Below are 548,666 nucleotides of genomic sequence, written 5' to 3' on the forward strand. Positions count from 1 at the left end.
TCTTGCTTAAGGACTGTTATTAATTGATATGATTCTGGAGACAAATTATATCATTGTATTAGAGGTAACTCTAAACGTTGCTAAAGATTTTTATGTAAATTTTTTTCTGAGTTAATTTATTTGAAAGACTGAAAAAAGAGAAAAAAAAGGAAATTTTTGAAAAAATAGTAAATTTAGTGATTCTGAAGACTTTATTTTCATTGTAATTTCGAAATTGTAAAAAATTAATAGCCTAATTGTATTATTATTTTAATAAGCATGCTAGATTCATAAACATGTATTACTTCATTTATTATTCCATACTTATATTTATAAAATAAAAATAAAGAAATATCAAATCATCATTAGAGATACTTGCTCTGAAGCTATTACAGTTCTGAAAACAATATTACTTATGATACTTTATTATAATGTTCAGTGGCGTAGTAATTTACATCTATTAAAACTTTGTAAATTATTGAAAGTATGGAAATTGAATTTAATTGAATGAAATTTAAAGAATCTTGGTGAGTCTTAGTACTTGAGACAGTTTGCATATGTTGTTATATACCTATTTATAAATTTAATTAATGTTATGTATCAAATACATTTCTGATCTTATGTTAAAAATACCGTGAAAATAATTTTTAGTAGCATATCATTTTTAAATTACTCCTTTTAAACTATTATGAGAGAAACACGATTAATATAATATATTGTGGTCGAATTTCGGAGATCAATTTCTTATTTTAATCTATTTTTTAAAGAAATCACATTTGGGTCATATTTAAAATTTAATTGGTCAGTAAAATGTGTTGCCAGGGGTTAATCACGTGATCTGCATGAAATCATTAACAAATGAAATGCTTTCCTTTCAGGTATCTACAATGGTAATTTAAATTATTCAATTAAATTCAATTAGGAGCAAAACAATTCTTCTATTATTTGTATTAAGTTAACAATACTATATGGCTGTAGTATTGGACCTTCTATGGGATATAACGTGTGCTATATTATACAGTGTGTATTAATGGATAATAATATATTGAAATATAAAATTAAAATTGTCTTCACCACGATTCGTAACTCTTAATTAATTTATCAAAAGCGGAAAGGATTTTTTGTTAATTAGCATCGGAGACATCACTTCGCATTTTTATCGGATCCCCCGTCTTTCCCGCCAACGAGTGCGCACTTTTAAAAAAACATGCCGGCCTTCCTCTCGAGCCAGTTCGTGTTTGTCGTGTACGAATGCGTAAGTCTCGCGACTCGCACCGTTCCGAATCTCGCGTCCCACACGATCGTACATCCGAAATAGTTACGTTTTGAAAATGTGTTTTCTTAGTAAAATCTTGGAGGGTTGTTGTAACCAATACAGAGATACTTGATTTTTCCGTGTCCGAACATTCAGTGTTTACCTTATTGTTGTTCGTTTAGTTCTGTAGCTATTTATTAATCTATTTAAAGCCCGTTCATATTTTCAATTGGTAAGTTTCATGCGAGGCAGTTTATGTAATTGATTCGATTTTTTATGATGGTGACGGCATGGTACAACGTGAAACAATACAAGATACATAATCACAGTTCACTCGAATGGCAAAGATCAAAGGTGATTCAAGTAGAAATCCGTTGGAAACCAACAGTATCCTCAATTATTTCATTTATGGTGAATGTGTTTTTTAAAAATTCATATTATGTTTAATATTGCTTTATTCGTTTATTCTGTTCTTTTTTCAAATATATAAGTGAATTTTGTTCGAAGTTAATTTTTCAACAACTTTCGATTTTTACAAGGAAAACCTCAGATTCCTATAATTTACATGTTAATTATAGGTTCGAATTATGTATACAGTCGACAAACAGCCATATACAGTAATTACCCAACCATTAGTTAACTGCAATAAACTAATATAATTAGAACTGACAAATCAATAAAAGTTTTAAAATATAAACTTAAATGAAGAAATATCGAAATATCTATTAATATCGTGATATAGCTATTAATACCATGATATACCTATTAATAACCTGATTATATTTTTATTATTGAATTAAATTTTGGAAGGTCAGAAAAGGTTTGTACTAAAATAACACGAGAATTAGAAAGTATTCTGAAAATAATTGAAATGTTCCCAAACTATTATATTTTAGTTCATTCAACAGTTGCTACATATTATTTCAATATTTATTTGTAAATTAATCATTTGTTAATATCATAGATGAAATATGATTCGATATGAAAGGAGGCGAATCGGATCTATATATTTTGAGAATATGAATAAAACTTAACATATAGGTCTTCCAATAACATAATGAATGTACTTCATAGATGACGTCGAATATACCGAAAATGCAGTTTGTAAAAATTTAAGATTTTTTTAAAACTCGGAGCGGATTTTTCCTTCTCTTTTTATCGTAATTAAAAAGAGATAGAATGCTGTTTGATGTGTCGGAATATCTAACCCAATTAGTCTATAAAATTCGATTTGTGTTGATAATAATCGACACTGCTGTCGAATGTTTACAGTTTTCTTTCAAACATTAGTGATTATAATTGGAGGTTACAAACCGGCAAATGCTGTACACCAAAATTCTAAGTTAATGCGACAACATTGCGATGTGCTGAAGCCATGAATTTTGATGACGTGCTTAGGCTATTTTGTTGTATGGACTATACGTATCTTTTATTGAGAAAATAGCAATCAGTAACATTTCAATAAATATTTCAAAACTTAAATAGTTTATACCTTGTTCAATATTATACTTAAAAGCTTGAAAGACATCTCAGACAGACTAAATCGCATTTTTTGGAGCGAATGGGATTGTACGTAACATATAACTCCATTAAAAATTTTTTACACCATAAGATTTGCAATCATTAATAAAATTTATATAATATATAATGACAACCATGGTAATTACTAGCATATTAATCACATTTATACGGGCCTTTTTTCTCTCCCATATCAGCACATTTTTAGTGGTATAATTCTTCGTAATGAATCCAATCGGCTGATGCTGTATGAATAAACTTTTCTGAGCAGTAAATACAATGGGAATCTCTCTGTCTTGCAAATGAACCTTTAATTTTTAATGCAGGCTGTCTTTTATTTTTGTTCCTTTTCACATTTTCTTTATCATGAGTCATTTTCTCTTTTTCAACAGTGTTTTTGTCATTCTTACATCTTTTCTTAGCATCATTCTCGAGAAGATTAATGTTTTTCAGGTGTGAAATCACATGCGAAATTAATTTTATATTTTATGACATTTCTTACTTGCGCCAGCGATGGAAGAATTTCATTAGTAACTCCAGTAGTGCTGAATGATTTGACTATGCTAGATTGTTGTGACGAAGTGGATAATAATGGAGCTGCATCTTTAACTCGTTTTGCATGCACTGGTTTAGTGCTTGTGCAATTTTGCACTCGTTGATTTCATTTGGGATTCATGATCATCGATAAGCTTGTGGTCAAGTATCGCATTTGCATTTAATGGGAATTTACCAGTTTTTTAACGTCCTTTACAGCATTTTCAACAGTGGCAGTCTGTTTTAAGCCTGCTTGGAAATTCCTCCGAATGCGACTTTTGTGATCCTTTTTGATTTGGATGTGTAACGAACACGCCATGATGTAGCTTGTTGGTGAAAACATGATTTGAGCTGTTTGAAAACGAGACATCAAGCGGTTGTAATACATGTGATGTGTGTGGAGGAAGAAGGACATAATCAATCAAGACCCATAATTGTGATGTATCTAAAGAGTCACATAGATCTACCACTTAGTAGCTCGTGTGAGAAGCGTTTCTATCCAAGATTAAAATAAAATTTCCTTTACTGTACAGTAGCCATTAAAATTATTTTTAATTTACTCAGGCCTGTTCGTGATAACAATTTCGGTACGGAATATAAATAGAACAAATGGACGTATATACTTCTTTTTCATTAATAGAGGCTCAGACTTTCATATTTTCGCCGCCTTCAACATTTGTCATGCTTAGAACATATTTGTACACCCTGTTCAGGTCTTGTCCACCAAGGTCTTGCCTCGAAGACATCTCTGGAGAAAGAAACTTTTCTTTGTATATTCGTGTATTGGAATTAGTAAATCACATTAGTCCGACATAAAGTCAACTTTATCAAAGGACTTTATTTTTGGCTCTTTTTATTTCTCTTTCTTCTGTATTGGAGAATTATCTAGAACGAAACAAAAATGAATAATTAATCTTTAACATAAAATAAATTATTTTTAACCCCATATTAAAGCATCTGAAATAAATATTTCGCACGTTAATCTATAATATTCTGCTAAAAACTATAATGCATTTTAAAATCGGCCAATTCTAATCAATATAAGCCATGGAACTCAAATTTATCACTTTAAATGCACAAGAAAATAACTTAATGTCGAGCAGTACTGGCAGTACTGGCAACATTAGATATCGGGCTTGGAGGGTTCGTAAAACACCAGTATCTTGCGTTACTTATAACGTCTTATTAAAAATATCCACAGTTTCCTTATTTTGATCTGATTCATCCATTCATCCTATTCGTCTCATGAATCAACTCTACTATAACTTGAATGATTATCATGCTAATTAATGCTTATTTATTGAGAAAACATCGGATAACTGTTTTATTAATCTAGAATGCTGAAAATATTCATTAATTAGTGCAGAAAAACAAAATTAGAACACATTAAAGTATGATAATTAGAGTATGATGATTATTTAAAATATTTATAGAAACAGTCATATAATTTAGAAACAATTAGTTAGTAATTGTAAAATTATAACCAATATTCTTTCCTAAGTTGTTATTGGAATTTTTAATATATAATATAGTATTTTGTTCAATTTACAATAACCATCATTTAGGCCATCCACGAAGTAATTACGTTTAATTTAATTAAACATAATTAAATATATATATTTTTAACAATTTAAATAGACTTTTAGGAAAGGAAATTTCGTTAAAATATTTTATAGAAACATTAAATAAAATGTAAAACTTATATAGGAAGACCTATTGACCATTTCTTAACCTCTAATAAAATAAAATAAAATAAAAATTGCCGGTTTGGTGGCGCAGTGGTAAAGGCGATAGGACGGTCCTCCTACTGTTGCGATTGCCGCGGAGTCGAATCCTGCTGGGGCATGGTCGTAAATTTATGTTTGTGACCATTTAAAATTTGTAATTGTTCTAGGCAAGAGTGTAAAATCCGACATGGAAAATGTTGGTCACTCGCCAGTCGGTAGAAAGGAGACTAATTTTCTTTTAGACTAATTTAGACTAAACCCTTTTCAGGGTTTTTGTTATTTAATGCACTTTACTACCCAACTACACAAGATCACACAATTCCGTCGTAGTTCAGTGTTAGCTAAGAGTTGTAGCACTTTGGTGTAAACATTCGAGTAGAATCTTTCCTTACGGCTTGTTGCGAATTTCTTAATTTCCTCTATGATAGTTAGAATCCGAAGGTTTCGGTGTAAGTAACTATTTAAAAAGAGAGAAGCATCCACAATACTTCATTGTGAATTTTAGTATTTGCTTGTACAGCAGTAATTTATTGTGCATGAATAATTTAGATTTTCTTCCAATCAATATATTATTTTGCATTTTAATTCGAGTTATTTTGTTTTCTGTTTGATATATTCTTTCCAACGAGTTTTGCATCAAGATTAATACCAATGTACACATTGTTACTTTATGGTAGGGGTGTTGGTAACCGAAAAAAAATATCGATATTTAAAAAAAATATATCGATATTTTTAAGAAAAAGTAAAAATTGTGAAATAGTTAATTGACCAAACCATTAAAATAAAAAGTACCTTTTAAAGTACCATTTTAGAACGACTAAAAAATATCGATATATCGGGCGAAAAAAATATCGGTCAAAAATATCCATATTTTTTTCAGAAAATATCGATATATGGATATTTTTTCTGCATCCCTACTTTATGGGATATAACAGTTTGGTTGTTAATTTAATATGCACTGATTTACTCTGGTTGACTTGTTTATCTAGGGCCTTATTTATTATTACTTCCGTGCTGTATTTTCTGGCCCCTTCTGTGTAGTAGTGTATTCAACAAATGCAGCAATAGTAAGCATTTTTAGCCATTTTCTATTTATGGTATGTGACATGTATAAAGTTCATGGTCCATTGTTTCAGCCTCTTGAAAGCAACAGATTCACACAAATGACACATACTATTACTTAAATAATGTTTCATAGTATATGTAAGTACTTAAAGAAAATTCAAAAGAATAAGTATTATAATGTTACATATTTAGGAATAATGTAGGTGGAAATGTGCTAAAATTTGTTTTAAATCAAATTACCGAGTTGTATTCGTGGGTGTATCAAAACATTCTGTCAATAGTTCACGTGTTTCTTTGATACATAAACACCAGGTTCACCACCTTAACCAAATAAAATAAATGAAGAACTTGATGATAGCTAAGTTCCATTCAATTATATTAAACAAGAACAATTTTTGGATGAACAATATAATCAGAATATATACTTAAGTATCTTAATTTTAAACCAACCAAGAATATGTTTAGTGAAATGTTTACAGAAATAAATTCAATAATAAATAGACTATGTGTTGAAATTTTCCCACATAAAAATGCAAAGCATCTGGAGATAATAATATATGATTTTTAAGCAGTTTACTGTGTTAAAGTAGATTGTTTCAATTGATCTCATATTGTAGGTTAACAGAAAGAAAAGAAAAAATAATTTAAAGTAATCACTTCAAAGGGTTCAAGTTCTTTTTCATGTTATGTGATTTATATTAAATAAACATTTATATAGGGATTATATATATTTTCAAAAATAACTTTTTTCACTTAATTTATAATGACAGCGAATAACAATTCATACCTGTAGTTAAGTAATAGTAAAAATATTGGATTTAAGTAAGAGAACCAGCTCCAATCTTGATGAAAATAGTTTATCTGGGGAAAAGATTTAAGGCGTCAATTTATTTGTTTCTGAGGAATGTAAAACAATTTTCACTAATTATTAAAAAGAATAGTAGTCAAAGCCACAAGTAAGACAAAACTCGCTGATATATATGTCAATGATGAAGAGATATGAGATTGTTATAAATTATATTTTAACGTGCAATCGAATATTGACTAAAAATTTCTAACGAGTTATAAATAACTTTTTATATATATTATAATTATCATATAATTTAATAATTTAATAGTATGAATGAAATATTATGAAGGGTGCCAAGTAACTATTATACCATAGTGTCCGCACATACATGCATTGTTTTGCAGGAAACAATGATACAAATTATACATAAAAACGAACCAAAAGGAGTGCCTTGTACCTTATATATTAACATATTTCTCACTGACAGTTCCATTTAATATGTTCATATATTATTATGCATTATATTTGAATGCATAAAAGTTGGATTGTATCTATACTTTTTACTTTATTTAAATGTTCTTTAATATGTCAACAAAATACATTATTTTTTCTTATCACTTTTATGTATAAGGAGGTACGTATATATTAAGTCAAATCTACAGTTTTTTTTCATTTTACTTTTTAATAATATTCCGAAATACTAAACGCTTATTTCCAAAATGTGTAAGTACCGATTTTGGTTTGGTTTGCCAAATCATCTGTTTAGATGAAGCTCATATTCATCTTGCAGATTATATAAATATGCAGGCTTATGTAAATTCGGAGAGTGGTATGGCTCCATTACATCCTTAAAAATATTTTTATAAGATGATGTTAAAAAGAAATGCTGACTAACTATTTTACTCTGATACTGTTTAACTATTTCGTTGTTATTGGCTCAATTGTTTGCACATTAACTTCAGTATGTAACAGATGGACAATTTTATATAATTTGACTCCATGAATGGATAGTATCAACCATTCACTTAGTTATAATTCACTTTTAAATAAGACTACCAAAGAAATTATATTTATTCTGAAAAACAAACAGTTTTAGTGCAAGTGTGCAATTTTTAGCTGAACAATATAGGAGCAATATATTTGATTACATCTGGTAGAGTCAGTTTAAATGCAATGTTTCCTATTTAATATCGTACAGATGCAAGTGACACAAATGGAAACGGAATTGAAAAACTGATTTATAGTAGTAAAATGCCTTAATTATCCAGTATATTAGTAATACATGAGCAAATCTTTTTTTTTCAGAAAAGCTTTCTTGGCTGATTTTTGATCCACTTATTTTGATTTATGGTGTTATAAGCGATGAAATATTGAAACCAAAGTCTATAACATGTTTCTATTTCTAGTTATATAAATAATTACTTTCTTTTTTCAACCATTGCGATTTTTTCAATGAATATATGTCTTTAGAATCTAGGTATATTTTATTTCTTTCTGGTATAATATAATACTGAATATAAATATATGTAAAATATTATAAACAATATTATATATAAATATATATTGCATATAGTTTAATGATTAATTGTATCAATTGTTAATTTGAAATTAGGTTGCTGCACAGTTGCTTATTATCTTTGTTCAATAGAAAATCTTTAAATAATATATTACTTTATTTTCTATGTAGAACATACATGATAAATGTTTTATAATTAGTCTCGATTTAACATATTTTTAAGCTTTAAATATCTTATTTTAAATTTCCTAAAGAATATTTAACTCTTTTCTGGTTTTATATATAGAATTACAATGGAAATAATTTGTTTTTGGTAACTCAATATTTGATATAGCAAAATAATTATACAAGTATTTGTATTGTCTAATAAAATAAATTTAAATATATCTAATTAAATAATATTGCAATAAACTTTTTGTGAAATTTTTAGACACAATTCTATGTAGTATAAACTTAAATAAAGAAATGTAAGTAAATTTACGTTTATTGTTAAGATTTATGATTGGCGAATGAGGTTTTGAGAACGCGTTGGCTTTCCAACCAGCAATTATTTAAACAATAAATTCACACATCGAAGTGTGGCCGCTTGTAATGCATTACAAGGTTGTAAAATACAGTAGAAAACAGTAAGTATAAAATGATGATATTTAGTTTTAAAAGAAATAATTCTGGAAAATGATAATATTAAAGATAAATTAAAAGAAAATTGTAAGAGTAGAAATTCACATTTCCAAGTTTTTTTTTAATTTTATTATTAATTACTGATTTAAATGACAGTATCATTTAACCTGGTTAGAAAATTCCATCGTTAATATTAGAAACGAGTTCTTAACAATAATTTGTCTCCAGGTTATTGCGCGATATACCGTTTCTTTCCTACAATAAAAACAAATTAGTAATAATCAGGAAATGATATAAATATAGCATAAGCTATTTTAAGGTAGGCGAAACAAGTATTTCTCTATTTATAGAGATATGTTGCGAAATAGAATATTTATTTTTAATTGAAATGTTATTAATATATCGTATAATATTTTTTTTGTATTTTTTATGCTTGTATCAGCGTGGTCGAATAATCGGAAGGCAAGTCTGTTAATTAAGTTGGTGCTGGAGGAAATTCTTATACTCTTAAAACGTGCAGTTGATAGATATGCAAGGCATTTCTTATTCGGTATTGTTGGCCTTCCTGAAATAATCCTTCAGCCAGGTTGTTCAATTAACAACGTTGGTTCATTCGATTTTAGCAACTTACGGTATATTACTGCTTATTGCTTTCATAAAAGGCAGAACATGAGCTTTAATAGGGTGAATATTCCATCTAGATTATTATGTTGATAGATTTCCCAAGATTTTTCGCAGAAGACAAATATATATCTATGGAACGATTTATAATGATAGTTTCAATAAATTTTTGTGAGGGCTATTTGCTTTTCGATATTTTCCAATTTATACAAAGAGGCGTTTGAGTTATATTTTTTACTGCTATAGCTTTTCTTCACGCCAGCACCACTAATATGATATCATTAAAAGCTTTTATAATTTTTGAATGTCGGTCTTTTTTTTTATTTGTGAATTCCTAAATTTGGTAACCTCTTTGCAGTTCTTTTCTCTACATATTTTACTAATTGTCACATAGGATTTCATCATACGCAGTTTTTGTTATTTAATTTTTTGAGTTTAATAACGCTTTAGCTATGCATTAAAAACTAACAACTTTATTAATTTTAAATACCTCTGTTTTGATATGTTAAGATATTGAAGGTCCTGTTTTTGAGATAATTTTTTATAGCAAAATTTCGGGTCTTGTGGTCTTAATAATTTTAACTTTTTCTTCATTGCCAGCTTTCTGATAATATTTACAATTTATATTATCGATCGGCCCTCTTTCGAAGTCTGACAGTTCATACATTTCACCGATAGCTTGTTTTACCCGTGGCAAAACAAGGCTTATAACACACCGAAAAATAACCCTCAATGCTTGGTATGTAAACTGAGCTATACTTACACGTCGCATTTTTTACACGGAAGCAGTGTTACCAACAATAATATAATAAAGATATACTATATAGCATGGTGTTGATATAATTTCCTCTATCCCCTGTAGATTTTAAATATTGCAAATATATTACGTATATATGTCCAATATATTAGAATATCAATTTGTATTAACTTGTTAATAAAATAAATAAATAGTAACAAAAAACAATGTTTTTGCCAGGTTTTCATAGTTACATAAGATACGGTTAACGTAAAAAGCTCAAAAATATTTGATTTGAAAATGTTGGAAATTTTAATCTCCTTTATTTCCTGGCTATAAATTTTGAAACAATAAACGCGTCGAAAAAATATTGTTCGGCATTGAAAATTACCAAAAGTCAGGAATCATAAATCCAAGCAAAACCTTTAAATTCATATGGTCCGTAGCTTTTTAACATTTTGCAAGTGTAAATATTTGCTTCATAAACCGAACGAAATTTTAGCTCGATTTAAATTTATGAAGGTTTTCGCAAATCGCCAATACAATATCCATATATCAAATGACCACCGCGTGTGGGAACAGTGTTTTTCTTTCGCTTTTTAATACCACTTGCGGTGCGAGTGATGCTTTGGCTATTGTTTTAGCTGGAAATTTTGGGTGAGCTAATAAATTAAATACGTATAGGTCAAAGATCGTTTATAATCATAGAAAATAATGTGGCAAGGTTGAAGGTAATTGATTTATTTAGAACGAATGTTATTCAATATTCACCTGATATATATAGAATGAAATAATGAGCAAAGGTTTATGTGATATAATATTTATTTAAATAATTATTAATAGGCAGTATATAGAGCAAAAAACATAAGCACTAAAGCGTACTATTTTTTCTGATATGATCTTGTGCATGTGAAAATGTTGAGGAAGGTATTTTCTAACCAAAGCGCTATGTCAGATATGTCAGATATTGCTAGGTTATTTTTTCTAATAATTCTGATATTTTTTTAAAGGCATTTATTGAAAAAAAAATTGGTACAACATATATTAATCAAAATTCTCTACAACTCTTTCCCATCTTTCTGCTAGCATAGCGATGTCAAAAAAATGTTGGTTTGGCACTGGTCAAATCTTCGTTCCATTTTAGCACTTCTTCAGAGTTTCGAAGGCCAGTGCCAGCCAAGCCATGCTGTATTGACATGAACAAATAGTAATAAAAATTCGCGGTGAGTGCACTAGGTATGTCATAATTTCCCATTCGTGCTGCAACAGTGTATTTTTCACAACTCTTGCAAGGTGTGACTGAATGTTGGCATACAGGACTATGACTTTGGGTCTATTACTCGCTATAATACGTAATTCAATTCTTGAATTTGGAACACCTGGACTAACAGTTTATTTCGGATTTACCAGGTACATCTTGATGATCGTATCAAATGCATAGCAAGACTTTATGACCGCGAATATTCTGCTTCTTATCTTAGCTTATGGCACTCCTGATTATTTCATGATTTTTTGCTTTTAGTTCATGTGTCATGTTAAATCGCTTTTTATTGGCAGACCCAATACACCACAGAACACCGTTCTTTGTTTGATGGCAAGTAATGAAACCAACAATTCGAAATTGTATTTGCATTCAGTATGTGCAGTGTTTCTTTCCCTTTCTCTACTGCTTCAAGGTTTTTTAAGAGTTTGAACTAGTTTTTCGTCCAATAAGTCTTATATTCATTGTTTTGAAATCTTTTGACTCTTAAAGCTTTTGTTAATTGTCTTTGAGTAATAATTGGAACCTAACAGAACAACATTATCATAATTTTCTAACTGTGTTTGATGATCTTTGGCTGAAGATTTCTTCAAATCAAACAAGATCAATAAATACCGGAAATGTAATTTTTAAACATTACATGATTAGGCTTGTTTATACTTAGTAAATGTTTAGTATTAAATGGAAAACTGTCAATTTATGGAGGAATGAGTCAAAGTGATCGATTTAATGACTGGGTTAAAGTGTTTAAGAGATATTTGAGACTTTGCATTTTCGCCAGTAAACATAGCAGAATCATAATATACGCAAATACCTAACATTTTGGTCTGATAAAAATATGAATATTTACTCCGAAACTGGAATTGAGATATACTAGGTTATTCAACAAGTTCGCGGAGTAGTACCTAATCATTAGCTCGAAGCAAAACATTTGTTAAAATATTAATATTTATTTTTTTATAAGAACAAATCCGATATTTAATTTGGATTTGTTGAATCATTCTTTTCTTACAACTCCTTTAATATTGTCGTTTGAGTTTTTAACAATGAATAAAATCTAGCACTGAACTTTATTATTATACATATATCAATATTCCGAGAAGTCATCCTTCAGTGACTAAATTCTTGCAAAAAGGTTTAAAGGCTATGGAAATGCATTATACCAAAATGTGTTAGGTCAATTAACCGCGTTCGCTAACAGTGGAACAAAAGCACATTCGAGTACCGTTTTATATATTATTTAAAATACTGTATGCCTCGTTTCATCACTATAGATGAGACTCGAGCTTCACAGCGATGAAAAGAGGTTTTTTTTGTCTGTTAGCTTACCAAAACCAGTTAAAATAATAAAGTCAAATTATTATTGTTATCTTTTAAATCAATTGGATGCAAAAATTCACCACTAATATAAGGCAGCCGTTCAAATAGCCTAAACACTGCTAATGATTTAAAGTATTAAGTGTTTTGACGAACTTATTTCCCAAATTTAACTCTCTTATAACCTTAATAAAAATATTTGTAAAGACGAAGAGCTACTCTAGTTCGAATAAGTATATAATTATTCAAAAAACGAAAAATACACTAATTGTAAATATATTAAATTAAGCGAACGAAAATAATACATGAAAAATATATTAACTATTTGATTTGTCCTGTTTTTTGTCTTTTCTGTGCGTCAAGTTAAAACACATTGTAGTAAATCTTTGATCTACATATTATCGCTTTTACCTACTAGTCGTCTAAAAGCTATCTAAAAATAAAAACAACTGGTATTTGATATAACAATGTCCTTAAACTTAACAACTATCGTGATCTTTATACGGTAGGTATTTATGTATTGATAATGGCATCAAGGTTGATCTAAGAATAGCAATTAATATAAAAATATTATATAACAATATAGATATTTATAAAAACTAGAATTTACTGTTGTTTTATACTACATATATCTGAACATGAATAATAGCTGTTTTTAAAATTCGGCGATAATGTTATCTAATAATATTTGTAAATTCCGAGATATTTTTTGATATTTTTAATAATTAACATCTTTTCTTTGATTTTTAAATTAACAGTTCTTGACTTTTTATATAATATTTACAGTAATGGTCCAATTTCTAAATTACTATGTCTTTAAACATAATTTAACTGAGGTAATCATAGAACATCTAAATAATGGTTAATAGCCTCTATTTTCTCTATTTAGAATATGTGTATAATTTGAAGTATATTTGGGGTAGTGAAAAATTATGAACATTGCTGTTTTTCAAAGTATTGCCGGTCTTAATTGTAACTTTCTCTGATCTTTGTGACAACATGTAAATTTCGCGTCAAAAACCCAATTAATCGTTAATTTCTGCAACAACTGATCCAATTTCTCGTTCCTTCCTTTATTTTTATATATGCTTCTTTGAAAATCGAAATGCAGCTTTATAAATATTTAAAACATATGTATGTTCATGTTCATGCAATGGGGCCAAATATGTATTTGACCTCATTGCCGATATTCATAGCATTCAGAGCACCTTATTGCACCTTAAAAAGAGTTCGATTTTATTGATGATATTTACATATAACAGGAAAATGGAGATAAAATATTTTTTAGTATATTTAAATGAACACCATAGAGATAAAAGTGATTGTTACGATTAAAGATTGAGTATAATATTTATTTTTTATTGTTGAACACTAGAAAAAACTAATAAAATGCAATAAAAGGCAATCGATTTTAAATGTGACTGACATGTATCTGATAAAAGTACGCTAATGTATGTGCCAAAAGATTTTAATTTGTATTTGCTCTATATGAATTAACAATGAGCAATACCTAAAAAATAAATAATGAATTATTAGAGGACTCACAGTCCACAAATGTGAACTAAGTTTCGATTAATTAGGCTACTGATCGATCATTAACCAGTAGTTTAAATATAGTAGTCTTCATTCTTTATAATTTCACAGAATAGATTATAGATCATCAATAACTAGAAGTTCTCTTTTCATTTTTAACTTAATGCTTCGTTACGAGTTTTGACAAAAATTTTTTTTCCATTTTATATATAATATTTTAAGGAAGCAATTTAATTACAACATGAGATATTTTTTGGTGATGTACGTTTTTTGTTCGGATTGTTGGCCTATTGATCACATAATGTAACATTATTTGATTTATTTTCATGGGGTAAAGGCAATGACCACTGTCAGTAAGTCCACATCTATATGTGGATTAAGGAACATATTTGATACTGTATCTGTGATATTCAGTATTGTAAAATGATTATGGGAAATTTTATATAAAGATTGTACGTATGTGTGATAGCAAACCCATGAGTCCTTCACTTTATATAATCCGATAACATATACTTTATGATTCAATTCATTGAATATTTAAATTAATTGAATGAATTTTATTTACACTTTGAAATATACTTTTTTTGGTTTACACTGCTGATGTAACGTTTTGGTGTTAACAAAAATGAAAAAAGAATATAAATAAATGTTAAAACAGGAACATTATTTTCAGGAAAATCCTTTGGATATGCATATTTATAGATTAAACCTTGGAAAACCAACATATTCATTATTTAAAAGACATGATCAGAGGTCAAAAGTTTATTAAAAATGGTAATATTCCTCATAACATTCGAATAATTGCATCTCTAAACCTTGATTTCATAATATAACCCAACACGTTTTTATATTCTGTAGAATAAGTTCGTTATTAGCAAGCGCAAATGGTGTTTAGACATGATGGATGTTGTAAAAAAAACTTTAAAATGAAACGCTCGGACGAATTCGATTATTGTTTAATTATATTCACTCAGAGTCGTCCTAATATTTATTGTTAAATTAGTTGGAAAGCTGGTTCGTCGTAAAAATTACGTCATGCTTGTTTAAATAATGATTTCTTTTTTTATTTTATTATCACATGTATTGCATAGATCCTTATTTGTTATGTAATATCGTATATACTAAAATTTTCCGTTTATGGATGTGTAAATAATCATGACCTACCATGATTGAAATGTCTGATTTGCCTTTAAACCAACAAAAATGCAGCGAAAAATAGAAACAGAATACGTGTTCGTGTATTTGTTTTATAAATTATTGTTGAATAGTATTACAGAGCTTTACTTATCAATCTAATAAAAGAAAAGAAAAATATGTAACAGAACAAAACATATTCATGTGTTTTTTCATGATTACATTACTTAAGATGTACGAGTAATAATAATAACACCTTTTTTTAAACTTGAATTTCTATCAAACTCAACTGCGTTAAAATCATATCAAAATTATACAAGCCGTAAAAGCAGTAACTTTTTAACTTCTATTTTACTTAGAAATATGTTTCTTTCATTTCCTTATGGTTTCTAAAATTTTAATGTAAATGTAATTACTAAGTTAAGGTATCTCCGGTTCTTTAGATGAGTCCTGTCAGTTTTTCTCCAAGACAATTTTATTTGACTATGAATTTATTTGAAAAAATTACAATAAACAACCAAAATTTGAAGAACGAATTCAAAAACGCATATTACAACGGTTGAACTATGCCTGACATTTTTTAATATGACATGCCGACTCATTCGTTGCTTGATAAAGTGAATCCTTAACATATTGAACAGTTACCTCAACTTAGTTGTGAAAACAACGATCAGTTATCATGGGCAATAAAATCCAGGACATGTATTTATTCGTTTTATCTCAAAATATCGATTTCCAATGTTACGTTAATTAATTTTATACCTTTACGTTTTTGTCGTCTAACCTTATTTATTATCAAGGCCTATCTTAATTCGACAACAAAGTTAAATATTTGTTTAGCTTGAAATGGTCTAGTTTTTTTGCCACGGTTCCCTGTTATCATTTCGCGGCAGCCGAACAAAAAAAAATGGTTCAATGAGATGTCAATGAACGTGTTTTACCTTTTTTTAAACCGATAATTATTGGAACGTTCGAAAAACTAAAATTGTTTTTGGAACTTGTAACTTAGCCTTGTTCTGTTTTCGATATGTTTAATATTTTTAGAATATCCATTTATATATATACCACCGTCTGTAGACCCAATTAATTATTATTTGTTTTAAGGTAAGGTTGCCGTTATTAATAGGGTTTTAGTCCCATTATAAATGCGAATTTATTTTTCAGGAAAAAAACAGACCTACTTAATTAATTCCTAAATTAAACGCACCTAAATTAAGGCGCTTTAATAATTAAAGTAACACTGTGGTTTTTATTTAGTTTTGCAAATATACAAGCTGGTCTGATGTTTTAGCAACATAGAGATATTGTAAAGGGAATATTTTTATTTCATGGTTATTTGAATATTATACTACTTCATAATATACTAATGGTATTTGTTGGTTCAGTAGCACTGTGGTCAAGATGACAGGACCGTCCTTTTGATGCTGCAATCAGGTTTAAATGAGATAGATTTAAACAGGTTAGAATTTTATAGGATATTTTCTGGAGTAACCTTTAAATTAATCACTTAACAGCTGGTGCAACCCATTCGATATTTTAAGGAGTAAAAAGTAATCCTAACATGTAATGTTAAATAACTTTTTTATCAAAAATTATACAAAATAAGATTGGTTTGATTTTTTAATAACATGTTTATTTGTTGTTAAAAAATTAAGTACTGTTCAAAGTAACCAAACTGTTGATGATTGGGTGAGTTACTTGGGATGACCACGATCAGACACTATACAGACTGACGGCATCATTTATTATTTTGATTATCCCTTCAATTTCGTATATCAAGAGTTAGTCCAAGTTAGTCCAAATGTAATGTCCAAATATAATAGTTTCATTATATTTTAACAGCTTAATAACATAACAACAGTTGATATTTAAACAACAAATTCTTCTGGTCACACAAAATTTGATTTAATTTTTTATGTAAGCATAGGTATATCGTAAATTTTAATCTGAACTTGGCGATTTTTACAAAATTCAATAATACTTTTGAAATTAAATATGAGCATTCATATAAGTTGTGATTTGTTAGATCGCAATTGAATATTTTAGAAGCTATGAAAAATATGTTGTAATGCTTCCTTAAAATGCAGCATAATAAAAGACATAACAGGATGATAGAGAATTGAATGAGACCATGTTGCCAAAGAGATGAGAAAGTCGTAGAAAATAATGGAAAATATTTTTTTTAGTAAACATTGTACGAACTTTTCCAAATAAATACATTTTTAAAGTGAATGAATGATCGGAGTCCTTCCAGATTTATGCAGATGTAGAAAAAATCACAATTTTATTGGCATAAATGTAATTTCCTCTGTCTTGTGTTTGATATTGCATTAAGGATTTAAAAAAAGGCGAAATGTAAATTATCATAAACTTACAGTTTCATATTAATTTTCTAGTTTAAAAAAATGTTTATTCAATCGTAATTAAGGATTATTGCAAAAATATTTCTAGCATGAACATGTTTTTGTATTATTTGTGTAATAGTTGTGGATGATGATTCTAATTCTGTACGTAATTGTTAGTCATGGTTTCTTACCTAAATTAAGAAATATTCAGTAAATGACTAATTTAGGCTAGTGATTTTAGTTAAAAATTTGGATAGTTTTACGTCAGGAATGGAGTATTTCAAATGAGACATGAATCATTATTATATTAGTTAGAAAGTATTTGTTTATTTAAAAATGCTGTGGTTTATATATTATACATTCACACATATAGTTATTTTTTAAAATAAACACGAGCGCTCGGTTGAGAAAACGATCCTGAGTATAAGTAGTCCTATCTGATTTCGAAAGTACTTAAGAAAACATTGTTGAATATATTTAATATGACTGACAATGGAAAAGATATATAAAGCTATGTGAGTTCAAGAAGAGTGGTTGAAATCTATTCAGTAGCTACCGAAAACTGATAAGATAGAGGTATATAATTCAAATAAAGATGATATATGTGACCTTGAATTAGAATCTAAATTTAAATCTAAATCATTTCACAGTTAATCGAATATTCATGAATAGCTCACCGATATTCAAACGTTCCTGCTGAATACCAATGTCCCATAGCAATAAAAAACAAATATGGATGTAGGAATTCCATTAAGGTATAAGAAACTTTTGACTGAGAACCTGAAACATATGATTCACTGGCGTCGCTTTCTGCGAAGGACTATTTCTTGTATGCAAATGATCGACCACGTAACGCCAATACGTGGAGTCGTCCGGCTTTTGTCGATTTTTTTTGTCCAAGCCGCTCGGCAAATACAGGACATGATCGTGTCATTTCGAATATTAATCGATTGTCTTTCTTTGGATTTTATGGTCGTCCGATAAGAGGAAACATCGTTACGTGAACGTATCGTCGGATGCCGTCATGAATCTGACAGTGACTAAGATGACAGACGGTTGATCGCCCGAGGGATGGCTTAAGAACAAATGTATATGGTTTTTTGTCGTTTTAACAAAAATGAAGCGCATTTGGTTATTGTTAGGTCTATGTATTTAAAAACAAGATTTTTCTGCTAATTGTTACATTCTATTCAAGCATTCGATCTAACCTGGAAATATAAAATTATTAAACAACTACACTTCTGGATAAAGGACAATCTTTTATTTTATTAAAAACTTTTTAACCAACCGTACATTCAAGTTCCGCTTAGGCAATGGCTTATCTTCCACGTAATCAAGATAATGTTCTTCAGGGATCTGTTCCCAGGGAATATTTCTATATTCCATGCTGTAAGCTTAGATGTCAAAATTCGTCTTTTTGTTGATGATATAACTCTCTTTTGTTCCTCGTCAAGTTTGAACGCCGCATCCAGTGTAATGCAGAACTCTCTGGACACCATCACTCAATGGTCTGCCTCTTCAGGTTTTGTAATATTAGCTTCAAAATCTTCTGTTGTCCATTTCTGCCGAATTAGAAACTGTTCAAGATATCACTCTCTTATTTTGGATAATAATGTGATAAAAACAAAATCATCTGCTAAAATATTCGGCCTCAGGATGGACTGCTATCTGTCCTGGAGACAGCACATCGAATATCTTAAAATAAAATAGCTAAGGATCTTAATATAATTAAGTACTTATCCTGCAAAAAATTGAGCATCGATCAATATTGGATAGATCCATACTCCTTATATAATTTAACACCTACGACTTATTTAAAACAAATTGAAACAATATAAAACGCTGGCTTGAGAATGACACTGGGAGTTTTATATCTAGTCCGATAACTAATATGCAATGCCTCACTTCTACATAACCACTTAAATATCGAAGAATAAGACTGGCTCTCAAAGAAAATATAAGAGTCATTGCCCAGACTGATGACAGATTTACAGTCACGGGCACTTAAGGGATCGCTGGCTCCAAAGGATGAAAATGTTTGAACACAAAGATATTAGTCAAATTCTTCAAATCTTGTCCCCGAATTGTGCGGTAGTTTATACAGAGGGCTCTAAATCATCTAGGAGTAAGTGCTTCCTACTCGGTACTGAATTGGTCCTCATAGGTCCCAAAATAAACTCTATAGTCTACCTTCTATTTCCAATGTACTTACAGCTCAAATGTTCGCAATAAGTGAAGCCCTAAACCTCATAATATCACGCCATGCCAAAACTTGGCTTATATGCTCTGAATCGCGAAACTCGTTTCAATCTATCGATGATAGATTGAAACGTCCCTCACATCCGCTAGTGTTGGAGATCCTTGAATTGTACGGTAAGGTTATATCTCTACGAAACATCATGTCCGTCTGTATCCCCACCCACAAGGGCATGCCTCAGAATGAATTTGCTGATGACCTCGCCAAAGACGCTCTATCAAGTAATCAACAAATTGTAAATATTCTATATTATAAGGATTTTTAACCAGTTATAGATGGTAGGCTAGATAATAGAAAAGAAGCTTTGTGCCATTAAAAAGGACTTTTTTCGCCTGTTACCTATTTAAGGAATAGAGATTTGCAACTAAAGTTAAACAGGCTATTGATTGATCACTGCGAATTCGCCCATTCCTTCATAATGAATCCAACACAGAGACCTCTGTGCCCTAATTGTGAAGAACCAATATCAGCCTCCCATGTTTTCGTGAAATGGATATTTTTTGATTTCTTCTAAGAAATCGGTCTGTATTTTAACGTCTAATTTTAACCTGTACGTAGCCATTTTAGAATTACTTTTAGCTATACAAAATGTTATTATTTATTTGTTTGTCCAGATATTTGTATTGTCTCGATGTTTGTTGTATAGGTTGGTTGTTGATCTATTTAATGTTTTTTTTTCTAATTCTAAACATTGTAACGGTTGACTGGCTCATGGTTTTGGAATTTCTTGGAACGCACAACTGTCGAAGGGTATTTAACCTCGGTTGCCGTTTGTGTTGATAGTTTCAAAAAATTGTTAAAGCCTTGGGCAGACTCAAAACCAATAATATCAGTCAATTTTACTTTAAAAAGCATTTATTGAGAATAATTGGTATAGTATGTATTAACCAAAATATTTTCCATCAATTTCTACTTTTTCATAATTTTATGACAACGTGGCAAAAGAAGGGCGTTATATTTCATCATTGATTAATCTTTAGGGGTTTTCTACTCTTGTAACGTGTGTTACAAGAGGATGACTTGGTGACTTTTACTTGCTGTTGCTTGTCATTTTTGCAACAATAAATTATTCGGTTTGTTAACTTAATTCCGGTAGACATCTGTAGTAAACATCTCATTAGGTTTTAGCTGATTGTAGCATCTTACTGATATTTTCGCTTTAGTGTCGATGTGGATGGCTCTCCTGGGTTATCCCATTATCCATCTGAGATTGTCGTAGTACGCTAGAGAAAACTCTCTTCTTGCCTGGTAATTATTAAATCGGTAATGTTGAAACAGTTGTTTTGGATATTTCTATCTATTTAGAGACCATACAATCAGTGTGGACCTACGGTGGGCAACTGTGGTTTATCGGGAGGAGGAACTGATATAGTTAAATCGTGTATGAAAACTTTAAAACTAGGAGTGTATTATTGAGAGTACATTCATCAAATGCTAATTAAATTTAGGACTAAAATATTGACTTGAAATTCGTTTTTCTTTATCAACCTGAAAATATTTTGATAGTTTGAGCTAGCCTATTGATTCTAACATAATCGGATTACTAGAACAATTATTATTTATTTTTGACTGCATATTTTTCTAGATGACGATACCGGGTTATCAATTATAATAAATTAAAAAAAAAAAAAAGGGAAAATTAAAAGTTCGCTCCAGTTTTAATATTTTAGCTTTGATAAGAACATGATCAACATTTCTTGACTAAATTATGTTTGATCATTTTGCAAACCTACGAGCTGTACGCTCAATCCACCTGATGATACAACGAGCATTCGCTCGTGTTACTTTTAAGTTAATTGAGAGTTGTGCTAAAATTCTTGATCTAAAAAAAGAGGATTTTCTGCTCTGAATCAAGTTTTGTATACTGAAATCGGTTATTAATATACTAGTGTTACGTTTTTTGAGATGAAAAAGGAATTTTGTTTGTGGATTACCTCCATAATGGTTAAACTACTAAATATTTTAATCAATTTTATGTAGTAAATCGAAAAAAGATGGTTTACCAATATCGATTATTTTCGATTATATACAGTGAAAAGAATTATCGCTAATGTCGATGAATTAAAGTAATAGTTAATTGTTTTAACTTCCATTCCATTTGTTAGATTTAACTCCATATAACTTTTGGATTTTCGTACACCTCAAGTAAATATTTTATGGAAAACAGTATTCATTAAACGATAATCGCAAGGAAGTTGAAGGTAATTTGGGTGCGTTCGGCTCGGAATTTAGTTAAGTAATAAATAAGTTGAATAAAGAATTCGAGGGAAATAATATGATTGGGTCTACAAGATATGTCGTTAATGACAAGTTCGATAATATAACATACATTAACTAAACAAAGAGACTATCCCGCACATCTACAGTATCTGTTTTTCAGTTACTCATCTTAAGCGTTTATAAAATTGTTGGAAAGGAAACGAAATATTTTAGCCACAAAACAGGATGTTCAACAAGATGATAATTGATTGAAGCTGATCTTTTGTGGAATAGTTTGCCCAAGTAATTCAAGTAAATAATTAACGAAATCGATAAACTCCCCATGTCCAACGTATTTATCTCACTAGAAAAAATATTTGTATGGATAGGATGTTCATTAAATGTTTATAAAATTGTGATTTTCATTTTTAAATATTTTGAATCTGCTCTATATCAGATTGTTGATTGTTACGCTTTAGTATTAAATGTTTAGGTTGAACTAATATTTTGAGCGCGAAGCAATATACCTTAACGCATTTTATATATTTATTAATTGTTTAAATCAGCTTATTCAGCATGAATTCTATTTCACATCGACAATAAATATTTTTCAATGTAAATACGTAGTTGTTAAAGACTCGATAATAAAAATTGAAATATATATATATATATATATATATATATATATATACATTTGTTTAGAAAATTAAGCTACTAGTAATAGGAATTGGAATTGTATATTATATCTATTATTTCCTATTTTTAATCGACTTCGAAAAAGGACGAGGTTCTATGTTCGGCTATACTGTTCGACTGTATATATATATATATATATATATATATATATATATATATATATATATATATATATATATATATATATATATATATATATATATATATATATATATATATATATATATAATGTATGTTCGCCGATTTCTCTGATGATCTGTTGGGGGGAAGGAGGGAAATCGAGACAAACACTCAAATTTCAAAGGCACATACAAAGTTTTTACATATTTATAATCAGATATTTGGGTATAATGCTATTGCTAAGCTGATGTGACGGAAAGTCGGAAGTCGTTCAGTGCAAAAGCCATTCACTTTGCTTTTTAAGCACTAACTCTAGCATATAGGACCTCATAGAAATTTTGTAGACAACTCTTTCCATGGTTAAAGCGTTTAGATCCCAAACGGGTGTCGCGGGTTCGATTGCCGGTGGGAGCAATAATTTTGTTATTGTTATTTAGTTATAACATTTGTTAAATCACCTAGGATAGGTAGCGGACGCCGGGTTCTTAAGCGCTCCTTATTTTTAATCATGGTCTCTTTATTCGTATTTTTCCTCATACAAGCTGCACTTTTAATGGTCCACCCATTGTAATATTAAATAAAATAATTGCGTAATAATAAATTTAGTAATTATTTAATTGAATTAAAATAAATATCAAACACTAAAACACTAACCACTGGGTTGGCCACTGACTTGAGAGTCATCAGTTGGTAGTAGTTAAAATAATATTGTAAATAGATAAATAGGTTTAAGTAGGTATTAAGCTAAATTGTGTGTATATAATAAAATATAAAATACGTGTAATAGATAGTTTTTGTTTATTTTTATTTAGTTATTACAACGATTATTATGCACATGTTCTAAAAAAATTATTTGGCTATGTTTTAATTTTTTATGAGTTCCTTATTTATTTTTTGAAGTCGGTTCAATTTTTTTTGTTTTATAAAATATTTTATTGTGGTAATGCTTACAAGCACTATATCATCGTGACATTTAAAATATTTGCAGCACCGTCCAATATGTTAGAACACGTTTTGTAAAAAATTACTTTGGCATTTGTTAGATCATAGATCAACTTTATATATACCGTTAGAATTTTATGTCAATTTAATTACGATTAGGCCGCATTATTGACCTTGGATTTTAGGTCTTGGTTAATGTATTTTAAAGTAACGGTTTTGGTATTAATTTTAAAGGAATTTAATTGTTTTGGCCATCATTGTTTTATATGTTTTGTGTTGAGTATTATTTCTTAAACTTATTTAAATTAAGAACGTTATTTATTTATAAGTTATTTAAAATTAATAACGAGAACAATAGCGTCTATTAGATCATTTTCAGGGATTTTCTCTAGGAATATCCAGGGATCTCTGGGGATTTTCTCTCGCTAACTTCTGCAACGATAACATAACATTAAATCTATGTTAGCTTTTTATTATAGAGAATTTCACATATACTTATACTTTTGTGATTCCTGTATAGTTCAAAGAAACATACTTAAACAATACAAATAAATAAAACCAAATAAGTATATGTATTTCTATTATAATATTAGGTGTTTATATGTATTATGATTTTTTACATTTAAAAGGCATTCATTCATCATGTTTTCACCTCTTTAGCAACATAGCGATACCAATTAAATAGAACTATGTTGGTTTGGTAGTGATCCAATCATCTATTCTTACCTGTCATTACTTGTTAGATTGCCATAGTTGATTTTCCATCACAATCCCCAATATGCCACAGAAAGCTCTGTTTTCTGCCTAGCAAACAATGAAACTGCGATGTTGAAAATGTTCGAATTGCCAATTTCAGTTAGTTCAAGTTGTAGCTATTTTCTATCCTATTGTATCATTTGTACAGGTAAACGTCTGCAAAATATTGATTTTTCAACTACTAGAGGTGTGTTCTTTGATAGTTGGGTCTGAGATTTCGTCCAATTAATAGTGCAGTTTATCGTCTTCGAACGTGTGTGGCTCTCTATGTCGCTCTTTATCATCGACACTAAAATCACCACTTTCAAGTTGTTGAAACCAAAACCGATAATTTTTATCTGATGGAACAGCGTCACCATAATTTTCTAAAAGCCTTTGTGTGTTTTCAATGAATAATAATAGTGAATAGAAAATTGTCAAATTTTTAGGTTATTTAACAATTGTTTGCAGATATATTTAGTATTTCATTAATAGATCTCGCTGATGAAAATACATTAAAATTACCTAATACATCAATATATTGAAAATTTGATTTTTTATAAAATAGACAGCCTTATGAATAATTTTGAGAACTTTTGAATGAATGTACTCTATGAATAATGTGTTACTATTTGAATTATTGGATTATATTAGACAGAATCCATGAAATTCTTATGAGAATTAACTCAGACAAAGATATATTTCGAGACAAAAATATCAGAATAAGTTTTTCAACAAAAATGTTTACATAAGAAGGAGAACGGCATCAAAATATTTACTTCATTGTTTACAGTTGGATCGTTCCTTTACATCTTTCTAGTGAGTTTTGATTTATTTTGCGTTGATGCATGAAAAACATGTTTACGTAGCCATAAATTCATGTTAATAATAACTTTTATTATATTAGAACTTAACTTGATATAGTAACTTTAGTTTGCTTAATTTAAAAAGTTATAATACATGGAAATTCACGAGTTATATTATAAACAATATGACAATAACAATTGTTGAATATCTTTGTCAGTAGTTAAGTTCTTTAATTAGTGGGTATTAACTTTGTTATTTCCTTTTAAATTGATTTTTATTGTTATAGTGACGATTTGTTTTGTTATTTCTTATGTGATTTGTTAAAGTAAACCAAATGTATCACTATCAGTCATAATTATTGTTATGTACTTACATCATATGATATCTATTTTCTGTATCAGAGAATGTTCACTAAAGTTTGATGAACAAAAAAGCGATTCTTTTCAGTGGTATTTTATGAACAATTACAAAATTCCGTTCACCAAATAAAATATCAATAACGCAGTTTGTTGCTTTATTATATTTTTTTTAAATAGGAATACCATTTAATATATTTAAAATAATTTTGGTGAAAAATAATAGCACTTGTTTTATTATGTGTTTTGTTTTATTAATATATAATTTATAATTTGTATTATTACTACTATTGCTTAGAAAATTATATCATATATAAAATATATTATGAAATAAATATATGACTAATATAAAGTTGTCTTCATACACTAGATATTTAAAATGATGTTTTAATGCTTTATTGGCATTAAACAGGAACAAATTAAATATTAAATATCTATTATGTAATGGATCTATTGATTTGGAAAATGATTAAGTTTATTATTAAAATATTGCCAAATGAAAGGAAACCAAAACATTTATTTTATACGCTTATGCCTTTCTCGGGTATTATTTCTTAAGTGGTATTTAAACTTTACTTTCTCCTTTATAATTTAATTTTATTTGGCGAAAGAGGAAGGAAATTGGTTTAGAACTATTATTTTTGTATTTAATAAAATTTATTTGATTGCTCTTGTGGTAGTAATATAATCTTTTTAGTATTTACGGGAATTTTATACAAAATAATTTATTCCACTCTCTATATAGTATATAATAATTTAATTAACTTAATTGTGAACCCTCTAAATATGTGATTCAGAATAAATCAAAGATTTAGAAATTTCTTACATTATTGATTTTAACAGTAATTTATGCTCTATGTTTTCCAGACTTAACGCCATACGAAATTCGCTTTTTTGTACTGACGAAATGCGTTGCTGCTGCTGTTTCGAAACTGAGTTGTCTAAATATAAAAACTTTCGAAATGGGTCGATGAATGGATTGCGTCTTAAGATTCTTTTACCGACATTCTTATCATGCCTCGATAAAAAAGTAAAAAAAGCTTCCGGTTCAGGTCGAATTATTTCGATATTAATCGTAACAGGTTTAGATTTTTTTGTTACAATTTCTTTTGTCGAAAGTCACTAACCGAATGTCCGTGATATAAAATCGAAAATGTAGTATATTTCACTGTGAATATTGTTTAAATATTGCACATTGTGTTTTTTGGTAATTTTATTGTCTAATATGAATTTAAAAATATTAAATTATGCGTGGATTTCATTGTATGAAACAGTAAATATAACGAAGCAGAAACAATAAAGTTGGATTTAATTATTTCATACTGTCGATTATATTTTTTGGTTTCAAACTGCCATTTAGTTTATACTAGTAAGCACTAGTTAGTAGCCCTATTAGTACTTTATGCTAGATATACCATTGCCTCTTTCTTAATAATTTATTTCGTTTGCCAGTTTGATATCACTTCAAGAGCAGTGAATAAAGCGACATGAATATACTTCGACCGCTATATTCCGGCTTCAAATTCCATATGGCATAGATGTAGTTTATGTTTGTGATCGCACTGTAAATATCTGTGGGTAACAATGTAAAATTCGGGATGGAAAGACTCACTGGTAACTCTCAACCTGGTAATCAGTTTAAATAATACCGCATATATTTTGGGGTCGATCACTGGCCATTTTAGGAGCTCAAATTAAGCTGTAAGTATTGTCTAGCCTACATAAATCCCTGTTGGTAAACAGGAGTCCTTATAGTATAATAAAAACAATTTGTTCCTTTTATAATATATAATATAAAGACAGCTTTTAAATCAATATCTAAACATTATTAGATAAGGGCAATAATGCTATGTTTATTTTTTAACTGTATGTTTTATATGTTGCAGTAATGATTGAAGAAAAACTATTTTGAAAAGGACTGACATCGTGTTTTTTTAAATTCCTGTTTATGGCGTATTTCTTATTAATAAATTAATATTCATAATTCCTAGAACATTTCACGGTATAATATCCTACTACATAATTTAATAATTTTTGAGACGTATTATTTTAATGTAAATATATAAATACAGGGTCTTTAGGATCCGAGTTTAAATTTTAAAGATTATCTTACCTTACCTGATGATAAGGATGAATTAAGCATGAAACTTGCATTGTCTTTTATTAATAAAGTAGAAATTTTTATTAATTCTATTTCTTCTCATATTATTGCTTGTCTTAGTTTATGCTATTATTTTGATGTTATCTTCATATAATATATTCTCCTTCTTCATCGATTTTTAGGGTTATAATCATGAATATTCGATATCTATATATTAGCTACTATTCTACTTGTTGCACGATATTTGATTTTTTTCCTAACTACATTTTCAATCAAGTTGTTGGTACTTTGAGCGATTCTAACATAAACGAATAATGAACATCTGCTCTTATTTTAATTTAATGTTTTTTTTTAATATTTGCTAAGATGTTAAAAAATCTAAAAGGCGATATTTATTTTTCCAAATGTATTTCGTCTTCTTGAAACTGATCATAATATATTTATGCCAATGTCTTTTTACGTCTTTGAAACAGCTGTTAAAATTATTTTCTAGAATAACTTTTGTGATGCTTATTTAGATCCGGTTTTAAGGTCTTGTCTCTGTTTGAAGCGTTTTTTTTTAGTTTAAGGAGTAGCCGTAATCATAGAATGGGACGGTTGCGAAATGTTAATAAGCAATAAGTCTATTATTGATGAAACACTTTTGCGAATTTAGTGTCACTAGATAGGAAATGAAGGTATTATCGTGATGAAAATATTAAGACTTATCGGCTTCTTAAGAAGAATAGCTTTTGATGTAAATGGTAAAGTAGGAATAATTCTTTTTTAAATTGATATGGAGAAAATTGTGACTAAAAATCGATAGAAGAGATGTTACGAGAACTGAAATCAATCACGGAAATTGTGTTAAAGATATTTTCACAATTGAATTATGTATTGCTATTAGTACATTGCTTTGAAAGCGGCCTACTTTAAAGGCGATCTAATAAATGTGAATACATAATAAATTGTTTGCGGTTTATTAATCAATTCTTGATATCTTTAAGCTCTCATGATGTTTAAATCATAATAATGTTTAACTTGAACCCAAATATGAAGTATATAGTGCATTGGTTGCTATATAATTATTATTTGTTAGGTAAAAGTAGCTATTCGAGAATGATATGTTACTAGGCGCTTATAATTAAATATATGTTCATGTTACATACCCAGCCTCCTTGACGTTAATTCTAAGATATCCACATAAAAAAATTCAATGACCTTACCGAGAATGGAAAATTGTTCCTTATTGTTCTTAATCTATAAATGTTGTATATAATTATTTGTAGTGCTAGTTTACCTCATGAGTAAGAGCTGTACTGTTTGTAATTTTAAAAAATGAGTCACAAACATAAAAAAATAGGAAAATGTTACTAGACTTATCAGAAAAATATGAGTCATATACACATAAAATTTTGTTTAATATTACAAATTGAATGACACGAACATTCTCTAGAACGACTTTTCCTTATTAAGGTTTCTAAATGTTCCTATATTAGTTATAGGAATTATATTTAAATATAAATTTATTCGGTTAGCAAAGAATCATGTAATCACACTTCCACAAATCCTTTTCGAGAACTACTTAATTTGCATTTTATTATAATTCCTTGTAATTTAATAGTATTTTAAAATGTATTCAGTCCCGGCTCAGAGCATATTTTTTAAAATATCATATTGTTCCATAAAGTATTAAATTACACTATATTTATGGGATAGACAAAGAAGTTCAGCTAGCAAAACAATAAATTATTTAAATTAGAGGCACAAAGTTTTTATTTGTGGTTTTGAAAGTGCTGTTAATTTTGATTCAAACGTTTTAGATGTCAACTAAAATTAACTGGCTTAAAAAGATTATTCTATGCACTTGACCTACTTTATTAAGTTAGTGTAGGAAATTGTTCTTAAATCATTATGAATGAAATTATTTTATGTACATAATGATTTTGATAAAACGAAAGGAACTAAATTTGTTAAGACTTTCTATAACGTTTTAGACGTTACTCTATTTATATTTCTGTATATCTATAATAGAAGAATCTATAAAATAATCGATTACTACTCGCTATGTAACAGGTCAATTGAAAAGTCCCCGGCCTGATACATAGATGGCGCTACTAGAAATAAATCCATATGTTTTTTCGTTAGGCTTAACCCTCAAAAGATGCGTGTATAAATTTGACAAATGGATGAAATGGTGAAAAAATGGATAAAAAGGAATTTAGTTTGATAATATATTGCTTTTTGAAGCGAAAAAAATACAGTTGAAGCAAAAACTTTTCCGGACACTGTTCCAGGAAAATCAACCATCAAGGATTGGTATGATAAGTTTAGACGTGGTGAATTGAACGAAGTGAATCATATCATTTACGAATATTTGGATATGAGAAAGCTCTGTGCAAAGTGGGTGCCGCGCGAGCTCACTTTTGACCAAAAACAACGACTAGTTGATGATTCGGAGCAGTGTTCGTAGATCAAGCGTAATAAACCTGAGCTTTTGCGCTGATATGTGACAATGGATGAAACATGGCGCCATAATTTCACTCCGAAGTTCAATCGGCAGTCATCCGAGTTGACTGCACACGATGAACTCGCCTCAAAGCGTGGGAAACGTAACAATCGGCTGGCAAGGTTATGGCGTCTGTATTTTGGGCCGTTTGAAGAACGAAATCATCGAAAAACGGGCGCATTTGAAGAAAAAGAAAGTGCTGTTTCACCAAGACAATGCACCGTGTCACAAGTCATTGAAAATGATGGTAAACATCCATTAATTGGGCTTCGAATTGCTTCCTCATCCTCCGTATTCTCCAGATCTGGCCCCAGCGACTATTTGCTGTTCTCAGATCTCAAAAGAATTCTCGCTGGGAAGAAATTTTCGTCAAATGAAGAGGTGATCGTCGAAACTGAGGCCTATTTTGAAGCAAAGGACAAATCGTACTACAAAAATGGCATCGAAATGTTGGAGGGTCGTTATAATCAGTATATCATCCTTGAAGGGACTTATATTGAATAAAAAAAAATTGCCAAAAAATGTGTTTTACTTTGGTAAGCCGGAGACTTTTCAATTGACCTGTTAAAAGGGAAGAAATAACTATCAGTCGTTTCAGCGTTACAGTTGTTATATATAGAATGTCTTCAATATCTCCATGTTTTTAATCATGTTAATGGTAACACTATCATACCCAATTCTATATTTCATATGTTTTTGTTGTTATTTTAGAATAACTAATAAGAATAATATATCGTATAACGTATTTAAGCGCTAATAATAGTGTTATACATTTTTAAATAAATAATAATTTCTTGCCCTAATTTTTGATATATTTTTTTGTTTTCAACAACAACAGCTTTTTAGCCACTTTTACCTGTTGTTATTCACGCAGCCAATTTCATTTCAGATGTATAGTAGTAAAACTCAGGTCCCTGAATAATATATCACTACCAATATATCAAGCATACCATAACAATTTTTTCAGACCATATAAAGATTTTCCAGAAAAAGTCCAAAAGCAATACTTAACCAGTGTATGAATAAAAATGTTATTTCATTTTAACTTCTAAATTAATGGTTGGAATGACATTACATTTTATTTACTTACCAAGTGCTGTCTATATTTTAGAAATAAAAGTTTAGTTGTTATAAAAATATAATTACACCTAAATTTAAATCATCCACTATCACAAAGACATAGGATTAATAGATTAGATGTATTTTTTAAAATTTGTTACTAGGCGTTCAGCGATAAGTGTATTTATTAATTGTAAAATGATCGAGGCTTGATTAATATTAAGTAAAATATTTTCCTATAAAATAGGAATCGGTTTTTCATATGTTTTACTATAAATTTACGACTCTCGGCTTAATATCTAGTAATATGTTTCTTTAAAATATGATATCGAATGATTCGAACTAAATTGGTTAAATCTTTTTAATCCTACTAAAAATTTATGATAACAAAAAAATCAACAGTTGATTTTTGTATATGACAGTATAGTGAATATGAGTCGTTTTCCTTTCAAGCAGCAGGTTATCTATCTACAATGTTTTTTTTTGTGTGGACATACGAAATACTTACTATTCACTACTTTATTGTGTGAACAAGAATATCAGGACTCGAAGCTTAATATCTTATTAATTATTAATTATATAAAGGCCAGTGAAACAAAATCTACCTATGTAACATTACTTTGCTTGGAATAACATGTCCATAAGTGAATATTAAACACTTCCAACTACCCCAGGAGGAGGATCTTAAATATTTTTGGTAAACTTAGCCACAAACTTAAAGTTAAACTACAGCTACACGGACGTCTAAACTTTGAAATCGATGGTAGCCTTATATAACACGAGATAGTTGTACAAGTCAATACTTAGGCCGCTATTAAATGTAAATGGTAGCTTTGCATAGACTAAAACGTTTACCTCTATCCGATCTGGTTAATAAACATATTTTACTTTAGAGTAAGATTTAGAATAATATATTTTATTCATATGATACTTATTGCCCATTGTGTAGATTGTTGAACCACTAAGGATAATAGAGAAATAAGATATTAAAAAAATATTGATATAAACTACATATCACTTGAGATTGTAAACATGTCCTTGTGATGATATTATGGTGTTACTGATGAACTTTGAAATTTAACGAATGAACTCTAAAAAGCATTAGAATGTGTTTTGTTATATTGATTGATGGTATTGATTGTTTTTTCCCCAGCTCAACTCTTGGAACACTCAAGGTTTTAACGCCAGTTACATTTTTTGTCCCTTGTTTACTACCTCATACCATGAATTCATTCAAAGCATATATAATAACATTTTATAATACAAAGTCGGAGAAAAAGTTATTTCGTTTTATCCTAAGTAGCGTTGTGATTATACTGATGGTTGTTTTACTAAACGTCAGTATCAGTATTGATTTGTTTATTTTCATTCCGTAAATATTGATGTTAAAGCTGATGATGAGGCAGTTTTATTGCACTTAACAAAAAAAACAAAAAACCTTACACATTTACTTTTACTAAAAAACTTATTCAACGATTAATTGATCAAAAACAGTCCTGTTTTCCATTACGACAACGATAGACCGTAAATGGTCCTTCAAAAAAATATGTAAAAATTCTTGTAAAAATTCCTTCGCGAGCTTTTCGGCTAGGAATTTTAGAATTTCTTCAATGACAGGTGCCAGAAAGGTGCCAAATGTGCCGTTTTTATCATAAATAAATAAACATAATAAATACGGTATATATATCAAGTGAGATTAACTATTCGGTGACACAATATTTGCTAATTTCAATTTTTTTACTTTTATGCTGTTTTTGGGAATTAATTACCTTTAATTTCTCGCACTATGATATTTGAAGACTGAATGATATTTGACACTGTAAATCGCCAATAACGTTCTTCTGTCTTTTCTTACCACACACAGTTCAATTGCATTATTATTAGACTCACAAAGCAATTCTGCAATTCAGTACTTTCAGTTAATCTTTTCACAAACTGTAGAATTTTTTACATTGTTCTCAATTTTAGGACATTATATAGGCATAAATTGAATAATGGAATAAAGCTTTAATAAAAAAAATTAGGGCCGCACTCGAAGCGGAATGTTGTAACATATTAAATTTGTATATAAGTTGCTCTAAAAACGATAAACTATATTACATAGCAACTTGTAGGATCACATTTAAAATACACATAACTCTAATAAAAACAAGTGACGTTAATAAACTATCAGTGTCAACGTAATATGTAATGTAAATATAACTGAATGCATAATATAATTCGCCATGTCTATTTATTTTTATGACCGTGATTTATTATTTAAATAGATAACATTCAAATTTAATGTATATTACGGTTTTTGATTGTGATCTTTTGATTTATAATATTCATTCGTTGGCAACGTGAAATGTGACAAAGAAGATATTTTATAAAGCGACAACTGAAACAGCAAGGATAAATCGTTCTGGAGATTTTTAACTTTGTTATTAATTGTTTACGGTAAGATATATTTAACTGTTTTCAAACAAATGTTGTATTGTTCTATCCCCAACATTTTGATATGGTAACTAACTAGTATTAATTAATATGAGGGTTAATAAAAATATTATATAGAAAATATATTTACTGGCAATCTTTAAATAATTGAAGAAAGAAAAATTATCCATAATTATTTTAATTTACCAACAAAATGGTTGCGGATGCCTAAGAAACTCGAAGCCAAGAATCCTTTGACGAGTCTTTATCGAGGTATATGGTCCTTCTACGCTATTGCTTCCCTTAGACGGTCATTTAGTCACAACATATATTTCAATTATGAGTTTGACTTTATAGAGCAGCTTAAAAATCCCGCATTGGTCTTCAATCCTACGGACCGGTGAGTGACCAACTTGGACATCATCCCAGTATTACATCTGGTCTTACCCCAGCCTGGTTACTGGCGTCATTTTCCTTGTCAGATTTTGCACCAAGGACAATTACAAATATAAATTTATGATCATGCTCCAGTAGCATTCGTATTCGCAATTATTGCAACAGCAGAGGAACTGTTCTGTCGCCTTTACCACTGCGCCAACCAAGCTGACAAACTGATTAATATCTATTATTGTAATGTTAGTAATGCATATATTCCGTACAGCGTTGACGACTCTATTAGAATTTAATAATTGCTTGAATTGTTGACTTTAGATGTTGCGAAAGAAAGAAAATAAAAGAAAGAAAGAAAAATAATATTAAACTAACCGCGACACAAGGATTTTGTCATAACATTCAGACACATGATACAAAATTTGTGAGAACCTATACGAAAATATATCTGTAAAAGTATGAATAAACTTCCATTACTTGCATTCAATAAACATTGGTAGCCAGTAATGCACGATTAGTAGAAAAAATATTGTCATGGCACTTAAATATTCCCTAAGGAATTTGTTATATATTTATTGATTATTTGAATTTTGATTATTGATTTATTGAAATAATTTTATCTGTTTACATATTTTAAATTAAAATTATTGCATTTGACTGATAATCACCGTTGTAATTTGTAGGTATCACCGCTATTATCTTCCACCTTTCAAGATCATTATGTGTGCTTTAAAGATATAACATTTTAAATTAAGATTATTTGAACATCTTGGTGCGAATGTTATACCATTTCCTATTTAAATATGCTAAGGTTGCAGTCTAAAATATTTCTGATGGTAGTGTAAGATATTTACTTGGTGGGAACCATGTGTATTTTGCATTCCTATTGAAACTTTCGCACTGCTGTAGCTTTATCATGAATAATTCATAAATAATTACGTTATCGTAGAAAATTCGTGTTCGAGGAATAATCGAAATACAGAATGGTGTAACGTTTTCTAAACCAATATCATTTAGAAATTTCATAAAATCATCAGCGAGAACAAATACTGTAGTATTATAATAATGACTAGAATTTTTTTAAAAACTTTTAAAATAGTTTTATTAATTCTAACTTGGATACTATTTTACATAAATGTTCAACATACTTTCCGTTCGTTTTTATATTCGTTTTTATTTTATAAAGTTTACAGACTTTTCTATATATTTTTTCATCTATTTGTATATACAATTTAATTTCAGTGCAAATTTTATAAATGAGTTACAGTTGTATTTAAAAATAAGCGATATATTTCTATGGTACTAGCTAATCAGTAAATAAACAGATATTATAAATCATATTTCCATGACATGGTAATCGATATTGTTAATAAATATTTAAGTTTCATTATTTACTTTAAAATGACGAACATTAGCAAAATAATATATCTTCATTTTAGTACTGTTTATTATTGATGGTTTTATGAGAGGTGGCGCCACTTACTCAATTGTTATATTTTTTTGCTTGTGGATTTCATGTGAAATATTTAATAACAATAGGTCCATAAAATAAGCAATGTTTCAGATGAAGATTTGGATTTCAGAACGCTGTAAGTTCAACGGGTGTCGTATTGTCTACTGTCAAACATAAAAACATACGAAATGGAGGATTTTTTGAATTTTAAAATCATTGAAAGATCGTTTGAAGAATCTTAAAGTTATTGATGATGAATTATATCACTGTGCTATTACTGTACTCATTAGCTTCAAAGTCGTACTAGACGAGAATTCTCAATATGTTAGTATGAGTTTCCTGGATGCAAAAGAAATGTTTCATAAATTTGCGAAAAACAAATAATAAACACAACCAACTGTTTTGTTGTAACCTTAGTTAATGAAATATATCAGTGAAACATGTATATAAAGATTGATAACAGATAGAAGAATCACAAATCAATTTATATTTTAGTATAACTTAGGACTGGTGCACTGCCAATTTTAATTTTCTTTTACAATAATATATTGATATTATTAATATATTTGATAAAATTTAATATATAATTAATAATTATAATATAATTATAATAATAATATATTTGTAAGCTATTCTATAGAATATTTTATTTATGGTATATTGGAATTATTTTTAGACTTCTTAATTTTACTGAATAATACCAACTCTCTTTTAAAAAGCCTTTGACCATTTTGTCGCTGTATCATCGTGGAATTATGATAAATTTCGTAGCAAGGAATGAATAACGGTGCTATCAATAACAGCTTATGGTTACCTACATCTTTCCAGGACATTGATTATAGTTATCAGTTATAGTATCAGTGAGTCTAAGTGACTCTGTAGTACCCAGTTGACTAAACTAAAATTCATGATATAACTGGTAAAATATTTTAAAATATTTATTGAATAATTATTAGCATCTAAATCAAATATATACGGGCCTTTTTCCTTCAATATCAGTACAGCAGATACAATACCAATATCTCTGTTTCGCAGATGAACTTTTATTCCTTCTATATATTTTCTTTGTCATCAGTGTTTCTTTTTTTTAACAGTTTTTGATCAATTTTAAGTTTAATAGAATTAAACTTACTCTGAGGTAATGCCAAATGTAAAATTTGTTTGTTATAGTATTATATTAAATATAATTAGTTTGTAGTTTCGCAATATTTCTTAGTTGCAACTGACGGTATCTGTACTTGAGAATTAACATTGTGATTACAGTTGTTGTGTACTCGTAGATTTCATTTGGTACTTTATAATATCTAACTCATAATAGCCGATCAGTTATCACATTAGCAGTTAATGGAAATATTCCAGTCTTTTCAAAGCCTCTTGCAGCATTTCCAACAGTGGGAGCTTGGTTCCAAACCTTTTTGAAAACTTGTCTGAAAGTGATTGGTTTCCCCTTGATGTAGATCTGTATGTTACCATGATGTAGCTTGTTGGTGATAATATACTTTGAGTGATTTCAAAAACGACACAACGAGCTGCTGTAATGCCTGCGACGTATGTAGAGGAACACGAACAAGTTCAATGTCTAAAGAGTTACTTAGATTTAACACAGCGTAGCTCGTGTGGCTCAAGAGTATGATAAAACTTCCTTGGGTACAGTAGCCATTAAAATCATGCAACCATAGTTAAAAAGCTTCCTTTACGCATCTGTTTAACCATTATATATCAGTATACACTGATGTGTTGGATTTATACAGACTAACATAGTTACATTTTTGCCCTTTTCAGCATTTATCACATCACGTCTATAGCACTTTTTTGGGTTATAATGTTGGGTTAATTCCTTATTTATTTTATAAAAGGTATATAACCAGTTCCTACCAGCCATTCCTATTTCGCTGTTTAATTTGAGTTTAATTTTTTGACGTTCTTATCATTCAAATTCATATTTACGAACCCCCTTAGGTATAATTCTGAAGTCAAGTGTAGTAAACGGTCTGCTAAAATCTTTTCAGCATTCTCATCTGAGGATATCTGTCCAGCTCGTGTCTTAATTCCACCTCTGAAGAAATAGACTTCCTTTTCGTGTATGCTATTATGTAAATCTCAGCAGCCCGACGTAGGGTTAATTCCTTGGACAATACTTTATTTGTGGTTTCTATCATTTTTTTTGGGACTATTCTCTCACATTTGATCCAATTCGGCCGCAGCGATCCGAATAATCCTATATTAAGTTTCTTCAAATACATATTTTTCACATTAATCTATAACATTATGTTTAAAAACTAAAATGTTTGCTAAAATAGAACCCCAATTCTCAATCAATATAAGCCATACAATTCAAAGTTTTAACGATGCCATGGAAAGCGATGGTAAGCACTTACTTTAGATGAGCGTCAAAATTGTTACGCGCAGAAATACTTGGCTCGCCGGTGAATAGTGCTGACAAATACTACCGATGACATGAGGTGTTGAGTGTAGAGGGTTCTTAGGGCATTAGTCTCTTGCGTTCCGTGTTAACGCGTTATTCAAATTATCAACGGATTTCTTATTTTGATCCGATTCGCCTCGGCTGTCCCGTTTATTAACAATTAAATATTTTCCTGTAAATACTGATTACTAAAATGTAACTGGACTATTTCAATATTTGTTTATTGTTGCTTATATTCACACTGCATTGATCAAAACGGTACTATATTATATGGTAATATAGTTTGTTTTTTAAAGAAGCACGAAAACAATAAAACTTACTGTAAAACAGCCCACACTAAATAACGCTCTGTTCTATTTCAGTGTACTATTTTTGTGATGTGAGATATTTTACATCTTTCGTTTAATCAATTTAAGGAACCATTTTATTTCAAAATGTTTATTGAACGCCTATTTTACGACGACGGTAAAACGGGTAATTGCATATTAAAAATTGCGTGCGATTTTGTAATATCGTCGCTTTTGTTTTAAAATAGTTTATGACTTGAACAAATACACTGCACCTCGTTATTACTTGATGTACATGTATATACACAGTATTATTATTCGCCAATACCAAATATTTCATTGTAACTTGTTATATATAACATTATTATTGTTCGTGATATTTATGTGGGTTACGTTTATATTATGATTGGAATATTTCGATATGTGATGAAAATCTAATAAACCTATAAAATGTGGTGGAATAATAATAATTATAGATATTTATCGCCCTATGGTCATTACATTCGGTATTCGGTGGTGAAATTCGACCACAATGTATGTTACTAACATGACTAATAACAGAGTAAAAAAAATGATATGTTACTGAAACTTCTTTTCACAGTATTTCCATAATAGGATGAGAAATGTATTTGATATATAATATTAATTTAAATAATAAATGTGAACGTAATAATTTAAGTAATAATAAGGGTAAATTATTACATCACTGAACACTATAAAAATGTATCATAAGTAAGATTATTTTCGGAATAGTAACAACTTCCGAACATCAAAAATAAGTATACATGAGTTTTTTCTACTTTTACGTTATAAACATAGATATGGAATAATAAATGAAATAAAGCATGTGTGTATATTGAAACAGAGAATATATGAATATATTGAAACAATAACGAACACAATTAGGTAATTTATTTTTTATTATTTTGAAATGTATATTACAAGAATGCATTATATTATTAAATTAACTATTGATTTTCCAAAACTTTGGTCTGTAAAATAAATAATCTAAATAATTGGTACAAGGTTCAAAGAATAAAATGTGTTATAGTCACGTATCTTATTGCATTACTCGTTAAACACTTTAATATTTATCAGTTCATTAAATTTTTTAAAAATGGACTGATAATAATTCATAATTTCTTGTATATGTTCTATGTGTTCCATTTATGCATTTATGCAAATTATGTAGTTATATCCTGCAAATTTTCATTACTTCAATTATGTATTCATATAATCCTTATCTTTTAAGCATATTTCTCATCTAAAATAAATCTAAATATTACAAAATCAATAAATGCATAAGGTCAATTAAAAGTATAATTTGTTTACCTAAACACTAGATTCACTAATTAACGTATTTATTACCTGCAATATTCCGTTGGTGATTTGTTAAGAAGTGCATTTACTAATGAAACCTGAAAATAAACAGAAGTTAATACCACTAAAATTTACAGAAATATCTTAACAACCTTTAGAAGAAGAACTTTTGGAAGTACCTTTAGTACAATAATATACTGTGTCTCCAGACCCATATCAATTAATAATAGTCATTAACCAAGAACAATTTTCCTTTAGTTCTTTTTCTTCACTAGTCATCAAATTAAATCAATATTGTGATTTCGAAAATCTAAATATCTTGTAAGCAAAGAAAACAGATGTTTCTTATTATTTTCGAATTTTGTTAATCTATGTTGGGATGAAATTTTCATATTTGTCTGGTTTTTCTTTCATATACATTTTTTTCACATATCTTCCCATAAAGCGAGCACATTAATTTGCGTTCTCTGCAAAAAATGTAAAATATAACTTTACGTTACCATACTATTCGTAATCGTTTTTATCCAAACTTGCCAAACGCTTTAATAATTTCAACAATTCGGAAATAACCGAAAGTTACATAAAATCTTAAATAACCCTGCATAAAATTAAATAACGTCGTTTAATAAAGTTTTAAGCACTCACTTTCCGTTTTAATGTCGTTTCAAATATATAAAACAAAGAGTCACTTAATTTTAAAGAAAAATATCTTTTATTTTATTTTATAAACTTAAAAAAAAGTTATTGTCGGCGAGCTCAACTCTTAGCCCGACAATATCTAAAATATTTGTTTATATATTTTGTGTCGCTGATGTGACGGTTATTTCTGGTTGCTTGATTTGGGCGTTTTTCGTTTTATTGGAATATATTTGTTTGTAGTACATATTACACAAAAATAGTAGACCTAAACATTTTTTCTGGATATAAGCTTTAACCGTGCCAAATTTCACACTCTTCCGTTTTCTTCACAAAGAGAGTTCACATTTTCATATAGAATATTCTATTCGCGTTCAATACAGTGTGGCTATCGGATATTATTCAATTTAAATATTAATAATACTGTGTGCATACGATGCATTTGTCGTCAAAGGAAGTGTAAGTTATGCTATCATGTCACTATGATTACATACATTAAATTATCAGCACACGACTGGTAATTAATACTATATTCATATAGAATATTTCGTTGAATAATATTCACACTTCTTACAATAACGTATATGTGTAAACATGTTAATAGTGATATAGGTATTTTACACATAACAATTTTAATATGAAATAAAAACAGAGCAAAGTATTGAATAAAGATCAAAATCACTACTAAATGATTAAAACACTATCAGGATGTCAGTACAATAGGAATACAAATTTGAAATAATTTTAAGATTTCATCTTTCATAAAATCATAATTAAAATCGCCCTTCTCTTGTCTTATACATAATTAAAAAAAGATGAAAATTGAGTATAGTGAATTGATTCAATTATTTGTTAAAAAACATTGATAAAGCTATATAGTGATGTGAACTCCACTCCACAGTAAGTTTATGGAAATAAATTGAATAAGAAAATGTTCCAGTGCGTCAATTTTTAGTACAAAAAGAATTTTGTATTTAAATTTTTTTTTCAGTTGAATTTGTAAAAAACGACTTACAGAAGAAAAGCATTATAAAAAACATTGAAATAGTTAAATATCTCCTACAAATTATGAAATTATCTTTTTTTAATTGCGAGTAAAAAAATAATAACGTGTTTTTTGGTATTATGTACATTTTTCTAACATTACCAAATTACTATTTATTAACGTTGGGAACTATCGACTGAAAACAATCGAAACAGTCGATAGTCGCAAAACAGTCGAAACAGTCGATAGTCAAAAAAATAGCGACTGAAAATAGTAATTACTATTTTCAGTCAAATGCACGGTTCGACTGTTTTTTTCCATTCGTGATGTCAGACGAAGATGTACGAATTCTTGTCTGTATAAAATGTGAGATAGGAAAAGACGGAGATAAATGCTTGGAGCAGTTAATTTTAAATGTCTTTATGTTCTCTAATGGTAGTATAAGTGCGACACAGGTGTATATACATTCCTTCACTTAATAACTTTAAAAAAGAAAAGAAACAAAAATATTAATTTCTATTATCATGTAATAAATAGTATAATTTTAAAGGAAATAGGATTACTTTTATATTGAATGTTCTGTGGACGTGTATAATAACACCGCAAATGGAATAATAACACCACAAATGTTTTATCGTGTTTTAATATATTAATTGCTATTTTTAAATAACATAGCATAATAAATATAAATAGTACAATATAACTTAAATAAAACCTAAGAAGTAATGATTTTCAATAACCATAACTACTAAATAAAATGTAAACGTATACCTAATTATTGAAAAATCTAAATAAAAGTTTTATTTATTTTTGAACGGAAATATTTTTAAATTACTGTGAATATTATCATGTTCACCTTTTCTCCCTTGAGGCGGTTTCTTCGATCGTTAATTATTTGCTCAGATTTTGAAAAAACTCGTTCCCAGGGGACAGATGTTGCGGGTATAGAGGAATATTTTACGTGTAACTGATATAATTCAGGTAGTTTCATTTTATGGGTTTGCTAAAAATCCAATAGGTTTTCTAAACGCCTAATGAAATGGAATTTCCAAATACTGCTAAATCTGTAGAGTTGCTGCAGTGCTCATTTCTAAAATTGCCAGTCTTTTATTGAGGACATCTAATAGAAAATTTTGTCATTTTTTCCCCATTCACTTGTTAACATCCTGGATTTGATGGAATGTTGCAGTCCTCTTATTAACCATATAATTAAAGACATCGTTGGGATATTTTTCACCAGACAACTCGGTGGTCATTAGTTCAATGAACATTAAAAGTTGAACACATTCTGTTAAGATAATTCATACGTTAACAAATAAAAACAGTGGTGCTCTTCTTAATAGCCAACAAAATATGAGAGTAAAATTTTCCTATCAGAAAATGTATTTATTTCAAATATTTAATATACTTTATTCACCTCTTTATCGTTAATATTTTTAAAATAAATTTAACAACTGCTACTGTAACTGTACTATAAAAAAATCTTTTTGATCTATGCAATTTCTGAAACCCTTGGAACCTACATTTAGTTTTCAAGATTTTAAGAAAAAAGTTTCGACAAACAAGACGCTTGGACAAAAATCGTGAAAGTTTATCAAAAAAGTATCACCTATTATACCAGTCCAAAGTATTACCTATTATGCCAGTCAAAAGTATGTTATTATTTATCATTTACAATTTAATTTTTTTGCCCTCGAAAACTAGCGTTCCAAAAGGCTGCTATATTAATTTACAATATATAGTTTTTCACAAGCAATCTGCAAAAAAAAACATAAAACCACATATATTACATATAAATCTATGTAAGTATAAATTCGGCTCATTACTTTATAGGACGCGGCTAGGACGGAATGCCAGAATGTTAAAAATCAGTCCAATGAACTAGTAGAACCTAAAACAGGAACTAAAAGTAAACTACTGAAACAGTCGATAGTAAATAGTAATAAAATCAGTCGGACTGAAAATAGCGACTGAAAACAGTCGACTGAAAACAGTTACTAGTAAAAACAGTCGAACCAAAAATAGCGACTTAAATAGTGGATAGTAAAAAGTAGACAATTACTGAACAGTCGATTTCAGTCGATTGTTCCCAACACTACTATTTACTAACATGGGTGCGGTACAAGATATTGTAAAAGAATAGAATTATTAAATGAATTAATTTTAATTAATGTGATGCCTGATGTTTCTTAATTAGCATAAGATATGTTATTAAGTTATAAATTGTTATACTAAATATATATGAAGTATCTCATGTAGTTATGTAATCCCCTTGATTTTGTTAGTAAATTTTATTTGATGATATTAAGTCGATCTAATAATTGATTGTTATCAGCCGGGTAACTTTCTTTACAAAATTAAGCTAGTGAATGTGCATATTCCAAAATAATAAATATGGAATATCGTGACAGTTTTAACCAAAATCAGCCTTACATAAACTAAAAAACGAATTCCTGTATTACGAAAATCGTATACATTTTACCAGGGGATAGGCTCAATAATATAGATACCTGACATATACACAATATATTTTTATTAATAAGATATTGAGCCAACATTTGCTTTTAAAACAGCTACAATTCTTTTCGGAATAGGTTTGTACAGTATCTGAATAATTTCCAACGGAATGTTGTCCCATTATTTCACCAAAACTTCCGCCATTTGTTTTAATACTCTTAGAGATGTAAATCTTCTCGCCTCTAAAACTTTGTCACTTAACTATCTAAAACTCGATATACGATATAACGATTCAATTATATATAACGATTCAATTATGTTGAATTATTGGCGTATAATACAGTGAAATATAATTAACAAGATTTGGCGTTTGAACTAATAATACATACGTTTCGCATTATGTTATTTACACGGAGCTACTGTCAACATGCACCAAGATGTATTCTATTGCATGGTTATTATTTTGTCTATTCACTATCTATATGCGATAGAAATTTTAATACAACCCAAAATAAAAATCTGTTTCAAATTAAAGTCCTCTTAGTCTTGTGATAGTCGCTGGTTCGAATCCTGCTGTGCCATGGTTGTAATTTATGTTTGCGTTTGTTTATAATTTGTCATTGCCATAAAGAGCGTAAAATCCAGCAAGAAAAGGAACGCCTATAGTGCCAGTAATCAAGCTGCTGGCTAAGACCGGATGTCTGCTGGGATGATTTTTAAGTTGATCAGTCGCTGGCCTGTAGAATTAATACGATCAAGGTTCGATGCCCACGTTAAGAGGTTAAGTCCAGATAGCCAGATAGGAAGACTATAAAGAAAGTCATAATTCGTTTAATATTTTATAAATTTTATTGTAATATTTCTAGATTTTTTCCCAGATTGAGTTGGTTAAAATTAATTACTGACTAGAACACGTATAGAGCGCAATTGGTTCTTCGTAATTTATTGAAATATTTCGAAATATAAATAATACGAGCTTTTCTAGTAAAAAACACTCTCTTTCTATGCTTTGGGTAAAATAGACCAATTAAAAAATAAATTTAAATTTAAATTTAAATTATAACACCAATTTAAATTCTCATGCTTGTTAACGATCTGTACATGATTTATAGTTATAGTAAAATGCATAAGCATAATGTAATTTATTAAATAGATATTAATACAGTAGACTAAACAGATCTACGCCGTTTAATATTAAAAAAATTAGATTGCGCGCTGGAAATCTTTTTTATATAATATTGCCCAAGCTATTCATTTATATAAGAAAGTTGCTAATATTATTATATAGAAAGGTATGTACGAGTATTCGTTTAGCATAGATCATTGTTTTTATTCATAGTAAAGAAAAAACATTAAAATCAGAAATATTGCGCTAGAGAAATATTTTATTTACAATTTGCGGAGATTAGCTCATCGCTTTTATATTAATTTAAAAAAAGAATCTCACTCATAGGCTTTTACTTGGCGGCTTGAATAAAAGATGATGCTTTCTATCGTCTAATATATTTTGTCTGTTTACCACATTTCTATTAAAATCACTTAAAAATATGATTTTTGGTAATATGAACCAATTTACTGTCGAGAATTCGTAGAATTTTTTTGAATAAACGCGTTATTTCTAAACCTTCATTTGCCGCCTTTATTATTATTCATAGAATGGTCTGTTATATTCAGACGGAATGGTTGCCCAGCTGTCTGGTTCGTTGTCTGGTATTAAACCCATAACAAGTTTTGTTTTGTCCAGTATTACCAAGAATGTGTCTCTTAAATTAATATCATCATATTAACGAATATAATAAACATCTCATTTCTAAAACGTGTTTCAGAATATTTTTATAATTTAAAAAGTTTACATTAATAAAATGAAGGTTCCTTATGCAAATTAAATTATTCAATATTGATAATAATTTCATACATTAATTAAAATGGCAACTAATTGTTAATGGTTAGAAAATGTTATTAAAAATTTGTGCTACTTCCTTTTCAATGCTATATTAATACTATTGAGTTGAAATAATTTTTGCTATTACTATATCGACAGATATTCATCTGTGTTGCTATAAACGTCAGAAGTATTTCTATTCAACTACTACCTAGTATATATATATATATATATATATATATATATATATAAGTATTAGTTAGATTTGAAATTATCAAAATTGGAATACCAAAAAGAAAAAATGTAATTCTGATACAAAATTGTTAATACTTGACAGTTATATTGTTGGTAATGTATGAGATCAGTTCAATGTGTTCAATTTGTCCATAAATATAATATTTAAGACAATGTTATTCAATAAGTGAGGCACTATTTATTTTATAATTTTCTAAAAATGATTCATAGGAAAAGAGTCATGTCAGGTAACGAAAAGCTAAATGAATAATTGAAAAAGTACTGTGAAACAATGGCCAATTTGTATTATTTACGAAGCACTAATAGTTTTTTATGACTGTATGTTAATGAGTCTTTTTCCAATAGATCTGTACTTCTCAGAACGACTATATAGATTCACTATTCAAGGTGTTTTTTAACACATAAAAAATGTCAGTATTATGATGTCATATTTGGCGAACTTGGTGGGTGTGCTAGTGAATCCCATCCGTTGTTAATCGATTACGAAATTCGAATGTAGTTTCAGCAACTTTTTATGACACTAGAACACGACGAGTTCTGAACTTCTATATTTAAAGATGTCGTTAAGTTAACGGAAATTATTTTATATTATATATATAGGTGTTAGTTAAAAACTTTGATTACTATTAATCAATTATTTTTTATTCCAGTACTCTTTCCTTCCTGATAATTAGATTATTTTTATTTTTTTCTTAAGTGCAATAATCTACATGTTTTTCAGTACATTTAACACCTGGGCTGAAAAGTCCAGGGCATAATAAAGAAAACCCTTTTTTTTGTTCAAAATTGGCTTTATGCATCAACGTAATCTCAATCAAGTGCCACACAACCATTCTAGCGCCGCTTTAACATTTCAATACCGCTTTTGTAGAATGATTTATCTTTTGGCTCAAAATATACCTCAGTTTCAGTGATAACTTCTTCAATCGAGTGAAATTTCTTGCAGATGAGAATTTTTTGAGGTCTATGAACAGCCAGTAGTCGCTGGGAGCCACATCTAGCAAATACTGTAGATGTGGGAGCAATTTGTCCAATTCATGTAGTTTTACCATTGTTTTGATTGACTTGTGACACGGTGCGTAGTCTTGATGAAATAAAATATTTTCCTTTGCCATATGCGGTCGTTTATTTGCTATTTCGGCCTTCAAATGTGTGTTGATGCATGAAACGCATTGTTGATGGTATTTCCCTTCAGTCGATGAATATTACACCACACACATCCCAAAACACTGAGGCCATAAACTTTCCAGCCGATTGTTGAACTTTCGGGCTGTATGGACGAGATTCACCAGTTGCTGTCCGTTCAGATGACGATTATATTGATTCCTGAATGAAGTGATGAATCCATGTTTCATTCATTATCACATATAGACGCCAAAATTCCGGTTTGTTACGTTTAAACATATCCAAACATTTCTCAGAATCATCACGGTGTTTTCGTCAGTAGTGTGCAAACGCGGCATCCATTTTGAACACGCTCTTTTTACGCAACTTCATTTTTCGATCATTCAAAACGATTTTGTGGATTTTTTTGATGTTTTCTGGTGTTACCAACTGATTTGGACGTCCACTGCGTTCTGCATCATCGGTGTCTTTAAGATCACGTTTTAAGTTAGCAAACGTTATAAAGTTTTTGATCCATTGCTTTGAAAATAACAAAAGTAGTGTCACTTTTAGCACATTAACTTACAAACTTATGACTAGAATATCATGAAACTTTAACAGCTTTAGAAATAGTTTTTATGCCATTTTGAAACATCATAAATCACTAGACACAAGGAACAATGAAAACAGTTGCTTTCTATGGGTGAGCGTGCTCCAAAGAGGGTCAAGTCGGTGTCGGTCGCCCACAGTTTTTTGGGATGCAAGTGGTATTATTTATATCGATTATCTTGGTAGAAGGTAAAACCAATATTGGCGAATATTATTCAGAAAAACGATCGCATGTGGTAGTGAACGAGTGCACACGTATGTGGTCATCATGGCAAAAAATCCATAAATTGCTTTATTAGCTACTACTACATCCAGCATAATGTCCAGATCTACCGTCATGTGTTTTCAGAAATGGATGAGTGGTAGGAGATTTGGATCGAATGAAGAGGTCGCCACTGAAACAAACAGCTTAAAAACACTTGACTACATAAGTTTAATTGAAAGGAGACTTGTTCAATAATAAAATGCTTTTGTTCAAAATTTAGTTCAAAAAGTCGCCTATCAAATAATATTTGTCAAACTTCCCTCGTAAGTTAATTCAATACATTTTTTATGGTTTGGTATCTTATTCATTCATTCAAATAACTTTTAGCGATTAGGGATTATAAATAAATATATGGTGGTCAAAATGTGGTTCCATGGTTATTATTTCTTTTTTATTTTATGAAAATCGTTTCTCATGTATGAATATTTGGAAATGTAAGAGAGAAATTAGTCTTCTACAAACTGTTTTTAACGAATTTTTATATCCACCTGGTCTAAAGGATTATAATATTTTAACATCAAACAACATTTTATTGAGAATATTTACAACAAATGGGCAATAAAAATTGTTGTAACATATACACAAAGAGGTGTGTATATATGTATATCAACAAAATAAACTTAATTAATTGTCACTAGGATATAAATTGTTAAGCAAACGTTTGAGTATGTATCAAATGCAATTTGAAGAAGTATGTTCAATAAGATATTATATGATCATTATAAAATATTATATATATTATAGCAAATGGGGCAATTAATGCTTACTATAATGTTAGTGAATACAGAACAGAAAGAGATTATGTTATTAAAAGTGAAAAAGGTATTGAAAGTTATTCTCCTGGATTCTTCAAGAAATTGGATTGTTTAGTTCAATGGATATTAAGGTGTTTTTATTTTTTATGAGGAAATCTACATGATGGACATAGATGTAAAATTAATACAGTATAATACTCTGAATATATGTTTCAACTAATTATACTGCTAAGTTCCCTGAAAATGTATTGCGTAAAAGTTATTACACGGAACTCAAAAAATAAATATTAGAATTGTGGTAGGAATATTTTTATTTACCTGCTATATTCCACAAACCCCATAAAGTTATATAACATTTACCGAGTAATTACCTAAATTTACATTTAGAACACTTTCCTCAAAATATCTGATTCATCACCACTGTTTTTCGGTAAAGTTTCTTTAAATATTGAAGACATATTTCTAATGAAAAATCTTTATTTGTTCCAAGCGGCTTTTTTTGGCGGGAGATACATTTTCTGATTTCTTGTATTTTGCCCGTTCTTTGTAGTATGTTACAGTTATTAAAGTGTTCATTTGAATACATGGAACAGTTGGATTTGAAATATCAAGTGATAAAGTGTCGTACTATAGACGTTTAATAATCAATAACTGGTAAGATTTTTGAAAAACTTTTTAATACGAAACAATTTTTTAACACAAACAGATATCCTGATAAATTTAAATTTTTCATCTTTGGGCCTTGATTAGAAATTTTTATCACATATCACAAAAATTTATTAGCATATATTCTAATAAAATTTTTAATAGGTCTATAATTTATCATAGACTATTTAAATAATTTTCTTTTGATCTTTTTTATTTTATTTATTTTAAAATCTACTTTTTATCAACGAGGGCTTATCTGGACTGGACCTACTGTTTAACGCGACCAACGTTAAGTGGGACCATTTTCCTTGTCGGATTTTGCATTCTGTATTCACGTTTTGCACAATTACAAATATTAAACAATCACAAACATATATTTACGACCATGCCCCATCAGAATTCGAATCCGCGACTATCGCAACGGTAAGTCGCCTTTACCACTGGTCCAACCAACCTCTTTAGTTCTTGATTATAATAATTAATCAATGTCAAATTCAACTTTCCAAAACTTTTTATTATAGTTTATTTGCACATATTTTTTAATACACTTTATTTAATATCTCTATTATTTTTCATAATAATTCATAACATTTTAGGGAATTTTCTTACGATTGGCTGTTCGGTTCATTCGTTTGGTTTGGTTTCAGTCACTTCAGAGTCTGTTCTTCTAATATTAATAACATAATATTAATGGATATATATATATATATATATATATATATATATATATTGTTGTTTTGTGATATCAATTAAAGAACACAACATATTAATATTATTAATTAGAATTTAATTAATTATAGATTAATGTGCCTGTTTAATAACTGAAATGTGTAAATAAATTGATATATAATTATATTTAATTTTTAATACACCGTCTATTCAATATATATATAGATAACCACTAACTAAAGAAACAACGACAATCACTCTGATAAACTATTGTCTATTGTCAGTAATCATTAAAACTCTTATGTCATTTTAAAAACATGTGCCTTAATTATGAGTTAATATTGCTATTTGAAATATTAATGAAAATTATTAGTACAATTTGAATCAATGTTAAAGTCTTTAAGATCAACTTTAATAAACAACAAATTCACTGTTCCACAGTAACTGTCATAACATATATACACATAACATGAGTGTATAAATAGTGCAAAGTATCCAATAAACACAAACAAATGCGGAGTACTTGAGATACAGGGACCTCATTGTTGCCAATTTCAAAATTGCTCTTAATAAAATAATAGCTTCCTTCATTGTCATCTAAAAAAGGATAATGCGTTGTTTACTGTTTAAGCTTTCAATTGCCACACATCCCGTGGGCCTATCAGGTTCGAAATTTCCTCTTTAAAAAATAGTTATAAAATACGATACAATGCGAATATTTTTATTTCATTAACATGACATTACTTTATAATTTACATGGCCTACATAGATTAATTGGTTGTTTATCTATAATTTAGATTTCTATAATTTAGATTGGTAATAATTTTAGATTTCTTCACACAATGATATTAACATTGAGAATACCCAACAATTTTTTGCATTCTTGATGTTTGCTTGTATTATGATCATTATTTCAGTTTAAAGAGGCAAGATAAAAATTGGTACAATATATATTAATTACAATGTTTCATATCATTTTATTTTCGTTCTTATTATATTTTTTTGTCTTTCTGACAGTAGGCGAGACGTAGATATTGGTTAGGTCTTAGGTTGGCTATGCTGCAGCGATCTGAACACGTGATAATCAGAAGATGCTATAGATAGTGATTCTCATTCGAGCCACAACAGTATATCATTCAATCTTCAAACGCGTGCTCCAGAGTTGTGATTCAAACTGATTACTGCATATTGTTACTGCGTTATTTCTCATTATTGTCTTTTTTGCAATAACACGCTGTCCAATTGACAATCAATTGATGCCGGTAGACATCTGCATTCTTTCATTCAGTCTTATTTTCAGTCAATTTGCTGGTAGCCATTTTCCTTTCTTTTGGATCTTTCCCATCCTATTGTCGTACGTTTAGAAAGTTGATCAATCCATCAACCGGTAAGCTGTATGAAAATAAGTTTTTCAATCAATTGTCTTTTTTGCCCTCCGGTCTGTTCTTTGTCTTTAAATCGTTGAAGTCATAATCGCCAATTTTTATATCAATGTGATGGAGCAACGTCAAGTTTCTAAATATGATGGACGTACATTAGCGGCAAATTTCTTCAAATCAAACAACATGGAATGTCCAAAATGCAACTTTGTGTGGTCCATGTTAAAACTATTAAATGGATAATTGTTACGTTATGTAGATAAGTATACAGACTGCAGAATTTAGCAACTCGGTTATATTATGTAACCGATGTTTGCATAGATACACATTTCGAATATCTGATATCGAATAACGAAATATTCTACTAAGTCATTTTGAGTACAATATTTCATTAGCCAATTATTACATTTGTTATATTTGACTTTGTTCAAGATGTGTTCAAGATAATCCTATAATAGTCTTAAATATTAGATTATATTTGATTTTATTTCTTCTATGATGTAAAACAAGTTTTATAACATAATCTAAATGATTCATGAAACCAATACAACATATTAATATATTAAAGATTTCAATTCATAACTTATGGATATTTTGAAAGAAATATATTTTATTCATATTGATTTAATTTCCAACGATTGAAATGTACTAAACTGTTATATGTTATATAAAGAATCCGTTAATATAATTAATGACAGTGCGTACTTTATGTTTTTCTGTGGGATTCCTATTATTATAGTCATCAAAATTAACAATGAAAGAGAAATGAAATATGGGTGCTAACAGTACATCAGTTCTATAATTAATAATAAAAAAGTTTCTGAGCTAATTTTTGTTATACATTAATAATGATATCAAGAAAAGTAACTCGTAAAAATCATCGTACGGTTTTCTACGGAGCCAAACTGTCAACTATGAATGTTGATAGAATTTTTAGCTGTACAAATGGCCAAATAGCAAACGAATTGGTGTACGAATTACTTTATCACATACCATATACTCTAGATTTGGTCCCTAACCACAATTGGCTGTTTTCATACTTAAATAATTAATGCTTTGGGGAAAAAGAGTTTAAGAAAGAAATAATTAAATATAAAAAAAAATAAGAACCACTCTCCACTTTATCCTTACGTCTCACTTTTTTATCATAAGGTAATTGCTGAGAGGGATTTAATGAATTTATTGGTTATTCACTTCAGATAGGAAAACATTAAAACTTATCTTTAAGTAGCAACTTCGCCGTCGCGTCACAATGCGGTGGTTTTCTTCTTGACAACTATTCGATGTCAATATGTTCAAAATGATATAACAATTAATCGTTATTTTGTTAAGCAAATTCATGTTTTCGATGAACTATTGGTCGGTTTGAATGGAATACTAATTTTCTTCCATTGCTTTTCAATTTTTACAAATCAACGTATAATACAAATACTTAAGTACCATTTGTTAAAAATTGTTTCATTGTAACTACGAAACCTAACGAAATAATTAAATTTTATCTTCCACTAAAATCCAGTAACTTAATAACCTAAATTAAGATACAATGCAAGTGTCAATTTTGTTTCCATACCAAAAAATTCCACAATTATGTCACTAATATTATTATTCAATAGTATATTTGAACAGCCATTAAGTGCACTTGTCGATTTAAAAAATATGTAAACGGAAATATATCGAAATTTACCATTTTTATTTTCGTTTGTTTTCAGATAGAATTAACAAATTGTCAGGAAACTTCATCGGGGACGTCTTTCAACCATCAAAGCCAGCTGTGATAATTGGAAAGCAAAAAACGCTTATTCTTAACAACTGTGATTCCATAGAGTTTAGAGTATATTTAGTATATGTAAATATTGCTACACAATAACTATAAACGTAGTAGAATTAGTACAATTGTTCGTTGTTCAAACTGTTCAGTCGGCAATCAAGAGATTAACTAGATGAAGATGACCAACAGTAACAGCTCTGAAGATCGAAGTCAAGAGATGCTGGGTCAGAAATTATTGGATGATGCCAAAGCAGAACAACAGATTAAGTTGGGAAAAAATTGGTCTCAACGCCAAAAACTTTTAAGTAAGTATATTTTATTTATTATCCTTCAAATAACTATATTCGATTTGGTCTTAAATAATGTTAGAGCAATATAATTTTTGTATATATCATACTATTTAGTAGCTTTAATTGCTACTGGATCGATTCCAAGAGGGTATATTCTATTTTTAGCATTAATATATAAGAGAGTTTGTATTTAGGCTACTAAAATTAGATTCAATCTGTTCAATATTTTTGAAATTCAGAAAAAAGGCGATCAATTTTTTTCATGTAATTTTGAACACACTAAATAAAGTTCGTTTAACACATTACTGTTATAGCATCTAAAGCCTAATTTGTCTCCCTTATTATTATCCATCTGATAAAATGTATCTATGTAATATTTATTTCTATAATTTGGTCACATACAATAATTCCACATAACCCTGCGGTTTTGTTGGAATTTGCAAGTAAAAAATTGAATTACATCTTCATGTAGATATTTGGTTTGTGAGTTTACTATTTTGTCTCATATTACTTAAATATCCAAGTATATATAATTTTAACGTAGTAGGGTTGGCAAGTTGTTCGTCTGTCTGCAGAAATCGTATAAAAGTCGATTCAGACTGGTGATACGCTTACTGTATTATTTTATTTCAAAATTATATATGTATGAATAACATGTTTAACAGTTAACGTGCATCTAATAAATTTAAAATGTTTCAGTGATCAAAAAACCTATGGCTGTTCTAGTCTTCTAATAAGAAAATTACGATCCATTTCGTTTTCGTTTTCGTTAACACGCAAAGGGATATAACTATGTTACTGTATTCTTCATTTTTTTCCACATCACAACACTTTTAGGCAATCAGACAGTGTCATTGTCTCTTAATTGCTCCACATTCTCTTAATAATTAATCAAGTTTTTCAATTATAACAACGCTTTGGTTATATTTATGCGATGCTGGGAGATACGCTCTTTCATCGAGTTGACCAGCTTTAGACTTACTTAGGATAATCTGACACTTAGGATAATAGGATAATAGGATATTGAATGTATTCCATAATTTTAGACTAATTCACTTTAGATAATCTTTGCAGTTTTATCCAATAATAATTTATTAATTCCTTAACTTCCATTAACATTATCTTTTTTTGTAATACCAAAAATTATCAATATTTGAGCACCACAAGATTATTTTGTTCTGTTTTTAAATAAATCGAAGACTTCAAAATATTATCAATTTTAACTTCGCAACCAAAACACTACTACATGTCTTTTTCGGAGCTATCATATCATACGACAGACCAAACCAGTCGCTGAATCTGTTCGCTGAATTTGTTCCTCAACTGGGCACTGAGCCGCATCTGGAATGAATGTTTTGGTTTCTATATTAGATCCCGGAGAGAAACATGCAGAATTTACCTTAAGCATCGTAGCCATATAAGTCTCGAAGCCATACAGAAGAATTAGTAAGATAAGTGTTGGAAGGAGGTGACTACCCTAGAAAACCCTGCTACTGCATATTGGCCATTTCGGCTTATCACTTCGTCGGTAATTACTACTTACTTATACTTATTACAGGTCAGTTGAAAAGTCCCTGGCCTACCATAGTAAAACACATTTTTTTGGCAAAATTAGTTTCTTTTATTCAGTATAATTCCCTTCAAGGGGGAAACACTGATTATAGCGGCCCTCTAACTTTTCGATACCATTTTTATAGTACGATTGCTTCAACATAGTTTATAGTATAGTAGCCTCAGTTTAGGCGATCACCTCTTCACTCGACGAAAATTTCTTCCAACATTCTTTTGAGATCTGAGAACAGGAAATAGTCGCTGGGGGTCAGATCTTGAGAATACGGTGGATGAGGAAGCAATTCGAAGCCCAATTCATGGATTTTTGCTATCGTTTTCACTGACTTGTGACACGGTGCTTTGTATTGGTGAAGCAGCACTTTCTTTTTCTTCAAATGCGGTCGTTTTTCGGCGATTTCGTCCTTCAAAGGGTCAAATAACGCTATGTAATAGTCGCTGTTGATGGTCCTTCCTTTTTAAGATAGTCAAGGAAAATTATTCTATGCGCATCCCAAAATACTGTGCCATATTCTTGCCAGCCAACTGTTGCGTTTTCCCACGCTTTGGAGCGGGTTTATCGTGTGCAGTCCACTCGGATGACTGTCAATTGGACTTCGGAGTAAAACGATGGAGCCATGTTTCATTCATTGTCACATATCAAAGCAAAAATTCGGGTTTATTACGCTTGCTCGTCTTCAAACACTGCTCCGAAGTATCAACTCGTCGTTGATTTTGGTCAAAAGTGAGCTCACACAGCACCCACTTTGCACGGAGTTTTCTCATACCTAAATATTCGTGAATTATATGATGTACACGTTCAGTTGATATCTTCAGAATATCTGCTATTTTATTCAATTTCAATTTACGGTTATTCAAATTCATTTTGTGGATTTTTTAGATATTTTAACAACCTCTTTTGGGCGTCCACTGCGTTCACCGTCTTCGGTGCTCATTTCACCACGTCTAAAACTAGCATACCAATCCTTGATGGTTGATTTTCCTGGGACAGTGTCCGGAAACTCGGCAACAAGCCCAGTTTTTGCTTCAACTATATTTTTCCCCTCAAAAAGCAATATTTTATCAACATGCAAAATTCCTTTTCATCCACTTTTTTCACAATAACAAATGTAGCTTCACTCAAAATGCTATAATTCACAAACTTATGATCCGACAGCTGTCAAATTTATACACGCATCTTTTGAGAGTTAGAGCTAACTAAAAGATAGATGGATTTAGTTCCAGCAGCGCCAGCTATGTGTCAGGCCAGGCACTTTTCAATTGACCTGTTACAGCCGAAAGCAGAGCGAAAATCAATAAAAATGTACTAAAATAAGATATCAAATGCAAACTGCAATAAAAATATTGGTATTTTTAAGACAAAACCATTGTAATATTAAAATAAAATATGTATAATTGAAATAGTTATTAATACTGAGTCGAAGCTCATAAAACCTTGGAATTTTTATATATTTTTTACATTAAATGTAGTTTCTGTAAAATTATCTAATTTCACATCACATAAAAAGATTCAATTATGTACTTTATTCCAGCAAACCGTTCTGCACCAACGCTCGTACTACCCGCGCATCAGATCTCGGCGCCCAAACTAGATCGACGAAGGTCGGACAACAGCTTGCTGGGCTCGCTGCACCGATTCCGCTTGTCGATCGGCAACGGATCTCGAGATTTGCCGAATCACGTGTGGAGCAGGTAAGATATCTTGCTGCTTTTCCGGTTTCGATTTCCCGTATCACGTACTAAACTGAGGAAACTGATTACGAATTCGCTAAGCCCGTACTGATGAAATTGCTTCGATTCGACGCCGTCAAGGCCACAACGCTGCTAAATCGAAGGCAACGAACGAGGAATCAATAAAAATTAGAGCTTCCGACATTGACCTTGCCTGTGTATTGAATAAAGCTTGAAAAATTATTTATCTAGATGACCTCACGTCACTTGAACATGACCCAATTTATCAGGAAAAACAACATATGTTAAGTATTATTGGCGGAACTTTTCTTTTAAATATACTGAAATAAATTGGCAGATCGTTAGGTTTAGTAAAACATTATAAAAAGGTAGAAAAAATAAAAATTCATCACTAGTACTTTTTCTCAACATTTCGAATAGTATACCACTCTCCTATCGGAAAAAACAGCTCCCATACCACTTCTTGTTTGAGTGTTTTTGACTAGGTGAGATGGGAATTAAGGGGTCTTAGCATATATTTTAGAGAATTATTTCCAGTTACAGTTTCATTTGATTTTAACACAATAACATATTCAATTTAAAAGTGATGCTGATATCCTGCTGGATATAACCCATGGCATTCTACATTTCGAAATATTGTAATAGATTCGTCATTCACAGGTGATAATCCGACCCATGAAATATCACAATAATGGCCTTTTTTGTAAGACATTGAATTTATTTCCTTAATTATCATTCTCAAGGCTTAGAGGGGTTTGTGTACACTAAATTTACTAATTCAAGGAATTATTCGTCGTAAGTTTTTACCGAATAGCACCTTCAATTTTTCGAAAGTCAGTGCTTTTTCTTGTCTTGCAAATCAAAACCACAATTTTTAAAACTTGCAAATATTAGACCTAATTGTGACCTGTTGATATTTCTCTATATAAATTATCAGATTTTCAATTAGTACTATTGAATTAAAACGGTAATCATAAAAGGCAGAAAATTGTGTTTTCAACATTAATTACTGCTGAGTCGATCAAACAATTTCAGAAGCTTGATAGTATTTCACTCACTCCCTAGGCAAAAGAGTATAGTTTTTGGTGTCATGTTGTTAAATATATACTATGACAATCCCAAGAGCAAAAAGTTACTAAAATCAAATGAAAATTTTACTGTACGTATCTATCGATGATCGACATTGGATGATACGATCATCCTCTTGCATGACAAAGCTCGGCATCGCGTTGAAAGACTTATGAAACAAACAAAAAATCTGAGAAAAAGTTGGGAAATAAAATATTTTGATTAATATATATTGTATCAAAATTCTTAGGCATAAATAGAGACATCTAACATACTCTAAACATATGTTAAACTAAAGTATCTTTTATAAATACTACCACAAAAATATAATGAATCTCAGCAGCACTATTATTCCAATTAAAATAATGGAACTTAATCAATAAGTTCGCCAGATATAAGCCTTATACAAAAATTCTATATATTATTTTTATATGCTCTTGTAACTAATTAAAAAATACGGAAATGAAGGCTTAGTAACAGCTGTTTTGGAACAACGTAATAAAACTAATTTTACACCAAACCTTGTAAAACTAAACAGTTTTGTAAAACGAAATGCTACGAATGAATCTACCAACATCAAATAATTCCTTTATTCTTGATATTATTTCATTTTAATTTTTATGGATCTTTGGCTACCGTAAGTAAAATTAGAATAAATATTAACAAGCTACTAGTTTTCTTTTTTTCAATTGGACGTTTCACAATCGGTTTTGATCTTCGTAGCGAGAACTCTAGGATTGAAGCACTCCTAATTATTATATATTATAAATTAGGAATCCCAAGTATTCTTCCTCTGTGGTTTGAATATAAATTTGAGGTTGTGTTTCTTTAGTGCTCTTAGCAACATTGTTTACTCACTGTCTCTGGCAATTTTAGTGTAAACTGCAGTAATTTAATTCTCCTGGCAAGTCACACCAAATCCTGATTGTTTTCTGATTATCTTCTTTCGTATATATTGGGAATTGCCAAAAATAACAAGCTTTTCGTTAATTTGAAAATTACTAAATTATTTAAAATTGTTTCACTCAATATTCTATTATAAAAACATCAAAATGATATCGATTAAGTGATGATATTGAAACATTGAACATTATATTATATTATTACAAGCGGATATCGGATCTCACGGCATCGTTCATGCGTCAATGCACCACTAATTATTTATTCATGTAAACCACTCAGGAAAATAGCGCGCTAAAACTTAAAATAATTAACTGCACGGGTAACGTGCCAAAAATTTTAAGCTAATTACTTGCTACGAAAATAAACAGCGTCTTGTTTATTGCCCTCGCGATAACTTTAATACGGTGTTTAATACATTTAAAACAAAATGTAAAGCAAATATTATTTGGTTTATGGATTCCCAGACCTAGGTGATTCCCAAATATATCTTAGCCGCTGGATAGTTTTATTTTACTTTGTGCAGAACATAGTTTTGGTTGACAACAGAGACAATATTTTCAAAAAAATACGGGTAACTTCTGTTCTATTTGCCTAACAGTATTATATAACTAGAACGAAATACAGAGAGTATAAGAGCCAGAAGGACAAATGTGATTTTACAAAAACCTGACCAAGGTTTTGATAAGGAATAATGATTTTATTCAGAAATTGACCTGAATAAATATCCAGAAAAATCCGTGAAAGTCTTGAATAATTGTATACATTGGTAAAATGGGCTTGATAGTTACTTTGACCATTACGGCGATTCTCCTGCGATTATAGCCGCGAGTTCGAATACCGCCTGTCAATTTATATTTGTAATTGTAAGCCAAATTCTGATATTTGACAAAAGAACTCAGATCAGACAGATTCACTTTGACATTAGGTGAGTAGAAGTAGATATTTTCTTTTAATGCCGTCTAAGATTCCGAGTTAGTTACTTACCAGTTAACCAGCATTAGTTGTAAAACTTTAAAACCATTTTAGATTACAACTTATTATATCAACATCATAAAAGATACTACTAGTTGAATTCTGTTCTAATATAAACGAGACCCTTACAGTTTTGCACACATCCCTCGTCACATCAAATCACCAGATACAAGACCGAATTCATAAAATATCCAGTACCGTATCATTCCCGCTATATAACGCCTCATTACTTATGAAACAACCAAATGGGGTATTAATCGTTGTCAATACAGCTCGTTAGCTAACGTCGCTCGTCAGTTTGCCTTTGATGGTCTTCTGAATTGCACAGTTTTTATTCAAATATCGATGGTATACCCTATATGGAATGGATTCCTAAATTTTGGTGACTGCAGATTCCAATAGGCTCTAGCTAACAATCTGAGTTACTAAAATTCGACTTTGGTGCCCGTAGATGCAAAACTGCAAGCTTCTGTTGGTAATCAACAATTGGTAATCCAACGTTAACCTATCTTCTTTTCTTCATAAATAAGTTGATTTTCATTAACTGAATAAATTAAAAAGAGAACAGCTTTATGATCTCTCTACAATCTCACCCATTTCACCATTCCATTCTACATTTATAGAACTTGTGGATTTTAAAAACCAAAACTTTTACTTTTATATAAGTGGAAACTTATTGGATTGATCGTTGGGGTAATACTGCCGCCTCAATTCCATTGTATTATAAGCGAAACTTTTATAGGGAAAACAAATCGCTCGTCATATTACGTCACCGAACACTATAGCGATTTCTCAGAGCATTCTGCGCTGTATATTTTTTTCTAACATAATATATGTATGTTCTATTCAAATATTAGTTATATCATCTGCAATTTAAAACAGTAAGAAGCTCGTTTAGCAGTAATGATATCGTTCATATTTTAGTCAAAATGAAGTCTTACACCATAAACACTTATCGCCAGTTAAAAAATTAATCTAACCATATGAACACGTAATAAATAAACGGTTCAAATAATATTCTGCAGCATTGTCAACGAATTATACGTACTCGTATCTTTTTTAAAAATTTTGCATGGTACATTCGGAAGTTATTTTTCATTTTTGCGGTTTTGAGCTGCGGCCACAATATGACCAAAATTTAAAAAAAAAACTTATTTACTCAGTGATATTGAAAGAAGGGTGACACATCATTTTTTGGTTTTAAAATATATCATGAATGTTTTATATCAAGTATCAAAATAGCACGTTTAAACTTTCCCAGGATATTATTACTTTCACAAGTATTATTTCACACTTACTAGTATATTGTTTTTAAAAATATCATCGTTCATTATGATTCTTTAAACTTCTTGACTGATTTGCTTGTACATGCATCATCTTAGACTAGACTAGACATTGCAAGCACTTGCAAAAAAGGCGTTCGAAAGAGACTAAAACTCAGATGAAAAAGAGTTTGAGATTAAAGTCCGCCTATTTCTAACATCTATCTTGCCAATTATTCTGTATGGGTCCGAGACTTAGATACTGTTACTCTCTGACATATGGAAGCTTAAGGTTTTATGCGATACTCGAGGCAAGTTATACATGTTTCTCTCCGAGATCATGTTATAAATAAAGTTATTCGTTTAAGATGCGGTAATCAGAATACAGAACAAATTTGGAACACACAGACACGTAGATACAATGGTTCGGAAATATCTGTTAAATGGGCAGTGAATGAAGTCTTCACAGATTTTTATGGCGGAATCGACCATTTTAATGGAAGACGCAATGAACTGCTCCGAAAAAAACATGAATCAAAATTATCGAAAACGATCAGGAAAATAGAACAGGCCGATTGCCAACTCTGACGAGATTTACCGAAGAATATTCGAAGTCCAGCGGTACCAACCGTAACAACGTGTTGGTTTAGATGTAGACCGAGACCTGAGATAGGGATTGATGATGATGATGATGACGTATATATTTGGTGAGATTTTACAAGGGTATCAGTGAACAACTTTATTTAGAATTTTGCAGAAAACATTGCTTTCTTGCCCGCTTTTGTTATTATAGTTTTTAATAATCTTTCTAATTGTTACTGAAGAAATATTACAATTACTGTTCATTATTTTTAACATGTATAAGAAAAAATAAATATAATCAATTTTACAGATATACAAAGATTTTAGAAACGCAACTAAATAAGTTCTCAGCATTAATCCTACTGGTTATCGAGGAACCATCTCATAAGCATCATGAAACCTAGTTAATGGCATGACTAAAATAGTTGTCCCTTGTCGGGTTTTATACTTTTACCTATGCATATAATGAAAAACGTAAATTAACATACATGCCCAGGCAGGATTCGAAACCATACTGTTACAATAGTGGTCATCAAGCCCGTGTCATATTTTTATTTTAACACAATGAATAACACTGTTTTACATGTATGTAAAATTACGTGTATTTGTGTGCCACTTAATTATTTAATTTATAGCTACAAAACAATGCCCGATTTATCGATTAAAAATATAGTATTCCTGTTCTTATTAATGCTAGTGATTTGAAAAACATTATATGGCTATATACAATTCAACGAATTTTAGTTTGATGGTGGTTATTAATGAAATCGAACATTTTTAATATTATCGACTCACTTTGAGTTATTCACCGTTGAATTTAGAAAGACATGACATGGTCTTTCCTCTTCACAATATACAACAATATAGAACAAAATAAATCAGGTATGCATCTTATTAAGCAAGTAGATTAAGATTAAGTAGCAAGTTATTAATCAAGTGTAAAAGTGAATCAAAAGTCACCCTAATATAATTGATAGAATAAATAGTTGTGCACAATAAGAAATAGTATATAAAATAATATAATTTTATAACAATATGTTTACCTAAAGTTATCTAGAAACGTGGTAAATGTAAAAGTGAATGAAGGTCTGGTAAATAATTGAAATCATTGGGAAAAAAATGGCACAGACAGACTTTGAACCTAATATTATCTAAACACGTTAAGAGACGGATACTATGTAAATGAAATCTGGGTTTATATCAAATCCAAACAACTGACATGTGTAAATAGCTGCGTTTTAGTGTTTTTTTCATCTCATGAGATTATTCGTCAACTGTGGGACTAAACTTTCGACGTTATCTTAAAATTTCCTTTTTATAGGTTATAACATAACCAAAATGTTAGAGTTAAATTTAATTTAATTATCTTAATGACAGGTCAAGCTGCAGTGGCAATGGATCCTATATTCACTAACAATAGAAAAATGCATTCGAGTGCTACTTGCTATTAAGAGGTGATGTGAACCAAGAGGATTTTTGTCGGATTTACAGTGATTTATAGGGTAAAATTGTAGGGTCACTGGATGGAATAAGAATAAAGTTGAGAGAAACTATTTTGATTATTAATTCAACTAAACTGTAAATTTATGTATTGATTTACGTTTCATTTACGCTAACTTATTAAACTTCCGACTACATATACCAAAACTCAAAATTTATTATGTCTCTGTTTATAATCCAATATTTATTAAAATAATTATTGTAAGTATGTCTGGCGAAATGTTGATAATTTGATCATAGTAATATGGTTAGAAGCATATTTTCTTAGAGGTTTGCCAGGTTGGAGGAATGATATGAAATTATGTAACTATTTCATTAACAATTTGATTAAAAAAGTTGTAATGTAAATATGTTGTATAAATAAATAAAGCTTAATAATACGTATAATAATTAATAATAAGTCCTCCTACTATTACGATAGCCGCGGGTTCGAATCCTGCTGGGGCATGGACCTAAATTTATGATTTATGTTTGTGATTGTTTAAAATTTGTGGATGTTCTAGGCAAGAGTGTAAAATCCGACAATGAAAATGATCCCATTATCCATTAATTATAACATAGGGATAGCGGTGTTTAAGTTAATTGTTGAATAATATATAAATATCCTGTAATGAGCTGTAAGGGTTTAGCCAAGTAGGTCACCTTAACTGGAAATCCCTTTTATACGTAATCGAAAAATTTGATTTTTAAAACACGGCCATATTTGTTTAAGAAAATCTACGGTATAGTTTCTGCCATGTTATAAAAAATAATTCTACAAGTTGCCTAACCTATACAACTGAGTATTTTGAATATTGGTATTTTTATTTTCTATAATCTATTGATTTATATCTCATCTTAAGGAGTATTCTAGTCTACACATTTGAGAAAGTAGCTTTTTTAATTTTTTAAATTTTTAAAGCTTAACTTTTTAAGAATATGCCCTTAATAAATAATTTTCCTTTATTCTTGTTTTTCTTTCATTGTTTTTTCGTTTTTTAGTCCCTCAATTTTATGTAAGTCAAGGGTAGCTCTTATCTTTTTTAAATACCTTTTTAAATATGGTGTTCTAGAAAAAAAACTTAAATTCAGATAAGAGATAAGATATATATATTTCAGATACTTGTTTAGGCTTTATTAGAAGGGTGTTCAAACTATTTACAAGGGTTTCAACTATTTCATTATGCTATCAAAGATTCAATAGGCATGCACATTATTAATTTACGTTTTGTAACATAGCATGTGTGGAACGTTAGTCGATTCTAGCTAGTTCCTGAGAGCTTCATACCACTGTATATGCAAAGCAAATATTAAACCTATTTTTGTAATTTAAAAAACCACAATACTAGGCAATGTACATATCGACATTCAAGGTAACCCTAATCCAACCGACTTCCGATTCTATTTGTACAGATGTCGATAATAAGGTTCGTTATTACGCGTTTCATTTTTGTTTTGTCGTCACGTCGGAAAAAAAAACGAATAAATGCGGACATTATTCAACAATGTTTTTATTCCACGCTCGTTGAGTTTGTACTAAAGAACTTGTTTACAAAATATATAAATAATTTCGTAGAGACTGAAGTGTGATAGAAAATAATTGCTGTTCAATTATAAATTAGCTATTTTTAACAGCTACCAAATATCAATCAATTTATCACACCCTTTAATGAATAATTTTAATTAATTTTTTAGCAATTATCTTGTCTCTGTGTCGGGGGTCATTTCTTATGAGTAAACTTCCAAAAGAAGGAAGTCCCAATCCATCCCAAATTTTATGTTTTTTTAATTATTAATAGTCATTACCTACTAACTTACAATTACTTATACTTATTCTCTACAGTAACTTAAAAGTAGGTACTTGTGTAGGAAGACCAATTGGTCCTTACCTAATAAAATAAAATAAAGGTTAGTAACACTTTTTAGTGTATTTGCCATTTAGTGCACTTTACTACATAACTACACAAGATCACATGGTTTGGTACTTTTGGTTGTTGAGTTGAGTAGTTCAGTGTTGTCCATGAGTTGGAGCACTTCGGTGTTTACAGTAACGTTTACGAACAGTTGTAATCCGAAGGTCTCGGTGTAAGCAACTATTCCTGTAGTATCTGGGCTTACCAACAACATTTCTCAGTGCTAATATTACGTTATTCTAAAATACTTCTATCATGTTGATATTACTTGTCCAAGAACATTTCAATAACTGATCCGTGGTTCTATATAGGTTTTAGTATCTGCTTGTATAACAGCAACTTATTACGCACGGATAACTTAAATGTTGTTCCAAATAACTAATGCGTTTTTTGAATTTTAATTCGAGTCATTTTTTTTCTTTTTGATATACTCTTTCCATGATGTACTGTTGGGCTGCTACTATTATATTATTTAATTATATATGATTGATTTTAAATCTTTTAACACGAATTATAAAAAATGACGGATTCTCATGGTGTTTATCAATATTTGTTAGAGAAAAAATATTGCTGTTCACTAGTGTCCAAGTTTACTGGATCTCTCGTTCATATAAATGATTTCCACATAAGTGTCATATAAAAACATTCACGCGTTGGCATTCCTTAAATGATCCGTGCTTATTATGCAGCAAAGTTGACTGTTTCCTAATTCCTTTCTACCAATAATATCTGAATCCACACTGACATCCCCCTTTCCCTTAGAGGCTTCATCGGAGACGGCGTGCAACATTGCTAAGTCCTGGATACAAGCTGAAACAAACTATTATTTTTTATTTTTTCTCCCCCTCCCAAACAGTTCACCATTTACTCAACAGCTGACCCCACCTTATCTTTCTCAAATCTACGTTTGGGCTAAATGATATCGAAAATTGTTTTGTCGACCACAATACCAATAGACTTATTTTATTTATAAGATATAGAAATAGTTGATTTAGTAATAGTTAAGCTGTCTGAAAGCTCTTTGAGAATTTTCAGTTCAGTATTCGTCCAATAGGTTTTGTAATTCATTGTCTTAGAACTTTTATGATCCCCAGGCCATTATTTATCATTAACTATCTATTCACGATTTATAATATATATTATATATTGCCCGTTCAATAAAACAGTGAACTCGCGTCATCTATTATTGTGGCGTCAAAACATCAGCTTTGAATTTTACTTCATTTTGTCATTGATGTATAACAAAATTCTAATCTAAATAAAAGTAATTAAACCATAATTTATTTTAACATTATTGTACATCTAATGCATATATTACAGAAGGGCTTAATCTATACATTAAACAATTAACAATTAAACAGCTAACTAAAGTAACACACCGCCAATAATACAATAGTTTTTAGTTTAGATTAGTCTGAGTTCTAGGTGCTTAACCCTAAGGTGGATTATTAAGGCCTAACCCACCTAACTAACAATTGTATATCCAAGTAATATATTTTATTTTACATAGACACCATATTTACTTTTTACGTTTAATTATTGTTTCCTTCGTTACGGCGTTTCCTTGTTAAGTCATTTTGATAACACTGTATTTCTTTTGTTACTATGTAAATATTTTATGATGAAATTATATTTAATCACTTTATTCTCCTTATTGCATTTGCCATATCTGCAAAACAGTTAATTCATCCTATTTCTCTTTTACTTTAACCAAATGCTCATATATATTGTGAACAATTATACACATATCTTTACACACAATTGCCTTTAGTTGTTTCCACTCTCATCACCCTGTCTCGGTAATTGTCAGCATTGAATCATAATCCTACATCACAAGTTTCATTTAGACAACAGGAGTCAGCTCCATACTATGGTATGGAGCATTGTCCATAACAATAACTAGTGGTTCCCGCAAGTTCTCTAACAGCTGATTTTCAAACCAGCGCAATAACAGGTTATGGTTCATGTCTCCATGGTAGTCACCCTTGGACTTGGAGGAAAACTCTAACTCTGTGCCAGGAATTAAGCCATTTCTGTTTAAAGTATGAAGAATAATATATCTGCAATTAATTATTAATAAATATTATGATTAACAAAACCTAATCAAAATTTTATCCTAACATTTACCTTTTTTGATCAACTTTCGTTGTCTTTATGCTATTTTTAATATAATCTGCCATAAACGACCCAATGTTCTATTTTGAAATATTTATGTCTCATATAAACAATATATTTTGTCATTATTCAGTGTCATTGATTAATATTAATTAATAATATATATTTCTTAAGACGGACCTAAAATTTAGTCTAAATAGTAAAAAATTAAATGAGTTAACCGTGCTTGCTAAAAAGCTTCTTTTTTATGTTAAAAAAAATGGTTGTTAGAATTAAAGTGGCGATAAAACTGTACAAAAATCCAATAACTCAAAAATCCAAGTGCTCTTGGCAATACAATAGGTTATAAATCTGTTTGATATTTACAACGTAATAACGAACAAATGGTAGATAAAACGAACGTAAACTGCAGAGGATACGTTTAAATTAGTCATCAAAGCGATGGGAATGGCGCGCAGGCAGTTGTTACATGTTTGAATTATTGTATTTGTAATATTCTATTATATTCTATATTTTGAACTTTGTCTGGCCAACAACAGTATTGCCTGGACATTAAAATAGATCCAGGAGACTTGGCCAAAATCGTATTTTTTCGCGTATATCGTCTGGATATCGCGACATAACATTCTTTAGTTTTAAATGGCACGCGGATGTTGTCGCATCGTCTGCTAACGTTGTGATTTTATTTACAGATCAGTGAAGTATGTTTTTGTTGCTTTCAATCAACAATACAGACATTTACCTACAAATTATTTGTTAAACGTGAAGTGGTTATCTACGTTGTTCGGAAGTACCAAAAATAGTTTCTGAAGGACTTCGAAGATGTTATTTTTTCGCTATACGTTGTCAAATGGAAAACTCATTGTTTTTATGCCAAAATATGATCATTTTCGGCTTGACCTCAAAAACAAAACAACCCAAGCTATAAAAGCTAAAATTGTTTTTAAAATCGTAAAGTGTACATGTGATTTTTAAAAATAATCCGTAAACCCCTAAATATGGATTTTTAGTATAATGGTCGATATTACCGCACTTTCATTTAAAAAACAAACATAATCGATTATAAATTGAAAGTTTTCAGATAAATAAAAGTCAATTAAACCCGAGGGGCAAACTTATTGATAATTATTATTATAAATAGTTTCGATAAATAAAATAATTTCATTTGGAGATTTCGCTGTTATCATTTATTTTACGACATGTCGCGATTGTGAATTGTGCCGTGGACAGCAGTCTTAGTAAATATGCTAACAGAGTCATTCGGTAATGTGAATGCCGGATTAAGGAGATGTTTATCGCAAGTCTCGGTTCTGGCCAGTAAGGCGGGACATTCCGGCGAGGAGGCGTGGCACCATACTTGGTCCAGGTAAATATAATTAAATCGTTTTTATGGCCACATTCATAGAATCATTATAAATGGTATTATGTAAGTTGTTGTTTAGTAAAACTGAACTGTATTCGTAGAACACTGACTAGGGGAATTATGACCTAAACCATTATTGTATATTTGAAATGCAAATTTAATATTTTCTCTAAGTCCACATTGTGTGTATTTAATTATTTAATGTTTTAAATTTTGGAATTAAATCGTAGTTTTTGCAAAGGTTTGTGTAGGTTGTAAAGAATTCTGTTATCACTTCCAAAAGAACTGTTATTATGCATCTTTTTTACTATATTTTATATAGTTAAATTCATAATAGTATAGTAAATAGCAAAATCTTATCAAATATGTCGGATTTTGTACCAAATACATTATTTATGCGGCAGAAATAACACTAGGTCAACCAATCACCAATCAAGGTCAATTATCAATTGAAAAAATTTTAATTTAAAGAAAAGAGGTTTAATTTTCTCTATTGCTAGCCATTAATCATTCGTTCTTACCCAGATATTGATATATCATCATTCAAAATAAGTGCGATTGAAATCAACAATTAATATATAGTGAGAAGGGTAGGATTTGATATTATGTGACCAAGCGTTGTATATTAACTTTAGCTTAGGAGAATAATCAGTTTCAAATGGGCATGTTTTTATCGGCGAAATACCCAATTATTTGAGGAGAGCTTTTAAATTTTTTTTTTGAATCTGTAAATAAAGGGACAGAATGTAATCTCTCATATATAAAGTTGTCACCAAGTTTGGAGCGTCTGAGTCGGCAGATGGTGCGCTAAGTGGGAATATTTAAATTATCTTTTTTAATTCAAATATTTTACGGATTTTACGACGAGGGGGAATCGCCGCTTAAGGATTGAAGAAATATCATCAGATATTACTTGGGTCTCAATTTCATTGGGTATCAGCTATGGAAGTGTTCAATCCATCATCACTAATCAACTTGGCTTTAGAAAAATTAGTGCTCGCTGGATCCCAAAGTTGTTGACTGAAAATCAACAGGTCAGGTCGATCAGTGAAACACATATGAATCGATGTCGACAAGGATGGGAGTTTTTTTTAGGCGTATTGTCACTTGTGATGAGATATAGGTTCATCATTGCACTCCCGAATCAAAAATGGCCAGTAAGGAGTGGCGAAGAAATGATGAAGGTTATCTAGTCAAAGCTAAAACCCGTTCCTCAGCCGAAAAAGTGTTTACAACTGTTTTCTTTGACTCAGGGGGAGTTTTACTCATTGATTTTCTTCACAAACAACGAACAGTGAATGCGGTTTACTATTCTGAGTTGTTATAGTCGACTCAAATCGCGTATTGAAGCAAACGACGGAGTATGTCCATCCGAGGCGTCATCATCCTTCATGACAACGCCAGGACACACACCGCAGTTTTGATATGGAATAAATTGGAAGAAATGCACTGGAAAACCTTCGAGCACCTTCCTTATAGCCCTGACTTGTCACCTTTTGATTATTTTTTATTTGCGCCCTTGAAAGAATCACTATATGCGGAATCCGCTGACAACTTACCCTCAAAATTTTTATGAAAAAGGAATATTCAAGCTTCCAAATCGGTGGCAAAAGTGCGTAGAGGCACGGAGATGACTACATTGAAAAATGTTTAGTGCTAATCTGACAATTATTGTGTTTAACCGCTCCGTTTACTTCCTTTGAACATATCATTATATTTGTAGTACTAATATTTTTCTAAACTTAATTCGTTAACTAAATCAATTAAAATTATAATGTGAGCTAAACTAACTCGCTGATTCCAATATGTAGCTTGTAGTCCTATTTCCCTTTTCAAAAGGTAAAGGCAACTGATCTGTGAATATATACATATTATGTATTTTAATTCAATTATACTGATTTGCAAAAAAACATAAGAGCTGTTTAGGTTTTGTAACGTAATATTCTTGTTTTTGGGTGTGCTGAATTTGAAAATAACTTCCTTATTGTCACACGACGACGCGTTTCTTGATAATTTGGTTTTTGAAAAATACTGTTTTATCTACAAACCATTAACGATACACTTTTTAATCTAATATTCGTTCACTGGCATACACTGAAACTTTTTGTTTTTCCCAATGATGCTCCTCTTTGTACATTTTCGCTTGTTGAAAAAATACAAAAGAAGGAGTATCATGAAGGTCTCTCTGAGGTGCCCAACAGTAGTCTGATATCATTGAGATGCTCCATATTTATTGGTACCTTTTCTCTATCTTCTTAATGCCCTGGTGTGTCGTTCATCTTTCTCTACACTCACATCTCCGAAATTTTACAAAAAGTAGTGGTGGTGAAAGAATGAATGACATGAGAATTTAATCAAAATTGTCGACAATTTAGGGCATTATTTGAAGCTACTCAAGTGATACAGAGACTTCTTTGATCAGTATATGGGAATGAATGAAATCTGGATAAATTACAGATGTCGATAGCTAAGAAAAACATTGATATTTCGATATTTTAAAAATATCGATATATTAAAAGTATCGATACCAAACCACGCAAAATTCACTTGGTATCAGGGGCGGCGTTGGTCAGATATTCCAAAAGTTCGATTCTCCCCTTCGATAGCCCTCGGTTTTTCATAGAGATATTTTACTTTATAACTAAAAGTTAAAAATAAAATCGAAAATATATCGATGGTTTTTCGGTTTCCCTAGGATCTACTATTAGACCTGAATCAAAAAGATTCCGGTCTGAGGAAGGCCTCGAGAATAATTCTTGATGAGTATGTTAATGAATAAAATCTAAATGCTAACAAACATGTTCTTACATAGAGTAAATCATTTAATATGATTAGATATCCTCTTCTTATTGACCCAAATATAATATTTGACCATGACACTTATTTTATTTAACACACTAAAAAAATAACTAATTATCAGAATAAAAGCCAATTTAATAGTGGGCTAAATTTAAACCGCAATTTTTAAGTAATCTTAAACATGTTATTGTTGCGGTAATTTTTTCTTCTTTAACATTGTTATTTCAGTGAAAGGTTTGATGTAATTTACCGATCGTTAAAGTTTTGTTTTCTCATGCGAGAAATCGCAATTTAATTGGATATTCGGCAAGTATAAGGTGAAAGCCGTAACGTGTGTCGGAAGATGTCTCGAACCGCGTTTAAAATTGTCCGAATTACCATTGTTCGTTTTTCACTGTTGTAATCGAATAGAATGTATCCGCAGCTTGTTGAATAATACATCGGAAAATATAAATATATAATTATTCAAATATGTTACTGCAATAATCATTAAAAATATGGAATAATTTTTAAAATTAAAAAAGCTACTTCCAGATCCAGGTTACAACATACTCTAATCTTACGTATTGTGTCTGATTCACAGGGCGGATCTTTCAAACTGGTAAGGACACAATGACTATGACCTACCCTGAGAATAGTGCCGTCCTCTCAGTGTATTCTGACCCAAAAACTAATTCGTTCCAACGTCAGTGCCATCTAAATAAAATCGAGAGATAGTTTAACCAATGTGGCATAAAGGCAAACCAAACCAAGACCACTCACGTAACTTACGTATTGAGAATAAAATTGTGTTCGTCGGTAAAATTATATAACGAAAACATCTTACAAGAGGAACATGCAAAATACTTGGGCCTTATATGAACTGATAGAAGCACATCTGCACCAAGCGTAAACGGCTCGACACGAAACTCCGTGTATTGGTTAATAGATCGCCACTCTCGCTTAAGCAACGAGAGCAGAATTATGCAGCATCATCAAGATATTCTAGATATGCAGCGTTCAATTTTGGGGTATAGCAAGCATCAATATTGCAATATTAAAAACATTCCAGCACAAAGCTTTAAGGAACATGCTCAATATTCCTCAAAGCATGAGCAATAGGTACATGTTCTCGATATATCAATATGAGAAAAGTGAAACAGCTTTATAAAAACGAGCTGGCATTGGCTCTGAGTGGAATAAGACAACAGCTTGTAAGGCTCAAGCTATTGACAAGCGTAGTAAAAGATTCAACAAACAAACGATTTAGTATTTGAACAACATAGTGACTTAGCCCTGGCGCAGGATATAGGAGCAAAAAAATCAAAGCTGTATACAGTCTCACAAATATTTTAGCAAATTTTTACATTATTTTTGAAACCACCGAATTTCATAAACAAGGTGTGATTTTTGTTTTATCCTGTTGATTTTGACTGCCTGGGACGTGCTGGTCTGTTTTTACACTCAGTATTGTTTTGTAATTTTTGTTTAACAAGTCGTCTCTTCTTTGCGTTAAATAAAATTATATTATTAAGTAAACCTTACTAGTTTCTGTTTTCTAAACCCTCTGACATATTATAACTAGCCCAGCCGGTAGGATTCCGAGGGGATTATAGAGCTATTTTGAAATCATTCAATTAACCGAAGTCCAATTAATTATTAAGAAAAAAAGACGAACTAACATTAGATTGGCGATCATTGTGCAATAAGTCGAAGCGTTCCTTAGCGTCATTAAATAGATGTCGTGCAAATGTATCGCAGCGGAAACTCTAAGGTCACGAAGGTGGATTGAAGGTGCTCAACGATTCTTAGCCATAAACTATTCCAGTTTTTCGAAGCGTTTTCTGGCTTAGTTAAATAAATTGACAGAAGTAAGAAACACGCAAGCTTTGAAAAGCATCCCTAGTCTGTGGATTCCTGGTATATACATTACACTTTAAAGTGTAAGGCCACGAAACTAATATAGTTCACTAGAATTTGAACAGAATCTTGCAGTACATTGTGAACGGCTATCAAATGCGGATTGCAGTGGCTTAGTTTCTTAATTGTAAACTCGGATTCTGGAGTCACCGAAGCTTGGAAACCTTTCCATAGAGGGATTTCATGGAAATTTGGATCGAAACAGTGCCACTTCGAAACTCTTCAAATGCAAACTGGTGGGCGAAGATATCGCCTACTCAAACATCATTTTATAACAACTATAACCTGTCTAGACGGAATAACTACTACGTACGTCCCTGTGGCCATTTCTTCGGGGGGAGGTATTATGTAATACGGGTCTGGTTATCCGGCCATCTGTTTTCTAACTGAATGCCGAACGATTGAGACGGGTTGATCTGTTTTTACCCTCAGTGTCGTTGTGAGTCGCCGTTCAAGTCGCCTCTTTTTTCAGTTAAATAAAATAATATTTTCAAGTAAATTAATAGATTTTGATTCCTAAACACATTACATTTCACATATTGTAACTTATATATTACTCAAAATATTTTCTATCAGCTTTTTCCCATATTTTTGGCATACTAAGAATGACGAAGAAGGCCGTCTTACGATACTTGTACCGAAAGAACGGTGTTGGTTCACTCACATATTTTACAATGTGTATTCGATGGTTATCACACCTTTATCTTTGTTATTCCTTATTACTGTTTAAAAAAAATACGTCGGTTTATTCAATTGACAGTGGTAAACATTTGCAGTAATATTTCCATTCGGTCTTAGCAGCTCATAATTTCTAATCCCATTATATAAACAGTAGGACTTTATGATCATGAATATTACGTTTCGTTATCGATGTCGATGGTTCTGAACTAACCCCTGATTTTGCGCTTGGGATTGTCGTAGTAGATTATTTTTTCATCACTAATCACAATATGTCAAAGAAAACTTTTATTTATTTGCCAGGCAACGTTTCGAAGTGCTACTTTCAGCCAATTCGTTTGGTAACCATTTTTCTTCCGCTTCGTCAGATATAAAGGTCTGGAAGCTGTTGATTAATCAATGAATTAACTTATTTAATAAACTCCGAGAGTTCGTCTAATAAGTCTTGTTATTGAATATGGTTCAAATCGCCACCTTCAAATCGTTGAAACCAAAATTGGCAATGACGAGTATCATGTTAGTGTGAGTATCAGCAGCATATTTCGTAAAATCAAATAATAAAAGTAACTATTGTCGAAAATACAACTATGAGTGATTCACTATTAGCATCTGTTTATACTGAATAATTCAATAATACTACCAATTTTCTAAATGGAAAATCATCGAATTTTACATATCACTACATAGTATAAAACAAAGTCGCCTTTTCTGTCCCTATATCCCTATGTGCGCTTAAATCTTTAAAACTACGCAACGGATTTTGATGCGGTTTTTTTCAATAGATAGAGTGATTCAAGAGGAAGGTTTATATGTATAATACATGCATAATATACTAAGGCAACATTGCTAATTTTAGAGGTTTCTAAAGTGATTTCGTAAATTAACCTATTTTTTTAGGCTTATTTAGCAATTAGCAAAAACGCTGCCTAACCCTACGAGTTAGATCAAATTAATGTACTACAGTATTGTACACCATAAAAAGGTCTACAAAAAAGTCCGCGATGGTATATGTTTATCTTTTAGGGATAACCCACATTAACCATTTTTATTGTTTACTTTTTACGTGAGAAAATGGCTTATTTACGAAGCTATTTTAAACAATACGGCATTAATCCTTATCGAATTAAGTACCTTAAATACAGTGTGCAATTAATATAGATCAATATGGTTCCTTACAGCATGTAAATTAAACAAATATTTTCGGAGATATTACAAATTTAAAATTTGCGTTTAAAAATGTGTAATGTAATAAAAATTGTATGAATTTACATATTCCAAAGATAGCAGGAAATCTTCATAGTAAGTATAGGGGAAGAGGAATTGTTTTACTCCAAATTTAATGCGTGCAGGCCAAGGGCAGTAATGAATGAACCAAAAATACTGGATCGATTTTAATCATGTTTTCATTGAGTGACATAGGCATATATATTTTATGCCCGTGCAAAGTCGGAGCGGGCCGCTATGTTTTTATATACAACGTTCATATTTTTTCTGTAGTGTATTTAATTTAGTATCAGCATTGCACCCGTGCGAAGCCGGGGCGGGTCGCTAGTATTTTAATAATAATACTTATAATTCATTGATTTTAGCATTTTTTAGAAATATTAATTCTGCGATAAGTTAAAAATAAATAATTTGACTTTAAAATACCAATTGAAGTATGGATTTAATCTATATAACATAGTAACAATAATATGGAGAATTATGCTAATTTCAAATATTATTAATTATTCATTGAAACAAATGACAATTGTGGCCTACTTGGCGGATTATGATAATTTCCATTGTTTATTAACTTAGACGACTCATAAAGATTATTAGTGCCTCTTTTCGGAACATATAAAGTGTTTCAATAAAGGCGGTTAGATATTGAAATTAAATGGAATTTGTGTAAGATATTAATAGGTTTAATAGGCCATTAAATATGAAATATAATGTCATTCAAAATTTGTTCTCCACAGATTTCGACAAAGGTACGGAATCAAGTGATCCAGTCTTTAATGAATTAAGTTATTAAATTAGAATTTGTGCGGTTTCAGTAACTCACTTTACTACAGTATAAAATGAAATTTATTTATTTAATACTTAATCTAAAATACATCGATTAAACTAAAACCCGATCCGATAGAAAATATGAAACATGTAAAAGATGCTATTACTTGTTTGGTGGTTTACTTGATGTGAAAAATCTCCTATCTAACATATAAAATACTTAAAAACTCTATGGGTTGTATAGAATTTCTCTTCTATATGAATTAGATACTATCTTGGTTCATACAATTATCTCTAAGTATTCTAGATAAAATATTAACTGAATATTTACGCAATATTTAAAAATGATAAAATAGGAACATTTTACAGTTCCATATTTCATCACATGCTATTCACGCCCATATCAGTTTAATCTAAAAGAAATAATTAGGGGCAATAGAATATTTGGCAAAACAAAAATAATAAAAATATTTTCCATAATTTTCTACATCTCTTCCCATCTTTATGCGATCCAGTCACGGACTCATTTTTTGACTATCACTTTTCTACTTTTTTAGCATTGCGAAACCGTGTACCTACCGAGCTATACTGCATCAATTTGACCAAGTGATTATTAGAAATAATTAGAAGGCGCTAAATCTAATGAGTGCTAATGATGACTTATATCAAACGAATGATATCGGTTTGTCAGGGATCTATTTTAACATTTTTCCAGCATTTCGACACCGAGTGTTAGGCAAGCCATACAATAAATTTATTTGTTTAGATTTCTAATCAAAATGCTCTATGTCTGATTCAGAAGGATTTCTATTCGAGTAACACTGTGCTTAACAAACCTTGCAACATGTGGCCATGTCAGCTAAGAGGATGACTCTGTGTCTGTTATTTGCTATTACTGCTCAGTTTTGCAATAACATATTATTCAATATGTTCAATTTAAATATTTATACAATTTTAAGATAAACTACACATTAAAGATTTTTATAAACTACACATTGCTATCTCATCTTACGCATAGTCAGACTTTATTGTCATGAATATTCTGATTCAGTGTTGACGTGAATTGCTCTCCTGGATTAACCTTTAAGTTATTACACCTAGGGTTATCACGTGTTTTCTTCAATATATTATAATGTGCTATATCAGTGTGCCGTATACCCCAGTAGTAAAACTTTGTGGAACATTTACTCCAATTTATTTGGATTTTTTTGAGTAGTAGTTTGTATACCAGAACATTTGCCACATGAACTGGCGTCGCTGAATAATTCAATACAGTTTAGTTTTGTTTCTTTTTCAGCTGTTTTTTAAGCTTCCTTTGATGAAGTTATCTGCAAGCACTTTTCTAGGAAATATTTTTTATTGTATTATTAAATGATATTTAAAACACGTCTTCAATAACCCTGTTTAACTTATAAGTATGTAATTATTATATACAGATAGTTTTGTCCGAATTAAAGAGTAGTTTTCTAAAATGAAAGCACAAACGTATTATTAAAACAAAACAAATTATTAAATTAGTTTGAGTTTAGTTAAACTTTAAGGATATATGCTCAGATGTGCTTAATCAAGAAATATGTCGAACAGGATTTTGAGTCCATGGTTCTTAAGGATGCAGAACGTTTTCCTATTCTTCTGGTAGAAATAATGTTTAATTACTATATACAATATACAATTACCATTGTAATTTTTAGTATTTCCAAAGGTTCTATGGCTAACGAAGTAAGTTGAATCGTATATACAACTTTTCATTGTACATATTTACTATTTACTACATGCTGTTATATTTAAATAAATCTTTTTTCATACATTTTTCCAATAGTGACCTTAGCAACTGCTGATCGAAATATAAGACATATTTTAATTTCTTTTTTATTTCCCAAAAAATAGAATATTATTATTAATAAATTACAACTCAAATATACTTTACTTCTGTTTATGATATAATTTTTCTGCTTTTTACTCCAGAATATTACGAATAGCTGTATAAAAAATTATATAGTGTTACCTTTAGCAAATGGGTATTATGTATTTTTCACTGTAGATATGGTAATGATTAGCTTATTATTGTAAATATTAATATTATTATTACTCAATTTTATTTAAACAAAAGTATAATTATTATTTATTAATATTATCACCTTCCAATAATTGCATACATCATTTAGAAAAGTGATAAGATTTTACAATTTATTTTGTTTTAATATTTGGTACAAAAATATTTTACTTACACAGAATAAATTTGGAAGTATTATATTCTCCTTCAATTCATCAATCGATATTGCAGAGGTAAACACAAACCAATCAATGATGAACAATTGGTTGGATTTACAGAGAATACATTTTTAATCTGCTAATTTCTTTGTTATTTGAGAAAATTGCATTGCTACCTTTTTTCAATTTAGACTAGTAACTTTTTCTGTGAATTAAAAGTTTGCAGAACACAGACAGCCGCAAAGCGAACTGAAAACTAAACCGAATTTTAGTTACAGTTACCTCCAAAATATTGGGATTCAGTGACAGATTTATTCTAATGAAATAACAAAAGCAACGAATGGCGAAAATTGAAAATTGAAAATTGATATTTAAATTTTATAATATGGCACTTAATCGCTTAATCATGACCAAATGGTTTCAAGTTTGGACGGGTTGATGATAGTATTTTGTATAAATATTAATCCATTTGTAATGGATTTTTTTAAACCAAAATCTATTTTATGTTCTACATTCAACATGATAATATAATTTATTGTTTGATATCCGTGCCAGAAATATACATTAATATTTGCAATCAATAATCACGTCCTGGATTATATACGATTGGTTGGAGCCAAAATAGAATAAAACAGAAATGTTAAGCTCCAGTTCCTGTATTAGCAGATTTAACTTCAACATTTTATTAATACTATCTCTTGTATTTTTGAATGAAAATTCCACCACCTATATTAATCCACATCAAATAAATGAAAAATCTCTTAATTCCATAACAGGTTTACTACAGCTTTGTTGCTCTTTATCGTAAATGTTTGCTATTTTCAAAAACACAAAACCAGCTTATCTCTCTTTGCCTTGCACACATATATACCAATCAATTGATATCAGTCTCCCAGTTTCATTCAGTGTAGTGACCGCTATTTTTAATTTACCGGTAAAATGTATTTCGTGTATCCTGAAAGAAAGCCAATATGCAATTGCGATTTGAAAGTATCCGAATTTAAACAAGATAGATGGAATAACGACTCATATATATTCGATGAAAGGTAACGTTAACTTAGCAAAGTTAAATTGATTCGGTTTCTTAAATTGTAATCATATTTCTGTAATAGTTTTTCCCAAAATCCGATATTCATAAATAGTTAAATCATGAGCTAACCTAGTATTTAAATCTCGTAACTGATAACCTATGACCCTCTTTATAACTCGGAATTTCATTGATTCTAAATATATTGTAATTTACTATATTATATTTTTAAAGATAGCTTGTTAACAAATACAAAAATAATTAGGCAACTCTAAACACGTTAGGAAAATTGATTTAATATAGCTGTACTTACTATAATACTTATATAGTGCTACTAACTATATTTGATTATGTTTTTTCATAATTTTCTATTTATTACAGATATAGACAGAGCAGATTCAATGCCAGAAGAATCAGGAAAAGGGTTGTGTTTAAACAAGGTGACTGTAATGTGGTTCAAGGAAATGTTGCGAAACGTCGACGAAAATACCTACAGGTAATTGTTTAACTCATATTGATAATGCTTCATTAATAAATTAATTTGCTTTTATACTTGTTTCATGCATTCTTAACATACTTTATTGGATTCAGCAGGAAGTATTAACGCCAATCAGTAACACTTATTTAATTAACGACTATTGATTTGTTTTTTTTAAGAAATTAAAAACCTTGAATGCCATTTTCAGTTTTAATTATATGAATATTTTCCTTTTATAATTATTCTGTTTTTTTTATTAAAATTATAATTTTAATAAAATTCTGATAGTTAACATTAAGCGAATATAACAGGTACTATTTATTTATTAGGTGTTGTTTCTTAAGTTAAAAATATCCAATTATAATTTTACAAGCATTCTTGAAGGTTGTACTTTTATATATTTTAAATCAACTATTTTTTAATTTAATCCAATGTATAACTTATTTTTAGAATTTAAATATTTTTAGAAAAATTACTATAAATCAGTATTCAATTTTAATAAAATTTGTTTGTAAACTAATATATGGTATGCTAAGTTTAAGCGTGGTCGTTAAAAAACCCAATGATACTGAATGTAAAATGGTAGTTATTTCGGAAAACATAAGAACAAATAAAAAAATAAGACAAAAACTGTAAAATGAAGTTATGTGATATCAGACGTCATAAAAGATATCTGTGAAAATTTGGTCATATGTAAATTGATTTAAAAACGGTTACAGCAGTTGCTAACACCGGACTTAAACTAACATCACGGAAATATGGAAAGTGCTTTTGAGCTTCTTGAACAAAATAAAATAGATTTTTTCCATTTTACGACGGTATATGATAAGTGAATGAAATATGGATTGACTACTGCACATCTGAATAAAAAAAGGACAGCTAAGCAAAACAGTAGCCAGTGAAAACCGTCCAAAGCGATCAAAAACCTCCAGACAAAACTGCATCCTTTTCCTCTGCAATAACGGCATACTGCATAACCACTTGGCTCAGCCTCGCCAAAAGTGCTATTACAAATGGTCAACTAATCACAACGTCAATCGCTAATCAACAATATATTTTTCTAATTATTGATTATAAGATACCGCCTGATGGAGCTTGAATGAAGGGGGTAATAAGCTTTGACGTGTGATTTTCCTTTGCTATCTCTCTAGAAAACACATATATGAACAAACTTAATAGATTGTTGATTAGACACTGTCAATTTATACATTCTTTTCTAATGGATAAAACTCAAATATATCTATACCCCCAGTGAAAAACATCTACGCATCTCCCGTATTTGAACTAAAAGCAGCAACTTTCAAATATTGATTGACGACATGACATTTGATTTATTAGTGTTTTGTTAAGTGTAAGTCTTGCGTTTCGTTAAGTTTTGTTAGGTATTTAGTGGGAGTGTTTCGTTAAGCTGCTTCATTTTCTCTTAATAATTTCATTAAATTATTCGCTATTGCTAATTCAGTTTTATATTAGCAGAATTGTATGTATTAATTTTTAATTTATTTCATTATTTGTTTTTTAGTTTTAATGTTTGCTTTCGTTCGGAATGTGTAATTTTAGTTTTACATAGATAGTCTCCAAAAAATGTTAACGTTGTTGGGGATACTTGAGAATAAACCACAATATTAATTAATTAATTAAATACACAAAAGTCGATTGATCAGTTATAGTATTGGCAGGGAGACGCGTGGCATTTTATTTGGAGAGAATATTACAGAATAAACAGCTATACATTAAAAAAATATGGTCTATGGTCTGCTGTATATGGTCTGCTACAACTGCTGTCTATCAGGAACTAATTGTCGATTTTTGTTTCAACGATATGTGATCACAATGACAAATCATTTGACATGATCTGAATGATAAAAAAGGAGCTGGAGTACCAAAAAAAATTGGATTAATTACAGAATTTTTTGGTTGAAAACCGAGATCAAACGCTCAAAGAACTTTTAGACAGCTTATGATAAATGATAAATTCATCATAAATATGATGACGAAACTATATCAATTCACTGAAAATGCTTTTTCGAACCGTTTCAACACAGCCGTTTCATTGATTCTTTGACAATGGAAAGTTTCCGGTAACGTATTGTTGATGAAGATGAAAAGTAGATTTATTATGACAATTTTAAGAGAAGACATGGGTTATGTACAGTACAGGTGTATGACAGCAATACACATACACATCATATACATGGCCATAAAATTTGCTTTACATATGGTGAGATCAACAAGTTGAAGTATGTTATAGGCTGCCGAAACTGCGAAACGCTGGGTCTTACGTTGAAAAAATTGTGAAGTACACAATATTACAGTTCGAATGAGAAGTTCTGTTCTATTCCAGTGACTTCTAATTACCATTTTTTCAGATCGATGCAACGTGATTGCAACGTGATTTATCTAACACTCGGTTTCGAAATGCTGAAGGAATGCGAAATTGTTTTAATGTTTAGATTGCCACCAAAGTATTCTCTGGACTCGATATTGCGATCTTACCCGAAATATGGGGAAAAGTTGTTAATCTATTTTATTACAAGATATATTTTAAGTACTACAAATTAAATAATGTTTTAAAATTCTTTTAGGATATCTTTACAACATTGGTGGACGCCCAATGGAGATGGACTCTTTTAGTATTTGCCATGAACTTTCTGCTATCGTGGTTACTTTTTGCCTTAATATGGTGGCTGATTGTATTCACACACGGCGATTTAAACATTGATGAACTAAATCTGGTATGGATGAAACTGTTTGTTTATTAACGTATAATCAACAGATGGACTAAATTTCAGAACGGAACAGAACCACCAACTCCTTGTGTAATCGGTGTTCACGGCTTTACTTCGGCGTTTTTGTTCAGCTTAGAAACCCAGCATACCATAGGATTTGGCACTAGATCGGCCACCGAGGAATGCCCTGAAGCTATATTTGTAATGTGCGTCCAAGCTATAGCAGGTATAACGATTCCTGTTGATTTTCGGCGAATTCTTCTAACGGTCTACATTCTCTTTTTTAGGTGTTATGATTCAAGCTTTTATGGTAGGCGTTGTGTTCGCGAAATTATCACGGCCCAAAAAACGTACTCAAACGTTGCTATTCTCAAGAAACGCCGTTATTAGTCACAGAGATGGCGTGCCATGTTTGATGTTTAGGTAGGTTAAAAAAACATTACTATTATTAGCCGAATTGATAATTTGCTTTAAATTTAAGTGGTGATATATCTGTCGTCAAATATAATGTTATAAAAATGTAAATGGGTCGCTTGGTTTTTATTTCGTTTAATAATGTAACGTTTTAATTTTAACATATAATAAAATAAGGGATGATAAAAAGTATTAATGTTTTTTTTCAGACGTTGTACTAGATGTTAATTATTAAATAATTAGTAGCTATATTATTTCATACTTTAATGTAATTAATGCATTTTCTTTTCTTTTTAAACACAGATTTATCTTTCTCAAATATTATACCTCTACACAAACTTCATTCTACTCAATAATCGGATATTAACTAATATGTTAATATATGGATATAATATTATATGGATAAGTGGGCACTGGCGTAAATATGTATGCCAGGAACTTTAGTATTATAGTTACCACTAGCGGAATTGTTTGACGTCCATACTGTTATTATATTTTCCCTACTTTAATAATATTTTTATAACTTGTGACAAACAGAAAAGTTTCGCTGTTTGATGGCTCTTCTAGCATTACATTTTTCAGAATGATAACTATCTATATTTTGCTATGTGATATATTAGTATTATATATTGTAGTACGTACAACAATATATAATCAAAAGCGCTTTTGTTTTCTCATAACAACATGGTTGAAAATTAATTTTGTTTCTGAAAAAACATATATTCAGAAATAAACGTTCAGCAGTTAAATATAAAGTAGAAATTTATGGAAAACATGCTTCATCTAAAACCACTTATAAATATTGAGGCAATTTAGTTCGTTTAAAAGAATCAAAATTTTACTTGACGTGTTTATAGTCCGAAAATTGAGACAATATTTTGAATGTTATATTAATGTATGTTGCTACTGAAATAAGGTCGTACTTTTGAGTTGATTAAAAAATGTAGAGACTAGACTAATATAATAATTAACCTACATATCCATGAAGTATTATTTAAATATTTCAGAAACTAAAGATATTTAAATATAATTTGTAAAATTTATCCTTTTCTTCTATATAAAATATATATGATTCCGTTTTAATATCAACAGTTGGTTGATATCAGTATTATATTTGACGAAGCATCTTTCAAGAACATGTCCAATTTTGCAATAAAATAATCTTTTTATATTAAGATTATTATAAACAAGAGATTTATTATACATCATCTTCTTGTAATTTTGTTTTCAATGTTAATACGGAATGGACATTTTTATTGAACATTTTCTTAAAACCAGTGACAATTTAACAAATATGTAATTATTAGAATTATCATAAATAACAGTAAGCCTCTGTATTGTTACCTAAACATTTCTTCAACTGGGATTCAAATTCTACTAGTCTTAATTATTCCCTTAAACTTTAATATGTTATATTTTAGGACTATATGTAAAATTGTATCTATAACTATTTAAATAAAAGTAATCACATACATATTTCAGAACAGATAAATTAATTAAAATATAGATCATATAGAAATATCTCTTCTCATATCCCCTACTATACTTATATATAATATACTCACATATCCCCTGCTGCTAATTTTGCCTATGAAATAATAATATTACCTCAACAAAATGTAAATATAAAATTAACCTAAAAATGACATCTAACCACAATTAAGACTGTGGTACAGAAGGCGTGGTAGAAAAGGCCGCGAGTTGTGAAAACTGTCAGGTTAGATTAGAACAAGTGCGCATGTGCAGTGCTAGCCAATGGAAACTTGTATAGTCATGGATGGCGAGGTATTTTACTGTCGTCTCTATATTATATGCTAACTCTTATTGCACTATGTTATATACTAGGTATTATAATAAGATTATTATAATATTTACTATAGTTTCTTATACCAGCATTAGTTAATGATCACTTATTTGCTATTATTAAATATTTTGCATCATATTTGCAAAGTGTATATAATGGCCTGTGTAAGATCTAATAATATTTATAACTACAAAATAAGATTGATTGTATTTTTATATCTCCAAACCGAAAAAGCTATGAAAAATTTGTGCTTGGTTACACTATCAGCATTTAATGACTTTTGCATTTTGTTGACTTGTAATTCTAAAATTCCAGAGTTTATAAGATATATGTTAAGTTAGTAAATAATCCCATATAAGTGATACTATCGATTGATTATAATTTGATATTTACATAAAGTTAATTACTGTCCTAAAGTAAGGTTAAAAGGCGATAGTTCATAAAATATTCTAGAAAAGTAATTTTTTGCTTTTGACTTCCGAAGAGGAAAAGATATAGGGCAGGTTCATTGAAAGTTGTAATTTTTATGGTAATAGGTACTAAAACGAACGACATTTTCTGGAAATTTCGATGTTAAAGCTAAAGCAGCCTTGGTCACTCAATTATTGAAAAGATCTTGCTGCCTTAATATGAAACCAAGTTACCCATAAAACAGTTTAAACAATTTACAATAAAAAGCACTTAAAAGTGGACAGAAAAAGAACGTAGCTTCTTAGGTATATTAATTTTCAGTGGTATATTAAAGGATATTTGACATCATATTTCTATCAAGTTCCTAGTGACAATGTTTCATAATTTACTTGTTTGTTTCGCATTTAATTAAGATTATTTAAATTTAATTCGATGTGACTTTAATTATTATATGAAATATTTCAATAATAATTTAAACTAAACACATTGAACAACTGAAACAGACAGCTTCATGATACCATGAAAAAATCCTCTTGTTGCCCAATATAATATTTATAGCAAGCTAAAAACAATGTACAGACAGTTACTAATCCTTGAACTTGATACGGTAGTATGATTTTGTAAAAGCACTAACAGTAAAGTGTATATTTTTTCACACATGGAAGACAAAATATCTAGTGTGTATTTCAGATGAGCATTTTTTAAATTCCAAACTTAATTGAATTGAACAATGATATTAACGGATTAGCGATGATATTTGGTGATTATAATTATAGTAATTAACCATCATTTTATAGTTTAAAATAATTAAATTAAGGACATTATCGAAAAAAGAAGAACAAACATTATATTAAATATTTTGGTATATATTTTAATTTTTCTTTTATTTTAGAGTTGGAGATATGAGAAAGAGTCACATTATTGAAGCCCACGTTCGAGCTCAAATAATCAGACACAAGGTGACTAAAGAAGGCGAGCACTTACCGTTTTTCCAAACTGAATTGAAGGTAGGTACTCAATGATGCCCTAGGATCGATTTCGTTGTAATCAATTATTATTTTGCAGGTCGGTGGTGATGGTGAAGAAGACAAAATTTTCTTCATTTGGCCTACTACTATCGTTCATAAAATCGATAGCAAGTCTCCATTATATCACATGTCAGCCACTGATCTTCTTAGAGAAAGATTTGAAATTGTTGTTATATTAGGTAAAATTTATATTTAGTCATATCATCACTAATACTAAATAATATGTTATGATAATTTGACCTAATATTCTGGTTATTGGTAAAAAATGATAAATGTATTGAATTCAACCTATTGACCAATAAACAATAAGTATTACTAGACTTCGGGCTATCAATTAAAACAATACATAAATAAGTATAATTATCAGAAATAAGACTGTTCCATATGACTAAACTACTAAAAAATAAAGAGCAATATTTAATAATTTTTATATATAGTATATTACCATAATTATATAGCGTCAACTTGAATTAAATAAAATATGATTGCTGAATTCTAAATAAATTTAAACAAATATTATTCTTTTTACCGCCCTTTTTGATATAAAAGTGAAAATACAAAATAAATTTATTGAAAAATATTTATGTCATGCCACATAATAGAATTTGGCGTACTGTTGGCCTATTATTCACCAACTGATACAAATTCGATCATTATATTTAATTACTATTATTATTATGTGCTTGCAGGTGTTCACTAAGTCGTACGCCACAAACTCTTCCTTTATGAAACTATAAAACCACAATGTTGAAAGGGTTGGAAATGACACTGTCGGTCAATTTATGTGATAATCAATTCAATTCCTTTTGGGTCATTCTCAATACATTTAAACATTTAGAAACACTTGATTCATCAGCTAAGCCGCTAATCTGTCTGAAATAATTTTTTGGGCTGGACTTTTTTAGAGTAAATCTTACTATTCATTGTCTTTGAACATTTTTGGTCCTCTTGGCCTTTCTTTTTCATTAAAATCAATATGACCACTTTTAAATCGTCAAAAGCAAACTATGTGTTTGATGATGTTGATTGTTAAACCACCAAAGTAACGAACGTTGAAAAATAGTTTAGTACGTTCCATAATTAGTTCCACTGAATAGTTCAATAATATCAATCTAAGCAATTCACGAGATCAAACACAATTTATGCAAAAATAATTATGTTGACCACTAAAATTGTTGACTTAAATACATAAAATCTGAATTGATAGCAGGTAGCCAAACTCTGGATATATCTTAGAATACACCACATATTTGTGAATAAAAATTAATATAACAACACATTCTGATATTGGTAGTTGATGTGGAGTTTTCGATTTGATATTTTTAGTTTAATTTTCTCTTTGCAAGTTCCATTTGCAATTTTATTACATTTGAACCAAGATAATTTTTAAATGACTCATTTGGTTTGTGCCAAAAATCTTTAAAAAAGTTTGTCTCGTAGTGCACCTCAGTTTTTCTTTGCAAAGGGAAAAAAGAAATATCAAATCAATATAACAGATCAATTAAAAAATCCCCGGCCTGACACATAGGTGGTGCTACTAGAATTAAATCCATATATTTTTTAGTTAGCCCTAACCCTCAAAAGATGCATGTATAAATTTGGCAGCTGTCGGATCATTGGTTTATGAATTATAGCATTTCGAGTGAAGCAACTTTTGTTATTATATAGAAATGGATAAAAAGGAATTTCCCGTGATAATAAAATATTGATTTTTGAAAGGAAAATACAGTTGAAACAAAATATTGGCTTGAGGCCAAGTTTCCGGACACTGCCCCAGGAAAATCAACCATCAAGGATTGGTATGCTAAGTTTAGACGTGGTGAAATGAGCACCAAAGACGGTGAATGCAGTGGACGCCCAAAAGAGGTTGTTACCGACCAAAACATTTAAAAAATCCACAAAATGATTATGAATGACCGTAAATTGAAACTGACTGAAATAGCAAACACTCTAAAGATATCAACTGAACCTGTACATCATATCATTCACGAATATTTGGGTATGAGAAAGCTCTGTGCAAAGTGCCGCACGAGCTTACTTTTGAGCAAAAACAATGATGATTCGGAGCAGTGTTCAAGCGTAATAAACCCAAGTTTTTGCGTCGATATGTGACAATGGATGAAGCATGTTTCCATCATTTCACTCCGAAGTACAATCGACAGTCATCCGAGTGAACTGCACACGATGAACCTACTCCAAAGCATGGGAAAAGGCAACAGTCGGCTGGCAAGATTATGACGTCTGTATTTTGTGATGGGCATGGAATAATTTTCATTGACTACCTAGAAAAAGGAAGTGCTGTATTCTCCAGATCTGGCCCCCAGCGACTAGTTTCTGTTCTCGGATCTCAAAAGAATGCTCGCTGGGAAGAAATTTTCGTCGAATGAAGAGGTGATCGAGGAAATTGAGGCCTATTTTGAAGCAAAGGATAAATCATACTCGCTATAATCAGTGTATCACCCTTGGAGGGAATTATGTTAAAAAAAGCTAATTTTGCCAAAAAAAAGTGTTTTACTATGGTAGACAGGGGGATTTTTTAATTGACCTATTATGTTATGTCAAAAATATAACATTAAATGCTCAAGTTTCAATTGAACAATTATGATACTGCAGGGAGCTTCTCAAAATAATATTTATAATACATGTTTATATAAGGAAACAGTATTATGTTGTCAATATAAAAAAATATACATGAATATTTATTTTTTGTATATACTATAGAGAATGTTTTTTTTTCAGAAGGTGTGATTGAATCGACTGGTATGACTACCCAGGCACGATCCAGTTACTTACCATCAGAAATATTATGGGGCCATAGATTTAAATCACTCGTAACATTCAAAAAGGATTCTGGAGAATATGAGGTAGATTACGCATTGTTTAACAACACGATTGAAGTGGATACTCCTTTGTGTAGTGCAAGAGAGTTGGATGAACATCGCGCGGTCTTGAACATAGATGGATCAGGTAATTGTCTATATTTTATTTAGATAATTAAAGATATTACTGCGGCTCTCATGGTAATTATATATTTTCTTTGTAGCTGGGTTAGATCATTCCAAATTAATGCCATCGATGCCACTTGGTAAGCAAGCTTGGTATGCGTGGCGTTAACATTTAGTTCATCCAAGAAACTTTTTGTTTTGTCTTATATTATTTTTTAACATTTTTAAGATTTTTAAGTTTATATATATAATAGTTATAACCGAATTATATTTAATAAGTGTACGCATTCCATCTGCTTAACAATAATATAACAAATTCATTTCATCATTAATTTATTGTCACATTCCAAATAAGGCGCCAAAATTTAACATTTCTGGGAATTTAACGTTATTAAAGAAGGTGCAAAAAGTGAAATCGAAATTCAATACCAATATCAAAGCTGTGAAAGCTATATTATGTGGCTATGATTATATTATAATAATATAAGTTTTGGAAAAACATAATTTTCGTTTTTTCTAATAGATGACTTAAAATTTGAAATATACGTATTAGTACAAATGTAGTAATATGTATTCAATGTACCCCTATTGAATCTTAGAAATGGAAATTCCAGAAGGTAATTTTCGTCATATTTTACTTTTTACCTCCAAAAACAGAAACACTCAATGCGGGGTAATCGAAAATTATTTTTGTGTTTATAGAAATTACTTATGGGAACACCAGTATAAAAATTTTGGCTCATTATCATTCCAGAAATATGGATATTAAAGACTTATCTCAGACCGCAACATCACTAGGGAACTAAATATCTACTATAAAACAGCTATAAACCATTTACATAAGACTGTATACCAAAAAAAGCTCAGTTTTACATGAATTAATGACTGGAAAGGTTAATTGGCATGGGCCTGTCCAACTTGGGCAATCCATTAATAGTGCCATAATAATAGTGACTCTATATTATTAACAGTTAGTGCGATTCAAGTAAGCATTGTATTTCATCACACAACATTAGTGATTAGCCAAAAATTGAGAAAGTTTGGCTGTGAACTTTTGATGTATTCACCATATAACATTAACTTAACCCTTAACTGGCTTAACGGTACCAAACCTAGATCAAGAAAAGCTTGTGAGAATCACTCGGTTCAATTTTTACAAGTTTTACAATTGTTTGAAGTCTCCAGATTAGTTCTTGATATGTATATGAATAATACTACTTTGAAAAATATGAAAGAAAAAACGAAATGATTTCCCCAACCCACTATATATTACTACCGAATGATTTTGGGCAAAGTACTTCAGCAAAATTTCTTCATGTCAGATGTACAAATGTATACATTCGATATCTTTGGCAATCATTTTATTGCATACGACTTTAATTTATGATTGTTCACAATTGTTACTACTATTAGACACTTATAATTTTACTTTTATATTTACACATTTATAATTAAGACATTTGTTTGTTGCAGATCATGTTCGATCAAGTTTATTTCCTTCTATTCGTACCCATTCCAGTGATAGTTTATTAAGTATGGACTCCATGTCCGTGGACGATGGTCATATTGAAATGAAAATCCCACAGCGTATAGAGAGTAGCCACGATTTCAAGATATATCCAGCGAGGGCTGATGGTAACCAATTCACAAGAATCGAGAGTCATCCCAATATGAAATTTCACGGAAAGAATGGTTTGAAAAAAGACATTATTATAAATATGGAGGGCAAGAACGACAATCATTTTAATCGGATCGATAGTCACATGGATATCAAAACAATGCCGAATATTCATGAAGATGAAGCAGAAAGTTGTTCCAGTAGCTGTATAGAAATGAAAATACCGTCAATCAACGTTACACTGACGGATCCCGAAGAAGCCACTCCATTAATGAATGGAGGAGTTAAAAACCATAATCACACAATTCAAGTCGTTTGACAGTATAATAATATATAGCTAATTTAGTTTAACTAAGCGGTACCTTCTATGTACTGAACTACAATGTTGAAGCAGAGATGGACTATATTGCATTCAATTTCACACAAGTATATTTTCAACATTTTAGGTAATTTAACATGGCATCCCGTAAATATTACAATTTATCTTTGCTGGAAGTAATAAATATCCAACAGCTTCTGAAACTTTCGAAAATAAATAAATCTGTATATATTATTTATTTTTATATTTATTGTTACAATATTAACATTCTTAATAATGTTGTTGGATGGCGTAATATGTATGATGAAAATAAATATTCAGTTTTTCTTCTAACTTTTCTATTTCCATTGAATACACTAGCTATTATAAATTAAAAGTAAACTGCTAACTTCAACCCCATCTCTGTGAACAAATATAAATACTCGAATGAATAATTTGTTACTGCGTTCTGTTTTTCCTTTAGTGTTAGTAGATGATTTAAGGAAAATAATTATAAAACTGTAATTTTACATATAATAGTCAAATTATTTATGATCCCACTACAAGTATTACTAGAATTTTTATGTTTTTATTAAGTCTTCATTAATTTATTTAAATAATTCAATTTTCCCGTATTATTTAATTAATTAATAATGTGTATTTGCAGTTGTAAATATTGCTGTATAAAAACTAGACTTTTGAAATTGTACAGTAACTGTATTGTTATATACAATCGATATTATGAAGTAGAATTATAGTTGCATTACTTTCAAGAAATATACAATTTCCATGTCTCGAAGTTCGATGTACAATGTTCAGTCTTAACGGTTTTGTAAGATATGTATTTATTTTTTACTTAAATAAATAAAAGAGATGTTAACGAAGATATTTTCTATTATTCCTATTTTTTCCTGTTTAAGAAAATTAAACCTTACTTGTGTACAATATATAGATTCATCAATTACCGAGTAGTAAATAAATTATGTTAAACATTATGTCAGTTAAACCAGTTTTAAAACTGCTTTCAATTTGACTGTTACAGTTCTCATTTGCTCAATTAATTTTAATTAAACTTTAAAACGTGATTATAGATAATTTTTTTTGAGATGTCTTTAATCATACTATAAGCAAATATTTTAGTTTCAATCGACGTAAGTAATATTGTGCTTGTATGTGTTCATTGTCATTCAAGTAAAAAGTGGTTTGTTGGTAATGTTTACAATATTTTGATCAAAATATTTTCCGACATTTTTCCATCCTTCTGCCAACATGGCGGTCTAATCCCTGTTGAAACAATGATGTTAGTTTGATAGAGATTCTATCATATATCCATGTTTACACATTGTCGGCATTTCTAAACTTGTTATGTAGCATCGAATTGATCAAGAAACAAAATCAGAAAGCGCTGTTTAGTGAGTATGCTTGGTGCGGCTGAATTTCCAATTTGACCTGCAACAATTTATTCTTAACAATTTTTAAACGCATAGTTGAGCGTTGTTACGCAAAAGTGTGACTTTGTTTCTATTAGCCGTTATTCCTAGCAACAGTTTCATTCGATTTTAGCAGCTTGTAATACACCTTATTGATGCCACCATATCTGATGAATATTTTGCTTCTGTATCGATCTGAATGACTCTGCTGGCCTAACCCAAAATATCTTATGTCTGAGTTTGTAGTAGCAGGCCCACTTTTCATTGCCAGTTACAATTTGCTATAGTAGATATGTTGAAATGATTTTAAATTGCAAATTCAGTCTATTTGTATGGCAGTCATTTCATCCCTTTTCCTATTGTATGGATGGTCATTCCATTTTCTATTGTATGCCTGAATACTGTTCCGTCAACTGCTAAGCTGCCTAAAAGGACTGTTTTTTTCAGAGCTTCCACTGGCTTTTTATTCAATGCGTATGAGTTGTATGAGCAAAAGTATTAAATGCATGATTTGCGTCTGTGTACACTCAATAACTCAAAAATTTATATATTTATGGGCTTAGCGAACATTTTCCTTCCTTTTTGAGGAAAAAGGATGGCACTTGGGCAGTGAAATTTGGCACTGTTATAGCTTCTATTGAAAAAAAAATTTAAGGCCTAAGACTTGTGTGTAATATGCGCTACAAATAGATAAATTTCAATAAAACGAAATAAGCCCCAACTAAGCAACCACGAATAACCGTCAGTTTGCTGACAAATTACATAAACAAATATTTTAGGCTCTATTTCATCCGGCAGCGTATTAACCAGATCCAACTCTTATTCGAAAGATTAAGAGCCGTTTCTGTTGTACGTAAATCAACTACGGACACGTAATCTTTGATGCCAAAATCCTGCAACGATGTGCCTCAAAATGCCGGCAGGCAATTTTTGAGTCACAATTCTTGAGTCTAAATTTTACATTTCAAATGCTATTGAAATGGTTATTTAAAAAAGGTATTTAATTTTAAGCGGTGTTATTTAAGATTTTGTATTACTTTCTGTAATTCTCGTATTGTTAAAACTTAAAACCAGTTAAAGAGTTAGTTTGGATAAAAAATTATTAAGAATAATATGATCACGTAAATTATATTGCACATTTTTTGTAAACAGAAAACTACACACAACAAATTTATGTGTCCGCTTTATCGGAAGCTGCATACAGTTGTGAGAGAAAAACCCGATCTATGTGAAAATTTCATTCCAACATAGATTAACAGAATTCGAGAAAAACAGGAATCGCTTGTCCTCTTTGATTATAAGATATTTAGAATTTCAAAATTGTTCTTGATTAAGGACTGATAGTAATTGATATAGTTCTGGAGACATAATATATCATTGTACTAAAGGTAATTCTAAATGCTATTAAGATTTTCCTGTAAATTATATTGGTATTAATTTCTAATTCATTTTAGATTTCTTTAGCAAATGAATTTCTTAACAATATGCTAACCGAATAATCCAGATAATAAATAACTTAATTTGTGTGTGAAAAGTAAGTTTAATATTGTAAAGAATAGTTGTTAGTTTCCGCATAGAACATAAGACAAAGTAGAAAGCAGTCTGCAACGGTGAGATCGAAGAGTGGAATAAATAAGCAAAAGACGATACAATTTTATTTAAAAATTTAGGTAAAGAAATAATTCTTTTAATGTGACAGGTGTATTTATTGTTTTTCCAATTTATATTTTAGGCGAGAAATGATAAAACATAAAGTAATGAGACAATAAATGAAGTGATGAAAATATGTAGCAGTGAAAATGAAACTACATAATTGAATGAAGCACATAGAGCAAACAAAAGAAAATATTAATTATTAATAACAAATTATTTTAGGGCATTGATAAATATTAAGGTATTTAGGGATTAATGTAATAGGATATGTGACTATATGATACTTTATTATTTGAACTTTTATATAAATTATTTCGATTATTTACTTCAAAGACCTAACTGGAAATATCAATAGTTAATTTAATTATTGCAAATATATTCCTTTAATATACATTACTAAATTGTAAAAAATAAATTACCTAATAGTATTCTTTACTGTAATTGTTTTAGTACACAAGCTAAAGTCAAATACCAATTTGAAAATAGTTTTATTTATATATTCTCTGTCTTGTTATACAAGTATGTATTACTTAAGTTATTATCCATATTTATGTTTATAACATAAAAGTAAAAAAATATATTTGGGTATAACACATCATGTATTTTATGTATTATACAGCTCTGATATTGTTAAAGATCTGAAAATAATCTTACTTATATGATACTTTGTTATAATGTTCAGTGGTGTAATTTAAATTTGTGGATACTTTGTGGTTTAACGAATCTTAAGGAAATTAGATTTAATTAAGTTCCATTTAAACAAGCTTAGTGAGTGGTAGTTTCTCAGATAGTTATTTTATTATTTTTTAATACACCGACATTTATTATTTTAATTAGTTAGTATATGTCAAATATATTTGTGATTATTTGTATTATATTGAAAATACTGTGAAAACAAGTTTGGCAGATTGTTGACGTTCTAAGAGATTAATTAAAAAAACCCTGTTATGAGAGAAACATGATTAATCAATTAATTGTGATCGATTTTCAACCATAGGACGATCTCTATCCGTGGCTATTTCAATTATATATATTATAAATACAGTGGAATACATTTAATATAGTTTAATGTAGAATGTGGGTCAACCCAATACTACAGATATTTTATTATTGCAAGAAACTCAAAAATTTTTCGAAAGAAAAGGATTCTCGATATGATGATATCCAGTAGAATCTAGAATTAGCTGGCATGTAGTTAATTATATGTCTGAAAGGTTTTTTGAAAACAGATATTAGATTTAGTAAAGCAAACCATTTAATAAAGAATACACTTTACTGAAAACAAATAATTCTCTTAACAGATGTAACAAATTATTTTAACACAAAAAGTTGTTCAATAACTGGGTCGAAACATTTCAAATAATCAATAATCTAAAGTAATAAAGTGATCAATAGCAACAAGCTGAATATTTTTCAGAATTTTGGTATTATCGTAGTGAAAGTAAGGCGACCAACTATTGTTTGAATAGAAAAACATATTCAGCGCAATTTTTTATCGCCGACCAGCCAAGAACCGGATATACTTATGATTGTGATCATTCGTAATTGTGGTCATCCCTAGGCAACCGTGTAAAATCCGGCAAGAAACCACCTTCCAGGTTACGTCAGGGCATCATCGGATGACATCTTGGGTAATTTCAAAGCCTCTCACCAATCGATATTATTCACTCATAGATTCATAGAGTTTTTCTCTGTGACTGCTGAGATAGTAGTTTCAAAACTCACATCAAAACACTAGACCCATACATACCTTATCTGATAAAAAATAAACCCCAAAAAGCATAAGAAATAAATCATATTTATAGATAGCTTTATAGTAATTTAGTATCCAAAAACATTATTTGTTAATTGTTGTTTGATAAACAGATAAATATCGTAAAGTAAATATTTTAAATAAATAAAAAAATCCAGGAGATATGGTTTCTATTTAATTACATAAAAAATATTTTGACTTTTGTTACATATAATACTGATACTACATTAAACTACACTAAAAATAGTGATATGCTTTAATTTGTATGTGAAAAAAATTGAAACAGTTATCGGTTTTAACTTGATACTTATAAAATGTCGTAAAAGTATATGTTTCTGTCACAGAAATATGTTTTAATGTAAATCCCCCATGTAATGTAAATTTCTCAAACTTACTTCCTAATTTTTATATATAAATTATTATTTATATATAAAATAGTTATAGCATAAATTACATCTCAACTTAATCGTATTAAAAATATCGACTGTAAGGTACTGTAAAGGATCATAATATTTTATTATTTAAAAAGGAAATTAATTAAATCCCCAGTTAAAGAAAACTTTAACTTTAAGCCGAAAGTTTTTAGAAATTCTTATAAGATGGTGCAAGCAGTATTAAATCGCATCAGACAATTTTGTAACCAAAGCTTTATGAAAATGCATTATTTATTTGACTATTTTATTTTATTTACTTATAGAATATTTTATTTCGAAAAAAGACAAGCGGATACACGTTCCTGGCAATAATCTGTCACCATTAAACGATTTTCACACCATTGTCAAAGTTTGGAAACACTGAGTCAAGATTGTCCCACCACTATTGGGATAAATTAATAATAATTGGTATAAAATGATTAAAAAATGTTAAAAAGAGATTAACTCAAGATGAGTTTGCTGAAACCTTAGGAGTGACTTAATGTGTGATTTGAAATTGCTGCAAGACTAGGGGCATATTATTTGGTTATAAATGAACTTAATTAAGAAGATTCAACGCCACTTTTTATATGAACGTTATGTTCCAAGAGCAAAAGATTTATTATTGAAGCGTAAGATATGAACATACAGTAATTAAAAATATAGGTAGATTTTTGTCTTATTTAGAAATTCAAAACCTCGGGAATGATTCAATAAGCGATTTCGAATAATGGAAAGACTCCAAATGAACTCAAATACCACGAGACGTTGAACGCCACTTATTAAGTACATTTTATATTTCTCTCTTCTTTGTGCAAATTAATACGCTAAGGCGTATTTATTTAGACAACTTATTTAGACAACTTAACGTGCATTGGCTGTTTCACTCTAAGGTCTTTAGTCTAAGGTCTATAGTCACAATATCGTCTGTATGCTGTAACTTAAACAGTTTTTTAGTGGCAAATCATGTATAAGACAAATAAGATGGAGGCAAGAACTGGCAACCTTTTTATCTTCTTCTTCTATCTTTTATTATATAGCATCATTTATAGTTAAAATGAATTTCCACCAATTTCTATACCCTTTTGCGCATTGCTGCCAACATGTTTTATTGGTGCCGGCGAATACGAGGGACATATGTTATTGTTTATGAGTGTAGTCGTTAGGTGGTCTTTTATCTTAATATTTTACATCTTATTATTTTCTATAGTTATTTGTTACTTAATAAAGAAAATTGGTATGTAAATATGAATTATTGTTAAAATTTTATAATTTAGTAACACTAATTTTTCAGATGGTTGTATGTCAAGAATACCAGAAGTTCCAAGATTAGAACTCTCCTTTTTACCAATGATTGCTTATCTGGACTGTACCTACTGTTTAACGGGGGTTCGAACCATGATCCTTGATATTAAGCCTACCGACTGGTCAGTGGCCAACGTCCCAGAAGACCGGTCTTCCCCAGCCTGGTTACTGGCGTGACTGGGATGGTTATTCCTTGTCGGATTTTCCACTGTTGCCTATACAGATATTTACATTTACAATCACAAACATAAAGTACATCCATGCCCCTAGCAGGATTCGAACTCGCGACTTTCACAACAGTAGGAGGACCCGTCCTGTTGCCTTGACCACTCCGCTAACCAAGCCGGGATGCAAAGCTTTATATTAAAATATCTGTAATTATAAATACCAAGGCAATTTGCCTTGGTATTTATAAAAAGCCCTTGCAGTCAACTAGTATTTTCATTGCTATTTATTACAAACAAATTATTGTTATTAAATAAAATATAGTAATAAGAGCATAAATGGTGTATTCAGGAATCTTTAAAAAAATCATTTTTGAAAACGTGAAAATATTTAACTTACCTTTTTAAAGATTTGATCAAAATAAAAGTAGGCACATATATCAATTTTGTGCTATAGTTTTATGGATCGAATTCTGGAGATTATCTGTCTATCCTAGGAGATACATCAAGTCCCAAAAGTTTGGTATATAAATGAGAAACGAGGGTATGCAAAGGATAAAGAAACAACAAAGACTGTTAAAATTATTTAATTTTAGAAGAAAACGAATCTAATTTATCTCAACATTTAATAACCATAATATAATCAATTTTTGTAATTAAAGTAAATTTCAGATAATTTCAAAGAAAACTTCTGGTTAATGGCATTAAAATTGCCTATTTTGTCTCAGAAATTAAAATAAATAATACAACAAGAAAATGTTATATCTCATGAATACATATTATTAAAATTTGCAAAATAATTTTGTCGAGGATTGGTTAGTCATTAAACGAAGTTTTCTTTTATATTTCACAGATAAATATGTGAACTTTCATCATAATTGAATACAGCTTAACTAAATTTCATTTTTTGTTTATCGTTATCATATTTATTAAATCACAAGCTATAGAAATTATAACTAGAAATACTTGATTTTGGGTAACGGTAAAGATGCTGTTAGGGTACTTCAATTTTCTTATTTATTTCTTATATCAGTTTTCAGACAAATGGTGCCAGTATAAGGCTTTTCTTTCCTGCATTGAGTTGAATAAAAAATGCAACTTTCTTGTTTCGTTGCGGCTTCTGCATACACTGAAATAATATGATATTCATTTAAATATATAAACATAATTATATTCATGTAAAATATAACACGTCACTCAAATTCACTATTGTTGTCTTTGAAAACGGTGCATCAAAAGAATATTCTGATTGTTGGTTAGACATTATTTTTTGATGATCCAAAATCGAGAAAATCACCAACTGTTAATTGATGTGCTAAATACAAAGGAAGATGAAAAAGACGCCTTAAATTCAGTAATTAAATTATAGTTTTCCGAGAAACATGCAAGTGGTAAAACGTGTGGAGTATAAAATAAAATATTTTAAAGAAAATGGCAACTTGTTGCAACAACTGTATCAAATACTGTCGGTCTAGTCCTATTGTAATTAAAACTAAACCCGTATAGTGAAAACACATTACTTGCCGTATCACTTCTTGTTCATTGTGCATGTGATCACATGGTAGTTGTCCGATTTAGACAACTTTAAGTTGTACTAAATTTATTTGTAAGCATTGTTGTGCCTTCATACATTCCGTACTATTGTATTTAGCCAATTTTTTCCAAACTTCAATATCTTATGTAATGTAAACTCAAATATTTTTATTCCCGAATTATCTACTACCATCTGCCTTTGCAAGGTATATATTTTGAACTGCAATATGTTAGGCCTTGACGACCGCGGTTCTTGTTTCTGAAATTCATGCATTAAGTCTGGTTTCCAAATCATGAGTGTTTTCTAATTCTAGTAGTGGATGGCTAGGGGAGTTTTCAATCTATCTTTGGTATCTAAAATCCACCTATGTAAAAAATATTTGAACAGCAGAAAGATGACCAATCCAACATCAAATTGTCCTCGTTTCTTAATGAACGGTTTCTCTTCGTAATGATCAATTTAATTCCAATTAATTGGATGATTGTCTTTCTTAAAATATCCAGTGTCATATTAGCCGGGCTGTATAACATGTATAAGTTACTTTCAAACTATCTAGTTCTTGATGCGATCCAAAGCTTTATTTAATTATTTTTATATTGTGCGATTTTTCCCTTTCGAACGTAAACGAGAATACAAATAAACTCAATTTACAAAATTAATAGATGGTTAAACTGAATAGTTAATCTTAATTAATTTATAATAATAATAATAATAGACAACCTTTCGACACTGTCAAGTGGCACAAACTGTGCGCTTCCTTGTATATACATGACAGTAGCCGAAGCCATACACTATTTCCCGCTACATCAAGGAAATTAATAGAAATGATTGAGGAGCACATTATAGTTTTAGCAGTTTAAGGAAATTGCTATATTAAGGAATTTTGTAAAAATATATTGATAAAAGATACTGTTCGAACATCGGATATTTAATGAGATATTTACAAACACATACATCAATCTTATATACTTACTAAAATAACACAGCAAAATGATTATGTACATGCAGAAATAAACAAGTTTCAAAAACATGTTTAAATATATAATTCAAACAAAGATCATTTAAAGGATGCTCACCGAATTTATATCATTTATATAAGCTTTGTAATCATATGCAAATAGCCATTGTAAGTTAAGTTCTATAGATTAAATTAATCCGTCCATGGTCGAAATAGGCTAGATGGCTATTTTTGAAAAACTACGATATGAAAGTTCTACGCATTTACTTTATTCGGAATAAAGGTTACTTCTGAAAAAAAAAAGATTTGGAAGAAGAATTGACATTTGGAATAGTGTTATTTTAAATGCGAAGTGAAATTCTTCAAATATGCGCGTGGCGTGGTTGTTTTGGTCATACTGGAGGGGTCTGTAGATGTATAGGTCTCTGTATTTATACATTATTTTAATGATTTTGTGTTGTAATTAGAGTATACCGATACTTTGTTAGTGTTTTTTCGTTTCCAAGCAGAAACATTTTAGAAATTTGCTTAAGAATTATCAGGCGAGAACCAGCCTATATAGCTTGAACATGAAAAATTTGCTTAAATCAATAAGACCTTTCGAATGTAAGTATTTAGTACTTTAATTACCTTTAATTATGTCTAAAGTGTTATTAAACACGGTAAAAAGCACGTTAATTGTTTGAGGCTAGGCCTGAATAGTTCATTTATTGAGTATATGCAATAATATATTTAGTTACAAATAACATGTACAATTATATTTAACGTATTGTTATGGGTTTAATCGTCCAACTGTACAATAAAGCTGTACATGCAATATTTCTACAAGTTTTGAATGCTAATGAGTCAGAAGAAAATGGGCTTCTAACTACACTCACTGAATTCATTCATTCACTGCTGTTCACTACTGAAGGACCAAGGAAAATATGAATTGTGTCGTTAATGTGTCAGTCAAATTCCATTATGATTGGATTAGAAGAAGCCAATATCAAATATCTGGTTTCTTGCACATCAAATACTACTATGGTCTATACTTGATAAGTTTACTTGATTAAACAATATGCATTTATCAGATTTTTATAGCCTGGTATGTATATTACAATAAACAGGAGTTATTTAAACAGTAGGAAAACTTAATATGCATGTCTAAACACCTATTTTATAAAGTATTTGATGGCGTATTGCAGTTGCAGATGTTTAAGGCCATTGCTTATACAAACTGCATAATTATAATTTGTGCATTTTATTTACCCAAATTTTACAAGATAATTTGATACAAAACATTGATACAGAATATGGTATTTGTTTCACATAGCTACTAAAAGTCTAAAAATCAAAGCCAATCATCAAACGTAGCGTCTGATTTTGTATTGTAGTACTATATCATCCAGGTAAAATGAATATTTTGGTAGCTTTGTCAAATACATTTACATTTATATCTTCAATTTATCAGTATAAAAATTTTCAGTGGGTTTAACATCGATATATTATATATTGTTTTAGCAAATAAAGCACAGTTTCCATGCTCTTCAATATTCTACCATATTTAATGGTTAGATGAATGCTACAATACTCACTCACTTTAATTCTGTAGCGACCTTGAGGCATGTCGAATTTTACATCGTGGAATAATGGCCTACAAAATACCCAGAAATATAATCCCAGATGTTGAACACGGCAGACCATCGTTTGGTTTAGACGTGCCACCATCGACTGCCCAAGCTTCGTTACCAGGTAACACCGCTGCCATTCGTTTTATCATTTATATTATTATATTTTTATATTACTTCAATAAATAACGGTCACATAGTGTAAACACCACTGTTTCATTTCGTTTTACCTCCATTCAAAGAGCCATATCAATTTACCCTAAAGTTCTATAAAAGGTTTACTAGAAGTTTCTTTTAGAAATTATTATTTCAGTTTTAGTCACACAGTATAGTCACTATCAACGATTTAATTCTGGGCAAATTTGAAGTATATAGTCTATCCAAAGTTATTTTGAACATGACGCTAAAACGCCTAAATGTTGCTGTATCAACCTTGAGTTTTAGTTCAGTTCGGCTTTGACAAACAACAAAATTCTAATCTAAATAAAATAATGAAAAAAAAATCTGTTATCAAATATTATTTTAACATTATAGTAAATCTGATGCATATACTATCAAAAGACTTAAAACTACAATAAAGTACACAGTTATAATTGTTTATAGGTTAGGGTTGTGTTTGATTATATTTACATTGAACTCATTTCCATACCATCCATGAGTTAGAGTTCTAGGTGCGTTTATAGTTGTATCCCCTAGAGGCAATTTAAAAAATGATTTTTTTGATACACTAGATTTAATCACTGCACTCTCCTTACTGCATTTGCCATCTCTGCAAAACATTGTTACTATTCTTTCTCTCCTGACACAATTTAACCAAATGCTTATGTATATTCTGAAGAATTACACACATATCTGGGCACATAAATCTTTTACAATCTACAATAAGATTTCCTACGGTTATCTTATATTAATTATATACTCACGTTTAGTTGTTTCCATTCTCATCACCCTGTCTTAGAAATTGGCAGCATTGAATTATATCATTTTCAGAAAGTTTCATTCATGTGAATAAGTAACTTGTTAATTTCCAATCTATCTAACATTTATTCACCATTCCATCATTTGTCAATTTCTTCTTTAATGTGTCTTATCGAGTTCATCCAAACCGAAGAGGCGGCCTTCATTATCTCGTTCCTGTTCAAAGTAACTGATTAGAGACGCAATCTGCTCTGTCTGGCTTCGGAATCTTCAATCAGAATAATAATAAACAGCGATTGAAATTTTATGAAAACAAACAAAGTATTAAAATAATATTTGCCAGTTTATAACCTCTTATCACTATTGTTTTGAAGACATTTTCATATAGTTGACAACCGGATAACATTGGCAGGTTAGTTCGGTTACACAAATATTAAACAAATATCTTTTTAACTAGAATAAAAGGATAAGGAAAATATTGTCTGTTTCTAAAACGAATCGACAAGCAATGCATTAAACATCTTGATGACTTATGTAAAAAAAAACTTTGGATAGACTATATATCTTTAATATATAGTCTATCCAAATATGTTTACCGGAAAAATTTTGTAGACATTTTACAACATGGTCGAGCAGTACGAACTATATCATCTATGATATGTGTATCTATGATGTTTTAGTGGAAAGACTATGGGTTATTTGCCTTGATAAGTCCAAATTAAATTTTTTCATTTATCATTCTATTTTCATTGGTAGCACAAAATCAGTTTTTTAATCTTGACATATAACATAAATAATACAAAATAAAACCAAGCGCACTAAAAAGTTTAAATGTTGGAATGCGGAAATGATGTTTAAGAAAGCGTCATTTAGCCTGTTCTCGCCTCAATGTTAGTCTCCTATTTTTTATTCTTCAATTGATTTCTATAATTCTCTAAAATGTGTTTCGATGCTGTTTGATGTATTTTCCACCCAAAATATTGAAAGAAGTCGAAGAAATTTGTGCGAATTTTTTTCACTTTCTGTTCAATAGATATGTCCAAAGCAATGTAGTTTGCGTCTAATAGATAATTAATAGAGAAAATCAGTAGCAGATAATAAGTGTATAATGTATGAATTATTATTGATCGTTGGTCGTTCAGTAGTGAAGAGCAGTGAATGAATGAATTCAGTGAGTGTAGTCAGAAGCCAATTTTCTTCTGTCTCTTAACATTACTAAACTACACTTTTTTATTATATTGATAAAAATATGTATAAATAAGACTTGTGCCTCTACAGACCCTTCTAATGCCACAAAAACAAACGTTACACGCAGATTTGGATCGTTTTAGTGCGCATTTAAAATGACACCATTTCAAACATCCATTTTTCTTTTTTATTTTAGAAGTAACTTTTACTCCGAATAGAGTAAATACGTAGAATTACCATTAAGTAATTTTTCAAAAATAGTCATCTAGTTTATTGCGACCAACAACCATTGATGGATTAATCTAATCTATAGAAATTAACTTACACTAGCTATTTACATATGATTACAAATCTTGTATAAATGATATAAATTCGGTGTACCTTCTTTAACTAATCTTAGTTTAAATTAAATATTTAAACATGTTTTTAAACTTTTATTATTTGTCCCTGTTTATAATCCTTTTGCAATGTTACTTTAGTAAGTATACAATGTTGATTTATGTGTTTGTAAATATCATTCATTAAATATCTGCGAACAATAACTAAATATATTTTTTAGAAATTTTTTGAGACATCAATATTTTTTAATTTTTGAAATTTTAATATTCCTGTCATACTAATTCATTTCTTAAAAGTAGTAGGTGGTAATGTAGAGCTTGAACGACTGTCATGTACTACAATGCATTAAATTAGTCATGTTTAGAAAATTCCATTATTTGTATCTTGGAATATCGTTTTTATGAAATCTGCACTTTTATAGCTTTCTAGCGGTATGTTTGGGTCTCATTGGCAGATTGACGATCAACGTATGTCACGTCATGTTTTATTGTCGGTACCTGATCTGATTATTTGGAATATGGGAGGACTCTTATAATTGTCTATTGGTCAAAAGTAAAGGTTATTGGTAAATGTAGTATCAAGAGGCAAGGCAAGGCAAACCAAGAGGTTCCTGCACAGTCTAATTTTTACTTTGTACACATTGTTTTCGGCAGCTTTCATGATTTTTGAAGAACATACAAATATCTACTCAATGAAACCCACAGTTCGTGCCACTTAACAGTGTAGAGATTGTCGTGATTAATCATTCAATACAACCGTTTATTAATTTTGTACATTAAATGTATTTGTATTATAATTTACATTTGAAAGGAATAACGCGCAATATAAATAGAATGAAAAGAAATCAAAAAGCGCTTTGGCCCGTATTGGAAAGCCAAGATATGGAAAGTTTGAAAACTTACCCATATTATATCGCAACTAATATGGCACTGGATATCTTAAGAAAGCAGTTAAACTATTAAAATCTATTAAACGTGAATCAAAAGGGTTATTAAGGAAAGAAACCGTTCATTAAGAATCGAGGATTAGTTGACGTTGGATAAATAATCTAAATAAATCTACTAAAGGTGAATTGAAAACTTCTTAATCAGCTACTAGAATTAGGAAACATTCATGCTTTGGAAACTGTCCCTAAAGCATGAATTCACGGTACAAGCACAGCGGTTTAGGGCATAACGTTAACAAAGGCGCATGGAAGCTGCTGTAAACTAATATAAGCTACTGGAATTTGGGAGGAATTCGATCAGGGTGTTTACCTAACAGATTGTAGCAGATTGTAGTAGATCATCCCGGGATATCCAATATTTCGAGTTTATGTTGATAAAATATTGGAGTTTGAATAATGATATGAAAATTTTGTTAAACATAATATAGTACTGATTGTATAAAGACATAATCCAACAAATTTACTACCACTTACAGCTGTCTAAATGGGAGAATTACCATGTGATCATATACAAATCATTGATCCCTTTATTTTATACTTTACACGTTTTACAGCTCGTACAACTTTATAGTTCAATCTGTAAATTTACAAAACTTTTTTATAATTTTTCCATGTTTCTCGAAAAACTGTACTTTTATTACAGAATTTAAGGAGCCCTTTTCAGCTTGATTGGTAAGCAGCACCTCGGATAATAGTTGGAGATTTTCTCGATTTTGAGTCTATTTACCATCAAAAAAATAGTGTCTAAGTAAGAATCAACTTCTTTTTTATCCACAGTTTCCAAAACCAACGAAAGTCGTTTATTAAAATCATTAAAATTATTATTCTATACAATGAATTTGAGTGATGTTTTATATTAAATTTTAAATATTTATGATTATGTTTATATGTTTAAAGTAATATCATATTATTTCAGTGTACGTATGTGCCACAACAAGACAAGAAAGTTGCATTTTGTACTCATTGCACTTGTACGGAAAAGCAAAGCCTTATACAGGCACCATCTGCATAAAAACTTATATAAGAAATATATAACGAAATTGTATAGGTACCATAACAGTACCTTTTCTTACCAATAAAGGCACTGTTATGGTACTTTCTTGTTATAATTTCTATAACTTCATATTTCTGTATTCAATTATGGTTAAAGTTTAGATATTTATCTGTGAAATAATAAAAGAAAACTTTGTTCAATGACTAACCAATGTTCGCCAGAAAAATTGTGCAAATTTTACTAATATTTATTTATGAGATATAAACAATAGTTTATTATTGTATTATTTATTTTATTTTCCGAAAAAAAAACTAAAATGGTACATGCCATTGACAAAAAGTTTTCTTTGAATTTTTTTGAAATTTACTGTTATTATAAAAACTTTTAAAAAAATAGTTTAAATTGTTGTTTAAATTTTCATTATGTGGTTATTAAATGTTGTTTTAACTATCATTATTGTTTCTTTATATTCCGCATACCCTCGTTTTTCATTTAACAGGTCAATTGAAAATTACCCGGACTGACACATAGATGGCGCTACTAGAATTAAATCCATATGTTTTTCAGATAACTCTCAAAAGATGCGTTTATAAATTTGATAGCTGTCGGATCATTAGATTATGAATTATAGCATTTTGAGTGAAGTAACTTTTGTTATTGTGAAAAAAATGGATAATATGGAATTTCGCGTGTTGATATTGTTTTTTGAAGGGAAAAAATACAGTTGAAGCAAAAACTTTGTTTGATGCCGAGTTTTCGGACACTGCCCCAGGAAAATCAACCATCAAGGATTCGTATGCTAAGTTTAGACGTGGTGAAATGAGCACCGAAGACGGTGAACGTATTGGACCCCCGAAAGAGGTTGTTACCGACGAAAACATTTAAAAATTCCACGAAATGATTTTGAATGACAGGAAATTGAAACTAAATGAAATAACAGACACTCTAAAGTTATCAACTGAACGTATACATCTTATCATTCACGAATATTTGGGTATGAGAAAGCTCTGTGCAAGGTAGAACAACGACGACTTGATGATTCGGAGCAGTGTTTGAAGATGATCAAGCGTAATAAACCCGAGTTTTGCGTCGATATGTGACAATGGATGAAACATGGCTCCATCATTTCACTCCGAAGTCCAATCGACAGTCATCTGAGTGGACTGCACACGATCAACCCGCTCCAAAGCGTGGGAAAACGTAACAGTCGGCTGGCAAGGTTATGGCGTGTGTATTATGTGCCGCGTATGGAATAATTTTCATTGACTACCTTGAAAAAGGAAGGACTATCAACAGCCACTATTATATAGCGCTATTGGGCGAAAAACAGATTCTTAAAAAAAATCTAAAATGAAAATAATTCCATGCTTTTATAATATGTATTAGTATTGGTATAAGTACTAAAATGAATATTATATATTTTGTTTTATATATTTAGTTCATTCCTTGTTTTTACAATATGGTATTACTTTTTATTATTATGAACAAAATTTAGAAGTCAATAAGCTGCTTCGGGTAATTTCTACTCTCTTTGCTTTATTCTGTGATACTGAAGTTCTTCGCGAAAAGATAACTTTAATTTCTTTCTGTTGAGATTTCTGAAACAAATCCATTTTTCATTGACCTTTTCCATTCGGTGTAGAAATGACTGATTTCTTTGACGATTTTTCGATTTTCTATTTGCCTGTTATTCAGTTCAATATTTTGAACTTTCAGAGAGCTTGTTACAAATTGCGGCTCAGCTTACATTCAACTTTTTTGAAATAATTACATTTTAACTTTTGCAACCACGTTTCACATGTTCTTACGGTTTGAAAATGCTCACCAAGTCTTTACTAGCAAACGATGACTTCTTGTTCTTTCTTTTGATACGCCGTTTTAGGCACACAGACATAGGAAGGTTGTTTGTTATTTTTGTGGAAGGTAAGGTTTTGTGGAAATTTGAGTATTCTAAGGTTAATGTTAATAACATATTGAAAATAATGACATATATATCAAATCATAATATTGCACACTTATATCTAGTGAAATATGTTACAAAACCCGGAAAGTAATTACCAAAAGTAATACACCTGTTAATCAAAAATATTATCTGCGTAAATAGATATGTCCAAAAGAGATTTAATAAACCTGGAGAGACCTATTTAAATAATAATAGAGGAAATATTATATTAATAAGATCTTGTTGACGCATTTTCTTACTTAGGAAGTAGGTTGAATCATTTCTATCACAACTTCCTTGAATGTCTAAATTATCGTGAGCGAATCCAGTTTTTCACCGTAGATTTTTTCAAACTTTTTTATATTAAACAAAATTACCCATGTTTTATTTTCTGTTCAAGTATATTTGCAAACAGGGAATCATTGGGAACTAAAATTATTTATGAAAATTAATGACGTGTGACTATTGGGACTACTTCTTGTCTGACCCAGTTATCCAGATAATTTTTCTTGTTAGATTTTTTTAACCTTTACAATACGCACAGGAGTACACAAGTAAAATAATATAAATTTAGATTCATGACCCTGTAGCTTGTGTAACTTCAATAGTAAATATTACTTTCTAAAAGTTTAGATTGTTCAATAAGTGTTATCACTTAATAAGAAAATCTTATTTTATAATCTGATATATATGCAGAAGTATGCTAAAAAGTTATCAGTGGCTTTATCACTGTGTAGTCAAAATTGTTTACAGCAAAGATCAATATTTTTTCAATAGATAGCAACATTAAGGCTAGGCGCAAAATGGGACGCAGCTTCGCGAGATGACGCAGCGTGAGTCACGGCGAGATTTTATGGGTTTAAAGAAGCTTCTGCTAACCTGATCCTGCGGAACGTGGTGTTGTCGCAGGTTTTCGCCTAAAGTCATGGTGAGTGCTTAAAAACGGAAGGAGAATTAATCAAAGCTATGTAGATTCACAGACAAGTATTGTACGATACAAGTCATATAGACTACATGGGGACTAAATACTTTACTTAAAATTCTTCACTAAATTTTTTAATTAAAGTAAATTCTCCGTGAGTTTTTCTTTTTTTTGGATACAACTTTTCAGTTACCTTTTACTAGTCATCTGGGAGATTAAAATTACCATTTCATATTCGTATTCGTCTTATGAATCAGATTCAGAACTAGATTCAGAATTCCAGTTCAGTCGTTATTATTGCAGTATCAATTGTATTATACCATTGTACCAAAGCTACTACTATGTAGCTTTACTGTGAAGCGAGAACTGCAATCGTATTTGGGCGGTTTCGACGTTTGGCAGTTTTATCCCGCGTTCGCTTGCTGTGACCATCACTGCGTCACCTCACGAAACTGCGTGCCATTTTGTGCCTGCTCTAAAAATTATTCTGTCTATGATATTGCCGAGGAAGTTTAATTTAGAGTTAGCACTATTCCCAATAAGTTTCTAGTACCCTAGATTAATAATTACCCACTACTAAACATTACCCACTACTAACCATTTTGAAAACATTGTACACTATTTATTGTCCAGCTGCTGTTTCTTCAATAAATGTCAGACACTTATTCTGTTAGTAATTGCCCTTTATCGAACTTGGTTTGAGATAAATATATATTAGAAAGGAGTTTACATAATATTTTAACAAATTAAAGTGAACATTTCTATCACACATTCTCCATTTATGACAATCATGTTATTCATATAATCGATCAAAAGTTAATGTCTCCATTTAAAATGAGACTAAAGAAGGTTATTTCCGTTATTTTGCATTTTTAATTCCGAAAAGGGAAAATGTAAAGGTCCTCGTATTGTCTGCTATTTATGGAATTAATATGTATGGTTTTAAAAAACTACTAATTTGATAAATTATTATGCACTTGCACATAGTTAATAGAACCACGGATTGGAACACTCTTTGTATTGAGCAGCTTTCAAAGATGTCCAATATAAGGTTTTCTTTCGTATTGTGGGTAGTCTTTCTGATAGCCAGATATGAGTGAGAAACACTTGAAGCTATTAAATGTTGGCTCTCAGGCCTAATCATTTCTATCGTAACTTGATCGACTTCAGCAGAAATGAACTTTCTAGAATATAAATTACTAGTGAAATTGTTAAAAATAGAGGGCTGACTTCCTAATCTAGCACAACTGTCCACGATTGTGAACTTTTGAGAGACTTAGTGAAGAATATTTGAAGATCTGTAGAACTAAACACTCTCTCCGAGCGCCAGCTATGTGTTATACTAACTCTTATCTCTCTTTCAAATAATATAGTTGTTTTAACTGAAAATATAGCCATTAATAAAAAATAGAGAAATAATTCAAGATGTTCAATCTTACAAGTAAAATAGGCACAGTAGTCCGCCAAGAAATTGATAAGAACAATAATATAGAAATTGAAATGGTATAACATATTTATTTTTTCGCTGTCGATTCCAGCCCGCCACCAGAAAATTTGTCCGAAACATAACTTAATTGGATTATATGAAGAATGAAATCACCTTGTACTAAATATCTCCAGGTTAACTGAAAATTCAAAAATTGTTTAAAAAAACACCAAATAGAAAATGAAGATCTTATAGCGCCATTATTTCCTATACAAACTTTCAAACAGGAAACTTATTGAACGTGTACGATGTGAAACTATAATTTTAAAAATTCTTTAAAATTATTTTATGTTAACGGAAAGAAGCCGCAACTTATTGAACCAACTTCACAGCGATCGTTCCTAATAATATGTAAACGAAACCCTTATTTCTAGAGAGCTCACTTATGACATCTAGCAATGTGATATAAACATACCGTCTTTTTCAAACAATCAAGGGCGTATCAATCTCTGCAACCCGTTTTTGCTGGATGAGCATGCCAAACTGCAAACTTTTGTCCGAATTCTGGTAAATTATATTAGCTATAAGATTCAGTCCGCTTTTAATGGAGTTATACACTAAATAGCGATACTTGCATCAGGAATCTACGAAGCCGTGTTTTCAAAGCATAGATTTTCCTTGGTCCTAAAAGTTTGCGGCTAAAGAAGTTTGAGCTTCTTTAATCCACTTTCCAATACACCTTTGATGACCTTACAGCTTGAATTGCGTTACTTTGGTCCGAACTTAATTTAAATATTACAAGGAATTTTTCCAGTAACTGAAACACAAGAGCCAAACCAACGTCAACAAGTTTTATTTTCTTAAGACATGTTAGTAAGAGAGATAAGTTGGCGTTCAAAAGAAAACAGACAATCGACCAGGCCAGTTATAAAACATGTAGGGTTTAAGAAACAAAAGTTCTAATTTACTTTAAAACTATTAAAATTAAATCGAAGTATATTTTATTGACGTATTTGGAAAAATATTCAAGTAAATTTATTTTATTTTAATTATTTTAAAAAATGTTGTGAAAATTATAAATATTTATTGATATTATAAAAACACTTACATAAAAATATAGATATAAAAAAAACAATTACAAAATAAAAATTACGTAACTATCATTAGACATAACTTGCCATCTTGATTTGTTCTATAATTAGTTTCTTTGAAATTATAATTGATGCAAGTCCAATCCTCTGCCTCGATCAAACCTTAAAATAAAATAAAATATAATAAAGCACTTTTCAATCTAAAACTGTGTATACCAATTAAAAAGTACAAAATAACCAGTAGTAAAAAAGTAGTTAAAGTAAATGTAGCGGCCATTTTATAATGAAGCTAACAAGGCTGTGATTGTAAAAGACTGTTTTATTACTGCAAACTAACAAATTCTAAGTAATTGTGCACCTTTTATACTTCTCTTATCGATAATCATTTTTTACGGATTAAGTTAAAATAATAGTATTTCCGATCAATAAGCCATAAACTTGATAAAATATTGTTATTTGATAAATTTTCTGTAATCCTTATAGAATGCATCAAAATCACCGGGAATGTGGCATTCTTTTTAACACGCTCCGTAGGTATTGTAATTATTTTGGACCGGAGATAGAATTATTTTCCAATATTGCTCTTTGTGTGTCCACAATTCGGTATGTTATATATATGACCACATAATTCTATAATATTAAGTATTTAATAATTTCTCAAAAAGTACACAAATTATAAACAATTTACTGATGTTGGTTTAGTAGCCATAAATACTAAAGCGACAAGACAGACCTCCTGTTGATAAGTTCGGGTTCTATTACGAGTAGAGTATAGATGTAACATGTTAATTGAAAAGTCCCTGGCCTGACCCATAAATGGCGCTACTAGAATTAAATCCATATATTTTTTAGTTAGCCCTGTCCATCCAAACCATCATAACATTTAGTTATTGTGAAAAAAAAGGATAAAAAGGAATTTCGCATGTTGATAAAATATTGCTGTTTGAAGGAAAAAATACAGTTGAAGCAAAATCTTGGCCTGATGCCGATTTTCCATCACTGCCCCAGGAAAATCAACCATCAAAGATTGGTATGCTAGGTTTACACGTGGTGAAATAAGCACCGAAGATGGTGAACGCACTCTAAAGTTATCAACTGAACGTATACATCTTATTATTCACGAATATTTGGGTATGAGAACGCTCTGTGTAAAATGGCGCAGTGTTTGAAGATGATCACGCCATAAAAGATCAAGGTAATAAATCAGAGTTTTTGTGTCGATATGTGTCAATTGATGAAACATGGCTCCATCATTTCACTCCAAAGTCCAATCGACAGTCATCCGAGTAGACTGCACACGATAAACCCGCTCCAAAGCGTGGGAAACCGTAACAGTCGGCTGGCAAGGTTATGGCGTCTGTACTTTGGGATGCGCATGGAATAATTTTCATTCACTACCTTGAAAAAAGACCATCAACAACGACTATTATATAGTGTTATTGGATCGGTTGAAGGACGAAATCGCCGAAAATGGCCGCATTTGAAGGAAAAGAAAGTGCTGCTTCACCAAGACACCGTGTCAAAACTCCATGAATTGGTATTCTCCAGATGTGCGCCGGAGCGACTATTTCCTGTTCTCACATCTGAAAAGGATGCTCACTTGGAAGAAATTTTCGTTGAAGGAGGAGGTGATAGACGAAACTGAGGCCTATTTGGAAGCAAAAGACCAATCATACTACAAAAGTGGGATCGAAAAGTTGGGGGGTCGCTATAATCAGTGTATCACCCTTGAAGGGAATTATTTTGAATAAAAAAAACTAATTTTGAAAAAAAATGTATTTTACTACACCGGTAGGCCGTGGACTTTTCAATTGACCTGTTATGTAGTTTATGTTTGTGACTGTAACCGTAAATAGGCAACAGAATAAAATCAGAAAAGCAAAAATTACCATCCTAGCCACATTACTAACAGACTGGGTAAGACTGGATGTCTTCCGGAAAGATCTCTAACTTGCCCACTGACCAGCTGGTAGATATAAACCCTGGTAAAAAGGAAATTTTAAAAAGTAATTTTAAAATATTCTGCTAGCCTATAAATAAAACTTTTAAGAAAATTTGTTAAAAGTGTGGTTATAATCAAGTAATTTTTCCAATTTTTATAATATTAGTTACTTAAAAATGGAATGGTTTTAAAATTAAATCTCTATCATTAATTAAAATTATTTTATATTAATAGTTATATATAATATTTTCAATAAATCGGCCGAGAGAGAAAGAGGGAGAGAGAGAGAGAAGAACTATACAAAGCGGTTTTATGCATAGGTTATCTAAACATATGATGTCAAAAGGTTGCTATGTTGCCGTATCAACTCTATGTCGTATACGAGTTTAAGTTCAATTTGGCTTTGACATACAACAACACTCTCATCTAAATAAAATAATGAAACGAAAGATACTATTATCAAATATAATTTATTTAAACATTATAGTAAATCTAGTGCATATATTATCGAAGGACTTAAAACCACAATTAAGTTCACATTTATAATGGTTAGAGTTAGAGCTCTAGCGTTTGTAGTTGTATCCTTTGGAGGTCTAGTACACCTTCATTTCTTTCGGTACAGTGTTTCCTTGTAAAGATATTTTGATATCACTGTATTTCTCCTTGTTGTGTTCTGTTAATACTTGAATACATCCTTCTTGATAAAACTAGATATAATCACTGCATTCTCCTTAATGCATTTGCCATATCTGCAAAACAATTAGTATTCTTTCTCTCTTTACATATTTTAATTAAATTCTCTGAATAATTACACACATAAATATTTTACACTCTATAATAACATACAACTTCCTACAGTTTTCATATGTTATTTATATACTCTCCTTTACTTGTTTCCACTCTTATCACTCTCTCGTAGAAATTGGGAGCATTGAACCATTTCATATTCAGAAAGTTTCATTCAAGTGAATAAGTAAGCTGTTCATTTCCAATTTATCTACATTTGTTCACAATTCCATCATTTGTCAATTTTTTCTTCAATATGTCTGATCGATTTCATCCAAACCGAAGGTGTTATTAACCATTCCGGTTTCCAGCATGAAGTACTATATATCTGTAATGAATTATTAATAAATGCTGTGACTAATACAACCTAATCAATTGGTATTCCAACATTTACCTTTTTCCATCAACTTTTGTTGTCGTAACACCGGAATATCAATTAGACCCAATCGAAACTTTTCAGACTAACAGTTTCCTTTGAAATAATAGTATTAAATTATGTTTGTATTGAAAAACTACTCACTGTTTTTATGTATATCATATATGTAATCTCTCATAGAGCTAACATCAAGCTGATATTGATTCGTAATCTACTTCATATGAGGACGATTTTTTTTTGATTAATTCAAGATTAAATATCTTATTTTTTGAGATATTTCGGTGATTATGTCCATACTAATTATTCAGTGCAACTGCAACACGCTAAAAATGTTTCCAATAAAAATGGTAGCAAATTAATATTTAAGAGTAAATACGCTTACCACTAACGCATTTTACCGGAAAAACAGGGTCTCCATTACTCGTTCCTGTTCAAAGTAACTGATTAGAGCCGCAATCTGTTCTCTCTGGTTTTGGAATTTTTATTCAGAGTAATAATAAGCAGCTATTGTTTCGGTTACTTGTTCGATCTTATCAGACAGAATTATGTCTCTCTTTAACTAGAATAAAATGAGAAGTAAAATATTATCTGATTCTAAAAGGAATTTACAAATTGCGCCGAGCAATTCATTAAATATCTTGATGACGTATGTACAAAACTACTTTGGATAGACTACTTGCATTTTCTTCTCGGCACTACTCGACATTCTCCCAGAAAAAGGTCAGCATACTCCTCTAACCTGCAGACTTCCCGAGCTCCGCAAAAGTGATATCATATATCAGCAAGTAAATTGATCTGCTGAACATATTAAAAAGAAAATTTCACCTTGCAAACCAAATTATTTATTATATTTTATTAAGTATTTGGGCATTACGTATAGTTCTAAATAAATTATTATTCTAATTTTAGTAAATAGATGTGAAAATAATGTGACTTATTGATTATTAATTGTGATCAGATCATTTGAATAGAAATAAAAGTAAACACGTTTAACTTATATCAATAACATACATCAAACAACAAAGTGCAGCATAATCTATGATTATAATTTAAAAAACACGATAACTTTTGGCAATATATTATATTTTGGCTATATTAACTTTTTATATTTATAGGATAATATTTTATTGATTTCATTGAGAAATTGTTAATTCACAATATTGTTTACATTAGGCCTCTTCTGTTTTGGCTAACTTAATTAAATTTGATTATGTAATTTCTCATGTTCATAGGGCAATATTTTATTGATTTCATGGAGAAATTGGTAATTCACGACATTGTTTGCCTTATATTGAGACATCATTCTTAGAAATGTAGGCCATTTCCTGGCGATTACTAATATATCATTATTTTATATTATTTTAATATTGGAAATGCATTCTAAAACGTTCACTATAATTTAAACCAAACGAGCAAATGGATATCCATTTCATTCTGTTTTTGATGTTCAACCATACTACAAAAATATATTTCAAGAACAACGTAGTAGAATTTTATATTTATGTATTTTTCATTACGTTAAAATTGCTTCACATTTCTTTTAAATTTCACATAATAATCATATTTTGATCGAATAGTCGCATTATACGTAGCATAATACACCTAGCACTTCATGTCCGTTCTAATTAAAAAAATCACACATGAAATATTTTAAAATAATATATACCAATTTAATACATACCAGAAAATGGTGTTCAGCATCTATGTTCATATATATATATATATATATATATATATATATATATATATATATATATATATAAATGTTATGATAGTTATGTGATTTTATAAAATTTACTCGGAATAATTATAGACTATTACGAACAATGACAAATTTTAAAAATATGTTCTACTTTCAAGATTTATCTACTTCAGACATTTTGTGAGGGTTCTATTAGCATGCAAGAGCAACAGGGTTTGTGGGTGAACTCTTAACTTAAAAAACAGTGGAAAATTGAAGTTCCAGACAACTATATGATATTTAATTAAAATGATATGGTAATTTAGTATTCATTCCCTATTTAATATCCCATAGTACACCATGATTTGTCGGAAATACCTAAATACATCGAGAAACAGTCATACTCACCATTCGGGAATTTATCACAACCCTGTTCAAAATATTCATCTCCGGTTGGGCAAAATCTAAAACTGTTTATATATTTGTTCATCGGTACTTCACGACAACGCTCTAAAAACAGTGAGTCATACTCCAGGAGACTTGCCGGTCTCCACAAATGTAACATCACACGACATTAGCAACGAAATTGATCTGCTGAACAATATTACAAAGATTATTCTACCGTATAGGTAAAATTCCCTATTAGGCATTTGCTATAAAATTCGAAATAAATTATTTATCTTAATTTAGTGTATATAATCGTTATATTGTGATCAGATATTTTGAATATAAATAAAAAAAAACAGGTTTTATTTATATCAAAAACATATATCATATATGCAGTAAACAAGCATTTACATTATCAACTATCTTTTAAGTTAAAATTCTAATGATTTGGTATCATTGTTGTAACGGATATGTATATATAAGTCTCTCTTTATTTCGCAAAAAAAATAAAAGTATATTTTTTTCTGCACAAATCAAAATTATACTGTTTTACAAGCATTTAAATTCTAACAAAGTAAAACTTTATAAATCAAAATTCTAAGTTAATACCGCAACATTGCCAATGCCTGTTTTATTTGATAGACTATATTTAAATAATATTGACAGCCTCGATAGATTTGAATATAGTTCATAAAGATGATAATTCAAAAAAATTCAGTATAATTTAAACAGTGATGATACTGTATCTAGTCATATTTTAAAACTAAAATATATAGCTAATGAAAAAATATAAATTGTGTAGATTCTTAAGTCGCATTAAGAGATGACTTTATAGTCCAAAAGTATGTTTCAAATGAAAGTGTATTCCTACCACGGTTCTTACAGATACAGGATATCAGCAGCGGGTGTTTTTCGACAATCTACCAAATTTCCAGACAACTATATCATATTTAATTAAGATGATATGATAATTCAGTATCTATTCTCTATTTAGTATCCTAATCAAATGGTTTCATCGAATGGTTATTTTATTGGATAATAGATTGATAGATTTCAATAGGGCTCTTAATGATGATAATGGCCATATTTTCTACAATTTCTTTCTGCACACTACAAGCGCCCCATGAATTGTCAGAAATACCCAAATATATTGGGAAACAGGCATACTCACCGTTCGGGAATGTATGACATTTTTGTTCAAAAAATTCATTTCCGGTTCAGCAAAATCGAAAACTTCTTTATATTTGTTTCTCGGTACTTCTCCGACAACGCTCCAAAAACAGTGAGTCATACCCCAGGAGACTTTAGAAATTTTGGTGTTTATAGGGCAATATTTTATTAATTTCATGGATATATTAGTAATTCACTGCATTCACATCCTTGCATCCTTGTAATTCACATCCTTGTATTAATTTTTTTATATCTCCTCTGAATTTCTTATAATAATTATATTTTGATCTAATAGCCGCATTATGCATAGCAACTTAACATTCCATTCACGTTTACTATCTAATTTATATGATTATACCAAATATTTTTAATAATATATAGCAATTTAACACATACTACGAAATATTTTCTGCATTATATCTTATATGAATATATATATTTATTAAAGATATGTTTTATATTTTGCATTGCGAACCTCCCCACAATCTCGATCCAGTCAGAGCATATGTAGAAACTATAGGCCGTGTTACAGCCTGACATGCATATTTCAGGCATACATCTATAGTCAGAAATTCTTATAATTTGAACATATCTTTCTATTGAAAAAGGTATTATTATCTTAAATTATTTTTTACGTCAATAAAAAAACATGGAAAAATGACTATAATTAATAATTGGTATACTTAAAATATTTTACTAATTTATTATGTCTCTTTACTATTCTATGTTCAGCACAATATATCACATTATAACCATATATTAACAAAGTATGATTCTATATGTAATATAATTCAGATTTAATTTTCTCCGCCAATATTTTTGTGCTCGACTCTAAGGGAATCACTCGATCTCATTAATATTTAATTAGTAATATCTTAAATTAATCTCTTATCAATAATCACTATTATGAAGGTATAAAAACCGACAATATATTCAACACTCGTGAATCTAGTTTATTATATTGACATCGTATTGTGCAGACCTCACAAAATGACACATAATATTGTTGTAGCATTGTTATTAATAATTGCAATATTTTTTCTTTCAATTGGTAAGTACATTATATATTACTGGTCAGATTTTTTAAAATCTGTTTTATTTTAAGGTCCACTTGAAGCTATGAATGAAACATGTATTCACTATAATAGAACAGTGGTATCGAAAAAATATACAGGCCAAGGCAGATTTTGCATCGAAACGTTCATTCTCAATTAATTGGGTACATTTAATTACTTATTTATATGTTATATTTTTATTTATTTATTGACAAAAAGTGTAGTTTCTAAAAAAATTATATTTCGTTTTTAAATATTATTTCAGTATTAAAAAATTATAATGATCAAAATAGTGTTTTACTTACAATCTTTATTTTGTAGTATCTTGAACAATTCTATTTCGATATATTTTGGTGCACGCATATTATTGCATATTATCATGATCACTCATTATAATTAGCGTAAATTATAAAGACAAGAGTGCATTGATACTTATATTTTGATTTTATGTATAATCTATTAAATTATATCTATGTAAAATTGGATGGTCAATCGGATACATAAGTATCTACAAAACATAAAAGAGATATTGAATATTTATTTCAGTTCCGAAAATATTAATGTTGTGCAAAAACTGATATTGTGAATACTACATTATGTACAATTGATATATTACTATGTTAGATGTATTATTACTATGTAAATGTATGTTTGTGATTGTTTAAAATTTGTGATTGTCCTAGGCAAATGTGTAAAGTCCGACAAGCAAAATGATCCCAGTCACTTCAGTAACCAGGTTGGGTAAGACCGGATGTCTTCTGGGATGATTTCTAAAGTTGGTCACTAGCCAGTTGGTAGGCTCAATGCTGAAGACCGTGATTCGGAGCCCATCTTAAACTGTAGGTCCAGTCCAGATAAACCCCTAGTTGGTAAAAGGAAACTTTTAAAAGATGATGATGAAGATGTGATTAAAACTTCACATTTGTAAGAATCATTTGTTTCCCTAAAAAAATAACATATTTCTATTTCGATTTAGTATTATCTAGTATATACAGACCCTAATCATAGAGTGCTCATTACTCAATAGAATTCCATTTTCATCATTTTTGTCGTACAATTATGGCAATACGTACGCAGCGGGCAACGAAAGAATTCTCAGGTTCTAAAATTAATTATCCCATATATAAATTTATTGTCATCTAAAATTAAGATGATATGATAATTTGGTATCTATTCTCTATTTAGCATCCTAATCAAAAGGTTTCATCGAGTGGTTATATTATTGTATAGACTATATTTAAATAATATGGACAATCTTGCTAGATTTCAATAGGGCTCAAGACTATGATAATGACAATACTTTCTTATATGTTGTAACACTTACTAGAAATGCATTTATTGAAATTTACTCCACGCAGAATCTCTGAGCGGCCCATGATTACCAGTCAGATATACCTAAATACATCGGAAACAGGAATACCCACCGATTGGGAATTTATCACAACCTTGTTCAAGAAATTCATTTCCGGTTCGGCAAAATAGAAAACTTCAATATAGTTATTTATCGGCGCTTCGCGACAATACTCCAAAATCGGTGAATCATACACCATGAGACATTCCGAGCTCCACAAATATAACATCGTTTGAAATTAGCAAGAAAATTGATCTGCTGAACAATATTACAAAGATGAGTCTACCATATAGGTAATATTTCCTATTATAATTGATTAGGTATTTGGTATATAATTAAAATAAATTATTTCTCTAAATTTAATGCATATAATCGTTATATTGCGATTAGTTATTTTGAATATAAATAAAAAAACACGTTTGATTTATATCAAAAAGATATGTCATATATACTGTAAACATACATTTACATTATCAACTATCTTTTAGGTTAAATTTCAAATTATTTCGTATCATTGGTGTCGCGAATATGTAGATCTAATAAGTCCCGTTTTATTTTGGAAATAAACTAAAAGTATATTTTTCTCTGCACAAATAAAAAATTATACTGTTTTACTAGGATTTAAAATTTAATAAAATTAGACGTTGTACATCAAAATTCTAAGTTAAAGCAGCAATATTGTCAATGCCTGTTTTATTTGATAGACTATATTTAATAAATATTGACAGGCTTGATAGATTTCTATCTAATTCATAAAGATGATAATGACAGTATTTATATGTTTAGTACTATAAAATAAGGTATCAAAATTACCTTTGTACAGAATATCTGTGCTTTCGATGATTTATTAGAAATACATCCGGAAACCTGCACACACACCGGCAATTCATCTCACCACTGTTCAAAAAATACATCTCTGTTTCGGCGAAATTCCAAATCTTCTATAGTCTATCCAAAGTAGTTTTATACATACTTCATCTAAATTTATGACGTCAAAATGTCGCAATGCTGTTGCATCAACTCTGAGTTTTAGATCAGTTTGGCTTAGACACAAAACAAATTTCTAATCTAAATAAAATAATTAAACAAAGATACTGTTATGGAATATAATTTATATTAACACAGTAACAAATCTAATGCATATATTATGGAAGGGCTTAAAACCACAATTAAGTACACAGTTATAATAGTTTGTAGGTTGGGGTTATATTATATATTATATATTATATATTATATATTATATATTATATATTATATATTATATATTATATATTATATATTATATATTATATATTATATATTATATATTATATATTATATATTATATATTATATAATATATATTATATATTATATATTATATATTATATATTATATATTATATATTATATATTATATATTATATATTATATATTATATATTATATATTATATATTATATATTATATATTATATATTATATATTATATATTATATATTATATATTATATATTATACGACTATAACGCTACTAATGGAATGCTGAAAATTTCATTTGACGTTTTAACATATTTTGTTTGAATAAATTTGCTGTCGAAACTGCATTGAGCATACTGAACAGAGATAGACGTTCTCTGCCTACCACTTGTTCAGATCGCTGAAAAAACCAACTTCATTATTTTGGCAATTTATGGTCATATTCATCAATATTAATAAATAATAACATATATAAATAATAATATTTCCAATATATATCTATTTAAAATAAAAATATGTAGTGCATGCAAATGTCTAATATGAGATTAAAATAACTTATATGAACATTATATGAACTTAAGCATTAATTCGATAAGCATATAAGAAATTATGACAGAAACATAGTTGTGTAACGGACAATAAAAGAATTTGCATGTTCTATAGTTTGTTCATATTAGGTTAATTTACAATTCTAAAGTATGTGAACATGTCGAATGGTGCAAATAAAGCTATCAATGAATCAGTTTAATTTAAACAGTGATGATACTGTAACTAGTCATATTTTAAAACTAAAATATATGGCTAATGAAAAAAAAACATAAATTAAATAGATTCTTATGTTGCATTAAGAGATGACTTTATAGTCCAAAAGTACGTTTTAAATGAAAGTGTATTCCGACCACGGTTATTACAGATTCAGGATATCAGCAGCGGGCGTTATTCGACAATCTACCAAATTTGTGGGTGAACTCATAACTCAAAAAGCACTGAAAAGTTGAACTTCCAGACAACTATATCATATTTAATTAAGATGATGTGATAATTTAATATCTATTCTCTATTTAGTATCCTAATCAAATGGTTTCATCGAATGGTTATTTTATTGGATAATAGATTGACAGATTTCAATAGGGCTCATAATAATGATAATGGCAATATTTTCTACAATTTCTTTCTGCACACTACAAGCGCCCCATGATTTGTCAGAAATACCCAAATATATTGGGAAACAGGCATACTCACCGTTCGGGAATGTATGACATTTCTGTTCAAAAAATTCATTTCCGGTTCAGCAAAATCCAAAACTTCTTTATATTTGTTTCTCGGTACTTCTCGACAACGCTCCAAATACAGTGAGTCATACCCCAGGAGACTTAGACTAGAAATTTTGGTGTTTATAGGGCAATATTTTATTAATTTCATGGATATATTAGTAATTCACTGCATTCACATCCTTGAATCCTCGCAATTCACATCTTTACATTAATTTTTTTATATTTCCTCTAAATTTCCTATAATAATTATATTTTGATCTAATAGCCGCATTATGCATAGCATTATATGATCATACCAAATAATTTTAATATTATATAGCAATTTAACACATGCTTCTAATATTTTTAGCATTATATCATATATGAATATATATATATATATATATATATATATATATATATATATATATATATATATATATTTATATATTTATTAAAGATATGTTTCATATCTTTCATTGCGAACCTCCCCACAATCTCGATCCAGTTAGAACATATGTAGAAACTATAGGCCGTGTCACAGCCTGACATGCATATTTCAGGCACACATCTAGAGTCAGAAATTCTTATAATGTGGACATATCTATCGATTGAAAAAGGCATTATTATCTTAAATTATTTTTTACGTTAATAAAAAAAACATAGAAAAATGACTATAATTAATAATTGGTATACTTAAAATATTTTACTAATTTATTATGTATCTTTACTATTCTATGTTCAGCACAATATATCACATTATAACCATATATTAACAAAGTATCATTCTATATATAATATCAGATTTAATTTTCTCCGACAATATTTTTGTACTCGACTCTAAGGGAATCACTCGATCTCATTAATATTTAATTAGTAATATCTTAAATTAATCTCTTATCAATAATCACTGATTATGAAGGTATAAAAACCGATAATATATTCAACACTCGTGAATCTAGTTTATTATATTGGCATCGTATTGTGCAGACCTCACAAAATGTCACATAATATTGTTGTAGCATTGTTATTAATAATTGCAATATTTTTTCTTTCAATTGGTAAGTACATTATATATTACTGGTCAGATTTTTTAAAATATTTTTTATTTTAAGGTTCACTTGAAGCTATGAATGAAACATGTATTCACTATAATAGAACAGTTGTATCGAAGAAATATACAGGCCAAGGCAGATTTTGCATCGAAACGTTCATTCTCAATTAATCGGGTACATTTAATTACTTATTTATATGTTATATTTTTATTTATTTATTGACAAAAAGTGTGGATTCTAAAAAAATTATATTTCGTTTTTAAATATTATTTCAGTATTAAAAAATTATAATGATCAAAATAGTGTTTTACTTACAATCTTTATTTTGTAGTATCTTGAATAATTCTATTTCGATATATTGTGGTGCACGCATATTATTGCATATTATCATGATCACTCATTATAATAATTAGCGTTAATTATAAAGACAAGAGTGCATTGATACTCATTTTATGTATAATATTTTAAATTATATCTATGTAAAATTGGATGGTCAATCGGATACATCAGTATCTACAAAACATAAAAGAGATATTGAATATTTATTTCAGTTCTGAAAATATTAATGTTGTACAAAAACTGATATTGTGACTACTACAGTATGTATTCACGTGATATATTACTATGTTAGATGTATTATTACTATGTAAATGTATGTTTGTGATTGTTTAAAATTTGTGATTGTCCTAGGCAAATGTGTAAAGTCCGACAAGGAAAATGATCCCAGTCACTTCAGTAACCAGGCTGGGTAAGACCGGATGTCTTCTGGGATGATTTCTAAAGTTTGTCACTAGCCAGTTGGTAGGCTCAATGCTGAAGACCGTGATTCGGAGCCCACCTTAAACTGTAGGTCCAGTCCAGATAAACCCCTAGTTGGTAAAAGGAAACTTTTAAAATATGCTGCTGAAAATGTGATTAAAACTTCACATTTGTAAAAATTATTCGTTTCCCTAAAAAAATAACATATTTCTCTTTCGATTTAGTATTATCTAGTATATATAGACGCTAATCATAGAATGCTCATTACTCAAATGAAATCCATTTTCATCATTTTAGTCGTACAATTATGGCAATACGTACGCAGCGGGCAATGAAAGAATTCTCAGGTTCTAAAAATAGTTCATATTAGGTTTATTTATATTTCTAAAGGACGTGTTGATTTGTACAAACAAGGCTATTCATGAATCAGTTTAATTTAAACAGTGATAATACTACTTGTAACTAGTCATATTTTAAAAATAAATTACATGGCTAATGATTTAAATGGACAGAAAAATCCACTTATACATTAAAATTCATTTGAAGATTTGTTATTATTTATTTCTTATCTGTGAACATGATTTTAAATGAACAGTTCCAAATACTCGAATGTACGCGCACAACGTTGCTGCCAATATACAACAATGGGATAAAATTTATATTTTTAAGATAGAAGTCAGACACAAAATAAAGGGAACTTAGAACTTTTTTATGCATATAACTAGCATTAATATTTCTCCACTGATACCACATGAGTATGCTTCTATCAACAAATACCAATAAAAAACCAATATAAAATCATTTAACATGGGTATATAATGATTTTATATTTTGACTATCTAAATAAATTCAATTTCACTGTTTAACAGAAATGAAATTTTAATCATTAAACTAATATCATTTTATATGTGAATACACTAAAATATTCTTATTGAAATTTTCTTTTTTTACATTCTTTATTATCTGAAACAAATAATACTATGCAACAATTTAAAAATGTGTATGTATACTTTATTATAATATTTACACATTCTTGTTTTCTACAGATGTGGAACAGCCTGGTTCTTATTTGGTTGAAGTAGAGGCAATAATTTTGACTGGTTAGAATTTAATTTTGCACGCATACTCATTTTTCCAATTTAAAATTTTATTTTTTTAATTATTTGATTCATAGGTTTCATTTTCATAATTTCTTCAATACCATGTTAGTTTGGTAGCGATGTTTGGCTACCATTTTTAGTCAATTCTTAAAAGTACAATTTTCTAAATTGTCATATCATTTTCATCACATATGAACGTCTGGAAACATAAACTGTTGAGCTCCCTCAAAAGCTCTTTCACCCATTAAGTGTAACAAACCATTGTATTGGACTTTTTGGTCGTCTAGTCTTTATTTTTAATTCATTTAAATTTTCTTTGTATATTTTTATTCCTTTATAATTTGATTATACACTCATTTGGTTGAAATTATCTCCTGATGTATAGTTTTATTTCTGTAGGGAGTCATTTGGTCATTGAATCATTCATATCATCACCATATATGAGAAGCAAAATGAACGGGCAAACAATTCATATTATAATTAATTCTATTTAGTCATTACTTCCGTGCATTTTCTCATTAAAATAACGTTTATTTTATACCAAAACCTCCGTAGTATCTCACCTCCAAAAACACCAAAAATTAAATAGATTCTTAAATCGCATTAAGAAACCACATTAGAGTATAAAAGTATGTTCCAAATGAAAATCGGTTCCGAACCACGCCTTTCATAGATTCAAGATACCAGCACAAAGAAACAGAAAGAAGCCGTAAGGAGATATTCTAGTTTAGCGTCATTTCAGTATTTTTAGGTATTAACATATATAAAAAAGCAAAGTATCACTGGGAAATTGAAGTTCAAGACAATTATGTCATATTTAATTAAGGTGATCTCATAATTTAGTATCCATTCTTCATTTAGTATCCTAATCGATTATTTCCTTCAAATAAAATTTCTAAAAATATGAGTCATATTTTATGACATTCAGTTGATATATGGATGCAAAAATTCAAATAATAATACTCTAAATTACAATATATCAAATAATAATACAAACAATGGGATACGGTGGTTATATTACTCCTAAGATTTTATCACATCCTGTGTCTCATAACGAACGTCATGACCGGGAATATTTTGTGAGAGTAATTTTCCGCAAAAGAAAATTCAGCAGTATGCCAGTATTGTCTTTACTATATTTTCGGAGTACTTCTGTAGTTTATCAAGTCGCAGCTAAGTTGAATAGTTATTAAGATAACAGAAGTTGATGTATAAAAAGAAAACTCGCATTTCGAAGAGCTACGTTCATTAAATAGTTATGGAAAAAAGACTAAATATATTGTAAATAATGGTGTCAGTACTGGAACAGAATTTAAAGACTAATAATGAATAATAATCGGAGATTAAAACAGAGGAATGTGGAAGTATTGAAATTTAAGTAATTGTCAATAAATCGCTGAATTGCGTTAAATGAATTTCTTAAAACTAACCACATTCTATGGTCGGAAGCAATTATATGTAGAAGATTATAAATTAAGACTAAGACTGAGGGCTGCTGTGATGTTAGTGTAAAAATTGCAGCTAAAACTAGAAAGATATTGGACCGACCATAAATACAAAATTGTAGCCAGAATAGTCGGCGAAGGGCTTAGATATAAAGTAGTTATGCAATGCAATGTATCGACTGCCAATTTAGATTCTTTTGTAATTTGGAATTTCCAGTTCTGTTCTGTCTGAAAAATGTCTGTCATTATAATATATTCGTAAGAAAGGCCAGAAAGATGTATACGCAACTAATACGCTTTCAAATATATGTTGTAACAATTATTCGCAATAAAACTCTCTTTAATATAAAAAATAAATTATTTTTACTTTACTACTGATTAGAATACATGTGAGCAATAGAACCAAAATTGAACATCTGTTAACCTTCGAAAATTGCTTTCACTTATTCTTTTTCGTAATGTTAAGTTTTTCAAAAAGCTTAAAATAATTTGGATATATAGCGGTGGAATGATATACAATCTATCCGAAGTTATTTTGTACATAAGTCATCTAAATTCGTGACATTAAAATGTAGCAATGTTGCCGTATCAAATCTCTTTTAGTTCAGTTTGGCTTTGACAGACAAAAAAATTCTAATATATATAAAATAATAAATCAGGAATACTGTTATCAAATATAATTTACTTTAATATTATAGTAAATCTAATGCATATATTATCGAAGGATTTAACACTACAGTTAAGTATATGTTACAGTTGTAGCTTAGGATTATGTTTGATTATATTTACAATGAACACCTTCCATATCACCTATGAGTCAGAGTTCTAGGTGCGTCCCCTGGAGGCATAATCCACCTAATTAACGATTTTATATCCAAGTAATATATTTTACTTCCATTAGAGAACATATTTACCTTTTACTCTTGGTTCTTGTCTCCAGTATAGTGTTTACTTATAAATACTTTTGATGTTACTGTATTTCTCCCTCGTTTGTTCTGTTAATATCTCCGTATACATCTTTCTTGATAAATCTAGATTTAATCACTGCATTATCCTCAATGCATTTGCCATATCTGCAAAACAGTTATAATTTATTTCCTGACACATAAACCAAATGCCAAATGATCATATATATTCAGAACAATTACACACCTATCTGCATATAAGTCTTTTACACTCTACAATAAGATTTCTTACAGTTAACATATATTAACTGTATATGCACCTTTACTAGTTTCCATTCTCATCACCCTGTCTTAGAAATTGGCAGCGTTGAATCATATCGTATTCAGAAAGTTTTATTCCAATTTTATTTCATATATTTAATTTCTGATAGAGCTAACATCACCATTCATCATAATTTGTCACACGCTTCGTACGAAGACAGTTTATTTTTTGGTGAATTCAAGATCATATTTTTTGAATTTTTAAGATATTTCTGTTAAATTAATATTTCTGTTTAAAATATTTTTAATAAAAATCGCAGCAAATTAATATTTAAAAGTAAAATTCCATATGTTTCTAAAGAATTTTACTGGCAAAAGGGGCCTCCATTATCTCATTCCTCTTCAAAGTCACTGATTATAGACTACTATCTGTTCTATCTGGCTTTAAAATTTTCAATCAGAGTAATAATGAGCAGCGATATGAAACTTATGAAAACAAGCAATGCATTAAAATAACGTTTGCCAGTTTATAACCTGTTATCACATTTATTAACATAAATTTTGAAGAATTTTTCATACGTTTGACAACCGGACGCTAGATCGGTTACAGGTTTCAACTTAACATACAACATGAAGAAAATCAGAAGGAAAATATTGTCTGGTTCTAAACCAAATTTAAAAATTGCGGCAGGCAATATCTTAAACATCTTGATGACGTATGTACAAAAAACTTCGGATAGACTATATATTGGTGATTGCAATATTTATCATCAGATATAATTGATTTGGAAAAAATAGAATATTTAAAACGTATATGAGAATCTATTTAAAATGCCATATTGAACAAACGTTTAATAATTTATCAGGGACAAAAAGAATAGGCTGCATGTTGTGAAGAAACTTAGTAATATTGGTTTCGAGTTACACAATATTTTTTTTTATAAAATCTTTATTAGATACGCTTAGTACAATCTTAATTATTATTATTACAATTAATTTATTACTACTTTTCCTATGTGCTTGGATTAATTAACAAGCAAGACGAGTACGAGAAAATACATCAGTATGTATTCCTCAATTATAAAATTATAATTATTTATTAATTATTAACTTATAGCTATAGTTTACACTAATAATACACACTAAATGTTCACACAAGTTCGTATGTTTTTGTTCGTTTCAATCTCCTGACATCCTGTGCGCTGTCCAGCAGTTGTATTGCTTCCACGTTAGAATGATTTAGTAATCTTCTTTCGTGTTTCAAGGCGAAATCCTGCACAACTTCGCAAATCCATTTGATTTCCAGGTCATCGTGCAGTTCTTCATTGGTTACATAGCGATAGGCATTGGTAATCAATCGAAGAATCTTGTTTTGATAGCGCTGTATGATTAACTGATTTGCATTTTTGGTGCAACCCCGTATTTGCACCCCATAGGTCCAAATAGGCTTTATAATTGTATTATAGATCAACCTCTTTGATTTTAGATCAAGTTGAGAGTATCTTCCGACTAACCAGTATAATTGTTTTATTTTGGTTCTAATGTGTTTTGCTTTTTGTCTAACGTGATGCTTCCAATTTAATCTACCGTCAAGATGGATTCCAAGGTATTTTGCTGATTCTGCTTGAAGCGGGCATCCATTGAGTGATATAATTAAGTTTTTATTATTTCTCCTTAATGCAAAATTAACGTGGACAGATTTGGAGCTATTAAGTTGAATTTTCCAATCCTTTGTCCATTTGTAGATTTTGTTGACAGCCACTTGCACTTTTTCTATTGCCCTAGGCAGAGATATATCTTTTGCCATAATAACTGTGTCATCAGCAAAGGTTACAAGAAGTGTTTCTTTTGTAGTTGGAATGTCAGCAGTGTAGAGCAGATACAGGAGAGGTCCTAATACGCTACCTTGTGGAACTCCAGCCGAGATATTTTTAATGTCGAGAACGCCATTTCGTGCGATACTCTAAATTTTCTTCCGAATAAATATGACTCCAGTAATTGACAATAGTTACGCGGTAACAATTTGCTCATCTTACAGATTAATCCCAAATGCCAAACCCGATCAAAAGCTTGTGAGACATCCAAGAATATTGCAGGGCAGTATTTCTTTTCTTCAAACGCTTTTTCAATAGCCGCAGTTACTCTGTGCACTTGATCGATAGTTGAATGGTGATTTCGAAAACCAAACTGGAAATCTGGTATTGTTACCAAATGTTTAACACGTTTATATATCAGCTTCTCAAATAGCTTTGATATTGCAGGTAGTAGCGAAATAGGCCTGTAAGATTCGACTTGTTCAGCAGGTTTGTCAGGTTTTTTGAGCATAATTATTTGTGCAACTTTAAAGCATTCCGGGACATGCTTTAGCCTTAAACAGGAATTAAATATATATGTCAACATGATGATTGCTTTTCGTGTTACCCAATATAATACACAATTAATAATAAGGAATGCCAACTGTAGTGTGTACCGCTTGGTAAAGGATCGATATATATCTAAAATCAAATACAAAAAATTACAATACAAAGAAATATACAAAAGAATTGCAAAAATTATAGATTAATACAAGCCTTCACTAATTCTAAATCGTTTAATATGAATACATCTATAATTAATCGATTTCTTCTAAGTTCGCAATCCACTTTTGAAACACGACACATCATAAATCGAATATAAATATAATCGTCATCACTCATCGAACACAAATCCAATTTATATAAAAAAGTGATAAAATATTATAGTAACAGTAATGTTTATTTAAATGGTAATAAATTTATAGAGAAGTTTATTTAAGATTAAAATTCAAATCTGATAACACATACAAAAAACTGCCAAATATAGATTTTTATACGACAATCGTAGTATATATTTCAACGAAAAGGTATATTTAAGGCAATACGCACAGTAACAATGTTTAATAAAATAAAAATAAAATCAGTGCTTTTAATTGCAATATGCTTTATTTTGAGTGGTAAGTAAAATGAATTATCAATTCCTTTATATTAGCAATTTATTATATTATTTATAAATTTATTTCAGGTGTTCATTCAACTTGCATTTATTTTAAAGACTATTCCTCTAAAGATACTGGAAAGTTCTGTTTTGAGCCAATACATAAATAAAACTCCTTACACACGACGATACATTTTCAGAAATATCTAATATGTAGGCAATAAATATATGTTTAAATTAAATTGATAATGAAATAAATATATTAGAATTATTTGCATATATTTATTATTTATCAAAAAATATGTCATTAAATATCCTTAAATAAATTAGATTGGCATATAATTCCTTTTATATACATTTATAGAGTAATTATATTAATAATAATAAAATATTCATTGATACGTTCAAGTTGAGATGAGTATTGTTGGATGTTTTGTTACGTTGTGAATAACAAAAAAAAACAAATACACTCCCAGCTAAAAGAGGCATTTTTAAAGGAGACACATTAAGTTTTTTTTCGTTCTGCATTGCGATGCAAATATTTAACGAAATATAGAAAAATAATAACACAAAATTAAACTAAACTATTTATTATAAATGGATTATCTTAAACTAATAGCTGGTACACAGAATCAATTACACCAAATGCCGAAAATCGTTGAATAGTTTATCATCAGCGTAACTCAAGAAAATCTCCAACAACATCCTTTTAAATCGAAGGATGAATGGATAATAGAAGCAATAGAAGGGCATAACGTTTTCAAATGTCTAATGACAAAGCAGGCTCAGCGAATCGACCAACTGAACAATAAAATTTTCCTTTTGTGTTATAAAATAGCATAAACCCATATTCAAATCCTACAAAGGCGAGTTAGAACTTCATTGACCAGCAGATAAAGACATCATCCTAAAAGGGCTCTTAAAAGAACAATTGTCACCTTGAAACTTTGGAGGAACGGAATTAATAGATATCAGCAAACTACTTTGTCAACCAAACCAAAAATCCGAAACATCACTGCTATGTAAGGCAATATGCCAATCCAATAGCTTTACTACTTCACCTTTAAAAAAACAGCATTAAAAATATTATTTTGAAACGAATGAAGAGGAATAGAAGCCTGGAAAAGGAAACCGGTACACGGAAGGCATCCAAGAGCGAGGCTTGTCAGGATAATGTCGACATTGTATACAATTGGTTGATATAAGGGCGATGATTCCTGAAACAGGGGGTCAACAATAATTATAGTCTCTTCAAAACAGCAATGAATTCACATCATCTGAAGTGATGACGTCAAGATATGGCAATGTTCCCGGATCAACTCAGAGTTTTAGTCCATTTTGGCTATGATGAACAAAATTATAATCTAAATTAAATAGTGAAATTGTTAGAAATAAAACAAAATAGTATTATATTAAAAACTACTGTTATAAAATATAATTTATTCAAACAATACAGTTTATAAATTGCATATATTAACAAAGAATTTAAGACTACAATTAATTATACAGTTTGGAGGTTAAAGATGTGTTTAAATGTCACAACAAATAAACAAATTATATTTATATTTTTTTCTATACCACCTATGAGTTGAGAGTTCCAGGCGTGTTTTTTTATGTATCGGTATTCCCTGGTGGTCTAATTCGTCTAATTAACTATTATATATCCAAATAATATATTTTACCTTTATAAGAGAGCATATTTATCTTTACGCTTAATTCTTATTTCCTTCGGTACAATGTTTCTTGTAAGGTCATTTTGATATCATTGTATATCCTTAGTTTGTTATGTTACCACCTGTATACATCTTTCTTGATAAAACTATATTTAATTACTGCATTCTCTCTAATGCATTTGCCATAACTGCAAAAGAGTTAGTATTCTTTCTCACCTCTCACATTTTAACCAAATGCTAGTTGTGTATTCTGAATTATATCTCACCTTTAGTTGTTTCTACTCTCATAATACCGTCTTGGAAATTGTCACCATTGAATCATAATACCACATTCAGAAAGTTTAATTCAAGTGAATAACTAAGCGGATAATTTCCAATCAATCTAACATTTGTTAACGATTCCATCATTTGTCAATTTCTTCTTCAATGTGCCTGATCGAGTTGATCCAAACCCAAGAGCTTATTAAAACAATATATCTGCAATTAACTTTTAAAAAATGTTATGACTAAAAAGACCTAATCAATTTTTATTACAACTGTTACCTTTTTCCATCAACTTTTGTTATCTTAACACTAGTTTCGTTATCATCTTGCCATAAGTGTGGTCCTCTTCTAAAATATTCATGTGTCATCTAAATACATATATTGAAATCTCCCTAGATGTTATTATATGCTTTGCCTGGCAGTTCTATTCGCCCTTTTCGTCGATTATCTTTACACTATTTAAATTCTATATTACCTAACAGTCTATGAAATGATTCTCTACATACTTTCATATCTCTAAGCTGTCTATAGATACCCTTCAGATTAATAGTTTCCTCTGAAATAATTTTATTATATTATGTATATTAAAAAACTACTCACTATTTTCAAACGTTTCATATATTCTAAAACAACAAAAATTTAGTCATAAATCACACTGAAAACAAATCTAAATACCATAATCTAAAAGAGCAATTAAAAAAAACAGTAGCAAATAAAGGATATCCGGACTGTATACGTCATTTTTTTAACAGTAGCTTTAATAGTTAAGAAATCGTTAACAACTATTTATACAATATAGACAATCTATATTACAACACATATAATTATACAAATATACAAAACCAGCCCTAATAGTCCGAAAGCTCTTGTTCCTGTCAGAATCAACAAAAATGAGTCGTCAAAAATTAAAAAAAAAACAACTAAGCTTAATACCTCTGTTATTTCTAATATCTGGGATAAGCCAATGGTCCCTTACGAGAGAGTTAGAATGCCTTTTGACTTACTCAGTAAATAACAATATTAATATTTTTGGCCTCTTCTTATCTATGATTTTAATGCAACTAAATAATGTTGTACAAAAAATGTTAACATACATGTTCCAGTGAATACAGAACAATTGGACACAAAAGAAAAAAATGTTGGTGGTTAATTTACAAAATGCTACAATAATTTCCGGATGTCTAATATATAGCTACTAACTAATAATAATAAGCTACTAACTTAACTAAGTTAACTTCTAAAACTAAATACACTTAACAAATACTGTCAACTACAACCAGCTGTTGGATATAAAACCTTAGCTGTTTTAAATAGATGAAAGTTTATAAACTCAATAACTTGAAAAAATGCATTATAACAGTAAGTCGAGAAACTATAAAACATTCAGCAAAAATATTATAGAAATCCATTTTTTTAATTACTAGTGTGATTCCTCGATTGAGTAGAAATAATAAAACCACCAATTTAAGTAATGAAATCAGAAGCATGAATAAAAATTGACGTCACTCACATGTTTCCTAACCATCATTACGAAAGTAACGCATGTGGTAAATTTTTGACACGATTCTATTTGATTTGAATTATTATTATTATTATATTTTAGAGTTATAAAATCAGCTCTTTCCTACTAAAACTGCTAAAATAAAATTGAACAGGGATTTATCAAAGTAAATAATGCAAATTTAGCCAGAGTTGGCTCATGGTTAGTAAATATTGCTGATATATGAAACAAAATTTATGATAAAATTTGTATTTTATTTTTATAAAATAATTATACATAATGGTTTAATATTTAAATAGATGAAACCATTGCTACTATTTTTGATTATTTAATAATAATCATCTTGAAAAAAAATACCTGTAGGATTTATAAAAAAACAGACAGGTTAACCATGAAACGTGATAGTTTATTAAAGAAAATTAAATACAAAGAAAAATTTGCCAAGTAACGGTTTATACTCTCTTAAATGTTTACTAGGTCTATGAAAACAAAAAGGATGTCCAGCATTGTGTTTTGTAACATAAGATACCTTGTAATGTTTAGGCCAATTAAATGCACTAATTATACATTTTCTAAAGATTTATTTTAAAGGAGCGTTGCAACTTTATAGAAGTGAATACATACAATTACTACAATATAAAGTCAAGTACTTTGGCAGAATACAATCAAGTACTTTGGCAGAATTTGTTGTTAGTTATGCTTTCACACAATACATTTTCTTAAATGTCTAATTATTTAGAACTGTGGAGCAATATAACAACAAAATATCTGTCTCATAGCACACCCACATGCCAGGCTGCAAAAAAGATCATAAAATCACATGATTGAGCCAGACAAGCGTCAGTTAGCCTAGCCTGGTAAAGATTATCTACAGATCTCTATTATATAAGCAAACATTAAAATTAAGGTGGCCAAGATATGGAATTGAACCATTTCAGAACAACACTGTTCAAAATGCTACATTGCTTATGGTACATTAGATACACATCCACATGAGGATATCCACAAAAGGTGTCTAAATCGGCAAAAAAAACTAAGAAATGTTCTTTAAACTTGGGTTTGAGAGGAGGATTTGAATAATATTATTAACACAATATAAGTCTTAAATAAATAAAAACAAAACTTACTTTTGGTAAAATATTTTATTTTAATAGAAAGATCACGACAATTTAGTAAAACTAACAAGGTACAAGATTTTAAAAAAATATTAATATGTAATTTATAACAATAAAAACTTTAAAATATACTTCAAATATAAAACTAATTCATTCATAAATTTAAAATTAACTAAGTTAGTTTTGATTTACATAAAAAATATTTCGAAAGATAATATTTGTTTTAGATCATTAACATGCCAAAAAAAATCCTTAATAAAATAAAATACCAGAAAAAGAGAGATAAAAAAGACGTTGTATATTTATAAAAACTAATAAAAAATTAACAATTAACAATAATTTTAAATAAATTAACTAGCTTTTTAAAAACATAAAAATAAAATAAATAGATAAATAATTTATCAGTATCTTCAGATTTTGATTACAGATGATAAATAATAAACAGAAAACAAACAAAAAATTACTAACAAAGAATAAATAATTAAATAACGGAAAAATAAATAAACTAATCATAAAATGGCGTAAAAATAAATTAAAATAACATTTTATCACTGGGATTAATTTCAGAAAAACAAAATTGATATGTGTTTTTCCTTGTTACATTTGTTACACTCTTTTCCGTGAGATATAAGCACTTTAAGTTAACTGAAGGTTTTGATCTCGCCGAACCTAAAAATTATTTTTTTCTAACAAAAAGCTAATAATCAAAAAGTTATACATACCAATTATAAATAGAGTAGCTAAAAACATGATGCTGTATAAAATATTTTTCAAAATAGCCATGCCGTCGACGGCTTATATATTCTAGCGCTTTCTTTAATGTATGACTATGGAACAGTTCACGCATATATATACATATATACAAATACATATAATAGATTAAGATATAAATACCTCTTCAATTAGATTATCTCCTTGACACCTGTATTAAATATTAAATACTAAAGATTTGTAATAGATGGCGCTGGTCGCGGTTGAGTATTCCCCTTGTAGTTAACAACGAGAATTTAAAATATCTATTATGTGCCTGGAAATTGTGCTTACTCAAATCGAATCTCAAATAAAGGAGGTTATTTTAAATTACATTACATTTTTATATATCAGCATTTTTATGTTTTAATAAAATCTAATTAAAATAAATGTACATACATATCTAATATCTTCAAATATATTAACTTTCGAAAATTGCTTTTGGACTATTCTATTTCGTAATATTAAATTTTTCAAAAAGGTGAAAATAATTTGGATATATAGCCATGGAGTAGTATATATTAAACTATACAACAAATTAACTCAGTTTATTACTCAGTTAGTTAAGAATATAGAATATTTCAAACAAAGCAGATGGTTTAAACCCAAGAACACATACACAGACTTAATAGATTTTATATTAGAAATAGATATCGCTGTAAAACAATATTTGATGAAAACATAATATTTAAAATTTATATCTGATTAACATGATAGTAGGCTATGAACAAAGTTTATTTTGCATTCTAGAAATCTAATTCTGATATTTACTTGATTTATTTATCTTCGCTCGGTTTGGAATCAGGTTGACAGTTTCTTAATAGCAACCTCATTTATAGTTATGAAGCAATGCACAATATAATTTTAAGTCTTCCTAAGTTTTCAGTCAAATGTCTTCTATTACACTGTTATCTAATGGTATTATGCACATTATGGCACTGAGCCATTATGCACGAGGTATCCATTCTTGAAACACAAAACATACTAAGCCGACTTGGTGGCGCTGTGGTTAAAATGGCAGGACGATCCCCCCTAGTATTGCGAGACTCGCGGGTTCAAATCCCGCGGGGCATGAATGTACTTTATGTTTGTAATTGTAATTGTCTTTATAGGAAACAGCAGAAAATCCGACAAAGTTTAACCATTCCAGTCACGCCAGTAACCCGTCTGGGTAAGACCACATGTCTTCACGGATTGTTTCTAAGTTGGTCAGTGACCAGTCGGTAGGCTTAATGCCGAGAACCATAGTTCAGAACCCACATTAAATGAAAGGTCCAGTTCAGATAAACCCTCATTGGCAAAAAGGAGAGTTTAAAATGTATTAAATATATCCTAAAACCAGAAAAAAAAGCATCGTCTCTTATTAGGCATAAATCCTTGCTATATTAATAAATTAAATATAAATAGTAAAAGTAATTTTTACATAAATAATAATGAGTTTATATAGAAGTTTTTTAAGTTAAAATTCAAATATGATAACAATGACTAAAATTACAAAATATAGATGTTTCTTTAGACAATGGCGTTATATATTTAAATGAAAACATGTTTAATACAATAAAATAAATTCATTGGTTTTATTTTCAATATACTTTATTTTTAGTAGTAAATAATATGAATTAAATAATTCCTTTATATTACCAATTAATGCAATATATCCTTAGTGAAATAACAAAAAATAATTTATATGTTTTCTATTTATTATAAATGGATGATCTTAAACTAATAACTGCCACACAGAGTCAGTTACACAAAATGCCAGAAATTGTTGAATAATTTACCCTCAATGTAACTCAAGCTCAATAAAATCCTTTTAAAACGCAGAATGACTGTATAATCCAAGCAATTGAGGGTAATAACGTTTTCAAATATCTAAGGATAAGACAGGCTCAGCGGATCGACCAGCTGAACTGTAAAATCATGTGTAAAGCTATCAATATATATGCAGATTTCGTTCGAAATTTATTCTTTGGTATTATAAAATAGATTAAAATTGGCATTCAAGCACTACAAACGAAACTTAAAACTATATTGAGCGGGAGATAAAAACAACATCCTAGAAGTGCTGTTGAAAGAACAATGTTAACTTGATAATTATTCTAAGAAATTAGTTCAGAAAAAAATTCGAAACATCACTGCTACGTAGGGCACTATGCAAATCGCAAATGTTGATGAAAACGTCGAAATGACCAGAAAGGAATGACAAGCGTTATTACAGAGGCCTAGTGGTGAAAAAATATACGGTTAGGTCTACCTGATGATCTAATCCCACTTATCAAATTATTTTTGTCAGGACGATCATTCCAGGTGAAAATTTGACACTCTCTCCAGCCGGAAAATTATTGACCCAAGATTTCCATAAGGTCCCCCATAACACACGCTTTATTTAATCTTTTCCTTCCCAGTTCAAGAATAGCACCGCATATCTAAGGCGGACTTCAAAAACAACTCGATAAGACGGTCCAGTGGTTACGTTTCTGGAGGTTGCGAGTCAACGCACAATTAATGCAGGCCATCTTCTTCCACAAGAAGCGTATTGCACCAAGGATCTCGCGGCTAATAATTTTCATGGTCAGAAGAAGCCACCTATTTCAATCTTCCCTTCGACAGGAAACTTAGGGTATACTAAATGGACTGTTCGAGCTTCCCTGTTTTACCCTCGGATGTTACCAGTCACGGGCACCCCTTACCAGCAGTATTGAGTATCAGTTAGAGTGATGGGCAACATACACAAATGCCAGGCTGAAAAATATTATTTAAATCATATCATCAAATTAAACAAGTATCAGTCTGGTTTAGTTTGGTGAAGATTTGTATTTCAATTAATCTATGTTTTGATAATAAATGATCATTGAGTAGTGTTAGAAATCACTTTTTTCATAGACCTATCACATGATACCAAATATAATTAATTTTCCGTATCATTTTGTAACTGTAACAAGACTAAAATTATTAGGAACTCGTATCGCAATATAAACAATATTCAAAACGAATAAAGTCTAATTTAACCTCAAACCTATGATAGCATCCGCTAGGATCCAAGAGTACCTAGTCAAGCAGAAATATTAAACTAAGTTGAAATCCTATTTAAATTTGGGTTTGACAGCTGGATTTGAAAATCATAATTAAATCAAAATTACCAAATACGTCTGTACATAAATAAAGGTAAAACTTATTTCCTTAGCTAAAATATTTTATTTTATTAGAAAGATCATGACAATTTAGTAGAACTAACAAGATACAAAGGATGCATCTAATACACTCTTATTAATACAAAATAACTCTTAATAAATTTATTCAGGACCAATTAATGTCTATAGAATATAGAGTTAGAATGTATTGTACCATTTATAAAATCAAGCCTGACGACTATTACAAAAATATAAAAAATGTATTGCTTTCGTCTCTATATAATCTAAGAACTATATTTACTATTTCTCTAAAATTAAAAAAATATTAATATATAATTTTTAATAATAAGGGACTTTACAAAACTACTTGAAAAACAAAACTAATTTTTAATACTTTATTCATGTTAACAAGTTAGTTTAAATTTACATAAAAAATATTTCGAAAATTGTAATTTGATATTTATTAATATAACCAAAATAAAGTCCTAAACAAAATAAAATACCAAAAAAATTGAGATAAAAAGACGTGCTGTTGAGATTTATAAAAATTAATACAAAATTAACAAAAAATATTTTGAATATAAAAATAAATAAATAATATAAAGCAAATTAACTAGCCTTATAAAAACATAAAAATAAATTAATTAAATATACAGTTTATCAAACAGTATCTTCAGATTTTGCTTACATATGGTAATTAAAGATTAAATTATTAAAAATTAAAATTAAATTAAAAATTAAATAATTAAAACACAGAATAAATAAAAAATAACTAACAAACAATAAATAAATAAATAACATAAAAATAAATAAACTAAACATAAAATCGTAAAAATTAATCAAATTAATATGTAATTTCTCAATCAGAATCTTAGGATTTCAACAACTTATGATCATTAGGATTAAATACAGAAAAACACAAGTTATATGTGTTTGTTGAGAAATCTGCTTCACTTCTTTCCGTGAGGTACAAGCATGTTATGTTATCTGTGGAAACCGCAGGTTTTGATCTGGCCGAGCCTAAAAATTATTTTTTTGCTAACAAAAAGCTAATAATTAAAAAAATTATACATACCAATAACAAATAGAGTAGCTAAAATCATGATACCGTATAAAATATTTTTTAAAATACCCATCTTGTCCACGGCTTGTATGTTCTAACGTTTTCTTTAATGTATGATTCTACAGAACAGCTCACTCATATATATATACATATACACAGATACATATAACAGATCAGTTCAAGATATAAAATATCCTTTTAATTAGGTTATCTCCTCGAAACAAATATTAAATATTAATTACTAAATATTTCTAATAGATGGTGTTGCTAACATTTTAGTTTTACCGCTTTGAGTAATTAACGAGAAATTAAAAACCTATTACGTACCTCGAAATTGTGCTTACTCATAAAAAAGTTTTTTATTACTTTGTTACGTGAAATTACATTTTTACATATCAGCACCATGAAGATTTGAAGAACTAAGAGTAATTAGATCGGACGAACAGAAGATAAATAAATGGAAATATAATTTACCATAAATAATTGTCGAAAAACATTTGTTTCATTTTAGACACTTTGAAGACAAAAATGACACATGTAACAAGAACAATACCAGAGTTCTTTTCAAGGAGACAGATAAACAAGGGAATGTTTTCACCAATTTTCCTCTTATTAATCTTATTAATCAAAATAGATTTAAAATTCAGAACACATTAAAATTCTTAATAAAGAAATTAAAATCACAGAACCCCAACCATTAAACACTAAAAGTCCAAATCAAACCACTCAATAATGAAGGAGTCGCCGGAGATCTAAGCACTGATACAGCAAATAAAAGCCTGCAATGAAGAGCTCATATGAAAAAACGAATTACAACAAGAGGAAATCAGGAAAATTGAAAAGGAGAAACAAACACGGGAGAAAATAGAACAAGATATACAAAACTTCCTACAGGCCCCACAGAAGAGGAAAAGAGGAGGTAAACTCTGCTGTGTCTTCATGTAGTGAAGAGAACTAGAACAAACAACAAACTGCCGATACTACTAACACACCAACCTAGGCCAACCCATAACCACAAAAGAAGGAGGAAGAAGCCCGCCGATAGTACTCTAGAACAAAACCAAGTATATTGAGATCGTCCGTATATATTTAAAAGCAATACAATCGAATTCGGCAACATGAGGACCCCAAGACCAGAGGGAGTGGTACTCCAAAACCGCTGACGACACAGATTGGCAACCAAGATCTTGGAGGAGAGCATCTATCTTTTCCACTCCTTCGTATCCTTACAAGAGAAGTAACTCAAGTTAGAGAACCATTCCAGGAAAAGAGCCTCCATCCATCCCTCCTAAAGAGATGGCGGACTAAAGCAAAAGTCGCCATTCCATTCACCCAGGTCATAGAGCCAGAGACGAGCACTACGTATTCGAAATTGAATACCTGCTGGATCAGAGAATAATAGTTGAATCCCAAAGAGGCACCTGGCAACCGGCACAATGTTTCAACTGCTCGCTGTACGGACACTCCTCCGTGTACTGGCGAGCCCCACCAAAATGCATGAAATACGTTGGTAACCTTGACTCCAGATCCTATAAAAAGAACAGAAAAATGCCAGCCAAGTGTTCCAACTGTGGAAAGGAGACACCCTGCCTACTTTATAGGGCGAGAAAAACAAACACCACCAAAGAATGAAGAACCCAAACCTCAACAAATCCCTGCACCAGCTCCCCACACATCCGCCTGGGAAAATCAAGGAGAGAAAAAAGACTAGCCAGCCAACTTGCCCCACCAGCAGCGACAAGAGACCGAGGAAATCCGGAGAGATTTTGCTGCAAAATATCCTGCTTCATCGGTTAGTTTAATCTTGAGCAAAACAATAACTAAAAAAACCGATAACCAACTTTTCCTTGTTCCAAATCCGGTCCCTTATGTAACAATTTCCAACAGGCCGATTGCCAGTTAGGAGACGGTGAATCTACTGCGGGCTTTACCCCAGATAGACTGTCCCATCGGAAACGCCTTAGGTATGCTAGCCCTACATTATCGCCATTTTCCTTTATGACCAGACCAGAGGGAGAGATCAGAGTTCATGGCCTCCATCAAATCAGTTTTTATGATCATCTGCTATTCGAGGTAATTTTGGTATACAACGTTCATCTCACACGCAATCCGCTACATTGTCACGGATTTCACTTCTGGATATCCACCACAATGGGCATTCTTCCAAAAATGCGAAACTTTCCACTACTCTGTATACGGCAGTAAAAACCCGAACCCTACTCTCGCCCAAAACTGTTTCTCGGTTTTCGGCTGCCATAAATGAATCCCTTTTTATAGTATATATGTATATTCTTAAATTTAGCTTAAAGAAGCTTGACAAGTAGTTTTATTTTAATTTGGAGAATACATGCTGATGTCTTAAACCCGTACTCGCCTTTCTTTTATATCAATGCATTTACAACAAAGCAGTAACATTCAATTAAATTAAGATTGTACCAAGCACATCTAATGTAAGATGTAATTAATAAAAACGATATTTTTTAACAAACTCCGATATAATAAAACGGAAGTAGTATACAATTCAGAATCAATTAATTCGTATTTCCGTTATGTCCTATCTCTAAACCGTGACATACTCTAGACTACATGATTATTAGTTAATCCCCTATAAATGTTCTAAATATTATTTGGAACTTTTAAGAAATATCTAAATCTATAATATTATGTATTCACTTTCAACGTAGACAAGTCGTGAAGTCTATGTACTCCACTTGAGTTTATCGATAATTTTTATTTTATGTCATTATCGATATGATTCAGACATTCTCATGCATGTATATCTCTGATGAGATAAAAGTATAAACAGGAAGCCATGTATAATGTGGGAATCACTCATAGTAACCTATAGTACTAAAATTAGTAGCATATATTTAAAAAATTCCAAATATTTTTCCGCTCTTAAATAATAAAATTATATAATAAAAATTTATTTAATTTAATATAAATAAAATACACAAAAAAAAACAATTTTAAGTTATTTTAAATATAAGTTCGGCTGAAGTCATTCAATGCTAAACTACTTAGTACTAACTAATTTTTTGTAACAATGACATTACAAATTGTCAAAATTAGGCGATGACGGGATGGGCTTATTTTCTATTTTGTTACTATTGTTTTATCATGACATATCGAAGATTAATGAAATACGAAAACTTTTTTTTTTCTAACCTCGGTCGAAAGTACGCACTTTCGTCTTTAATAACAGGTAAGAAAATTAAAGATTTACTGCCTGCGAGAAGTACATTCGCGCTCTCTATAAAGGCGTAAGGAAAAATTTTCTTATGCGTATTTATAATCGTAACTAGGAACTATTTATTCTGTCGCTACAACAAATTGTTTACTGCTTTCATTAATATTGCTACCTCTAACCTTAAAAATAATCATCAATGTTGTTTTGTCGTCACTCGATTCAATAATCCAGAAAAATTAACAATACGTTCTCATCTAATGAATTCACGGACGAGGAAGGAGTTATACGAAATTTTGATGCAGAAGCGCCATCGATAATAAATACAGATACGTTGCTGAAGAAGTCTATTGATGTCGGTGGCAGGCATTAAAAAATTGCTCATCAAAATTTAAGTTAAATTAATATCGTACTTTCGATCGGCTATGAAAAAAATCGTATACACGGGTCAAAAGTTGAAATCTCGGTGGTGATCGTCATGATTCCTTTGCTTCGCATCGGGAATCAATTATCTGAATATCAACGGGAGCAGTTACCGAAATAGTTTAGTTTCTTAGCCATAGACTATAGTAATATGTAGTCACCAAAACTTGGGCGACCATTCCATACAGGGTATATCATTAACATTTGGATAAAAAATCTTGGTAGAAACTCACAAATTCTCAAGCTCAGTATATGCTGTCCAAGCGAGACAACGACCACGTACATCCCATTGATCGTTTATTTAAGAGGAAGGTATTATATCACTTTACTGTTACCTGAATACGAATAAGACCGAATGATGGTAATGACTAAGGCTTGTATAGCCGTTCAACAAGTCGCCTTTCTTTTCATACAATACAATTTCTAAATAAATTAATAGTTTGTGTGTTTTAAACCCCCTTAATATTTCCTAAGTTATATATTACATAAAATCACAAAATCGATTCGACTGGATTTACGTGAGATTAAAACAGGCTTTTAGCTATTTAATCTGATAATAAACAAACAAATTATATAACTAATTAATGAAACGGGCATAAAATATAATGGGTTTTGACTTATTGAACCAGATTGAAAATATCACTATGAATATGTTTATATATGTTAATTATTTCAAGAACAAAACAGGATGAGATAAATGTCTCAGTTACACACATAATTAATCAATTTTCTAATAGAAACAGTTCAATCATTGAAAAATCCGTCATATAGATGCTTAAAATTATGGCTAATCTTATAATATTCTGTAAGTATAGAGAGTTACGTAAACTTTTAATTTCAGTCATTGAAAAAACCAAAAGATAGGAAATACGTCCAGTTAGATAAAATAAATCGGAAAACACCGAAAAATAATTAATTATATTTTATCAGTAATTCATTTATAAAGTAAGATTATACATAATCGCTAATTTTAATTTGAATTATGTTATTTTTTCTAATCACAATAATACAATTTTCTCCTTGATGTTTTAATTTAAAAATAATATTAATTCCTTATTTAGCGCATTAATTAATTACTGCATTAATTAGACTTCTATAATGTATTGAGAATCACAAAACATCTGTCACTATATATCAGGTGCACCAGAAAGTTATTACCGGTTGTTCTAAAATATTTCGGTAGGCTTAACCAAGCAACGTTTAACACAATGAAAGTTTGCAGTTGCGAAATTGCAAGACCCAACCCAAACTTAAAAACAACTAACCTAATCTACCGATTACGAGAAAAGGAAAGATCGATGTCACATCCGAAAGTGAAATTCAAAGGTTTGATCAAAAGTAATTTCTGCAACGAATAATGATGGGCGATGAAAAGTTATGTTTGGTTAAAAGTTTTATTTTTAAAGTCACATGGCGAAGCGGGCTGATCGACTTCAAGGCCAAATCGTCTTGGTCGCAAGACAATTCTCTATGTTTGGTGGGACCAGATTGGCGTTATGTATCACAAACTATTGAAACCTAGTGAAACATATAATCAGATAAAACATATCATTACCTACTACAAATAATCAAAGGGCCCGAAGACACGGTAAGATGATTTTACAGCATAATAACGTATTGTCTAATAAAGCAAAACCAGTCAAGGAAGCGTTGAGAGCAATTGGATGGGTCATATTATCGCACACGCCGTACTTTCTAGACCTTGCGCCGTCTGACTATCAAGTTTTAGCATCAATGGGACACACGCCTGTAAAGTAGCGAAGCGCCTGTTATTCAAAGAGGTTAGAAAATAGCTCGATGAATGGTTTCGCTCAAAGGATAGACAGTTTTTTTTTGTAATAGTATCCATAAATTTCTTAAAATATGGGCAAGATGTATAAAATAATATAGCCAATACTTTGAATAAATACGATTTTCCATTCTGTTGAAAATTATGTAGTTTTATTCAGAAAAAAAACTGTAATTATTTTCCGGTACACCTATAAGCGCACCTATAATATATAATTCTTATTATCATCCATTATGGAGCTATAGCTTATTCACTTCAAGAAGTAGACACAGATGGTAAAATAAATAACAGTTTCAAAACTATATATTATAGCAGCTACAATATATAACAGCCTATATATTCCTATATGCTCTTTACACAGAAAACAAGTAGTCATCCATTGGCTTAATATCTATACCGATCTGCTTATTTAAGTAGTAAAACTATATATCTTATTTAGTATTCGAAATTATTAATTTCTTAGTGCGTATATAAAGTATATACTTTAAATAACTATCAACTGCAACCAAGGCAGCTAATGTCGAAAAACAATTATATTTAAAATTGTATATTAAGCTCTCCTTTTTTACCAGCCGCGGTTTATTTTGGTTACTGCGATAACATAATCATAAAAATCATAAACATCAAACACATCCATGCCATGGGATTCGACCCGTGAATATATCATATCGCCCTTGGTTTCCCAAAGTTATAAAAACGGGTCTATCAAAAGATAATCATGTAATTAATAGGAAATGCTCTAGACACTTTATCATTACTAAATTTCGATACAAAAAAATCATTTTACAGGAAATTTAAAATACTTAATTTTATTACTGTTGGATAAGTCAGTGCAGCAATTAATTATTATTTTATTATGTGCGAATAATCCCCTTAATATTTCAATAATTTAATGCGGGAAAATAATATACAAATTAAAACAATGTGACCCACTCCTGGTAAAACACATAAATTACTAACAATTTTATTGCAATTGTAAATATATTTTTAATATTAATAATTCAACTAAATATAGAAAATACAGTAAATGCAGGAGCGTGGAAAAAAAACGCTGAATTGAGGCCAAAGGTTGAGATTCTAAAATTAATTAGTGAATGCGGAGGAGGAATTCCCAAGGAAAAGACCCTGTAATCTAATAAAATATACTCATAATCAATGAGCTTCCCGGAAAACTTGGGTTATCTAGTAATTATTTTAAATTTTAAGACATTAAGTAAAAGAGAAAGTAATTTGTATTTTCCACTGTCAGTCAAAATCAAATTGGAGATGTAAGGTCAAGTGTTATAACACCAAATCAAATATGTGGATAACTTAATTTTTACCTATGTGTCAGCAAATTTGTTTGAAAAAATTGTAACCATATATCAATCTCCCAGATAATATACGAATACTCTCACGAAAGGGTGGTTAACAAATTTACACACATCATCCTATATTTTGTACTGGCCTGTTTACCCAACGCATGCTACCTTATCCAGAGCATCTACTACCACCTGCTTGCTTGCTTTTTGTTTAATAAATTGTCAGTTTTTCGATGAGTTTGTTTAACTGTTGACTGTACCAATCCGTAAAGGTTACCTAACCATCCTTCAAGGATTTGTAATGAAGCTCCCCTGTCTTGATTTGACGTCAACGTACGGGTGGCTCCCCGAGGTTTATTTACGACTTTTTAGTTTTGGTATTCATGTAAAAAACGTTTCTTTCATTAATCATCAAACATTTCTACCGACATTTTTTTTCGCGTAATAAATGCGCATATTTAAGGTAGTCAACATATATGAGATTTATCTTCCTAAATAACTTGAAAGATAAATCTCATATATGTTGATATTATTCTTATTTAGTACAAATGCTTATAAATAACTGTTTGACCAACTGGTTGGCGCAGTGGTAAAGGCGGCAGGATGGTTATCCTACTGTTGCGATAGCCGCGGCTTCGAACGCTGCTGGGGCATGGTCATTCCAAGGACAAGGGTGCAAAACCCGACATGGAAAATGGTTCCAGTCACGCCAGTAACCAGGCCGGGTAAGACCGGATGTATTCTGGAATGATTTCTAAGTTACTCACTCACTGCCAGTCGGTAGGCTTAATGCCGAGGCCCGTGGGACGGAGCCCACGTTAAACAGTTGATCCAGTCCAAATTAACCCTCGTTTGTAAAAAAGAAACTTTAAAACATTTTTTACTGAGATACAGTGCCGACTCTAAATCTGTTTTAAATAATTTTATTTTTGTCCAATTTAGTAATACATTCAATCGCTAGTACACCATCAAATCGTTGCAACTAAGTATTAAACAAAAATGACATTCAGTATGGATTGTACAACAAATGAATTATATAAATAATTCGTATAATTGATATATTGTTAGTATATTTTTAATTACTGTAGTATAAATATAAGTACTCTAAATGGCCAAAGAGTAGAAAGAAAAGATTACAAGAAGGGGATTTTCGGACAACCCCGTTTCACATTCATTGGGCAAAGGTAGATATAGTGAAATCAATTTATGCCGACTTCAAGGATTTGTAATGAAGGTCCCCAGTCTTGATTTGACGTCAACGTACGGGTGGCTCCCCGAGGTTTATTTACGACTTTTTAGTTTTGGAATTCATGTTAAAACATTTCTTTCATTAATCATCAAACATTTCCACCGACATTTTTTGTTCGCGTAATGAATGCGCATATTTAAGGTAGTCAACATATATGAGATTTATCTTCCTAAATAACTTGAAAGATAAATCTCATATATGTTGATATTATTCTTATTTAGTACAAATGCTTATAAATAACTGTTTGACCAACTTGTTGGCGCAGTGATAAAGGCGACAGGATGGTCCTCCTACTGTTGCGATAGCCGTGGCTTCGAATGCTGCCGGGGCATGCTCATTCAAAGGGCAAGGGTGCAAAACCCGACATGGAAAATGGTTCCAGTCATGCCAGTAACCAGGCCGGGTAAGACCGGATGTATTCTGGAATTATTTCTAAGTTACTCACTCGCCAGTCGGTAGGCTTAATGCCGAGGCCCGTGGGACGGAGCCCACGTTTAACACTTGGTCCAGTCCAAAGTAACCCTCGTTTGTAAAAAAGAAACTTTAAAACATTTTTTACTGAGATACAGCGCCGACTCTAAATCTGTTTTAAATAATTTTATTTTTGTCCAATTTAGTAATACATTCAATCGCTAGTACACTATCATACCATTGCAACTAAGTATTAAACAAAAATGAAATTCAGTATGGATTGTACAACAAATGAATTATATAAATAATTCGTATAATTGATATATTCTTAGTATATTTTTAATTACTGTAGTATAAATATAAGTACTCTAAATGGCCAAAGAGTAGAAAGAAAAGATTACACTTTCATTGGGCAAAGGTAGATATAGTGAAATCAATTTATGCCGACTATCTAGAGAAATAATAAATATATTTATAGTTTATAGTTTATTAATATATATATATATATATATATATATATATATATATATTATAGTTTTGCGGAATATATATTTATTTTCGAAGCGGCTACGTAAGATGTATGCATTATATGGATGTACACAATGCGATTTTGGGGTACCATAACTAACTTGATTTTGAATTTTTGAACTGAATTTTCAACTGAAAGAATTTGGAAGCTTTAGCCTGTGAAATCATATTAAAACATATATATGTAAAAAATATATTAGACAAATGCCTAAATGTAACAAATTTTCCAAATGTATAAAAATGATAAAAGTCTAGGACAAACCATGTAACACTTACATATTTATGGCATATTAATAGTATTGGGACTATTCAATATATGACAAAAATCGATATCATTGAAAAAAAATAATTAAAAATCGAATCAATTACTTTTCTCGATTGTATTAAAACATGTAAGTTAACCTGACATAAAATGACGTATATGGCATGTATCTTTAAAAATGAATAAATCTTATTTCCGCCTTCATTGAGAACCTAATCGGATGATTGCGTCATTTTTATTACCACGTCATCTCAAAATCACCGACCATTCCTTAAATTGCGGTATTTCTAATAGGTACGTAATTGAGCATTCTAGTGAACTTACCAAAGGTTTTGGTAAAATTTGCAGTTCTGGCGTTATCTTATCTATATCACAGTGAGCCAAAATTCTTATTTTCGAACAATCTTCTTCGTTCACTACTTCTACCAACGATTTTAAGATTATTACAATTTTAAGAGATTTTAAATCAATTGAAAATTTAGGTGACCCAGGAGAAAATAAATGCAAGTAACATACTTACCAGTGGTCATTCCCTCAGAGTTATAACTCCACTACTCACACGAAATCAATATTGTTCTTTTTTGACATTTTAATAAACGTCGCGTAGTTAATACGCTACTAATGAAACAAATTCTTATACTTTTTTCCCACTTGTGAATTGTTTAGAGCATTTGACAATGGTAATAACGATTAAAGCACAATAACTTGCCAAAAAATGTTTTGTTACTCAAGTCAATGTAGTACAGATAAATTAAATAGCAAATATAGTGAGTTAACCCTAAACAAGACTATACGGAAACTATACAAATGATGCTACTAGTAAATAGCTCAACAATAATTGACAATATATATTCAAGTAATCGAATAACTTGCTATTATATCGAATTGTATTATATTATGTCTATAATTACAAAGTCTATTTTCTCATTATAATATATTTTAATGCGATATTTCTTCCTCTTATTTTATGTAATGCTTTCAATTTTTTTCATAGCAATATGTTTTCTTATGATATTAATCTAAATCTGCCAGTATCCTTGTAAATTTCCTATGATTTTCGATTTGAAAGCCTTATTTCTGTAATTAGTTATAATTAATGTAATATATTACATTCTCACGTACTAGGTTTCAGCAAACCATGACGAAAACTGTTCCTAATTTGTATATTCTGTTTCTATTTTATACTTTTACTGAAATTTTCAAAGTATCTAGTTACAAATAACTTAGTTATCATAACATAAAAAGATCGTAATGAGGGAGTATGAATATAAAGTTAAAAAAATAAAATTTACTCTTTTAATTTAAACGTTTTCCTAGAATATGTTGTTGCGATGAAGAAGGGGCCGAACTGTACGTGATATTAATATTGAATAAACTCTTACATTTTAGAATATCTGTAAGTCAGTTTAAACCCTCATCAATTAACAAATAGAGTATTTCAAAATTTAGGAAAAGTGTGGATTAAACAGAAAACAGTCCTTACTGAATACAAAATATAAAATACGTAAGAAGAGTTATGTATGGAATAACAAACATCACCTTCTTGACCAATCACTGATCACTTTAGAGAACGAATCTTTATTTTTTTGCTAATTTACATCACGTGTAGAATCGTCTTGTTGAAACCAGATATCTTTCGCATTAACTTCTTCCAGTTTGATCAGCGTCGTTTTTCAATAAGTATGGACCGATGATGGCTGTAGCTCAATAACACGTCACTCTTGGTCATGAACCCCAAATTGCTCGTTTCCTTCTATCTATATTCTAAATAACTATTACATTTTCCTAATCTAATTATATCGTAAACATATCTGAACTTAAAAGAAAATATCAAAAATCATAAATCCCTCGCGTATTAATTTAAAGTCATAGGTTTTTTTTTATTCAGAGCCATGAGTAATTTTAATACCCATGGTAAATATTTCAATAGTTTATCGATTTTTTTATTGGTATTATATGTATCAGATGTAAAGATATAATTTCGTACATGTATAAATATTATTAATGTAACTCTTGTAACTCATAACAGCAGAATAATTCATTATTGAAGCGTACCCTGTGTAGAACTCACAATTAAAAAATGAGATATATATCAGTTGTGTTAGTTATAATGTTGACATTCTACGTATTAAGTAAGTTAATATTTATATTAATTGTATAAGTGTTCAGTTACTGTTGTGATAAAAAAAATTAGCAAGATGTTTCAATTTATTAAAATCTCTTTTCCTTTGAAAACATTATTTGAAGTCAATTAATGAATTGTTGAATTTAAAGTCCATTAGAGAAATTTAATTCCAAGTAGAATCAATATACAAAAATAATTATCTATTTGCATTGTATTTCTAAACTCTTACTGTTTTTATGAGTAGTATTATAAATTGTTTAAATTAAGTACATTCATAAAAAACATGTATATATTATTTATGCATATTCATATATTTATATATATTTACGATAAAATCGAATAATAATATAATTAATTTTCAGGTTCAAATGCAAAACATTTAAAAAACAGACCAGAGAAAGACAAGAAAATATGTCTTTTATTAAAATTAAATACACGTATTGTGGAATATTGTTTGAGATTTAGACTCAAGAAGGCATATATGAGTAAACACCAACACATATACGAATATTATGACAAATTAAATGAAACTTTACACAATATAAAGTTTCTTCTTTCTTACTAATCTTAATGTATAGTTCTATGTATTTTGAAATAAATATCTAATCCAATTAAATATATTTCATGAAGCAATCATTTGTTTAATTTATATTTTATTTAAGTTTAATTTTGTTTTCATATAAAGAGGACCTTAGGAACCCCGGTTCCGCCATAACGTTATAAAAAATATCAAAAAATATTCAAGGCTTGGCGACTGAAAGTAAGAATCACAAAAATATTAATGTAACCTATTTAACCTATTGAAACATATTTGAATAAAAAGTATTTATTTTTAAATTACAAGTGTGGTGACTAAGATTTTAGTAGAAGTAAAAGCAGAAGATTGAAAAATTGATACTGATGTTGACCCTGTAATCTAATAAAATATACTCATAATCAATGAGCTTCCTGGAAAACTAGGGTTATCTAGTAATTATTTTAAATTTTAAGACATTAAGTAAAAGAGAAAGTAATTTGTATTTTCCACTGTCAGTCAAAATCAAATTGGAGATGTAAGGTCAAGTGTTATAACACCAAATCAAATATTTGGATAACTTAATTTTTACCTATGTGTCAGCAAATTTGTTTGAAAAAATTGCAACCAAATATCAATCTCCCAGGTAATATATGAATACTCACACAAAAGAGTGGTTAACAAATTTACACACATCATCCTATATTTTCTACTGGCCTGTCTATCCAACGCATGCTATATTATCGAGAGCATCTACTACCACTTGCTTGCTTGCTTTTGTTTAATAAATTGTCAGTTTTTCGATGAGTTGGTTTAACTGTTGACTGTGCCAATCCGTAAAGGTTACCTAACCATCCTTCAAGGATTTGTAATGAAGTCCCCCTGTCTTGATTTGACGTCAACGTACGGGTAGCTCCTCGAGGTTTATTTACGACTTTTTAGTTTTGGAATTCATGTAAAAAACATTTCTTTCATTAATCATCAAACATTTCCACCGACATTTTTGAATAAAACATATTTGAATAAAAAGTATTTATTTTTAAATTACAAGTGTGGTGACTAAGATTTTAGTAGAAGTAAAAGCAGAAGATTGAAAAATTGATACTGATGTTGACCCTGTAATCTAATAAAATATACTCATAATCAATGAGCTTCAACTTCAATATTTCATCAAGTGTTTTCAAATATTTGTTAAGACATGCTTTAATATATTGAATTCTCCTGAAAGTGGATCAAAATCAAAATGATATAGAAGATAAATGGAAGGAGAAGGAATAGGAGTCATATTTCTGTTCATAATTGTTACCATTAATTTCTAAACTGTCCTACTAGATTTGTAGTGCCTATCTCTATCATTCTAGGCCCACAACCAGGGTGTTCGAAAGAAGTGTAATGGACATTTGAACAAGCTCAAAAAGGTAAAGTTTGCTTTAATTCAGCCAGTATCCTCTTTTTGCTCATTCTTACCATTAATTACTTGACTCTATAACTTCAGTTCCATATGTTGCTATAAGAGCCAACAAAGTGTTACGTTATAACGTAGTGTACATCTCAGGTTGTTTAGCAAAACTTTTGAAAAAAGAAATTAAGTGTGATTTTTGTTTAGATACAATTATGAATAAATCAGTAGACCCACAAATTGAGACTGTTTTTATAGAAACAAGAGAATATCTCGTGCCCCAAACTCCAAAGAAATTGTTTTATTATACTGTCTTTGAGCTATCTCTATTATTTTATTGCGTGATTTTGCCACGTCGATAATATAACAAAATGTTTTACAAATGTTTTTAAAATAACTAATTTAAACACCTTCAACTGTAGATTCCATAATGATCTTTCAAATAAAATATTAAAGTTGTGCTATATACTTTTGAATAAAATAGGCGAACAGAATATTAAGTGGAAAAGACTCAAAGTTTGCTTTCAGTATAAGAAAACAAAAAGACAGAACTCTCAGAGATCCTATTAAATTGATGGCAGTAAACAAATAATAAATATGAAAAAGGAAAAAGACGGATAATTTTGATTTGCAATGCACCAAGGTGTTTTGTTTATGGTTTTATATATATATATATATATATATATATATATATATATATATATATATATATATATATATATATATATATATACTATTGATATGTATGTATATACTATTGATATTTATATTTTATAGAAAACTTTTTATAGATTATATTTATATTTAATTGAATTTTATTTAATAAATTTATTTCAGAAAAAAAAGTTTTTTATTTAAATATCATTGGTCAATTAAACATGTCGTCAAGGATGCCACGTGCCAAACATTACCAATGAGCCAATCAAATGTCTTCACAGTAAAATATTTTTCTTTCAGGTGCCTATAATAGAGATTTAAATTAACCAATCACATTACTTGAATAGTCAATTATGACGACCTCTGGATGTTTGGCGAAACAAAACTTTGCGCCAGAGTCCTCTATTGAGTTGCACCTATATTACTGTATGTAAATAAATCAATTTTTAAAGTAAATTAATAGATGTTTTACTTAAGGGCCTTCACATATTTTAAGGGGCGCAGAAATTAATTATATTAAGCGAAAATAAATTAATTATTAAGAAATGAAGACAGATTGGATTGGCAATCGTTCTGCAGTTACTCGAATCGTTTTTAGTGTAGTTAAGAGGAGTTCGAGCAATAGTATCACAGCTGAAACCGTAAAGTCACAAAAGGTGGATTGAAGGTATTCAACGACTCCTAGCCATAAATTAGTAAGAAACATTCAAGCTTGGAAAAAGCAGTCCGTAGATGCCCGGCACATGAATCACAGTTCAAGGTAAAAGGTCACCCCAGGCAGACTGAAGTTGCTGTGAGTTAATTATTTTGCTGAAATTTGAATAGAAACCTACAGTTCAAGATGCATGACCACCAAATGAGGATTGAAGTAGGGCAGTTTATTAGCCGTAGACTATTGAAATCTGGATTCAGCAAAGATGGCAAACCATTCTATAAATGGCTACTATGGAAATTTCTGTAGAAACAGTACCATTTCGATTATATTCAACTAAGGCAAACTGACAGACGATGGTACAGGTGATAATCAAACATTATTTTACAATTATAAGCTGTCCGTATGGAATAATGACCACATACATTCCTATGGCTGTCTTTTTAGGAAAGAGGTGTTGTAATACGGCCCAGATTATTCGGCCATATGTTTTTTTCTGACTACCTGAATGGTGAACGAGTGATACGGATTGGTCTCCTTTCATCCTCAGTGTCGTTATGTATCACCGTTCAACCACTCCCCCGTTCTTTCCTTGAATAAATCAGATTTTAAAATAAATTAATTGTGTTGTGATTAAAAACCTTTCACATATTATAACTTATACAATAATATAAAATTACAGGACACTAAATATTTAACATGAATTAATTGATGTTAAATAGCTTCATTACTAATATATAATATTAGTTAGACAATACAATCAATCAAAGCTGAATCACAAATTTTGAAGTATCGACTAACAATCATATTAAAATAGGTATTTAACGTAATCGGGTTTGTATCTTTAAAAACATATTAAGGGAAAAGATATCGTTCTCTATTAGTATATATAAAACAGATTTGTTGTTATACTTGTTATTTCTAATTATTGTATAGTTGCTCAACGAGAAAACATCATGAGAAATATTATAATTATTTTATTAATAATTACGAGTCCTTGTGTAATAGGTAAACAGTTTTTATATTTCTTATTTATACCAATAATATTTTTTATACACTATTATGTTTCCATTTCTCTTTCAATACTAATTTAATTAAGCTGGTATATACTAATAATAGCATTTATTTTTAGCGATTAAGACAAATAAATCAACCAATCAACGTATTTGCATTGTACTGCGTTGGGATGATCCTGAATTTGGAAAAGGTTTTAAGGAATATTGCTTCCATTTTAGACTACTTCCAAATAAACCGAGTCGGAGGCATAGTTATTACAAGAAAATCATTGAAACTATAGAAAATATACAGTTCCTACTTTCTTATTAATAAAAAATGTGTTGTGTTCTATGTAAACATATTTAATTTCGTTATTTCATTATTTAAATTAATATTCATTTAATTTTAATATACAATATATAAATCACTTGTTCTTTTGTTTTACTCATTAACATTTTCTTATCAAGGAAGCAGGCGAACTTCTTACCGCCTAACAGTCAATGAAAGTTGTATTACTTTTTAACTGAACTAAATGTATGATTTTATAGAAGTAATACAATGAATATAACATATAGCCTATTCAAAATTTTTTTAGTAATGGGTCGTAGATATTTGTGACGTCGAAACATTACAATGTTGCCACATCAACTCTGAGTTTTAATTTAGTTTGGCTTTGACATACAAAAAAATTCTAATCTAAATAAAATAATTGAACAATGTTACCAAATATAATTTATTTTAACATTATAGTACATCTAATACATATATTATCGAAGGACTTAAAACTACAATTAAGAACACAAGTATAATAGGTTGTAGGTTAGATATGTTTTGTTTACATTTAACTCTTCCACATCATCCATGAGGTAGAGTTTCTAGGCGCATTTTTTTTATGTAGTGTTGTCCACCTGGAGGCCTAATCCATTTAAATAACAATTTTAATAATCTGAGAAACATATTTTACTTTTAGTCGAGAGCATATTTACTTTTTACGTTTAGACAAAAATATAAAAGTACAAATATCGACTATATCAATCGATTTAATTCTCTTAATTGAAGCACCTTGTGATATACCACATTTTTTATTTTTTTTATCAGACGCAAGAACAAATAGAGCGGATGGTTTGCCGACACGTGAACATACCACGTACAACTAAACATTAACATTTTCTTATCAAGAAAGCAGGCGAACTTCTTACCGCCTAACAGTTAATGAAAGTTGTATTACTTTTTAACTGAACTAAATGTATGATTTTATAGAAGTAATACAATGAATATAACATATAGCCTATTCAAAGTTTTTTTAGTAATGGGTCGTAGATATTTGTGACGTCGAAACTTTACAATGTTGCTACATCAGCTCTGATTTTTAATTTAGTTTGGCTTTGACATACAAAAGAATTCTAATCCAAATAAAATAATTGAACAAAAATGTTACCAAATATAATTTATTTTAACATTATAGTACATCTAATATATATATATATATATATATATATATATATATATATTATCGAAGGACTTAAAACTACAATTAAGAACACAGGTATAATATTTGTTTACATTTAACTCTTCCACATCATCCATGAGGTATCATGGATATAGTTACCATGAGGTAACTATATCAATCGATGTAATTCTCTGAATTGAAGCACCTTGTGATATACCACATATTTTTTTTTATCAGGCGCAAGAACAAATAGAGCGGATTGTTTGCCGACACGTGAACATGCCACGTACAACTATACATGAGAGAAACATGAATTTAATAAGTTAAGACCATAAACAGTCAAGGATTGGCCTTGTAATTTTTTAAGCGTCATGGCGAAATCAAGACGAATCGGGAACTGACTTCGTTTAAACTCAAATGGCATATACGTTGGGATCATCGGAAAACTCAGAATGAGGAGTCTCATCTTTAAATTTCCCTTTGAGTATCGTCGCGTGAAACATATACATAGTTTTGGTTCGTTTATATTTCGACGCGTGATTACTACAGAGCCCGCTTTCAATCGTAAATTATGCAGCGGTAAAACAAGGCACATCAATGGAGTTTAAAATTTCAGTTGGATAATTAGTGGATTCGTCCTCGTTTGCTAAACAGTCAATAGATTGAATGAATGTAGAGTACCAACGATTTGATTCTGAATTATAAAGTTTACGTCATCCACATCTCAATTCTTAGCCTCCAAAATTGCTCGCTCACTTAACCATTTGTTGTTTGTGTGGTTAGCAATCGTGTTCGGAAATACATAGCTGATGAACTCTTTTTTGATGAGACGATTTTTTCATTATAAAAATTCTGAGCGAAATCAATCCGCTCGATTCGTTGACATGAATAAATGGCTTGGATAAATCTTCAGCATATGGATCATTCAAAAATGTAACTCGATGATTTGACATTTGTTTCATATTTATTCCTTTTTCTAGAATAACCAGAATGTTTTGCAATGTTACCTATCAGTTGTTTAGTAGTTTGTAGTAGATTTAATGGCAAATTATATTTAATGAGCCGTACGGCATAACCAGCTAAAACCAAACGGTATTTTGCTGATGTCGCTTCGGGTTCAGGAAAATTAGATTTTACGGGCTACAGGGACCTTGGGATACGACTGAGATTGCAGTATTTGGTTTAACTATCGAGATGGATGGATCGGTAGGGATTTGACCAACTTTACACTGAGCATGTTCGTGAAGCTATTCACGAACGGGATGCCTGATTCTAGATGGCTATTCGCGCATTGAGCAACGCGCGGACTTTTTTGCAAGTAGTGCAAGTTGTCTCTCGGAGACGTACCTATACCACACCTTTGTTCTGTAGAAGCATATTGGATTGGAAGTTTACTTTTCTACAGAAGAGTGCACGTCATTGCATTTGCAAATAGCGTGTTGAATTTGGGCTGAGCATTGGCAACAGCAGTCGAATTAGAGACCGAGGTATGATACATTCTGCAGCCAGGGAATAGGGACATTTTCAATTTGGAGGCGGTATCCACGAAACTCCTTCCGCCTATGGAACCGAAAAGCCTGAGTTTTGTTCAGGTTAATCTGTAGTCGCCAGATTTTGTACCTCGCAATCGCTTGATTGAGTTGGGCCTGAAGTCTGTCGCGGATGACATCGGGGCTGTAACCGAGACATAAAATGTTGTGTTTGATTGCTTGGGAAGTGGGAAATCAACCATAAACAAGTTGAACAAGGATGGGCGTAGTGGAGCACCTTGAGGGACTCCTGCAGAGATTTGTTTCCGAGAGAACACGGTTAATTAATTGGCAAAGTTATTTGGTGAAAATCGCCAGACAATAAAATCGTTGCGACACCAAAAATTCTCGAATCATTGCGTAGATCTTTTAAGGTTCGATCAAGAGCTCCCAATGCCAATGCGTTTGTGCACAATTGTGCATTTGCCCCAAATGATGATTTTTGACGATACTAAAATGTTTGCCATTGCAGAATGTTTTGCAATGTTACCTATCAGTTGATCAGTAGTTTGTAGTAGATTTAATGGCAAATTATATTTAATGAGCCGTACGGCATCCCTCTAAAAACGTGGGCGCTGTTTTAGATGAAGCAACTGCTGCCGCAATTTCGGATCTCGAACGGAAAGTGGCCAAAACCAATGACATGCGAAATGTCTCTCCAGTTCCACCAGGGTTATCCAGGAAAAGTAAACCACCATTTCCATCATCAGTTGCATTAATTAAGGTATCATAAACTTCATTATTTTTGAATTTGATTATTTTTTTAGGGTACATTTGTCTGAACTGATTTGTTTAATTTATGCCGATCATATTCACGTTTACGGTCTAATTCTCTATCAAATGCGTCATTCATTCCGCGATCTGTCACTGGCAGGCCTAACCTGACTAACAAACTCCCACACATGACGTAACACATACCTTTGATCCCATATATTTTACAAATGGAATTCGATGTAAAATACTCACACAAAACAATTTTCAAAACAAATCGCAGACAAACTTCACTACGTAAAATGAGACCAATCGATTTGACAATTGTCATTTTGATACATTATTTTACATTGGAAAATGTTTTGGAAAATTGGAAAACATTGGAAAATTTTCTTTCATTTTATTTTTTTGTTAATTTTCCAATGTTTATAATAGTTATTATGCTATTTGACAAATTCAACAAATTAAAAACCATGAAAATCGGTCCTGTCTTTCCCGAGTTATGAGTTTTAGAACAAACCTGTCTTTGTTTTATATATTAAGATAAGACAGATAACGGAAGAAAAAAGAAGATATATAAAACAAATCTTTGAAATAGCACGCAAATGGATTTTCTTCAAACTTATTTTACATCTTTTAAAGTAGTCACCCTTAGATATGTGGCGACCGCCACGAACCTTTAGGCCACCACGAATTCACCAACAAGTACAAAGGTTGACCACGCCGGTGGATTGGTACCATGCAGTTCCAGGCTATAAAAGACCATCACGACGACGTCTCGCTCTCTTTTCTTTTCTCCATCCCCTTGTAATAGTACCACTTTCACAGCGCTACCGCACTTCCTCTACCTAACCTAAAATCTTTTCAATTGTCCTCATTTAACATTGAAATAAACAGTATTTCTTCAACCAGTGTTTTCAGTTCTCGTGCAAATTCCTTCCAAAAATAGCAGTGAGTGTTCTGACAAATAATCGCAGCGGCAGCCACACATTTCGACCGACTGACAGACCCGACAAACATTCCTACAGGTATAAATCATTTATAACAAATTTTCACAGTAATTTCGGAGTTAAAGCATTACATGATTACTTAATGTTAACTAGATTAGCTTACCCCAACAAGTACTCTGACAACAGAATTATTTGTCATACATATCAATTCCCGATCTCATGTTGAAAAGCACTCACAAGCTTTTTGCAATTATTTACCTTCTCAGAGTATCACTTTTGAAAATTACATTTGTAAATAACATTGTCCCTTTGTTTATTATTGCTCGTCTAACATGCACATAGATGTGTAATGAATTAATTTTAATGAATACAATTTAAAAATGAACCACAAGTCGGGTAATGCTATATCGTGCAAATGACCAAAAATGTTAATAAACTTGTTTTTCTGTCGATATTGGAGAGCCTCGTCGATATCTCCATAGTGTAAACTGCCTTTGGAGCCCATTTATTTGTTATTTAATTACTTACTTAATTTATTTACACATATTATAATTAAGTGAACCAAGACGTACATAACGTGAACCATTAGTATACCTACTTAAAAAATAGGTAGTAAAAATATTGTTTATGTCATTTGGAAACATATTTACCATTCAAGTCTCTAGACTAGAACATCCCCTTAGGAAAATATTTGGAAAAAACTCTATCTAACATCATCAATATATCAGTAGAACGTATTGTTTTGTATTTCATGACCATTGGACTATGAGAAAGATCAAAAACAAAAATGTGTTGATGATTCTGAGCAGTGTTGGCCATGTTTAAACGTAATAAACCGCATTTTTGCATCGATATGAGACAATTGATGAAATATGAATCCATCACTTCATTCCGAAATCAAAACGATCGTCATCTGAATGGACAGCAGTGATAGGCCTATTTAGAGGCATAAGATAAATCACTCTACAAAAGTGGCATTGAAATCTTAGCGGCGCAGGAGTAATTGTGTGGCTCTTGATGAAGATTACGTTGATCAATAAAGTCAATTTTAAACAAAAACACGTGTTTTCTTTGTAATCCCCATTATTCTTCAGCCCACGTGTTATTTTAATCAGAAGTCTCTAAGGATGAAGTTGCAGATAGTGTTATAGACACGTGTTATTTTTTATCAACACAGGAGTGGTATTTTTATCCAAAATAAAAAATGAGTTTATCGCCATCTTTTATAAATGTAACTAATATTTTCCATATATGAAATAGTATTGATCTAGGAACACCAAGTATACAAAAGCTCCTATTCTTAATAATACTTAATAATTAAACCCCAAATAATTACCTTGCGGAGTTGTTTTTTATATAACGGCTTCTCAAAACCTCAAAATAAAAAATCAACTTTGCTAATTCGACTTATATCCACTGTTGAAGTGCCTCAACGCGTGTCTTCAACGAACGCAATCTTTATCGCTGAATTTTGAGAGATATTAGGCTCGTTCCTTATCTTATCAAACCGATTTCGATAAAAAAAATTAAATTGATATTTTCATTAATTATATATTAAAATAAATATATGAAAACGATCGTTTCATTGATTCACCTATAGTAATTTATGAATGACTTTACAGCATCCGACAGTCAAAGTTAATAAAAAAAATTGTTATTCAATAACATACTTAATATAAAAATATAATTTATAAGATAAGTTATAATAACAAAGAATAAAAAAAAATTAATAAGAATACCATACATTATAATATCAAATTCTCTTCTTGGGAGCGGCCCAGAGTTCCTATAAAATGTTTATTAATATACATTTCTATTCGTAGAGGTAAACCAGGTAATAATCTATACCCGACACAATATTTGTTATCCAATTTTGTTTTTTCCAAACCAAAAGAAAAACAATATTTGGAAATACTAGCAGCTGATGCTGTAATCGAAATGTAACTTTATTAATAAATGAATCATTTTTGGGTGTAAGAAATGTATACTTACCGAGGGAAAGCAACAATAATGTTATTATTGCTACGTTTTTTACCTTATATAGCGGCATAACTTAAATTTATTAAACTATTAAATATGAAAATGTGTTTAATACTGTAATGTGTTTTTGTACTGAATGCGTTTTTTAACATCTGATTTATATATACTATCAAAATACCAGATTACAACAGAATACTTAATAAGGATCTAATTTTACTGATTTTTGTGTAAATGTTTTGGTGATATTGCCATGAAGATTAATACGTATGAATATTACTACTTTTCCATGATTTTTTACAATTCCTTTCCATTTTTCCGGCAACATAGTGATACCGCATCGAAAAGACGAGGTTGGTTTGACAGCGATAAAATCATTTCGAAACCATGTGCCAACCAAACTATGCTACATAGATCGATCTGAACAAATGGTAGTTCGAAGGTAGAATACGTAGTGGTAGATACTCTATCCCGAGTTACATAACAATATCAGGTGTTACATATCAATCCTCTAGCAATATCGCCATAAGTTTCCAAAAGTATTTCATAAGCTTTCTTGGCATATATATTCAAATCAAGCAACAAAAGTAAAAAATGTCGAAATTGCAATTTTGACTTGTTTACAATTCTTATTCATTTAATATTCATCGCTGATCAGAATACATGAAAAACCTAATAATAAAGGAAAATCTTCTACACACCATTAATAAGTAAAGATGTGTAACAATATCAGCTTTATTAATATTATTGCTGTAATAACTACATTTTGTCACGCCTAGATAAGTAACGTGGACATTGATCCGTGGACCTTGGCATTCCCCCAAAAAGGAATCACAATATAATAAGAAAGTAATGGAACGTGGTTTTTCACCTATAACCCGTGAAAAAACACATAACAAAAATGGGGCGGGTGAGCACAGTGGAATCCATATTACTGTCAGAGTAATATGATGAAAATAATGGATTGCAAGAAATGGACAAAGCAAGATAAACCACATACTTAAATATCATACACTCGATAAGGGAATATCGAGCATTAAAAAGAAAGAATTTTTATCAGAAAGCGGAAATTATTAAGAGGGTAAATATAAGTCGACCGTAGAAAAAAATACCATTGGAGAATAGAAAATAAATTTATGTTTTAACATGATATATGTTAATGATTAAAAATAACTATGATTATGTACTTAACAAGTTAATTGAAAAGTCCCCCGCCTGACACATAGATGGCGCTACTAGAATTAAATCCATACGTTTTTTAGTTAGCCTCAAAAGATGCGCGTATAAGTTTGACAACTATCAAAAAATCCACAAAATGATTTTGAATGGTTGTAAATTGAAACTGAATGAAATAGCAGACACTCTAAAGATATCAACTGAACGTGTACATCATATCATTCACGAATATTTGGGTATGAGAAAATTCTGTGCTAAGTGGGTGCCACGCGAGCTCACGCTTGACCAAAAACAACGACGAGTTGATGTTTCGGAGCAGTGTTTGAAGATGATCCAGCGTAATAAACCCGAGATTTTGCAACGATATGTGACAATGGACACATGTCACATGACATGGCTCCATCATTTCACTCCGAAGTCCAATCGACAGTTTTCCGAGTGGACTGAACACGATGAACCCTCTCCAAAGCGTGGGAAAACGCAACAGTCGGCTGAAAAGGTTATGGCGTCTGTATTTTGGGATGCGCGTGGAATAATGTTCATGAATGAAATGAAAATGAAAAAGGAAGGACCATCAACAGCGACTATTACATAGCATTGTTGGACCTTTTAAAGGGACGAAATCGTAAAACGGCCGCATTTGAAGGAAAAGACAATGTTGCTTCACCAAGACAATGCACACTGTCAAAAATCCATGAATTAGACTTCAAATTGCTTCCTCAGCCACCATATTCTCCAAATCTGACCCCCAGCGACTATTTCGTCTTCTCAGATCGCAAAAGAATTGTCACTGAGAAGAAATGTTAGTCAAATGATGAGGTGATCGACGAAACTGAGGCCTATTTTGAAGTAAAGGGCAAATCGTACTACAAAAATGGCATCGAAAAGTTGGAGGGTTGCGATAATCAGTGTATTACCCTTGAAGGTTTGTTGAATGTTGAATAAAATAAAACTAATATTGCCAGAAAAATGTGTTTTACTATGGTAGGCTGGGGACTTTTCAATCGACCTGTTCAACCTTGGGTCATTTTCCTTGTCGGATTTTACACTCTTGCCCAGGAAAAACACAAATATTGAAACATATAAATATTAAAGAAATAACATATAAACATCACAAACATAAATTTACGACCATGCCCCAGCAAGCTTCGAACCCGCAACTATTGCAACGGTAGGAGGACCGTCCTATAGCCTTTACATATACTTTATAGCGTTAACCAGGCTTAAACTAGTATTGGAAATTTAAATATTATTGAAAAAGTCCTGGTGTACAGAAGAAATTGTAATTTTCTGTCACAAAAACACGAATATCATTCAATCACTTCATAAATTATATAATCGTTTTAAAAACAAGTGATAAGAAATCATTTTTGCAAGTATTAATCTGCGTTTCCGAAAATGTTTGTTTTACTTCCGCAAATTTATTGAGAAAACTACTAGTCTATTTAATACACATTATCCATTAATCACAGGATATTAACATATAATGAATCTTTTTTATATGGAATTTGGTAGTGGTTTAATCGAGATTATATTAATTTTTGGGATTAAAATTTAAAATTCAAGTGATTACTCATATTATATTTTTGATAAGTTTATTGAAATATTTCCTTTTTTGACAATTTTTTTTGAAATAACAATAGACAATTAGGTGACATGTGTTTGTCGCTAATATTTTAGTGAATCATAAAACTAAAACAAGATAGTCGTTCTAAAATTCGGAAGGAAGTACAATAATATGCGTAATAGTAGCACAATTATGAGTAATAGCAGCAAAATGATCAATAATGGATATGTTCCCAGTCCTGTATTTCAACATAATTATCACTATAAATTAAAATTCATTTTCCTCCATATCATACAGTAAATTTAACCGTTAACAAATTGTTTTATATTGTAGTTGTTGGGCCGTTATTAATTGCGAAAAAATGACAATTTTTAATTTTTTCTTCTTCATTTTTATGGGATTGTTTCTTCATATTTGTAGAGGTTAGTTAAAAATTAACCAACATATTGCTTCTGTAAATTAATTAATTTTTCCGTAGTTTGCGGTAGTGCAGTGGAGGAAAGCTGTAAGCCCAACATCTGCGTAACTGAAACGTACTATAGAGAAATAGTAGATATTTTAAATAATTTATATAGATTATTCTCCAATTAATGGAATAATTTAGTATATTTTTATGTCTTTATTACATATAGCTTTATTATATTACTTATTATATATCGCCTTGAATACAATATATGCAAAAATGAAATATGAAATAGTGGATATTATGTATGTAATATTTTAGCATCCTTTAATATATTTTTATATATAAATAAACTGTTTATTGCTAAATTTAAATGAATATTTGGAGGTGGAATGCATACTGATGTGGTTCAAATCATCAAATATCGCTAGCATATGAGCATTTTTAATAGATATTTCTGATTATTCATAAGCAAACATATTTTTATATTTTGAGCAATAACTAGCAGATAATAACCATGTACCTACTTGGTAACCACACTAGTTAAGGCGCCAGGATGATAGTTCTACTGCTGCGGTAGTATTAAGTTTAAATCTCGCAGGGCATTGATGTAGTTTATGGTTAGGGTTGTAATTGAAGATATCTCTAGGGAATAGTGTAAAACTCGAGAAGCATCCGACATCTTCTGATTTCAGCCTTCCAGTCTCATTACACAAATATATATATATATATATATATATATATATATATATATATATATATATATATATATATATATTTATTTATTAAATTATTTCATGTCTCTTCATGATTTATTAAATTATTTTTAATTTGATTTCAGTAATTATTTGTAAAAAAATAATCCTTTGATTATGATTTGTTTAGCTATCGGTGAGGATGACCAGTCTCCAGTGAAGGTCAAAATTCCCTTAATAATTTTGTCATAGATCCATTAGTTGTGTATGAGTGCAAAACAATTTATAAAATTTATTTACAACCTGAGCCGATATTCCCAAGAATACCTTTTTCCAAAACCCAAATAAAAACTGCCAGGCTTCGACAAAGAGGTCAGACTTCGAGCAGAACTGAAAATATTGAAGATAACTTAACTTTTAACTATTGGCCCAAGTCTATATTTTATCATTATAGACAATATAACGTTGACTCGTCCTCTCCTGTCGCTTGTCGGTTAGAATTAGACTACTTACCATCCCAAAATGGTCTGATCCTAATACGTAATTAGTTAGCCCAAGGTTGACTGAATTGTAGCAAGTGAGTTAAAAGTCCCCGGCCTACCATAGTAAAACAATTTTTTTGCCAAAATTAGTTTTTTTTATTTAACATAATTCCTCCTTCAAGGGTAATTATAGCGACCCTCCAACTTCTCGATACCATTTTTGTAGTACGATTTGTCCTTTGCTTCAAAATGGGCCTCAGTTTCGGCGATCACCTCTTCATTCAACAAAATGTTTTTTTCCAGCGAGCATTCTTTTGAGATCTGAGAACAGGAAATAGTCACTGAGTGGCCAGATCTGGAGAATACAGTGCATGAGGAAGCAATTTGAAGCCCGATTCATGGATTTTTACCATCGTTTTTACTGACTTTTGACACGGTGCATTGTCTTGGTGAAGCAGCACTTTCTTCTTCTTCAAATGCGGAATTCCAATAATCAACAGTGCTATGTAATAGTCACTGTGGATGGTCCTTCCTTTTTCAAAGTAGTCAATGAAAATTATTCCATGCGCATCTCCAAATACAGACGCCATAACCTTACCAGCCGACTGTTGCGTTTTCCCACGTCTTGGAGCGGGTTCATCGTGTGCAGTCCACTCGGATGACTGTCGATTAGACTTCGGAGTGAAATGATGGAGTCATGTTTCATCCATTGTCACATATGGACGCAATCGGATTTATTACGCTTGATCATCTTCAAATACTGCTCCGAATCATCAACTCGTCGTTTGTTATTAGTCAAAAGTGAGCTCGCGCGGCACCCACTTAACACAGAGTTTTCTCATACCCAAATATTCGTGAATGATATGATGTACACGTTCAGTTGATATCTTTAGTGTCTGCTGTTTCATTCAGTTTCAATATAGAGTCATTCAAAATCATTTCGTGGAATTTTTAAATGTTTTCGTCGGTAACAACCTCTTTTGTGCGTCCACTGCGTTCACCGTCTTCTGTGTTCATTTCACCAGGTCTAACTTTTTTCACAGTAACAAAAGTTGCTTCACTCAAAATGCTATAACTTACAAACTAATAATCCGACAGTGGTCAAATTTATACCCGCATCTTTTGAGTGTTAAAACTAACTGAAAACCATATGAATTTAATTGTAGTAGCGCCATCTATGTGTCAGGCCGGGGATTTTTCAATTGAGCTGTTATTTTGTTATATAGGAAATTATTTCTTCATTTCAACTAAATATTCTGATCTGTACGATACACTAATTGATTTTGAGAATGTGTTAGATTGATTTTAGATAGTAATTATATAATTCCAATAAAGATCAAACATTACATTTTTTACAAGCTAGTTTTTTTTAATCAGTCGATACCATAATACTGTAGAATATTAATCATTTCTAATTATTCCCTTTTGATGTTATTATCACATCTCACCTATCCGACTCTCTATTTTACTTCTAGTTATTTCAGATAGGTTTCATCTTTTCGAGCTAATTTCTAGTGAGCTTATTCCGATTTCAATAATCTTTCTTTTTCATCTCAATCTTAAAACGATAAGTTACTCATAATAACATCAACATAATAAATATATTCTTGCATTATATTAATTCGTGCAAATACAATATTTACGTCAAATATAACCAAATTATGATAAGCTTCAGCAAGATTATCAGCTGCCTGTATTTTCAACGTATAATAAACTACAATACTCTTCACTTGTTTATTTTTATTTTTTTATCAATGAAATTAAATGAATAATTATTTACTTAGTCTCATTGACGACGCAATATCATAGTACTCAATGGTGATATCTAATCAATTCCATATCACTTTTGTATATCCAAATAAATTTATTAATACTTTAAAATTGATATTTTTCAAAACTCATAACTATTCTATTATAAGATATAAAAAGTGATTAATTATTAAATGTAAACTGAGAAGCCCGATCCTATCCATAGTCATATAAGGGCGAATATTCATGTTGGTAAATGACGCAAAAAAATAACATCCATGATTATGACTGCTGCTACTAAACCAACAAAGCTTATTTATAAATTAAATTATTATAAATATATCTATATTATAAATTTAGCCAAATAATAATTACTAATATTCCAAATAAAATAAAGTTTTGTAGCTGAATACAGCAACATTTCTATTTTTATTTCATCTTTAAAAGGAAATTTAATTTTAAAAGAATTCTACTAAATCCATATTTGAACATTATAAAGCATTATTATTATTTACTATTATGATTAGTTCCGTTAATGATAATTCTATAAAAAATTAATAATCAAATATTTTAAACCAATTGTAAATTCTTCATCAAATAATTATCTTCTATGCACACTTATTTATATCACATTAAAATATACATAATGTTTGACCATTTTATAGCTTCATTAAGTGAACAACAACTAAATAGAAAACACAGTCAGTTTGTTTAATTTACAACAGTTTGTGAGTATATGATGCATTTATTGTTTGATTGAATGGGCAAATATAAAGATTTTTGAATCAATCCGTATCTATAGTAAACCAAAACATGATAAGTCTAAAAAGTAGCATTCAGATTTGTAGCTAATAGTTGTGAATTAGTAACATGCGTAAGTATAAGAATATTGCTAAATTTTCAATCGGTAATATTCCCTAATAATCAATAATTATTTACAACTTCATCTGTCATATGAACGTGTAAAGGTGAAACGATAACAGTTCACTGTATTCTTTGTTTCTTCGTTACATATCAGTCATATTATTGATATGCAAGAAAAGAAATTAGTACAAAGCTCCTTTCAAAAAAACAAATTCAAAAAACAAATGATATTCTATGAAAATTATATGACCAATGCTGACTAGGTTTGATGATTCAAGTGACAGGAACCAATATTAGGTACTGCTAAAAACGTTTATTAAGACATTTTAATTAATAGAAAGGAGCACAATAAATTGGTGATACAATCACAAGTTTCGCTATAAAATTGGTGTAAGGTTTTGTTTAGCATTCTATTCATCATTCCTGTAATGATCTGTCAGGTGGTTCTATAACTAAAACGTCGAATTAAACATCAATGTTATTTTAAAATTTCAACACTCATAAAGACAAAATTTTGTTATTGAATTTAATTTAGAAATTAAAAGTCACAGCAATTTATATAATGAAAAAATACATTTGAGTGCGGCTTTAAAAGTGTGAAAGGATTTTAAAGGTCGATTCATCTCCCCACATGACAAGTATGCTAATATAATAACAACCTAAATCCAATCAAGGTACTAATAAGTGACGTTTAACAGATATTTTTGCTCAGAAATCGATCGAAAGAATCGAAACATCTACCTTGTTTATCAGATTTAACTCCTTACTTCTGCCTCTAGTCGTAAGAAAATATTTTTATTAAGAAGGCAAAACTTTTACAAAAACCAAAAAATAAACTGAAGAAGACTTGAAGTTAATTAATGGAGAATCGAATTAATTTAAAAACTGCCTTTAGATTCCATTTTTTGTGAATTTCTGTGTAGTTTGTATGAGCTTATTAGACAATTTAAACATTATATTAGGAACTTTGAATACATTTTACGATAGTTAGTAATAGGTAGTAGGAAGTATTAGTCATTCATTGCATGATGAAAAGGTAAATATTTTTTTACTTTTATAAAAAAACCAAAAAAAAACACTAAGCATTAGAATTAAGTAGAATTAAAGTTTATTCATTGAGAATTCTATTAATTAGAAAACCGCCTTTGGTGTCCATTTTCTTTTCAACTTACTAGAAAATTTAAACTTGCTACGGGTTTTGAAAAAAATTACAGTAAGTAGTATTAGGTAGTGGGAAGCACCAGTCATTCATTGCAGGATGTAAAGGTAAATATTTTTTAGATATCATTTAATTACGATATATAATTTTAAATCTGTTTTTTATTTCCGTTTCCAGAAAACCATTTACATTTCCTCTAGTTTAAAAATACGCAATCAAATATGTAATAAACCGAAACATTGTTTGAGTAATTTAAAACAATTGATTCTCCTGTTTCCTGGTCTAAAAAGTCAGAGATATTTATTTTAAAAAAAGTCATAAATTGATTATCGATGAACTTTCATACTATGTGGATTAATACTTTTAAAGTAGTTTTATATGATTTTGCTTTAAGTAAGAATTAATTTCTCACAAAAGCATAGATCCACTATACGAGTTTCTAAAATTAAGCCTCTGCTTGTATTTAGAATCAGAGATTTAGTATCATTGAGTTATTCAATGCATATTAACAGAAATCATGGTAGGCTATTCAACTCACAATACGCAAATCGCACTTTCGATATGTATTGCCATTGTTGTTTGAACATCAATACAGAAAAACATCATTATTTAAAAAAAATGTGATGATATTAAAAAAAACAATATGTTGACACTGAAACGCCATATCAGAAAGATGGAAGAAGTTGTAAAAACAGGAGGTCCAATAGTGAAGTACTAGTAAACTAGAAACATCGGCCTGACAGAGTTACAGGTCAGATAAATCAGACACACAGACACTGAAACCAATGGAGGAGATTTTTTAATTTGTAAGGACATAAAAGAATTTCATTACAAAATATTAAAATTTTGATATAAATATCAATGCAACACAACTGTATCTAAAGTGGAAGATAAGTAATATTGAAGTTCGAATCATATTTTAAATTCAATAATGCACTAAAGATCTATATCAGAAAACCAGATGGTTCAATTACTGAAACAGGAAAATAATAATTAAATCAGACATTCTTCGGGCAAACTGTATGTAAGAAATTTAGCAAAATGTTGGCATATAACATATTCACAAAAGGTAGTAATTATTCGGTAATATTCAATGCTGATGCATCAATAGAAAGACACACGAAGAGCAAACTTAATGGAAAGTATTTATGAAGCGTAACAGAAGTAGAATGCTTCCTTTAAATTGAAATAGAAAAGACATTATCATTTAAAAACTGCTTGACAAAAAAAAAGGAAGGCAGCAACATCAATTGAAATGAATTTTAACATCAGCAAAAAGTGAAGAATTAATTTAAAATATACTATATAAAATATTGAAATGCAGTCTTATATAAATTTCGTTAGTTATGAGAGCATATCAAAACAGACCAATTTGTTACACCAATGGATGCCAAGTTTAATATTGATGATAGTGAAGAAATAACTAAAGATGTACCGTTTAGGAGATATTTAGATAGACCAACGGAAGACGCATGGAAAATTGCAAAAGGATACTACAATACCTCAGTGGTAAGAGGACCATGGATTGATATATAATGTAAGGCGATAGTGGACTTGAAGGAGCAAGTTATGAAGACTGGGGTGATAACCAACTAAGAAAAGTAGCCCAAGAACAAACTAAACTAAGTGGTATTAAAAGTGGAAGAGAGTGTTAATGAAAAAGTCTCTATATAGTACCAGTTATTAAAATTAAATTCTCCCCATGTAGAAATAGAATAATTCAAACAAATTTGATTTAAAAATTAATAGTTTTGTTCTGGCAATTTAAATAAATTTTTGTAATCTTTATTTATAATGTTAATTAAGTTAATTTTGTTACATACATTTAAATTAAAATGGGGTACATAATTCATGTCGATACAAGAGGCAATATAGAATAAAAGAAGAACAAATAGTAGAGGGCGCTGTAATTTCTATCGAGGCTGTTCAAAATTGTGGTGTTATTAATTCCTTCCCGTCCCAAATCATAAATGATTCGTAACATAAAGTGCTATATGACATTATTAATTAATAAAAACATTGAAAAGATATTATGTAATTTCTATAATATTTATAACAGGTTTATATATAATTTACCACACAGTGAGCATAATATGGGAAAAAATTACTTTACGACATTTGATATTTAAGACGCGGGCAGAAATAATAAGAGAATATAATGCTCACTACAGAAAATCAGCGTCAGTGAAGTGCCTACATTAATATCATTTTCTTTCCATTCATGTTTAAGAAACAATACGTGTGCGCTAGTAGATTTTGAAGGTCTAGTTGCTAAGCGAATAAGTTCTGAGATTAGTTAAGAAAAATGTTGACAACCGCTATTGAACATAAGTGCCAAGTCTGATCTAGGATGAGTATTTTAGTTATACATCACTAAAATAAAAAGAGGCTGAAGCGCTTGGGACTAGTCGACGTGATGATGACTTGATGATTTCACTAGACAAAGATTAGAAATGAATCAGAACTTGGGTAGAATAAGTCGGCATCCATGAAAATCCAAAAAAAAAGCGTTACGTATATCCGCTTTTTTCAAATCATTTTAAAAATGTTATTTATGATTCAAACTAATAATTATTCACATCCGTAGGTATTAAAGTTTTTATTTCCGCTCTATTTCCGGTAAGTAATTCACTGGTTGTAACTAGATACCTAATTAAATACAATCATAAAAGTATCAGGTAAGTTACAGTGTTTATTATTCATAATGCAAAGATACAGCTGATAATTCCTCAAAAAATCTACAAACAATCCAATTAATAAAATACAATGGTAAAATATATATCCGGTATAATAATCACAAATTGTTTTGGACATATTTTTATAGTATTTTATAACAAGAATATTTTATGTATATTTTTAGTAGAACGGAAGAAATTCTTAATGATTAATACAAAATATATTAACCATTGACTTAAAATAAATAAAAATAATATTTACTTTATATACCCCTGCGCAGTCACCATATGGTTTTAAATACCTTAAAATCTGAATAAAATTATAGATATTATTTGTATTAAAATCACATTATTTGTATTATAAATTATATGTTTTTAGAAAAGCACATCGATTATAGTATTCAACAAGACAACAACTATTAGACGCCGATAATGGCGTCAAAGGCAACTCCAACAAAGGAAAGGAAGAAAATGGCAAACCAGGTCGCAGGTGTTAGAAGAGTGGCTGGAAGAGAGATAGATCATTGAAGAAGAAGAAAAAAAGAGGATGAAGATATGGAAGAAGATAAGCAGATGGAGTTTGTGCGAGAATTGTTTATTGACGAACCGGTTGAATTAACCAAAAAACAGGTGGAAAGAGTAGAGTATCTAACGTCGAGAAAAAGTGTAATGGCAAGGAAACTGGCCTTCGTCAAAGTAGAGGAGGTGAGGAGGTGGGACAGAAGATGGACCAAATACTGAAGATTAATTATGTAATGGCTATGCTGGTAAAAGCTAAAAAAATAAGTCGATAATGCAAATAATATTAAATCTACTGAAAACAGCATTAACAAAAATATGGTAAATCTCGACCAAAAATGGGAACAACGAAAGGATAGACTGGAGAGGTTAATAACTCAAAAACATGAAGAAAATCGCGTAAGCGGAAACGGCGAAAAAACTACATCAATAGAAGAGTAGCTAGCAATAGTTATGCAAAAGAATTGAAAAATAATAAGAACGATATTGAAAACAATAAGAAGCAGTGGGCTCTACCCCCCAAATAAATCATGAAGAACGACCTTCTAATAGACGTACAGGGCAAGAGTGGTAATAATATTAAACAGGCAGTAAATAGCAAACTAACTCACTCAGAGATACAGAGGGATTTCAAGAGCGTAGCATTGCTGATAACATGCAACAGCGAAGAACAAAGGAATAGAGTTACAGAGAAATTGAAATAATGGAATAAAATGGAAATGGAATAAAGGGAGCGGACAATACGAAAGGGGAAACCAAAAATTCAATGATTAGCATCGGAGGAATACAATCTGGAAGGAAATCAAAATAATTGGAAGGAAACTGATCTAATAAAACCAATAAAAACATTCAAAGGGGGAAAAAGAATCCAGCTGTTGAAACTTAGGATATTGTAGGTATCCCCGGATATCTTGAATGAATATGACGAGAATAATTAACTTCTATCACAATGAAGATTAAAATCATTTAAACAAATTTGGGGGAAGGGCGTGATGCGACCACAACAATGAGGAAGAAGGCTGAAGAAGAAAACGATCAAATAGTGCTCTTACAAGAGCCAACACCGAAAACGGAACCGTTGCCTGAATGGAAACTGCTGAGGCTACAAGAAAGGCTATAGTAGACATGGAAAACCAGGGATCAAATGCGAGAAAAAAAGCGAAATAATCGAAAGATGGCGGCTGACATCGAATAACTCAAGCGCTGGCAAAACTTTCCATGACTTCTGCGAGAGGGTGGGAAACGAGAGTTTGAGCTTAACCAAAAAATCAGTACAACTAATAACAGGTCACTGAAATATGACTGCATAGATCAGCAGATTTAGATTAAGGGAGAGTGAAGGTCTGTGCGATTGTGGTAATGGTATGGAGGACACCAAGCATATAATGTTTGAATGCACCCTGGACAAAAGAACAAGACCCAGAACCCTATACGGTTGAGTGGTGGGGTCTTACCAATTTATAGATCTACAAAGGAACAATAACAGTTCCTGATCAATAACTGGGCGGAGGCAGTAATTAGAAACACCGAAAGTGAGGCAGATAGATCAGGCACGGGAGGAGTCGCTAAAGACATAAACAATGAAAGCGATCAAGTAGAGTTTGTATATCTGAACGTTACCTGATAATTAATGTTGCCATAAACATACATGTAAATTGTAATAACCAATTTTCAATGGCCATTATTCGGTAATTAAGGAGGGCAAAAAGAAATAAACAAATTGACGGACACTAAGGGACTGAAGTAATGCTGACTTGTTATATTACTGAAACAAATTAGCAATAGTATAAAAACGCTACACTGGTAAATGTGGTGTCGAATACAAAATAGTCAGTAGAAGGTTGAAAGTAGAAAGTTGGAAGCTATAAATTTGAACCAAGCTTTGAATGTCCTTATTGAAGTAAAAATGAAAAATTTTAATTTTGCAAAAAGAGAATGTTCGGTCGCATCTTGCGATATTCATTAAAATATACATGGGCAGACCACACACAGATATTTAGTGCAGACCTGAAAGGAAGCTACTGACTATCTCTTATTAAATATCTTACCATCAAGTACAGATGCAGAAAAGCTGTAGTTAATTAAGGGCACTTTTATAATCAATTTAATGATACTTTTATCTTATCCAAAACCATATCTTGAATTTCTATAGTAGTTTGCAGATGTAAAAAAATATATTGAATAAGACATTTTAATCGTAAAAAACACTAATCTTTACGAACATCGATGAACTTCCCGGCATATGCTCACAAATCATTGAGAATATTCTCTATATTTTGTGAACATGCTTTTGTCCACTCTCCACGTTACAGGTATTTCTGACATGTTCATTTTAGTTTCCATTAATCTTAATGAAAGCAATTTCTAATTAAATCACGCATAATTCTAATAGGAAACTAACATATAGTCTATTCAAAGAAGTTGTGAACATGCGTCATTTATATTTATGACGTAAAAACGTTGCAATGCCGTATCATTTTTGAGTGTTAATTCACTTTGGCTTTGACACATAACAAAATTCTAGTTTAAATAAAGTAAAGTAACAAAAATGTTATCAACTATATATAGCTTACCTTAATATTATAATACATCTAATGCATATATTATCGAATAATTTAAACTACAGTTAATTATACAGCCGCAATAATTTATAGGTTAGAGTTGTTTTATTATATTTACTCTTTTCTACAGCACCCATGAGGTTGAGTTCTAGGAGCGTTTTTTATGTAATGGTATCCCCCAGAAGCTTAATCCACCTAATTAACAATTGTATATCCAAGTAATGTGTTTTACTTTCATTAGAGAGCATATTTACCTTTTTACGTTCAGTTCTTGTTTTCTTCGATGATCTGTTTCCTTGTCAAGTCATTTTGATATCACTGTATTTTTTATTTCTTCTGTTACTACTTGTGTATATTCTTGATAAAATTAATCACTGAATTCTTCCTAATGCTCATGTATAATTCTAAACAACTACATAAATAGCTATGCACATAAATCGTTCACACTCTACAATTTAACTTCCAACAGTTATCGTATATTAATTATATACTCCCTTTTAAATTCAATCACCACATTGTCCTCATAATCCCACCTTCAGAAAGTTTAATTTAAATGTATAACTAGGCTGTTAATCTGCAATATATCTAATATTTTTTCACAATTCCACCATTTGTCTTCAATGTGCTTCGAGTTCATCCAAACCGAAAATGTTTAATAGTACAGGAGTGGTTAATCTATATTTCCAGCACAAAGAACAATACATGTTATGACCAATAAATTATAATTAGTTGTTATTCCAACGGTTACCTTATTCCATCAACTTTTGTTGCCTTAACCCTATTTTAATTATCATCTTACCATCTTACCCAATAACCCATTCTAAAATATGCATATCTTCTCTAAACACACAAATTCAAATAATAAGTCCTTGATTTTATTAAATGCTTTTAAAAATTGTATTATTTTAAAGCAATATCTAAAATTTCCATTAGACCTCTTCGTGGGTTATCATTATACCATTTAAATTCTTTATTACCTAACAGTGTCCGAAGAGTTATTCTACATGCCTCAAAGACAATACCTCATAGCCCTAAGCAATCTATAGATACGTTCCAAACGGTTTCCTATGAAACAATTGTATAAAACTATGTTAATATTGAATAAACTAATCAGTGTTTTTATACAGTTCATAGATTTAATCTCCGATAGAGGTAACAACAAACTGATCTTGATTCGTCGCTTGCTTCGTATGAGGACCTTTTTTTTTTCAATTAATCCAAGATGATATTTTTAATTTTTGAGATATTTTAACGTGTCCTAATATGCAACACGGTAAGAATATTTTCAATAAAAACCGCAGCACTTCATTTTTAACAATAAAAATCCTTACCTCTCTCAAGAATTTTACTACAAAAGGGAGCTTCATCTCATTCCTATTCGAAGTAACTGACTAGAGGCGCAATCTGTTTTGTATGGTATGGGCATTTTATAAAATGGGTATTTATTAAAGCGTTAAAGCAACGTTTGCCGGTCTATAACCTACAGTTTTCAGACAATTAACAACTAAACGACTTTTGCTTTTGCTCCTTCTTTTGCGTGTTCGGACGTATCAGGCAACATTGTATCTGTTTTTAACTGAAATAAAATGAGAACGAATATATTTTCTGATTCAAAAACGAATTTACAAATAGTGGCAGACAATACATTAAACATCTTGATGACGTATAGTCACAACTTCTTTGGTTAGACTATATTTTCTTTACTAACTATCAATTTGAAATACTTCATTCTTCCACAAAGTATCTTCAAAATTTAATTCATGTTTTGGGAGCCATTCCTTAATTACCGTCTTTGCCAACCACTTGTTGGGATTTTTGTTGAATTACTCTTTCTAGCATAAAGAACAATATATCTGCAATGAATTATTAAAAAATAAAAAAATTAAAAAATATTGTGATATACTTAAACTTAAACAAATGTTATTCCATCTTTTACCCTTTTTTATCAACTTTTATTGTCTTTACACTTTTTTTATTGCCATCTTGATAGAAATTGAAACAAGTCTCCCTTAATTTTATTATATGTATTAAAAATTGTATTCGTTTAAAAGCAATGTCTGGAAGTTGCATTGGAGCTCTTCTTGGGTTATCTTTATACTATTTAAATCCTTAATAATGTTTCCTAACAGTGTTTGATGTGATAATATATATCCCCAAAGAGCTGCATATCCCTAAGTTTTCTATGGGTACTTTCCTAACACCACTAACAGTTATCTGTGAAATAATTGTATTGACTTCTATTTATGTTTTTAAAAACAACTCACCGTTTTTATACATTTCATACATTTAATAAATATTGAACAAGGTATATAGACACTTGTTTTTTTCATTTTTTGAGAGATTTTCATCAGTGCAGCTACAATATTATAAAAATATTTCCAATTAAAATCCCATCAGCTTAATATCTAATAGTATCAATACTTACTTCTCTAACGCATTTTATTGGTAAGGACGGGCCCGCATTACCTTCTTCCTGTTCGAAGTTATTGATTAGAGACGCAATATGTTTCTGACTATTTATTTAGCGTCGGCATTTTCAACCACAGTAATCACAAATATTAAGCAGCGATTTGAAATTTTTCAAAAGAAGCAAAGCGTCTAAACAACGTTTGTCGGGTATATCCTCTTATTATTACTAATGTTTTGAACACTTTTGCAAATAGTGGCTAGTTCTGGAGTTCTGCCATTTATAAGCAATCTGTAGATTGGATCCAATATACTGCAAAAGTCATACTGGTTTTGACCTTAGCGTTGGTAGGAACTCTGTTTTGTAAGGTTAAGAATTGTTTATAATTTATTTATTCTTGCACTGTTCATATTTTGATTATAAATGGTAGACAGTAATGGATAAATCATTGATTTCTAAATATTGTCAAATAAGCTGTTACAACAATTTTAATCTGAACAGACATGAGAACATTTCATCCAGGAATCACAGCTCGTTGATCAAATAGTCAATCCACAGCATTAAAATTGAACAACAAACATTGAAGATTGGCTCGCGTGAAGATTTTTAAGGTCGGTTGATTTTTGGTAAAAATTTGACTACTTCTAAATTTAAGCGTAATGGATCAAGAATTCTTAAGAGTGTTTCGAAGAGTGTGAATGTTATTAGAATTGACCATCACAGGTACAAAACATAAAAGTGACTCTACGAGTGTTGAAGCATGGGTAAATGAGATCAAAAATATAAGATGTGTATTTTACAAGCTACAATCTTAGTTTGTGAATACCTATCCTACTTTAAATAAAGAATATTTTATGTTAAATACAATACATGGAGGATAATATGAAATTTTATAAGAATAAAGGTATTTTTTTATTACTGTGCAATATATTTTAGGGCAAATGATATGGCTCGGTGAATGGATGTAAAACGAAATGAAACATTGGTGTTTCCATTATGTGACCGTTATTTATTGAAGTAATACAAAAATATGGAAATACAAAATAGATAAAACGGATGGTAGCGGTGTTACCTGGAGACGAGGCTTGGGCAGTCGATGGTGGCATGTCTAAACCAAACGATGGTCGAATACTGAATGAATGGAAATATCCTTCAATAGCATCCCAGATAAGTGAAATTTTACGTTAAATTGTGAATTCCAAAATATATATTGCACTCTTCAATTCGTATAGAATAAATTACAAGAACTAGAACTTTGATTTGCTTTGTAGTATTTATGTATTGATAAATTGTTACATATTGATTTATTTTCTCTTTTTCTTTCAAAATTATTTTAAAACGAAAAATGTTTATAAGAGGTTCTTCATATTACATCTTTTTTATTATAGGAAACGAAAATATATAAAAATGTTTTAACTTGATTCTCAACAGAAATATAAGGTTCTATGATATTAGGTTAATTTGTGAATTAACGATAGTTTATTCTATTAATATCTTATTCTTGAAATATACGTATAATTTTTGACAACTGACAATGTTGCAAACTCAAACCCCTGTGCGTATGCGGCGATTCATTACAATTAGACCATTGTAATATTGCAAACATTTGACAACCGATTGACTTTTGCAGGCTTATTCGGTTACATGTTTGAACTTATCAGACAGAATTCTGTCTCCTTTTAACTAGAATAAAATAGGAAGGAACATTAAACACCTTGATGACGTGAGCTAACTGATACTTTGGACAAACTATACATTGCGTAGAATACATACTCAACTTCAATTATCTTTTTCAGAATTTCTGTGGAATATGCCTACGAAGTAATACAAATAAAATCCGCAAATTTTAAAATATATTTTTCAGTTTGAGAATTCTTAGTATTGCATTCCAAGAACAAACATAGTTGATTGGCTCCAATATTCCCCATTTTAATTATAGCAGCTCCCAGGCGCGATAGATGCTATATTTCACATGGTCCAAAGTTGCAGTTTTGGCCTCAACAAAACTAGTAAATTGGTTCTTTATTTTCTCCTTAGTCTCTCTTATTTTTTCGTTGAAATTTAATACCTATTTATTATATACATAGTGTCAGTTTGCATCGTAAGCAAATTAAATAATTGCTTAGGGAATCGGGTCTTGGAGGGGACCAGAAAAAGTGTCAACAACTTTTTTTTAAACCGATACTAGTTTACTTACGGATTTTTCGATTCAGTTTTAATCCCCTTAATACATTCAAAACGATATAAGTATGTTTAATACCCTAATTTACTTTCTCACCGGAAGGAACTGATAACTAGTGTTATCGCCGCCATTTTTACGTTACTATCTACTTACATACGATTTTTAGTTAATGCTCTTCTATCTGCTCTATTCCAGAACTTGGTAATACACACCCAACCGAAAAAGCATATCATATTATCACATATTACTTAGACCACCGCATTAATATAAAAATCAAGCTATGCCAATATTCAAGTCATTGTTATTTCAAAGTTACATCAGGTAAGATTTTAATTATTTTCTATAACTATAAACTATAATAATGATTTTATCTTTAGATTTTTCAAATAATAATGGAATCTCAAAAAGTAATCTTCCTCATTTTTCTTTTTGTAATATTTTTTACGATTGGTAAGTAAACATTAGTATCTTTTAATTACTACTTATAAATTAAAGTTACAAAATATTTATTTTCCGATTTCTGTTTGGCATTTACTTTCGTTGATATTCTCTTTAAAAATATATAATTTAATTTTTTTATCTAATAATGAATGTTTGTTTAACAACAATATAATGCAATTAATAATTGTTTATAAAATTCTCAACTGTAATAGCTAACGCTTTTGTAGGAAATGCGGCACAGGATATACTCATCGATCTTAAGATTACACGAAATGAAGGAGGCAAACGGGCCTTCATTTTCAAATATAACTTTCAACCCAGACTACGAAATCTGGATAAATCAATGCAAAAATTATTTGAAAAGAATATTGTTGATTTAGCTAATACCGTACATAAATTATTTATGAGCGTTGTGGGCCTAAAAGAAAACTAACATGAAATAGTTATTATAATCATTTGTAAGTTGATCATTTTTCTTATAATAGAAAAAACATAATAATTTAAAAATGATAGGTGTTTTGACAATATTTTCAATATAATATCAGAAACATATTTGATATATCATATTATACTTATTAAATTATTTTAAAAACTAATACACTAATACTTTTAATAATTATGATGCAACTTAGTTATATTAACTTATATTTAAGAAAATTTTTTAATCTTAAGTTTAAGAAAATTATAATGATTTTTCTTTTTTATACTTTAGTGGTCTAATTTAACAGACCATTTAGTTGTTTTTTGTAATATTTGTGACATCAAAAAGAAATTATTAGTATCGAATGTCTGGTGAAGCCAGGCTAAGATAAAAAAGGCACCGGGCAATCAGAAAGTATGTAGACGACAGTAAATAAGTGTATAGGGGGGAATTTTAATAAATTATTCTAATTTTGTAGCACTAATGTTATAAATTGCTATGGAACAACGGAATATTTAAGTTAAACAACCTGAAAACCGGATTTGTTTGAAGATTATAGTAAGGGTAAAAATGAAAAATGGTTATAGTTGTATACCTATAACTCTTTGATTTTGCAGATATTTCAAAAGATTACTAAAAAGATGTCTATTAAATAAAATGTCATGAATTCTTAGAGTAGTATAATTATAATATGTAGTTGGCAGAAAGTGTGAAATAAATTGATAACATAAGATGCCAATCTTTGCTTTTTTTATTAATCTCTTAGAAGTTCAATAATCTGCCCGTGGGCAATAAGTATTTTTTCTATCTTGATTTTATTATATGCTTTTAAAAATTAATTTACATAATTTACATTATTATATATATATATATATATATATATATATATATATATATATATATATATATATATATATATTAAAGTCTCCTTTTTACCACCGAGGGTTTATCTGGACTAAACCTACTGTTTAACGTGGGCTCCGAACCACGGTCCTCGGCATTATGCCAATCGAATGGTGAGTGAACAACTTAGAAATCATCTCAGGAGACATCCGGTCTTATCCAGCCTGGTTACTGGCGTGACTGGGATCATTTTCCCTGTCGGATTTTACACTCTTGCTTAAGACAATCACAAATATAAATTTACGACCATGCCCCAGCAGGATTAGAACCTGCCATTATCGCAACAGTAGGTGTATCGTCCTGTCGCCTTTACAACTGTGCTAACCAAAACGGCTTATCTTATTTTAAAAGCAACGTCTGAAAGTTCTGGTTTATCCTGACATCACTTAAATCATATGTTTCCAACAGTGTATGAAGAGAAGTTCTACATCCCCCGAAGAGCTGCATATTCTTCTTTTTCTTTTATCAATCTTTTTCTAACTCTTTGTAATAATAACCAATAATTTAAAATTTGTTAAAACTAGCTAAATGTCAAAACAATATTTGCCGACTTAAACCTACAATTATTATCACTAATATTTTAAATAATTTTGCAGAGATTTAACAGGGCAATTTTGTAGGCTAATTCGATTACACGTTAACGAAAAGTAAAGAATAAGAATAAAATGAGAAGGAAAATATTGTTTAATTTCAGACAAATTTACAAATTACAGTAAGAAAAATTATAAAATATCGTAATGACGTGAGTTCGCTGTTATTTTGAATAAAATATATGTTAAATTATCGTTTGCATCTTTATCTTAAAATTATTATAAAATTTCGTCTTGTCTTAGCTAATATGGCAGACTTAATTTTAATAATACTATTCTTACACTTCCCAAATGTTTATTGTGCCATCATTGAATATTCTTTAGACTTAGCACCTTCAAAATTAGGCGTCGGTCCAGATACATTTCAGTATATTGAACAGTCTCCGCCTGCGATCGGTGATGATTATTGACTCTTCACTGGTGGACATGTTCTTCTACGCAGGGTAAAAGTTACATGGTTACATTTTATTTCGTTTGCTTCATATATTTTATTCAGGTGCGTTTGGAATCTATTTAATGCTGTTAATGGGTCTTTTCGTGATGCAGAAGGCTTATTATTTTGGATATGTTGCCACAGTAATGATTTTTTGTGGTCGGTAGTATACTACTTTATGGAACTCCTGAATATATTGGATGTAATTCAGAGTGTTTATCGTCTTATTTTATGGTAACATTTCCATCTATAATGAGGAAGAAGTTTATTTAATTTAACCTGAATGCCATATTTTGTCAAAGTCCTCAGATAAACCCAGGAAAGCAGCCGAACTACATCTTTTAGCGTTTAAGTCTAGATCTATTTTATTTGCCAGTCTATGGGCTTGTTTTATAGTTCCGTACTTATTACTGAACTCAAATTGATATTCTAGAGTAACATGTAATTGATTTATTATATTATTAAGCCTGTTTATGTATAATTTATCAAAAGGAGGACATTATCGGTAATAAACTCATATCGGCCTAAGAATCTTCTTCTCACTCATATCGGCCTGAGACCTTCTGTTTTTTTCCTGTTTATGAATAATTGTAAAACAATGTTAAAACTTTCCAAATATTATGAAAATAATTAATTCCTAATATTCTGTTGAATATGAATGTTATTAAATTTACACCCTTCTCTGATGGATCTTCCAAAAATATTCCGGTTATTAGATCATATCCAGGAACTTTTGCACAGTTAATCTCTCTGTTTATTATTTGTTTGGTTTGGTTGAGATATGTGTGCGATAAATGAAGTTGATAATTTCATTTTATTCCTCTTTAGATAGTTCAGATGGGAAGGGCTTACTTGCCATAACGAATAATCTGTTGTTTCAGTTGCTGTCACATTTTATCTAAATATTCTTATTTTATTCCTTATTTTGGTAGTTATAGGCCAATTTCTAAGCTCTTTAATTACTTTGTTGCCAATCCTTTCGTAGCTTCATTTTCTCCTCAATTTTTTTACAGAAATGTATATATTGTATTCGGTTTTTAAAGGTAAGTTTAAAGAAATGATTATGTCTAGCTTTTCTCTAAATTGTGGTCAATTAATTTTATCATTATACAGAGAAGGGGTCCGATATTTTATGATAATTTTTGAAAGGACTGTTATTGTTGTAGATGAATAATCAGAAGATGGATCAAACCGTGATTCTACCCGACACTCTTTTTATCAATTTTTATTATCGACACAAAAATATATCTTAAATCCAAATAATGAAAGTTTATTACCAAAATGAAAAATTGTAAGAACACCAATTTTGAAAGAAAAAGCTTCTTAACCTGTTAACCGAGTGGGGCGTATATATGCCAAACTGGTATATATACGTCAAACGTAAACAATAGAGTGTACGCCTAGGTCATATGAATACGGGCCATAGAGTATAGATAGAGGTTTTATAGGTGAAACCGAGGACATTGTCCGACTGATGCTGGTTCTTAGACCACTTAGATTTGAATTGGCCTACAAAAGCATTTGATTGGCTCATTTCTATAACCCGATTGTTTATTTCTGTTTGTTTATGGCGCCATTTTTGTGTGTCTGACATAAAGTAAGATCAGAATTTTTGTGTTTTAAATATAATCACTATTATTTTATTATAATGTATCTTCATTCTCAAAAGTGTTGTGTATCCAAAACAACCCAAGTTTGCTAGATTAAGGATGTGTGTGTGTGTGTGACTTAGCATTGCTTTTATCTGGTACGTATATAATTATTTATATAGTTAAAGCATTTATGTTCATATAAATTATTATGTACAGGAATACAACTCAAGATATAATGAAAATATTACCTGAAAATAAACACTTTAAAACCAAATTGTGCCCAAATGAGACAGTGGTAACATTATATTGTGATGACATTCCATGAAAAATGTTTGTTATCCTTTAAAACATTGTTTAGAAGGTGCCATCAATTTAAATCTTAATTATTTTGTAGGGGTTGATTTACTTGAAACAAATGTGTATTCGTTAAGATACTTATAATTAATATTTTGGCTTAAGGCTCCTTAAAGGTAATCTCGACCTTTTCAACTATACTGTTATTAAAATACATTAATACAAAATAATATATTACCATTTGTAGATCAACAAGGTGAGCTTTTCCAGCCAATAAATTATCATGCTTGTTTTATTATATTGTTAATATATACTTAAGCTGTCTTTTTAACTCCTCGATTTTACCATAACAAAACAACAGCAGCAATTATTATATATATCAAACATTTCATTTTTTGTTCTTTATTTGCTGTTCTTTAAAGCATTACTTTTTGGTATGTTTTATATATATCCATAATTTTCACAGTAACGTTGTAATAATAATTATAACTTGCCTCAATACATTTTTGTGTTGAATATGTAAGTAAAATATTAACAAACACAGACTTTCAACTGTGTTACCCTGCTTTTAGTATAGAACAAAAAGATAGAAACGTTAATACATCTTATTTGAATTGATAGCACTAAAGAAATATGAAAAAGGGAAAAAGACAAACGCTATAGACAATGTTGATTATATTTGCCACGAGATATGTTTTCAATTAGATTGCAATAATTTTCATATCCACATTTAATAAGTTTTTATTTATGTATTTATATTTCATTATATTTTATTTATGTACGTTATCTTTTTGATATTTTATAATATTTGTGTTTGTATAGAATTTAATACTAGTAAATGGTTTCGAAAAATTAAATTTTGGTTTTATTTGAAATTTAATTGGTCAGTAGAATGCTCTCCTAATAAAATATGTTCTTTGCAGGTGCCTGTAATAGTAATTTAAACTAACCAATGAAGTTCAGCGAAATGACGTTCTCAACGCCATCCGACTGAGACCAAGAAAAATAATTCTGAAATTATTTGTATTAAGTTAACACTCTATATATTACCATATGATACGGCCTTAAAACATATGGAACGGTTAGACGTACAGTTTCGTACAAGAGAGGTATTAGTCATCGATATATTTTTCAGCGTGTATTTAAGACGCGAAGTAGGGATGGAAAATTTTCTTAAAGAATCGATTCTTTCGATTTTAATTGATTCTTATTAATTAATTAATAATTTTATAGTAAATGAATTTATCTTGTAAATCGTAATGCTGTGAATGAATAATTCAAATTTATTAAATGAAGCAGGTTTATAAAGAGGCTGTAATCCTTTAGAAGACATTCTGTAGCCTTTTTTCAGAGTGCATACAAGAAGGTTATCAACAGCAGTCATATACATGAGAGCAGTTGTAAAATCATTATTACGATGACTACCCACTGTAAATATACAGATAAATATAAACATATAAGGAAATTTAATAGGTCGATTAGACTTTACCTGAGAATCAAGTTACATTACTACCTGCCCTTGAAAAGTTGGTGTCTCACTCTCAGAAGTTCAAAATTAATTTGATGAAGTACAGAGAGGAACTAGTTGATTAGAAGCTTCTGATAAGCGAGGCTGTAAATAAATGATGGTAGAAAAAATAATTTGTTCAAAATTAACCATTAAATTATATAACAAAGTACTGACACCCAAATCGAAATAAAGAAAAAGACCAAGAAAAAAGTAGGTATAGATTTATAAATAGAAGATTATAAATATAAATATATATATATTTACGTGTTTAGGTTGTGAAACTATTATTATTTCATCGTCACAGTCTTTCTCACTCATTGTTCTAGCACGACTTTGATTAGTAGCAGTTAATTCAATTTTATGTACATTCTTGAGATCTAACTACTCGTACTATTATTATGTTTCAGTTACTTCCCGCAATGGTGACACTGGGCATTAAAACCGTTGTTTGTGTTACATTTTTAAAATAAATCCATACGGCGTTAGGTACCATTTTAATAAATATATTAACAAGAAATAATATTTACTATAAATAAATATCAAACAATAAATAAATCTATATTTCTATGACTTTTTATCACAAGGCTTGTTGTGACCGTATGTAGATCTTGAAATTAGACACTTAACCGTAAAATCGAATGTCAAGAATCGATTGTTGATCGACTTCGGGAATTAAAGGTCGATTACCAAAAATCGATTATTTTACGAAAAAGCTCGATTCTCGAATAGAATCTGAATCGAGTTTACTATCCCTAAAGCGGAGAAAATCAGTATCATTTCGCTATTGCAGCATATCGTATATGCTGCGTAATTAAAAAGGGAACTCACCGGTCTACAGGATAATATCCATTTTGGCCCATGTTTAGATAAATGATTCTTATTATGAACAGTTGCCTTTTATATAACGATAGTAATCTATACGAAAAAGGCAATGCGTCAGGAAAAGTGTATTATTTGATGACAACTTTGTAACACTCAACTTTTCCACTTAACAGCTACTACGATATGTACATCTTACAAAATTTACTTAAAGATGTAATCTGGGTAAATTGAATTCAATTTTTTGATTTAATCTTTTAAGGTTTTCCGAAATCATAGGCCCATGCCAATAACCCGCAGTCGATTGATGTTCTTAATGACAACTTAGCCCAAGCCATGGCTCAAATTCAGCCGAATCTACGAGGCAAAGGGATTGAAAATTAAATCATTACCACCACGGTGAAACCGTAATAACATAAAAGGGCATTTTAATTAAATAGATCCGTGAATACTTCGTATATAGCTTGCTTCACCTCCACTCCAAACAGCGGTCTAAATCGACATATTGACTTTGGTTCAGTTTTATACACAACACCTGCTTCCAAATCACCTTACCCATTCACAAATGTTCGTCTAAATTGTTTTAGACACATTGTTGCGTCTGTAGTAGTTGTAAAAATTGTTTTGTCACACAACTACATTTTATGGTTTTTCAAAATTATTTTAAGAATTATTTTTATATTTCCTGGAACATCTGCCTATTTTAAAATCAATGTATTTAACGTCTTGTCTAGACATATAAGCCAAAAAAGAGCCAACTTCGGAATGAGAGATAATAAGCTGTAAGACAAAGGTCAAATATCAAAAAAATGGGTTTTTTTGGAATATCTCGCTTCCTATGGATCTTATACTATTTATATTCATTATAAATATTATAGAAAATGAAATTCTCTACAACTTTTGTTTAAAAGAATATCAATCGTTTTTGGGATAGAAGGCGGAGAGCACGCAATGCTCAGCTATTTACGGCATAACGCAAGGTCACCCGTTGGTGCCGATAAATAATACATCATATAAAGTCCATAAATCGTCAGAAAATATATTAGTATATTACATATTAAGTAGACAGAAAAGATAAGTAAGTAAATTTTTATTTAAGTTTTCTGTAAAAATACTCTTTTATACATTTATTTTAGTAGAAAATCAAATATGGGAAGGGGCCAATGCTTTAATAATAAGAACACGAATCTAATTTCTTTCTTCTTCTTCTACGTCTTCTTATTCTTCTTCATCATCTTTTGGTTGCTCAAAATTTTCTATTCTAGCATCATCATAGTCATTACAAATATTTGTCTCCAGATCCTTAAGAATTTCGGGATCAAACATACTATTTCCATTTAGATCGCTCTGATACGCTGATCCATTGAGCGGAGCTTGTGCATTACACTCGCCACAAGTGAACGAACATTGAAATCCCTATTTTCTGCACCCACAGGTTAATCCACAACCATTTATTCAATTGCAAAATAGTAATTCATCTGAAACTTGTGGTAACGTAGTCATAATCTGTTCCAGGAATTCACTTCGTACTACCCAACCCGATTCTTGGGGTTCTAAATAATTTCCTTGTCAAGTTTAAATTTAATAATATATACGGCTGATATGCTGTTGAGCCGCTGCACTCATTGGTGGAACACCGAATAACTGCGCAGATTTATTGAGCTTTGTTGATTTAATGAATTGTATGTAACGAAGGTGATCGATCCTATCCTGGGACTTCGGAATTTTATATATTGCCAGCAAGATACGTATTCCATTTTCATATAATATATGTACAAAGCTATTTTGGCTCTTTGTTATCTAAATTGGAAAGTAATTGGAAGTAATTGTAATGAAAGATTTCAAAACAAGGCAGAAGTCGTGTCACAGCAATTAAATGCGTGCAAGAATACAATAGAATTTTTAGAACGAGGTAATTTATTAAACCTATAGGAGGAATGCACTTGAGTTTTAACACTTTCGTTGTCAATTTTTTTTTAAATTTCTTCTTCCAGTGTTGCAATCCTTTGACGTTCTTCGATTTTTGATTATTCGATAGCTTTTTCTATGATAAAAATATCTGCGTCATCCGTGACTTGTTCTGTAATGATATTAACAGTTTCTAATTTTTCAACTAGAATATTGATATGTTTTTATTTCACCGATTCAACAGAAAATTGCCTTGACTAATCATCAGTACCATCACATTATTCGAAAAAAAACTAAATATAATTTTCAAAGAGCAGCAGTTCTTCTTAGCTACTCTATTGCTTTTATGTGTTTACTATTATCCGAAGACCCGACAAATAAACCCGATTATATTAGTCATAATATAATTAAACAAGTGTAATTATAAGATAAATTATACGTCGTATTATTTATCACAACCAATGGGCGAACTTTCATTATGCTGTAAATGAATGTATGAAATAATTATTGAGACAAAAGTATGCAAGTCCATAGGAAGTAAGATATTTGAAGATAACCGATTTTATGGGACTTTTCAGCCAACTTCTAGAATGTGAAAATCCGAACTTATCTTATTACCATCATCTCTCATTATCAAGTGAAACCCCTAATATGAATGGATTAATCACTCGTAAATTCCTTATATAAATATTAAACGTGAATAATGTTTAGTTAAGGTTAAAGGATATTTTATCCAATGTTTCTACAATAACAAATATATTTCGCTAAAGCCATTGTAACTCCTGGATTAGTAGTAACAAATCATTTAATTGCTAGTCCTGCCAAATATATTTGTTATTGCTGTGTTAGAATAGAGATTATATGTTAACTTCTTGCGCAAAATATTATCGAGTTATATATAGTTATTGAGTTGAAAACAAAAAAATAAAGTGAAATTTAAAATAATCACAAGCAAATTTTTATTTTTTGCATAACGTCTTGTCCCTGGTAATAATTATATAAATACACAGTTCACAGATAATCAGTGGGGAACGGCCTGGTTTCGTCGGTGTTCACTTCGGGAGTAGTTCTAGGACCAAACACTCCTGTTTTTGGTATTGGCTTAGGCGGAGCTCTCAGCTGAAATTCCTGCGGATTCTGCATTATAAGTGCTGTTTCTGCATCTAGAAATTAAAAAACTACAGTTTATATGATATTATTATTTCTTTAGAGATATAATTAAAAGTCATGTCTACTCCAAAAGATCAATGATATCCATAATTAATAGAGTTCAATGTTAATAGGTTCTAATAGTAGGGTTTAAACGAAGAAGTGACTAAAAAACAAAATATTTTTTATGTTAAAAATTTTAAATGTAAGATTATTTATTTAGCACAAAATAGTGTTTAGATATGTTAAAGTGTAACCTATTTGTACGGCAGTCTATATGACGCCATTGACTTTCATTATGCATTACTTTTTAGAAAGTATCTTCTTGCTGAATTCAAACGACATATTACAATATATTCAAAATAAAGTTTGCAGGAACTGCCGTAATTTTCCTCTATAATTTTTAAAATTTACTGGTTAAAATCGTCAAAATGTGAAATTTAAAAATTAACAAAATGAAAAATTCAGCCGAATAAAAATATTATCTCGCTATAATTAGTATACTGATATGTGAATGCATTTAAAATATTTATACTATGTGTAATATAGTACTATATATGAATACGTGAAGGAATATATAAAAAAATATCAAAAGAAAATTAATTATTATCAAGAATCTACGCGTAAGATTCATTTATGGTCATAACATTTATTCGCTGGCCACTGAATGAATAAATGATTGCTTAAAATGCCATGAAGGGATTTCTAGATGCTTTGGAGTGAATCGACCTCTATCCATTTCCTATTCTATTTTTTGACATCGTCCTTCAACATCAGACTTTATTCCGTTTGCTTTATTATATTAACTTTCTCTAATTCTATTTTCCTTACATTGTTTCATCAATATTTAATTATTCCAATTCCAAATACCTTATCCCTTACGTCTGTCAACCTAGAATATTTTTGCCCTGTCAATTTCTCAATCTGTTTCATCTGTTTTATGCCATGTTTCCTTCAATATATCACACTTTATTGCCTGTTTTTCTAAATGTATCGTATTTGACCACTACACGTATGCTCACCATTTCCCTCTATTTCTTTTCAAAAGCAGATTGGCTTGATCAATATTAAATGTGCTGTATTGTTTCATAATTGTATTATTTACCTCATAGTATATAATTTTATTAAAGCCTGACGAAAATAACTAATATATCCCAAATCCTGAGTAAAACAATGCAGTTTACAAAAATGTAAACAAATATATTTTCACTTTCTTTTAATTTTCAAATATATTTAAACCGGTAATATTAAAGTCAATTTGTTGTATCCGTCAATAAGTGAATTATAATCCACGCAATCGGAAGAGAACATTTTTTTCCTTTCTAACAATACCGGCACATGCTCAATTATTTAATCACGCACCGGTAATACAACAAAGCATTTAACCCATTCAAAATGCCGATTGTATAATTGGAACTTAAGCGAGCACGAGAGTCGTTTTCCCGACATTATGCCATTAAAATAGCACGAGCATGTAACGAAAGTTCACGGCGTAGTACCTGGCAAATCCTTAACCCGATAAAACTCTGCCAATTCCTCTCCCGAACATAAAGGCGTGTCCACCGCCACTGTGTTATCAAATTTTGAATAGTTGACCTCATATCCCTGACGATCCTTGTTGTAAGAAACGACGGGTTCGAATCGATGACCCCACAGGACCTCGCTAGCCAGAAAACTGGATCGGGCCTGAGTTGTTTGACCAGTGCTTTCAATAGTTCCTGAAAAATATAAAAATAAGATATAAGCGCTTATTTGTGAATAACATGATGACATTTGGTAGCTATAATTAGATGCATGAAAAAACAAACCATTTTTACATTTAATATATAATATTATACTTTTTTTCTGTTCAAGTAATTGTCGGCTTCGTAGAGCAAATATTACGGCAACAAATCTATCCTTTTACTGTTGTAATAATCGCGGGTTTGAATCCCGCAGGGCATGAATAAACTTTATATTTGTGATTGTAAATGTATGTTCCTAGGCTCTAGCAAACATCCCAATCACGTCAGACTTGGTAAGACCGGATACTTTTTAAGATGGTATCTAAGATGGTAACGTATCATTAGATAGACTTAATACCAAGGATAGCGATCAGAGCCCAAGTTACGCAGTAGATTACCGACTAAAAATCGAAGAGATTGACGTGACTATAATTGTTATACATTCATATTCGAGTAATTCAAATTTTAATAATTTTGGGGAGTAATTTCTATTCAGTAATCATCTCATGAAACAAAAATATTGTCCTTTGTCAGTTTGTTACTTGGTAAATCTCAGTTTGATCCACTTTTTCAAAACTGACTCAATTATTTTCCGAAACTTTAAGTAAAAACCAACAATAACTAATAAACCAATAAGTAAAATTATTCAAAAATACTTTTAAAAGATCATAAAATATAAATATAATCACGTGGATTTTCAATTAATTCATTATGTTTTGTTGATTTAATTTATAAAGTTCAACATGTTCTTTTAATTGTATGACAAGAGGACATTTCACTATTTAAATTATTTTCGAAGATACAGCTATTTTAGTGACGCAGATATCTAAAAATGGATTTTTCTCGGCGTTTTACTCGGAGTTTTACTGACCCCATTTATTTGAAATTTGGTGTAAACCTTCTCTATATACTCTTCACTCGTTCAATATAAAACTATAACAGAAGTTTGGTTTTTTCTATTTAAAAAGCCTTTGGCTAAAAAATTTTATATGACCTTTTGTACTATGCACGATAGCAGCACTACTCTGGATTAAACATTTTCTTATCTTTTTTCAAATTACTAGAAAGGTTGGAATGCCAACGAGGGCGCGCCATTTTTTTAAAACACTTCACTTTTCACTTCATCACGTTGCAACTTTGTGGACTTAATTTTTTAACTTTTTTCTTTTATGTGTTCTTTAAATATTAACAAATATCAAGTAGAAAAAAGAAAAGTAAATAAAAACAACAGTAAGTAAATTTTATATCTTACCTAAACTTCATGACTCTAGATTAGAATACCCTCTTATTTTAAAGTTCCAAATAAAGGCAAATATTAAGAAAAACAGGTTTTTTATGGCTAGTAATTTCGATAAAACTTCATTGACTATGGATAATAGATTTTTTATGCATTAAAGAGGAGACAGTTAAAACGTGGTTAGAAGTCGAACAGGAAGTTCAATCCTTAAGCTTCTCTTGAATTACAAACAACAAATTTCTCCTAAGAAAAAGACAGATCTAAAATTAAAGACCTAAAGTTAATAAAGCCCATTTGGTGAATTTCTATTCTTGATTTATATTTGATATATCTGCTCAACCATAACACTATTAAATCTTCACTTGTTTTGGAACATTTAACACAATTATTACGTTTTCAATCATGATCTGAATTTCTAAGGTACTGTTAAAACAGCAGTTCACAAGCAAAATCTTCTGAATTCAACTTGTGAATTACTCATAATGTTTGCTCAATATTTGAGTGATTGAATCTACTGCTTAAAGTAAACTTCAAGATATAAATCTTGGTTATTAATTATCCCCGATTAATTAATTAATAACTTAGGAGTAGTTGAGAAAAAGCCTACTTTACCAAGATGATAAGTTTCAGTTTTAAAATACTTTATTACTTATTTTTCCCCAAGCTTTTTACCGTACTATCTTGTGTTTTTAATACTAATCAGACCATAGATAATAGAAGCTATTTTTACTTCAAATGCAAATGGACTGTATGAACTAAACCATGAAAGTCATTTTCCAAATATTATTTTAACATAATCCCGATATACTAACCACATAACCTAATCATATAACTAACCTTCTAGGATAACAACAATTTCAAACTTCTCCTGCAATAAATCGCTAGCCGACAGACGATAGAACGGAGATTCCTCGTCAATCTTATGAACTATTGTCATCGGCCAAATAAAAAACAAATTCCCATCGCAACCATCAGCATTCACCAATAACTCGGTTTGGAAGTTGCTTAAAATCTACGACATAATTTTCTACTAAAATTACGAAACTTATGTGATGATACCATTATACCTCTCCTTCCTTGGTTTTCTTATTCCGAATGAGTTGTGCTCGAATACTTGCTCCGATGATGTGACTCTTTCTCATATCTCCTACACGAAATATGAGACACAACTGACCATCCCGTTGACATATAACAGCATTTCTGGAGAATTGCAATGTTTGAGTTCGTAGCTTTGGTCGAGTCATTTTAGCGAAAACGATTCCAACCTGTAATATTGCAAAAACGTATAAGATTACTTTGTTTATTTTGAATAAGTAAATTAAATATTATAAGTAAGTCTAAATAGCGTCGCTAAGCAAACCGACTAGAAAATTATAGGGTAAGGAAAGAAGAGACTAAGTTTTAAAACTTCAAGCACATTTTTCAAATTTACGTATATCATAGATCACCATAGAAAAAATATCTTCTCAGAGAGGAAAAAATATCACTCAGTTCCACTTGAGTATTTGCAATAATTTGATTCAAAATCGAACAAAACCAACAAAATAAAATACGCTCTCTTATTATGCAGTTTTTATTTGCAGTATCTGTAAAAAAATGTAAACATGGAGTGGATTAATTAAATAACCGACATTCTAGGTCTCCTGTTGACAATAGAAAAATCAAAATGTATAGCTAGTTTTTTCTTCTACGGTCGCTTTTACAACATTATTGTAGCAAAACTTATTCTGGTCCCTTTTGTTACAGGGTATGAACAAAATTATATAAACATCAGACATACTTTTATATAGATTATATTTTATATTTTATATAGATACTATGTATAACAAGCTATAATATGTTTAATAATAAGATATTGAGCTAGTACTCATTTATGAAACAACTGCAATTCTTCGCGGAAGATTGTCTAGAAGTGTGAATAGTTTCCAATTAATTGCTGTTCCATTCTTGTACTAAAACATCTGTTAATTGTCTCTCTGCTCTAAAACTCAACATAATGGTTCAATGGAATTTGTTTGATAATATTCTGATAATTCTCAAACCAAGACTGAATATTTTTGGCTGCATATATGGGTTCATTATCATCTTGCCGTCTTCGAATACATCAATATTTGCTAGTTATATGCTAGTCATAGTAATAACTTCATCATTGAGGACGTCGAGATATCAATTCGCTGTAATCTTGTCGACGATGTGAATGAGAAGGGCAGCTGAACACCACGATATTGCCGCCCAAATTATAACGGAATCACCATCATACTTGACTGTAAGAAGCTGGCAGTCTGAGTTGTAGGTTTCTTTTGGGGTTGTTCATACTTCACCCAAGCCATTTTTAGAAAACAATGTGAATGGTGATTCATCGAACCAAAACACATTCTTCCAATCATTAAATGTCCAGGTTTTATCATAGTTGCACCACTTATTTCGCAGTTTAAGGGTTACAAAGCTTACAAAGAGTTTTGCAATCGTAGCCCTTCTATGAATGTTAGCATTGCGGAGCTGCTGATGTACTATTTTTATTGAAACTAGTGCTATATAAGTTATTACTTTATCCACAATTATTTTTAATGCCCGTCAGTCTCTGTCAATTAACTTTGGGTTTCACCTACTATTCTCTTCACTGATCATGTTTTACCCTATTTTGTGTATGGATACTCTCACTCGTGAAATGCTAAACATAACCTACAATATTTGGCAGGTAAACTAAACAATACGTACGCGTAGTGTTATTTACACGGAAGGAGTGTCGCTAACATGCCAATTTGCATGGTGTCTATCCCCTGCGATGAAATATAATTTATGGATTAGATTGCATTTTTTGACATTTTAGCATAACAAGTTTTTTTCACATAAACTCTAAATTCATAAATTGTGTAACATCCTCAAAATACAGTAGCAAAAAAAGAAATTACATTTATAACCTATTAAAAAATTTTAATTTTACTATTCAGAATAAAGTAGTGTAACCAATTGAAGTATAACTACCGGTACATTAATATCTTTTTAGCTTGACAAACAAAAAAATGTGTCATTATTTACAAATCCAATTCGCCGCATAATATTATCAAAGTTATGTCACTGATTAAGACATAAATACATTCAGGAATAAATATTCAACATTTATTCAGGTACACATTTTGAGGTTTAACGACAACGACAATCATATTTTATGTTACTCTTTTTACTAAAAAAATTGTAAAAGAAATTATTTAAAATATTGTCAATCGATAATATTATTTTTTAAGTTTTTAAGCAATAATTGAATTTCATCTAGAAATTTAAGCCCTGCAAACTCATTATAACTAGCTAAATATTAACATTTTTGTCACTATTAAAAAAGCTGTTTAAACTTTAGTGAAAATGTTATATTAAATTTTAAATAATATATGCATAACATAATTATGTATATCACTCCTCGCAACTTAATTAGAACTAATTCTAGGTCCCAAAAATTTTAAGTGAATTTTCATAGTATTACTAAGGTTTGTGATTATTTTCAACTTATTCAAATGAAAGGCTGACGTTCGATTGGCGATCTTACGTAGTTATTCGAAGCAATTATTAGAATTAGAAAGCTTTGTATATGCTCTAAAATGCTTTTATATGGATTATAAAATATCTATATCATGCTATGTTTATGGATGGCACATGTATTATAATTCAAGATGTAACGCTACACAATTAGGATTAAAGGCACCATAAACTAACCTGGTATACAGAAATGTGGAGTTCAAAATGTACGAACACAAGAAAAATTTACTATTTGGGTAAAAACACTGCAATTCAGAAGATCATCAAAAGCAACGAAGCGAACGAAGGTATAGTCGATACTCAATATCGTTTATACAGGGATTGCAATAAATTTCCTCATCTTCCCGTTAAAATAAAAGTTTTCAAATAAATTAAAAATTGTAAAGTTCTAAACATTTCATAAATATTTTACATCTATATAAGACATTGTATTTTGTAAAAATAAAGACAGATAAACAAAATGTGACTTACCATAAATGCTTGTATAATCATTCCTGCTATACTCTGCAAACACATAATGAAAATTGCTTCGGGACATTCTTCTGTTGTGGTTCGTACGCCATAACCAATAGTGTGTTGAGTTTCGATTGAAAATAAGAAACATGAAGTAAATCCGTGAATGTTAAGAACACATGGAGTCCAATTTGAATCCTCTTGTTGGGAAGGTAGATGATCTTGTTCTAGATCCCCATGAGTAAAGGCGATTAACCACCATATTAGTGCAAAAATTAACCAAGAACCTAAAAATAAGTACAGTGAGAATTTAATGAAAAAAATAGGAACTTAAAAATGTAAAAAATAATTTGAAGCGATTTAAAGTACAAATAATATGATCTTCAAGAATTATTAATAAGATAATATGAATAAAAACCTTCAGATAGAGTGGAAAAAAAATCAATATTATATAATAAAAAACAAGCAATGTTTTGTGTGGTGATTACATAAAGAATAAATGGATTGAAACTACAACATGTAGGCACTGATATAAAATTTTTAACCATTATTTTAACTTTATAGATTTTAATTAATTGATATAACAGTTATGGTATGAGAAAAGAAATTAGTTTAAACAGTTGCATAATGGTTGATAATAGTTGAAAATAAGATCTGACGATTGAATTTAGTTCTCGCGTTTTAATAATACCTAATAATAATAATGTTTAGTTCCATTTGCTTTCAGGTTAGTGGTGTTCAAAACATTTCAAATTAAAAAAATTAATAAAGAAACTAGTAACATTTAAAGTGGTTTTCTTTCTTTTGTTCTGGTAATTTTGATTGAATACATGAGCAATCCTTTGGTTTCAGTAGAACAGAACTCACATTACAGAATAAATGTTTCAATCAAAATCGTAACAATTGAACCCGCGATGGAATGATGGCTCTTCTTCAAAAATGGTAAAAAAATGTGAATTATAATTTTGAAACTATATAACGTATACTTAAAATATACTAAACAGTGTAGATGTATTAGATTTTGTGTCCGTTATTTCATGTTCCGCGTACAAATTCTTCTTCTTAATTCTGGTACCTTGCTCTCAAGTTCGCTTAACACGTTCGCTGCCAATAACGCGCTAGCGCGTAATGGGTAGCTTTCATTGGACACCATTTACGTTCCAGCGCGTTAGATGTGCGGTGGTCTTTCTAAGCCTTGTATTTAATTCGACATTAGCAATATATTCGTATAGTTATATCAGCATTACCTAAAGCTTATAGGTGAGTCATTTACGTGCTTGGTTTCGATTTTTCCTTTTTGATTCATATGTATTACAGAATTGCATATGGTGGGAAAAAATGTCGATGTCAGTGCCCTCTCGGCCTAAAAGTGGAAAAATAGATATGAAACGTGCCCTAACTTTCCAATAAATATTGAGATAATCGTATTCCAAATTACGACTTTCGTTAGTCTGTCATAAAAAGGTTACCAAAGGCTCCATCCAAACCTACTTCCAGAGCGGTTATCAGCGAACATGTTTTGAAAATACGAGAGAATAATAAATTAGGAAAGGTAATGAGAAAGCAATGTAAAAATTGTTATTTACAAAAAAAAGGAAAGGCACTATTTATGTATGCAGTGCATGTCCTGGATATCCTGGAATTTTGTTATGCTATATTAAATTATATCTTCTAATCAACAATGTATTTTCCTGTTCTGTCCATTTTCATTCGCCACGCGCTCGCGCGTTATGCTCCCATCGATAATAAAATTTAACCACAGTGCCGATCACGTTCTGGCGCGTAACACAAATAAAATAAATTTTTGTCAAAAAATATTAAAATAGAGGAATAATTTATTGTTGTAATGAGAAAAAACGTAGTCGGCATCTAGGGTAAGTATTGAATCCCAGATCGGCAGCGAACGTGTTAAGCTTTCCTCTCGCCCTGCTCATTTCAGTCCTCACTTCCCAACTCTCGTACTCTGTCTTGTTTTTTCCATACTCCTTAAGCGCCACCTGAGCTGCCCCTTTCTATATATTTTCCTAGAAGTACTAAAGTTTATATTTTTTTTATCTTAAAGCCTCTTGTGGACTTGTTCATCCTTGTTACTTTTCTCACCATTCTGTGATAATTCATTTCAGCGGTTTAGTTCTTCTTTTTCTTTTTTCATATTATCATTCTAGAAGTCTATATATTATTTTATATATTTTCATTTCTCTTTTATTTCATATATCTTTTTATTAATAAAGTTACTCTTAATTGCGACGATGTATAAATCTATAGCTTTTCCTATTTTGTCATATTTACATCTTTTGGAGGCTTTCAATACTTTCAATTTTTATTCCCAGATATTTAAACCAATTTGCTTGTTTTATTCTGGTACTCCTTCAATAACATATCATTCCATACTCTCTTAGTACCGTTTTCTTAATCTGGTTAGGGATTTTCGTAGATGGCTTGGACTGTCAACTAGTTTATCAACAATATATCATCAGCAAAAGCTCCTTCCTACATTCCGATTCTTACGTATTTTTATACCCTTATACCTAACTGGTTATACCTAACTGGTATTATACTTTAATACTTACCTAAAAATCCTATGGCAAATATAGTGAGTGTCCACCTCCATTGGGAATCAACCAGAGTTGTAAATATATCCTGCAAATAACGTAAACGTCTCTTTGAGATTCTTGACTGGAGTATATTACAGTCTCCATTTTTAAAGACAGCTCGACGACGTAACTTCCTTACTGCGTTTGGACGAAATGATTTTCTGTAAGAAAGAAACAATTATAAAAAATATATTAAGAGATATATTTGAAAAGCTTATATATTTTTATTGCTTGCTATCTAAGTAGTATTGGTAGTACTATGGTGTATATGACAAGGGACAGCGATACATAAAAAAATGCAAACTACTTTTTTAGCGATATACTCAATATACCTTAAATTATTTTACTTTGGGTTAGAAATCTGTCTTCCAAGTTATTTTTGATTATCATTTGAAAGAAATAAAATACCTATAGATTTTAGACATATTTTAGACATTTTCAATATAATTTATAATTCTTTGCATTATTCTTTTTCGTAAAAAATGCAAACTACTTTTTTAGCGATATACTCAATATACCTTAAATTATTTTACTTTGGGTTAGAAATCTGTCTTCCAAGTTATTTTTGATTATCATTTGAAAGAAATAAAATACCTATAGATTTTAGACATATTTTTGACATTTTCAATATAATTTATAATTCTTTGCATTATTCTTTTTCGTATAAATAATTGTTATTGGCTATTACTTCCCCAATTATTTATGGCATCATTTAAACTTCATTTTTGAAAAATGTATTCGAGTAAGTTTTCACTGGGGCAGTAAGAATGCCTTTAAAAGTAACGTACATAGACAAAATGATATCATGTTTAAAATAACAAAATACATCCAATTTTTCAGAATCAGCGTTAAATAATCGCCACCCTTGAACAATCGAATTTACAGAATCACCACCGTATAAAACACATTTTATAAATAATTAGTTTTTAAAAATAAACTTCACGTTCGCCTTATAAAAAGATACAAGTAGACTATTGAAAATTATAATTTTGTATATTATATCAATAAAATCAATCAATAACATAAATACATGTAAATAATGTAAATCATTTAGTATCAAAAAACTAATTTGAACAGTTTCAGAAAAGTTCTATAAACATCACAGAAACTAAATATCATTTGCGTAATATGTTAAGTATACATTAATTTATTATTAAGTAATTACCCTTTATTTGACAAATAATTAATCATTTATTAAGTGGTTCCTACACTGACACTACATGTATAAACAAGCACTTAGACACAGCACTATGTGAGATAAACCACTAATTGGAGTTATTTATCAGAACTATTATTAATTTTCTCGTAAATCCATACACTGAAGGTTTAAAAAGTGCTAATTAACTTTTAATTGGTTTATATCAGATTTGTCTATCAAAAGATAAAATATATTTTCCACTATATGAAAGCATATGTGTCAAGAGTAATGATGTAATACACAGTATCGTTTTTGTTTAAAGTACTAATTGAATCGTCGGTGATAATGAACAATCGTAACTTACACAGAGGTAAAATAATAAACATGAATAATGTAGATCATTTGTCCGCCAGAGGAGTCAACAAAGCATAACTAAAACGATTGAATAATAATTTTAGAACACACTAACTCAAAATAATCAGACAGTCGAAATATTTCGAAGAATATATTATTCACATTATTTCCTTTCTTTGTTCTTTGCAAAAAAACTTTCAGATGAACTAGAAGTTAGTGAAAAAAGAATAGGTCTAGCCGACTTGCGAATAATCCCAATTGAAGTTATATACCTATTAGATGAATTTAGTTAAAATACCATTGATAATCCGTTCACTCATTATGGTTTGGATAGGTTGCAAAAAATATATATCTGAGCGTATTTTATTTACCAATGAAAAGTAGGATATACTTCGACAAACACGCAAGGCAATAAATGCATGTTTAATATTCTTACATAATAAAACTCGGACACACGTTGCGATAAAGGTAAAAATAGCAGTATTTCAATGAAATTCCTGCGTACGCACGATATATTCACAGGACATCAGATTATCAATTATATATTATATAGATACGTTATAGCTCAGTTTTTCCAAATTTCAGAAATGCTGAAGAAGTTTTCAGACCGGTAATGGATATTATCTATTTATGGATAGCCTCAAAACATATTTCATATTATTGACGCAATATCATCAGAAAGATTAGAGTGAGTTGAAATAGAGAAAGGACAGAAAGGGAGCTGAGAGAGAATAGTAGAAAATAATTTCAAATATTTCAACATAACTTACCCTTCTCAGCAGATTTTTTATTGCATCTTACATTGAATCTTAATTTACACATTAATTTATTGCTATTGTTCTGTTCTATTTACCTAAATACATAATCAAGATAGGAGAGATACATCAGTATGTATATCGTAGATTGAAATTATACTTTATATATTACAAATATACTTTATAATTGACGGATAAACCAATCTCTTTGATTTTAACTCAAGTAGGGAGTATCTTTTGGCTAATCAGTACATTTCTTTGATTTTGAATCTGATCTGCTGCTCTGTTTGTTTAACGGGATTTAAAAAATTAATTGATGTTTCCAATTTAACTTCAAAATAGATGCTCGAAGTTAATTTACTGATACTATTTGAGAAATCGAGCATTCTTCAACTGATATAATTAACTTTTTATCATCGATTCTAAGCTGATTTTTCGAATATTTAGCTCACTTGTGGATCTAGACCGTTGGCAGCAACTTGTACTTTTTACAAATATAGCTCTAGGTTGAGTTCTCAAATGCCTCTTCAAATTAGTAAATCATAAAAATTAGTAATCTGATAATATTATATTTCTAGGGATTATATTTAGGTTCCACACATTAATTGCCCTTTATATTACCAATCTAAAATTTTTCCTAAACAAAAAATAAATCAACTATCCCATAGGCTAGAAATCATACTAACGAAACAAAAAATATCATCATACCAGCATTGCCTCATATTTTTTTACATATGTCGAGTAATTTATATATATATATATATATATATATATAACATAAGAAGAAGAGGAACTAATACTAAGAATTTATAATAAATATAACAATAATAGACTGAATCAGCGATATTGCCCGTCATATCACACAAAAGAACAAGAAACAAGACGACAAACAATTAATAAGTAAGGAGTAATAATCATTATAATTTTTAATTCATTAAATAACTTTTGGTATAAAACGCGACGAATCATGTTTTCTCAAATAAATTATCTGTAATATAATTTTCATCACTCGTTATAACCTACATAATTATAATATATTTATCAGACATGACTAAAACAATAAAATTATGTTAAAATGTTAAAACTAAACAATGTTATTGTTTAATAGTCGAAACTACCAAGGTTAAAAAATATGGTTCTCTAAAGAGGGCCTTTGCATAACAACATTGCAAACAAAAATCAAATTAACAAATTACAGACACATGAAACTACAGACACTTAAACAATAATATGTTTATTTTAACTAGACAATAACTTCACAACAGTTTACTATGACTATATAAACAAAGAAAATTTAATTTTTAATTAACAACATTTAAGGATTGTCATAAAACTAAATCTAATATTTAAACAACTGTTAACAAACCTAACCAGATTTTAACCTCTTCCATTGAGTATTATAGTTATTTAGTTTACACAGAAGCTATTCAGGAAAGGCACAAAATAACAATTTCGACATTAATTATTTTTATTTTTTGATTTCACGAAATATACTGCAAAAGCTCATCAAACGCTTTTAAACATTCATGCCGATTTCATTTACTGCTAGGCAATAAAAAAGGATTTTTCGGCGGCGTATCGTGTCAGACGATGAAAAGTTTAGGCTGGGATTAGCAAGGTATAGCTGCTAAATACATATACAAGCACAAAATAATGTGAACACCATGCAATATAGTACCTCTTGTTGGATTTTGGCAAGACTGCTTACATTTAAATAAAATGACGCATATGTATTGCACAATTTACATGCCAATGATTGTATATTCTATTTCAGCACTAATATAAGTTTTGTTTTATGACCGTTAAAACATCACTGGCCAGATTACCACGAATAAATATCTCGACATCCTCAATGATGAAGTTGTTACTATGACTAGCACATATAACATTAATATGACGAGCATCAGAATATCTTTAAACATCTTCCACGACCAGCGTACTCCCTAGACATTAATAGAATTGAACCGTTATGGGCAGTTTTACAGCAATGAGTGATTTCCGAAGCAAATGAACGCCGTTGGACTATTCAGACACTCTACTAATTTATTTCACAAAGAACTGTAGCTCAACGCAGTTAATAAATAAATATTGTGTACATGCCAGGTATTTATATTATTTTCTTCACCCCCTGTATATATATACAATGGAAATATGTCAAAAATAAGCTGTCTAGTAATACGTCAAGAGGATTTTCTATTTAAATAACATATGTTATCTGTATTGTTGATGGGTAACTGATTTATAACAAATAAAGACGTCATACACACATGTTTCACATTGATTTAGCAAGACGACTGTTTACAGTCGAATTATCATATCTATTTGAAGTTTACATAATTTGCATTAAAGGTGTTTGCTTCCTGAGGCGCAAATTAATGATAGTGAATTGGTCACCATTTTAGTTCAATTATCATTTCTTAATTTCACTTTGACGGTGTTAACATATTACTGTTGTCCAAAAAGACAAATTATAACAATATACGCTTAGTAGTTATTAATAACTTTATACGATGTAATTTTCGTCATAAAATATATCACTGGAATAATAGTGATTGAGTAAATTAACATTACCTTAAAATAAAAAAAAATAATTCTATAACCATTAAACATTAGATATCTACAAATTCTTGCTTTACTCTTTTAATATAAGATACTCGTTTTGCATTTTTAGCGTCAATCATTTATTTCTACTGACTAGCCAGTGACTTAGAAACCATGTCAGATATTTAATATCCTGTCTTTTCCTTATTATAAAAATATCTCGTTTATAAGAACTCCAAAAAAAACAAGAATAGGAATTTTTACATTACTAGATCTCTGTAAATCCAAATATTTATTAGCCATAAAATATTAATTGTCCATAAAATATAAAAATTAATAAATATACTTGATACTAGAATGCGTCGTAAATTATTGTGAAAACCGCATATTAATAGATTGGGAAAAAATTATATAAAAAATTAATTACTTTAAATAATACGGATCGCTGTCAAACATACGCTTTTATCTGTTATAATTAGAGACAAATATACTATGAACCATTATGACCTGAAAAACCATAAATTAACAACTAATAAATTCAAATTGAACTTATCCAGATAACTGGTCTGATATTACATAATAAAATAACTATATAAATCAGCTAAAAAATTAATTCAGCTAAATTAATCCATCATATCATATCATATCATGGCATACTATTGAGTAGTACTTTCAAATAAAACTTTATTTCCAAAATGCGCATTTTATGAATAACAAAATTGTTGAGAAATTAGGTATTGAGATTGACAATATAACGTACAAAATAGTGACAGATAGCGTACACAACTGAAAATTGGTCCATTGGCAGCGTAAAAACCCGTTAAACAGTAGAAGATCCGACATGTCAAAATTTATGACAACTAAATAGGTTTGCAACAACGTACAAAGTCGATATAGTAGATATCAGAGTATTAGAGAGAATATAAAAATGGGAACGACAAGTATTAAATATTATCATCAGAAAAGGGACAAGAGGAATTAATTTGAACATTATATGATGTATATATTAAGTATTTTAAAAACTCAAATATAGACATCACTGGTAATTGAAATAGTGCAGGAAGTTTAAACTTTATGACAGCCAGATTCAACCCTTGTTCAAAGTAGCGGACGCACATAAATAATTGTACATGTTTTCCGTAAAACCATTGTATTTAATTAGTATATTTATCACCATCATTATCAAGGAAACATTTTAAAATGCCAATGATCTATAAAAAGCTCTATATAGGCATTTTTAAATGAAACAGTTTCACTTTTGAAACACAAAACAAATATATGGAAAAATTGTAATAAACTGCGAACTAGAATAGATTAAAGTATACTGAGCATTGCATACATTGTTATTCTTCTAAGTATTACCCATTGCACACATTAATTCTTCCTATCTAGTCGGCTTGGTGGCCCAGTGTTAAAGGCGACAGAACGGTCTTCCTACTGTTGCGATAGCGGCAGGTTCGGGGCATGGTCGTAAAAACGTTAAGTATGTTAGGGTAAGACCGGATGTCTTCTGGAATGATTGCTAAAGTTGGTCACTCGCCAGTCGGTAAGCTTAATGCTGAGGACTGTGATTGGGAGCCCACGTTAAACTGTAAGTCCAGCCCAGATAAACCCATAGTTGGTAAAAAAAGACTTTAAAATATATTAAAAACAAAAAAAAACTTTCTATCTTATTTAAATCATATATATAAAAAAACACCACATCTTTGAGGATCATGAAAAATAATTTAGTTTTTAAATATCGCCATAAAAATAATAATATTGATTACCTATTGAATTGAACGGAATTGGTAAAATCTATAGCATATGTTAGTAAAATAACAATATAAGAGAAATCGAAAAAAAATGTTATTAACATAATAAAATACAGATAAAATATACAATATAAAATGTAATCAATATAAATATAAAAATATTACATATAAAATCGAGTGATATGAATTATGACAAAATTAAAACATCATAATAGGAATCGAATAAACAAATGATAGAATATGATGATTTATGTCGACCGGTATCAGAGTAAAAAGAAAACAAGACATGACAGTCATAGGATCAATCAAAAACATTTATAAGTTCAATCAAAAGCCAAACCTAAGAGTTATGTTGCAGACGTATAAGTTTCACCATTTGTTATAACATAAAACTTAAAATTTAAACACAAATCTACAAGTAGTATTGAACTGCTGCTAAATTAACTTGCCTGCTAAATGAACTAGGAGATGTTGGAGAGCCCTTGCCATAATAATAAATTCCAGGAGTATAATTACCATTTGGAGTGACTGGTGAATTATCATCAATCAAATATTTTTTATCGTTCAATTTCTCCATGGTATCTGTTAAAGTCAAAAATTTTGCAGTCAAAAATAAATCACTATTCACTATATTTACAAATTCAACAGTTTCTCCATCTTTTTTCGCACTAACTTTACACAACGAGATCGATCGGTTTTAAAACCTTTTCTGGGATATTATTAATTTTCACCTAAGTGTTAACCAGAATTAATTTGTCTCTGATAAACATAATAGCTTCGTACCATTTGTTGCTAAATCTTGTCTGAAGTTCTACGATAAAATTTATGATTTAGTGTGAATTTCCTATTTTTTGTCTGTTAAATAACATGACGGTTTCTTATCATTTTATCGTTTGTCTTCTATTTGCTCTTAGTATCAGCGCGTTCTTTCTTTTCGCTTGTTTACATGTTTATAAAGATAGGGCTTATTACCAGTCAAAACTGCATATTTTACGTAGAATTTGTTCGTTTTAACTGTTTTACAGGGTCGATCGTATACGTATAATTTAAGTAAATATATAACAATATGATGTTCCTATTAATGGAAAGAGCGTAATTCGTTAAATAATAAATATATTTCTATAAATGCAGTGTGAATTAAATTACGCCTGCTATTGTGACCTAATGCAATCAATTCCTTGTCGCGTTCCAAAATTGTTTAAGAACGATTTAAAGCTGTACTAAATTTATTTTTAATTGTAATATTTGCAATACATCACAAAATGTTCCTATTTTCTTGTTTTTTTTTTCCTCAAGAATAATAAACCTGCGATAACAAATTTCCAATGCTAAACGTGAGAATATATATTTTTGTCAAAACCAACGAAACAGTGTAACAACAATGGCATTATACCATGAAAAGGATACACTACCAATTACAAAGGATACGCAGTATACAAGACCCCAAAACTAAAACCCTCAAGAAACCGAAATTTTATTGTCTAAAAATATAGAAATCACCAAAAACTATAACGAGAAACAAGTCAGAACAATATCGTTGAAACATATAACCAACCTATGAGCCAACCATGATCAACATGATCAATGTGTTTAGTGAATTCCAGACTGAAATGGTGGAATCAGTTAGCGAACAAGTTTAAAAGAATTTACAAATGGTTTACGAAACATAATAGAATATTATTACAACAATATTGAGGCAATAATACTGAACAGTGTTGGAGAACATGGAAAGATTGAAACGAACAACATCACACCAACGTATATAGTTTACAAATATTAGTCAAATATTCAAGTATACATTTAATTTTAATTTGGGAAATATGTATTGATGTGTTTATGCCGTGTTTATACCCCAAATTAGTCTAAAGAAAATACCGCAAGAAAGTAGTAAAATGGTATAGTAATTGGGCTATTTTCTTTCCTCATAAATCATTCCGAAGGCTCAGGAGCTGCAGGTTATTAGAAATCTTACGACCTTGGAATATATCAAATTTTACATCTAGCATACGAAGTACTCCACATCTAGCAGCAGTGAAGATAGAACTCAGATAATCGAAAAACTAGCATTTCGAACAAATAGCCACCGTAACTATTTCGAGAAAATTACCAGCCAACGATACTCAATATTTTGTAGCCTAAGCATTGAAATTCAAAGACTTTGACCAATACATTTGCTTAGTTTATAGATATATTAAAACAGGGGTTCAATAATTTAAGTAATTAAAAGTGATTTGATTGATGACAGTTTGGCTATATCTGGTCCACCTGATTTTGCTGAAAATTTTTGTTGTATGTTTAGGTTAAAGTGGTTGTTGTATAAGAGTTTGACCGTTTAATTAATCACCGAAGGCTCAAGAGCTGCAGGTTATTAGAAATCTAACGACCTTGGAATATATATATATATATATATATATATGACCGTTTAATCAATCACCTCTTATTTCCTTAAAATAAAACATTTTAAATTAAATAAAAGTTTTAAAACCTTTTAGTTTTAATTAAATAAATAGGATTCCAGGGAGATCTTAACTTCTTTTATCTTTTGAATTCATTTAATTAACCGAAATCAAATTAATTATCAAGAAAAAAGACTCAGTTACTGGAAACATTCATTGCTACATATAAGTTGAGTTCGGGCAACGTATCACCCCTGAAGCTGTAAGGTCACATCCACGTATTAAAGACGCTCAAAGTTCCTTAGCGATAATCAATTCCAATTAACAAACATTCAAGCTATGAAAAGCACCCTTAATCCGTAGATTATCAGCATAAGCATCATAGTTCAAGTTGTAAGGCCACCAAACGCGAGTTGCAGTAGTTCAATTTATCATCCGTAAAATATTGAAATCTATTGGAATATTGGAATTGAAATATTGGAATCTGGAATTGAAATATTGGAAATGGATATTTGAGTAGAAACAATGACATATCGAACATCATTATAAGCTAATTGGCAGACGAAGGTACAAGGAATCCTCAAAAATAATTTTATTAGTACTATAGTATGTTCAGATGGTGCCATGACCTAGTATATCCTTGTAGCCGTTACTTCAGGAGAGGGTCTTATATCGGACGACTGTTATAACACTGGCTACAGTTGTGTATTGAAGGAAATGAGATGTCTGAGAATGAGAATAACTAAGAGGAATATGCATTGTTTTCTATTAGATAAAAACCCTCAGTGTCGTTTTTCATCGCCTTTCAACAAATCCACTCTTGCTTTCTTAAAGTTTAAATTAAACGGTTTTGTTGTAGCCCCATTGATATTTCATAAGTAATGCAGACATTTTAACCGTCACATTTAATAGCGTATTTAAATGATATTTAAAAAGGATATATTATATAATATACAAAAACATCTGAGAGGATATGGTCTAAAACAAGATGAAACACACGTAAATCGAAATAAACATGCTTTCGCTCTTATCAAGCAAGCAACGAGGATAACGAGAGTGCAAAACTGCCAAGTATTATATAGGGGTACATTGAGATTTTAACAGGACCAAAAATATACGATCGTGACAATTACCTGACAAGTATGGAGAACTGCGTTGACCTTGAAAAATCTGGAAATCAAGATTTTATACGCGTAAGTTTAGCGAAATAAAAAAGTTACAGTTCTTCCTCCCTAGAAATGCCAACAAACCTGGCTACATAAATATGCGTTTAATTCAACGTTCTGTGTAATGACAAAATAACCTGATGAAGGAGAATCGCCATAAAATGCAATATAGCCATTTAATCACAAGAGTTATTATTCCAACTAAATATCGAACAATCTGTTGACAACATTTCTAAATCTAACCCGTCGATTATCACGACTAACAAATCGTATAAAAGGTAAACCTCTATTTAATCCACATTCATTCATCAGTCAATCTCGTTTTTGTCAATACCATATCTCGTATCAAATTCGAAACGATAAATCCTATCAGAAATCTCTGCATAATATTCACCATTTGTGTCGATTTATATCTATTTAATCTTAACGAGATACATATTTACGGATCAAATTGCGCAAGAAAGTAAAAAAATATGCCTGTATTTTTTAATTCAACGTATATCCCCTCCTACATCTCAACAATAACCTTAGAACTATTTTGGCATTGCTGATGATTGGTATAACACCAATGCCACCAAATCGCTACAAAACAGTTTTAAGTGACAATTATTTAGTAGTTAGTAGTAAAATATATATTCAAATTTGTAAAATATATTAGATGAGCCTAAACCATTTGCTGGTGGTTATTTATAATATCAATTATCAATCATTTTCAATTCAAATAAAATTATTGTATTGATACTGGAAAAAATATTTACCATATCTATTGGCATATACTACGTCATTGATTTGTAGTTTGGATTTTGTTTTTTGTTAATAATAAGGTTACATTGACAAAATGGTCATTTTCTGCGATCATGAGCAAGTAATAACAGGCCCAGACAAATAGACGCCGATAAATATTTAGTTTAGTTTGCGATAGTTGCCATATTCCTTTCTAAACCATTTAATAGTTCTGAACAAACCATAGTTTTCTTGATTTGACCTGAAATATAAGATGTACTTTTCATTAAATCACAATATATTACTGAAGTTTTCTTTTTTGCATGGAGAGCTATGAAACCACTAAACCTCACTTTACAACGTTATTTTCCATATAGTCGGTTTTGAGTACAATTATTAAACAAATAGATTTTAGTTGAGTGTTGCACCATTAAAACGAGTTCCATCAATCCAATTTTAAGTAGTTAAAAAAGACAAAAAGTCAAAGAGCCTCAAGCTCATTAACATATTAATATGTAATTAACATTTCTCTGGTATATTATGTTTTATTTATGTAAAAATATCAAAATTACTAAAATATTGTTCATATATTTTTTCTAACATTAAACCATTCGATAGTGACTATTTATTGTAACAATTATCAGATTAAATTTTTATTTAATTTGAATACAATTACTAGAAAAAATATTTGCTCACACCATTTATATAAAGATATGTTATAAACGCGTCACATCGCTATTGTATTGAGGTCAGACGTAAATCCTGTAGTCTATGAAATCATATCAACGATATCCTATCTAAATCTAACATTTAATGTGCTTAAAGCTGGCCTATATCTGCTAAATTCGTGATATTAAATTATTTCGTTTATTTAGTGTTTTCAGCAGTAGCTCTGTTTTATTGTTTCTTGACGTGGCATTTAATTGCTTTGGACAATGCACTAATTGTTCATTCAAACAGCTTGTAGCGAAAATGTTATTCAGCTAATCAGTACTAGTGCTGTTACGTTACTTAAATCAAATATTTAAGTAACATAACAAGTTCATGTTGGTTCTCCAATATGTTTTAGAGTAAGTACTTTCTATACATTTTTTTAACAGTAGGTACATATTTTACATAACCAACAAATATTAACTCAAATCCATTGTTATGTAATTTATCTATCACTTCTTTTTCTTTTTCTAAGCAATTCGCCGATAGTACTATAGATAATTTTAAAACATACATATACAACACATATATATGTGCAGTTAATATTTGATTAATGATAGATTCTCCAGGGTTAAATTAAACTATTGTGAGAAAATAAATAACTTCATTTAATTGTACACCTCAAAATAATAGTTTGTACATTTCAACAGAAACTTATCTAAACCCACTCTAAAACTTTAATAATTGAAATTATTATATTTATTATTAATACTGAACTCCAAAGAACCATTTTGACCTTGTAGTATAGAAAAATGTATATGAACAGAAATATAATTGATTAATACAATGAGTATTGTTACTAAACAGAGTAAGTATAAACTAATGGTATCTCGTAGGTATATACTTAGTAATTATTGTTATGTAATTTATATGTTAGTTAATTTCTATTGTATATACCCATAAACCATCGCATACAGTACGACTTCAACACCGCATGTATACATCATGAAGAAACAATTATCGTCTCTTATATAGCTCAATTCACTATAACAATTTATTTATAGTAATTTTTCCATATGTCTATACCACATCTAGGCCTATTGCACTGCATTTCACATGTTCACTATCTCTCTACAATATCAATCAGTATTATCCTGCATAGTTAATATGCAAAATTAACTGAAGAAGATATATCAGTAATTTTAACACAATAAATACTCAATACGTATCACTAAGACAATTTATTGCAGATAAGGACAAGAGCACTATTATAATCATCACAATAGATATTTGGTAACCATACTAGACATAAAATGTACATTTGTTAACATTTTGAAGTCCAATTTGGATTAGCGTGTATGAGAATTTTGACGAACTTCTCTGTTTTTCCACTAGCCATTTCAAAAGCCTCCACTGCATCCTCCATCTTAAAGTGATGAGTGACCATTTCTTTTGGATCAACTTTACCGCAACTGACCAAATCAATAGCGGTTGGATAATCGTTCATATATCTGAAAGAACCTAATATGTCTATCTCTCTGCTAACACATTCATCTATCGGTATCGGAACCGGACTATTCGTTGGATTTCCAACTAAAACTACTTTTCCCCCAGATTCGGTCAGTTTTATCGCGGTTTTCAAAACACTTTCGTCACTGCAGGCGTATATGGTGACTCTGGGTCGTTTACCTTTCAGCGCTTTAAGCAGCAAGTTCATCATCTCGTCCTCGTTCAGTCCAGCTACTTTGACAGCACAATCGGCTCCCATCTCGTCGGCTTTATGGAGTTTAAAATTGGTAATATCAGTGATGACAATTGTTTGAGCTCCATATGCCCGTGCTGTCATTAGGGAAACAAGTCCAATAGGTCCTGCGCCCAATATTAAAACAGTATCACCCGAAGTTATGTTGGCTCTTTTGCAGGAATGTACACTAACAGCAAGAGGTTCCATTAAAGCCCCCTGTTCCAGATCGACATTCTGCGGAAGTTTATAGCAAAAACGTGCATCGTGTGCCCAATATGTAGCCAAATTCCCATCGTGTGGCGGTGTGGCACAAAAGAACAAATCTTGGCATAAATGATATCTTCCTGTAATAGAAATAGGTTACTATCACCAATTCAAGCATCATAATAAAACCAAAAGACATAATTAAATAAATAATACAATAATTTTTAGAAACAACTTATTTTTCTTTTTTATACATTTAGAGTGATTTAAAATAAAATTACAGACAAGGTATTCCATCATAAAATCTAACTTGAAAGTTCCTCTAAAAAATGAGAAGTCTTTTATGCAGTAAAATATTATTAAATATGTCCATAAAGCGAATGTAGAAGTTCATAAAGCTAATTTTTATGTATAATAGGTAATATATATGGCAATAACCAGCATGATAGTAGGGGATAGACAAAATATTATGAACACCATGCAATATCGTACATCTTGTTGCATGTTGACACCACTGCTTCCCGGGTGCCAACATAAATCAAGATCTTGTAGGTTATCTTCTGCTACTATTGGGTGGCATGTGTGAAATCTGAGACTTCAAAAGAGGGCAAATCGTTGATTACTGGTTAACAGAAGCGTCTGTAACAGAAACAGCTCTGTTGTTTAACGTTTCTCGAGTGACAATATCCACAATAATGGCATATACAAAACATTACAAGACATGATGGACAGAGATCAACGAACATTAAAATGGTTTGTGGTCAGACATTGTGGAACATAAGAAAAAGAATAAATAGAAAGTGACAGCTAAGCTCAACACTCACTTGAGTAATAGTGTTTCGATAAAAACAGTAAAAGGGGAGTTCCACAAAATTAATATTTATAGAAGGGCTGCAATAATGACACCCTTTATAATTGAAGCTTATGATGCCAAACTGCGAGAGAAGTGGTAACTCATAGTGGTATCATAAAAGCTGAACACTTGATCATGGGAATAATGTAGTATGGTCCGATGAATTATCGTTTACATTGTTTCCCACAAACTGTCGAGTTTATGTATGGAAAACCTCGAACGATCCTACGATCCTTCTTACAGTCAAGCATGGGGGAGGTTCCGTTAAGATTTTCGCGGCAATATCGTGGTATTGAATTGGTGGCTTCATTCATATCACTGGCCGCGTAAAAGTACTTTCTATGACTAGCATATTGCCATAGTTGAAGACGTATGGAGAGGCATGTATTGAGTATAGCCTGTGGGGCAGATTTTCAACTCCAACATCAGAGAAGGAATTTAAAAGGATATTTTGGTACCAGAATGGGACAACATTCTGTCAAAAACTATTCAGATATTATACGAATCTTAAATTTTAATATATTAATAAATATTATAAAAGTAATAAATAAACGTTGTGTATATGACAAGTAATACATATTATTTTGTCCACCCTCTGGTGCTAGTTTTTCACTTTCCCTACATAATTTCAATTGTTTTCTTTCAAAAATTGTTGTCTACTTTTCTACATACAAAAAAAACAAAGATTATTATTCAAAAATAGTGTAAATATTCAGAAAGAACACTGGTTACCGAGTTTTAAGAAGTGTGGTTTTTCTAGACCTCAATATAAAACACAATCAAAAACCGTCGTAAAATCGTAGTAACTTTCAAGGCATTAAACTTGAATAACTACACACATCTTGTAAACATTATGCCACTAAGTCAAGGTTCACACACATTCCGAAATTTCACGTCTTCACACACATGATAAAAAACTTTTCTTAACACATATATAAATACAGCAAGCTTCCAGTTCCTATCGAAACTTATGTAAGAGAACTAGAGCGGCAAATCGAGATCCAAAATAACATAATTTTAAATAGGCAACCATGTACTTCGAAAAACCAATATACATTCTCCGAATTTGCAAATATAATCATCATTTCTAGTCGGTTTTTGCCATACCATACTATTTCCAAAAATTCTTCGATTGGTAATTTGGATTGGTCCTTATTGCATTTCCTGAGGTAAATTACCAACCCAACGATACCGAATGCTAATAAAAATGTTTTACCAGTGCACGATAGATATAAAAAGTAATAATGAGACCTTGAATAAAATTTCCAAGTGACAGCATAAACCCAAACAATTGCCATCAAAAATAAATATATGTGCTCAAACTCAAGCCGAACAATGAATGATGGCATTTGAAGTGTTTTGGATAATAAATGTCTATTATAGAAACATAGGCGCAACAATGTAATTTCACAATATGACAACTTTCGAACACACCTCCCAAAATCCATGAAAACCTATTAGAAGTGCTATTAAGTATTAAAAAAACAATAGCAGCCAGCAATCAAGAATATACTTATAAATATGGACAGAAATAGCACTAAACTTAGGTATGTACGTATATAATGTATTTGTAAAAAATTGCATTGATAGAAAATTAAAAATAATTTTTGAAAAAATAGAAATAATATCTAAGAATTAACATATAACAGTTCCAAGATTACCTGTTTCACAAAAGTGACATTTTCCGCAATTAATCTGAGGTTCTACAGCAACTTTATCACCAGGTTTCAAATTCTTAACATCCTTTCCGCATTTTATAACAGTGGCAGATGCTTCATGGCCAATTACCATGGGCTTAGTCAATACAAAAGAACCAACTCTGCCGTGATCGTAATATTGGACATCAGAACCACAAATTCCCACCACCTCCATTTGAAGTAATACCTTCAACAATATCAACATCCATTCTATATATAAGTTGTTATATAAAAACACACATTATTGGAAAATGGTTAAAAGTTATAATACTGAATATAAAAAAAATTAAACCAATACCACTAAACCTAACCAATAGACTATACTGTACAGTACAAAATAAAATAAAATATATTATTATATATTATTATGGTATATAATTTATATACCTCATGATCCTTAAACTTCGGAAACGGCCTTAGCTCGATTCTTAAATCTTTGATACCGTGTAAAACAACAGCACAATTATCTTTCTCATCACAATCCCCAGAATAATTGCGTTTAAAAAATGCGTTCGCACTGTAGCCGAAATTATATAAAATATTTCTGTTGAATCTAAAACATTCCTTCTTGATGGATTTCAACTGCAAATTTCTAAAATACTGCAAAATGTTAGCCATGATATCACTAAACTAAAATTTTTGACATTAAATGGCAAAACAGCTGACAAATGTCGAGAATCTCAAATATATCCTCTTTTGACAGGTAATCCGTACACAAATATATATTTTTTTCAAAACTTATCTAAAAGATGTCAAATCAATTACCTATACTTATTTTATCAAAGTGTAAACTCTTAGTAACATCTCTATATTAAATATATAAAGAGGAAATCCGAAACGTGAGAGAAAGGTTCAGATATACAGTGAAATAACGGCTAAATATAAATAAAAAAATTCAATTGATATGAACTCTTAATCGATAAATCAATACGATGAAATAGAGCAGATGAAACAAGTAATACAGAGAGAAAAGGAAACGATGTAATAACTAGGCAAACAAAAATACTATTTATAATAATATTTATGATGATATTTGTTGCAAAATAAAATATAGTAGACACAACACAACAAACAAACAACAAATCTACAAAAATAGTAACAGAAATACTAATGATTAATAATAAATTTGGATGAAGTAGAAATGTACTAAAACCGCATTAAATAGAATCAAGAAGATAAGGAAACGAAGCAATTAATCCGGATAAATATTTGATCGTTTATGGGGAGGAAGGAAATTTAAAAAACAAGGGAGAAAACTGAAGATAAATAACAAGAAGATAGAAAAGAATAAAGATGGGAAGGAGAATGGTAAAGTGGGGGGGGGGGCAGACAAAAACAAGAGAATATAAAATATGAGAGTAAAATACAAAGAAAACAAACAGTAGTGGTTAGAGAGTTTTTCGCCAAAAATTTACGGGAGTTAGAGTAAAAATGACCAAAAGAACACTAGTGGTAAAGATTTTAACAGAAAACTTTTCCAAATGGCCAAGATGAACAAATAAAACAAATTAATACTGAATTGATTAACAATGACGACAAATGCGAATCAAAGTACAAAAGAATATGATAAAGGAACAAAAATTTCGGGTTACGTAAAACCTACGAATTGTTTGAATATATAGTTTATTCGCCAGATTTAGTACGATCTAACTTGTGAACCTTCGTCGCCACAAAAATTATTTCGTAAAGATTTATTTCAATCAAACAACAAGATGTTACTATACAAACCTTCCAGAAAACTCCTACACTAATGGGATCTACAGATTTGAGTATTTTCGGAATAAGAGTATTAATGTGAAGGAAGTTAAATTCCTTTTCATTACCGCAAACTTTTTGAATTCATAATTGGATTTGTCTCGGTCGTAGTTGCATATTGAATCCCCCTATTTAAGTTGAAAGTGTTGAAGAAAAAATAAATTATGAACTCTTATCTGGAGATTTTTAATGATAGCCAAAGTAACCCACATCTTTATAGTAGGATATTCTATGAAAATGTCAAACCAAATAAAATATTCTCAAATAATTGTTGTCTTATTTAATTGAATATATTATCTGATGACAACAAAGTCTATTAACCCATTTTCTTGGCTTTATTTGACATGTATATTTAAAGGCATTATGTTTTGTGGGTCTTTAAAGAATGATGGACCTGGCCAGCTAATAGGAAGCAAATTAGTCCATGTTTATATATTTTAACGCCTATCAATAAATATCATGGCAGGCCCCGGTTTTCATTATCTTAAATACCGCTAATATCCATATATCATTTTCGATACCACCACTCCAAAATCCACATAAAAATGCCAATATTACAGAATGATATTACAAATTAAAGTTAAATTTTATGTTACAAAATGATTAAAATCTAAAAATAGATACTAAATTGACGTGTTTCTTTAAAATTACAATAGGAATTGATACTAGAAAACTGAATCTAAACTAATCGGATTTATAAATTAATTTACAATAGTTGGTGTCACTGTGTGTTAAATCGCATAGGGTACATTTGTAAGCAATTTCATGTTGAAGCCTTAGTTAGCTTAGTTGAGCTTCACTTTTCAGTATATATAATTTCTTCGTCTAAGTGTGAACAAAACATTTTAGTGCGTTTAAAATATTTGCATTTATACCGAGTAAATTGCATTTGCGAGAAGTTTTTTTTTTTAATGGCAGAAGGTCATTGAATACTATGGGAAGCTTGTGGCATCCATATTCCGTAGATATCAACATGTAAATACTAGACTCAACGTTTCAAAAGTGGATATTTACGTCGAAGAAAGCATTCTAGACCACCAAAAACTTGAAGAGGATGGTTTGAAGGCATTACTCGATTAAACCATCAATGGTGATCGTTATCTACTACAATTTATGCGTTTGAGACGAGCTCTGCGCAAAAAACGGCCTGTATGCCAGCAAAGGTACGACGATGTTATTCTTTATCATGTTAACGCTCGACGACATGTTGCAAAATAGATAAAAACATACTTGGAAACATTAAAATGGGAAGTGTTATTCTACCCGCCACATTCTCCAGACTTTGCCCTTCTGATTACTATTTTTTCCGACACATAAATCATAACCTATCTGAGCAGCACCTGATCAACTCGAGCGTGACGTGTCGAAGCTAACTCGAGACATCCAGTCCGCCTATCAGAATTCATCATTCGAAGTTCTATCATTTTCAAACTCTCAAAGTGAGCCAGTTCCTGAAGGCATCAAGTGACAAATCCGACTCAAAAATCGTCTCTATCGTAGAGCTCGTGGCACCCTCAACTCGGCAGACAAAAGGGAGGCCAACAGAGTAAAACGAGAAGTGAAGGAATCCATTAAATCCTGGCGATCCGAGAAATGGAATTCATTTCTAGCGGACCAAAGGCTGGATGGCCCCGCAACTTTCTGGCGACTCTCTAAAAGCCTCGTGGGGAAGGCCCAAAACGTCATACCCCCCCTAAAGTCCGCGGAGACAGGAACTTTCGCAGTCACCGACCACGAAAAGCCCAAGCCCCTCGCTAAAACCTATAAGGCCCAAATGGAACGCCTCCCTCCTGCTACAAATATAAACGCTGCTGAGAATGACGAAATCATTAGAAATTCCAACTCCGTTCGTTCTCAAGTGCCTCCGAGTTATCTTTTAAACCATCTAGTCACTCCTAAAATACTCACGCAAATGATCAGCAAGATTCGGAACAAGAAGGCCCCGGCTTTCGATAATATTTCGATAGTCCAACTCAAAAATCTTCCCTACAAGCAGCTCGCCGAACTAGGTAATATCATCAACGCCATTCTGAGGCTGCAACACTTTCCATCCACATGGAAACATGCATTCATCGCAGTTATCCCCAAGAAAGGAGCTAAGTCATCACTTTCTGACTAAAGACCTATGAGCCTACTAAGTTCTATTTCCAAACTTGTTGAAAGAGCAATTCTTTATGCTCTTAATGACTTTACGAAGACAAACAATATCATTCCAGATGCGCAATTCGGGTTCCGTGCCAAATACTTAGCCGTTCATCAGGCCCATCGGCTGGAAGCAAAAATCAACTGTGCTTGTAACCGACGTGAAAGACTTGGAGCGGTCTTCTCGGACCTAACCAAAGCCTTTGACCAGGTTTGGCACGAAGGCTCAGTGGCGAAATGCATCTGATTAGGTCTACCCGATGATATAACAGCTCTTATCAAATCATTTCTGTCAGGACGATCGTTCCAGATGAAGATTAAAGATATTCTCTCTAGCCGGAAAACCATCGACGCAGGAGTTCCACAAGGCTCCCCTCTGGCACCCGCTCTATTTAATATTTTTCTTTCAGATATCCCTAGGAGACCACAAGTTGAGGCAGCTTTTTATTCAGACGACACTGCTTACTTTGCTTCTTCAAGAGTAGCACCGCACATCCGAAGCAGACTTACCTAGCTAGGTGGAAGTGTTTCAAAACAAAATTCTCAGGATAATAATCAATGCCCCCTGGTTCGTCAGGAACAATCAAATTCATAGAGAAACACACGTCCCCCAAGTTCACGATTTTATATCCGAAGTTTACTCGAGATATTTCTCCACTCTTCGTCTCTCGGACAATAGATGTATTACCGAGCTGGCCGATATTTTAAGCCAACAACTCATTCGGCTCTTCGTAGCCTTATTCTATTACAGCCGACACTATCCCGTTGTGCTCTAACTCCAAATTATCTCGACCTTCTCCGGCGAGCGATTAACTCATGTACCGCAAGCTGCGTGGTGTGATAACGACGCCACGTCCTTGCCTGGCCCTTGTGACTCTTAACGGTGTTACCGGTTACGGGAACCCTCCTTACTAACAGTAAGAAGTATCAGTTAGGGTCATTGGATCAGCTGATAGGGTAGGGTTTAGTGGGTAGCCTAGAGGCAGTCTCCACATAACCCGTCCAACTCGCTTATTCTTGCGGGTCTTCCCGACCAGGTATCCGTAACAGGATTCCGCTACTCGGTTCCAGGCCAAAAAAAAAGAGCAGCACTTTCTTAGACAGCACTTATATAGATAGATTATATTATATAGATAGATATTAGACAGATTATATACAGACCAAAAAAAAAAGATCGACTGATAGATAGCCTCAAAAGATACTCTTTAATACTCTTGAATACTCTTTTGAGAAAAAAAATCGAAAATTGCCTGAAAGATGGAAAAAATAGCAGCTACCCATGAACAATTCATTTAATAAAATACATTGTAGCGATTTTTCACAATAAAGCTTTAAATTAAAAAAGCTTTAATATTAATTTATAAGTCCAATATATAATATCAGAAATATATTGATCTCGACAATAACTATTGATCATTTACAATTTTGCTTCAATTAGAAAATACAAAAATTAGCTAGAATCTCATACCTAATTGTTATTGTCAAGACACGGTAACAAAACACGGTAGAAATATAAAATTGTTAATTACCCATTTTTAATTCTGTGATTGCCAATTTGGATTTGCATGAATGACAATTTTTATATATTTCTCCTCTCTTTTAGCAGCTGTTTCATATGCCTTAACTGCATCCTCCAGTTTAAAATGATGAGTTATCAACGGCTTCGGATCTACTTTTCCTTTAGCTACCATATCGATAGCGTTTTGATAATCGTTAGCGTATCTGATAGCTCCAATAACATCGATCTCTTTATAGACACTTTCCATTATCGGCAATTGAACGTCAGTCTCACCTAGACCCAGCAGCACCATTTTACCGCAGCTTCTGGTAGCTAGAAGACCAATCCTAAGAGCTTCCTTGAAACCGCAACACTCCAAAGTTTTGTTTGGAGCTTCACCGAAAATGTCATGAATCTTCTGCACGGCGTCGTGTTCATTGAGACCATTTACGTTGATGGCACAGTCTGCTCCCATTTCGATCGATTTCTCCAATTTAAAATCATCGATATCAACGACAATAATGGTGGAGGCACCGTAAGCCCTCGAAGCTAGAAGACTGGCTAAACCGACAGGCCCAGCTCCGATAATTAACACAAAATCTCCACTGGTTATATGACCCTTCTTACAACCATGTACTCCTACAGCTAAAGGTTCCATCAAACACCCATGTTCTAAGTCCAGGTTACATGGTAATTTGTGACAAAAATCAGCATCGTGCGCGTAGTATCGACACAGATTTCCATCATTCGGTGGGGCCGCACAAAAGTAAAGATTAGGACACATATGATAATTTCCTAAAATAAGATATATATAACGTATATTTTGTTTTATAAGCAATTGCTGATACGGCTTATGTCATAAAACTGTTATACTTAATAATTATACTTTAAAAAAACTAAATAATGCAATGTAAATTTTGTAAAAGTTATCGCTATTTTTTTATTAAAATATGGTTTTATTTCACACACCCTTTGGGCCATTATTGAATATGATCTCACAAAAATTAATCAGAAAATAAACGTCATTATTTTTTCGTAAAAAAATCACTTCTTCAACAACTTTAGACTTCAACAACCCCATTTTATGATAGTTTATGAACATCATCCAAAAACACTTTTTACCAATTTTTGCTTGAAATCAATTAAAATAACGTATATTTTAGTAAGAGAACTATACACAAATCAAAATAAATATCATCAGATAAGTCTGGACTATATAACTATACGGTACGGTATAACTTCCAATTCACTATTTTTCAAATAGATTCTTAGTTTTAATTACGTAGCAGACAAGAAGGGTTATGGAAAATAATTAATCAAAAATCTTACAAATAAAGTTAAGCTTACGGTTTTTCGACCTATACTTGACTTGATTTATTGTTATTTATTGTGTTTTATAATGATTTAATTCAAATTTATCAACTCATCTAACATCAGCTAACACAGCTTTCTCATTCCATTAAAGACACAACATTTCTTTAGAAAAGGAATCCCATATTTTGCACATTTATCGGAACGTTAAAATACGCTTTGGGTTATCATAATATATCCATGCATCTACATCTATCATCTAGAAAAATGTGCTGATATTGATTTTACAAACTATGGCAGAACGATGCCAACTCCTCCTTAACCACATTTGCAGCAAAGCTGCTCTTATAATGGCCTACACTTAACCCAGCTATTACAGTTACAAGAAGACATTGATGCATCAAGGAGACGAATGATTAAAGCACAGTCGCACCAATACCAGAGCTACGCGAGACGCTTTCGCTACAGATAAGTTGACAACCGAGCTATAAGTAAAGATGACGTTGTATTTCAACCTTAACATGACCCCGGATGCCAAGCTCACATAGAAGTAATGTATAAAACATGACGTAACAAACTCAAGTCCAGGATAATATGTTGGTTGCTTGGCAGATACTCCGCGTTATCAATTTACCAAGCTTTTTATATATAAACAACTAGTGTGACTCCAATATCCAAGTAATTCAAAGGTTTCAAATGAAAGTGCTGAAATGTATTGTGAATTCGCCTTGGTTTGTGGCCTCCATCGCTACTTAGAAATTGATATTGTCACGGATATTATCACGAGATTTTCCGATTCTCGTCAACAAAGACTCCAGAACAACGTCGAAGGCGTCCAGATTTTGAAATATGCATAATGGCATTAGAGGACACAAATGAAAAAAATTATGTGATCTTAGTGATGTTTGAAGCATAAATCATTCACTACAAAATATCTTAGTTGTAATTTGTTAGTATGTTATGATACCCCAACATTACAAACAGTAGGCATCAACACAAATATTCTTGAGGAACTACAAAAATATATTAATGTAACCCGAAGATTAAAACTCTGGAAACCAAAGCACAACATAAAATATGATATAGTTACCAGTAGAACTGATTGAGAAAAGCTAGACTTATCTCTGTAAGAAGATACTAGAAAAAAAAACCTGAAATCGAACATTGGATAGAAAACAGACATAACCCGATGATAAAAAAAGAGTGCTAAATATGTACATTAAATATGCTACCGAACTAAGGACTCTCAAAATCTTTTCAGGGGATTAGTAGTTCCATATTCCAAAGAGTTACCTTCGTTTTCTATTAGGTAAATGACATTCTCGTAGCATTTAAGGGTGAAGGAGAGGGGAAGAAAAAGACGTCTGGACAAGCTACTTCAAATATAAAGCTCCACGGGTTTTAGAAATAGAATCGTCAGTAGCGTATCTGGGACATGAAGTAAACGCCAAAGGCACAAAACCAAGTATCCTAAAACAAAAATACCGAACTCTGAAATTGACTACATGGCATTAACAGCATATGTAACAGCTTGAGATTCTACTGCATACGGTTATATGTGTATACAGAAAACTTACCGTTATCTTCAAGTTTTTCGAGCATGTGATCAAAGGTAGGGAAACAGTGATTTTCACAGATTAACACCTTAATCTACAGTTCTCACGTCAAAAAGATCAACGACTATAACACCATTACGACAACTATGACTATCCGGCTAGTATTTCACCGAAGAGGATCCGCTTTAAGGCCGACAATTTTTACTTGAATAACTCCAGAGGACGAGGAGGAGAATTAAAAACCAATCCACGCATTTCATTTCCAATTGCTCCTATATATTCCTAATGGTCGATCATATCAAGAAACTTCTATAATATATCTCTCAGCATCGATCGTTTTAAACCCGCTTTCATATAGGCTGAAACAGCAACCAAAGCTGAAGTAACACCAAACCTTAACCCAAAACCTTAAACTTTCTTCAACTATTTCTCATTTCACCTACTGTTAATTACAAACAATTGCCACGTCGACAATGGCATCGGTTGATATTGGACACCGATTTGGAACCAATCTTGAACTACCCACTTTTAAAATGTCCACATGGTATATTATATATATAGTTTGATTATATATCTTATTACAAAAAAAATCAAATATATTACAAACGGATCCATCTGTTGTCAAACAGCGATAACCTTACGTTGAATACAAAATGATGATTAGCTAAAAAAAAATACAAAAAAGAGCATAGATGGATTCATGTATCTATTATTTACACCTATCATAACTCCTGTTTTCTATACCTGTTTTGCAATATATACACATTCTACATGATGACTGAGGTTCAACTGCTACTTTATCACCAATTTTTAAATGTTTAACAGAAGAACCACATTCTAAAATCGTCCCAGAAGCTTCATGACCTATGACTATGGGCTTATCAATAGACCAAGATCCCAGTTTACCATCTTCTAAAAAGTGGACATCAGTTCCACATATACCACAGACTTCCATTTGTAGAAGTACCTAACCCATATTTGGAAACCTTCAATATCAATTTAATCAGAAAGCATTAACTCTACTCACTTGATTGGGTAATATGGTTGGTATAGGACGTTGTTCCATTCTCAAGTCATTTTTTCCATACAAAATGGCTGCTAAATTTTCACCAAGATGACCTGTGTTACTCTTACAATCAGAAATAGGTTTTTTTAGGAAAACGCCGGCCTTATTGGACATATGCGCGTGATCGTCTTTGTTTTGGTAGTTTCTGGATGTGCCAAAAGAATTTTTATTATGCGGTCCGTTTATAACTTGCAAGAGGTTCTGCTTGTTCTGTTGCATGAACGGTATAATACACTGAGTAATTTTGAAAGCCATAATGACCGAAAAAGTTTCTAATGAAAATATGTAACTGAAAAGATGAAATTGTCAAAGAGTAATGACAGACAGGTGAATATTTTGTTGAACAGATAACCATATTAGTAATAGTTATAAGAAACAAATTAACTACAAAAATTATTTGATTTTTATATCTTAGTAAGTTAAAAACAAAACAATTTTCTTTATTAACAAATGTTTATCAAAATATTTGAAACAATTCTTATTGTAGGAAGTTTTATTAAATTTATTTAGTGCTATATGCATACATATTCTTGTCTAATTTCTTTCTCTGTCCAATTTAATTCCACGAAATTCAATAACCGCTTAATGCCCTAGAAGACTCCGACCTTACCTAACCTGATATTTGGTGTAACTTAGATTATTATTCTGTTGAATTTTACAGATTTGGCTTTAAATAATCACCACCACCCATTCTAGTACCCGCGTAACTAGTATTAATAGTTTTAATCATATGTATAAAATATTAATGAAATTAATATATATTAAATATAATTCTAATGATCGCAGATTCAAATCCTCCTATTCAATAAATATTTTCATAACACTCATTTGTCTTTTCATAAAATTCATAAAACCTTTTACACATTTTCGTTATGCCTCCGTACACTTATCCAATAAGCAGAATTTAAATGAGTAATAATATTCCTTTCAATTATGAGAATGACTTTTAGGATTTTTCCTTCTCTTGCTTTTTTATCTTCAAAGGCATATACTCTAGATGATCAGTCATCCCTATTTCCGTCCAAGCATCATCGTCACCAAAAAATATATAGGAAAATACTATAATATTTTTTTATATCCGTTATATTTAAATAAATGTCTCTAATTAACACGTAATTATCTTTTATATCTTATACTTCCATTTTATTGCACTAGATCTACATATCCCAGATATACATTTCTGTATATCATTAATAATTTTCAGATATACACAAATTCAAAATCACAAGCAAGCACTATATATTATTAAATGCTTCCAAGTATTCTGATAATTTTTTATATTAAAAAGGTATTTATTGGGAAGATTTGATATAATATATATTAATCAAAATATTTTCCAAAGTATAATTTTTTTTTCTTATCTTTCTACCATTCTTCTGCATTTTGAAACCGTATACTAGCCAAGCCATGCCGCATCCATTTGAGAAAAGGGTAATCGTTGTAATAATAAAACTTCTCATTCGAACCGCAACAGTATATCCTTCACAGCTCTTGCATAAATTAGCTTCTTCTGTTACTCAATATTATTGGCCTTCTTGCAAACATAACTCATTCAACTTCTACAACTGAGATCGGTAGAGATCTGCACTATCAGTTTTATTTAAAAATACACCACATTCTGATCCCATCAGATTCACAGCAAATTTAATGACCCTGAATATTCCGCTTTGGTGGCGACGTAGATAGCTGGATGGATGGGTTAACACATCCATCTAGGATGGAGTGGCTTATTGCGCTTGAGATTGTCGTAGTTTTTACCGTCACAATACACACACCAAATTCTCTTTTTGCCTGGAAAACAATATAACCGAGATGTTGATAGGGTTAGAAAGAATAATTTCAGTCAATTCTTGTGGTAGCCATTTTTCCTTCTTTTGTTTTTTCCGTCCCTTTCCGTAGCACATAAACATCTAAAAAGGGTTGATTCATCAACTGGTAAATTTTTTAAAAGTTTTTTGAGAATTTGTACTAGGTTTTCGCCCAAGAAATTAGACAATAAGAAATTAATATCAAAAATACAATTTTGAGCACTTTTTCCATGAATCTATACTCAATAGTACTGAATGGAAAAATATTATTTCATTTAAAGAAATATCTAAATCATCAACGATTAGTTGAGGTTATTTAACAATTGTTTACATTGATACTTCTCATTTTCAATACATACAAGCATTTAATAGCATTGTTATAGGCTATCGTGCTGAACGATTTGCAAGGGGTAGGGGAAGTACGCTTGGATTTTTGAAGTTGCTCACAGAGCATCCTCGTATTCCACCAGCCGATTTTGTGGTTTGTCCCCACTTGACATATAGTTATTTAATCATTTTTACAATTTCAATAATGAATGAGAAGTATGACAGAGTTTTTTGGTATAATACTTTGCATATTATATAATTAGTAACTATATTTAATTAGTATATTTTATTAGTAGTATTTATTTATTATAATAAATATGAAGTAGATTAGCCTTGATTTTCATTAAGAAACTTGGAATTAAGAAGTAATTTAATGTTAAATTCCCTAAACAACATCAATTGGAGTTACATATAATTAAAATACAAAACCTAATAATATTCAATAAAATTTTTTATAATAAATATTTTGTAATAATTGTTTTTAATAAATAATGATATAAGCAGCAATTAAAATAAATAGAATAAAAATGTTGAAATTGTATTCATATTTAATTTTCTATTAGTCAAGTGCAAAAAAGTATGTCAAGGGTAATTATTATAAAAGTGTTTCAATCAATACATTTTTGACAGGTACCAAGCCAGTTTTATAGTTTATATTATTACTAATTTTAATGTTATTTTTTTAGATAGAAGTCTAATGAAGCTGTTACACAAATTATATTTATTTAATCTTATATAATCTAAAAATATATCCACGAGAAAACTGTAATAATACACAATCAATAGTTATCATCATCATGTATTATAGCCAAATTTTAATAGAATAATTCCATGTGTTTCTAAAATTTCCGAAAACTAATGATTCTTACCAAATTTCGCCAAACCACGAAACTCAACAAATTAGCCCAAATATCAATCTCCAGCATTTAACAAGTTTTACCGACCATACCTGGCGACTAACCAACGTTTTAGAAGGCATCCTAATGGAAATATCCATTACTTGAGTTGAATTTTACAGTTTGCCTTTAAATAATCTCAAACCTTCAATTGATTAGTAAATCCACTCCATTACCCGCGTAACTAATACTGCTATATTTAATGACAGTTGGCAATAATATTGACAAGAGCAATGACTCCACAAAATATTTCCATGTCTGTCCATTATATCATATTCCCGAAGGACCAATTGAAGAGCTCCACAAAATTTAACGCAATTATGCTTGTAATTACTTATTTTTCATAAAAAGTCCTAGATCTGTAAAATGTACTATTTAATGCATTTTTATAACATTTATAATTTAAGTTCATTTTTGTCATCGAAATTAAATTTAAAATAAAACAAAATAAGCTGAGTTTTTCTGTGACCATTTCATGATATCAACATTTTTACTTGTAATAACAACTAAACACACTTTTTTAGTGTAACAACTCTGTCCTTTCTTTATTTACATATTTATCTAGATTTTTAAATGAGGGTAACATCTATTTACTGAATATATTCCGACATGGATTGGAATTTTGTGATGATAAGGTACCCAATATCTTCAATTAAATACTATGTTTGCAACAATTAAACATTATATTTATACTAGTAACTTATTTAAACCTTATTATTTAAAGTATTGATCAAGTGTTTGTATTGGATGAACTTAAATGTTCGTTTATTATAAACTAATAACAATATATGTTATTAGTTATACATACTGTTACTACTTTTTCTATTATCATGCATTAAAACATTCTAAAAATTGCTTTAATAAACGATTATAAATTAAAAAGAGAAGTTTCATAATAATTGGGAAACATTAATGGCCATGTAAATAACAGTATAGATAAACGTTGCTTGTTTCTCTATAAAATGTAAAACACCATAGTGAATAAAAAATTTCAAACGATACCAATACAACATATTTGTACCTTTCTAAAATGATCTACACTAAAGCTACTTTTATTGAACATTCGTTGTGATGCATATTGTCGCACTCTGCAATCTTTATGTTTTCGTTTCACAACTCTCGATAGCTCTTTCCACATATTTACAATAGGAGAATGACGAGCTAAAACATGATTGAGTAGCAATAATTCAATTGTATTATTTTCAATAAGATTTTCATTGTTATAAAAATGAACCTGCAAGTCAACAGGCTTTACTTGGCAGCGCGGAGTTAGAAAACTATAATTGCTACCAGTTTATGGACGTCTTCTAAACATATTTAAAGTATATCAACTACGATATCATGAAATTAGTTAAACTTAATATTCAATAAATCGTAATACAATTTCTTTTTAGGCTGTATAGACCGACCAGCCATTCGATAAAGAAAAAATGGACAATATTTACATTATTAATGATATAAACAATACATCGTCACATTTTTTTCTTGAAGAGAAAAAAAAAACAAAAATTAGAAATAATATATTCGGAACAAAAGGACTGTTAATGTAATTACCTAGTCACATATTCCAAATAATATTTTTTTATTGAACTAAAATTAACTAACTCTAAGTTTTCGTTAAAATAATCGCGGACATTTGCGAAATTATAACAATATATGTATATATAATAATTACTCAAACAAAATAAAATTATTAATGATGGTTAAATAGTACAATTTGTTTAACTAAATTTTATATCTATATAAATATTAAATTTACTGAGTTGTAAAATAATTAAATTGGCAAATTGAATAAATGGAATGACAAACTTGAACTTAAAATTTCCGAGGTCGTACTCTCATCTTATTAGTACTAAATTAGTACTATTTTTGTCTTGTTAACTGACTAGGAATCGAAACTAACGTTCACACATATACATCACTTGGGTACTTACCTAGATCCATCCTGCCTAGACATTGTCATCTCGAGACCATTATATCCCGCCAAACTGGTGTATGTGGAGACTGTTCTCAAACTAGCCTCCGTATCAATTTGACGAAGTCCTGTAGGAACTGCACCGTTTCCATTTTCGTTAACGGTTGTTGGGATATCGACACAACTCGATCCGATTTGGAAACGAGCAAATATGTCGGATTTATTGTTCGCTTTCGATAGTACCGGACTATCAACGATATTTTGCTTATACTTCGACATGATATCGTAGTTACCCATGTTCTCGTCCACCTCTTCGATACTGGATATTTGAAATAGTTTCTTTGACATTATGAAGTTCGCGCTGTACTTGTTCGAGACTAGTTGCATTGATCATCTTCCCTGGAACAAATTAGGTTCTAAATATCTTTAAAAGCACAAAGGAAGTATAATTTCAATTCAATCATTAATTTTCTTCTATACATTAAAATACTAAGTCAAAACTTTGCCTGCCTGTTTAAGAATATTCCACTCGCGAAAGAGTGTGAGATTTGGCATAGTTAAGGTTTATATTGAGAAAAAATTCATAGGGCTAAACTTTATCTATAGTATGCATTATAAATATATACAAATTTAAATAAATTAAAATACACCAAAAACAGAAAACCCTTGTACCCGTCAACTCGCTTACCAACCCACGCCTGTTTTTCGTGATACGTCCATGTAACCGCTGCTACCAGCTCTATCTTCTATAAGAAAGTAAAATGTAATAAATGCAATTCTATTTTGTTTCAGTTTATACAATACCATTTAATTTCCAATACTATTTAAGCTTCTGTATTATTTTGGTTATTTCATTGTTACGACCATAAAGAAACAAAGGCAGATTCGGGTCAAAAACTATAGATATTTCAGAATTTCACATTTTTAGTAGTGACAACAAATGATCCCGCTTTATCAGGAGATATATTCATATACGAAAAACCATTTGTTTAAACAAGTTCCACAAACATATTTTTCAGCCTAACTTAATGAATATGACAGTCACACAGCATAATGTTTTATTATAGGTAATCATCAAGGTAAATATTAATAATTTTCTTACACATTTTTAGTATTTATTTCAAATTAATTAATTATTTCAGATTTCTAAAGTAAATGTAACACCAAACATTGTAGGTAGTAAATACATAATATACATATTAATCCAATAATAATATAAAAAAGTAAAACTAATACGAGGAATTATGACAAAAAAATCAAAATAAGAGCTCAAAAAAAAAATAGAAGAGAGTTATTCCAAAATAGGTAAATCCGTTGTTTATTTATTAGACCGAATGTTGGGATCAAAAAACTTTATCAAATCCGTTGTTTTCTATACGAAATTTACTATATGCCGGCTTGGAAGCGCAGTGGTAAAGCCGATAGGACGGTGCTCCTACTGTTGCGATAGCCGCGGGTAGGAATCCTGCTGGGGTATGGTCGTAAATTTATGTTTGTGATGACAAAGAAAATGATTCGAGTCACGCCAGTAACCAGGCTGGGTAAGACCGGATGTCTTCCGGGATGATTTCTTGGTCACTCGCTAGTTGGTAGGCTTAATGCCTAGGACCGTGGTTCGGAGACCACGTTAAACTGTAGATCCAGTAACCCGTAGATAAACCCGTAGTTGGTAAAAGGAGACTTTAAAATATATTTTTTAAAAAATTACTATATAATAAAAAATACATATTTCACATTAAAGCCTTAAAAGGCATTAATTAAGGCCCACAGACAGGCCCACCCAAGGGGGTCACTTGAGCCAATGGATTATTAAAACCTTTACATATTAAAACATATAAAATATAGGAATCAAAACATAACAAAATTTGTAGAATTCCTCATAGAAATAAACACGAAACTTAAACTTCTAATTGAATAAGAATAACTAAATCAATTTAGCCACTGTCAGAATTCATGCAATCTTAAACACCATTCACTCCAGAAGTACATTTAATGTGAGCCCATTCTCTGCAATTAGAGCTGCAACTCACTCATCTCTTAGCGAACTGTTTGAAAAGAACTCGGCGTCTGAGGTGAAGGAAACTTAAGAGGGAGTTTTCTTTATATTTTTCTTATCCTTCTTGACGACTTTTTTATTCAACAGAGTTATTGTCTTCATCAGAAACTAAGCAAATTTTAAAATTTGCTTTCTTCCTTGTTCTACTTTTCTTTCTTTTCTATCTATCTGATAGTTTTAGTTTTAACTAGTTATTCTCGGGAGTGTCTATCAAAACTGCACAACTCCTCTTATTCTCTGGTGTTTGTTGCTTCGCTTGTTTTTTTTGTTTGTCGGCTTTGTAGAAATGTATTAATGAATAATTCTTAGTTCTTAAAATTTTAGATAGTAACCTATACATAATAGTTCAAGCGTAGCGTGTGTACAACATAAAAAGTGCAACCAAAATCGGTAATAAAAATTAGTGTAATATCCCCTTTTTTCTTCGCACAAATGGACTCGAATAGCTTTACTTTTAATATGTTAAATGACTTAACAGCAACAAAAAAAAATAACCATTAACAGTAATCATGTTGAAACCATAATACTCATTGATGGCCGTATGATGATATTCGTAAATTTTAACCCAAAATTCAATAAAACTATATGTTTTACTGTTGGCACCAAATTTTCAACATTACGTACTCATACCCTAAACAAACGCCGACCGGCGAGCAATGGTGGCTTTTTATCTAAATATATTCCTATATTATCCTAAATATATTTATCTGTTTACAATATTATTTTAACTACTACCAACTTATCACTTTGAAGTCAGTGCCGAGCAACAAATTAGATTTTTTGCACGGTAACCAAAAAGAAACAAAAGAAAAAATTCTTAGACCATATCTTATGGTATCTTAAGCCACAAACATATTAACAAAGATGTATGAAGGCAAATTAAAACTCCATAAAAGAACTAAATGTAACATGCTTGAAGCAGAGTTATAAGCACTCATCAAAAACATCTTTCCAAAAACTATTAATATTTTTTGGAAAACTAAAATTATAAATTCAAAAATGATTTAATATCCAAATATTGAATTGTGTGATTTTTGTTTTTTATAGTCGATCTAATGACTAAATTGATTTTCTTATGAAATTTAAACCTGCGATAAATCTAAATAGGTAAATGTGTGAGAAATAAATCATCATTGCTTTGAAATTTGTTGCTCTATTTTATCAAACAAAGGGCTCTAATGAAACCTGTTTGATTTAAATCTGACCTCTTTAATGGCCACATTAATATAAAAATTTACCTTTTTCAGAAATATATTTAAAGTACGAAAGTACTATCAGGTTGACTTCAAAAATAAGTTGTCTTCGAACATCAATTTTACAAGAATAACATTTTACAATAACCCCCTTATTTAAAATCTGCTTAAAACCCATGAATATTATTTTTATATTTTTATAACATAATATTCTCTTTGTAGTATGTATAACACTTTTTGTATAAAATTTTTTGTGAATATTTAGACCTCCATATGCTGTATCATTCAACGGCAAACATATTGTTATAAGGAAAATAATTCAATTGTATATAATAGCCATAAAATATAACTAAATCTCAACTTCCTCTGTGTTTACTTACCGTCGTTAAGTCCCACACGGAATCCATTCAAATTGTCACTTGGCCACTGTCACTAAACAATTGCGGCTAATACGTATTTTAACACTATATTCATATGGACGCAGTCCCTTGTTAAGGTCCTAAATGCAAAATTAAATGATACCAGTGCGCAATTCTTTTTTTTATACTGTCAGACGCCTTGCTTATCATATCATATCCTGGTGTTGGTTTTTGTATATATATAGCTGTCGTAATTATATGATTCAACATAACTTTTAATGAACTGACTTTTAATTCTGCAAACATCAAATTGTAACTTATAATTTTAACACATCAAGGCAGATCTTCAATAGAAAATCTTTTTATTATTTTGTTAAATATAACGTTTTAGTTTTTATTAATTTAAACCAAACTTAAACTTTATGACAATCACAGGCGAATTAAAATTTTGTATTAGTATATGAAAACACACCACACAATAAAATATGAAAAACTATATTTATGAACATATATTTATGATTATGAACATATTTACCAAAATATATATCTAAAATTCAATTCAAACACTTTGATTGGCCTGGTTGGAATAATAATAAAATAAATGTAATTACGAGATTATTTAAAAGGTACAAAGTCAAAAGTAGAACTAAAAAATAATAAAATCTTTATCTTTTTTAAGAACATTACAAAAATTTTTAATTTAATTAAAATTGAGAATTGTAAACTGCCCTTTATTCAATGGATGCAACATTTTTAGTGAATGCCATAAGATTTTGCGAATCTAATCAACAGTATGGATAAGACTTACGTGGTACTTAGGTACTTAACGGCATCATTTTGAATGAAAAAATGCGCAGGACTAACATAAGCCCAGTCCTTTGGCTTCGAAACCAATTCGAGTTGGCAAGAAAGGTGTTTTAAACTCAAAATATTATTGTAAACTTTTAGATAAATTCGATGCAATATATTCGAAAAAACACTCAATTTAAGAAACAAATAAAGTACACTTTATCAAAATATGGTAAAGGCTCATACAGCTCAAAAATTATCAGCAGATGTTGTGAGTTAAACTGTCAATTGTCTAGGCATTAAAATAAAAATGAAATGTTTTAAAAGTCTCGTTTCAACTACAATTATTTCAAACAAATGCATTGCTTGTGAGCAGTATAAAACACCTAATTTTCAATCTAACCGCCTTCAAAGTGATTTGTAATAATTCACTTGTGCATTTCCATAATTGCTAATCTAGATTACTGTCTACATTCTCCTACATTATTTCACCGTCTTCTTGGGCTATTCATTTTGAAAATAAATAAAGAGTTATATTTAAATATCACTGAAATATTAGAATGAGAAATGTTTTATTCTTATTAATGCTTTCTACTGACGTTATATTAATATCATATTGTTAAGTATAGCCTACACCCGAAATTCGATGATTTTAATATTTGTCAACGAGAAGTTTTACTTTATCAACCATTATTGGAGTATTTTATTTACAACATAAAGATGACTGTTTTCACAGCCACTTCTCACCGAACAACACCTTTTCCTATTGGACGGCCGGGATAACCAAAAAATTAACAAATTGCAAGTATGATAAGCCAATTCAACAGCATAAAGAGCTTATAAACTGTCTGAAAATTGACAAACAAAACAACAGTTTAACATTTGAATGAATCGTGAATGATTTCAAAAATATATTGCTACAGGAACTAATTAAAAATAATATTTCAAATCGATTAACCATTCAATTATTTTTGCTCAACAGATAAAAGAGTCACAACAAAAATAAAACAATCATGGATTAGACTTCAAAAATCAACGGTATCGCAAATAAAATGGGAATAAATTAATTTATCCGTATAAAATAAACTATCAATAACCAAATGAGTCATCAGTGGCATTACAATTAGTCACACGACCTAGTTTTATCTGATAATCGCTTGTTCATATCCATGCAGAACCACTATAAATATCCTTAACCCTAGTATATATATAGTCTATTCAAAGTTTTTTTGTATATACGTCATCAAGATGTTTAATGTATTTCCTACCGCAATTCGTAAATTCACTTTAGAATCCGACAATATTTTCCTTCTCATTTTATTGTAGTTAAAAAGGGACGCAATGCTGTCTAATGACTTCGAACATGTAACCGAATTAGTCTGCCAAAGTCGTCCAGTTGACAAACGTACGCAAAATTCTTCAAAACAATAGTGATAAGAGGTTATAAACCGGCAAACGTTATTTTAGTGCTTTACTTGTTTTAATAAATTTCAAATCGCTACTTATTATTTATTACTCTGATTGAAAATTCCGAATCCAGACAGAACAGATTGCGTCTCTAATTAGTTACTTTGAATAGGAACGAGATAACGGAGGTGCCATTAAAATTCGTTAGAAAGGTAGGCATTCTTACTGTTAAATATTAATTTGCTACGATTTTTATTCAAAATATTTTTAGCGTGTTACAGCTGCACTGAATGTTACTATGGACACGGTGACTGAAATATTACGAAAAATATGATCTTGAATTCACCAAAAAAAAGTCCTCATACGAAGCGCATGACAAATCAAGATCAGTAAGCAGTTCTTCAGAAATTGACAAATGATAGAATTATGAACAAACTGCAAATTAACAGCTTACTTATTCAATTGAACGAAACTTTCTGAATATAATATGCTGCCAATTTCTAAGACAGGTTGGTGAGAATGGAAACAAGTAAAGGTGAGTACATAATTAATATATGATAACTGTAGGACAGATAGAAATACATAAAAAATGTGACTAGAGCTCTAACACATACGAGGTATGGAAAAGAGGCCAATGTAAATATAATCAACACAACCCTAATCTACAAAGCATTATAACTGTATACTTAACATCCTTTGATAATATATGCATTAAATTTACTATATTGTTAAAATAAATTATATTTGATAACAATTTCTTTTAATTATTTTATTTAGTTTAAAATTTAGTTGTATGTCAAAGCCAAAGTAAAAATAAAACTAAGAGTTGATACGGCAATATTGCGACGCTTTGACGTCACAAATTTAGATGACGTATGTACAAAATAACTTTGGATAGACTATATATGGTATTACTGTACATACAACCAGAAATAAATGCAATTTCCAGAATATTCTATAGACTACTATATTTTCTTATACTTTAACGCTATAGTTTTGCTTCAATGGATAAATATTACTAAAATTATGCGACTTTATTATAGTCACATATTTTTTGTTTTTCTTTTTCCTTGACCTTATATATTATTTAGCTTATTCCAGTGTCTGTATTAAATTAATTCAGCCTTAGTAATTCCTTTGTTTGCTTTACTAAATTAAATAATCATAAATTATACTGTTTAGAATGTTTTAGTGCTGTTTTAGTTGCATGAATACGTCAGCAGTATTTGAGAAATGTAACAATAAAATTTATAAAATTATAACAATTTGCTATCTAAAAAAAATATTATATACAAGTAATATGAATATAGTAACTGAACAATCCAGAAATATGACAGCCCAGAAACTAACCAGATTAAGGAAAGCATTAAATATACGGTAGTATAGAAGCAAGATCACATAATTTTAGAATATAAGAATGATCACATCTTGTAAAATTATCTTGTAATATTGTAATGATTTCATGAATCCCTTCCGACTACTCCTATATAAATACAACATTTCACTAGATCTACTCAAAAAAATATTTTTGTAGTAATGCTTCAAACTCTTAGTAACAATCTCAAAATTGATTTTATCTCAAATTTTATTATTTTTTCATGCGATTACGAATCATAAATTTCAATTTTTATTTACATAATATTTATCATGGCACCTTCGCCATTTTTCTAAAGATTTTCTTTTTATAAAATCTTAATCATGTTAATATTTATTTCATTAATATGTCATCAAAGTTCAATTATGTTAGTTGCAATTATATTTATGTTGATAGTTCAGGATATAAGTGTTAAATTCCCTACAAATATTAATATTGTTAAAATGCCAACACAAACAATGTTTTTTCCCTACTAAAGACACTATTAGATGCTTACATGTATTCTCATAATTCTTTATCCTTATACATATTTCGCTTTAGAGTCGTTGTGGGTCCTGGACCTAACCCATGACTTTTTGCTCTTGGGATTATCGTAGTAGATCCATCCTTCACAATACGCCATAGAAATCTGTTTATTTTTTGTCTGCAAGTTAAACCGTAATGACAAAACTGTTTTAAATGGCAATTTTATTTAATTCATATGTTATCTACTTGACGTCCTTTTAAATCTTCCTCCAACATGTGTAAACATGGAATGTTTGATTCATCAACTGCTAAGCTATTTAACAATTAATTAAAAGTTTCAGCGGAACTTTCGTTCAATACATATTGCAATTATCTCCGAATATTTTTGGTCCTCCATGCATTTCTGCATCAAACTCACAATTATTAAATCATTGACCAATACCGACACTTAGGATATGACAACACAGCATTTTATAAAAATTAAATAAATAATATAAAATTAATTTTATAAAAGTATTTCGTGGAAAACCATTCATATTTAACGGTTATAGTCCATCCAATAAAACAGTCAACGCAAATCCTAGATAACGTCGAATATACTACCAAAAAATGTAATATTCGTTTTAAACTCACAGCTGATTTTTTCTTGTGAATTTATTAGTTTAAATTTCCTACTTAAAAAAGATAGAATGCTGTCTGAACGGTAGGAACATGTAACCGAATTGGTTTTTCTCCTTTCAAATATCTGCAAAATTCTTAGAATATTAGTGATAATAATTAGAGGTTATAAGCCGGCAAACATCAGAAATCAAAATAGATATGGCAATATTGCGATGTGCTGACGTCATAAGTTTTGATGACGTGTATGGACTGTTTTATTACACAGCTTTAGGTTAGGTTAACAGTTATACATTATAAATAAATATCGATAATCAAGATACACACAAGCATATAAAGTCAGAGAAAACGTAACTTTGGCTTTTCCTAATTACAGAAAACATAGTTCTCTATAATGTTATTATAGAGAATTAAAAGAATAATAAATTGATAATAAAGGATAAGAAACGGATAATTCAAATTGACTTTACTCTCAACTAATGGTTATTATTTAAAATAACAGATAAATAGTTCATACATAAACGACAAATTTTGCATATTTGTTGAATTTCTATAGCTGTATGCATTTCACTAGAATACTTTGTAACATACAGTTTCAAATCAATGTCAATATTAATAATTTAACGTAATTGTAACGTAATGTATATTTGTTTTTGTGCATCGTAACCATCATAAAATTGATTGTTATTTTATTTCTAAAAAATAAGTAATATATTTAATATATAAAAATAAATGTTACTGCAATTGTCTTCGATGAGTGATGAATTCCTAGCCCAAAGAAACCTATATAAATAAAGATATCTTTTTTAATTTGTTTTGATACGTTCCATTTTTCGGAAGGCGTCACCTTATTTATAAAAATATTGCTTGTTTGTCCCGGAACCATTGATTCCATTGTGATGAACCTTTGATGTATTGTTTTTCGCACTTCCAAGAAATTTTTAGATCAAAATATCTATATAAAAAAAATTGACTCTCGACGGGGTTGCACCACACATTACAAGGGTAATTAAGCTTACGCTTTAATAGGAAATTCTATAGAATCCACCATACTCAGCAGACATATCAACTTCTAATTACAACTTGCTCAGATAGGCGCAGTATAACTTGGCTAGCACACGATTCCGAAATGCTGAAAAAGTGCCAAAATATCTATCCATTTTCGCATCCACAGTGGATCGATCAACATTGTCGTTTCATCACCATGTTTCAATAAATGCTTCTTTAAAATCATCAAAGTACATTCCAGCTTCTAATATAATAACAGGCAAAAGGTAAACCTATAAGCCCTTCGGCGTTTCAGTGAATCTATATAAAGTTATAAATTATTTGAATAACTTCTTGAATTCATTTGATTGTCCATACATTACGTCTCACGTTATAATATTAAAAATTGACGTGATTCTTCCCCAATATATTAATTTATCATGGCTTTGCAACGACTCCCAACTTTCGCTAAGAAGGGTAATACCCATAATATCAATAAAGTTATAATTAAAATACCAGTGCATTTCGTATTATTGCAATCACTACTATTATGTGGAATAAATTGGAAGAAAAAAGTCTTTTTTACAAGGTATTGCTGGGCAAGCCGGGTATCTAATGTTATATAAGATTAATAATATATATGGTTAGATGACTTCGATAGATGGTTAGATAAAAGTCGAAGATATGAAAATCATATATTAATGAGAAACTGAGATTATTTCAGTCTCCTTCGAATATTGTCAATAGTATAAAGCGACCGAGAAATAAACATAATAAAAAATTAATTATTATTGCTATATCATAGTTAAGATAAGAGCTACATAACGTGAATCATAAAAAAACTTTGTTATAAGTACTCTTACAAGTATTATTTGTATTAATACATACATATTTATGGAGGCAGGTTCATATATAATAGCAACGAAATGATTCTACAACATGGGATATATTTATAGTGGGATATGTAGTATGAATTGACAAAAAATGCTGATCTGGTAAAAACTTACGTCGTAAGCTATAAGTAATAAAGATAAACCTAAACATTATCGTATAATATTGTCCTATAAAAATAATGCTATTTAATCAAAAATAAATTGTTAAAACAAGTTACGTCAATAGCTGTTATTTATATCAAAAAGAATCAACAAGAAAATATATTGGTTTTTTGGATCTACATTATCCGTACATTATAGGTTGCTGCTAACAAGCTGATACTAAAACCTATATGTACCTACGATTTCAGTTATTGGTATGTTCCATGAAATGTAAGGCCAACGTTTACAAGTATTTCAGAATAAGTATTGTGGATGCACCCAGATAGTACAGAAGCAGTTACTTACATCGACACCTTTAGATTCCAACTCTTCAACAACTATTCAGTAAATTAAGAGTTTCGCAACAATAAATGAGGAAAAATTACACTCTCATGTAAACACAGAAGTACTACAACTTTTAGACAATATTGAACTGTGACGCAGACTCAAAGGAGCCAAAACGTGTAACGTGCAGTTGTGTAGTGAAGTGCACTAAATGACAAAAACACTAAAAAGTGTTACAAGCTTTTATTTTATTTTTTTAAATTTTATTACATATTAACTAAAGACTAATGGTTATACGTGCATAATAGGTTACTGCTATACAAGCAGATATTAAAACCTATATGGACCTACGGAATTCAGCCATGGGTATGTTCTATGAACAGTAATGCCAACGTGATACAAGTATTTCAGAATAAGTATTGTCGATGCACCCATATAATACAGGAATAGTTACTTACAGCCATACCTTTGGATTCTAAGTTTCACAACAACTATACAGCAAATTAAGAGATTCACAAGAAGACATGAGGAAAAATTACACTCCCATGTAAACACCGAAGTTCTGCAACTCTTAGACAATACTGAACTAGGACCCAAACTCAAGAGAACAAAACCGTGTGATCTTGTGTATTTGTGTAGTGAAGTACACTAAATGGCAAAAATACTAAATACCTGATAACAAAAAATATTGATAACCTTTATTTTATTTTTATTACAAATTAAGTAAGGTTCTTCCCAGATAAGTATCAAGTTTTAAGTTACTTTAGAGCAGCAGTAAGTTAGTCAGCAACGACTAGCAATAATATATTAATAAAAATTTTAAAAAATTATATCGAATCAATGAACTAACAACAACTTACCAGATATGATTTCTGGCTGGATAAATCACTATGCACTTGACGTACGATAAGTTTTATACCGTTCATTGATACGAAATTCCACGGAACAGTAAAAATACACACAATACCTAGAAAAGCATAAGGAGTAGGTCGTTGAATTGCCACCGAAACAATTTTTTCATTGATTCATTATTCAATTTAGTCCCATTCAGCCTGTTCTTTCATTAACACTACCAAAATGTAACCGCACGATCTCTTATCTTAACTTCTTAGACAAATTATTAGCTAAAGATAGCTACACCTGGAAGTAAACTTTTCTTTTATATTGTTTATTATTAGTACTGAAATAATAAAACAATTTAACGATTTTTCTGGAAGTATATAAATAATAAAATAAAGTATTTTAAAATTAAAACTGTTTGATGTTCCCTACGTTAACAATGATTTTATCTCACATTACTTCGCTTAACTCGCGATCGTACACACTAACTGAGCCGGTTTCAAACTTATTTCTTTAATCCCTGAAATATTAGGATAAGCAACGGACTTGTTATCTGTAAATAAGTATTATATTAACATAGATTAGGTTTCTCGACAGTAAATATACTGAATTTAATTTGTGGTTTAACATGAAACTAGTTTGAATTATATTTCTCCAGAGTTACATCAATACCTAATAAAATTATGCGTAATAAACATTTATATATGTTTATTATGTTATATACAGTATTTTATGGTTAGATTTTAGTTGTAATAATGATCTCTACTTATTAACTAATTAGATATACTTTTTAATATATTTTTAAAGCAATCACAAATATTAAGTAATCACAAGCATAAATTTACGACCATGTCTCAACAGGATTCGAACCCGCGACTATCGCAACAGTAGGTGGACCGTTCTGTCGCCTTTACCACTACCACCAAGCCGGCTAATTATATATTACTTATAAATAATTAGAAACTTTAAAATACGAAATGCTGTAGAAGATAACAGATTTATACTGTTATACACTGTTATTTATTTTATATGAAATGTAACTACTAAGAAACAAAACAAATTATATTTTTATTTCTTCAGATTATTTTATTTTCTCATTATCAGTTATGTTACCAGTTACACTAGAAATGCTGAAAAAATGTCGATATAGCGATGATATCCATAATAATTTATCGATATTTTTGGCCAATATTTTTAAATCGATATATGGATGAATCGATATTTTTGATAGCTGATATTATTTAATTTTTTTTTAAATAAAGATATTTCTTAAACATTTTAAAAACCTTAATAACTTAAAAAATAATACTAATATAAAAACCTTAAAACCATATTTGCACTCCATAAGTCCAAATTGGCTTTATGTTTGACTAAAGAACAATCTCTTTAATTTTTATTCAAGTTGAGGGTATCTTCCGACTAACCAGTACTTGTTGTACAGTTGAGTTGAATCTAATCAACTCTACTTTTTGTCTAACATGATGATTCCAATTTAACCTACCATCGAGATGGATGCCAAGGTATTTAACTAATTTTGTTGGAGAAATCGGGCATCCGTCAAGTAATTAGTAATAAGGCTTTTGTCACTTCGCCGCAAAGTAAAATTAACATGAACAGATCTAGAGCTATGAATTGTCCAGTCTCTAGTCCATTTATTTAGAGGGAGTGCAGATCTTGAATAGTCCACGGTACTCACGGTAACAACAATTGCAGCATCCTTCACATTTTCAAGGTGGTACGTGTGGAACAAATCTAGAGACGCAGACTGTAATGGTTTAAAACATTGTCGAACAAATTCCTCACACACTTTTGTGGCTAAATTGGCCTTGACTGATTATTTATGGAAAAAAGCGTAGAGTCCCAAAGAAAACATGAATCAAAATCATAGAAAACTATCTGAAGAATATTTAAATCTCTGCAACGCCAACAGCAGCGTACTAGTTGAAAAGTAAACAGTATCCGTGATCGCATGTTATAAATTGGTGATGTTTATTAGTCGTTTATTGAACAGAAAATATGTAAAAACCATCTTGACGAATCGATAAGACAAATATTAAAAAGACATTTACCTGTTAACAAAATAAAATTCATTTCAAGTAAAAGCTGTGATTGTTGTCATTAATGATGACAGTGTAGCAACTGCTAATAATCATAGTTATATATATATTTTCAACAACAATTGTGATGCATTATTTTAATTATTTTGAAAGACATATATTCTAATATAAATCGATGGTGTGTAATTATTCAAGGTAGAACTCCAAACAAGTTATTTATACAGGTCCCAGTAAGTGATAAGAAATATAAATATATTGCTAAATATTGCAAGGCGAGGCCCAGCAACTATATTTTCAAATTCGGTAATATACTTCTGTGAAGACCATTTTGATATTACATGTTTTTATTTTATTTATTACCTTTATAATATGGCATCTTTTAAATATAATATAGAAATCAGTAAGAAATTGTCAACTTGGATTGAGATTAGGAATCAGTTATTTTATTTATTGCTATCTCACTACTGTCTGTAACCAGATATATTATATTCAATGTCATATGATGGCTTTCGTTTCCCAAGTTCGTTCCAATATAAATTTATATAAATAAGATAACTAAAATACTAACATTATAACAACAATATGTCATCCCTTATAATTTCTAAGTTTTAAGAAATATGAACAATTTGCTTATGAATAACACCATTTGCACGTAACAGGTCAATTAAAAAGTCCCCGGCCTACCATAGTAAAACACTTTCTTTTGGCAAAATTAATTTTTTTTATTCAACATAATTCCCCTCAAGGGTGATACACTGATTATAGCGACCGTCCAACTTTTCGATTGGCTGTTTGTTTTCACTGACTTGTGACACAGTGTCTTGTCTGCAGAAGCAGCACTTTCTTTTTCTTCAAATGCGGCCGTTGTTCGGCGATTTCATCCTTCAAACGATCCAATAACGCTATGTAATAGTCGCTGTTGATGATCCTTCTTTTTTCAAGGTAGTCAATGAATTAAAAATGAAGAATTGAAAATTATTCCATGCGCATCCCAAAGTACAGACGCCATAACCTTGCCAGCCGACTGTTGCGTTTTCCCACGCTTTGGACCGGGTTCATCGGGTGCAATCCACTCGAAGGACTGTCGATTGGACTTCGGAGTGAAATGATGAAGCTATTTTTCACCCATTGTCACATATCGACGCAAAACTTGGGTTTATTACGCTTGATCATCTTCAAACACTGCTCCGAATCATCAACTCGTCATTATTTTTGGTCAAAAATAATCTCGCGCGGCACCCACTTTGCACAGAGCTTTCTCATACACAAATATTCGTGAATGATATGACGTACACGTTCAGTTGATATTTTTAGAGTATCTACTATTCATTCAATTTCAATTTACGGTAATTCAAAATCATTTTGTGGTTTTTTAATGTTTTCGTCGGTAACAACCTCTTTTGAGCATCCACTACGTTCACTGTCTTCGGTGCCCATTTCACCACGTCTAGACTTAACATACTAGTGCTCAATGGTTGATTTTCTTGGGCTAGTGTCCGGAAACTCGGCATCAAGCCAAGTTTTTGCTTAAACTGTATTTTTTCCCTTCAAAAAGCTATGTTTTATTAACACGCGGAATTTATTTTTATCCATTTTTTTCACAATAAAAATTACTTCACTCAAAATGCTATAATTCACTAACTAATGATCCGACTGCGGTCAAATTTATACAGGCATCTTTTGAGGGTTATATGGATTTAATGTCAGGCCGGTGACTTTTCAATTAACTGTTATCTGTTTTGATTTTCTCTGGATAATTGTAGGTGAAATACCATCCTGCTAATTAACCTGATGAATATAATATATCTAAAGAAACTACCACCAAAGGAATGTACTTGGTAATTGTTCTGCACAGCTTATAGTTGTATTCAAATTACTTATGCGCCTGTACCTTCGTCTGCCAATTTGCATTTGTCAATCTTCCAAATACCATTATGTCTATCCAAATTTCCATGATATCCTTGTATGAAATGGTTTCCCAAATTTAGTGACACCAAATCCCAATAATCTACCATTGAAAATCTGATCTACTGCAATCCGTCTTTATTAAGTATGGCCACACATCTGGAACCGCAAAAATCTGTCCAAATTCCAGTGGATTATGTTAGATCACAGCAATTACAGTCCATTTTTGTGACCTTATACCCTCGACTCTGAAGCTTAAACCGGAAATAAATGGATTAGAGGTGTTTTTCGACATTTTTGATGTTTCGGAATGGGAGTACTTTATGGCTAGAAGTTTTGGAGCATCTTCAATCCACCTTTTGCTTTGTTGCTTCAGCTACTTTTCCTGAACCCAACTTAACTATACCAAAGAATGCTTGAATGTTACAAACGGATTTCCAACACAACGTCAGCTTGCATTCCTTTCTTAATAATTATGTTATCGGTTAAGTGGATAAATTCAAAAGAGACTTCAACCTTATGATAATATATAAAGTGTGAAAGGTTTAAATAACAAAACTTTTATTTTACTCTGAAAGAAGTAGCAACTCTTCAATTGCGAGCACAAAACAATATTGAGGATCTAAATCTATTCTAACATAAATCAAACCCCTATGTCTATACATTTCACTCATCGTATTATTCAGTCATTAACATAAACACGTCATCTCGTTCTTGAAGAATACAATTTTCGTAACTATGTTCGTTTCAGTCACGCGATATAACATATATATGTTATTATATATATACGGACATAATAAACCAAAATAATGATTCCGCCTATTTTAATATGTAACATCATGCATATAAATCGAACGCCTCGTACAGATGGAATTTCTGTCTGGGATTATTCAGATAGAATAAAATATATGTAGCAAACTGAATAATCCGAATATAATGCGCGATAAATTAAAAACAAACAAAAGCCAAGCTATTGTCTAATGCAAAAAAGAACCTCCCAACATCAACAAGTTAATTATTGACAAACTTGAACTATTTGCTTTTATAAATCTATGTTCCTCTTTCATACTAAGTTTCTCTTTCATACTTTTGATAACACTAAACTAAATGTATAACTACAAAATATTAGATAAATAGTGCAAATAATATTGGGACGGACAAAACCAGTCTACAATTTTCTAATTTTTTAAAATGGTGTTTAGGAAAGCATCACACATTTCACCAATATGGCGGATTGTTATACATTTTTACTTTTAACAAATTAATTATAATATACTTCTAAGCCTCTAAAGATAAATTGTTTTGTGACAATCTATGTATGCAATATTATCATTGATAAATCATTTAGCGATTATTTCTGCTATCATCCTTATTGACTGAAAATGGGAGCTCAATGGTAAAAAATGTAGCAAGTGGCTCAAAGTTTACGTAGTGATGAAATTTAAAACTCAAAACTAACGAAACCAGTCAGATAAATTGAAGATAGGTATAGACCACAGTTGATAAGCTTGGCGTGATCAATAAAAGACAAACGATTATAGAAGAATGATAGACAAGAGAACGCAATGTTACCAACATCTTCCGAAGAAGTAAAAAATTAAAAAGTCGATATGAAAGTCAAGAATTCACTTTTTGTCCAAAAGATGAAAAAGAAAATGAAAAAGTTGTACCATATCATAAAATTATATAATTCTCATATTTTTACAACATGATGCATAACTAAGTATCAAATAAGTTTGGATGAGCTACTTTTCAAGTTTTATTCAGAAAGATTGGCATTCTATTAAAAGTACTGTCCATTATTAACTATTATTTTCCACCAATTTTTTGATTCTTGGCATCTGGTAGACTTTTTTTTGATATATTATATTAGTGATATATTATTATAAGTATATTATTGTTATTTTAATTTATTATTATTTATGTATTTATTATATCCATTTTTATAGAGAATATAAAATAACACTGTATACAATTAAATTCTCAAAAGAAAGTGAGGTAAATACGGCATTCTATTTAATAATTTCCATATAGATTTTTACAGATTTTACAAAATGTGACCAGACCTTATGTTATAAATTCACCTACTCTCGTTTTTATTTCTATAATGAGAATTTATAAACAATACATAACCAAAATATATAAATTTATAGCAGTTACCCATGATAATAATAGTCTTAACACAGTTTCAGCTTCTCACTACATTTTTTAACTTCTTCGCTAAAATCACCATTACCATGTGCTTCTAAAAACAACTAATATACTGCATGCAAATATTCCATTAAATTAAAAAAATAAATTAAAAGTTCTCCGCATATAAGGCTTATTCCAATCAAAACTCGAGGAAAAAAGGAGAATATATAAGATTTTGCAGATAACTTAATATTACTTAATTGATGGTATTTATTTATTGGTACATCTAATATAGTATTGCATTAAATGTATTAAATGGCAATATTATTGATTAACAATACACGAAACACCCCTATTAAAATATCAAAACATCAAAGTATTAGAAAAATCTTAACTGAAGACTAAAACAAAGCTAGAACAGGCTTGCTTCTACAAATAAAACAAGTATTGATTGATAGATTTTTATCAACCCACATTACCTTTACCCTGCCCAGAAGAACATGTCCACCAGTGAATATCAATCATTGTCTACTGTGTCAAGCAGGGTCTATTAAATATCTTGGTATGCATTTAGATCGACGCTTAACCTGAAAGAACCACATACCCTCTAAACGAAAACAGCTTGAACTTAAATTATATCAAAAGCATTGGCTCATCGGGCGCAAATCCAAGTTATCATTAGATAACAAGGTATTTCTGTGTGAGTCTATACTCAAGCCTATTTGGTCATAAATCCAACTTGGATTGGGAACAGATTGTGGAGAGTAATAAAAAAATTGATAAATTTCGTTTTCAAATGTCTTTTGTTTTCGGCAAAATACTATTCAGGAAATAGCATATTTCCACCTATTTAGAGATATTATCTAATGTTTAGGCAAGGGCAAAACTTTTATCACAATAGTTTAATTGTTGGCATCTTCATTACTCTTCATAATGCTGATTGTTTAAGAACGTTTAACAATGGTTAATACCGTAAATGTTTTCCTGTTTTATGAATTTTGTTGTCAGTCTAAGTCGCTGTTGTTTGGACTTTTTTGTTTTAGATTATATTACATTACGCGTTTAGTTACAAACAGGTCTTAAGTGATTCATCAAATGTGGCCAATTATGCAAATGCCTTAAACATTCTCGACGCTTTTGTGTTACATCCTACGAAAAACAAAGTTCGAAACCAAAACAAGCGTTATATATACGAAACAACTATTTATAATTTATTAAAAGGCAATTTCTTAATTATATATTTATTACATTGTTACTAGTCGTTGCTGACTAACCTACAATACTATACCGTCTGTCATTACTATACCGGTATATCTAAGGTATATATCTATCTTAGTCTCTGATGTAATAACATCTATGTATTAAACACTGCTGTTTTATATTAAGTATACCCCACTACATTACACCACACATGCTCAAATATTTTGATTATATTGAGCCTGTCTCCTGTTCTAGTATTATTCAAGAGTTGTAATACTTCGATATTGACATGAAAATGGAGTCCCTTGTGATTTTCTTGATTTCTTGAGTGACGGTAAGTATTTGAACGTCTCGGTGTAAATAATCAGTCCCGTAGTGTCTGGGTGCACCTACAATACTTCTCATTACTTTGTTTTGAAAAAGTTGTATCGTATTTAAATTACTTTTCAATTATAGGCATATCAACCAATTCGGTTCGGAATCTCTTATATGTTTAAAATGCAATTTGTGCATTTCAATGAATAAGGCATTCTGAAGGCAGCCAGAAACTTAACTTCCCTAGCCAGGCTACTTGTAAATGTTTCGCATTAACTAACTCCAAAAAGTAAACATGAGATAACCGTCATATCTCAACAAGAAATGATTTGAAATCAAAATGGCAAATCGTATACATTAAAGTATACGATTAATTAATTAAAGATTAATTATAGGCGTATAATAATTATCATTAACAGAAGACTGTATGTGATATTATAATTTGATACATATGTCATTTTAGAAAAATACAATCGAATTAAAATACAAAAATATGTCTTGGTTATTTGAAGAAATATCTATACTATCAGTACATAATAAGTTGCTGCTGCTGTACTAGAAAATACTAAAACCTATATGGATCTATGAAAATCAGTTATGGAGATGTTCTGCGAGAACATCAACGTAATACAACTAAGTCAGACTAAAACCCTAAGAAGTATTATGGATACATGGAGATACTATGGGAACAATTGTTTACATCGAAACCTTCGGATTCCAAGAGGAAACTAAAAGATTCGCAACAAGACTAACGAAAGACGATCTCTTATAGACAACTTAAATAGTGCGATCTTGTGTAGGTGTCTAATGTACTAAACGGTAAAAGTACTGTAAAGTGATACTAGTTTTTATTTCATTTTGTTAGTGACTAAGTAAGGACCAATGGGTTAATACTAAATAACTAAAAAGATAAATAGCTAAAAAGAAAAATTGAATGTAAGCCGAATTGCAACTTGTATTGTCAAGGAAATATTGCTTCAAAGGTATGAAAAGAGGTAATTTTTGCATCGAATGTAACGAGTTATAAAAAAATTATCTATTTAAAAAATTCCTAGTAAAAAAGACCTAGTCGGCTTATCGAGTGCAAGGCCAAAACACATTGGTCGCAAGACTATCCTCTGTGTCTATTGGGACCAAATTGGAGTCGTATGTTATGAATGTTGTTGTTGTTAAAACTGGAGAAACTTATCGCCATCGACAACAACTGAACTGTGCATTGATCGAAACACGTCCACAACACATTGAAAGATTTGATAATGTCATTTCGTAGCATGACAACGCCTCTTCTCATACTACAAAATCAGTAAAAGAAGCGTGTAAATTTCTCAGATGAGAAGTTTTATACTACCCGACGTACACTGTAAACCGGGCTCCATCCGACTAATACGTTTTTGCATCGGTAAGACACGCGCTTGCTGAACAGCACTTCGCCGATGTTGAAGAAGTTAACAAATGGATCGATGAATGGTTTAGCTTAAACGAGAATCTGTTCACTTGGCAAGGCATTCATAAATTTCCTGAGAGATGGGTAAAATGTATAAAATCAAATGGCCAACGCTTTGGATAAATAAATTCTAATTCTCATAATAATGTGTTTTCTTTAGAGAAAAACGGAAAGGGATTACCGACACACCTAGTACATATAATTTTTGATAGACAACTTATATCTTTTCTCAACAATCCACAAAATATAAATTTTCTTTTGGCATATTATATCACAATTTAACTGTTTAAAGAATGATGTATGATAAAGAAGCATGAAGATGAAGAATGATGTATGATAATGAAGAATGATAAAGAAGTAATGTTGAAAGTATGACAAAAAATTATGGCTACTTATTATCATTTTTTGGTCAGCCAAAAAGAATCATGCAAGCCGAACCATGCAAACTACCCATTATAGAAACCGAGAGCTGGTACGGTTAGTCTTGCTTAATTATGATATTAAAGAGTATCTCACTACTCATTATTAAAGATTACTTAGTCTACATTGCAGCTAGAAGACACCACCACTTTATTCTCAACATTATGGATAAATAAAATAGCATATATAGCATATTTTTAAAATAAAATGCAATTTGACACTGTTCAAATTTTGATTCACTTTGCGATACAAATTTCCTTGTAGAGGAGTCACATTTACCTTCATATTTTTGATTGTATATAATGTATTTGAATTGCTGGGTGAGTCACACACGACAAATGCGTAATCCAGATAATTTGGGATTTTTAACATAACCTATCCATATTTATATAAGACTCAGAAACTTCTTTAAATGAAACTGATGTAACATTATTTTGCTTTCTGTACACCTGGTTACACTTCTCAGAATGAATATGCATTATAACGAATTGATTTTGATTAAAATTTCAAGAAATCACGAAAACGTAGAAAACGCTAAAAGCACTATTCTTTACTTATGCACTCAGAAAATGGTACCAGATATTGGACGTCCATATCGTTTTCTCGTCATATGTAAACGTCTAGCAAAAACATTCATCAATCGCTAAGCTATCTAAAAGTTCCTTAAGACTACGGTTTTCGTTAAATAAGTCTTGTAGTTAATTATCCGACAATTGAAATATAACAAATCAGCATCACAGCATATTTCTAAAGGTGTTGATGAACTTCGGCAGGAGATCTTTTCAAATCAAACATGAAAAATAATTAAAGACGAATTGAATGAATTCTTTTGGAGTGTTCCATTATTAGCACCTGAATAACTAAATAATAATATAAGAAAAACTATTATTTTATCTAGAAAAACATCAAAATCATCGAACTGAACAGGCAGCTTGTTTAACAGTTCTTTATATTGATACTTCCCACTTTCACCAATAGATATCGCTTATCTAAATACATGCAAGCACGTTACACATTGTTTTAAATTTTAAATTTTCAATTTTAATTAAATACCAACAATAAATTACTAAAAAAATTAACTAATATCCACATTTATATTATAAATATGATTACCCTTTAGTTATAATTATGTTAAATATTATACAGTTACTTATAAATCAAGCCAAATAATATTTTAAACATACTATTACTATATTCTTTTTTTTTGTACGAAGGCAAACTAAAACAATTATCTAAACTAACAATAATGACCACCAATTTAAGATATTCGCCGTTAATTTGGAAGGTTAATGTAAACATTTAAAGTTGCATTAAATTATGGCACATTTAGAACAATTACGTTTAATATAACGTCGTTAGATTATCAACAAACAGAAAAATCATAAAGAAACAAAACATAATAATAACTAATCCTTTCCTTACCAATATACAAAAGCCTTCTATTGTTGATGTTAGTTATTTATAGAATAAATTGCATCTTATTTTATACACTTTGCCATTGTGCTAAAATTACATGATAAAAACCAATTTATCGTTATTGACAGACCTTTATATTCTTCGAATTCTTTTTTCTTAGGTAATTTTTTCATTTGCACAAATATAGCCGACGACGTAGTCAGCCATTCGACTACACACCTACACTTAAAAAGTTTATTAAACTAAGCAGCGCTTCCGTTAAAAAAAATCGAGCAAATTATCAGCTTTCGCATCAAAGAATGAACGGTACCGTTTGACACTTATAGTTGAATATAACACATATAACGGGAATAAAATGATAGTTGATATCAAGTGGGTAGATTACGTGTTATCTGGTATAAAGGTGAGTAAGGCTCTAATTAGATCAATTTCTGTTTTATAGGAGAGACTACTCATCCTCCAAACGTACACAAAAAAATTACAAGCGGGCGGTACTGAAGAACGGCGTTAAAAATGTATTTAAAACAAACAGGTCTGGAACGATGCATTGGCACTATATCGGTGGGATATTTACATCCTTACTTGATGCTCAGTGGAGGTGGACAATCCAATTTTTAGGTAAATTACATCCTTAAACCATAAATAACATAAATAGAAATATTATATACTTGACTTTCAGTTTTAAAATACAACATAACCCTATATAATGTAACCACCAAAACAATATCATTCTATTCTATCACTATGGCTCATTTCTAAAATGCTTTATAGAGCTTATGATTTAAAACAAATATTATAACTCTATAAAAATCATATAAAAATGTCAGATATTACAAACCAAAAAAATAAATTACAAATATTGCTAATAGATTAAATTAAAAAAAATTACGTACTAATGTCAAGTGTCACATAACCTAACATAATTAACAGTATTTGCATTTATATGAAATATTGTTAACACAGAATGGACAGTTTTATAATGCGATCTTCCATGTATTAACCTTTGTAACCAAGTTTTGTTCTTCCGAATCTCAATCACATGAATTTTTATTTTATCTAGATAATATTTAACATATTTATAAAACATTTTCAAAATACATTAAGAAATAATATCTAATCTAACAACTAATAACTCATTTTCTAATTGTACATTGTTATTGCCTTAAATGTTATAAAATAAAAAACTATAAATTAAAAAATAATTTGTTCCAAAATAGAATTAAAAATATTATATTTGAATTCACTTAATATGGTAATTACATTTTATTTTTTATATATTTTTTATAAATTCTTAATTGGACACTTACTATCCATATTATATGTAACCATGTAAAATTTTCCATTTTTGTCCTTTGCAATCCTTTTTTTTTTATTCACTAGAACAATCAACACCTAATTATTATTTTTCTTATTACATTGCCTTTGCTCAGTGGTCCATAATCATCTGGTCTGATTTTTGAAGTTTATTTTTAAAACCCGTTTCTGCACTAGAATAGAATGCTTTAAAAAATAATTCATTTTATTTGAATCTTCACATCCTGAAAAATAACAACCATATTATGACTTTGCATTTGAACAAATAAAATTTACCTTAAATTCTACAAATAATAATGTCATAACAACAATTTTTCTTAAAATTATACACAAAAATAGAATAAAATAAATATAACCGATCACAGAAATGTCAGAACATCTCAAACCGGAAGAAAGCAAAGAAATGTCACCTTTTTACTTCCAACCTTCTAGTGATTTCTAAGTTATTAAAACTAATAAAAAGACATTATTTACGGCATAGCAGCAATAAAAGTAGGTAAAGTGTGTTTTAAAAACTTGAAATAAACGTTTAAATAGATTATATTAAATCAAAGTTTAACGTACTGAAATAACTAGAAAATTATTATAATATAATAACAACGAATAATTTTTAACTTCTTAAAACAAATTCTCAAAAAAATTAATTCATCAAAAAATCCTAAAAAAATATTAAATTCGAGTAATATAACAAGATTAATATAATTACATGTTATATGAATAACTCCATAAATAAAACATATTAATGATGTTACAGCTCTAGAATTCTTTGGATCTTGGATATTTTTTGCGTTCATTTGGTGGTTAATTGCATTTGTGCATGGTGACTTACAACCAGAACATTTACCTCCACAACAACCAACTTCAGGTAAAAAAAGCTATTATTGCCGTTCAAGCTCTACGATCTGGCATTAATGTTGTAGGTTGGACACCATGTGTTCTGGAGATATATGGATTTCGATCTTGTTTTCTGTTTTCAATGGAAACACAACACACTACAGGATATGGATTAAGAATGATCACAGAGGAATGTCCTGAGGCAATATTTATTTTATGCGTTCAGTGTATTGTAGGCTTAATTATAGATTCATTTACCATAGGTAATTACAAATTTTTATTTTAAAATAAGTTTTTGTTGTTTCTAATAGACATATATTATAAGGTCAAAGTCCCCAGCATGACACATAGATGGCGCTACTAGAACGAAATCCATATGTTTTTTAGTTAGCCCTAACCCTCAAAATATGCGTGTATAAATTTGACAGCTGTCAGATCATTAGTTTGTGAATTATAGCATTTTGAGTGAACCAACTTTTGTTATTGTGAAAAAAATGGATGAAAAGGAATTTCGCGTGTTGATAAAATATTGCTTTTTGAAAACTTGGCTTGAATTTCCCGACACTACCCCAAGAAAATCAACCATCAAGGATCGGTATGCTAAGTTTAGAGATGGTTAAATGAGCGCCGAAGACGATGAATGCAATAGACTTCCAGAAGAGGTTATTATCGACGAAAACATTTTAAAAATCCACAAAATGATTTTGAATGACCGTAAATTGAAATTGAAAGAAATAGCAGACACTCTCAATATGTCAACTGAACGTGTACATCATATCATTCGGAATATTTGGGTATGAGAAAGCTGTGTACAAAGTGGATACCACGCGAGCTCACTTTTAGCCAAAAACAACGACAAGTTGATGATTCGTTTGAAGATGATCCAGCGTAATAAACCCGAGTTTTTGCGTCGATATGTGACAATGAATGAAACATGGCTCCATCATTTCACTCCGAAGTCCAATCGACAGTCATCGTAGTGGACTGCACACGATGAACCCGCTCCAAAGCGTGGGAAAACGTAATAGTCGGTTGGCAAGGTTATGGCGTGTGTATGTCACAATTCAGTGAAAACGATAGCAAAATCTACGAATTGGGCTTCGAATTGCTTCCTCATCCACCGTATTCTTCAGATCTGGCCCCCAGCGACTATTTCCTGTACTCATATCTCAAAAGAATGCTCACTGAGAAGAAATGTTCGTCGAATGGAGAGGTGATCGCTGAAATTGAGGCCTATTTTGAAGTAAAGGATAAATCGTACTACAAAAATGGTATCGAAATGTTGGAGGGTCGCTATAATCAGCGTATCACCCTGGAAAGGAATTTTATTGAATACAAATGTATGTATATGCTTGCATGTGCTTTAATCAATGAGATCTGTTAGTGAAAATGTAAAGTATCAGTGGAAACAACCGTTAAACAATAAAACCTATCTGTCAAATTCACACACATTTCAGATATTCGTTAATTTTGTTATTTGATTTGGAGAAATCTACTGACAAAGTCCATCAAGCACTTCTAAAAATGTAGGGTCATACTGCTTAGTCATATCTCAATTGATGATTATGGCTCCAACAATTTAAAAATGTTGATTTGGATGTCAGTGACAAAGAGCGTTCTGGAAGCCCATAGAAATCCAAAGACAACGAATTACAACACTTATTGGAAGAAGTTATCTCAGTCCAAACACTCAAAGAACATTTAAACAGCTTAGAACTTAGAATGATTTAAGGGTACCCAGGCATTTACATGAGAGGGGAAGATCCAAAAGTCAGGGAAATGGTTACAGCAGTAAAGTCGATATACATATCGATATCGAAGCGAAATATGCATAATATACATAAAGTCTTGCTGTGCTGTGTGATACTTCTTTGCTGTGTGATCAGCAAAGTACTACGAGCTGCTAAAACTGAATTTAGCTATTGCAGCTCTCTCTAGTGATGTTATTTAAACAAATACAAATACAAAAACAAACAAAAGCCACTCACTTTCATGGCAATACTCGGTCACACGCAGCAGAAGTTATGAAGGATATACCGATATACTGGCAACGTTCTAGCAAATATGTATACAATGTTCCAACGGAATGCCACATGGTCGCAACTCTTGAACTTTTTAATGTTGAACTAAAATGGCTGCCATATGATAAGAAAACTAGTAGTAGTTATTTTATCATTAATAGATCTATCAAATTTATTAAGATCCAGTGATGCTTAAAAACACAGTAACACATGCTGACTCCGGTTATAAGTTTATTCGAACTGAATATACTGCCATAATAATATGTTTAGTAATTTGCTACACCTCTTCTAATTTCTATTTTTCTCTTTCTATATTGCAGGTTTAGTATTTGCTAAAATGGTACGATGTAAACTGGCCACACATACAATTCAATTTTCGAAAAACGCAGTAATATGTCGTAGAGAAGGTAAATTGTGCTTCATGTTCCGAGTTGGTGATATTCGTCGTAGCAGAATGGTAAAAGTAAGCGTTCGTGCGATCTTGATGAAAAACGAGCGTACCAGAGAAGGAGAAGCTCTCAACAGTTACCAAACAGGTAATCTTTTATTTAGATACTTCACCGCTAATTCTTCACTTAATGCTAGCACTAATGTGCATATTTGCAGATACTAACATTTCCAGCAAGTGTTCTAATTTCCTTTTTAACTGTGCTCATCACTAGGCCTATAAATATTTTTCAATCCCAACTTACTCATAACACAACTTCACAATCGAAAACAGACCGATTTCAAGAATCATTAAAAACACATTTCGGGTCATTCAGATGAAATTCTTTATAAGAAGAACTCCAAACACCGTAATATAGCATAGGGTTTGGATAAGAGTTTACCAAAGAGACGACAAAAGCTGAACATGTCACAAAAATGTCCATAATATCAAATTAAAACAATTTATATAAATTCTGCAGATCAGAGAATAAAACATACATTATACTAGTAAATATAATAGAAAAAGTGGAATGGTAATATGATATAAAAGTGAAATATCATTATAAACATAACTTAACCTCTCTCTTAGCTCTCTTAGCTACAGCTCTTCTAATTTCGAATTTTTCTATTAAATAATGTTTGTGATAATTTATTGTTTTTAATTAATCTGAAACATTACACAACCTAATCAAATTGATAAGTCCGTAGTGGTCTTTGTAGAAAAATTCCAATAAGTCTAATATCTAGATAGGCTTATAACCACCTATTAAAATAATTCGAATGGTCAGTTTAGTCATCTTCATTATAAGCACGTGTAAGTAAAACATTTTGTTATGAAGACATTTGATCGGTTCTGTGATAATTTAATTAAATACAATAATATAAAAATAAATATAGGCACTACAAATAAGTATATATGTAAAAATAAATATATAAAAAATGCAAATTTATTTATGAAATATATATATAATATAAAATCTCATCTCTTTTTATATTTGTTTTGTACCATCAATTTAATAGGATCTACCAGAGTTCTGTGTTTTTGTTTTCTTATATTAAAAGCTAACTTTGAATCTTCCTCTGTTAAAATTCTATTTACTTGGTTAATCCAAATGTACATGGCGCATCTTATTATTTTTAATATTTTATCTAGATCATTATTTACTGTGCCATTAAAAGGTTTTAAAATTACCTTTTTTTACAATATCTGACAAAAAAATTGTTATATTATCAGCATAGCAATATGGTCGAATAAAATATAATAGATAGCTCAAAGGCCTATTAACAATATAATACAACAATTTTTGAGATATTATCCTGCCTCTATAGAATCAGTCTCAACTTATCGGTCTACTGACTTACGCATAATTCAATGCAAAACAACAATTACAATTAATCTATGTTTTCAAAAAATTTGCTAAATAACCTGAACTATATATTACTGTACATCGTAACTCTGGTAATACATCTCCCATTACTAAGGCAGTAAATTATCTAAAGCGCCTTTGTTCTATTATGTTCCTTTAGTGGAGTTACAATTATCAAATAGTTAATCCAATAATAAAAGAATATGTTCTGTTTGCATCGAAAGAAGATTAATTTCTGAAATGTCTTTACTATCTGTTCATCCGGATACACAACACTTACTAGATCGAGGATACTTATGTTGTACTATCGAGTAATATTACACTAATAAACTAATGATTAATAATTTAATCTCTAAATCGTATAAAAAAACTAAACACACTCTTCATTACATGACACACACTGACGGTGACACCCAAAAGAAATAAACAACAAAGGCACCATAGAACCATAAAGCAAGTAATAAGTAAAAGTGATATTGCAGACCTTTTCAACATCATGATTTCGTTGCTTGACAGATTAAAAAGAAATTTTCTGTAGCGTGTTATGACTGGCGATCAAATATGAACATATACGAAATTAAACAAAACATTTGATATTAACATTAACATAGGAATGTTTTCCATATATCCATTAACATGAAATGTTTATGAAAATTTGTGAAAATTAATTAGCATCACTTTAGGCGAAAGACTTTTTTTTTATTATTTAATTAATATATTGTTACTAGTAATTATCGTCTAACCTACAATTTGTCTTTATGCTAACTTAAATCTAGGTATATAACTAGGAGGACCCATCAGCCCTCCGGCCAACTCAGTCTTTGGTGAAATAATGTTTATACATGTCACTGCTGAATTTTTTAATATATGCACCTCACTACACAACACTACACAAGATCAGATGGTTTGATTCTTTTGAGTCTGTGTCCTGTTCTGGTGGTATCCAAAAGTTGCAATATTTCAATATTAGTATGAGAGTGGAGTCTTTCCTCATGCCCCCTTGCAATTCTCTTGATTTCTTGACTGACTGTGGGTATCTGAAGGTCTCGATGTAGGTAATCAGTCCTATAGTATTTGGGTGCACCCACAATACTTTTCAGGACTTTGTTCTCAAAATTTTTTATTTTATTAATGTTATTCTTTGCAGAACATCCCCATAATTGAACTCCGTATGTCCATATAGGTTTCGATATTTGCTTATATAATAGCAATTTATTATGTACTGATAATTGTGATTTTCTTCCAATTAGCCAGTACATTTTCCTATATTTCAATTCCAGTTCTTTTCTTTTCTTCTTTATATGTTTCTTCCAGCGAAGTTTTGCATCGAGATTCATTCTGAGATATTTAGCGTTGCTGCTATATGGAATGATAGTGTTATTAATGTTAATGTTATTGGTACTTGTACGGTCTGTTTATAGGTGAACTGCACATGTACAGATTTACTTTCAATAATTCTTATTTTCCAAGCTGGTGTTCAATTTTTTATATTGTCACTTGCCTGTTGTAATATTCGCGAGGCTTCTTCGCTATTGTCTCCGACAGCTATAATCGCAGTATCATCAGCAAATGTAGCCATCGTGATATTTTCCATTTGTGGTATATCACAAGTGTAAAGTAGATAAAGCATTGGTCCAAGTACACTTCCTTGTGGTACAACTGCTTTAGCTTTTTTTATTGTAGAGTAGCTTCTTCTTGCTTGACTCTAAACATTCTGGTAAAGACTATAATTAAAAGACAAAAACGGAGCACAATTTCAAGTTTTAAAAAATAATGGCTTTTTGATAGACACTCAAGCTTATTTACATCTAATAGAATACTAGTGTATAAATAAATTCACAAATATGGGCTAGTATTGAAAATCCAACTTTAATTGGACAATTGTCTATCCAATCAATTTGTTGAATTTTCAGCCAATAGTGATTCTATATAATTTCAATGTTTTAATTGTTTAATTTCAATTTTAATTGTAAAACTTCTATTTTTCATATTTTCGATAACTAATTTATCACATGTAACCCCAGACATTAAATTTTCTTGAAATAGTCGCTATATCATCTCTTCAAGACAGATGTTGAGAGGTCTAGAAGGATGTCGTTGATTCCTGGTCCCACTAGCATCTCCGTCTTAGTGCATGTTCTCTAACGGTGTATTGTTGACCGCATTTTGATCAAAAATGTCCTTTTTTCAAATAGTGTGAGAAAAACACGCACAAATTTCAGGTGTCTTGTTTGAAATACTTTGATATTACTAAATGATTGATGGTGAACTGAATTTTTTTTTAAATTTTTTTCTTTCCAATTGGTCTATGATACAAAAGTAAACCCGTCTCTTATTAATAACATATAATTATATCAATTATTTTCCGCATAATAGTATCCACAGTTATGTTGAATAAGAGACGTGAAAACATCTTTTTTTTGGAAACTTGGAAAACACCCCTTAAAATCAAAACTAGAACTCGCACATTGTTTGGAAAACATAACATTCTAGTATGGTTGAACTAGACAAAATTTAAAAATTTGTCTCACGATGTGAAATGAATATGAATGTATTTTATAGTTTATTCAAAATAACAATAAACTCACCTCATCACAATGTTTGGAATACATAACATTCTAGTATGGTTGAACTAGACAAAATTTAAAAATTTGTCTCACGATGTGAAACGAATATTAATGTATTTTATAGTTTATTCAAAATAACAATAAACTCACCTCATCACAATGTTTGGAAAACATAACATTCTAGTATGGTTGAACTAGATAAAATTTAAAAATTTGTCTCACGATGTGAAATGAATATTTATGTATTTTATAGTTTATTCAAAATAACAATAAACTCACCTCATCACAATGTTTGTAAAACATAACATTCTAGTATGGTTGAACTAGACAAAATTTAAAAATTTGTCTCACGATGCGAAATGAATATGAATGTATTTTATAGTTTATTCAAAATAACAATAAACTCACCTCATCACATTGTTTGGAAAACATAACATTCTAGTATGGTTGAACTAGACAAAATTTAAAAATTTGTCTCACGATGTGAAATGAATATGAATGTATTTTATGGTTTATTCAAAATAACAATAAACTCACCTCATCACATTGTTTGGAAAACATAACATTCTAGTATGGTTGAACTAGACAAAATTTAAACATTTGTCTCACGATGTGAAATGAATATGAATGTATTTTATGGTTTATTCAAAATAACAATAAACCACCTCATCACAATGTTGAATGTATTGCCTATCGCAATTTGTAAATTCGTTTTAAAATCTGGCAATATTTCCCTTCTCACTTTATTCTAGTTAAAAGGAGATACAATGCTGTCTGATACGATCGAATATGTAACTGAATCAGCCTACAAAATTCGCCTGGTTGTCAAACATCTGTAAAATTCTTCAAAACATATTAAGTGTGATAATAATTACAGCTTATAATTGATGCTTATTATTACTCTAATTGGATTTGCCAAAGCTATTAGATAGCCAGAGTCATTTACTTAAAACAGCAGCGGGATAATATATGCATTTGACGTACTACGTATTAACTTTAAAATAATTTTATAGTTCGATAACATTATTTTTGTTTCATATATAAATATTCTAACATAAAAGAGGCTGATTTTGGGTTTATTACCCGCTATTGCTGTTCCGTGTCGATGCGGATGGCATTCCTGGACAACTCATATCTTTTGCCGCTTGTAATTAATGTAGTAAATCCACTTTTTCTCGTCAGTCATAATACACCACAGAAAAACTTTTCTTTTCGCCTGACAAGCAATAAAAACGTGATTTTGACGGTTCGAATTAAATAGTTTTTATTTCTTTTCAATATTTCCCTTCGCATGTAAACTCCTGAATACAATTGGTTCATCAACTCTTAAGCTACCCGAATGTGTTTTAAGAATTTAGGCAGGGTTTTCACCTAATAGAATAATTCACCTAATAATAATTTTCGTCCTCCAGTCTTTTTTTGTCATTGAAAACCAAAACCGAGAATTAGTATATGATGCGTCACAATTTCTAATAGTAAATGTAATTTTGAGCGTTCCTGAATTGTCAAAATCATCGAATTTAACAATTAGGTTAGGTTGTCTAACAGTTATTTACATTAAAACTTCCATTTCCACCAATAGATATTCCTAACCAAAACTTGCAACTCACCGATAACGCTACTCCAACATAAAACTAAAGTTAAATTTTACATAGCAGTGTTAGTATAATTAAGTCATGAAACCTTGAGGATTAGTTGAAGAAGTTAATAACAAACAGATATTACTAATATAATTGGTCTTATAGTATTTCTTATTGTTTTTTCTATTAACTACTATTGTCTCCAGCAGATAAAGATAAAAAATCAATAATAATAATAATAATCAATGCATTCGTAAGAAATATAATAATAAGAAACTTTACTGATTTTCAGAATTGCCTTTAAAAACGGACCGGACCGAAAACAACGTTTTCTTCTTGTGGCCTCTTACAGCATACCATGTTATAGACGAGAACTCGCCGCTGTCAGACTTTACGGTACCAGAAATTTTGAAAACTAATAAAATGGAAATAATTGTTATTTTAAATGGTACCGTAGAAAGCACAGGTAAAAATAATGACAAGATCATAAATAATCAGATCATAATGAACAGATCACTTCATAAATCTCTGAGTTAATTTTTATCCGGCTTTTTATTGTTTTATGTTTCATCCATTTCCAAGAATTTTTATACATTATTCAGGCATAACACTTAAATTGTCTTCAAAAGTACGTTTTCACACCATCAAAACATCTTACAAATCATTAGATATAGAGATATAGAGAGAAAGAGCCTGTCTAAAATTAATATATCATGTATCAAATAATAAACATATAGATGTATCATAGGTACCACACCAGAGACATATTGACTGATATGTTATCTCATCGCCTGTCAACACCCTCAACTGCCTCAACACCTGTCCAATTTGTTGTCCTCATTTTCTACAAAAATGAAGCTATTCTTACTTAAACCATTTTAACCCTGTCTAATAAAGCAGTTCTAGAAAATTTTTATAGAATTACACAACCTCATCCACCCTTGCTATCCACTATATTCAATTTATTTATTTTTACCATCAAAATAAAATATTTGCAACTACTTTCATAATATCAGGCCTATACATATAATTTTAAAAGATTTTGGACATATTAACAGATCGCATCGGGTACCTTTGCAACCAACTTCATGTTGAAGCCTTATTGACAGATTTCATTAGGCAACCTTTTCATTATATGTTGTTTCACCTAATTGTGAACAAAAAATGTATTGAATACCTTGAAAATATCTGAATTTTCCCGAATGAATCGCATTTGCGGGAACTTATATTTTATTACTTCTGTTTGAAGAAAAAGGCGACAGAAAGTCATTGAATGCTGTTTGAAGCTTATGCTCCATAGATTTCAACATCTGAATACTGGTTTCGACATTTTAAAAGTGGTGATTTTGATACCGAATACAAAGAGCCTTCTGGATGACCAAAAAACTTTGAAGACGATGATTTGAAGGCATTACATTAACCCATCAATTGCTGTCGACTGCAACTGATGCATTTGAGCCGCACACTGCTCGAAAAACAGCCCAAATATGAGCAAAAACACAACAATGTTATGGGTCAGCATAACAACGCTCGGCCACATGTTGCAAAACTGGTGAAAACATAATTGGAGAGATTAAAATGGAAAGTGCTACTTCACCCATCCTATACAAAATATTAATATTTCGTTGAAATTGTGAATGACTATTGTGATATGCACCTGAGAATGTTAGAAATGTTGATTTAAAATGACCAAAAATTGGTATTATAGAAAAAAAACTACAATACTGCTAAGATAATTTCTAATAAATATTTCCATTAGAGTATGTAATATAATGGCTACCCTTAGATATAAAATGTGAAAAAACTTTTTTCTTAATCTTTACCTTTTGACTGAAACTTATAGGAACCCCTATTTCATTATTATTCTTATGTTCCTATTAAAATACAAATACATACCTATTTTGATTATTTCATGAGCTAGATGACCACCAAAAAAGATTTCGATATATCGATATTTTAAAAATTATGGATATATCGTTCTAGATATTTTAAAAAATATATCGATATATCGAAGAAAAAAAATATCGATATATTTTTTTTTTGCAACAAGTATAAAAAATATCGATATTTTTAAGAAACAATAAAAATTGTGAAATAATAGTCTAGAAAATTTGAAAAAATTGAATTTTGAATACCGAAAAAGCACTAACATGCACCAAATTAAGTGATACGAAAAATATTAAGACTTTTGAAATAAAACAAATGATTTCTCTAAACATCTTTTATCCGATAAACGGTCTGCTTTAAAATTTTCTTCGAAACGGTTTCTTGAGTTCAGTCAGAAATCCTATAAAACTAAATAATAATGAGCTTAAATTTTGATGGGGATTTTCATATTTTATGATCACTTCCTTTTATACTTTATTATTTATTAATAAATGAAAAATACTTTTCTGCTAATTAACCTGTTGGTATTGTAACAAGTTTATTTTGATGCAATATAAATTGAAATAAAAACGCTCACTCGACACCTAAACCAAAAAGAATGTATAAAATGTTACACTTATACTGCTTGAAACATTCTAAATGTTCCTTTACTTAATTTAAAAAAAAAACAAATAAAATATAAAATACTTTAATTTCATTATTATATAATTAATTAATAACATCTAGTTTAATTTAAGTTTAGTTTAAAAAATATTCTATAGGTGCTTTCACCGAAGCTACCTCCAGCTATATCCCCAACGAAATTTTATGGGACTACAAATTTCAAACAATGATATCATTTAATGGAGATATAGATTCTTACGATGTAGATTGGAGCAAATTTGATAAGTTAATTCAGGCAAATCAGTCCGAAAATTCAACTGAAGAGAGTAATTACATGGACAATGTGGAATATCAAGGTTGGTAGGTATGTGTTAACTTACTAAATTCATCTTATAGTGAAATCTGATCTATAATTAAGTATATATATATATATATATATATATATATATATATATATATATATATATATATATATATATATATATAACAATTATTAAATTTACAATTTAATTCATACATTTATTTTAGGATTTATTTCAACGAAAAATATTGCAGTAGCTGTCGAACCAAAATCTTGTTTAAAAAATAAAATTCAACTGCAACAAAATGACATATACTTCGATAAACAAATTACCAAAATATCACGACATCAAACAATATCTAGTAATCCATGTGTATGGAATAAACCAGAATCTATAATGGAAATTGATGAAGATGTAGAATTATCGTATACATAATTGTGTATTTATTAAAATAAATATGTTTCCCCCACACTGTTGCATGTAGTGTCACATACATACAAGGGCCTATTTCTAGGCAACCAGAAAAAGTCAGAAACTCCAAAAAAAATAAGATTTAACCTCAATTATCAGTTGCACTTTTATTATGGTTTATTAGGCATGTGAGGTTGTTGAATATTTTTGTTCTTACTGTTATTAAAATTTACAATGTCTTCATTTAAAAAGTTAAACACAAAAATATATCAAAAAAGTGGTCCAGAAATTACCCCAGATTTTATTTATTGGAAAAAATTACAAGTAATTATTTATTTATGGTTAAAATACTAGAAAATAAATTATTCTTTTAGCAACCTGTGTTAGTCAAAGAATTTGGACCTATAGACTACATAGATTTCTCCCCACAAGAACCACACTATTTTGCTGTAACGTGTTCTGTAAGAGTACAAGTTTACAATCCAATTACAAAGTTAGTAACTAAAAATCTTTCGAGGTTTAGAGAAAATGCCTATGGTGCTATATTTAGAAATGATGGGACACTTATTCTAGCAGGCGGTGAAGAAAAAAATGTTAAATTGTTTGATGTTGCTACAAAGAGCATGTTAAGGTAATATATCTTTAGTTTTTCTTAATGTTTTTTTGTTGAATGTTATATAATTTTTTAGATTGTTCAAAGGGCATTCAGCTGCTGTTCATCGAGTAGCATTTGTTCATAGTCAACCTCACATAGCTTCTTTCTCTGATGATAAAACAGTCAGAATTTGGGATATACCAACTGAAAATACCCTTCACACATTTGAGGGCCATACTGATTATATTAGGTAAACTAAAGTTAATCACTATATTAAATTATTATTATTTACTATGTATGTTAATATACTTTAATTGTAACCAGGGCTGGTATTGTCAATCCTGATGTTCCTAATATAATTTTATCAGGTGGTTATGATAATATAGTAAAACTATGGGATACAAGAACCGATAAAGAAGTGATGACAATGAACCATGGAAATCCTGTTGAATCTTTATTATTTTTACCTAATGGGGGAATGTTTTTAAGTGCTGGTGGGACAGAAATTAAGGTATGTATTTACACTTACACATATTTTGTACTGATTTATATATATATATATATATATATTTAGATTTGGGATGTCTTAGCTGGTGGAAAATTAAGAGGATCATTAGCACAGCATCACAAAACAGTAACCTGTTTAAGATTAGCATCAAATGGCAAAAGATTGCTTTCTGGTAGCTTAGACAGGCATGTAAAAATCTATGATATTAGTTCGTTTAAGGTAAATTTGATTCCATATCTGTTTCTCTCCTTTCTTACTTTTTTAATTTAATATATAATTTAAATTATTCAACATATTAAATTTATTTATTATTTTTAGGTTGTCCATACTTTGGATTTTTCAAATGCCATTGTTAGCTTAGGTAATAACTATCAACTAATAACTTTAATATTTTTTTCTATTATTATTCAAAAATAGGAGTTTCAAAAGATGATGCCACTGTAGCAGCTGGTTTAGTTGATGGTATTATAGCAATACAGAGGAGAAGTGATGAAAATGAATCTATAAAAAAAACCAAAAAGATTTCATTCCATTATACACCAAAAGAAATACATTATGAAGCAGATGAAACTGTTCCCGAACTTAGGTATTGTCCTTTACTGCTTTGTAGTTTAAAACATAAGAAACCATTTATTTTATAGCTATGATAAAGAAGCTAAGTATGACCATTTCCTGAGGAAGTTTGAGTTCACCAAAGTTCTCAGTACTGCCTTAGCTCCTTATGTGTCAAATAAACACCCAGAAAGAACAGTAGCAGTTTTAAGAGAATTAAAGAAAAGAAAAGCATTTAAAAAAGCCTTAAATGAAAGAGATCCTAAAGTAATAAAACAGTTAGTTCGGTTTTTCATAAAGTAAGTGATGTTACCTCACAGGAAGAAAAGAGATAATAGTTTGTTTGTTTTAGGAATATCACTGATACAAGATTTTCAAAAATTCTTATTGAAATAGCTGATGAATTTTTAGATATAATTTCGGATAACCTAGAGAACCTACCATCTGAAATAGGTATAGTATTTGAACCAAAAGTAAAGTTGATTAAATATATTTCTTTTGTAACTCATTCATTTTAGGCTTACTGTTTGCTCAACTTCATGAGACAATAAAGTGTGAAGAAGAGGTAATGAAAGAACTTAGCATAGTGGAAGGTATGATGCAAACATTATTAGCTTGTCAAGTTTCTACTGAGATTGATGCACATAACAACCATAAAATAGGACAATTAAATGGAATAGATACAAAATAAAAGTTTTAATAAAAATAAAATGTTCTTTTTATGGTTATTTTTTTTGTTTCAACATATTGTCCAACTTTAATTGTATAACTTCTAAAGTGTTGTATAACTGATGCAAATCTTCTTCACCCATCTCCATTATAACCTTTTCATCTGTACCCTCATTTGCCTGTAATACAAAAAGTTGAAATAAAGATTTTAATATCACAATAGTATTTTGTTATGTTTCTTATATAGTTTCATACTTAACTTAAAATTACAATTTGAAAAAAATATGCATACTATGTATCTAATACAAAAAAATAAGTAATAATTACTTTGGAGAGATTCAACTGAATTCTGGCATTTGGAATTGCCTGTTGATTACTAATATCACAGGCTGTTTGGACATTAACTTGCCATGCAATGTTACTAAAATTATATCGATTTTCTAAGCCCCCCATATCTTTTTTCACCTCATTGGACCAATGCTTTACAAATATTTCTGCTTTTGTTTCATCTATACCCAGATGTTGTATTAACTGCATTTGCAAGTCAGTAGGCTTAAGAATTACTTTGTTGCTGTGTTTAAATAAATAAGAAATACTTTGCAACATAAGTTGCAACTCCATTTCATTTAATTTTAATGTTTCCTGTAATTTTTTCAACTCTTCATCAGAAAATATATCAGCAGATTCTGAATTTAAAATATGAGGTAAAAGTAATTCAAATCTCTTATTATTGATGTTATTGATTAAAGATATTCCTTGCTGCAACCTAAAACATATATGACACTGAACGTTTAATTGAAATAGATTTAATATTGGTGCAAAAAGCTAGAATTTACCTTTGATTTAACGTTATCCATGGCAAATTACTAACCATGATTAAAAAACAAAGCATTTACCTAGTGTCACAAAATATAGAGAATGTTTTGTGTCTAGTTTCGCTACTTAGTTTTAGAGCTCAGGTTCATAGAAAAAGTCAGGTTGACATTTTAATACCATTTCATAGAAAACCATTTATAAGTAAATGTCAAAATTTCTGAATTTCAAGATTTATTCATTTTTAATAGTGTTGGGAACTATCGACTATTTAGTAATTGACTACTTTTTACTATCGACTGTTTCAGTCGTGTACTTTTAGTTACTATTTTTGGTTCTACTGGTTTCGTTCGACTGATATTTTTAACATTCTGATTCTATCGTCCTAACCGCGACTTTAACAAAAATGTACCCAATGTATGCTTAGATGATATATATATATATATATATATATATATATATATATATATATATATATATATATATATTGCAAGATTATTAATGTAATAGAGTAAAAATTACGATAGTAACTGTTTTCAATCATATATAAAGAATTTACTTTATTTAAAAAAGCTCTAGTAGTTATTGTGCGAACATTTTTAATTAAATCATGACTTTTTTTTCTCCATGATTAGGTATATGTTTAATTTTTATTTAGTATTTATGGTTATTGTACATCTTTAGTTTTTAGCTTTTGTTGAAGTTCTATTGTATTGTCTATATTTATTATAGTATATTATTTGAAAATAACAATTAATATATTAAAATAGGATAAAATATTTGTGAGTTTTTATTCCATTCCTTTTTCAAGATCCACAGAATATCCAACTATAAAACTGATTCTACTTCGTTTAAAATTAATTTATTAATTGAATGTTAATAATATTCAGTAATTAATTTGTCCTTTTTTTTCTGAAGTTAGTACGTGAAGGAATATGTACATCTCCGTCTCACTTATACTAACGTTGGAAATTATAAGCCCTTATAAAATTAACCCCTCCAAGCAATTATCGCCGGTCTTTCCTCTCCCACAATTTATAGAGGAAAGGATTCGTACATCTTCGTCTGATATCACGAATTAAACAAAATAGTCGAACCGTGCATTTGATTAAAAATAGTAATTAAATTTTCAGTCCCTAGTTTTTTAACTATCGACTGTTTCAACCTTTTTCAGTCGATAGTCCCCAACGCTAATTTTTAAACATATATCAACTATAGAAAATGTTGACTTCACACAATTTGATCGACCAATCACGTTCCATGTTAGTGGCGGCACCAGGAATTTAAACTAGCCAATCACAATTTGCGACCGCAGCGCTATCGTTGATTGAACTAAACAAAACATTTCCCCAAGGTCGCCTATACCCTGAAATTTCTATTTTTTCTATGATATCAACTATAAAAATTATGTGGCAACGCTGTAAAAAAATTGAGGTTACATTAGAGTACATAAACATAATTTGTAGTTTATTCAAGAATAAGCTAAATCATTTTTATTAAAATGTCAAAACGTAAATATGAAAATAATGTTTTTCAACCAAATGAGAAAAGGTCTACAAATCGAGTAGATAATGTAAAAAAACACACTCTTGATAGCGATGAAGAAGATTATGTTGATGAAACGAACGTCCTGAATGAGAACGATATTGAAGGAGAGGAAGATGGTACCCACAATATTTTATTTATACATTATTTAACAATAAGCATTTCACAGGATCTACAAGGCAAGAAGGTGAACAAAGAATGACAGCTTTTAACATGAAAGAAGAGTTAGAAGAAGGTCATTTTGATAGAGATGGGCATTTCATTTGGGATAATGAAAAAGAAGTAAAATAACTTGAGTCTCTTGAGGCTTTTATATCAAATACATAACTGAATTTCAGGTACGAGATAATTGGTTAGACAATATTGATTGGCAAAAAATTAAACATGATGTAAATACAGCTGCTAAATATGATATTGAAGAAGCTGGTTTAGGAGCTGAAAGTGATTCTGATGATGAAGATGGACCTTTTGATGAATTAAATATATATAAACAGATATTAAGTAAATAAGCAATGTAGATATGAAACATATATATATATATATATATATATATATATTACTAACCATGTTTGTTCACAAACAAATATACATTAATAATTGTTTATAGGCTACATGAAACCAAAAGAAACTGTAAATAAAGCATTGAAAAGACTTGGTGGAAATGATACCAAATTGTCTAGTGTTGAAAGATTAAAAAGAAAAAAAGCTGGTACTTTAAAAACATCTGAAGATGTTACCAAGCTCACAGAACTAGCTAATCAAGTAATAATTATATATATTTATAGATAAATATGTAATCTCTAAAATATCATTTTAGATTTTGACAAGACTAGGTAATATGGATATCTACCAAGAAACATATGAACAAATTGAAGGCAATATTAAAAATAAAGAAAGTAAAGGGAAAAAAATAGTAGAACCTGAGCTGGACATGTATGCTGATGATTTTGATACCAAAGAGAAGCAAAAATTGCAAGGTAACCTGAAATACATATTCAAAGCAAAAATATATTTTTATTTATGTTAGAGCCATCAACAAGTAATAGTTCCCAAACAGTCAATCTTAATAGTTCAGATAAGATAGAAAATACTGAGCTTCAGTGGGAATTCAAATGGTCAGTAAATGAAGACCAAATACAAGGACCATACAACACTGCTCAAATGATAAAGTGGCAAAGAGATAATTACTTCAAACCTGGTGTAATGGTCAGAAAATGTGGTGAATCTACAAATTTTTATTCCTTAAATAGAATAGACTTTGAGTTGTATGAATAAATTATAATATGTATAATAAATATTAATTCATTAATTAGCTCCTTCCATTTCAATCTCATCTTCTTCCTCATCATCATGGGTTTCACTGTCATCATCGTCGTCATCATCATTGTCTTCTTCTTCTTCATCTTCATCATCTCCAGCAGCCTAAAATAAAAGATCTGTCAGATAATCTCTTAAATGTCTATAATGCAATAAGAACCTCTGATGAAGTTTTTCCGATTGGTGGTTGATCATTTGTTCGTAAAATATTCTCAACCTACAAATACGTAATATTTATATATTCAAAAAAACTGTATTAATATATAAATTAAAATTGAATAAAAACTACCCAATCTTGATGTTCCCTTTCTAATTGTGAAATTTCATCTTCATGATCACAAGGATGGTCTACATCAAACCATGCTCTATCTGTTAATTTTGGCAAACACTTTGGAAACAGAGGTAAACTCATTTTTGTGACCTCTGGTTGTCTCTAAAAGAAGCAGTAATTTTACAATGACTAAAAGCAATGGTTAAAAATTTAAAATTGGTATCGAAATATAATAACGGAAACTAGGAATGCTTAAAAATATCGATATTTGGGAGGTTTCTTTTGTCCGTTATATTGATACTTTTATTAGCCAATCTTTATTTAAAAAAATTAATATATATACATACTATACTAAAATATCGAAATTTTTCTCGGTGGTTTGTATCTATGTTTTGTCAGGGGTGTGCAACTGCAATGGTAAGTAGTGGGGCAAAGTTTCGCTTAGTCCAATCATTGGCGGCGCTGACAACGCGAATTTGATTGGTTAGTTTAAAATAGTTATGTAGAAACCTGTAAGGAGAATACTTTGCTTTGATTGGTCTGCCATTTCCCCTGATTATTTTGTGACGTCACATTTATTGGCCAATAGTATTTAAATAAAAATCAAATTTAAATTTTAAAATTAATTTATTAAAATAAAATCCTATACAAATATACATAAGTGTAAATAATATAAATATATATAAACAAAAAGCAAAAAAAAAACAATTATGAACTCTATTCTAGGCAATATTAAAATATCTATAATTCTTCTATAAAGCCTTCCCATATATGTTTAGTGCCATCAATTTTATGGGATCTATTAGAGTTCTAACTTATCTTGATATATTGAAGGTAAACTTTAAATCCTTTCCTGTTGATATTACATTAACTTCATTAAACCAAAAATACAATCAAACCTCAGAATAACTTAAAATTTTGTCTTGAAAATCATTATGGATTGGACAGTCGAAACACTAAAAATTTATGTGTTTTTTAAAAATGTTTAGATTTTAGAGTATTTAATCTGTGGAACTACTTAATATAGAATATAGACAAATATTGCATGTTGTCTCTAAAATACAATATTAGACTTTTGTTTTCCTCAGAGCAAAATTCTCTGGAACTGAAAATATAGACTCAACTGGTGATTTAACAACCTCAAGTGGTACTAGATCTCCCGTTAAAAAAGAATATAAGTTATCTAACATGTTCATCTTCTTCACAATTTTCTCCGGGAGAATGATGTGAAAAAATTGAAATGATGAGCCCTTTTAAAAATTTCTCGAACATACTAGGGGAAGGATGCTGTTTCTACCTCTATGACCTCTAATAGATCCAACAAAAATCTTTAAGCAATCTTGGTTAAGATTTGTTAAACAAATGTAGTTATTTGTAAATTTAGACAAAATAGATTTCTTTAAGTTAATAAATCCCCTAAAAGTAGCAATTAAATTTTTAATTGATGGCACCATAACAAATATTTTCTTAACAAGGCAATCAAATTTAAATATATAATTCCTCTACTATAAAATGATTGAACACTGATTGTTCTAAAAAGTTAAAGTATTGCAAATATTTTAGGGATATTTTACAATTTAAAGTAGTATTTATTACTACTAATTATCCAGTTATATTAATTATTACCTTCTTGTAAGACTTCTTTATGTAGAGACATCACATTGACAACATACGCACAACTTGGTAGATTAATTGAATTTTATTACTACTAACATCTTCATAAGTTTTTGAGTTTCTGTAAACAAACAATATATAAACAGACATGTAGTAGATAGATAATTTTATATGTACCTGATAAAACCAATGATGGATATGCATTTACCCAAATACCTGTTCGTGAAGGAACGATAAATCTAAATTTTTCACTAATATGTCCAACACCATGACGTTGATATATTTGCATTGTGGTTTATCCAGGTAACTTACTATTATTTACTTGATCAACCCATTTTTGGAAAGGATCGAGATCATTCTTTGGGAAACGATGTCTAATTTCCGTAGTAGAATTTTACCCCGGTACACTACATCTTTTACTACACTGACGTATTGTCATCAATTTTTATATTATTACCCCATAATAATTAATGTAAAACAGAAAATATGCACAACGTAAAACGAAAATTTCGTGATCTAAACAAAAACCATAACCTACAAACAACAAACATAAAAATGGACGCCCATAGAAAATGCTGATTTCACACAATTTGATCGACCAATCACATTTCATCACAATTTGCGATCGCAGCGCTACAGTTGATTGAACTAAACAAAACATTTCCCCAAGGTCGCCTATACCGTGAAATTTCTATTTTTTCTATGTGTTTTGTATATTTTGTGCTCCTAAAGGAAACGTTTTGATTCCAACCTTTTACGTATAGTATTATCAAAAGAAGTGTTAAAATATACAAGAAAGCACACAATTAATATTACTTAATGCAAAATTATTCCCAGTACTATACCAAATAATTAAATATTTCCAATCTGTCTGAAGAATACGTTTTAATCGCATTCGTAGTTACAGAATAATTAGTAAAAAATTTCCGTATTTTACAATCGTAATAGAATCGTAACAGAACTTAAATTAGGGAACATTTCCTTAAAAGGTAATCAGTATCGTGTACAGTGTAGTTTTAAAATTAAATGAAATAGAGTATGAGAGTAATAATGTTATAAATATTTAGGAAATATATATAGGAATGAAAAAAATTTTATATTATATTATTTATTTAGAAATATTTTGTTACGTACTGTAGATATATTTCATGCTTTTGTATTATATTTTAAAATCAATAATTTTATATTCTAAGTATTCGCCCATATGAATTAATGTCAATAACTCTAAAGCTAAATGACAATTGACGTTTGTCAACATTTTCTTTTACTAGGTGGTTCCTCGTGCCAAAATGGCCAAGAAAAAGCTGGATGAGAGGAGCGATGATAGCTCAAATCAATCAAGCCATGATAGTGATGTATCCAATGGTTCGGAAGAACCTAATTTTAGTGACCCTGAAGGATACGTAGATGATATTTCAGATTCTGGTGAGTATTTTTATCAACCCTGTAGGTTAAATTGCCGCACGTTTTATGTTTTCTAAAGCTTTTATAGCAATATGTAGTACAAATATTCGTAAAAATTATCGTCCTAATATGTATGGTCAATTTTTTGATAAAATATTTGTTATGACATATGTTATCGGTCAAATTGGGTTATAGGTGATGTACGTGTACTTTATAATTTGATTTATTTTCATATATTATATTTTTTAGAACTTTTGGGAGACCTTCTTCTGCAAAAACCTAAAGAAACTGATGGCTATGACACAGTTATAGTTGTTGATGGTGTTCCTCAAGTTGGTCCTGATCGTTTGGAAAAACTCAAAAGTCTTATAAACAAAATATTCAGCAAATATGGACAAATTGTTAATGAATATTATCCTGTTAATACAGATAAAGTTACTAAAGGATACATTTTTCTTGAATTTTCAAATCCATTCCATGCTGCTGAAGCTGTTGCTATGGCAGATAATTTAAAAATTGATAAACAGCATACTTTCCAAGTCAATTTATTTACGGATTTTGCTAAATATGAACAGATACCAGAAAAATGGGATCCACCACAACCAAGACCTTATGAGGGGCAAGCTGATTTACATCATTATTTATTAGAAGCTGATGCATATGATCAGTTTGCTGTTGTAACTGCACAAGGCCAAAATGTACAAATTTGGCAAAATACATTGCCAGATCCTGTTGTATTAGAAGAGCGTAGTGTATGTAAAGTAAATAATTTTAATTATATGAATAAAAGTATTTTTTATTATAGAACTGGACTCAAACTTGCATAAGGTGGTCACCTTTAGGTACTTTTTTGGCCACATTTCATAAACTTGGTATTGCATTATGGGCCGGACCTAATTTTACCCAGTATAAAAAGTTTGCTCACCCAAATGTGCAGTATATTGATTTTTCCCCCTGTGAAAAATATTTGGTTACATATTCACCACAGGGTGATCCAAATAATCCTGAAAAGAGGCTTATTATCTGGGATATTCGGTATATTTTATTAACATTACTATAATTTAGTTTTGATTAATTAACTTTTTTATTGTAGGACGGGACAGGAAAAAAGATCTTTTGATCCAGATGGACCTTCAGCATGGCCAATTTTCAGATGGTCTCATGATGATAAGTACTTTGGTAAAATTGGAAATGATATTTTATCCATTTATGAAACACCTTCCTTTGGTCTACTTGATAAGAAATCAATCAAAATTAGTGGGATCCGTGATTTTAACTGGTAACAATCCAAATTAGTGTATTATGCTATCACTGTCATCAATCTATTTTTTAGGTCTCCCACAGATAATGTAGTTGCATATTGGGTTGCTGAAACCAAAGATGTTCCTGCAAGTGTAACTCTTTTAGAATTACCCAGCAGGAATGAAATCAGAAAAAAGAATCTTTTTATGGTTGCTGACTGTAAAATTCATTGGCAAAAATCTGGAGATTATTTGACAGTGAAAGTTGACAGGTAAATTATGGAAAATTAATATTAAAAATAATATATCATGCAATAATTATTATATGTATTCTTAGATACTCTAAAGCAAGAAAGGAGAAAAATGAAATGAAATATTCAGGAATGTACTGTAATTTTGAAATTTTCCATATGCGTGAGAAGGAAGTTCCAGTGGATAGTGTAGAAATTAAAGAAACAATTCAAGCTTTTGCTTGGGAGCCTGTGGGGACTAAACTGGCTATAATACATGGAGAGTCACCTAGTATTAATGTTAGCTTCTATGAGGTTAAGTAAGTGTCTGTTCTATGTTTTATAAGTATATACATTCAAATTTATCTCAGGGTTGGATTAGCACCAGTCTTACTGAAGCAGTTTGAAAAAAGATCATGCACTAATTTGTTTTGGTCTCCAAGTGGACAGTACATTGTTTTAGCAGGATTAGGGGCAAATGGAGGTGAATTGAATTGAATTTTTTTTATCCCTGATTATTTGCTTCTGTAGTTTTTCAATTATTACAGATGTTATACGCTCAGGGAAAAGCAATATTATTAAATTATATATATATAATCAATTTAGTTTGATTATATTAATTTAGTAAATACATTTTTACCTTCAAGTATTTTATGATATGCCATTATAGAATTTTACTTATTTCTATAGTAAACCTTATCTAGAAACATTTGATAAACTTTGTCATTGTTAAGTTGTTAATGCCAGTTCTATCAAAATTGATTAAAAGTAGTAGCAATACCTTTCACAAATTGACTTTTGTTGTATGTGTTTCATAGGCATATTTTTGAAGCAAGTATTTTAGCATTTAGTTCATCGATAATTAATAATTTTGTCCAGATCTATAATTTTGATTTATCTCTAGGATCACTTGAATTCATTGATACCAATGAATTTTTGGTCATGAACACCACAGACCACTTCCAAATGTCTGATGTAGAGTGGGATCCCACAGGCCGTTATGTATTTACTGGAGTATCATTTTGGAAATCCAAAGTTGATACAGGTAAGTTTTATATTACTTTTTAAGTTCTATATCCCTGATTATTTACTTTTACAATGTATGTCATATTGTTGAGGTTATACGCTCAGGGAATATGAATCAACTGATCTTATATAGACTTATCTTTAAATATAAGGCTAACAGATATTTCAGTTAACACTTTTAACAAATAATTGTATTAAGTAAAATGTATTTTTAGTATTTACAGTGTATATACTATTTTTATTACTTATAGTTCTTATAGTATTTTTTAGTAGCGCATTCGGGTCTGTGTAAAAGATATCTTTACTTTTTTCTCTATACAGATTTTCATTATTTCTAATATTATATAAATTTCTAAATTTAAAGAACATGGTCACAAGAACTTGTTATTGTTAAATAAGTATGTTTTTTTTGCAAATTTTAATGAAATTAAAATGAAGTAACTTTGTATGAACTCTAAAAAATGGTTTAATTCTATTTGCATCAACATTAAGTTAATTATATTTATTTTATTGTATAATTCAGGTTATTGGATGTGGTCATTCCAAGGTAAAATTCTTAAGAGAATAAATTTGGAACGTTTTGCCCAAATATTATGGAGACCAAGATTATCAACCCTTCTCTCTGATGCACAGCAAAAAGAAATTAAGAAGAATCTGAAGAAATATTATGCTCAATTTGAAAGCAAAGATCGTATGAGACAGTCTAAAGCATCTAAGGAATTAATTGAGAAACGAGCGGCTCTAATGGAGAAATTCCGCGAATATCGAGAGGAGAACATAAAGAAATGGATCGAAAAGAAATCGAGACGTTTAGCTCTAAGAAATAGTAAGTTCGAGTTATCTTTAGTTAATGTGTGAGTTAAATATTTTGTTTTAGATATTGATACTGATGAACTGGGTGCAGATACTGATAATGTTGAAGAAGAAATTGTTGAATTCTTTATCAAAGAAGAGATTATTCCTATTGAGTAAAACCATTAAGCTCTATGTTCTGCCCTGTATAGCTGTTTCATTGCTGAAATTTTATACAGGGTCTTGGCCATTTGGATACTTATTGAGGAAACTGTCAATAAATATTACAGATCAACTTGTGTCATAATCTCTTCCCCAACAATAATATTCACATTTTTGATAACTTTTTGTGGAATAAAGCAACTTTTTATTAACCAGCAATTGATTTTTTATTACATTGACTACCTTTTATTTAATTTACAGGTTCCCCTTTTATTCTGGGAATTAACATAAATAACCTGTAATATACAGGTTGCCTTACAATGTAAATAGGATAAACTGTATTCTTGGGCGGAAACAATCTTAGGTTCTCTCCCAATAAATGTAACAGCGTACATTACTGCAGGATAAGGAGCTACCCCCGAATAACTATTCTGACCATTGATGGAAATAGCATTAGTAATAAGCCTGAGCATAAATTCCTGGGAACTATATTTGACTCGTGTCTCATTAAATATATAAAGAACAGATACCTTGTTAACATTCACCCCAATGAATAATGGTCCATAAAACCATCCTCTTGAATATTTATAGGGCGCTGACGTTGAGTAAACTTGATTATGGCTGCCAGTGCTTCATTTCTGCAACCCCCTCATAAAAAGACTAAACTCAATTCAAAACACAGCACTAAGGATTGCCCTAGGAACCTTTCATATCAATCCGATTGTCAGTTTACTTTACGATGCGAAGATTTCTTCCTCGACGGGAACTCTTGTTGCTGCAGGCTCTAAGATTCAAACCAAGACTATCTCAATATGAGTTATTTTTTTCTACCAGCTGCAGTGCCACTATGATAGGGAGAATATATAAAGGGTATTGCCATTACTTACAGAGAATTTGTAATCATTTATCATTAGATACTCCTACTGCCTATAGATTTGTAAATAGAATACCTTCCTGGCAGAATGCGCTTATGGCTGTTGATCTTTCGATGAGGCTTCTTCCCAAGGATGGGTTACCTTATCGCACATTTTTCTTTGAATAAATTATTTCCGAAAATATTTTAATCATCTCTTGACTTACACAGATGGATCTAAGAGTAAAGAATATACTAAGAGCTGCATAACTTCAACATTACAAGAAGAGCATTTCAATTGCTCACTTTGGCAAGCATTATATTTTAGGCTTTATATTTTATCCTCTTAATTGTTTTTAAATTATCTATTTGTGTCAACATTTATAAGTATTCCTGCATTTTATTTATAAAAAACTTTTGTTTATATTAGTATACTATACTAGGTCTTAAATGGCCCATGAGGCTGACGGGCCTTTAATTAATAAATAAATAAACTGTATCTGGCCATTGCATATTTTATTTTAAATGTTCCCATAATATTTCGGTCAGTAGTCAACCAACGAAACCGACTTGTCTGATTAATAGTTTATTAGTGTAGCTTTTAATTCTCAAATTTTGCTATTTTATTTAGTTCTCAGGCCATTTAACTCTGCAATGCTCATATCATGTAGAATATAGGGTTAACATCAGATAAGTCAAGGAGTTTACAGCACCATAATAAGCTCTTTTTTTGAATATGATAGAGATACCTCCTTCGAAAGCCAAATTTGTATATGAATATGAAACTGTTAAAATGTTTCCCCACAGGTTTTGTCATTTCTATTGTCACTTAGTCCATTCCAGTGGTCCTAATTATTAACTAGAATAGATACCAATTGCTGAAATATAATTAGATATTTCTTGAAGCTGGTTATAGAAGTCATCTTTGGCCACATTTGAATTCGATTAAAAACAATGTCAAACGATCTGATTTAGCCTGAAAAGCAATGACAATTAAACCTGTTCATAGAATAAACCTGTTTTTTCGACGACGAAACCGATGTTAGCTGATTAGCACCATAGAAAAAAATTAACACCACTAAAACGAGATAAACATTTCTTCGGTTACAGCTAAGTCAATTTGAAACATTTTTTTTTTCGTTCGGGCGTTTCGGATCCAACTACACCCAGCTCGGAGATAATTTTGTTATTTGAACGTGTATTGCGATTATTTTGTTATTTGAGAAATCATAGATATATCTCAGATTTATGTAGCATTTTTTTGCTTACGACCTTTCATCATCCTAAATAACAGATACAGCACTGTTTAGCTAAATATTTATGAATCGTTATATGTAAATATTCTCACACATGAATCAATAATCAATCATAATTATTCCGAAAAAGGCAATACAAAAATTTTTATATATAACTCAAGATTTTAGATAAAATTTATTTATGCCATATCTTTGTTAAATAAATAGTGTATTTTAGATTAGAAGAATTTAGGTACTTAAAATTTACTCAGGTGTTAAATGAAAATAGAAAAGTATTTATTTTAATTTTAAAGTTTGTGGACTGGGACATCAAATAAAAAGAATTTAATTTCAAACAATTTAAAACTTTTATATATCTATAAAATATATAATACATATTTATATCACAAAATCTTTATAGACATTTAATAATTTACTAAAATGTTGAATCTCCATCCATTAAAAAATATGTAACTAAATAACAAGTGGAATGCATTAGACAGTAGTAGTTTGATGAAAAATACAATTAAGGTAAAAATTAAATTTAAATATAATAATAGAATTTTGAAGCAACAATTTTTTCATTGGAATTTTTATTGTGCTATAAATTAAACAACAAAAGTATATTTTTTACTAACACACCACACAAAATAGACAGGTACTATCTTTTATTCTTTTTGGTTCTTTTTATCTTCCATGCATTTTCACTTAAACTTTGAACCCTTCTTATTTGTCTTTTTCCCCAAATAAACCAGAGAAATCCCAAAATTGTACATATAATTGTTTCAACATAAAAACCATCTATAGTTGTAATGCAGTTTCCACCATCTTTGATGCATCCCTAAAATATTATTTAATATTATTTTAGTATAAGAGCTTTATCAAAAAACAAACAAAAAATATTATTTTAATAAATTAAATGTTTAACAATCAAACCTCTTTTTCAATAGAATCTCTACATATATTTCCAGTTTGAGATTTACTGCCAATACACTCTTTCCATGTCAAAGGATCTACAAAATAAAGGGCTAGCAAAGCTGGCCAATTTCCACCCAAATTTGTAACTGTGTTTAATAATGTCATATAAGTTCCTCCCAAAGAAGAATCACTTATTTTTGCAAAAAATGCCATTATGGAGACAAACATTGCATACGCACATACCTGAAAAGTAAAAAGTAAATATTTTATATATATATATAACGTGTTAGAAAAAAAAAATTTTTGTTTTTAAAATCCATTTCAATGTCATTTTATTCATATGTTTTTGTCGCTAGTTTTTTGGTAAATTCATAATTCTGTTACCATAGAACTTCAAGATCTCCGAGCAAAAAAATTGTACATTATTGTAGCATGTGATCTACTTTTCGTTCTTTATAATTTGTTTCAAACGGTTTGATATCCTTTAGTATAGATTAACAAATTGAAACTCAATCTTCTTGAAAGTCTCTCTCAAAATTTCTCATCTTATCTCTCAATGCATGTCAAACCCAAATATCAAGTTTATTTTAGTACCTTCACTTTTGTAAATGGTTTAAAACTGCATTATATGCAAATATGAAATGATTTGATTGAGTAAACTAATGACACTATTTCTATGTTCAAGGGACTGTTGCCTTTTAAATGCGCTATAGTATGTCTTCATTCAATAAATATTACTAGAGATTATCAACTTTAAAGCAATCTGTTAAAAAAAACTGAAATCAAGTTTTCCTTAAAGTTACATTATGAAGAGATAAACATATATTTGTTTTCAGAGATTAAAATATTATAATTTTGTACTAACTTGTTGCAAAGCATAACCACCTAGTAACAAAGTGACATAAAATATAGATAAGCCTTGTTTTGCATCTGGAACTAAAATTGGTGTTATCCATACAATAAATGCTGAAAAAAGGCCAAATAAGAGCCTATACGGAATAGCCTTTAAATAAATTTCTAGTGGTTTTGGTCCTAAAAAAGATATATATAAACAAGCACTTTTTTTGTACTAATATATTACCTGTTATATATCTAGATATTAATATTGGCAAAAATAATTGGACTGGTATTAACGGTATAGCCATCAAGGCCAGTTTTTCTTTTGGTATACCTGCTTCTACAAGTTTTAATGTAGTGACACTATCAGTTGCAGAAAAACCTATCTACAAAAAAAAGAATCTTCATAATTCCATCTAACATTCATGGATGGAACTTACCTTACAAGTTAAAAGTATTACCACGAGAGTTTGAATGGAAGGTAATACCAATATATTCTTCAAAGATATATATGAAGATTTAATCCCTCTTTCATGAACAACATCGTGTTCAGGATCATGGGGTTCCACTTCTCTTTTTATTAACCCAACTAGTGTGGTTGAAATAATAAATATCCAACCCCAGAAATAAAAGAATGTAGGTAATGTAATTAAACCTTTAAAGTATAATATTTTATAATTTTTTAAAAATTAAGTTGTAGTAATATTACCAACATCTTGAGGAACAGTTCTAATATATGTATTACAAAAACTAGGGGACTCTAAAGCCATAAACAAAACGTAACTTAAAAAAAATCCTGCTGATTGTCCAACACTATTACATGTTGAAGCATGACCAACATTACATTTTTTTAACATTGTTAGAGCCCAACCATCTACAGCTATATCCTGAGTAGCTGCCAGAAAATTCAATGAAAAAAATAAAAGTGTTAAAAATCCTATGTTGGGGCCTTCATCATCATTTCCCAACCACTGGTCTATATAATTTGAGAGAATGAGCATAAAAATGCCTAAAAATAAAGTGTTACAATGTTAATTATCAAAAATAAAACTTTACCTATAAGATACTGAATTGGAATCAACCAGGTTTTTCTCCGTCCTAGCCTGGTAGAAAAAATACCATCTACTAATGGAGCCCATAATAATTTTAAACTAAAGGGCCAACTTACAAAACTAAACTCAGCCTAGAAAATATAACATAAAAATTTAATAATATAAGTAAATTACAATCTTAATTAGCTTTTAAAGTGTAATTGTACCTGTTGTTTATAACTGACACCTCTGTTTTGCAAAATCATAGGAATTGCAGCACTTAATCCTAGAGGAATCCCTTGCAATGTATATAAGAATAATAACAATAATATATTCCATTCATCGCCTTTCACATTACTTCTAATAGCAACATTTGCTTCACCATTTTCCATTGATATACTAAGACTTTCCTTATTTTTTCCCTTTTTTCTTTCCATTTTCCAATTTATATTTTCTATCTTAGGTTATTAAAAGCCACGTCAGTTCATACGCATATGTTTTTGTTATAAAATATTTGTCAGCACCCAAATTCTTAACTAAATTTTGTACAATTCTTAATTTAAATATATATAACAGTTATAGTCCTTAACAAAATAAATTTCATATAAAAATTAACTTATAGCTATTCAAATTAAAACTTTTTAATGTATTGTCATATTTGTTTACATGCACTATAAATAAACTTGAAGGTACTTGATTAGCGATGGGAAGTATCGAATAACGACAATAAATACATTCCATAGTTGAAACATTTTCGAACTTTTTCTCATATAGATAGGCATAGAAATAAACGCATAAAAATAGCAATTACTACCATAGAGTGATTAAGTATTTCTTGATGTAATACAAAAATAAAACTAGACTAAACAGTAGATTTATTTACTATTACGGATGAGATTCTTTCGATAGTAAAAAACAATTATTAAACATAGCATAGTTCATTTCATGTGATTTTTCCTAAAGCTTAATGTTGGCATATGATAATACAAATATATGATACTAGGAATGCTGCAAGTGATTAAAATTAAATTGAATTAATGGGTATAATATTTATTGCCATACTGTATTTATAATTTTTATTACGAACTCTAAAATTAACTCTAATCTGTAGATAGGATATTTTCAACCGTAAAGTACGTCAACATAAACGTCAAACTCAAATTTATCAATAATATTTTTTCTGTGAATATCAAGTGTAGTTTTGAGTTGAGTGTTAATAAATATTTAAAGTTTTATAAATGATAGAAATTTATTGATTTCTTGTTGTATATTAAACAAATGTTATTATGAGGTACTCAAAAAACAAAAGCAAAAGCACTCCTAAAGGTGAGGAAGAAAATGAGAGATCTTTAAAAATGGAATTAGGTAATTATTTTTATTATTAGTTTATATATAGTATTTATTTACAATGAAGAGTTGTTGTTTTAGAATTAATAGGTTTGAAAGCAAAAAATGCAGATTTAATAAAGGCTCATACAAAACTTGTTCAAGAAAATGCAGATTTGAGAAATCAAATATATTTTTTACAAGCAGAATTGGTGAAAGCTGAAACCAAATATAATGTAAGTTTAGAAAATAAAATTAAATATTACTGCTATATCATTAGTTTGTTGTAGAATTTAGAAACCTATATGATGAGCTTACAAGAAAATATGAAAAAATGTACACCAAATTTAATTAACATATTAAATTTATTTTTGGACATAAATAGCAAACCGCCCCTAAAGAATTTTCAGCATAGTTCTATTGCTAGTATGTAGAAATACAGTATTAATTATTTTTATTATGCCCTTTTAAGGTTTCAGATCTCCACCAACTAAATCAATAACACAGTCAGTACAACCTCATACAGTTAATGGAACTGTCCTTAATTTAAATCCAACCATTACCCTTACTAGACTAAATACATCAAATCAGAACACTATTGAATCCTTTAATAACAGTAATGTACACCTAAATAACACACCTCCTACTTCAAATTTTATAAATAATTCAATTGACAACCCTGAAGACAGGGAGACTGAAAGTATTGAGAATGTAAGTGTTTGGAAAATATATTCTGGTTTTTTTGATAACAATATGTAAATATTTTAGGATGATAACATTTATGTTTCAAACAGGAGAGGCAACCCTTTGTCAACTGACAGTTTAAGTGGTAATTTTATATTTTATTCTCTTAACTCAATTAATTTTGGTATTGGAAATAAAGTATTCATATATGTAATATGCATATATATTTCATGTAAACATAAATTAATTTTGCAGAATCTGAAGATGAAATAACTGATGCAAATCAAAATTCATCTGATGGACAATCTGTTATGTAAGTACTATAATTATAACATTATTTTGTATGTCTTACACTTTTATGCAGGACGAGAGAGAAATTGATTATGTATTTTTTTCAGGAATAAGTTAAGTATAATACCTGAAGAAAGTTATTATTTGGAAGCCAAACAACAATGTAGAGTTAGTGAGGTATTTCATATTTTATCATAGTTAGAAATTATTCAGTTAATTGGAGGTTTTTTAGGTAAAAATTTGTTTAAGTCCTCTTTCAAGAAGTGATATAGAAAACGCATTGAATGGGTCACATAACTCCACAATGGCAAATTTAGATGATACTTCATTGAATATTAACACAAATTTAGACGACGAGAATAACAGGGCTAGTAAAAGATTGAAAGCTGATATTCTTTTTTCACCTTATACCAATTCTACAAGATTAGAATGTGATGGATCTTTTTTTGATCAAAGTGTAAGTTTTTTTTATAGAATAAGTAAAAAATGTAAAGTTAATTTTTTTATAGCTATCAGTACAGATCAAGAGGTTACCAACACCATCAACTTCTGCTATGGGTGATATTGATAAAAAAAATTATTCAAAACTTGAAATTTTCACAGAGTATGTCAGATAGTTAAGTCAAATCACTAACTAAAATATCTAACATAGTTTTGTTATTTAGTTTACCACAAAATACTATTGGTATTTCACCTATATCACCAATATCAGTAGCATCAAGGAAGGGGTCTGGGTTATTTAAAGATCAGTCTCCAAGAAGTTCGAGACAAAACATTAGGAATAGAGGATTAAAAAGCAAATCTGTGCTGTCTGACAGGTTAAATAATATTTTACAATACTGAATATTGTTATTTATTAATTTATTCTTTAGTGATAATTATAAATCTGCTACTGTGGTGTTGAAAAGATTAGAAAATAGTTTAACAGACAATAAGGAAGATAACCTTTTTGATAATCATGCTGATGATAAATTCAAAAGAAAGCTTCAAAAAGATAATGAAAACAAATCAAAGAAGGAGAAAATAAAAAGCAAATATAAAAGTTCAAAACGCAAACATAAAGAAGAATTATTGGAGGATAAACTGCATGAAATTAAAAAGAGGTAATTTAAAATGAGAATATTTGTATATGTTTAGAAATGGTCTTTGATTTATGATCTTTTTAGATTGTCAATGTGCATGCCTGAAACGGATTTATCAGCCGAATTACCTGAATCGTAAGTACTTCAAAATAATTTTGGCCCTTTCAATCTATGCTATAAAGATGTCTATATTATTAGAAGACCTAAAAGAGCTGCCAGACCAAAAGACTTAAAGGATGCTTCTTTAAAAACGTATGTAAAAATTTTCAGTCATCATTTCTTTTTTGCCACTTTATGATTTTACATACTAATTTTTTTTCCACAGGAAACTAAGGAGGTTATTGTAAACTATGCCTAAAAAAAATAAAAGATATACATTGGTATAAACTGATTGTCATATAATAACTGTTTTTTATAAGAGAATGTAACAATCAATTTATGTATTTTGAAAATAAAGTATTGACTAGCATTCTAGTTACTATCGTCTTTCATCCATCTATCCATAGTTTTACAATAATGTGTTAATGCTTCTAGCATAGAGCTAGAAGTAGTACATTATTTGCAGATTTCGTCTTTAGACATTAACTATCGAGACTACAATGTCTCAGACACGTTATAATTTTATTCCGTTTTGTAAAGTAAGTTGCGTAAAATTGCCACAGAGAAACAGGCAGAATTTGTCTTAAATCTAATTTAATTACCTATGTATTCAAGTCTCATCCATCCCAACTACTCACGGCCAATAAACGGCGTATGCTCACACGGCCATTGTGACAATTTAGTTCGTTCTCGAATTACCAAGTCTTCTAGTTCGGCTATGAAACAAAAAGTACTAAAAGAATCTTTGACGAAACATACTTTTGCTTTTTTTTACTCACTTCAGTGTGGCTAGTGGTACGTGAACTTAGTAGCGTTCCGAAATTACCTAAAGAAATTGTGCTTAACTAAAGCATTAGAGTAGTTTTCTGCAAAAATAGCCGGCCAACAGGCGCGGCCTAAATCGAGTGCATCATCAAAATCGACAAAATCATCGATAAATGCAGCAAAAATATCAGACCAGCAAAAAGACGAACATATAAGGCATCTGGAAGTACAAATTGCGATACTGCAAAATCAAGTGTCGCAATTAATTAATACAAAAATTACGACCGGCGAAACCGACAATGAAATGATTGACTCCGCAAAATCGGATTCCGGCGCAAGCACAGACAGTGAAGGGGAATTTCAACCTGTCCGCCGAAAAAAAAAGGACAAAGAAGGCAGAATCAACTACTACCACAGACGGGGAATCAACCCAAAGCAACAGAATAAAGCAGCAAGCAAAGAGACAAGCTGTGGAAGAAAATAGGGGTGAGTCTGCTTTTGATACATTGTATACTAGTAATATCCCTCCATAATCATATCCATATAATATCCATAATCTATGTTGAACGATGGAAAACAAAGAGGGGAAAACCAATCCCCATCGTGCAAGTGGTTGTTCCTCGAGAAGAACGCCGTATCTTCGCGGTCGACCACCTAATGCATCAGGTGGTAAAAGCCACTCCGGCCTGCGTCAATGGCGCAGGCAAACACGACTCATGCACCTGTCCCAAAGACAGAAATTCCCCGCCAAAATGCGCCAACTGTGGAGAACCACACACCGCAAATTACTCGCGATGCAAATGCCGACCTACTCCAAAAACAACCTAACCCAAAAGACTAATCCCTCCCCCAACTCATGTATGGAGAACTCAGGATAACAGTCGTCTGGCTAGTCCTTCCACTATAACACAAACCCGATCTCCATTGGCGAAATACTCTCCAGAACATCTTCAGATGATCAAGGAGACCATTTTCAACGCCATCAGCACACAGCTATTGGAAGAATTACTATCGGCTGGCCATGGTTAATTCTTCTCCACGATCATTAATAGTAATGTCCTGGAATGCAACTTATCATCGCACTGTCGACCCATAATGTCGACATATTGCTTCTCCAGAAAACGTTTCTGAAACCCTCCATCCGCTTTAAAATTCCTAATTACTCAATTTATCGAAACGACAGAATAACAGGCCACGGCGGTGGCACAGCCATCGCTGCTAAAAATAACATCAAGCACATCCAACCGCAAGCGCAGCCTCTCTCAGATCTTGAACATACATCCATTGCAATCGAATCAAATAGCAGGCGAATTCAATTCACTTCAATCTATCGAAAAAACGATAGATTCATTTTTATGAATTTAAGTCATTATTTCAAGGAAATACCTCCAAAATCGTCGGAGGAGACTTTAATTCACACCGTCCACTTTGGAGCACAAGTAGACCAAACACTGCTGGTGCGGGCATCGCCGGGATAATAGATGAGATGGAACTTGGGCTAATTGCTCCAAGCGAACCAACTCACTACTTCTCCAATCGACCAACAATAATCGACTTTTTCATCTATCAAAATTCGAATCAAGCCTCTGACCTGCAAGTACTCCAAGATCTCGATTCCGACCACAGGCCAATCCTCCTCACCATCAGCGACTTTCCACTGAGGTCCATTGTCCCTAAACCCATGAAAACCACCGACTGGAGTTTATTTCAACTCGAGCTTCAGCGGACCGGTCCTATCCCAAGTATCAATTCTTCAGACGATCTAGAAAATGCAGTAACGAAACTCACTCTACATATTCAGACAGCCGCAGTCAGAGCAACTAAAACAAGTAGCACTGAACCGTTTCAATTTAACCTCCCTAGAGAATTATCAGGCACTAGAACCGATTAGCGAGAGGAGCTCGCGCCTCATTGGACCCAGAGGATAAAGGCATGGCGCATCGCGCAATCAGAGAAGTCAGGGACAGAGTTAGAGCTTGGAATGAGAAGAAATGGGAATCATTTCTTCAAAAGCTAGGCAACCCCTCTTCCCCAAATGACCTCTGGCGCGCCGCCAAAAGCGTAATGGGGAAAAATTCGAACACAATCCCCCCTCTGAAGGCTGGTTCCTCTACGGATATCGCCCTCACAAATCCAGAAAAAGCCGAGCTCCTCGCAAACGCGTTCGAAAATCAAATGAAATGCAATCCATCTCTGGGCCCACCCCAACAGACATTATCCATCATAAACGACACTATCTCCTCTTTAAAGACGAAAGATTTCCAGTCAGTTCATCTTCTGAAGAGCCTAGTCTCTCCCAGAGACCTTCAGCTCTCCATAAAACGTCTGTCCTCCAAAAAAGCTCCAGGCCCTGGTGGTATAACAATAAACTATCTAAAAAACCTCTCCAGCAAGCAATTATCTGAACTTGCTAACATTCCATCCTGAGGTTAAAGCATTTCCCAAAGTCCTGGAAATATGCGCTTTCCTAAAAAAAATGCCAAGTCTAACCCTTCTGACTACAGGCCAATCAGTCTGATTAGTTCATTCTCCAAACTTGCCGAAAAGGCGATATTAAACGCCTTAAACGATTTCACAGACTCACATCACATAATTCCAAACGAACAATTCGGTTTCTGTGCTAAACATTCATGCCTTCATCAAGCTGCCCGCGTCGCAGCAACTATCCACCAGGCAATGATAAAAGGTCGAAAAACAGGAGCCACGTTCTTAGATGTCTCCAAAGCTTTAGACCAAGTATGGCATCACGGCCTAATATTTAAAGCTAAAAAATTAGGTCTACCGAATGATCTAATATATTCATATTTGGATGGTAGGTCCTTTCAGGTGAGGATCAGTGACGCAGTCTCCTCTCGTAAACAAATCTCCGCAGGAGTACCCCAAGGCGCTCCTTTAGCCCCAACCCTATTCAACCTTTATATGGCTGATTTCCCGCTCTACAAACTTTCCCACACAGCATTTTATGCAGATGATACCGCTTTCTTCACAAACGGTTACTGTCCCGACGCAATACGCAATAGACTCCAAGTACAACTGAACTAAGCGATAGTTTCGCGCCTATCGCCTCCAAATCGACAAAGTCCCTATCCCTTGGCTCCAGAAAGTCTCATACCTCGGTCTCCAGTTTGACCGCAGATTTCAATGGTCTGCCCAAATCCAGCACGCCATTTGCAAAGGAAATGGCGTGTACAGCCTATTATTTCCTCTACTCTGCAGAAAAAGCAAACTCCCAATCCCACAGAAAGCGACTCTGTATAAAGTGCTACTACGGCAGTCCTAGTCGTAACCCCAGGGTCTCTGTCGCCCGCAAAACAAACATATCCCGAACCTGAAGCGACATCAACCGAAGACTATTTGGTTCTAGCTGGTCAATCTAGAAAAGGAAAAGAAAAAAAAACATACTTTTGCCAATAAAGACAACATCAAATTCATACTAATCAAAATCGTCATTTCAATAATGTACAAATGATTGGAATAAATTTCATCATCTATTTCAACATTGTAATTTTAGTAACGTTGTTAAATTTCAATACTTCGAGATATTGAGGCAAGGCTTTCATTATTTTTATTTTGACAGGATGGGGTGGTTTCAACAATTACTCATACGCTGGCAACATATCATTACAGCCTTCAGTGTTCACAATAATATAGGGGCAAAAACGTTTCAACTTTGACCACTTTTACACACCTACATGATTAGATATACTCACACAATATAAATATTCTTCTAATCAAGATTTGAGTGTAACAACTCTCCTATAATTGCAATCGGTGGTTGAAATATTCGGTCTCTTTTTATACAATAATCATTTAACAAAAGGTTGGTTGTCTTCTACAAATTACAATTTAATAAATTTTCAAGTTTAAAAATAATCATATAATCATCACTATGATTACAATAAATCACTATGATTACGAATTGACATCCTTTTTCTGGTAATTTGACAAGTACATCGCGTATCAGCGATGTGGCAAGTGGTAATCATCAACGAAAACTAAACAAATAAAATAATAATTCATTATTTAACGTACAATAAATCACTCGATCATTCTGACAAGTTTAGAACTCGTCAACATTGTTATAACGAACTATTTATATTATATAGTAAAAGAGAAAATTAATAGACAGTTACAACGTATTAAAATAATAAAAGGGTCGAAATCAAAAGTAGGTGATACTTAAAAACAATAACAGTTGAAGTAGTAATATATAACCTTATATAAACTACAAATGTATGCCATATTTTCGACAATAAAATCGTGACCTTATACTATGTAGTGAAGAGTTTGGGGAGTTTTGAATCATATAATTGAATTGATATTCTCTTACAAACATTTTTTTCATTTTCCTTATATTTTTACGGAAGTTAAATAAGAATTATTACTATTAAATAATTTCACATAACCTGTAAACTCAATAATATAATGCAAAACAATAAAAACAAACAATTATCGCGTGTATTATTGGCAGTAAAGTCGTGACATGTTTAGATCTTGAAAGACATGCATTATTATTTTTAAGTCATGTAATTGAATGTGAAATAGAGTTAATTTAAAATAATTTACGTGACCTGTGATTATCAATATATCTCGCTTAAAGGCTATATAAATCATTAACAAATATTTCAATATTGATCTAAAATTATTCTAAAATAGACTAAAGATCAAGTCACCAATAAATTATTTAATTATAATTAACAATGATAGATTATTTAAGTTCAATTTAGTAACTAAAAGTAAGATTAATAAAAATTTAATAATAATTAAATTATGTATCGAATTTAGGTTTGACATAAATTTGACAGAAAGGTGTCAACACTTTTAAGAAAATACGAATAAAACTATTCAAGTAAAATATTAAAAGTATTATCTCAGTAGAAGGGTCAGTTACTTAATATTCAAAGTGCGGTAATCAGCTTTTCAAGTTCCTCAAATTAATCTTTTTGATTTTAGAAATTCAAAAATAAATCTTTTCGTAACTAAAACATTAATAAACCTTATTTTCAATTTAATGTCTAGAATAATTTAGGAATGTTAGATGACTTTAATAATTTATAGTCTAGTAGTCTTATTATATTTTAGTCTAAAATTAGCAGAGGTAGGTCTATGTAAAATAAAATTAAATTCTCCTATTTTCAATATATTCCATATTTTTGGCTGATATATCGATAATTTTTTAGCTAGTGAATTTTGGTATTTAGTTTTAAAGATCCATCATTACTCTAAAATATTTAGAAAATGTATATATTTTTTTCCTCCGTAATATTTTTGAAAAAATATCGAAAACGCTATATCGGTAATTTTTTAAATATCTATGTAACGAAATATCTATAATTTTTAGGTGGCCAAAACCCCTAATCAGGGGTGTGCAACTACAATGCTAAGTGGTGGGGCAAAATCTTGTTTAGTCCAATCATTGGTGGCGCTGACAACGTGAATTTGATTGGTTAGTTTAAAAATATTATATAGAATCCTGTAAGGAAAATAATTTGCTTTGATTGGTCAGCCATTTCACGTGACTATTTTATGACGTCACATTTGCTGGCCAATAATATTTGAATGAAAATCGAATTTAATTTAAAAAACTAATTTATTAAAATAAAATCCTATACAAATATACATAAATGTAAATAATATAAATAATAGTAAAAAACAACAGAAATATACATAATTGCAAAAAGCAAAAATAAATAAACTACAAAAATGTAAATAAAAAAAATTAAAAGCCCCATACTCCAGACAAAATAATTAAAATACTCTTCTATAACGCCTGCTCCCTTTTTCGTATTTGTTTAGTGCCATCAATTTTATAGGATCTATTAGAGTTCTATCTTGTATTTGTGCTATACTGAAGGTAAACTTTAAGTCCTTCCCTGTTAATATTGAATTAACTTGTTTAACCCAAAAATACAATGAACATTTGACAATAAGATTTAAAATGTGGTCTTCAAAATCGCTATGGACTGGGCAGTTGAAACGTTTAAAATTTATGTGTTTTTTTAAGACATCTCTCAGAATAACAGATATGCTATTTTTATGACAAAATCTAGGTATTAAATAAAAGAGATAGCTTAAAGATCTACAAACAGTATAGTAAAACAGTCTTGATGGAGTTGTTAATTTGGGTCTACGCGGCTGCATCGCTTCTATAAAATCAGTATCGAGTTTTTGATCTGTGGAACTACTTAATGTAGAATGTAGACAGATATTGCACGTTGTCTTTTTTCTCAGAAGTTTTATCAAATAGCCTGAAATATAGACTAACGTGCAACGTTCCACTCTTGTTTTCCTCAGAGCAAAGTTCTCTGGAACTGAAAATATAGACTCAACTGGTGATTCTACAACCTCTGGTGATGCTACATCTCCAGTTAAAAAATAATGTAAGTTATCTAAAGCGCCAACATGTTCATCTTCTTCACAATTTGCTCCGGGCGAATGATGTGAAAAAAATGAAATGATGAGCCCTTTTAGAAATTTCTCGAACATACTAGGGGAAGGATGCTGTTTCTACCTCTATGACCTCTAATAGATCCAACAAAAATCTTTAAGCAATTTTGGTTAAGATTTGTTAAACAAATGTAGTTATTTGTAAATTTAGACAAAATAGATTTCTTTAAGTTAATAAATCCCCTAAAAGTAGCAATTACATTTTTAATTGATGGCACCATAACAAATATTTTCTTAACAAGGCAATCAAATTTAAATATATAATTCCTCTACTATAAAATGATTGAACACTGATTGTTCTAAAAAGTTAAAGTATTGCAAATATTTTAGGGATATTTTACAATTAAAAGTAGTATTTATTACTACTAATTATCCAGTTATATTAATTATTACCTTCTTGTAAGACTTCTTTATGTAGAGACATCACATTGACAACATACGCACAACTTGGTAGATTAATTGAATTTTATTACTACTAACATCTTCATAAGTTTTTGAGTTTCTGTAAACAAACAATATATAAACAGACATGTAGTAGATAGATAATTTTATATGTACCTGATAAAACCAATGATGGATATGCATTTACCCAAATACCTGTTCGTGAAGGAAGGATAATTCTAAATTTTTCACTAATATGTCCATAACAAACACCATGACGTTGATATATTTGCATTGTGGTTTATCCAGGTAACTTACTATTATTTACTTGATCAACCCATTTTTGGAAAGTATCGAGATCATTCTTTGGGAAACGATGTCTAATTTCCGTAGTAGAATTTTACCCCGGTACACTACATCTTTTACTACACTGACGTATTGTCATCAATTTTTATATTATTACCCCATAATAATTAATGTAAAACAGAAAATATGCACAACGTAAAACGAAAATTTCGTGATCTAAACAAAAACCATAACCTACAAACAACAAACATAAAAATGGACGCCTATAGAAAATGCTGATTTCACACAATTTGATCGACCAATCACATTTCATGTTAGTGGCGGCACCTGCAATTTAAACTGCCAATCACAATTTGCGATCGCAGCGCTACAGTTGATTGAACTAAACAAAACATTTCCCCAAGGTCGCCTATACTGTGAAATTTCTATTTTTTCTATGCCCCTAATCCTCAATGTCACGATAGGAAGAGGGTATAACATAACCTCATTAAATTTTTAAATATATATGGTGGATTTGAGTTGATTAAAGTATCTAGACTGTATAGTTATATTTATAGTTAGAACTTTTTTAAAAATATTACTTGGCTTTAATTTATCTGTAATATTTTAATATGGATGATTTAATGCCCGCATTTGCTGTATATCAACAAAAAGAATTAAAGAAGCGTAAAAGAAACCGCGAGGTGAAAACAAAAATTATGAAGGAGAGGCCTGCCAAAAAAGTAAAAGAGTCTGTAGATGTATCTGATACTTCAAAAAAAACTAATTCAAAGACTAAAAATATCAAAAGAAAGAAATTGCAAAAAAAAAATAAATCTCAAAGCAAAGATAGTGATAAACTCTCTTTTAATGGTGCTTCACATTCTGATGAAGAAATTCCAACATTGATCCCAATTATTGATAAATTAGATAAATCCAATACACTAATTAGAGAAAATAAGGAAAGTAAAATAATTAAAAGTATTTCATCGTTAAATTCTAATTTAAATCCGGTAACTCAAAGTTTAGCGGTCTTTAAATGGATATTAGATCCGATTAAGCCTAGGGATTTTTTTGAGCATTATTGGGAAAAAGATGTGTTGCATATTGAAAGATCAGATAGAGATTATTTTAGAGATTTTTTCAGTTCCAGTAAACTTGATAATATACTTAGAGAATATCCATTACATTTTACTAGGAATGTTGATGTTGTAGTTTATGAAAATGATAAAAAGGAGGTACTTAATCCTGAAGGTAAATTTTTTATTATCTATTTTACTGACTTATAACATTTGCCATTATTTAAAGGGAGAGCAGTTGCTTCTCAGTTATGGGATTATTATTCAAATGGTTGCAGTATTAGAGTATTAAATCCTCAGACTTATGATCAACATGTTCATTTTGTAATTGCAAATTTACAAGAATATTTTGGAACCATGGTTGGTACTAATGTTTATTTAACACCACCAGCAAGTCAAGGATTTGCACCTCATTTTGATGACATTGAGGCTTTTATAATTCAGTTAGAAGGTTCCAAGCATTGGAAGTTGTATAAACCAAAGTAAGCTTATATTATTTTTAATTAATAAAACATTGATATTAATATGTGCCAACACATTTGTTCTTCGTTATGCTAGAGATGAAGATGTACTAACGAGAGAATCAAGTATAAATTTTAAGGCTAAAGATCTAGATACTCCATTTATGGAAGTAACATTAAATGCTGGGGATGTTCTTTACTTTCCACGAGGAACAATTCATGAAGGTTTAGAGCCCTTTATTAAGAATCCCATTTTATTAAGAGTATTTAATTTTTCAGGACATACTTTCGAAGAGAATCATTCATTACATATAACGGTGTCGGTTTATCAACATACTGCCTATGTTGATTTAATGGAGCATATATTACCACAAGCATTAAGTAAAGCTGCAGCTAATAATATTGAATTTAGGTATAAATATAGATTGGATATACTATAACTTTGAATTTTCTATAACATATTTTATTAGGAAAGGGTTACCTTTACATTATTTAAAACAGTTGGGATTAGTAAACAGGAATGAAGATTCCAACAAAAGGAAAATGATAATAAATAAAATAAAATCTCTAGTAAATACACTTGTTGATTATATAGATGTTGATTCTGCAGCAGATAGGTTGGGAAAAAAGTTTATGCATGATGCAATGCCACCTTTATATTCAAATGAAGAGGCACAACATTCATCAAAATATGATGGTGATTATATGAAAAATGGGAAAGTTTATAACAGGTACATTTTAGTTATACAGAAATATATATAGAAAAATTATTTTGCATTATTGTTAAATTTTGTTTGTAGGTTTGAAATTAGCAGTGATGTAAGTGTGAGACTTCTAAGATATTATGTTGTTAGAGTAGTGAAAGAGGAAGATAGTTACAAGTTATATTATTGCACAGAAAATGCAAAAAGTTATCATGGAGAAGAGGAACAGTGGCTGGAAATAGACAGTGCACTAGTAATAGGAATTGAGGTTTTACAAAAAAAGTATCCAGAATTTATTAGTAAGTAAATGAAAAACTATTAATTGATAATTTGCTTATTAATAGTATTTGTTATATTCAATATTTTTCTCGAAAAAGCTAGTAACCCCAAATATGCACTACAAATGTTCTTTATGTTAACCATTTAAAAAAATGGGATGCTAATAAATCAAAACTGTTTGAATCTCAATGTTGAGAGAAGCTATGTTGCAACAAGATTGCATTAAATGTTAGACTAGCAACTGATCCCTGTTTTCACTACCACTTCTCAATCAAATTAAGAATTATTAATTAAACATCATGCCTAGTGTACTGCAAGTTCTAAATTGAATTTTTAATTTATAGGCGTTGAAGATATACCAATACAAGATGAACAAGCCAAATTACAGTTAGTGTCAGATCTATGGGAAAGAGGCTTGCTTGTTACTGAATCACCTCTATTAAATATATCATCTGATGTTGATAGTGAAAATAGTAGTATTGGCAGTGATGATTTAGAAGAAATAATAGAAAGCTATAGTGAATAAATAAAAATGTATTTTTGTTGTATATCACTTTAAAAGCTATTAAAATTTGTGTATGTATAAAAATAAGTTCTAATGTTATTAAAAACTAAACCAAGTTTATTCATGTATAATAAAGTCTATGCTATTTAATAATGCAATATTAGTTAAGCCATTGGTTAGATGTATTAAGTCATTGAAATTACAGCCAACAATAATATGCAACAAAAAGTTTTTCTTTTTGTTATGATCACTGAGTTAAAATTTCTTCTTAGTTTGCTAAGAATGTAAGTTCCAAATTTTATTAATGTTCATGTCTTGGGTTTTTCAATGTGGGCTGTGTGTTAGATGTTGAACTTCATTTTATAATTTGAAAGGCCTGTGTATGTTGGTAAGTATAGCCTTTAAAAACAAAATAAATTTACTTTAAAATTATTTTGATGGAAAGAGCTAACGATTTATCGAACCGACGGTTGATCTTCAATATAATGTTAGAACCGATCTTGTAGAATCGATTTGGTGAAGGTGTTCGGGCAATTAAAATACTGGATTCAACTGAGTCGCTCTCTATTTATTTTTATAAACAATTTGGCGAAAGAAGGCGGGATTTTCATCCTGTTCGGATGACGCGAGATTTGAATATTTCACGGCTAAGCAATTATGATAAGTGAATATCGGAAAATTGAATTAATTCAAAAAAGAACAGGGTTATGATTTTCCTGGGATTATATCAACAACGCTAGTTATGGAATGTGTAGGATTAAGAAAACAACTTTTAATTTATTTTTATGGAGGTGGCGATTTATTCAATCGTTGGCCTAACGTTACATATATTCGGCTGAATCTGATTGATCCGGTCATTCGGTTAGTTGTTTCTGCAGAGAAATTCGATTTCAGAAATATTGGCCAATTCACTTTACCTGTGCGAAAGATAGTAGGAAATCGTTCACGTAGCATTTCCATCAGGGCGTTCACTGTGTACCACGTTTTCTTGAAGCATAGGTTTTCCACTTTCAAATGTATTAAATGATAGGATGAAAATCCGCATGAGACAATATACTCGTGTCATTATATTAAGCTTTTCCAATAAAACAGCCAATGCATATCATAGATGATGTCGAATATACTGCCTAATGTAGTTTCTAAAAATGCAAAATTCGTTTTAAACTTCAGCGTTAATTTGATGCGTCGGACTATGTATCTGATTTAGTTTATAAAATTCGATTTGTGTTGGTACTGGTCGACTCTGTTGTCAAATGTTTAAAGAAAATTCTTTAAAACACTAGTGATAATAATTAGAAGTTACAAATCGGCAACAAAATTCTAAGTTAATGCAGCAACATTGTGATGTTTTGGCGTCGTACATTTTGATGATATGCATTGGCCGTTTTATTGAATAGACTATATAAAGACGATTATTAGTAAGAACGAAACGTATAAAGAAAAAAATGCTTTTTCTGAAAATGGAAGAAAATAACGTTAATTAGATTGCAAAATAACGCATTCCTTATTCGTTGAAATCATGGCAATACTTTAATAGAATCCACAGGTGCTTAGGATACTACGAGAGATACCCCCACTAATAAAACAGTCAATACACGCTATAAATAACGTCGAATATGGTGTTAATTGCAGTTTGGAAAAATGTAAGATGTTTAAAATTAAACTCGGAGCAGATTTTTCCTTGAGTGAAAGTGCAAAGTATAATTCTATGGAGGTCTTCGTATAATTTATTGAATAAAACTATATTTCCCTTAAGACTTTATTAATAACACTAACTATTTTACATCTAATTAACTAATGAAAATTTATGAATGTTTGATTATTGAATGGATGATTGTTGATTGAATGTAAGATGCTTGAACGTCGAAAGATGAATGCCTCTGCTATCTATTTTTCTCGTTTTTGGTTAATCTTATTCTGTGGCCAGTTCGCGATAAGAAGAAGAGGCTTGACGTCATAACAATGGTTTAACCATTGTTATACAACCTAACCTGACATTTTTCTATTTATTGTACGAATGTTCGTCTGGTCGGTCGTAATGTATGTCTGTTGATGCGATGTTTTGTCCGAACACTCATTACTATTTTGTGGAAGGAATTCGCACGGGAACTGAAAACACTGGTTGAATAAAAATTTGTTTATTTCGATGTTAAATGGTACATCTGGTCGACGGGGGAGTGGACAGCATATTGGGTTAGGCAAAAGGAAGCACGGCAGCGCTGTGGAAGTGGTACTATTACAAGGATGTAGAGAAAAGAAAAGTTCAAGTTGTCTTTCCGAGACATATCTGTACCACACCTGTGCTCCGTTGAGGCAGATTGGACGGACTAGCATTTTATACATCGTCGCTTTCTGTGGGATTGGAAGTTTGCTTTTTCTGCAGAGTAGTGGAAATAGTAGGCTGTACACGCCATTTCCTTTTCGACGCAAGTGGCGTGCTGAATTTGGGATGACCATTGGAATCTGCGGTCGAACTGGAGACCGAATTATGAAACTTTCTGGAGCCATGAGATAGGGACTTTATCGATTTGGGGGCGATAGACACTGAACTCCTTCTTGCGGTGGAATAGAATAGCTTGAATTTTGCTCGGGTTTATCTGTAGCCGCCAAAATTTGTACCACGCTATCGCTTGGTTCAGCTGTACATGGCGAGACGTCGTCGCGGTATTTATATAGGTGAACTTTGAACTTGATGTAGGTGAATACGTGGTAGCCTAAAGGCTTGTATTGGTCGCTACATTAGCGTTATTGAGTTTATTTAGTGTATACTAATGTTAATCATGGCACGTTGAAGAGTGAATTTTCGATATTCATTGATTTCGTTTGTTTGATTTAAAGAAATCTGCTGCCGAAGCTCATCGTATACTTTTAGAAATCTAAAATTTTGAATCGTTTCGACATAACGGTTTCATTGTTTGCTAGATAAAACAGTAATATAGTAGTTTTTTGTGTCTAGCGATGAAAAGTAGTGTTACGAAAATCCCAAGTGTGAAACGTCATGGGTTCATCGGGTCCGGGATCTTCGATCTCGAGGCAGAATATTTGTGGTCATATAGACTTGCATATCGTGTAGTATATTACGAACTGTTAAATCTTTATTGCGGATGGCTACTAACATCGATCGATTTTTGTTACCATAACACATCTTTATTAGATGGCGACTGTGACGCTATTGTATATGGTTACGATTATAATATACATGTAAATAACATAATATGAAATAAAACGGGCAGTGTTATATATTATTTATATTGATATAAGAGCCAGTGTAGAAAAAAGAAGAAGAGTTAATAGAGGGCGCTATAATTTGTATCGAGTCTATATGAAAGACCAGGGAGCTAAATAAAGTTTCACTTTTGTTCCAAGGTTATAAGTGGTGTTATTAATTCCGTCCCTTCTCGAATCATAAGTGATTCGTAACAGGCAGGACTAAACAAACATATATGTATACAGATCTATATATAATAGTTATTGAAATAAGTATAATTAGGTATTTAGAGTAAGTGCAGATGGGACAGATTGTATGGAATGTATTATCTAAAAGGACAAGTGGATTTAGACAGCAAAATTTGCGTAGAGATCATGATGGTTAAGGATTCCAAGGAATCTCAGGAGCTTGGGCAAGTTTTGAGTAAGTCTGACAAATGGTGAGGGAAATCAAGTTTGATCAAGCTCTCAATGGGATCAAAGAATGGAATGGTCAATTCTCTGAGTGTTTAGAGCCACAACATCTCTGAGAGTATTTGGTTGTGGAAAGGATAAAAAAGGAGAAGAAATAGTGTTTTATTGACAACAACTTCTTACTATCTTCCAGCCCAGCAGAGCCATTCAATTTAGATTTAATAAAATGATAAATTTGGCCATGATAATAACCATTTCACTTTCCTTAATTCCATGACACGGAATTCAGGCAAAGGGAACTATGCTACTTAGCGTGGTAAGTCCGTGCAGATTAACCATTCATTCGCCGCATTAAAAACCATTCAAGAGATATCCAAGTGGCAAACAGTTCAGGAGTGAAAACTGTGGTGTGCTCGAGTAGGCTAAAAGTTTAGGGAAGTGGAGATATATAGACTAGCCGTACCACATCCTCATTGCTCCTTGATCCATCGGTGTAGAGGATTTGGGACTGTGTAGCTGATCGGATGCCGTTGGATATAAAATCCAGGCCGAAATCACAGAATTTACTGTATGCAACAATGGAATTGTTGAAGGTCCAAAAGGGAAACTTTATGATGGGGCATGTCTAAACGTTAGAGTGTATATATTGAGGAGATAGCTAAGGTGGGAATATTTTCCATTGAAATATATTTTGATTCCATCTTAGGGTTCGGGTGATGCAGATGGTTAAGTGGCGCGTTCGGTGGTATTCAAAGTTAATTTAGCTTTGGGTGAGGGGTTCAAATGCGGGAAGTAGCCATAATGCAAATTGGATTTGATTATATATTTATATAGGTGTAGGATAATAATAATAGGATAATAATATTTTAGTGAAGTCCATAAGTGAGATACGGTGTTAGTAAGATGATGAAGCCTGCGCTTGGAACTTGGAGTGAGAGGAAGAGTTGGATAGTGCACTAGGCTATAACACCATTCTTAAAGAAGTGAACGATGAATTGAACAAATTAAATAACATATTGTTACAAAGAAGACGAGTAATAGCGAGTAATGGCCGCAATGTCATGCTTTTGCATGACAACGCTCGTCCACACGTTACAAGAGTTGTGACGAAAGTTGCACTATTATAGCCCAAAAGGAATACTCTGTCGCTTTCGGCTTACTCGTTGTCTGGCACAGAGATTCAAAATGCTGAAGAAGTGCGAAAATGTTATAAAAATGGCAAGAAAGTTGTAAAAATGATGGAAGATATTGTGAAGTGTTTGATTTATATCGATACAAGAGCCAGTGTAGAAAAGAGGAAGAAGAGGACGCAGTAATTTGTATCGAGGCTGTTCAAAATTGTATAAAAGACCAGAAATGTAAATAAAGTTTCTCTTTTATTCCAAAGCCATAAATGGTGTTATTAATTCCGTCCCGTTCCGAAGTGATTCGTAACAGGTCATGGGCCCAGATTTCTCGGTATAAATGGGAAGAAGCAGAGGGCTAAAGATGGAGAGTGCAGACGAATGGAGGTTACGTAAAGTTCGGTAAAGCATATATATAAGTATATAATATATACATATTCACGAAGGGAAGCGGAAATAGGAAGATGACTGTATGCAACAGAAAGAAAATAGAAACATGTGATCTACAGTTATACATAGGATAGAAAGAAATATTGTAATCAATGGAGTAATCAAGAATTAAGTAAAGCAGGTGTGTGTAATTTGCAAGGTTTAGTGAAGTAATAGAAAATTAAAAACATGAGGACCAACAGAATCTGTAGGATAAAACAGGAACATTGCAATCATCAGTGATCAGTCAATCAGTGAAGCATTAGAAAATTGGAAACAGGGGATCGAATAGAATTACAGGAACAGTGAAGCACTAGTAAGCTAGAAACATGGTGTCCGACAGAGCCACACGTAGGGTAAAAAGTTATTGAAACCAATGGAGAAGATGCAATTCAACAAAACAGGAAGATAAAGCAAATTATGTTGCAATCGTGTATTTAAATTGAAAAACATCTATATCAGAAAATCAGAGGGTTTAATTACCGAAATAGGATACCAACAATTAAATCAAGCATTGTTCAGGTAAACCATATGTAAGAAATTCATCAAAATGTTGGCATATAAGATTCAATCAAATGACGAACAAGTTACAGTTGGAGAAATAAGATTATGACTATTGTTCATTCACAAAAGGTAGTAATTATTCGGTAGTACTCAGTGCTGATGCATTAATAAAATGACATAAAGGCAAACAGTGGATTTAATGGAAAGTCTTTACGAAGTATAGAAGAACTAGAATGTTTACTGGGAATGGAAATAGAGGAGATAGAGGATGTTAAAGATTCATCAAAAACACAAAATTTAACTACTGCTTGAGGAATTCAGCGTGGAATATTGTTACAATGATTCATATTAACATTAACATCAGCAATCGTGCAGAAATAATTTAAAGGTTACTATATAGAGGATTAAAATGCAGTTTTATGTAAGTCTCGTTAGTTACAAGATCCTATCTAAACAGATCAATTTGATACACTAATGGAAGTCAACTTTAATATAGATGGCAGTGAAGAAATAATTAAAGTTGTACTAGAAGCTATAGATAGATTGGAAGATATTTAGATGGACCAATAAAAGGCGCATGGAAAGTTCTAAAAAGTACTCCTTTTACCTCACGATACCTCAGTAGTTCGAAGGACCATTGACTTATATGTAAGGCGATAGTGGACTTGAAGGAACTAGTTAAGAAAACTGGTAAGGCGATAGTGGATTTGAAGGAGCAAATTCCGAAGATTGGGATGGTAACCAACTAGGAAAAGGTGTAATGGATTCATACCATTTTATAAAGGTAACCCAGTGGCATGGAATAAATTTATTTGAAGGCAAATACATACGCATGATAGGCAACCCAAGAACAAACTAAATAATTGGTATTAAAAGTGGACAGTGTTTTGGCTGCTACTTCTATGATTGTTGAAAGTTTTTTTTAGTGTTCAGAGAATTATATTTAAAGAAGAAAATTAATGGTTACGTTTGTTTATCACATAATTGTGCAGACTTATTGAATTAAATCATTAATTAAAGTTAAATCCTCACCATTTGATTTATTTGATTAATTGCTAGATACATTTAAATTGAGATGGGGTGTTAAATATATAGTTTATATTGATACAAGAGCCAGTGTAGAAAAGAAGAAGAATTAGTAGAGGGTGCTGTAATTTGTATCCAGGCTGCTCAAAATTGTATAAAAGATCAGAGATGTAAACAAAGTTCGAAAGCCATAAGTGGTATTATTAATTCCGTCCCGCACCGAATCATAAGTGATTCGTAACAGATATTTTGATTAATATATACCAATTTGTTGCAATAAACGCCTCTTTAAAGTTAAACAGTAGTTTGCTGTGGTTAAGTATAAGTAATAGAGGAGATTTAAGAGAGGAGGGATGGGATTTACTGAACCTAATATTATTCTCATTATTTTAGGATATCTATGAAAGTGAAAAAAATTATGAATATGAAAAAATGGAGAAATTTATGTTTACATTCCCTATATTACCGGCCGAAAATAAAATAAAAATAATTTATAGTATATGCTTTATAAACCTTTACTAATGATCGTAGCTCTGTCAAGTTTGATAAATAAAATTCAAAATTATTCCTTTTACTTTTTTTACATTTCTTCTTTCTATTGTAATGAGTGTGTTATTGCTTAACCGAAATATTAGTGGAAATCAAACTATACTATATAATTGTTTCAATACTTTTATTACACCAACAATTATATTGTAATAATATTTATAACAAAAATGATTAGTCCTAATTATAAAATTTAAATAAAGCTAATGAATTCTTAAAACATAAAATCGTGGAAGCATTTTATAAAGTTGGTGTAATCATCCCAATGGAAAATACTTTACTTTTTATTTCCATTGACATGAATAACCACTTATACCGGCTAATAATGATTAAAAAAATCAACCCAAAAGCAAAAGTACCACTACGGAAAGTATTTACAGGCTTTTTAAAAAATACCTAATCAATAAGTTGTGAAAGAAAAAATAGTTGTACCTCTTTATCAAATGCTGCATTTTACGCTATTTTTTTTTTAATAGATTTGTCAAGGCAGGATTCATGTTGTAATTTATTCAAAGAATAAAATGCAGCGTTTTCCAAAATTCAAATGATACAAAATCAAATTTTGTTTGTACAATTATTTTTTTTAGTTTTTTTTCCAGGTTTTCTTACACTAAATACATTTTACAATATAAGTACATCTGCGGATATTCTGAGTATTGAGGTAATATTTTTCATATTTAGGCTTCAAGTTTAAAGGACTTAAAAGCGCAGTTTGACTGATATGTCCTTCGCACTCGAAGCGTATGTCATAGCTTTGTAGTTAAAAGTATGTGTTGTACTGATATCAAGGCAACTTGTTACATACAGATTGGTACACACTAGAATTTTTGAGTTAAAGCGTTAACTCCTTCATGTTAATTCATGATAGTTGAGTTTACAGTCAACAATACTCATTAATACCATTAATGAACGAAGTACACTAATTCACGAAACATTCGAGATAACATGAAACAAGAATCCCAGGGAAGATACAGTGCATTATTAATATGTATTATTGGTTGCAGAACTCACGTTGCCGAAGTTAATGATTAAAATTGAAAATAATAGTAAAATTAAAACAAGTAAATTCTAGTGTCTGTACTAGATTCTTTTTATAAAATTCAATAAAAACAAGCTTTTCAAATAATGGATATAATTTGCGGCAGTGAGGTAAAACATTATTTGCTGAGGATATTAAAAACCATTTTAACTTGTGTGAAGTTTATTTAATTAATTTATTTTCCTGAGTCTAAAGTTTGATAGTTTATGAAAATAAGTTAGGTTTATCTATATCCCTGAGTTGTTGTTTAGACCCAGAATTTTTGTTACTGGAAAAACAAGTTGAAATCGACGAAATATTGAATGTTTTGTTTTGGAAATCCTGCCATTTAAAAAGGTAATAGTGTTACACTTTTTGTTCTTGCTTAAAGTTAAAATGGTTTCCTTATACATGCATGTTAACGCACACCTAACGTCTATGTTCCACGCCAATTTATATATATATATTTTTAAACAAAATGTAGGCTCTTTTATTTCTTTTTAAACGTTGTAGTCCAAAGGTTTCTTTTAAAGATAAGTATTTATATAAACGTGTATACATAAGAAATATTCTTTATGTAAAATATCTTAATTTTTGCTACCTCATAGATTTTTTAATAGATTTTTTTAGGTACGAATTTTTAATACTGGTATAGTAATTCCTTGATATACTTACTTTTTCATCGTATAATATGCTTGGCATGAATATAGATATGCTTGTTTTTTTATTATCTAATAATAACGAGTAACGCTTAATTGTACAAACTTACAACTAACAACTAATTTATAATAATGAAAATATTTTTTACATCAAAACAGATAAACAACCTATACAATTTGTCTGTTAGTTTCGTATACATCCGTCAATTTTAATTTTCACCTATATTAGTACCAATTGTATATCCAACTATACAACAATATTATTTGAAAACGTAAAAATCTTGAATTACAACACAACTAAAATAATCATCAATAACATATTGACAATTTAATGATGTATGAACTTTATGCCTGTAAATAGAAATAAGACGTTCTGATGATATACTTCTAATTGGTTAGGTGAATGAATTAAAATTAACACGATTTATGTTACATAATGACCCATTTTAAACGGTTTTAAACAATACGGCAATCTTACAACAGAAAAATAAGAATGAGAATAAGAATAAAAGCATTTTTTTTCTAAAAAAATACTAAAAAATTAAAACGAATTGATTACCCTAGTTGTATAAAGTTTTGAAAATTTCTTTTATTAAATGGCACGTTCAAGATTATTTTTGATTGTTAATTAACTCTATTGTATTCATTTTTCCAAAAAAAACGTCTTTGGTAGGGCCATATCACAAAACAAAAATAAATAATTTCATTTAAACCTAGTCAGACGATAATTTTTTCTCCCAAATATAGATATTAAGAAATTCACAGCACTAAATATACAGTCATTAATGTATGCTCAACGGTTTTTTTTAAATTTCATTTTATTCCAAAAATAATCGTGCCTATTATTTCAGATCAAGTAGAGTCGTAAGTAGAGTGCGATAAAATCAAGTCTTTAAAATGCAAACTTGATTTATATTTACATTATTAATTCTACATATTCTTATAATCGTTAGCGTTGTTTATAACTTGGATGAGCTTAAAAAAGGAAGTTCCTCCTTATGCGGGGTAGGTTAGGCAATTATTGATACACGTAAGTTTAATTCGATAGTGGATGGGATTCAGGTAAAAGTTTGAATTTTAAAGACTGCATAGTTATCACTATTATAATGTTGTCTTCGTGTTCTCGAGCGTGTATTAACCTAAATTTTTAAAAAATCACAGAAATTTGGTAAAAATATCAAAAATTTCAAACAATCGATAAAGTATAATAAATACATTAATATAAAAAACCACAAAATAAATCACAACGTTTGGGCGTTCCTCTCTCTTCAGTGTAATTTTATAAAATCGCCCAAACATAGCTCAAGACCACGTAGATTTTTCTATTGTCGGCATACACATTCCTATACTGACTTAAAAATTATATATATTATATATATATTTATATGATTAACTATATCAATTATAAAAAGTTAATTAACCAAAATTTAATTAAAAAATTGGCACATTCTTTTTCTTATTTACAAGATATATAAACCCTGGAAAGATATGTGAATTAAGAGGCATTAGAAGCAATCGAACCATTTTCTCGGCACATCTCGGTCCACACGTACACGTGTATTGAACACAAACCGAAGAAATGTTGTTTTGCTTTCAAAGCCCGTAGTGATTTTTTCCCCTTTGTCACGGAAAGAAGATAAAAAAGGTTCCATTTGTAAAACATAATTTACGTTCATTTTTACAATTATTTTATTATTATTTTTTTTAGTTTACCTTAGTAGTACCTATAATTTAAAAGTAGGGTTTTCCGCTATCTACTTTAATGTTCATATTTTGAAAAAAATCCTAATGAGCAATAAGGTTTCATCAAAGTATTTACCATCGAATTTGCCGTTACACTTCTGAAGTGATGTACGCTGTTTGATGTTATGATAAATACTCGAGACGCGTTTGAAGGTTTGGCCACGTAGAAGTCTCAGTTGCGTTCAAGACACAATAACGAATAATCACAGAAACACAGAATAAGGGAATGCTTGCTCCGACGTATCCAGTTCAAGACGGTTGCGAAATGATTCGTCCGAATCACTTTCGGTCAAAGTGATCGCAAACGGCGTATTTAATGTATATTTTAGTCACGTGATATGAGTAAAGATATGTTAATGATTTTGTGCAGTGATCCCAACCTAGAAAGCTTTTTGACAGTAGGAAGAATTGAGGTTTCGCCAAAAAAAAGAAAAACACAAACAGTACATATATCAAAATTAGAACGTTTTCTTTTACTACGCATATTTTGTACTTTGTTTTTTTGAGGCTAGGCCGTCACTCTTAAGGCAGTGACCTCTAGAATTATTAGATTTTTGTGACGAGAAAGAGAGACATTTAAGTGATATGTTTTTCCATCGGATAACGCAAAACTCTTTCGATCTCTTCTCAAGTGGCAAAACTGTTTTGAAAGGGACATTGTGTGCATTCTCACAATTGCACGACCTACTGCATCCGTTGACCGCCGTGCGGAGGACTCACGTTGGCTGCTACACCCAGAACGCTTTTGATCGCCGTCGTCTTCAGCAGCCGTTTCAGCATACCGCTTGAGCCCCGGTGCTGTAAACTCTTGTGCGTGGTCAGGGAGTTCTTTGTGCGGTATCGCCGATGACAGAATTCGCACACGTATAACGTGTCGGACTGCTCATGCTTGTCTTGGAAATGCCTCTTCAGCGAGTAGTAGCAGCTGAAGGTGCGTCGGCAGTAAGGACACTCTTGGGGCTCGTTGATACCGCCGCTGGTGGGGGGCGGCATTCGAATCGTTCCTGGAATATTACCTTCGCTTATGGTGGGCTGTTGAGTGTAGGGACTGGGCATGCGCTGAGGCGTGCAGGGTTGTTCACAACACGGAGGTAAGCAGGCATCAAGCGGCGGTATGGGTTTGGCAACACTGGGAGCTAAGGAGTAGTACAAAAAGCGGTTGACATTGACGGTTTGCCGATATTTTATGGGGATCTTAGTTTCATTTTTTCCCAACATTCGATAAAGTTGGTTATTTGTGAAAAGCGATCCATTTTCTGCATGAACTTGGTAGTTTTTTTTAGTTTATATGTCCCTTCCCTTTAATCTGTGCGCATTTTGTACAAAATTTCAAACAAAAAACCAAGATGTTGTATTTTTGTTGTTAATAATTATGTAATAGAGGCCATAAATAATAAAAATATAAAATAATGTTACATTTTGGTGTTCCCGTCTTTCTCTAAAGCCAAATATAATATATGATTACAACGCCTATATGGATATAGTTTAAAAATAAGCTAGTGTCTACTGGAAAAGTTATAAATTTATATAATACTATATATTAATAACATATATAATGTGTAAATAATATATATAAATTGTAAAATATTTATTTCTATAATCACTTAAAACAAGTTAAGAAATACAATTTTTAGTATTTACAATGTGAAATATTTTTGTTCATAAAATATATTTAACGTGTGTATAATTATTAAAAAATAGTTTTAAGCATCATTTAATAATATTTTCTTATTTAGTGCAAATAAATTGGTCGAGATATGACTTTACTAATGAAACAGCTTTTTTAAACTTAAAGGTTTATAATGGCCTACGCAAAAATATATTATTGCTATGTATACAATATTATATATATTTTTCAGAGTTTCAAGAACTATAAATGGTTTCTCTATTGAAAAATGTGAAAAATTAATACGCAATAATTTAAAATTTAGTACTGTAAACTTATTTTGAGTTTTGAATTTATTATTACAAATCTTTCTACAAAAAATTTTGGACATTATTTAATTTTTCCTATGATAAATATATTTTTATTTTATATTGACTTTGAAATAACATATATTATGCACAACTAATTTAAGTTCTAGAAGCAAGTTAAAACTTAAAGTTAAAACTTAAAATTAAAAAAAGATAACTTAAAAATAAAATAACAATAAAATATAGTTGAAGTGTGTATAATTATTTAAAAAAAATATTAGTTTAACAATATTGTGTTATTTAGTGCAAATAATTTCGTTTTTCTACGGAAAATGATCTTTTTAGTTTAAATGCTTATAGTGACCTAAGTCAAAATATATGCTTGCTACGTATACAATAACTACGTACACAATAAATGATTTCTCTATATATAAGATATGAAAAATTAGTACGCAATAATTTACAATTTAGTACTGCAAAATTATTTTGAGTTTTGAATATTTATTATTACGAACCCTTCTAATTTTGAATATTATTTTATATCGATTTTGAATGTCCAATATACAAGCCAAGAAATATTTTGCTCTTAAATAATCTTTAATATGCTTGAAGTATATTTTTAAGCTTCCAAGGTACATGGCGATTGATAATGTATCGACGCGTTTACGCAGAGAGTTTTGGGATAATAATTTTTTGTATAGTTTTAACAGTAACATCGCGAGGGACGGGACTCAATGATAACGGATCATAAAGAAAATGTATCGCACCAGAAATAGAGAATCGAATACCTGCGTCAACGGTGGAAGGTAACGGAGGGTGTTCTGGCTAAAAAAACTTAATATCGATATCCCCAGGTCTGGACTTGTGATACGTGTAGATGTGCGTCATCAGCGAGTTCCTCGAGCAATAGACCCGCTCGCAGATGACGCAGCGATACTCCTCCTGCCGTTCGGCGTGTTTGTCCGCGATATGTCTCTTCAAGGACGCTTTCGAGCACAGCACTTTGCCGCAAAGCTGGCACGTGAACACCTTCTTGGGCGATACCCCTGCAAAAAGTAAAAGCTGCGTTCGTTCTGCGCACCCTGATCACGACTGCGCCGAGAACGGACTCGGTTATATGGTTGGGGTTGGTGAAGGGGGGTGAGAGATACACAGAGAGAGAGAGAGAGATAGAGATAGGGGGTGATGCGCGTGCGTCGCCACCAGCTCGCGCACCGTTTCGTCTTCGACGACAGTTGTCGATGCCGCATTAGCCATAGTCACAGTGACCGCACACTCGCGATCTCAGGTGTGGGAGGGAGCAGCGCTGTCCCCGGCTCACTGGTGGGACATGTTCGGACTCACGATAGGAACGAACTCAGAGATTACCGTATCAGTCGGGGGCAGGCCTCCCCAAGAAGGTGTTCAGTTACCCCGAAGGAGATCTCGTAATTTTGCTTGATCGTTACTAATGTTATCGGTCAACTACGACAAACAGTTGCCACCTAAAAAAACCCAGTTCTTCCTTTCAGCTTCAGTGACAGTTTCTACGAAAATTTCAAAACGAAAAGGAAAAGAAAACGTAATAGCGTAAAAGCAAAACTGACACGAGACATTACAGAAACTTCAACCCGTGTACTTAAATCGTCATTAGCGAAAAAAAAAAGAAATCGTAGAAAAATCTAAAATCGGTGGCAACCCTGTTCTTTTGCATTTTACACTAACACTGGTACAAAAAAGCATATGTAAAATTGGCAACCATGAAATTTTGAGTGTGCGGTTTGAAAAAATGGCTGGCGGACGTTTTTGCACTCCCGATAAACGTTTTTAGTGGTGGCAACACTCGCAGTGTTGGTAGTCCTGAATGCAAAGCAATCTGTCGAGATGATACCAATATCATTCTTCTCTACAGAGTGTGTTGCATTAAAGACTGTACATTTTGTCTCAACATACATACAGATACACACACACGCACACACATGGTCAGTATATAAAAGCTTTTAATCGATATAACAAAAAGCCATTTATGATTTTTTTGATTCTTTAACATTTCAGTTGTAAATTTTATGACAAACAAAACTTATATAATTTATATAATTTATATAATAAGACACCGGTGTAAATAAATATATTTTTTGATGTCAAAGCAAATATCTTTCAATCTTCAAATAATTGGAGATAATCAGTCGAAATTTGACAACTTTTTAGAGAATCTGAAAAAGTTATACGTCACATTATTACTGGAAAGTCTATCTGTATGAAATAATTTAGTATTAATAATGGTTATAAAAAGTTATTCTTCTTTTCCAAATTAGATCACTTACATAGAACAGTTCACATAGAAGCTTATATCCTAAAATAAGATAAAATTGATGTCCTGAAAATTATTATTTCAATGAAGTCATAGTAAATAAAACCTGTCAATTTTAAAGAAAGATATTGCTTGAGGCAAGTTGTTTGAGATGAAGGCGATAATCAATTAAACAATCAACCAGAAAACAGACCTAATGAGAAGAAAATAGAAGAATGAGTCTTTGAAGCTTTGCTTGACAAATGTAAAATATATGTGATGTGAATATATAAATTCTGATAATTTTAGTAAACACAAAGTATATCAGAAGGTTATATTACACTTATAAACAACAATTAATCCAGTTGACTTTAGCACTGAATATATACAGCACTTAAATATGACGAAAGATAAAGCAATCTAAACATAGTTAAGATATAGTATATATTATTTTGGGTAACAGATTCTTCGTTTCAATGTATTAACATATAACAATATTACAACATTTATATAACATGTATTAGCACCACATTAGCCTTATAAATAAATTGCAACGTAGAGCCAAAACTGGATTGCTTTGAGAAACAATTATTTTTTTCACCGCAAAATACACCAATTGAAGGATATAATCAAAAATATTACGATTAACAAAAAAATTAATTTAATTTTCATGAAAAAATATAGTGCGCAGATTTATTCGCCATAAAAATACAACTGTTTAATAAAACCAACACATAATAAAAGCATTCTATACAGCGAGACAATAGAACAAACGAGACAAACACTCGGTGTATAAGAAAATAAAAACCTCTTTAAACTGACGACGTTGTTGTGTCACCTTAAAAGCTTTTATATGAACATTGTCAAAAAGCAATAAAAATAAAACCCAAGCTGTTGTTTTGCAAATGTAAAAATATATTTAAACATAAATAAAAGTTATACAACAGTTACATAAAATATGATAAAATATTGCATCAAACAACATGCCTATAATGCAAAAAAACTAAAAAAAGAAAACGTCTTTAACAGGACTAATAATTTTTTTCTTAGACAGAGCACAAAATTCTTAAAAAATGTTTAATTTTAAGTTCCCCTTGCCTGCTTACTAAAGCGGGCGTCTCGTATGGTAGAAGAATAAGCAAGTGCTCTTCTAGATACTTTTTTAATAAAGTACAATAAACATAAAGAAACACTTAAGGGGTTGCCAATATCTTAATAATGTTTCCCAAAAAATATATAACAGATCAGTCGAATTAGACTCAGTCTTAACGAATACCATCAAGTCTCAAGAAAATATAAAAATTTCAGTCTTTTTAAACATAGCAAAGTCCTGTCCTCTCCATATGCTTTTCATTTTTCGCAAAAAATTACAAACATATATCTATAATATAATGAACATCACTTAAGTCTAGATTGAATTAATGAAAATATCGCATTATATAACCATTATGCGTCTTTTAATTACATTACTTAATAATTAAAATTAAAACAAAGAAATGAAGAGAGATAAAAAACTAAATCCTTTAGTATAAAACTTAAAATTGGTGAAGCTACTGTATACTAAAAATATATTATTTTCCTTTATTTTTATTGTGCAAGCAGGAATATGTAATGTAGCACATAAATGTTTAAATTTGACGAAAAAATCTAAAATCGCGTAAAAACAAATAAACGAGAACAAGATGACTAGATTTTTATCGATCAACAACTTCAACAAATGTTTTGTGTATTGCACAATTTTCTAATAATCTTTATGTACTACATTTAGAAGCCCTATAAAACAATATAAATACATAATATATTATTATATATAATTTCTTATACTACATGAAAAATATATTATTAAATCTATATATATTTAAAAAAGTCCCTTTCACCCAGTAATATAAAATAAGGCAAATACTCTATCATAACAGTATTCAAAAATCAGAAGATTTTATACAATTTTTAATATACATTTTGGCAACGTTACAATAAAGAGATTATTGAAAAAAGGAAAATAAAAACTTCCAACAAAAATATCACAGTGCCTGAATGTTTTTTTTTATGTAACGCTGACTTCTGTAGATCAGTAGTTTTACAAAATTGTGAATGTGTACAAAATTACTGGACTTTAAAAATGAATTCGTTACATCATCGTTGTTGGAATGGGAATAAGTCGTACAAAAATATATTTTCAACCCTAAAAAGACGGAAACATAATCCAACTTAATACTCTGTCTTTATCACAGTCCTCAGTTTAAATAATCCATTTTTTAAAATAATCTAACCTAATTTTGATTATTCTCAGTCATTTCCACTTCTATGATCAGTCTTTGAAACAGTACTGTTTCTAGTAAATTATCCTCAACTGGACACGGTATGGTAACTAATTACCTTGTACTTGTAGAAATGAACAGTCTTTAGTTCAGCGTTTTGCTTTCTAGCTAAAACGTTTCATTGGATAACACATATTTTTTCTTAAAGGAAAAATAATTTTGTTACATCTGTTTCATAATTCCGAAAAGTATGAAATACCTTTCTTTTTCCATTAGAAAATCGTTTTTATAGTCCACTAACTTTGTACCACTAAGTACTACGATGTTAGTTTTGTTTAATTTATGATGCGGAATGTAAATTTAAGTGTCTTCAAAGATCTTTTAATGATGGAACGTTATAACAAAAATTCGATGAATCATGTTAAGTACTTTACGGATTTTTTTTTCGATATAGGTCTTGTCATGAGAAAATATTTGTGATTAAATGGTTACAAAACAATATACTAAACTACATTTTTCAAAAATGTTCGGTTTTCAGTATACAAGGCTTTTGAGAATGATTTAAGAACAGCAATTTTGTTGTCATTGTTAAGTGCTGCTAGTTTCAGTTTTATTTTGGTATTTTCGACTGATATGATGTAATAACTTAAAGCATTAATTAAATATTAATTGAAAATTAATTTTATATTTTATAGTTTGCATCTCAATTAGAAATACATTTATTTTGTTTTTTTTTTGACTTATAAACAATTTTATATATTTTATACTAGATATGTTGTAATAGTTAAATGTTGCTTTGCTATATGGTGAAGAGCTTCATTGTTATAACTTAATTGTAGTGAAAAGTATTATTTTACCTTTTATTATTAAAATCATTAAAAAAATTAGCACATTGATAATAATAATTATTAAATATGCTATTATTAAAATCTCATTATTTTTATTCACTAATTATTAAGACTAAATTCGGGAAAATCTAAAATGATAGAGCTTATTATAAATTAGGAAACATAACATTATATTATATTATTCAAGAAAAATTGGTAGAGATTCTATTAAGAGGGAATATATGAAAAAAAAAGTTGATATAAGACATGTCTGTCTGTTACATATATATTAGGTATTAAGTAATTGAAATTGGAACTACAAAATTAATATTAAAATTATATTTCTTAGTTATTTATAAATTAATATAAATAGATACCATATAAAAAAGGAATTTTAGTAACGCCAATTAAATCAAATAGATAAACATTTCGATAGTTATCAAATTATATCTTGATAGTTCGTCCAAGTTAATTCATAAGTCTGTATTATTTCATAATTATGTTTACCAATATATATATATATATATATATATATATATAATTATTTATTATATTGCTATTGGGGTATATTTATATAGATGGACTAGTGTGAAAAACATGCTGTTGTCCTAGTGTACCAAAATCAAACTGAAACTACATGCATAATAACGGAGCAGGCTGAAGGAAAACCCACACTAGATTACGCGAGGGAGTGTTACTCCAGCCCAAAACAAGATATGTTTAAGAGTCTCGAACTCGCGTGTCGTTGGATCGTGTTTCACGGGGCCCATCGGATCCGGAACGTTTGCGCAGGCTATACTTGAGCCTCATACCTCAACCCCACCCCAACCAATCACTTTGGTCTCCTGTGGTAAATGCTGCGGTGGTTGTTAAGCGAGTTTAGCGTGCGGAACACTTTTCGACACAGTTGACAAACGGCGTTGTTCAGCGGCTGTAGGTGCTGCTGCTCCTTGTGACGCTTCAGGGTCAGTTTGGTGCTGAGCAGCTTGCCGCAGAGATCGCAGCGATGGGTGGCCGGCGCGCCCAACGGCAAAGGGAGGGGTCGTCTGGCTCCTAAGGCTGCGCCCCACCGAGAACATACAACATCCGATTAGGGCCCCGTGATGTACCGTAGTTGCTTAAGTTTAATACTATACACCAATCTATCAACTCATATTAAACCAGTTTTTTTTTCAATCGAGTCCAGTGATTCAAGTTTAACGTCAAATAATTTCTCACAAAATAAAGCAACTGTCTTATTCAGTTTTCTATTTTTTGAGGATCTCCTTACACTCTAAATTGAATAAGTTTACAATGAAGTGCTTAATATCTTTCAGATATCAGAAAGTTAATGGCTAGTGTGTTTAAACTAGTTAACTTAATATTACACTTCTATTTTTGTCCAAAAAATGACATATATTTATATTTTAAAGAATGCTTTGGTTTTGAAACAGTAAATGATTTGCAAATAATTATCAATAAATTAACGAAAGATATTTATTAAATAAAAAAAAATTTGTTGACATTGATCAAACAATTTTGACTGGACTTGATCAAGTTAATAATTAATATAGGATATTAAATAGAAGACCTATTATTGCTCTATCTAAATATGATCGTTTATTCTTGTGTCTTTTTATAACGTTAAAAATGTTGGATAATGCTTTGCACTTCTCTTCAGTCTCATGTGATAGTATAGTCCAGAAATTGAATTATATTAGTTTATGTTAATGTATATTCAGTTACCATATTTTTGATCAACTATTACAAAGAACTATAAGAAATATTGCTGTTATGTGAATACATTAAACTTGAACAATTTACGAGATTGAATCGGCTCTTAGTATTTTATTGTTAATTTAGAGTATTAAACAGAAGCATCGCATATGCCTTGTCATCATTGACTGCGTTTCTCTGAATATTTCCTTCCATCCCCGTAACTATTTACACTTACGTAAATAGTATATTGAATATTTTATAATGTTTTTTACCACAGTTGATAGAGAACAAAAATAAATCGCCGTTTGTTAGTAATAAATGTTGAACACGTCGAAAAATTATCTTAAAAAACTAAATTAAATAAATATAATTTATATAAAAAAATTATAAAATATAGATATATGTATATCGATTTTGTACGACTCTTCTAAATATAATATACATTATAAAAAACGTAACAATGTTTCTTCTTAGTATAGGAATTATGTCTTGCAGATGTTTTGCTATTGAACATTTTACCATGTATTTTCACCTAAACATTTAAATAATATCGTTACGATAAAATGCTCAATATTAAACGGTAGTATATTAAACGGTATATTATACGGTATTTTTGACTCAAAAGCGAGTTGATTTTATCAAAATAGTGACGTAACTTTGAATCAAATCACCATATAACACCTGTCTCGATCCATATCTAGAGATAGAATGAATGATGAGGGGCTATAATCTCGTCCCCTTTGATATTTTTCACATTCCTATGATAAATGCTTTTGTGATTTCTCAACGAGTTAAGGCTGCTATATACCCTCTTGCAAATGTTACAAACTGGTTCTCTCGATGGTCGCATGTGAACGTTTTGAATGTGTCTTTTCAGTCTCGTCAAGGAGCTCAAGCTTTTGTTGCAAGGTTGACAGCGAAAATCTTCCATACCTATGGGCAAGAGGCCCGATTTTAACCTCAAGGTTTTGTGCCGGCGGGCGATTAAACCCAGCCCTAATTTATAATTCTCGAAGCTATTTACAAGTGTCCTTGCATAAATTATACTCTTAGGTAGGTGAAAATTACGGTACTAATTTGGGTTCTCTCGAAATGGACAGTAATGATCGATCATATAATTTCTGTTTAATATACATAACATCTTTGCATTTATGTTAATTCATAAATGATTTTCATAAAAATTTTCATCATTAAATATTAATAATAACACTCTATAATATCAAGTTATTCTATAATTAAATCAAATTAAAATTATTAACAAAATTAAAAAACATCTAATTAGATATATTGTTTTAAAACTTATTATTTAGTAATAGAACCTTATAGACTTTCGAAATTATGAAAATATATAAAGAAAAAGACAGATGAATAATAAAAAAGTTGAAATATAATGTAGGATATGCATATTTAATGAAGTTAAAGCAAGTCATGCAACAGAAATTAGAAAATGAACACTCTTCAATATACAAGTCGATGTGATATTACAAAAATATACCTTTAGAAGATGGTTAAATTTTACGATATATCCATCGTTGGATACTGAGTCGTATATTAACACTATTTAAAGTAATATATAATTAGAGTGTCTATCTTTTTTTGAAAAATGATATTCAAGTGAAAGGTATTTTTTTATCACTAAGGTTCAAGAAAACTAATAGTTTGTTGATGAAAATTGACATATTTTGTACTTAGTTAAACCAGACATGTGTATAAAAAATTAACAAATTTAAATCAGAATGTAGAACATGATATTATAAGTATCTTTAGATTAGTGCAGAAATTATTACTTCAATTATTAATTATTGTTACTATAGAAAATAAAGATTATTATTGGTCTCAGTTAGAGATAGTTACATATTACAACATATATACTTTTATAATAACTGAAATATAGATTTAAAAAGAATATAATATATATATATATATATATATATATATATATATATATATATATATATATACATATATAATTATTATGTATATATATGAAAGAAGGTCATGTTCTTATGTATTATAAAAAATGAATTATATTACTTCAATTAATAGAAATATATAATCGATCATCAGGAACATCACACATTCTCCATTCTTCTAATAAGTATGCTTAAATAGAGTCAATTAAAGTGATAACAAAAATATATAAAACATAATTATTAGAAGAGTTTGAGGTAATAAAATCCTATCAGCTAAATGTATACGACTTAATCTATTTGCTTAATTTTAACTGAGTTTTTTAAATGGATTTTCTTTTGCTTGCTTTTAATTATTGGCTCCCCCAGAAAGAAAAATGTATCTCACAAATAATAAAAAAACAAAAAGTGCCAACGTCACACATTACACAACAGCACATAAATTGCAGTGAAGAAAGTTAAGGTAACACTCATCAAAAACATTCCCAAAGAAGCATTCATTTCTTTGATAATCCAATTTGATCTCAAATTTATATTTTAACAATGTAAAAGCGAATGAAGTTTATCAAAGAAATGCAAATGCTATCTAAATCTTTCTAAAACATCAAAAAATGTGTAAAAATGAGGAGATAATGGCAATTCTTACCTTGTGATGTGCCCGCAAGCGAATCATTGCCTTGTAGCGACTGGTTTAAACCTGGAACAAATAAATCTGCATTTATTATTGCAGTTAACCTCATAGTTAACTGCTCCGGTATATTTAGAATAATTTAATTTTAGTAAATGGGTTTTTTAGTTATTCATTGTTCAAGCAACTTGTTATTATACATATGAGGTAAAATTTATTGTTTTATTTGTTGATATATTAGTCTCTAGTCAGTTGTACAGATGCAAGATATACTTATAAATTTTGAAACCACTAATGTTACTTCAAATTCAGTGATTCATTTTATGATAATTCTATTATTAGACACATAATATTTAACAAACAATGGAAAAATGTTTTCATTTGCGAAGAAAAGAACTTCGTTATATAATTTAACATTTTTGTTCAATTTTACGGTGAAAATTACTTTTTGGTGGTTAGGTTTGGTTATAGATACTAGATGTTGAAACGATTACTTGAAAAATCCTACAAAAATATTCAAAATGATTTTGAATCAGAATCGTACATTTAATTTACAATAGGTAAATGTCATCTTCAAATTCACTAACTAATATATGTTTTTAAAATTTATGTAATTCTATCTATGCTAAAACTTAATCATTGGGTTTTAGGTTATTCATTGATTCTGTGTAATTCTTAGCTTATAATTTAAGAAGTTTTTTTTAGTTGAAGGAAAATTTTGATCAATAGTCATTTGTTGCGAGACATCTCTTGGTGCCTATGGGCAACATTAAACATTAAAACAATAGAACACTAGATCATCAACCGAAAAATTTGTGAACGACTATATATAATCGATTTTGATGAAGTGTATTATTAAGTGATTGCATGAATTATGATATTTTTTTTATTTTAAACCAAAAAGGATGTAAAATATGGTATAATATATATATAACTTAAAATATTTTTCATCAGTTTATATAAATTCTCGCCATTTTCGTGATACTGTTTCGAAAGTATGATGTTGTTTTAGCAACGATCCAATTATCAGTAATTCGAATCCGTGTGCCGGATTAATCTGAACAAGCGGTAATTAGAAGGCGTTATGTCTGCTGACTATGCTCGGTACGGCAAAACTTCTTATTCGAGTTGCTCCAGTGTGTCCTTTTTAACTCTAGCAACATGCGGCCGAGTGAGTTAGAGAGTCTGTTATTTGCAATTGTTGTTTTTTTGCAACAATATTTGATTTAATTTGTTCATTAGCGTCGTTTAATTTGCAGTGACAGGTTCATTCGTTTTTAGCATTTCGTAATACGGTACACCTGGATGATCTCACTATATGTACAGCATCACTTTATGTTTTGTATATTTATTTTGTCAATATGTCTATCTCTCCTGGACTAACCTATGGCTGTTTGCGCTTGGGATTGTCTTAGGAGATTTACATTTCATCAGAAAACTCTTTTTCTTCTACATGAGAAGCAATCAAAGTGTTTTTCAGTCAATGCGTGTGGTAGCTATTTTCACTCCTTTTGGATCTTCTCTATCGCATATAAACGTCTGAAAACGTCTAATAAGTCTTGCAATTCATTGTTCCCGAGCTTTTTGGTCCTTTAGGTCACTCTTGGTCATCGACATCGAAATAACCATTTTTAAATTGTTGAAACCAAAATCATAAATTAAGATATGATAGTGCTAAAATCAAAATAAACGGAAGGACCTAATATCTACTATATTCAAAAATATTGTTGTCGCAAAGGTTCCATAGTTATCTTCTACTTGCGGCTTAACTATCTAGTTTCTTTACAATGCTCGACTTTACCGTATCACAATCGTTTTGATCGAGATGCGGTGGAAGATTTATCTCCCTCTAGTTGATCATCTACGCCTCCAACTATTAACTTCCCCAAAAGTGAAGAAAACGACGACTGAATGAAATAAGGAATATTATTTGAGCTTTATGCACAAGCCTGAATTTACTAAGTGTATTATTGTGAACGAATTTCTAATTGAAAGCTGTCAAATAACCGCCAATGACCGACTTCTTTCACTTTCCAAAACTTAAATTATCGCTTCAATTCTTTTATCTCAATTATTCGCAACGATTCTCAATGCGTTTAAAACATATTTTGACAATTGGAGGGAACACAATTCGAAAGCGTTATAATACATTTGGATAAACAATAAATATCTTGTGTTTTGTTATCCCATAGCCGGGTCTTTTTTAACAAAATGTATAGTGGCCAAATAAATTGATTGGAATCAACTCGTTCGATCTCTACGTATGAACAGTGAAGTATGAAATGATATATAGTTGTTCGATTATCGGTTCGATTATATAATCGAAATATATCAAGTATGCTAAAATATGTCATATCGATTATAACTAGATAAAATATTTATAATAATATAATTTAAATGAATTATTGATAATTAATTTTCAGGATAATTTAATGTTTGCGGAATTTAAAACTATATCTGGTCGAAATTGATGATTTCTTTATTCCTTGTGGGTGATTTACAATTGTGAAGCAATTTTAGAGATCTATTCATTATTAATGTATTAAGTGGTTTTTACCATTTTCTATTGAAGGATATAAGCTGGTTTTTCTACCACATAATATAAAATAAAAACGTGTGTTCAATATTCAAAACTTTCTATTCATATCACGTCCTTATGGAAACATTAAAGTCTTTGACCTCATTCAATATTAAATACTTATTATATTATAATGAGAATATTTTTTAATATGTGACTTAAGACTTGTTTGATAAATTGTTTATTGCCTCATGGATGAAACTGATCTATACTTAATGGTAATGCATAACAAAAACAAAAAGCACACTAACCGAACTTACTTCCTAGGGCAGCTGGGTCCGCTGCCAGAGCGGCCATGCTGAAGTTGAATGTGCCCGCAGCTGTGGCGAAGAGTTTACTTTCTGACGGGGTCAGATAGGTTCCGATTGGGCTGTCATGGTCCTCGTGGTCACCTCCCGAACTTCCTCCCGAATGTGGACCGTGAGGTAGATTGCTGGGGCCATTCTCGTTGGTTGTGGGTTCTCCAGAGTCGTTACTGAAAAAAATATTCCACCATTAGTTGGAATAGACAAAAATAAATAGATTATTATACGGTTTATACGGATATGATATTTCTATCGAATAAATTATACCGAATATTTACACTTAAAATTTAAATAGACTATTTTAAATAAATACTTTATACTATTTTTAATCTCTGTTATTTTCAAATTTAGAAAAACAGCTTAACATAAACTGAGATTACTATTAAATAAAACTGTTAAAGTTTGGTAATTATTTACAAAAAAATATAAATCATTATTTTATGTTGTAATAATAAACCTAAATAGGACGTATTATGTACTGCTCAGATACATAACTCAAAATCGATCAAAACCGGTAGTAATTAGAAGAAATAATGTCTGGAAAATGCCTCAGGTGAGATGGTACTTCCTTCCATGAAATCGTTTCCAAAGTTTATCTGATGGTTCGAGAGAATCAAATACTTTTCTGTTGCTACTGAATTTATTAGATTAATTGGTAGAGGATGATAACTAACTATGTAGCAAGCTATATACTGTTTTAAGAGAAAATATAGTCAAAAAATAAAAAGATTTACTATAAAATGTGTTCATTCCGAAAGAAATAAAACAACGGAGAAAAGCATTGAGGTGAAATAGAATTACAGAATTACAATTTATTGTTTTGTTTTTTGTATCTTGTAATGTTAAATGATATATTGTTTCTAGTCATGTCAATCTCTTCGATTTTTTAGTGGCTGGACCTACAACTAAACGTGGGCTCCGAACCACGGTCCTCGGCATTAAGCCTACCGACTGGGGAGCGACCAGCTGTAGAAATCATCCCAGAAGATATCCGGTTTTACCCAGCCTGGTTGCTGGCGTGACTGGGATCATTTCCCTTGTGGGATTTTGTACTCTTGCCTAGGACTATCACAAGTATTAAACATAAATTTACAACCATGTCGCAGCATGAATCGAACCCGCAACTATCGCAACAGTAGGAGGACCGCTCTGTCATCTTTACCACTGCGCCATCAAGTCGGCTATTGTATCTTGTAGAATTAACTGTAGGAGAATTGGTATTATTTTTCAACAAAAAGAGAATAAACTCGCTTAAAGATGTATATGGATGGGACGGTTTGAAAAAGAATTAAGTGACAAATGCAGTATATAAATAATACCACACCTTGGTTGTAGATATATTGAACTGAATTATATTTAGTAATTATGTATTTTCACATATCTTTGGTTCCTATCCTTTTTTGATTACCTGTTACTGCTTTTTACTTACTCCTTTCTCTTTATATTTACTAAAATTTTAGGTGAGAGCTGGTAAAGATGAACTGCCAAAATGACATTTTAAAATAGAATAAAGCGCGCATGTGTGCTTTGAAATATTTCGGTTCCCTTTATGTCGTTTATATTTATTTATATTTTCAAATAATTATCTGAACTTTTTGGACTGATCTCAGTTTCGGATAGCTTCAAATTAAAGAGGTGGGTAATATCCAAATTTAGTTTAGTTAGTTAATTTTTTAGTGTTGTTGCCATATTTCTCTACTAGCATAATATATAAAAAAATATAAATATAAAAAATGATTAACATTCATAATAAATTGTAAAATAGTCGCTGTCGTTAAGTCAACAAGAACGCCCTCTTACTCCAATGATAGTCGCGGGTTTGAATCCTGCAGGGCATGGTAAAAATGAGAATTTAAAATATAATAATAAAAACATGAATTGTAAAATACAGAATATTTTTTAATAACCTTTAAAATCTTTAATAACAATTTTAATTTTAATTTATTTTATTATTCTCAGTAATTATTATTAAAATATACAACAACAGATAACCCTCAATATATCATTTGAATGAGAAACCACATAGATGCATTTCAGAGATTCGGGGGCTTCCTCTAAATTGAATTTTCTATAAATATTTTCGCAAAATTCTCAATTGTGCCAAGAAGAAAAATAAAACATTTCCCATTTCCTTTTTCAAAAATCCAATTAAATTTAGAATTATTAATATATTTTCTTTTTAGTTATCGTTAAGGTTCCTTAAATCTCTGGATATTTAAATTTATTTGCTTTGATATATGACTTGTATATCCTGTATGCCTGTATTTGATATGTGTAACTTCATTTACATTAGGCCTATTTAACTATCACATATATAAAACAATCAATATTACAATTCATGACCTTTCGTAAATCTTTATTAGACTTCTGGGTTTTTGGGGTGCGATCAAATGTTTTTTAGTAAGTCCTAACGCTCAAAAGATGTGCTTATAAATTTGACAGCTGTCGGATCACTAGTTTGTGAATTATAGCATTTTGAGTGAAATAACTTTTGTTATTGTGAAAAAAATGGATAGAAAGGAATTTCGCGTGTTGAATATTGCTTTAGGAAAGGAAAAAATACAGTTGAAGCAAAAATTTGGCTTGATGCCGAGTTTCCGGACACTGCCCCAGGAAAATCAACCATCAAGCATTGGTATGTTAAGTTTAGACATGGTGAAATGAGCACCGAAGACGGTGAACGCAGTGGACGCCCAAAAGAGGTTGTTACAGGACGAAAACATTAAAAAAAATCTACAAAATGATTTTGAATGACCGTAAATTGAAATTGAATAAAATAGCAGACATTCTAAAGATGTACATTATATCATTCATATTCTGAACATGTACATTATATAATTCACGAATATTTGGGTATGAGAAAGCTCGGTGCCGCGCGAGCTCACTTTTGGCCAAAAATAACGACGAGTTGATGATTCGGAGCAGTGTTTGAAGATGATCAAGCGTAATAAACCCGAGTTTTTTGCGTCGATATGTGCCAATGGAAGAAACATGGCAGTCTAATCGAGATTCATCCAAGTGGACTGCACACGATGAACTCGCTCCAAAGCGTGGGAAAACGGAACAGTCGGCTGGCAAGGTTATAGCGTCTGTATTTTGGGATGCGCATGGAATAATTTTCATTGACTACCTTGAAAAAGAAGGACCTTCAACAGCGACTATTACATAGCGTTATTGGACCGTCTGAAGGACGAAATCGTCGAAAAACGGCAGCATTTGAAGAACAAAGATAATGCACCGTGTCACAAGTCAGTGAAAACGATGGCAAAAATCCATGAATCGGGCTTCGAATTGCATTCTCATCCATTGTGTTCTCCAGATCTGGCCCCCAGCGACTATTTCCTGTTCTCAAATATCAAAAGAATGCTCACTGGGAAGACATTTTCGTCGAATATAAAGGTGATCGCCGAAACTAAAGCCTATTTTGAAGCAAAGGACAAATCGTACTATAAAAATGGTATCGAAAAGTGGAGGGTCGCTACAATTAGTGTATAACCCTTGAATGGAATTATGTTGAATAAGAAAAGTAATATTGCCAAAAATTGTTTTACTATGGTAGGCTGGGGACTTATCAATTGACCTGTTACATTACTTTAATTGTTATTAAAAACATATCAAAAATGACAAAATTCAAATAAGTTTTTAATTATTTCTCAATTCATAATCAAAATACGAAGAAAAAAATGAGGTAGATTTTGGGTAGATATCAAAATCCTTAGTCCTTAAATATGCAGGCGTATGCAGAAAGACTCATCGAAGCTGTAATCAATCAGTTGATTGGGAAAGTCTCTATTAGATGTCTATGGATAAATATGACAAATGCCAAATATTTCTTTCTGTTTTCATAGTTGAAATATAAACTAATATTTTTTTTATATTAACTTAAAATATATGAATATTTTATTATTAAATTATAATTTATATAGATTTTCAGGCTAGGAACTTGTAGTCTTTATTATTCATTCTATTTTCACGTTATGTACCTATCAAAACCTTAAACAGTCAGTGTCGAAAAATTATTTCTTTGTCTGATGCATTATTTTGATTTGATTAATACAATGACAGCGTGACTTTGTTCGAGTAAACAAAATTGTTGCTTTATTATTTTTCACTGAATTATTCTATATTTTCTCACTATACTCACACTGTCCCTGGGCTTTCATAAATATTTTTAAATCAAAATTAGTCAAATCGGTCTAGCCGTTTTCGAGTTCTAGCAAGACTAACGAACAGCAATTACTTTTTTATGTATAAAAGATACTGAATTGATTATATACTTAGAAACGTAATCTCGCGGTTTGAATCTTACCGAGAGATAAAAATTTGTATTTGTTTATATGGAAACGCGGGATATATGTTTTGTAATATAACCTCTAAAGGTCAATAACCCTGGAATATGTTAATCATAGATAATGGAGAAATACGCAGGTCTGAATCCTAAATAGTAAGAACTAATCTAGACAAATAACATGCCAGAGTGGCAGAGATAATATTAGCAAAACTGTCTACATGCTAATAATCATCGTCAGTAGGATACCATTTAAGAATGGATTATTTTACTCATGTTATTAATTAGGTTTACAGTATGGCTTCCACCAGTCAAGAGCTTTCCATAATGTATTAGAAGTACTTAGTGGCCTAGACTTATAGATATCAAACTAAAGATTCAGGGGTGAAGAGTCTAAGAAGTTGCTATATAAATATATTTTAAAAATTAATTTATAAATTAAATAAATAATATAATACTGACGATTCGTGACCAAAATCTCGTAAGTATCCAGGTGTCAAAGTAGTATACAACGTAAGAATAATAAAGAAAAACAGTACATTAAAATGTATAAATGTTAACATATATATTAATCATTTGGTTTGTCTTTATGGCGACGGCACTATAACACAGGTCACTGTACAGTCATCAACTAGGAACGAGAAAGATCAGGACGATGATGTCTCCTTCTATTTCTTTTAGTTACTTTTATATTTCATTAATTCTTTTTTATTTATATTTAAGCCAAATAGGGTTAATCTGGACTGGATGTCCTCGGTATTAAGTCTACCAACTGGAAAATGGCCAACTTAGAGACAAATCCTAGAAGACATCCTGGGTACTGACGTGACTGGTATAATATTTCTTGTCGAATTGTACACTCTTGCCCTATGGACAAACGTAATAGGAAACAATCATAAATTCATAATTTAAACCTGCAACTGTCACAACAATAAGAAAACCGTCTTGCCACCCTGACCGTAGCTCTAACCAAGCGAGCTCTATTAATTCTGTGCTGTAAGTGTCTGATTACAGGGTGTTTCGAGATCAAACCCACGAAAAGGTATTCCTCAGGACCTCCGCTCAATTTGTAGAGGCAATATTGTAGCAACGCGACGATAATATAGGGCACCTTATATTCACTAATGAGGCAAAAAACGGTCGGCAATATGCTAGCACCATGCAATCAGAGGATATAAAAGATCACAACGACTTCATCACTCTCTGTTTGTTCAATATAGGCCATAATTTTCTATAAGCGCTCATTCGTCTCGAGATTTTCGATTTTTCGCGCTTACTTTTTGACCAAAAGTCAGTTGGTCCACACAAATTCAGCTTACCATTCAAAAAGTTTACAGGATAAGAAATCTTCTAAATACGGCTAATCTGCTGATCTAGCGGCTACCTGTCCCAATCAAGTGTTTGCTATAGAAAATGCTAAAACCGAATCTTTGTCTTGGGAGTTGATGTCCCAATACATATTTATTTCGAAATTATCCATAAATCCACAATTAATCTCCAGGCTCTCGCAAAATAAATTTATTTAAGAGAAAACCTATTTGTTTGATCTCCACTAGCATAAGTTTTCAGCTTCTTTTTCTCAACGCTTCGGTAACATTTCTTGGTCGCTAATAAATCTACGGTATCACAGCCAGGGGTATATATCTAGTTAGTATTGGGCCCTCGTGCCCTCATAGATTAACAGTATGTTATACGTGCAATCTTCAACCTGGAGAAGTATCATAAATAATTAAAGAATCAGCTGAAGTTTTAGTGAGTACCTTGATGACCTTGTTGGTCATTCTCCCTTCTTAATTTTATGGTATATGAGCACGATCTGGTACAAAGTAACCTAAGTAAACTTAATAGCATTGAGTAAAAGGGATTTAGTAAAAGCCCTAGGCATTTCATTAATTGGTTTTAGTAATACTTTGGAAAATTGTGAACATTGAACAGTGAATTTGTATTAGAATCTTAGGCTTAGATTGTTGTAAGTTTTTAAGCCAACTGGATGTAACCATTCGGGACAAAATATGTTTACAGAAGAAAAATGTAGGTTTACATAAAATAATGCATAGAGTTGCATAGAGTTTAAATGATGCAGCTAAAAATTAGTAAATTATAATACGGATTTTTGTTAACATCCACCCTATATGCCCCATTTAACTACTTTTGACCTCGAGCTCTGTCCACATCTCAGTTACGTCGTGAAATAATATATAATCCATAAATGAAAAGGTCACTAGAACAAACGCTTTTCAGTTCAGTGAATATATCCTTTCGCTTACCTGTTATCATCAGGTTGATTTGTACTAACAAGCAACTCCATTGGTTCATTTTTGACGTTATTCTCATTACTATCGCTGTGACATCGTGAATGTTGAAGAGTGGGCGATGGGGAACACGGTGAGTTTTCTCTCTCTGTACTGCTAATTCCGTTGCCTGAAAAGAATCATTGATTAGAAACCACACCTATCAGATTATTAACGATAACCTACCTTCGATTACGTCAGATTTGATTCCAGCGTTTACGTTCAGATTCAACGCGTTGTTCTTTAATCCACTAGGTGAGAAGTCAGCCGGCTGGGTCTGTGGAGGGTTGTGAGACAAATTCAATTCGTTATTGTTGTTATTTCCTATGATGTGTTCTGATCTGGCTCGTTTATGTTCATTATCCGGATCTATTGATATCGATCGCCTAAAAACAATGATGGTGACGATAATTTATCCTTAGATAAGTGTTCATCGGGTGTTACCTTCTGTATTGTTGTGCTGCAGCTCGTCTTAATAATTGATTTACAGTCGCTCCGTGTGGGGGTGAAGATGGAGATGAAAAAAGTGCGTCTTCCACTAACTTATCCCCATAGCTTCCATGATGATTTGGCACCGGAGGTGTAGGTGGTTGTTGTTGAGATCGAATCAGACTTTGAACTTGAGCCAACTACAAAACCAAAACAGACGAGAGTGGTCAAAACAAAACATTATCACTATAATAAATGATCTAGCGCTAATATGTATGTTGGCATCACACATCCAAATTTATATTTTGCATTTAATATTTTTATAGATTCTATTGAGAAATATCACGATGAATCAGTTTTGAGACATAACTGAAGTATGACGAATTATGAAATTAATTTTTTGTCGATTTAATAATTTACATTCACAGTCCTTTAAAAATTACGACTTTCATGTAACTGACAAATAATAAGTGACATGAGAAATAATTTGTAAGAGTAGTGTGATTCAATTAAAGATTGATAGAAAAAGTCACTTAAGTAATACTTAATAATAAGAAACGTGATTTTGCAATATAACAACATTAATTTCTATATGGGAAATCTTACATGGGAATCCATCATCTTCAACAGACTTATTATCATTCGATTATTGTTATTGCTATTATATAAGATAATAACAGAATAATAATATCATAAAATGTGTAAAAAATTAGAAAGATGTATGTAATTTTACACAATAAAGTTTTAAATTTGGAAAAAATCCCACAAAATTTAATTGATTTTAATAATATATTGTGAATTATCTTAATAAGATCAGTAAGAATAATAGATAAAGATCTAGAATAATTGTTAAGCCAAATATATCAACAATTTTTGAGCTCTTTGCATTTAATGTATTCCAAAACTTAATTAGAATATTGTCAGTGTTATTACTTTAACTGACAACAATTAACTACAACTGACAACAGAATTGAAGGCGTTTATATTTATAATAACGTTAAGGAGTTATTAATAAGTGAAAGAAGCTTTTGTATTTTCTCTTTACTAATAGTACAAATGAATTTAATATTATTAAAATATTAAATAAAAACTTGTTATATCTCATAAAATTTGCGAAGCTAGGACTAGTCTAAGTTAAATTATATAAACAAACGTTGTCTTTTATATAACAGGTCAATTGAAAAGTCCCCGGCCGAACACATAAATTTGACAGCCGTCGGATCATTAGTTTGTAAATTATAGCATTTTGAGTGAAGTAACTTTTGTTATTGTGACAAAAATGAATAAAAAGGAATTTCGTGTGATGATAAAATATTGCTAAGAATAAGGGTATTGCTATTGATAAGGGAAAAAATACGGTTGAAGCAAAACTTGACTTGATGCCGAGTTTTCGGACACTGCCCCAGGAAAATCAATCATTAAGGATTGGTATGCTAAATTTAGACGTGGTAAAACGAGTGTGGTGAACGCAGTGGACGCCCAAAAGAGGTTGTTACACACTGAAACACTGAAAGATATCAATTGAACGTGTACATCATATCATTCACGAATATTTGGGTATGAGAAAGCTCTGTGCAAAGTGGGTGCCACGCGAGCTCGCTTTTGACCAAAAACAACGATGAGTTAATGATTCGGAGCGGTGTTTGAAGATGATCAAGCTTAATAATCCCAAGTTTTTGCGTCGATATGTGACGGTAGGTCGGGGACTTTTCAACTGATGTTTACTTCATCATGCTCAAACTAAATACAATTATTTATTAGATTTTATCGGTTTATTGTTCCTTATGAAGATAATAAAGTTCAAATATTTTTTTTTGTATTTGAGTTTAGGTTATTCCAAAAAATATAAAAGCAATACGAATATAATATTCGTATCGAAAAATGTTTACCGATGTTGAAGTCCCTATTATATCAATTTTTTCAATCAAAATCCATGTTTGAGGAACTAAATGTTAAGCTATAGTGAGCTTGTGATATTTTCAGTAAGATTCAAGAAGGCATTGATTTCAATAACACCTACAAGGACGCTACTATTAAGTTATGTTAAAATCGTTTGCTTTAAAATATTGGAGATTTTGTATCAGCATCTTATTTTTTTCTCTTAGAATTTGAAGCTGAATAAACACCATTTGGAGAAACTTAATTTTATTTAAGAAAATTGAAATCGAAGCCCCTCTGTTTCTTATAAAAGTATTTGGCAAGTATCTAATTTAAGATGTTATTACAAGTTTTATAAACAGAGATATTGACTTCTGATACATTTTTGACGATTCAGTGACGCATGGTCTCTTTAGTTAACGCTTTACATTATATGAAGGTAAAAAATTAGATTGACTTGTCGATAGCTTGAAAATGCTCAAGGATTTTTCCAATGTGACATCCTTATATTGTTAAAATATCGTAATGTTCACGTTGTTCTGTCACGACAAATGCACAAAGGTTAATAAAAAACAATTTTTTTCAATACGTGTAGGTCGATGCTGAAATTGAGTGGAATGAAGTTATGGTCAGTCATTGCCTGTATGGATTGAGGCTTTTCGACCAATGACCCAAAAATAGTACCAAACAGTAACTTTTTGTGGATGCATTGCCATCTGGGAAACCTTGTGTTGGTGTTGGCATGGTTTCATATAGGGTAATTATATTTGTAAATATAGCTATTCATCAAAAATTACGTAACGTCCCTAAATATCTAAATGTACCACTCAATCGTTTAACTTATTTCGGTGATTTGGTACCAGAGACTGGATATAACAAATACATCGAAAATGGCATAGAATATATGGGTATTATAGGCAAGATAATTTTTTTATTAAACTTACACCATATATATTGTATTAATTATTTATATATATATTGGATTAAGCTCCAGAAACAGAGGAACATAAATTGAAATTATTATAGTAAAATAATAAACGAAGTTATTCATAAAAGTTTGCATATAACGTAATGCAAAATAAAAAAATCCAAATTTGCATTGTTTACAATGTGTCTGTAATTTGAATAATTCTATTTCAACTATAGATTCCTTTACCATTCATAATTATTCAATATCGCCTCAGTGTTAAGTATTCCTAGGAGCTCAAGAGCAAAGGTTAATAATATTGACAGTTATTAGAATAAATTCGAATAGTTTATGAATTAGAAACTGCGAATCGTTTATTCCTATAAATATCAACTATTTTCCATGATTAATTGATAACGGGACAATGCCGATTATGTAAGTAATATGCGCGAGTCGTAAAGGTCGTATGCTTTTTCGGTGGGTTCTATTAAAAAATAATTTAGTAGAACAATTAAATTATTCACTTAAGCATTCTACCATGATATAAAATAGATAAATAGTCATCATTATTTCGCTGCTGTCTAGATAACCCCGGAGGGCGTGGCTTATCTCTTAATAACAATATTCATCCACTTTAGGCAACCAATGGCTGTTGTTATGGCATCGACAAAATTATATTAATCCTTCTCATCTTGTTCGAATTTGCTATAATAGTTCATATAGATCATATTATCATTATATTTATTTTTGCGTTACTACATTTCCTCGCGGTTACAGAAGCTCTGTTATCAATTCAATAGTTGACACAGTTGGCTTTCAAAGCAAGTTTGATTAGGCTAAGTTTGAGAAATTCATACTTTTAAGTGAAATATCCGTTTTGTAACAAAAAACAACTATCTGAAAGTTCCTATGAATGTATTTAGATTTATAAGACTTTTTGAACCTTTTTATACGACATCAATGAATTGAGACATTATTTGATATGGTTCATTTGGCTTCCATTCAGAGAGATGATTATCAAATCTTGCTGAATACTTGTAGTTACTGATAATGTGAATGTTCGTTTTGACATTTTAGAAGTGACGATCTCTATATCAGTTGATCAAACTGTCAACCGAAAAAGTTTGAAAATTAAAAATGGAGCCATTACTTGAATAAAATTCATGTATAGCGCAAAAAAACTTATTGAATCACACAACAGTTTTCAAACTCTTAAATTAATGAATTAATTCAGCTTTTAAACAGTACCTTGATATCGTTAAATTCTACTTTTTCTGATATGAATATAGAATAAATTAGATTAAGTTATGAGTTGAGTTCTTTCACAGTTCAGAATATTATCATAAACTTTGGGAATTTATAAGAAAATGTTTAAAAATCATTGTTTGACTACCGTCTTAACTGCCATAATAATACTAATTTTAAAGCATTTACTGTGTATGCATTTGTAAACAACTTAAAGTTAAAGCATCACTGACAAGCTTCACTTTTTACTATGCATCATTTCATCGAAGTGCGAATCAAAGTTTTTTTAGTGTGTTGAAAATATGTGGATTTGTACTGGATAAATTGTATTTGTGAGAAGTATTACTTTTTTACTCGAATTTGAAGAAAAAAGCAGTTGAAGGTCAAAGGCTGCTTGGGCATTTTGGACAGCAGACAAAAAAATTGAAGATGAGGATTTGAAGGCATTACTCGATGAAACTACCAATGCAGATCACTATTAACTACATTTGATGCTTTTGGGTCGAGAAATAGGCGAAAACGGCTGGAATACACACAAAGATGGATACTTGGAATCTAACAACTGGAATAAACATACCACCCGCATTAAAGTGCTACCCCAACAGCCATATTCTCCAGACTTTGCTACTTCTGATTACTACTTATGAGTCGTTAGGACATATGAGTCGTGATTTGTCTGAGCAGCACTTTACTTCAAAAAATCGGTCGAGTCGTGGGTAACCTCAAAAGGTGCGTCGTTCTTTCGAGATGGGTGGATTTGGAATACGTAAATAGGAAAAAGATGGGAAAATGTAACGGTTATCGATGGACAGTACTTTGAATAATTTGTTTTTGTTCCGATCATTGTACCGATTTTTGACAATAACATTTCCAATTAAAAAAATCCTTCAAAACTAATTTTTAGGACCGATAAGAATTCGACTCTACTTCACATACATACTTATCCTTCATCTGGCTTAAACTTTATCAGCTGACTTAAACTTTTCAATATTTATAGATTTTCTAATGCTTAGAGCCCGAATAATTATTACTAGTATGAATTAACACTACCTTGGCTAGTATTTTCCGAGGAAATGTAATATGACACATATTAATTATAAATCAGAACTTGTAATTTTAATAAGCTTTAGGATTTTAAGACTAAATTCAAGATAATTGTACTCGATTTTCAAATAATAATTTATGGATATCAGTCGTTATCGAAGTGTTTATTGGCCAGTGCCCAGTTGTGATTTTAAATCGATGAAGTGCGACCGTTGAAATAGAAAATGAGTGATGAGAAGTGAGTTAAGGTAATAAGCTACTGTAAAGTTAGCTAAGGCATTGAATCAATATAACAAATAGTTCGACAACTTGCAATTTCTTAAATAAATTAACAATCATATAGTTACAACGTAATCTCAAAGACTATACTACGCTTTTGATTTGAATAGGTCGTTAATTTTTAAAAGGACTATATTTTTATGGCTAAATTTCTAATTCTAATAATAAATTATTGCTCTTACTTGTTCACGGCTATCTCCGTGTTGTTGTGTGAGACCACTGACCCTCAAAACCTCCGCAGTTTTGAGGAACGAAGAAAGAGATCGTTGGTGCACATTCACTTCGCCGTGATATATAAACTCGACGAGAGCATGGAGATCCGTCCACGCCACATCTTGTAGGACTATCACAGGATGTTTGCAAGGTGTTGACTGAAAACATTAAAATGAATACTACTTAGTATTTTCTTGATTGGAAAAATTCATACAGTGAAATTGGTAATATCAAAATATTTAATTAATATACTTATTAAAATTAGTTATACTTAATTCTCAATAATGACAAATTTTAAGACTAAATTACAATTAGCATATGATATATGTTAACTCGGTGTCTTAAAACACTGTGTGCATCTTAAATAGGATATAAGCACGACATCTATAAATTTAAACTGAGAGTAAATGGCATTTATCTTGACTTTACAAGATCAGTGTCCGATTCTGTTCCACTTTCGCAACATTCAGGCGAATTACAACAACGTAGTAAGTTTCAAGTAGCAGGTGAATCATGTGGTTTATTTTATCAGATTACTTGTTAGAGTTATTATAAACAAGTATAATGGTGGACAGGAAGAGAGCAAAGTCACATATCGATGAAATATTTAATACAACGTCGGATTTTGAAAATATTTCCTTTCATCCAATAGTCCTCTTATTCTAAATAAATAAATAAACTTCTGAGTACCTGTTTTTTTCATTTTTTAAATTATTTAATTATTACCCTGTTACTAGTCTTCTTCGACTAACCTACAATTTCTCTTTATGATAACTTAAATCTAGGTATATAACCAGGAGGACCCATCGGCCCTATCTCAGTCTCTGGTGAAATAATGCTTATACATGTCACTGCTGTATTTTTTATTATATGCACTTCAGTACACAACACTATACAAGATCAGATGATTTGATTGTTTTGTTCTGGTGGTATCTAAAAGCTGCAATATTTCAATATTCTCATGAGAATGGAGTTTCTCCTCATGCCCCCTTGCAATTATCTTGATTTCTTGACTGACTGTGGGTATTTGTAGGTCTCGATGTAGGTAATCAGTCCTATAATATTTGGGTGCGCCCACAAAACCTCTCAGAACTTTGTTCTAAAAAATTTGTATTTTCTTTATATTACTCTTTGCAGAACATCCCCATAATTGAACTCCGTATGTCCATATAGGTTTCGGTATTTGCTTATATAATAGCAATTTATTATGTACTGATAATTGTGATTTTCTTCCATTTAGCCAGTACATTTTCCTATATTTCAATTCCAGTTCTTTTCTTTTTTATATGTTCCTTCCAGTGAAGTTTTGCAACCAGATTCATTCCGAGATATTTAGCGTTGTTGCTATATGGAATGAGTATTCTTTAATGTTATTGGTGGTTGTACGGTCTGATTGTAGATGAACTGCACATGCATATATTTACTTTCATTAATTTTTATTTTCCAAGCTTGTGTCCAATTATTTATATTGTCACTTGCTTGTTGTAATTTTCGTGAGGCTTCTTCGCTATTGTCTTCGACAGCTATAATCGCAGTATCATCAGCAAATGTAGCCATCGTAATATTGTCCATTTGTGGTATATCACAAGTGTAGAGTAGGTAAAGCATTGGCTCCAGTACACTTCCTTGTGGTACACCTGCTTTAGTTTCTTTTATTGTAGAGTAAGCTCCTTCTTGTTTGATTCTAAACATTCTGGTTGTAATGTACGATTTTAATAGTTCAGTGTGTTGTTTTGGTAATATTTTCTGTAGTTTATGAACAAGGCCTTCATGCCAAACCTTATCGAAGGCTTGTGCTACATCTAAAAATATAGCTGAGCATACTTTTTTACTTTAGTAGTTTTTCAATAACATCTGTTATTTTATGGACCTGGTCAATTGTTGCATGCTTATTAATAAACCTAAACGGGTGTGTTGGTATTAGGTTTTTTCTCTCTATGATCGGTTTTATTTTTTTCAACAGGAGTTTTTCAAAAACTTTAGATATTACTGGCAGTAGTGATATAGGTCTATAGGCTTTTATTTCGTTTGGTGAAAACCTGGAATGTTTTGGGATCATTATAATTTTCGCCATCTTCCAAAAGCCTGGGACATATTTTAATCTAAATGCTGAATTGATAAAGTTGGGGTTTTATCATGATAATAAAATATATATGCAATGATAAAACAATTTTCATGAAACTGATTTAGCGAGTAGTTGGTGATTTGTAAATAATTACAAGTTGACGATTAGAACACTTAGTGAGCAGACAACGTGAATAATTTACGAAAGCACTTTACTCTGAAGACATATAATATTCATTTAAATCTAAAACAATCGATGTGGTTAGTCCGATTTTTAAAAATATGTTTGGTGAAGGAACGAATGACATTCGATATTGTGAGATCAAAATTGGATTTGTGTGATCTGAATAATATTGATATCCCTAGAGAAAAATTGGATGGGAAGAAATGATAGTTGGTCACGAAAAGCAAGTGATTTGATAATGTTAAATTATTTGAAAAACTCATGAACTAAACTCAACTATTGTCAGTAGAACAAAAGTGATGATTCTGAAATATTTGTTTTGTCTGTCCATATTTGATATGATCCTGACACGAACAGAATAAATTTGGAACCAACTAAATATCGAACTAAATAGATTGCGATTATATATAATAAAATAGTTTATCAGAATCAAAATACAAGTCACCATATCGTAACTAATAAAAATTATTTATAGAAAGATCTTTTGTGGTCTGTTCCTTGCTTTTTTTGGAGGAAACGTTCTTCGATTATGTCATCGTTGTGATTCTTTTTAAAGATAAATATTAACACTGCAGTTTAAATATTTTAATAATGGGAAAAATATTTTATCCATATTATATATACATGACGGAAATTTATACAATAAAATGCCAATGCATATTTTATAACAGGCACAATTTAATTTAAAATATATGTTTTTACGGTCGAAAAGACAGATTAAATAATGAATTTTCACGATCCATAAATGTGCGATTACAATATATTCCATTGACTAGTCGAAAATAAAATTTAATAGAATTGGAATATAGCACGAAAACAATGCAAAACAATAGATTTTTTTTTAATTTGTTATAGTCATTGTTTTTGTCGAAATAAAAATTAATATGGCATGTTGCTTAACGGAAATTAAAATTTACATACAATAAATTCTAATTTTTGTTTTCATTTTTTAAAATAGTTTTTAATTTTTTAAAAATTACCTCTTGGTTTTAGTTTATGAAAATAATTAAAAGTTATGATAATGAGCCTAAGCGAGTGACAAGTGAGTTTACATCTATACGAATTTTATCTAACGGTATATATATATGATAATACAATGATTTCACGAAGAAGTGATTTGATAGAGGAACCATGGTTACCATGTTTTAGGTCAGTCCAAAAATGTCTATTGCAGCTTAGCTTTGTATCATGTTTATTGAAAGATGAATAAAGAGCTCCTTCTAAACTTCCGTAAAACATTTTTTTATAGATAGTCGTCATCAGTAACTAAAATGTGATTTTTAGAAATGTATAATAAAATAATGCGATATTAACACCGGCGTACTGAGACAAAGCAACAATAGGTGGCAGAAATTTAATAATAAAAATTAGTAGTAAATCAAAATAAAATAATATTTAATTGTTGTAATTTAATTGATATTTTAAAGACAGCTTTAAATTATTTTAATAAACATTCTTGTCACAATATAAAACATGGACTGAAAAATGCTGGGCGTAACAAACAAAACGCGTTTTTGTTCAAAAGTGGCTTTATTCATCAAAGTAATCTCCATCAAGAGCCACACATCAATAACACTTTTGTAGAACGATCTATCTTTTGCCTCAAAATAGGCCTGTCCCCAGTTGCTGTCCACTTAGATGACGACCGTTTTGATTCTGAAGTGAAGTGATAGATCTATGTTTTATCCATTGTCACAGATCGACGCAAAAATTCCGGTGTGCTACGTTTAAACACGGCCAAATACTGCTCAGAATCATCAACACGTTCTTGTTATTGGTCAACAGGGGGCAAACGCGGCACCCACTTTGAACAGAGCTTTCTCATAGTCTCAATGCTCATGCAATTTAAAACCAACACGTTCTTTTGATATCTTTACGATGTTGGTTAACTCACGCCACTTCACTTTTAGATAATTCAAAACGATTTTGTGAATTCTTTTAATGTTTTCTGGTGTTACCATTTGTACGTCAACTGCGTTCTGCATCATCGGTGCCTCTACGACCTTGGAGTAGAATATCATAAAATTTTAACAGCTTTCTTTTGAAGGTTAGCAGTAACTCAAGAAACGGTGAATGCAATAAAACTAACCCCATCTATGTGTTAGGGCCAGTATATCAGATGGATTACCCAGAAATTGTAAACAAGCAAATAGGATTGTAGCTTTATTGTAATATTTTGCTTCACTAAACTAAACTAGTTGACTAACTGCTAAACCAACTTACTAAATTTTCTAAAATCAGAAATATTAACTGGTTGTATCACTTAGACGTTCTATATATATATATATATATATATATATATATATATATATATATATATATATATATATATGTGTATATATATATATATATATATATATATATATATATGTATATATATATATATATATATATATATATATATATATATATATATATATATATATATGTATATATATATATATATGTATATATATGTATATATATATATATATATATATATATAATATATATATAAAAGGCATTTGACTTTACATAATTTTTTCATTTGATGTTGGGTGTACACTGAAAAAATAATAATAATTGGAAACCAGAGTTGGTTAGTGGCGATGAGCCATTTTTGAGCACAATAAGCATACTATTTCTAATACGTTGTCTTCTCTCCATGAAACGTTACTGAAATTATGTCCAAAAAGCGTCATGTTTAATTCAAAGAAAATAACTTCTCTAAGTTGCCAAATGATGTCGGATATTTTTGATTGAGATTATGGAAATTGACAAAGAATGCACTAGTTAACTGAAATTTCTGAAGAATACATGAAATTAATGTTGGGCTTGTTGGCCTTTCTTAGTATCACTTATTTCGAGTGATCTTATTGAGCAGGATTAAGGTAAGTAGTAAGGTAAGTAGGATTTCTGTTTAAAATGAGCTTAAGCTTGAACAAACATTCAAAAAATGTAACTTTTTTGAATTGAAATTGAGATACTGATGGTAGGTAAAGATGCGGGTGATGAACAACACATTGAATATTAATACAAACAATGTTTTGAATATGTTTTTAACAAATTTTATTGGTTATGTTGAGTTTCCTATAGAAACGTACCCGAATAAAATCAAAATTTGTGATTGAGCACGTAAAAATCTGGAAAAACTAAATAATACAACTATACATAATTAATAATACAAACATGATAAAGAAAAAAATTAAATAATATATATAACTCCTTTTACCTTAAGTAATTCTCTAAAGTATGGACTGCACGCGGACAATACTACTCGATGAGCCTTCAGACTTTTCCCGTCACATGCCAGCGTAACGTCTACGAAATCCTCATCGTCTCGAAGATTCTCAAAGGCGGAAGTGATGCTGCTCTGATAATTGTTCCAGCGAAGACAAAAATGTTGAGTGTCCACCATCGTAATAAACCTGTACCTGCAATAAAATAGTTTACCATGAACCATATTCACATGGCTGTTTTGAATAGTTTTTTAAGTGCTGCACAATTTACAACAACCGACTATATGATTCATTAAATTAGATATTAGATTATGAAGAAGTTAAGATATTAGTTATTATACTGTTATCCGAGAAATATTTAGTTAACAGTAATAGATGAATAATATTTAACAATGAATAATTTTAACAACAGTTCTTTATTCAATAAGTAAGGGATGACAGATATTTTATTTTGATTGAAGTATAAAATAATGTTTTTTTAGAATGTTGAAATGTTATTGAGTATTTTGTCACAATATCATAAAATAAATCTATATGTTTCTGTTTCTTTTTAAATTATTAATCAATATCTACAATGCCTTCAAAATGCATTAAAATTTTGAAGTAAACATGGATTATTTGACGCATCTAATATACTACATTTTTTTAAGTCTTAAGAAATTAGAAGTAGAATTCCAATGCTCTATTATATTTGGAATTATCATGCTTTGTTAAAGAATAGTGTATACTATTAATTGAAAATAAAAATAAAATTATTATTTTTTGACGAAAATTTTACCTATATTAGAATAACCGATGGGATAAAAACATTGTGGTGGAAACAATAACTTTTTTGATTATTTCTGCTGAAAATTCAAGTGTAGTGCAGTGAGTCGAAGACAAGAATCAGTTGAAAGATGTTATTAATATTTAGAGACTTGAATTAAAAGTAGTCTAGGTGATCAAACTGAAGAAATAAGATCGTTATATTGATTGCCTTATTATTAAACCTTATCTATTCTATCTATTATTACCCTTATTAAAATTAACAGTAACAATTGGCATTCCACTGGAGAGATAGCGAAGAAGATCTTCAATAATATATACGGATGAATCGAAATGGAACGATCAGTTAACTAGAGAACAAGTAAAACATTTATACACTTCTGGTATATAGTACAAGTAGAACTAACCTCACAGCCAATTCAAGTTTGTAAAGTCAATAACATAACCTTTTAACATATGATAGACGCGGACTAATCGAATTTAATTGAACATTAGATGATTAGTGAAACAGCACTACATATGTTATATATTACAAAAATTCACTCAAACCTAATTCTAATTCATAATATATAATATTTTTCTATATTATTGGTATTAAACTGTGTAACATGGAAATTGTGAATAGATGTGAAATTGAAGAGATATGATGAAAGTGAAGTTCATATAGAAATGTTATGTATCATATAAAATTGGATTTAAACATTTAAACCGAAATATATATTAAATTTTGGCACAGAGATTCTTGACAATGCTTAGATTCACTGGCCCTTCTGTTAATCATATAAAAGCGACAATTTTCTCATTGAAAATATTTTCAATATGACATTCTTTGTTTTAGTTCATTTGGAGTAATTTACGTCAATAATACTGATTTTTCTTATAAAAAGCAGTAGAATATTGACGTTTCATCTTAGTTGATAATAAAAATATATGAGTCTCTGTAATAAGTTAATTACTTAAGTTAATTTAAAGTGTCAATACCTATTAGATTAGTGAAATTGTATTTCCACGGTAACTTTCAGTCTGCTAAGCGCATATATTAGGTTACATGTTTGAGCATTTGTTTTGATCAGTGATATGTATTGGTGAAAATGCGAACTATTAATATAAACAATTGTTGAATAACCTAATCTAACTGTAAGTGTTTTGTTCTTGATATAAAATAACTATTTTCAGATTCATTTTATTATTATAGAGGTGTATAATGACGGTTAATCATGGAATCGCATTTGCAAATTCAGCAGAATCTGCCATCGAAGCCCACCAAATACTTATGATGATGAAATGATATGATATGATGATTGATGAAATGATATGAAAGATTCAAAAAAAGGGAAAATGTCTACCACACAAATTGGTTGAAGTTCTCAAAAGATCAAATAATATGAATATGAAAATAATAAAGCTTTAAATTATTGAAAACTTCCTCATAATTTTGTGTTAAAATCAGCTCTCGAAGAAAGTTTAATAATCAATACTGAAAATAATCTGAATTAATAAAACAATCTTCCATATTTTGAAATAAATCTGTCCCTGATCAACACGTTTATTGCGTCAATTATAATTTGCGTTCTCATCTTGCGTGTGAGTACCAAACAAATACTTTATTTACTTTATAATGCTACAAAACTAACACAAGGTAATTATTTCGTTAAGATAAATTTATATTTTTTCAAGAGCCTACTAATGTTCATTAGAGATAAAACTAGACACTTCAACATCTAGTTTACTGATATTACGTTATCACCACGAAGTACAATTTTTATCTGCGGTATTGAATTGCTATTCTGGAAAATACAGAAAGGAGAACCTTTATTTAAATAGATATAAACATCTTATTATCAAGTGTGCACATTGTTTGAGTATGAATAAATCATATATAAAAAAATTGTTATGGAATATATATTAGACTTAAACGTGACTTGGTTTCATGTGCGTTCGTTTGGCGTTAAGAGAATGAATGATAAGTTTATTTTCCCTCCCCCAAAAATAACAAAAAATGAGATTTTATGTACTAGGTGTTGGAATTAATTTAGAGCGTTTTCTAAAACATGTCATAGGAACATAAAATTATGTTGTTTCCCCCAGAAATATATTACTAGAAAAACTGATGATAATTAAATATCTTTCATAATAATATGGTTTATATGATAACATAACACTAATTATCATACTTACCATTAATATAATTTATCTATTGCTCGAAAGACGGGAAAGAGTAATAACTAACGATGGACAGAATTATAAATTATAATTATAAATATTATAAGACAAAAGTATAATTAAGAACTATATAGACTATGTTTATTTTCCTAAAGAAACCCTATAGAAATCAAATATAGATTATTAGAAATGGTTAAACTACTGGATATTTATCAAACAAAGTTCGTAATTTATCAATATTGGCCAGAAGAAGAAAAACCCACGAACAAAAAGTAACAATCTTGGAACAAATGAATATACTTTGAAAAAAATTGGTACGAATCATAATCTTAATCTTGTATCTCTTTAATTACAAGTGAAATATTGGGTTCCTTGTTGGGGTAAACGAAAGCGTTATATTTAATTTTTGCATAGTTTAGCTGATTTAGAAGAGGCGACTTCACTTTGCAACATACAGAGATTCTACGAACGATTAGTTCTGTCATGTAAAATTAATAATAAGTGAAGCATTGCCATCGAAACAGAAACGAAATATTTATGTTGCAAGAATTGTATTACGTGTTTGACGGGATTACAAGACATGATTTTATGGTAAAACTTTTATAAGTCGATCTCTATAAAAATCAATAACGCTTAATCATATTAAAAGAAGTATTTGAAATAAAAAACCGCCGACGAAAAAATTACAAATGTGTTTTTTTTTCAATAAAAATATTATATTATTTGATCAATGATATAGCTTCCATATTAGTATAAATTCAATGTATTTTCTATGTATAAGTGTTAGTTTAATTCCAAAGTATCGTCAGTTATAGTCTCTTTTTATGCATCTTTCTGGCAACAGACGTATTTCGTGGTTTGGTTTGTTGATAAGCAAATAAGTGATAAAAGGATTACTCTCTGATGCTTATAATGAAAGAAGCAAATCCATTTTATTAATTAACAACAGCCATGACGTTTTTAGTTAATAAAGATCTCATATTTTCAAGTGAATGATTCCAAAGTAGTCACAAAATATCCTATTTATTTTTCTAATTTATTAATTTTCTTATTATATATTATTTTTCTAATTATATCTATTTTGCTAATGTATGTTAATAATCGATCTTATATTTCAATTATCGATATAACAGAAATAATTGCTTTAAATAATCGAAAATGTCGATTGATTATTGAAATTGTCATTGAATTAACGTTTAAAAAAGTCTGTCTGACGTCCAATAATTTTAAATAGTAAAAATATTGTTTACTATATATGTTAATACATGTAATAATACTTAAATTAATAGAATTATTTGAAGGTAATTCTATTGAGCTTCTCTTATTTAAGCCTTTGTTCTTATTTTCAAAATAATTGAGACAGTCGATTTTCAGACACAAGCCTTTGTTGAAGCGAATTTATTACCAAGTAAACAGTTTGCCATGAAGCAGGTGGTAATCCTTGATCCATAAGGACCTTCCAAAAAGCTTCCGGAGTTCTGGCGGGTTAAAATAGCGTAACATTGTGTTGATAAAATACAATTCCTCTAGTGGTCAAAGTGAATCGTTTCTGAGCTTTTTGTATTTTACACATTTTTCCAGTTGGTAATTTTGAGTGATTTTTGAGCAATGTTGAGTTCCCGAGCAATAGAAATAGTGCTTATATCACGGTCGAACTCGGTTCCACGATTTTATCCACATTTTCGGCAATTGGTCTTCCAAAGTGTAATGCACTTTTGACATGAAAATTACCAAAACGGAATCTATGAAACCAAAAATGAAACCAACTGTTTTCAGCTTGATCGAAGAAAAATTGTAAAATATAGGGTATTCTCTCTTTGCTGCTGTCCATCTTTAACTTGAATTAAAACAAAACTTCTTACTACAAATTGTCAGTTTTTTAATATCATCCAATGTAAACCAATAGGACCTTTACAGCGGGAGATTGGGAATTTGTTAAAAGCTATCTATTCGAAAAATAATGGATTTATTTCTTACTTTATAAATATTACGTATATTCCATAATTTTATATATTTTATATTAGTATAAATATATTATTATTTGATTTAGCGTCTTTTTATAGGATTATATAATGACTAAAAAGTAAAAAATAAATAAAATACAGATTGAATCTCAAGTAATCCCTAGTTATAAATTACACATATGTATGATATGAGCCTGACTGGATGAATTAGGTTCTCGGAAATGAAACTGAAATATAATCAAAGCAATCCGACAGTGGTAGAACCGCGTTACTCATTGTTAATTTCTAATGGAGTTATTGACTTGTAATTGGGGACTAGGTATTACCAAACTCGAACTAAGCGTCTAGTTTGTATGGTTTGCACGTGCATGTATTCCTGTTGTATGGTTTAACTAAAATTAGAACAATCCTTATTCTGATTAAATTAGTCACCACAATCCGCAAAAATTGGCGTGGATTTGAAGATTGTGTATCGCCTAAAAATTCTATTCGGCCACCAACCGCAGACGACGCATGCAGTTAGACCATCGAAAACATCTAGAATGGGAATGAATCCCAAAGCATATCACGAATTGTACATTATTTTATTGTGTATATTGAAACATTTTAAATTGATATTTGATTGGATTTGTTTGCAATTGATTGGTTATTGCACAGCTAAAGAAATAATTATAATTATTAGAAGGATCCTAATACTTTAGGATATATCAAAGAACTTCTTTCTATCACAGATAATTTTTTAAGCTGTATATCTGTATTACTAGTTAAAAAAAGAATACATACACTCTTTTATATATAAACAGTATCAGAAGTTGATGCTATCTCCGAAAAACTAAACTGAAATAGCAAATAAGTCTTAGTATTTTTATGTTATGTTGTTATAGTAATAGTTAAGGGATAAAAAATATAGAGGAACAAAAGTAAGTTAAAACTAAAATATTTAGGTTAACTTTAAGTCAAAACAATTGTACATGTAATGTATAGTAAAATTCAAGGTTTCAAAAGAACAAAATATAAGTTATTTAAATATTACTCTTGATATTAGTAAATATATAAAACAATTATACAATTTCAGTACTGCGCCCTCATCTCAGATAACTTATAAATCAACCATTTATATTATATTGTATTGTAACTATGACATGAAGCTAATATTTTTGATATTTTTTGATCTGATTTGAATGATAGTTGAAGTTATTTTTTTTAACGAAGAAAAGAAATTACGAAGAAAGAAGCAATAAAGGAAATATATAAAGACAATATTCATAGACTGCAATATAATAGATATAATCTCACTTTTACCAACGCACATTAGTTTTAATTACAAGTATATCAATTTTGTAAAATTATTTTATTATATATATTGACAAAAACTTTTTTGCTTGTATGTATCTTTAAATAACCATATTAATTTTTCTGTTGCAAAAAGTGAAATAGTATATGCATCTTAACAATTATATAAGAAAGTATCTTATTTGATAATAATGCTGCAAAAGCATTCTTAGCGGTGTATTTGGAATGCAGTGGTTGATGCATGGTGACTAAAAAGATTATTGGGTCAGTGACTATAGCAGACATGATTACATTTTTCGTCCAGTTTGCCAAAATGACGCTTAATTGTGTATACAGTATTTCTATACTAACTTGGGCATATAGAATAGTAAAACCTTTTTTTTCAATACATTTTATTCCAATATATTTTATATCGAATTAGCATTATCTTACAAAAATAATTTGGCGTAACTTTTTGGAGATTTTCACTTCTTATTCATTCACAAGACTTTTTGAAATAATAAGTTTTAATACCTTCAAATAATAGGTGTGATAAAAAGTTATCTATTTGTTCCCTTGTTTAAAGCTAGTCACATTTTCTTTAAACTGATAATATGGAATATAGGATTATCTGAAAAGAAAACTAAACCTTATCATTCTCAATCTTGCATAAAGCTGGAATCAAAAGAGTTTTGTAGAGACAAGAGCAAATTATAGTCAGACGGGGTACGTTTCGGGTTATACGGTGGATGCATAAAAAATGTTTGCAAAGTTACTAAAGGTGTAAGTGATTGATTTATGCTGAATATTTAATTCTATAGCATGAAATTTCTAGAATGAAAATGAATAAGTCAATTCTGACATAATAAATGCTATAAATAATACTATAAATAACGATTTTGGAAGTAATAAAGCTAAATATGATGAAAATGACCTTTTGAAGGCTTACACCAAATGCGCTATTGAAAAAGTGTTACTAGAGATATTCGACTTTACAGCCACTTATTAACTCATATAGATCTTGAATACTTTTTTAAATTACTTGGTGGCACCTCTTTCTCCTATTTTAAATAACTTGTATGTTACCGTATATTGTTTTACATAGATTGACATTGACTCCCTATTTAGAACGATGGCTTATTTCATTTTTATAATTAAGTGCCATACAATTAAGTATAAATTATTTAATCGGTAAATCGTTTTTTTTTAATTCAAAAATATTTAATATACTGAAATTCATTTAATTACTTTATTTCTTTAAAGTGCGTGTTGTATGTCGTTATATTTTACGTTCTGAAGCCTCTTAAGTTAGTCAACAGTATTAACGACCATATTCAACTCAAGGTTTTCCCCACATATATGACTAAGACACCAACAATTCAAAAGAGACCGTAGACATCCAATTCATATTTAATTATTGTGTGTTGCTTTTATATATTTCTGTATATAAAGGAGAACCTTAGTTTTTATTATGTTTATATTTATTTATTTTTTGTTTCAAGCTAATAGGATTTCAGTTAAAATTTTATGTATTTTGACATTTTATCAAAAGTGTGCAATACTACAATCAAAAAATACAGAAAAAAACGCTTATTTTACATTTCACTCAAAAGAGCATCGTTTGTTTCTTCGAACTTGCGGTGAACAAATTATGTCGGTTTGAATATACAAATACTGTTCTAAGAATGCTTAAAACTACCGATTTGAATGCGGTGGATTAAAGAACTTTTGTTGAATGGATGATTAAAGAATTACTGCATACATGCCCGACACTATTTGCTCTTTCGATGAAACTGATTAAACCACCCCTTGTAACATAGGTTTACATTAGGCGTAGATATATTTGTTTTATTAGACCTTGAGTGCGATGCACGCCTTGTATGCTAGCTTGTTGTGGGTCTGTCTAGATGAAGATCCAAGTTAAATATACGAACTACTTGGAACCGGCAAATGTTAGAAGCTATGGAAGCGATTCAGAAGGAAGAAAGATTTATACAGTGTGATATGACATAAATATGTATTGAAATAGATTTTTATTAGTTTTCAAAAACGAAGTGCCATTTGGTGCCATTTGACCTGTGACCCATGATCAATAATCTCGAGTATTCATGTTGTAAAGTTTATATCACATAGTTGGTAAAATAAAATTCTTATAGGCAGTGAATAATTAAATTAAATAACCATAAATAAGTCAAAACACTGCAATATTTACACTATATATATATTTTATAAAAAATAGCTGCTTTTAAATTAAAAATATGTAAGGATTCATACAATTTTTATAGTGGCAAGCTGTATATGATTTCTTTGAATAGTTTTTAGTTAACTTTATTTAATAGGTTATTTAACCGGATTAGTTAAATTATGTTAAACCATGTATTTTCAATACAATACTCTATAAGTCTAAATAGGCTTTATAATTAACTGACAAATTATATTTAGTAAAAAACATAATAATCACGAAATTATTTTAAATTATTTTTCACACCAAAAGAAACTTAAAGCATTGAATACCACTCATTATACAAGAGAAATATCATTTTTTAATCTTCAGTTCTTTTCATGTTTATTGTCAACAATTATTTGTTGAGTTTCACACCCTAATTTTGCTATCATAACATTTTGATTACCTTAATCTGGTACTATCTAATCATTAGATTGAACATTAAATTTGTATTTCAGTTGTGTAATCATCTTACTAATAAATAACTAGAGGTTCTCAACCACTGGGACGACTATTCAAAGAGTTTCGAGTCTAAGAAACAAATTTTTTGAAATTTGACTACTCATTATTATTCTATTCCTTCGATAGTAGTATTTTCAATTTTGTAAAATGGTTTTGTAGACTTTTTAAATGTTTCTTGCATGACAAGACACATCAACATCATCAAAACCTCATTTACATTCTGCATACCAGTCTGTAAAAAAAATCAAGATACGAAATTATTTTTATCCTTTTGAGGAAATTTAAATTTTTTTAATAAAAACATTTAAATTAAAATAAGTTAAATAGTGACACATTTGTCTGACGGTTAATACTGTCCAGAAAATACCTGGTTTACAAACAGTGATACCTCAGCAACTTAAAGACATCGTTTCAATTGTAATGTAATTAAGAACATTACATAAATTTAATAAATGTAAAATTGAACAGTGAACTAAATGTTTCTTTTATTACTGTTGGCTTAAAATTAGGTTAATATATTCTAATTTAAGTTGAGTTTAGTTGTACGTAAACCTTAATTATAATATGATTAATATTTTACATTTATTTGAAAAGAAAATATATTGAATTGAATATATTTAGAAACTACTATTAAGACGTATTAAACCCTTATAAAAATACCAGAATTCCAGTTTGGATTTAGAAATCACCATTTAAAGGCATTTAAATATTGCTTTGCAATAATCCTTGATATCTCACAAGCTTTTGATCTCATAGCATTTGGACCTAATCTATAAGATGAACAATTTGCAAACATGAACAAAAGAAAATTTAGAATCTCGCATGAAGAGGCATTCCCAACACCTATTTCGGATGGGGTTCTTCAGGTTAGCGTCTTGAGACCACTCCTGTCTCTGCTCTACACTGCTGATATACCAACAATAAAAGAAACAGGAACATTTGCCGACGACACAATTAGTGTGGCAAATAAATATTTCTGCCTATGGCTAATACATAATATAGGCTAATACTTATGTATTTATCCCGTACTTGCTACGCTGGTATTTTGATTCAAGTATATTAATATATATCAGTTATACCACAGAATAGTAGTAACAAATTAACTTGTAAACTCATATTGTATTACGCATATTTGATGTGAGATGTAATTATATAAAAATTATACATGTTAGTATAAATTTTTTTGTAAATATTGAATAGGGGTTGCCCGCGATACTGATTAATCGATTTAAAAGTTGCGCTTAATCAATTCAAGCGACTCTGAATTTAACGACTGCACACAGTTTATCACTCCGTAAGTTCAGACGCTGCTCCAATTCGTTGATGTCGTTAGTTTCACTGACGAATCCGAACCACACGCGATAGACAAATCATTTTCTCAAAGAACAACTATGGGTTTTTTGACACTGCATTTGCGGTTTTGAAACGAAAACAACACAACGGTTTATTTTGTTGTCTGAAGGTTAAACTTATTTGTAGATGATTTTATAGGTATGTGTGATGCAGACATGATTATTCGGAAATCAGCGGCGTGACACCAGAAAGGATGTTGTTGAGGAAACCGTACAGTAAGCTCGATAATAATCGGTGAAGTTCGGGAACCGTTCGACTTTGTTATATTAGGTTATTTAAAATATGCGACTTTGAATATTGGGCAAAAGAGGTGGTTACTCATTTATTGTGATTGAACTCTGTTTTTAAGAATAGTTATAAAATGCTATGAATTACAAATACGTTTAACATTCACAATTAGCAGCATATTAGCAGTTCTCTATATATCCCTGGCGACTTAAAAAGGGAAAGGAATCACTTAAAAATAAAGGGTTTATTAAATTGGATAAACTTGATCTCGGAAAGGAATTTATATTAAGGTTTTTACGGATAATTTAAGCATTTTTAATTAATTGTGGAGATGGATAATAAAGGGTAAAATCTATTTTCTATTTTAGGATTTAAATTGCCGACAAAACGCTTGCTGTTATCATGTGACTTCAGTATACAGTAAAAGACAAAAAAATTAGCCGTGCAAGCATCAAAATTTATTTTGTGTATTAATTATAAATTCTGAAATATAATCGGTGTGTGGTTCTGTACAAACGCGACAAGGAAACGATAAAAAACCCAGAAATTAGTTTTCGAGAATTTCGGGTTCCCACAGAATAAAATTTGGTTTTTATTTGTAAGTAAAAGAAAAAATAACTAGGTACTAAATTTATCAAACATTGTGAAACATGTTATAATGGAAAAAGAAATTATTTGCGTCAGAAAATTCACTCCTTCAACGGTAATTGGGAGATATAATATTATTAAATTTTAAAAAATTAAATAAATTAAATAATTAATATCCATAGCCATGTTTTGTTCAAATATTCTGTACCCCTGCATTAATATTATAGTCTGAAATTTTTCACCGTAATAGACCTTTACATTTGTCTCTTCGATTTATTACTTTTTAATCTACTTGATGATTATTCATCCTTGATTATTCTTTCTTTAAAAGATAACAATTAATTGTGTTAAAAGTATAATATGTAATATTATAATACTTTTATAATAATAATCATAAACACTGTTAGTTTCAGAAAGGAATGTGGCAATTAATGACCATGTCAAGCCAATGAAGTTAATAAATCGAGTAAAGAATTTTCAGCCTATCCATAACACAGTATAGTAGGTAGTCTAGTCCAAAAGTAAATTTCAAATATATCAAGCGTTCACACCGATTATTGAGTGTTGATTAAACATTATTTTTGGCTAATAAAAATATTGTTTAAGGAAAAGATTGGGTTGATAAAAAATGAAGGTATATTGGATCCCCTCTTATTATTATTAATGAGTTTAATTTTATTAGGACGATGACGACACCTGATACCCATTGCTTTAGATTGCTAGATGAAGTGCTAACTAGAAAATGTTGGTAGAAAATGGAGAAGGTCCTAAACATATTATGTCATAAACATATGTCCTATTGGATATATAAAATTGGTTACTCAATTAATTATGATTTTTAAAATTCAGTAATTTCTGTGTTTACACATCTAATGAATCATGTTATTTATTTATTTTTGGGACAGCATTTCCTTTGGAAGAGAACATTGATAAATAACCGGTAATTTCTGTGAGATATGCGAAATTTACTAATATATCGTCGAATTAGTAGTAGCAATAATCTCAGTTTCATACTTTATTAGTCTTACACTTTGTTTCATTCAAAATTACATATAAAAAAATACATTATTTTTGTTAATTAGAGCTTATCTGGAGTAGAGGTAATAATAAATATAAGTTAAAAATTACTACAAGAAATTGGCAAACAATATATTAATTAAAATTTTCACCTCTATCACTATTTATCTCATTATTTTTTACAACTTTTCCCCATTTTAGATACCGTGTCCAAAAAACAATGTTGGTTTGGTTTGAATTCAGTTTTAGAAGTTCATAATATACTACTTGTTGATCCACCATATGTATGGAAATACTTTAGGATTATGATTATTTCGCTTCGGTGTCAATGCAGATGGCTCTAATGCACTAAACATGATTTTTTGTTGTTGGTCACAATATGTCATCGAGACCTTTTCATTTCAGCCTAGCAAAAAATAAAACGACTTGAAATGTCATTTTCAATCATTCTGCGTTATAGTCAATTTTCCCTCTCTTTGAATCTTTCCCACCCCATGTAAACATTTATAAACAGTTGATTTATTAACTTCTAATCTGTAATCTAATTTTAGAGTCTGACTACAATAAACAACTTAATAATTCTACTAAATGGAACATTGTTATTTTTATCGAGAAATGTCAATTTGAAAATAAAATTATATTGAAAAAGTATTCTCATTAAAAGATAAAGCTGATTAAAATGCACACAAGCGTTTATTACAATGTTACTTGTTGATGTTAATTATAAGTACATCATCTATTTCAAATTTGTAATAGTCGAAAATAAATTAATAAAAATTCACTTAATTAAAAACAAAAAAAATGTTAATAAAATGTGTTAAATACAAAATAGCTACTGTAAATAATACAGATATCTTATTTATTTGAACAATATCAAAAGTTAACATCCAAGTATCGAAATAGATTGTAACTCACCACATATTCTACATGCATCGAGTTTAAATATATTTTCTATTATATTTGTTACTACAAGCTGTACAGGGAGTATGCGAATGCCTGTCGGATAGCTTGAAGGACACATAATAATCATTTCGAAGAATATAAACAATATACTGCTATTTTTAATACTCTGTTATCGCTCGTTTGATATATAATCTTCTTTAAAGCTTATACAGAATTTGAACTTTCCACTTTTTTAAATTGGTCTCTAAAAGCTATTGAAATAAAAAGTTCATAATGTATCAAGTTGTTTTTAATTATTACGAATGATTTAGAAAAAAATATATACCGGTAACCAGAGTATACAGATCTTTCTCTCTAGTATATTATACATACATATTTACATAACGGATCTTAAAAAGAACAAATATATTCCCAAAAATTAAAAATCAAAATAACTGTAATCATGAAATAATGATAAAACGAGAGTACGTGATTAGTCTAAAACATAAATATTAGAAATATTTAACATACAATGACATCACTCTATGAATTGACTGTTTTATAAATATGATAGTTGATATCAGTATTTTTTAGTGAAATTTGTACGTCGAGGACGCAACGTATATTTCTTCAAAACATTTAAATTTTAAAACTATTTAACAAAATCATTATAATATTAATAATATAAATTTTTGCAATAAATATAATGTATCAACTCAATGTTTCATCAATGTACAAGTATAACAAAAAATTAGCAGTCCATTTAGAGTAATGTGCTATGTGATTTATTTATAATTACTACTGCAAATTATTATCTCATAATTGAATTTATAAAAATGGTATGTTTTGTCTCAAGACACTAGTATCTAGATTTACGTTTGAATTAATTGATGCTAGGTTGAAATTAACAGTTAATACTTTGAAACTAAAAATGTTCTAGTTCAGTTTTAAGTTCTTCTTTATAAAAGCAATATTGATTGTTGTACATTGAAAAAAATAGTAATTACATTGAAATCTATCGTATTCTGTATACCAAAGAATAGTACTTTAGATGTTTTTATCTGTTCTTTTAGCTTTTATGTAACACGAAAGCAGCTTGCTAGAATGTTTAATCAAAGAAAATGCGGTAAAAACTGAATATATCACAAATTTCGCATAGCTATCACGATGTCCTAATTACCAAAATACGGGAAACCATCAAGTTAAAAGATATCAATTGTGGACTATTTGTTGAATCTATAATTTTAGTTAAAAGTAAGCTTGAAGGTAATTCTGATTACATCTGATTACTTAAATAATTACATTTTGCAAGACTATTTGGCTATGTATCTTTCAACATACATTTACGAATAATATAAAATGTTGATATAAATTCCAGAAGTAAATTAGTCGGCTTGGTTGGCGCAGTGGTAAAGGCGACAGGGCGGTCTACCTACTGTTGCGATAGTCGCGGGTTCGAATACTGCTGGGGCATGGTCGTAAATTTATGTTTGTGATTATTTAATATTTGTGATTGTCCCAGACAAGAGTGCAAAACCGACAAGGAAAATGATCCTAGTCACGCCAGTAACCAGGCTAGGTAAGACAGGATGTCTTCTGGGATGATTTCTAAGTTGGTCACTCGCCAGTAGGTAGGCTTAATGCAGAGAATCGTCGTTCGGAACCCACGTTAAACTGTAGGTCCAATTCAGATAAACCCATAGTTGGTAAAAGGATACTTATTATTCCAAATATATCTCAATAGTATTGACTAATGGCTGTTAAGTTTGGTTTTATGTGATTTAGAATGATGACTAGATTTCGAATTATTTGTTTCAGAGTCCAATAATTTAATTTAATATTTTCTATCTTATCGTATATAAATTGGTAAGAGAAAACCGTATACCGACTCGTGATTCAATACCACTGAGATTGATAACATTCAGACATTTGTATAAAAACTAAATACAAATAATTATGTGTTTGGAATAAATTCTAAATAGTGTAATATAAATTCTAAATAATATAATATATTTTATTTAATCTAGTCGTGAAAAATAGCTATTTTTAAAAAAATAAGAAGCACATGGCATATATATTACAGCTTACTGAATTATTATTATCTAGTAATAATTCGTTATTATTGTTTTTCAAGTCTAGATTTAAGATTTCAGACCCAAACTATAGCTAAATATAGAAAGAAACTATAGCGTTTGATGGATGTATTCCCATTGTTCCAATGTTTTTGTCTTTTAAATCGTTGGACAGAGTTGACTGTTGTTGAGTAGAAGTGAGTGTTTTTGTGTCTTCTTTTCGTAACCGGTTAATATTGTATAACCGTTTTGTTTGTACAATAACAAATTGTTTTGAAATGATAATTCGGATTGTTATTCCTGCAATTGCCAAGTTTTTTTACTTATATAAAGTTCCGATTTTTCTTCTCAACAACCTCTTCCCACTTGAGTTTGGCATCCAGCGCCATGCACAAGTATTTTGATGCGTTCGAATGACTAATTACTCTAGACCCAATTATAACTTCATAGAATTTAAATTTATTCAAGAAAACTGTTTTTATAAATATATTTATGGCTGTTTCAATGTTATTACTGTAGTGAGTAAGGCAGTATCATCAGTATATGTAGCCGTTGTTGCTCCATCACCTTTAGGGATATCACTAGTATAAAGCAAGTACAATAATGGCTCACAGACACAATCTAGTGGCACGCCATGAACAAATGTGTTTTAAATCTGAATAATCGTCACTGACTTTGATGTGGCTAAAATTTTTTGAATCGCATTAACAATTTCCTTTGGATTTATTGGTTGTTAAAATTAATTAATAAAAAACAATATCAACAAAGAAACTAAATTTGGTCGTTTTCCCATCTGTTTGACGTATGTTTAATGCGAATGGTTCAAGTGCGCTTCAGTAATATATGCAAACAACACTAAAAACATACCCTATAACTACTTTATTAAGACATAACCATGTGTAGTTATTCTTTTCACTTGTATAACATTTAAGGACATTTTTTCTGAATTTATCGTCTCATTTAACATGCTATTTAAATATGTGTATTGCCAAAATGAAAAAAGAAACAAGAAGGCCATGAAAGATGGCGCGTCGTACGGCATATACAACGAATTAAAAAAAAGTGAACGAAAGTCATGACTGCAATTTTAAAATATATCTAAGAGCGGTTTTGATGCAGAAACTCCCCGCCCAACTGTCGCAATGCCTGATGTAAGTGTTGCATACTGAAATTTCGTTTGGTGGGGAAAGTTATGTGCATTCGAAAAGCCTGGTGCACTTCGATTGGATTAGAAAGTTGTAATTTTAGCCGAATTATTAAATACATTGAATGGTAAAATAAGCTTGTTTTTATGCATCCAAATCAAACAAGCGGGTTATCTGTTTCTTAAATTTTATTTTCATTCAAAGTAATTTCTCTTGGATATGGACATTTATGCCAATAGTATTGTTAGTCTTTGAAGCAATTGTTAAATTCTGTTGTTCGGAAATGATGCCCTCGAAAGGGCTTACTTCATTTTAATAATCACAGTTGGTAGACCGAGCTAGCTCAGGGGAATACAGCGACTGCAGAATGATAGAGCTGAATTTTTAATGAAAATTGTAAACATTCAAAATAATTGAGAATTGAATATGTAACAGTATTTTATATAACGAAAATTGATAAAAATAAAACTTAATAATCTAATTATTTCTTAATATTCAAATAATATTTACTATTAAAATGCAAGTGGTTGCAATAAATATTATCCATATTTATTATCCTATTTTGCCAATGCCTTTCTAAGGCAATCCAAACATTTTATTCTAAGAAAACTTTGTATCATACAATTCTTAGAACATATTTTCATGCAGAACTGCATATTTTCATAAATTATACGTATATTTTAATTAATGCTATGAATAACGTAACCGATTATTTAGAACAAAATAAACAATATGATTCAAAGAATTTTTAAACGCTTCTAGTAATTCGTAACATCATTTTAAAAGGAGTAAAATTCTTTAAATCTAGCTAGCAGTGGTTAGAGCGACAAGACGAATCTTGCTACTGCGATAGTTGTGGGTTCGAATTCACCATATTGTGATTTATCAGAGTATGAATATACTTTAACTTTATGATTAGAACTGTAAATGTCTCTAGTTAACAGTGGAGAATCCAACAAAGAATAACAATCCCGGTCGCACCAGTGGCCAAGCTGGGTAAGACCGCATGTCCTCTGGGAAGGACTTGTTGACTAAGTTGTTCATTGAACAATCGATACTCTCAACTTGATCTAAAATTAAAGAGGTTGATCTATAATACAATTATAAAGCCAATTTGGACCTATGGGGTGCAAATATGGGGTTGCACTAAAAATTCAAATCAACTAGTCATACAACGCTGTCAAAACAAGGTTCTTCGATTGATTACCAATGCCTATCGCTATGTAACTTATGAAGAATTGCACGATGACCTGGAAATCAAATGGATTTGCGAAGTTATCCAAGATTTCGCCTTGAAACACGAAAGAACATTACTAAATCATACTAACGTGGAAGCAATACAACTGCTGGACAGCGCGCAGGATATCAGGAAATTGAAACGAATAAAACCATAAGAACTCATATAAAGTGTATACATTTAGTGTAAACTATAGCTATAAGTTAATAATTAATACATAATTATAATTTTATAATTGAGGAATACATACTGATGTATTTTCTCTCACTCGTCTTACTTATTAATTAATCCAAGTACATAGGAAAAGTAGTAATAAATTAATTGTAAATTAAGATTGTACTAAGCGTATCTAATAAAGATGTTATAAAAAAAATTGAACAATCGATAGGAACGTGGTTCAGAGCCCACTATAAGGTATAATCCCAATACAAGTAAACCCTAGAAGTTCAAAAGGAGACTTTACAATAAATCTACTTAAATATTTTAAATTTTAATTTAGATATGTATTTATATGTATATGTATGTATTGCTTAATTCAGATGACAGAACCGACGAATATTCAAAAGGATCGTAGCCAGACAACATAAAACTACCGCAGCAAAAGTGACTTCCGAACTGAACTACTGTAATGCTGTACAAAAACAATACGGCGGGAGCTCTACAAAGCTAATATTCATGAAGGGGCTATGCTTGCGAAACACTTTATAATGGAAGCCAACGCTTAGCTGAGAAAGAAATGGTGCAACGATTATAAAACCTGGACACTTGATGATTGGTGGAATATGGCATGGCAATCATTGTTTATATTATTTCCTTAAGAAATTGCCGGGTTTATATCTGGGGAATTATAAAAGAAGCATGCTCTCCAGCTTGCGAAACACTTTATAATGGAAGCCAACGCTTAGCTGAGAAAGAAATGGTGCAACGATTATAAAACCTGGACACTTGATGATTGGTGGAATATGGCATGGCAATCATTGTTTATATTATTTCCTTAAGAAACGGCCGGGTTTATATCTGGGGAATTATAAAAGAAGCATGCTCTCCAGACTACCAGCTCTCTACAGTCAAGCATTGGGGAGGTTTCGTTCATTCTCACTGATGGTCTCATTCAACATTTTCAATGATGAAGTTCTTACTATGACTAGTATATTCCTGCCAGCACTGTCATATTACAAGATGATAATGCGTCCATATCAACCGCCAAAAAGGTTCAGTCTTGGTATGAGGGGCATCAGAATACCATGAAACATATTCCCTGGACAGCACAATCGCCAGACCTCAACATAATTCAACTGTTATGGGAATATTTAGAGCAGGTAGTGAGGAGTAGATTTCCATCTCAAACATAATTGAAGCAATTGGCGGAAGAACGTATTATTAAGACACTTTTCAGGTACTATTCTGTGAAGAACTCTAGCTATTTTAAAAGCAAATAGTGTATTAATTAATAAATATTGTGTATATCTTAGATGTTCATGTTATTTTATGCATTTCCTGTATATAAACTAAATGCTCAAAAAGTTTTTCTTCAAAATTACAAAAAGTGGTCAGCATCATGTAGCTTAATACTGTTACATTATTTTTGAGTAACGTTGGGAACTACATCTAAAATAGTCACGTTTATGCCAAAATGTCATTAAGAGTTTGTAATTAAAGCATCAGCAATGGTTTATTCAAGAATTTAAAAAAAATCTAAGCAAATATAATAGTAATTTTTAAATATGTAAAATATTTAAAATAAGTTTGAATAGCCATAATGATTAATTAATTGATTAGTAAATACATTCTCAATCCGCTCGAGACTTTAAATCCCAGTACACCGGGTTATATTTTTATTTGATGGAACATTAAAACAAAATTTAAAAAAGAAAACAACTTTTTCACTTGGCTATGAAATTGGTCTACGCTATTTTTAAAACAAGGCTGAAAACTTAATTCATAGAAATGCGCATAGTTTTTTTAAAAAACGTTTTGCATCGTTTTTAAAATGATGATCTAATAAATACATAAAATAGTTCTCTGTTTGATATAAATAGAAAAACTATCGATTTTCTACCTTAATAATGAACATTGTGTATATTTTATATAATTCATTTTATGAACAATATACATTTGCAAAGTAATATATTAACTATTTGTATTATTAAACCAAATAATTTAAAAGGCTTCGAAACGTATAAACTACTACCTATTCGATATATCAGCAAGTATTCTTAAAATAATTGCTCTACCTTACCTTGTATACCAATATATTACGGTTTGTAAGTAAATTTGTAAATAAGTATACAAAAGAACAAAATATTGATTCCCACGAAAACTACTAATTGAGGTTAATAACTAAGAAGCTAATTATTTATATATGTTTCAATTTCATTGAAATTGATAAAAGAAAGAAAGTGAACCTATTTTTTTAAATATTATAACATATGAAAAATGTTAATATAAAATGATTAGAATCCAGTTTTGTAGTGTAATAGTTAAAGGTTCGAAACCTGTTTCATTTTGAATTTTTGTTATTATATATAGAAAATATTCTAAACTTTCCAAGAAATCCAGCCTGTAATATCAGTAACATGTTAAACAATAACTTTATTTAAAATATATATAGTCTATTCGAAATAGCAGTGAAAATTGATTTATAGTATTAAAATAAATTATAGATTTTTGTTTATTTATACATTTAATATTTTTGTTTCATTATCTTATTTGCATTAAAATGTTGCAATATATAAACATGCAATATACAAATAAATTGAGATGACTTGAGTTCACTGCTATTTTGAATAGTCTATAATAATACTATATTAATGTTATAAATACTAATGTTATAATAATACTAAATATAATAATTTGTATACCCTGTTGTATCTGGACTGGATTTACAGCTTAACGTGGGCTCCGAACTACGGTCCTCGGCATTAAGTCTACACCGGCTGGCGAGTGACCAAATTGATCATCCCAGAAGATATCTGGTCTTGCAAAACGTAGTTAGACTTGATTGGGATTATTTTCCTATTTGGATTTTTTCTTGCCTTGCTTTTTGGACAATAACAAACATACATTTATGACGCAAACAGATTCCACCCTCCCCACCGAACAGGAGCAGGAACCCACGACTACCGTTCCAGTAGGTGGACCGTCCAAGCAATTTTATTCTTTAAACGCAGTACAAATATCGCCAATAGAAATAACAGGATTTTCTAATAAATTCTGTAGTTATAACTATTTTGATAGTGCAGTTAGCCACGCTAGAGTAAACTATCTCCTATTCAAAGCCTTAAAGGCGTTTACTAAAAAAATCCTACCATAATTAAAGACTTCTATTCTAATTGAATAATATTCTTTTTTGTTTCAGATAACTAGAACGGTTGCTTTGGCTTATTAATCTTGTAATTTTTTAAATATATTTTAATGCATATGTTAAAATAAATAGAATCATTCCAATGTTTCGTTTTTGTTTTTCTCTATTTAAAAAAATTGAATAAGCACGTCAGCGTTACTACGAAATTCTAAAAACAACGTTTCTGAAAAGATACCATTTTCTGGCAAATAATTGACCAATTTTTTTAATGGGTTTATTTCATTAGTTGTGGCCACCGTTATTGTTGGACAATCCAAGTATGTTGTTCTAAGAAAACGTCATAGTCGAATCTGCATATTATGATAAAATATAAACCTAATTAAATTAATGCGGTAAAACGATCATTTATATCAGGCAGAATAAACCAGAAACTGCACATTTCAACATTACATGGTCACACTATTATTATTAGATAGAAACAAAAATAAAATAGGACCCAAGACTTATATTACATTCTTTGCCGTTTACGTAAAATATCTTGTTTGGAAAATATTTATAATTTTTATTCTTTTATTTCAGTTGATTTGAAATTGACTGGTTGATATTTTTAAGTTAAATAGTGGTTTGTTGTGAGTTATAATCAAAAAAGTGTTTTAATTAGGGGGTAATCGCCAGTCGTTTTTAGGGATTTTAGTCAAACTTTATTATTTTTAATTCATATGATTTTTAGTTTGATTAAAAAAATCAACTAAATAATCAACTAATGGATTATTATTGATAAAATGATAAAATAATGAATAATGAATTAAATTTCCTCCAATCTAGTGTAATCAATGATGAGTTGTTATGTGGGTGAAGTGTGTATAATGTGTATAATTATACCTATCATATTATTATATTGAGTTGATTATTTATGAAAAAGTCGCGAAGAATATAAAATGTGAGGGGGTATATTTCCGGCTTCTTGATACGAATAGTTTATGCAAACAACACTCAAATAATATTCCTTATGGACGGTTTGTCCTAGCGGAAGGAATACAAAATTCAAAGTAATATAAAGCACAACACTACTATTACGTTTTAGCATATTTTGATCACAGTAACATATGACATGTGTTATATACTTAATTTTTTGCTTTTTTTCAGTAAGAAAGAACTTGTTTTATTTTACATTTTTATTCGTTTGGTTACTACAGTGATTAAGGCGACATAGGTTCGAATCTTGCTGGGACAATCTTGCCGAGACATGTAAATTTTTTTCTGGCTGTGATAAAATTCGACAAAGAAAACAATCCCAGTCATATTAATAACCGGGCAAGGTAACACCAGATGTTTTCTGGGACCAGTAGGTCAGTCGGAGAGCTTATTGGTGAGGATCGTAGTGAGAAGTCTACTCTAAGCAATAAGCTCAGTCACTAAAAATCCAAGAGCTTGACGTGTCTAAAATCTATTTACATATTTGAACTTGCGACTTCGTAGTAGCAAAATGATGTAGAGATTTCACTTAAACATATAAATATCTCTCTTTCATTCAGATTCAGAAATAAGAATTTGAAGAATAAATATAGAAAAGAAAATTATAGTTAGAACAAAATTAATTTGAAACATATTATAATAACGTACTAATTTCTATAATGTTAAGCAATATTAGTCAAATGGCAAAAATGTTTTCCCTTGAGTACCTTATATATAGTTATATTATTTATTTCTCCCTGGGCTAATTAAAATAGAATATATTTAAAATAGAAAGAGATATGTTAATTAATGATAAAATATATTTTATTAGTAATAACTGTCATTAATAATTTAAAAAATCGTTAATTCTTTTGTGAAGAAATTAAATATGTTTTCAAACATAACAATTTTTTATAATATATTATATATAATATATTGATAATGCGGTGTTTCTTGGGTAGGAATAGAGGATTTTTTAAATCTGGGGACACGGGATAGAACCTATTTTATAGATAGGTAACGGTAAGTTAAGACTATTTATTTTTATTGACAAATTAATTAAATATTCATAAAACTACCAGTTAATAATAATTAAACTAAAACTACTAAATTGTGTACGTTGTGTCGAAAGAATCAGAATTACCTCATCAGAAAACCCCACTCACATAACACTTAACTAAGATTTTCACTTGCAAATTATGATTTGTAGTGCCGTTTTTCTTTCAATCAGTTTTATACGGATATATAGTTTCCATATCTTCATTATTATTTTTACTTTTTAATTATTATTATTTAAATGAACTTGTTTTCGTCATATCATTCTTACATTAATTAATTTCTTCGAGGATCTTATCTCCTTTTTAATAAAAGTGTTTTTAATTCTAATTTAGCATCAGCCGTGCACAAATTGGCGTCAAGTGCTTCTACGGTTAGAATAGAGTTCAAAAACTATTTCCTCGCATTGTACACGTTTATTTATATCAATAAGCAAAGTTAGCTCTCCTTTTTGTTTCCTTTTTACATATTTTGTGAATATATCATGCCATAGGATAACCGCTTGAAAATTAAAGCCATTTTATGAACAATTTTAAGTACAGTCGTATATTCCGGTCATTCGATAAATCCTGAGGATTACCTGTTTCAATAAGTAATCCTGATTCCAGATCATCATCATCAACATCTAAATCATATATCATCTAAATAAATATATAGACTAAATGAATACCGTATGCAAAGATAATTGATACTCAGTACTGACAAGTTTTCCAACCTATACCCTAACATTTAGACCATTAGAATTAGAATTTTTAGAAAGTCGATCTTTTAAGATAGAAACACGGCTCCGCTGATAATGACTCCTTAAGTTAAGTTAGTCTTACATTACAACGCTTTTTATCTGAATGAATATTTAGATTTATTTACATTATTAGTGGACAGTCATTCATTAATACTCAAACTGAATCATTGTCATTTTTAATTCAGATTTTATCACTTTCCTTACTTTGTGATTCTACGTTACAATACGATTACGGATTTTTGAAGCAGATTTAGATAAATCTGAATCATTAGGTATGTCGGTAACTCATTAATACTTAAACTGAATCACTGTTCTTCATAATTCAGCTTTCATATGTCTTTTTATTTTGTGACTGTATTTTACAACACCATTGTGGATTGATGAAGTAGTGTTAGAATAATCTATTGTTTAAAGTAACGCTCTTAAATCTTTTGAAATTATGAGTGACTCTGAACCTAGGCTAGTCGAAGAGGCCTAAAGTCTTGCCGATCCTCCTAAGGTTTTCGGTTCAGCTAAGCAATGCTTTGTCTTATCCTTTTCCCCTTAAACATCGCCATCTCCTCGAATGACACAAGAACTTTTTGATATAGTGACATTGTTGTAAAAATAAAAAAGATCTATTATTACCTTAGAACTACAAAATATCGGTCACTTGTACTATTTATTTAAAATAATTTGTTAAAGTAACAGGCTTAGGCAGCTTAATATTAAATAACATAAAATTAGTCAATTGTGATCTAGTTCAAAAGGATATTTAAAAATGAGTAAAATTGGATTTCAAATTACTGCAAATATCCGCTATATAACAGTTGAGTCTTACTGATAGGAAATGTTTCTAACGTTTAAAATCCGTATGAAATTATTCCAACCTTCATCAGATTGTAAATAAGCTATATACACATATGAATTCCTATATACCGCTAATACGATATTTCTATTGAATACTTTTTTTTACATGATTAAAAAAAAATAACCCTGGAATTTGTTTGATTTAATCCCCAAAATTTCAGGGTTGTAAGATTGACTAAAGAGATCGAATAGTCTTGTTATAAAATAACCAAAATAGGGTGTAGTTAATCAGAAGGAATAATGTCTGATAAATATGGCGGGTGAGGTAGGACGCACCAGTCAGGAGATGTCAGTGAATCTTTAATTAATATTCACAACAGGTGGCCAAACGATTTCTCGCAAAAATATTTTACCAGGAGTTTTTATATACTCGGGATAACGTTGGTTTAAAAACCCATCAAATCTTTCAACTTAAAAATCAAACTTCTTTGTTTTCGAATTGATATTTCGCGATAAATTGGACAAATACTTGAAACTATTCACATTTTATAGGTTATAAAAAGAAATTTGGCACTGCAAAACTAACAACGCTAGCTATAAAAGCTGAATAACCAAGCCTAATTAATATTATTTTGTATTGGATGCAAAAGCATATTTTTATGAGGCTCAAAAAAAAAAACGTAGTGGTTGTTTAAACGACAATCCGAATTATCACTCTATAACAAACTGTTGGAATTGGAAACGGTGTGGAATTATAGTGTTGTACAAAGAAATTTAATATTAACTTGACCCAAACTTACTAAAAAAAAGTTCTCTTCAGTATTGATTCAGATACATATTAAAGGGCCAGGGTACATTAGATACTGGGACATGCACAAATATCTAAGGGTACCAACAGTCATCGTAAAAACATCAAGAAAGATTGCGTGATCACAAAAACGTCGAAGTACTATAACTACTAAAACCCTTTGAATTAATATAGTTATGTGAGAAAACAGTGCCGTGTTTTAAAATTATGTAGAACACACCAGCTGGAGTGCATCAATCAAATGTTAATTAAGTTTAGATATGAAATTTGTTGTGATATATATGTGTGCCATGTGCTTTTAAATTCACTGATTGAAATCACTGATTTTAATCGCGATTGATGCTGTGTTATTGGTGAATACTACCAACCAAATGTGATTAATCTGGATATTACCACAAAAGAAATTTGGTTTTACATAGCTTGATTAATAGCTTGAATTAAATTATTCTTTATTACTTTGCCTGTAATAATTAGAACCATATAACCACTTAGAACCTGCTTGCTTAGTGATGTCAGCCAATATATCTATTTGTGGTATAGGACAATTTATTCACAATCCAAAATTTATTACTAGAATTATAATTACTTTTATTTGTAAACTTCTTCTTAACTAGTATGAGTAAAATGAATAATTTTTATTTAACATTTCTGATATAATACTACTCCTAGCAAGTTTACATAGAATGACATAAATAATGAAATAAATAATGTAAAATCTAAGCAATTAACTATCATTGTTATAATTTTCTCTGTTAATATTGTTACTAGATTAAGTTGGATTATACCACAATAAGACATGACTACAAATAATATTAAAACAAAATAAATTCGCGAAAATAAAATAATACTGTAACATATTAATCATTATTGCAATATTTAATCAGTAATATTAGTAATATCATTAATTCATAATTTATGTAATAACATTAGAATGTAGATAGAGCCAGGAATAATTTTTTTTTATAAAAAATGTTTCTTAAATCGCTCAAAGCGAATTTCTTTATCGGAAAATCAATCAAAAAAACGCCATCAAACATCTCCCGCAATAAATTTCCTCACGGCATAAAGTCCAGGCCTGGAACATTCCGGATTCGGTCGAAATCGCAATCCTAGATCCGCTTCATATTACACGTCCTCCAGGCTCCGATCATTAAAAAAGTTCATTATAAAAAATTTGATTGGACAACGCGCCGGCGGTGGGGGAAACGAAAAACGAACGGAACCGAAGGGGGAAATAGAAGGAACACGGAAAATAGAGCGGGGACGCAAAAAAATTGCGAACGCACCGCTACGCATCCTAGAATGAAAGGGAAAGGAACAGGCGCGATAGAGTTGCGGGTTCTTCTCCGAAAATGGGTCGTTCCCGAGCAAGAGCGAGGGTAGAAACTAACCGGCATCGTAATTTTTTTATTGCGCTACCGTTAAACGTTACATTTCCCGTTTCTTTTTCGCTTTTTAGATTTCGTTCGATGTTGCAGTTCAGCACTCTGATGATTCTGTTGTTTTGCTTTTACAATATGGGAGAATAAGAACTACGTTTTTTTATTGTATATATGATTTTCATTATATAAGACATTACGTTAGTAATAAATAAATGAAAATAAATATTGATACATTAGAAAATAAATAAAAGGATAACAATTTTATTACTTCCTTTTTTATATATAAATACGATATAATACGTGAAGTCTTCTCCAGTATTAATATTACTTTAATTGGTAGTTATATAGATTAGTTACATTCCTAGAAAACAAAATAAATAAATAATGATGCTTAATCTAAATAGGTAGATAGAAGATGTTAGATCTAAGATTTGATATATGTTAGATATATAATTAAAAAAACAATAAAGGTACAATTATCGCACATTGCATATTAGAAAATAGTTTTAAAATAATATTTCAATTATATATAAGTTACTATTTACGTCTGTTGGCTGCTTTATTTATTGAATTATATAGAACTTATTAGGTTAAATTATGTGAAATTAGTAAATTATATTTATATAAAATTGCACGAAAAATTATGGTTCGTACATGTACAATTACTAATAAATATACAAAGAGATTTGATAAGTTTTAAATAAAGTGTTTTTAGATTTAATGCATTGTTATATGTTAAGTATATTAGATATTAGATATTATACTGTATCTCAGATATTCTACGCCTTATGTTATAATAATAATTATATATATATATATATATATATATATATATATATATATATATATATATATATATATATATATATATTATCACGACAATAACATATGTGTATTTTTGAGGCCAAGGTTTAAAAATGCATTATTGTTTCGATATGAACCAAATACGTACATTCTTGCATCAGGAGCACTACTGCAAACATTTGGTCAATTATATTAAGATAATTACGATTACCAAGCAGATTCTATCACATAATAAAATATTTTCTGTTTGAACGGAAAACCTCTTTTATCGTCGAATAACCCTAATCTTTGCGACTGGAGCCCAGAGCTTTATTTGTTTTGAAGCCGAGAAACTCACTCTGCCCACCGAACGCCTTGAGACAATAGAATCTATCTGACCCTCGATGGAGAAGGATCCAGATACGAAGTGTGCCACGCACAGAAACAATTGGAAAGTTCGTTGCAGTGTTGGATAAGCGGATAAAAGTGTCGAAAATAATAATGTACGATGGAAAAATAGTGTGTGTAACTGGATCTTGAGGAAAATGAATGAATGAAGGAAAAAAAACCGTCCGGTTCGACCATTCATTTGGTTATTATACTTTCAGTTCGAAGAATTCACTATTGTTTTGTTTTGTTTTTTTAATTTCATATCCGTTGTTGAGAGAATTGTGCGAGAATGTTGTGGACGCCACTGACTAAGAAATATAATATACCACGTTGATAATTTGGGTCTTTTATGTGAGTCAGTTTTGATAAAAAACTTCATGCTGGATTTGCAAATCGAAATAAATAAACAGTTTCAAGTCGATGGCTTTTTGGCTCGTTTCGTTAAAAATGTTTAAAATTTACCTTAGAATCGTTCAAATCTCCACTAAAAGTCATTGGAATTTCCAAACATCCATGGTGTGTGCACGTAGAACGTTTATCGGTCCGTTGAGACAAACGAAAAAAAGTGCGAAAAAAATCCGATTCCGTCACGTGTTTCCGCACAAACGTCAAAAATAAAAAGGAAGACGAAAAAAAACAACAAGAGAGACCGATGAAAGGCACTAAAACCCCGCCAAAAATACGAAATGTACGATCGTCCACGAGAGAGAGCTGCGCTTAACGTCTCTTGGCTTGGAAAAAAAAACTAACTGGCTACATCCGCAAAAATATACGAAAAATTTAGCATCAGGTCGGCGCGAACACCAGCGAGTATATGAAAATTGGGAGCGCGGGCAAAAAATGACGGAGGACCACGCTTATTCTTTATTGGGACATCGCCATGAGACATCTGCTGTAATAAGCCGGCACTAAAAAATAGTGCGTGCAGCAGGAAAAGGGGGGAGGCCACCCCGCCTATTCGCGAATGAAAATGCGCAGAATATAACGAGTACAGACCCGCAATTAAAAATATCAAAATAAAAAAATCGAACGCGGCTCTCTCACTTCTGCTCTTCGTCTAACGGTCGTTGGGGGATCGACGATGGCCCGTGGTGGTGTTTCGTATTCGGGCGCGCAAAACGATTTTTTGGTTGGATTTTTTCCGTCGTTGTCGTCTTCTTCGTTTCGTTTTTTCTCCTCCGTTTTTCGAAAAGTAAAAGCGTTCCCGACGGTAGGCGTCGGGTTTCCCGTTTCCTGGCCGGTCCCGGTCGCACACTTTCGCTCGCGCGTCCCCGTTTTTATGCCGACCTGCTAGTTTCTTCTCGATTATGAAAATATGAAACGGTCAGGGGCGGCGTTTTACGCTTTCGCCATTTTTTTTCACCCCTTCACCTCTCGTCTTCGTCCCGTTACGTTATACGTTTCAACGTTGATTTAATTGTTCCCCTCTATTGATTAATTTCATTTGTTCTATTTCACCACCGATCGTAGATTCATTTTATTTTTAATTTTTTATTTTTAATATTAAGCAATTATACTACTTTTTTTATAAGTTGTAATTAATTTGGATTTTAGATTATTTTGTTTTAGATTTATTTAGTTTAATTTTTCAAAACACAAAATCAGAATTGATAGTATCTTCAGCATTAAAATTAGTATAATAATTCAATTTTTTCACTATTTTTATACATTTTTATAACTAATTATTTAATTATTACTTTTATTATTACTTTATATAAAATGCGATCTTACAATAACACAAGTTTAGCCACAAAGTTAGCAAAGAAATATTATTTACTTTAATTACTATGTTGTTTTCTTTTTATTCCCTCTAATGGTTCTATTGATTTTCGCATATTAATTTGCTTTTTAATTACTAATTTTTATTTTTAATGTTAAATAATAATACGACTTTTTATATGTTATAATTAATTTGGATTTTAGATTTATTTATCCTTTTCAAAGTATAAGATCAACATTGATCTATCTTTAGCATTAAAATGTTGTATAATAAATTATTTAAGTATTTTTATACATTGTTGTAACTAATTATTTAAATATTACTTTATATAACAAGCGATTTTACAATACAGATATATTTTATTTTTAATGATATTTCTCTCATAATATTTTTCAGCATAAGTTTAGCAACATAAATTAGCAAAGAAATATTATTTACTTTAATTACTATCTTATTTTATTTTTATTCATTTATATCCTCCCTTATTTTATTTTCCTTTTAATTATTAATTTTTTTTAATATTAAGTAATTATATAACTTTTTTGTATGATGTAATTGATTTGGATTTATTTTGTTTTAGATGATTTAGATTAATTCTTTTCAAAGTACAAAATCAAAATTGATCGTATTGTCTGCATTACAATTTGTATAAGTAATTTAGTTATTTAAGAATTTTTATACATTGTTACAACTAATTATTTAATAATTACTTATTCGTTCTCTTTATATAAAATGCGATTATTACAAATATATTTATTTAAAATCAATATTAATTATAAAGCTAAATTCGGTGAAAAAAGTGGATGTTGTAATAATTTGGACATTATGGACATTGGATTTTTGTGCCATGTGAAGTTTTATAGGTTATGTTGAAAAGTTTGCCACTTTTCACTTATTTTTTCTTGCAAATCGTTTTTTTTTGGTGCAATTTTTATACCAAATTGGCTTTTTATTATATTAAATTTATTGTTATAACTTTTTAGGGGTAATTTTGAAATAAAAGCTTATTTTAAACATCAAAATTTAAGTTTTTTGTCAAATTCTATGAGATACGAAGCACTGGAATCATAACACTCTTTAGTTTCTTTTTTTAATTCAGATTAAAGGTTTTTTGCTTTTATAGATTTTAACATATTATTATATTCTGTTGAATCAAACTATTAAATTTATTTTGTAATGATATTTAAGACATATGATAATGTGGTGGAATTATAAGATCTTACTGCTAGAGCTAAAATTACTATTAAATATACACAATTTTATCATGTTTGTTATTATTTCAGATACTATAGCTATCAATATTTGTTTCAATAATTGATTACATTTCAATTCCATTATAAATTTGTTAATTTATTTAACAATTACTGTTTTGTTGTAATATATAGTTTAACAATTTTTGAACAGTATTGAATTAGTTTATTTTGTAGACAATATATCTGTTTTTTATGAAATAATAGTTTGAACGACACAATTATGTTATTATTTTTTTAATAATTGTTTTTGGTTTTAATTAATTTCAAAAGTATTAAACCTGATAAAGAAAAAAAATTCAAAGAAATCAAAAGTTTTCAGTTTATTAATTCCTTATTGCAATTTATTTATTGATTGACATTTTTGTTTGTTAAGATAGCGCGAGTGTTTAAATCCGACCATATATTATACGGGATCTGTTTTTTCCCCACTAGTACTTGTTAAATAATATTTTTGAGATATCCTAAAAAGGTTTCAAATCAACTTCTAATAGTTTTCTTCATAAATTCACAGAGTGTGTTCACTATTCATGGTATTTCAAGCTTTACCTTGTATGTAACATTTATATATTTGACTATTTCAATACTTTTGCGAATAGTCTTGGAATTATTCTCATATGAATAGCGATTAATACTTCAAGAGTTTTGTTATGGATTGTAAAAATGCACATAAATTATAACAAAATTCAAAAAAAGAATATTGCTTTTATTTATTGACATTTCCTATTTCGCTAATAATTGATGTAGTTAACATTTATAGCTAATCATTTAGTAAGTACCGCGTTAATTACTATAGAAAAGATATTCTCAAATAACATCCGTTTTTCTACAAATAACAATTTATCATTACTTTATATTATTAACTTCAAAACAATTAATAATTATCAACGATAATTAATTTGTAAAATGAATATTTCGGTTTTATAGAAAGTTTATAACCTGTACTACATATTAACTCATTACTGTTTACTCGTTAACTGCGTTTAAAAAATGCACAGCAAAATATTTAAACTGAAAAGTAGCTTGGTACGTTAACGTTAAACGGGTACCTCAATCGTTTGCCAACATCCCATTTTACGTAGCGCAGCATTATCGGCCATCTAACAAACAGTAAAATTTGCCACCTTGTGTATTCAATTTTTACTATGCTAAACTAGACCATGTTTTAATCAAAGTACAACAGTAATAATAGTATCACAATCAACATCTCTTATAGGATATTATCTCAAAATTAATACTATTACGTCAATTATCATTAAATATGAGCGGTGATTTATAATTGTAAAATAACTGATGCTGTACTGATATACAAAGATGACTAGGTTTATATTATTTTAGGTAATATTAAGATATATATTAGTTCTTGAAGGTTTCAACAATGATCCTGACTAGATTGTTCTTTTATATTAACAGTTACGTTTGTATTGATTGTTGATTTGATTTATATAAATAAATCAAATAATATCATCAAATAATAATATAATCGATGCCAAACATAAATCAAGTTTTCAAGCCAATCAAGCCAAAGTATTTTGAAACAAATGATCATTAATATATGGCAATATTGTATATATAAATATTGATGGCCACTGACACTTGATATTATTTAAAACAACATTTTATATTAGAGATTCGTCCTTCTAGATATACACCTAAATTTAAGTTAGTGCAAAGATATATTATAGGTTAGTCGACAACGACTAGTTTAAAAAGTTAAAAAAATATTTTTAAACGAATGATCGTTAAAATATGACACTAATATAAATATCGATGGATTCTGACATTATTTAAAGCATTATTTTATATATTTTAACACAAGTTTAGCAACATAGATTAGCAAAGAAACATTTACCTTAATTACTATCTTGTTTCCTTTTTAATAATTTAACTCCAAACTGAAAACGTGTAATATTTGCCACAAATATCCACGTGAAGGTCGCAGAATGAAATCAGAAAACTAGGTTATCAGTGAAACTATTATACATTTGCGAATTTTTATTCTAGATAATACTCTTGTTAAATCTTACATACGGATAAAAACAAATAATATCACACAGGGATAATTGTGTCCCATTCGTAATCGCTTTCAACGTAATAGTATGATAAGGTATTTAGCCTCATATATTGTTAATTAATGTAATTATTTGGAATTGACGGGTGATCATATTAACATATTTTAAACATTATTTATTTAGTAACAAATTAACAGCTTTCTTATATTATTAAATGTAGTATGCAGTTTGTATAATAAAATTTTAAAAACAATGAATATAGGTTCTCGGTCAAATTATTTTTTTTCTCACTCTCACAAGACAATTAATCGTAATCATAAAATGTATAAATAAATTTTATTACTATTTTATGGATAATTAACAACAGCTAATAAGTAAATAAGACTTTGTCCCATTTATCGCTAAAATCATATGATAACAGACGAAACAGAAAAATGCTAGATAAAAATAGTTTAAATAATACGGCGAGAGTTTTTTCATAATAAACACCGCTTGTTAATAACAATACACGTGTATCTCAGATAAAATCCCAAATTAAAATGCAACGCGCGACCTTTAAATCTGAGGATAATTCGGAGTTAAATAGATTCGTTCGTCGAGTAGCAGTAATTGCAGTTAGATAACTGACCTAGGCTTATGTTTGTCTAGTTGTGAAGTGTTGTTGTTGGAATAATATATCAATAACATAATTTACCGCATTTACTGCTTAGAGCATACATAAGAACAGGATGCATTTTTAAATGTGTTCATTATTACATTTTAATATAAATGAGAGCAATAGGATTATTTAAGAAAAATATTTGAACTAATTTATTGGATTTTGGTTGCACTGAACATAATTATTATTAATGAATATTTAATACTTTAAAATTTGATTGCTTGTATTGAATTTAGTGTTTATCTATCGTTATTTATTTGACATTAATTAAAAATGTGTTGTTGAAAATTAATGCTTACTTTTGGAAACACATTTAAAAGTAAAATATAAATTGTATATATGAAAAGCATTTTCAACAGAATTAACTAAATCTATAGCAAATGTCTAAGGAGTAGGATAGTAATTAAGAAAAACAGAAAAAATAGATATTACATCATTTAACAGAATAATGTAAGAATTAACTACTGATAAAACGTAAAATATTTAGTTAATACTGACACTTTATTTACAAGATTTATTTATATTTGTAAAGTTAACCATCTAATATAGGTAGGATCAATAATTATAAATTATATTTAGGATATTTAAATAAATAGGTTAAAATCGAATCGGTAGCATGCACTAAGGTTTCTTACCTTAGACGTTGAAAACGTATTGCTTTTAAACTTTGATTATAATAAAAATAGAATAATAAAATGCACTTTTAATATGGTATGTTGCATTAATTTTATTAGCAAGGTCATGATTTTAAAATTCAACTATTAGTAATTAACGTTAAAAATAGCTGTTGTATTTTACCACAGCAACAATATTATCATGGTGGCGAGTGATTGGTGAGATATTTCAATTAAAAGAAAATAAAAATAATTAGTATTATCGTATAAAGAAATGTAATTAAAACACGATATATTTTAATGATATTTTTATATTGAACTCAAATATTATCTAATATTGTGAAAATTCTTTGTCTTGAAACTTTTTATAATGAATTTCTCGGAAAAAACCTCTTGGATATAAATTGACATAGTGTTATTTGCATTTGGGTCGATTGCAAAACAACAACGCGAAAAACTGAAATTTCGTCTATTTTTTCCACTCTCTTTTGAAAACTATCCAAAACGTTAGAATGCAAAAATAGATTTTTTTCTAAATTGCATTATTTTCCTTGGCAAGGTCATGGTTTTTAAAATTAAACTAATAGTAATAAAATTTAAAAATAGAATCTGTTTCTTGCCACATGTTTCGAAACTGAAAAAAAAAACAAATTTAAAAATGCACTATAGAGCTAGAATAGTCAAATATTTATATAACTGGCAGCATATACATTTATTGTATATATATATATATATATATATATATATATATATATATATATATATATATTTATAGAAAATGTAGTTATTCACATTCATTAGATTAGTGCATACCTCTTTGTGATATGATTACTATGATAATTTTTCTTTTAGTCATTTAGTAATGTCTTTTTTTATTATATTTTATGGTCACTTTTTTACCAATTAGGGTTTATCTGAACTGGACCTATTACCTAATGTGGGCTCCGAACCACGGTCCTCTGCATTAAGCCTATCGACTAACGAGTGACCTAAGTAGGTAAGATTACCCCAGAAGATCTCTGGACCTACCCAGCCAGACCTGGCGAGACTGGGGTCATTTTGCTTGACGGATTTTTTCTCTTGCATTTTAGACATTCAGAATTATAAACGACCACAAACAAACGACGGTTTCCTAGCAGGATTCGAACCCACGACTATCGCAACAGTAGGCCTTGACCACTACGCCAAGGCGAGTCGGTTTAGTAATGTCTATTTTGTTTACTAGTGCAGCCTCAGTGCTGATATAACTCCACGGCATTTCTTTCTACAGCTTTTGGTTGTTTTGGTGATTACTTTTTCAGCAGCATCCAAGTCTATTTAGATGTTACTATTCTGGAAGTAACAAAGAACCTCAAATTTGTACTTTATTGTGATAATGCAACATTATTTAGAGGGGATTTGTTGAATTTTTTTTCAGAGTTAGATGAATATCTGGATGATTTAGGTGTTAGATACAGTTAAGCATATAGCCTTTTAAAATTATTAAATGAAAAAAATCAAACTTTACCATTAGGAAAAATAAGATGCCATCAACATTCTTCTAATATGAAAGGTTATATCGCAAAATTTAATATCTGTCAAACGTAACCATTAAATATTGATTGTAAATAATTAATCTATTTTGTTTCACCACAGTTATTTTAACTAGCTATATGCTTTTCTCATGAATAAACAGACCATATTGGCAGGGTGCTCCAGAAAAGCAACATCAAGGTTAAATAATCAGAGTCAATTGATCAGAAGTGACAGGTATTTGCCTAAATATAATAGAGTAACCTGAATGTGGAGAGCATCACTATCACAGCTCTTGGACCGAAGATGTAATGTGTAACGATTGTGAAGCGTGTACTACATTTAGTTAATCGGGTAGCCAATGCTTCAGTTTTCATTTCTTTGCTGATTTGATTTCAAGAAACCTTGAGAAGAGATACATTGACTGCTTTTAGAAGCGTATGGTAAGCGGTGGCAAAAGCCATAGTTATATGAATATATCAAATATTGAGCCGATTTATGAATTGTTTCATTAGATAAATGTGTAGTCTTCTAATATAGCATCTTTGAACGATATATTAGTTTAGAATCATCAAATCGTGAGTAACGATGAGAAATGAATAGATACAATATTATTACTACTAAGTACATGTGGGATTCAAAGTATTGCTCTGCCCTTGATGGAACTAACTATAAATTATTATGAAATGTTGATTACAATTGATGGAAAAGTAATATATTAATAGACAATTCGGTCATATATTTTATATATTATTATAAATGGGGCAAACCTTTTACCAACAATATTATTAAGGGCCAAATATTTGTTTATCATTTTATTTATTACAATTATTTAATAAGACAAACTAAACCTATTTTAAGGTTTCAGTTATAATTGTGTTTTTTTTCGACCATATTATTGGCGTATTTACAACTCGCCAGATATCCTTGAGCCGTAAAAGATGGTTATGAAAAATGTCAAGTATACAGAAAATGTTCAACCTTCACAAAGAAATTTATTTATGCTATATTAAATAACATAATATTATCGTGTGAACGGATACATTTGACAATGAACAAAATAGAAATGAGATGTTGAAATATTTGCCAATAATCGATTTTATTTCGTGATGATAAAATATTAGTAATTGAGGAATATACGTATTATTTCAAAAAATATGAAAGTTTTCTGAAACAACCTGGATAAGTTAAATGAATGATTTAGCTTCTTCGGTTTGATAAACAATAAGTAATCTATCGAAAGTTGTCTAACTGATATAATGTCATGAGATAATGCCAACTAATATTTTTTAATGTTCACTAAACGTTGAGTGCTTGTAGTGATATTATTAATATTATCTATATATTGTATCTATAATTATTATCGTATAAATACTTAAATAAATACTTAAATTAAGTTGTAAGCTTAATTTTATTTGTAATAGTTAAATTTTTTCATTAAATAAACAAGTGGCTGAGGGCTTTTGACAAAGTGTAGAGTAGTGTAAGTCTGATCAGTGAGACGAGAGGGTGGATGATCATGTCTGGCATTTAAACCGCAAGTTGTCTACATATTGTCCAATTTAGGCAGATTTTTTTACCATTTCGTTATATCAAGCGCCAAGGGTTTAAGGGCAGGGCAGAAGTCCGTGTCTCTAACAGGTTCTAGATACATTTGCTTTTAGACAATCCATTTTTTTTTACTTTGTTTCCATGTAATAAGCACCAAAATTAAAAATAGTTAAATGCAATAGAAATATATGTTTCTCAAAGTGAATAAAAATTATATAAAGTTATGGCCTCTATATTTTAATTTTATTAGTATTTTAGAAGGTATAACAATTATTTTCTATTTACTATATTAGATTTGTTGTTATATATTTTTTTTAAATTTTCAAAATTACAAAGCTAATTTTATTATCAAGTAGCATTACACGATTTTATGATGATATATTCAAATGATAAAATGATACCGAAAACTCTTAGCAAACGATTAATGTCACAGTCGAATATGTTTTTGTTCCATTATTAGTGGATGTGGCATCCATTCTACACACAAGGTGCCTATAAATTTTTCAAATTAAATTAAATTAAATTATGATATTTTTGTTTTGGCCTTGAAATTAAATGACAACAAATCTTAAAATGCCACAAAATAATTTTAATTCTATACATTTATCTGTCGATTTTAATTCTTTCGCATACATCCCTTGCCTTTAAGTCACATAAAATTTATTATTAACAATTATTATATGGTCAATATTCAGTGATACGTATCTTAATGAAAACGATTGAAAACTGTTCTAGAAATGCTTCCAATTCTTTCTTTCTTTCTTTCTTCAATCTTTTTTAGTTGATCAGGACGTTTATTTATTAGTTATCGCTGTTTATTGCAAATCTATTATCAAATATTACCTGTTAGTTATTTTGTCCAAAATGTATTCGAAGATAAACAATTATTGTTTTTTTTTCGATTATATTCGCTAGATTTGACTACCAGCCTTTCAGAAATTCCAGAGGATGTGAAAAAGTGCTTAAGCGGAAACAAATGTATTGGGACTTTTCAGTAGATCTGTTATATATATGTAACATACATATATCAAAAATCAAATTAATGAATTGAGTGAATGGGTTTAAAATAAAAAAATCTGTAAAAATATTAGAAATTTGCTTATTGATAACATATTATATTATTCTAAACATCAAGCTGAAAATTAAAATGTCGTCTAAACCGCTATTTCACTACCATGTTAAACTTGAATATGTCCTTTAAACATTTTATACCACTTCCTCGGAACACTACGACTACTAAACGACTGCTGCTGGAATGTATTTCTCCAGTATAAATTCTTGACGCCCTCCGAGGAAAATTAAGGTAAATCCCGAGACGTATGTGATAAGCTCCGCTTGTTGCATAATCCCACAAAGCACGGGTCGACGGTAAGAGAAAAAAACACCTTTTTATAATCTTGACGAAAATAGAATATCGAAACTTTATCTGTTACGCAAATATTTAGAATATTTTTTATCTCGAAAACACGACTGGAAGAAATAAAATACAGACTGATAGTAATTCGACTTTATCAGGAATAATGTGTACGATATGGACAAATGTTAGTCATCGCGTATAAGAATGAAATTTTATTTCAACTTTCATGTTTCGACCTAGTAAATGATTCTGACTAATTAAAGGAAAATATTCTGAAATATATAACCTTATAATAATATTATTTAATTCGTTTATATATATTACACCTTGTTGTTTTATCATTATCTTTTTCTATTCTTTATAGGTAAGATAATTTAATGGCAGGCAATCGATAGGCAACTTCTATGGTTCGTCCTTGACTTTTCATTAAATATAGTCTAGATATCCAGTAATCGCCTACATTTGTTCACAAGAGTTTATATTTAAACCAACTAAGCAATTTTTTAAAAATATTGTTGTTCGACTATTGTATGTTTTTAATATCAAGAAACATGATATAATACAAAAGTCGAATAACAATATTTAAAAAATTGCTTAGTTGGTTTATATAGATATATATAAATAACAGTATATTAACATAATATTATCAACTAAATAACACCACAACTAAACTATATAACTAACATAACCAACATAATAACTAAATTATATTCTATTTTTATTATATTAAAGGATGTATTATATTATTGAATTGTTACATTACTTACAATTAATTTTAAAAACTGATCAAGTTTTTATTAATTGTAAGTGTACTTACTACAATGAAACGTAGACTGAGTAATTCTTAGCTATTAGAATCTTGGCCAACTTATCGCAATTTTCTAAGAGACAATTGAGACTCTTATAATTATTTTTCAGGATTATTTTGAAAAAAAACTGGAACTTCCAAAAGGACATTTTAGACTGGTATAATTTATTGCTGTTTGAAAAATAAAGATTTATATCTAGTAAAATATTACATCAGAAATATTTCCGTTCCTAATACTTCAATAAAATTATTGTTAACAATAAAACAAAAGATGTGTTAATTAAAGATTTTAATTAATGTCATCATATTTTAAGGTTAGAAAGTGCTAATGACTGTGTATATACAAAACTAATGATATCTGTTGAAATATAGATGAATAGTTAAACTATGTCTTTATACTTAAGTTATATCATCAACCAGGTAATTTATTTTACACTCATCACAAGCTGTTAAAAATCAGCAAATTATCAGTTTCGTATAAGTATATTTATTAAATTTTTATAAATTACAGATTCAATGATTGTTTTTACGTACAACATAAAAGATGAAAAGGGTGTTGAACTTATTTATGGAAGTTTTTAGTTTGATAAATGAAATTTATATAAAACTGTTTAAAAAACATTTTTTATTCGGAAAATCGTTAAATAAAGGACATAATTTATCTTGAAGTGTCTAAAAAACATTAATATTAAAATTAATTATTCTGTTTTTAAATAATGTTGGGCTACATAGTTTTAAGTCAACGATATGAGAATATTTATTATTTATCTTTTGTTATTTATATATAATATTGTGCGAATTTCAACCTCAATAAGTTTCTCTTTCTTTTTTTGATAATTAATACTTTTTATGAAAGAGCCTCTAGCAAGAAGTAAGATAAGAGTGAATATTTTGAAAAGAGACTTGCCCAGAAATTGTCTATGGAAAGAACGGTTTTTTGTCGCAAACATTCAGGATATACTTTGTCGTCATGTTGAAGGCTGAATAACATAGGGGTAGCTCCATCGAAGGAGAAACTCATATATCAATTAATTGGCTAATCCAACTGTCTTAATAGCTAAGTCACAACAGTTCTGAAATCACTGTGATTATTTGCTCTTTCAGAAACGATATAAAAGATTTGTACTCATTGATCTTAATCCATTAGTAAATACAAATAAATTGCTCAAATTCTTGAACAGTATATTTTTCTTTAGGAAGCTATATAAAGATCTATATAAGAGAAATTGAAGGACCCAGGAATGAGGGAGACATATGCGATGTGTGCTGGGGGATGTGTATGGATTTCGTTCATTTAAAAAGTTAATTTTATGTAGTTTGTTATGTTAAAAAGCTGACTGATGTGCTTGTAAAAATATTACAAGTATATATTGGGTTAGATACTTCAACGTACGTAATATAAAATAATATAAATCTTGTTATTGCCGGCTTGGTGGCGCAGAGGTAAAGGCCATAGAACGGTCCTCCTACTTTTGCGATAGCCGCGGGTTCGAATCCTGCTGGGGCATGGTCGTAAATTGATGTTTGTGATTGTTTAAAATTTGTGATTGTCCTAGACAAGAGTATAAAATCCGACAAGGAAAATGATCCCAGTCACGCAGTAACCAGGCTGGGTAAGACCTGTCTTCTGGGATGATTTTTAAAGTTGGTCACTCGCCAGTCGGTAGGAGTCGACGTTAAACTGTAGGTCCAATCCAGATAAACTCCTAGTTGGTAAAAGGAGCCTTTAAATTATATTTAAAAAAATCTTGTTATTTTAAATCATTATAAATTACAATTTTTTTTGATTTTTTCAACATGTAATTAGTTTGACACTGAGACATATATTGATGCAGAAAAATATCCTGTAACTTAATATCATTTGGAGATCTGAGGTATACTACATCTCCCGAATTACTGGTATATATTGTGTGACTTTTGGTGTAAATAAATCCTCGAGGATATAAGTTGAGAAGACAGTTCTTTGGATGCGGCTTATTAATTTTATAGAAAATATAGAAACAGTACAACTGACTAGATAAGTGTTACTAACTTATTATTGTATTTTATTTGTACTATATATTCTTAAAGTCATATAATACTTACATAAGGTAAATAGTTACTTACTTAGATAAGTTAAATAAATTAATAATAAACAGTTAGGTGTTTCAAATAAAAATTATGTTAGGATTAAATTTGTATACAGAAAAATCATAAATTAAAATTTACGCTTTTATGATTTTAATAATATATATTTTTTTAATTAATTAAAATAAAAGCCTCCATATATTGAAGAGTAATTAATTAAAGTGCCGCAAATGGAAAATGGAAAAAATGAAGTCATTTCTTAGGTAGAAGAAATCAAACCGTGCCACAACTAACAAAAAATATAAATCATACACTTGCTACCCCTCGCGTTTCAGCGAACCCCCTCGAAGAAACCCATTTTAAAACCGAAGCTAGCCTACCCCTCCGCACTCACCCGCTCTGCCATCGAAAACCGTCCCTCCCCGCCTCCCGACGCTCTCCTCATCGCCCTTCCGCTTGACGAATGTTGCCTAGTGCTCTCTCTGTACATGATAAACTTTTGTGCGGAATCAGCTATATTTTTCCCGTTTCGTTTCGTCGGCTGCCTGGGCCATATTTTATTGATTTTATAATCAATACCGCAATAAAACCTGCAATGTTTTCATCTTTATTTCCCCTCAGCATCCCTCCGCCGTACTTTTTGTATGTCCGTATACGCGATACTCTAGTAGTATCTGTTTACCCCCCTTCTGCCCCCTCCCTTGCCCCACTGCCGCGCTTTTTGTTACCTGGGCGACTGCTGGTATTAAAACAGGAGGGGCGGGGGAGGATGGTGGCGGCGGGGGTCGGCTACGGAAGAGGGACGAAGAAGAGCGAGAGGGGGCGGTGGATAGGGGCGACAGAGGAGAAAGGGGGAGACGCTCACCCTGATTATTATGAGATGTTGTTCTCGAGAAAAATAAACTCGGCATGTTTTATTACCATATAGAGGAGTGGGGGCTGTATCCGGGGTAAAGGGGAGGGTGGTTTATTTAAAATCGGATTCAAAAATTTTCCCTCTTCGATACGTTTCGGATTATTCGTTGGATGTCTCTTGCATAATATTTTTATTATTTCATTCGGTTTGAGTAATATTGTTGTATATTTTTCTTCTTACATAGTCCCAACCACGACTGTTGAGAGACTAGCAGCAACCTTGGCCCCCCGTCGACCTGGCCCCTACCAACTCTTCATCTGTATTTAAACTATGGCTTATCGTGTCTTTTCGATTAGCGGCGTTACTGAGGGGTAATTCTTTGTGAAATTTTACATTCTTGTCTGACGAGCTTCGGTGGCCTTCACAAGATCACTCTCAGTACTAAGAACCATCATTGCCCAATTAAGCAAACACAATGCAAGTAAAACTGGCATGTTACTAGTCGAACCAACGGAGGTGACCAATATATCGTAAAATATATACTAATTATTTTATGGTTTCCTTCGTTAGAATTTTCATTTTGAACAATATTTGTATGATTGGCCCTAAAGTAAATTATTGTTAATAATAAATATTACTATGAGCTTCGGATAGAAAATAAAATCATAAAAATAAAATTAAATATAATGTTTTAAATTCGTAAAAATTCCAAACTAATTGTATTAGTTAACAAGTCGTCAAGTGTCTACTTTTTAAAAATTAATCTTAAATTTATATATGATATATTATAAATGATGCGAGTTTATTTCTTTATATATTATGTTATGGTTATTTATTTCTTAAAATGTTTATACCATCATTTACTTTTTTTAGGTTACTACATATTGATAAAACTGCTAATCAAATTAGCGACTCTATATGTAAATTTATAAATTTGATTAAATATACCATTACTGATAACTAATTGTCTGTATTGGCTCCTAGTAGGAACAAATTTACGTATATGTGAAATGATATTCAGTTAGATATTATTGAGTAAATAATTTCAAGCTACAAATTAATAATCAATTAAATTTTTTCAATTATTTAGAAATACTGGCAAGCTTCTTTTATTGCTTTCTAAATATGATATTATGGTTATTTGTTTCTTAAAATGTTTACATAATCTCTTTTTTTTGGTTACTATACTCCGTATTGATAAAACTGCTGAACAAATTGGCGACTCTATATCTAATTTTATAAATTTGATTAAATATACTGTTACTGATAACTAATTGTCTGTAATGACCCTTAGTAAGAAAAATGTACCCATATTTCAAAAGATATTCAGGCAGATATTATTGTTATATTTTATATATTTTAAAGTCTCCTTTAACGTGGCTAACGTGGGCTCCGAGTCACTGTCCTCGGTATGAAGCCTACCGACTGGCGAGTGATCAACTTAGAAATCATCCGAGAAGACATCCGGTCTTATCCAGCCTGGTTACTGGCGTGATTAGGGTTATTTTCGTTGTCGGATTTTGCACTCTTGCTAAGGACAATCACAAATTTTAAACAATCACAAACATAAATTTACGACCATGTAGGATTCGAACCCGCGACTATCGCAACAGTAGGAGGACCATCCTGTTGTTTACATGGTTTAGAACTGCAATGAGTTTTTTATATACTGAGATCGCAATTTTTATTGTTATTTATTTTAATTAGTAGCATTATTTATGCATTTAATTTGTGGTCCAAAAAACATCTGTCATTAAAAAAATATAATTAGATATTGAATAATAAAACCAACTCCTATATTTGAAGGAAAAATAATTATAAATGTAGTATTGTTTCTCTGTGAAGATGGTTGTTAGTTAATATACTGTTATATAATACGGTAGAGATATACGTCATCGTTTCCTCAGAGGGTCAGGAAAAAAAAACTGAAACAATAATACAGATAAAATAAAACGATATGAACGGATTTCGATTGTCGTTTTTCCAAAAGCGAAACCGAACAGAATTAAAATGTTGAAGCTGCGCGCAACAACTACGGCAGGAATAGTCCGCGAAGAATTTAATGATTTTTTGGGGCCGAATTGGCGAACGGGCGACGGGGCCGGGGGCCCACCGAAAAGGGGGCTCGTACGGGGTAGGAGGACGAGCGACGGAAGAGTCTTGCGGGAGCCGGCGAGGCCGGAGGGGTGGATCGACGAGCCCTCATTAGCATAGGCGGAGCAATTAAAAATATTTCGCGAACGGCGCGCGCGGGTCCACTAGGAAAAATGGGAGAGAGAGCGGGGCGCGCGTTTCGGCGGCCTGGACGCGGAACGTCGGCTCTAGCGCGACCTTGAACGCCGAAGCTGGAGAATTAAAACCGCCAGGGGCGTAGCGCCGGGAGGGCAGGACCCGGGCGGGATGCTGTGGCGGTTTGGGACCCGGTCAGGGCGAGGGGGCCGGTAGGGTGGTAAAATGGTGGGTGTGGGTCAAGGGACAGTTCGGGAAACTCGCTGTTCTATTTGCTTTGGGGGTATTTCTACTAAAAAAGAAAGAGAAAACTATCGACTTTCTAGTAAACAGCAGAATTCATGTCCCCCCATTTTGAAGTTGTAATTAATTACAATATTCTTTAAATAATATATCAGTCATTCTAAGTTGAGAGGTACATTCGATGTCTATGAAAAGGAACCAAATTTTTTCGATTTTTTTATAATATACTTAAATTCATTGCTTAAATATATATAATTTAGTCACACTAGCACTTTAAACATGAAAAACGATCTATCTGGGTCTATCCCCCTGGCAGAAATCAATAACATTCATGTTAAAAAAATAGGATAAATAACTTGTTGTAATTTAAGAAATAAAATTACATAATATTTCTGTTTAATAAAATGACAATTACATTCGTCCCACTGATTTTGCGTCCCGTCCTATAACTGAGTGTTAGTGTGTAGATCCTGATATTTATTTAATAATTACGTACTGTGAATACTAATATAATTATGGATATAATTACAATATTCATTCTTAAAGAAAAGAAAATTTTATATATTTATTGTCATATTAATCATTTTAAGTTAAGAGGTTCTTTCGACGTTTACGATAAGGCATCACATTCTTTCGATTTTTTTTCTAAATAACGTTATTATCTCTCAATATTCATCATTTTCTCTTTGATCGCTTAAATTAACTGCTTAAATGTACTTAATTTAGTCACAACAGCCCCTTAAACATGAAAAGTGTAGTTCCCCTGGCATAGCCTAGTAGATTCTATTCGCGTATCAGTAAATTTAAATGTATAAAAATTTAACAAACTATATCAATATCATTTATGTTAAAAAACTACGTTAAATAATTCTTTCTAATCTAACAAATAAAATGACATAATATTTCTGTTTAATAAAACATATTTACATTTACATTTTTCCCATATATATTATTTTACGTTTCGTACTCTAACTAACTTTTAGTGCATGGATTTTAACATTTTTTTTTATTTATTACGTTCTATGAGTATTAATATGATTATGCAATTAATTACAATATTCGCTTTTAAAAGTTAAGAGCTACTTTCGACTTTTTTTCTAAATAACATTATTATCTCTCAATACTTACAATCTTCTCTATGGTCACCTAAATTTATTGCTGAAATGTACTTAATATAGTCAAAACAGCATCTTAAACATTAAAAACGTATCTCACCTTGTCTATTTGTTAGCAGATTCTGTTCGTGTATCAGTAATTTTAAATCTAATAAACTATCAGAATATCAGAAAAATATTTACATCTATACTTACACAATCCACATATTTTGCGCCTAGTCTTCCGATTGATTATTTTTGCATAGGTTTTGACATTTTTTTGTGAATTACGTACTGTAATTACTATTTTTTTATTATTTATTATTACATTGTCATTAGTTGTTTCCGACTAACCTACAATTGGTCTTTATAATAATTTTAATCTAGGTGTATAACTAGGAGGGCCATGGGCCCTATCTCAGTTTCTACTGAAATAATGTTTCTACATGTCACTGCTGTATTTTTTTTTATTATATGCACCTCACTACACAACACTACATAAGATCAGATGGTTTGATACTTTTGAGTCTGTGTCCTGCTCTTATGGTATCCAAAAGCTGCAATACTTCATTATTCTCATGAGAATGGAGTCTTTCCTCATACCCTCTTGCAATTCTCTTGATTTCTTGACTGACTGTGGGTATCTGAAGGTCTCGATGTATGTAATCAGTCTTATAGTATTTGGGTGCGCCCACGATACCTCTCAGGACTTTGTTCTGAATAACTACTATTATGATAATTTTTGTTTTCTAATAAAAGTTATCTTTCCTGCTGCGTAAGATATCAGGGGAAATACTTCATGTCCAGGGGCGTAAAATATTAACACCTACATTGGTCCCACACATTTTGCGTCCCGTTTCCTGACTTTTTGTTTTCCTTCTAATAGCTTGTTTACGTTGTCAGTAATTTTAGTAATGTCATTCTGCGGGTACAGTGTTGTCAATATGATCTCATCACTGGTAGGTTTTATTTTTGTGAATTTATTTTATTTATATATTTACTATTATTTGTGCATTAGAATCTGATATTTTCTGTCAATTACGTACTGTAAATAGTCTTATGATTTTTTCTGTGTTTTTTTTAAGCAAAAAAGTATCTCTGCCTCGTAAGATGACAGCAAAATACCTTATGTCCAGGAGTCGTCATAAAAACGTTAGATCAAAGTATTTTTATGGTTAACACGTGGCCAGTCGTTGAGTAATTTAGTTATTATAGATTTTCCTTCTTTAAACTTATCCCGTACATTTAATTGTAGTATAAGTTGTCTTTTACAGAATATGATAGGAAGAACAAAAAATAAAAATAAAAATACCAACGCATAAAAATTAATCACTATAAACACGTACAATAAATAAGAAGATAGAAATAGGAATTGCTATGACTGTGAACCAAATGACTCCCCGTAAGCAGCTAGAAAATTGTGCCGAGAAAATGCGAAGAATAGGAGACGTCGTTTAGATACCATATCGAATGCGTGTTAAAAACGTACTGAAGATGTCCAGGGGATTTGATTTTAGTCTTAAGAAGGTTATTTTGGAAATTTGTTGAGTTATGAATTCAATATAGTGCACCAATATAACGTTTTAACAAAAATGAAATCACATGTTGATTTTAGTGAAAATTATCCGTGTATTCCTCTCAGTTCGGAGGATCGAGACAGTAATTAAGCCTATACCAAAAAAGTTGGGGAAAAACGCTAATGCTTCTGCACTTTAACTAATAATTTATCGCACTCACTTACAACGATTGGGCCCATTTACAACCAATACGTGATAGTTTTCCAGCTACCGTTCATGTTTAAAGTATTGGTAACAATGTTACAACAGCTTTGCCCTAATCTGATTAATTTCACGTGGAATTATCGCGAGACTGGGCACGGAAATCGAGCTCCAACTAGAGTGGATGGAACTTATACGTTTTTGTTTGGGTAATACAAAGTTTAAGTTATTTCTGCGACCTTGACCAGTTTTGGCTATCCCTTATATCCCTTATATTCTTCAAGTCTAACTATAGATGTTATTACTATAAATTATATTACCTAAGTTTTAAGAGAATGTCGATGATAACGGTTTCTTACAAAAAGCTACTCTGCTTTCTGTAAAGTATAACTTTATAAGCCCACATTTATGGAATATATTTTTGATGACAATCTTCATATAAACACAGCTTTTTTGTTAAATATTATAAAATATGCGTAAAAAAGTGGATATTATATCATGTGGATCATGCCTATTATACACCTTATAGTTACTGATGATAAATCTGTACCTCCAAATGGAAAAGATTTGTTATCAAAATGGAAAAAAATTCTTCATTGTCATCAGCGTAATCGTTCCATATAGCATACAAATAAGTTCATACGTGGATTTTTCAATTATATTTTTGTAAATACCTTACACTTAATATGTTAATATCATTAATTTCAACATTGATCCGTCTCCAATGAGAAAAACTGCATGTAAGGGGTCAGTTATAACTTACCATACATATCAAATACCGTCCCTTCTGTGATAATGGAAAGATGAAGGAGGGGAAACAAGACAGAAGCAACCCATAATGATTAATTATGTGATTACCAAAAATGCGATTATTATGGATCCTTTAAAGGTATATTTTTCTCAGCATCTTGATCATCTCTCATAAATATGAGTAATATTTCAATACATTTTTAACAATAACAGAATGTCTTTGTTGCTTTGATTTTTAATTTTTAAAATTTAAATTTATTTACAAAACAGCGAGAACATACTCTACGTCCTACAACTTAAAAAAAACAAAGTTACAGTGAATTTAATCAATCAGAAATTAAATGTGAAAACATTTATCATAGCACTTATTATTATATATAATAATTACTAACGAGTTTAATAATAATCGAGGCAAGTCTTACGCAATGGAATGTTATCTAAATATTTTTTAATATTTTATCGGTTTTCAATGATTGATATATATTAGCAAAGTTCTTCAGTACATAGTTCTTGAAAACGTATTTTTAGTCTATTTTGTGTGACTAATCGATATATTATCATAAAAAATTATGATAAACAATATCAATAATGATTTTAATATATCTTAGATTTGTATTTTTATTGGTCTGTATTAGAGAATGTGAAGATTAATTGAAATATACCATTCAGCAACATGCCGTTAGGCTAGTTTTCATTGACTACACTTTCAGTATAGGTAAAACTTATATACTATAGATCAGTCTGCGTTAAGGTGTTAAGCGTAAACTGATGGTCTTACATAGGTATTTAAGTGCTGTAGTATGAGATAATTCTCCAATCTTACACTGTTCGTTATTCAGTTTTTATATGCTAACAAATTAATTGCTAAACATAGTCCTCTATGGTTTCAAATAATTTTGCTATCAAGAATTTTTAAGACATTATCATACATTTTAAATTCATTATAAATCCTGAAAATACATTTTCTATCGCTTCGTGTCAAGCTAATTACTCATTCTTATAAACATGTTAGGGGTTTGACGATCAAAATTCAGGTTATTACGATCGATCGTTTAAAAGATGTGAGCCTGTAAGGTGTGAAAATTAAAAAAAAACTACGTATGTGCCAGCAATGCCGTGAAGTTTGTTTGTGTGATGTATTATTCCATACAGAATTCTATCTTGTGTATTTCATGAATTAATAAAAATATAATAGAGCATAACAAAATTAGTTAATTTAAAATTAATAAAAAAATTAGTTAGGAAGATTGGGTTAATTTAACTGTTCTTCAGTTTATATTAGACGTACCCTTTATTTTACATTCAACACATTGGAGGATTCAGTCACACACAAGCTCCCCCTTAATTAATTGGAATAATCGCGATTTTTTGTATTTATCTTAATAGAATATAATGATCTTTTTTGCGTGGTCAATCCTCCTCCAAATCTGTTTCTGTTACCGTTCAGTAAATACAACAAACCATTGTCTTAATGCCCAACAGATGTATTAGGTGCTTGCATGTACTACGATTATCATTTTTCACTTAAAAAAGGCATTTATTGAGAAAAATTGGCGTAATGTATTATATTAATTAAAATAGTTTACATAATTTTTTACATTTTTTGAATCTTTTTGGCAACTTGCTGATACCATGTGAAAAAAAAACTATGTTGTGCGGCAGGCCTTCCCATTCGAGCTCTAATAGAATATCACAACTCACACAACAACACAAAACTATTGCAAACTGTACCCGATCACTGTTAAAAAAGAGCAATTGCAATAGCAAGTCATATTGCTTGTCCTTTTTCAGCAATTTAATTGAATCAGTTGACGTCATATTATTTTGGATCGATTTTATTTCTATTTAGTAGTGAATCACAAATGGAGACTAGATCCATAAAATTTTTCAGTGTTAATTTTCATTGAACACAATTATCAAACTTCTTTTGTTATTTAATCTTAAGTGAATGTTTCAAAACTCTCTCATGGTTGATGTTTACTTCCATCGTGGTCAAGATGAGAATTATGATAACTTTCTGACACGTACGCATTTATCAAACGTAAGTATTCATCATCATAAATATCAAATAATTATCAAAAGAGTTTAATATGCTGAAAATTATCTTGCGGTATCTATTTCCAAAGCGAAAATACTTTTCACTGAGGTACTTTGTTATATAGAATGTGATATGTTTCGTGATTTTTTAGGTATTAGGAAAAACAGAAATTGCTTTTACCCTAACCAATATTAACTATTATGTTAGTAATTATTGCTGATTACGGATATTTTTTTTATTATTTAATTAATACATTATTACTAGTCGTTTCCGTCTAACCTACAATTTGTCTTAATAAAAATTTAAATCCAGGTATATGACTAGGCTAGTATAGGACCTATCGGCCTTATCTCAGTCTCTGGTGAAATAATGTTTATACATGTCACTGCTGTATTTTTTATATATGCACCTCACTACACAACACTACACAAGATCAGATGGTTTGATTCTTTTGAGTCTGTGTCCTGTTCTGGTGATATCAAAAAGCTGCAATATTTCAATATTCTCATGAGAATGAAGTCTTTCCTCATGCCCCCTTGCAATTCTCTTGATTTCTTGACTGACTGTGGGTATGTGAAGGCCTCAATGTAGGTAATCAGTCCTATAGTATTTGGGTGCGCCCACAATGCCTCTCAGGACTTTGTTCTGAAAAATTTGTATTTTATTTATGTTACTATTTGCAGAACATTCCCATAATTGAACTTCGTATGTCCATATAGGTTTCAGTTTTTGGTTATATAATAGTAACTTATTATGTACTGATAATTGTGATATTCTTCCAATTAGCCAGTACATTTTCATATATTTCAATTCCAGGTCTTTTCTTTTCTTCTGTATATGTTTCTTCCAGCGAAGTTTTGCATCAATATTCATTCCGAGATATTTAGCGTTGTTGGTATATGGAATGATAGTATTATTTAATGTTATTGGTGCTTGTACGGTCTGTTTATAGGTGAACTGCACATGTACAGATTTACTTTCATTAATTCTTATTTTCCAAGCTTGTGTCCTATTATTTATATTATCACTTGCCTGTTGTAATTTTCGTTAGGCTTCTTCACTATTGTTTCCGACAGCTATAATCGCAGTATCATCAGCAAATGTAGTATGAAGTGTAGAGTAGATAAAGCATTGGTTCCAGTACATTTAGTTGTGGTGGTACACCTGCTTTAGCTTCTTTTATTGCAGAGATTACGGATATGATTCATCAATTTATATATCATCAGAATATATAAAACTTATACAATAAGAACTGCAAGGTATTTTGTATAGGTTTCCCTTTTTTCCTATTTTTGTTTCTATAATTATAGGAAATACAAAGATATTAACGCATTATATAGTAACATATATAGATACCATTAAGGCATATTTGACGGGCCTTATTTCCACTATTTATTTTAACTTAACGAAGCTATTACTATTTGGTTTATATACTATAGCCTCTACTAATATTACAAGCTAACATTGACAAACACAATTAACACAATCCTTTCTGAGATGCATTTAATCCTAAAGATGTTATGAGTAGGATAAAATTGCAAAATTTTTTGTTTATTCCACAGAACTGTAATGGTAACTATAGTAGTTAAAGCTGACTAATATCTCCATAATATATTCAGATAATGCTATTTGTTCTGCTTGGTTATCGCATTAATATTTATGTTTGAAATAGATTATGAATGAAAAATACATTTGCTGACTAGAGCAACTTTGACTAGGACATATTAATTATTATATGTTAAAGTTTTATCAATGCAATCAATTATGCTTGTGAGGCATAGATGCGAATTTATTTATTGTTTGATAAAACAAAAGAAACTATAGTGTTGATTGCATATGTGGTAATACTGAATAGAATATCATTTTATCTAACAATACAATGATCTTTAGAGGCAGGCGCATATTACAATACCATTGCGATAAAAGAATAATTACACTTTTGAAATACAACATATACTATACATTTTTATTATATATACGAGAAGAAGTCCAGACTTATTGGATATACGCCAGTCTTGTAGATTTACATAAACACACCGCCTTGTTTTCTTCTTCCACCTTCCCCCTCTCTCCAAGGGAAATGTTCACGTATGTCGTTGTGCCGTGTGGACATCCTATAGTTGTAGTAAAATTAGTTGTGTATTGTCTGTATCTTAATACACACTTTGTCTTTTATAATATTTTTATGAATTATTACTTAATTATTTTATGAATTTTCAAATAGTACTGTTATTATCCAAACGTCCAAGGTATATGCTTCCATACTATACATACTTACTTATGGAATGGTTTTTCAATTTTTGTTTATTTGAAATTTTAATTGTCTATTGCTGAACAACTGAGCTACTATAATCCGCCTTTGGGAGCTTTATACCCTGAATTACAAGCTTCTGTCCCAATTTCAGTAGAATATGTTAGTTCGTAAAGATTTCAAGGTTGTTTCTTAATTGTTGGATTGTAGCTAAGGGACTGACTTCTTCTTCTCTAAATTGCTCCTTTCCTTATTAAGAAAAGTCTGACAAAAAAGACAACTGTTTCTTCTCTTTGAAATCAGAGCCATGTCAGTCGCCTGCCATAGCATACATACATAGTCTTTGAGAAAGTTATTTAATATATCCAAAAACTTCTTTGATTGGTTTTAATATCATTAATCCCATTAAACGATCGTTTCAGTTAGTTTCGATTTGATAGAGTTGAATAGAGCGGTTGTGGAAGAGTTTTTGGTATAAAAAAAATTAAGAAAAAATAAATTATGTTATAGGTTGTTAAAAATAAGTTGAGGCCATGAGTGATTATAAAAAATGTTCTTGTGTGAAATAATGATATATTGGTGATACAATATAGCATATAATATACCCTTAAAAAATTAGTGTACTTTTAATATATTTTTTATCATTGTTTATAATTGATTAAGCGATAATGGTATAAGCGAGCTGGCTGTAAAAATATAAAAAGTGTAACATATTTTAGTGTATTTGTACATGATTTTCGGTAGAGAGGACCTTGATATTGGGTAATTTCATTCTAATAATATATTAAGAAAAACATGTAAAAACAGAATATTTCTTAAACATAATTTTTTAAATAAAATTTTATAAAGTTAAGCTTTCTATACTTGTTTTATATTAATATTTATTCTATCCAATCTGATATATACAAATGGCGACTTAAATTTATTATATATTTTATCTGTGCATTATCTAGACGTAGTGTATTGAGTCTCAACGCACCCCTTTTTTAATGTCTCTAAATGAATGGCAGGATTTATTTTTTAATATTTAAACCGAAAAAAATCTAGGAAACTAATCTTAAAATAGCAAAAATATTTTTTTTTACCGAGCATAAAAGTCTCTTATTTGTTTACACAAAGTGAATCAAACTACCAACATTTATTATTAGGAAGATAAGATATATTAGACCTATAAATAATAAAAAGCAGTACTTTTATCTGTAGATAAAAAATACACAGTGATACGCGTTATGTAAATATTTCTTAAAGTTGTATTAAAATAGAGCGAAAATTTTGGGGTAATTTAATTTATTATTGTTAAAGAGATTGGACTAATCCGAATTATTAAGAGAATCTACGATTTTATAGAACAGCAGCAACAATGATTCTAGGTCATAAAATCTCAATGTTTACATATCGCACTTATAATATGCACCGTATTTACAATCAATACATAGAACTTATTAACAGAATTTTAAAAAAATGTAAGTAAACTCACGCTTTTCCTTGTGGATTATCCTTGACACCACCCTGTATGATATAGCGCAGCAACAAAATCGCTAGTGTAAAAATTCATCGGAAACTATTTATCAAAATTTTTATATTTGCGAACTCGACTGGATCTGCTGATAAAAAAAATGACAATATTTAATATGAAACGAGATAAAAGTCGTAAATGCAACACTTATGAACGCATGAGCGTCGTGTAACGGAAATGTATGGGTAAGGTAGACTTATTGAAAAGGTGCAAGGGTTGCCTGCAACTTTCGGATTGCAACCAGAAATCTCAATAGTTAATATTTAATTTTTTATTCTTGTCTTAGGGATGAATCTGGATGGTTTGAATAAAATTAATTAGCCTATTTGTTATAATTTATACTCTTCTGCGTCATTTGTATATTTTAAACTCTCCTTTTTACCAACTACGATTTATCTCGACTGCAAATACAGTTGGACTAACTTTGGAGATCATTCCAGAAAACATCCGGTCTTACTCAGCCTGGTTACTGGCGTGACTGGGATAATTTTCCTTGTCAGATTTTGCACTCTTGACTAAAGACAATCACAAATGTTAACAAAACACAAACATAAACTTACGACCCGCGAGTTTCGCAACAGCAGAAGGACCGTCGCCTTTACTACTGCGCCAACCAAACCAGCTCATGTCAATTTTGAGTACAACAGATTAGTGACTATGGTAGATTATGATATTAGGTATTTAATTATTTTAGATTTTATGAAATAAGTTATTCATATATTTATTTATTGAAGAATACTAGTTACAGCACAAACAATAATCAAATAAAAAGTATAATTTATATATCTACATATGTGTAAAATATTAATTATAATTAATATTTTTTAAAGATTTAGCGTCCCTCACACAATCTATGGTTTATGAGGATATGATCTATTGCATAATATATTAGGCCTTAAACCTATAGATTGGTGAGAGAGCCATTTCCAGATAATGGTAGAGGACATTTTATCCGCTCTGTTTACTCACGTGACTAGCTTTTGTTGAATTTTACGCATTTTTTTCGTAATATAATTAATAAAAAAAAATTGGAATGGTTTGTTTATCCATATTCTCTTTAAATTTAATTGTTTCTCATGCATGATTGCCAAATCACTTGCAAATTCTAAACAATTTGCTACATTGCTTCAATATTCAAAAATATATTAAATCATAAAAATGACATTTTAATGTTGATATAGAGTAATTAATACATGGTAAACAGCAATAGATTTTACGTTTACAATAAGAACAAAACACATATTATATCTAAGGTTCATTAATTTAAAAAATGTAAATGAATGTTTCTAATTTGTTTGAAGATTTAACGTCAAGTTATTTTCCCTATCGCCGGTAACATTCATCTATGCATAATAAATGATCTAGTAAATTTTCGAACACACCTTATAAAATCTCTTGGAAAATGCCGCTATTTCTTGGGTAATGTTTGGTTTTAACACTAGTGTTTGTAGATCACAGTTTTTTTCTTAAATTAAATAATATCTCATTGATATTATTATAGGTTACAACATAAGCGATAGAATCTAAATAAGTACAAAAACAAAAAGTAACTCATGGCGAGAAACATAGGAGAATGATCAGAGTTCAGATCCAAATCTCCTCCACGTTTATTTAATTTTGTTACATTTCGTTCTTCGAAGAAATCAATTAAAGTCGGCATTTCATTGAACTTCTTTTTGCAGTTATCTGGATTCCCATTGGACGAATACTAAAATCTTCTCCAATCAAAAATCTGTAGTCTTTATAATTCTCGTAATAGGAGCAGGAATTCTAAATATTGTTTCTTCTTGGTAGCCTTTCTAGGCGGACACAATAGTTTGCGGATGTCATGTTTTGGTTTTGATTTTTACATAAGTAGTTTTTTCTTTTATATCCCATCTTTTCATAATGATTAACCTCATGAAAATTAACCTTAAGACTTGCTGGTGTAGAAGAGTAATTTTATAATTTGAAATACCACAGTAGATTACCGTTGAGGAAGGTTTAGAGCTGTGGACTTAAAGTTCTTATCTGGTCGAATACAACGCTTCCAAAAGTAAACTCTATTAATCTACATCCCATATATATATATATATATATATATATATATATATATATTTATATATTTATATATAAGAAAAAAATTTTTCTCGTATCTAGAACATTGATTCCATTCAACTGCTCGAATCATTATGCTAATGATAAAAATTGAAAGAAAAATAGAAATCTAAAAATAGTCAAGATTGTATCGTGTATAAAAATAAAATTGCTGTTTATTATATATCAAGATATATATGTAGAAAAGCGCGTAGTTATTGGTTATAGATAGGCCAATTTGTAAATAAAACAATGATATGGGAGAATTGAAAATAGAATATGGTTGGTATATATTTTAAAAATAATTGTTAATTATTTAGAGTGATAAAATGTTAGAAATTATCTTGTCAGGAAATTATTATTACGCAATCAATTCAGCATGAAAATGTATTTTCATAGGATATGTTGATTATTATATCAACTCTTGCAGACGAAACAGTCAATTGTTACATCTACCTTATTCACCAGATATTCCGTCTTATATCTCGCTCTAACCATTTCATTCGAACCATTTTCATCGATCATCGACTTCTTTGTAATAGCAGCCCTGCAAATGTATTTCGACACTCTTTCAGATTAACCTTAGAGGCGAAAGAAATATATTGTATCAGATAATAAGAGATATATTCTTGCAATATTTTAAAGCATCCTTTTTATTAACTAAGTCTTTTTTAAATTTGGCTTAACATGGACTCCGAACCACGTTCTCGGCATTAAATCTACCGATTGGCGAGTGATCGACTTAGACACCATTCCAGAAGACATTTGGTCGTACCCAGCCTGACTACTGGCATGACTGTTTATGCTTGATTGAAATGTACACTGTTGTACAGCATTTACAAATACATTTACACAGGTAGATATATGAATTAATAATGGATTTGCGGAGACATTTACAACTATAATCACAAACATAAAGTCCTAGCAGGGTTTGAACCCGTGATTATCACAGCAGTACACAACGCGAATTGACAAGCAAAACTAATTAACTGTATGACCTACAGCTACCTTTATGATTCATATTTCACCGTTCGGCTAATAGTTTCCAAAATATCGGCATTGTTCAACGTTTGTAAAATTATTATAAATGTTTATTAAAAAAATATATATTTGTAATTAAATATTTACTGAATTCTAACATATTTTCAGAATGTATTTTTCTCATGTGGTTTTATAAAAGGGAATATTATTTAACTGTTATAGTAACAACGTAAATAGACTATTTTATCTGATATCAACGTTTACTGTCATTGAAATAAATGAGACCATTACAAAATATTAAATAAACAGATAAATAACAAAGTTTTGTTTCAACTATAGAGATATAGTGGGATTAGATTCCCTTCTAAATAATATGGTGTGATCCATATTTTTATCATTAATAAAAAGTTCAAATGCTTTATAATTTTTAATTGATTCCTACCGTTTTACGAAAATAGCGATTTTGTTTTGCAAAACAAGGAGCGACTCAGGAAAACCGATAGGTTTAGTGCTGAAGTGTTGAAGCAATTGATTGAAGAAGATTCCATGCATAATATTTTAATAATTGTCCAAATTATTGAAATTGGGCTCATTAATAGTGGATAGATTCTCAAAAAATCTTGGTATTGATAAAGAAGAACGTAAATTGAGTTTTTTAGGAATTGAAATTCAATGATACTCAATGATGACCGGTCACTTCAATGACAATAGAAAATACAATAATTTTGTATATCATTTTGCTGATATATTAGATCAGAATTGGTCTCTTACATACGTTAATATTAGCGCAGATTCCAAAGACCAATTCTACACACTGAATCAACACCAGTTACAAATTCAATTGGTGATGCCAACATTAAAATGATGGTGTTGATCTACTTTGAAGTTTAGCACTTAAAATGTTGCGGTGTTAAAACCATATGAGACTATAACGAGAGTTCGTTTCCAGTGACTGTTGATGCTCTTAATCTGCATATTGAAGAAATATTTATTGAAATACGATATATAATATGAGAATGCTAGTCTGTTTGAGTCAAAATCTTCAATATTATTATGTGGAACGCAAATTATCAATCCATATTGTGTATTTTCATTAATTTTAAAAACAGATTTTTACCTTACCTTTTTAGTGTTATACTTTTTTACTGATATATTTCTACAAATATAATAATATAACATTATTAATAAACTATACAAAATTAGGAAATTACTAAGGGCTAAGAAATTACTCCTATAGTAATAGTTGATAGTATATGACATTCATATAAATATTATATACGTTGAAACAACTAAATTAGCATGCGTCTATGACCAACACTATTAACAGTAATTTTGGGACTGAAACAAGATTGAAATATTGTAACATACAAAGCCATCAAATCGAATAGAAATCTTATACTGTAAAAATAATGTGGCTTCATTCATTACCAATGCTTGTCATTATATAACTAATGAAGCACGATATTCTGGAAATCTAAAGGATCCACGAAATTATTCATCATAAATCATGAAAGAAGATCACCAAATCACACCATCATGGAAGAAATATAACTACTGAACAATATTTAGGAATTCAAAAGATTGTTGCGAAACAAACTACACTAACTTGTACAAAGGTGTACAAGTGTTACTATTAAATTTAGCTTACTCCAATTCAATTTTAATCGAATAAACACATAGTGATGTATTTAACTCGTATTCATGTTACTTGTGAAGTAGAAATGGCAAGAAATTAATATAAATGAATGAAATTACTAAAATAAGTTAAAAATATAATTTTATAAAATAAATTATATTAGGCGTATCTATCTATCTAAAATATATTATATTGAGAAAAGTTAAATAAGCCCTAGATGACTTCTTCAGGATAAGTCCTTGACGCTGTTCACATGATTGCGTTGCTAAAGTTGAACCACTATTAGAATATTAGTGACTATTTTTCAAACAACTGAAAACAACTCAATTTTGTTTCAAGTTTAGTTCATTATACTCATTAATAGGACGAATGTTTAAATAACGGGGAGTCTATTGCTCTTGCATAGATTTAAAAAAATAATATGACCAAAAGCGAGTATTAAGTTAAAACATATTTTAAACATTATAAATATTTTATTAAAACCTATTATTTTCATTAATTTATGATGGTGAGTGTTTAAGTAATCTTAAAATCTTAAGTCTTCAATAATAGTTAGTAAGTGCGCTTAAAAATGTAGGATATCCTAGCGAGGACGTCCTCAAAACTTATAACAAAAAATTAAAAGTATAACACTTATTCAGCATTTTGATTTTATTTTTTATAACAAAATAGTAATATTTATTTTATTTTTTAAATTCCAAAATAAAACATTCATATAATTGTTAGAGTAATACAACAATTAAATTATATTTTGTCATGTAATACCATTTAACATATTATTTTATGAAATTATAAGAAACATAACATTACTTAACCAGGTAAATTCTTATCGATAATGAGAAATGGATCTTGTACGACTATCCTAAGGGCGAATATTCATGAGAGTATCTCGGTCAGTCGTCAACAACAGTTGCAAGATCCAATATACACGGGTAAAGGGTGCTGTTGTGTATCTGGTGGGATGCAAAAGGAATTATTTATTACGAACGCTTTCAGCAAGGTGGAATGGTTCATACTTAACGCCATATTCATCAAATAAATTATGTGGTTAGCAAAATCACTACTTTATATGAAATAAATTATATGTACCTGGATATATTCAAAACGAAATATGAATGCTTGTATACAATAAACTGGTACACTGCTGATATATGAATGATAAATAAATTGGTCTGTTTCGAAAATTTAGAAGCATCCAGTCAGTAGCGTTTGTATCATTTTGGTGTATGTTTTTAATTGTTTTTAACATAGTTTAAATTCTAACTGCAATATTATATTTTCACTACAATTTTATTTTGATTTTCAGCTTATAAAATATAAAAGCTTCTTATGTATCAAATGATTTAGTTAGGTTTTTAATTGAATAATAAATAAAAACAATAAACATAATAAAAGTTGCGATTAATATAGACTAATCATTTTAAAGTTATAATAATTCGTTTGATGTACTAGAAAATATATTTAATTTAATATTTTCTAATTAATTTGATTTCCAACCAATGAAACCAAATAAACTTCATGATATCTGTGTTCTGATTGTTACTCAGCGATTTTTTATAAAAATAATTTGCGTTTACATAACGAAATGAGGAAAATATTATTTTTAAATGTATTACTCATGATATTTTTATATAGTTTTGCTGTAGTATTGTTTTAGTTTTGTAATAAATTACATCAAACATAGTCTAATTGTCGATGTCATAACACATTTAGGTGAATTTAATCTGATAATGTTATAATAGTTAAGAAAGTATATATTTACATTTTTAGTAAATACTTATTTTATTATGGTATCATTTATATTAATGGTTATAAACGCGTTTATCTGATGATAGTATATTTACGTTGTAACTATAAGAGTTATATTCATGGGAAAAAAACATAGTCTAAAAATACATTAGTATTAAGTAAATATTTTTTAAAATATTTCAGTATCATATCAGCCTTTTAAAATCAACATATTGTACAAGAATAGTGGCAGGAGGTTGTATATATATTGGATTAAAATTAAACAATAGAAAAAAATTATGTTTATTCAATTTTTCAACATTGATATTTTAAAATATGATTGACCTACCGATGTTAATTATTGTCTCATTAATGATATGACAGGAGAATATTTTTCTTTTTGTTTCATTAAGTTTTTATTAATAATATAAATTAAATGATTGAGAACAAGAAGTAAGGTCTAAACAATGTGCAATGAAAAATGTGGTCGCTGTAGCAAAATCATATCTACATCTCCAGGTTTGGCTGCTGCTAAACAACATTTAAAAACTACGTTTTATTTATAATGCGATCATTTAATTTTTCTCAACATTTTATAGTTTATCCCCAAAATTGTTTTAGTTCAATAATAAATAAATATCAACTGTAGTATGTTAACGAATTATATTGGGTTACTATGTAAAGATAATATGGTATCGACGTTATATAATTCGCTTTTGAGTTAATTTTTAATAAAATAAAAATTTAATGCCCGAAAATATTAATTTTAGTTAATTTTTTTATATGTGAGACCTATATAAAATTACTGTTTTTCATAATTAGAAAAACCTTTAACACCAGAACAAATTATTATTTAAAAAATATGTTGTTATTGTTCATTACAATATTTTAATTTAAACTACATTTTTAACACATATAACACACACAACAGAAATAAAAGGTCTTGTTGTGTTTTATTCGTTTTTAAAACATATCGCAGTGTAATTAAAATTCCTATAATTGTTTATACAAATGTTAATATTCAGTTAATCTTTATACCTACAATATTTTAAAATTTTTAGTTTGGAATGTTTTTAAGAGCATGACATAAAAATAGCTTATCTACAATATTTGGTACGTATATATAATATTCTATAAATGTTAAAATTGTTATGTAAATATTTTGGTCAAGAAAGTGAAAATAATGATTTTATCTAATAACATTATGTAATGCTATGAGGCAAAAATGTCTTCAATTTCTAAATTTATTTAGGATATGTACGGGATAATTAATGAACTTTAGTCAGTATTCTTATGAGCTAGTGTTTGATTTTAATTTAAACGAAGACATGGTTTTGAATATATTTATGATAAGTGATTCTTTATTAAGTTCGAATATGAATATGATGATTTGTTGAATGGCGATTTGGTATGCTAAGCTCGAATAGTTAAATCATTAATATAAATATATAATATAATAACAAATATAATAATATGACAGAAAAAAGAAAATAAACATTCTTGTATTATACAAATTACATATATGTTATATATAACAATAATATATAAATATTAAATAGGATAAAATATTTTAATTTATAGTTTAATGAATTTTATAATACAATTCTTACAGTTCCTAATAATATTATTCTTATGGTTACCGATCAATAGGGTAAAGTTTTTGATTATACTATAATATGTTAAAATTAGTAATATATGTTTTGCCGTTTTCCTATAGAGGTTTTTTACGCTTTTTAAACAAACAGGAGAAAGGAAATTATTTATTTATTTAAGCAGTTCCAGTTTTTCGTTAAAATTATTATTTTGTTTTATTATTTGCTACTTAGAAATGATATTGAAAATGATAAACATTCAAAAATATTTTTTTAATACATACATAAGTCGAGATATTTTGGTAATAAGAAAAATTAATTAAAAAAACTGTTAAATATGTCTTATAAACTACTAATAAAGAAATTTTATTTTTAACAATTAACGAAAAAAAAAAAAATAAAAACTTACACAAAATCCCACGAAACGAATGTAAATAGGATAAAATAAAGAGTCGGAAAATCGAAAATTGAATCGCGCGCTTTCTCAATTGCCTAAACGCTTCCAGTCACCATCTCCCAAAAGCACTTCCATTCACCCAGAGCACGGCACTTACAGCGTCTAACCGCTCGTAGAGTCTAGTAATACTCTAACAATCTCATCATTTTGGTACTCCGAAACCCCTAAGTTGTAGGACCACTTTTTATTTGGCAGATCGCAAATTCGTAGGTACCTGACGGGCGTACACCTTGGAGGGGGAAGGGGGAACCGCTAGCCCCCTCTTAGGCCACGGTACAGTTAGCGAAAATCGAGATTTGCAACATGCAACTTTTCAGCCATCCCAAAATTTAAGTGTTCTCGCCGAGATGGACCCTCCACTAATACAGGTCCGCATCGAGCGCATTTATATTGCTATTATCTTAGTATATTACATATATAAGTATCAATGGTTCAATGTTATATATAGTTCCATTTCCTGGCAAAAAAACTGAACCTGAAGCATTACAAAAATTTTATTTTAATTTTAAATTATTCTAGAATACATAATGTTTATTGTATTTTAGAGTTGTTTTTGCATTAAGCAAGGTTTATCCTGTCTTGGCTCCTTGTTTGAGCCCCGAACCAAATTCAGAGGTTATCCCGGAAAACATCCAATCATACACAGCCTGGTTAGTGGCATGGTTGGGATATTTTATTTTTATTTTACAAGAGTGTATGTTTATAGGCCACAATTACAAAAAATCATGGTAATCGAGTGACCATCTCAAAAGCCTTTAGTATTCACATAATTTGATTACATATTTTTACTATAAATAAATATAATATCTATGCTTAAAATATTATTTATGAAAGCGTAATAAGTATACTAAAATTTTTGTAATATATAACGTAAAATTAAAAAGCTAAATATTCAATTCATTTCTGATTTTTTTGTTAAAAAACTTATATTGCTCGATTATTGGATTATATTGACTCTTGTTCTAGAAAACAAGGGGTTAATTATATTAGCAATGGTTATTAATTTTATTATAGCTTCATTGCGAACTCTGATTTAAAAAAACTGATTTAAGTAGGTTAGATTCGATTAGTTGATTTAATTAAATTAATTGATGTAGGTTTTGTGTATTAATTAATATTATTGGATGCTTGTATTCAAAATATCATTTTTTTATTTTAAAATGAACTTTATGGAAAAAATTGGTATAACATATATCTATAAAAATATTTTTCATAATTTTCTACAATTTTTTCCTACTTTTCTGGCAACATGGCGATATCGTGTCGAAAGAACGATATTGGTTTGGCAGCAACCGCTTTTCACACTTCTTCAGTATTTCGAATCAATGTACCAGCTAGACCCCTTGTAGACATCTGCAATGCTAGTTGCATTTCATTTTAAAATTTATTTAATTTAACATATTACATTTTTTCCATTTCAAGCACAGCAAGACTTTATGGTCATGAATATTCCGCTCCTCTGTCGATGGAGGAGACGACTTCCTGGGCTTATTCATGATTTGTGATTGTCGTAGTAGATCCATTTTTCATAGCCGGCCATAACGCACCACAAAACTGCTTGTCAAGTTCTGAAACTGCGGTGTTTAAACGTTTCGAAATGGCATTTCTAGTCAAGTCATGTAAACTTTTGGAAACAGTTGGTTCATCAACTAGTAAGTTGTCTGAAAATCCTTTGAAAATTTGGGCTGACTTTTCATTTAGTAAGTCTTTCAATTCATTGATTTTTCTTTTTTTTTAATCCTCCAGGATGTTTTTTTTACATAAATCCCACTTTAGATCTTTGAAACCGACAAAGCCGACAAAAACAATTAGAATATTGTGAAGCAGCATCACCATAAGTTTCAAAAGGTGTTTGGCGATGGGCTTGGGCAAAAAAATTATTGAAGTAAAACAACAAAAATTATGAATGAAATTTTGAAAGAGTTATGAATTTAGAAAATTCAATTTTAACTCTCATGATTAGTGTCTGTATACGCCGAATAACAATAACGTTCAATGAAAAACTATTATTTTATGTATATAAATATCAAAAGCCTTTGAACATTGATTTTAACATTGATGTTAAATTGTTTAACACTTATTTACATTGGTATTTCACATTTTTACCAAAGATTTTGGTGATCAGAATACTTGCAAGTACCTAATAAAGTAGGGCGATTGTGTAGAAAATATTAATAAACCTGCACATCTAAAATAATATCTTTTAATAATCAGACGATTAAAAATTAATATCTATATTTCTTAATAAATATCTTCTGTTTTTTTTTGTAATTTATTCAGCGTTTAAAAAATAGTGTAGAAAAATGTGTACATGGAATAACATATATTTTTTAATCTGTTGAATTAATGTCGCGAAATAACATCAATTCTGTATACGTCTGTCGTGATTGATGGGTTTGATTTTTGAGAGACTATTTTACTCTAATATAAATTATTTACAGTTATATGCAGCTGGATTTCTATTCCTTAATACACAGGATGGTGTCATTTTCTCTATAAATAATCTTCTATGTACATTTTTAGAAGCATTATAAAATACATTTTTGTGTTAAGCATGATATGTATTAGGCTTGCCATTTTATTTTTTAAATGTTTAATACTTATCAATAGTTTAGCTAAGGTTTTGGATTTCAGGAAATTCGCTCATAATGGAACAAAACTGTGTTCGAATAGGACATGATGAGATATTTAAATAATTGTGTGCCCTATTTCATTATACGTTATAATATTTTAAATTATTGTTAGGCGACAATTAAATTGATGATTAATTTGAGATATAAAGACATTTAGCAGCGATATGGTGTTCTTCTTTTGTTTACTGCATGTATGTATTATATTAGCCAAAAAAACAAGAAATAAAATTGAGGTAGATTTTGATTATGATTATTCCACATTAATACTATTGTAGCGTGGGTACAGATTATTTTGAATTGAGTATACAGATCTGACATCTAATCACTAAATGTGGCAGTTTATTTGCTCAGATTCATACTCAAAAAGCGTTAGTATAATAGAAAAGTAGAACATATTATATATTTTGATATAATAGTATAAGCTTAAACATATAAATAATATACTAAATGTATATTGGTAAAAGTTATACAAAAGCTTTATACACAAAGCAAATAGTAAAGAATATTGTACACTGAAAAGTATTGTATTAAACAATTCTCATTTGAGAAGATATTAACATAGTGAGTGATGAATAATTAATAATTGGTGGCAATATTCCAGATTGGTGAAGGAAAAACGGTATATGAATGCTATATTAACAGTAAATATTGTTTCTAATAGAAATATTTTAATATCTGTAATATGTATTGCAGTTATTTATCTGTAATATTGTATTTCCAATCATCAGTATTACGTATGCATATTGAAGTTAGTAAAACTTGGAAATAATTTCATTAATAGAAATCTCGTTTTTCAACATTTAACCAATGTTATCGAAAGCGATAATAAATATCGATGATACGGTACTGTCTATCGCAATTTCTCTATCTTTTTCTAAAAGCATTGGAGCTAATAGCACTGTCTCTGTCGCACCCCGTGCAAATTTTGATTAGCGCATTGGTCCCCTCTGAAAAGGGTTCCATGCGAAAAAGAAATCTTTCTCGTTTGGTTAGTTCGGTACGATGCCCGGGTCGCCCTTTTGGACAGAGACAAAAGCCCATTGGAGACCGAACGTGGAAAAAAGACGACAATGTGGCCGGTTGAAGATTGACGAAGTACGAAAATATTAATACGACTTTTATGCATGAGCTATTTTAAAGGTCAAGACACTCTTGTGGGGAGTACGTGTTTCGTGTGGGTTGGCAATTTTGTAAAATGTTTGTCCTGTTTGTTTTCTTTTTGATTTGAAAAATACATCAATAAGGAACATGTTCGTTCTTTCCGACATCAAGAATTGTCATTCCAAAAAAAATCTCGAAAATAGTTGCGTTGTTTACAAACAATTTCATGTGAAGATTATCTTAATGAATCACAAATCAAGTCCAAGTCAAGTTATTACGTATAAGATGTACGTCATATACACATAATTTAATTCTATATGTACATAACACATTTTTTAATTTCCATTAGTGAATTTGAGTTTTCATGTTTTTTCTATAATAATAAGTAATTTTATAATTTCCTTTACATTAATTCGGTGTATACTAGTGAATATATAAAATATAAATATATACAATATAGTTATACAAAATATATACAATACAAGTATGTGCCTGGCTATTGGCGTGACTGGGATGGCAGATTTTGCACTCTTGCTTTTAAGATTAATACATTTAGAAATATTTACAACCATGGCCCGATGGGATTCAACCTGTAACAATAGTACTCTTATTCCATAAGGTCCCTTCACGTTGACTACTGAGCTGCCAAGCCGATAAAAAAAAATTGTATTATGTTTTTACAATTTTTGTTTGATTTTTATTAGGCAATCCTAATTATTAGCATTGAAAATAGTTTGATTATATTTTATTTATAATAAATGTTATAATACAAACCTCGCAATTATTTATTTATACATTAAATTATATTATTTTTAAAATTATTTAATTAATATTTTTCGTCTAAATAAGATGGGAATTCACCAAAATCGCCTGATGTTGTGTTGGAATTATAAAAATATAGTCGCAATTAAAAATATCATAGAAAGACGCGTGAATTACATATTGTTTAATTATTTAATAGGTTAATTATAATATTAATAATTATTTATTTTTTACATTTTACTATTAAAATAAATCATATACAACATTATATTATATTTACTATTTAATCTTATATTGTTACACCTGAAAAGCGAAAAATGTAATGCAGACTCATCAGAGATTGGGTGATGTTTATGCTGCTGCCAATTGGTTAAAGTGAATGGCAGTGTTACATTTGGTTTTGTTTGGTTTGTATTCCGAAATATAGATTTTAAAGATGAGCCTCATCTTGGTCAACCGATCGTTGACACAGTTGATGAAATATTTTAAAATATCGAGGTAGACTGATATATTTTACTTTATTTACTACGATTTCGCTACGGGCTACATCTATCGGATATAAAACAATTTTGAATTATTTACATAAGACTGGATGCCAAAAGAAGGTGGACCAGTATTGAACAATAGGCAAGGCGTCGTCTTCCATCACGACAATGTTAGATAAAAAGAAAGAAAGAAATTATTTATCAAGTCTTTTATATTATTTATTCCGGCTTAAAATGGTTTTGAAAATCACTTATTTCAGCGACAGTGATAGAGTTACGATTATACCAGAAATGTTGCAAGATATTATCGGTAAAACGGTAATATATCATTGGTTAGAGTTTATAAGTGAATAAATTTACTTTGATAAACTTAAAAAAACCGAAATTAACTTTTTCACGAAATTACTTTTTTCACAACGCATAAAATTTTATCTTTAGTTTAAATTAAATCAATTTACGCATATTTCATTAGTATACTTATGGATAATTATAAAAAGACATATACAGAGGTTATTACTTTACTAGATTATCAATTTTTAAAGCAATCATACAATATAACGATATGTAGCCTAATTTTTTCATTTAAGTTGTAGATTATCCTGTACATAACATTTATCATATAATTTTCAATATATTCTATAGTTTAATAATCGTATAATTAATTATTATAGGCTATAATTAATCAATATTTATATCGTATGGTATGGACATACCCAAGTCAATTAAGAATGAAATTATTCAAACAATAAGATAAATTGTTATTAGAAAGAATAATAGAATTCGTAAAAACATAAAAGCGTTATAAATATTTTTTTAATTAAAACTGGGCTCTAGTTATTAATTAGTTGTAAATAAGTATGTAATATTAGAAACAACTTAAGAAAGAAATTGTTCAATAATTAAATTATTTAAATCATAAAACTACTATTTTATTTTAAAATAATTAATACATTACAACAAATCAATTAATTTTTACATAAGTATTTTTCGTTATTTTATGAGATGTTGGTCTGTAATTTAAATAATAATATATAACTAATGAGTAATTTAAATGTAATTTACAAATATAAAATAATTTATAAAAAACAAGTTACATTTAATTATTTCCTAATTACTAATTTCATATTAATTGAATATGTAATATTAGTATTAACAGTTTAAAACATTATTGTGTAATTAATTATTAAACAATTTTAAAAATTATTTCATTCTAATATTGGAAATGACGAAATCGAAGAATGTGCAGCCATTTTAAATAATTTATTTCATCTGCTATCGATTCAGATAAATTCTAAATTAGAATCTATAGTTTGAGACAATGCCAGTTATACTCCAAATCAGAGAAAACCACCCCGAAAGATCTAATTATTTCATTAAGCAAAAAATCCGGGGCCGCATCCCAGAAAACCAGATGTTCTATCCGCGATAATAAAACTTTCCTTTACGCAAATTTCATAAAACTCCGCCCGAATCTCCCTAATGAAAGTGAAAAACCCAAGGGCATGCCGAGCCCGCCCCTCGCGTCCTCACCGCCACAGCTACCGCCCTCACCCCGCCGTCTATCGTCGAACCCCGTCACCTGCCCCTCGCGCCGCTCGCCCTCTTCTTCTCCACGCACTTTTCCCTCATTTTCTTTGCATTTCCCGGGCCAGCTAGCGCGCGGTGCTTAGTTTTAAAACTTAAATTTCGTAGGGAAGAATGTCTTAGTTACACAAAATCAATAAAGCTAGAAAGCTTTCGAGGGAACGAACTACATTTTAAAATACTCCCCGTCTTGCCAAGAAAGAATCTTTATGAGATGGTGGGGTTGCTTTGGAAATTTTTCGGTACAGTCTGACGAACAAGATCCTTGAATTCTGATAATACGCCTATTAATTAGTTAATTAATTACTGATAAAATGTTTTGATAAAAAAAGATACAAATCAAATTTTTTATTGTTGGTTCTTTGCACGTTTACCAAATTATAACATTAACATTTTTGTTATTTAATTCGAATTAATATTATTTTTGTTATGGTTAGATGCTTCATGTTATCTACTTTTATCTACTATTATTATTATTGAACTACCTTTTTATAATTTAATCTTACTGTCTTAATTAACCTTATTATTTAGGTTCTTCTCTTTCATTTTTATGTTGATATAAATATAATGTTAATATAATTAATATTGTCTTTGCCAATTATTGATCTCAGGTTCTGACAAATCACTAACAATTTAAATTTAGGTACATCATAAATTATTTGTTCTTTTGTCGTATTAAATAGTTGTTTATTGAATTATTTGTATTAGTAATAAGCCTATTAATTAGTTAATTAATTATTGATAAAAGGTTTCGATAAAAAAAATATACATATAAACTTTTTTATTGTTGTTTACTTGCACATTTATGAAATTATAACATTACTATTTTTGTTATTTCGTTTTAATTAAGATTATTTTCATTAAGGTTGAGATGCTAAGTTACCTGCTTTTATCTAATTATTGAGTTACCTTTGTATAATTACGTCTTATTGTCTTAATTAATCTTATTATTTACGTTTTTGCCTTTTATATTTTTATTGATATAAATTTATCTTTATCAGTTATTGATATCCGATTTTGATAGACCACTAACAATTTAAATTTAGGTACATCACAAATCGATATTAGTAATACGCCTATTAATTAGTTAATTAATTGCCGATAAAAAGTTTCGATAAAAAAGGTACAAATCAACTTTTATTGTTGGTTATTTACACATTTACCGAATTATACCGTTACCATTGCTGTTATTTTATTTTAATTAAGATTATATTCATTAAGTGAGTATATAATTTACCTTTATACGTTAATTTACTTTACCATATATATTCTATTATTTATAAATTTACTATTTATAAACCTTTTCTTAATTAGATGTAATTGTCTTAATTAATTTATTATTTATGTTTTTGCCTTTCATATTTTTATTAATATAAATTTATTTTTATCAGTTATTGATATCAGATTTTAAAAGATCACTAACAATTTAAATTTAGGTACATCTTATTAATTATAATTATATTATTATTATAATTATATCTTATTAATCTTAATTAATTATACATTTATCATATTAAAGAGTTGTGTAATGAATTATTTATTTCGTTGTTGATCAAAAGATTTGATAAAAAATATACAAATTTTTTTTAGTGTTGGTTATTTTCACTTTTACCAAATTATAACACTAATATTTCTGTTATTTAATTTTAATTAATATTATTTTTATTATGGTTTGAGAAGCTTCTTGTTACCTGCCTTTATTTATTTATTGAGTTACCTATTTAATTTCATTTTATTGCCTTAAATAATAAATAATAATAATGATAATAAGATTTCGATAGATCATTAATAATTTAAATTTAAGTTACACCATTAATTATTTATCATTTGCCATATTTAGTAGTTATGTATTTGTAATATTTATTTCTTTATTTTTCTATGTTTTTAATTTATATTTGAAATAATGTATAATGTATAAATGATCCCAGTCACGCTACTAACCAGGCTGGGTAAAACAGGATGTCTTCTAAAGTTGATGATTTCTAAAGTTGGTCACTCGCCAGTCAGTAGGCTTAATGCTGAGGACCGTGTTCGTTAAACTTTAGGCCCAGTCCAGATAAACCCATAGCTGGTAAAAGGAGACTTTAATATATATATATATATATATATATATATATATATATATATATATATATATATATATATATATATATATATAAAACAGTTGAAAAAAAATACTCTTTCAAATATAATTAAAAAATATTCACGAACATTTATTATTACAAAAATATAATTACTTAATTACTGTTGTTTAATATTTTTCGAATTAATTTTAATTATTTTGAATCATGGAATTAAATATTACAGTGCTTGAGAAATTCGTATTAGATATTATTTGAAAAATATTTAAAATAATTTTAAAACCTATTTCATTCAATAAATGAATGTGTTTTGAAGTATAAAATAATATATACAAAATAAGTAGGAAGAAAATGCTATTAAAACGAAATAAAACAAAACAAAACCAGAGAATATATTAATTAACTTAATCTTTTTATTATAGAATAAAATATTTTTTAATAAACAATATTAAAATGTATATATTCATTAAACATTATATTTAAAGGATTTATCTAAAAAAAGACATAAGAACAAAATAATGAGAATTAAAGTAAAGGAATTATTTCTTATATTTATTCAGTTATTACTTTTTGATGAATTTGAAAAATGTTTTACCAAATCACCTGTATATTTATAAAAGTCATCTCAATTTATATAGTGTATGATATAAAAATTATATTATATAACTCATAATTTTTGTGAAAATAAATCATTTGTAAAGATTGGCTGATTGAGAAAATATTGACATAAATAATTAATTGGTTAGTAATATATACTCAAAATATTTGCATTCCTACTATTCACACATATTGATAAAAAATATGACAACTAAAAAATCACAAAACAGCATCAATATATTAAATAATATAGAGGTTCTTCAGGGAAGAAATAATGTATGTAACTTTTATATATATTTTATTAAACAATACATTTATTTTCTAGTCTTCTTCTTTTTCATGTGAGTCAAAATTTCTATGCTCAAGTAATAATAATTAGAAGCAATAACATATTTTTTTATTCAAGAGAGTGCTTTACATAATGGTAGTTAATTTTAAATATTTTCAGGTACATATGAACACGAATTAATGCGATATGTTGTTTATGTTGAAAAATATTGTTGAATTAATGACTCAATTTTTATTTCTTATAGAGAGAAAACGAACTTTTGTTCAAATATCATTCATAATCAATTCACATTGAAATTTATTAATATACCGTCTCAATAATTAATTCATCATTTTCGGTAGCAATTTTCATTTGGTTAATATATAAATATAGTACTTTCCGCCAACGTTGCTTTGTTGACGAATACTTTTAGGGTAATACAACAAAAACGTGTATTATTATTTTTATGTAAAATTAGTAACAAAGTAAAAAATGTGTTCGAATTTATTGTATGTTATAATATAATGACATATCGACTTTAAATGTATAACTATGATCACTGTCGCTTGGTTATCTCGGAAAGGATTTTATGAAACCTGCAACATAATCTGGAATGTCGAGTAATTGATGTACACAGCTGATCAAGTAAATTATGAATTAGCTGATAGCCGATCAAAGATGAATGTGTTAATGGTTTACGACTGTTGGTTCTGATTAAGTTCAGTAAATATAAAAGTTTTGATAAACTGACATATTATTAGTTAGGCTGAGAATATTTCAATTGACATGGACTTTTTCTGATACTCCACGATGGATAGAGTAGGTATGGGTAGGTAGGTGAAAAAATAGATTGTTTCTTTATTTAAAATGACCAATATGTGTAACCATAATCGGTGCCATACATATTTGATAGTTTTTTACGGTACCATAGATCTGAGGGGCCTAAGTTTCAATAATTCTGTCGTCTTGACTTTAAGGGCATCGAAATAAGGATACATTACTCCACAACATCTCCCGATTTGGCACATGACCCAAGTTTGGCGAGTCCAGATATTCTATTTTTATAAACATCATATTACACATCATTTTTATTGTAAATAAAAAGGAAGGAAATAAATATTGACAATATTTTGAAATAACACATTTTATTTAAAAAATTATTGAATAAAATGAAATAATAAAAATAATTTCTATATGCTTTTCTATTTTTATAAAAACACCAAATTTAAATAAATTTACATATTTGAACAATTAAGAACTCCAAGAACCATGTACATAAACATTACCATAAAATCGTTTAGATCAAACACAGCCAATATAGTTAAAACCAAACGAAAAAGCCACCACTATATATGAAACCAGTAAAATTTTCCTAAAAATTTCCAAATATTATCGCTACTATTCTTGATCCACAAACACCATTAATGAATTGACTACCTCGAGCTTTCGATTAACATATTATACATTTACTAGCCTAAAACGAATGGATGATCGTACTTTATAGCTGAAAGACATTTCAGTCAAGATATCATTATTTTTACAAACTTATATACTCTTGTATAATAATTCATTGCATTTCCCTTGTTATTAGATCATTAGGGTGTCGTTGATAGTTTTATATTTTGTTTATTTGATCCAGGTTTACTTTTGTTAGCAATTTTAATTATTTCAAAGTATCACTATACACTGTTCTTACATCTTAGTAAAATGCTATCTAATTTCTTCTTTCCTGAATTTCATATTCTTCGACTTTTACTTTCAACAAATTCTAGTTATATTTTATCTGTAAAATAAAATTGAAATCATTACTAAAATATATTACGTTTAAAATAAATATCTAATTATTACCAATTATGCAGTTATTGCTAGTATTATTGATGAACAAGCTTCAGTAATGACTTGACTACTTACAACACAACAAGAATCATTTTCTTCTCTGTTCTTGTTATCATTAAATTTAGGCATACGTTGATACCTAATCCAGGTTGTTGTAAACGTTGTGTTATAAATTTGACAGCTAGAATTCCCACTATAAATAAAATTGATGCTGGATTGGATTTTATAAATTTTAAAAACCTTACATTCTGCATTTACCCTTGTTATTCCATATTTTAACATCAATGTATGTTAGACCACCAAGAATATATACAACAATACAACAATTTAATTATTATTATTATAGAATTATTATTGTAACACAAAATCTAAATATTCTATATTTTGTTATGGTTTTGATCTGATCGACTCGAAAAGAATGGACCGCCATTAGAAAAGGAGGACAATATAGTTTATTATTTTTTATGGTTTATTCTATGCCGGAGAGCGCACATGCGCATTATAAATCCGAAGATGTTGTGGAGTAATGTATTCTATCGAAATATTGCAGCTAGTTGGCGTAAACTTCTAACTTAAATAAAAACAAACGCAAGTAAAGTAAGTTTAGTGAAGTAAAATCACGTCACCTTTATGAGAGAAGCTCTTTATCATGGTGTCCACTGTGTTACACGTAGCGTCGTTGTACTGAATCCACGTGTCGCCTCAGTCATATTTTGCTATTGAATCTCGTGTGGATTGGTATGGATCGTGTGGACAATATATGGCAATAATGTTTGTTAGTTTAAACACTCATCTAACATGACATTAGAAACATCACGTTAGACTAAAAGCAAAATACATTAGAACCAAAATAAAACAACTATACTGGTTAGTCGGAAGATACCCTCAACTTGATCTAAAATCAAAAAAGTTGATCTATGATACAATTATAAAACCAATTTGGACCTAACGGGTGCAAATATGGGGTTGCACTAAAAATTCAAATCAACTAGTCATACTTTCTTACCAATACCTATCGCTACGTAACCAAAAAAGAACTGCACGATGACCTGGAAAGCAAATCTGGGATAGCTATGGATTTGAATTAAATTCAACGAGAAATCATCTGAGCCATGCCAGTAATTAAGTTGGATAAAACCGGATATATTCTTGTATAGTAACAGTCAGTAGATTTAGAGCCAAAGACCGTGGTTTGAAAACATGTTAGTAAGCCCAGTCCAGATAACGTATAATTGGTAAATAGAAAAGAAAAAGTAAAAAGAAATAGAAAGTATTTGCAGGGTTTGGTAAAGATATATTTAACTGTAAGAGGTTAAAATATATATTCTATTCAACTTTAGATCTTCATTAATAAACAAGAATATTTTAAACATTTTAGAATATGTTTGAAGGATATACAATAATATTAAATATAGTATTATTTTTCGCCTACTACTTCTTTCTTTCCCTGTACCTACATATCCTTTTAAGGAGCGAAAAGGGCGGGGTGACTAGTTAGTACAGGCCGTTGAGAAATATTATTGAATGTTGATTGATTTGTAAAGCCTTAAATTGTCATTGTAAAATTTGTTATACTATTAATGAAATAATGAATTTGACGGTTGAAGTCAAATAACAGTCATTGTAATTTTGAATTATTGTAATCACCTTTTACATTATAAACTATAAATATAACATTAATTAAATTCGAAATTGTTCATATTATATTCCTTTTAAATAAATAAATGAAAAATAACAGTTTCTAAGAAAAGTATATATTCTTGTTTCATTTCATTTATTTATTTATTAGTTTATGTGAAGTTACTTAATTTGGAAAAAATACTAATGTTAAAATGTGATTATGTAACATTTTAGTTGATAATATTGTTTAAATATAAATTATAGAAACCTATATTTACATTTTAATTCATTCATTTATGATCTAACAAACTATATTATACAATGTCAATTTTTATAATATTATAATATTTAACAATAATATAGAAACATTTACATTACAGATCATATGTGATACATTGTATAGAGATTTATCTCATTTGAAATAATAAAATAAAGAAGTTAAATATTAGGATGTATTTTGTAAGTATGAATATAAACAACTTTTAAACAAATTACCAACTGCTAAATTCGATGGTTTTTAACATTTCTCTGATTGGAGTTGGCCATGAAAGGTATGATATTATAAGCTGCTGAAATCCAATGAAACTGTTACTGCAGATGTCAATCGATGTCAAACTGAACAAATGAGTGATGTATTGTAAAGACCAAGCAATAGCTAATGACAAACGTAAAATCATTCTCTTGTACAACAATGGTCGGTCATATGTCTCAAGAGTTTCGGGGGCTCTACCCTTGCAGTTCGAATGGGAAGTTCTGCTGCACCCAGTGTACTCACCAGATATGGCGCCTTCCGATTACCACTTTTTCAGATCGATACAGCACGGCTTGCCTGGTGCAAGGTTTCTGAAATGCTGAAGAAGTGCGGAAGTGGAAATTGGTCTGCCAATCCAAGCCAAAAAGTTCGGCTAAATGATGACCCCGATTCGCTATGCAACTTTCGGCTCTTTTTAAGGAATTTTTGATGACATCCTGCAACATCTGAGGCTGAATTTCTTCAATTTAATGACGAATATTATCTTTGAGATGTTGAATCTTTTGGGGCTTATTCACATAAACTTTTGTTTTTAAAAAACCCCGTAAGAAAAAGTCTGGTGGTGTTAAATCCGGAGATCTGGCTGGCTATGCTAAATCGCCACTTCGCGAAATTAATCTTGGAAAAACGTCATTCAATATAGTCAAATCAAAATAGTAGCGGGACTTTTGCCCCACCTGTTATATATAGAATCAATAGAATCATAGTATATATCTTAAGATTGATTGGCGTTTACTTCGTAGTTTCTATAAGCACATGATAATCATCGTATTTACCTTTATCTCTTTTTTTGGTTTTACTTCATTTTATTTTTCGTCATAAATAAAAACTAAAATAGTAAATATAATAACTTGGGTTTATATGCAAATAGTATCGTAATATTTTGATTTAAAATATTATATAACGTAAACATGTAGAATTATATTTCGTGGTTGTAATATTGTCCGTGTACTTTCGGGAATTAATTTTAAATCACTGTTTCAAAATATTGTATACGAGTTCAAAACCGAAAACAGGTATATGAAATATCTGATTTCTTTTCAAAGGGGCGGATTTTTTTCAAAGATTCCAACATGAATATCAAATTAATTTCGAGGCAATATTGAAATGGAATTTGCCTGGAAATGATTTAATGTTTATGTTGCAAACGATAGAAAAAATTCTGAGGCTGTCCGTAAATGAGAGATCGGATTTTTGATGTTGTTTTCTCGTTTTTTAATAAGGTAAATTTGATTTTGTCGGTTATAATAAAAAAATATATATTTAATGACAAAATTGATCATTAATGATGTCCTGTAACATAGCATTCCAATGTTTCTTTCAATTGTACAGTCCCCATCAAACAGCATCCATTTTAGTGCAATTTTGTTTGGTTGAATATAAAATAACAATAATTTGTGTTATAAAATACTATATAAAAATTTAGCTTTCCTATATAAACTTAAAGAGTAGCCAATAAATTAACTGGAACATTTTACATATTTTTTTATTATTCTTTATGCTACATTTTTATTTAAATTGACGATATTATTATTACATAATTTAGATACCGTTATGGCTTGCGTGGTATTTTGATCAGTGATATCTATTGATGAGTAGTATCAATGTATTAAACGGCTAAACAAACTCACCTATTTGTTAAATTTGATAGTTTTGGCATTTCCTTACATAACTTAATCATCAAAGCCCATCAAACACTTTTGTGAAGTGGTGATGAATTATATCCTAATTGTCGGATTTGGTTTTAAAGAATTGGTTGGAAATTGGCGATTTTGCTGTTAATGACAATAAGTATATTGGTAAACTTCTTGAACGAAAAATTCCTTACGATGAGAAAAAGTTAAAAGGAGGTAAAATGATTATCACACGACTGAAAGTGTATTTTCTAACTGTTTAACATTGCCTGCCAGGCGAAAAATAATAGATTTCTGTAACATATTGTCACTGATCATAGTGCCTTCTTATTAACGCTTGATGAAATTGATGCAACATGGCTTGGAAAAAGCAGAAGAAGTCAATATCGTTCTTTCGACTTGTACCTCCATGTTATATACAAAACATAATAACTAACTTAGCTTTTCACAACGTTATATTCTAGTGAAGTATCTGAATTTACAAAGTAACCATGTTTTATTTTAGTTAAATCTATATTTGAAATTTTGTAAACAAATATTAACCATATGAACCAGTCGATTATATTATTAAGTTATAGTTTGTTCAAATATTGAATATATTGATTGCTTTATCTTAACTATACATTATAATATTTATTATGATCATGCTAATGAAGTCATCTGCTTGTAAGGTTGTCACTAAGATTAGGATTAATAAGCATTTGATAAGCTTTTCAATAGAGATAGTAGCTGTTTTCTAAAACTTAACTCTTTCCAGACTTTACCGTGAGACGTTTTTGCTCATGCAGAAGCTTTGAATAACATGCTATAGTTTTTTTGTCATTACATCTTTATTATAAACACTTAGTACAATCTTACTACTTTTCATTTGTACTTGGATTAATTCACAAGACGAGTGCAAGAAAATCTATCAATATCCTCAATTATAAAATTATAATAACTTATAGCTATAGTTTACACTAAAGGTATACACTTTATATAATTTCGTATGGTTTGGTTCGCTTCAATCTCCTGATATCCTGCGCACTGTGCGGAGTTGTATTGCTCCCACGTTATAGTATGATTTAGTAATCTTCTTTCGTGTTTCAAGGCAAAATCTTGGAAAACCTCGCAAATCCATTTGATTTCCAGGTTCTGCAATTCTTCGTTGGTTACGTAGCGATAGGCATTGGACCAGTTGATTTGAATTTTTAGTGCAACCCCATATTTGCACACCATAGGTCCAGATTGGCTTTATAATTGTCTCATAAATCAACCTCTTTGATTTTAGATCAAGTAGAGAGTATCTTCCGACTAACCAGTATAGTTGTTTTATTTTGGTTCTAATGTGTTTTGCTTTTTGTCTAACGTGATCTTTATCATAAATTGAAATTACATAAACAATATCATATATCTTCATTTGGTGGCCATAAACAACTTGAATCTAAACCATATTACATATTACTGTTATTTTATTTAAAATTATCATTACCTTATCAGTGACGTTGTTAAATTTAGTTTGTATAAAAGTAACCAAACTAAAATTGCATTGTATACCAAAGATTTCACGTTCAGTAGAATTAATGATTGTTATAAAAATCATTTAAACTTAATTATTGCTTAAAAAAATAATTCCATTAATTCATTTGAATTTCAATCTGTATAATATGGTACCAAGCATACCAATAAGCAAATAATCGTAATTAAAATGAACCTGAAATAATCCTCAAGATAAAGTGATTGTATCCGTGAGAACAGATGTTCAACTGTTGTGTAAGGTATTGATTTTGATTTGCAAAATAACGAACGATCCGGGTAGCTCATCAAGTTCAGTGATGAAGAAATGGAGGAAACTCGCGATTGTATCAAGTATTTAAAGAATTATACAAATAGATTTGTCTTATCAACAGTAGACAATTTTCCCCCTTGTGAATTGAAAAGTTAGGTAATAAGGGTGATTTAATTGTTTGTTATTTCAACATATTGTATTAGAAAGGTATTTTTGTAATGAATTTTAGCTGCTGCTGCTGAAAAATAGGTCTACAAAAACAACGAAACCATGTGCAAAGAAATTGCAAGTCCGGTGAACCGTCAATTATAACGCGAAATATCATCGGGCCCAAATCATGAAATGGTAAGACCATATGAAACCATAACTTATAATTGGAATCAACTACAGTTAATTCCTAAATTAACAAATTAAGGTACTAGTAATTAAGCCTACCCACTAGTAAACTTCAACAGGTAAAATATCAGAAAGCATTCGCTCTTATTTAGGATGACGGATCTACAAACTTGTCTATAGACTATTATAAACATAATTTAAAAACATCAGGGGGGGGAGGCGAATCTGAGATTACCTTAGCAGTAGAAAAACCATCCTAGGCCATGAGCCAGTTCGCTGTTAGCAGAAATCAAGAGTTAAAATTATGTTTTCCAATGGCCTTTGCCAGAATGGATTTATTCTAAATTTAATCTCAAAAAGAGTCCTACTAATCTTACTTCTTTTTTTACGCTGTTCAATCAGCATGATACAATTTTGCAAACTGACGTTTTTAGTTTATTTTTTTAAAACTGAGCTATAAAAGTTCAATTTTGAAATGGTGGAAAAAAATATTACTTTTTGCAACATATATCATATGACATATTCCTTGTTATTTATGTAATATATTTCTTACTTTGATATTCATAAGCTGAAGTAAAACTTATAGGAAAAACTATTCAAAGTTGCTTTATACAAAATTATAGTCAACTGCCAACGTCATTTTAAAGTAAAAAAGACCTGAATTTCCAAAGCATTATCAAATGTCCACATAATTATGTACGATAATGACATTAAAGGCTTCTGGTTATTGTGGTGAATAAGATTAATCACAAATATACTTTATGATATGAATCTTCAAAAACAGTTGTACTAAATGGGACAAATAATAATTTACCTAATAATATATTATCACACCAGTTCTATTAAAATTAAAGTTGCATAAAAACTGATATTGTAAAAGTTGAAGTGTTGTAATAAAGGCGTTGTGTATTTTAGCAATAGCAGAACTTATTATGTTTTGCAATAACAGTTAGGGATCCATGATGTATATTTATCTGTCACTTTTAATTTTACGCAACAGCTTTCAGAAAATAAAAAAAGCGGAAGAATGTTTGAATTTTAAATTAGAACTTTGCTTTCTACAAAAAAGGTTTTTAAAATTATTTGTGTAACAAATATATGAATAATTCATCAAGCGAATCTCGATTTTTCTTTGTCATATATTAAAGAATATACGTATTATAGCACATCAGAACATAGGAATATTTCGAGAGCGTAGACTTCATATATATCTCATTAATGGTAATAGTACTTTCGGTTTCGGATGGACACGGAAAAGCATTAGTTGATATGTTGACCTGGAGTATGGGGAACACATGTATCCACCAGCCAAAGTTTAATTTCATTTCATTTTATTTCAAGATGGCTTCCACCCCGTTAACAAAAAAATTAATGGTGGATCGCTGCTTTATTATAAACAAAAATGATATAATAATAAAACATATAAAACAATATAAACTGATGTGATTTTGTAACTTCCTTTCAAGTTTTACAGATAAATAATGGATAACTTCGCGTACCCATTTCATTTTAAAATCATGCGTATTCTTCGATGGTTATGCAACCATAACCACTGATACTTTAATCAAAGCTTACTTGCGATAAACGTTATAAATGGGTTTCTTTGATTTTAGATTATCTTTCAACTAACTAGTATAGTTGTTTAATTTTGAGTTTGATCAGTTTAGCTTTTTGTTTACCATGATGTTTCCATTTTAAAATACTCTTAAGATGAATGCCCATGTATTTTGGATTAACACAGAATGTTTTAGGTATCAGATTTAACAGTTCTTTAAAATATCAATCCAGAGTTCTCCGAAATCGATATATCTCTCATTTGGTGCAACCGTTTCTAAATATTTGGATGATGCAAAACTGAGTTATAGGTCCTTCTTTCCTTTGCGCATGTTCAAATTTTCAAGACGCTGAGCATTATAATTTCATAACTGTTGTAAGATTGAAAACCACTCTTTGAAAACCTTTGTAGCAATAGCTGTATTTTGTGTCTTATAAAAGACACGACATCGTCGCCAAGAATACTACGAATTGATTTCCGCCTTTTACAAATATTTTCTTATTATTGAATGCATTCTTTGTCAGTTTTCATCAACTTTGCTATTCTTAGGGATTATGTAATTCAAGTAGTTCAATCCTTTTAAACCCACAAAGGTCGATCCTGAATATTATTAGGAATATATTTTAAGCTAAAAGAATCTAAACATTAAGTAACAGTGATAATATTTCTAAATATTAAAATCACTCCATATATTATTTCTCATGAAGGCCATGCACCCATTCGTTGGATCAAAACGACTTGAAGTATTAACGCAAACTTGGTTTTCCGAGTGTTGCTGCTTTCGTTTTAAATTAGTATTAAATGTCAATACATTACTAAATATTTTGTATTAAATACTACCTAATTTATAATTTAATAAATGAAGACTTTTTCATATTGGCTTAATGTTTATTTATCGTTATATATGATATTATTCGTGTTTTGTTCATACAATTTATATTAAATTAAATGGTCGTACCAAAAATGGTACCACTATTGTTCAGGATAATAGTTTATCCTAATATTAATGAGAATATAAATCTTACTACAACACTTTCTATCGTGATATTTAAATGAATTTCTTAACTTTAAAAGAAAAAGTTAGTTTATATGTTTATATATTATTTAATAACTTTTTTGCTTTATTTGAATATCAGTGAATATCTGGATGTAGAAAGATTTATTATTTTCAATATTCGAGATTTGATTAAATCACTAAGACGACGTATATTTTTTTAGATTTTTTATTTAAATTTAGTAAATTTAGTTTTTATCAACTTTGCAAATCTATGAACAACAAATTGTAATTGTATTTTACAGTCGAGTAACATAGGATCTGCCTCAATAATTTTCAGAATTACCTCTTTTTCAGACAGTTTATTGCCGATAAATATATAAACACACAATGCTTCCTAAAGTAGGTAGTTAGGTGTCACATATTAGGTGTATACATAAGTTTTTTTTTAATTTGAAACTTTGGTGTAAAAAATCCCTACAATGTATTTTATTCAAAGTATTGTTCATCAATAGCCGCTAGTTTTTACCGTTTTTCACGCAATTTATGAATTAAATTTCAAGTTGGTCCCACCAAATGCTAATAATTAGCTTGGAGACATGGATATTCAATTTTGACGTTCATGTTGAGGCATAGTCAGATGGTCCCCGTGATTTATTTCGCTTTAGATTATCATAATGGATTCACTTTTCAACACAAATAATAATTCGATGCAAGAAACCTTTCGGATTTTAAAGTTGAAGCAGTATTTCACACATGACCAAATGCCTCTCAATGTCTATCGGCTTCAATCCATACGGCACAAAATATCCAAACTTCTGGATCATTTGCATGTTATTTAAGCGATTGAAAATGGTTTCCTGTTACAATTCTGCATATGATTCTTGCGTTTTTACATCATTATTGAGTAGCGTTTTCTTGTCCACCACTTTTAAAACATCGAAACCCGTATTCACTTGTTGAGATCGCGATGGAGCATGGTTGCTCTAAGCTTCATAAAGAATTCGGTGAACTTTAGCCTACTTATAATTGAAGTTAAAAGTAAAACTTTTCGCAAATATAATTGATTTAATTGACTAACATCCTTTTAGGTTCTGAAAACAAGAAATCAAGAATAAAGAACTCAAGACCACGCTGCAAAAGAAAGAACTTGCTTATGGTAAGAGCTGTATACCATTATGGCAGTATCACCCTCATTTCACCACGTCTAAACTTAGCATACCAACCCTTGATGGTTAATTTTCCTGGAGCAGTTTCCGGAAATTCGGCATGAAGCCAAGTTTTTGCTTCAACTCTATATTTTCCTTTCAAAAAGCAATATTTTCTCAACACATGAAATTCCTTTTTATCAATTTTTTTCACAATAACAAAAGTTGCTTCACTCAAAATGCTATAATTCATAAACTAATGATCCGACAGCTGGCAAATTTATACACACATCTTTTGAGGGTTAGCGCTAACTAAAAAACATATGGATTTAATTCTAGTATTACCATCTATGTGTCAGGCCGGGGACTTTTCAATTGACCCGTTACACTTTTAATTATAAATTGATTTATTACTACTTTTCATTTTTACTACGATCAATTCACAAGCAAGATGACTGTGGACTATATATATCAGTATGTATTTCCAAAATTAAATTTAAATTAGACTAACTTAAGTTAATAGCGAGGCATAACCTTGTACTGGTTTGTGTAGCTTGTCCACTGGTAAGTGTATTGTAAACACGTTGATGTGATTTAGTACATTTCTTTCAGGTTTTGCGGCGAAATCTTGGATAACTTCATGGATTCATTTGATTTCAAGGTCATCATGCAGATCCTCGTTAGATACGTAACTAATCAAAGAACTTTATTTTGGCAGCATTCTATTACTAGTGATGATGATTTGCAGAGCGCAACCTATGTACACCCCAGAAGTCTAGACTTTATTATTGACTGACAAATCAATCTCGTTTCATGTTAATTCTGATTCAATTTCGTTCATTTCAACCTCTTTCTAGTTTTAGGTGAAGTTTGTATAGATAAAAATCTTCTGACTGATCAGTACAATCCTCTCGTATGGCTCTGAAACTTGGATACTGTTACACTTGGATACTAACATCTGTAAGCTTGAGATCCTTCAAATGTGATGCTTAAGGCAAATTCTACATCTTTATCTCTCAGATCGTATCAGAAATGAGATCATCCGTTTGAGATAAGATAATCAGTGCACAATTGAGGAGAAAATTCAGAGGTGTAGATTACAATGGATTAGACATGTCAGTCGAATGAAGGGCGAACGAGTTCCTGACAAATTTCTGGGGCGAAATCGACCTTTTGAGTGGAAGACGCAGCGAACAGTTTCGAAAAAGACATGGACATTACTGGATTAATACATCAGTATCTTTTCCCAATATTCCCCTAGGCTTTGATGTTTTAGTACATCCAAATTGGTTTTATGATTGACTGACAAAAAAAAAACCTCTTTAATTTTTGGCCGAGTCTTTATGTTCCGACTAATCACTAAAGTCGCTTGACTTTGAGTCTCATCTTTTTGTCTAACATGATGTTTCCAATATAAATTACTATCGAGATGGATGATGGTGTATATAGCTGATAATGCTTAAGGAATTGAGTACCGCTAAAGTAATATATTTAGGTTTCTGTTTTATTTATATTTAGTTATTTTTTCAGTTTCTAGTCCATATGTAGATTTTATTGACGGCTATTTGTAGATTTTCTATTGCTACAGAGAGATAAATATATTTTGTCATATTGGTAGGTAAAATTAATGTTGCTAATGTAATGGCCAAGAACATCTTTATTATAGAGTCTATGAGTGTGGTGGTATAGAGTAAGTTATATTACTGAAGAAGATAATAGCATGTTTTGTTTCATTTATTAGTTAATCTTTTTCGGTAATTTTTTTTATTATAAGACTATTGTAGTATTAATACATTTATGTTGTTATATTGGTTATAAGTGCATGGATCGATTAAGGCTTATTGATGTAGACCTGCGACTTTGCGACAGAATTACGCGCGATTGCAGCACCATCTTGTTGGCTAATTCACGTCAGCTCTTCGAGTCTCGAGAAATAACCATAAATGTCTGCAGAATGTCCATTTTGGCGTACCCTAATTTGTGGTTTGCTGAAACCGCATATCGTAAACGTTCATATCGTTTAAATTCGTTTAAAAAAATCACCTATTAGAGCTCCTTGAGATAGTACGTACGAATCAGACTGATCGAAAATCCGCACCAAACAATAACTTTTTGTGCATAAATGAAGTCTACTATTGAACCCTGAGTCAATCATGCTTATTATATTATAATACACCATATTATTGCCTAGAACTTCTTAGTCTAGCTATTAAGTAATATCTAGAATCTACATCAGTTCAGTTTAATTCAACGTAACAAGCAATGGAATGTATTATCAGATAATTACTATTTATATGAAATTAATTATTACCGATTAACGTAATTTTGAAATTAAATCTTTAAACTATTTAGACTTTGTGCTGATCTAACATGCATTTAATTTTTCACGCGATAAACAAATATTATCAGTCGACGAGCAAAAGAAATATTCAAAATTTCTATAAATAATATATCTTATCAAAAATAATAATATTTTGTTAAATAAAATAAACATCATTTTAAACATTTTTATCATGACACAATTAATGAACGTATTTAGAAGCATAAAAAAATTGACTTTGATAGTTATGTTGCAAAAATCACCTTGGATACACATACATTCTTTCTATTCGCTAAATTTTTCCACTTTTCACGCAATCGTTATGGATTTGGAAAATGTTCGCTTTCTATGATATTCATTTATGGCTGACTTTGTTTTCCATTCAGAAGGTTTGCTACAAATTGCAATCTGCATTCAAATTTGTCCATCAACTGTGTACTCATTATATTGGCTTAAATATCGTATTATAATTCATGCAAGATTCATTCGTTCATGCATTTTGCATATATATTGCAGTGTTCAAGTCTTGGAGCCATACAGAAGTGTTGATTTATTATACCAGAAGTTTTTTTTATACCAGGATAAACTTTTGTGAGTTTAGTTCTGATTGCAATATAAAAAAACCGAAAACTTCTACAGCTTCATATACTGGCTTTCTTGAACTGGCTTAATGCTTTAGTCGTGGATGCTATTTTCTTCTTATGTATTACTAATCCCAAATATTTGAATTCCTGTAGTTGCAGTTTACAATCTAATTTATGTCAGTTGCAAATTCTTTGGCCTTTTTTAAATTAATTATTAATCCTTAATATCTATATAAAAGAATATATTGAATATATAAATTAATCAATAATTTTATAGCCTTATATTGAATACAGTGTTTCTTTGAAATACTTTTCGCAAAATTGCATAAACTGCTATATTGAAAAGCATCTCCTTACTGAATACCGGTTAGGACCTTAAATGAATTTGGAAAATAGCATTGGTACGCATCTAATGGAACCATCGTATGATGCCTGAAGAAGTTCTAAAATTCTCTAAAGAAAGTATAAATTGAAGGCCAGTATGCATTCGAACGCAGAAAGAAAATAAATATGATTAAAGATCTACAACAATCTAGAACAGTAATTCACTCTAAATCCTGCCTATTTGGCTTGTTTTTTTAGCGAGCTTTGCCTTTTCTGACAATTGGTGGGATACTTATTTTCTTATAGTTTTTGGAGTGTATTTCTTTCAATATTGGAACAATTATTGCTTTTTTAAGTATTAGAGGAGATGCTAAACCTGTAGAGCTATATGAAGAACTGTTGTATTCAACGTTTGAGAACGAAGGTACCGTTTCGATTGGCAACTTCTACTTTATTCAAAACAGTCTCCTAAATCACTATACCGCTCATTCTAATGCTCTTCGTAACATCTCGATGCCCATTTGTAGAACGATCAGATCAAATCTATGTTTCATTTACAGAGATATACCGAAGTATCCTTCTTTTATACTTTACAGCTTTAAAAACCGTCAGTGAGTGTTATTGTTGACTACACATTTCGAGAAAAACTTACGTACTTATAATTTGCATGTGAAATTATAAAAACTTTTATTTACGATTTTCAAAAACTACTGATATTTATAAGTTTTGTTTTTATAAGTGTAGGAAAGCATTGGTTAACCAATAGCAATATTTATTAAACAATAATATTTATTATATAATTTCCTAATTTTATTATATCAGATTAAGATTAATGTCAATAGCTAGATTTATTACTTATCAAAAACGAAGGAACTATAGATCAGAAATAAAATATATGGATATCCTAAAATCCCAACGAGAAAAGACAGAAATACAACTAATTAACCAAACCCAGAGACACTGAGGTTTGGGTTAATTGGTTAATTAATGTTGAGAAAATGATTAGGCTTATTATGATTTGCTAAAAAAACAGTAATAAGCTCTAATAATGTTTATTTGTTTTACTTTAATATTGATTATTCCGTTTACAAGTAAAAATAGAAATAGAAGTTTTATAATGTTAGAAAAATATTGCAATGTGTTGTTATCAAGAGTGTAATATCTTGTTATCAAAAATATAATATTTTAAATAAATATTTTTATCTGATAAATTTAACAGGAGAATTTAAAATATGGAAATATAAATCGAATTTTATCGGTGGTAAAAAAAACCTATTCAACAATTAAATAAAATCGTTAAAACGCACAGACACATGTGAGTTGGAATTGCAATAACCCCAGGCTAATGCATGTCCAATATTCAGTATCGCATAGCAATAAGTGTATCAAATATTGTCCTTTATTTATTAAATATTTTATGAATTTTCAAGTTATGAAAATGAGATAATTGTGATTAAAATATTAATGCCATATTTACACTATAACTGTCTAAAAAATTTAGTTGACAAAAGTCGTAGTACTTATAATATATATATATACATATATATATATATATATATATATATATATATATATATATATATATTTATTATATATCCTTCAATGCATGATTAAAACCAATCAATGATAGTCTGTAGTGGTTTGTAGTAGATTATAACTTTCTTATCTCAACAAATACACAAAATTAATTTGTAACTGATGTTGAGAGTTCTCCCACCTTAATCGACGACTTTTTATGCTTGGTATTGCTTTGATATTTTTAATTTTTATTATCGATGATAATCCGATGCAATGATTTCTTTGTTTTAAAGTGAAAAAATGATCAGAATATATGCAAGCCTCTAATATTATACTTTATTTTCGTTATTGCTGAATTAAATGCTCAGTATAGATCCTGAGCTACACAGATATACTGCAATGATTTCTTCGTTTTTTTTCTTGGGACCATTACATTATTTATAAAAGAACACTTCTTAATGTACATAGATTTTATTAAGTCACTCTTAAAAATAGCTGGTTTCGAGGGGAATAGATTGGAGAAAGAACATGGAAATATTGTATATCTATAGAAATATCTTTGGAAAATGTTATGAATCTTATCAATATATCAACTAAGATGAATGAACATCAAGATAATAATAATAACTCGATACAAAGAAAGATAATGTAAATATAGATAAATATTAGTTGCTTGCATGTACTCTGGTATTTTTTTTACTTGAATCGATCTGAAAAAGTGGTAAGCGGAAGGCTATATGTCTGGTATTATAGGTGCGACAGAACTTCTCATTTGAGCTGCAGTAATGCACCCTTCATAACTCTTCCATTGTGAGATCGATCATTGTCATTGAAGAGGTTGACTTTACGTCTGTTGTTGCTAGTCTTTTGTGCAGTATGTTAGTTCATCGTGTCGTTCAGCTTTTCAACTGATGTCGGTAGGCATCTCAGTAACTTCAGTTTTAGTTCCTCGTAATATATTACGAGATATATGCTATACCTGCTCTTACATATTGCTAGTTCCACCAAATGTACACCAATATTTTACTGTGTTAATGTGCATGGTTCTCTTAGACTCACCAATACATTTTTGAGTTTAGGAATTTTATAATATATTATTTTCATCGTCAGTTACAGCACGTCACAGAAAACACCTTTACATGTGGTAGAAATTGTATTTCGATTTTGATCTTTCCCATCACATGGAAGTGTTTAAAAACAGTTGATTAATCAATTGGTAAAGTTACAATTGCTTAGTTTTTAAACCTTTTTTATCCCTAGGCTCATTTTACCAATGACACCAAGATCAGCACACCATTACACCAAAATGGACTATTAGAAACTATTAGAGAGACGACGACTATTAGGAGTAGAATGACCATACATTTTAAAAATTTATTGATGGACTTCGTCACAATGAATGAATTCGGCGAATAACTCAATAATACTAAATAGACAACTATTATTTATTTATTAAGATTTGCCAAAACCATAGAATTTTACGGTTAAATAGTTTAATATATGGTTACATGAATATTTCGCATTTTCACCAATAGATATCGTTGATAAAAATACATACAAACACCTAATGTGTTTCAGTTGTCATAGAGTGCTTACTATTTGGATGATGAAAATATGTTAGTAGTATCAATGGAGAGAGCTGTGTGGGGAGGAATGGAGTGGGGGATACTGGTACAACATAACTTACAACAAAATATTAAAATATTTCTCACATATAGCTATTAGTAATTTAATGTTTTAAAATATTCTATTATTATCTTGATTGTTCTAATAATTATGTAAGTTATTTTATAATTAATATAATTATATATAAATATAGTTGATATTGAATTATCTTAACAAGAGTATCTTTAAATTGGTGGAAACCAAATCAATTTACTTAATACCTGCGAATACCTGCTATTTTAGGAGGTTTTTTTCAAAATTGTGAAAAAAGAAATTTTATGCTATATAGAATAGGTTTGCTTTAAAAAACAGTGTTATAAAATTATATATTATATATTATAAAATTAAAAAAATATATTATAACATTTTAATATTGTTACATTATATTTACTTTATTAATAATAATGAATAATTGTAACAATTAATCCAGTTTAGATAAGAGTTTTTTAAATGAAAATATACAAAAAACGTAAACATGCAAAAAATCGTTTAAATGATTTCCTTGTCATCTTGGGATGTAAAGTGTATTTTAAAATACATATGTTATTATGGTTGCTTAACTTTAACGCATTAAGACTTAATGATTATGCAAATTTAATTTTTTTAAAATAACCATTTTGTAAAATTATTTCAGCACTTGTGCTATGCTTGTCTCATACTCGTGTTATCGATGTATTTTTATTATTTAGTTTAAACTTTTCATCCAATATCTTATTTTTGGAGACGGAAAAAAAGCGGTCTTTTATAAGTTCAATAGGTTACACGTTCATATTTTAACTAATGAAATTGTATCACATAACAAGGGTTCCTGTTTTTCCAATATTTTTTATTATATTATTATTTTTATTATATTATATTTATAGTATTTCCAATATTAATTACGTTTACTGCAAATATCGTAAGAGGTGTTCTAATGAATGGAAAAAAGTCTCAACTGTTGTTGGTTGGAGTTGCTGGCCTGTTGGTTTCTCAACAAGAGGTAGAACATCGATGTGGTTATTAACAGAACATTTGAGGTTAAATTATTATATAGAATCAAGCTAATAGAGTATCCTTATATATCATAATGAAAACGAATAAATATTAGGTGCTTGTATTTATTTTGATTTGATTTGGTCTTGTTTATATATTGATACAAGTACAACAGAACAATAGTAATAGATTAATTTGTATATTAATATAAGATGCAATTAAATTAATACTTTGATCGGTTTCAATGATTTCAAACTCTCCAAGAATTCAAATGTACTATAGAAAGCCTACAGCATACTTCAGATGTTTACTGACGCCAACTGAACAAATTGAACGACTCATTGTTGCAAAAGAGATCAACAATACCGAATAATAAGCGTAATGTCATCATCTTGCATGAGAACACTAGACTACACGTTGAAAGAGTTGCGGAGGTTTTAGGTGACACACCCACACCCAGTTTTAAAGTGAAAACATGATCAGAATATATGCATGCCTGTAATATTATACTTTATTTTCATTATTGCTGAATTAAATGCTCAGTATAGATCCTGAGCTACACAGATATACTGGTTAGTATACATATATTGTAAGGTTTTCCTGATTTTTCATTTATCAGGATATCATAGTTGATCACAATATTTTGATAATGAATTATTAAATATCCATCGCGAACTAAAAATAGTACTAAGCTAGTGCTATAAAGAATTAAGAATATTAAAAATTACCATTAAGGAAATTCTAGTGTTTGCACATATTTCATTAGGTTAAAAATATAATTCTGTGCATTTGCGCATTCCAAAAAAAAAGTGTTATCCGATTGGCCAAAAATTAAATCTATAATTTTGACTTAGAAGTGAATCTTAAGCTCAATAGGTCAACGGCTACTGTAAACATTTATGCTGATTATATTGCAATGCAACATCGGTACAGAAAAAATAGACTCTAAGGTTAAAAGGACATCTCTAATGAGGGTAATGCTTAAAGTGTGTGATAAGAAAAAAATTGTAATGTCGCCAATTTCTATGTGGATATTCGATATTATCGTTTACGTAGTTACAGCAAAAGTATAAGATATACTAATCGATTATCTCGAAATATATTTTTAAAGCTTAATTTTTAAAAATAAATTATTTTTTATCGAGCTTCAAATATCATATATATTTATTTTACTACTTAACTAATTAACTTCACCACTCAGAGAATTTGGTAAAATGTATTCCATTACTACATCATATGGTTTGGTAATCGGGAGAAGTAATATCTGGTAAGTACTGCGAAGTAGTGTCCTGTTGCGGCCCTGATCACTTGGTCGGATTTGTATTAAATTGTAAATAATTTTTTTATGTTTTTGTAATTTCCAAAAGCAAAAATATGTGAAATTAAATCAGTACTAATCAAAAGTATTAAACTGTATTATTTACACCAAGAAAAAGAAAAACATCCTAAAATTAGAATAAATGATGTTTAAATATCATAGTGGTAGGTAGTAGAACTCTTTGTTATTCCAACATTTGCAACATGCTTGATACTCAGAGATTTGTTATTGTCAAATCTACACTGTAAGAAATAAATAGTTTTAATATTGAACAAACTTGGGGAATTGCAAAATTCGACAAGGAAAATAATCTCAGTCACGCCAGTAACCAATCTGAGTAAACCAGAAATTTTCTAGGATGATTTCTGAGTCGGTCACTCGCTAGTCGGTTGACTAAATGTTGAGGATCGCGCCACATCCACATCAGTACAGATAAACTCTAGTTGGTACAAAGGTGGCTTAAAAATATGATAAATTGGGAAATATTGAAAAAATACGTTGATTTTGGTCGCAAAATAATTTGGACGCCCATTTTTATCTTGATAATTAAGTAAATATTATAAAGTTGTACCGAAATAGTCGTAACGGGAAGTTACTGTTTGATGCAATATTATAGTAAAATAATGTACTAAATGACAATACTGACTTTGAAATGAACCTAAAATTTTTAAGAAAATGGTGCTCATACCAGCCATCAAAAATCCAGTTTTTATGTGTTAATCTTGATTTGTGGTTTAAGAAATTTTTTTGCCATACTTCTTGGCCGGTTTGCTATTGAACTATTTTAAGAATCAATTTTATTCCACATATACACCAGCAGATTTACTATTTGTTATTATTGTTCCATATTTTGTAATTTCTAAATCAAACTACTTTATTCATTTTTAACATAATACAGGCTAAAACTAATGATATAGTTATTTAGTAGTTTTCGATCAAAAATCATATTTTTTAATGAATTACCTAATTAATACTAACATTTTATTAATATTTTGGTGAATTATGAATAAAATTCAACCTTATTGAGACTAATATATAGTTACTAGCCGTTTTGTTTTGCAAAATAAATTAATTTGTTATTAGTCGCAATTAACTTCCAACAATCCCTAAAAGTTTTTTTATCTATGGTCTTGAAAGTTTTTGAGGAAATGTACATCAGGAGCCTTGAACGTCAGTTTGGATTTCATAACAAGCATATACCATAGAATAAATACGTAGATTAATAAGCCAAATATTAATAATTATAGACCTAAATGCTAAAGGATAATGCTCCGCTGCATTCCTGGATATGGAATAGAATTTTGATAGTGTGGCATGCCTACAGTAGCATGTTATTAATTTTAGCGGTTGAAAATCTACAGCTGCTATAATTTTTTTAAAGATAAACAGTTTAGTATATGACAAGATGAAGAACATACATTTATGTACTACATCTAATATATTCAATTCTACAAGGCAGTGTATACTGTTGGTCTTGTATACTGCTGATTTACCCACATGTGAATCTTCGAATCCCACATATACAGAATTTATGATAAAATTATATATAGGAATGATATAATATGATTTTTGGTAATTTTGAATTAGTTTTGGCTGACAAAAAGGTTGGCAAATAAGTGTTTGATAGGATCAAAAGGGCATGTTGCTTTAAAATAATAATTAATTATCAATATTGTGAACATCTTATAGTAATAATAATATAGTAATAATACAGGAATTCGCCCACCTTAGATTATTAAAAATCTTTAAACCCTAGATAACACAGTTTTTATATAAGGTTTCACATGTTAGGCCCTAAGCTGGGAACGGTTCGAAGAATTTATTTTCGCTTTTCTATATTAATCAATCTGCTTCTAGGAAGATGGTAGCTAACGCTCAATAATGGATAATACTGATAATGTAATAAATCAATCAAATAACGTGATACAAGGATTAAAATTGTTACGAAGTCTGTTAAACATAGAAAAACCTGTCGAAACTATTCGAGCGTGTTCGGTAAGTGTAAAGTTTTATTGGTTAAGAAAACTAAAAATAAAAATTAATTATGACCGCAATGTTCTAATCAAAATAAATAACTCGCGACTTATTGCAACTGGATTATAAAAATATCGCATACAAACGCGGAATGTTCCATCTATAATTTAGAATTAAAAAGCCATGTTGCAATTGTTGTTACTGGCTATTTTTACGCTAATTAAATGTTATTCTTATTTGATAATGGAGAAAAATCGGTTAATAAACAGCGAAATAGTTTGAAGGTTATCTAAGGCAAAATAGGCGAATAACAAAGATAGTCCGTGGAATAAATAAAACGTGTGATACAGAATATTATTACTCAGACCATCAAGTGTTGTGACTGGTTTGCATGAAGGAGATGCTTTGTTTTCGATATTCTTATTGCTTATATTGACACTATTCTTAGTGGCATTGGGACTTTAATTATTTGCATATTGCAGTCTTTCTCCTTTTTTGCTATTGTCAATATTTACAATATACCTAATAAAATATGTGGTCCCTGTCTCTAGACAGGTTTTTTAAATCAATTAGTATTGTGCTGGCATACACCATACTTCGGTAGTAAGCAATAACGTTAAAAAAAATTGATTTCGTTTATGCGAATTGTTGCAAATTTTTAGTTGATGAATTTTGCGGAGAAATAAAAAAAAATACAATGAAATGAATTAGATTGGGGATAATTATGAACTATACAACATTATAATTATTTCAAATAATATTTTAAAAATTAACGACCAAAAATTTCTTATAAAAATATATTCACTTCAACATATGCACTGGATAACCTTATCACATACGATATTTCATACATTTATTATTATTTATTATTTTTCTTTTTATATATTTTAAAGTCTCCTTTTAACAATTATGGGTTCATCTGGACTGGGCCTAAAGTTTAACGTGGGCTCCGAACCACGGTCTTCAGCATTAAGCCTACCTACTGGCAAGTGACCAACTTTAGAAATTATCCTAGAAGACATCCGGTCTTACCCAGCCTGGTTACTGGCGCGACTGGGATCGTTTTCCTTGTCAGATTTCTTACACTCTTGCCTAGACCAATCACACATTTTAAAAAATTACAAACATACATCTACGACCATGCCACAGCAGGATTCGAACTCGTGGCTATCGCAACAGTACGAGAACCGTCCTATCGCCTTTTCCACTGTGCCACCAAGCCGGCTATTATCATTTATTAAATACTTGGTTGGAAGATGCCTTTTTTTCGAAATGTTTATACTTTTAGTGAATAAATTAATATTTAGAAGCAGTTTTTAATCAATTCCTGTGATTGTCAAAGACAGAAGAAGAAGAAGAGTTAGGAGCTGAAATTTATCGTTTATAGTTATTAATATATATCTGTTTCTCATATCAGTCTTTATCGGCCCATACTTTGATAATCACATCAAATTTTAATTCCCATTAAGAAACATTATGTCTGAGTATAGAAAATATAGAGACTCGGCATTTTAAATTATAATAATATTCGTAATAATTACATTCATAATAACATTAATAGATAATATTCGTAATATTTGTAATATTCTATTTGTAACAATCGCCCCAATGTCAGAATGTGGATATTTTAAAAAATATTGACATATCGGCTTTGAGAATTCTTTTAACGACGACAGTGGGAGAATCATCAAAAATATTAAGTTTTTTAAAAAAATTATATTTTACTTCACAATACTCTAGTTTTAATATGCATATTTTGCTACAAAATTGGGATGTGATATTGGTAGAAATCTGAAATTTAAGTTCGATATTCTATTTTATAAATATCAATACTTTTTAGAAAAATAATATCAAAATATATATCGATATATTAATATTAATATTTCGATCAAAAAGAACGACACAAAATGCATCATATAGCTGTCTTTAATAAAATTATAAATCTTATTTATCTTATTTATTGTAATACCCTAAATCCTATGTATTGTAAAAATGTCAAAAATAGCTAAAAATCCAATTGATTTTACAATATTTACTTTCTGTTGCTCAGTTTGAGTGTGTTTATCCGGCATTGTTTCATTGTCTCATTACTTGTAAATTTAAGTAATATAAAAAATATAAATAAAAATGAGGCTGTATGTGCGATTAAAAACGTCTAAAGACAAATAATACGTGCAGTGTCAACTGTTCGTGATAAATCAAAACAATTAGAAAAACAAAAGTGAATATTATAACTTACGGTCGTCGGAGAATTTTTACTGTATCTTGAACATGTTAAAGGAGACGTAACAGTTTTAGCGCGAATGCCCGGACAATTCGGTGCTCACTAAAAAACTATTTGACTTTTTTTTAGAATGTTTTGTTAATAGATAGAACCAACGTATGAACATATGGGTCTAGTTGGCGATGTACGAGCGAACTGTTTATTGATAAAATTTTGGGCATGTTTTGAATGTTCGGATTTTGATATGTTGTGGTAGGTTAACAATGTATATTGTTTATATTCGTTATGTCTGCGGTGTCTTATTTTGCTCTGTAATTGATGTAGGTCGAACGATGTCTGATTGTGATTTAGTTTGACTAGAAATAAATGTTAAATAAGTTGCTAACTTTAGTTACTTATTAAATGTTCCATAGATTATTTATTAAAATCATTATGACAGGAAAAATATGGAATATTTGGTTTTACCGGCATATTATTAGGCCATGTCTAGTATATTTGTAAATATTAACATTTTAACTTGTATTTTATTTAATAGGTAGGACAAAACTTGTTTCATTTTGATTTTATAAATGTCTGAAAATAATAGTCACATATCTGTAATAATATTAGACCTATAAATCAGTTTTAACGGTGTTTTTTAATTTACAACTTTATTGTGAACAATCGAATGACTTATATATCGGCACAAATAGTCATCAGAAGTAGGAATGTTTGTACATTACGGAGGTGGAGTATTTATTTCAATATTTCCAAGTATGTTTTCAATGGATTTGCAACATATATTTGAGCGTTGTCATGCTAAAGAATAACATTGTTGACATCTTACACGTATTTCGGTCGATTTTCGCGAAGTGTTCGGCTTTAAAGAATCAATTATAATAAATAGCGATCCCCATTGGTGGTTTTATTAGGTCTTTGCAGCTTATAGTATACTACATCAAGTTGATCTCACTAAATACAGAATATTAGTTTTGATACATGGATATTCGGCTTTAGTGTTGATGTTGATACATGACCAGGTGGTTCCCATAATGTTTTCGCTTTGAATGATTGTAATGGATCCATTTTTCATCTCTATTACCAATACGATACAAAAAACCTATTATATTTTTGCGTTTAAGCAGCATTTCACCTATGACCAAACGCCTTTCAATATCTCTTGTTTTTAATTCATGACGCCCAAAATATCCAAGGTTTTGGATCATTTTCATGTTCCTTAAGCGATTGGAAATGGTTTCTTGTGTCACTCACAATAATTATGCATATTCTTCTTGCATTTTACATGGATCATCATTGAGTGATGCCTTCAAATCTTCATCTTTTCTTTTGTGGCTTTCCAGGACGCCATTTACATTCGGCGTCAGAATGTCGAAAACGATAGAGGACTGTATGTCATAAAATTCACACATTACTCGATGGCCTACAGTCGCCTTTTCTAAATTGAAATAAAAAGTGTTAAAAAGTACCTACAAAAACGATTTACTCTGTACATGTTTAAACATTTTCAATATACTGAACATTTATTGTTCATGTTTCGACAAAATGACGCATACTGAAAACTTAGGCCTGCTAGAAAGAGTTCTACATGAAGTTAGTTATAAATGTACCCGATGCAATTTAATCTGTAGCAAAATCTGTTCTAAATCCTTGAAAATTAATTTACAGAACTGATATATATTCAATATATATTCAATGAAGCCTCAATATGCGTTTGACAGGTAACAATTTATAGAATATCTTAGATGAGAAAAAAAAATCTCTAATCAATTATTGAAAAGAAGTCTATTAAATTATTAAATATAATAATAGACTAACATATTTTATCACTCGGACTATGGAACTAAATAACGCTCATAGATTAGTTCTGAACCCTTTTAATAAAATGGATACCAAAAGAAGATTTATGAAAATAACTCATAATCCATATGAATTTGCAGCTAAAAATGAATGGACGGGGTTTCCATTTGTTAATCGCAGCTGAAACAAAGCGAGTCTAACAATTATTGAAACGAATGAATGTTCAAAGTGGCGTTCAAAAGTTGCTGAAATAATAAAATTGAATTGAATTAAAAATGACAAATATCGTGGATGTAGTCAGAAAAGTTTCGCAAACAGTTCCAAAGTTCTCAATGTCAACAAGGAAGGTGATGTTGCCAAGATGACCAAATCAATAATTTGGCTCTTTTCTTTAAAAAATTAATACGAATGAAATAGTCTATATCAAAACATTGCTAGTGTTGATTACACATACAACTTTAATAAAAATTGAGAGACGTATAGCTCGGACCCTGCCCCGTCTGACTAACAAAACATATATCTGATTGCTGAATGCTATCTTAAGGCTGTAAAACTGACTTCAAAATAAATTTGAGAAAGCCTCTTGACTCAGTTTTTCGCTCATAAGTTATACAGTGATCCAATAAAGGTAATCGATCAAAACGAGGCGTCACTGATTAGAATTTGGAGTATGTATAAATTAATTCATCTTGAAAACATGAAAATGCATCTTTAAATATATTAATATTATATTATTAAGTTATACTGTAGACTGTACTTAAAAAGTGTCCAGCGTACATAACAAAAATATGTTTATTTAACAAAAAAACTTATAATAAAAATAAATTAATACTATTTTATTAATAACTCTCTTTTCTTTTCATATTCTTTCCAATTTCTATATATTTATTGTAGAAGTATTTATATTCTCGAAGGGAGTATTTGTTTTAGATGGGGCTTATCCATTAGAGCTAAATATCTACATAGATTCAACATATGAGGTTTGTAAACAAATATGTATTGTGGCTTATATTGGGCTTGCTCTTACTCAGTATTCAGCTGATTTGATGTTACATTGATTCTTGGATCTTAATAGATTTTGTAGATAGGCTGCTTTGTCAAGTTCATAGTGTTTACAGATTTTTAGTCGCTATGAGCAGCTTTCACTCTTTTCTAGCCACACATCTTTTTCATTTTGATTCCCTTGTATTATGGTCGATCTATATTTTATTGATTTTCACATTTAATGATAATTAATACACTTTTTCATGTCCTTGAACACTTCTCCTCGTAACATTTTTTCCATATTAATTGATTACTATTCCACTGTATGTCCGGTTGTTTAAAAAAAAACACGCGATCATCTGCTTTGCTCATTAATTACTTTCTCGAATTTGGATCTCCTTCGAAGAACCATACCGTGGATTGTTGTTTAATTTGGGACTTATACACATTAATCCAAGATTCGTCACCTGTGTTTGTTATGCACAGCTTTTGATGCATCGTGAATGAACTTATTTGCACCAATTGACACAAGTACTTTTTGAAATTTTGGAAATTATGCGAGATCCTACTTGAACAAATTGTTTTCACAGCTAAATGTTCATGCATTAGCTTATTGATACTCGTCATTCTAATGTCCAAGGATAACTTATTCTTACAGTAAGTTACATACGGAGCGAACTACTGTCACGTTTAAATTCATTATACTAATATTTCACAATTTAGATTAAAGTCTAAGTAAATTGATTAATGGACCACCGCCTCGATAGTTCGCGTCAAAATTCATCGTACGAAAATGTTCATAAGTGAACTCCATTTTTCAATTAGGCAGAACTATCAAGTCACTATAAATAACACAAGTTCTGTTTAGATGACAAAACGTTTTGAAGAAGGTTATGGTTGAAAAGGCTAAATTTCTAATTATAAACGTCACATTGATTCTCATAACATGTATAACACTTATAATATCTCTTAGATAATATGTAAAAAACATTTATTCTGGCTTTCCATATACATCATAAATCATTTAAATATATTATACGGTTTAAAATCACTTTAACGGAATTTATTTATTTGTATACCTAATAAAAGGATTCTAATTTATATCACAAACTTTAAGAAGTGAGCTATATAATTAGCTTTAATATTATAACCATGAAGTAAGATGTGATGACTAAGATGTTATGCAAATGTATATGAGCTTCATTGATGGTTTCTGTCAAAATTCTTGGTTCAGAAAATTCAATGAAAATATAATAAATGAAAAAAATGAAATAACAGCAATAAATATAGGTTATCTGTTGTTTTGTATGTGGAAGTGGAATAACTTGAACGATGGACTTTATAGCTACGGAAGACCTTGATTCATGCGCCATTTCATAAATCTTTCAGTTTATTCTATACACTAAAAACACTATAAAACAATAAACTATATATGATGATTATGATGTCAAAGTAATTCTAGGATGATTAGAAGGAAATAAAACTGTAAAAACACGTGGTGCGTAGAAATACGTCCATTCTAATGCACTCTTAAATTTTCACACGAAAAATCCTTTAATAAACACCTGCAGCAGATAAAAAAATTAAATAGAGAATTTGTTTTTATCTACGAGAGTCAAAGCTCTTTATGATGGCTGATATAACAATTATTTATACTTTATCTAAAAGTGGATTTGATACGATTGTTACCATTTTAAAATTGTAATTGCATAAATAAATTGCAAGATATAAATAAATCTAAATATAATTAATATTTTCTATAATTTATTTAAAGTTTCCAACTTACGAACTAGGATTTATCTAGACTAGACCTATTGCTTAACGTGAGCTCTGAACGGAATTCTCAGAGACTATCTCGAATTTTTGATAAAATCTGATTCAAAAACAGTCTTTCAGAAAATGTAGTATGCAATTTAGAATACTAATGGAATACTATGCGATCTTTAAAACATAACAATTACTAAGTACGTGTCATTTGTTACTGTTTATTTTGGTTGCATAGTTCCAAACAGCCTTCTGAATTGTCAATACGTTCTTGTTATCGGTTAAAGTCGTTTCGATTTTGAGCAAACACGGCTAACATTGAATACAGCTGTTTCCTTAACAAATGTTCATGCCAACTGACAAATAGTGCTAATACACTGCCTTCCGATATCTTGAACTCTTTGATGTCTTACACAACTTACATCGCACAATTTTTTTATGTCGCCTCGAAAATTTTTCCCTGCAAGGGTAATGTTTAATCAAGAATCGGAGTAATGTTTAGTACATTGTTTTCTGGACAAAATTATTATGCCTAGGAATTGATTGAGGAAATCTGGTGCAATTTATATATATTATAAGTTTTTGTTTGGTAACACAGCGACATCGTGTCGAAGAGACGATGTTGGTTTGACAACGATCATCATCTATCCATGTTTGTATGATGTCTGCATTTTTAACCAAGCTATGCTATATCTAACTAATCTTTTCTACGACAATATGTTCAGTTTGTTCAATTGCCGTCGGAAGATGTTTGCAGTACGATTTATTTAGGTTTAGGTAGTTCGTAATACAACTTGTTGATCTTACCATATGTACAGCACTACTTTATGACTATGTATATGTCGCCCCGGTGTTAATTTCGATGGCTTTCCTGAACTAACCTATGCCCTTAGGTTCTTGAGATTGTCGTTGTAGATCCACGCTTTATCCCCATGAACAACACGCTACAGAAAACTCATCTTTTTTCCTTGAAAGTAATGAATCCGTTCAAAATCTCATTTACAGTCATTGCTAACCAATCTGAAAGCTCTTTGAAAGTCTGAGTTGGATTTCTGCTTGCAATTTATTGTTTTTAGTTTCTTGGGCCGTTTTATGTAATTGATATAACAATCACCACTTTTAAATCGCTGAAGCCAATACCGAAAATTGCGATATAGCAGCGCAATATATTTATACATTTCTAAAAGTATTTGATGGGCTGCGGTAGTGGAATTGCTTAAATCAAGTAATAACGAATGTAATTCGAACGAACGCCATGTCATTTCGATATTTGCAATATTACATAGATTAGTGTTGTCAGACAAGTTAGTATCAAGTATTCTGTCTAAAAAATAGGTCCTTTTATATTCGAACAATATTATGAAATACTGAAAAAATCTGCAAATTTATAGAATTATGGGATAATCTAAAGGTAAATATTATGAGATGGTGTTTTAAACTAGGACTATTTCAGAAATAATTCAATTGAGTACATTAGTCATATTTCAGACTAAATTGTGAGAATACTCAATGGATTTTATTCAGATTATTATATTCATTATTATATTCAGAAGATAGTAAAAAGTTTGTTTCTGTCGCTATTTGATAATGACAGAAAAATAAAAATGTATATCAATATTACACAGCAATAATGAATTGAGAAAATTTTGCAATTTGGAAAAAAAAATTCTGTTGTTTAATATAGCCCTTATAATTAATTATTGGATAATTTTTGGGGTTGAAATGCTTGTCTATTTAGAGAATTCTGTAGATTTGGTTTTCTGCTATAGCTATTTGTGCATAGTAGACTTTAAATTGAGTGGAAGGGATCTTCAACATTCTATACAAATTGGCCGGCACTTGTGTACTCGTTGATGCGGGTAAGCGGTTAAAGGGCTCGTCTCTGGGCATGGATGCTTGTAGATGAAATATAATACGAAATGCTGGTACCTAAAATTACTATTCACATTTCATTTCTATATACATATATTTTATAAAACGGTATAAAAATGTTGTTGGAGGCATTCTGAACTAATATTGTATGTATTTTTGTTTTTTGATATATTTTAACGTATCTTTACGTAGACTTCTAATAATTGTGATCGACATTAAGCTTGTCGACTCACCAGCGACTAACTCGGAGACCATCTCAGAATACATCAGATTTTACCTAGTCTGGTTATTGGCATAACTGAGATCATTCGTCTCTGGGCATGGATGCTTGTAGATGAAATATAATACGAAATGCTGGTATCTAAGATTACTATTCACATTTCATTTCTATATTTATATATTTTATAAAACGGTATAAAAACGTTGTTGGAGGCATTCTGAACTAATATTGTATGCATTTTTGTTTTTTTGACATATTTTAACGTATCTTTACGTGAACTTCTAATAAGTGTGATCGACACTAACGACTAACCAGCGACTAACTCGGAGACCATCTCAGAATACATCAGATTTTCCTAGTCTGGTTATTGGCATAACTGAGATCATTCGTCTCTGGGCATGGATGCTTGTAGATGAAATATAATACGAAATGTTGGTATCTAAGATTACCATTCACATTTCATTTCTATATACATATATATTATAAAACGGTATAAAAATGTTGTTGGAGGCATTCTGAACTAATATTGTATGTATTTTTGTTTTTTGACATATTTTAACGTATCTTTACGTGGACTTCTAATAACTGTGATCGGCATTAAGCTTGCCGACTGACCAGCAATTAACTCGGAGAGCATCTCAGAATACATCAGATTTCACCTAGCCTGGTTATTGGCGTAACTGAGATCGTCATTCCTTGTTGGACTTTATATTTTTGCCTAGAAACAATTATATTTACAACTGCAAACATTAAGAATATTCGTATCCTGTAGGATACGAACCCGCCTATCGCAGCACTAAGAGGACCGTTCTTTCGTCTAAACCACCGCAGTTATTAAACTGGTTTTATCTAGTTGTTATTAACAGCTTGTATGATTATTATATGACGCGTATTTATCATATGGAATTTACTATAACTTTTGCTAAAACAGGTTGTATAACATTTTCTTCTATAACTTTAAAAATCAGACATTCGATTGAATAGATTCTCGAAAACTTTTTGCGAAAATACTTTTAATGACCTATCTATTCAGATAATTTGACAATTTTCGTTTTATAAAAACATGCTAAAGTAGGACTTGGCGTTGATAAAAGTCAGTGAATAGACGTCATTTTATAGTAATTCACAATTTCGACTTTTGTCGAATTTAAAGAATTTTTATTTCAAGTTTCAGCGGAGAGTTTTCGGGGCTAATTTGGGGTATATTGTTACGGTTTCACGTAATATTTGTTCAAAGTCGATGAGTTGCTTTAACGGCATGAAAGATGTGTTATAAACAGTCAAATTTTATACCTTATTTTTTATGGTTAATTATATAAAATTACAATAAGATCCAATATTATTTAATTATTTTTCATTTAGAAAGAAATTATTTAGAGGGAACTTATTGTTATGCATTTTAATTACCAATCAATAATAAATGACCTGTTAATGATTTTTGTCAATTTCTTGGTGGACCATAATTCCATCCAAGATTTCTGGCCAAACAATTGAGCCTACGTATTGATTTTAACAATCCCTAAATTTTTTTCGTTACTAAAAGTTTATGTGGTTTGAAGTTGTCACGGTGTAAGATAACCTGTTGATCAATTCTGGCCGTTTTTATTTCAATTTTCTGCTTCTAAAATATTAGTTGTTGTCAATTACCAAGGCAGTCGAATTAAATGTTCGTCAAGGTGGGGTAGCTTATAAGGAATAGATCCTTTCCGGTGCTACTTTAAACATTGTGTTCCTTTCCTTCGTACAATTTCTACGGACTGTTACATTTTAATGAAATTAATTTTTCACCAACCGAATATTTAAGCATAGGGGATAGGTAAAATAATATTAACATCATGCAATATAGCATATCTTGTTGCGTGTTGGCAATGCTGCTTCCATGTACATAGCGGGACGCGTATATATTGCTTAGTTTATATGCCAAATGTTGTAGGTGACATTTTAGTGCATTATACGCTTTGTTCTGCGGAAGTTAAAATAAGCATTCGGCGAAATGTGTGATGCTCAGATGTTTTTTTAATGTTTCACGAGATATGGTAGCCACGGTAATGACAGTATATAGTCAATTCAAAGTTTTTTAGTAATGCGTAATGGATATTTGTGACGTCCAAACATTACAATGCTGCCGCATCAACTCTGAGTTTTAATTCAGTTGGCTTTGCAATAAAAAAAAATTCTAATCTAAATAAAATAATTGAACAAAAATGTTATCAAATATAATTTCTATTTCATAAAATGATTGATTGATGATAAATGAATGAATGATTTGATTGAATGGTAACTAATAGAGAGCAAAGGACATTCAAAAGGATTGTGGTCAGGCCAAATAAAACTATCGCGGCAAAAATAACAGATCTTAATACTCACTTGAGTAATACTGCTACTTATACGATCAAGACTAAATGGGGGGAGCTCCACAAACCTTGCGAAACTCTTTGTAACGAAAGCCAAAGTTAAGCTGCCAAAGAAGTGGTCCAACGATTATAAAATCTTGACACTTTTATTCACATCACTGCCCGGATTACTCCTGAAGAATATCCCCAATAATGAAGTTGTTTCAATGACTAGCATATTGATGACAAAATTTATAATATTCCAAGCTGATAATAAGCATATATATATATATATATATATATATATACAGCCAAGAAGGTTCAGTTATGGTTTGAGGAGCATCAGGATATCATAAAACATCTTCCCTGGTCGGCATAATTGCCAGACCTCAACATAATTGAATCATTATGGAGTTTTAGAGCAGAGAGTTAGGTTGAATAGGATATTTCCCTTTTCAATATTACTGAAGTAAATGGTAGATGTTTTGGTACAATAGTGGAATAGCGTTCAAATAGAAATTATAAAAATACTCTATGAATCTATTCCGCGAAGAATTGCAGAAATTTTAAAAACAAATGGGTCCTCTAAAGATTATTTCGCCTATACCCTGAATTTGCTGACTTTTTAAGGTTTATCTCTAGTTTTGTGGGTTAAAAGAAATAATAAAGGGAAGATTGGTAGAGCGAACTGTTTTTGTTATAGTTGCAGTTTTTTTTTATACCAAGATTAATGAGAGTATTTATTATTTACAATTATTCATACAATTTCTTTATAAATTTTTGATTGACCGTTGTTTGATTTGAGGATTGATACAATAATAATTCAATTTAGAAATGATTCCTTCTCGGTTTTATTATACGTTTGACATACATTATTAAATACTCGTTTCATTTTTCTTTTTATAAATTATTTCCATGATGAACCTCTCGGAAGTTATTTGGAGATTTGGATAATTCAGTAATTTTTTGGGGTTATCTTTTGTCATTCAAATAAATATTTAAATTTGAATTTAAAATTGCTCATTATTAGTATTACACAATTTTGTTACTTTTCAGTTTTGTATAAATTGTTCTTCATATATATAAGTATGTTGGTATTTGGCAATTATTTTAGCCACTGTTATATGCGGATTTTTGGCACCTATGTTAAGTATTAAGTATGTGAAACGTGTCAGAAGGATTAATAATAATATTGCACATAACAGGTCAATTGAAAAGTCCCCGACCTGACACATAGATGCCGCTACTAGAATTAAATCCATATGTTTTTTAGTTAGCTCTAACCCTCAAAAGATGCGTATATAAATTTGGCAGCTGTCGGATCATTAGTTTGTGAATTATAACATTTTGAGTGAAGCAACTTTTGTTATTGTGAAAAAATAGATAAAAAAGAAATTGAGTTAAACTAAACTAATTTTTGATTGATATAAGCTTAGAATTATTCTGCAGTATTATTATTTAAAATTATTTATTAAATTTGATACGATGTTATTAATTATTAAAACTCAATTACTTTTGTGCCTTTTTGATCCGTGACTTTTTACAACGTTTCTGGTAAAACTATAATTCCGGCAATGTAGAACTTTCGTTATTGCCTGGCGAGAAAATTAACTATTGTGATATTGTGATTGTAACAACTTTCTTTGAAGTCAGCTTTGTACTGTTAGTTTAGTTTCAGCAGAAATTCACAGATATAAACACGATAGATACTCAAACTTTAGCGCCTAATGTTCGGAAACAAAATCGCCAATCGAACCACTTCTGACACTGGCGTTGATTAATAATGCACTCGTCAAATTAGCTTATGCTGCATTTTTTGCTTTCGAAGGTAAAATGCATAATGTGACGAAAATTGACTTTCTGGGATGTTTCATTTTCAATACTCAATAACTTTTGACCGAGCAAACGAATGACTCTAGTTCTAGATCTGTGATATATTTGATATTTACGATATGAAGCCTTATTTTTCAAACCATGTGTAGTATGGTTTCATTGAATGGGTATTACTAGATGAATGTTCTTTTTCTCCAACCTATTAAATAAGCAAAAAATTATATAAATAGTTGACATTATCAAAAGAATAAGAACTAAGTGGGTGATCCAATAAGTAAAAATAAGTAATGTGTTTAAAAATACAGTACATTTTCACTAAGTCTTAATATTTCTCTTTTTTATTGATTTGATATAACTTTATAATATCAGAATTATTTAAATTTAAAAGTCAAGTTTTTGATTAAGTTTAAAAAATTTAAAAATGTTTAGTGTTTGTATTTTTATTCTTATAAAATATAACATGTAGAGAATGTTAATATGATTGTAGTGTAGGCGATGTAACACTTTCGTTATCAATAACAACATCTTTATACCGAATCGATTAATTAATTTACAAATAACGATAAAAAATTCATGATTAACAGTAATAACCAAACATCATGATTGGTATTTGTTGAGTGAATATAAGTGTATAACTGATGAGTGTTGGGATCAGTCATAGCAGGAAACAAGTAGACGATGATTTCAACATTACAGATTAGATAATAGATTATATCTAGTTCATCGTTGTGCATCGGCCATATACAATCGATCTGAACCACAATAGTTTAATATAGTAGAAAATAGTATAAGTTAACCTTCAATAATAGGAGAAAATCCGTTGGAATCTAGCATAAAATAAAGAAAATAATACGTGAAAAAAGTATAAAGTTCTTAATAACTGATATAATCCAAATGAAGTATGTTCCTCATGATGAGTAACAAAATTTATCAATTAGGTCATACAATTTTTCTAATATTTAACCTATATTGTTTAAATATTTCTATTAGTTTTATTTTTCTAATTTACATTTTAAAAATTTTCATTAAACCCTGAAAATAACCCATGCCTCTTGACCAAATACGTCCGAAATATTAATCTGTTTAGTATAGTTAATAAATAAGACGAATAAATCTAAATAACGTATTTTGATAACATTATTCAAAGTTAACCAAAACAAAATTTCAATCTTCCAACAAAAAATCATAATCACAAGTATATGGAAATTTACCATATACGTCATTGGTGGGAATTATAAGACATTTATTATGAAAAATCCATTAGAAATATTCTAACAGGAAAAACACCAAAATTTACAATAACTTTTATCAGGTCGATATAATCTAAATTGACGACAATTCAAAATTTGTGGTTTGTTTTGTTGGTTAATTTTGAAGTCACGATTCGATGCATAGAGATCGTTTATAATTTTTATATAAGTAGAAGTTTCTTGAAATTATTATACACATAAGGATATTCATACGCAACTTATTTTTGAAGACATTTTTAATTTTCTACACATGGTTATAATAACTTAGCAGTTTGTTATTCACAATATGACACCATTTCGTTATCGTATAAGTTTCCAAAAATCGGTTAAAAACTAATTATAAATACTTAAGTATCCTAGTCATTACCCAAATAACTCTTAAAATTAGGGAATTGATAAAAAAAGACGAAAACCTAGAAGAGTATGGGAGAGAACTCGAGAGAGACAAATTGATATTTATTAGAATTAGTAATCAGACAAATCAAAAGATTAAAGAATATAAACAGACTTGCTTCGAAAAATATGTAACTGAATTAAGCACGCAAGCAAACAAAGATTACTCGCTATGGAAAGCAACTTGGATATTTAAAAGACCATTTATTAGAGTACAGTCTGTAGCGACCTTGAGGCATGGCGAATTTTACATCGTGGAATAACGGTCTACAAAATACCCAGAAATGTAATCCCAGATGTTGAACATGGGCGGGGTGCCAGCAGCGCCAACTAGAAACCTACAACGAATAGCAGGCGGCAACCCCGAGACGTTTATCTGGGATGTTATTGAAGGGTATTTCGATTTCAGTGCTCAACCCTCGTTTGGTTTAGACGTGCCACCATCGACTGCTCAAGCCTCGTCTCCAGGTAACACCGCTGCCATCCGTTTTATTTAATTGTATTTTCACATTTTTTATATTGCCAATAAATAACGGTCACATAATGTAAACACCACTGTTTCATTTCGTTTTACCTCCATTCACCGAGCCACATCATTTACCCTAAAGGTCTATCAAAAATGATTAAAATGAATGGGTTCGACGCAACAATCAAAAAGCTGAATTATTCGCAGAACATTTAGCTAATGTATTCCAACAGAATGATAAATAGATTTAAATCATGTTTATCAGCCTGATGTAGGTGTAAATGTGATTTCTCCAATGGAAGTTGCCTCAGAAATTGACAATAATCTCAATTCTAAAAATGCTTCTGGAATTGATGAGATTTCACCTGGGTAATGAAAAGAGCTGCCACAAAAAGCAATAATCATGTTGACATACATATTCAATGCCTGTTTGAGAGTGAACCATGTTCCGAAATATCTTAAGGTTGCTCGAATAATTATACTTAAAAAACTTGAGAGCGCGGTAAAAACCGGCAGTTGGCATAGCAACTTGGATCTTACAGGCCTATTTTGCTGCTACCTGTGATATCCGAAATGCCAGATTTCCAGTTTGGATTTCGAAATCACCACTTAACAATCGACCAAGTGCACAGAGTAACAGCGGTTATTGAACAGTAATTCGAAGAAAATAAATACTGGACATCTCACATTATTTTGACCTGGTATGGTATTTAGGATTAATATACAAAATGAGGAAATTGCTACAGCGGAATTACTGTCAACTGCTGGAATCACATCTTTTTGAGTCTCGCATGAAGGGACATTCTCAACACTTAAACCTATTGCTGCTGGAATTCCACAGGATAGTGTACCACTCCTATATCTGCTCTATACTGCTGATATCCCAACCAGAAAAGAAATAGTACTTGGAACATTTTCCGATGACACAGTTAAGGCTGTGGAAATAGGGCAAGTAGCAGATCGAATAGAGCAAGATCTACCAATGGACTAATGACTGGAAAATATAGCTTACCAGTTCCAAAATGTGTCCACGTTGCATTGCGGCGAAATAACAAAAACCTAATTATTTCACTTGACGGGGACCCGATTCCTCAAGCAGAATCAACCAAATACCTCGGAATATATCTCGATGGTAGGTTAAACTGGAAAGATCATGCTAGACAACAAGCAGCGCTGATTAGACTCAAAGTCAAGCAACTGTACTGGTTAGTCGGAAGATACTTTCAACTTGACCTAAAATCAAAGACAATGGTTTATCAGTCAATCATAAAGCCAATTTGGACCTATGGGGTGTAAATATGGGATTGCACTTATACATCAAAGTAACAAGTAATCCAATGTATCCAAAACAAAGTTTTACAATTAATTACAAAAGCTTATCGCTACGTAACAAACAAAGATCATGATGATCTCGAAATCAAATGGTTACGCGAAATGATCCAAGATTTCGCCTTAAAACATGAAATAAGGTTGCTAAATCACAGCAATGTGGAAGCAATACAGGTACAGTAAAACACGCAGGATATCAGAAGATTGAAGCGAACCAACCCACACGAAGTTGTTTAGTGTGTAATGTATTTTTAACTTTAGCTGATTCGTCACCTTGCTTGTGTATTAATGCAAATTCAACAGAACAGTAGTAATAAATTAAATTATAAATTAATATTGTTCTAAGCTTATTTAATGTAAGATGTAATTAATAATAAAAAATACCTAAACTTTTCCACATGGGCTCCTTCTATTTCCATGAAGATATTGAGTGGCTTGTTATTAAAATTCTCCAAAAGTCTGGATGCTTTTTTTTAAATGTGGTATCCAAATATAACAATACCAGAGAGATGAAGTAAATCAATGATTATCATTGAAAACACAATAATAATTCTAACAATTATTTAATTACTATATGCCTTTAATTCACGAATCAGTTCCTAACTTGACAGCTTTTATAATGTCAGTTGAACAAGAATTAATCTAACTATTTAATTAGTTAACATATAGTTTAAAATATAAATATATATGACATCTTAGTTCAAGATTTATTAGGTGCCTGGCTTGTGATATTTATTGGTGAAATATAATTATCTATATAATACATTTTTAAGCAATAAAATAACAATTCTATATTATTGAAGAACTATTTGGAGGAAACAACCGATCACAATACCAAATTACTGAAAATGCCTTTTCAGAGAAAATTTTTCTGTGGCGTATAACGTTATTGGTGATAAAAAGTAGATCTAATATGACAATCCTGAGCTGAAAGAGTCTAACTCGTATCTACGAGAGCCATCCACATCGAGACTGATATTCATGGTTATAATGTGTTGCTGCGCATATGGTCAAAACAGCAAGGTTTGGCGTGTTAAGGAGCTACTAAAAATTATTTCTGCAGATATCTACAATCGTCAACTGAACAAATTGAACCTTTACAAGTACTGCTGCAAAAAAACCAGCAATAGTGTAGTAATAAATATAAAATCATCCTCTTGTATGACAACGATTGGCAATACGTTGTAAAAGTTGGAAAGATATATTTTAGATATATACTGCTGCAGCTTGAATGGGAAGTTCCAATAGAAGAACTCAGCGTACTTATCAGGTTATAGCGCATTCTGTTTACTACTTGTTCAGATCGATGTAGTAAAGCTTGGCTGACACACTGTTTAGAAATACCGAAAATGGATTGATTATTAGTTTGTTGCCTTACTAATATCGTTTTTATGATACGATATAGTCACGTTGCCAAAAAAATACGACAAAGTTGTAGAAAATAGCGGATAATATTTTGGTTAACATTCATTGTACAAAATTTTCTAAATAAAACCTTTTTAAGGTGAAAAAAATATTAGAACACATGCAAGCACCTACTATTTCTTACAACACTGTTATAGTAGGATATACACTATTATTACATATTATACAAATATACCACTAAATATATTATTTTATTTTAATATTTATTTTTACACATTGTTTTGGTAGAAATAAACTATCAAGCGATATGTAACAAACATTCAAGATATACTTTGACTTGTTGTTCGTGAAGTGGTCGATTCGTAGAATCGTCTATCTGATAGAATAATATTCGCGCATTGTGGAGACATTTGAAGACAATTTGTCGCTATTGCGCTAGTACATATGTTAGTAAAGTTTCAGAGAGCGACACGTGTCTCTAAACATTGCTGTTACTCGTGTCAAATATTTGATTTAGTGACTTATCTCTTATTTTACTATTTGTTATAGTTTTGACTTTGACCGTGTAGACTTTCTAACGTTTTGGTTGGACCAGAATTGCTAAACTATTAATAATAAGATAATATTAATGATTGATTAAACATTATGGTCGCTTTTAGATAATATAAATATGATTTCATTTAGAAACATTTTTTAAAAAACGGAGATATTTTATCAGTATAAATTAAGTCCAATTGAAACGTGAACATTAATATAAGTGCATTTTAAGTACAATTTTGAGTGTATTTTGAACAATAGTCTGAGGAATAGACTATAAACACACGTTTTATTCGAATACTTTTAAGATATTTTTTATTTTAAATGCAATAATAAAAAATGATAATTGGAAACTCAATCACAATTATTAATTTGATTAACTGTTTTGATTTGGAATCTCAATTGTTAATTTAAGGCTTCATCTATGGTGAGGGACCGTATTATTATTATTCTAATATGATTTTTATTAATCAGTAAAGTTTACTTCGAGAATATAAAAATAATTTGAATGAAATTAACACCGTATGCAAGGGATGCTGTGACTAATTATGGATTTAGAGAATTCATATAGTTAAAAGCGATAATGGAAATCTAGAAAATGAGCCATTAGTTGGACTATCTATATATTTTAAAACGTTTCTGTGATGAATTTTTTAGAGTCTGACTAATTTTTAAAATTCTTGAAGGTTAAAAAAAAACCAGGACTACATATTTATAGAGTATAAAAATATGGAAACAATAAGAATGTTATTAGGAGTTCATGCGAATGATGTCCTAATAAAAACTAAGAGACTATATCACCTACAGAAAATCTTAAATGGATAGGTATGACACTAGGAGTATACGAAATGATAATGAATAAGAGCAAAAATGCAAAACGTCCTGGCGATGAGAAGGCCTTACATTGAAGAATTAAAAAAATTAAAATAAATAATTTTAATAATAATTAAAATAATTGAAGATATAAAAGTAGAACAAGTAAATTTATTTAAATATCTGGGTATAGATATCGAATATAATGGAAGCTAGGGGAAGGAAATTAATTCGGCAATTGAAAAAAATATAAATTTTTACTTCAATATAAATACTATATTCATTAACAAAATATTAAACAAAACGAAAATGGAAGTGTACAAACCAATATATACACCAATTTTCAAGACCATGTCAATTCACTTAGAAGAATCACGGATGTATCAAAAATAGAGATAATTAGAAGTAAAGAAATTAGAAAATACTGTAATAGTTAGTCAGTGGAAGAGTATATGGATAGGAGATAACTTGATTGGTGCAAATAGTTACAGCATATGGAGAACACAGGTCAGGTCAAGTGTCTCTGCGAACCAAGAATGGAAAGATGAAAGACCACACAGGCGACATAAGAGAGCTGAAATTAATTTATCAGGAAAATACTGCCGAAATATTATTAACACGGCTGAAGCAAGGACATTTTACTTAAGAAAATATTTGTTTTTATGAAAAAAAAACTTGATTTAACGGCAGTGCAAAATACTTGCGAGTTAAATCTATTCGAACATAAATCAAATTATCTATGTCTAGATATCTCAGTTATCACAACCATTCAGTAACATAAGCATAATAGGAATAGTTTATGACTCTTTGAGCACCTTTAATTCACATTTTGTGACCTTATAGCTTCAGCTGGGATACTTTGGCCAAATTTCACTAGGTATAATTCGAGTAACTGCGGAACGATTACCAATCCAACGTCAACAAATCCTCTTTCCCTGATAATTGGTTTGATTTTGGTTAATTGAATAAATTAAAATTAAGAGAATAGCCTTATGATATCTCCGTAAGCCTAACTACTGTTAGCTGAACCTTGTTGAATAGCAGTACAAGATGATAGTGAAGATTTAAATCTATTCGATTGTAAACTATACCGCCTATGTCTAGACGTCTCAATGATCACCACCATTCAGTAACATCTCACCTCGCCTCGTCTTCGAATACATAGTTTTCATAGTCAGGCCCGTAACAGTGATATGATATATACAAATAATTTTTTGGTCGATATAAAGATAATTATTTGGTTAGTGAGCTAGTGCAATACGTTTCCAATGAATGTTTTAACGATTTAGCAACATCTAGTTGAACGTTATCTTGTTGCAATTATCTTGGTGAGATGATGGGTATATAATTACCTTTATATTTGAATGTTCAAAACAGTTTCTATTATTTCACAGCCTTAATAGATAAAATAGTAATATGTCTAAAATATTCATTAGATGTTACATTTTTTTAATCCAATTTTAGGAGGAAAATTATTCGTTAAATGTGTATAGTATCTATATAAATTTGGTTTTATTTATTAATAGTAAATAAAAACAGAATCTCTGTAGAGGGCTATGCACACATTATACACATTTCTATACATTTCTTCTACTTATACTAGTATAATAACAATATATGTTTGTATAAATAAAAATGTAATTATTAATGTTCATACTTTTGAAAAAGTCCAGATATGTAGTTTAAACATATTAATTTCTCAATCTAAAGCGTCTAAGTAGATATGTTTTATGTGACATTGATAATGTCATCAGTACATAATGTTTTGCACTGTTAAACAGCTCATAGATCATTTGGTTAATGAAAACTGACCTTTTTGGTCGTTGTAAATTTCGATTAAGATTCAATCCTACCTGATCAGTTTGGAGTTACCAGTCACCTCCTTAAAGTGGAGACATACAAAATTGGCGAGTCAACCAACATTCGCTGATGTTTTTTTCTTCACGATTCGCCACTGATTTCTCCTTGACACGAGATCATGCAATTTTTATCAGACGAGTAAGCGAAACTTTGGCGCAATTTTTTTTGTTGCTATGTGTTGTACTATCGCATTTTTATCAAGACGAAGGTCACGCCAAACTCTAGTTTTTTATTTGTATAGGAGATAATTTTTATAATAATTCAAACACTAGCAGATAATTTTGGCAAATATAAAAAATTGCGCTTGGCAGATTTTTTGCAATAAGTCTATACAAACACGTAGGAAAATTTATCGGTCGTTTATCATATAATATGCGGATATAGGGCTGACGAAATATTTTGTATAAATCAAAATAATTCGTTTGTTTCCTCATCAATTAGTTATTTTCGCCAGTAGATTTCAATTTTCACTTCCAGTTTCAGGTTTTCAAAATTATGCTCTCATTATTTTTTTAATACAACAGTTTTTATCATATGTTCTCAATTAAATCTTGATTAAATTGATTCCAAATTAATATTAAACCAATCAATTAAAATTGTATTTACAAAATGCATTTGATAGATTTAATAGGCCTTTAATAATTCACATTTTACACTGCTTTGGACTCATGGGTAATATCCTGGAGTATATGTAGCATATGTTATTTAAAAAATTATAGTTCGGGAGATTTTCTCTCCTCCACCTACCCGTTCTCGACTGGAGTCCCTCTGGGTTCACTTCTAAGTTCCACTTTATTTGTAATTGCCCTGGATTCAATAACTGAATTTCTGGATTCAAGATTCAATTCAATTTCAATTTTGGGGACTTCAAACTTTGGAGAAAACCTCCTTCAAGGAGCACTAAATTGTGTTTCTTACTGGTCCTCCTCCGCCAGATTCCTTATATCTCCTTCAAAGTCCTCTGTAACACATTTCTGTCGGAGGAGTAACCGTACCCGCGCCCAATCACTCCAGTTGATCATATAAAGCTTCTGGGAGTCATTTTCGACAGCCGACTCTCCTGGGCGAACATTACATCAATGGACTTAAATCTCGATGCTTCAGAGACATGCAAATGCTGCGTTGGCTATTTAACCGGCGCACAGGTGCAGACCAGGAAACGGTACTTAAAATATCTATTTCTATAACTTGTGCAGTCTTACATCCACCCCCACCTGTTTCTTATTATAGGGATATTCTTTCACTGAGATCGCTGGCTCTGTACTTGGAGTCATCCACCTGTCGTGAGCTACCTTATCTCTAACTACTGTACTCATACCTCTCATATAATTGCTGATATTTTTCCCAGGGCTGGAGTTCCCTTGTTGCATTCCTTCCTTACCCAATACCCTTATTTTCCCACTTGGGCCTTCACTACCCCCTTCATAAATACATCCTTTTGTCAGTTTTATAAGAAACATACTCCTTACTTTATACGGCCTGAATTCTGTAAATTTTTCCACTCTTAACCTGACCGCAAGCACATATATACCGACGGCATTAAATCTCGCAGCGGGAATGGTAGTGAATTTGTGGTGGACAACTGGGCATTTCATTTCAAGCTCCCTGAACAGGGTTCAATATTGACTTCTGAACTTTTTACGATATTCAAAGCTTTATTCTTCTTTACAACAGAATCCTTCAAATAATAGCTAAACTTACCGATCCCCGAATCGCCGTCGAATGTTTCCTGGAACAGAAATCATCCCTTGGTTATCGACTCATTGTCAATCACCCTATAATCCCCTACCCTCTATCTGAATGACTACAGCACAAGTTTGCTGTGGATCCCTTCTTACGTTGGCATACCGGTAAATAAGCGCGCGGATAGTGCGGCTAAATCGGCAGCCTCCTTTGCCCTCCCCATCATAGATATTTGTATCCATACTAACCTTATCCCATTCGTTTCGCATTTCATTAAGAACGAGGTACAACGTCGTTTGGCCCAGGAGGCCAACGACAACAGGCACTTTGAGTTTAAAGCTGTTTCTTTCCTCTCTTCACGTTCCTTCCCTTCATCACTATACCGTAGCTCAGAATCAGGAAACACTGTCGTTTCTCGCACGGTCACTTGATGACTTGGAGTCCACTTGTGCTCACTGTGAGTTGTATCGCCTTGCCCTTATTTCACTCTACCACATACTAAACGTTTGTCTATGACCCACCCAGATAAGAGCTATGTACATGCTGCAAAACTTTAGAAATTTCTTAATAAGAGAAAATACAATCAGACACCCCAGATTTCTATAAAAAATGGATTTTCTTCGTAGAGTCGAGCCAATGCTAAGATAAGTTTCGCTGACCAAATAACTATTACCACTTCGGTATAGGTGTTAGTGTGTGCTCTCTGGTTAGTCTCTAGTTCGTTATTATTATGTTTCTAGTATTATATTTATGTTCATTTTTAAATTGAATATACGCTATTTATACTTGAGCCCCCTGTTTGTGTTATTAATTTTATTACATGTACTAATTTATATTATATATATATATATATATATATATATATATATATATATATACACTTTATGTCTGTTCCCGTTCCCTCTATATTAACACTGTACTGTTGTATAGGCGAGAAATGAAGACATCCATCAAAGCAACAAAAAAATTAAATCAGACCAATTGAACCTAAAATTATTAGTAATTCATAGTCTTTATGCAAAATCATCTGACGCAGTGCATTTTAATCTCCTGTTTTCCTGTGCGTTGTCCAGTAGTCGTATTGATACCACGCCTTGTATAGCTTCATGAATTCATTTGATTTCGTGATCACCATGCAGTGTTCACATAGCAACTAACATTGGTAATTAACCGAAGAGCTTTATTTTGACAGCATTGGATTAGTAGTCGGTATGATGACTTAGTGCAACCGCATATTTAGACCCTATAACTTCAAGTATTATGGACTGATAAAACAATATATTTAACTATAGACCAAGTAGGAAGTATTTTCCGACTAATCAGTACATCTAATCAATTTTAAGTCTGATCTACTCAGCCATTTGTCCAACGTGATATTTCTTATTAAAATGAGAACTCTTGAGTAATATACAGATTTTACATTGGTTCTAAGCTTACAAAACTTGCTCTGCTATATGAATCAACAGTCTATTATTACTTCTTCTGTCGCCCTCTCACATCTTAAACTTATTTTGTGGACAAGATTTACATTAAATATAATGCATTGTTAATAGCTTCCTAGCTATTTTGCAATTTTTTATAAGTATAGTATAAGTATAGTGCATTAAAGTTGAGTGATGGAAATTAATGAATAGTAATGACAAACTAACAGTTTTTTTTATCCTGTTTTGTTTTATTTACAAATATAATATGATGTAAAAATATGAGCATTATTCATTAAGGGTTCCTTCAGCTAGACCAAACTGTCAATTGCGGATTTTTTTGTCATGTTTTATGCTAACTAGGGTTTACTTAGACTATTTAACGTGAGTTTCGAACTACGGTCCTCTATATTAAGACTACTAATTATAAACCGTCGAGTGGCCAGTATGGAGATTATCTTAAGCCAGCCTTATTGGTGTGATGAACATGGTTTTCCTAGTCGTATTTTATCTAATGACAATTAGAGCTAAAAACAATCAAAAACAAAACTAAGCCGGCCCAACAAGGAATTATTTGTGTGTTAGACGTCGTAGGCGTAGAACTATTGGTTTATAGTAATAGAAGAATCCAGAATTCATAAATTGTTTACTGTAGGTTGAGGAAATTCAAAACCGAGTTGAAATAGTTTTTAATAGTCATACCGAAAATCCATAATTCAACAGCTGTTTCGAAGAAAAATATTATCACTAATATTAATATTTCTTAAGAAGGAAAAAACAATTATATATTTTCTGTAAATATAATTATTATACGAATAATTGATATTTTATTATTTTATATCTTAACAATTCACTAAAATATCAGGAAATAATATCTATATAAAAATTATTTATTATTACAAATATATTTGACATATTTTTCTAATATCGATACCGTCAATACTGATATTGGCGTTGTTGAAAACTTTCGAAAACACATAAAAAATTAATTGCATGCCAAACATAAATATGATTTATCTGATTATCAGTTTAAATAGCAATTTGATAAAAACGTTAACTATTTTTTAACATATCCGTAAATACGTAGGCTATCGTTCGTCGAATAAGTCCCGTTTTTTTTTCACGCGCTCTTCAATATTATAGTATACATGATAAACATTCATTATATTGTGATATCGTCTAGTTTTGATAAAATGAAGGGAATATCATGTAATGTTCATATAATGTTTATTGACTAGGCTTACGAGTTAAAGTGGGCTACAGAATACGGTCATTGGTATTAAGCCTATCAATTAGTCACTGACCAACTTAGACATCATCCAAGAAGATATGCCGATTTACCCAGCCTGGTTACTGGTATAAATGGGATACTTATCCCTTGTCCAATATTAAACTGTTGGCGCTATAAGTTTGTAATTACAATCACAGACATAAACTATATCCATACCCTACGTGAATATAAAGCCAGGAATACCGCAGTGGTTGTGTTGTGGTGTAACATATGAGCTGAAAAGTTCCGAGCCTCACACATAGATGGTGCTAGTTTTATTATATTCGCCGCATTTTCTGTTAATACTAACCTTCAAAAGAAAGCTGTTAAAGTTTCATGACATTCTACTCATAAGTCTATCAGTTATTGTGCCAAGAGCGACATTATTTTTGTATTTTTCAAAACAATGAATTAAAACAATTTCGTGTTTTAATTTTACACTGCTTCTTGGTGAGAAAAAATACCATTCAAGCGAAGCAATGTCTTGAATATTGTTATAAGAACTCCGCTCCATCAGAAACAACAATAAAAAGTTGGTTTGCTGACTTCAAAGGTGCTTGTAGAAACACCGATGCAAAACGCAGTGGACGTCCAAATGAGGTGGTAACACGAGAAAACATGAAAAAATCCACAAAGTCGTTTTCAATGATCAAAAAGTGAAGTTGCGTGTGTTAGCTAACATCGTAAGGATATCCAAAGAACGTGTTGGTTTTATATTCCATGAGCATTTGACTATGAGAAAGCTGTGTTTAAAGGGGGTGCCGCGTTTGTTCAGTGTTTGGCCATGTTTAAACATAACAAACCGGAATTTTTGCGTCGATATGTGACAATGAATACAACATATATCACCCTGGTATCAAAACGATGGTTATCTGAGTGGACAGCAACTGATGAACCTCGTCCAAACGTAAACCTCGTGCGTAGAGTAATTTTCTTCGACTATCTTGAGAAGAATACCATCAACAGTGAATATAATATAGCATTATTGGAGAGTTTGAAGGTCGAAATTGCAAGGAAACGACTGCATATGGCAATAAAAAAAATTGTTTCACCAAAACAACGCGCCGTGTCACAAGCCAATCAAAATGATGGCAAAACTACATGAATTGAACTTTGAATTGCTCTCGCATCCACCGTATTCACCAGATTTGACTTTCAGCGACTACTGGCTGTCCGCAGTCCTCAAAAAAATTGTCACTGGTAAGAAATTTCTCTCAAATGAAGAGGTTATCGTTGAAACCTATTTTAATGCAAAAGATAAATTGTTCTACAAAAGTCGTATTGAAATGTTAAAGAGGTACTGGAATGGTTGTGTGGCTCTTGATGGAGATTACGTTGATGAATAAAGGCAAGAAGAAGTATGTATAAGAAGAAGACAGACAGAAGAACGATTGTGACCAGACAAGATAAAACTGCCGTAGCACAAGCGACATCATTTTAGCAGCCCATACACACTGCTAAAAAGTTCAGTCTTGACTTGAGGTCTTCCATGCTCAGCACAATCGCCAGACCTCAATATAGTTGAATCATCATGGAGAGTTTTAGAACGTGGAATGAGGAGTAGATTTCCATCTCCAATATCAGTGAAGCAACTGAAAAATGTTTGGTATAAGAATGGGACAATATTCCATTGGAATCCGCGAAGAATTGCAGCTGCTTTAAATGCAAATGGTGACTCAACACCTTATTGATAAATTAATATTATGTATATGTGAGGTGTTATTTTTCCATCCTCACTATACGTGTATATTTGAGCATTTTTACTTTTGAGAATTGAAATTGGATTAAATAGTAACAATTCATTTATTTTTAAAATTATATTCTGATTTTACTTATATATAATTTTTACTGTTTATTTATCTGTATTAAAATTACTGCTTTACTTATGTTTCAAATCATGGTACTCAGCGTTACCAACTAGTAATAAAGACCTAATAATAAACGAGTAAATAATTTAAATACCATTCCAAAAGACCCTGTCTCACCTATACTGGAGATAACATGACTGGGTTTATAATAACTTATCAAATTTTATATTTTTGCTTATTAATATTCACAGATATACCCAATTCGTGAATACCTCCATTTGTAAGAAGACCGGTTCTTGACCAATACACTACGAAACCTGGCTTTAAAGTAATTAATTACGTAAATAAGATAACAATATAAAATAGTATAGCACACTATTCTATAACTATAACTATAAAATATTTATTTTATTTTTTCGTACATACATTTAATCGTGTCACCTACATTATACAGTATAAATATAACTTTACATAATTTTTGTGAATAGTCTTTAAATAAATATAATCAGAATTGTGTTTATTGTTGTTATTATGATTCGAGTTAAATTTTTACTAAAGCGAGCCGATGGAAAAAATCAGAATTGGGGCTGCAAATAGGCTTATAGAGAAAAAGTATTTAGTACTTCAGAGTGAGATGCAATGTGGAGTTTCTATAATAATTAAACTTTATATAAAATAAGAAAAGGACCCCTGTAAAATATATTTCGATGTATAGATAACATACTGAGATAAGAATATCTATTCCAAAGTCATGAGGTTTATATAGATAACAGAGCTTACATATATATTTTTTTCAATTCAATTATATTCAATTAAATTCAGTTGTATATTATTGGTATTTTACATATATAGGTGTTTTCACGTATTTTAATCAGCGATATCTATTGTTTTAATGTAAACAATTTTTAAATAACCTATCCTAACAATTAAAGTCGATGATTTCGGATGTAAATAAATTAAGAGTTGTCACTCAGATGTTTCGTTATTATTGGATATTTATTTATTATTACTTTTATTTATTAGATATTGGTAATATTTCTTTTATTTCAAACTCTTTTGAAGTGTTACAGTAACACTGATCCATAATATTCCAATTCCCAGTTTCGGTTTCAACCGAATTATGGAATGGAAATTTTTATGTCAACAACAAAGAACTAAAAAAGTTAGGATATAATGAGTTCTTTTATATATATTTTGAAGTTTCCTTTTACCAACGGGGGTTTATCTGGACTGAACCTATGGTTTAACGTGGGCTCCGAACCACGGTCCTCAGCATTAAGCCTACCGACTAGCGAGTGACCAACTTAGAAATTATCTCATCATCACAATTTTGTACTCTTGCCTAAAGACAATCACAAATATTAAACAATTACAAACATAAATTTACGACCATGTCCCAACAGTATTCAAACCCGCCACTATCGCAACAGTAGGAGGACCGTCCTGTCGCCTTTAATACTGCGCCAACCAAACTAGCGATATAATGAGTTGAATCTCAAATGTTGAATAAAAGAGTATGTATGGGCCAGCAGGATCGCGGAGGCTATTTGCCCAATATCTGATTCCATACAGCATCCTATCGTATTTATTGTATGATGAGAAAATTGTATTCAAGAAAATCTGAGTTTCTATTTAACTGAACTTGCGACTAACGATTAAATACTAACGAGAAAATGGTAAATCTGTTGAAATGTGAGTTATTCACCAATCAGTAACAAGTAGTTTCTTGGTTTGTCGAACAAGTTAAGTAATACATCCCTGTATTAAAATTTATAAAAAAAAAACAAATAATTAGAAGAATAATAACTATTATCAATAATTAATCAACATGTCTATGTAGCGTATATAATTTTTCAACGTAATTATGTGTACCCGCTATGACCTAAGATTTTAATTCAATTGATGTAATTTTGTCAAATCAAAAATAATACGTGTTATTAAAAAGGTACAGATCAACATATACGACACTTTTTGTTATAATTTAAACTTACACTTTCTTTTAAATAGATACTATCCTTTTAAAAATATGTAGTTTCTAAGCTTTCCAACCGAGTGTTGATATTGTTCGTACTTTGTACGTCTCTATTTTTTCCTCTCTATTCAGATAATTTTATATTGCTTTTGACCTTTCATTGCTTTTTCTAAAGATCAAATAGTTAAACTGAAAGAATTAACTTATTAATCCTCTTCTTCACTTAAGGCTAATTAAAACTATTTCGTATATTATATGATGTAACGAAACAATTTAAAGTTAGATTACACACAACTAGAATACTTATTGCTGACCTAATGTATTTAATTTTGTTTAGACCGTAAATCACTCAACCTGCGATACTTTTTTATTTGGTCAATCAAAACTCATTCTTAACCAATGGGTTATTTTCTATTATCAATGAAACAACAATTATTTGTAGTTCAAACGAAGATACCTCCTTTAGTCAACACAACTGCCCTTTGGCCGTTTCACAAAAGCGAATCTACCGACTATTTTTTTCTCCTTCTTCCACGCACACACACAATTTCTCTTCTGAATATCATTTTATACGTCAGACATCAGGTTTTACGCCCTATAGAATAACAGCACAAAGGTTTGCTAATATTTTTTTCCCGTATACGCAAATAAAACAGGTATCTGAATAGGAAAAAGGGGAGTTATGAACGGCGCTGTTGTCAAATCATGCACTATGTCCGCCAACTTCCGTGGATAGATGTTACGTAAGCTTTAGTAAACTGTGGGATTATATGTGGAGAATTTGATCGATGATTATTAAGGCGTGATGGTGCTAGGGGGATTAGTGACGTAACGTTGATAGTCAAATGCATGGCTTAGTTTGCGATAAACTAAAAATATATTTCGGATTATATGTTTATAATTTTATTACACTTTAGTATGGTGCTTGATTAAAGTTTTATTTTAGGTCAATACGACTGATATATGATATGGAATTAAAAATAAAATAAATAAACAAATAGTTCGATTAACGTCATTTCCATTAAACTATTGTTCTTCATTCTTTTGGTTGTTTCTCATTGAAATTTTGTGATAATATACATATTTATACATAAACCAAGGTTTACAGTATATTATATTAGTTTATTTCTGTTATTTCTTATGAAATATGTTATATTTGAGTATTGTGTTCCAAGTATCGCAAACTTAGTACAAAATATATTTATTTTAGAGATAATTTGTGAAAAAGGTTACATAAAAATTATAGAAAGAAATTCATTCGAATGATGTAACCGGTGTGCAAATAAGGAAATAGATACAGTACAATGTTGTGGGTATGTGCATAAAATAGGATGACTTCCTATATTTTTATGGGGTTATTACACAAATCAGACAAAAAGAGGATAGGAAATCAACTTGTTGAATTAAAAAATAACAATCTTTTAGACCAAAAAACGGTGGTTCGAAGCATGAACAAGGTCCTCAGTAGTGGAAACAAATATTGAGAAATATATGTGAATACTTGAATACCTGTTATGGATTGCTAAAGACCTATAGCATCCCACATTTCGTATCCCATATTTCAGTCAATAATTTGGTTGGAGCATCTAATTTTCTATTCATAACTTATTGGGTAGCTTCAAATAGGTGGAATCATTGCCAGAAAATATCCGATCTTATCTAATTAGGTTACCGCCATAAATCTAAACTATTATTCCGTATCATTTTTTTAATCTATATTGTATATTGTTTCTATCTGTGAAAACATATACATGTGTAGAAACACGCAATGTTCGAATGGCCGACGTCTCAGCAATGGGGCAAGCGAATCTATAACTCTGTTCATCTGCAGCAAGTGTTACCGCGTTAATAATTTTGTTTGGGGTATTACTTACTGTTGGTTTTTCAAAATAAAGCAAAGCTGGATGTATAGGAGATTTCCCGTTAGTTTTTATGCCGAACCTTGTGGAAGCTACATGAATTGGTGTAAGTTTTTGGTAAATTTGACTCATTCTAATTCTTTAAGTTAATTCCCCAACTGTGATATACTTCTTCATAGCCTTATGGCCTGATTTTCTTATCATTATCTTATTGTAGTCTGCTTCAGGTATTGTTTATCACTATTTCTGGAATACCTCACTATAAAGTCATTAATGCGACTATTCTCAGTTCTTCCTCCTTAAATAGTCAATGTGCCAATTAAGGATTTCATATATCATCGGAGGGAGTGTTCTTCGCTAACCATTACTACGACCTAACTTACAACGTAGGTAAAATGACAGTGAGAGATCTTATTAATTTCTAGATTGTTAAAATAGAATTACTATTGAGCCAAACAATGAAGCATCACAATAAAGGATTGGAAGATGTTTTAACGCAATTTATTGACAATATTTTATCAATACAGTGAATCAATAGAACAAAGATTGATGGAAGAAAGTTGGATTACTAGATTGTTCATCAGTTCTTAAAAATGAAAATAAATTTTCCAGAATCAGAAATATAAAAATGGATTTATATTTCTCAAAATTATTTTAATTATTAGACTTTATTTTCAAATATAATTTCCTCGATTTTAATACATTTTCCCTTCAACGAATTCAAAATATATGAATTCTATCAATTTTATAAATTATTTTTTCACTAACGCGGTTTTTGAGGTGTGTAGAAAAAGAGTTCACTGGTTTTAATGATGAGTTTTTGAACTGTAGCATCTAGATGGGAGGTCTTTTGACTACTTTCGTCTACAGGGTTACCAAAGTAATCCAAGACCAAAATTCCAAAAGCTTCAAGTTTCAAGAAATCTTATTTCACTTGCTTCACTCTCGTCATTCCTTTAACTTATTTTTCTAATTGAGAATTATGTTGAAATACCTAAGCCTCATCCATAATGAAAAAAAAAATAATGGAGAGAATTCAGCATCCATTGAGCATTGAGCATAGTTTACTGAGAAAGTAAATATTTAAAATTAAATTTGATTTAAATATCAACCTTTGGTTAAATTATTGAGAATGAAAGTTCAAATATTTTTAGTTCAATAGCTAACGAATAAAAAACGCTTCGCTATCTTCACAATTTCTTACAACAATTAGTGAAACCTATGAAGGTTTTTCTCGACTTTAGAAGTTCATGGATGAAACAAAACCATAATGATTGTCATATATAATTATTAGTTTCTGCCTGCAGTGATTGTCTCAGTGCAGTCTCTGTGATTGCATGATAATTGACAACTGACGTATCGGCTGTTATTATAAATCTAAACGGGATCCAGACTTCATCGGAGCTTTTGCTTCTCTAAGATGGTGCATGTGAAAGAGGGGAAATACTTGCAGGACTAAAAGGACTGAAATCTCACTTTTCCGAACAATTATCTTACCAATCCCTCTGTATGGTTCCAAGATATTGACACTGTTATAGACTGACATCTGTTACCAACAGTTAAAGCAAGTACTGAAGTGAGAAATGAAGTAATTCGTTTAAGATGATCAGTGTCGTCTGCTATTATAAATCTCAACGGGATTCAGTTATAACAAGTGCAGGAGTTCACGTATTCGGCCAAGCTGCAGAAGGTTTTGCTTGTCTAAGATGGTGCACGTGGAAGAGAGGAAATAATTGCAGGACTATAAGGACTTAAATCAGACTTTTTCGAACAATTGACACTGTTGACTGACACCTGTAAGCTTGAAATATTTCAAATCTAACGGCAAAGGCAAATACTGAAGTGGGAAATAAAGTTATTTGTCAGCGAGCAACTTCGAAAGAAACATGTATCAAGATCATAAATAGCGATCTAAAAACTCGTAGACTAACATTGTACGAGGCCAGAATAGTCGATGATGTGACTATGATACATACATAGAAATTAACTCTGAAATTCTATGGTACTCAACATTTTTGTGTTAAAAATCTTAATGCTTTCACTTGTTTCAAAAATGCGGTTGGGACAATTTATAAAAATTTGTCCAGTATATGTTCTATATGTTGGAATATTGACATGGTTGTAGAGATAGTTCCATGTTTTCAATAATAATTATTAAATAAAAAAAAATAAAGCAAATCGAAATAAAAATTCAATAAAGGCAAACTGAAATATATGATTGAATGAATTTTTATGTGTAGAGTGTTTTTGTGTGGATTATGCTAATTTGTTTTGATTCTATTTTAGACATTATCTTGCATATCTGATAATTCTCACTATTCATACTGTTTTACTAAGATTTACATTTGTTTATTTATGGATATATTTCGCTAGACTTTTAAGACAAAACAACGTTCACGTGTTTTATTTTTTGTGGCATTATCTTAATACTTATATTACGGTATTACGATACATATATTTTCTGCGAATAATAATTACAAAGTATGGCAACATCGCGCTTACCACGTCTAATAGACAAAAGGGCACTGGTTTGCTTTCCATTGCGAATTTATCAAAGGGGTCTAAACACAGACTGTATAGAACGATGTATAGAAAGTCCCTCGCTGGTGGTTGGGTGCATGAGACCGGTCTTTTTTCTCCTTCCCGTTTGATTTTCGCGCGACCAAAAAAAATTGCATAGATCCGCTTAGACGAGCCGGTTATAGTTTGACGACCCCAGAAGGGTCAAGGATGCTGGACCCTTCATAGAAATTCAAATGTGCACTTTAGTGAGAATCTAAGGGCTCTGTAAAACCTTTGATGTTCTCATAACGACGATCTTACGACGACGAGAAACTAGGACTCCGTTTTTTATATTATAATATCAAGGAGGCTACTATATCCAATATGATGATATGATAAAATAAAATCATATCGCAATGGTAATAAGAATAGCTACCTAAATTGCTTAATTTAAGTTTAAATAAAACAATATCGAAATAAGGGTCACATTGCAATAAACAACAATTAAAAGTTAAAATAATAAACAATAAAAAGATATAATATTTTATTATATAATATTGAAAATCATGGTATAGTAAACTGTTCGATAAGGTTGTGGAGCATTATCTATTTGTGAACTATCTATTATTTAAATATTATATTATTTAATAAAATTATTATCTATTATTTAAATATCTTAATTTAAATTAAGTTCGATTAAACTTTAGCACCTTGTTTTACAACAGGCTCTTTAGCTTTAATACAAAAAAGTTGAAAAATTAATCAAGAAAGTGTTACTCAAATACAATGAACTCAAGGTACTAACTGGTTAGAAAAATTCGCGAAAAAACAAGATTTGCAGTTTAAAAACTATCGTTAAAACCTGCGAATTAAAGTAAGATTTGTTTTAACAAGTAAGTTTATTTAGCGCTCCCTGATTTTCAATAGGTTTCAATTTGTTATTTGGTAAAATAAATGAAATGTTTAACTATATTTTATGCAATTTGAATTTTGAGGAAGAGACCTGAAAAATTATATGTTGTAGATCCAACATACAACTACAATGGAGTTTGCGAAGGTTATACATCTTATTATATCTTTGTTCTTGATGAACTCTATCCGGTACATTGAAGAAGATATTGAGAAATAGTGGAAGAGTGAGCAAGTATATATACAGTTATATCTATAGTTAGATTAGAAATTAACAGTTTATTGACTCTGATACTGAAAGTGCCAGTGAATTAATAATATTTTCGGGATGTGGGTTTATGTCCTAATGATAAATGCAACAGAGGAATAAATGAGTGACTAAACAGTGATTAAAATAGAAGATATAGAGAAAATCAGTAAAAGTTTAGAAGAAAAATATAGTAACCCAAGTAGTAACAAAAGAAAATAAGGAGAAATATGGTAACATCAAAATTACTTAACAAGGAGACGTAAGATGGAAATATACCAATGAAGGAAACAAGAACTAAATGTAAAAAGGTAAATATGTTCTATAATGAAAGTAAAACACATTACTTCGATATGCAATTATTAATTAAGTAGATTAGGCCTCCAGGGAATACCACTACATAAAAACACGCCTAGAACCCTACCTTATAGGTGGCGTGGAGTTTAATGTAAATATAATAAAACAATCCCACACTAGAAACTATCGTGGCTGTATAATTAACTGTAGTTTAAGTCCTTTGATAATATAGGCATTAGATGTACTATAATGTTAAAGTAAATTATATTTGGTAAAATAACAGGTCTCATTATTTAATTTACATTAGTATTTTGTTATATGTTAAAGTCAAAATAAACGAAAAGTAAAATTTGATTTATACATTGTGATACGCTGGTGTCATATATTTTGTTGGTGTGTATTGACTGTTAGTCCTGTGTATTTCAGTCAAAATTTATATATGTTTACAGACAATTCTAAATAACCAGTATAATGAAAGTATAGGGCATAAATACTCTCAAATTGGGCATAAGCTAAGAGGCTATCTGAAGAATGGAATATTTATAATTAGTCATTTGATACCACGGTGTCGCGTGGCGCGCCTACGTGGTATACTCCGTTCAAAAATCAATTAATGCCTTCACAACAAAATATGTTCTTTACTGGTGTTCTTTATAATGGAAACTTAAACTAACCAATCTAATTCATCGATATAAGTACCATTTGGTTTCTGAACGTTGCGAATCTTTTCTCCAGTGGCCTTGTTAAGATATATGTCTATATATAAGTATTATTTTATAATTATAATTTGAATCAGCAACATTTATTTAGACGCTTGACGCTAACATTATGTCATTATCTGTGGCGTTGTTACAAAACATAGAAAAATGAACAAGGTACTTAAATGGACACACCCGTAACCATAATTTGCGCGTCTATGTCACTAGAGGGCAGGTGGTATAAATATAACAGATTTTTTTTCTCTCAATTTTGTGAGATTTTCTTGAGAGGTTACATTTGTTTTTTTCTATTTTTGTTTATAATATTAAGGAAATTTGATGTTTTCAAGGGTGTTGTTTTGAAGAACAATGTGATGGTTCAAATAAAATTAATTATTTAGCAAAGGATTCTGCTTTAGTGCAGAGGCGGCTTTTAAAAGTAAATAATGATAAGCTCGAAGCCTACTTCCAAAATTTTCAAACCAGAAGGTTTACTATTTGTATTTCAAACCTAACCAAATGTGGAATGTTGCTTAACCAAGATGCACTTCCTAATAGTAATGTTTTTCGATATATTTTAAAGTCCTTTTTACCAACGAGGGTTTATCCGAACTAGGGCTCTCGGCATTAGACCTACCGACTGGCTAGTGACCAACTTAGAGACCATCCCAGAAGATCGAGTCGGGTTACTGGCGTGACTATCACGAACATAAAATATATATACATACCTCAGCAGAATCGGAACCCGTGATTTTCGTAACCGTAGCAAATCGTCCTGTCGCCTTAACCACTAAGCCAACCAAGTCGATAATAGGAATTTTAATACTCAGCTTTTATTAAAATCTATAACGATAATTGAATTGAAGTACATAATATGTGCTATGTGATAAAAAAATAATATGTGTATATTTGCATATCATCTCCGTCAGCCCATCGAAAAGGAAAAAATTACGACAATTTCATTATTGGGATTACCTGTGCTAGAAGATTGGAGAACGAATGTACAAAATCACATTTAACGAAAATTATCATTCAGATATTATCAGAAAAAGATGATTTTAAAATGTAAAGGTTTCGTAATCAAAAGTGTAACATGTAATTACTATCTTCAGAAAATTCAAATATTGTATGTTAAGTATATTTTGGATAAAATATTATTTAATTTATAGTTTTTTTTACTTTATAATATTTAAGACAAAGCAATGTACAATTATTTTGAAAATGTCTTATACAAATGTTTACTAATTAACTTTATTACTACTTATATTTTGTTTAATATTTTAATAAAATCCTTTATTTTTTTAAATTTTTTAATTGTCCCCCGTAATATAAATATTTTTAATCCTATTTTTTAATTTTCCGCTGTAGTGAATAAATATGCTTGACACATTCTCAGGTGATTTAGACTAACAAAACTTGGCTACAACTTTATACAGAGGAGATCGCATTCTAAGTCTATCTTTTATATTAGTGTTAATGTCAATTTTTTAGACATTAAACTTTATAGGCAAATTTGGAGACATTTTTCGCTACGTCCAAAATCTGATGTCACTATTTTGCATATATTACTTGTTCGAATCGCTGTGCTGAACGCCACAAAGGGATTTGATTGGTTCATTTCATTTATATGGTGCGTTCTGATTCCTATTTAAAAATTATGTCAAAAATATGTCATGCAAAAAATCCCAAATTATCTGGATTAAACCGTATGGTGTGTGACTGACGCATTGTTTGTATATTACTTTAGTTGTAAAAATATTGGCTGGAACATGAATCCAAAATTTGTTCAAATGAAAGAAAAAAATGAAGGTAAATGTGACTACTCTATAAGAAGATTTTTATATAATAGTGTCAATCAATATTTGAATAGTGTCAAATTGCATTACATTTTAAAAATAGGCTTATAAAAGTCGCTTAAATTTTTAAGGTATTAATTTGTATAAATAAATATATTTTGACCATGTATCCAAATAAATATGTTGTGGAATAAGGCTACTTAATCAAGACAGTTTGTATTTTTGTTATGGATCAAAATTACAAATCATGATGTCAAAAATATACCCGCCTTAACAATTATCTAAAAAAGAAGTTAAGTGAAATGTTTGTTTATAATCTGTTATGGCTAACTCTGTATTCCAAATTGAGATAAATTTTATAGAGGCAAGGTAAAATTTCACTTAGAAACTCTGTCAAGATTACTTTATTATATAGCGTGTAGGTTTCTAAGCTATCTGCTTCATTTTATTTCTATATTCTGTAATGTCAATATTGTCACAGTAAGTTTACACATTTTTTAAATATAAATTTTAAAACAATTCGTTGTATAATACGCAATGGTTTTCAGGATAGAGTGGTACAATTATTATGTTAAGAATATGAATGATAAGTGTATGATATATTTTTAAAATAAAGAAGTTATTAGAATTATAACAGGGAAGAATGAAGAATTTGTTTATATTTAAGGTATTAAATAATATTAATTTAATGAAATGAAAAACATAACACTAATGAAATGTGAAATGCAGTAAAGTGGTTTATTGAATTTTATTTGATAAAATTTTTTCATAAATAAAATTGTTTTTTATTTACATTTCGTTGGTCAATGAAACGTGAGGTCAGGGATGTCACGTGCCGCATCTGCATGGGAAATTGTATTAAAGAACGAATCAAAGGTCTTCACATCAAAATGTTTTCTTTAAAGATGCCTATAGAATAGATTTAAATTGGCGAATCAAATAAATACAATAAATAAAACAATAACGCTAGTATTAAAATTTTTTGTTGAAATAATTCAATTCTATGTCTATTTAAAATGTTTTTTGGAGATTTTGTAGTAGAGCCATTCAAATATTCATAACCTCAAACGCGTTATATTTGAGATAAAGTACCAGTACACACATACGATTTAATACCGACCGAGACTCATGGTCGGAATTTAGAACAACGACCAATGTTTCCTGTTCGGCTACGAAAACGAAAAACAGAACGAGGGAAAAAAAGGAAAAAATAACTGATGACTCGCACAGGCCGCGAACAGTACAAGGCCCCTTAAGAATCTCGAGAATCGAAGAGAAAGCTTTGTATTCTTTGTCCTAAGCCATTAATAGGTCAAAGCGTTTTAATACGTATTGCTAGTCGAATGGGTAGTTATAAAAATTACACCGAAACCTGCACTTTGGAGGTCGTCGTTATTCAAAAAAAAGATTTTTAGCTTTGCCAAAGCCGATTCAAGCGCATCGAGAACGCAACCGACTGGTTCGTCTGGCCTAAACGCCTTTACGTTTGGATTTTTAAATGTCAAGCGTTTTATTACGATCGCCGATTTAATTTCGAATTATTTTATGTTTTTGTAAAACGTTTACTTTGATGTTCGTTTTTAATTTTTTTTAATAAAAAGAACTATTTACTTTATTAGTTCTTATTTATTATATTAATTCCTACATTTTTTGTGAATATTATTTTATACTTATTTCATATAATTTTTAGTCTCAATTATTAACCTGATTTAAGTGCATCACGTTAGACAAAAAGCAGAGCAGATGAAACTTAAAATCCGGAATCAATCAAATCAAAATAATTGACTGATTAGTTTGAAAATGCTGAAAATTTGAAATATCATAGTAAAACACATTTTTTCGCAAAATTAGTTTTTTTACTCAACATAATTCCTTTCAAGGGTAATACACTGATTATAGTGCCTCCAACTTTTGGATACCATTTTTGTAGTACGATTTGTTCTTTGCTTCAAAATATCCCTCAGTTTCGTCGATCACCTCTTTATTCGACGAAAATTTTTTCTCAGCGAGCATTCTTTTGAGATCTGAGAACAGAAAATAGTCGCTGGGGGCCAGATGTGGAGAATACGGTGCGTTTTCCCACGCTTTGGAGCGGGTTTATCGTGTGCTGTCCACTCGGATGACTATCGATTGGACTTCGGAGTGAAATGATGCAGCCATGTTTCATCCATTGTCACATATCGAGGCAAAAACTCGGGTTTATTACGCTTGATCGTCTTTAAACATTGCTCCGAATCATCAACTCGTCGTTGTTTTTGGTCAAAAGTGAGCTCGCGCGGTACCCACTTTCCACAGAGCTTTCTCACACCCAAATATTCTTGAATTATATGATGTACACGTTCAGATCTTTAGAGTGTCTGCTATTTCATTCAATTTCAATTTACGGTCATTCAAAATCAGTTTTTGTCGGTAACAACCTCTTTTGGGCGTCTACTGGGTTCACCGTCTTCGATGCTCTTTTGACCACCTCTAAATTTAACATACCAATCCTTGATGGTTGATTTTCCTGGGGCAGTATCCGGAAACTCGGCATTAGGCCAAGATTTTGCTTCAACTGTATTTTTTCCTTCAAAAAGCAATATTTTATCAACACAAATTCCTTTTTATCAATTTTTTTACAATAACAAAATTTCACTTAAAATGTTATAATTCACCAATTAATGATCCGACAGCTACCAAATTAATACACGCATCTGTTGAGGGTCAAGGCTAACTAAAAAAACATATGGATTTAATTCTAGTAGCGCCATCTATGTGTCAGGCTGGGGACTTTTCAATTGACCTGTTATAAAACCTATTTAGTCTTATGAGGTTGCACCAAAATATCAAACCAACTGGTAACACAACGACGCCAAAACAATGTTCTTCAATTAATAATCAATGTTTATCTCTACATAACCAATAAAAATCTAGAGAATGACCTGAAACCAAATGATTTTGCGAAGTTATCCAATATTGTAAAACATGACATAAGGCTACTAAATCACAGTAACATAGAAATAACAGCTATTGGGCAATATGCAGTAAATTAGAAGGCTAAAGGGAACCAATTCACTTGTATGGTGTATGTGTTTAATTTTAATTTTAGCTTGAGTAGTCTAATTTAATTGTAATCTGGGAAATACATACTCATATATTTATTCCAAAGTCGTCTTACCTGTATGCTAATGCAAATATAATAAAATTAAAATAGTAATACATTAATTTATATATTATTATTTATATTGTTATAGAATTAGTTAGTGCTTTTAATGTTGAAAACACTTTTCTTTTGAACGAATGATGTTATAGCCTTAATATTTGATGTAGAGCTTTACCAAGGTTGAGGTTTAATTTCCATTTTACTATTTAGGGTTTATCTGGACTGCTAGACATGGGTTCCGAACCACATTCCTCGGCATTAAGCTTACGGACTGGCGAGTAACCAACTTCAATGTCATCCTAGAAGAAATCCTGTTTTACCCAGTCTGGCTACTGGGGTGACTGGGATCATTTTCTTTATCAGTTTCTGCACTCTTACTTTTTGGACAATCACAGTTATAAACAACCACAAACAAACATTTACCACCATGTAACAGCAGGACCATGCAGCGGCAACAACAGGAGGAACGTCTTGTTGCCGTGCATATAGGTTCATTGTGCAAATAGGTTGAATAATATGCTTATTTTTATGCGTGCTTTGAGGATAGTCTTGAATAATGCTGTATGTTGGTTTTGCTAAAAAGTCACTTCATATAAATTTTCTTAGCTATGCACCTGAGACTAATTGTTATGACCGTTGGAATAGTGGCAATAAAATGCCCACAACATTACTGTAACTAGAGTGTGTTACAAAGATTGCTGCTAACTGAGTTTTGTGACCGTTGGACATTTGTATTAACTTTGATTCCATAGGATGATGAGATTCTGCAAAACGTGAACAATATATTATTCAAACATTTTTCAATATGAATATTCAAATTCATATTCACTAAAAGATACCTTCTGTTGCATTATATATAGCAAAGTCGTTGAATATGTATTAGAAGCGCTAGACCAGGATATAATACTTTGTTAAAGAAACTGCACATAAATTCAATGAATTAAAGTACGAATTATTTCAACGCCCTATATAATCGACAAGTCTAAATTTCTCCTGTATAGCTCCACCCTTTTACTTTGATGAAAATCATCCTAAATGAAAGATTTTTTTTGGTGTGTAAAAAGTCAATACAAATAGACTTTTTCTATAAATAGGAAAAATCACAACCGTTTTGAAGTTATGTCGAAAAATAGTTATCTTTGCCATTCTTATATATTTATATATATTTGCTATTATTTATTATATTGTTGGTTAATTTGATTTATTATCGTATATTTGAAAATTAGCGATAATGTTCGAACCATTTGTTAGTCAATATAAGTTCCTAAAATTTTAATATATTTGTTCTAGAGAACGTTCAATTTATGGATTCCATTTCTAAAGTAAAACCCTTTCGTTCGCTTTCCACGCATAGAATAAGTTCACGCATTTTTTAGATGTGAAAACAGCCAGAACTTAGAGGAAGTTAAAGTTAATGAGTAGGGTATATGTTTGCAAGAATTTATTTTTTTCAATTAAAGATTTTCTTGAAATTTTTAAAACTATTTTGTATGCGTAGTTAGTAGTGAATAAGAATCTGAATGTGTTGTTTTATTAGTTTAGGGGTAACCGATGCTTTTGTAATCTAATAACATGATATATTTTTGGATGCTACTCGCTTGGAATCTCAAGTGATGATCATACTGAAAAACTCAAGATGTTTCTATACTAGAAGAAGTCGCTATTTAATACACAAATATTTGAAATCTAAACTTCAACTAAAATATTACTAACTGCCTAATATGATTCCAAGGGCTTGAACTCAATCTCCAATCTCGCACTTCTTCCTTCAATTTACTTCATACTTTTCTAATATAAGGTGAAATGTTCTTATACAATTTTTAGCAGTTGTTCAGTTTTTGGTTATAAACCTACTAAATTGAAACATTTTATATGTTACGTTGTTGTACGTTAGTCAATATTTTTCATTGTAAAAGATATTGTGATACGTCAACATTAAACAGCTGTAAATATATGAATGAGATGACTGATCTGTGCAAAACTTTACGTGTGTTCCTAAAAAATACCATTTTAGATAAATAATATCTATAATTTGTTATTACAAATTCTCCAACGGCAGTTTTAAACTAAACCGTTAAACTACAATGAAAATGCTTTGAATTCAAAAATAGACTATATGTAAATCACCGTAAAAAATACCTATCAGCTCTAGTTTTAGAGATTTTAACTTTTCGATATTCTATATTTTGGTTTGTGGGAAATTTTGTTTTTGATATTGGCACAGCTGTTATGCTTTCAAAATACAAATAAACTTGCGAGTGCACCAAAGTGTGGAAAGTTGAATTGAATAGCCTGTTTTAGATTTCTAGTGAATTAACGTGTTTTCTTTTGCAGAAGCACAGTTTGATTATTTTGGTATGAAGGTATAGGACTAGAATAAGTCATGAGCTGAAACATATGTGGCAACTCGTATTCATTTATATTATCACAATTACTAGAATGATAAACAAATATTAATGGCTTTCGGTGTGTATATAGTTGTATGAGATCCTAGAACCTGACTAATCACTGTTATTTTACTCTAACATCGCCTATAAAAGTACGATTGGCACTTATAAAATGAGTAAATAAATACTCAAATCCTCCATTAATGTGGCCAATATATATGAGTTGAAGTGCGTAAAAAAATGAAGCCACTGCGTAAAAAGAAGTTAACAAGCGTTCTATATCTTATCATCAATTATTAAGTGATCTTATCTTCAGATCTTGATTGGTCACGGGAGAACATGCAACTTCTAGAATCTTCAGAATAATGTTAAAGTCTACTCCTGAAGTGATATACTCGAGAAGTCATTTCGATGATCGTGAACCATCAACTCATTCTTTGTAGATCCAACTACTTTGTATAAGCCATTTTAGCAATTTAAAATTTAGTAAATTTAATTATATTATATACAATTACGTCTTGCATTTTGTTAGCATAAGTTATTAATATTGGCGGTTTTTATTAAAACAAAAAATTCATCTACAATATATCATAAAACTCAGAGTTAATATTTTTTTCTACCAAATCTATATGTAATCCTTTTTTTCTTTATCATATTCGTTTTTCTTAACCCAAAATCCGTAAGAATTTTAAAGAAGCAATGGAGACATTGCGATTGACTGATTGACTATATTTATCAGCAATAATAAATAAAATCAAATAAAAAAACTTTTAATGCAGGAAAAATTAAAAATTGTAATCATCAAAGTTGAACAAATATATTAATTTCAAATATGATTCAAATATTCTCTAAAACAGCACAATGTACTCGCTTAACAATACAATACACATACACAAACCCTTTCCCATTATATTCACATATTCAGCATTTAACTGGCAATCACCAGACTAATCATACCCTCATCTATTTAAACTTTAAATGTCTGTCTCGCCATCTCTTCCTCTCGCTCTACTACTATTTATAACTAACCTAAGCCAAACAAAACGCCGACAGAAAACCAACCGAACATGGCAACACAGAAAGCGAAACCAGCTCGTAGTCATGGTGACGTAAATTGTAAACAAAATACCAGCGGTATTTAATGACCCGTCTAGCAACTGTCTAGCCATGGTCTAGGCCAACTAGTTTCTAGGTTAGACGAGTGCCGGTGTGGCCCCGTTTGAGAGCGGGACACTCCGCACATCTCCTTGGCCGTGACGGGGCGGTCTTGCAGCGTTCACGAGGCGTCAGAAGCCCATAGACGCGGAAACGGTCGGTTTACCGCAATTAGGAAAAGGGTTAATAGTTTCGGGGAGGCTTTCTGGGGGGTTGTTGAGGCGGACACTCCGTGAATTAGGTGTTGTAAGGGTAATCGGTTTCGCCATTTGAATAATGCGATGTTCCATCCATGGTATAGGTTAGGGTTTTGTAAACGTGCGCATTTACAATTCAATCTAGGGTTAATTGATTTAATATTTAAGGGATAGTTTTAAAAGGTGTACGTTGATATTGCGTTTTAACCATTGTTTTTTAGACATAAGGTAATCGATACAAACAAGTTTAGATGGTAACCATCGTTCATTGTCGTTTAAATTAACATTTTAATTTATAAAAATGACTTGTTGTTTTTTAAATCTACGTAGGTTTGGAGGTCTTACACTAAAATGTTGTTTTCTTTTGTAATTTAAAACAGTGGAGTGCTGATTTATAATAACTTAAATTAATAAAGTTGATTTTTTTTTTTTTAATTTCTATAATATTTAGCATTATTTATTTAATTTATTTAATAACTATTACTATTAATGAGTAATTCTAATTAATTAATTAATTTCCCTTTTATGTCGAATATATGTTAATAATTTTGTTTAATTTTACTGCTTATTACACCTTTTTATTATTAAATAGGAATATACGAATTATTATAATTATATATAAATATAATTATAATAAAATAACAATATAATAATAATTATAATTATTATAATTATGCTTTAATTTTAAAACTTTAAATATGATGTCGTTAATTAACGTATTTTATCTTTTTTTAGTTATTGTGTATCAAGTATATAAACTTGTTATCAATATTAAGATAATTTTAATTTAATTTTATATTTTCTTTGTTTATGATTTTATCATTTATATATTATATGTAGTAACTCATTTTACGTCAACCTATACATATATTTATAACCTAGTTTGTAAGTTATACACGTTTTTGACATTCTGCTTTAAAATTTATATGCGATTTTACTACAGTTTTTGTTATAAATCGCGATGAAGTATAAAATAAACGGACTTTTTTTATATAAACAAATCGTAAAGATCGTACTACGTAATGTGAAAGTTGTCCACTAAAAAAACTTGTTAAATTTTTTCATTCTAGTAAAGTTTCATGACAAGAATCTAGCAAAAACTTTTATCGCGCATCCAGAAATATTTTATTCAACTTTCGCCATTTTTGTTGTAATGGAATCAATGATTAACCTTGTTTGTTTAATTTAGGTTCTATTTTTTTATATCTACTTATAACAGAAAATATAGCAATTATAGAAATTTTATCCCTGTGAAGTTCAATATTAGTTCTATGTTGATCTTTAGTACATCTTCTTATAAAATATAAACGCAAGTTTTTTATATAAATTATTTTGTGATTTAGATGATATTGATTGCAATATTTTTTGTAATATAATATGTTCTTGATGATAACTAGATATTACTTACTAGAAAATAGAAGTAATCTGGATAGTTCTTTATGTCCAGATGATATATTTAAATTTCATTCATTCATTTCATGACTCCCAGATTAGAATTGCACTTGAATAGACTAAACTGTTTCGGACCGATTTGTCGAAATCATTACACTCTGATACTAAAGCTGTTCTAATCAGATTATTCTATTTAACCATCGGCCGTTGAATATTTAAAATTTCGGGAGGATTGAATGCCAGTTATTGCCAGTGGTGTGCCGACTGAATGTCATGGACACTATATATCCAAACTCCAGACAAATATCTGTGTACTTATCATCTTCCCAGTTTCTCCTATGTACGTTGTTGCTTTTGGCAGATGTCTTTTAGTTTTTTGTTTGGAGAAGGTTTCTCTAATTCTCTAATTCTACTGGATGGTCAGTTCAACCATATCCCATGAAGATATTTTTCAGGTCAGTCTTTCGAAGCTCGCGTTAGTATTTGACTTTAAATAATTCTAACACAGTTACAGCTATTGGATGGTCATATTGTTGTTATATTAATCGGGGTTTTAGTATATATAAATGAGTGAAAAACGCGATAAAGAATAACAATCTCAGACAGGTCGGTAACCAGTATGACATTAGTTTAGAGATGAGATCAAGGTTTGTTACACGTCAGTCGGTAACCCTAATATGGTGGTAGCTATTAAAAATTATAATTATTATTATTTATAAATAAAGTAAAAGAATACATCCAGTATTTTTATACTCCATTTATTTATTAGTTACTGTCAACAAATAATCATAATATTAAAATAACGAATATAGTTCTGAAAGTAACAATTTCATTCATATCATTGTGCATCTAATGTATTCAATAGTCAAGTAGCACAGACTGTCGTCAAAAATCGTCGACGACCGTAGCAGGAATGCGTCGGATTGCAACAAGTTGGTCAGGTCGTATTGCAGGAAGGAAAATCTTTCGGTAAACGATAAAATATATCGAAGTCTGAAACCCTATTCGGGTTCCTTTTTCTTTTTCCCTTTTTTTTCCACAGTGTCCTGAGTAAGAAGCCATGTTTACCCAACGATGTGTTTAGGGCTACTGTTAACTTGTTTTTCAACGACAGTTTTAAATTATTCGCGTCCTTTTTTTGGTTTTATGTAGTATTATATTTATATAAAAAATAGCTAAAAATAAAACAAAATAATAATCGGCCTGTAAAAATATATTTAATCTTTTACTATATAATAATCAATACCGAATGTATTAACGACATATTTGACATTGTTTTCTTCTTCCTTTGTCCATATATATTGTTTATTCTGTATTATGTTATATTTATAATTGCAAATTAGTATAAAAAATAGTTCTAATTGAAATAATGTCAAATAATAGACTATATCTAATATATATCTATAGTAGATATTTTAATTCAAAATAATTTATAGTATATTGTCTAATATAGGAACAAACTAAAGTAAAGTTACAGTTCTTTAAAACTTTTACTAGTACGATAAATTAATTTTAACGCGATAAATTAATTTTAACGCACATTTTTAACTTTACTACTTTTTTACTGCCTTTCTTGTAGAAGCATTTGGTAACTTTGGACAGCTTTCATCGGTGGCTTTTCACCTAACTGGATATATTCTTCGTTAAGGGTATAGCAGTGGTTCTATAGCGTTAAGACGTTATTGTTTGTGATCTAGATTTATTTATTTATTTATTAAAGACTCATCAGCGATATTTAGAGTTTATTTACAATTTTATTTTTGGTCCAGAGTAATCAAAAATTTCTAGCACCTAATTCAAAAGCGATTTACGTATATTATTTTATGTAGCATTTTTATGTATAATAGTAAGCAGACTACTTTTGTTATGGGATTGTTCATTAATAATGTAAGCCTCGAAAGAGGAGGAGTTCGGAAAAAATCACAAAAGGAGGAAGAAAGAATATAGTCAATTAACACGTGTATTAATTTTTTTATTGACCGAAGTAAGTTTCTTTAATGAGTGGTCCAAGAGTAAAGTCTATTAAATATATCCTACCTGGTACTTTTCCACTATATGTCATTCTCATTACATATTTTTTGTTTGAATTTAATATCTGTCTGAATTTTATGATGGTACTTAGTTTTCCAGGATTATTTTTTATATATTTTAAGTCTCCTTTTTTACCAGCGAGGCTTTATTTGGGAACTGGACCAACTACTTAACGGTCCCCGGCATTAAACCTACCGACTGGCTGTTGGCCATCTTAGGAACCATCACAGATATGCGGTCTTGTCCAGCCTAGTTAACTGACCTGACGGGATTCTTTATCGTATTTTTCATTGGTGTCTACAGATATTTACAATTTAATCACAACATGAAGTGCATTCATGTTCTGCCAGAATTTAAACTCGCGACTACGCAGAAGTTGAAGGGCCTCCATGTCGTTTTAACTGCGGCTATCAAGCTGGCCAAAATTAAATTAAATTCCACCTTATTGAATTTGAGTTTTTAAAATGCTTTGTACCAAAAATGTACAGGTTATAAGAAGCAGGAAGGGTTAATTGACAACCTCACCACGTATCAGTAGGGGGAGATAGAATCAAAATTTGCCAAAAATCATCACATAATTATCTTTAAAATTATTTTCTGGACTTTTTGTATTTTCTCAAACAACTCATGGGACAAATTTGGACTACCAAAAATATTTACATTACATTAATAAACGAACCCATTTAAATTCAGCACTTTAATCAACAATAGTTGACTATCATGATTAGAAATCTCAATAATGCTAATGTAGATTAAAATAAAAGAACCATAGATAAGGGAGGGCACATTTTAGTTATTTTGAATCAGCCTAAATCTAGTTAAGACACTCAATTTTAATATTATTAATATTTTCTTGATCCCTTTCTTTCCTTTAATTCATTATTTGAATATTAATCACTGTAGAAAATATTTTGAAACTATTTTTTACATCTTGGGTGTCTTCTGATTGAGGAAAATCTGGGAAGCGAATACTGAATTTGCCGAGGAAGTATTCTTATCAACTCTGTATTGGCCTGAATTTTCTATTCCTTCCTTACTGCTCGATTTTTTTTTGAAATTGGAAATGGAGAAAAACGCTTTATGCAAAGTCTATCATCAAAGTCTTTATCCAGTCTAGTAAGATGAAGGAATTGCTAGGCTATGTAGGATTACCAACATAAATTATATTTTATAATCTCAACAACATAAAATCTTTTCAATAATATCTCCGCGATTTCTATAGTTTAGTAAACTAGAGTAGAACACTATTTTTTTGTAATTTTCTTTAAAAATATACAAAATTATAGAGCTCGAGAATCTTCAATTCAAGAATTATTTTATTGATATCAGCTTCGGTAGTGGATACACTGAAGAAAATCTCCGAAAAAAATTTTAGAGCATTATTGGAACACACCAAGGCCAAGCAGGGACAGAGCATGAGATATATGCAAATTTAGTATACTCCCGTCTTGAATATTCCAACCAATTGAATATTTGTCTATAATTTGTATGTAATAATCGTTTAGATTTAAAACATTTAGATATGATGATATCATTTTAGAAAATATCGTCAGTATGCAAGTCAACTCGTCAACTAGTTATCGTGATAACGTGCATTTTTACAATGTTTATTCCTCTGTTCTACATCAAAATGAATCATAAGGAAACACGCCTTGAAGATCTCGACCATTAATAAATAATTTTCCATCTGTTTATCGAAACGGTTGACGTCCAACTGCAATTCGAAATGCAAATATTCGATGGCATTCACAACTTTGTTTGTTATTTGGCCTTGACTCGTGTCATAGAACTTTAAATTGGTTGCTTTAAAAAATAACAATAGTAAATTAGAATGTCTACTGCAACACTAATGTTTATTGTTCTTTGTGTACCAAAAATATGTATGTATACGCGCAAATTGTGCGAATATTTTTTGTATGTGAATGTCTTCTTTTTTAACGTACGTAAATGTTAAATCATTTATATTTTTTAAAACAATAAATATCAACGTTGCATTGTAACATATTTTATTTCTATTTATTGTTATAAATATTGATAATTTATGATATAAACAAATATCATACGATGAATAACAGAGAAATAATCTAAAAAATAGTAATAATAAATTGAAATATTTACCGCAATCATGCCTCTTATTGCACTTTGTTGACAAGAAATATTCATTTATATTTGTAAATTGTGAGAATATATTTTAGTATATTAATAGTCTTTTCATTTTTATAATTTGCGTGAAAAACATTTTATTGTAAATATTTACGAACCAAACAATTTATTATTTTTTAATATATTTTAAAGTATCCTTTTAACCAACGAGGGTTTACCTAGAGTGGTCGTACTCTTTAATCACTGTGTTTAATCACCGTAATCACCTCGCCATTAAGCGTACCAGCGATTGACCAGTAATCAACTTAGAAACTGTCCCAAAACATCGTCGTCCCGAAAGACATTCACAATTATAGTTACTAACATAAAATACATCCATGGCCCAGCAGAATTCGAACTTGCGACTATCGCAACAGTAGTAGGACCATCCTGTCCCCTTAACCACTGCGCCACCAAGCCGGACAAACAAACAATTTCTGTTGATGAGAAATCATTTAAGTAATGATATAATTATATGTTAAACATCAATTAATCTTATAACTTATTATAAATAATAAATAGAAATTGAAGGAATAGAAATAAACTATTCTTAGTAAATAATTTGTAAAAAATCAATAATTTTTAAGACTATTTGTTTTAATGGTTACAAATTACTTAAGAATTTTCTAAAATACTTGGTTACCTTAGTACACTGACCAAGGATGAGATCATCTTACAGTACATCTAGCCTTTCCCAGCTTGACTACAATAAGTCTTGCAATTCATTGACCTCAAACTTTTTCCAGGCTGTCCTCGGTCCCCCAGGTCGTTCTTTGTCATTGACATGAATATCACTACTTTTAAATTGTTGAAACCAAAACCGATAATTGTAATATGTCTGTTAATTTCTAGAGCAACATATTTCTTCAAATTAAACAATAAAAGTAATGAATTTCGATAGTACACTTTTGAGCATTTCATGATTACTGTCTTAATATACAGAATAACTCTATAATACTAAATAGAACATTGTCATTTTATAGCAATCTAAATTTATGTTAATATATTATTTTAATTTAATTTTTCATATATTTTAATGACACTTTTGCATTAATACAGGGTTTTTCAAAAAGGACAGATGTTAGCACCTTAATTGTTAGGCCACCATGTTACCCATATCACAGACGTCTGATTAACCTGATGTTTTTATTATTCAGCCATTGATGCAGTATATACGATTAAACAGTAGACAAAATGCAAAGGTATAAACTATAAAATAAAAAGGATGCTTTGTTAATATAAGTAGAAATGATTCATTTTTCTTTTATTTGAATATGTGAAACCTGTTAAAGAGGTTTACAACTTTATTTCTTATTTTTGTTTTGAACACTTATTTCAATCGTTATTATCGCTTATTTTTGTCGCGACAATATAAATAAATAGCATGTTATAAAACTTATATTCTCACTATATATTATTCCTTGTTATTATACAAAGAAAATCTTTTTAAAATCATATGGACAAAGAAAACTTCAATTGAAAATATTATCTTGCGGATTTAAGAGGAATATAATATTTAAAATTATATTAACTACTTATACTATTAATAGAGTCAATCATGATGAAATATACATTTTAGATTCTTAAACTTATTCGTGAAAATGATCCATTTAGTATCATATATTATCTTGACCTATCCATTAATGAACGTATTTTTAGTAAAGTAATTTAGTAGAAACACAATGAAAGTGTTTTTATTATTTGTTTTGTTTTCCTTGCCATTAAAAGTTAACGTACTCAATTGAACCTTTAATATGTAACCTTGACGCTACAAAAACATAGTCTAAACTTCCAGACAGTTATTTAATGTTAAATTTACGATTTAGTACGGGGGTCGAAAGAAAACTAAAATTTTATTCAACTATTTATCTAATTTTTCTCGCTAACAATATATACAACTCATTTTTAAGTATTCTATGATAAGAGATACAATCAATAAATGAACGAATTGAAAATTATTTAAATTATTTTATAATAGTAGCAGTGTTTCCGAAGCAGATAGACATATTTCAAATACCAAGCTTGGCCTGGATAAAAATGTAAAAGTGAAGAAAAAACTATCGTAGAAGTTACCTTAGTCGGTATTCAAGCATAACAATAGATGTGTCATTAAAAAATTCAAAAGATTTGCTTTTCTCCATATCATTTATGTCCATGTCATTGTTTCTTTTTTATCACTTAGGGTTTATTTAGGTGACCGTATAATATAAGTTAAAAACCACCAATCTTGATATCAAATAACTGTAGTTTGAACCTAGAGATCTCTGCGGCTATAAAATCGTTTATAAAATTCTGTTTTATATGTGGTTGCTAATTAATGTTAGATTACAATTTTGTAGATAATTCAATCAACAAGAAATGTATTTTCAACAACTGCTATATTGTTAGGTGCTTGCATATATTCAGATATTTTTTCACCTTACATAGGCCTTTATTAAGAAGAACTGGTACAATGAGCACTAATCAAAATATGTTCTAATATTTCTTACAATTTTTTCATCATTGTGTCGAAAAAACTGTTTTATAAGTATGTAATTTAATATTCATATTAAAAGGAGAAGTGTATTTTTAAAGATATTTCAAACCAAACTAAACCTAAATATAAGTCCCAAATATTCCAAAAGTCCGCTATAATTCTGATTAATATACGTAATGGTCGGATATAAAAGCAATCTTAAGATTTTAAACATTTTAAAATGATTAATAATTCTTTTAATTTCGTTACTTGGCCTTTGAAATATTTGAATTTTATGATTAATTTTAATAAATACATTTATAAATTATTTTTGTAGGGTAATGAAAGTAAATATTAAAAAAACACATTAATATAATTAAAATCTATGGTCTTTATTCATCGATGTTGTTTGATAAATTCTTTTTTTTACGATTTCATAATCGTCAAAGTGTTTGATGTGATAATAAAGTTGTAAAACCAACGGAGAATGCAGTTACTTAATAAGTAGTTTTATGGCCGCAACGACGACTAGATTAAGACGTTCGTAATAAGATACTAGATGTTGCTATACCGTGAAGTAAGGCTACATTGAATAATAACGATTTGTTTAATATTGAAGCTTATATAAATAATAGCAATTGAAGCTAACAAATCTGGCACAAGATCAGCTAAATAAAATTATGAAGTGAATGCGAGTATGACCTATGTCCAGTAATTTACTTCAGTGTAAGGTTTTCTTTGTTAGTTATAGTAATATTTCATAAAATATTTTGGTAGGCCTCAACCATGTTCTACAATCATATTTTCATCAACACTCTATTCTGTAAATTTTAGTCCTGTTTCGGTTTGTTTTCCACTTTTATATATTCCTACATAAACAAGTCGAATTCACATTTAAGTTAACTTAAACTTTAACAGTCATTCCAATCTACATTTGTTGTTATTCAATTTGTCTTGGAAAAGATAAGATAATATGTCCCACATTTGATACTTTGGATAGTAATAGTTTCATACCTGTCAGAAAAATACCCATAATATATCCGATAATAATAGTGTTAACATATTTTAATAGACAAAAAAATATAATAAGTAAAATAGCACGAAAAAATAAAATAAATACATGACAAGGCAAATAACAATCAAATTGTGACAATGGTATTAGATTATATAAACTAAAAGCACGAATAATCATGTCAATAAGTAATATATAATGAAAAACACAAGTAACATGGTATCCAGATAAGCAAAATAAAATACGTCAAATACTAATTACATATAATGGAACAGCGGACGTGCCAATACAACAGAAGAGGAAATAACACAAGTTAGGAGTTAAAAAGATAAGAGAACCATGGAATTGAATTAAAAAAACAACTAATTAAAAAGGGCCCAGTCCATCCACTATAGGCTAATATACCACCATTAGATGAAAATGTCAATCTATTTAATTATACTTCGATGATATTTTCTTGAGTTTTATAATTGGATGAGATTCTTTAAGTGTATCCTATAAATAAATAATAAGAACGAAATAGTAATAAGAATAACTATTTACAAAAAATTCTTAGTAGCTATAGTCGAAACAAAAATATAATGGAATTTGTCATAAGTTACAGAAGGACCTATTTTACAATTTCTCATGATAATATCCCATCTCTATCGTAGATATTCGTTTTAATAATTTTAACTGTATATTTGAAAAGCAAATGTTCAATCTCTCTTGAAAACCAGTTTCTCAGTGGCCCATACTGGTACACGTTGAGAACGATGGCTAATTACTAGTCAAAAACATAATCATTGAAACTAATTGTTCCTAAAACAATTAATAATAAGAACAAAAGCGTTAATGGTTCTGTTTTACATACTATCGAAAAAATAACGTGCTATTCATCAATCATCACTTTATAACCTTCACGCTCCACATAAGGGTATCTTTTAGTTTTTAATTAGGTTTTATGCTAATAATTGTCTGACTATAGTTCAGAAAAATTAACTATGTCCGCGAACGAATACAAATGCATCTCATTTGCGTAAAACGTTGCCTTTGTCTTGATTAAATTATTGTACATCATAACCGCAACAATTGAAAAATCGACGTTTGGTTTGTGTTTTTTTGGGGCCCAATTAAAATAATATTAAAGTCGAACGGCAAAAAATGAGGTCGTCCCGAAAAAGCTCTAGACAATAAAATTGCCCGTTTTGTGGCATTGAATGAGTGCGGATTCTAATTACCGAAGAAATTCGTTGACCAAAAAATTGCCCTGCGAACACAAAGTATCACGATAAAAGGGAGCATTCGTCCAGTGAAGTACGTTAGCACTGTTATGTCCTTTCTTTATTATATCGTGTGTTATGTGATGATCAAGATTTTTAAAATTAATTTAATCTCACTTGATAAATCCTACAAATAGATGATTACGGAGACGCCATGAAAGATTTGTGTTATAGCAGTATTCTACAAGCTGTCCACTCAGCTACATCTCGCTAAAAACAGCTCTTAAATGTATGCGTTATTTGTAAAATTATATTTTTTACTTTGTTACTAGTCGTTGCTGACTAACCTAAAATTTTCTTTGCAATAACTTATACCTAGTTGTATATTTAGGAAAACCCATCGGCCCTATCCTAATCCCTACTAATGTTCATGTATTAACACTGCTGTTTTTTATTAAATGCATCTCACTACATTACACTACACAAGATCAAATGCTTTAATTCTTGCGGATCTATGTCCTGTTAGGATATGTTAAGAGTAAGAGTTTTGCAATTACTTAATCCTTAATTTCCTGAGTGACAGTCGATACCTGAAAATCTCGGTGTAAGTTATCATTTCTGGAGTATCTGGGTTCACCTACAGTACTTTTCAGGACTTTGTTCTGGAAAACTCATATAGTATTTATATTACTTCTCGCGGAACAACCATGTAATTTCGTGTGACCATATATATTTCATTACTAGCTTGTATAATAGCTATTTATATTATACTAATTTTTTTGTTCCAATTAACCGATATATTTTCATATATTTGAACTCCAGTTCTTTCCATTTCTTTTTTACATATACCTTCCAGGGATGTTTTGCAACAAGATTCATTCCAAGATACTTAGCGTTGTTGCTATATGAAATGATAGATTTGTTTATAGTTGTTGGTGTTTGTGGTTTGTGTGAACGTGAACGTGGACGTGAACTCCACATGCACAGATTTACTCCACATGCACAGATTTACTTTTGTTAATTTTTATTGTCCAGGTTTTGACCCAATTATTTATATTGTTACTTGCCTGTTATAATTTTTGTGAAGCACTTTCGCTGTTGTCTCCTACAGCAATAATCATAGCATCATCAGCAAATATATGACATAAAATAATGATTATAACATTTTCAAAACATGCTTCTTATAATTGGTTTAGTTTGGATTTTTCACTTTTGACCGCTATATGGTGCCAACCTATTGGAAGTGCATGTAATCCACATTGATATCTTTTATTGAGCTAAGCGAAATCAACTATCGTCGTCTTATAGTGCTCCATGCAACGCTTTAGCATGAACATACCTTTCAAAAAAAACCCAAAGTATAAAAAAATGTAAGTCGGGGTCATTCCATATATAATAAGTGTACTTCCTAATGCAGCCATTCAAATTAAAAACATATGCCTTATCGCTATATATTAATGTTGGTCCAAAATTGGAGTACCTGATGAACAGTCAACTTCGTAATAAAGATTAATCATTTGGACATACTTCTCATTTGTTTAACTTGCTGTGGTTGGATAGACACCCCCAAAATAGCTTATACTGCTATAGTTTAATATATATTAATATATTTACAACACAAACCTAACTAATAACCTTAATAGAGATTTTAAAATTCACAGAACGCTAAAGAATAACAGCAGGTGTAAGAAATCAGAAATAACAAATTCGTCAGAATGTAAATGCTCAAAAATTCGGATTTTTTTACAACAGAAATCGAAGGAGTAAACATTGAGTATCGATATGTTTGAGCTAAGAAATTTCAAGTGTTAAAAAGGCATTTTAGTACAATGAAATAATGAGGTTCCGACATTGTTTAACGGGAACTTATCATAATTATTATTGAACACAACTGTAAGTAATATTATTAGTTTAGCATTTGAAAATGGAGACTTACTTGAATCTGAACCACTTGATGCAATATTAGCAATTTAGCAATGTTTTGTCATGTAGAGAACTAGTCCAGTGAATTTCTTTTAGAACCTCTAATGATGTTAATATTGAAGTTTCCGGTAGTATCAACTAGTTAGATTTCTTTCGTATTCAAAGCTAATTTTAATGGATGATTAATAGATGCTAACCTAATAAAGATTAATATTTAATGTTAATTAATTTAAGTTTAAACAGCTTGAATTTAATGAAAGTAACCAATGCACGTCCAATATATTGCCATTGCAATTGTCTTGTCTATGCAGTTATTTTATCCCAGCTAGACCTAGAGATAGAATGCTGCCTAATGCGTCAGAATATGTAATCAAATTCCCCTCTAAAATTCGATTTAGGATGGTACTAGTGAACCATGTTGCCAAATGTCGACACAAGAGTATAAAACATTAGTGACAATAATTAGATATTATAAACCGGCAAACATTGTAAACCAATATTCTAAGTTGATGTCTAAATATTGCAACATGATGTGACGTCATAAATTTTGATAAAAACTATTGGGTACATAACGTAATAATCATTACGTGGGTTGATTTGAATATCCAGAGTTTGTCACATCAATCTTTTCTTTTTATATATGGCGAACATGAAAATTGTAATGTTGAACCAATTTCGAATAAAATTTTCATCGATCTGCAATCGGCACTATCATTACAGTTTTTTTAAACTTTTTTTAAAAATATTTTAAACTATTTAAACAATATTTAACAACGTCCACATTACCATAAGCTTCGACAGCCAAGTTGTGAGTCTCAGTAGATATGATCGTTCGCGCGTCAAAACATTTTTACTTTTATGTGATATAAATTTTAGGTACCAAATATAAATTATATAAAAAATTAAGTATAGATATCAGTGTGTTATAATTAAATTATTTAGCACTATGTTATTCTTATTAATTGCTCCAAGCTGTAAATTATAATTACGAACATATTTATGTACTTAATAATTCCAATCAAACAAAAATTAATTCGATAATTAATTTTAAAATTATTATCAATTAGTTATGTGTTATAATTAAATTATTTAGCACTATGTTATTCTTATTAACTGCTCCAAGCTGTAAATTATAATTATGAACATATTTATGTACTTAATAATTCCAATCAAACAAAAATTAATTCGATAATTAATTTTAAAATTATTATCAATTAGTACCCTATAAATATGCTTTAGTAAAGGTCTCTTGAATCCAATTTAATACACTGACTATTTTTTACGATATCTTTAACAACGTATCATTTCTTAGTTTCAGATGAAAGCTCATCAAGATATGCAACGGGCTTTTAAAAAACGTGGTTTTATACAAATAACTTCTACACCTGTTCGTTTTCATATTTTTTAATACAAATCATTCATTTTACAGATAAATTTAAAATAAATAAAAAGAATATATTATTATGAAACGTTATTATATTAAGTTTAAATCTAAACATTTTTATACCATATATTTTGCTATGTTTAATATCATGCGTAAATAACAATTTTATTTTAGAAACATTATTAATCAAAAATATAAGGAAAATATTCATTATCAGTTTATCTAGTTATTATCACAGATATTTATTGGATTTTAGTAGTTTACGATCTTTACAAATTAAAGAAAGTTTTTAGTCAGAAAACATTTTTAATTGAGTGTATTTTTTGCTGTTCTAGAATATCTGCGCACTACTAGCTAATTACATGTTTGAATTAAATTTAGATGTGATTTGGCGATTCTTCTCTATTTTGAATCAAAAAGATGAAATTCGCTAGTATGAGAGTCATTAATTTGTCATTTTTAGTAGAGTTCATTTATTGATATAAAATTAGAAAAGAGTTTTATTAGCGATTATCGAATCATAATTTTATTAATAGTTTCTAATATGATCTCGGAATTTGTCTTAATCATCGCGTTTCAAAGACCTCAAGCATGCATATGTTAGGATGTAACAGAGTCCTGAAGTCTCGGGGCCATGTAGAAGAATTGGCAAGATAAGCGTTGGAAAGAGGAATATTTTAATCTTGACTGTAATATTTCTTCTCTTCTACACGCATTATATTAGAGAGTAAAATCAGCTTGCCATTTAGCCGTATTACTTCTGCACTACATGCCGATGCTATATTTTTTCTCCTATATTACAGATCCCAAGTACAAGTACTGCTACAATTACGCCCAATTACTGCTACAACTACTCCAACTGGATCCAACAGAAATTTTATCTATACTTTCCGTAGCACAGTTCAAGGAACAAGTTCAAAAACGGGGATTGCGGTGGTTTGGATATATCTGTCTAATGAAAGGTGAACGAACTCCTCACAGACTTCTTTGTCGAAATTGATCTTTTGAGGTGGAAGACACAGCGAACAGCTTCGAAAAAACATGGATCAAGACATTCGAAACAACCTGAAAATAGGAGACTGACACTATCCGAGCTCTGAACAGCTGCAGCAGACCGCCAACGTACAACAACATCCTGTGCATCACCAGCAGCGAATTGGTTGAGTAGAAACTCTCTCTGAGCGCTAGCTATGGATTGATGGTGATGAACATGAACTATATGATATCTCCATGTAATATGAAACATCCAGTCTCCCTAGCGACTAATATTACGAAAAAGTGCTAAAATTATGAAGAGGATATGCAATATTTATTTTAATTACTGTTAGTTATTACTACTGTTGTCAATCTAAACTACTTTCTTACTTTACGAGGGTCTCTTTAATCATAATTATTTGTTACGTAAATTAATAAAAAACTGAAAACAAACTGAGGTAAATATAAATTTTTATAAATTAATAATTTTTTTAATATCCATCTAATCTTAATATTGTTAGAAAAAATAAACGAAATAAACATAAAAATATAAAATTTGATAATGATCAATCGACGCCACTGATGACGGTACCACGAAAGCTCTCTAGTCAACTATCGGCGATACGACCGGGCCTTGGCGATGGAAAAGGGGGCAGTCAAGTGAAGGGGGGGAATGCATCGAAGGAGCGTTCGACCTCGCAATTTCGGCAGGAAAACCCGACCACGATCGGTGGGACGAAGAGGCGCGGGTACAGAGCTGCATAGGCAGCGGGTCCATGGCGAAAGTGCACCCATGCGTTCCTAGCAGACAGCCGAATTGCACCGGCCCGGGGTCCATGAACTTGCACGGTCCTCGCGCGTCTCCCCCCTCACACCTCCTATCGCGATTCGCCGTTTCTCCGCGGTCCCCTCCTCCAAAGTTTCTAAAGAAACGGTCGGAGTGGTTCCTGTGGTGCGCGGCCAAGCGGCACCTCTGGGTTCCGCCCGGGTGTTGGCCGAAATATGCACTTTAAGGAATCGCGAATTTCGATGTCAGCTAAAGCGAGATACTTGTTTGGACGTTAGAATATTCTTGGAATTGAGGCAGGTTTTAAAACAAATAATGATTCATAAATCTTCATTTTAAACTTATGTGATGGATGTTTTCTTTATATTAGTCAGATGAGAAATTAATATATTCCTTAAACGACTTCAAAAAAGGATGAGGTTCTATGTTCGATTATATATTTTTTAATGTATGTTCACCGATTTCTCTGTCAATTATGGACCGATTTTAAAATTCTGTTTTTATTCGAAAGAGTGCACTTCCGAGCTGGTCCCATTAGAACCAAGTCAAGATCTGTTGGTGGAAGGGGGAAATCAAAAGATAGCCTCAAATTTCAAAGGCACGTACAAAGCATATTTTTTATATAAAATAATCACATATTTGTGTATAATTTTATTGCTGAGCTAATGTGAAGAAAAATCAGAAGTCGTTCAGTATAAAAGCCATTGTTTGCTTTTTAAGCACTAACCTATAACTATATATTATAACTAATAAGTATATCATATGAGAAGTCCTAGAAATATTGTAAGCAACTTCTCTACGATGTAACTGTTAGAGCATTTAGCTCAAACGAGGAGGTCGCTGGTTCGATTTCCGGCGGGCACAACGGCTTTTTGTTGTTTTAGTTTGGTTAGAATATCTCTCAAATCTCTTAGGCAAGGTAGCGGACGCTGGGATCTGAGGCATTCCTCATTTCAATTATTGTTTCTTTATTCCTATTTTTCTTCATACGGGCTGCACCTGAAGTCGGTGCCGAGCCCAAACAATACAAAAATAATAATATAATTTTGTGACATATACAAAAAATTAAATTACTAACAAAACAAATCTAATTTGTTGCTCATATCGACTTCAGAGTGATCAGTTGGTACTAGTTAAAATAATATTGTAAATAGATAAATCGGTATAAGTAGGTATTAAGCTTTTGCATGTATTAAGCAGTTATTTGTATATATTAGAACACAAAATACGTGTAGCAGGTAGGTTAAATAAGATTTCTGTTTATTTTTATTTGGTTATTACAACGATTACTATGTACATATTTTATTTTAAAAAGTTTTGTTTTGTGTTAAAAATCTAAGTTTGGTAATTTTTTAACTTTTACTGAGTTCCTTATTTATTTTTTGAACTCGATTGAATTTTTTTGTTAAAATATTTTTTTACCAAAACATTAATAGTAATATTTTTGTATATTATAATTTTTTTTCATCTTTACATATGTGAATCAGTTGCAAAAGAAATAAAAATGTTATAAAAAATTAGTTTAACTAGATAGATATCTAATTGGAAAACAAATTTTACGATGTTCAGTTTATGAGTATATTGTTAAAAAAGTATTTCCTAAAAAAGATTCCTAATCTAAAGTCCTGAGGAGTACTGTAAGTGCTCCCATATACTACAGGATTAATTACTTACACCGATTAGATGATGTCACACAGAAGATCAAGAGAATTCCAAGAAATCATGAAGAGAGATTCTATATCATGTTAATATCGAAGTATTACAATTCTTGAATAACAGCAGAATAGATCACAGACTCACAATAATCTAATTATTTGATCCTGTATATATAAGTGTTGTGAGGAACACAACAGGAACAGCAGTGTTAAAATATATACCTAGATTTAAGTTATTGTAAAGAAAAATTGTATGTTAATCGGCAACGACTAGTAACAGTCTAATAAATAAAAAATGAACTTATAATGTTCTGAAGCTGATATATTAACTCGACTTTATTATAACTAAACTAATCGACCCTGAACTTTTTATTTAATTATATCACGTTGGTTAAGTATTAGAAACCAACGATCCGCAACTGTTACAAATCTAAGGGAGGAAAGCTCTGATTCAGAAGTTCCTCGTACTCAAGTTATTCTACTTAGGCATACTGATTATTAGAGGATGATCTGTCATAAAAAAATTATCCCTTGTTTTTTCTGTTGATATTAGTTTTGTTTGTTTGTTGTTTGTTGAATGTTGTTTTGACATTATGTTTCCTCAACACTCTGTAAATGCAGATTGATAAACACTGAAGAAATGGTAGGACTGGGAGGGAAATGTCGCTAGTTTTATGTTATTATTTTCCCCTTTTGTACTACTCTAGCATTGTGTGTTATTTGCATCGTGAATTACTCAATGATACTTAAGATAATTAAATTCATTTTATCGGATATCATGAAGGCTCTCTAAATCAGTTAGTTCAATACCGGTTTGGTATGCTGGTATAACGTGGTCTGAATATACTTCTCTATTTGTAAGCTATGTACTAATATGCAAACGGCCTATATGTTGTTTTAATTTAAGTGACATCAAACCATCTTTTAACTATATATACATGCGTATTAAAGCATGAGTCGTTTCGTCTAAAAATAAGTACATATCATTTCGATGGATTGAAAAAATATCTTTATACACCTAACATGTAAACTGTTGTGTCGTCGATACCACAATATATTTCACATGTTTAATTAAAACATGTGACACTAGTTCGAGTGTCTTATAAGTGGTGATTTTGAGGCCCGTGTCAAAAATGCGAATGAATGAAATTTGTTTGCCAAATATTCATGCTAAGCTGAAGACATTATTTCTTTCAATTATCACTTCTATCTAAACGTTTTTTATACCGTGCATATTAATTAGTTATGACTACTAACTAAAACTAAACAAACTGATTATAATCAATAATTCATACAAGGGTTTTATTTTCATCAAATGGTAATTTTTAACAAATAAATTCTTGGCGGGTCAAGGAGGTTTTAATATAAAAATTAGACATAAACTAATGTTTTGAAGAGTAGGGTGATGATGACTGATGAAAAATAAATTAAGAAATTTTTTTTTTAATTTAACTCGGAATTTCTTGGCATGTAGTAATGGCATGTTAGCTTCATTGTCAATGACGGATTTACTAGATTTTTTATCACAAGAAATGTGTCTCCCAACTTCATAGAAATAATATACCAGACGGTCCACCTATTATTGCGTTTGTCGCGGGCCCGAATTCTGCGGGGGTATCGTTGTAAATTTATGTTTGTAATTGTTTAATATTTGTGATTGTCCTAGGCAAGAGTGCAAAATCCGACAAGGAAAATGATCCCAGTCACGCCACTAACCTGGCTGGGTAAAACTGGATATCTTCTGGAATGATTTCTAAGTTGGTCACTCGCCAGTCGGCAGGTTTAATGACGAGGACCGTGGTTAAGCCCACGTTAAACAGTAACACGAGCATTACGAATTTATATTCAGTTTAAACTGTGTCATGGCATAAGTAATTAATTGTCAATTATATTAAGTTCCATAAGACTATCTTTTCTGTGCAGTGAAATTCCAAGTTTGTTCAATACTTTAATCACATACAAACAATATTTAATAATGAGGCTCATTTTAGATATCTAAATATTTGCCTTTACGTATCTATTGAAATCAGAGTAAATCACTATTCAAATATCGTCACTGTTACATCTTTAACAATCGATAACAAGCATTTATTCACTAAGTTATTTCTTCACTATTTAGATATTTATAAACTAAATAGACATAGACAGATAAAAAGTTGAATTAATGAATAATTAGAAATTTGATTTTTATGATTAATGAGATGTTTTTTTGTCAATAAATGTGACTCGATCTTCGTAATTTAGTTTAGAGATAAGTTTATAAAAACACTAACCAAAAAAATTAATTAATAACAGTTTTAACGAATTTACGTAGTTATTTATTTTAATGTAATATATATATATATATATATATATATATATATATATATATATATATATATATATATATATATATATATATATATATATATAGGTCATTTCCCTTTCGGATGATTTATAACCAATATATTAAGCTTGATTAAGCTTGTATGTATTAATTTGGATAACTATCATGCGGTTTTATAGAGTTCATTGTCTATTACATGTGCGTATATATTATCTATGAATAATAAAAATTAACGTCACACATACCTAATAATCTATAATCAATGATGCCTATAAACAGACTTTCGATGTTCTTTTTTTATAATGAGACGCCACCCAACTCCATATTAATCCTAAGATATGATGGTGTTACCAAAATGATCGTCAACAATAATATCAAATCAGAAAATCGAACCTTATTTGTTCGAATGTGCCGTTATAACTAGTTCTGTTCAATTGCGTGTAGAACATGTATAAATATTTTCACTTATAACAAAGGCTACTTCATATAGGGTATGGTTTCTATAACGTGCCAAAATAAAAATAATAAAATAATAAATTTATGATGTAGTTGGTGGTGTAATGCCAAGAATATTTATGTCACATCCGTCGTTGGAAACAATCAAATAGGTGTGTTTGAACAAAGTTATTTGTCGAATTATCATTTAATAGCCACCGGATTGAAACAAAGAAGCCATAAAATTAATTATTTTCTTTTTGTTCTTGGCATTATTTTCTTCGACAAATCGAATATTTGTTCTAAATAATTGCCTCAGGTTAGTTTAAATAAATTTGAATATAGTTGACTATCCGTGAAAAAAATTGATAGTATTTTAAAATATGTTATTACTTTTATATTTTTTAACAAATACCATAATATATCATATCATAATATTTCAATATCACATCATATTATTTCATATTATAGAGGTATTGAAGCTTTCTTTTTATTGAACATATTCACATGATTCTTCGCCTGTCATTATTTGCTCTGTTTCGTCAGTTTAGACCAAAAAATTGGGAAAAATATTGCAACCAACTGGTAACAAGTTGCTGACATGATTCTATTACTTGTGATTTAGTTTTATATTGTTGGTGTAGCATTGTAGGTCATAGTTTTTTCCTCTATGTATTTATATATAGTATTATATGAGATTATATTCCTATATTTATTATTTATTATGAAAATGCTGAATCACAAGAATAATTTAAATCCACAACGAATGTTTTTTGCTAAGCTTTAGGTAAATATCTGAAATGCATGGAGTGCTTCAGAAAGAAACAATTGGAAACTACATTAATGGAAAAAATTACGAAATACTTAAACCTGCAGTGTGACACTGCCAGTTCAATCCTATGTGTGCCATTAGACACCACATCTATTCTTTCCAGAATTGTCCCAGTGCCTTAATACTCTTTCTATTTAATGTATATAAAATATTTATGTTATAGCAAGGGTTTAAAATAACAAAAACTATTAATTTGCATTAAGATAATATTTTATTTTATCGAAAAAAGTGGCGACTTGTTAAAAGGGGATACAAAACGACATTGAAATTTCCAATATATTAAAATATTCACTCGTCACATTATTCACTAAACACGCCGCCTCATCTTGGAATATATATTAATCTAACATCTTTCTCCCAAATAAAGGATGCAAGGGATGTACGTGGTATTTGCGCCCTCTGGACAGCTTATAGTTATACTAAAACTATTTGTGAGAATAGCCTGTACTTTCGTCCTTGCGGATCAAGATTTTCTGGAATAGCACTGTTTTTACACAAATTGCAATGATATACCCGATATGAAATGATTTCCCAAGTTTTACAGATTGAATCAAATTGCAATAGCTTCTATCCAAATTCTAGTACACTATATTAGTTCAAAGCAACTTAAGCCTTGGTGATCTTATATCATGAACTGTGTTGCATATGCCCGAAATTCGTGAACTAGTGGTTGTCTTAAAAACTTGAATGTGTCATCATTGGAACAGTTTATGGCTTGGGATCTTCAATCCCCTATTTGTTACTTTATAGACTTTACGAAATCCATTTAACTACACCAAGGAATACTTTTAAATGAAGAAATATTGCCAGTTCAACGCCAACCTCGCTTATTTTCTTGTCAATCCTGCGAAAGGTTTATTTTGACAAGACTTTTCAATTTTTTTTTCAATTATTATATAATACCATGATAGTAACATAAAAAACTCAATGTTTTGTAGAGTGACATATTTGAGGTAACAAGAGTTTTTATACTAAATTATGTAAATATGTATAACATAAAATGTTATATAAAAATGATTATTTATTAATTAACATTATATTCACATTAGAAATATTCGAATATTACAATATCGTTACAACTTAAATAAAAACATTTTAAAATATTACTAAAATATTTTATTAAAAAACCATGGTTGATATTGATAATGTTAGTTGATTTATTTTCTATAATCAAGTTATTTTCTATGCAATTTACATTTTTGTATCTACTAAGCCAACATATTATTTACATTATACTAATAATAATGTTCTACAAAAATGTCAGGTTTAGTATTTACTAATTCATAGGCACAGTGAATTTAAAGATAACGAAGCACTGTGACATAAGGCATTGTGATTATCATCAGAGTAAAAACCAATATCTAATAATATGTTTTAGTAAAGTTTATAAATATTAATTATGATTAAATTTAAAATCGGATATATATTGAAAAATTATTTTTGTTGTATATTATAACTAACAACCAATATTCTTTAATTTATATAAAACTGATTATTACAACTATGATTCATCATCGTCGTTATCATTAGTCTACCAATATAACGTTTCATTGAAATCAAATTATTTTTATCCATAAATTAACCTGAATTTGTTTATCAGTAACTTCAATTTATTCTATAATGTCGGAAATAATATAATTATTTCAATTAATTATTTAAATATTACAATTTTTATTTAAATTCAATTCAAATCGTTGTTAGGAAATATAGAGCGGTATTATTGGTTGTTCAAAGATATAATTGTGAAATAGTAATTATATCGAAGAATCCATTTTTAAAATATCACTTTGTGGTAAATATCAATTGTGTGGTTGGAATTTCAAGAAATTCTTGAGTAATATAATGACCTATAACATGACAATAGTCTAAACAAAGATAAAAATTCTACATATATAATAAAATCAACTAGAAAATATGTATAGAATAAAAATCGTTTAATTAAAAAAAGTGATATTTAATAATCAAGTGTTATTATCAACAGCATTTAAGATACGTTACGATTACGATTTAAGAACGATGTTGGTTTCTCAGCGATCTAATCATTGATCTTCACAACCATGTGCCAGCCAAGCAGTGCTGCGTCGATCTGAACAAGTGGCGGTCAAAAGGCGTTGTATCTGGAGAATACAACGGGCGAGGCAGAATTTTAGAAAAAAAAAGCAAACTCTTCAATTTTAGTTTCTATTAGATTGATTTAAATTAGTCATGTAAACAAAAATTTTTAGAAGACCAGTATTTTAAAGAATAACAAACAAATATAGGTGTTGAACAACAGCAGTGAAACCCGGTTTACGTTTTGCTCGTCAGACAGAAAAAAGTTGGTGAAACCTCCAACAAGGATAAAATTAATACAAAACATACTCTTCAACAACAGGTAGTAGCAACATTGTGGTTTAGGGATATTTCTCTTACCATATAGCAGAATGGATGATAAAAATTTATAGTATTATGGATCTGCTGAAAAGAGTTTTCATTTAGTTTGAGGGTTTGATGCAAAATATTGAAGTGCTTGCAAAGATAATGCTAAATTTATCCAAGGAATTTTTATATAAGGGAACATGAGGTTACCATAGAGTTCAGATGCAAGAGCAAATGAGAATCGTTAATTTAATTTTCATTTTTTTTTTAAATGCGAAAGTTTCCATCTAGCTTCTTTATAGATTGTTTTATCGTAACTTAATAATTTCTTAATAGAATAGGTTAGTTAGTCCTAAATTAATATGCAAAAGGGGGTATTAATATATTTCCGATTCACATCTGCAATTAATGTATTGTTTTCCAACAGAACATTCAGTTTTTAGTGGCCATGGAGCATTTGCTCTACTCTCCCTCAAATAGTAGTCCTATTAAAAATGATACCACTTCAAAATCTCCAGTGGATAATATATTAGTATAAAAACACATTTTTAAATAGGCTTGTGTTGTTCAACATGCTTGCAGTTGTTTGATTGTAAGTGATTCTGAAAAGGAGTAGTAAGACAAATGCATATTGTTTGACAGGTTCTTCATTTATGCCCGATACTGTATATAAGACTGATGAGAAGATAGGCATTAAGCTATATTAAGTGAACTGCATTCCAGACAAGATACGGCGAAATATGATGTCATGACTGTCATGGATTACGTCTCAATCCTTTATATTAGTGGTATCTTACATAAACTTTCAGGTATTATTGAAAGCACTCCAAATAATAAATAAATAATATCTAATAATTTTTAAGTATACACTATAAATATATTTTTAAACATAGGATACATATTTTTAAACTAAAAAATAAAGAATTAAGAATAGAAAATCTATATTAAAGAAATACTAATGATTATTTTGGTTTACTTGTGGTGATTGGATGATAAATACCTAGCCTTTTTTAAAAATATTATTAGCTTTTAGTTCGACATTTAAATAGCATTTAATTAAATTTATTCCATATTTTAAGGTCTCTCAAAAATTACGATTACTTTGTGGTAGCGATTATCTAAAAATATGAGCTTTGAAAATGAATACTTCATGATTGATAAGGACGACAGAATTGTTATATTCCATATTTTTGTTCATTTACAAAAGCAAACTTTTTATTACTAACCAATATTTAATGTTTGTAATTACTTTAAAATCAGGATTATTCTATTTACTAACGTGATCAAAACATAGGCAGAGTTTCAAATTGCTAATTTTTTGTAACGACTTAAATTTAGTTTCGTTCATTAAAACAATATAAATTGTTAACGTGAACAAAAAACATCAACCAATAAATTTCAACAAGCATTGTTTTAAGAATACTTTTTGACTAAAAGTTTGAAATGATAAAAAAATCTATTGAAGGGCGATGATTATCAGGCAAGTCACAAATCATCATTTAGGTCGGTCTAGTTAATTAAAAAACATTTAAATGTTAAATGCGCGTCTTCCCTTTTGACACCAGAAACATATAATTATTTCAGCAGGAGGCATTGTTTTCATGTCCGTGTAAGAACTCATTTTGTTTATGAAAACATCTTTAATGTCGTTGTTATGCAATCAAGCAAATATCACAGGAGGCCAGATCTATAAGTATGCCAAGTCAAAAATTAAGGCGTATTTTTTTAGTTATTATGGTATTGTTCATCGACGTCTTTTTCCGGGTCAGCCTGTAGGCAAAAACTGTAAATAGAAATATTTTATTGAATATTTTAAAATTACATTCTATACTAAGGAAATATTAGATAAATATTAGATACCAGAAGCGTTTTTTTTGTTATATTTGATAGTCTTCCTTTTACCAACTAAGGTTTATCGGGACTGGGCCTTAACGTGTATTCCAAACCATGGCGTCCTCGGCATTAATCCTACGGACAGGCAAGTGAGTACAACTTGGAGAACATCCCAGAAGACATCCGGTCTTACCCAGCTGGTTACTGGCGTGACTAGGATCATTTTCTTTATTGTATTTTACACTCTTACCTATTGGACAATCATAATTATAACAACCATAAATCATGCCCTAACAGGATTTGCACCCACGGCTATCGCAATGATAGGACGGCCATCCTGGCCCCTTGACCAAATCACCAATCAAGCCGGCTTATTTCATAGTCATATTTTTTCATCTTCAGATTCATTAACAGGCAACTTTTCTTAAAATATAAGCCATATTTCAATATATATATATATATATATATATATATATATATATATATATATATATATATATATATATATATATCAAATTTATGTGGTCACAGAATTATTATAATTTTTTTTCCCTAATATTTAAAAGAAGGCTGAAGCTTCTATTTTGTTCATTTTATTTTTTTTATTTTATTATCTTCTACTCTCCATGGCTGGCAGAATTACATCATTATTTACCACTCGGCTCTGGTTTTATATAGATAAGTTTGGTGCATGTAACGAATTCTTCTAGAATATCAAAAAAATATCTTAACGAAACGAATCTATTATTTGCTAATCTGCTTTTTAGTATTTAACAATTCTTGTAGTTTACGTATTATGGGATAAAATGAAACAACATTTTCAAAGTTACCAAGTGAAAGATTTATCAACTTGTATCAGATCTGTTAAGTTACTTATTAGGTGTTTCTATTAAGTTCTATTAAATTAATTAAAGAACATACTATAAAGTCAATATAATACTCTTCCATACTAATATCACTGATACAAGTGACCTATTTTAGCTAAAGAAATATTTATCGTTTTCCTTGAAATGCCTTGTATATAATTTGAACTTATTTTTCAGTTAATTTTTAATGTAAATGCCACAAAGCAAGTGCATTGCCACTTTTCAAAAATAACGATAAACTGGTTTGTTTAAAATGTTTTCAATTTGTTTTTTTTACGCGATAACCATATTTAACAAGTTGTTATTCATTTGGCGTTGCATTTTTGACACAATCCGGCTTCAATCGATTCGATCCAGTCCAAATATTTAAACGAAAAAAATAGGTTAACGTTCACTTTTCCCAAAATATAAATGGTAGTGCATCGGTCCCACATTTATATTTTTAACATATGTTTAAAAAGGAGAATGAAAAAAAAAACTCATTCTGGCTCACGCTCTACGTCTTTTTATTGGTGCATATTAGTTGCTGCACTCTGCTACGTTCTATTATTTAACATTTAATTTGCACTAGATAGCCGAAAATTAACAGTTTCAGATACAATATTAGCTAAAAATATAACTCGCCTTATTTAGCTTTTTTCTATCAATTTTTATGAATCTTTTCATAAGTTAAATAATATCAGGCGTATGGTTTTTTATGTACTTAAATGCTTTACATGTGTGTTAAAAGTTGTATATATCGTTCCAATACGAAATTTCGCCTTCAAAATATATTTTCCCCTTTTTAATCAGCCGGCTTGTTTGACGAAGTTGTCAAGGCAGGACATTCCTACACTTGCGATAATCACGGGTTCAGATCCTGCTGGAGCATGGTTGTAAATTTAACTTTGGAATTAGTTATAATTGTGATTGTCCATAAGGCAATAGTGCAAAATCCGAGAAGGAAAATCACCCAAAGCACGCCAGTAGACAGGCTGGGTAGGACTGGATGTTTTCTAGAATTATCTCTAAGATGAGCACCTGCAGGAGGTTCAGTTCAGATAAAGCCTAGCAGGTAATCAAAAGATTTTAATATATAACAAAAAAATAGCTAAAATATTGCTTGAATAAATTAAAAATTGAATATTAATAATATATATTTACAAAACGTATGCCGATATCGGAATAACTTCCTCAACGCATACATTTTATAAAATCGCAGTAAATCTCATTATCATGGACCTTAATAGCAGTCGAATAGATCTGTGAAGGTGGTAATACTGGTTGATTCCATAGGAATTCAGAACATATAATATATATTCTTGGGCAAAATATCTACAATAATAATAAAATAAAGTAATAAATTAATGCAACATATCTTTATTAAAGCTAGATTTATTCTTTATATATATGTTTTTCTGGAAATTACCTTTTTCGAGATGGTTTACATAATATCTTAAATCCGACCAAACTTATCTACCTCAAATTTAGTGTGAGCTTTTTCTATATATTTTCCATCGTATCAAAGTATAACTTCTATCGTAAATCGTATAGCAACATTTGGATTTTTACTACTATTTAAAAACTTGGAGATAATTAGTCAAAAAAAATCACGATTCTTCAAACAGTCAAGAAGCAGCACTTTCTTTCTCTTCAAATGCGGCCGTTTTTCGGCAATTTCGTCCTTCAAACAGTCCAATAACGCTATGTAATAGTCGCTGTTGAAGGTCCTTCTTTTTCAAGGTAGTCAATGAAAATTATTCCATGCGCATCGCAAAATACAGACACCATAACCTTGCCAGCCGATTATTGCGTTTTCCCACGCTTTGAAGCGGGTTCATCGTGTGCAGTCCACTGGGGTAACTGTCGATTGGATTTCGGAATGAAATGATTTAGCCATGTCCATCCATTGTCACATATCGACACAAAAACTCGGGTTTATTATGCTACGCAACTCGTCGTTGTTTTTGGTCAAAAGTTCGCGCGGCACTCACTTTGCAGAGAGCTTTCCCATAGCCAAATTTTCGTCAATGATTTGATGTACAGGTTCAGTTAACACATCGTCAGTTTAGATGTCTTCACGTTGTGGATTTTTCAAATGTTTTCGTGGGTTAACAACCTTTTTTAGGCTTCCACTGCATTCACCGTCTTCGGTGCTCATTTCACCACGTCTAAACTTAGCATACCAATCCTTGATGATTGATTTTCCTGAGTCAGTGTCCGTAAACTCAACATCAAGACAAGTTCTTGCTTCAACTGTTTTTTTCCCTTCAAAAAGCAATATTTTATCAACACGCGAAATTTCTTTGCATCCATTTTTTCACAATAACAAAGTAGCTTCACTCAAAATGCTATAATTCACAAACTAATGATCCAACAGCTGTCAAATTTATATACGCATCTTTTGAGGGCTAACTAAAAAACTTAAGGGTTTAATTCCAGTAGCGCCATTTATGTGTCAGGCCGGCTACTTTTCATTTGACCTGTTATTAGGATTTGCTCAACAATGGATGCCTGAACCAAGTGCCTCAGTAAAATGGTACTGGTAATATAACAAAATAAATTATTTTATTGAAATATTTTAATATTGATAGGATATATAGGATGAATTTTGGATTCATAATATATAACAAATGTATTAAATTATTTAATGTTATATATTAGACAATACGAATAACATTCTATAATTATTCTAATTAATTATTTAAATTATTCACATTAATGTTCATAAATATTAATCAGTCACTATTAAATACGACGATACACGAGGATTGAATGAGATAGAGGCAGAGAGTAAAGCACATTCCAACAGGAAATATGGAACGTGGCAAATTTGAAATGTTTGGCTAAAAACTAAATTTAAAATTCTAAATGCGTTGAAAAATATGTTATGTGCAGTCTAAGCAGGCTTCGCTATTTTTAAATTTATTTTTATCGTCTCAGGGTACAATGTACTTTGCAGTTTGCATATTAGCCGCTAAAGCTTCCAAAAATTTCTCGTTTTAATATGCAATATGCAATTTCTGGCTTGAAAACGTACTATTGTTCATATTTTAATGAATACCTCTGGTAAGTAAAGGCAATATCCCAGGAATGCTAGTTATAATAATAACGTTAGCAATAGCAGTAAAATAAGATTAAAATTAATATGTAATTAGATAATGCAATTTCTAATAGGTCAAATATATTTATAACTAATATATTGAAACAAATAAATAATTTTACATGTATTCAAATATTCTCAGTAAAAATTAACAAGGCGTAAAAATGAAATTATATAATAATTATATTCGACCACATAAATATTCTAAAAATACTTGTATTATAGTTTACTATTAATGCTTATTTTAGTCAGGCTAAAAATTACTCTATTAAAAGATAAACATTTATAATAAATGAAACAGATGTGATTAGTAAATGTATACAAAAATTTTTGTTGATTATCGGGATTTCTTAAATAATGATTAATAAACTTTAATACTACTATATATGTTTCTAGTTGGCAAAAAAGGGTCTTGTAAATTCTAGTAAAAATATACTATTTATTTCATACATTATTTCATGTTGGAGTATATATCCATGTTAATTCTAATGAGCCTATCATATCATCAATATCATAATGAAACCAAATATCATATATATTTGTCCACAACTGTGGTTGATTATTGAATGCACATTGTTATCATTTATAAAATGGTGATATCCGAAAATATTCATACAACTTGATTAGTAGTGTATGAATATCATCAAGGACTTATTTTATATATTCTATATCTACATATATTATTTTATTTTAATTATACCAACTTAAATACTTACATCTCAAATTGAGTGTTTTTAAAGTAATAAATATGAATATAAAATAATAAATATTTATAATAAACACAATGACCTGACGATGAGATGAAATTAGTATACAAATATTTATGACTTCAAAATACATTTTTTTATTAATTACATCTTACATTCGATATGTTTAATACAATCTGAATATATAAATTAATTTATTACTACTATTCTGTTGTACTTGCACTAATATAAAATACATATGTATTTCCCAATTTAGAATAAAACTAATCTACTTAAGCAAACATCTTTTGATTTCGTGCGTGTTGTCCAGTAGCTGTATCGCTTCCACGTTGCTCTGATTTAGCAACCTTATTTCATGTTTTAGGGCGAAATCTTGGATCACTTCGCGTATCCATTTCATCCCGAGGTCATGGTGCAGGTCTTCGTTGGTTACGTAGCGATAAGCTTTGGTAATTAATCGTAGAACTTTGTTTTGAGTGCGATAGATTACTGGTTGGTTTCAATTGGCCAGTTAATATATCTCTGTGCCATAAGGGCTTATTATGAGATATCAGTTAACATTAAATTATTTATTTAATAAGTAATATTTGAAAGAATTCGCTAAAGTACTGAAACCAATTGTTATAACTCTAGATTACATTCAGGACAAAAATTGATGACAACAAATAATTCAAAATCTTCCATGCCGCAGAGGTATATTACAAAAGAAAGTGCCTGGGTGCAAAAGGAGTAGCAGTACTAGTAAAGATTTTTTGAATAGAAATAATGATCAACCACAGACATCAAAAATTGAAGTGGGTTAGAGTTAATGAGCTTCCTAACCGATAAAAGCAAAAATTTAGCATCCTTGAACGCTATACAAATATAAAAAATATGTTTGGTTTGGTTACCAGGACCTGTGGAAAAATTATTTTCTTTAGCAGGTTCTATTAATTCTAATATTTAGATGTATTTTACTGATTAATAGACTGGCCTAGAATTAGTTCTATTTAATTTACGTAACTTAACACCCGATAGCATTTTGTATTTTAAATAAAAATAGTTAAATACTGTTTGTGTTTTATATTTCAAGTTCAAGACTTTTTAATATTTTAATTAAAGCAAAGCATATATTTTGCACTGCTTTAGAAGTGTATATAAGCAAAAGAGCATTTTCCAATCAAATATAGATTTGCAACGTCACTACTCGCATTTACACACAATTTTCTCCGATAGAAATCGATCTGAGAATTACTCAAATGCAGAGCTAATCCCAAGACCCCGCAGAGCTTCCCTCCGGAGCAGCGTTCCCGAGATGATTTATGTGTTTTTTAATATGCATATATGCCGGGCAACATTTTCTGTCTTTTCCACGACAAATACAATATTTATTTCCGTCCAATGGCGGAAAAAGCACCCGCCCCCCTGGCCCCGCCGACCTCTTCATCTTGCCCCAGCACCGTATTTTACCCGGGCCTATGCCTAATATTATAAACACATAAATTTTAAAAGTAAAGCATACATCAGCTAAACGAGGGCTCGATGTTTTCTGTCCCCTCTTTTCGCGATGTTGTCGTCTACCGGGACTCGTCAGAAAACACGAACGGTCTTAATTATTGATGATGTACAGTAGTGCACAAAAATACCAACCTGTATTGGGGACAACGGCTCAGTTAAACATATTCTTCGGAATATAAGTATTTTATCGAAAATATATCTAGAATTAATTGCATATTGTTGCAATATATAATTAATAATTATTACTCATTAAATTATTCTATTCTATATTTTTATAACATTCAATTAGTTGTTAAATTAGTATTCAATAATATATAATTAGTTGGTTTGTGTAAACTAATTGTAATTATTATATAAATTGTATTTATTATTTTTATTATGTACACTAATTTAACTTACAAAAAATTTTATACACTTCTTTTATTTACATAATTATATATATTTAAACATTTAGTACAATATTTATATGTATTATTATATACATTCATGATCCTAAAAGTTACTAGTTTCTCCAATTCTACTATTCTTCTTTTCCTCGATGTTATTTTTATTCATACAATATCTATGCCCTAGAGAGATTTGACCTTGCAACCTCTTAGTAGCGAAGGGACTGACTCTAGAATATTATCACCTATGCCCTAAAAAGCTACAGATATCAAGAAGTTAAAAATATTTTTGAAGTAATTAGCGATTACTATAATATATTACCTTCAACAATTATTTTGCTCGAACTGATGACTGACTAATCATATAACTAACTGCAAGAACGTCTTAATAGGGATATACGTCTCCTTTTCTTAATGTATTATTTCAATTTAAAAATGGTTTGATTTGATATTAGCAGCTAACAGCTAACTTTAACAGCAATATACATGGACCAGTTTTTGAATGAAGAAGAAGTTCAGTAAAAGTAATTTTTTTTCTATGTAAATACTGAAGGATGGCCTCTGATTGAATTAAATATAATTTATTTAGGGCACTTTACTGAACAGCGGTGTTGGAAAACGTAAAGTGTAATGTGTAAAAAACTATCAATGCTATTTTAATTTAATTAAAACTACTAGATAAGTGTATCTTAGAACAATTGCTTAAATTTTATCATAACTTAAAGCTTTACTACGATTGTAGAGCTTCCTTCATATTAATATATACACTGACTTTCTTAACGAGTGTGTATCTCAAGAAATAATAGGTAGCACATTTTATGATAAATCGTAAATCGTTCTAATTAAGAAACTTTTAAAGTTCTTGGACAATAGCTTGATTCGCTTTACTGTTGACAACACCTATCAATTTGCGCATTCGGATAGTCCATAAAACACTGTTTAAATATATTTCTAAGGATTGGTGAACGGCATCTGTTGTGGTAACAGCACTCCAAAAACCTATATATATCTTTATACATTTGTCCTGGTATCTACAGTTGTTTAAGATTTTGTTAACTTATTTATGATATAAAATTGATTGTTGTCATTAGACTTTTATATAAGTAAACAATATGCGTAACAAGCTACGTGATTTGGGAATAACTATTATATTGTTTGGCCAAGAAGTTATTGGAAAACTTTTTTCTATATTCGTTCATTATCATTATTATGCAATTATTCCATATTTATTCCCTTGTCGATTAAAAGAACCAGAAAATAAATTTCATAACAATAATTTTTAAATTATTGACTTCACATTATTTCATGTTTTGGTAGACATCATCATAAATTTAATAAAATACATTAGAATCTAAACAGATACTACATTATTAGACAAATAAATATAGTAGATTATTAAATATACTAGGCAGATTAATAATTATTTATTTAAATATTAGTTCTACATATGCAAATTGATGCAAGTTTGTAAGTTCAAACATAAACAATATTAATTAATATCTAAAGAATATATAAATATAATTTCAAATATGATTTATAAGTTAAATAATTAGCGATAGAACAATTATAAGGTGTAATACATTGTATAAAAGGTAATACATACATAGTAATACAGTAAAGTCAAAATTTTAAGATAATAGTAAATTTAAACAAGAATACATTTTTGTAAAGGGGTACATTTTAACATATTATTACATTATAAACAATAGTATCATCCAACATTTTAATGTTAAGTAATTATATTGTCCAATATGTGATTATAAGGACCAATATATTTTATGTTTTAAATTATTTTAATCTATTTTAAGGTAAAATTTGTTTTATATGTTTGGTATCGTGTATATTATATACACGATAACCAAATCGTAAACTGTCAGTTAACATTAACAGCATTTAATATTTTAAAATTGTGACGTTCCTAATTCTCGAAAACCAAACTCGCCTTGCGTTCCTAAAAGTACGGAGGAGTCCTCGTAGCTTTCGCACTCCCCCACTCTCACTAAATACCAAACCGGGAAACGCGAATAAAATCGAGAGAGAAAGCTAAAAACGCAAAATAGAGCTTCATGCGAAAATATGTACAATGAGTCCCTAGCAAAAATTTTAGCGTGGGCGGCTGAGGGTGGCAGCGGCGGTAGGGGAGAGGGCGGGGTGGAATGAGAGGGGAGGACGCGCGCAGGGAACGAAACCCCTCTCGGCACGGTGGAGGGGCAAGGGAGAAATGTAAACTGCGGGAAGTCCCGGGGCGGAAGTATACTTTGCGGAGCGGGACGGACGAATGGTGGGGCGGGGGAAGGACAACGCTAGCGGTAGAGATGGAAGGGGGGATGAAGGGAATTCATCCGGCATCTGGGGTGAACGGTTCTTGGACCATTGGAGCGCACGCCGCCTTTTTTACGTCGAAAGAAGCAACTGATTGAAGCCGAGGGCCCACCACGACGAGGTTGCTACGTGGTTTGGCATTAATTTTTGCAACAAAAAAATCCTTGACATTAATAACTGAGGATTTCGGTCCCGTTTTTAAGGCGGAATTTCTAGATGGATTATGGGCGCGGGAGGCAGGGGTACGTTTCGCCGGAAGCAGCTGGGTTTTACTGGAGCAGGAAATATTCAAACTTTAACAACATTTACGTTACAATAAAATACATTTTCCCAGAAACTCAAATTTATTATCTGGGCCACTAATTTTTCTCGGGTTTTATACCATTATTCTTAATTATTTAAATAAAAAAGTATTGATATTCTTTAATACGCGGAATGGTTTTTTAAAAATATTTTTGTCTGTATAAATTTCTATAACAATAACATCAAGTTGATCGTTTAGTTTACTCATTGAGCATTACGGTTTCATTACATTAGATAAAAATATTAGGTTGGCGAAGAAGTAATTTTAATTTTTCCTAATAGATCACTTAAAATTGCGTATCTATAATAATACTCATTCAATGAGCCATTCTTTCAGCATTTCTTTATTTAGTGAAAAGTTTTTCATAAAAATTCATTTCATTTCTAATTTTCATCATATATCATATATTCACTTCAGTAAAGGGCAAAATACAGCACAAACTCATTGAAAATTGTGTGGTGATGAGTACCTAAATGAATGCCAGTGTTAGATTTGGTTTGCTCGTTTTCGTTCTAGAAATGTCCATAATCACACTCGCCTTTAGTTGTAAAAGCCTATGAAATAGGAACTACTGGATGACAAAAAACTTCAATACTTGTATTCTACATTAATTAAATGTGAAAAATGTAACACTTGAACACAATTGCGGATTACCGCTGAAAGGAAACCAAATCGAGCCATTTTCGAAATGAATGGTTATAGGCGATGAAAAGTGGCGGCGACTAATGGCTATAATATAAAAAGAAAATTGTGGTCATTAGCATGTGTCACATTAGCGTCAAACATGCTAATTATATGTATTTGATAGCATTAGAAAGGAATTGTTCATCATGAGGTGCTCGAACCTGATCTAAGCATTCATTCAACTCTGCATTGTGATGAACTTAATGTTCAATAAAAAAAACCTTGATCATGACAGCAATAGATCACATACATGTTTAGTGATAGAAACATTTTTATAAGATTGGCGGGACAGATTTGATACATACATGACTATACCTCGTTCGAATACGTTTTTTTCGATATCACCAAAACTCTCTTGATTAATTTTTTTACTCAGAAATCTCAGAAAATCTACAGTAAAGGTATTATGGACTTGTCAGAATTGCGGAAAATTCAAAATTTCAAATGGTGAAAATGGTATATATATTATTAATTAGTGATTGAAACTTGAAAAACATTAAAGAACCGAAACTACTTTTTGCCAACTCATTCTCAGAGCAATTTTTTGTGATTCCCATTGTACATAAGCAATAATATAAAATCAGTCCATAATAGAAGAAATAGCCATCCTAATTACGTTAGAAATCAGAATGGATAACACCGGAGTTAGTTATTCGCCAGCCGTAAACAGTGATTATAGAAGACTTTAAAATAATAGTAATTATATTCTTGCTGAAAAAGTATATATTATTAAACTTTAAATGATATCTATGTATATATATATATATTTACATTTATTTATTCAGTTCGTGGTGATCAAGTTATCACTACCCACATGGTAGAAAAAGCAAATGATTGCTAACTCTCATTACCAATCAATTCTCATCAAACGATGAAACGTAATGGATTCATTGCATCCAGTGAACCTGATCCAGTGGACTTTTCGAAGTAAATTCATAGTTGCCTGGTTGCTTGGATGATGTCAGTTTTATTATCTGTTTGGTTCATTAAGCTATCATATTTATCAAAACATTTCTGATTTGTCATGGATCATGTCAAAAATTTTCTCCCATCGTGGATGCAGTATAATGATTATTTCATAATTTTAAGTGTGGACAAAATCATTCCGTGGACAAAAAGAGCTGTAACTTGAGAAAGTGTATTGCATTGAAAAAATATTAAACAAAATGTGTAAAAATGAAAAGAATTTCGTAAAAATAAAAGGAGCAGAAAATAATGGGAAAATAAAAGACCCTGTATTTATCATACAAGCGCCAATTTCGACATAGTTTTTACATTTCGTTATGTATGATTACTGAAGATTAATTTATTTAGTGTTGTCTTTAAACAATTTAAAACATCTAACAAATAACTTCTATATGAAAATTCTTTTTTTCAATAATTTTATTTGTTTGTACTATATCCAAATTGGTTAAATAAATACTAAATTGGTTTATATATGAAATTATAATTGCAGTTGTTAAATTATAACTTTATCTGCCTTTACAAATTAAATAAATAAAAATAATTCATACTTTTCTATAATGTCATTCAAAGTACATATTATTATTATCCACCAGATAAAAAATATAATTACTTTCAATATTAATAAGATAAATTATCATTAATTATCGAGCCAAGTTCAATGAACACATTTGAATTTATAATATAAGTGAATTATAATAAATGCACATTTTTATTTACATTTAAATATTTTTGTGAATATATAAAATAGCTTTAAATAGCTGAACAAGTTAAATAAATAAAATTTCATATTTTATAAAATACTATACACTAGTATATTTTAGTGATAAACTTAAAAGAACACACATTTCAAGTCATGGATGTCAGTGACTGTGATAGATCAGTCACCTGCTCTCTTGTGTATGTTCGTTAACTTCTGGCTTTGTTGCGCCCTTTGAGTATTGCTTGAGGAAAGGCCAAATATAACAAATATAATATTACAATTATAATTTCCTACTGATCTACTAACTCCCAGAAAATTACATTATGAAGAAAAAAATAATAATTAATGTAGTTAAATTGCAACCATGGAAAAATATATTTAAAATATTGACGTTATAATTTTAAAAATTAAACATTGTTGACAGTTTGTCTGTGATAACTTATGTATTTAAAAGATAAAAGTTGGATACGGCATTAAAAATTCAAAATTATATCATAAAGAAATATGTATATGATTATTTATTCTGCTAGAACTTTTCATCCAAGCACTACTCAGTCCCTACGTGTTTCTTTTTATAAAATAAGTTTTCTGAAATGAATTGTCACATAATAGTTTAATTTTTATTATGTGGTTCTATTATCAAATTAGATAATTAAATTTGAACTGAAATAAGCCGGCATTATAAGGTTAACGCTGCAGGATGGTCCACGTACGGCTAGTTGCTGGTTTGAATCTTAGAGTGCATGGATATAGTTTACTTGTATATTGTTATACTTGCCTTAGTTATTGTAAAGGTAATTGTCTTTAGGCAATAGTATAAAAAATCCAACAAGTAATGTCCATCCCAATCATGACAGTAGCCCGGCTGGATAAGGCCGGATGTTTTCTGAGATCTCTAAATTGTTCAGTGGCTATTCTGTAGGCTTAATGCCGAGAAACGTGGTTTAGACCCTAGGATCAGCAGCAGATGCGGTTTAGATAAATTTCTGTTCATTGTTTGTTAAAGAATGATTGAAACAAATATTAATTATTAAAAATACAGACGCTCTTGGCTTTCTTGCTCTTTTCAAATCGCTATTATTTCGTGAAAAAAATCATCGATATTTAAGAGGCAACAGGTGATACACCAATTGTAACAGTGATCAATCGCTGATAAGACCCTTCCTAGTATATTTACAATTTTTCCAATTTGTCCAACTACACACCATTTAGCAGTCGAGGGCGTCAGTTATGATTCACTCATATAAACAATGCCAAAAAATAACACATTATAGCATATAGATGATTTTGCTTTTACAATTGTTACCCGTCACTGCTATTACGAAGATATTTCTTAACAAAAAAATATTCTTACTTCTTTACTGCACTCTACTATACATCCGTAGAAAAGTCTGGTTTTGAACTAAAACATATATAGCCAATATATTCTTTTCGAATCTGATTATTTTTTTCTAGTTGTAGTAGTGGTTGAGTGTCTGTTTATTGAGTAAGCATACGAGGTTTCAAAAGCAACGTTACTTCGACATTTTTTCAAATCCATGATATCTTTCGATCTTTTGTCAGAATCTTCAGTCACACTCAACCAGAGTAATCTAAGTTGTAATATGAAATATCGCTATTTCCACAGTTGTCTATTTTAAAGTCTCCTTTTTAGCAACTGGGTTTTATCTGGACTGGACCTACTGTTTAACGTGGGCTCCGAACCACGGTCCTCGGCATTAAGTCTGCCGATTGGCAACTGACCAACTTAGAAATCATCCCAAAAGACACCCGGTCTTACCCAGCCTGATTACGCGTGACTGGGATCATTTTTCTTGTCGGATTTTACACTCTTGTATAAGACAATCAAAAATATTAAACAATCACAAATATAAATTTACGACCATGCCCCAGCAGGATTTGAACCAGCGACTATCGCAACAGTAGGATGACCGTCCTGCCGCCTTTACGACTGCGCCAACTAAGCCGGCTATTGTGACTAGTGTTTCTACCTAGCTTCAATTTTTCGTTATTTTTAAGTTATATTAAAACTATTTTTACTAACTATAGATTATTTATGATCATACTACTCAATATGGTCTTCGAACAGCGATTCTCGGTACGAAACGTTGGTGCTAATGACAAGTTATCAACTTAGATATCATCCCAGGAGATAATTACAGTTTTTCCCAGTCTGGTTACTAGTTACTACAGATAATCGCAAGCCTAAATTTAATTATTATGCTTTAGAAGAATTCTAACTTGCAAGCATCGCATCACAAGGATAACCGTCCCCTTGTCGTGACCACGGAGTTATCAAGTCGGCATATTTAATTTAAATATATTTCCTGTAGAAATATGAGTTTCATAAACAAGATAAGTAGATGAAAGTCCATATTATTTTTATCTTATATTATAATGAGGAAATAACTTTTAATAAATAATGTGTAATAATATTTATCATAATCTACGTCTTCTCATATCATTCTATGTCAGTTACCTGTGATATCCATAATTTTCGCTACAAAGACGCTCAAGACAATCACAGAAGAAAGACATTTTATTCCAAAACATTAATTTGGTTTCCATTTCAACAAGTAATAACAGGAAAAGTTGAAAGATTGATCAACCAAATATATAAACGCTTGGATGGGAAGAACTGCTTGCCTACATTTCTCGATAAATCTCAAAAGTCTGCCCCATTTAGATATATTAAACTATATCCAATATATTCAGGTGTTCGGCAGAGCAATCTCTTTGGCCCATTGTTATACCTCTTGTATACAGCTGACCTACCAACCTAAAGAACCACTACTGAGGCAACATGCTTGTCTCCAGTGAATGTTAACAATTATAAACTTGCGTGCGAAGATAATGTACATATCTGGGAATGCATTCGGCTAGACGCTTAACGTGGAGGAAACCTAATATTAATAAAGCTGAAACTAAACCAAATGTATTGGTTTAGAAAGTGTAAATCGAAATTATCCTTAGATAACAAGGTAATGCGGGATAAGTCAATTCTGATCCATATTTGGATGTATGGTATCGAACTGCGGGTTACTACTAAAAATATTACACAGACATCTTTGAAGGGTTGCAAAATAACACTGCGTAACATCCCATTGGAATCAATTACGAGTATGATTCTAAGTGGTACTGTTAAGAATTCCGAAAGAGAATCAATGTATAATGTAAATATACGCGATATCAGTGAAACATTTAAATTAAATCGTATACTACTATGAGATCTGATTAATAGCCACATAAAATAATTTATAGATTATCATAGAATGGTAAATAGAATAAATTAAATTTTTAGTTTTTACAGGAGAGTAGTTACTGAAGCTTACGAGCCATTATATAAGTTATATATGATACTTATTATCCATAGACAGATGTTTGAATTAAAAGCAATAAAAAAATATATATTATGTAAATTCTTGTATATTATTATATGTTTATATTTTATTAGCAATTTTTGTATCCGAAAATTAAAGCTACAAATTGTAATTATTTTTTGAAGTAATATTTTAAAGGCGATATGTAAGGTGAACCAACGGCTATTCATATTTAGATTTCATTACCTAGCGTTCATTGAAAAAATATAAATATATATAACAGATATAATATTACAGTAAAATATATAAATAATATTGACAGCACAATTTCTCAATGATATTTAATTAATACACAACAGATCCATTTAAATTAATAATTATGTTATTTTCATCACAAACAGAAGAAATAATAATTAAACCGATTAAATTGTAACCATGGAAAAATATATTTATAATAACAATGTTACAATTTAAAAAAATAAACATTTTCTGTGATAAATTAAATGCATATATACAACATTTCAAATACATACTTGGATAGAGCATTAAAAATTTACAGTTAGATGATATAGAAATATGTATGCGTTAACTTATACTGCAAGTAACACTATCTATAATTTTTATTATTTGTCCCCATTAGTAAATATAATAATTAACTTCTAGCTGAAATAAGCCGGCATGGTAAGGTTAAGACGATAGGATAGTCCACCTACTGTTGCGATAGTCGCGGGTTCGAATCCCGTAGGGCACTTTACGTTTGTTATTGTTATTGTAAATGTCTCCACTCAACAGTGTGAATAATTTATTTTATTAGTATTTTTTTATCCGAAAATAAAAATTACAATCTATAAATGCTTTTAAAGTAATATTTTAATGGAGATATGTAACGTACACCAATGGCAATTCATATTTGGATTTCATTATCTAGCGTTCATTGTGAAAAAATATCGTACGCAACTGGAAATTAAAAGTGAAAAAATAAAAAAAACGGAATAAAAATCCGATGACGATTGGCCCCATTTTTGAATGCTCCACGGGAAACTAGGAAAAGTGAAATGAACGTTTTTCGTTTTTATTTTTTGCTTTCGCTAGTGGCGCAGCATCGGTCCGCGATCTTCATCTGTCTCTCGTAGTCATGGAAACGCCGACCGGAGATGGAGTTGTATTCCGTAGATGAGTAGTAAATAGTAAAAATTATAGATTTTTTAATCGCGTCCTCGACGGGGCTCGCACAAAAATCCTAATGCCTGCGCAACGCACCATTTTAAAATTAGGCGTGGCGCACAGTGGTTCGGCGATTCGCGCTCCCATTTCTGGCCAAAGAAAAAAATCGGAAACTCCGGGCGTTTTTTCCGCCGTTGTTGATTTATACGCAACCGAAGGGTACATGATATCTTTTTTATTTATTTAGTGTCTTGTTCTTTACAACTTCGGATTAAATAATGCTGTTAATTGTTTATTATATACATATTCTTTCATGTTTTCATTTATAGGTTATTTTATTTTTATCTAGTAATATTAAACTCATTTAATTTTATATTTGATTAATTTTTAATTTTTAATAAAGATTTTAAGATAGAAATAATATTAACTAATAATATAAGTCATTCATGTTACAATTTAATCTTTATTATATTCTAGAAAAAAACTGAGTAATTTTCATATTGATACCATATAACAGTATATTTTGCAGCATTTCAAGAAGTGATAATAATGATGTCAAAAAATGATAATAGTCAAAATATTTTAATTTATTGGATGTTATTTTACTTTCTATTTATTAAAACATAATTAATTTATATTTTATAATGGATTTTCTTAAGACAAACATGATATAAACTAATACTAAGATAACCTATTTTTATTTCAATTTTATGTCTATTATATTTTAGTAAAAAATGACTAATTTATAGTATTAACATTATATAACATGTTCTGTAACACCTGGAGAATTGATAATAAAGAAGATCAAAAATAATATTAATGTAATTATTTTCATGTATTGGGTATTACGTTGTGTTTGATGTATTAATATGTAATTAATTTAACTTTCTACTTAATTAATTTATTATTAATTTATTAATTAATTTCTGAGTTTCTTAAGACATAAATAGTAGAAGCTAATGTTAACATAGATGATTTATAATTCAATTTAATGTATATTATATTTTGGCAAAAACTGAGTAATTTCTAATATTAATATTATATAACTGAATATATTTTTGAGCCTTTAGAAAATGGATGATAGAGAAGGGCAAAAATCATAATAATAAAAGTATTTTCATTTATTGGTTATTATCTTGTCTTTTATTTATTAATACATAATTAATTTAATTTTTTATTTAATTATATCATCTTTTCTAATGGATTTTTTAAGATAAAAACGATATAAGCTAATATTAACATAAATTATTTATATTTCAATTGTCTCTTATATTCTAGTAAAAACCGAGTAATTTATAATATTAACATTATATAAATCATAATAATAAATGTATTTTTATTTATTGGTTATTATCTTGTATTTTATATAGTAATATTAAATTAATTTAATTTGATATTTAATTATTTTTATTTTATAAGGAAAATAAATATGATATAAGGTTATGTTAACATAAACTATTTAAATTTAAATTAAAGGTCTTATAATCAAGTCAAATAATAATTAGTAGAAACTGAAACTATTATAATATTAACATTATATAACTGAGAATTATATATTATAGCATCTAGAGAACTGATAAAAAGAAAACAAAAAAATTATTGAAATAATGGATAACTGAAAACAAAACTATGCTGATACTATGTTCTTTTTTAAATGAAGTAATAAAATTATATAATTAAATATTGATTTATTTTGGTTTATTATAAGTATATTATAAGTATAAAATATCTGACAACCAAAGAACAAATCATGGTATAATATAATATATTTTCTTATTTTTTATATTAGTACTACATTTTACAAAATGTGTACATACGTACTAAATTGTTTAATTAACAAAATATATTAAATACATATATTTTATAAATTAATTGTTACATTTATGAATATATTTCTTTATATAAATTAGATAAATATTAGATATTTGTCCCGCCTCTAAATCACTTATACCACTGGCAGTGGGGGAGGACGCGAGAGGCACTTGTTTTTATCTAAAACGAAAAAGAGATGAGAATATGCGGAATGGGAATGTTGGGGTTGTAATATTGACGTTTCTATTTGGGATTTAATTATGTATGTTGTCTTTTTTTACTTGTTTATCTCCCTTTTTTATATACGCATCATCCTCGAACATATATTTAATGTCACTGGCGGTATTATGCGTTTTAAAAATATACGAGCTTCCTTTAAATATAAAACCCAGTACCTCAAGTTGGATAATGTTTTTGTAATGTAGTTTTTTCCTTAACAGGAATGTTGATACATGTTTTTAGTTAAAGTATTTACATAGGTTTCAAATAGATTTTTTTATCGAAATTCAAATATTAATATTTAATAATAGCTTACAAATGATCTTAGCAGCAACGAAATTAATTAGAAATATTAGATCATAAATAATTTATAATAAAAATGTATTTATATTCGTACTTTATTAATTTTATAACACCTTAAGAACAGAATATTATTACTTCTACTTTATATTAATTCACAAAGAAAATATTAATATGAACGCATAATATTTAACCACTTGTAACATAAATTCCTCAAGAAATATCTTTACTCATAGTGGAAATCGGTCATTCTATTTATCCTTATTAAGAAAAATTTTTCATTTAACTTAATAAATTTAATATAATCTAATAAATAACAACAATAATCTAATAACATTTATAGAAATAAATTACGTATCTTGATAATATATTATTTTAATTCTATTAAGTTTATGATAAAGTATAATAAATTCATAAAATAGTTATGCAATTTAAGCCATTGATGTTGTGTGTATTCATTCTGCATTTATCTTATAGTTCTCGAATACTTCAATTGTTCAAAATTTGTTATTTTCAAGTGATGAGAAAGCCCAATCTATATTGACCAATTATATGAAATTATATTTCATCAATAACATGAAGTTGGACTCTTGAGTTGAGTAATTATTATAACAATTATTAGCAATCATTTGAAAGGGGAATATGGTTCATCATTATTCTAAATATATCACGTTAGACAACAAGCAGAGCAGGTCTGACCTCAAAAACGAATGAGGTTCAAATATGGAGTTGCACTAAAACATTAAACCAACTTTAAATCCGACGATGCCAAAACAAAATTCTTGGAATAATTACCAATGCGTATTGCTAGCTAACCGGTGAAGAATCGCATGATGACTTCCAAGGACCTATTGGTCAACACGGAGGAAATCAAAATATTGAAAAACGTTCTCGTAACCGAAAAATGCAAAAATGACTTGTGTTATGTCACATTTTATACATTAATCCTGCCAGTTTGGTTGGCGCAGTGGAAAAGGCGCCAGTGCAGTCCTCCTACTGTTGCGATAGTTGCGAGTTCGAAACCTGCCGGAGCATGGTCGTAAATGTATGTTTGTGATTGTTCTTAGGCAAGGGTGAAAAGTCCGACAAGGAAAATGATCTTAGTCACGCCAGTGACCAGGCTGGGTAAGACCAGATGTTTTCTGCGATGATTTCTAAGTTGGTCACTCGCCAGTCGGTAGGCTTAATGCCGTGGACGGTGGTTCGGAGCCCACGTTAAAACTGTGGGTCCAGTCCAGATAAAACCTCGTTGGTAAAAAGAAACTTTAAAATATATATATAAAAAAAACAAGAATCCTGACAAACATTAACATCTTAATAATAATTTTTATTAATTATTTTATTTAAGATTATTTTGATTTAAACACTGCGAACGCATTTAAGATGTTTTTCTAAAATATATTTTTATTTATTGTTTGTAGATTATTGTGTAGATAACTATTTTTTGATTACGTTATTTATTGTAAAAAATAATTTTATAGATTATTATTATTTTACTATTATTAGTAGATTCAAAATTGTATTTTGACTGATAATATCTTCGGGGATGAAAATATTTCATGTATATTTTACCCAAATAATACGCCATAGAAGGTAAATCATAACAGAAGCTTGACATGAATACAATTTAACAGTTAAGTCATTTCAAGTTTAAATTTCTCAAAATGAATTTGCAAATATAATATTTTTACGTAGTACATCAAAAATAATACAAAAATATAATTGTTAATTATTTCAAAGAATCTGTATGCCCTTATTTTTTACTTCAATATTAGTTCATTATTAATAATAACATCTTTATTAACTTTTACAAGTTAATTACTCTTAATATTCCATTGATGTTTCTGTTTCATTAATACAACATATTGAAACAAAATCCTGAAGCCGTTACTTAGCTGAACCTTTAGACAAGACCATCAACATACAAAAGCTTTATGGAATTAATCAAAGGGAGCTTCATTAATGATCTTTAAGAAAGTATATTTTAAGAATTAATTTGATTTAAAATATTAGTTTATTCGTATGTTTTATGACATTATTGATTGCTTCTTGTTGGCTTTAATATATATTTTATTTTTTACTTCAATATTAGTTCATTATTAATAATAACATCTTTATTAACTTTTACAAGTTAATTACTCTTAATATTCCATTGATGTTTCTGTTTCATTAATACAACATATTGAAACAAAATCCTGAAGCCATTACTTAGCTGAACCTTTAGACAAGACCATCAACATACAAAAGCTTTATGGAATTAATCAAAGGGAGCTTCATTAATGAGCTTTAAGAAAGTATATTTTAAGAATTAATTTGATTTAAAATATTAGTTTATTCGTATGTATTATGACATTATCGATTGCTTCTTGTTGGCTTTAATATTAATTGGTTATAGTGATAATAATATTATTATTGTTTTTGACTTTTTATTAATTTTTTTTAATTCCAGTTTTTATTTTATTTACTTATATATTAAAATAATAAATAATATTCAAATAAAATAATAATGATAAAAATACCCTGTTCAGCTCATTTACGCGTAAAAATAAAAAATAAAATAATAATAAAGATAAAGTTTAATTAATAATATTCCCAATATATCGGCCAAAATGTTATAATATTATAATTACTAACCATGATTTCTGTTACTTCAGAATACGCATTTTAAAAGCATTCAAAATGATCTTTTAAAAATTTACCCCGATTAAACATTATTTTTTGATATATTCACTCATTATTAAATTCTAAAATATAGAATATATACTGTATGAAAATATTATCAATTAATAATAAATCAATTAATCAATAATAAAAACATTTTTATATAATTTTGACGTAATGTTAAAGTTAATTTAACTTAATGTCTCATAAATTTATATTTTCTCATACTCTAGAATATGACTTTTAATTCAAAATTTAATTAATATCCATTGCTGAATCATTGCGATTTCTTCATTAGCTGATTATATGAAAATTTAATTCAAACCGCAGTACTGTCTTTCTACCCTTCATCATCAAAAACAATTTGTCATCATCAGTGAATGACGAGACGTCTCATCTGCGAGTCTAGCCGCCCACTTCACCATTCGGTTCTCAATTAATCGCCCTTCGCCCCTGAAAAAATAATAGTTGAAATAGCGCGGGACCACTGTCACCGGATAGGGTAGAAAAGAGATCGCGGGGGTGAGACGGGGATTGCTCGTTAAAGGGCTAAAAAGAAGGGTGAGTTTATGCGTAGGTGAATAGCACGCACATTTCGCGAAATGAGCGGGGACGCGGTGCGAGGGGTAGGCCAGGCCGGTGTTAAAAAGTGCGATCAATATGAATATGCTTTAAAATGTGGATTTTATTTCAACAGGCTGTCGAGGCTCGGCGGATTTCGTTGGACCATTGAGGTGCGTGCGCTAGTGGGATGGATATTCGTTGGAGTGTTGGGGCGCGTGCTAATGAAAAAATTAAGCGGCTACTTTGCGGCGTTGCTACAGAAATATCAGATAAATCCTTTATGATTTGTTATTTTTCGATTTTTTTAAAAACGTTAATATGTTTTGAGAATAAGTCTTTTTCGTAATTTAATTTAAAATTTTTAAAATAACTTAAGAGAATAATTTTTAAAATATTTGTTATAATTAAGAAAATATTAAAAAAGTAAATTTTTAAGTAAATATTAAGTAAATTTTCTGCTACTGAAATATTTTAAAATATTAGATAGCCGGCTTGGTGGCGCAGTGGTAAAGGCGATAGGACGGTTCTCCTACTGTTGCGATAGCCGAAATTTATGTTTGTAATAGTTTAATACTTGTGAATATCCTAGGCAAGAGCGTAAAATCCAACAAGGAAAATGATCCCAGTAACGCCAGTAACCAGGCTGGGTAAGACCGGATATCTTCTGGGATGATTTCTCAAGTTCGTCACTCATCAGTCGGTAGGCTTAATGCTGAGGACTGTGGTTCGTGGCCTACGTTAAAGTGTAGGTCCAGTCCAGATAAACGCATAGTTGGTAAAAGGAGACTTTTAAATATATTTAAAAAAATAAAATAAAATTTTTATAATCTGGAAGATACCGCTTAAATAATTTATTCATATTTATGAAAATGAACACAATATTATTTCAGTAATCTATTTTTTATTAGGAAAATAAATATATTTTAAAAGTGATATATGTTAGAAAAATTATAATAATATTTTAACTAAATTTTAATAGATGACCTGAACATCCCAGGGTTAAAATAATTTGTGAAAACGGTGATCAAAAGAGAAAATTGATAAGGAATATTTAAAAGGAAGTTTTAAAGAAATTGATAGAAATATTGTAAACCCGGTACTTCCAGTCCGAAGTAAACATAACAGCTATGGCAACATATGGCTTAGATTAAACGCAATTTCCTTTTTCTTACATGTTACTCAAAGTAAATTTTTTCACATATACTTCAAACGATAATTAATAGTTTCCGATAGATAACAATAATATGTGCCGTCTTAAATGATGCATTTAACACTTCTGATAAAATTATAATTCCATTACTAAAGAACCTTTTTTTGGTAACAAATGAATCAAATGATTTTCATAAGCCTCTTTTCAAACCAATTTTGCCCTATTAAGAGCAATAGTAGTCTAAAGCTACAATGTCGAGTCTATATGATGTATATATCAAGCTTCAATCAATTCCACGTCAAATTTCCGTTAATGTTTGCCTAGTCACTAACTATAATGTTTAAACAAATATGTTTAAACAAATAGATCAGGCTATTAAGAAGGTTGATTTAAATAGGTAGTTAAAAAGTAAAAAGTTGGGTTTTAAAATTATATTAAATACATTATTAGTTCACATTTTAATCACCGACTTCAATCAACATAAATAAAGGTCAAATTATGATTATTCCCTATACAGAGACTGATAGCAATATTGAGAATGTTTATAATTGTGTAATTAACCAAACGCAATAAATTATTTGTGGCCGTATGAATTATTTTCGCCAAAATGTTAAAAATTCAACCCAATTTTATTACACTTGGTAGGGAAACAATTCAACAGTATTCACAAAGCTATAGATATTGATAAGATAACTTATCTATATATAATCTAATAACTAATTATTTTATCTATTGTAAGGGTTATTATAATAATTCCAGTTAAAATTTGGAAAATTCCAATATTAAATTTACATTTAAACCATCTCTGTGTGTAAGTTTTTCTTATACCACCTATAAACAGCTAATAATAGTGCGAATTCCTCATATCCTGACCTCAGTTCTACGATTAATTACCAATGCTTATCGTTAAAGGGTATAAAAGTGATCCAAGATTTCGCCTTAAAAGATGAAATAAATTTGCTAAATCACAGCAATGTGGAAGCTATACAGCTACTGGACAACACGCACGAAATCAGAAGATTGAAGCACACCAAAACACACGAACTTGGTTAGGGTCTAAGTTCTTAACTTTAGCTTAAGTAGATTAGTTTAATTTTAATTCAAATCCCGAACTCGTCTTGCTTGTGTATTAAGGCAAGTACAACAGAACAGTAGTAATAAATTAATTTGTAAATTAAGATTGTATTAAGCATAAGATGTAATTAATTTAAAAAAATATGATGACGTAGATCACAGTATTTCTATCTTCCATCATAATATTTCACTGTTAAATTTCGCAAACGAAGAGCATATGCATAGATAAAGACAACATTGCCTATTAAACAATCTTTTGTTTTGCTTGCCCAACTATAATTTTTTATTCTCAATTAGTTTATTGATCGCACTGTTGGGGAATATCGTGAATTTAATGCGAATTTGTAAAAGCCAATTAAAAAGCACTAATTTAAAAATATGTATATCTAACTAGTAAATATAAAACAAAATCTACTGAGTTAAATAATGTTTTTTCAAACAACTTTTTGCTGCAGCATTAAAACAAACGAATAAATAACGTATTTCGACGTTGCCGTTGTCCGTTAATTTTTGCATAAAATAAATAAGCCAACAGATAACGCATAGTAATATTTTATTCAAGCTCTCCCCGGGGAGATTAAAAATAATTCATTTAAATCAGGGGCCGCTTTTTCTGTTCTGGTTTAGGTCCCGCCCCCGTTGCGTACAGATTTTTCATTAAAATGTACGGCTTATAATCGATATTTAAATAAAAGTTGGTTAGAAAGGGGTAAAAAGGGGAGGCGAAGGGTAGCGCGGAAAAGCCGGGAAAGCAAAGAGATACGTGAAAAAGGGTTGCTCTGCTACGCTTTTTCCAAATAAGGGGTGGAGGGTGTGCTCCAGAACAGGATCGGGTTGGGAATTTAATTTTTACATAATTTTATAATACTGTTTGTCTGTTGGCACAATGAGGAACGAGTCAGATCGATATCCAAACTGTTTCTCTTGTTTATGTTTATGCTTATTAAAATTCGCCCGAAAGGTTATATATGGTTATATCTAACTATCTATATATATATATATATATATATATATATATATATATATATATATATACATATATATGTATATATATATATATATATATACATATATATGTATATATATGCATATATAACAAACAACCAATGCACGCCATGATGTATGACGTCAGCACATCGCAATGTTGCCACATTAACTTAGAATTTTACTTATAACATTTACCAGTTCGTAATTATCATGTTTTGAAAAATTTTGTAGATATTTAACATTGTCGACTAGTAGCGACACAAATCTAATTTTATAGTCTGGATTGGTTACATATTCTGACGTATCAGACAGCATTCTGTTTCTTATTAACTAGTATAAAATGAGAAGGAAAAATCCGTTCCAAGTGTAAAGCGACGTTTTGAATTTGATAGTATATTCGACGCCATCTAACTATTACTATCATCTATGACGTGCATTGTCTGTTCAATAAGCCTATATATGAAATTTTCAACAATATAACAAAAAGCATGATTTGTTTTTAGAAAATTCTACATTGCTTTCAAAGTGGATGGCGCGAGCTCATACCAGATCGAAAATAACAACTCGTCAACGATTCGGAGCACTCTTTAAACCTGTCCAAATGTAATAGAAGATATTTATAAGATTGGTGCATGATGGTGGGCGAAACGGGAATCTATTATTTCACATCATACAAACACACATTACACATAAGTATAAATATTATCAGCTAAATAAACTTCAACCAGTAAAGGCGATTAAAAAGAAATCGGTGAATTTATATCACTCTCAAAAATACAGACAAAATTATTTTAAAAAAGTATTTTTTATAAAAAAGGAGATTTTTGAGAGATGTTTTACTATTTAAAGAACTCAATAATTAGAAATATTGAACAAATAATCTATACATATAAAAATACATTGTTGTTAATTGGTGTCGCTAAAACTCCAGAACAGTTAGACCGATTTGGCTAGTTTTGGTTTCGACAAATTTTGTTGAAGTACCGGAAAAGTTTATATGATGAGAAAATATGAAATAATTGCGAGAAAAATTAAGTAGTAAAAATAATTTTCTTTTCCTATACAAAGTGTCACTGTCACTGCCATCAATAGCTTCACAGTAACGAAGGATTGTGGATCGACACTAACACAGATAACGAAGGATCGACACTTTTGTTGGTTGTGAAATATTTATGGGTGCGTTCGGAAATTTATTTCCTGACTAAAAATTTGGAACACTGGTTAAAACTACCGACCACTATTATAACACTGAGATTGGAACATATAATGTATTGAATATTGAAGAAAATTTCTCAGAACTGACTGTGTTCTATGTAACAATCAAGTGAAAATGTCTATATGTCTATATAAATATGCTATAATTATGCGCTATATGATTTCGAATCGTATTCTAATTGTCCTCGAGTAAATACTTACCAATAGCAAGCATGATAAATACAATTGAAGTCTAGAAACCAGCAGCGTTCTATTCTACTAGGATCCGTAAATATTGTGATTATGGTACAAACAAATCAGTTACAATTGGGGAAATGACAACCTTCTGTCAATAAAAATAAATACAAGTTATTTTGTGTCCGCGGAAAAGTAAAATTGGCCCAATTGATCTTGCCACTTGGTCCTTTGCGCTCATTAATTTATGAGATGGGAAATAATTTCAATGACTTTTTGGTCGATATTTTAAAATATAACAGTTCATGCACATTTGCAAGTTATTATAACATAAATGTTTCTTGATTGAAATTTGTATCATAAATAAATTAATAAAATATTAAACAATTTCAGATAAAAGCACAAATTTATCATTTCCTAAGGGCGCTTTTACCACTATCATATGTTCACTTACTCTTTCAAATCTAGAAATTCCGAATGCGGAAATTGATGTATGAGGCGTTGTATTCACAATCCAACGATGGAACAAACTATTGTCCAAGAACTACAAACGTTTCTTCATCACAATAAAAATTTAGTCGAAATGTTTAAAATAGCATTGGATGGGATGCTTAGCTAAGTGGCTATACTAATTCTCAGAAAAAATTTGCAAGATATATGTCAGGATAATATGTCACTTATCGACTGAAAATTAAAATTACCTTTAGAATGTATGTAAATAATTTATGGAACTCAACTTTTACTACATCTACGATAATACCATTACATAAGTAACTTTATTTCACCATGGTATTAAATTAAAATTTATTAAAAAAGTAGGACATACAGACAAACAAAATGTATATTTTCTAACTTACTACTATATTACTTTATTCATATCAAAGTGTTTTTGTTCCATGTGTAGAACTTAGTTATAATATTAAAAAATAATTGCTGTACTTAACACGATACATATTTTGTGTAAATAATAATTTTCTGCCAAACTATAAGCTACAGGTTTTAACTTACAAACATTCTACTTCTACTTCTAAAAATTCTATTTATATCTTATAATCACCATTAGGTTACGAATGTATTATATCCTACAAAAGAATAAAATGCAATTAAATTAAATCTTCTTACTGTAGACTCAAAATAACTGATAAGTAACAAAATAACTCAAAATAGTGGGACTATAATGTTCTTCCTCTTCTTAGTAGTATTTTGTTAACAAGAGACTTCCAAGCAATGTCCTATTTACATATATATTTTTAATTATTTTCTTAGTATCAAATTTATCTGTACTGGATATTTTATTTAAGATATTCAAATACGTTATGCTAAATTAAACCTACCGAATAGCGCTAGCTAACTTATAGATTATCCTACATGGAGTCCGGTATTACCCAGACTTATTACTGGCGTGACAAGGTGGTTGTCCAATATTACACTATTGCTATAGAAAATTACAATGTCAAAATGGTAAACCAAAATCAAGCCAAAATTGCTTTCTCATTTTGCTGGTTTTTATATTTCCGTGTTTATTGTATTATCCCGCCGAAATCACTAGAGAGTTGACATTAATATATCTGTTAATATCAAGGGTAGTGGCACCAATGGCGAAATTGCAGCCCACCTCATAAACTAAAATATATAAAAATAGTTCTTAATAATTTTGTTTGCGAATTTAAGTACAAAAATAGATGAAATCAGAAAGAACTTTGTAACGATACAATTGGATCTATAAAATAACAAAACATTACGGTGATAATTGTTGTTTTGCAAAATATTTAGTGACTATGACGTAAATATTTAAGAATGAGAAAGTTTGATTTATTGTATAAAAACATTTAATATATCAATTTATATAAATATATTTTATTATTATTTTTTTAAATATATTTTAAGGTCTCCTTTTACCAAGTAGGGGTTTATCTGAACTGGACCTACAGTTAAACGTGCGCTTCGAACCACGATCCTCAGCATTAAGCCTACCGACTGGCGAGTGAACTTTAGAAATCATCCCAGAAGACATCCGGTCTTACCCAGCCTAGTTACTGGCGTGACTGGGATCATTTTCCTTGTCGGATTTTACACTCTTACCTAGGATAATCATACATTTTAAACAATCATGAACATAAATTTACGACCATTCCCCAGCAGGATTCGAACTCGCAGTTATTGCAACAGTAGGAGGACCGTTCTATCGCTTTTACCACTGCGCCACCAAGCCGGATATTCTATTATTTAAGCTTCTTCAGTGTAAATAACAAAATAATATAATATAAACAAAATACATACACCTTTAATAACATTAATATTTACCACTATGATAGTAGAGATGGTATTATCCTTTTAACAAATATTTTAATTGTTCTGAGTGTACTGCTTAATGTCAGCTCCGAATTACAATATTCATAGTTCACTACTCTCAACCTGCTGGTGCAGATGCGTTCTAGGAGATTTGAACCATAGATATAGCAGCAAAAAGATCATCCAGTTCCCTTGATCACTGCGGCTACCAAGCCAGCAAGAAATATTAATCTTAATAGATAATTTAGATTAATACTATATTAATTTTACAAGTATGTCTCACTAATAATATTTACTTTTTAACTATTATTAATGTTGCATTTTAGTCTCCTGAGTTATTATTCTTATTATTGAGTTATTAGAAGCTGGATTTTAACACTAAATGGGTTGTTTTGATCATATTATTAAGCGATTTTCGGTGCGTTGATATTCTGTTGTTTGCTGACCTTTGGTTGGCCTGGTTGCAAAGGTTGTAATGAGATCCACTATTAATACTATTAAGACTACTATTTAATGACTGAATATTATATAGAATTTGTGTTATTATTCGTGCTATTCCTGCGGCAGGTATGACCTGAGAAGAAACCTAAAAAAGTATAGCAGCATTATATGAAAGATAATTATTTATTTATGCACTGTTAATAAATAATCAACAACAAATAATGAACCAGCAAAAGTCTCATCGGTTCAAAAATATTCACGGATAACAAAATGATTAAAAAACAATTTAATCAAGTACCTAAATACAGCCCTGGACGCCTAATTAAGTAAGGCAAAATGCGTAGCTAGAGAGATCTCTTCCGAATAAAAATTATATCCCGGGATAAGTCAACATTTATTTAAATTTTATAATAAAAAATGACAGGAAGGTCCAGGATATGGCGTTCGGAATGACGTTATCCATCGTCCCCTTTCGCTCTCCTAATAAAAACTAATTTCCTTTTATTGAGGTGGAAATTAAAAACTGTCTAGAAAAGGGGATGGAAACTAATTTTTCCTCTGTTTTATTTCCGAATAACGCTAATCGCTCATTGTCTCGCTCGATCGATATCAAGTGAATTCTTTTGCACCTTCAGCGAAAACCTTTGGGAGCTTCTCATATCCCAGATTTGGTTTAATTAAGTTTCTTGGTTTAAAGTGGACATTATTAGTAGCGTTGGCAACTATTGACATTTTAGTAATGTATATTATAATATGTATTTTTACTATCGACTGTTTCAGTAAACTACTTTCAGTTTGCTATTACAATATATATGGTTTTATGTTTTGTTTGTAGTATGACCGTAAATTATATATTGTAAATTAATATACCAGCATTTTGATTATTAAATATGAATATTTAGTAATTGATTGCTAAATATTAAAATCATTATGACTGTATTTATGTTATCTTGGTAATTATTAAACTTTTTCAATTTTCTAAGTCTCTCGAAACCTTTTGAATATTATAATTATCTTTCATTTAAATATTTTAAATGTTCCTGATTAGCAATAAATAAAATTATTATTGTGTTTAAAAAGAGTGCGATGGTAAATAGTTGATAAAGATCGATTGAGAAAATATGATATAAATATATAGTGATTATTGCTCCATTCCTCTTATAATAAAATCGAATATATACACAGATTAGTAATATTCTGTATAATCTGAATTTAGAAAATATAAAAATAATTTTACATCATTCAAAATCAATCTGTTCATTTCAACGTAATAAAATCCTGCAATTATCCTTTTTCTTCTCTTCCCCAAAGAAGGTCCCAAAAGGAATACCTCTCCGTCTCACATATGGTACGGTTGCTAAAAAAAGCATTCGTAAGCATAATTTGGAATGAAATAGAAATAAACCTATTATTTTTATTACGATATGTAATTATATTCGAGATCATTGTGAAAAAAATTGTACAGATCACTATGGCAGTGTGAAAAGAAGATCATTCGATTCTTTTTTGCACACTACCACTTGCCAATTCAAAAGTGTTTTAAATGAACTAATCCCTCAAAATTAATAGGGGAAGGAATTCGTATATCTCCGTCTGTTAACACCAATAAAAAAACAACGGAAGTGTGCATCTGAAGTAGTAATTACTATTTTCTGTCGTCAGTTTTTTTGACTATCGACTATTTCGGCTGTTTTGCGACTATCGACTATTTTGAGGGTTTTCAGTCGGTAGTTCCCAACACTAATAATTAGTAATAAAATGATTATTTTTTATGTAATTATACCAAGTTTTATTATATATTTACTAGAATAGAAACAAGTTTTTAAAATGTTCGTTAAAACCAAATAACAATTAATATTTACATTTTAATAATTAATAATTTCTATTTGAAACTATTGACCACAATGCGGTGGTACGATGTTTTCAGCAGTGATATGATTTATTTCGCTCTAGGAAATCGCTGTCGAAACTTTTGGACGGATGCTTGGATTGGAATATTGGGGCTACTAGAATTAAATCCATATGTTTTTTAGTTAGACCTAACCCTCAAAAGATGCGTGTATAAATTTGAAAGCTGATTAGTTTGTGAATTATCGCATTTTGAGTGAAGCAATTTTTGTTATTGTGAAAAAAATAGATAATAAGGAATTTCGCGTGTTGATAAAATATTGCTTTTTGAAGGAAAAAAAGACAGTTGAAGCAAAAACTTGGCTTGATGCCGAGTTTTCGGACACTGCCCCAGGAAAATCAACTATCAAGGATTGGTATGTTAAGTTTAGACGTGATGAAATGAGCACCGAAGACAGTGAACGCAGTGGACGCCCAAAAGAAGTTGTTACCGACGAAAACATTAATAAAATCCATAAAATTATTTTGAATGACCGTAAATTGTAGCTGGATGAAATAGTAGACACTCTAAAGATATGAAACGAACGTGTTCATCATATCATTCGCGAATATTTGGGTATGAGAAAGCTCTGTGCAAAGTGGGTACCGCGCGAGCTCACTTTTAACTAAAAACAACGACGAGTTGATGATTCAGAGCAGTGTTTGAAGATGATAAAACGTAATAAACCCGAGTTCTTGCATTGATATTTGACAATGGATGAAACATAGCTCCGTTATTTCACACCGAAGTCCAATCGACAGGTATCCGAGTGGACTGCACACGATGAACCCGCTCCAAAACGTGGGAAAATGCAACAGTCGGCTGGGAAGGTTATGGCGTCTGTATTTTGGGATGCGCATGGAATAATTTTCATTGACTACCTTTTAAAAGGAACGACCATCAACAGCGATTATTACATAGTAGTTATTGGACCGTTTGAAGGATGAAATCGCCTAAAAACTGTCGCATTTGAAGAAAAATAAAGTGCTGCTTCCCCAAGACAATGCACCGTGTCAAAAATCCATGAATTAGGCTTCGAATTGCTTCCTCACCCACTGTATTCTCAAGATCTGGCCCCCAGCGACTTCTCATATCTCAAAAGAATGCTCGCTCGCAAGAAATTTTTCGTCGAATGAAGAGGTGATCGACGAAACTGAAGTCTATTTTGAAGCAAAGGACAAATTGTACTACAAAAATGGTATCGAAAAGTTGGAAGGTAGCTATAATCAGTGTATCACCCTTGAAGCGAATTATGTTGAATAAAAACACTAATTTTGCCAAAAAAATGTGTTTTACTGTGGTAGGCCGGGGACATTTCAATTGACTTGTCAGGTATACTACGATAGAGTGGATCATGGAATGTCAATCGGGGGTAGTCAGAGGGCTAGATTTGTATTTTCATTTTCAAGTTAAGCAGTATACCCAGTGATAAAAAATAGTTGCAGTCAAAAAAAATTATCACTCATTCTGTATTTAATAGTCACCCGTTTCTATGCCATAATTCTTTCTCTACTGCCATATATATGTTGCATGGTTGAATATGTGTGCTTATATACTTTATTACGTAAGTCGATTTTTGCCAGTTTTTGCCCTCCTTCCTATCTATGCAAAATACACGTTTCCTTTGTTCTAATTTTTATTTTCTATCAAGACCCTCTCACACCCCTCTGAAAAAAATCATGGTCGATCCCATCTCCACCAAATCGTGTTATGCAATTAATAAATGAGTGAATGAATGAATGGAATTGCAATGAACATCAACACCTTATATTAAGAAATTATTGTAATCTAATCATAGATTAGAAACAAATTAGACTTTGAAATAATTCTAGTGCATAGCATTCATCACATGGTACCTCTTTATCTTCATGCGGCGTAACTGCTCAAGAACCAAGTAATTTGACAAGGTCGAAAGACGCAGAACTGGCTTTCGGATAACTTGTTAATGTTACTAACATTAATACTAACTATTCTAAATATATCCATACATTCAGAAGGATTCATTGCAAAAAAAATTATTTAGAAATCTTTAATCGAATCCTTGAGTTTGTGGGACAAAAAAGAAAATCTCTTGATGATTGCTTTTGATTTTGCATAGTAAACGTGAAAGATTTCACTCGGATTTAGACGTGGTAATATCCAGATTCATAGTCTAGAAGATGTCCTGTTTTGCACACATCAAAAGTAGTTCGATGATTGATTTCTCAAAATTATATTTAATAAAAGATTGTATCAAGTTACTGTATTTACTATTTAACTGGACAAAATTCCTTTCACATACCAAACAAGAAATTGGTTAAAATTTTGAATTCACGCCGCTTCTTATAATCTTATTTTATTTCAGATTCATCATAGTTTACTCACGTTTCACATTTATAGTGATAAAATGGGGTAACAGTAAGTGTTAAAATTCACTGCGTTTTTTATTACCAACGTTTACAGTAACCACTGTATACACAGTTCGTGAATCTCAAAACTATATATTGCATAAAAGGATAAAAAATAAACAGCATTAGTATTGATAAAATGGTATGACCTATAACAAAAAATTATATTCGGAATACATTTAACATTTGTTTCACTTTCAAAAGGAGATTTACAAAAGTTACAGATAGAAGCATGATCTAATTGACTTATTTTGATAGAGGTTTGTTTGAAAACTTTTTCTGTTTTCACTGTTTGTGTAAATTATCTTCTTCATAAATAGTTCCAAAACCGTATCGTTGTATTAACATGTGACGTATGTTACATTTTATTAGAAAAACGTTACAAAACAGTTATTTAAATACATCTTAAATCTTCAAAAAAGTCAATAAAACTAACAGAAACTCAATAAATAAAAGATATACTTAAAATTAAAATAGAACTTAAATAAACTTAAAATTGGACTCAGTACACTGCCTTGTGGAACTCTTAATATATATTTTTGATGTATTTTAAAGTCTCCTTTTACCAACTATGGGTTTATCTGGACTAGGCTTAAAGTTTAACGTGGGCTTCGAACCACGGTCCTCAGAATTAAGCCTATCGACTGGCGAGTGACTAACTTTAGAAATCATCCCAGAAGACATTCAAAGTCTTACCCAACCTGGCATTTTCCTTGTCGGATTTTACACTCTTGTCTAGAACATTCACAAATTTTAAACAGTCACAAACATAAATTTACGACCATACCGCAACAGGATTCGAACCCGCGACTATCGCAACAGTAGGAGAAACGTCCCATTGCCTTTACCGCTGCGCCACCAAGCCGGCAACTCTTAATGTATTGAATACAGCTTAGAATGTTCATCATCTTGTTTTATTGTAAATTGTCTATCTGTAATATAGTATTTTAGTAGCATAATTTTCAAAAAAGCCTATAAAAATAATAGAACTTAAATAAATAATAACAGATATACTTATTATGATTGATATTTAGAAAAATAGGAAACAGGTAATGTTTATATGAAATAATAATAATATCATCAGGAATATCATATTAAATATATTATATTGTATTATATTATATACAATAACTTTCATATGACTGATGATTCATATATTATTCCTGTTAATGTTTATAATTTAAAGTTTTATATTTTAGACGAAGAATATCCTGATGATGCATCATTCATTTTAATTAATATGATGATATTGATATTGACATATATTAACATTGACATAATTGTACTAAATTACTTTTTACTATTTATTATTTTAGTGTTACGTTTTAACTGAAGTATATTATCACATGAATTGATAGACTATTACTGTGGAACATAAAAATTGCCTATAAAAAGAAATGGATTAATTTTTCTTCTGATGTATTTCCAAATAAAACTAATGTGATTTACGAGTGACTAGTACTATTTTAGATGAAATTGAAATTTAAAATTAAATATATATTTATAGGCGAACTTTAATAGTGTGCAAAATTTCAATACAAATAGTATTTAAGTTTTATTTTGTGTTAGAATATAGTACCAAAAATAGTTTATTTTAAAATCTATGTTAAATGTACGTTATTTTCAGATTTTGATATATATTTTATATTTTACTATATTGTGTATATGTTATAATACAATAAAAGATACAGAATAACACTAATTTTAATTTAATTCGTGTTTATTATCAAATATAAAATATTTTATAAGTATTGCACAATAATCGAAATATTTGATATTAAATATTTTAGTTAAATTCTACATTAAAATAATATAATATATGCAACATTAATAATAAAGTAAGGATATATGCACAAAAACTATTCTTGAATAGAATAAATACTAATACTATATGCTTAAGGAAAACGAGACAACATTTGGCTATATGATATCATCACCAATTTCCTAGTATGTTATATTACTAATATTTATAATTTAAATTTACAAGAAAAGCACTTGCAGATTTAAATTTCTATATTTCAGAATAACATAATAATGCATTTGGTTTACATTAAATGTTTATAGAAATTAATTTTTCTGAATAATAACTAACATTAATTACCCGATGAAATAATAACCAATTTTTTTTACCATAATTTGTTCTTTAATTGTTTAATCTGTTAAATATCAATAATTAAATAATATCATAAACTTGAATTACATTAAATAGAAATTATATTGCCTTCAACAAAATTTATTGAAATTATTAAGTTAATATTTATTTTTAAACTTTACTTGTTATAATTTGGGGTCTCCCTATCATACATTACCAAAAAACGTTTATCTGTGCTGACCTACCGCTGAACGTTGATTCCTAACCACGGTTATCCGCATTAAGTCGACTAGCGAGTAATCAACTTGAAAGTCATTCCAGAAGAGATTGTCTTGCCCAGCTTGGTTAGTGGTAACATTGGCATGATTTCCCCTTTCTGGGGGGGAATTTCACACTCATATTTATTGGAAAATCACAATTATAAACAATTATAAATGATAAATGGAGAAAATATCAGATATACATTTACTAGCATGCCCCAGAAGGATTCAAATACGCGATTATCACAACAATAGGAGGAGCATCCTGTTGTTACCCATAAACCGTTGTTCCTATAATAGTTAAATAATTTTTATTTAACAATAAATATAATACATCGGATTTATTTCGGATTTCGCAGTGAAAAAATATGATATAGTCCAACTTTAACATTTTGCTTAAAACTGTATTTGATGTTAGGAAAGCTTATGAAAAAGATTGTTTATCTAAATAAGTGATACTAACTGAAGTTTATTATTTAGCAGAATAAATATACCACATTTAAGATTAATTATTCTACCTATGAATTGAACTGTAAAAGTTTAAGTATACTTTAGCAGCTCGTCAAATTCTTGCTATAACAAGACGTACAGTATTTATTTTTATTCATATGATTAATACTTAACTAATTAATAGAGCATTTATACCTAACACTAAACACCTTATTATTTTGGATCTTATTTTCCATAACTCTACTCTAGATGATACTAGATTACTACAATTGTTCGATGTAGAAAATGTTATATATTGAAAAGGCTACTTTTTAATTATAACTCATTGTATAAAATCTTTTTTTTATTACTCTTCGTGATTCCACAATCTGCTCTATTGGCAATAAGTATTTCTTATACATGGCATGTAGAAAATCACTTCATTAAGCCATCTTCTGTATAAATATTATCTTAGTTCATTAGTCTTGATCTAAAGTTTATTCTAAAGTCTTACATATGTCCAGCAATCAGATGTTATGATAAGTTATTTTCAATATGTTATATTATTTGGGGTGTAAATAAAGTTTTATATATATATATATATATATATATATATATATATATATATATATATATATAATACCAACTGTGGGTTTATCTGGACTGGGCCTACAGTTTAACGTGGGCTCCGAACCACGGTCGTCAGCATTAAGCCTACCGACTGGCGAGTGACCTACTTAGAAATCATCCGAGAAAACATCCGGTTTTACCCAGCCTGGTTACTGGCGTAACTGCGATCATTTTCCTTGACGGATTTTACACTCTTGTCTAGAACATTCACAAATTTTAAACAATCACAAACGTAAATTTACGACCATGCTACAACAGGATTCGAACCTGCGGCCATTGCAACAGTGGGAGGACCGCCTTTATCAATGCGCCACCAAGCCGGCTAAATAAAGTTTAAATTTAAACAGGTGATTTTTATACGTGGTCTCGTATATATAAACATGAAGCTTGGCCCAACAAATTAAAATAAGAAGTAAAAATAATTTAGTTTAAAATAGCAAGTGAATCTGAAATTGAAATGAAAATTTGACTGCAATTTTGTGAAACTTTTATTTATAAATATTTTTGAGTTAATATTATAATAATATTATACATGATTAAATTTAATAGAATTTAAATGATTAAAATTATAATTTTCATGTTAAACAAACCGTGATGATGGTCTTTCTCCGCTCTTTCTCTTCTTACATCAAGCAATAGCTCTTAGCTCATTGGCCAACACTTCTTTTAGTTAATACATGGGCTGAAAAGTGCCAGGAGTAACAAAGAATACGCGTTCTTTTTGTTAAAAATTGGATTTATTCATCAATGTGATCTTCATCAAGATCAATACAATCATTCCAGCGCTGCTCTAACATTTCTGTACCGCTTCTTTAGAACGTATCTTTTGCCTCAAAATAGGTCTGTCACCCGTTGCTGTCCACTCAGATGATACATATCACGCACATATTGACGCAAACATTCTGGTTTGTTACGTTTAAACATAACCAATCACTGCTTAGAATCATCAAAACATTGTTGTTTATGGTCAGCAGCGAGCAAACGCGGCACCCACTTCGAACGGAGCTTTCTCATAGCCAAATGCTTAGGCAATATAATACCAACATGTTCTTTTGATATCTTTACGATGTTAGCTAATTCACGCAATTTCACTTTTTGATCATTTAAAACGATTTTGTGTTTTTTTTTATGTTTTCTGGTGTTACCACCTTATTAGGACGTCCACTGTGTTCTGCATCATCCGTGTCTCTGCGACCACGTTTGAAACACGAAATTGTTTTTGATCGTTGTCAAATGTCAATTGTTTTGAAAATAACAAATGTAGTGTCACTCTTAGCACAATAACTCACAAATTTATGAGTAGAATATCATGAAATTATAACAGCTTTCTCTTGTAGGTAAGTATTAACTTAAAAGCTGTGAATGTAATAAAACTAGCGCCATCTATGATTTAGGCCCAGGATTTTTCAGGCCATTCTATTTTGACTTAAACTTAATGCTGTTTCAGAATTGATATAAATTGTTTTATATTTGTCAGATTTTACATTCTTACCTATGGTCAGAGGCGTGACCAACCATGTCTTAACAGAATTCTAATATGCTAATTTTACACAGTAGTAGAAAGACTGTTCAATAGACTTAATCACTGCTTTACCGTTGTTGATGAATCTTGTATCAATTGATAATTCGCTCAAGGAAGCTATTATTTTCTGCATGTGAAATGAACACATCAGCATTCAGAATTCAAATGTTCTATAGTTTGGTTCAATACGCAAGCAGTAGAATTGTTTTAAAAACATGTAGATTTCAGTCAGAATCTTATTAAAGTACGTTTACTTTGTTTTTCTTATAAATTCAGTGACTTTACAACGTCATTAAATAAAACGCTCTGAGCCTTAGTAGCTCCATCTAGTAGGTGCCTGCATGTTTTTTATAAAATAAATTTTTATTTAATAAAAAAGTGGTTATTAATTTTTTGTATCTTTCACAACTTTAGAGTATCGTTATACGTTACTGCTGTTTTTATTTTGTGATTCAGTTTGTCAGCTCGTAATAAATTACGTGTTGGTTATCTTACAATATGCACAGCAAGACTTTTTGGCCATGCATATTCCGATTCGGTGTTGGTTCCGAAGTGGATGTCCATCGTAACTAGTAAATGTCCAGAGTATATTCACTTTTCATTGCTAGTCACAACGAAATCGAAACCGTTTCCCTTTCCCACCCTTTGGTACACTTTCCAAAAACAAGTAAACATCTGGAGGTAGTGTATTCATTTACTTCTATGCTGTTTCAAACTCCTTTAAGAATTTGAGCTGGTTTTTCGATAAGACTTGCGATTCATTTCCGTTAAACTTTTTTGGTCCTTCAGTCGTTTCGCGCCATTGACATCAAAATCACCACGAATCAGTTTAAATCGTTGACACCAAAACCGGCAATTAGTATATGATAGAGCAGCATTACCATAATCCTATACAAAAATGTAGTGGGCTTCACGGCACAAATTTCTTTAAATCAAATATAAAAGTAAGCAATACCTAAAATACAATTTTGAATAGCGACAGTTTCATGATTAGCATCAGTATGAATTGTATAACTCAGTTGCTCTAAATGGAGAATTATTATTTTATATAGAGAAATATTAAAACCAACGAATTAATAGTTAGGTTAGGTTAGGTTATTTATCAGTTGTTTGTATTATAAACTTTAAAATTAGATGTTCCCCATTATTAATTTACAGGAAAGTCTGCTATTTCTAACCTATTCATATGCTTTTGTTTGAAATAATGTTTGTAGTTAGGCAGAACAAAATCATTCGAATAACACGAAAAAAGAAACATATAGAAATAAGTGATACGCCGCTGAGAAAGATCATATAACATGGCGTGCACAGGAGTGCATAAAAAGATGAATAGCGTTCGATTTTTTCCTTTTGCCAATGTCGAAATGTTTCCTTCGAGCATCATTTATTGTAGAGAAAGTTTAGGTTCGAAAAAATAACAAATTAGTAACGATCCTGATGGGCATCATGAAAGAACCAGGTGAAATTCGATGATTACTTATCTCGGTTACATGCGTATATATGACGCAAGCTCAGGTCAACTTAAAACAGAAGATTTTTATTATTATTACTATTATTGTTAAAGTTTATCATAAAATAAAGTAGGTATATAATACTATTATTATAGTAAGTGTCAAAATTATTTTTAATTTAATATATTTTAAATTCAAGGTTGAATTTAAAGCCTTAATCTTTAAAAAGAAACCACTGAATGTATTGTAAAATCTAATACTTAAAAAATTGGTAGGATTTTTTATTGTAAGACCTTTACCAGGGTATTAATAAATTCGTGCAACACCATATATTGGTTATCAGTAAAGCTTAGCAATTCGACTATCTTTTAATACATGCTCTTAAAAACATAAATATTATAATAGAGCAATATATTTGAATTTTTGAAGATACTGAAAGTTGTGTTAAGGATCAAAAGAATTATGTGCTTCAACATGAAGAGGCTAATGAGTGATGTGAACCTGGCTATTCAGCTATGATATTTGTGTTCAGATATCAACTAAAAGGGTGTTTGGTCTAGAGTATAAAATTAATTCTCTATGTTATATATTTAAATCATTTGATATTACTTCACAGTAAATGTGACGTTAGTAAAGGATATTGATAAAATGAAATTTAAAATATTTGAAAAAATTGGAAAGAAATGTTTTTATTTAATATGGTTGGCCTGGTTTTATATATAAAAATTAAGCCAAAATATAATAATATTATTGATTAAAATGATGATTGAAATCAATTACTTTTTTATTAGAATAACAAAACATTACTTCCAAAATAAAACATAAACTGTCCACATTGTTCAAACATTTTTTTCAGATATAAAATGAGCCATAATGACAAGGAGTCAAATCTGATAAATAAGCCAGTAAAAAATAAACTTATATTTATCTCTTACCTTTTGGAAAAATATTTCTTTCGTAAGTTGTCTTTTTCATATAATTATTTGAAAAGTTTAGAATAATTTAAATTTGTTTTATAATTTTGGACTCGCATCGAAGGCTAGATCGACGCTTGTTGATTATTCATGATGGCATCAATAGCCATGAAAGACTGCACATCTTTTTAATGATTTTTAAAGTCGTACTTTGATATATTTTTGTAGCATTACTAGTTAATGGAGTACCTGTTGTATATCCAGTTTATTATGACTAAAGTTTTCAATTTAATCCTGAACTGTTGGTTATATTCTTATGAAAGATGATACATTAAAATACCACTAAGTTTCTAGTTCTACTATGAATAATAATATATAATATAATAATATATTAGTCACATTGTTTATTATTTTACGTAAAACTGAACATATTTTTTAACTTCATATATAGATCTGTATGAAACAAGCAATTAGAAACTTCACGACGACACCTATTAAACATATTTGTACGCTAAATTAACCAAAACGAAAATAAATATTTTGCTTGACGATAAAATGTCATGTTTCACTTAGTTCATTGTGAACGGGGCTATTGGCCAAAATGATTTTGCAATTTCGAGGCGTTTTCTACTTGACGATGCAATTAAATTTACAAATTATCGGCCCAGGCTGACCCACTTTTTTCGCAAACACAACTAAGTAGATGCATTTTTAAATAATTACTTTGGAACGCGAATGCAAGACCGTCTGTATCGGTCTCGACGTTTCAATGATTTTAACACATTTGTGATGACGAACGCTGAAAAAACAGTACCTCTGGCATTGATGCACACAAATATTATAGGAGTGGTATGTTATATGCGTAAAACTCTTATAATAAAACATGAAAAAAAATATCTGAAGATGGCATATATAATTCTGTTTAAACATGACGATAATACAGCGATATAATTATAAAGAACTAATTATTATTATTTTCATTAATATTACTTTTATATTTAATAGATTACGTAGTTATATAATAAATTGAACAACTAATTGAAGCAAGACTCGTATACACAACTGAAATGTTTTTAACGATGAATGTTAAAGTTAATTTTGATAATAGCAGCTTTTAAATATTGTAGAAAATGAGATACATATTTTGCGTGATATTAACCGTAATTCAACGTCTTTGCATTAAGTATGGAACAACGTTTAAAGAATATGTTTAAAAACGATGTACCTCATGTGTAATCGAGGAAAACAAAGAAAATGCGCCTAAAACGTATTTGATTTATAAATATCAAATGTATTGATTTTTGAAATGGCTTCATTATTGTATCAGCTTCATCCAAAATACAATTTAATGCCAGTGATTAGCATTGCACATATGGCAGCATATGGCTTTTACTACGGTTACGGTTAACTTGTACTTACATTATATCTTTCAGTTTTTGAAACTCAATAGATATTCAGACTCTTGTTCGCTATCATTAACTCTGTATCTTGCTCACGATATTTTATTTTAGCAACTTTTTTGGACCTACAATTTAACGTGAGCTCAACGAATCACGGTCCTCAACATTAAGCCTACCGACTGGCGGGTGACCAACTTTAGAAATTATCCTAGAAGACATCCGGTCTTACCCAGTCTGGTTACTGGCGTGACTGGGATCATTTTCCTTGTCGTATTTTACACTCTTGCCTAGGACAATCACAAATTTTAAACATAGTTTTACGACCATGCCCCAGCAGGATTCGAACCCGCGGCTATCACAACAGTAGGAGGACCGTCGTATCGCCTTTACAACTGCGCCACCAAGCCGGTATTTTAGCAACTTAACCTTTATCGTCAATTTCTGAAGGAGTAATATAGGGAGATAATTTTATAATATAGAGTTATGAGTAAAATAAAATGATTCAAACAAAACAAGATCCAGTGTTCAAGGTGTTCTGGGTGGGCTCATAACACCGTGTGGTAATTATTTAACATTAAATAAAACGGCATTTTTGTCAAACTGTACCTACTGATTACAAAAACTTAAACGTATTTTTGTTTAACAGGTTCCATTTTAAAGTTATGATAAATTAAAAGATTATAAATGAAAATAGATAATATGAACATTTTACTATTTGTATTATTAATTTTAACAAAAAAAATAGTAATACATATTCAATCAATAGAAAAAATGAGCTATATATTCTGAAAGAAAATGACGAAACCTTTCCTCTTGTGTAGAATCCTTTTTCATTATAAACCAACAATAATGTGCTAACACTGTTGCATTCCATCTTCCTTGATAACTCCCTTCTATCCTGGTTTTATATCCTGGTAAAAGCGTTCACCTTGTTGGTCAATCCCCATTCCAGATTAGGGGGGGGGGGTCGAAATGGGAAATGGGAATACAGAAATATATTTTTAAAAATGTTCTCTGCGCATCATTTTACATTTTTGTAACAATTCATTCTCTAAAAATTAGGCACTTTCTGCTTTAAGATTGCCTAAAATTTTGCCTAATCCATGAATTACTTTCTTTAGAGATAACCGAGCCAAAAATTCATTGTTCTTTATAATCTTACTTATTTGTGATCCAACAAGAATGCCTTGTTTTAATTTAGCATCACATAATTTTGAAAAACCAGTTTTCAAATACAAAAATCTTTTACCATTTTTATCCATGGCCTTGACAATTTTTTTCATTAAAGCAAGTTTTAAGCAAGCAAGTAAGGGTGGAAGAATAAGATTTCCTTGTGCAATAAGAGGTTCATATTTAACATTTGATTTACTACAAATAAAGTCAATCCTTTTTGGCCAATATTTAACCTCAACATAGTGTCTCTGCGGACCCACAAACAGAGAACAACAATATTTCGTTAAAGCTTCTTGTAGTCCAAACAATATAGCAACAATCTTTCCAGTTGTATACTTTGTATTTGATTATGTCTAAAATTGGTTGCATATTTTAATACGTTTCTTTTAAAATAACTGAACATGCAATAGGCATGGAAAGATATCGGCTGCCTTTTTAGAGTAATTCAAATTTTAAGCGTAAATTGTATTCACACAATTACTAAAGAACGTGACGTGATAGACTTCCATGTCAATAGACAATGTTTTTAATAACGGAACAAGGAATTCCAAATACGTAATATTATTTATGTTAGAAAAAGTATGTCATACAGTGTAATCTGTGTTTGCCTTCGATAAGAAAATGATGTATTATAATAGCTCCTTTTAGAATAAAATAATAGCCTTTTTCGGGATAAATATCATTTGATTATTTCAATAAACACTAGATTTGAAATAGATCTTCAGATTTTAAATAAATGCATTCTGAT

At 30.0% G+C, this 548,666-nt stretch overlaps 14 protein-coding genes and 7 long non-coding RNA genes across 80 annotated transcripts; 12 read left to right on the plus strand and 9 right to left on the minus strand.

Moving 5' to 3' along the window:
- The first annotated feature begins 1,207 nt into the window (after positions 1–1,207).
- Positions 1,208–91,837, plus strand: LOC143198246 (G protein-activated inward rectifier potassium channel 3). 3 transcript variants are annotated; one of them, XM_076407379.1, is made up of 12 exons: positions 1,208–1,466; positions 53,356–53,719; positions 56,806–56,965; positions 79,610–79,724; positions 82,292–82,441; positions 82,499–82,661; positions 82,723–82,858; positions 85,957–86,071; positions 86,130–86,271; positions 88,832–89,059; positions 89,136–89,177; positions 90,511–91,837. In XM_076407379.1, the coding sequence occupies exons 2-12, from the start codon at positions 53,587–53,589 to the stop codon at positions 90,972–90,974; spliced, it is 1,848 nt and encodes a 615-aa protein (XP_076263494.1). In that variant the 5' UTR covers positions 1,208–1,466; positions 53,356–53,586; the 3' UTR covers positions 90,975–91,837. The 3 variants fall into 3 exon arrangements, with proteins under 3 accessions (XP_076263494.1, XP_076263501.1, XP_076263508.1); XM_076407386.1 differs by lacking the exon at positions 89,136–89,177; XM_076407393.1 differs by lacking the exons at positions 1,208–1,466; positions 53,356–53,719; positions 56,806–56,965 and adding an exon at positions 67,891–68,625.
- A 22,140-nt stretch (positions 91,838–113,977) lies between these two features.
- On the minus strand, positions 113,978–115,194 carry LOC143193977 (uncharacterized). The gene is made up of 3 exons (XR_013005154.1): positions 115,026–115,194; positions 114,662–114,966; positions 113,978–114,595 (listed from the first exon to the last, which is right to left on the minus strand). It is a non-coding gene; the product is annotated as an uncharacterized LOC143193977 (long non-coding RNA).
- Positions 115,195–131,170: 15,976 nt separating this feature from the next.
- On the plus strand, positions 131,171–131,522 carry LOC143193982 (uncharacterized). Its single transcript, XR_013005155.1, has 2 exons — positions 131,171–131,270; positions 131,339–131,522. It is a non-coding gene; the product is annotated as an uncharacterized LOC143193982 (long non-coding RNA).
- A 24,637-nt stretch (positions 131,523–156,159) lies between these two features.
- On the plus strand, positions 156,160–156,668 carry LOC143193985 (uncharacterized). Its single transcript, XR_013005156.1, has 2 exons — positions 156,160–156,253; positions 156,378–156,668. It is a non-coding gene; the product is annotated as an uncharacterized LOC143193985 (long non-coding RNA).
- Positions 156,669–181,491: 24,823 nt separating this feature from the next.
- Positions 181,492–182,086, plus strand: LOC143206950 (uncharacterized). The gene is made up of 3 exons (XR_013008571.1): positions 181,492–181,618; positions 181,675–181,747; positions 181,966–182,086. It is a non-coding gene; the product is annotated as an uncharacterized LOC143206950 (long non-coding RNA).
- Positions 182,087–191,143: 9,057 nt separating this feature from the next.
- LOC143206952 (G protein-activated inward rectifier potassium channel 3) lies at positions 191,144–253,622 on the minus strand. Of its 7 annotated transcripts, none has more exons than XM_076419832.1 (8): positions 253,575–253,622; positions 231,166–231,545; positions 200,873–201,057; positions 198,321–198,589; positions 195,386–195,583; positions 195,156–195,330; positions 192,857–193,075; positions 191,144–191,371 (listed from the first exon to the last, which is right to left on the minus strand). In XM_076419832.1, exons 2-8 carry the CDS (start codon positions 231,531–231,533, stop codon positions 191,220–191,222), a joined length of 1,566 nt encoding a protein of 521 aa, XP_076275947.1. In that variant the 5' UTR covers positions 231,534–231,545; positions 253,575–253,622; the 3' UTR covers positions 191,144–191,219. The 7 variants fall into 7 exon arrangements, with proteins under 7 accessions (XP_076275947.1, XP_076275946.1, XP_076275945.1 ...); XM_076419831.1 differs by lacking the exon at positions 253,575–253,622 and adding an exon at positions 242,575–244,510; XM_076419830.1 differs by lacking the exon at positions 253,575–253,622 and adding an exon at positions 234,776–234,924.
- LOC143206956 (sorbitol dehydrogenase-like) lies at positions 213,155–226,560 on the minus strand. 5 transcript variants are annotated; one of them, XM_076419847.1, is made up of 4 exons: positions 222,299–222,477; positions 217,260–217,464; positions 216,837–217,059; positions 213,155–214,462 (listed from the first exon to the last, which is right to left on the minus strand). In XM_076419847.1, exons 1-4 carry the CDS (start codon positions 222,334–222,336, stop codon positions 213,699–213,701), a joined length of 1,230 nt encoding a protein of 409 aa, XP_076275962.1. In that variant the 5' UTR covers positions 222,337–222,477; the 3' UTR covers positions 213,155–213,698. The 5 variants fall into 5 exon arrangements, with proteins under 5 accessions (XP_076275962.1, XP_076275961.1, XP_076275960.1 ...); XM_076419846.1 differs by lacking the exons at positions 216,837–217,059; positions 217,260–217,464 and adding exons at positions 225,879–226,101; positions 226,162–226,560 and having other exon boundaries at positions 214,378–214,462; positions 222,299–223,062; XM_076419845.1 differs by lacking the exons at positions 213,155–214,462; positions 217,260–217,464 and adding exons at positions 225,879–226,101; positions 226,162–226,559 and having other exon boundaries at positions 216,922–217,059; positions 222,299–223,062.
- LOC143206961 (uncharacterized) lies at positions 236,748–237,660 on the plus strand. The gene is made up of 3 exons (XR_013008573.1): positions 236,748–237,162; positions 237,222–237,485; positions 237,550–237,660. It is a non-coding gene; the product is annotated as an uncharacterized LOC143206961 (long non-coding RNA).
- Positions 253,623–253,652: 30 nt separating the features above from the next.
- On the plus strand, positions 253,653–266,817 carry LOC143206955 (ATP-sensitive inward rectifier potassium channel 12). 4 transcript variants are annotated; one of them, XM_076419842.1, is made up of 8 exons: positions 253,653–253,816; positions 253,887–254,062; positions 255,513–255,623; positions 255,679–255,855; positions 257,934–258,149; positions 263,849–264,022; positions 266,205–266,410; positions 266,575–266,817. In XM_076419842.1, exons 1-7 carry the CDS (start codon positions 253,800–253,802, stop codon positions 266,408–266,410), a joined length of 1,077 nt encoding a protein of 358 aa, XP_076275957.1. In that variant the 5' UTR covers positions 253,653–253,799; the 3' UTR covers positions 266,575–266,817. The 4 variants fall into 4 exon arrangements, with proteins under 4 accessions (XP_076275957.1, XP_076275956.1, XP_076275953.1 ...); XM_076419841.1 differs by having other exon boundaries at positions 266,205–266,406; XM_076419838.1 differs by having other exon boundaries at positions 266,205–266,402.
- Positions 266,818–266,919: 102 nt separating this feature from the next.
- Positions 266,920–269,303, plus strand: LOC143206954 (U3 small nucleolar RNA-associated protein 15 homolog). The gene is made up of 10 exons (XM_076419837.1): positions 266,920–267,083; positions 267,134–267,390; positions 267,449–267,604; positions 267,679–267,865; positions 267,929–268,081; positions 268,181–268,223; positions 268,280–268,448; positions 268,504–268,713; positions 268,767–268,867; positions 268,933–269,303. The coding sequence occupies exons 1-10, from the start codon at positions 266,994–266,996 to the stop codon at positions 269,103–269,105; spliced, it is 1,539 nt and encodes a 512-aa protein (XP_076275952.1). The 5' UTR covers positions 266,920–266,993; the 3' UTR covers positions 269,106–269,303.
- On the minus strand, positions 269,109–270,098 carry LOC143206959 (COMM domain-containing protein 10). Of its 3 annotated transcripts, none has more exons than XM_076419849.1 (3): positions 269,920–270,098; positions 269,411–269,849; positions 269,109–269,262 (listed from the first exon to the last, which is right to left on the minus strand). In XM_076419849.1, the coding sequence occupies exons 1-3, from the start codon at positions 269,973–269,975 to the stop codon at positions 269,140–269,142; spliced, it is 618 nt and encodes a 205-aa protein (XP_076275964.1). In that variant the 5' UTR covers positions 269,976–270,098; the 3' UTR covers positions 269,109–269,139. The 3 variants fall into 3 exon arrangements, with proteins under 3 accessions (XP_076275964.1, XP_076275966.1, XP_076275965.1); XM_076419851.1 differs by having other exon boundaries at positions 269,411–269,842; positions 269,920–270,089; XM_076419850.1 differs by having other exon boundaries at positions 269,411–269,866; positions 269,920–270,089.
- A 1,210-nt stretch (positions 270,099–271,308) lies between these two features.
- holn1 (CD2 antigen cytoplasmic tail-binding protein 2 homolog holn1) lies at positions 271,309–272,753 on the plus strand. The gene is made up of 6 exons (XM_076419848.1): positions 271,309–271,560; positions 271,611–271,723; positions 271,780–271,942; positions 272,049–272,203; positions 272,259–272,418; positions 272,469–272,753. The coding sequence occupies exons 1-6, from the start codon at positions 271,398–271,400 to the stop codon at positions 272,714–272,716; spliced, it is 1,002 nt and encodes a 333-aa protein (XP_076275963.1). The 5' UTR covers positions 271,309–271,397; the 3' UTR covers positions 272,717–272,753.
- On the minus strand, positions 272,436–273,478 carry LOC143206960 (anaphase-promoting complex subunit 15). Of its 2 annotated transcripts, XM_076419852.1 has the most exons (4): positions 273,377–273,478; positions 273,048–273,191; positions 272,919–272,975; positions 272,436–272,863 (listed from the first exon to the last, which is right to left on the minus strand). In XM_076419852.1, exons 2-4 carry the CDS (start codon positions 273,168–273,170, stop codon positions 272,747–272,749), a joined length of 297 nt encoding a protein of 98 aa, XP_076275967.1. In that variant the 5' UTR covers positions 273,171–273,191; positions 273,377–273,478; the 3' UTR covers positions 272,436–272,746. The 2 variants fall into 2 exon arrangements, with proteins under 2 accessions (XP_076275967.1, XP_076275969.1); XM_076419854.1 differs by lacking the exon at positions 273,377–273,478 and having other exon boundaries at positions 273,048–273,242.
- Positions 273,479–275,359: 1,881 nt separating this feature from the next.
- Positions 275,360–279,717, plus strand: eIF3b (eukaryotic translation initiation factor 3 subunit b). Of its 2 annotated transcripts, none has more exons than XM_076419828.1 (11): positions 275,360–275,632; positions 275,915–276,068; positions 276,297–276,799; positions 276,853–277,082; positions 277,141–277,326; positions 277,381–277,560; positions 277,626–277,838; positions 277,890–278,002; positions 278,423–278,563; positions 279,068–279,370; positions 279,422–279,717. In XM_076419828.1, the coding sequence occupies exons 2-11, from the start codon at positions 275,933–275,935 to the stop codon at positions 279,514–279,516; spliced, it is 2,100 nt and encodes a 699-aa protein (XP_076275943.1). In that variant the 5' UTR covers positions 275,360–275,632; positions 275,915–275,932; the 3' UTR covers positions 279,517–279,717. The 2 variants fall into 2 exon arrangements, with proteins under 2 accessions (XP_076275943.1, XP_076275944.1); XM_076419829.1 differs by lacking the exon at positions 275,360–275,632 and adding an exon at positions 275,647–275,679.
- A 2,218-nt stretch (positions 279,718–281,935) lies between these two features.
- LOC143206963 (acetyl-coenzyme A transporter 1) lies at positions 281,936–285,063 on the minus strand. The gene is made up of 8 exons (XM_076419856.1): positions 284,600–285,063; positions 284,398–284,524; positions 284,051–284,350; positions 283,782–283,996; positions 283,586–283,727; positions 283,370–283,536; positions 282,523–282,747; positions 281,936–282,427 (listed from the first exon to the last, which is right to left on the minus strand). Exons 1-8 carry the CDS (start codon positions 284,807–284,809, stop codon positions 282,248–282,250), a joined length of 1,566 nt encoding a protein of 521 aa, XP_076275971.1. The 5' UTR covers positions 284,810–285,063; the 3' UTR covers positions 281,936–282,247.
- A 253-nt stretch (positions 285,064–285,316) lies between these two features.
- On the plus strand, positions 285,317–288,224 carry LOC143206962 (uncharacterized). Of its 2 annotated transcripts, none has more exons than XR_013008574.1 (14): positions 285,317–285,737; positions 285,801–285,934; positions 285,989–286,124; positions 286,171–286,409; positions 286,467–286,527; positions 286,638–286,695; positions 286,781–286,850; positions 286,906–287,130; positions 287,183–287,277; positions 287,339–287,491; positions 287,546–287,776; positions 287,840–287,890; positions 287,938–288,007; positions 288,081–288,224. XR_013008574.1 is itself a non-coding variant. In XM_076419855.1 (14 exons), the coding sequence occupies exons 1-14, from the start codon at positions 285,659–285,661 to the stop codon at positions 288,100–288,102; spliced, it is 1,608 nt and encodes a 535-aa protein (XP_076275970.1). In that variant the 5' UTR covers positions 285,317–285,658; the 3' UTR covers positions 288,103–288,224. The 2 variants fall into 2 exon arrangements, 1 of the variants encoding a protein (XP_076275970.1); XM_076419855.1 differs by having other exon boundaries at positions 287,954–288,007.
- Positions 288,225–288,432: 208 nt separating this feature from the next.
- On the minus strand, positions 288,433–292,069 carry LOC143203936 (uncharacterized). The gene is made up of 4 exons (XM_076416310.1): positions 292,022–292,069; positions 291,732–291,969; positions 288,634–288,680; positions 288,433–288,570 (listed from the first exon to the last, which is right to left on the minus strand). The coding sequence occupies exons 1-4, from the start codon at positions 292,067–292,069 to the stop codon at positions 288,562–288,564; spliced, it is 342 nt and encodes a 113-aa protein (XP_076272425.1). The 3' UTR covers positions 288,433–288,561.
- A 2,121-nt stretch (positions 292,070–294,190) lies between these two features.
- On the minus strand, positions 294,191–296,036 carry LOC143206965 (uncharacterized). Its single transcript, XR_013008575.1, has 2 exons — positions 295,625–296,036; positions 294,191–295,568 (listed from the first exon to the last, which is right to left on the minus strand). It is a non-coding gene; the product is annotated as an uncharacterized LOC143206965 (long non-coding RNA).
- Positions 296,037–296,252: 216 nt separating this feature from the next.
- Positions 296,253–298,913, plus strand: NO66 (Bifunctional lysine-specific demethylase and histidyl-hydroxylase NO66). The gene is made up of 7 exons (XM_076419857.1): positions 296,253–296,986; positions 297,041–297,293; positions 297,370–297,497; positions 297,552–297,684; positions 297,743–298,003; positions 298,073–298,275; positions 298,600–298,913. Exons 1-7 carry the CDS (start codon positions 296,365–296,367, stop codon positions 298,779–298,781), a joined length of 1,782 nt encoding a protein of 593 aa, XP_076275972.1. The 5' UTR covers positions 296,253–296,364; the 3' UTR covers positions 298,782–298,913.
- A 7,207-nt stretch (positions 298,914–306,120) lies between these two features.
- br (broad-complex core protein) lies at positions 306,121–438,181 on the minus strand. 40 transcript variants are annotated; one of them, XM_076419900.1, is made up of 10 exons: positions 404,104–404,463; positions 341,851–342,052; positions 336,361–336,549; positions 330,841–331,025; positions 330,583–330,782; positions 330,373–330,526; positions 323,773–323,987; positions 320,953–321,003; positions 312,133–312,390; positions 306,121–310,434 (listed from the first exon to the last, which is right to left on the minus strand). In XM_076419900.1, the coding sequence occupies exons 2-9, from the start codon at positions 342,034–342,036 to the stop codon at positions 312,170–312,172; spliced, it is 1,401 nt and encodes a 466-aa protein (XP_076276015.1). In that variant the 5' UTR covers positions 342,037–342,052; positions 404,104–404,463; the 3' UTR covers positions 306,121–310,434; positions 312,133–312,169. The 40 variants fall into 40 exon arrangements, with proteins under 40 accessions (XP_076276015.1, XP_076276013.1, XP_076276000.1 ...); XM_076419898.1 differs by having other exon boundaries at positions 306,121–310,566; XM_076419885.1 differs by having other exon boundaries at positions 306,121–310,566; positions 320,953–321,018.
- Positions 438,182–470,511: 32,330 nt separating this feature from the next.
- On the plus strand, positions 470,512–471,050 carry LOC143193988 (uncharacterized). Its single transcript, XR_013005157.1, has 2 exons — positions 470,512–470,782; positions 470,846–471,050. It is a non-coding gene; the product is annotated as an uncharacterized LOC143193988 (long non-coding RNA).
- Positions 471,051–548,666: the final 77,616 nt, after the last annotated feature.

This window comes from Rhynchophorus ferrugineus, unplaced genomic scaffold, assembly GCF_030347505.1.
Source record: "Rhynchophorus ferrugineus isolate W39M unplaced genomic scaffold, kcgeb_rfMv2 rfM1, whole genome shotgun sequence".
NCBI classification, from domain to species: domain Eukaryota; kingdom Metazoa; phylum Arthropoda; class Insecta; order Coleoptera; family Curculionidae; genus Rhynchophorus; species Rhynchophorus ferrugineus.

What these genes read in the sequence shown, in the direction of transcription:
- LOC143198246 (XM_076407379.1), top strand. Translation starts at nt 53,587, where the DNA reads ATGAAGATGACCAACAGTAACAGCTCTGAAGATCGAAGTCAAGAGATG. An exon ending in ACATTGATGAACTAAATCTG is followed by an intron (nt 82,442 to 82,498) that starts GTATGGATGAAA and finishes ACTAAATTTCAG; the next exon opens with AACGGAACAGAACCACCAAC. An exon ending in TTTTCCAAACTGAATTGAAG is followed by an intron (nt 86,072 to 86,129) that starts GTAGGTACTCAA and finishes ATTATTTTGCAG; the next exon opens with GTCGGTGGTGATGGTGAAGA.
- LOC143206956 (XM_076419846.1), bottom strand. Translation starts at nt 226,455, where the DNA reads ATGGCTTTCAAAATTACTCAGTGTATTATACCGTTCATGCAACAGAAC. An exon ending in CAACCATATTACCCAATCAA is followed by an intron (nt 226,102 to 226,161) that starts GTGAGTAGAGTT and finishes AATATGGGTTAG; the next exon opens with GTACTTCTACAAATGGAAGT. An exon ending in GTGTATATATTGCAAAACAG is followed by an intron (nt 223,063 to 225,878) that starts GTATAGAAAACA and finishes ATCTTATTTTAG; the next exon opens with GAAATTATCATATGTGTCCT.
- LOC143206952 (XM_076419832.1), bottom strand. Translation starts at nt 231,533, where the DNA reads ATGCAACTAGTCTCGAACAAGTACAGCGCGAACTTCATAATGTCAAAG. An exon ending in TCTAGGCAGGATGGATCTAG is followed by an intron (nt 201,058 to 231,165) that starts GTAAGTACCCAA and finishes TCTTTCTTACAG; the next exon opens with AAAATCATTTCGTCCAAACG. An exon ending in TCGGGTTAAGGATTTGCCAG is followed by an intron (nt 191,372 to 192,856) that starts GTACTACGCCGT and finishes TTTAATTTCTAG; the next exon opens with ATGCAGAAACAGCACTTATA.
- LOC143206955 (XM_076419838.1), top strand. An exon ending in GTGGACAATCCAATTTTTAG is followed by an intron (nt 254,063 to 255,512) that starts GTAAATTACATC and finishes ATGATGTTACAG; the next exon opens with CTCTAGAATTCTTTGGATCT. An exon ending in TATAGATTCATTTACCATAG is followed by an intron (nt 255,856 to 257,933) that starts GTAATTACAAAT and finishes TCTATATTGCAG; the next exon opens with GTTTAGTATTTGCTAAAATG.
- LOC143206954 (XM_076419837.1), top strand. Translation starts at nt 266,994, where the DNA reads ATGTCTTCATTTAAAAAGTTAAACACAAAAATATATCAAAAAAGTGGT. An exon ending in GCTACAAAGAGCATGTTAAG is followed by an intron (nt 267,391 to 267,448) that starts GTAATATATCTT and finishes ATAATTTTTTAG; the next exon opens with ATTGTTCAAAGGGCATTCAG. An exon ending in AAATGCCATTGTTAGCTTAG is followed by an intron (nt 268,224 to 268,279) that starts GTAATAACTATC and finishes ATTCAAAAATAG; the next exon opens with GAGTTTCAAAAGATGATGCC.
- LOC143206959 (XM_076419849.1), bottom strand. Translation starts at nt 269,975, where the DNA reads ATGCTTTGTTTTTTAATCATGGTTAGTAATTTGCCATGGATAACGTTA. An exon ending in TGGATAACGTTAAATCAAAG is followed by an intron (nt 269,850 to 269,919) that starts GTAAATTCTAGC and finishes TATATGTTTTAG; the next exon opens with GTTGCAGCAAGGAATATCTT. An exon ending in TTCAGTTGAATCTCTCCAAA is followed by an intron (nt 269,263 to 269,410) that starts GTAATTATTACT and finishes TTTGTATTACAG; the next exon opens with GCAAATGAGGGTACAGATGA.
- holn1 (XM_076419848.1), top strand. Translation starts at nt 271,398, where the DNA reads ATGTCAAAACGTAAATATGAAAATAATGTTTTTCAACCAAATGAGAAA. An exon ending in TATTGAAGGAGAGGAAGATG is followed by an intron (nt 271,561 to 271,610) that starts GTACCCACAATA and finishes AGCATTTCACAG; the next exon opens with GATCTACAAGGCAAGAAGGT. An exon ending in TTTGGGATAATGAAAAAGAA is followed by an intron (nt 271,724 to 271,779) that starts GTAAAATAACTT and finishes ACTGAATTTCAG; the next exon opens with GTACGAGATAATTGGTTAGA.
- LOC143206960 (XM_076419852.1), bottom strand. Translation starts at nt 273,170, where the DNA reads ATGAGTTTACCTCTGTTTCCAAAGTGTTTGCCAAAATTAACAGATAGA. An exon ending in AAAGGGAACATCAAGATTGG is followed by an intron (nt 272,976 to 273,047) that starts GTAGTTTTTATT and finishes ACGTATTTGTAG; the next exon opens with GTTGAGAATATTTTACGAAC. An exon ending in TCGGAAAAACTTCATCAGAG is followed by an intron (nt 272,864 to 272,918) that starts GTTCTTATTGCA and finishes CTTTTATTTTAG; the next exon opens with GCTGCTGGAGATGATGAAGA.
- eIF3b (XM_076419828.1), top strand. Translation starts at nt 275,933, where the DNA reads ATGGCCAAGAAAAAGCTGGATGAGAGGAGCGATGATAGCTCAAATCAA. An exon ending in AGGATTAGGGGCAAATGGAG is followed by an intron (nt 278,003 to 278,422) that starts GTGAATTGAATT and finishes ATTTATCTCTAG; the next exon opens with GATCACTTGAATTCATTGAT. An exon ending in GAAATCCAAAGTTGATACAG is followed by an intron (nt 278,564 to 279,067) that starts GTAAGTTTTATA and finishes TGTATAATTCAG; the next exon opens with GTTATTGGATGTGGTCATTC.
- LOC143206963 (XM_076419856.1), bottom strand. Translation starts at nt 284,809, where the DNA reads ATGGAAAGAAAAAAGGGAAAAAATAAGGAAAGTCTTAGTATATCAATG. An exon ending in AACTGTTCCTCAAGATGTTG is followed by an intron (nt 283,997 to 284,050) that starts GTAATATTACTA and finishes TATACTTTAAAG; the next exon opens with GTTTAATTACATTACCTACA. An exon ending in GTGGTTATGCTTTGCAACAA is followed by an intron (nt 282,748 to 283,369) that starts GTTAGTACAAAA and finishes TTTACTTTTCAG; the next exon opens with GTATGTGCGTATGCAATGTT.
- LOC143206962 (XM_076419855.1), top strand. Translation starts at nt 285,659, where the DNA reads ATGAGGTACTCAAAAAACAAAAGCAAAAGCACTCCTAAAGGTGAGGAA. An exon ending in AGACTGAAAGTATTGAGAAT is followed by an intron (nt 286,410 to 286,466) that starts GTAAGTGTTTGG and finishes TAAATATTTTAG; the next exon opens with GATGATAACATTTATGTTTC. An exon ending in TCAGCCGAATTACCTGAATC is followed by an intron (nt 287,891 to 287,953) that starts GTAAGTACTTCA and finishes CTATATTATTAG; the next exon opens with AAGACCTAAAAGAGCTGCCA.
- LOC143203936 (XM_076416310.1), bottom strand. Translation starts at nt 292,069, where the DNA reads ATGACGATTTTGATTAGTATGAATTTGATGTTGTCTTTATTGGCAAAA. An exon ending in TGTTGTCTTTATTGGCAAAA is followed by an intron (nt 291,970 to 292,021) that starts GTATGTTTTTTT and finishes AGAACCAAATAG; the next exon opens with TCTTCGGTTGATGTCGCTTC. An exon ending in CGGTCAAACTGGAGACCGAG is followed by an intron (nt 288,681 to 291,731) that starts GTATGAGACTTT and finishes CAATTTCTTTAG; the next exon opens with GTAATTTCGGAACGCTACTA.
- NO66 (XM_076419857.1), top strand. Translation starts at nt 296,365, where the DNA reads ATGGATGATTTAATGCCCGCATTTGCTGTATATCAACAAAAAGAATTA. An exon ending in TGGAAGTTGTATAAACCAAA is followed by an intron (nt 297,294 to 297,369) that starts GTAAGCTTATAT and finishes TCGTTATGCTAG; the next exon opens with AGATGAAGATGTACTAACGA. An exon ending in GCTAATAATATTGAATTTAG is followed by an intron (nt 297,685 to 297,742) that starts GTATAAATATAG and finishes ATATTTTATTAG; the next exon opens with GAAAGGGTTACCTTTACATT.
- br (XM_076419862.1), bottom strand. Translation starts at nt 342,036, where the DNA reads ATGGTGGACACTCAACATTTTTGTCTTCGCTGGAACAATTATCAGAGC. An exon ending in GCAGCACAACAATACAGAAG is followed by an intron (nt 330,783 to 330,840) that starts GTAACACCCGAT and finishes CATTGTTTTTAG; the next exon opens with GCGATCGATATCAATAGATC. An exon ending in AATCAACCTGATGATAACAG is followed by an intron (nt 323,988 to 330,372) that starts GTAAGCGAAAGG and finishes TATTTTTTTCAG; the next exon opens with TAACGACTCTGGAGAACCCA.